At 42.0% G+C, this 576,716-nt stretch overlaps 1 protein-coding gene across 2 annotated transcripts; it reads right to left on the reverse strand.

The window, feature by feature from the left end:
* Nucleotides 1-16,125: 16,125 nt before the first annotated feature.
* On the reverse strand, nucleotides 16,126-283,772 carry LOC135228842 (neuroligin-4, X-linked). 2 transcript variants are annotated; one of them, XM_064277935.1, is made up of 5 exons: nucleotides 282,744-283,772; nucleotides 160,157-160,309; nucleotides 35,912-36,097; nucleotides 32,412-33,201; nucleotides 16,126-17,563 (listed from the first exon to the last, which is right to left on the reverse strand). In XM_064277935.1, exons 1-5 carry the CDS (start codon nucleotides 283,213-283,215, stop codon nucleotides 16,714-16,716), a joined length of 2,451 nt encoding a protein of 816 aa, XP_064134005.1. In that variant the 5' UTR covers nucleotides 283,216-283,772; the 3' UTR covers nucleotides 16,126-16,713. The 2 variants fall into 2 exon arrangements, with proteins under 2 accessions (XP_064134005.1, XP_064134006.1); XM_064277936.1 differs by having other exon boundaries at nucleotides 32,412-33,203; nucleotides 35,887-36,097.
* Nucleotides 283,773-576,716: the final 292,944 nt, after the last annotated feature.

Consider the following 576,716-nt stretch of genomic DNA (forward strand, 5'->3'; position numbering starts at 1 on the left):
GAGGGCCACTTACAAGCTTTTAAGATCCCAGTCACTGTGCAACTAACTAGGAGGTAGAACAGACATACTGAGAAATGATATTAGGCCAATTGATTAGTATACCATTATTTATTTCATTGCTCACATTGTTCCATCTCTGGGCTACTGGGGGGAGCTCATTCAGGAAGAAAAGTTCATGCCTGAACTTCCGACACCCCCCAAATGTGAGATAATAAATGGCTGTTGTTTTAAACCACTATTTTATGGTTGTCTGCTTTGTAGCAATAGATGACAACTCAAAAGGACACAGAGAAAAGTAGAATCATGGGTTTCATTTATGAGGATGGTAAGCAATAAATATTTTGGAAAAAGGAAGTCAAACACTGAATAATCCAGGGCAGGAAGATTAGACTTGGTGGGGGAGGGGGGAGTTTTCTAAGGATGAAAAACATGTGCCATAACTTAATTCAAACATCTGAGTCTCTTCCATTGTCTTTTTAAATTCTGTCAAATCTAGTCAACCCCTGAGTTCAAGATACCTTTGTCTGCAAATGTTCTTGCTGGTTGCTATGATGTTGATCCCCGACCCATGGTGACCCCATGCACAGTGGAAGAAAACCTTGTGTGTTCCTGCACCATCCGCATAATCAGTTGTGGATCAGACCATTGTGATCATAGGGTTTTCACTGTCTGATCTTCACAAGTTGGCCAGACCTTTCTTCCTAGTCTGTCTGAGCCTAGAAGCTCTGCCGAAACCTGTTCAGCATCACAGCAACACGCAAACCTCCACTGAAAAATGGTTGGTGCTGCACATGAAGCGCATTGGCTGGGAATCGAACCCAGACCTCCCACATGGAAGGTGAGGATTCTACCCCTGAACCACCAACCCCTTATCTGCAAATACAGCCCTGGTGAGTTCCAGTAAGCATTGAGAGCTTTTTCCTGCCATGACCTAGAACCTCTGGTTCTGGTGCTTTTGTCAAATGTTAGGTTAAGAATCTTGATGAAGGGACAATACAACTGGGCCCTACTGCTGGGTGTGTACTGTATGTGTGGGAGATACAGTTACAGGGGCAAGACTGATGCACCTCTATACTGCTGGAGCGATCGAGCCTTGAGTGCAGATCAATAATTCACAACATCCACGGGATCTAATTGCTGTCATTAGGTCTATCTCATTAACAAGAGGAGCCATTCGCTCATGAGGCTATGAATATATTCTGGAACAAACTTATGCAAATAATGATTTTGTTCCTTTAGTCCAAACTTACTCAGGTCGGTGATAGCTCTAAATAAAACATGTAATATAAGCCTTCCTTCCTTTGATGTTCTCAGCGTCTCGTTCATTACTGCATTAACAAGCTCAAAGCAGTTACGTACATGAGAACCATGTAGCACTGGATGATGACAAGTAGGCTGAACTCGTGAAATAGCACAAACGACTCTGTTTTCATGTATATTTCAGAGAGCTCTATCTGTAGAGATCATAAATGTCGTGGCTGTCATTTAGCAAGCAGATAAGAGGAGATTTTAAGGAGGTCGGACAGGGCAGCTTTGCTTAGTTATTACCGAAGATGGAATGAGGAATTAAAAAAAAAGAAAAAAGAACCGTTGCCATCGAGTCAGTTCCGCCTCATGAGGATCCTGTATGTTATCAGAGTAGAACTGCTCTATAGTGTTTTCTTAGCTGTAATCTTTTCAGAAGCAGGTCGCCAGACCTTCCTTCCTCGGTGTCACTGGGTGGGTTCAAATCACTAAGCTTTAGGTTAGGAGTCAGGCGCAAGCCTTTTGTACCACCCTGGGACCTTGGAATGAAGAATATCCGTTTTAAATTTCAGCACAAATAAGGTAAGCTAGAATTTCATTAAAAACTTGGCATAGTAGGGTGCAGAGTTCAAATTCTAGTAAAAAGACCAGACTCAATGGTCTGACTGAGACTGGAGGGATCCCCGAAGACACGGCCCTCAAAATCTCTTTTAGCCCAAAACTAAAACCATTCCCAAAGCCAACTCTTCAAACAAAGATTAGACAGGACCATAAAACATAAAATAACACTCGTGACGAGTGTGCTTCTTAGCGCAAGTAGATACGTGAGACTTAATGGGCAGGCCCTGTCGGGAGGCGGGATGAGAAGGCAGAAAGGGACAGGAGCTGGCTGAACGGTTAGGGGAAATACAGGGTGGAGAGGAGTGTGCTGTCACATTGTAGGGAGAGCAACTAGGGTCACATAACAATGTGTGCGGAAATTTTTGTATGAGAAACTAACTTGAACTGTAAACTTCCACCGAAAGCACAATTTAAAAAAAAAAAAAAAACTTGGCATGAAGAAGCATGGCCAAGCCCTTGGAATCTTTGCGTGGTAGAAACAGAGATGGTCTTTTCATACGTTCACGCATACACATCACTGCTGTTATTCATTAATTAAAATAGGGGTTAAGCAATGTGTAACAATTCCATTATAGAGTTTAGGGGACACAAGATGTAACCCAAGGCAGAAAGAAAAACCTAATGTGGTTGCAAAGATTGGGTTTGGGGGGGAATTTGATCAGCAGGGGAGGTTTTATTGGATCCCCTTTCTTCTTTCTTTTCTGCTGAAATTATTAGACGCGTGACGATAAGTTAGAAAAGTGTTGGAGAAGTGAATCCATAGAGAATATTTAACTGTTCCAGGGGTTTTTCAACTTAAAAGAAGGCCGTGAGAGGAGGCGATTTCTCATAAATGTATAAGTTGCTTGTAATGAAAGTTCATGTATCTGTGGGCTGTGAATCAGAGCAGTGGTTCGGGGCAGTGGTTTGTTTTGTAGTAGGCCCTTGTAGCAAACAGCGTGTTCAAAAAGATTGTTGCCAAAGTAACACGAAGTTAAAGGACGCAGCCTAGGGCCATGGTAGCAACATAAAAGCCTGCTAAAATGTATTCTCTTGGAATCATGGCTCATTCTGGGGTGTAACCATGGCTTCAGTGTAAGTAATTCTACAAGCCAAAGCTACATCAGAACACAGCGTGGGTTCAGAACTCTACATTTATCAGTATGTTCCTGAGTGGTGTAAATGGTTTGGCTCAAATACTAACCTAAGGGTTGGTGGTTTAGACTCACCCAGCAGCCCCATGGAAGAAAGGCCTGGCAATCTGCTTCTGTCAAGATTACAGCCAAGAAAACCCTATGGAGTACTTCTACTCTGTCACACATGGGGTTGTCATATGTCTTGATCAATGGCAATCAGTTTGGTTTTTGGTTTGGTCTCTCAGTATGGCCATGATACCAAAGACACGCAGGTGTACGTGTTCTAAAGAAATTCACATTTGATTTAGGGATAAATACAGTCACTAATTCCTAGGGGAAGTGAGCGCAGCTATATTTTGCAAACATCTTTCAGGTGTTCAACATATATTCACCATCAAGTTATCTTTCATCCACCTACACAAATGAGTTCATTCGTCCCCAAAAGAAATGTTAAAAGTAAATCCACACAACATATAAAAGACAAGTAACCCAATTTCAAAAATTGGGCAAAGGATTTGAATATATATTATCCAAAGAAGATATATAAGTGGCCGAGACACACATTAAAAGATGCTCAAGGTCATTAGTTGTTAGGGAAAAGCAAATCAAAACTACAAGGAGACGCCACTTCACACCCAGTAGGCTGGCTACAATATACAAGACAGACAACACCAGCGTTAAGCAGGATGCATAGAAATTGAGACACTAATACATTGCCGGTAAACAAAAAAAAAACCCAAACCCATTGGGGTTGAGTCGATTCCAACTCATAGTGACCCTATAAATGTAAAATGGGGCAGCCACATTGGGAAACATGGTGGCCATTCCTCAAAAGGTTAGACACAGCTACCTGTGATCCAGAGATTCCACTCCTAGATATTACTCAAGAGAAATTAAAACATGTGTACACACAAAAAATTGAAAACAGGTATTCACAGTAGTACTATTCCTAGTAGTCAAAAAGTGAAACAACTCAAATACCCATCAGCTGATCAATGGATAAACAAAATATGGTATATACATATAAGGCAATAATAGCCACTGATAAAAAGAAATGAAGTAAAAAAGAAATACTAATATATGCTACAATAGGAATAGACCTTGAAAATAGTATGCTAAGTGAAAGAAGACAGACACAAAAGGACATGTAGCGTATGAGTCCAGTCACATAAAATAACCTTGACAAATCCGTAGAGACACAAAGGAGCTCTGGTATTGCAATGGTTACCCACTTGGCTAAAAACCACTGAATTGCACGCTCTAAAAGAATGAATTTTATTGTGTATAAATTATAGCTTTAAAAAGTTACTCTTTAAAAAAATGAAAATTCAATTCATTCTTAATAGTAGTAACACTTAAAAGTGAGTCACTTGGTAGCTGGCAAAAATAGGAATAACTACTTGGTGCACTGGTTAAGAGCTACAGCTGCTAACCAAAACGTTGCCAGTTCGAACCCACCAGGTGCTCCTTGGAAACCATATGGGGCAGTTCTACTCTGTCCTATAGGGTCGCCGTGAGTTGGAATCGACTCGACGACACTTTTTTTTTTTTTTAAATAAAGTTGAATAGGAGGTGTGGTATTGATAAAGCTCCCCTGAGGCTGACCTAATTACATTCCTTTCCAATACTAGTCTTCCTGGCCCATCTCCACTATAGAAGCTAAAAACCAAAAACCAAACCTGTTGCCTTTGGGTTGATTCCAGTCCTTGAGTTCACAGCCTATTGTTGTAGTTAGGTGCCCTCGAATCAGTTCCACCTCATAGTAACGCTGTGTACCACAGAATGAAACATTGCCAGGTCCTGCGCGATTCTCACATTCCTTGTTATGCTTGAGCCCATTGTTGAAGCCACTGTGCCATTTCACCTCATTGAGGGTCTTCCTCTTTTTCGGTGACCCTCTACAAGCATGATGTCCTTCTCCAGGGACTTGTCCCTCCTGACAACATGTCCAAAGTATGTAAGACGTTGTCTCGCCATCCTCGCTTCTAAGGAGAAATCTGGCTGTACTTCTTCCAAGACAGATTTGTTGGTTCTTCTGAGAGTACATGGTACATTCAATATTATTCTCCAACACCAGAATTCAAAGGCATCAATTCTTCTTTGGTCCTCCTTACTCATTACCCAGCTTTCACACGCATATGAGGCAATTGAAAATACCATGGCTTGGGTCAGGCCCACTTTAGTCCTCAAAGTGACATCTTTGCTTTTTAACATTAGAAAGAGGTCTTTTTCAGCAGATTTGCCCAATGCAATGCAACGTTTGATTTCTTGACTGCTGCTTCCATGGGTGTTGGTTGTGGATCCAAGTAAAATGAACTCCTTGACAACTTCAATTTTTTCTCCATTTATCCTGCTGTTGCTTATTGGTCCAGTTGTGAGACTCTGGCCCTTTTAATGCTTCCTTTCTGCCTAGAAGCTTCGTCCCTTGCTGCTTCTAGACATTCACAAGACCAGCTGCATCTCATCTGTCAGGATTCAGCTGCAACCTATTTCCTGGGCAGTCTCTATCCAATCACCCACCCCTGTATTACTCTACCACCAAACCCTGCATGTTTCAAAACAGCTACATCAGTTTGGTACTGTGTCTCTTTTCCCCTTTCCTGTTTTTTTACTTCCTCAACTGAATTATGAGCTTTTTTTTTTTTTTTCCTGATTGCCACAGCATTCCTGAAGCCGGCAGAATATCAGCACATAGAGCACGAATTAAAGACCCCCTTGAATAGACTGGTTTTCAGAAAAAGCTCTCCGTACAAATCATTTAACATTTTAGGACATCAGCCTTCTCAGTTTTAAAAATACTGCATCTCACAGAACTGGCCCATAGAGTTTACAAGGAGTGGCTTGTGGATTTGAACTGCTGACCCTTTGGTTAGCGGCCATAGCTCACCATAGCTCTTAACCACTGTTCCACCAGGGCTGCCATATAGGATCACAAGAGTAAACGTATCCTAATCCAGTGAGGAATCATGGTGCCATAAAATATATTTCAAAGGGAAATAGAGTTCCAAACCCAACTTCCAATGAAAAAGGTAATATTACTCATCATTTCGATTAAAGATTCTATAGAAGAATCCTGTCAAAGGGGGTAAATGCAAAAGAAAACTTCAAATTCTCATGGAATCCAGACTTTCTGGAGCCACTGAGGCTGGGTGAACCCCCTAAACTATTGCCCTGAGATAATCTTTAAACCTTAAACAAAACTATCCCCTGAAGTCTCCTTTGAACCAAATAATAGCTCATCTGAATAAGTAGATTACCTCTGCTTTGAACACTGGGCTATTTTAAAGAATTCTCTGTGTGAGCTCAGATTGATGATGGCAACTCGAAGGTTAGATGAGAAGCTTATGGGGTGGTGAGTCTAAGTCAACGGTGGTGGAACAATTTGGAGAAAGATAGTGAGACTGTTGACACCACTTGGAGAATGTAAATAATATCATTGAGTTGAACATGTAGAAATTGTTAAAATGTTGTATGGTTGTGTGTATTCTCACCAAAATTAAGCTCTTGCATCAGAGTGTTCATTGAACTTTTTTTTTTTTTAATGATGACAAATAGGTATGCTCCTACGGAGGACATCGTATTATATAACTCTCTTCTTTAAGGAGTCCTAGTTGAGAATGATATATGTGTGTACGCACCTCTTCCCACCAATTTGGGATAACTACCATCTTTTCCTGGAAATGATTTTACAAGAACCAAATAGAGTAATTCTTTAAATTGTATTTACAGTTTTAGTAAGTTCTTTAATTTGGGAGGCTGAAAATCACCCAGTGTAACGTTCAGGAGATTTTTATTTTCTTGTATTTTCTGAGGCCATGGTGTGAATCTTAGAATATTAACAAAATATAGACATTCAGGTACACTTATTAAAAGCTTCACCTCACTGCCGATGGAGAGAGAAATTCAGGCTTTGTTGGCACTTCCATTTCCTCTGGGAGGTTGAATGAAGCACTCATTGAATTGAAAGGAATATCCCACGCGAACATAGAATCTTTCTTTTTAAAGTTAGTCCCCACTGCCATGTGAATCGGTATGCATCATGGTGATAAGCACCTTACTAGAGGTCTCGGGAAGATTGACGGAGCTCAGGTTGTCACTCCTGATTCCCAGGAGAAGATGCCCCACCATCCTACATCACCCATCCCCTTTCTGACCTCAAGAGTATCCTGTTGCTGCTGTGACAGAAACCTACTGAGACACTCATATTGTTTCATGTGACACATTTCATTTTTAATTTTTTTCATATTAAAACATTTTTATTTTAACGGTAATACATAAGCAATTTAAAAATATCACCATCTGTCTGTCAGTTTGTTGCACTGTGGTGGCTTGCATGTTGCTGGGATGCTGGAAGCTATGCTACCGGTATTTCAAATACCAGCAGGGTCGCCCATGGTGGACAGGTTTCAGCAGAGCTTCCAGACTAAGACAGACTAGGAAGAAAGACCTGGTGACCTCCTTCTGAAAATTAGCCAATGAAAATGTTATGGATCACAACAGAATATGGTCCAACTCACTTGCTTTGGACACGTCACTACGAGGGATCAATCAGTAAAGGAGGGCATTATGTTTGACGAAGTGGAGATTCAATGAGGGTGAGGGACGCCTTCCTGAGACGGATTGGAACGATAGTGGTAACGATTGACTCCAAATGGCAATCGTGAGGGTGGTGTAGGGGTGGGCAACATTTTGTTTTATTATACAGAAGGTCACCATGAGTTGGAGATAACCCAACAGCAACTATCTAGCTAGCTAGCTAGAAGAAAAATTGGAAAATAAATACATAAAGAAGAAAATAAAATCACCCAAAATCTTGCCAAGACAATTATAGCATTTTAGTGCGTTTCCTTACTGAACTTGTATGGTGCAAACGAATCAAGTTTGTAAATAAAGCCCTGCTTACTCGTCAACCTCAGAGCAGGGGTATAATGCAATAACAGACAGCAAAGTTAATTGAATTTACTATCAGAGGAGTTGATAATAAAGCACTTTAACTAGAGTCTTATTTTTCTTAAATAAATAACATCATCTATTAGGTACAGCTTATGAAACAATTAATGTGCGTGGCTCCTAAGTGAAAGTTAGCTGTTCGAGTCCACCCAGGGGTGCCTCAGAAGAAAGGCCTGCCAATCTAGTTCTAAAAAAAGCATTGAAAATCTTATGGAGCACAGTTCTATCCTGACACACATAGGGCCACCAAGAGTCAGTCAACTGGACAGCAACTGGAATAAAAAAGCTAAGTCCAAATAGTACGGATTTGGGAAATAAGCAAAAGTCATTGGATTTGAGTAAAGACATGATGGTTAATTAAATCTATTTGTGAACAGAGAAGAATGTTCCGTGAATCCGCCCCATCTACCTTCCATTTAATCCTTTACATGGCTGCCATTGGCAGAAGGGTTCAATGTAGCTAAATCTTCTGGCTAAAGAGGAATTAGAATGAACCACCAAGATTCATACAATTCCACTACAAGCAAACATTTCTAATACAGAGGGAAAATTTTGTCTCAGCATGTTTGTGGCTGGGGTCCATTCTGAACAGAAAGTGTAACTAGTACTTTATTGAAGAAATGTCTAATTTAATTTTATACCATAAAGATGTTTCCTGTCACCTCCATCGTGCTTCGTTATTCTTGTGTTGTTGTTGTGTGCCGTCCAGCAGATTCTGACTCATAGTGACCCCCTGCGACAGAGTAGAATTGCCCCCATAGTGTTTTCTTGGCCGTCCATATTATGGAAGCAGATCTGCTGGTCTTTTCTCCTGAGGAGACACTGGGTGGATTTGAACTACCAATCTTTCAGTTAGCAGCTGAGCGCTTAACCATTGTGCCACCAGAGCTCCTTACTTCAATATTAACTTCAATATTAGATATATGTTAATTAGATAGGCTTCTCAAACATTATAATCATCACAGGATGATGGACGATGGACTAAAAGCAAAAATGATCACGTTTACAAGATACTTACGTGGGAAAGAAACTGTTAAGAACGTGGGTATGAGGAAAGATGAGAATAGCTTATAATTTGTTGATACCTCATAGAACTGGCTCCAAAGACTCGTTTTATAATGGAAACATTCTTGCCATTAGTGAGTGCTCAAAAGATGATCGTGCAAATTAATGAAAAGAATAAAAGCCCTTTTTCAAGTACTTACAATGGGCACAGGGTTTGTCTAAGTACTTCCTGTGTACTGATTTAAATTATGGATCACCAAAAGAGTCCCCGTGCTTAATCTGACTGTTTTTTGTAAATAAAGTTTTACTGGAACACAACCATGCTCACTCATTTACATATTGTGTATGACACCTTCTAAAGTACAGAGGAAGAGTTGAGTAGTTGGTTCACAAAACCTAAACTATTTACTAACTGGCCTTTTGCCAACTCCGTGTTTATTTGATTACCCTCAAATGCAATGAGAGAAGAAATGTTATGAAGAATGAAAATTACGTGTTTACGGTTTAATAACTGGGAAGTATGGGAGCCTGGAAGTGAACTCAGGCTGGACCCAGTCTAAGGTCTCTCACTCATCACAAACGTCGCCTCGAAAGACAGAGAACACGTCAGTGGGGAGAAGAGTCGTGACCCACTTTCTCTATAAGGACACTCTTCAAAGGACTCCAATAAACTTCACAGAAAGCATTTTTAATGGCATGGCCAAACACACTGTAAATATATATTAGTTCCAACTGTGTTGTTTTTGTTGTTCGGTGCCCTCTAGTCAATTTTGACTAGTTGCTATTGTTGTTAGGTCCCATCGAGTCTGCTCTGACTCATAGAGACCCCACGTACAACAGAATGAAACACTGCCTGGTCCTGCACCATCCTCACAACTGTTATGCTTGAGCCCATTGTTGCAGCCACTGTGTCAATCCATCTTGTTGAGGGTCTTCCCCTCTTCCGCTAACCCTGTATTTTATCGAGCATGATGTCCTTCTCCAGGGACAGGTCCTTCCTGATGTGTGCAAAGTACTGAGACAAAGTCTCACCATCTTCGTTTCTAAGGCGCATTCTGGATGTACTTCTTTGAAGACAGATTTGTTCATTCTTCTGGCAGTCCATGGTACCAAGTATGTACTTAGTGTAATTTTGAAATCATGTGCTATTTCCTAAAAACCAGAGTAGCCAAAACCATCAATTTCTCTCACTCATATAACACAAGATTGATACATTCAGGGTTTACTTTAGATGGCATTGGGCATATAGTGTTTTTGCTGTTAGGTGCCATTGAATTGATTCTGACTCATAGTGACCCTATATACAGCTGAACAACACACTGCCCACTCCTTCGCCATTCTCACAATCATTATGTTTAAGCCCATCACTGGATTTATGTGTGTGTATATATATATATATATATATATATATATATATATATATATATATATATATCCAAAAAAAAAAAAACCCGTTGCCTTGGAGTCGATTCCGACTCACAGCAACCTGTAGGACAGAGTAGAACTGCCCCAGAGTTTCCAAGGAGCGCCTGGTAGATTTGAACTGCCGATCTTTTGGTTAGCAGCTGTAGCACTTAACCGCTGCGCCGCCAGGGTTTCCATATATATGTATGTATATATATATTTAAATAAAGGGAATTCCAATGTTTTTTTTCCAACATTCATGAATCCTCAAACATTTACATGGTCTCGCATACGTTTGTAGACACATGATATATGTTCTCAATTTCCCTGGTTGCTTAATAATTAAAGTACAAGCCTTTAGCTTTCTACATTACATACCATCATCTTCCTCAAGCCTCTAAATTAACAGGGGGATGCTTGTAGAAATATTAGTGTGTACCTGATGTCTGCTCATGTGAACTGATGCATTTCAATAACATGGAAACACAATGACCCTAGATTGGAAGGACCAGGTTAAAACCTGTCCTGTGATGGGTAGCAGTTAGGTCTATACCAAATATGTGGATCAGGGGAATAGGATGTGAACTGTTGCCCTGGTAATTTCTCTTTCTCTTCAACTTGTGGCAGCACTAGGGACTTGAATTTCAGAGCTGGGGAAGAACCAGAAGGGAAAAATCACGTGTATGTATCAACCGAACCAGTTGCCATCCAGCCGATTCTGACTCATGGTGACCCCATGTGCGTCAGAGCAGAACTCTGCTCCATTGGATTTTCGAAAGCTTTCAGAAGTAGGTTGCCAGGTCTTTCTTCCGAGGTGCCTGTGTGGACTTGAACCTCCAGCCTTTTGGTTAGCAGCTGAGCATGCTGTTTGGACTACCCGGGCTCTCCTTGACCACCCACCACCATTTTCATCTCTGTGTACCCCTACTTATTTGGAAACATGTGGGTTAGGGGTTGCTGCCTACTTAAGACTTCCCAAATTGCCCCAGCCTAGCTTAAGGAGCTGTGTCTGGACGCTTATTAGTTCCGTGGGCTCCATCTCTAGCTGCGCCTGCTACCTTTATTTCTGTACTTCTCCACCTTCTTCTTTAAGCTCCACGACAAAGGAAATTTTCCTTATATAAAACTAGCCCCAGCACAGGACCCTGGACAACCAGGTTTAGTGACGGTTTGATGAACGAATGAATGTATGAATGGGTTTTTAACACACCTGGAATAACTCAGAATGGCTATAGAGGGACTTCCCCTCAAGTTACAATTTGTTAAAGACTGAACTCTCAGTCCTTGAAAATGGAATTACCAATACACACACAGACGCATGCACACACACACACCCATCCACCCATGTATATGTATCTAATTTCTACCATGTGTTTCACACCCCCAAAACTGACTGGAGGCCAATGTCTGAGGAATTTAAGAGTTCATATACGGCAAAAAAAAAAAAAAGTCAAATTATTTCCTGTTTTTTCTTTAACTAAGAATTAGCTGGTGTCATTGTTATGAAGTCCCTGGGTGGTGCTAAAGGATAACATGCTCGGCTGCTAACTGAAAGGCTGGAGGTTTGAGCCCATCCAGAGGCACCTCTGAAGAAAGGCCTGGCAATCTACTGTAGAAAAACCAGCCACTGGAACCCCTCCGGAGCACGGTTCTGCTGACACACGTGGGGTCACCATGAGTTGGAATCTACTTGATGACAACTTGTTATAAAACCTTGTGCATAAAATCCTTGAGGCCCCTGGGTGGTGCAAATAATTAACACACTCAGCTGTTGACCAAGTGGTTGGCAGTCCAAATACACCTAAAGGAGCCTCAGAAGAAAGGCCAGGCAATCTACTTTAGAAAAATCAGCCGCTGAAAACCCTATGGAGCACAGTTGTACTCTGACGCGAATGGGGTCACCATGAGTCAGAGCTGACTCAACACCAACTGGATTAGGAGTTCCTGGTTGATGCAAATGGTTGAAGCACTTGGCTGCTAACTGACAGATTGGGCTTTCGAGTCCACCCAGAGGCACCTCAGAAGAAAGGCCTGGCAATGTACTTCACAAAAAAACAGCCACTGAAAATCCTATGGAGCACAGTTCTATTCTGACACACATGGGGTCGCCATGAACTGGAATAGACTCCACGCAACGTTTTTTTTTAACCATCATCACATGCCTAGTCTTGACTTGGGAGTCTTAGTTTCTTGATGAAAAGATTGAGTTCTGAAGACATACTGTCATGTTTTGAATCTAATTTCAGCCGCTCAGTAGCTGGGTGTTTTGAGGCAGATGGATTAAAATTCTCTGATGATCGACTTCTTTCTTTGTAAAAGAGAAGAAATACAGGTGCCTATTGCTTAGGGACATTGCGAATGTTAAACCAAAGAGTGGCCAGAGGCAAAGAGAGAACTTGACAAATTAGCTCTCATTGGTACTAGAGCGGTGCTTTTGCCTTTTGAGTTTTATTTGGTAGAATTTCTTGTGGTCTACTTGAAGATTTACTCAAACAAGGCTCTGCTTCTGAAATCTTTGGAGTCCCTGGGCGGTGCAAACAGTTAACATGCTCAGCTGCTAACTGAAAAGTTGGCGGTTCGAGTCTACCCAGAGGCATCTGGGAAGAAAAAAGCCTGGTGACATTATTCTGCAAAATCAAAAACTGAAAACTCTACGGAACGCAGTTCTAGTCTGATACACATGGGAGCGCCATGAGTTGACCGAGTGGCAATAGGCGTAATTAAGTCAAACACAACTCAAAACGCAACTAAATGAGGATGGGCAGAAGTGATAAATCCAAGTGTTCTGTTTCAGGGAACATCCTTCTGACATGAACTTCAACACCCAAGGCTTTCTTCTCCTAGAGCGATTTGTCAGCTGAACCTCCTTGGTAGTATCACAGAAACCATGCACCATGCTGACCCCTAAGAAACCCGTCCATCCCTGATGGGGTTTGTCTGTGCATAGCCCAGGTCAGACGTAGCATTTGGCTTTCACAATAACAGAGGCTTTCGAAGAAAAGAATAAACAAGATAGACCACCTACAAAAAAAGATCGGACGCTTAATTATTTGCACAAAGCATTAGAAAATACTGTGATATTTTATTATTAAAAATGATGCTGAAAAGTTTATACATATGTCTCCAGTCATATATATCTTCTATCATTACTTAAGGCAAAATCAAAAACAAAATTGCAAAATAATAACCCAAGAAACCATTAAACCCTGCGTGCCTTTAAAGGTCAAGAATAAAAGCCTAGAAAGTATTTTTTGTTTTTTCTCATTTTTCCCTTCCTTTTTGTCTTTTTAATAGATAGCAAGTATATTTTATTCTCATAGAACTCTATGAAGATTCTAGAACTTCTTTCCACGTAGAAATAAGGTATCATTTAAGATGTATTAAATTGCTTTTCATCATAGTCTCTGTAAAAGCTAAAGTTATTCACGTCACAGGAACACTTTTTTTTTCTTTTTCTTTTCCTTATCCAAACGTCACAAGCCTGACACACTGCTGTACATATTGCTAGCAGAAGACAACTGGAAATATTAAACAAATACTGGAATTCACATTACAAACATACCCAACCGACACCGAGGTGAAGATTCACTTCCTTTTGTAATTTCACTGAGAGCCGGATTTGCTGCTGGCCAGCTGGGGTAAGACATAGCTTGCAGAAATGGTCTGCTCATAGCTTTAGTCAATGACGAATCAGGGTGGAATCTTTTCCCGGCTATCTCTAGCTGTAGGAATATTGCTTCTCCATGGGCTAAGTCAGGATCGTCACATGTCACAGATATATTTACAGAGACTCTCATATGTAAACCAAGATAAACAGCTGGGTTGACTACGTAACTTGGAGGAATTGCTAAGAATTCTCTTGTCCTAGAGGGGATTTTCAAAGATCTGGAGTGATGGCTACGGTTTTAGTTTAGGGATTTGTTATCAAAGCTTGTTATCCCAAAGGCATGAAGGAGCTGGATGTTTCTGTGGGAGGAGAGAGATGATGGGTATGCCTGCCTCACCATCGGCATTTAAGACCTAACCACCATCAAACCCAGAGACTTTCTCTTCAAATATCTTTGGTCACTATTTCTTGGTGATGCAGTCATTTTTGAAAGACAAAATATAAAGTAACCATTATTATTATTTTTTCTCTCTCCACCTTATACACTCAAAACATTCCTTAAGGAAAACAAGAAATTGACAAGGTGTCAGGGGGCAAATGTCAGTCTCTAGTTTATCAATTAAAAATGGGTGAATAATTTCCCTATGTTATCTGGACCAAACCAAACCCATTGCTGTTCACTCCAGATCATGACTACCCCATGTGTTACAGAGTAGAACTGCTCCATAGGGTTTTGGCTGTCATTTTTAAGTTCGTAGATCATAAACCTTCCTGGGTAGTTAAGCACTTGGTTACTAAGTGAAAGGTTGATGGTTCAAATTCACTCGGAGGTGCCTTGGAAGAAAGACCTGGCAAACTACTTCCCAAAGATCATAGCCGTTGAAAACCCCAATGGAGTACAGTTGTATTCTGTAATATACAGGGTCCCCATGAGTCAGAATCAACTGGAAGGCAATGGGGCTCTAGGGTGGTGCCAAGAGTTAAGCGCTCAGCTGCTCACCAAAAGGATGGAGATTTGAGTCCACCCAGAGGTGCCTCGAAAGAAAGGCCTGGCAATCTACTTCTGAAAAATCAGCCGCTGAAAACCCTATGGCGTACAGTTCTGCTTGGACACACATGGGGGCACCATGAGGCTGAAATGACTCAGTGGTAACTGACTTTGTTCTTCCTTCTTCATTATCTTGACAGTGAAGCTACCACACTTCCCAAAAAATCCGTGCATATCACATTTCATGTTTTTTTTTTTGTTTTCCTTCTTCTTTTCTGTTGTATGTATTGATTGGTGACCGCTACATAAATCCACAAAAATCAATCTTTTCAGAGAAGCCTATGTTCTATCCAATAAATGATATAAAGAATTAAAAAAAAAAATTAAAAAGCTGCTTATGGATAACTAAGGGATGTAATGCTAAAAGAAAAATGAAAGACACATATACTCCTTCAATCTGATTAGCAAAGCCGAGCAGATACTTGGTCAGCCAAACCCCTTTGCAGCTGCTGGTAAACAGAGACGGATTGAGTCGGCTGAGCACAGCCGACCAAAGGCAAGCTTTCTTTCCTTTTGGCAGGGCTCTGGGCTGGAAGCAACCCTTCCTAAAAAGATTCAAAGAACCAGAACTACAGAACTAGACTTGTATATATGTATATTTTTTCTTTCCCCTAATGTTACTCTGTTTGTGCATCTCTCTCATTCAACAAGCTTTAAATATATTCGATGTTGGGGACCCAAGTTTGTGTTGCAGCTCCATGAAGGCTCACACACAAAAATAAAATAAAATAAAACGTTTCCTAAAGCAACGGTCTTCTAAGAATGCTGTCACATGCATCTGTGGGACCCGAACGAAGAAATCCGTGGGTCACACGGTCTTGGGTCTTCTGTAGGACGCGCGTCCGCCTATAAATGGGATGAGTTAGAAAACCCCACGTCTTTGTGTATCACAAGTAATTAAGAAGAAAAGCCTCCTTTGTCTGGGAGGAAACAGGTGATATGACTAATGTATATCTATTTATATACATACAGAGGACAACCAAAAGCACAATCTTGCTAAAAGCTCTTTCAAACTGAAAACACCAATAAAAGCTTTTTTTTTTTTTTGATGTGTGTGTGTGTGTGTGTGTTGAAACTCACAGCTATATACATTTTTATTTTTACAAAGTTTCTTAAATATAGTTCGGGCCGGCAAAACATCTCTTTGCACAGAACTATATGTATTTGAGTGCGTGGTCGGTCCTTTTATTTTTCATAATAAAATTCCACTTTTCCTTCATTCTGGATTGTAATTCCGTGTGCTAGGTATAAGCCCGTAGACTCTTCCTTCACTTATGTAGAGCCATCCATTGTATGGCACACAAAGAACCTTTTATTATTTCCATTTTGATTTAAAAAAAAATTTTTTTTTTTTTAAAGTGTCCCTGGGTAAGTTCCAGAAATGTCTGCTGATACTGTTACACTGGACACATCAGTTCCTGGCCATGGTGATGCTCTATCACACTAAACATCTGCTGGGGTGGTGAAGATCTTAAAGCAATGTTGAAATAGCAATGTATACGTTTCACATTTCACAGGGTTGGAAGTTGATCTTGGAATACTTGGAAATTCCCAGGGAAAGGGTGAGCAGGGACACAGAGACTGCCCTTCCTCGTGTTTGTCCTAAGTCAATGTGATGAAAAACATTCCATGGTTGGAGACATTCCTTCTCGCTTCCTCTATCTATGTCTTCTAGGCTGCAGAGAGGGAGGAGCCGAGGGGGGGAGGGAACTGCAAAGCTATACTCTGGTGGTGGAATGCCCGTGGGGTAAATTTGTACTGTTCTGTCCTCCACTGAAGGTGTTGAATGTGTGCAAGGGCTGCATTCCCGACAGTGTGTTTGGAATCATGGTGATGGTGTTAGGTGTCATAAGTGGGATATCATCCGGAGACCGGCGAAGGGTAAGGGTGTAGTCTGGTGGGCAGGTGAGCCTCAGGGTGTCATGAGCCTGCAGCGACTCACAGTCATGGTCATGTTCCAACTGTTTCATCTGGAGTGACATGATCTCCTCGTTCTGAATGTGAGCAATATCGTTTGTGGTGTTTCTCTGGGGGCTGGGGCGTCTATGTGTTTCGTGACGTCTCTTGTCCTTTTTGTAGTACAGAGCAGCAAACGCTAAGATGTTCAGGAACAGCAAGGATGCACCCACAGCGATGGTGACGCTCAACTCGGTGGAGTAATCCCGCTTGGTCTCGATAAGGACAGTCGTATCCTCGGGCCCTGTTTTATGTGGGTCCTTGGAGTGTTTGGGGCTGTTGGCAGGCGTTATCGCTGGGCGTTTAGTTGTAGGCCATATCTTTGCAGGAGACCTCCGGGTACCGTAGGGGAAGGACGTCATGTCGGGTGGGGGAACCTTGGTGGTGGTTGAAACATACTGAAATATCTCGTTCAAGTTGTGCAGGTGAGGAACAAGTTCCAACCAGAAGGCCACTTTTGTTGCTCGGTAGTGATCCCTTACTCTGGGTTTCAAGCCGATGTGCAGATACAGCTGGTCTTTGGGGTTGTACTTGGACCAGGCTACTTCCTCAAAGCGGTTGGGTTTTGTGTGAATGAACTTGGTATCCTGTGGAACTGGCTGGTTAGGATCACTGGGGATAGAAGAAAGAAAGAAAGAAAAGTCATACTCTTCTATATTTGGCAAAAAAAAAAAAAAAAGGAAAAGAGACCTTGATCGGTTAATTGCATATATTTATTGATAAACATGGGGAAGCCTGGTGGCACAACAGTTAAGCACTTAGCTGCAAACCTAAAGGTTGGCAGTTTGAACCCACCCAGCAGCTCAATGGAAGAAGAACCTGGCATTCTGCTCCAGTAAATATTACAGCCTAGAAAACCCTATGGGGCAGTTCTACTCTGTCCCATGGGGTCAGTGTGAGTCAGCATTGACTTGACGGCACACAGCAACACCAACAATCTTTATGGAAGCAGATCACCAGGTCATTCTTCTGTGGAGCCACTGGGTCGTTCAAACTGCCAACCATTCGGTGTGTAGCCCAGCACTTAACCATGTGCACCATGTAGAGTCCACCGAAATGACAGATTTGGATACATGTTGAATAATCATGCATGACTCAGGATTTAAAATATTCTACTCTGTGTGATAAAAGCAGCCATCGTGCCACAGTGGTTAGAAGATTATAGCCTAGAAAATCCTATGAAACAGTTCTACTTTGTCCTATAGGGCCACTATGAGTTTTAATCAACTCCATGGCACCCAACAACACTGACGTGTACAAAATACCCAAGCAAGAATAGATAACTTCCACTTTAATCCAAAATACTCCTACCATTTTGTGTTCTTCTTAAAATTTCCTTGTAGTCTCGTTTTTAAAACAAATCCTGATGGCAGAGTTAGGTCATGTTTTATAACAACATTTCTACTTATTTGTTGAAATGTGCAGTGGTACCTTAAAAAATGAAAAATCCAAACAAAATATCTTGAGGAAAAACTTTAGTATTTCAAGTTTAATTACTTTAGAGTCATGAGTCTCAACCAGGTGCTATTGCCCTGCCCCCTCCCCAGGGGACATTTGGCAATTTTGGAGCCCTGGTGGTGTAGTGGTTAAGAGCATGGCTGCTAACCAAAAGGTCAGCTGTTTGAATCCACCAGCTGCTCCTTGGAAACCTTATGGGGCAGTTCTTCTCTGTCCTATAGGGTCACTGTGAGTTGGAATTGATTTTATGGCACAGGATTTTTGGTCAGGAGACAATTTTGGTTGTGAAGACTGGATGAAAGAATCTTCCAGGTATCAAGCAGGCTGAGGTCCGTGATTTTACTAAACAGTGTACAATGCCCAGGGCAGCCCCTACATCAAGGATGTATGTGGCTTCAAATATCAATAGTAATGAGGCTGAAAAAAGCTGACTTAGAAGCTATTGTGGAAAAAGTGGGCATTCTGTTTCTCACTAAAGAATTGCTTTGGAAGTAAATAAAGAGTTATTGCCCTTTTAATAAATAAAATATATGACACTAAACCAAACCAAACCCACTGCTGTCGAGTTGATTCCGACGCAGAGCGACCCCATAGGGTTTCCAAGGCTGTAAATCTTTGTGGACGCAGACTGCCACATCTTTCTCCCTCAGAGCATCTGGTGGTTTCGAACCACTGACTTCAGTTAGCAGTCAATCACTGTGAAAGCTGGACAATGAATAAGGAAGACCCAAAAATAATTGATGCCTTTGAATTGTGGTGTTGGTGAAGAATATTGAATATACCATGGACTGCCGAAAGAATGAACAAATCTGACTTAGAGGAAGTACAACCAGAATGCTCCTTATAAGCAAGGATGGTGAGACTAAGTCTCACGTACTTTGGACATGTTGTCAGGAGGGATTAGTCCCTGGAGAAAGACATTACGCTTGGTAAAGTACAGGGTCAGCGGAAAAGAGGAAGACCCTCAACAAGATAGACTGATAACAATGGCTACAACAATGGGCTCAAGCATAACAACGACTGTGAGGATGGCGCAGGACCAGGCAGTGTTTTGTTCTGTGGTACAGAGGGTCCCTGTGAGTTGGAACTGACTTGACAGCACCTAACAACAAGGACAACAGTCAATCACTTCACCCACTGCTCCACCAGGGCTAAATATATACCAAAACCAAGTAAAGATAAGTTTTATATTTGCAAAAAAAGTTTGTAAATAGAAATATGCATTATTTCTTCACTCTACTTGAAGGAAAAACTACTTATATTGAAGAAAATAGAATAAATTAAATTATGAGTGCTTTTTGAAAACATTTTATAGTCTGAGGTGGGTAAATATCAAACAGTATTGCATTAATTATAATAGGTTATGTAAGATGGTACTTGAGGATAAGGAAAGCCTGGGGGTGCGATAGTTAAGCCATCAGCTGCTAACAGAAAGGTTGGTGGTTTGAACCCACCCAGTTGCTCCGTGGGAGAAAAGACCTGGAGATCTGTTCCCGGAAAGATTACTGCATTGGGGGAAGTTCTACTCTATTTCATGGGGTCGCTGTGAGAAGGATGTGACTTGATGGCACCTAACAAAAACAACAGTAGAACCTTTAGGGAAACTGAGGTATGCTGAGTTTCATATGTTCAGGAGAATTAACATGCCTCACAGTAAACTGAGAGCGTTTTCAATGGATATCAAGAGTGCTCAGCAACTGTGCACCAAAACATTACCTTCTTGTTATTTATAGAAGTGAGCAGAGGGACAAAAAGAAAAAGGACCATCAACATTTATTTACAGACAACCCATATAGAGTGATGCTTTGAATATCTTTGCAACCAAGTCTTTTAAGATAACAGCCCCCTCTCCCCTCCCGCAAAGATATCAAATTCTCATTTCTTTCCATTTTTCTAGGGTTGGTCAAATCAAATAGATTTGACTTTTAAAAAATATGTCAAATAGATTTCATCTTCATAATTGTTTTCTATAAAAAAAAATCTGAAATGCATGATAAAAAAATGTTTATATGTTATAAAAAATCTGAAATTAGACTAGGTAAAAAGTCACCAGGACAGAGCACTGAAATCTCAGTAAGGCAGTGGGAAGACTCACGGCCAGCCGAGAATTGCAAAGTCCTGGTCTACTGCTCTGACCTCATCGGGTTTTCTTGACAGTAATCTCTACAGGAGCAGATCGTCGGGCCTTTCTTCCGTGGTACCACTAAACGTAGGTTAGCAGTCAAGTGCCAACTCTCTGTACCACCTAGGGACCTTGGTTGACTGCTCCAGGTACTCTAACTTCTACCCTCCAAGGAGCCCCTTCTTGCAGTAATTTTATGGAACGGTCTCTATCTATTGAGTATTTTCCTTGTACTCCAGAAGGCTGGGTAACCAGAAGGCCCTACTTGGAGATCTCAAGAAAACAACCTTTACTGTGAATTGTGCAGGATTCAAATAATACACGTGACCAAGAGGTGCAACATCTACCAAAGGACTTTATCGCTCAATCTGAGGTTGTCCCAGCGACAACATAAGCCATTTCCGCGCATTGAATTTTCTGCATTTTCTTCTCTTCATAGTTGTGAAATCTTGAGCAAATGAAATTCATTAGCCTCTGCTGGCTTCATCTTCCTTATCTACAGCCAGTGGCCATTGACTCCAACTTATGGCAACCCCATATATGTCCGAGTAGAACTGTGCTCTACAGGGTTTTCAATGGCTGGTTTTTCAGAAGTTGACTGCCAGGCCTTTCTTCCTAGGCACCATGGGGTGAACTCGAACCTCCAACCTTTTAGTTAGCAACTGAGAACTTTAACCATTGGCACCACCAAGGGACTTCTCCTTACCTATATGCTGGATGAGAATATTGAGCTTGGTGGTAATTGGTGAGTGTTCAATAATAACTACAGAATGTCTATCATCCCGTCATCTCTCAACAAATATTAACCCCCTTCTCTCAGTATATTACTACTGTGTTATTTTTAATCGCCATCGAGTCAATTCCAACACATGGCCACCTCCTGGAAATCGACAGAGAGAAGGGGCTATGATATAGGAAATATGGGTTACCGTGGCACATGAGAAAAAGTTAACCTCTTAACGGAATACACACTAGACACAGAGGTTTCATTTTACTAATAGGATTCAAGAGCAAGATATAATATTATAGGTTATAATACCATGAATCCACCAGCCACTCTTTGGAAACCCTGTGGGGCAGTTCTACTCTGTCCTATAGGGTCACGATGAGTCGGAATCAACTCGCCGGCAATGGGTTTTGCTTATACCATGAGCTTACTTTTCTGTGTTTTCAGATAAAAATCAGATAGACCCATTAATATCTGTGAAAACAAATCTGATTTTTATTTCTTATATTTTATATTCTTGTTTTCAAGGTCAAAAATTGGGAAAAGATTGGATTCAATATGCTGACTGACTCATGATTATTTTTTTCAAGGTCTTCTTGCATTAATAAACAATTTCCATTTGCTGGAACTTGCCATCGGTACATGTGCCTTTTATATGGATTGTTTTAGAAGAAATGACAGGTAGCAATTTTTCTATTATTTTCAATTTTATGTTGTATCTTTTTGCATGTTTCTAAATCCATTCTTCCCATAGATCGGATTTCATTGAATTGCATTTGGGTCTACTAGGGGCGTAGTCCTTTTATCCCAGGGTGGACGTCTACAAAGAAGAATGTTCTGTTCATGGTGAAGCCATAGCTCTTAACCCGTGCACCACGTGGCATGCAGTCTTTTAATTCCCACGAGTAAAATTAAACATCATAATGATTAAGGAGAGAGAGAAACAGACATGGTTTTGTCTCCCTTCTGAAAGCTTCAAGATGTATCTTCATCCTTATTCCCCAGCCCCGAACACATATATGCTCACCTGTCATCTTTTATTTGAGATACAACCACGGCAGTGGATAGTCAAATGCATTTCTAAGATCTTGTCCTTCACTTTATTTGCAGAGATAGGCAATTGATTTCTTGAGAAATATCAGTGAACCTTCACATCTGATTTCTTTAGATGGTACGAGTTTCTTCTAAGGATGTCTGGGTGGCACAATTTGTTAAGCGTTTGACTATGAGCTTAAAGGTTGATGGTTTGAACCTACCCAGAGGCGCCTCATGAGAAAGGCTTGCAAACAATCAGCCATTGAAAACTCTTTGGGGTGAAGTTCTACGCCAACACACATGGGCTGCCATGAGTCAGATTCGACGCGATGGCAAGCTAACCACATGATAACAAGGCTCTGCTTAAACCTAAAGCAATGTGGTATTGACTGTTAGGTATACATCCTCTACAAAGAAAACTTCCCTACACTAAGGTTGTTTTAAGTATTCATTTATACCTCTCAGGCTACAGGTGGCGATGTTCATTATTTGTCATAGAGTAGTTGACCAGTTGATTTCAAGTCAACTCTGTCTCATGGCGACCATGGCCGTTGCAAATGGTTAACACACTCTCACTTGTTAACTGAAAGGGTCAGAGGTTAACGTCCACCTAGAGACACCTCAGAAGAAAAGCCTGGCGATCTAGTTCAGAGAAATCAGCCAATGAAAACCCTATGGAGCACAGTTCTATTCTGACACACATGGGGTCTCCGTATTTAATTGGCAATAAAGCTGACTTTGGAAGGCAGACTTTTGCTGCAAATCTCCAAAACCATCCTCCCTGAGTGCCTTTTTCCTACTTTTTCTCTGAAGATTTAGCCAGGGTTGAATACAAGTTAAGGAGTCCTGGTGGTGCAGTGGTTAAACGCTCAGCTGCTAACCAAAGGGCCAGCGGTTTGGAACCACCAGCCACTCTGTGAGAGAAAGATGTAGCAGTCTGCTTCTGTAAAGGTTGCAGCCTTGGAAGCTCTATGGGGCCATCCTACTCTGTCCTGTAGGGTCACTATGATTCAGAATCAACTCAATGGCATTTTTTCTTTTTTTGGAATACAAGTTAATCGTAGGATATGAACAAATTCAAAACCAGAGATGGCATATGAAGCAAACAAAAGGTATACGCCATTCCCCCACACCTACACCAAACTACTGGAAACAAAGCCACAACAAAATCCATGATGTATATGTTGTTTTTAACTTCCATTGTGGAACTATTTCTCTGTCTCCGAATTCCAACAGACTGCAAGGTCTTCAGTAAATTATTCATCATTTGATGGCTCTGAGCCATGCCTTGTATAGAGTCTGAATTTCCTCCACTTCCTTTTCATTTGTATCTTCTCATACAGAATGGAAGCAGATCTGGTCCTTGATCCGTGAGCACCTGGGTTTTGTTGACCAATATAGCCAATTGCTTTCTACTCATTCCCCAAAGAGAGTTTATATAACAAAGATTTTAATTATTTATAATCCTTTTCAAACCTTGGAATTAGCTTTCCTTTTCCCTCAATTTTATTTCTCATGTTTCGAAGCTTTCCAAGTCTGCCTGATTTCTATAAAACTCCTGGATATGTTGGTCTGTGTTGTACTCTTACTGCAATATTTTGGTTCCTTCCTTTCACCTGGATCATTTAAATAGCCTTCCTAGTTACAAGGAAATTATTCTAAAAAATATGGCCATATCCCTTCCCTATTTTAAATAAAATAGATAGTAGGTGGGTAGGTAGGTAGATAAATAGATAGTAGATAGATGGTAAATAGAGAGTAGATAGATGGTAGGTAGATAGAAAAATGGATAGATGGTAGATCGATGATAAATAGAAGAAGGGATAGAAAGATGTATGAATGGATGGATGGATGGATGGGTGGGTGGAGGGAGGGAGGGAGGGAGGGAGGGATGGATGGATGGATGGGTGGGTGGGTGGGTGGGTGGGTGGGTGGATGGATGGATGGATGGATGGATGGACGGACAGATGATAGATGATAAATAGTAGATAGAAAAATGGATAGACGGATGGATGATAGAAGAAGAGATAGATGAATGCATGGATGGATGGGTGGATGGATGAACGGATGGGCACATGATAGGTGGATAGATAGATGACACATAGATAAATTGTAGAAAAATGGATAGATGGATGGATGATAGAAGAGATGGATAGCAATGACCTCTTAAGGACATGACATTCATTGATTGTCAATATCTGATCACTACTAATGTTTTGAGTGCTCACTGTGAACTTCCTGACTTCTTCTAACAGTTTTGCTGTCTCTGTCTCTCTAAGGATGGGAGAACCCTCTCACCTAAGACTGCCATGAGTACACCACCAATGGTATGATTTGAAAGCAGAGATTCAATTTCTGTCTTTCCTCACTTCCTTCCTCAATTCCTCTCTCCCTTTCCTTCTGTTCATTCTCTCTCCCTACTTCCATCCTTTCTCTCTCTCTCCCTTACTTCCATCCCTTCTCTCTCTCTGTTTCACTCTCTCTTCTTTCTCTCTTCCCTCCTCCTTTCCTTCCTATCTTCCTTCTCTCTCTCTTTCTTTCATGCTTGCCTGGAGTACATCCATTAACGTTATTTTCCTCTGCCCATCAAAAACTAAAAGGCTAGCATATCAGATACATGTACTTTTCAACATAAAAGATCAGAACTGTTAGCTTTGTGACATATGATGAGAGAAGCACCTAGGCAGTTAAGAAGTCCTCGTGGTGCAGTGGTTAAATGCCCAGCTGCTAACTGAAAGGTCAGACGTCTGAACTCACCAGCCACTCTGTGGAAGAAAGATGTGGTAGCCTGCTTCTGTAAAGATTACAGCCTTGGAAGCCCTATGGGGCAAGCTCATGGAATATCAAGAAAATCAGGGTACCATGCATGACATGTACAAGGATTGGAGTTTCTTCAAATGATGACGGTAAAGCACAATACCTTTGTGAAACACAATCCCCTCTCCACAACAATATATTAATTGTGAGAGACGTGTTATAATCATACCCTTGCTTCTCTGATGGAGGAGAGCAATGATGGTTCTCAAAGGTATCCCATCACATTCTATTTGTTCTTGCCTGAGTACGATTTCTGGAGAACACAGTGACCATGGACTGCCAGAAGAATGGATAAATCAGTCTTAAAGGAAATACAACCAGAATATTCCTTAGAAGAATGAACAAATCAGTCTCAGAAGAAATACAACTAGAATGCTCCTTAGAAGTAAGGATGGAGAGACTTTGGCTAGCTTACTTTGGACAAGTCATCGGGAAAGACAAATTGCTAGAAAAGAACATCAAGTTTGGTAAAGTGGAGGGTCAGCAGAAATGAGAGAAATGCTTAATAAGATGGATTGACACAATAGCAACAATGGATTCAAACATACCAATGATCGTAAAGATGGCACAGAACTGGGCAATGTTTTGTTCTGTTGTACCTAAGGTCACCAGAGTCAGAGTTGACTCTACCGTACCTAAAAACAAAAAACACAATACACTAAAAATAGAATATTGAATATATCGTGGACTTCTAGAATAACGAACACATCTGCCTTGGAAGAAATACAGACAGAATGCTCCTTAGAAGTGAGGATGACAAGATTTCATCTTGCTTACTTTGGACACGTTACCAGGATGGACCAATCTTTGGAGAAGAACATCATGGTTGGTGAAATAAAGGGTCAACAAAAACGAAGGAAATCCTCCATGAGATGGATTGACACAATAGCTACAATGGTCTCAAAGATACCAACAATCATGAAGACGGCACAAGACTGAACAACATTTCATTCTGTCATACATAAGACCACCATGAGTCACAGTTGATTCGATGGCACTTAAAAACAACACACTGCACTAAACCAAAAACACTGAATATACCATAGAGTGCCAGAAGAGTGAACAAATCAGTCTTAGAAAAAACATAGCCAGAATGCTCCTCAGAAGTGAGGATAGTGAGACTTTGACTTGCTTGCTTTGGACACGTCATGAAGAAAGACCAACCGCTAGAGAAGGACATTATGTTTGGTAAAGTAGAGGGTCATCAAAAACAAGGGAATTCCTCCACGGGATGGACTGACACAACGGCTGTACCAACGGACTCAGACATAATAACGATCATGAAGATGGCACAGGACTGAGCAACGTTTCATTCTGTAAGGTTGCCATGACTTGGAGCCAACTTGATGGCAACTAACAATAATGCGCTGTTCCCTAATTGCCAGCAGTTTCAACCTCCTCACCTGGGCCACTGAAGCAGCTTGCTATCTACACGAGAATCCTTCCCTTGCAAAGGACTGACTGTATAGTTCTCTTAGTTTAACTAAATCAATAGCAACTACTACATAAGCCCTTGCCGTGCATCCTCAAACGTGTGCCTCAACAGCTAAACGCCCCTCTTGCTTGTTCAACCAACCCCGGTAGAACCTCACCACCTGACTGTTTACGTTTCCAGTGGTGCTTTTCACTTCACGTTAGATGAAGTTCTGAGCAACTGTCCTTGAAGATGGTTTGAATCATTCAAATGACCTTTCAAGTGAATTGAGAAAACTCGCTGCGTTAATATTCCTAAGCGTGACCTTAGTTATGTTCCACTTTCGCTGAAGAAACAAAAATAGCTCCCATTTGGCTGAAGTCCAGACTCTTCAGACAGACCTTCAAGAACTTCCACCATCCACAGCCTGCGTCTTCACCCAGATCCCTACTTGAAGCTTTTGACTCCAGGCAAGGCAAAACTATTCCTCCATTTGATGTCCTTTGCTTCTTGCCCTCGTTTCTAGCCACAGTCACACATTTCTGAAATCTTAACGTACCCTAGATACACACCAATAATGGTGAACTGATGATATGTGCTGAGGTATTAGTCCCGGGCTATTTCACATCTCTGAGGGACAGTGGTGGTTCAGTGGTAGAGTCCTTGCCTCCATGCAGGAGACCCGGGTTCGATTCCTGGCCAATGCACCTTATGTGCAGCCCCCACCCATCTGTCAGTGGAGGCTTGCGTGTTGCTGTGATGCTGAACAGGTTTCAGCAGAGCTTTCAGACTAAGACAGACCAGGAAGAAAGGCCTGGTGATCTATTTCTGAAAATCAGTCAGTGAAGACCCTATGGACCACCATGTTCCAACCCGCAACCAACCATGGGGTGGCCATGAATGGGGGCTGATTCCACAGCAGCAAACAATTTTACATTTCTATGTTCCCTGAACAAGGAATGTGCACCATAGGCACCATGTAAAAGGATTTTAGGAAATAGTTACGGCATTAGGGAGCACTCAGGCACACCAAGAAACGTTGCCACCATCTCAGATCTCTCTCGCTCTTTCTGCATGTCCAGGAGAAAGTGCCCACCAGATGCTAGAGGTTCCTCACCACATTAGGACTCTCCATGGTCTCTTTCTTTTTTTAAACAAGGAGGGAACCAGCCTCCATCTCAGAGCATTTAGTAAGCAGAAAGAGCTAACAAGAATTTAATGACATTGCCTCAAGTTCACTACTTCTTTGTGGTTCGGTTAAACTTACTACAACTGACACTTGCTTTCTATTGAAGAAAACAATATGAAGCTTTATATTATTATTTTATATTATAATAAAAGCACATTAAGAAAAGAAAAAAATAAACATGTGGTTTTAGAGAAAGTCAGTAACGATAGTGAGTCCTTGGGTGGTGCAAATGTTAAAGTGCTTGCTGCTCACCAAAAGGTTGGAGGTTTGAGTCCACCCAGAGGCACCTTGGAAGCAAGGCCTGGCGATCTGTGGTGGCGATCTACTTCTGAAAGAATTAGCCATTGAAAACCCTATGGAACACAGTTCTACTGTCACACCTGTGGTCTCCAAGGGTCGAATCGACTGAAGGAAGCTGGTTTGGTTTTTGGTTTTTATTAGACATAGACTTTCCGGGTGGTACAAATGGTTGAAGTGCTTGGCTGCTAATTGAAAGGTTGGGGGTTTGAGTCCACCCAGTGACACCTCAGAAGAAAGGTCTGGAGGCCTACTTCTGAAAAATCAGCTGCTGAAAACCCCAGTGACTATAGTTCTACCCTGACAACTGGTACTGGTAAGCAGTGATATGTTGGGAACAGGCACAGCTGCAGTTCAGGAAATCCTGTCTGAGTCCTTCTTATGCTTCAAGAAAATGCAAAACTTACAAGGGCACGTGTCACGTGTCATACATTTATGACATCGCCAGGGATACTTAAAAATACTCGTATACCAGCGTTCACTGCACCAATTTTCCCAATAGCCAAAAGGTGGAGACAACAGAAATACCCATCAACAGATGAATGGATACATACAAACAACGAAATATTACTCAGCCGTGAAGAGATATGAAGTCCTGAGGCTCGGCACAACACGGATGGACCTTGGAAACACCACGCTGATGAAATCAGCCAGTGGCAAAAGGACAACTGCCGTTAGGATCTCACCTACATGAAATAAGCAAATCTATAGAAACCGAAGGTCGTTAGCAGTTACCAGGGGTAGGCGGGCGAGCGGAAGGAGGAGCTTCCGTTTGGGAGGCGTGGAGCTTATGGCAACGAGGACGGAATGTTTTGGGTGAGGATAGTGTTAATGGCAGCACAGCATGAAAGACATAATCAAGGACACGGGATTGTAAAATGTGGAAGTTGGTGTGTTGGCGGATACTGTGGTGTGTGTTTTCATTACAATAAATTAAAAAAAGAGAGAAAATTAAAAAAAAAAAACTTCTTGTCTCGAATTCAATTATTTTCCAACAAAGAATCTTTGGATGAGTGACAGGCAAGCTTTTCTCTCAAATGTTTGCACCTCCTTCCTTCCTCCTGGCCCCATATTAGCCTTCTCTTAGACCAAATGTATCAAGCAGGACTGCTCAAAATGGGTACCCAATTATAACACATTTTATACACTAGAGGAGCCCCTGGGAAGTGCCAATAGTGAAGCACTCGACTACTAGCCGTGAGGCTGGCAGTTCGAACCCACCCGAGGCGCCTCAGAAGAAAGGCCTGGCTATCTACTTCTACTTTCACAGCCTTGAAAACTCTATGGACCACCATTCTAGTCTGCACCCTCGGGGTCACCATGAGTTGGACTCAATTCAAAGTCACCTAACAACAGCGACAGATAACAAACACCACTCAATACACATGCTATGTTAAGACCCGTAACTGTTCTTAAGCCACTTGCCACCAAAAAAGTACTGGGGATCCTTGTAAAGACTGAAAGCTGCTGGGCCCCTGAGTTTAGGGCCTTCAGCACCCCCACACCCTCTAGGCTTACTGTATGTATGAGGTTTGGGCAGAGCTGCTGCAGTCTGGGAGTCCAGGTCTGACATGCAACGATGCAGGGGAAGATTTAGAGACTCCTCAGGCCACAAGTGTCTGCATTTCTAATTCCGGACAAGAGGCTCCAGGTTAATGACGGCAGCACACACAGGTAGCACAGAATGACACCTCGTTAATTTTCAAAATTACGTGATTAGCCAAGAGTAAACGAAAAGATGCCTCAATACGATGCCCTGACACTGGTACCTATTTAAGAGGGTTTGCAGTCTCTTCTCTCTGTCGGCAGAGAAACTGCTCTGTAGAATTTTAGGAGTCTCTGCTGTATGTGAAAGGAGCCCTGGTGGCACAGTGGTTAAGCGCTCGGCTGCTAAGCGAATGGTGGGTGGTTTAAACTCACCCAGAGGCTCCACAGGAGAACGATCTGGCGGTCTGCTTCCGTAAAGATTACAGCCTCGGGAACCCTGTGGAGCAGGTCTACCCTCTCACATAGCTTCACTATGAGCTGGTATTGACTTGACAGCAATGGGTGCGGTTTTTGGAGTGTTATATGTGGACCTCATATATTTTTAACTATATTTAGCCACTGAGTCTTTATTGATTTATTTTATTTATTTAGTTATCATGGGAATCCCTGGGTGATGCAAGCAGTTAATGTGCTTGACTTTTAGCCAAGAGGTTAGTGGTTCAAACCCCCGCAGAGGCTCCACAGGAGAAAGACCTGGAGATCTGCTTCCGTAAAGATTACGGCCTAGGAAACCCTATGGGGCAGTTCTACATGACCACATGGGGTCACTATGAGTTAGAACTGACTCGATGGCACACGATAATGGCGACATAGTTATTATGTTAGGGAGTCCTGGGTGGTGCAAACAGTTAACATGCTCAGCTGTTAACCAAAAGGTTGGGGGTTCGAGTCCTCCCAGAGGCGCCTTGGAAGAAAGGCCTGGAGATCTACTTCTGAAAAACTAGCCACTAAAAACCCAATGAGGCACAGTTCTACTCTGACACGCGTAGGGGTGCCATGAGCTGGAGTCAACTCAATGGCAACTGGTTTATCATTATTACAAGAGTTATTTCATTCTTGTGGCTGTGTGGTAAGCACTTTTCCTTGTGACACACCTATTTCAGTACCCTATTGTTTAACAAATGAGGCAAGGTCATCTTTAGATTTGAAACTCATTGATCAGCTATCGCTCAGTCACTTTACTTCTACATCCCACACATCCCACACTAGCAGGTAGGAAATTGCTCTGAAGAATTTTCAACATGCAAGTAGTACGGTAGTAAATATATGGTTTGAAAGAAGACATTTTAGGGTGAAAGGAAAAAGCAAAAAACTGAGTTGCCATGTTCTCGTTGTTAGTTGCTGTCTAGTCGATTCCGACTCACAGTGGCTCCACGTATCAAAGAGTAGAACTGAGCTTCCATAGGGTTTCCTCAGCTGTCATCTTTACAGAAGCAGATTGTCAGGGCATTTCTTCCATGGAGCCACTACCAAAACACAAACCCATTGCTGTCAAGTCGATTCTGACTCATAGAAAGCCTATAGCACAGAGTAGAATTGCTGCATAGTGTTTCCAAGAAGCAGCTGGTGGATTTGAATGGCTAACCTTTCGGCCAGCAGCTGAGATCTTAACCCCTGCAACACCAGGGCCCCATGAAGCCACGAAACCAAAATAACTTGTTGCCTTTGAATTGATTCTGACTTTCAGTGACCCTGTAGGATGGAGCAGAGCTGTCCCATAGGGTTTCCAAGAAGCCGCTGGTGGATTCAAACTGTCAACCTTTCGGTTAGCAGCCATAGCTCTCAACCACTGGGCCACCAGGGCTCCACTGGGGGCATTCAAACCACCAAAATTGAGGTCAGCAGTTGAGTGCAAACCTTTTGCATCACCTAGGTTTCCGCGTTGCTGTGGTTGGGTGCTGTGGAGTTGATTCTGACTCACAGTGACCCTATGTGCAGAGCAGAACTGCCCTGTATGGTTTTCTAGGCTGCAATCCTTACCGAGAGCTGATTGCCAGGTTTTTCTCCCCTAGAGCTACTGGTGGGTTTGAATACTGACCTTTCAGTTAGCAGCCAAGCGCTTTGAGCACTGCACCTTCAGAGCTACTTAGGTTTCCATAGACCTTGGAAAGAAACGGCTGCTGTGTGTGTCCAAGTTACAGAAAAAATGCAATTCATTCAATCATAGAAACGATACTTAGACCGAGGAAGCAAACGAGTTGGGAGGAGGGCGATAACCTGATTGTTGTGAATTGAATTGTGTCCTCAAAAAACTTGTGTTGTAAATACTATACCTATGGAGGGAAACCCTGGCGGCATAGTGGTTAAGAGCTCGGCTGCTAACCAAAATGTCGGCAGTTCGAATCCACCAGGCACTCACTGGAAACTCTATGGGGCAGTTCTACTCTGTCCTATAGGGTCGCTATGAGTCAGAATCGACTCAACAGCAACGAGTTTAGTTTTTTTTCTTTTTTCCTTTTTAAAAAAATATACTTATGGTTGTAATCCTGTTTGGGAATAGGGTTTTCTGTGTTATGTTAATGAGGCCGTATCAGTGTAGGGTGTGTTTCGAGTCAATTTCTTTTGAGATATAAAGAGAGCAGATTAGACACAGAAGCAAGCAAGCACAGATGGGGAAAGACTCCATGTGGAGATCACCAAGGAACGAGGAACAGAAGCTGAAAAGACACAAGGACCTGCCCCAAGAGCCAACAGAGAGAGAGAGACACTTCCCCTAGAGCAGGCACCTTGAATTTGGACTTGTAGCCTCCAGTACTGTGAGAAAATAAATTTCTGTTCATTAAAGGATACGCCTGTGGTATTTCTGTTACAGCAGCGCTAAGTAACTAAGACAATGATGCAGAGAAAACATACCCCGTTTTGGCGAAGTTTGTCCAGTAGGTCATCACCACTGCACTGAGCATCACGTCATTCTTGGAGAAGTTACAGCTGAAGAGTTCAGTAGGACCGATCATGGGGATCCCAAAGACATAGGGGACTTCGTCGCCATGGGCTGAGTCTGCCCAGCTGGGCTTCATCTCACTCTGACAGTGATGGTAAAAGGCGTAGAAGTAGGTTGGCGAGCCGTACTGGGCGTGGAGGTCGGCGGTGGCCACAGCCGGGGCCACCCACTGGTGGTCCGTGAAGAGAGCCACCAAGGTCTTGCGACGTGTTTCAGGGTTCTCCTTGTCTGCCCAGTCTGTGTACATGAACTTGATGGTCTCACGCAGGGTGTCTTTCCCCTCTGGGTAGCCGTAAAGGTTGTCCACAAAGTTGGACACGGAGAAGTCAAAGTCATTGGGGGTGACGCCATCTTCGTTGTCCACGATGCCGTCCACAAACTTCAGACCCTCCCCTTGGTTCACGCCCAGCATGATGTCATAGTTAAGGAACTCCCCTTGCTCCATGAGAATCTGGGGGTCGTCAGGAATGACATCGCCGTCAATGACGGGCCCAAAGGCGATGTGGTACGTGGCTGGGGTGATGGTCTGCTGAATGAGCTCTTTGTAGTTCTTATTCCGAAGGCATTCCACCATGTCCGTGGTGTCCAGCATGTTGCAGCCCACTTTATCTGCCAATATCCGAGTGTACTTGGCAGGCTGGTAGTTGACGGCCCAGCTGGACAGGGCGGTGCCGCTTTGAATGATGGCTTTTTGGAACAGACCTGCAGGTGCAAATGGAGGACATGGAAATTAATACCCCAAGCGCAAGAAAGCAGCTTTTACTGCTCACAGAATGCCTGCATTGTATCTCCGTGGTGTGAATATCGGGATACAGTAGCATTCAGCTCTTTCAGCCGCTCTTTCCTTCTTTTCGATCCCAAGCCCCTCGTTGGGAGTTTTTAGGGGGTATTTTTGCACACACAGGCACAAAATAGTTTAAGGAAATGAAAGTGCCGTGTTACTTTTCCTACAGCGTCAAAACCATGCAATCTCGTTACATACTGCAGGACTCCAATTATAGGATATTCTGGAAAAGGCGAAGCTATCTAGAGAGACAGTAAAAAGATCAGTGGTTGCCAGGGGCTTGGGGGAGGAGGCGAGGGATGGATAAGTGGAGTCCAGGACATTTTTAGGGCAGTGAAACCATGCCGTAGGATACTGTACAGGCATGATATCACGTGTTTGTCAAAACTCACAGGACTGTGCCACACAAGGAGTGAGCCCTCCTGTAAACTAAGTGTTTTAGTTAGTAACAATGTATCCATACTAGGTCAGCGACTGTAACAAATGGACCACAGGAAAGGTGCTCCTAATGGGGGAAAATGTGCAGGTTGGAGACAGGGCTATGTAGGAACAATGCTGTAGTTTCTCTGCCATTTTTCTGTAAACTGAAAACTGCTCTAGAGAAATACAGTGTATTAAAGAAAATAACACTGTTAGAGAACACTAAACCCTAAAATTTCTCTAAAAAATAGTGTATTAAAAAATGAGACTGTCAGAGACCTTCAGACGCTCAAATAGATGTTTGATCATTCTAAAGAAATACTGTTAATTAAAAATAAAAACAAATGCAATCTCTTTATCCTCACACAATTTGGTGTAGCTTTTACTTGCCTTTTTTCAGATTCTATAACTAAAGGCCCTCGGAGGAAATCACAACCCCCACTGGAGAAGAAACATGCTTTTTACCAGTAAGGGGTCAAAGATCCTCTGGGCTCACAGGCAGATCAGGGGCCACTTAAATAGGGGAGAAACTGCCCACTTACAAGAATTCAGAACACCCATTCAGGGCTCTGTTCATATCTCCATCCTCCATATAATGAAGATATTAAAATTTTACAGCTAACCTAATTACATTAGCTATCCTAATGAAATTCTCAACCAAGTAGTCAATGAACAATTTTTTTTTTTCTCTTAAATCATTCATTTCAAAAACACGCCAATTCAAAGCCCAGCGTTTTCTATATTTTATATTGCCACAATTTTAAAATGCCTTGTTTAGGTGAGAAACTTGAAAAAACTCAGGCCATTTTGGGAGTGAAAGCCAAGTAAGCTCAAAAATTTCCATCAGATTTGTCTATTGCTGTCCAGAAGTACCAAGTCTCTATTTTTAACCACGACAGGGTATACAGAATCCCAGCCTTCTATTTGCTCTCAATTCCTGCCTTTTCCATGAATTCCAGTCTGAGTCTAACTCTGATGTCCCAGGAGTTGCTGGAAGAATGCAACATTTAGCTCTGAGCCCAGAAGTTTCACGTCCTGTCAGTGTTGAAGGTAGTGCAAACTATCAAGTGTGAGGAAAACATGGACAGAATCGAAAGATGTGATTTTAAAGACCAGAGAAATGGCAAGAGGTGACACTTGGGCCCAGACTCTAAACCACACGTCATCAATGTCGACGTCATCAGAAAAGTTATGTCTGGCCAATCTCCCAGTCCTTAAAATTCCGCCAGAAATGTGTAACCATTGACTTGAGTCTTTGACTCTAAAGATCAAAGTCTGGAAGCACTTAAAAGACACGATGACAATACGCGATCTCTTCAAGACATGAGTAAGTTAATGCTGTCAGATTTAGAAAAGCACTGCCGGAAAGTATATTCCCCCCTCCCCACAGAAATGTTAGCAATAATTTAGGCAACAGTGTATATATAGGTAGTATACATGGTATATATATTTGTATTTTGGAAAGTAATAACAGCCACATGATAAAAACCAAAGCCAAACTATTTGCCATTGAGTCACCTCCCACTCACGGTGACCCGATGAGTGTCAGAGTAGAACTGCACACCATAGGGTTTTCAGTGGCTGATTTTTTTTGACAGTAGATGGCCAGGGCTTTTTTCTGAGGTGCCTCTGGGTAGACGCGAACCTCCAACCTTTTGGTTAGTACTGTTGTTTAGCAGCCAAGCACTTAACCGTCTGCACCAACCAGGGACTCCTAACCACATGCTAATGGAAACTTCTGCGGTTTGAACCCACCAGCTGCTCCGAGGGAGAAAGATGTGGCAGTCTGCTTCTGTAAAGATCACAGCCTTGGAAATCCTATGGGGCAGCTCTACTCTGTCTTCTAGGGTCATTATGAGTTGGAATCAACTTGATGACAGTGGCTTAGGAGGTGCAAACAGTTAATGCACTCAGCTGCTAACCAAAAGGTAGGAGGTCCAAGTCCACCCAGATGTGCCTCAGAAGAAAGGCCTGGCAATCTAATTCTGCAAGATCAGCCATTGAAAACCCTACGGAGTGCAGTTCTCCTCTGACATACTTGGGGTCACCGTGAGGCAGGATCAACTGGACTGCAATAGATGTGCTTGGTTTTTATGATATATGGATTTTGTGGATTGAAGCTGTAAGAGAGACTCATAGCAACCCCACGTGCATCTGGGATATTAACTGAGCTTATGTGTGTTCTTGTTTGTGGGAGGTGGTCATTACCTTCTGAATAGTGAGACAAGGTCAACAGACTGACACAGGAAGCTCCAGCCCCTGAGCCAAAGATGGTCACTCGCTTGGGGTCCCCGCCAAAAGCCCCGACGTTCTCCTCGATCCACCGCAAGGCTTGGATTTGATCCAGCAACCCATAGTTGCCTTTCGCTGCCTGGTCACCGGTACTTAAAAATCCTACAAAAGGACACACGATATTTGTGTTTGTTAGCAATAAAAAGCACGTAAACATCACAACTCTTTGAAAAGATCTCATATTTATCTTGCTTATCATTTTTTCTACCTATAAATTAGAAGCAACATTGGAGAAACAATTTCATGGCACATGGGATTAACCCACTGCCACTGAGTCGATTCCGACTCATAGCCACCCCACAGGGTTTCCAAGGCTGTAAATCTCTACAGCTGACTGCCACATCTTTCTCCCACAGAGCTGCTGGGGGTTTCGAACCACTGACCTTTTGGTTAGCAGCGGATTGCTTTTATCACTATGCCACCAGGATTACTTTATGTAAATAAGGCTTATAATGAATGCTGTTCCTGATGGCATTCTGATGAGAGGTCTCCTCTGTGGGCTTGGATGTGGCTTAGGGATAAGGCAAAATTCATCTAAAATGTGTTTTGTTGTTGTTGGGTGTTGTCGAGTCAATTCTGACTGGTAGCGGCCCATGTGACAGAGTAGAACTGCTCCATAGGGTTTCCTGGGCTGTAATCTTTACAGGAGCAGATGGTAGTTTCTCTCCTGCAGAGCCCCTGGGTGGGTGCAGACCTTTTGGTTAGAAGCCAAGCGCTTTACCATTGTTCCACCAGCGTTCTTTAAAAGGTGTGTAACATAAGAGGATACCAGGAAACTTTGTAAATGTTACTAGTCTCAAAGTAGCATTCCTGTACACGGTTTCATTTTCTTTGCAAAGTACAAAAGAACAACGAAGAGAAGGTGATCAGAGAAAAAACTGTGTGTGTATGTGTGTGTTTATGGCTGAGTGTGTGTGTGGTTGTGTGTGTGGGTTTATGGCTATGTGTGTGTGTTTGGGTATGTGTATGTTTATGGTTGTGTATGAGTCCGTGTGTTTCTGGCTTTGTAGCATCTGTGTGTTTGTGCTTGTGTATATACAAAAGCCGTGTGTGTCCATTTTACCATCCAATTCCTTCTTAATAGTTTAATTTTACTCTTCATGCTCAAGTTTCAAAGTAATTCACCGCCACGTGAGCGTCCACGCTTATATATATATTTCAGCATGCATTTCTACTTTTCTATATAGCAAAAACATTACCAGCATACCCCAAAATGGATAATTTCTGAATCTCAGCCAAAAGCTAGTCCATATTCAAATTTCCCCAACTGTGTCAAAAATTCATCTTAGAGCTGGCACGTTTTATTTTAAAAAGAAGGAGGATTCTGTAAATTCAGAATGGAGATTTCACCCGAGGTGTCAAAATCTTGGCTCCTCCTTAGAAGTCACAAACAAGACGCCTTTGGCATTGACGATAGCAGAATGATTGGTTTTAGAAATCTATCGTATTCCCTTTTCCTCTCATACTGCAAAATAACTTGACCTGGAAAAAACTATTTTTCTCTGCTGATTGAACTTGTTTTGTATAAAGACATACACAATGCTACTCAGATTCAAAGCCCCAAATATTTTCTAAACCATTCACTAAGTTTCGATCATTGCACAAACTTTAATTCAATTTTATACCCAAATCTGCACTGGGCAAGCCTCCTAACCAAAAATAGACCTTTAAAAGCATTTCTTTGCTCTTTTCGAATTCTTATTTGCCTTTACCAAAAATAACCCAATTAAGGTATTTTCCCTTTGGGTACTATTTTTTTCCCCAAAGGGTCATATCATTCGCTCATTTCAACTAATGCTAATTAACTCCATATGGTCATCTAGTGTGGGTTTATCTAAATACAGACCAATCTGGGCCCTAAAATAACATAAATCCAAACCACTGTTGTTAACTGTCATGGAGCTCGCCCCCTGCTCATGAGGACCCCATGCCCAGTGGGAACGAGACACTGTCCAGTTCTGTGCCACCTCCATGATCAGACACCGTTCTGGCTCTTGTGATCCGTAGGGTTTTCACAGGCTGATTTTCAGAAGTGGATTGCCAGGCCTTTCTTCCTAGTCTGTCTTACTCTGGAAGCTCGGCTGAAACCTGTTCAGCATGACAGCAACACCTATGCCTCTACTGACAGATGGGTGGTGGCTGCGCATGAGCTGCTGTGGCCGGGAATCGAACCATGGTCTATGGCACGGAAGGTGAAGATTCTACCGCTGAGCCAATCAAAACCTGACTCTTCCAAATCCCATCCCCACCCAAATGGGAAAACAATTAGAAACGCTCGCGAGTGCCAGCTTTTAACATCTAACAGCAAAATAACTAAATAATGAGTCCATATACTCACGGAGGGGCGGGGCGCTCTGTGAGGTTTTCATTTATTTTTTCCTGCCCGTCTGTGAAAAATGCTCCATGGGAGCGAGGAGGGGAATCATATATGAATGGCCTGCCTCAAAAGAAATCAGCAGGGAGTTTTTTGTTTTTGTTTTTTCTAAAAGGGCACTAACCACTCTAAGCACAAAACACAGCTCACAGCCTCCGGTACCTGCAAATAAATTTAACGCGATGACTGCAAGATACAAGCATCTATTTAACACATATTCCCCAAATTTAAAGTTCATAGCAATTTAATGTGAGATCAGCTGTGATTATTTGGTATGTTCAGACGTCATTCAACACCCTCCTCTAAATTTAATTAGCGATTACTAATTTGTGTCTCCTGCCAACAAATGTTTTGTACCACCTGCGTTTACCGCTAAACTTTTTACATCCTTTCTTCTAAAAGGAGTCACGCTTTGCTTGGGAGTAAAAGCCCCTTTCATAGGGTGTATGCGTTAAAATGGCTGGTAACGCCAATTCGGCTAGCAGTATAAAAACCGTAAGATGATCCTCTCTTGCCAATTAAAGGAAGTGATGATTAATTCCTAAAAGCTCGGGTAACTGTGTGCCAGATTTGTTTTAGCACACCTAGTCTGCAGCCACCTCTCTCTCTCAACTCTCGCAAAAACCACCTGCTTGCTTATTTTGTCCCTGCCGGGTGACGTGGGGCTTTGCGACCTACGGTAAACCGTCAGCCTGTATTAAATCAGGATGGTTTCCTCCCTAGCGAAACGGGACGGTTGTCACCTCTTCCACGGCAGGCTGGTTAATATTCTGTGTCGAGCCTCCTCTTTGTCCTTCGAATAGCATCCTATTGAAGGGTTTGATCTTGGTGATTTTGAATTCCGTCCAAAATATCCCGCAAGGTGGCTGAGGGAGGCGGCCATCCATGGATGTCTGAAATTTAACAACTGAATGTTGTTTTGACGGCGATGTTTCCATACAGGCGGCCATGAAATCTCCATCCGCTACAACAGCCATGGAATTTTTTTTTGAACTATCCACAAAGGAGAGTCCTGTTGCAGGTACACAATGAATGCAAACGGATTTTTATTTTCTTTACAAGAGCACATTCGTTTCCTGTCCTGATCACCCCACGGTGGTGTTTTCTATAGTCCAGGTTTAAGACGTCAGTGGGTTAAAAATCAATAAATGTAAACCAACCCCTTGGCACCTCAAGCTGATTGCAACTCATGGCAAGCCCACGTGTGACACAGTAGAACCTTGCTCCATAGGGTTTCCTTGCCTGGAATCTTTGTGGAACCATATCGCCAGGCTTTTCTTCTGTAGGACTGCTGAGTGTGTTTGAGTCGACAACTTTTACAAACCACTTGGACTACCTGGGCACCTTAATGTTAAGGAAGATGGTTTGTGGCAATGAATACCTGAACCATAAACACCATTTGGAGTGTAAGTCTATCTTCCCTTTTATTAGTCTGTACATGGCCAAGATTGTCTCTGAATAGGAGTAGGTGGAGAAAGGACAGGCGTCCACAAGATAGCTCTGTGGCGCAGAGGAGTCAGGATTCGAAGAGAAAGGGGTTTCTCCTGGCAAAGCAACCTTCTCACCTGTGACTCCAATGGTGCGATTTCTTTAAAGTTTTGATAGGCATCAGACACTTGGCAAACCTCAACCAATTGCTGCTGTTGTTTTCTTCAGATTGTAGAAACCAAAATGATTGTAGCTACTATCTTCGGGAACAGAGTCATACCCACTACCCAAGATGAGTGTTGACGGAAGCGTTCTTAGAAACCTGTTCTCCTCAGGGTATGGAACTCTAAACGAATTAATGGGAGAAAACACTTGACTGTCTATGAGAAAATTTAAAAAAAAATTTAATTTTGGTATAATATATATTATAGCCCTGCTGATGCGATGGCTAAGCACTTGGCTGCTAACAGAAAGGTTGGTGGTTTGAATCTACCCAGAGGCTCTGCCACAGAAAGGCCTGGAAGCTGATGACCCTCTGCTTTCATAAAAATTCAAAAACACCCCTGGTCATCCAGTTGATTCTACTCATAGCTACCCTACAGGACAGCGTAGAAATGCACCCATCGTGTCTCCACGGCTGTAAATTTTTACGGAAGCAGACTGCCACATCTTTCTCCCGAAGAGCAGCTGGTGGGTTTGAGCCACTGACCTTTCCAGTTAGCAGCTGAGCCCTTAACCACCATACCAACAGGGCTGCTCCCGTAAGGATTACAGCCTGGAAAATCCTATGGGTGAAGTTCTACTCTGCCTCATGGGGTCGCTATGAGTCTAAATCAGCTCAGTGGCATCTAGCAACAACAGCAATATATATAGCATAAAATTTGCCATTTTAGCCATTTTTAAGGGTACAAGTCGATGGGCGTGAATTACTTTCACAAGGTTGTGTGACCTTTGCAACCATCTATTTCTAAAACTTTTTCATCACCTGGAATAGAAACTCACATCGCAGCTCTGGGTAACCCTAACCTACTTTCTATTTCTATGCATTTTCCTGTTTTTAGGCATTGCCTATGATCCCACCATAAAAAGGAATAAGTCCTGAAACATGGTAGGACATGGATGAACCTTGAAAACATGATGCTGAGGGAAATCAGGGAGACTCAAAAGGATAAACGTTGCATGGTTCCACTTAGATAAGACGAGAGATTTTAAACAAAGGCCTACTTTTATTGATGGACACTTTACCAAAAGGTCAGTAGTTCGAATCCACCAGCCGCTCCTTGGAAACACTATGGGGCAGTTCTACTCTGTCCTATAGGATTGCTATGAGCCGGGATCGGCTGGACTGCAGCGGGTTTTTTTTAGTCTCCAAACACTCTAGGCATTTCAGCAGATGCAACACTGGGCTTTAGAAAGTCACTGTGCTTTAAATCAAGCTTGTAAATCAGCCACCCCACCCCCAGCCCAACAGCTGAACAAAGAAAGAAAGATACAAAAGAGACAGCTTCAGTGAACGACTGAATGATGGCTGCTCCGCTGTTGCCACATTTCACTGCTGGCCCTGGGATGAACAGCAGATACCCACACGGGCACATATTCAGTGATTGTGTAGTTATTTTAAAATAGGCTTTATGGAAAAAATCTGCCCAAAAAGAAAAATCACGTTTTCCCTCCGCATGTTGAGTGATGTGGCTATTACCGAAAAAAGGAATATTTTTATTTGGTTTTAAGATTGCCCTTAGAATAGGAAAGTTTTGGGTTATTATTAGAATAATCATATTCTAAATGACTTTTATTCTTTCAGATTATGGCAGAGGGCTTGGGGGAATCCCTTGGGAGTGTCTGCGTTTCCATTTACTGCCATTCAACAGTAAGAAACCCAAGGAGAACAGGTGTAGCTACCTCTTAATTAATTTGTAATAAGAATTTAACGCCCACCGTCTCTTCTCTTTCAGAAGATTATGGAGACAAGCACAGTAGGTGTCTTTGGAGACTATTAACCAGAATCTAATTACCTGGTGGCACAGTGGTTAAGAGCTCAGCTGCTAAACAAAAGGTCTGCCATTCAAATCCATCAGCTGTTCCTTGGAAACCCTGTGGGGCAGTTCTACTCTGTCCTATAGGGTCACTGTGAGTCAAAATTGGCTGGACAATGGATCTTTTTTTTTTTTTGGTCTCTAATTTTTTTTAGCATGGCCATTCACCAGCAACCAGCAGCTGTAGTTTAATTAGAGCCTCAGTTATCTTTCTAAAGCAATGAGACACACATATTTAATTTAAAGGACTAAACCCCAAAAGGAAATAGTCGAATAGAAATTCTGCACTGAGAATAAACAGCTTTATTTTAGGTTAGAAGAGCTCTGTGATGATGATTAGCACAGAGATCTACAAAATGAAAATCAGGCAAACAAACGCAAATCTGTGTTCTTTGGTGTCTGAACGAAAACATTCACTGAGCGTGTTTATTACAAGGTGAAGCTTACGTTTTCTTTTTGGAATCATTTATGATTTAACCAAAGGGCAGGCCCTTAGAAAGTGAGGGCTCGAAGGAAAGGGAAGCTATATATTCAAATTGGCTCAAGTGGTAAAGCTGATGGAAATTTAGCATCTCCATTTTTAGTTTTTATCTTACTTAAAAATGAAATGGGTAATAACTAATATCCCTTCTATTATGTCTAATTATCATGTCAATATTTCGTAAGTCCAATGTTGGCAGAACAAACCTAATTATGAAGGCTACATGGTGGTCCATGGCAGAGGTTTCCAAAAGGCGGCCTCATTAAAATGGAAATAAGATGCCTTGCATTCTTTTCATAAACTATATTATAACCTCATTCATTTATTTAGAATTATCTAGAATGAGTTTGTACAAATATTTAAAGTCTTTTAGTTGGAATTAGATTAATTCAAATAAATAAAACCAATTATATTCTGGAAAAAAAATGTGGCTGTTGTTGTTTTAAAAAAACAAACCTGTTGCCATGAAGTCAACTGTGACTCATAGCAGCCCTATAGGACAGAGTAGAACTGCCCCATAGGGTTTCCAAGGAGCACCTGGTGGATTCGAACTGCTGACCTTTGGTTAGCAGCTGTAGCTCTTAAGCACCACATGACCAGAGTTTCTGTTGCTGTTGCAAGGTGCCATCAATTTGGCTCAAAATCATAGCGACCCATGTACAACATAATGAAACTCTGCCCAGTTCTGCACCATGCTTACCATCGTTGTTACGCTTGAACCCATTGTTGCAGCCCCTGTGTCCATCTCGTTGAGGGTCTTCCTCTTTTTCACTGACCCTCTACTTTACCAAGCATCGTGTCCTTCTTCAGGGACTTGGCCCCACTGATAACATGTCCCAAGTACATGAGATGAAGTCTCTCCGTTCTCACTTCTAAGACAGATTGGTTTGTTCCTCTGGGAGTCCATGCAATATTCAATATTCTTTGCCAAGGCCATAATTCAAATGCGGCAATTCTTCAGTCTTCCTTGTTTGGTGTTCAGCCTGCACAGGCGTAGGAGGAGATTGACTACAGCTTGGGTCAGGAGCACCTTAGTCCTCAAGGTGACATTTTTGCTCTTTAACACTATAGAGAGGCTTTTTTGCATCGGATTTGCCCAGTGCAATGTGTCTTTTGATTTCTAGACTGCTGCTTCTATGGGCGTTGATTGTGGATCCAAGTAAAATGAAATCCTTGACAACTTCAATCTTTTCTCCATTTATCATGGTGTTGCTTATTGGTCCCGTTGTGAGGATTTTTGTTTTCTTTATGTTGAGGTGTAATCCATACTGAAGGCTGTGGTCTTTGATCTTCATCAGTAAGTGCTTCAAGTCCTCCTCACTTTCAGCAAGCAAGGTTGTGTCATCTGCATAGCGCAGGTTGTTAATGAGTCTTCCTCCAATCCTGATGCCCGGTTCTTCTTCATATACTCCAGCTTCTCGGCTTATTTGCTCAGCATACAGATTGAATAGGTATAGTGGAAGGGTACAACCCTAACCCACACCTTTTCTGATTTTCCCCTTGTTCTGTTGGGATGACTGCCTCTTGATCTATGTAAAGGTTCTTCATGAGCACAATTATTTGTTTTGGAATTCCCATTCTTTGCAATGTTATCCATAAATTGTAATGATCCACAGAGTCGAATGCCTTTGCATAGTCAATAAAACACAGGTAAACATCTTTTTGGTATTCTCTGCCTTCAGCCAGGATCCATCTGACATCAGCAATGATATCCCTGTTTCCACACCCTCTTCTGAATCCAGCTTGAATTTCTGGCAGTTCTCTGTGGACGTACTGGTGCAGCCATTTTTGAATTATCTTCGACATAGTTTTACTTGCCTGTGATATTAATCTGTGTTGGTTCACCTTCTTGGGAATAGGCATAAATATGTATCTCTTCCAGTTGGTTGGCCAGGTAGCCGTCTTCCAAATTTCTTGGCATAGACGAGTGAGCACTTCCAGTTCTGCATCCATTTGTTGAAACATCTCATTTGGTATTTCTGTCAATTCCCAGAGATTTGTTTTTCACAAATGCCGTCAGCGCAGCTTGCATGTCTTCCTTCCTTCCTTAAGAACCGTCGGTTCTTAATCACATGCTATGTCCTGCAATGGGTGAACATCAGAGCATGTTCCGCCACTATCCATAAGGTTTTCACTGGACGGTGTTTTTAGAAGTAGATCAACAGATCCTTCTTCTCAGTCTGTCTTAGTCTGGAAGCTCCCCTGAAACCTGGCCCCCATAGGTGCCCCTGCTGGTATTTGAGATACTAGTGGCATAGTTTCCAGCATCACAGCAACACGCAAGCCACCACAGTACAACGAACTGAGAGATGAATGGTGGATAAACAAAATATCAAATAATCTATTAAAAAAAAAATCTATACAGTGTGTTTATTAGATAGTAAGTACAAAAATCTGAAGGAAATTAGTCAGTTTCATAAGGATGAAAAAATTGGTAATAACAAACCTTGAAACAAATCCCCCTTGAGTTTAAAAGATTGATTTTAATTTAAAAAACTCAAGCTTGAAGATTTTCTAGAATTGGTTGACGACTTCCTCATTCAATTGGTTGTCGGGCCTTTTTTTATTATTATTAATTTTAGTGAAAATATACACAGCAAAATCTGCTCCCATTTCACAGTGTCTAGACATAATGACCAGTGACACTGGTTACATTCCTCACATCGTATCAACATTCTCGTTATTTCTGTTCTAGTTGTTTCATTTCCATTTACTTAATCTCTCTGCCCCCCCCAACTTTCTCATCTAAGCTTTAAAATAGCTGTTAACCCTTTGGTCTTATAAAGATTTTTTTTTTTTACTTTAAGTAACACAATACTCAAGGGTGACAATCTTTACTCTTTGGGCTAAAGTGTTAAAGGAGACTTCATAGGATAGTTCCCATTCAAGGTTTGGAGAGCAACTCATGGCCATAGTTTTGGGAACTCCTTCAGCCTCAATATTTCCAGTAAATCTGGATTCTTTAAGAATTTGAAGTTCTGTTCCATATTTTTCTTGCTTTTTGTCAGGATTTATCTACTGTGTTCCTGATCAGAATATCTAATAGTGGTAGCCGGGTACCATCTAGTTCTTCGATTCTCAAGGTAGAAGAGGCCATGGTTCACGTAGGGTTTTCTTGTCTTTTTGGTTTTCTGGCCCAACCCCAGTTCTACTCTGTAATACAGGGAGTTGCCATGATTTGGAATTGACTTGATGGCAGCTAACAACGCTTGAAATGGAGATCTACTCTCTAGGCTTGTATCCCAGCTGACAGTTCCCAAGAGCCTTGAGACTCCTGGCTGGCTCTTACAAATTCTGGTGTTCTTAACTCAAAACCCTGGACCTTTCCCATTAAACCACCCTTCTCTCATTATATCACCCTCACAAAAGGGAAAAACTGGGGAAGCTACCAACTACATCAAATGAGATAATGAATGGTATATTGCAAAGCCCTATGTAGATACAAGAAACTATTACCATCTTCTGCAGATAAATAGTTATTAAGTGTTTATTGGCATCAGTGGTTATTAAGAGAAAGGCCAATAGCATGTTTTGTGTCCCGAGGGACAATCAAATTTCCATGTGTTAGCACAAGGTGCAATCATTATTATATTCTTGGGATATTTGAAGCAGTAATAACTTCCTTGGTGATTGTATACACAAGGAAGGCATTTTAAAACAAAATGTGACACAAGTAAAAACAAACAAAAATAAATTATTAGGAAAATTTAAAAGAAAGATATGTTTCCAAAGCACAGCATAGACTCATCCTAACACCATCAATATCTTCAGACTGCCAAGCTTGATGGACAAAGGCAGAAAAAAACTAAAAATAGGGATGCAAAGAAAAATGTGTTCACTCTTTCCCTGATGTGAAAATCCTATGACCCTAAGACGCCTCTCAGGAGCCCTCGTGGTATGACGATTAGTGCCCCGTTGGTAACAGAAAGCTTGATGGTTGAAACCCATACAGAAGTTCTGCAGGGGAAGGCCTGGTGATCTGCTCCCATAAAGATTACAGCCAAGAAAATCCTATGGACCAGTTCTCCTCTGTCACACTGAGTCGCTGTGAGTTAGAATCAACTTGACGGCACCACCAGCAACAGCAGCAGTTACAGCAGTTGGCAAGGTCTTTCTCACACGGAGCCTCTGGGTGGGTTTGAAGCACCAGCCTTCAGGTTAGCAGCTGAGCACTTAAAGGCTGAACTACCAGGGCTCCTTCCTGTAAAGGTCACAGCCTGGAAAACCCTATGGGGCAGTTGTACTCTGTCACATAGGGTCACTATGAGTCAGAATCAACTCGGTGGCACCCTACAACGATGACAACAAGGTGTTTTTCACTGCCTGAGTCACCCACATGAAAATGGTTCAGAGGGAAGCAGAGAGCTGCCCCGTCTTCCTCTGGGCAAATTTGTCCCTTCATTTCTTTTATTTTCTGCTGTACTTTGATGCAGTTTTACCAAGCAAAGAAGTTTCTCATTAAACAATTAATACATATACTGTTTTGTGACATCAGTTATCAGCCCCACAACATGTCAACACCTCCCCTTCTCGACCTTGAGTTTGCCATTACCAGCTTTCCTGTCCCCTTGTGCCTTCTAGTCCCTGCCCCTGGGCCGGTGTGCCCCTTTAGTCTCGTTTTGTTTTATGGGCCTGTCTAATCTTTGGCTAAAGGGTGAACCTCGGGAGTGACCTCATTACTGAGCTATAAGGGTGGCCGGGGCCATACTCCAGTTTCTGTCTTCAGTTCTTGAAAAACTGTTTATGAAGGGCTGCTCAGCATCCAGTGCTGTGTTAGCTACATGGACAAAGATGAGGAGGCCTTTGAGCTTCCACAAATGGGACAATCACAGCATGTAATTTACTCATTTTGTTAATTTTTTTCTGTCCTCCCTGCTTGAACATAAGCATTATGTGTTTCACTTTGTCATGGATTGAATCGTGTCCCCCCCCAAAATATGTGTCAACTTGGCTAGGCTGTGATTCCCAGTATTGTGTGGTTGTCCTCCATTTTGCCATCTGATATGATTTTCCTATGTGTTGTAAATCCTGCTTCTATGATGTTAATAAGGCAGGATTAGACTCAGTTATGTTAATGAGGCAGAACTCAATCTACAGGATTAGGCTCTATCTTCAGTCAATCTCTTTTGAGATATAAAAGAAAGAATCAAGCAGAGAAGAGAGGGCCCTCATTACCACCAAGAAAGCAGCACCAGAAGCAGAGAGCATCCTTTGGACTTAGGGTTCCTGTGCTGAGAAGCTCCTAGACCAGGACAAGATTGATGACAAGGACCTTCCTTCCTCCAAAGCCAACACAGAGAGAAAGCCTTCCCCTAGAGCTGGTGCCCTGAATTTGGGACTTCCAGCTTCCTAAACTGTGAGAGAATAAATTTCTGTTCATTAAAGCCATTCATTTGTGGTATTTCTGTTATTGGGGCAGTACATGACTAAGACACATCTCCTACAAATTTTTGTCCAAATCTGTCTTCTTCTCGATGAACACTTCCTTCCTTGACCGCTGGAGTTAAAGCTGCAACCTCTCCCCCTCATCATTTTCGTGACCTGATGTATTTTTCCTCATTGCAGTATTACCATGTGACACCACGTAATTCACTTGTTTACTCTTTGGACCACTTGTGTTCCTTCAAGAGAACATGAATTATGCTCACTCTTACATGGACTCTAAAAGAACACCTAATACTTTATTTAATAGGAATCCTAGACCTAACCCTACATTGAGCCCTAACCCCAAACCAAGACTAAACATAACAAGTATGCCTTAAGCCTAACCCAAGCCCTACTGGCCAACCTGGTAATGAGAACCTAGGAGGCCCGGCTTTTTCAGTGTGGCTCAAAGATTCACCAAGATAACCTGAGTTCTCAGAAAAAATGTAAACGCTTCAGCTCCAGCCCAGCTCACCAAGCCTCCCAACCATCTGTGCTGTGAAGCCCTGAGTGATCTTAAGCACATTCATACTTTGAGGACCACTGCTCTTCACAGTCATGCCAAAAATATAGATGTGGTAAAAAATGTATATATATAACAAAACATCTGCCATTTCAACTTTGTTACACGTACAATTCAACGACATTAAGTACGTTCGCCATGGTTTACCACCATCACCACTACCCGTATTGAAATCGTGGCGGTGCCAATGGTCAAGCTCTTGGCTACTGACTTAAAGGTTGGCATTTGAAGCCCACCCAAAGGCACCTCAGAATAAAGTTTTGCTCATCTGCCTCTGAAAGGTCACAACCTTGAAAACCTTGCAGAGCATAGCTCTGCTCTGACACACATGGAATTACCATGAGTCATAATCCACTGGACAGCAATTTTTTTTTTTTTTTAAACTAAAACTCTGTCATCCTTGTCTGTTTGTGAGTAACTTATGTCACTCAACAGGATGTTTCAAAGGTTCACCCATGTTGTAGAATGTACCAGAACTTCCTTCTCTTTAGAGTTGGGTAATACTCCGTTGTTGGTACGGCCACATTTCGTTTATCCATTCATCTGCTGAAGGGCAGTGGGTTGTTCCCACCTTTTGGCTGTTGTAAGTAGTGTTGCAATGAGTACTGTAGCACCCTCGCAGTTGCTTTCAGCAGCAGCTGTAGCTATCTGGTGCCGCTCTTTTAAAAATAGACTTCGAAGAGCCCAGACAGTGATTGTAAAGTTTCAAGAGCGTAGGTGATCATTACGTATAATGGTAAGGGTCTCCCTTTAGGGGTGTCGTCTCTGACTTCGGTGCCTTATCCTTAACATCATTGTGGAATCTGCCACCTACCACATAAGAGAAGAACAGGATACTTTCCTCCACCGCCCCCTTTTTTATTCCCAATCCCATAACTGCTCTTCATAAGGAGGCAGGAGGAAAAGTGAAAAGCTTTCTCTCGCCACAAATAAAAAAAGTCTCAGAACCAAATGTGTCTCTCCTTTTTTGGTTTTTCTGCCAGGAATTGTGAAGTCAAATTTATGCTCAACGCGGGTATCTGAAAGTCCTTGTTCTTTTTGGACTCACTGTGATGGAATCTGGCTTCTTTTATGGTTTGGGAAAACATATGGGTATATTACTATATCCTTGAGCTACGGTCTTCAAAGTGAGCAAAACTATAATGATAAAGCTTACGAGGAATTTGCTCATTTGACGCATTTTTTTTTTTTTTAATTGGGGAAATGCTTTAAGTCATAGTGTTTATATGATGGGTCCCCATATATTGGACTAAATCCACTTTATATCTGGAGTCCCCCGGTGGTGCAAATCGTGAGTAGCTCATCTGCTAACTGAAAGGCTGGAGGTTCGAGTCCACCCAGAGGAGTGTTGGAAGAACGGCCTGGTGACCTACTTCTGAAAAATCAGTCATTGGAAACCCTATGGAGCACAAGTCTACTCTGACGCACATGGGGTCGCCAAGAGCCAGGGTCCACTCAGTGTCACCTGGTTTGTATGATATCTCTTGTCTTTATCAACGAGCACCTTCCTCCTCAACACCATTCCCACCACTGAGCTTGGGGGCGAGGAGGCCTAAGTAGACACACCGTCAAAGAGTTATAAATTCCAAACATCACTTTAAAACTTACACAATGAGAATTTATCATGTGAGACCCTGTTATGGTTTGAACTGTGTCCACCGGCGCCCCCCCCGCCGTCAAAAATGGTGTAAATCCTAACCCTTACCCCTGTGGATGTGATCCCATTTGGGAATGGGGTTTTCTTTGTTACGTTAATGAGGCTGCACCAGTGTAGGGTGTGTCTTGAATCACTTTTGAGATATAAAAGGAACAGGTTAGGCACAGAAGCAAGCAAGCACAGATAGGGGAAGACGGATGCCACAATACCCGAAGATTGCCAGGGATCTGAGGAACGGAAGCTGGAAACAGGCAAGGACCTTCCCCCAGAGCCAACAGACAGAGCCTTCCCCCAGAGCCAACACCCTGAATTCAGAGTTCTAGCCTCCTAAAGTGTCAGAGAATAAATGTTTGTTGGTTAAAGCGCCCACTTTTGGTGTTTCTGTTATAGCAGCACTAGGAGACTAAGACAGCCCTGGTGGCAGGTGCAGTGGTTAAAAGCTCGGCTGCTAACCAAAAGGTCTGCAGTTGGAATCTACCACCCACTCCTTGGACACCCTATGGGCGCAGTTCTACTGTGTCCTATAGGGTGGCTGTGAGTCAGAATCGACTCAAGGACAATGAATTTGATTTTTGGTTTAGGAGACTAAGACAGACGCCTTCACAATTATTTTGTTGTTGCTTCTGGTATTGTTGTTTTGGAATCTGAATTTACTTAAGGATATTAACTGAGAAAATGTGTTCGTATTAATTATACTATTGGCATGGAGACAAAAGCAAATGATGGACAACAGATAACAATTTGTCTAATGATCCAAGATTAATTTGAAAAATCAGGTAATACTCCCCGCCTTGTTCAGGTTTCAGGTCAGGTGAGGTTTTTCTCTGCCCCCAACAATTTGTTGAACGTGGAATCCTGAGCAATTTTCAACAGGGTGCCTTCAAAACAGTTTTCAAGAAAGATGGTATTGTGTCCAACACTATTTTCTTCTACAGCTAAACTCTACATTCTTACACTTTTAAATGTCTTCAAAGCAAGGAATACTTCTTTTTTTTACACTTTGAATTGAACATTTAAATAGAAATATCAAATAATACCTAACGTTTATGCAAAATACCTTTTTACTTACAAAGCCTTTTTCTTTCTTTATCTCATTTTATTCTTGATGCTGAAACTGAGGTTTCCGTCAGTTGCCAGTACTTCTGATTTCCTGGCTTGTGTCTGTGGCTAAAAGTATATAGTATTCACTTTAAAAATTGAGTTATTTTGTTGTTGTTGAGAATATACACAGTACAACAACATATAGGGATATATCTTGAAACAGTGCAATGCTCAAGGCAGACATTCTTTACTGGTTAAGCTATGCTTTCGTTTTAAGAAGACTTTAGGGGATATTTCTGGTTTAATGGTTTAAAACATCAGTGTGTTAATGAAGAACCATTTTACAATTGAACTACTGACTCACAGGCAGGATTTTCTATCTCTCCTTATCCCAAATTGCCTATCTGGTAAACTGGATTAGAAGTTTTTTGTATTTTTTAATACCCTTTCTATCCACAGAAACCCTGGTGGATACTATGGCTGCTAACCAAAAGATCAGCAGTTCAAATCTGCCAGGCGCTCCTTGGAAACCCTATGGGGCATTTCTACTCTGTCCTATAGGTTCGCTATGAGTCGGAATAGACTTGATGGCAGTGATTTTTTGCTGGGTTTCTATCCAAAGAAAGTATCTGGGGGATTTTTAAGAAATATTGATACATAAGCCACAGTGGTTTATTTAGTTATTCTGGGGTACAATGTTGGTGCACATATTAAAAACAAAATCCAGGTAATTTTAATAGACAGCATTTTGGAGTGTGCATGGATCATTCATCTAGAGAGAAAGTGAATAAAAATAATGACACAATCTTTTTATAATAAAACACACTTTTCCATTTTCTTATGCCTGAGTTGCAATATTGAAGGATTCTATGTGGAAAATATTAAACAATACAGGAAGCAACCAAAGAAGATGGAAGGGGTACACAGCGTCACTCTACCGAAAAGATTGGTCGATGTTCAGCCATTTCAGGAACCGATGGTACTGACGGAAGAGGGACAAGCTGCTTTGAAGGCATTGGCGAAGAACAAGCCTCCAGGAATTGACAGAATACCAATTAAAACGTTTCAGCGAATGAATGCAGCACTGGAAGCACTCACTCATTTATGCCAAGAAAATTGGAAGACAGCTACCTGGCCAACCGATTAGAAGAGATCCATATTTATACCCATTCCAAAAAAAGGAATCCAACAGAAGGCGTAAATTATCAAACAATATCATTAGTATCACACACAAGTAAAATTCTGCTGAAGATCATTTAAAATCAGTTATAGCAGTACATAGACAGGGAACTGCCAGAAACTCAAATCGGGTTCAGAAGAGGATGTACAAGGAGAGATACAATTGCTGATGTCAGATGGATCCTGGCTGAAAGCAGAGAACACCATAAAGATGTCTACCTGTGTTTTATTGACTATGCAAAGGCATTTGACTGTGTGGATTATAACACATTATGGATAAGAGTGCAAAGAATGGGAATTCCAGGACACCTAACTGTGCTCCTGCGGAAACTTTGTATAGATCAAAAGGCAGTTTTTCCAGTAGAATAAGGGGATACTGCGTGGTTTAAAGTCATGCTTATTAAATCTGTATGCTGAGCAAACAATCCGAAAAGCTGGACTATATGAAGAAGAACGGGGCATCAGGATTGGAGGAAGACTCATTAACAACCTACAATATGCAGATGACACAACCTTGAAGAGGACTTGAAGCACTTACTAATAAAGATCAAAGACCACAACCTTCAGTATGGATTACACCTCAATATAAAGAAAAAATCCTCACAACTGGACCAATAAGCAACATCATGATAAATGAAGAAAAGATTGAAGTTGTCAAGGATTTCGTCTTACTTGGATCCACAACCAACACCCGTGGAAGCAGCAGTCAAGAAATTAAACTATGCATTGCATTAGGCAAATCTCTTGCAAAAGAGCTCTTTAAAGGGTTAAAAAGCGAAGCAGTCACTTTGAGGAAAAAGATGATCCTGACCCAAGCCATGGTGTTTTCAATTGCCTCATATGCATGCAAAAGCTGGACAATTAATAGGGAAGACTGAAGAAGAACTGATACCTTTGAATTGTGGTGTTGGTGAAAGAATACTGAGTATACCATGGGCTGCCAGAAGAAGGAACAAATCTGTTTTGGAAGAAGTTCAGCCAGAACGCTCCTTAGAAGCAAGGATGGAGAGGCTATGTCTCACATACTTTGGACACGTTATCAGGAGGGATCAGTCCCTGGAGAAGGAAATAATGCTTGGTGAAGTAGAGGGTCAGCAAAAAAGAGGAAGACCCTCAACGAGATGGATTGATACATTGGCCGCAATGGGCTCAAACACAGTAATGATTATGAGGATGGTGCAGGACAGGGAAATGTGCTGTTCTCTTGCACATAAAGTTGCTATAAGTTAGAATGGACTCCCTGGCACCTATGAACAACAACATTTTTTTATGCCATTGATTTCTTACGTAACATACATGGATTGTCCTGTGGAGCAGTACTTCTCAAATGTTAGCAGGAATAACATCGCCTGGAGAACTCAGGAAACACAGGGCCCCAAGCACCCTCCTTTCCCAGAGTTTCAGATTCAAAAGGTCTGGGATGAGACCCAAAGATTTGCAATTCTAGCTGTCTGCGGGGGTGACATGAGGCAGTGTTGGCTCAGTGGTAGAATCCTCACCTTCCATGTAGGAGACCCAGGTTCAATTCCCGGCCCGTGCACCTCATGCATAGCTACCACCTGTCTGTCACTGGAGGCTTGCTGTATTGCTGTGATGCTGAACAGATTTTAGAGGAGCTTCTAGGCTACAACAGACTAGGAAGAAAGGCTTGGTGATCTACTTCTCAAAAGCAGGCAATGAAAAGCCTGTGGTTCACAAAGGTCTGATCCCTCATGAGTCATGGGGACGGTGCAGCACTGGGCAGACTTTTGTTCCTCTGTGCATAGGCTCGCCATGAGTCACCGGCCGACTTCAGGGCAGCTAACAGCTACTGGTCTATAAACTTTGAATTACTACTGGTACAGAACACCTCACATTCCAGAATTGACTGAGAGCATGCCAACCAAATATTGATACAAGTATTGATACCCAGGAGATACACGCTGCCTGATTGTCTTATTTTTAATTATGCTAGGAGTAGCTGGTAATTGGGTCCAGGTAGTGTCTCATCTCTCCGTTGATCAAAGTTATCCATTATATTTTTCTATTGATGATTTACAACCCACTGACGATGACTTTCTGTATCTATTACTTCACTAGAGGCTTGAAACTATGCTGATTTCCTGATGTGGTTATACAATCTGCATTGATTGCGAATTATTCTTTTGCTCATAGGGTTCACTATTTCATGCCTCTGGAATTTAGTTTGTACAGTGAAGACTAAAAAAGGGGCAAATCTATTGTTTTCATTACCAGTATGCAGAGAAATAAGTGTCTTAGCAATATGTCCAATGAATTTTTACTTTGAGTGTGAAGATGACTGTATAGGCTCTTAGCTATTCAACCAGTTTCAGTATGATGCATATTCTTCTTCTTGATACTCTAATTATGCCACTGGGGCCAGGGAAAGCCTTCCCAGTTTATTATTTCCTTGTTTTATGTAACAAGAAGATATTTGGGGCACTTCAGACCTAGAATAGGTATTTATCCAAGGAGAAATATATTTATATTACATATTATACTCTATATAATTGTATGCCTAAATATATGTGAATGGTGTTGCATTCATCATCAAAAAGAACATTTCGAGATCTATCCTAAAGTACAACGCTGTCAGTGATAGGATAATATCCATCCGCCTACAAGGAAGACCAGTTAATACGACTAGTATTCAAATTTATGCACCAACCACTAGGGCCAAAGATGAAGAAGTAGAAGATTTTTATCAGCTGCTGCAGTCTGAAATTGATCGAACATGCAATCAAGATGCATTGAAAATTACTGCCAATTGGAATGCGAAAGTTGGAAACAAAGAAGATGGATCAGTAGTTGGAAAATATGGCCTTGGTGATAGAAACAATGCCAGAGATTGAACGATAGAATTTTGCAAGACCAACGACTTCTTCATTGCAAATACCTTCTTTCACCAACGTAAACGGCGACTGTACACATGGACCTCGCCAAATTGAACACACAGAAATCAAACTGACTACATCTGTGGAAAGAGACGGTGGAAAAGCTCAATATCATCAGTCAGAACAAGGTCAGGGGCCGACTGTGGAACAGACCATCAATTGCTCCTATGCAAGTTCAAGCTGAAACTGAAGAAAATCAGAGCAAGTCCACGAGAGCCAAAATATGACCTTGAGTATGCCCCACCTGAATTTAGAGACCATCTGAAGAATAGATTTGATGCATTGAACACTAGTGACTGCAGACCAGATGAGTTGTGGAATGACATCAAGGACATCACCCGTGAAGAAAGCAAGAGGTCACCGAAAAGACAGGAAAGAAAGAAAAGACCAAGATGGATGTCAGAGGAGACTCTGAAACTTGCACTTGAGTGTCGAGCAGCTAAAGCAAAAGGAAGAATTCATGAAGTAAAAGAACTGAACAGAAGATTTCAAAGGGCCTCTCGAGAAGACAAAGTAAAGTATTATAACGACATGTGCAAAGAGCTAGAGATGGAAAACCAAAAGGGAAGAACACGCTCGGCGTTTCTCGAGCTGAAAGAACTGAAGAAAAAATTCAAGCCCCGAGTTGCAATAGTGAAAGATTCCTTGGGGAAAATATTAAACGATGCAGGAAGCATCAAAAGAAGATGGAAGGAATACACAGAGTCATTATACCAAAAAGAATTAGTCAATATTCAACCATTTCAAGAGGTGGCATATGATCAGGAACCGATGGTACTGAAGGAAGAAGTCCAAGCTGCTCTGAAGGCACTGGGAAAAACAAGGCTCCAGGAATTGATGGAATATCAATTGAGATGTTTCAACAAACAAATGCAGCACTGGAGGTGCTCACTCATCTATGCCAAGGAATGTGGAAGACAGCTTCCTGGCCAACTGACTGGAAGAGATCCATATTTATGCCTATTCCCAAGAAAGGTGATCCAACCGAATGTGGAAATTATAGAACAATATCATTAATATCACACGCAAGCAAAATTTTGCTAAAGATCATTCGAAAACGACTGCAGCAGTGTATCGACAGGGAACTGCCAGAAATTCAGGCTGGTTTCAGAAGAGGAGGTAGAACAAGGGATATCATTGCTGATGTCAGATGGATCCTGGCTGAAAGCAGAGATTACCAGAAGGATGTTTACCTGTGACACACATGGGGTTGTCATGAGTTGGAATCAACTGTACAGCAAAGCTTTTCTTTTTTTTGGATTTTAGTCACGCATTTTTGCATATCTGTATACATTTCCAAGTCAATTCTGACTCATAGCGACCCAACAGGACAGAGCAGAACTGCCCCATAGAGTTGGTCAGCAGCCGCAGCACTTAACCACTACACCATCAGTGTTTCCAATTCAAATTTAAGGTTGTAATTTTTATATACTTAATTTTTTTCTAATTTTATTGGATTTTATACTACTTTTTAAATTTTATGTGTATGTCTCTTTTCTCTGGTCCTAAAAAGTTTGATTCTTTATGACATAATAATTACTGATTTGTTCTACCCTACGGTATATCAATAATTGCTTCAAAATAATATTAATGCAGTTTAAGATATCTTGCATGTGGTTCTTTTGGTTCTGAGAATATATCTCCTTAGGGGTCTGGTGACACAGTGGCTAAGCACTTGGCTGCTAACCTTAAGGCTGGAGGTTTGAACCCTACCAATGGCTCCGTGGGGGAAAGATGTGGCAGTCTGCTTCCGTAAAGTTTCAGAGCAAACCAAACCCATGCCTTGAGCAGAACTGCCCCATAGGGTTTCCAAGGCTGTAATCGTGACAGGAGCAGATCACCAGGTCTTTCTCTCACCGGGGAGCAGCTAGGTGGGTTCTGACCACCAACCTTTTGGTTAGCAACCAAGTACTTAACCACTGCACTAGCAGGGCTCTTTCTGCAAAGATTACAGCCTTGGAAACCCTATGCGGCAGTTCTACTTTGTGCTATAGGGTTGCTATGAATCGGAATCCACTCAATGGCGACAGGTACCAGGTGTATTTATAAAAGATACTGTGTGTTTAAGCCACTTCCAATCATTATTTGGTTGGCTTGATTGTGCAAACAACATGATAGACACTCAAGTTCATTTGTTTCCTTGCATTCTCAATATTTAGATGTTCTTACTTTTGATTTCATTTTTATGAAAATTATCTACATAGTTCCAAATGGAAAATAAGATGTTACAAGCAACACTCAGGTACTCATTTTCATTCTTGTCCCTCCGTCTTCCTCCGTATGAAAATATTTTATCGAGGTTTCCTTTATCCTTCCTTTTTTTTTTTGAAAATAAAAAGTAATTTGTGTGTGTTTTCCTATCCTCCCTACTCTTTGCACATAAGAAAACCAAAAAACCAACCCTGTGGCCACAGAGTCAACTCAGACTCATGGCGCCCCCATGTGTGTCAGAGTAGAACTGTGCTCCACAGGGTGTTCAATGGCTGGTTTTTCAGAAGTAGGTCACCAGGCCATTCTTTCAAGGTGTCTCTGGGTGGGTTTGAACTTCCAACATTTCAGTTAGTAGTCGAGTTATTAATCGTTTGCACCACCCGAGGACTTCTACACATCTGGAAGCGTACTGTAAATGCGTTCTGGAAATTGCTTTAAACCAAACCAAAAAAACTCATTGCTGTCAAGTCGATTCCAACTCATAGCAACCCTATAGGACAGAATAGAACTGCCGCGAAGGGTTTCCAAAGAGCGCCTGGTGGATTTGAACTGCTGACCTTTTTTTTGGTCAGCAGCTATAGCTCTTAACCACTATGCCACCAGGGTTTCTGAAAATTGCTTCACACATGTACATATATTTCCTGGAGATGGTCCTGAAAAAACGCACAGACACCCGCCTAACTGTCTTTCACAGCTTCATGGCTCTTTACAGTGTGTCTAAAACCAAGAAACCAAACCGGTTGCTGTCAAGTGGTTTCCGACTCATAGTGACCCTAAAGGACAGAGTAGAACTGCCTCATAGGGCTTCCAAGGAGTGGCTGGTGGGTTTGAACTGCTGGCCTTTTGGTTAGCAGCCAAGCTCTTAACCACTGTGCCAACAGGCCATAGTTTATCCAGTTAATCTCCTAATGATAAACACGGGAAATGCTTCCAGGGTTCTGCTGTTACAATAACTACATGCCCACTTTATCTCGTAGTTTTGTCACTGTGTCTTTGGGATCACTTCCTATCAGTGGAATTTCCAGACTAAAAGGAAACACAACAGTTATTATGTTCTATTATCTACACAATTTCCTCCATGGAGATGCTAACTCTTTGCACTCCCATCTAAATTAAAGGACTTATTTCCCAAGGTCTAGCACTGAAAATTAGCCAGTGAAAACCCTACGGATCACAACGATCGAATCCTGTGGTTCATGGGGTCACCATGCGTCGCGGTCCGATTCAACAGCAGCTGACAGCAACAACAACAACCACATAGTATTAACAATGACTATATTTTCTTAACTGGATTTTCTTTTCTATGCGTTTCCCATTCCCATTCAAAATTTATAGCCATGAGGATATCTATTGTTTTGACAGTCAGACAATCAGAACAATATAAAACACGATATTTAAAGGAGGGACGATATTATCTGAAATGGAATTCGGGCAGGCCCCTAATGCCTACCGTGTTTCACGGTCTTGAAAGAAACTAATGCGGTGAAAGGATCGTTCTTGAGTATCTGCAGCCAGAGTTGATCCATGGCACTTTCTGTACAGAAGCTGGGAACTCCTGGGAGCAACCTGTATGTACACATCTAGAATGTGTCAACAAACTTCAAGAAAAATCACTCAGCATTAAGTTTGGAATTCAGCCTAAAGCGAATAGTTCTGTTTCAGAAGTTTTTGGAACAGATGAATTGCAGAGGAGAATCGACATCCTTCTTCATGACTTCCTCATAAAAATACCGAGGGGGGCATAAAAATGGAGAAGGGGAATGTACGCTAATTTCTGTAGCACCGAAGTGAATCCTTCAGCAACGTACTGCTCCCACCCTGAGTTTGTTTATTCCTCCACGACCATCATTCTGATAGTTTCCATTTGCACCTTGAGTTCTAGGGCGTCGCATGGGTTCAAAATAGCCCCATTCCCAGCAGACTTTTTTTTTGGCTCAGATGTCTTTTTTATGTCGTGGTTACTTGCCAACTCATGGTAAGCCCAGTCCATGCACAACAGAACGAAATGTTGCCTGATCCTCCACCACCTTCGCAATCGTTGGTATACTTGACTCCATTGTTGTGGCCACTGTGTATTTTGAGTGCCTTCCAACCTAGGGGGCTTATCTTCCAGCACCCTATCGGACAGTGTTCTGTTGTGGCTCATAGGGTTTTCACTGGCTGATTTTTGAAAGTAGATTGCCAGGCCTTTCTTCCTAGTCTGTCTTAGTCTGGAAGCTCTACTGAAACTTGCCCGCCATGGGCGACTTTGCTGGTTTAAAATACTAGTGGTATAGCTTCCAGCATCACATGGGGTCACCTTAAGTGGGAACAGACTGCATGGTATCTAACAACAACAACAGCGTCCAGGCTCACAGCAACCCAGAAGCCACCACGGAATGACAAATTGGCAGACGGGTGGTGGTGAGGTGGCTCACTCTTCCCTAAAGCTCAGCCTGCCCTATATTGAGATACACATCTTTATCTCCCTAAAACGGGTCCTCTTTCTTAGCTACTGTGTCAGCACCACAACTATATGCCCCGGCACACAGGCTGAAACCTTTGATTTCACACTTTCACTGCGGTCTCTCTCCTTGTAACTCCCATGCTTGGTTTATGTTTGGGGTGCGCTGATGTGTTAATGTTTACCCACTAATGTATTTCTTATTTCCACCCCTTTCTTTCCCTTCCCACACCCATCTCCAACTTCAGACCACAGATTTTTATCCACTTAACATAAATAGCCTCTCACTTGTTCTTCCTGGTTTTAAACTTTCCTGAATAACCACATTTCGCTTACTGCCTTCACGCTAAATCTCCTTTGAATTTTATTTTACTCAGAAACTTTTAATAGGTGGGTTTTATAAACAAGATTAAGCTCTTAGTCTTGTCTCTCAAAGCCATATATACAATCTGTCTTTTTCTTCTAGAATCTGTTTAGTATCTTTCTTCTGTTAAATGAGTCCTATAAACTGTATGTTCTTTTACCAGCAGTATGTCCATTTTTGCTGTTGTTGTGTGCCATCACGTCAATTCCAAACCATAGCAACCCCAGGTGACAGAGCAGAGCTGCTCCATAGGGTTTCCTAGACTGTAATCTTTATAAAAGCAGATCGTCAGGTCTTTCTCCTGTGGAGCTGTTGGGTGGGTTTGAACTACCAACCTTTCAGTCAGCAGCCAAGTGCCTAACCACTGTGACACCAAGACTCTTTTCTTTTTTGCCCTAAGACATTGGAGAGAAAGAAGTAACACACTTCAATACAAACCAGTGCTTCCCTATAATTGTTATTTTAGGGGAAAGATAGGTGGGAGGGGGAGTGAGGGAAACGTGCCCCCTGAAACTTATATCACCAATCTTCTGTTAAAAAGGTAACAAAAATACACCTAGTGATTGTAATAAACATTCCCTGCATTGCCATCAATGTCATTCCTCCTCCCCCACCGAGAAAACAAACAAACCCGTTGCCATTGAGTTGATTCTGCCTCACAGTAACCCTATAGGATAGAGTAGAACTGCCCCATAATACTTCCAAGGTTGTGATCTTTACGGAAGCAGATTGCGAGGTCTTTCTCCTGCAGAAAGGCTGGTAGGTTGAACTGTGGAACTTTCATTTAGCAGCCGAGTGCTTAACCACTGTGCCACCGGGGCTCCTTAGGAACGTTACCCATTACCTGTGGCCTCTGAGTGGATTCTGACTCATAGCAGCCCTACAGAACAGAGCACAATGGCTCCCTAGGGTTCCGAGGCTGTAACCTTCACAGAAGCAGGCTGCCACATCTTTCTCCCGTGGAGCCGCTGGTGGGTGTCAACTGCCAGCGTTTCAGTTAGCACTGGAGTGCTTAACCACTGCACCATCAATGTCATTAAAAGTAAATTTTAAAAAATTGCCATTGTGTCGATTCTTACTCATAGTGACCCTATAGCACAGAGTAGAATCATCCCAAAATGTTTTCAAAGAGCGACTGGTGGATTCAAACTGCTTACCTTTCGGTTAGCAGCCGTACCTCTTAACCACCACACCACCAGGGCTCTGTATCAATGTCATTATGAGTCATTACATATCTCAGTATCTGTAGTTGTAGCTATGATATACGCATAACAAATAAACACCGTGGATTTCAAAACCGGGGCGTTAAAAAACTGTCTCTGAACCATTCGGGACTCCTCGCAGAAGGAGGTCAAAGCCCTTTGGAAAGTTTTTGACAAGCAGTGAAATAGGAGGCATGAATGTTTTGTTTTCTGCTTTGCTCACGGCGGTAGCCAGGTCGCTAGAACCAGGCTCATTCTGGACAGCGGCTGCTACACAGTAAATATTTGTTGAATTAATGGTTTGTCAGGGACAGTGAGGCCCGGGTGACCTGTAGATAACACTCTTGTGTAACTGGAAATCTCACAGGTTAAGACACAGTTGTCTTGAAGCTTGTGGAAATCATCAAGCATGGAACTTTCAAATTCGTTTATTAATTTCTCTACTAACTGCATGTTTTCTCCAAAAACGCATTTGGGAGCTTGTCCAGCTCTGTGGTGTCTGTAGGGGATGTGTTGCTACAAACCCCAGAGCCCACTCCCAGACGGTGTGACCCATTCCCCTACATTCCAGTCAGGGCTAGGTCTCATGTTAGGTTAGTTTGGTTTGGGTTTAGAATCAAGTTCAAGTTTCGGTTAGGGTTTGGGTTAAAAAGGTTTTGCGTTTGTTTTCGGGTTCTGGTCCAGGTTTATCATTCGTGGCCACAGACCAAGAGGTGATAGAGAGTCAATGGTCAAAGGTCAAACATGAGGGTTGATGTCAAAGGTCAAATGTCTGGCCTTAGAGTTAAGGTTGGGTTTGGGATGGGTGCTGGGTATGGGATTAAGTTCAAATTTGAGTAAGGTTAGGTTTTGGATTCACCTCATTTTAGGATTTGGGTTCAGGTTTGGGTCAAGGGTCAGGAATCAAGAAGCAAAGACAGGTCTTAAGGTCAAAGGTCAGTTCTGTAGTTAAGGTTGTGAGTTCAGGTTCTTGTTTGGGATAGTCATCAGGTATGCATTGGAATTCGAGGTTTGGGTGGGGTTAGGTTTCAGGTTTGGCTTTGGGTTAGAGTCAAAGGTTAAAGGTAGGGTCAAATATCCACACTTGAGGTACAGATACGAATCAGAGGGCAGAGGTTAGGATCAAGGGTTAAAAGTCAGTGGCTCTGTTTGGGGTGTTTGGGGTCTGCTTCAGTGTTTATGCCAGGGGTCAAGGGTCAATTATCAAGGGCCATGGTCAAGGGTCAAGGGTATAGTCAAGGATTCACATTAAGTTAGAAAAAAATACTGGGTTTGGGTTTAGTTTAGAGTTCACATTCACTGGGTTTCAGAATCGGCACTGGTTTAGAGTTTGGGTCCAGATTTGTGTTCCGGTTAGAGTAAAGTTTTGAGTTTAGGCTCAGGTCGCTTTCACTGTCCAGGATCACAGATCAACGGTGGGTTGATGACCACAGTCAAGGGGTCGAAGGTCAGTGGTCAGTTTTGAGGATTAGGTTGAGGTGTTGGATCTGGATTCTCATCAGGGTTGGTGTTCACATCAGTAGTCAAGGGTCAAAGGTCAAGTGTTGGGACAACAGGGTTTCGTAGTAGGGAGCCAAAAGTCAGCATTATGGTTAAAGATTTGCATTTAGTTTAGAGAGTTTTCGGGTTCGAATCTGAGATTTACGATGCGAGTTCAAACAGTATATGCTAACTTCCTCTTATGTTTACATAAGGTAATGGGTATGTATAACTATTCAGATACATAAACAAACAAAACGTATAAATGAGTGTATATGTATACACATACACCCATATACCCACTTTTTAACTCATTTATTTAAGTGCATAATGATGACCAATGAACCCTTCTTTACCTGGAAACACCATCTGCAGATCTGAAACACCCAGCTACAGAAAGCTGGACAGAGGTCAACTGAAGGAGAACATTTATCACTGCATCCTCATTGTCCTGATACCAGGATTTGGTACATGGAAAGGAACCCTGGTGGCACAAGGGTTAAGTGCTCGGCTGCTAATGGAAAGGTTGGCAGTTTGAATCCATCAGCTGCTCCTTGGAAACCCTATGGGGCAGTTCCATTCTGTCCTATTAGGGTCGCTATGAGTTAGAATTGACTCGAGGGCAACAGGTTTGGGTTTTTTTTTTTTTTTTTAGTATATGGAAAGGAGCCCTGGTGGTGCAAGGGTTAAGTGCTCAGCTGCTAACAGAAAAGTTGACAGTTTGAACCCTCACAGCGGCTCCATGGGAGAAAGACCTGGCAATCTGCTCCCATAAAGACTACGGCCTGGGAAACCCAATGGGGCAGTTCTACTCTGTCCCATGGGGTTGCTGTGAGTTGGAATTGACTTAACACCACCTAACGACAACAACAACAACAGTATATAAACCCAAACCACCAAACTCATTGCCGCAGAGTCAATTCCAACCCATAGAGACCCTACAGGGCAGAGTAGAACCACCTCGTAGGGCTTCCAACGAGTGGCTGGCTGGTAGATTCGAACTGCTGATGTTTTCGTTAGCAGCCAAATGCTTAATCACTGCAACACCAGGGCTCCACAACAGTATGTAAGACAGTGTTAATTAGTGCCTCATGCACAGAGCTAAACAACTTGTCCTAAATTCCTATTCGTTTCTAGCTAGTAGGATGTCTCTAAAACCCATTGCCATTAAGTTGATTCCGACTCATGGCAATCCTATAGGACGGAGTAGAACTGCCCATATGGTTTCCAAGGAGCGGCTGGTAGATTCTAGCTGCCAACCTTTTGGTTAGCAGTCGTGTTCTTAACCACTATGGCACCAGGGCCTTAGGACATCTCTAACACCCTCAAATTCTTCTCTGAGTGTTCTATTAGGGATCATAACATTGATGTTACTCCTAGGTTTTGCGTTACCTGACTCACTGATATAGAGGCACAGCTGAATGAAGCCGGATGCATTTAAGATATTTTGCCACGCCTACAAGGAGCCTGGTGGTGCAACAGTTAAGCACTTGGCTGCTAACTGAAAGGTTGGACATTCAAACCTACCCAGCAGCTCTGTGGGAGAAAAGCCCTGGAGATCTGCTCCCGTAGAGATGACTGCCAAGAAAACCCTGTGGGGCAGTTCTACTCTGTAATATATGGGGGCGCTATGAGTAGGAATCGACTCCATGGCACCTAACAACAGCAGCAGCAGCAGCACAAATCCAAGAGGGCCCCTGGGAGGTGCAAAGAGTTTGCACTGGGCAGTTGACCTGCAGGACGGTGGGTCAAACTCACCCAGGGGCTTGGTGAAAGAATGCATAGACTAAAGATGGTTCACGTGTCTGTCAGTTTGTCGTACTGTGGGGACTTGTGTGTTGCTGTGATGCTGGAAGCTATGCCACCGGTATTCAGACACCAGTAGGGTCACCCATGGAGGACAGGTTTCAGCTGAGCTTCCAGACTAAGACTAGGAAGAAGGACCCGTCAGTCTACTTCTGAAAAGCATTAGCCCGTGAAAACCTTATGAATAGCAGTGGAACATTGTCTGATATAGTGCTGGAAGATGAGCCCCCCAGGTTGGAAGGCACTCAAAAGATGACTGGGAAAGAGCTGCCTCCTCAAAGTAGAGTCGACCTTAATGACGTGGATGGAGTAAAGCTTTTGGGACCATCATTTGTTGATGTGGCACGACTCCAAATGAGAAGAAACAGCTGCAAACATCCATTAATAATCAAAACCTGGAATGTAAAAGTATAAATCTAGGAAAACTGGAAATCGTCAAAAATGAAATGGAATTCATAAACATCGATATCCTAGGCATTAGTGAGCTGAAATGGACTGGTATTGGCCATTTTGAACTGGACAATCACAGAGTCTACTTTGCTGGGAATGACAACTCAAAGAGGAATGGTGTTGCATTCATTGTCAAAGGAACATTTCAAGATCTATCCTGAAGTACAACACTGTCAGTGATAGGATAATATCCATACGCCTACAAGGAAGACCAGTTAATACGACTATTATTCAAATCGACCCACCAACCACTAGGGCCAAAGATGAAGAAATAGAAGATTTTTATCAGCTGCTGCAGTCTGAAATTGATTGAACATGCAATCAAGATGCATTGATAATTACTGGTGATTGGAAAGCGAAAGTTGGAAACAAAGAAGATGGATCAGTAGTTGAAAAATATGGCCTTGGTGATAGAAACAATGCCAGAGATCGAATGGTAGAATTTTGCAAGACCAACGACTTCTTCATTGCAAATACCTTCTTTCACCAGCATAAACGGCGACTATACTCACGGACCTTGCCAGATGGAACACACAGAAATCAAACTGACTACATCTGTGGAAAGAGACGATGGAAAAGCTCAATATCATTGGTCAGAGCAAGGCCAGGGGCCGACTGTGGAACAGACCATCAATTGTTCATATGCGAGTTCAAGCTGAAACTGAAGAAAATCGGAGAAAGTCCACAAGAGGCAATATATGACCTTGAGTATATCCCACCTGAATTTAGAGACCATCTCAGGAATAGATTTGATGCATTGAACAGTAGTGACCGCAGACCAGACGAGCTGTGGAATGACATCAAGGACATCACCTATGAAGAAAGCAAGAGGTCATTGAAAAGACAGGAAGGAAAGAAAAGACCAAGATGGATGTGAGAGGAGACTCTGAAACTTGCTCTTGAGCATCGAGCAGCTAAAGCAAAAGGAAGAACTGATGAAGTAAAAGAATTGAACAGAAGATTTCAAAAGGCCTCTCGAGAAGATAAAGTATTATAATGACATATGCAAAGAGCTGGAGATGGAAAACCAAAAGGGGGGAACACGCTCGGCGTTTCTCAAGCTGAAAGAACTGAAGAAAAAATTCAAGCCTCGAGTTGCAATAGTGAAGGATTCCATGGGGAAAATATTAAACGACGCAGGAAGCATCAAAAGAAGATGGAAGGAATACACAGAGTCATTATACCAAAAAGAATTAGTCAATATTCAACCATTTCAAGAGGTGGCATATGATCAGGAACCGATGGTACTGAAGGAAGAAGTCCAAGCTGCTCTGAAGGCATTGGCGACAAACAAGGCTCCAGGAATTGATGGAATATCAATTGAGATGTTTCAACAAATAGATGCAGCGCTGGAGGTGCTCACTCGTCTATGCCAAGAAATATGGAAGACAGCTTCCTGGCCAACTGACTGGAAGAGATCCATATTTATGCCTATTCCCAAGAAAGGTGATCCAGCTGAATGTGGAAATTACAGAACATTATCATTAATATCACATGCAAGCAAAATTCTGCTGAAGATACATTCAAAAACAGCCACAGCAGTATATCGACAGGGAACTGACAGAGATTCAGGCTGGTTTCAGAAGAGGACGTGGAACAAGGGATATCATTGCTGATGTCAGATGGATCCTGGCTGAAAGCAGAGAATACCAGAAGGATGTTTACCTGTGTTTTATTTTCGACTGTGTGGATCATAGCAAACTATGGATAACACTGTGAAGAATGGGAATTCCAGAACACTTAATTGTGCTCATGAGGAACATTTATATAGATCAAGAGGCAGTTGTTCGGACAGAACAAGGGGATACCGATCGGTTTAAAGTCAGGAAAGGTGTGCGCCAGGGTTGTATTCCTTCACCATACCCATTTAATCTGTAAGCTGAACAAATAATACGAGAAGCTGGACTGTATGAAGAAAAACAGGGCATCAGGATTGGAGGAAGACTCATTAACAACCTGCATTATCCAGATAACAGAACCTTGCTTGCTGAAAGTGAAGAGGACTTGAAGCACTTACTAATGAAGATCAAAGACCACAGCCTTCAGTATGGATTACACCTCAACATAAAGAAAACAAAAATCCTCACAACTGGACCAATGAGCAACATCATGATAAATGGAGAAAAGATTGAAGTTGTCCAGCATTTCACTTGGATCCACAATCAACAGCCATGGAAGCAGCAGTCGAGAAATCAAAAGACGCATTGCATCGGGCAAATCTGCTGCAAAGGACCTCTTCAAAGTGTTGAAGTGCAAAGATGTCACCCTGAAGACTAAGGTGTGCCTGACCCAAGCCATGGTATTTTCAATCTCATCATATGCATGTGAAAGCTGGACAATGAATAAGGAAGACCGAAGAAGAGTTGACGCCTTTGAATTATGGTGTGGGCGAAGCATATTGAATATACCACGGACTGCCCAAAGAACGAACAAATCTGTCTTGGAAGAAGTGCAGCCAGAATGCTCCTTAGAGGCAAGGATGGCGAGACTGCGTCTTATAAACTTTGGACATGTTGTCAGGAGGGATCAGTCCCTGGAGAAGGACATCATGCTTGGCAGAGTACAGGGTCAGCGGAAAAGAGGAAGACCCTCAGCGAGGTGGATTGACACAGTGGCTGCGACAATGCGCTCAAGCATAACAACGATTGTAAGGATGGTGCAGGACCGGGCAGTGTTTCGTTCTGTTGAGCCTAGGGTCGCTATGAGTCGGAACTGACTCGACAGCACCTAACAACAACAAAGGTGGTTCAGAAGCTCTAGACCACATGGGGGGGATGCCCCCAGACAGAGGAGCATGAGAACTAAGCACCCTTGGGGTTCACAGGGCTGGGGGGTCTCGATGGGAAAACCACAAAACCCTGCATCCAGAGCAAGGGAGAGGACCCTTCTGTGAGGCTTGGTCCCAGGAGAGCAAAAGTACTTAATCTAAGTGTGTAAATGTTTAAATGTGTCAACGCAGAATATTTAATGTAAAGGCGGGTAATAAATGTAACCACCCAGGGTGCAAACACACACCCACATACAATCTGTAGCTAAGAATCAAATCTACCCTGATGTCCAGAACCTGGTATATCAGGATGGTATCAGACAGAGGGTATGAGAACGGAGCTTCCCAAATAAAGACTTCTGTGCACGTGGCAAATCCTGCTACTGTAAGACCCTTAGGGCCTTTAGGGAGGGTTTTATGTTACTGGTCCTAGAAGTCTACAGAGGACCCTGTCTGTGTGTGGATTTTGGTAGGTTAAGTCATTGGTGAAGTCCCTGATGGGACAAATGGTTAACGTGCTTGGCTCCTAACTGAAAGTTGGAGATTCTAGTCCACCCAGAGGTGCCTCAGAAGAAAGGACTGGCAATCTTCTTCTGAAAAATCAGCCACAGAAAATCCAATGGAGTTTAGTTCTACTCTGACACGCATGGGGTCACCTTGAGTCGGAGTCAACTGGACAGCAACTATTTTGGTCTTTTGTTTGAAGTCATTAGCACATCTGGTGTCCTGGAATTGTGACACAGTGAAATGTAGGAACATAGACTCCAAAATGGAATGAAATGAGGTGAAGTCAGTGAACTAAAGGTTGAAGTGTTCACTAAGCTTTAGAATACCTGTCCGAGGAGCAAACAAAGTCAGTTTGAAACAAATAAAAAGTAACTGGGCATTCTCTCATTCTGTAGGTACAGAAAATTACAATGTTATTAATTTTTAAATAGTTGTGTCGGTGTTTTGTACTTAAAACCTTTGCCAGTTGCCATGAAACTGATTCTGACTCATGGGGACCCCTTGTGTGTCAGGGAAGAACTGTGCTCCATGGGGCTGTCAATGAATTTTTCAGAAGGCGTTTGGAGATCACCAGGCATTTCTTCCAAGGCACCTCTGGCTGGACTGGAACCTCCAACCTTTCAGTTGGCAGCTGATCATGTTAACTGCTTACACTGCCCAGGGACTCCTGTACATAAAAACCTAATTCAAAATCAGAACATCCATATTTTATCAAGTAAACTGGCTATATTAAAATTTTACAAATTACCCCTTTCCTGAAATCTTTTGTGCTCAAGAAAAATGTTTACCTTATTAACCCTTAACTACTATGTCTGGTTTTTATTATATTTCTTTCAACATTTCTATCACCAGATTATTAAGCTTTTCTCCTTTCTGTGAGTCTTTCTAATTGTGATTTTTAATCACGATGATGAAACAGGTAATGATGCCCTGGGGTACTCTAGATCGCCAGTTACATTGTTCCCAAATTAAAATTAATGCAAGGGAAAAAACGCCTGGAGGAAACAAGTAAAATAATTTGGTTTAGTTAGCAACAGTAGGCTTCCAAGATGCAGTACACAGGTAAGCGCCCCTATTTTTAACTACCTGGAGGGTCTTTCTGCTTAGATGCTCATTTTTTAAAGTCTCCCCTGGACACTGACTTTTCCTGCCCAGGTAAGACAGCCCTGAGATACAGATGGAAGTCCAAACTCACTTGAGAACCGGCAAGTGCTCCCAGAAAAATACATAGGGTCACCTCATCACTTTGACGACTCCAGCTCAGCAATCTAGAAGGCTGCTGTCGGGCCCTGCTGCAATAGTAAATGCACCAAACTATATTGTTTTCCATGCATTTCTAACACACTTATGAGTGTTAGAAATAAAGCCATAGGCTCAGGGGTTAAATTGGTATCCATAACTTTATTTTAATGTATTCTATTTATAATGCCGGTGGCAGATTTTTTTTTTAAAGCCACTTTCACATCTTATAACCACATGTCTTTATTAAAATTTATTTTCATTTCAAATCTTAATTGAACCGCAAATTAAAGAGAATTTTTCCAGCGTTAAAAAAATGAGACAAACCCTGCCTTCTATTCTTCTTCCGTTTACTGTGTTAGAAGAAGCTAATTTTTGTTGCCTTTAGTAAGATGGCTTAATAGCTATTGTGCAATTATTAAATCAATAGAACAATAAAATCATATTCTTATGAAAACTTGGTACTGCAAAGGATTTGTATTCATGTTCAATATGCTAAAGGTGATACACAATACCATGACACTGATTGGTTCTATTTTCTAGAAAAATTATTTTTTTTAGCTTAGTAAAATGCGTCTGTATTCACAAAGGGCTTTAAACTACCTTTATTCCACTGGTCTACATATCCTAGTAAAAAATATATATATATATATCCTAGTATGATGACAAAAAAGCTGTTAAAATATAAAAGCATAGGAAAAAAATAAATAAAATTCTCCCAAGCTAGGCTAAGAAAAGAACTGCTTGAAAAATCCAGCATAAAAAACAAATCAAAACCTGTTGCTGTTAAGTCAATTCTGACTCATAGGGACCTTATAATGGTACAGTGGTTAAAAGTTCAGCTGCTAAACAAAAGGTCAGCAATTCAAATCCACCAGCTGCTCCTTGGAAGCCCTATGGGGCAGTTCCACTCCGTCCTATAGGGTTGCTATGAGTCTCTGTGAGAAATGGCATAAGGCAATAGAAAATCCACATCTGGAAAGAAAGGTTAAAAAAGGAAAAAAAAATATTTGAATGTTATGCTAACTTTGCTTTTTTTTTTTTTTAACTGTGAAGGACAGCTTAAAGATAAACTGTTTCAAGTTCAGAGTAATATTTCCTAGATAATTGCAATTAAAAGTAGTAGAATTGTCTAAGCAAGAACCTGAAACAACAAATTAATACAAGGAGGAACAAGCAAATACCAGAGAACGTCTGTATTTCAGAGATCCTGCTAGAAATGGGCTATTCTTACAGACCACCGACATCTGTCAGCTTGGCATACCGTGGGGGCTTCTGTGTTGCTGGGATGCTGGAGGCTATGTGACTGGTATTTCAAATACCAGCAGGGCCACCCGTGGCGGGCAGGATTCAGCAGAGCTTCCAGACTAAGATAGGAAGAAAGGCCTGGCAATCTCCTGAAAATCAGCCAATGAAAACCTTATAGATCACAAGAGACCACTCTCCAGCTTGCTTGCTTTGAACATGTCATCAGGTGGGCTCAATCGCCACAGGAGGACATCATGTTTGGTGAAGCAGAGAGCCAGCGAGGGTGAGGGAGACACTTAGTGAGAGAGATTGGCACAACAGCTGAAGCAAGCATAAGGGTAATGCAGAACCAGGTGCTACTGTATGTAAGGTCACCATGAGTCTGAGCCAACTCGAAGGCAGCTATTTCTTTCTCTCTCTCTGTACCTATTCATCCGTCCATCCTTACAGGGCTGTCTCAGGTTGTAAAATCACATTGAATAAAATAAGTAAGGATATACATAGAAGAGAATGGGGGAAACATTGTAAATATTAATGGTTTAGACATATGATTAAGGAATTATTAAAAAAAAAAAAAAAAAAGTCCTTGTAGCTTTCTTCCTCAGAACAGAAAACTTGCAAAGAAATGGAATAATCTTCTAAGGTCTTTCCTGGTCCTTTGATTTGAGTGCAAGCTGATTAAAAATGCAAATGTTGCCAACCGGCTGATTCATGAAAATGCATCCATGTTTTCTTCGCTGCTGGAAATTAATAAAGGGAAAAACTTAACCTGTGATTATCCAAAGGAACGGAGAAAGCAAGGCTGCAGCTCAAGAGCTCTCAGTTACTGATTCTCTTTGTGGTCAAATGAATATCACACCCTGATGAGAACTATTAAAATAACAACTGTTATACCACTAGAGTGGGCCAATTTTCAAGGTGCAGAATTTTGAGAACAAGAAAGCACCAAAAAGACAACAAAATCTGGTGATAAAAAGATTTTGACATGGGATGTTGTACATTTCAAAGAACAGATAATTTGGTGTGGTGGTCGCCAGTATCAGAGAAGAGTGGTTTTACAGATCGAATTGTGTTCCATCAAAATATGTAAGGAATCCTGACACCTATACCTGTGGGTGTAACCTAATGCTGTTGCTCCAAACCAAACCTGTTGCTGTCTTGTCAATTCTGACTCACGGTGACCCTATAGGACAGCGTAGATCTGCCCCATAGGGTTTCCAAGGAGTGGCTGGTGGATTCGAACTGCCAACCTTTTGCTTAGCAGCCAAGCTCTTAACCATTGCACCACCAGGTTGTCATCGGGTGCCATTAACTCATTTTGACTTGTAGTTACCCCATGTAACAAAGTAGAACTGCCCCATATGTTTTCCTAGGCTGTAATCTTTATGGGAGCAGATGACCAGGTCTTTTCCCATAGAGCCCCTGGGTAGGTTCCAGCCACCAACCTTTGGGTTATTAGCTCAGTGCTTAACTGTTGTGCCACCAGGGCTCCTTAATGTAATGTAAGGTAAGGTAAAGTAATTACCTTACACCTAAAGTAGTGTAATCACCTTCCGCAACGCAATCTAGTACAATGTATTCAATCGATCAGTTGCAATCATACCAGTGAAGGGTGGATCCTAAACCTAATCATTTCTGAGTTATCTAAAGACCACAACAAACACAGAGGCACACACACAGGGGAACACAGACATCATGTAAGTTTCCCCCCCAAGGTAAAGAACTAGGAAATACCTGGGACCACCTATGAGGAAGGAATCTGTAAGGCTGAGACCCTGCACTGTGAGAAAATTAATTTCTGTTCTTTAAAGCCACCCACTTGTGGTATTTCTGTTACAACAGTGCTAGGAAACTAAGACAAGTTGAAAACTAAATTTCCTAACATCAGGGGTTATTATCTAAGGGCTCTCAGTTAGACTGGGACGGGGCGTGAGAATAATGGGATTTCCTCCCTTAGTGGAGCTTTTCCTGGGGCATCCTATTGGATGGGTAGAGATCTAGGCTGGTCTGGTGGGTGCCCAAATCCACTTGCAAAGGGTTTCTCATGGCAACCTCAATCTTTGCTCCTATAGGGGAATGTAGTAAGCAGAATTTTAAAGAAATTCTTCAAGAAAACTCAGCTCCTAGTTCCTTAATCAAACTCTAATCTAGACCCTATATTTGAATTACTTTGTTAGCAAAAGAGTATTGAATATACTGTGGACTGCCAGAAGAATGAACAAATCAGTCTTGGAAGAAATACAACGAAATGCGCCTCAGAAGCAAGGATGTGGACACTCTGGGTCACTTACGTTGGACATGTAATCAGGAGAGACCAATTACTAGAAAAGAACATCCTGGTTGGTAAAGGAGAGAGTCTGTGAAACAACAGAAGACACTCAATGAGATGGACTGACACAGTGGCTGCAATAATGAGCTCAAACATACCTACTATTGTAGAGATGGCACAGGACCAGGCAACATTTCATGTTATACATAAGGTTGCCATGAATCAGCCAACTCGATGTCAACAGCCACAATCAACATAGGTGCTGCTGTGAAGCGACTCTGCAGATGTAAGTCAGGTTGCTAGGTAGTTGAATTTAGAATATGGAGATTATCCAGGAATATCCAAGTGCGCCAGATGTAATCAGATGATACTTAAGAGCACAAGTGGGAGAAAGGACATAAAGTCAAAGAGACGCAACGAGAGAGAAAATTGGGAATGAGCAGAAGGAGGGGCCAGAGACATCTGAAGTCTAAGAGGCTGCCATTACCGCCTTTGAAGATGGAGGAAGGGGCCATGAACCAAGGAATTCTGGGGGCCTCTGGAAGCTGAGAACGACCCTCAGACCACAGCCAACTAGAAAAAAGGGACCTGAGTCCTGGACCTGTGTGAAACTTAGTTCTTCCAACAAACCTAAACAGCCTGGAAGTGGCTCATTTGCTGTCATCTTGATTTTGGCTTTGTAGAAGGTGATGCAGAGAAACCAACCAAACCAATGAGTCTTCTACCTACAGAGCTGTGAGATCATAAATCTGTGGGGCTTTAGGCCACTAAGGGTTGTGGTTATTTGTGCTTATTTGTTACAACAGCAATAGGAAAATAATACAGGGGAATTCTGGCAGGGATAAGCCCATGGGTAAATTCGAAGCTGCAAAGGATCGAACTTGGAGAGATGCTTGTTAAAAATATTCAAAACACACAAAGAGTTGTTGTTGTTAGCTGCTGTGAGTCAGCTCTGACTGATGCTGCCAGGTTCTGCTTCACCTGTATGATAGATTGTGGACTAGACTGATACAATCCATAGGGTATTCATTCGCTGATTTTCAGAAGGAGATTTCCAGGCCTTTCTTCCTAGTCTTAGTCTGGAAGCTCTGCTGAAACCTGTTCAGCATCACAGCAACACACGGGCCTCCACGGACAGACGGGTGGTGGCTGCGCATGAGGTGCACGGGCTGGGAATTGAACCGGGGCCTCCGGTATGGAAGGCGAGAATTCTACTACTGAATCATTCTCGGATGATTCTGTGACCAGTCGCCAGTGAGTTGATTCTGCCTCATGGAGCCCCCTATGTGTGTCAGAGTAGAACGGTGCTCCATAGAGTTTTCAGGGGCTGATTTTCAGAAACGGTTCACCAGGTTTTTCTTCCAAGAGTCACAAATAAGTAATGATAAATGCCAAGTGGAGGAAAAATGGAAGCTCATAAAAAACATGGGGTTCTGTGAGAGGAGGACTGTAGCAGTAAACCGTTGATAGAAAGGCTGGAGGCAGTGTCTAGATTTATGGGCGAGGTCAGCAAGCATCCTTATAAGAAACCATGCTGGGCAGCGTCGATACTGAACTCACAGGGATTCACACCCAGACAGATGTACGATGTGATGCCAACACTCTGGATAAAATAAAACGGCATCTGCGTCGCAGAAATGACATATGATTCATTTTTGCGAAAGGTCCCAGCAGAAGAAAGTAGGCTGCCTGAATGCTTTTTTTAGGCAGACTGGAACAAGCAAATTTCAAAGTGAATTTTGAGAGTTGTGAGGGTTTTCGACGTTAAAATACAAGAGCACACGCACAGATGTACCACCTCAGGGTCCTGGTGTGTGGGCTGAATCAGGTTACAAATGTCTGCAAGGAACATAGAGGGTGTCATGTTGCCTTTAAAATGGAAGATTCTGGAAAATAACTCTCCCAATATCCTTCCTCCCTTCTCCAAACCCAGGTTGCATTAGTACCACTATACCAGTTGTGTGGAGTCACAAGGTAACCCTATGTGTGTTGGAGTGGAGCTATACTCCATAAGGTTTTCAATGGCTGATTTCTCAGAAGATTGCCAGGTCTTTCTTCCGAGGCACCTTTCGGTGGACTTAAACCTCCAACTTTTTGGTTTGTGGCTGAACACATTAACCATTTCCACCACTCACAGACTCCTACATAAGTGAGTGGGTAAAATATTCCTCATGGATTCCATATAACCTGAGGTGTTACTTGTTCCCATAATCCTATCTGTGGGTTTGTTTTCAACCAAGCATTAACCATGTAAGGAAACAGTAGTTCTAAACTGTATTTTGTGCTGATCAACTTTATTCTAGATCAGAGAATTTCCCGATCACAGTACTGTTGGCATTTGGAGCCAGATAATTATTTGTGGTGGAGTAGGGATTGGGGGACTGTCCCATGCTTTGTAGGATATTGAACCCCATCCCTGGCCTCTACCCATCAGATGCCAGTAGCATCCCCAACAAGTCATGGTGATAAAAATATCTTCAAACTTTGACAAATATCTCTGTGTGTTGGGGGGGGGTGGATGGTACTGAACCCTACGTGGTTGAGAATCAATGTTCTAGAGAATTAAACTTCTATTTATTCCTGTTAAAATTTTCCCCAAACTTTATTATTTTAATTATGTGTTGAATACCATTAAACATCTCATTTTTTTTTGATAGTCTTGATACAAGGAAAAAAAAGAGCATGATACTACTGTAACTGCTGTGATTGTTGTTAGCTGACATCGAATTGGTTCCAACTCATAGCGACCCCCTGTACAACAGAGCTGAACACTGCCTGGTGCGGTGCTATCCTCGCAATCGTTATGTTTGAGCCCGTTGTTGCAGCCACTGTGTCAATTCATCTCGTTGAGGGTCTTCCTCCTTTTTTTTTTTTGCTGACCTTCTAGTTTACCAAGGATGATATCCCTCTCCAGGGACTGGCCCCTCCTGATAACCTGTCCAAAGTATGTGAGTTGAAGTCTCATGATCTACTACTGTATACATGCTATATACTGTATATAGAGAATCCACTTAGTAAGTAGTGCTTATATGGTTTGTAAAGAAACCAAGGGAGTAGGAAGCACAGCCAAAGAAAGGGGCTAGAGAGGGGGAGAGAAAAGAGACCATCCTACCATTAGGGAAAGTAATTAAAATAATTTTAATTTTAGGGTAGTGTCTCTAAGGTGAAACTCAAGAATGTTCCTAAATACAGGGGATGAAGATATTTAGGATAAGTTGAGGATTTGTAGGGATAAGGGAAATTTCTGAAGTTTTTGAGGTCGGAGGTGCAAAATGAATGCAAGCTTATAGAATGTTTGTAAAAAAGGAAATTCGAAATTCTTTAGAGAAACAAAAGTAGCTTCAAGGGATTTTAGATCCTGGAGATGGCTTGAAACTCGCATCTGGAGATCTATGTCCCACAAAAAGGAAGAAGATACATTAGATGAAGATAAAGACATTTTTGATCGAGCAGTCATTTTTCAGAAGCTGATTGCTCACAATATATATATATATATATATACATGAGACTGTCAAATAGCAAAGCAATGCACATTTAGGAAAATAAATAAACATTGTGAAATAAGATAGGGGTGTTCTTTCTATATGTATTTCTCATCCTTAGAATGTAAACATTTGCAGCTTACCTTGAGCCTGAAATGGAAACATGTATATGTACGTAGTAAAAAAAGTAGATACATATGTAACCTAAACATTTGTGAGGCAGATAGAAAGTGAAAATAATTTGAAGGATAGTTTCCAATTTTTCAAAGATATTCCAGAGTAGATGGGGATGAATTGAACAAGAGAATAACTAGGAAGATGTACAGTAATAGAAAAGGAGGAAAACTAGCTAAAAATTCACTTTTAAAAGAAAGATGTCCACAAGCCGTGTGTTTGTAAAGAGTTGTTTTCTGTGGGGATATGTTTGCAAAATTTGAAATGTAAACATAGATTTAACAGAACTGAAACAATGGAGATGCCATGGAGCATAAAGCGAAATAAAAACGGTGTTCAAATTTGCACTCATGCATAACATTAAGAAATTTTTAAAAAATCTATTATTATTATTACATCCTTGACCTTTTGCCATAATATGGAAATTATGCTACACTAAGATTATAAATAGCAGACTTTTCTGAATTTGATGTTTGGTAGTATTTACATTGGAGCCCTGGTGGCACAGTAGTTAAGAGCTCAAGTGCTAACCAAAAGGTCTTCAGCTGGAATCCACCAGGCGCTTCTTGGAAACCCTATGGGGCAGTTCTACTCGGTCCTACAGGGTTGCTATGATTTGGAATGGACCCTACAGCAATGGGTTTATTATGTTTATTGGGAATTACCAATGACAAACACTTTCATTGGGATGCCATCTTTCTATTTTAAGGGACAACTACAAGTTTACATGGGGGCTTTGGAGGTTCAGTGGTACAAACCTTGCCATCCATGCAGGAGACCCAGGTTCGATTCCCAACCAATGCAGCTCATGGACAGCCACCACCCATTTGTCAGTGGAGCCTTGCCTGCGGTTGATGCTGAACAATGGATTCGACAGAACATCCAGACTGAGATAGACTAGGAAGAAAGGCCTGGCAATCTACTTCCAAAAATCAGCCCGTGAAAACTCTATGGAGCGATGTGGTCTGAGGTCTGGTCCCAGACTGATCATGGGGATGGCACGGGACCGGGCAGTGTTTTGTTCTACTGTGTTAACCATAACAAGAAGTTCACATAAAACTGCACAGTCTAACACCCATTTCCATCCAATCGGTTCTGACCCGTAGCGACCCCACAGGGTTTCCCAGGCTGTCAGTCTCTACGGAAGTGGACTGCCACATCTTTCTCCCAAGGAGCAGCTGGTGGTTTCAAACCATCGACTTTTCCCTTCCAGTAAGTCTGAATACGTGACCATGCCACAGGGTTTCATTGCCAGATTAATTTTGAAAGTCCAGCTTTTAGAGAACCGCACAACAAAGTTACGTGAAAAACTTGTCCGTGGAAAACCAAGTCATGACGGAACAGCTGTGCTGATGGAAAAAGGAACATCGAGAATGGAAACTTGGGGAGTTTTTATTTTAAATTCATTTAACAAATTCTGAAGAGTAGGCTGCAAGATTGCCCTTCGCCCTTCGTAGTTTTGAAAGGCAATATAAATAATTTTTACAGTAGGCGCAAAGGGGTGTTGGAACGTTTGGCAAGTATTTCTTGATAGCAGATCACCATCGATACCACATGCCCCTTGGAGATCCAAGGCAGGCTGCAATGCCCACGCTTAATCCTTTTCTCATGGGATGTGAATTTGAATGAAAGTGAAGAAGGCATTCTTGCCAACAGACTGGCCCCGTGGAAAGTCTCCTGTGGCTAGCAGCCATATGTGTTCCACCTAATAAAGTTGTAATTTATGCCTGTACCACAAAACCCAAAGTTGAGGGAAGCACTGGCACTCTGCCAGGGATTCCAAGAAATGCGGGCAGCTGTTTGAAAATGCTGAAAGCTCCCAGCTCCATTTCCCTCTCAATTAGCTGGGAAATTTGAAGGAAAATTGCAAGACATATTGAAATGGGAAGCAATGGTGAATTAGCCTACAGGAAGACCCTCAAGGACATGGATGGACACAATGGCTGCAATAATGGGCTCAAAGATGGCAATCACTGTGAGGATGGCACAAGACCGGGCAATACTTTGTTCTGTTGTGCATAGGGTCTCTATGAGTTGGAACCAACTGGACGGCACCTAACAACAGCAATCTTTTTGGAAGCAGAAGGCCAGGCTTTTCTTCTGTGGTGGAGCTGGGTGTGTTTGAACGGCCAATCTTTGGTTAAGAGTCGAAAGCAAACCGTTTGTGCAGCACAGGGATCTTTTTAAGATCTTGGTACTTCTTAGTTAAATGGTTCCAGGTAATAGTTCCTTGGGTCCTAATTCTCTTATTTTTCTCCTACACCCTTAATACAAATGTTGCTTAAATGGAGGCTGGGGATGAAAAGAAGTAGCAGCTGTCCAATGTCTTCCCCAGAATCTAGCATTTATATCCCAGGTCTTTGGGGATTATTTGTGTCCTCCCTCCTCATCTCCTTGATTTTTAATATCTGCTTTTTATCTTTTAATATGACAAAACAAACAAAAAACTCACTGTCATCGAGTCGATTTCAAATCATGGCCACCCCATGGTAGAACTGTGCTCCATGGGGTTTTATTGGCTGTAATCTTAGTAAAGTAGAGGGCGGTTGAAAGAGAGGAAGACCCTCAAGGAGATGGATTGACACAGTGGCTGCAACAATGGGCTCAAACATAGCAACGATTGTGACAATGGCGCAGGGCCCAGCAGTGTTTCAATCTGTTATACACTGGGTGGCTATGGGTCAGAACTGACTCAAAAGTACTTAACAACAACCATCTTTACAGAAGCAGTTAGCCAGGCTTTTCTTCTGTGGTGCAGCTGGGTGGGTTTGAACCACCAATCTTTTGGTTAAGAGTAGAATGCAAACCATTTGTGCCACCAAGGGATCTTTTTAATTTGACATGCCCTTGTAATTCTCACAGTAGAGATACAGCTTCAAACAACTTTACTGCAACTAGAATCTTTGGATATCTGCCTGCAGATAATCACCATATTTATTAGATATTTCCCCAATGATTCTTTTTAAAACATTAAAATTCAGCAACATGAAATTTTTCTGTTATGTTGTTCTTCATCGTGTGCCATCCAGCGAATTCCAAGTCTTAGGAACCATTTATGACAGAGTAGAACTGCCCCCATAGGGTTTTCTAGACTGTAGTCTTTATGGAACCAGATGGCCAGGTCTTTCTTCCAAAGAGCCCTGGTGGGTACAAACGGCCAACTTTTTGGGAAAGAGAGCATTTAATCATTGCACCATTATTGTCGTTTAAAATTAAATCAGGTATTTAAACTACAAACTATTCTAAAATAAAAAAAGAAAAACACATTTGCAAGGTTTATCCATGTTGAAAATATTATGCGGAGTAACAGAAGTCAGTCACAAAATGGCAAATATCGTATGGTCCCAGTTGTATGAAGTATCTACAAGAGGCATGTGTGTAGAGACCAAAGTTTATTAGTGGTTGCCAGGGGACAGGTGGGAGAAAGAGGAAAAGGAGGCTCATGACTACGCGACACTGAGCTTCTGTTATGGGTGACGGAACAATCCGGAGACCAACAGTGGTGACGTCCAAACTAGATGAACGTAATGTCAGCGAACTCTACATGTGAAGGCTACTGAAATGGAAAATGATTTGTTATGTATGTATTTAACATAGTAAAAAAATAAAATAAAACATGTTTGACTTTGTTGTTGTTAAGTGCCATCCAGTCAGTTCTGACTCATAGTGACCCCATGGACAACAGAAGGAAACACTGCCCGGTCCTGCTCCATCCTCATGATCGTGGCTATGCTTGAGTCCATTGTTGCAGCCACGGTGTCAATCCATCTCGCTGAGGGTCTTCCTCTTTTCTGCTGACCCTCTACCTTACCAAGCATGATGTCCTTCTCCAGGGACTGGTCCCTCCTGACAACATGTCCAAAGTATGTGAGATGAACTCTCACCATCCTTGCTTCTAAGGAGGATTCTGTTTTACTTTACAGCATCTAAATCAGACCCTACAGTTTTCAGCTTACTGTGCTTTAAAAAAAAAAAAAAAAATCCAAATGCAAACCCTTATCATCTGGCAAATACTGCAGTGTTTAGCTAAAAATAACCTGATGTAGGTACAACAATCCACGTGGTACCACAAGAGAGCCCTTCATTCTGTTATTGGTGACACTGAAGGAGTTTGCCTATTTTTAGCCACAACTGATGGACCAGGTAAGAAAATAAATATACCCACTGCCAGTGGGAATTTCAAATCCCACGCTTCTGTAGATGGCCATTTAAAGTTACAGTTTCACCTAAAACACCTCGAACCATAAAGATATATGTTATTTAAGAAGTATAGAATTTGCTGAACCAGTGGGAAGGAATACTAATTTCTATTCCCTTACGGAAGGAAAAAATGCTGAGCTTCAGGCTTAATAACTCCAAGGAAACAAGTGCCTTAATACTGACTCCAACAGATAAAAAAAAAAAAAATTCCAGTGCTAGACTTAGAAAGGGGTTCTGAAATAATAAGAATATAACGATATAGTACAAAATAATACAATAGTGTTACAGAAATACTTAATCAGAATGTAATCAAAATTCAAAAGTGTTGCCCCTTCAGCGATGCTTGTTATAACAATTCGCTGGAAAAGAAAACTACTGTCAACAATTCTCAGTAAGACCAGTCTTAAAAACCGAAAATGTTTCAGTATTTATTACATTAAGGAAAAAATAAGGGGCACGAAATAAAACAACAGGCAGGAAACTTTCTGAGCCAGACACACATGCCACACAGATCAAAGAGAATTAAGACATGCTGATTGCACAGTGTATCTGCTCGGAAAACAACACAGGAGATTGCTGAACAGTCAATGGCGTGGAACGCCTCTAGGGTGTAAACAAATAACAAATTATAACCACGTGCCTTTCAAATATACCCCTGAGTTGTCAACCTGAATATCTTCCTAGATATCATCAATAGAGAATTCTGATATACTGGAATTCAAACTGGGGAAACAGTACCATCACAGGGATTAAATAGAAATCTATATGGTGGCACAGTGGTTAAGAGTTCAGCTGCTAACCAAAGGGTCAGCAGTTCGAATCCACCAGCTGCTCCTTGGAAACTCTATGGAGCAGTTCTACTCTGTCCTACAGGGATGCTATGAGTCAGAATGCACACAACGGCGATGGGTTTGGTTTTGGTTTATGCGGTCACGGTGAGTTAGAATCAACCTGACAGCAATGGGTTTGGTTTCTGTTATATATCTATATGTCAGCGTATCTCTGTATCTGTCGTTAGCTGCCGTCATGTCTCTCCCAACTCGTGGTGACCCTGTGAATAAGGGAACAAAATGCTGCCTCATCCTGTAACGTCCCTGTGATCAGTTATGGATCAGGCCGTTGTGATTCATAGGTTTTTCACTGGCTGACTTTAGGAATTGGAATGCCAGGCCTTTCTTCCTTGGCCTGGAAGCGCCACTGAAACCTGTTCAGCATCATAGCAACGCACAAGCCTCCATGGACAGATGCCTAGTGGCTGATCATGAAGTAGGTGCGTTAGCTGAGAACTGAACCCAGGTCTCTTGCATGGAAGACCATCCATACGTCCGTCTGTCCGTCTGTCCGTCCGTCCACCCACCCACCGAGCCATCCACCCAGCCATCCACCCATCTGTCCGTCCCTCCATCCATCTGTCCGTCCATCCAGCTATCAACTATCTATCTACCTGTCTATTATCTATCTATCTATAAACATCCATCCATTAATCTGTTATCTAGATACCTAGGTAAACATGTATCTACCATCCATCTATGTGTCTTTATCTATCTATCTATCATCCATCTATCCATCCATCCATTATCTATCTATATATGCATGTATTGTGTCTATATGTATGTATCAATCTATCTAACTTTACCTCTATCTCTACTTCTATATCTACATCTGTATTTGCATGGGAGCCCACCCTGGGTACGTAACAATAAAACAAACAATAATTTAGTCATGGTATTTGTGCTGGGGAAAGCTGGAAGGGGAGAGATTTACAAAACAGGCTGTGAGTGCAAACTGAAAGGATGAGAACAGGAAGACCCCATCATCAGGATTCATGAGATTGTCACGTGACCACAGTTCACTAACTCTTACCTTTAACATAGCCGACATTAACCTTTGCTGTCAAATTGATTCAGACTCTTAATGGCCCTATAGGGCAGAGTAGAACTGCTCCATAGGATTTACTAGGATGGAATCTTTCTGGAAACAGATCTCCAGGTCTTTCCCCAGTGGAATGGATGGGTGAGTTTGAACCACCGACCTTTTGGTTGGCAGCCGAGCACTTAACGGTTACTCCACCAGGGCTCCTTACACATATAAACCCATTAACCCATTGCCTTCAAGTCAATTCTGACTCACAGGGACCCAATAGGATAGCACAGAACTGCCCCCCTCCCCACCCACCTAGGATTTCAAGGCTGTAATCTTTATGGAAGCCAACTGCCACATCTTTCTGCCTTGGAGCAGCTGCTGAGTTCCAACCATCAACCCTTTGGTTTAGCAGCAGATCTCTTAACCACTGCGCCACCAGGGATCCTAGATCCAATATTACGGTATGCCCTTTTCTTGATGGCCTTGGTATCAAAGTCCCAATAGTAGGCCTTTTTGTTTTTGCTTGCCTAGGAAGAAAGCTTGTCATGATATGGAGTGTTCATCCCAACATCCTTAATTCCATACCCCTCTGGTGATGCAATGGTTATGTGTTTGGCTGCTAACTGAAAGATGTGGCAGTCTGCTTCTGTAAAGATGACAGCCTGGAAAACCTATGGGGCAGTTCTACTCTTTCCCATAGGGTCTCTATGACCTGGAATTAACTTGACAGCAATGGGCTTGGTGTGGTTTCTGGTGGGATCTCCCACATATACAGCCGTTAGCCACTCTACTTGACCGTCCGATTCCGTTAGTGGACAACCCAGAAGAAGAAGTAAAACTGCAGGTCTTGCAAAGATTGCAGGATTTTTTGTGAATTTAACGGAACAGCCAGAAACACTTGCCAAGCTATTGTCAAATGGAGATGTCAACTAGTCACAAATTACATCCAAAAACAGACAACAGCAACATCCCTCGGCCCCTCTGTTGTATGAGAATTACCATATATTTGCATGTATAATCTAAGTTTTATTAAATATGAAATAAACTCATTTCCTTGATTAGGGTTTCATTTTTCCAAAAGCATTTCCAACCAACTTTCCCCAATTATAGAGGGAAATTAGATTTTAATGCCTTTTTTTTTTTTTTTTAACATGGGTTCTCCTTAAGTGGCTTTTTCTTGGTCCTTATTATCTTTGGTCAAGTGGAACTATGTTAACTCATTCACCCTAATAACACCTTTTGCCTTCTCACATACGTACACACACAAAGCTATGTAGGTGATAATGTGTATACTCCATCTGATTGACATTTACAATGCAGTTAGATGATAACTGCTGAGAAATCGCCTCAAATTCTGTGTCTGCTGATAGTGGAGGGACAAAGGTGAACATAACTACAAAAAGTGCATACATGCATATGGCAGGGTAAAGATAATTCTGAAATGCTTACAGACTTCTGGACAAAAAGGAGTATATTGTTTAACTTATCAGAGTGAATTTAGTATATACGATCTTCACTAGAAATTGTGGCATTATCTATCTACCTAACCGTCCAACCATCCATTCATATATCTACACTTCCACTCATCCATCCATTATCCGTCATCCATCCATCCACCCATCTCTCCATCCATCCATCTATTTATCTTTCCACCCACTCATCCACCCATCCATCCATCCACCCATCCATCCACCCACCCACCCACCCACCCACCCACCCACCCATCCATCCATCCATCCATCCATCCATCCATCCATCCATCCATCCATCCATCCATCCATCCATCCATCCATCCATCCATCCATCCATCCAATCATCCATCCGCCCACCCACTCACACATCCACCCCATTCATCCACCAATCTATTCACTCATCCACCAATCTATTCACCCACCCACCCACTCATTCATCCACCCCCCACCCTCCCACACATCCACACATCCATCCATCCATCTACTCACCCACTCATCCATTCACCCATCAATCTATCTTTTTTTGTTGTTTGTTTCTGTATATTATTATATAACCCATAAACCCATTGCCATCTATGGAGGCAATACATATCAAGGAAGAAAATGTAGAATGGTCTTTTCTAGAAATACTGAGAATAGCAAGTCCACCTCCTCAGCACTACATACCCCTACGCTCCCAACTTAAGTGTCACTAAATGGACAAAGGGGCATTGCTGGTGTCTGAGGTCTGAGGAGCTACGCTAAGACCAGGAATTAAGTGGCTTTTGGAGACCACATTGAATGCTTGAAATATTATTCCAACATCATGAAGCCTCCTAAATGTATAATTGAATGGGGGTGTTTGTACCATTTTGGATCATATTTAACTTGCTGCCTTATCCTTTCTCTAAACCTTCCCTCCACACAATGTTCTACCTTTTTTTCTCTCTAGGTCATGGTTTATTAAAGATTTGCCTGCAGCGAATGAATGCAGCAGTTCCCTATAAAGTGGCGAGGCTGTGGGAAGCCAATGGATGGGGGATATCGCAATTTTAGGGAACCTGGCTGAATTTCATTAGGCTCAGCCTTCAGGGCAGCCCCAGGTCCAATGGTAAAGTCAGTGTAGCAGACAGACCTAAGCTAATTTGGTCACATACAGTGCTTTGCTTCCTTTTAGTAGGTACTAGTCACCTCTGAGGAAACCCCGGTGGTGTAGTGGTTAAGAGCTCCAGCTGCTAGCCAAAAGGTCGGCAGTTCAAATCCACCAGGCGGTTCTTGGAAACTCTCTGGGGCAGCTCTACTCTGTCCTATAGGGTCGCTATGAGTCGGAATCTACTCAACAGCAATGGGTTTGGTTTTGGGTTTTATGTCACCTCTGAAGAAGTAGGAGGTAAGTGATGGTTATCTCTTCATCCCTTTTACCCACACTCCATCCTCCTAACCAGAATACAGTCTTAACAAGTCTCAGACACAAAGCTGCCACACATGCAGCCATTTATTAAGAAGCAAGCACAAAGGGTTCACATAACTTATTCTACAACTTCCAAGAAGGAGCGCTGTTGGTGCAATGGTTACACAACCGGCTGTTAATTGAAGTTCGAAAGTTGGGCAGTTCGAACTCTCTAGCAGCTCCCAAAGGAGAAAGACCTGGTGATCTGCTCCTGTAAAGATTTCAGTCTAGAAAACCCTATGGGGCAGTTCTACTTGGTCCTATGTGGTCGCTATGAGTCAGAATTGCCTCGAAGGCACACAACAACAATAACTTCAAAGAGGTCCAACCTCCCTGTTGTAGCAACTCTGACCTGCTCTTCTCTGAGGCCAAGAGAGGATATTCGGAAGACAGGTTCTTGTAACTTCAAGGATGGCCTTTGGCAATGAGAAATACTCATTAGTCAATGGCTGGGGACAGGGATAATGGGATTTCAAGCTGCTGACGTGTGACCATGTGGCACTGATGGTCATCTATGGGTTTTTGTACCTTGGTCGTGGAAGTGTGGGGACTGTCTCTCACGTAATTCCAACTGATTCCCATATACTTGAATGCTTTTCAATTTCTTTTTCCTTTGCTTATATTTATTTGTTCCAAATAGTATTTGATGTAGGGATAAGGTATTTTAATTGCCAAAGTTCTAACACACGATCGGCCGGTGTTCTTTCTTTTTATTGTTGTTGAAAATATACGCAGCAAAGCACGCACCCATTGAACTGTTTCTACAGGTACACTTCAGTGGCATTGATCACGTGCTTCAAGTTGGACAACCGTTCTCTCCTTCCTTTGCTGAATGGTTCCTCCACCATTCACATCAACTCACTGCCCCCTAAGTTTCCTGTGTAATCTTACCAGTTGCTGTTGTCAATTTCATCCCATATAGACAGATCTTAAAAGAGCACAAAGCTGAAGACACTCGTTACTAATTAAGCTAAATGATTGTTTTGTTTCAATTAAAAAAAAAAAGATATCCCTCCTTCCATGTGCTTTTCTGAATCCAGCTTGAATTCCTGGCAGTTCCCTGTTGACGAGAAAATGAAACTGTTTTTGAATGATCTTCAGCAAAATTTTACTTGTGTGTGATATGAATTGGTGTGTGTGATATGAATGATATTGATGGATAATTTCCACATTCTGTTGGATCACCTTTCTTTGAAATGGGCATGTATATAGATCTCTTCCACTCAGTTGGCCAGGTAGCTGTCTTGCAAATTTCTTGGTATAGATGGGGAGCACTGCCAACACTGCATCTCTTTGTTGAAACGTCTCAGTTGATATTCTGTCTTTCCTGGAGCCTATTTTTCATCAATGCCTTCACTGCAGCTTGGACTTCTTCCTTCAGTACCATTGTTTCTTGTGTTTTATTCACTATGCAAAGGCATTTGACTGTGTGGATCCTAACAAATCATGGATAACATCACAAAGAACGGGAAGTCCAGAGCACTTAATTGTGCTCTTGAGGAACCTTTACATAGATCAAGAGGTAGTTGTTTGGACAGAACAAGGGGATACTGCAGGGTTAAAAGTCAGAAAAGGTGTGCGTCAGGGTTGTATCCTTTCACCATACCTATTCTATCTGTATGCTGAGCAAATAATCCGAGAAGCTGGACTATATGAAGAAGAACACGGCATCAGGACTAGAGGAAGACTTCATTAACAACCTGCGATACGCAGATGACACAACCTTGCTTGCTGAAAGTGAAGAGGACTTGAAGCACTTACTGATGAAGATCAAAGGCCACAACCTTCAGTATGGACTGCACCTCAACATAAAGAAAACAAAAATCCTCACACCTGGACCAGTGAGCAACATCATGATGACCAGAAAAAAGACTGAAGCTGTCACCTAACTACAACAATATTGTTTGGTTTAAAGAAGATTTCAGTTGATATTTTTGGTTTAAGGTTTAAGGATTACCCATTATTTGGGGGTTCAACAAGCCTAAATCGAATACTTTTAATTTTTATGACAGTCCATGATGTAACAAGTAATTCATTTTATATATATAATGCATTTTGATATAATAGTTGCCAATTAGTTGATTGAGATATAGATAGCTGAAGAAATAGGGTGTGGGTTTTCTGACACAGGGCAAGCCGAGTGCCCCTGGAGGCTGGATATTCCATTAGGGTAATCGAATCCTAGTTAAACTAACCAGCACATACATATTACACCGTCTTAACCAAAAGGTCAGCAGTTCAAATCCACCAGCCGCTCCTTGGAAACTATGGAGCAGTTCTACTTTGTACTATAGGGTCGTTTATTAGTCGGAATTGACTCAACGGCTGAGGGTTTGGTTTTCGGTTATGCTGTTTCGTAAGGAGACTTGGTGGTGCAATGGTTAAGCACTCTGCAGCTAACTGAAAGGTCAGCAGTTAGAACCCACCGGGTGGCTCTGCAGGAGGAAGACTTGGTGATCTGCTCCGGTAAAGATTACAGTCAAGAAAACCCTATGGGACAGTTCTAGTCTGTCACATGGGGCCGCTATGAGTGATGACTTGATGGCACCCAAGAACATCTGTTTCTTATGTCAACTTCTCTTCCACTCATAAACATACCTGTGCTTTAGATCATAGGAACTTCAGAGCTAAGTCAAGGGTAGACAAGCAAACCACCTGTCAGGTCCCACCTTGAAACTAATTACTGAAGTGTTTTTATAATACTCATGTAGTGGAGCTGGGGCTTAAGAATCTCAAGGACTGTGTTTGCTGATTTCTTGGTGGTGACGTTGGTCTGTTTTTGTGGTGATTTATATTTCTATCCAGAGCACTACCAGCCTTGCATGAAAAGGATCAATTTACTGAAAACAAAAGGAGACCTGCTTTAGCTGTCACTGTATTTCCAATTTACCCCAGTGATTTGAATGGGGCTTAGAGACTGTGACGGGACTGTTTCGTAATCAGGAGTTTCTGGATAATGCAAAGGGCTAACTCACCCAACTGCTCAATGAAAGGTTGGAGGTTCAAGTCCACCCAGAGGTGCCTTGGAAGAAAGGCCTGGCGATCCACTACTGAAAAACCAGCCATTGAAAACCCTGTGGAGTGCAGTTGTACTCTGACACACGTGGGGTCGCCATGAGTCGGAGGAGTCGACTAGATGGCGACTGGTACAGAGATCATGGTAAAATTGTTTCGTCATCAGCTTCTGATTACGTACGGAATTCTCATACAAGTGCAAACATACAGCCTGAGGGCCTTTACCGGAACGCTGTTAATAAATTTCCCCCAAATGGGGAACTGCTTAAACAAATAATGGCACATCCATTACCTTGATTATCAGGCATCGGTTGAGCAATGACTCACTTGTATAAACTTGCATACTAAGATGTACAATGTAGCATAAAAAACAAGTTGCAAAGCAGCTTAAATACTATCCTCCCAATTTCTTAAAAATGCGCTAAAAACAAACGTGTGTACACATGCATAAATCTGTGTGGGTGCACAGTACAGATTTACATACAGCTAGCGGGTGCTGTGAGTCGGAATCGACTCGATGGCAGTGGTTCTTTTAGCGGTAGGTGATTTGAGGAAAAACCTGGAGAAATATACAGAAATTTCTCTTCCTACATTATACATTTCTGTATTGTCTGAACATTTTAAGGGCTGAATATATTCTAAAGGATATAATCAAATAATGTCATAACGGAATTTAAACACAACAAGCTATGGGAATGCTAAACAGCGAACCAAGACTGAAGATGGCTAATAATTTAAATTTTATATGTTCTAGCCCTGGGGCACAGTGGTTCAAGCGCTCGGCTGCTAATGGAAAGGTTGGCAGTTGGGACCCACTAGCTGCTCTGGGAGCGGGGGAAGATGGGCAGTCTGCTTCTGTAAAGAGTTACAGCCTTGGAAACCCTATAGAGCAGTTCTACTGTGTCCCATTGGGTCGCTATGAGTCGGAACTGACTCAACGGCAGTGGGTTAGAGTCTCTTACCCAAAGGCAGGGTGGCTCAGTAGTAGAATTCTCATCTTCCAAAGAGGAAAGCCGGGTTCCATTCCTGGCCGATGCACGCCCTGTGCAGCCACCATGAGTCGGGAGGCTTGCGTGTTGCCATGATGCTGAACAGGCTTCAGCAGCGCTCCTAGACTATGATGGGCCAGGAAGAAATGTCTGGTGGCCTGCTTTGAAAATCAGCCAGTGAAACTATAGATCATAATGACCTGACCCACAGCCGATCAGGGGGATGGCACCAGACTGGGCAGCGTTTGGTTCCCTTGTGCATGGAATGGCCATGCTAACAACAAGTCTCTCACAAAGCAGAGAAAAATCAAATCGCTGTACTAAGGTGGGAGAGCTTTAACTTACAACTTCCTGTGGAAACCCTGGTGGCGTAGTGGTTAAGAGCTATGGCTGCTAACCAAAAGGTTGGCAGTTCAAATCCATCAGCTGCTCCTTGGAAAGTCTATGGGGCAGTTCCACTCTGTCCTATAGGGTTGCTAGGAGTTGGAATCGACTCGACTGCAAAAGGTTTTTTTTTTTTTTCCTGTGCAGCATACTAATTAGTAGCCTTTTAACAACATGATTTCTTCACCCAAAACAAATTGAGAGGAATTTTAAACAATATAGCAGGTAATGAGGAAAGATTTTTGGAGAATAGGTATATATATATATATGCAGATATAGATATCTACATATATAGCTACATATAGGTGCAAGGTAATTTTCTATGTGTCCTAGCCAGACTTTTATCTGAGCCTGATCATGTGGTCCAATAATTGGTTCAACCTTAATTAGGCGACTATTCTATCAAGCTGGAGATTTTCATACTTCGTTGTTGTTGTGTTCTGTGAAGTGGTTTCTGAGTCATGGCGACCCATGTGACAGAGTAGAACTGCCCCATAGCATTTCCTAGGCTGTTTGGGGTCTTTATGGGAGCAGATCACCAGGTCTTTCTCCCAAGGAGCTGTTGGTTGGCTTTGAACTGCCAGCCTTTTGGTTAGGAGTTGAGTGCAAACCACTTGATCCACCCAGGGACCTTTTCGATTTGACATGCACGTGTAATTATCACAGTGGAGATCCAGCTTCAAATAGTGTTATTATAACTAGCATCTTTGGATATCTCTCTGCAGATGATCTCCATATTTCTATTTTTCCACTGATCTTTTTTTAACCATTAAAACTCAGCAACAGAAAATTACTATGTTGTTCTTGCTGCTGTGAGTGTCCTTGGGTTGGTTTCAACGCATAGCGCCCCCATGGGACAGAGAGCTGCTCCATAGGGTTTCCTAGGCTGTAATTTACTTAAAATTTTTTTTTTAATCTTCACAGAAGCAGATTGCCGGGTCTTTCATCCCACAGAGCTGCTGGGAGGGTTCGAACTGCCAACCTTTCGTTTAGCAGCCTAGTGCTTCATCGTTGTACATCAGGGCTCCTTTTCCACAATTTTACTGTGTTACTTTTCTAAAACTTAAAACATCAGCAGGATGAGAAGTTAGGAAAGGACAGGAACTGGATGAATGGATACGGGGAACCCGGCGTAAAAAGTGGAAAGGGGGAGTGTGCTGTCACATTGTGGGGATTGCAACCAATGACACAAGACAATATGTGCATAAATTTTTGTATGAGAAATTAAGTCGAGCTGTAAACTTTCACCTAAAGCACAATAAAAAAAGAAGAAAAAAAAATCTCAAAACGATATCCTTTTAAAGATGTTTAAAATGTCCACCTTAGTAATAAACTCGAGACCCCGCAGTTACTCTTCTTTGTGAAGGTAAGTTAGAGGTTTCAATAATGACCCTTGTAAGACTTTCCCTTTCAGAGTCTTAGAGATATTTTTGTAAAACTGTAATAATGGGAGTGAAAGGCTTGGAAGCTCACAGTGAGAACCTATTGTCACTCCATTAACAGAGTCTTTGACTTGCTAAAACAGCTCTTTTTAAAAAATACCTGTTGCCTATCAGTTGATTCCAACTCACAACTCCCTATAGGACAGAGCGGAACTGCCCCATACGGTTTTCTAGGCTGTAATCTTTCAGGGAGCAGATCACCAGGTCTTTTCTCCCAAGGAGAGGCTGGTAGGTTTGAACCACTGACCTTTTTGTTAACATCTGAGCGCTTAACCATGGCATCACCAGGGCTTGTGCCTTCCAACACAGGGGCTCATCTTCTACGACTATATCAACCACTATTCTGTCGTGATCCATAGAGTTTTTAGTGGCTGCTTTTCAGACATAGATCATCAGACCTTTCTTCCTAGTCTTTCTTAGTCTGGAAGCTCTACTGAAGCATGGGTCACCATGATGGTATTTGAAATAGCGGTGGGTTAGCTTCTAGCATCATAACAACATGCAAGCCACCACGGTACAATAAACATACATGTTTCTGCATGCTGTCCAGTTGATCCTGATTCATGGAGACCATATAGGACACAGTAGAACTTCCCCATAGGGTTTCCAAGGCTGTAAATCTTTACTGGAGCAGATTGCCAGGTCTTTCTCCAGCAGAGGGGCCGGTGGTTTCGAACCGCTGACCTTTCGATGAGCAGCCAAGTGCTTAACTATTGCACCACCAGGGCTCCTGAAGTAAATTATAATGGGCTCCCAGAGCTTCAATCCTGTTTTCAATAGGAAGAGCTAAGCCATCTTAAAACCAATTGCCATCGAGTCGATTCTGACTTATAGCGACCCCATGTGACAGAGCAGACTTGCCCCATAGGGTTTCCAAGGCTGGAATCCTTACGGAAGCAGACTGCTACATCTTTCTCCTGCGGTGGTGGATTTCAACTGTCAACCTTTCAGTTAGCAGCTGAGTGTTTCACCACTGCCCCACCAGGACAACTTAAAGACTTGTTAAGTTCTTGAATTTGAAATTCTGTACGTAGAAAACCTAGCACAGGTTGGAAGCATATCAAAATCTATATTTTCACACCCTATTCCTTTAAGATCTAAAAATGAGAATGTTAACTTATTTTATGTGGTGTGCCATGACATTTTCTGGAACTCCCAATTCCATAAAAGTCAGCACACCCATTTACATAAGACATGGGAGTTTTTATATTTAAGGAAAAAAAAAAAAAGCTAATTCTGATTTACTAAAATGTCAATGTCAATTTGAAATTCTATTAAGGTTGGAAAAGCAGGTCTTTGCCATGGATACTGAAAAACATGAGTCATTTTAAAGTTTAAATACATTTTTACATTTTCATGAACCTCTGAGCAATCTTGAGGAGGATTTGTCACCTAGAAAGTCTTTCTTTTTTGGGCGGTTGAGTTGATTCTGACTCATGGTGACCCCATGTGTTATAGAGTAAACTATCCATAGGGTCTCCACGGCTGTAACCTTTACCAAAGCAGCTCACCATACGCTTCTTCCATGGTGCCGCCAAAACTTTGGTTAGCCACTGAAGGCGAGCCATTTGTGCCACTGTCTTAGTTACCTGGTGCTGCTATAACAGAAATACCACGAGTGGATGACTCTAACAAACAGAAGTTGATTCTCACAGTCTAGGAGGCTAGGAGTCTGAATTCAGGGGGCCAGCTCCAAGGGGAGGCTTTCTCTCTCTGTTGGCTCTGGGGGAAGGTCCTTGTCATCAATCTTCCTCTGGTCTAGGAGCTTCTCTGCACAGGGACCCTGGGTCCAAAGGATGCACTATGCTCCTGGTGCTTCTTCCTTGGTGGTATGAGGTCCCCCTGTCTCTCTGCTTGCTTCTCTCCTTTATATCTCAGAAGAGATTGACTTAAAACACAACCTAGTCTTATAGATTGAGTCCTGCCTCATTAACATTACTGCCTCTAATCCTGGGTCCTTAACATCACAGAGGTAGGATTTACAAAACATAAGAAAATCACATCAGACGATAAAATGGTGGACAATCACTCAAACCTGGGAATCATGGCCTAGTCAAGTGAACAGGTGTTTTTGGGGGACAGAATTCAATCCATAACAGCCACCCAGGGATCCAAAGCCTTACGGCATTAAAAATATATGATTTTTAAGTACTCATGGGTAATGTTTAGTGTTGGCCTTATTCCGTTGTGGACGTGTAGGAGCCCGGCACCTCTGTAAATCAGTCGATCTGTGTTTAAGAGAGAAACCGAGGATCAGAGAAATGGACCGATTTCTCTGAGTGCCTAAGAAAATCCATAAAGGTCACTGATGATTGTGGAATGTACCCAAAAACAGAAAAAAAAATTTTTTTGAAGAATAATGAAGTGGAGACACAGGGATTATACAATTCCCCTTTGTAACCAAGAAGTCCGTTAACCACAGCACAGAGTTAATCGCATGCAGAGAACAGAACTTCAGGTAATTTCCCTTACTTCCTGAGACAGAGTTCTAAAACTCTAGACTTCCCTGCATCTTTGAGGTGCCTTTATTATTTTAAAACTTCTAAACTACACCCATGGATTTGTGCAAATGAATGGATGGGGGCTGGCCAGGCCACAGAGACCACCCAGTAGCCTGACCTCAGCTGATGTCAGGGAGGGAAAAATGATTCAGTCCCTCATGCTAAGATTAGCCAGTGTGTGTCAGAGTAGGACTGGGCTCCACAGGATTTTCAATGGCTGATTTTTCAGAAGTAGATCACCAGGCCGTTCTCTCAAGGCACCTCTGGGTAGACTCCAACCTCTGATCTTTTGGTGAGCAGACAAGCATGTTACGCATTACACCACCCAGGGACTCCACACATTCACAGTAATCATTAAGCAAGTGATAAAATGGGAGCTTGAAGAAGGTAAGCCACTTACCAAAAGCCAACTTTCAAAACCGAGGAAACCTCATTTCAGAGTAAAAGTCCTACAAATCCTTGTGACAATGACCCCCTAGTAGGTAAATATATACTGAGATGTGGCAGTCTACTTCCGTAAAGATTTACAGTCTTGGGAATCCTATAGGGCAGTTCTACTCTGTCGTACAGGGTCGTCACGAGTCGGAATTGACTTGAAGGCAGTGGGTTTGGTTTTCTGGGTTTAGGCATTTTAGATAATATCACTCAGTTTGAATGGCAGGACGTATTCTGTAGGAGTTGCCCAAACACCGTTAAAAAAAAAGAAAAAATCCAAGATGCGGCTCATGGTACCTAATCACCAAACTTCAGTTTTAACATCCTTTTCAGTTCATGAAAGCCCTGGTGATGCAGTGGTTAAGTGCTTGGCTGCTAACCAAAAGGATGGAGGTTCAAATCTACCAGGTGCTCCTTGGGAGAAAGATATGGCAGTCTCCTTCTGTAATGATACACAGCCTTGGAAACCCTATGGGGCAGTTCTACTCTGTCTTATAGGATCGCTGTGAGTTGGAATCAGGTCGACGGCAACAGGTTTGGTTTTAGTCCATAAAATCCAATGCTTGTTGGTTGCGTGGTACTCTCAAAGCTGGAGGCAGTGTGCCAACAAAGAAGTCACCAGCCAGGGTCCCTACAAATGCTATTGGGCAACAAAGTTATCCCAAGGTTCTGTGTTTGGCTATCTCTGGTGGGCATGCTACAGAGTTTCTCTGAGCAATCCCTTTTGCTCTTGTACCTCTTTCAATGTCTTGTAATCTAGTGTGGTTGTAGGGATTACACACACACGCACACAGACTGAGAAATTTGAAATCAGCCTTTGGCTACTTATCTACCATCTTCCTGCACCAAGAAGTGAGGGCTTGACCACAAGCCAGAGGCAGGCAAAGATGGATTAAACCGCTGGCTCTAGGGGAAAATCTTTCCTCTTTTTTCTTTATTTTTGGTGAAAATACATGCAATGACGCAGGAGAAAGGTGTGGCAGTCTGCTTCCATAAAGTTTTACAGTCTTGAAAACCCCGTGGGGCAGTTCTACTCTGTCCTCTATGGATGCTGTGAGGTAGGATCGGCCTGACACACAACAGAACATACACCTATTCAACAACTTCTACATGTACAGATCAATGCTATTGGCTGCATTCTTCATATTGGGTCACCTTCTTGCTATCTCTACCCTTTTTGTCTCAGCACCATTAACTTAGACTCTCTACATCCCTTAAAACTCTCATTGGCACTTTAGAGTTACTGTTGTCAATTTGATTGCATATAGATAATTCTTTAAAATATTCAAATGTTCAAGGCATGACATTCTTTATCACTTGGTCTAAACTGTTTTGTTTACAGATGGTTTCATGGGATAGTTTCAGTTCAAGTATTAAGTATTATCCCAGGACAATAGATTCAGGGCTTACCCCAGTCTCAATGAATCCAGTAAGTCTGGTTTCCAGAGACATTTGATCTTGTGTTCCACACTTCTCCCCCTTTTGATCAGGATCCAGCTATTGGGTCCTTGATCAAAACATTCAGTAATGGTAGCTGGGCACCATCCAGTTCTTCTGGTCTCATGGAAAAGCAGGTAGTAGCTCCTGGAGGCAGTGTGCCACACATTCCATTTCCTCCTCCTATTCCTGCTTCTCCTTCTTCCTCTGTTGGTCTAGGTGAGTAGAGACCAAATTTTGTAACTTGGACATCCGCTGGGAAGCTTTTTAAGACCCCAGACACCTGTCAACAAACTAGGAGGTAGAACAGAAACTCTAAAAACCTCGTTAGGCCAATCGACTAGATAGACTCGGAGCCAGGAACGTAAACCACGAACGCTTCTTTGTTTCATTCAGCTTCTAGTAGCTGAAAGCTTCCCCCCACAGAAGCTGAAATGACCTGATTTTGAAGATGTCTTTTCAGAGCTTTAAAAAAAAAAAAAAAAAAACAGCAGCACCCAGCAACATTTGTTCTTGAAGGGTTAGAGTAGTTCATGCTCTTTGCATCTGTTGCTCTGTTGCACATATTGTCACAAAACCGTACCATTGGGAACGTAAACAAACAGCCTCTGGGCATAAGCAAGGTGCAGACTCATACGACAGCTTTGCTTCAATAGTAATAAAAAAAACATTTAGTAAATTTATCGCTTTGATTTGGCGCTCACAAAGGCTTAGAGAAGCATTGCTCTTCCTCTGTTTTACAGTAGAGGAAACTTCTACAAAGACTGTGATGTTTGTTATAATATAGAAATGTCATCCGTAGCTCATACATAGAATGCCCATAAAGGGCAATTAGCACCAACAACAATTAATAATAATCACAGATCAACCCGGTATATAGGGTGAATCATGATCTTATCCTAAAAATCATGACTCACCCTATACTGGGTTGAAGATCATGGGTCGCCCTACACCGGGCTGAAGATCATGGGTCGCCCTACACCGGGCTGAAGATCATGGGTCGCCCTACACCGGGCTGAAGATCATGGGTCGCCCTACACCGGGCTGAAGATCATGGGTCGCCCTACACCGGGCTGAAGATCATGGGTCGCCCTACACCGGGCTGAAGATCATGGGTCGCCCTACACCGGGCTGAAGATCATGGGTCGCCCTACACCGGGCTGAAGATCATGGGTCGCCCTACACCGGGCTGAAGATCATGGGTCGCCCTACACCGGGCTGAAGATCATGGGTCGCCCTACACCGGGCTGAAGATCATGGGTCGCCCTACACCGGGCTGAAGATCATGGGTCGCCCTACACCGGGCTGAAGATCATGGGTCGCCCTACACCGGGCTGAAGATCATGGGTCGCCCTACACCGGGCTGAAGATCATGGGTCGCCCTACACCGGGCTGAAGATCATGGGTCGCCCTACACCGGGTTGAAGATCATGGGTTGCCCTACACCGGGTTGATCTGTGATTATTATTAATTGTGTTGGCACTAGTTGTTGTCCCGTTGACTCCTTCATGGAGACCTCACGTGTGCAGAGTAGAACTGTGCTCCCTAGGGTTTTCAAAGGCTGATTTTTCAGAAGTCGGTCACTTCAGGTCTTTCTTCCGAGGTGCCTCTGGGTGGAGATGAAGCTCCAACCTTTAGGTTTGTGTTGTTAGGTGTCATCAGTTAGATTCGACTCATGGTGCACAGTAAAACTGTGCTCCGTAGGGTTTTCAATGGTTATAACCTTTAAAAAAAGATTATCAGGGTTTTCTTCTTCAGAGCCACTGAGTACGTTTTTAACCAACAACCTTAAAGTTAGCAGATGAGTGCAAACCAAATGTTGCACCCCAAACCCACAAACCCACTGTCCTCGAGTCAGCTTCAACTTACAGAGACTCCATATGGTTTCTAAGACTATAAATCTCTACTGAAGCAGATTTCCACATCTTCCTCCCCAGGAGCCATTGGTGGTTTTGAATGGCTGCCCTTCTGGTTAGCAGTCAATTGCTTTAACCACTGCGCCACCAGGGCTCAACTGTTCCACCCTGGGAACCAAATAAATGAAGACAAATATATACATACTTTCTTGTTGTTGTTAAGTGCCATTGAGTCAATTCTGATTCATAGCAACCCCATGGGACAGAGTAGAACCGCTCCACAGGGTTTTCCTTGGTTGCCATTGTTATAGGAGCAGATCTCCAGGCCTTTCTTCCTCGGAGCCCCTGGGTGGGTTCAAACCACCAACCTTTAAGTTAGCACTCGAGCGCAAACCATTAGCACCACCTGGGGAACGCATGTCTATAGGCTTAAATGTTTCATTTAAATACAGTCTTTACAGTTACTTCTGTGCGTTGCTGAAGGAGAGAAAAGGCCCCTTTCCGATGGTTTCAATGACTAGGAGAGAAGCTATATCATTTAGTAAAATGCCAAGGTTCAACTGTGTTTCCGGAATGCAAACTGGAGTTGTTTGGCAAATTGGCCCTGGCACCCACTGGACATTAAGAGGCACGGTTGTGAAACTTGATCACCTAAAACTCAGAGGGAAGAAGTGGGCATGGAATAAGACCCACGTGGGAAGCTAGACAAGGAGTCTGTGGTTTGTTTCCATTTTTCTTCTTCCCATAAAACATGGTGTAACACCCTTTTTCTCATCGTAACCCTACACACCAGAGTCTCAGGGCTGCAAATACAATACAGGTCTCCACCAAGCCAGGATGAATTTAACCTGCGCTCTGAGGGAGAGTTAGGGAGGACTGTGGCTGACAGAATGGGGCCATCTTATCGTGGGGACAGAGGACAGTTATCAACCACGTAGGGTGAGTTTGATGAAATTTAGGCTTCTCATTTATTCCTTTCTGGCACATTGATTCAGGACAAAGCTCTCATTTCTTACAGCGAAGCTTATTTTAAAATATCATAAAACTGATGATTGTAAGAGGAATTCTTTAAATCTTCATTCCACGGTTCAATTTTTTTTTTTTAAATCGACGATCTTAGAGCTTGCAAACCAAACAAAAAACAACACCACAAACCAGGTGCTATCGAGTGGACACTGATGTGTGGTGCCCCCACTTGTGTCAGAGTACAGCTGCGCTCCCTAGGGTTTTCGGTGGCTGGTTTTTCAGAAGTAGGTTGCCAGGCCTCTCCTCTGAGGTATCTCTGGGCAGACTTGAAACTCCAACCCTTTGGTTAGCAGCTGAGTGCTTAACCATTGTTTCCGCCCAAAATAAAAAACAAACCAGTTGCCATGGAGCCAACTCTGGCTCGTGGCATCCCCATGTATGTCAGAGTAGAACCTCGCCACAGAGGGTTTGCAACGGCTGATTTTTTGGAGGTAGAAATAAGTCAGTCACAAAAGGACAAATGTGTCATCTCGCTTATGGGAAATATCCTGAATAGGTCAACACATAGAGACCAAAGTTTAGGGGTTGCTACCAGGGATGGAAAGGAAGGGGAAGTGGAGGAGGCTATTGTCTAAGGGTTATTGACTCATGGTAACCCCATGTGTGTCAGCGTAGAACTGTGCTCCGTGGGGTTTTTAATGACTATGACCTTTCAGAAGCAGGTCACCAGGCCTTTCTTCTGGGGCGCCTCTGGGTGGACCCACACTTCTAACCTTTTGGTTGGCAGCACAGTGTGTGAACCCAACACAGTGGTTCCCGGGAGGGAAAGGATAGGAGAAAGGGGTGCCTTTTTTCTCTCTGCCTCGGTTCCCGCCTGGTGCTTCCTGTGTTTGTACCTGCAGCAGTACAGAAGAGCTCCATTATCACATCCCGAGGTCACAAAGGGAAGGAAGGTTGAAGGAATTCAGAGGAAAGAGCTGAGTCACTCCACTGTCCTGCTCGTGTGCACGAATCCTCTGTGTCTTGCTTAGGGGAGCTGGCTCTCAGCTGCTGGCCAAAGGGTTGTGAGAAAAGGTTATGTTTTTATTTGCATCGACAATGCTGTGCCTGGGTGACAGACATGGGAGAGAAGCAGGCATGCAGACTACCTCCATGTCCTTCCAGCCTTGGAAACCCATATCGTTTGCAGCAACCTGGGAAGGCACACCAAACCAAACCTGTTGCTGTCATGTCGGAATCGACCCATAGCGACCCTATACGACCGAGCAGAACTGCCCCATAGGGTTTCCAAGGAGTACCTGGTGGATTCGAATTGCGACCTTTTGGTTAGAAGTTGAGCTCTTAACCACTGCACCATGCAGCACTCTTGGAAGACAGACACGCAGGGATAATTCTGCACCTGGTTTTTCGTATTACCCTGAAACATCACCCCTTGCTGACTTCTGCTTTCTACAGCTACTGAATACCATGTGCTAATGAACCAATCCCTCCCCCAGTACACATGACTACCCTCCCCTCTGTAGCTCTTTAACTCCTGCTGTTGTTGTGTCGTTGTAAAGGGAAACCCTGGTTGCGTAGTGGTTAAGAGCTATGGCTGCTCACCAAAAGGTCGGCAGTTTGAATCCACCAGGTGCTTCTTGGAAACCCTATGGGGCAGCTCTACTCTGTCCTATAGGGTCTCTATGAGTCGAAATTGACTTGACAGCAATGGGTTTATGGGTTTGGTTGTCATGAAGCTGTCAAGTCGGCTCCTGACACGTGGGGACCCCATGCACTATGCAATGAGATGCTGCCTGGTCCTGCACCATACACATGATAGGTTTTGGATGGGACTGTTGTGATCCATACCGTTTTCATTGGCTGATTTTCGAATGTAGATGGCCAGGTGTTTCTTCCTAGTCTATCTTAGTCTGGAAGCTGCACTGGAACCTGTTCAGCATGATAGCAACACGCAAGCCTCCCCTGACAGACAGGTGGTGGCTGCGCCTGAGAAGCACTGGCAGGGGATTGAACCCGAGTCTTTCGCAAGGATGGTGAGAATTGTACCATGGAACCACCCATGACTTACAGCCCGGAAAGCTGATTTCCAATCTGGGTTAGATGTCAAGAAGTATTTCATGACATACTTCTATAAAGTGAATTGTGTCCCTCTCAAAAGATATTTTGAAGTCCTAATCCGCAGTGTTTCTTCCACAGCAGATTTGTTCGTTGCTTTGGCAGTCCGTGGTATATTCAATATTCAACTGTCTTAGAAGAAGTACAACCAGAATCCTCTTTAGAAGCAAGGACGGTGAGACTACTTCTCACACATTTTGGACATGTCATCAGGAAGGACCAGTCCCTGGAGAAGGACATCATGCTTGGTAAAGTGGAGGGTCAGCAGAAAAGAGGAAGACCCTCAACAAGATGGAGTGACACAGTGGCTGCAACGATGGGCTCAAGCATAACAAGGATTACTGACAATGGTGCAGGACTGGGTAGTGCTTTGTTCTGTTGTATATAGGGTCGTTATGACTTGGAACCGACTGAACAGCACCTAACAACGTTAACAACAATAATCCCTGGTATACCTAATCCCTGGACCTTGTTTGGAAATAGGATCTTTGAAGATGTTATCAGTTAACAGGAGGTCATACTGGAGTGGTATCCTTTTAAAAAATGAGAAGAGACAGAGATAGACACAGAGAGAAGAAGCATGTCCAGGTGAAGACGCTGCTACTTCCAAGGAACTCCTGGGGCTGCCAGGAAGGATCGTTTCCCAGAGCCTCTGGGGAGAACATAGCCCTGCCAACACCCTGAATTTGGACCCTAGCCACAAGAACTCTGTAACAATAAATTTCTGTTCTTATAAACCACCCAGCTCATGGAACTTCGTTACAGCCACCCTACGAAACGAAACCTACCTCCATGTTGCAAAAATCCATTTATGGACATGCCTTTCCCTCATACTGCGAGCTAAGTCCTTGAAAGCCAAAACCACAGGCTAAGTGGCTGATCAATATATATATATTTTCAATGAATGAAACAGTGATTCATACTAAAGATGGAAAATGCCTAACGTAATATTTTTATTGTGGGTTCTGGCTAGCTTTGCTCTATTTTCGTCTTGTCATATGTTTCTGGAAGAAATCTGAATGAGGATTGGTGCTCTAAATGGGCGTTGGTAAAGAAAAGGACCTTGGTGGAAAACCGACCTTCCTGCCCACTTCCTCCTTCAAAAAGCATGCTTTTCACAGTGAGCGAACATGGAAAACAGAGTGCTGAGTGAAATAAGTCAGTCACAAAAGGACAAATATGGCAGGATCCCACTGATATGAAAAATCTAGAATAAGCAAGTACACAGAGACCCAAGGTTATTAGTGGTTACCATGGGCAGATAAGGAGCAAGGGTTACGAACTTAGCTGCTAACTGAAGGGTTGGCAGTTCTAACCCACCCAGTGGGTGGGAACGCAGGAGAAAGGCCTGGCAATCTGTTTTCATAAATACTACCTAGAAAACCCTATAGGGAAGTTCTATAGGGTCCTTATGAGTCAGAATCAACTCAACAGCACCTAACAACAACAACAACCAGGGCAGCAGGAGGCTGGGGGAAAAGAAGACAAACGTTTAGGGGACACTGAGCTCCTGTGAAGGGTGATGGAAAATTTTGGAAATGATAATGGTGACGGTGGCTGTACAATGTGATGAACACAATTCACGTCACTGAATTATACCCCTAAAGAATGTTGAAATGGCAAATGTTTTGTTACACACATATTTACCACAATAAAAAATAATGAAAGGTTTTGAGGTGGCTTTCTGTATTTTCAATTTTCCCACATGTCTAAAGACATCCCTCATCTTGTTCGTACCAATGGGATCTTGTAGCATTATGGGTGAGTGTTTGCATTTGTTTATGGTTCACCTAAAATATCCACACATTTGGAAAGAAAACCAATTCATATGAGTTTCTTACCACAAGGGGGTGGCTTTGACAAACAGAAATTTGTTTCTTCACAGTTTAGGAGGCTAGAAGTCTGAATTCAGGGCGCCAGCTCTAGGCTCTCTCTCTCTGTTGGCTCTGGAGGAAAATCTTTGTCTCAGCTTCTGTAGCCCCAGCTTTCCCCGGTTCTTTGGCGGTGTTCACCTGGCATCTGTCTTCCCCTGCTCATGCTTGCTGATTTTTGTGTTTATGTTGTTCTTTATATCACTCAGGAGTGATTAGGTTAGGTCTCACTAACATAACAAAGGAAACTCTATTTCCAAATGGGATTACACCCACAGGTATACAAGTCAGGATTCCTACACATGTTTTTAGGAGACACAATTTAATCCATAACATATGAGTAAAGTCATGTATCTGAGTAATGATATCATCCTTGAAGATCTTTTTAAAAAAACTCTGTTTCCAAATATCCCCCAAAAAAACATTTTTAGTTTTAAAAAATAAGCATTTTTAATGACTAACTTGTTTTGCAGGTTGCATGACGTTTTGGATTGAATCGTGCCCCCCCAAAACATGTGTTGTAAATCCTAATCCCTATACAGAGCCCTGGTGATGCAGTGGTTAAGAGCTAGGCTATTAAACAATTTGAATCCACGAGCCACTCCTTGGAAATCCTATGGGGCAGTTCCATTCTATCCTATAGGGTTACTATGAGTAGAAATCGACTTGAGGGCAACAGGTTTGGCTTGGCTTTATACCTGTGGTTATAATCCCATTTGGGAATGGATTTTCTTTGTTATGATAATGAGACAGGATCAGTGTAGGGTATGTCTTGAGTCAATTTCTTATAAAACATAAAAGGAGCATATCGAGCAAGCAGAGATGAGGGGAGGTAGATGCCAACCCACACGGAGATCTCCAAGGAACGAGGAAACAGAAGCTGAAGAGACAAGGACTTTCCTCCAAAGCCCCCAGAGAGAGATAGCCTTTCTCAGGAGCTGACGCCCTGAATTTGGACTTCTAGCCTCCTAAACTGTGAGAGAATAAATTTTTCTTGTTAAAGCCACCCACTAGTGGTATTTCTGTTACAGCAGCACTAGGTGACTAAGACACAAGGTGTAGCCCCTGAGTCTGGATTTAACAGAAACCATTACCTGGGAGAATCATTACTACCGAATCCCCCGGGACTTCCCAAGCCTCTTTTGATTTCTCTGGGTGGTTCTTCCCTCACCCATATCTCCTCCCTCCGGCATTAGATCGACTGTTTCTGTCAGCTCAACACATCATTAAAATGACTAAAAAAGAAAAACAAAACATTTTCAAGTCCTTTTCAGGTAACGGTAATTAAATTGTGGCAGAAGGTTCACCTTTTAAACCAAAAAATCCTGTTGCTCTCAGGTTGATTCCAACTTGTGACGAGCCCATGTGTGTCAGTCAGAGTAGAAGTGTGCGCCACAAGGTTTTCTGGGCTCTGATCATTATGGAAGCAGATTGCCTGGCCTTTCTTCTGTGGTGCTGTTGGGTGGGTGCAAATGTCAACCTTTCAGTTAGTAGCTGGGCGCAAACTGTTTTTTCCGCCCAGGGTCCTTCTTTGCATTCTACCAGTCTCAATCCCCTCGACCCCATTGCAGCCGAGTCGATTCCAATTCATAGCGACCCTATAGGACAGACTAGAACTGCCCCATAGAGTTTCCAAAGAGCACCTGGTGGATTCGAACTGCTGACCCTTTGGTTAGTTGCCGTAGCTCTTAACCACCACGCCACCAGGGTTTCCACGAGTCTCCATAGGAGCTTCTTGTTTTCTCCAGGACTCAAACACTTTCCATGCTACCTGTTCCGTGGGCCACATTCAATCCTGGCTTTCCATGAGGCTATTTACCCAGAATTTTTTATTTAATGTCTTTCTAGACTTGCAACACCCTTCTTTTTTTTTCCCCATCAAGCAGTGTATAAATTCTTATCTCTTTCATATAAACTTTTTTTCTTTTCTAGATCTATGCTGTTGAACTATGAAAACACCTTCAGCCCTACTTTAAGAAATGCCCTATTCTTTCCTTTCAAGTTTAAGTCTTATGAATGACAAGTTTATACCTAAATACTGTATGTGTTTCTTACCTACTGTCTTAGTTATCTAGGGCTGCTATCACAGAAATTCCCCAAGTGGGTAGCTTTAACAAACAGAAATTTATTTAGGAGGCTAGAAGTTTGAATTCAAGGCTCCGGGGGAAGGTCCTTATCTCTTGGCCCCTTGGTGGTCTTCATGTGACATGGTGTCTATCTCCCCTCATCTCTGCTTGCTTTTCTATCCTAATCTGCTCTTTTTATATCTCAAAGGTGATTGGCTTAAAACAGACTTTCCACTGATAGGGGCTCTTTAACATAACAAAGAAAACCCATTCCCAAATGGGATTATAACCACAGGTACCGGGGTTAGGATTTACAGCACATATTTTTTGGGGGGGACACAATTCAATCCATAACACCTACCTATTTTTTTTTTATATGTCTGCCATCAAGTGTAGCTTATAAGCTCTTAGAAGGCAGCGGTTGAGCTCAAATCAATTTCCAATCAACGCCAAACCCATAGCTGTCCTACAGGACAGAGTAGAACTGCCCCCCAGGGTTTCCAAGGAGTTCTAATCTGGTGGATTAGAACTGCTCGTCTTTCGGTTTGCAGGTGAGCTCTTAACCACTGCACGACCAGGGCTCCTCCAATCAACACAGTTGGCAATAATTAGAATAATGATGACAAGGAAGCGTAAGGAATCGTATAATGACAAAGAGCTGTAGAAGTAATTGAATCTAACTTCTCTTCCAGAGCAAGGTTCCTCTCTTGAGCATCTTGACAGCTCCTTGTTCAACTGCTCCTTAAACTCCTTCAGTGACAAAGAATTCATTGTTCCCTTAGGAAATACATTCTATGGCTGGAGAGCATCAATTATCAGAAAGAATCGATAATTATTGGATGTTATTAGAAATAAGAATAACTATGCCATAAGTCATGTTATGGATTGAATTGTGTCCCCCTAAAATATCTGTGGTAAATCCTGACCCCCACTAAAAAAAAAAAAAAAAAAAAAACATTGCTGTTGAGTCTATTCCAACTCATAGCAGACCTACAGGACTGAGTAGAGCTGCTCCACAAAGTTTCCAAGGAGATACTGGTGGATTCGAACTGCCGACCTTATTATGGTTAGCAGCTAAGCTTTTAACTCACTGCACCACCGGGGCTCCTTCTAACCCCTATACCTGCGGATAAAGAAGCCCTGGTGGCACAGCGGTTAAACTGTTAAGTGGTTAAGGCTGTTAATCGAAAGGTTCAAACCCACTACTGCACCACAGCAGAAAGACCTGGCCATCTGCCTCCATAAATGTTACAGCCTGGAAAACCCTATGGGGCAGTTCCACTCCGTTTATAGGGTTGCTGTGAGTCACAGTCTACTGGATGGCTTTGCTGGGGGGAGGGAGTTATGCCTCTGGATGTAATCCCATTTGGCAATAGGGTTTTCTTTGTTATGTTAATGAGGCCATACCAGTGTAGGGTGTGTTTTAAGCCAATCACTTTTGAGATATAGAGGAGCCGATTAGGCAGAGAAGAAGGCAGACACAAGAGGAAGACCGACACGATTGGAACATGACAGACGTAGACCAGTCCACAAGCCCAGGGAATCCAGGGATGTTCATCTAGAGAAGCTGACACAAGGACTTTCCCAGAGCCTACAGAGAGCAAGCCTTCCCCTAGAGCCAGTGCCTTGAATTCAGATTTCTAGCTTCCTGCGCTGTGAGAGAATAAATTCTGTTTGTTAAAGTCACCCCCTTGTGGTATTTCTGTTACAGCAGCACTAGGTAACTAAAGCCAAGTCTTAACCCCGTACCCGTGGATGTGACGTGACTTGCAAATAGCGTCTTTCTTTGGAGATGTTACCAGTGAAGTAAACATGAGGTCACACCGCAATATGGGAGGTTCTAATCTGGAAAAGGCTGGTGGTGCTGTGGTTAAGTGGTACAGCTGCTAACCAAAAGGTGGGTAGTTCGAATCCACCAGCTGCTGCTTGGAAACCCTATGGGGCAGTTCTACTCTATCCTACAGAGTCAGTATGAGTTGGAATTGACTCAACAGCAAAGCATTTGGTTTTGGGCTTAATCCCTTCTGACTGGTGTCTTAGAAAAGGGGAGAACAGACAAGAAAATGGAGACCACAAGAGAAAGATGTCATGGAAAGGCATATGTAAAAGCAGCTAAGGAATGTCAAGAAATGCCTGGGACTACCAGAAGCTGGACCAGACAAGGATGAATCTTACTCTGGAATGGACTGCAAACAGCCGAAATCATACTCAATGGAGAAAGACTGAGAACTTTCCTCTTGAAAACAGAAAACATGACAAGCATGTCTACTGTCTTGGTTATCTAGCGCACTTATCATAGAAATAGCACAAGTGGATGGCTTTAACAAAGAGAATTTTATTTTCTCACAGTCTAGCAGGCTACAATTCCAAATTCAGGGTACCAGATCCAGGGAAAAGCTTTCTCTCTCTGTGGGCTCTGGAGGGAGGTCCTTGTTATCAATCTTTCCCTGGTCTACTAGCTTCTCAGCACAGGGACCCCAGGTCCAAAGGATGCACTCCCCTCCTGGTTCTTCATTTTTGGTGGTAGGAGGTCCCTATCTCTCTGTCCCCTTCTCTCTCCTTTTATTTCTTGTAAGATAAAAGGTGGTGCAGTCCATACCCCAGGAAACTCCCTTTGCATTGGATCGGGGTTGTGACATGTGTAAGGGTGTTACATCCCACCATAATTCTCTTTAAAATAATCTAATCCTGCCTCATTAACAGCAGGCAGAGGTAAGGATTTACAAAACATAGGAAAATTATATCAACCACAAAATACTGGGAATCGTGGCATAACCAAGTTGACACATATTCGGGGGGAGGGACACAATTCAATCCATGACCCCCCTGTCACCACTACTATTCAATATTGTACTGGAAGTCCTAGCCAGAGCAACAAGACAAGAAAAAGAAATAAAAAGTATCCAAACTGGAAAGGAAGAAGTAAAACTATCTTTATTTGCAGATGACATGATCCTATATATAGAACACCCCCCCAAAAGTACTAAAAAGCTCCTAGAAGTAATAGAAGAGCTCAGTAAAGTTACAGGATACAAGGTCAACACACAAAAGTCAGTGGAGTTTCTATATACCCGCAATGAGAAATCTGAAAAGGAGATTACAGTGGATAGCAAGATAGAGAGAGAGACAGAGGTAGGTAGATAGACAGATAGCCGGATGGATGGATGGATGGATAGATAGGTAGATAGCCAGCTGCCCTGGAGTCAACTCCAACTACAACAACTAAACACGGCCCTGCCGATGCTTTGAATTTGGACTCCCAGCTTCCAGAACGGTGAGACAATACCTTTCTGTTTTTTTAAAGCCACCCACTTTGTGGTATTTTTGTTACAGCAACACTATGGGGCTAAGACAGGCTAGATGGAGTGTCAGCTTACTCTCAGTTAATTGGCCTAGTATCCATAATGCTGGCTCCCACCTCATTCCAAGAACTACTGCTGCTTCGGCAAATGGATGGTTTGCCGTGTCCACCAATTCTGAGCCCCTCAGGAGAGGAATGCCACCTTGTATCACGTGAATCATACCCATTCTGGACAATGAAGGTCTCACCCCTTGCAACTTCCTTGGGTGCTAGCTCCAGGAGAACTCTCTAACACAAACCCAGCAATGGCTAACTCTGTGTCCTCTCGGCTAGTCTATGGTGCCCAGGGTTTTGGCCAAACACTGGTCTAAATGTTGTTATGAAGTAGTTACATGGGATTAAATCAGTAGACCTCTAGTAAAGCTGATTAACTTCTGTCATGCATTGAATTGTGTGACCCCAAAATATGTGTCAACTTGGTGAGGCCATGATTCCCAGGATTGTGTGCTTGTCCTCCATTTTGTGACTGTAATTTTATGTTAAAGACATTTAGGGTGGAATTGTAACACCCTTCCTAAGGTCACATCCCTGATCCAGTGTAAGAGTTTCCCTGGGGGTGTGGCCTGCACCCCTTTTATCTTACAAGAGATAAAAGGAAAGAGAAGCGAGCAGAGAGTGGGGAGCTCATACCACCAAGAAAGCAGCACTGGGAGCAGAGTGCTGGGGTCCCCGTGCTGAGAAGCTCCTAGTCCAGGGGAAGATAGATGACAAGGACCTTCCTCCAGAGTTGACAGAGAAGGAAAGCCTTCCTTTGGAGCTGGCACCATGAATTTGGACTTCTAGCCTCCTAGACTGTGAGAGAATAAGTTTCTCTTTGTTAAAACCATTCTCTTGTGGTATTTCTGTTATAGCAGCAGTAGGTGACTAAGACAGCCTCCACTGTGGTATTTCTGTTACAGCAGCACTAGGTGACTGAGACACCATCCACTGTGGTATTTCTGTTATAGCAGCACTAGGTGACTAAGACACCATCCATAATGTGAATGGGCCTTAACTAATCAGTTGAAGACTTTAGGAGTTGAAAAGGAGTTTCCCTAGCCTGTGTTCTGCCTCTAGACCATGAATAATCATTTTGCCAGAATTAACTCATTCTTCACTCTTTCCGTTGCTTGACCTATGGAGACCGGACACAAGTCTGCAGGAATTTCCAGCCTGTCTCTTGACCTATGAATTTTGAACTAGCTAGCCCCCACACATACACACACACACAAAAAGAACAAAAAAATCTGTCTTGGAAGAGTAGAACCACAATGCTCCTTAGAAGCAAGGATGCTAAGACTATGTCTTGAATACTTTGGACATGTTATTAGGAGGGATAGGTCAGTCCTTGAAGAAGGACATCATGCTAGGGAAAGTAGAAGGTCAGCGAAAAAGAGGAAGATCCTCAATGAGATGGATTGACACAGTGGCTGCAACAATGGGTTCAAGCATAAACAATTGTGAGGATGGCGCAGGACCAGGCAGTGTTTCATTCGGTTGTGCACAGGGTCTCTATGAGTTGAAACCAACTTGGCGGCACCCGACAACAACAACAACAGTTCCCGCAAATGCATGAGTCAATTCTTTGAAATAAATTTCTCTCTCTATATAAATAGGTGATAGATAGACAGACAGACAGATAGATAGCTGCCCTGGAGTCAACCCCAAGTACGACAGAATGAAACACTGCCCAGTCCTGCGTCTTTGTCATGATTGCCGGCATGTTTGAGTCCATCTCAACCAAGGGTCTCCATTGTCCTCGCTGGCCCTCTACTTCCCCAAACATAATATCCTCCCCTAGAGATTGATCCTGCCTGGTGGTGTGTCCAAAACCAGCAAGTCAGAAAATATTCTGTTGTGAACCATAAGGTTTTCATTGGCTTTTTTTCGGAAGTAGATCACCAGACTTTTCTTCCTAGTCTGTCTTCGTCTGGAAGCTTTGCTGAAACTTGTCCACCATGGGTGGCCCTGCTGGTGTTTGAAATACGTAGCTTCTAGCATCACAGCAACACACAAGCCACCAAAGGATGACAAACTAACTGATGGGTAATGGAGATAGATGGGTGGGTAGGTAGGTAGGTGGGTGGGTAGGTAGGTAGATAGGTAAATAGATACATACATAGTATATACATAGATGGATGATAGGTAGGTAGGTAGATGATGGATGGATAGAAAGACGATAGATACATAGAAAGATAAAAAGAGAGAAAGACAGATGATAGATAGAAAGATAGATAGATGATAGATAGATAGATATAGGGAGATAGATGACAGATGATAGGCAGATAGACAGATAGATGATAGATAGATAGATAGATAGATAGATAGATAGATAGATAGATAGATAGATAGATAGATAGATAGAAGTATAAGGACAGAGATAGAGATATATATCACTGGTTCTGTTCCTTTAAAGAACCCTGACTATGTCAGAGGCCATCTGCACCTAGCTTGCTGTATTGCAGACCAGCTGCTCAGCTTCCCCTCTGTGTCACTGGTGCCCAGGGAGACCAAAATGAATTCCATCCACCAAGTCTTGAAGAAAGTCAGCAAGTTGCATTTACACTGATTTGCAACAGTTCCTTTTCACGCCAGCTACAAGGTATCTTCCCTGCTACCTGCAGATCTTGGTCTCCTCTCTGACTTTGACCCAGTTCCTAGAAGAGGGATCAAGTCAGCACTCAGCCATGATTGAGTCTCCATCATTTCCAACTTAGAGAAATGCGCTCAGGATGGAGACGTAGACTCAGTAGACAGAAAGGGCATGGCCAATGAGCGTGACAGTTTAGTCCTATCAGTAACAATTTTGTCCATGGAGCTTTTCCTTGTTACAAGTAGATGATGCATTTCTTTAATCAATTCCATCTTAACTGTCCAGATCCTCATTTGGGCATAATTTGCACAATTCTAGACATGACGTGCTTTTGGGAAATGATAGTAGACAGAATCGGGCTTTAAACACAGGCTTTCTCCTGGGGGACCACATTTATGTTCTGTTCTGGGTCACAAGGGTAAAACTCATAATTGAACCATAATGTGTGTCCTAGAAGCTAAACCTATTCTTAGCATGTGGAAAAAGCCAAGTGGGACAATGCTTCCAGAAAGGACATTTTATTATTATTATTTGGGGGCGGGGGGGATGACGGTGTTAATGTTCTCCTCTTCAAGCAGATGCAAGCTCATCCTTAAAATTAATTTAGAAACTTCAGTCCTGAGAGAAAGTTGAAACATGTTTTTGGAAACGGCAATCTGAGATAAGATGGCTTTGTTGTTCGCTGTTGTTGAGTCGATTCTGACACACGAAGCCCCTATGTACGACAGAATGAAACACTGCCGGGTCCTGCACCATCCTCGCAATCGTTGTTACACTTGAGCCCATTGTTGCAGCTACCGTGTCAACCCATCTCATTGAGGGTCTTCCTCTTTTTTGCTGACCCTCTACTTTACCAAGCATGGTGTCTTTCTCCAGAGACTGGTCCCTCTTGATAACATGTCCAAAATACTTGAGACTTTCTTGCTGTTCTTGCTTCTAAGGAGCATTCCTGCTAAACTTCTTTCAAGACAGACTTATTCTTCTGGAAGTCCGGCGTATATTTGATATCCTTATAATTGCTTAAAAAAAAATTGCCATCAAGTCTATTCTGACTCATAACAACCCCATAGGACAGAGTAAACTGCCCCACAGGGTTTCCAAAAAGTGGCTGGTGGATTCAAACTACCCATCTTTTGGTTAGCAGCTGAGCTCTTAACCACTGTACCACCAGGGCTCCAATACTAAAAATCACAGAAACTGCTTGAAAAAAGAAATACATTGTTTTGGGTTAGAAGAGATAGGCTGTTATGATGTATTTATTAGCAGAGCCTTCATATTGTTATTTTTATATTAGGACAAGGATCTAGGTTAATATTGAGGGTCTCCTAACTTTTGATCCCTTCCCCTTTTCCCCCTCCCTTTTTGTAATCTCTGTGACATCTATCCAGAAAGCCAGCTCCAGCCTCTCCGCATTGAGCCAAAAACTAAAGTACCCCTTTTGGGATAAACCATGGGCCAAAAGAAATGAAGCTGGCAGTTAAAAACCCCAGTGGACACAAAGCAGTATCTATCAATGCCATGTAGTTGCAAACCATGGGCATCTTCCAAACTTGAATAATTACAGTATTTTTAATAAACATATCATCTGTTGTTATGACATGCCATGTTTAAATTACAAACATAGTGTCTTAGTCTTGTAGTCTTGCTCTAGCAGAAACACCACAAGTGGGCGGCTTTAGTGAACAGGCATTTATTTCCTCCCAGTTCTAGAAGCTAGAAGCCCAGATTCTGTGAGGGAAGGTTTTCTCTGTGCCCGCATTGGGGGAAAATCTTTATCTCTTTTGGGTTATTTTCCTTGGTTCTATGGTGATCTCCAGGTGGCTTCTATTTCCCCCATCTCTGCTTGCTTCTATGCCTAATCTTTTCTTTGTATCTCCAAAGCCAGTGACTTAAAATATACCCTGCACTTATATGGCTTCATTGTCATAACAAAGAAAACCCTACTCCCAAAGGGGATGACATTCACAGCTGTAAAGGTTAGGACTGACCATTTACATATATATTTTTTTTCAGGGGAGGGGGGAGCACAACCCCATCCATAACACATAGGAACTTGCCCTTCGGGTAAAGGCAGAATGACTATTTCTGGTGAATTTAACAAAGGCCATGAAATTCGGTCTGCGAAATTAAAATTGTAAAAGCAGGACTTGGGATATTCTAGCAGAATGACCGTTAGGCTAAGGCACTTCACGTCTCTTATTCTGTGAAAAATACGTGGCAGAGAAAACTTATCGGGCAACTAATGGAAATTCTTGTGGTGAAGATCTCTCTCTCCTGCCGTGAAATCACTTTCCTCGTTTTTCTAGAGGGAGTAATATACACTGAAGACCCTTATCCTTTCATAATGGGCTTGTCTGCTCTCTTATTGCTCCTCCCCTGGAAAAAAAAGAAAAGAAATGGGCCCCTTCATGCCTTGTTATTTTATACCACTTGAAATTTGACCAGAGCACCTCCAATCTCAAGAACTTTTGTCTGAGACTTCACAAATGGTTTTGTTTTTAAAGATCCGCACATTAATATGCTTCAGCTCTTTTAGTCTGAGTCTTGTATAACCTTTATAGAAAGAAAAAAAACATAAAAATGAAAAAAAGTAGACCAACTCTGTTCACGGCCCCTTGCCTAAGCTTATATAGAAATAGACCCTATAGTAGACGGTTCTGGTTGTGTGTGTTTCTCGTTATGATCATAGATAAACAATCTCCTGAAACTTCTGAGTTTTCCCCTTTGCCCATGGTATGCTAATATTTTTTAAAAATGTGCCAGTAGCAAGAACTCATATCCTTCTCATGGATCCTGAGGGCTGTTATTAAACACATTTTAAGATATATCTACATTTTTTATTTTGCCTCAATAATTGGTGCCATACAGAAAAGCATCAAATACACATTAACTGAGATAAACTAAAGAGAATCGTTCAATATTTTTCCATAAACCTGACTCTGTTCTTATTTCTCACATAAGAGCTGAAGAAAAATCTTCCTTTATGAAGTAAATCGCTAAGTAATTGAATTTATTTTTGGTTTATTTACATATGTTATGTAGAAGAGATGGAAATGAAAGTAAAATTGCTCCACTCTCCATTAGTCTTGGATACACCGATCCTCAGGAGAGTGTAAGGGTCAGGAGGAAAAACCCACAGAGATAAAAATGCATGTACACCACATCCCAAGTAAGGAGCCCTGGTGACTCAGTGGTTAGGTGCGTACTGCTAACTGAAAGGTCGGTGAATCGAACCCACCTGCTGCTCTGTGGGAGAAGAATGTGGCAGTCTGCGTCTTTAAAGATTACAGCCAAGAAAACCCTATGGGGGAAGTTCTACTCTGTCACATGGGTTCACTATGAGTTGGAATCAATTTGAGGGTACTTTTTTTTTAACAACAACATATTGAGTAGATTACATATATACTTTTTTTATACCATTTTCTTCTGATAAATAGATTGAGTAGATTCAACTCATAGTGACCCTATATGACAGAGTAGAACGACCCCATAGAGTTCCCAAAGAGATCAGGCATCACATCTTTCTCTAGGGGAGCTGCTGGTGGATTTGAACCAGTGACCTTTTGGTTAGCAGCTCAGTGCTGCTTAACAGTTGCACCACCAGGGCTTAGTAATATAAATAAAGCTGTTGACACCTTCCTGTCCAAGTCTTTGTATGGAGATATGTTTCCCTTCCTTCTTAGATAAATTAATAAGTAGACGTGAACTGGCTGGATCATATAGAGTGTTAACATTTTAAGAAATTGCCTGTTTTTCAAAGCACTTGTTTCACGTCACGTTCCCACTAGAAGCATATGAGCGTTCCAGTTTCTCCACATCCTGGCCAACACTTGGTAAGGTCAGTTTTGTTGCTTCCAGCCATTCTAATGTATGTGTCATGGTGACTCATTGTGGTTTTATTTTGCATTTCCCTAATGATTAATGTCTTTTCATGTGATTATTAGACATCTATTTTCCATGGTAAATTGCCTGTTCAAAATTTACACTCTTTTTTTTTTTTTTAATGGGTTTGTTTGTTTTCTTTATATTGAGTTTTGAGAGTTCTTCATATATTCTGGATACAGATACCCTTTATCAGATGTGTGATTTGCAAATATCATCTTCCTGTCTATAGACTACCTTTTCATTCCCTTAGCAGTCTCCTTTGAAGAGAAATTTTTAATTTTGATGAAGTCCAATGTATTCTTTTTTCCATGTAAAGGTTATGCTTTCTTATTGTATTTAATACATCTTTGCCTAATCTGAGATCACAAAGATGTTCTATCTTTTTTTCTTCTTCTTCTTCTTCTAGAAGCCTTAGTAGTTTTATATTTTATGTTTACATCTAGGATTCATTTTGAGTTAATTTTTGTATATGGTGTGAGGTATGGATCAAAGCTTTATTTATTTTGCATATGGATATACAATTTTTCCAGCACCATTTGCTGAAAATATTATCCTTCCTGCACAGAACTACCTTTGAGCTTTTGAGGAGAACTGGTTATCCAGAGATGTGTAGTTCTATTTCTCGAGTCTTTATTATGTTACATTGATCTATTTTTCTATATTTATGCTAATACAATACTGTCATAATTAGTATAGCTTTATAGTAAGTCTTGAAGTCAGGTAGTGTGAGTCTTCCAAAAATTTTTTTTTTTTTTGCTACAAAGTCATTTTGACTATTGTCGATCCCTTGCCTTTCCATAGGAATTTTAATTTTGGCTTGCCAATTTCTATAAAAATTAAGTGTGCAGATATTTTCTTTGGGATTGCATTAAATCTATAGATCAATTTGTACAAAAATGGATATCTTCACAATATTGAGTCCTCTGGCCCCAAAATACAATATATTCCCCCGTGTGTTTTGGTTTTCTTTAATGACTCTCGGCAATGTATTTTAGTTCTCACTCTATGTCTTTGGTCAGATTTATTTCTACATAGTTCATATTTCATAGACAAAACTACTTTTCTGTGATGGATTAAAAATTTAAAAACAAATAATAACCACCACCACCACCACCACCACCAATAACAACTGATTCTCTGCAACAGATAGTTGAAAAGTGTTGTGGTATAAAACTGTCTTGAGAAACATGAACATTTTGAAAATTTCCCGTCTTTAAGGTTTTGTCACCATTCTGATACCGTCTTAGTTTGCTCTCTTTCCTATTTTCCATTGCTCAATTGATGTAAGTTCAACTCTTGCTCTCCTGATCTAGTTTACAAGTTGTGTGTGTGTGTGTGTGTGAAGTGGGGTGTTGGTGTATGAGCGCATTTTACTTCTACAGAGTTAAAATTTACTACTATTAAAGATTTCTAGACACTGAATCATCTCAGAATCAACTTGTTGGTAACCTTTTTTTTTTTAAATTTAGATACAGAATAGGAGTCCATGTGATGCAATAGTTAAGCACTTGGCTGCTAACCAAAAGGTGGGCAATTCAAATCTATCCAGTGGCTCAGCTGGAGAAAAGACCTGTCAATCTTCTTGAGTAAAGATTACAGCCTAGAAAACCCCATGGGGCAGTTCTATTCTGTCACACAGGGTCGTCATGAGTAGGAATCAACTTGGTGACACCTAACAACAATGACAGACACTAGATGTTTCAAACAGTTGGTTTGTCTTAAGATCCTTGCAATTAATTTTTAAAACGGGCTCCAAACTCAGTTAAATATTCCAAATAGTCATTATAAGTCTTTATTTTCCATCCCCCCCAATATATAACTTTTATTAATGTAATGTCTTTAATATCCAAAAATTAAAATTTTGGTATAAAATATACCATTTTTATATAACATTAAATAAAGCTATTGGGCTGATCAATGGATATATAATCAAAAGGATTATCTGTTTTGAATATTTAATGTACATAAAATTGTTAGGTTCTTTATACACATTATTTCATGTATTTCTCACTAGACAAGCCTTCTAGATTGGAAGACACTCGAAATACACAGCGGCTGCAGTAATGTCTAGAGCACACCAAAGACCCTGCAGATGATCCAGGATAGGGTAATGTTTCCTTCTGTTGTGTATGGGGTCATCATAAGTCAAAGTCAACTTGACTGCAACTAACAATCACCTAATTGTTTACGTTCATCAGACATCCACATTAGGTTGTATCAGAGCAGGTAATATCAACCTAGCTGCTTGTTGAAGACAAATTCAAATGTGGGTGATTAAATTAAAGTCTCTCATAAAAGGCTTGAAATGCTACAATCATACTTGGAGGTTATAGCACCAAGCTTGATGAGAAGGTGAAGATCCGAGTGGGTAGACCAGTAGGTAGACTCTGCACACATCGTTATTTTTACCCTAGAGCAATCGCCAGTGTGGAAGAAAGTGTTATCCAGGTGTAAGGGAGTAAAGTTCGAACCCCAGGCTCTGCTGAAGGTTTTCAGTCTGAAAAACTCAACACCTAACACTTTAAGCTTCCTACTACACTGGTTTCATCCTCAAGACAAGCATGAAACAAAATAACTCAGCTCTGGCAGCGACTGAAGTCCAGCTCCCCAATTCTAAGATCAGGTCTTGATGGATTAAGGATCCTGGAACTGCAGTGACTAGAAACATCTTCCCAGGAGCATGGTGTCATTATCTCAAGGACCAATTTACTGTTATCCTTTTCTTTTTAATACAATGATCAGTTCACAAAGGTGGCCAAGCACACAAATATCAAGAAGCCACCATCAAGGATCAGTAGAAATAATAGTTAACAAAAAAGATCCCTGAAGATATAAGAAAACGGAATGATTAAGCACATATGATAACACCCACTCCCCACTTTTTTTTTTTATGTTCAAAGAACTAAAAGAAGAAGAAAAGAAAATGTAGGTAGTTAGAAAGTATTAAAAATATATATATTAGAAAGAAAACCAAAAAATCCAAACCTCTTGCCCTTGAGTAGATTGCTACTCATAGCGACCCTATAGGACACAGTAGAATTGCCCCAGGGGGATTCTAAGGCTGCATTCTTTACCAAAGCAGACTACCACATCTTTCTCTCATGGAGCCCCTGGTGAGTTTGAGAACTGTCAACCTTTCAGTTAGCAGCCAAGCACTGCACCACCAGCGCTCCAAGTAGGAATTCTAGCTCAAAAAATGCAATAACCAAATTTAAGAACAAATAGTTTGGCCAACAGTTCAGATATCAAGGATATAAAGATGGGCAAATATTTATTTTCAAACCAATGATCTCTCTAAAGAACAAGGTAAATTTTTTCAAATGGCCAAATATGCAAATACCAATTTTCTCTGCTTCCTAAAAAAAAAAAGGGTACTGTAAATCACTGATAACCGAAATCATTGACTACTAAAAGCTAAAGATGGAGAGAAAATGAGTGAACTTGAGGACAGGTATGAAGAAACTACCCTGATTATAACATGGACATGTAAAATCTTGGGAAATATAAAAAAGAGAGTTAAGTATTAAGGACAATATTACAGAGTCTAAGATGTACATAATTAGAAATATTTAGCACACGAAGACAAACATAAACCCATTGTCATGGAGTCAGTTCCAACTCATAGTAACCCTCTAGGACAGAGCAGAACTGCCCTATAGGCTTCCAAGGCCGTAAATGTTTATGGAGGCAGGTCGTCCCATCTTTCTCCTACAGAGCACCTGGTGAGTTCAAACCAGCAACCCCTCAGTTAGCAGATGAGCACTTAACTACTGCACCACCAGGGGTCCTGGAAGATATATATATATACATATACTAAAACCTGAGAAAGTTGGAACTTGTGTAAAGTGGAAACCTGTCAGAAAAGGAAAACTCAAGTATTTTCCACTGACAGAGAGCGATAGAAAAATGGTAAGGCTGTATCCTGTCAAAGGTGGAAAACTTGTGGGACCTGGAAAAACAAGGCAGTCCTGTCAAGCTCTGGCTTTCACAGGTTTCACTGTATATATTTTTTTCTTTTGAGCCAAAACCAGAACAAATAGAGAGGCACATGGGAGATTGATGCCTGGAAAATATTAAACAGAGACTTTAAGATAAATAGGAAGAATATGTTCAAGAAAATACAAGATGGAATTGAGAATGTCAAAGATGTGGAAACAACAAGAATGAATAGAAATTAATTATAAAGAAGTGTAGTGAAAATATATAACCAAAATTGAGAATCTGAACACTGGTTTAATCACACCTTAAATGTAGTAGAACAGAGAATTAGTGAAATAGAATATAGGTCTGAAGAGAAAATAATATGGAATGAAACTTAAAAAGAGAAATAGATGAAAATAGAGAAGAATAAAAAAAACATAAAGGACACAGGTTGAAAGTTTAAGTTACATGCAATAAAGTACCCAAGGAGAAAAAAGAGAAAATGCAGTAGCAATATTTGAAGAGGTAATAGCTAAGTATTTTCCAGAACTTAACAAAACACCATTGCAAAGATTCCAGGCGATTAAGTAGTTCTAAGCAGAATGAATTAAAAAGCAAACAAACGACAACAGATAAACCCATCACTTCACAGCAAAACTGCAGAAACCCAAAGATAAAAATCTTAAAAAGCCCCCAGGGGCACAGAGTTCAGAATCGAGATTATTTTCAAAGGAGTAACAGTTAATCTGACAGGTAATTTCTCAGGGGTAATAATGGAATCTAGAGAATAGGAGAATGATTTCTTTGATGGCTAGAAACAAACAACAAGAACAACAAAACACTGCCACTTTAAAATCCTACTTCTAGTGAGAATATTCTTCATGATTAGGGTTACCTAACAACATTTTCAAACAAGCTGACTGTGGGTTTTCTCATGCACTGTAAATGTGTTTCAGATCACCATTATAATCTTTTAAGAGGATGATCACAGATGAAGTCAGAGATACAAGAAATAATGAAGTGCAAATAAATTAGAGCAATTGTGGGAAGGTATAAATTACCCACTGCCGTCGAGTCAATTTCAATTCATATGACCTCACAAGACAGAACAGAGCTGCCCCATAAGATCTCCAAGTCTGTAATCTTTTTGGGAGCAGACTGCCATATCTCTCTCCCGTGGAGAGGCTGGTGAGTTCGAACTACCAGCGTTTTGATTACCAGCAAAGCGCTTAAGCACTGCACCACCAGGGCTCTTTAGTATAAATTAATATTGACTAAATAAAATAGAAACCAATCACACAGCAATAACAGCAGGTAATGAAGAGGGTGGATCTCCAGTTAAAATGTACTGATTTCCTAGTATTTTTTGAGAACCGAACAATGGCTTTAATTAAAATACTGATTATATTAAGATTCCATGTTGAAATTTCTGGGGTTCTTTTAACAAAAAGAAAACAAGAAAAGCATTTTAATATCTAAAGTATTAAGGGGTAGGATGAGGAAATGGAATGTTTTAAAAACATTCCATTCATCAGCAGGAAAGAAGGAAAGGAGAGGAAAAAATACAAGAAGTGGGGTACTGTAAGCACAAAATTACAACAGAAGATTTAAACACAAATATATCGAAAATCACAAGGAAACCCAAGTGGATCTACCGTTAAAACTAAGACCACTAGACTCAAATACATACTACGTACAAAAGACTCAATGAAAACACAAGGCAGCAGAAAGCTTGGAAGTAAAAGAATGGAAATGATTACAATTTAATTGCTATAAAAAATATACTAACAGCAAATAGACATGAAAGTTTAAAGCATTACAGAAATAAAGAGGGTAAATTCATCCTAAGTGATGGAAAATGCAATTTGCCAGGGAGTGATATCAATTCTAAGTTCTCTGCACTAAATTGACAGGCACACAAAAAAATGTAAAACAAGTATTTGAAAAAATATGTAAGGGGAGAGAGGAAAATCTATAATCATAGTGGCTAAAATAAGTAAGTAATAAAATATGCAGACAAACTAGGAATACAATTATAGAATATTTGAACAACATAACTCAGCAGCTTGAGTTATTAGCTACCCATAGAACACCATATCCAACAGCTACAAAATAAACACTTTCCCTAAGGACAAAAAACGCATTGATAAGAAATACCTAAATAAAATAAATAAAAATGACTAAGGTAGCCACATATATTTGGAAGCTAAGAAACGCCCTTTTAAATAGCTCATGAGTCAAAGGAAACTCAGAGTAAAAGTTGCGAAATGTTTTATCTAAATAATGGTACAATTACCACTGACCCAATTTGTAGAACGCAGTTAAAGAATTACTGGTGCAAAATTTATAGGCATGTATTAACATGTTAGAAAATAAAGGTTTTGAAAATTAATTAAATAAGCTTCTACTTAAAGAAGAGAGGAGCGTATTTCATTAGAAGGAAATAATAAAAATGAGAGCAATAATTTAAAAATGATGCAAACATATAACAGAGTGGGGCATAAAGCCAGAAGTTGATTAAATGGAAATCCATGTAGTCAAGTGGATAATCCCAAATGAGTTCTATCAACTTAAAAAAGAAAAAAAGACAAGGCATATATAATTTTAGGAATAAAAAATAACGGTGCCAGTGGTTAAGTGTTAGGCTGCTAAACAAAAGGTCGGCAGTTTGAATCTACCAGCCGCTCCTTGGAAACCCTGTGAGGATTTCCTTGGAAATTCTACAGGGTCGCTATGAGTTGGAACTGACTGGGCAGCAGTGGGTTTGGCTGGTTTTTATAGGCTGATAGACATTAAACAGATAAAAAGAGGGAATGATTAACTTACGTATTTTGATAAATTTGAAAACAAGAGAAAGACTTTTAGAAAAATACAACACAATAGTAATTCAACAAGAAATTGAAAATGTCAGTGATTCCATAACCATTTGGGATAGCAAGACAGGTATCAAAACACATTCACTCTGTCTGCCCCTGCCCACCATCCGCCCCCGCCAAAAAAAACTTCAGCATAAATGCCTGCACTTACTATTCTCAAAAACATTAAAGAAAAGTATTTCTAATTTTAAAATCTTCAAGAGCATGTAAGAACAGGATGCAGTCTTTAATTTCTTACTTAAGGATAGTGCAAGAGGATAGTGCAATTTTCACCCCAGGTGGCAACAAAAATTAGGGTCAAGAGAAACGGTAAGTCAACTCCTCATGAACGATACCAGCAACATTGTTTTAATCTTAGAATTTTTACCATAGAAAATATCGTGACAACAGTAAAAAACAACAACAAACGAATGTGATCAGCACCCCACATTCAGAGAAAAATACTGATGATAAAAGGGCACATTCATTGAAAGCTTTCAAAAAGATGTTAGCAAACACAGAATAGAAGGGAATTGCTCCAATCTGATAAAAATTCTCAACAGACAGGTTTAGGAAGTGCCTTTCTAGTTGATAGAAGGCTAAACACATTACAGACACAGGAAAAGAAAACATTATCTTTACAGACACAAGAAAAGAGGCGTTGAAATTGGTGTTTCTATTTGTCCTTGTACTAGAGACCTTACCTGTTCCTGTTAAGGTGAGAAAAATAAACATGTATAAAGGGAGTTTCAAATGTATATATATTTTTCATCACAGATGATATGATTGGGTATATAGAACACCCCAGAAGAATTAATAGGAGTTCAATACGTTTGCTGGTTATAAAATTAATATTAAGCAACGACAGTGATGTTTTATACCTAAGCAACAAAAGAAAATGAAAAAATTTAAAAGGTAAACTTTACGATAGCCTGAAAAGCCTCATGTACTATAAATCAATCAAACAAAATGTTTATAAGACCTCTACTCAGAGCTCTATGCCGTAGTACTGAAAAAAAAAAAATTAAAAAAAAAAAAGATGGAAAGGCTTAAATAAGTTCAGGGACAGACAACGTCATTGGTAGATCCAATACTGGAACATGCCCAATAACCTTGAACTGACCTAGAGATTAATAACCTTCTTCATTAGAACAAGAAGCTCTCTTCTTCCTGAAGGGAGCAAGTACTAAGATTTATGCTAAAATGCAAAGGGTTGAAAGTAGCCAAGACTCTCTTGAAAAAGAAAAAAGAGAAGATTCACTATACCAGTCATTGCTAAGTATTATAAAAATACAATGATTAAGAAAATGGGATATTGGACTCGAATAGATAGACCAATGGAACACTAGAGATGTGAATTAATTTTTTTTCAATCAATGTTGTCATTGTTGCTGTCGAGTTGGTTCCAACTCATAGCAATCTTATGCACAACAGAACGAAACACTGCCTGGTCCTGCGCCATCCTCATGATCGTTGTTAATATGCCCGACCTCATTGTTGCAGCCACTGTGTCAATCCACCTGGTTGAGGGTCTTCGTCTCTTTCACTGGCCCTCTAGTTTACCAAGCATGATGTCCTTCTCTAGGGGCTGGTCTCTCCTGATTCAGTAAAACGTTTTGAGATACTTAATTATCTACATGGAAAAATTAAATTGGAATCATTACACAACACACAGAAATCAACTCCATGTGGATATTTAATATCAAAGACAACATTATACGTTTCTGGAGCATAATACAGAAGTATACACTCACAGCTGCAGGCAGGAAAAGATATCTTACAAGATGTGTTAAGTAAACTCTGAAAGTACTAATTATGAATCAAAATACTGTAAAGTCGATAGACTAACTTTAAGAAGTTTAGCTCATAAAAAGACAACACCCAAAGCAAGCCACAGAGTAGGAAACACTTTCAACGTATACAACTGGCAAAACACTCTAATCAAAATAAAGCAATGAGGAAAAGATGGCCAACCCAAATTGGTAAAAGACACTTCACTCAACAGGAAATCAAATGGCCAATAGATATATGGAGTACCTGGGTGGTGCAAATGTTTAACACGCTCAGCTGCTAACGAAAAGGTTGGTGGCTCCAGTCTACCCAGAGGCACCTGGGAACAAAGGTCTGGCAATCGACTTCCGAAAAACCAGCCATTTGAAAACCCTATGGAGCACAGTTGTACTGTGATACAAATGGAGTCGCCATGACTCAGCGGCAACCGGTCTTCTGGGTTTTAATAGGTATATGGAAATTTCTCAACCTCAGGAAACAACAAATTAAAGCCACAATGAGTTTCCAGGTACATATTACCAGGCTGGAAAAAAAAAATTAAAATTCTGATATTGCCAAATGTTGAAGATTTGACACTGCCGGTGAAAATACAAATTTCAATATGGGATAACAGTTTGGAATTATCTAAACATGATAAGATTTTAACAGAAACTCACTGCGCCCCAGTGCTGAAGAATGAAAACAGTGACTCCATAACCGCTTTATGCCTCAGAGAACCCATACAAGTGAGAAGTTAGAATGCATGAACAAGGGTGTTTCTAAGACCAGAGTCTGTAAGCACCCAAGACTAGAGATGATATATATCCACTAACAACAGAACGGACAAATACATTGTCATATATTCATAGAATGGAATATTATACAGCAATTAAAAAGTAAAGTACTTCCTACATGCAACAACACAGGTGGATCTTAAAAACATAATTTGGCATGAACGGAATACATCAGAAAAGGAGATGATTCTATTCAAAGTCCCCAGACAAGCAAAACTGAAATCCAAGGTGGGAAAAATAAAAAGAAAATCAAAGACATAATTAGCATAACAGTAAAAAGAAATGGTTATCACTAGGAATATCTAACTGGGAAAGAACATACCAGGTGCTTCTGTGATGAAGATAACATTCCTTCCTTCCTTCCTTCCTCCCTCCCTCCCTCCCTCCCTCCATCCTTCTTTTCCCTTTTTCCCTCCGTCCTCCCTTTTTCTTCCCCTTTCCCCCTTCCCCCTTCCTTCCCTCTCTCCTTCCCTCCCTCCCTCCTTCCTTCCTTCCTCCCCTCCCCTCCCCTCCCCTTTTTTTAAACTGTGGTAACATAAAACATTTGTCAATTCAACATTTTCTTTTGCACACATAATTCGATGACACTGATTACATCTTTGACATGGTGCAACCATTACCATTGTCCATTTCCAAATTTTTCCACCCCCACTCACAGACAGGACACAGTGGCTGCAACGATGGGCTCAAGCATAACAGCTATTGTGAGGATGGCACAGGACCAGGCAGTGTTTCGTTCTGTTGTGCATAGCGTCACTACAAGTTGGAACCGACTTAACGGCACCTAACAACAACAACAATACCAGTGCAAACCACTTGCTGTCGAGTCGATTTTGATTCATAGTGACCCTACAGGACAGAATAGAAGTGCCTCATATGGTTTCCAATGCTGTAATCTTTTTTTTTTTTTTTTTTAATTGAACTTTAGATGAAGGTTTACAGAGCCATCTTCTCATCAGACAGTTAGCAGACATACTATTCTACGACACTGGCCAGAAACCCCACAACATGTCAACACTCTCCCCTCTCGACATTGGGTTCCCTATTACCAGCTTTCCTGTCCCCTCCCAGCCCTCAGTCCTTGTCCCTGGGCTGGCGTGTCCCTTTAGTCTCGTTTTTGTTTTATGGGCCTGTCTAGTCTTTGGCTGAAGGGTGAACCTCAGGAATGACTTCATTACTGAGCTAAAAGGGTGTCTGGGGGCCATAGTCTCAGGGTTTCTCCAGTCTCTGTCAGGCCAGTAAGTCTGGTCTTTTTTATTTTGAGTTAGAATTTTGTTCTACATTTTTCTCCAGCTCTGTCAGGGACCCTGTATTGTGATCCCTGTCAGAGCAATCCGTGGTGGTTGCCAGGAACCATCTAGTTGTGCTGGACGCAGTCTGGTGGAGGCTGTGGCCCATTAGTCATTTGGACTAATCTTTCCTGCATGTCCTTAGTTTTCTTCATTCTTCCTTTCTCCTGAAAGGGTGAGACCAGTGGAATATCACAGATCTTCACTCATAGGCTTTTAAGACCCCTGACACTACTCAACAAAGTAGAATGTGGAATATTTTCTTTATTTAAACCATGTTATCCCAGTTGAGCTAGATGTTCCCCGACAAGCCTGTAATCTTTATAGGAGCAGACTGCCACACCTTTCTCCTGTGGAACAGCTGGGGGTTTGAACTGCCAACCTTTTGGTGAGCAAACTGAGTCCTTTCACCACTGTGCCATCAGGTAGCTGACTAAATTCAGCCCTGAATTCCATCACCCACAGATGTCAAGCTCAAACATGAACTGTGCCACCTTTTCTTACAATCCATACATTTATATAGCGTCTTCTGAGGCTTACGCTGAAATTATTCTTTCTGATTGCTGGCCTGTGATCACTATAATTTATTACTACTCTCTAGATGTTGAAGGAAATTGCTGCTGTATCTCTACCAATTTATCTAGCCACATGAAATATTTAGAGATATTTCTATGAAACCCACATTATAAAATGTTTAATTATTCACAGACCTTTTGATAAAAAAGGATCAGATTGAGTAGAACGTAGAATACCTAGAATATAAGGTGGAATAAGTACCTTCCCTGGCAATCATTGACTGTATTACTGGCCAAAAGTATGTTAAAGGTGTACTCAAGAGCCAGGAACTATTTCATTAAATGAACTTTTAAAGCTGAGACTACAAAAGGAGCTTACTAAAAATAACCATTGCAATTGAGTGGATTCCAACTCATGGCAACCCTAACTCAATGGCATTTTCTTGGCTGTGATCTTTACAGAAGCAGATCGCCAGGCCCTTCTTCCATGGCGTGGCTGGGTGAATTCAAACCATCAACCTTTAAGTTAGTAGCCAAGAGTAAACTGTTGGTGCCACCAGGGACATTTACTAAAAATAAACATGGTGGAAATCATAGCTCCCAGTAAATGCCATCCCTAATAATCAATAGTCAACTAGGCTGTTTCTAACAGTCAGCTAGAAAAGCTGTATACATGGTGGGTACCTTACTCAAACCATTTTGATTTCCTCTTTTTCAATGCGCCTTAGGATTTGGCTTAATCAAGCTTGCATTAATTTATGGTTGTGCCTTGTGTTTTTGAATTAAAATCACACCACACAGCATGGACTCTGACCTCATGCAACAGAAGCCCGACTATTTCCAAATATAAATCCATCCCAAAAGATTAAGATGTGCCTCATAGCAAGATATTAAAAATAAATGACTGTGGTCTGATGCAATTTAAAGCGAGCAGAAAAACACAAGGTTCAGGCAGTCTTACTTTATTATAATTAGTGCATTGCCCCTGAAGTGGCTAATTCGAGTGTAATAATTCTCATTTTGGACCTGTAATCTCTGGCATATTTGCTAAATTATATCAGCTTAATTATGCACCGGTTAGCACTCATGTATATTTCTTATTTCCTTATTACTTATTAAAATCTTTCCCAACTAAAATCATTGGGGAGAGAATAAGGTGATATTAATTTCTATTATCATACATGATATTAGGTACTGTTAAAATTTTGCTATTATAACTACCTTGTTTGTTTCCTAAAACAGGCTATTCTTTAAGTCCTATATTAGATATTGTTTTTGGTTAACCCCTTAAAATTTCCCTGTGAGATTACAGCTTGTAAATTGTCCATGTATACTTAGTTCTTTCTTTCAAAACTATAATTTTTCCAGGAAGTAACACAGAAAACAAAGATGGGAACGTTAGAAAAAATAGTCTAAGAGTTTAAATGTCCGACTCTTGAGAACTGGGAGATTTTTTTGAAGACGAAAGGGTATAAAAACAGATTGGAGGAAATGACCAAGGGAGAAAGAAAAAAATCAACAAGAACATTTCCCAAAACTACAAGAAATGAGTCTCCAAACAGAGAAGACCTGTTTGGCATTTAAAAAAAAAAAGACTCGTTTAGGCACACCAAACTGAAATTTCTGAACACAGGAAGAAATACAAAGTATCCTCCGTGTCTCCAGAAAGAAAAGACCAAGCACAAACTTTAAAAATAGTAATATATTATGTACAAAGGGAGATAAGAGTCAGGATTATACTTGACAACAATACAAGACAACGAAAACAGTCATTCTTCCTTTCATGCATTCACTAGCTCAACCATTTATACCTTCACTCAATAGATTATTGAGTGCCCACTAGGTACCCGGAAACCCTGGTGGCGCATTGGTTAAGTGCTACTGCTGCTAACCAAAGGGTCAGCAGTTTGAATCCGCCAGGCGCTCCTTGGAAACTCTATGGGGCAGTTCACTCTGTCCTCTAGGGTCTCTATGAGTCGGAATCGACTTGACGGCACTGGGTTTTGGTTTGGTTACTAGGTACCCACTCTGCTTTGGATACATCATCAGCAAAGACCAGTCATTAGAAAAGAACGTCATGGTTGGTGAAGTAGAGGTCAGCAAAAACGAGGGAAACCCTCCACGAGATGGATTGACATAACAGGCACAACAATGGACTCAACCATCCAACGATCATGAAGATGGCGCAGGGCTGGGTAATATTTTGTTCTGTTGTGCATGGGGTCGCCATGAGTCTGAGCAAACTCAAGGACAACTAACAGCAATGACGCCACCACCACCAAGGCAGAATATAAACCAATCAAGTTAGGTTAAACAGCAAATACACTAATGAAAAAACTATACAGCAAAAAGTATGTAGAGGAGTGTGTGTGCACACTTGCTATTACTTGGAATTAACAGAGACACACTCTTACTTAGGTTACTGTATACCTTGTGTGTCACAGAAACAACTCACGTATTATGGCTTGCAATGAGAACATATGCCTAACAGAGAAGGTGTAAAATCATAAAACATGGGCCAGAATTTTAGGGTGAAATATGTGACTGACTTGGCCATGGGAGACTGGAACCTTAAACTAGGCTGCTGTCATTGGTTGAATTCAGTCCCCCAGAAATGTGTGTCAACTGGGTCAGGCCATAATTTCCAGTATTGTGATTGTACTTTGAGGACTGAGATGCACCTGACCCAAGCCATGGTATTTTTTTTTTTTTAATAATTTTTATTGAGCTTAAAGTGAACGTTTACAAATCAAGTCAGTCTGTCACACAGAAGCTTATATACACCTTACTCCATACTCCCACTTACTCCCCCCCTAATGAGTCAGCCCTTCCAGTCTCTTCTTTTGTGATAATTTTGCCAGTTTCTAACCCTCTCTACCCTCCTATCTCCCCTCCAGACAAGAGATGCCAACACAGTCTCAAGTGTCCACCTGATACAAGTAGCTCACTCTTCATCAGCATCTCTCTCCAACCCATTGTCCAGGCCCTCCATGTCTGATGAGTTGTCTTCGGGAATGGTTCCTCTCCTGGGCCAATAGAAGGTTTGGGGACCATGACCACCAGAATTCCTCTAGTCTCAGTCAGACCATTAAGTCTGGTCTTTAAAAAAAAAAAAAAAAAAAAATTTTTTTTTTTTTTTTTTTTTTAATGAGAATTTAGGGTCTGCATCCCACTATTCTCCTGCTCTCTCAGGGATTCTCTGTTGTGTTCCCTGTCAGCGCAGTCATTGGTTGTGGTCGGGCACCATCTAGTTCTTCTGGTCTCAGGACGATGTAAGTCTCTGGTTCATGTGGCCCTTTCTGTCTCTTGGGCTCATAGTTATCGTGTGACCTTGGTGTTCTTCCTTCTCCTTTGATCCAGGTGGGTTGAGACCAACTGATGCATCTTAGATGGCCGCTTGTTAGCATTTAAGACCCCAGACGCCACATTTCAAAGTGGGATGCAGAATGTTTTCATAATAGAATTATTTTGCCAATTGACTTAGAAGTCCCCTTAAGCCATAGTCCCCAAACCCCTGCCCTTGCTCCGCTGACCTTTGAAGCATTCATTTTATCCCGGAAACTTCTTTGCTTTTGGTCCAGTCCAGTTGAGCTGACCTTCCGTGTATTGAGTATTGACCTTCCCTTCACCTAAAGTAGTTCTTATCTACTAACTAAATAACCCTCTCCCATCCTTCCTCCCTCCCCTCCTTGTAACCACAAAAGTATGTGTTCTTCTCAGTTTATAATATTTCTCAAAATCTTTTAATAGTGGTCTTACGCAATATTTGTCCTTTTGCCTCTGACTAATTTCACTCAGCATAATGCCTTCCAGGTTCCTCCAAGCAACGGTATTTTTAATCACCTCATATGCATGACAAAGCTGGACAATGAATAAGGAAGATGGAGCCACAAGAAAAGGAAAAAAAAAAAGTTTGGGTCAGGGGAGGGGTTTACAGATACAAAGAGATTAATGTGTCCCAGACCACAGAGCTAGAAACGGCCAAGCTAGGCTACATACCCAGTGAGTGTGGCTTCCAAGTACATGTTCTTTGCCCGTCTTTAAAGTTGCCTCCTCACAGCAGATTAAGAGACATCAAAAGCATCCTCTCGACTAAGCCAGGGTTTTTCAATTAGTACTAGTGACATTTTGGGCCATGTACCGGGTTCGATCCCTGGCCACTGCATCTCATGTACAGCCACCACCGTCTGTCAGTGGAGGCTTGTGTATTGCTGTGATGCTGAACAGGTTTCAGCGGACCTTCCAGACTGAGACAGGTTAGGAAGAAAGGCCTGGCCACCGACTTCTGAAAATCAGCCAAAGAAAACCCCACAGATCACAAGTATCTGATCCACAGCCCGTCATGGGGAGGGTGCAGGGCTGGGCGTTACGTTCCGTTGTGCATGGGATCACCGTGAGTCAATAGCAAGTAACAACAAAAGTAACAAGAAACGCTTCTTAGGATAGGGCTGTCCTGTACATTGTAGGATGATTTAGCAGCATCCCTGGCCTCTACCCACTAGATGCCAATAGCATCTTCCTCTCACGCTGTGGCAACCAAAAATGTCTACAGAGATAGTCAGATGTCTCCAGAGGGGAGAGCAATTATGTCCCTGGTTGAGAACTATGTGTCTAGAGTAAGCACTAAAAATGAGTATGACAAAGCTTTCCGTAGAGTTGCGTTTCTCGGTGTTGGCACCATTGATATACTGGGCTGCATACGTCTCTGTTATGGGGACAGTCCTGTGCACTGGACAATGTTTTGCAGCATCCCTGGTCTCCACCCATTAAATTCCATATCCCTTCCTTATCCCATGTTGTGACAACCAAAATTATCTCCAGACATCTCCAACTGTCCCCTGGGGGCAAAAATGTCCTTGGCTGCAGTTTTAACATCAGGATCCATTCTAACAAGGTGGGTTCAGCTAAGAGACCTCGGGACTGATTCTGCCTACATTAGCCCATCAGCCTCACCCTGGCTTTGTCAGACACAGCAAAGAATAGCAAGACAAAATGTTGCCTGGTCCTGCTCCATCTTCACAGTGGTTGGTGTGTTTGAGTTCATTGCTGGAGCCCCTGTGTCAATCCATCTCATGGAGGGTTTCCCTCATTTTCAGTGACCTTCTACTTTACCAAACTCGATATCCTTTTCTAGCAATTGGTTATCCTTGATGACATATCCAAGGTAAACGAGTTGAAGTCTCACCATCCTCACTTCTAAGGAGCATTCTGGTTGTAGTTCTTACAAGACAGATTTGTTCGTTCTTTTAGTAGTCCATAGTATATTCAATATTTCTTCTCCAAAACCAGAATTCAAAGGCATCAGTTCCTCTCTAGTCTTCCTTATTCACCGTCCAGCTTTCACAAGCATATGAGGTGATTGAAAACACCATGGCTTCGGTCAGGTGCACCTCAGTCTTCAAGGTGACACCTATGCTCTTCAACCCTTGAAAGATGAAAGAGTTCTTTTGCAGCAGATTTGCTCCATGAGCTATGTCGTTTGATGTCTTTCTTTTTCTACTCATTAAGTTTTTTTTTTCATTTACTATTTTTTAAAGGAAAATTACAAAGGTGTTAAGGGAAATAGAATCTTCATCTTAGTCCACTGGGGTTGGTGTAACAGATTAAGCATAGTATCCAGTTTAGCAGAGTTGCATATGCTGTATATGTTTTTGTCCTTTGATTTCCTGTCAACCATGAATATCCCATCTCAGTTTAGCCACGTTTCTGCAAGGCTTTCTCCACTCTCCCCTGGCTAACTGAGGCAAAGAGTTTGGTTAAGTAAGAGAGTCCTGTTAACAGAAAGGTCTCACTGTCCTCTCCTTCCTTTGGGAGACCTTATGCCCATAATGGCTTCAGTTTGCACAAGGTAGCTTGAAACTATAAAGGACTGCCCCATACTGGGCTGTGGACAGGAACAGACAAATGAGTCAAGGAGAGACTGGGAAGCAAAAGGTGTTGGTACCCAAACTAAGGAAGAGTTTGACACAGAAAACACTGGTCATCTCTGAACTGAAAATAAGCTAAGGAATGAAAGCCTGCTCAAACCCAAAACCAAATCCACTGCTGCCGAGTCGATTCTGACTCACAGTGACAGAGTAGAACTGCCCCAGAGGGTTTCCAAGGCTGTAATCTTTACGGAAGCAGACTGCTACGTCTTTCTCCTGTGGAGCAGCTGATGGATTTGAACTGCTGACCTTCTGATTAGCAGCTGAGCTCTTAACCACTACACCACCAGGACTCCTTATACTCATATAGGTGATTATAGAAGTGCCATGCTCAAGGCAAACATTCTTTGTTAATTGGGCTAAACTACTGTTTAGTTTAAGGATGTCTTCATGAGATAATTTCGGTTCAAGGTTTAAAAACTATTTCTGGGTATTAGATTTGGGGGTTCCCCCAATCTCAATGGATCCAGTAAGTCTGGTTTCCATATGAATTTGAAGTCCTGTTCCACAATTTTACTCCTTTTGATCAGAATCCATCTATTGGGTCCTTGACCAAAACGTTCAGTAATGGTAGCCTGGCATCACTCATTTCTTTTGGTTTTATGGAAATGGAGATAAACATAGTAGTTTAGGGAGGCAATTAAACCTGCAGTCTATTTCCTTCTCTGATTCCTGGGTCTCTTTATTCTTCTGCCATTCCAGGCAAATACAGACCAATTGTTTTATCTTGGGTGGTCTCTCGAAAGCTTTTAACTCCCCAGGTATGATACCTAACTGTATTCTGTCCAAAATAAAAATAGTTACACCACAAAAGCAATGGCGGAGACACCTCAGGTGGTTACAGCCCTTGAAGGATTCCCTCAGAAATCCGACCTGATTTAGGCTTTGGAGGCACTGCTTTGGCTGAGATAAAGGAAAGATCAAAACGGAATCGATAAAGCTTAACTGATGTCAAAAGGCTTCTCAGAATGCCAGCTCTGGAGCCCCCGGCTCAGGTGACTTCCACGGAGATAAGAGGCCAGGTTTGATGTGTGTACTGCCCACCTCCCTCTTATCCTTGCCTTTGGGGCATTTTTCCATGCCTCAGAGTTTTGATTTCTGTCTTTTTTCTCCCAGATTTTCCTTTCATCCGCTCACTTGGGGACCTGGAGATAACAGAGCTGCCTGGCAGCCCCCTTCCATGGAGCACAGCAGGCTGTGGGAGTGATGTCGGGATAAAGAGCCGTCCTCCCCTTAGAGCCAGCTTGGAGCTAATTAGGGATGGTCATGTTTCCAGGAGCAGTTTGCAGAAAATGAATTGTGAGGGTCTGCCCGCAGCAACAGCAGTGAGAATCCAGGCCTTTCTCTTGTTTTTACGCAGAGTGAGGCGAGAGCTTGAAGGATTATGGCATAGATACTAAATAATGTTCTCTTAAAATACACTTACGTATGTACATATACATATATACACATATAAAACCTCAAGGAAAATACCATGTGATGAAATGATATGGTTAGGATTTGTCCAGTTTGTTGGTCCTATAGGAATCATATGGTCCATGAAATTACATTCTGTCTCTATTTTGATGGAGGACAGAATAAACAAACAAAGCCAGAGTACGCATAGATTCTTATATATAAAATAAATGCATAGATAACTATATATATAAGAGTTTTCATACTGTCTGGCTATATACATATATATGTGTGTGTGTATATATATATGTTTATGTATATATATATTTGTGTATATATATATATGGAGTAAAAGCTATGAAAGCCAGAACATATATAAGGTGGAAACCAAGCAGAGAAAGGAAAATCAAATACTTGATTTAGAAAGAGGGAGAAAAGTGGTAAGACTACACCCTGTCAAAAGTGGAACACTTGAGAGACCCGGAAAAACAAGACAGTCACTTTGACTTCTGGCTGTCACAGGTTTCAACACACACATACACGCAAATATATTTATATATTTGACTTATATAAAGTTACATGGATTGTTGTTGTTGTTGTTAGGTGCCGTCAAGTGGGTTCCGACTCATAATGACCCTATGTATGCACAACAGAAGGAGACACTGCCCAGTCCGGCGCCATCCTCACATTCCTTGTTATGCTCGAGCCCATTGTTGCAGCCACTGTGTCAATCCATCTCGTTGAAGGTCTTCCTCTTTTTTGCTGACCCTTTACTTCATCAAGCTTGATGTCCTTCTCCAGGGACTGATCCCTCCTGACAACATGTTCAAAGTATGTGAGACGCAGTCTCGCCATCCTTGCTTCTAAGGAGCATTCTGGTTGGACTTCCTCCAAGACAGATTTGTTTGTTCTTTTGGCAGTCCATGGTATAGTCAATGTTCTTTGCCAACAACACAATTCAAAGGAGTCAGTTCTTCTTTGGTCTTTCTTATTCATCGTCCACCTTTCACACGCATATGAGACTACTGAAAACACGATGGCTTGGGTCAAGAGTACCTTAGTCCTCAAGGTGATATCTTTGCTTTTCAACACTTTAAAGAGTTCTTTGGCAGCCGATTTGCCCAGTGTAATGTGTCTTTTGATTTCTTGACTGCTGCTTTCACAGGTGTTGATTGTGGATCCAAGTAAAATGAAATCCTTGACAACTTCAGTCTTTTCTCCGTTTATCATGATGTTGCTCATTGGTCCAGTTGTGAGGATTTTTGTTTTCTTTACGTTGAGGTGTAATCCGTACTGAAGACTGTGGTCTCTGATCTTCATTAGTAAGTCCTTCAAGTCTTCTTCACTTCCAGCAAGCAAGGTTGTGTCATCTGCATATCACAGGTTGTTAATGAGTCTTCATCCAATCCTGATGCCCTGTTCTTCTTCATATAGTCCAGCTTCTCAGATTATTTGTTCAGCATACAGATTAAATAGGTATGGTGAAAGAATACAACCCTGGCGCACACCTTTCCTGACTTTAAACCAATCAGTATCCCCTTGTTCTGTTCGAACAACTGCATCTTGATCCATGTACAGATTCCTCATGAGCACAATTAAGCGTTCCAGAATTCCCATTCTTTGAAATGTTATCCATAATTTGTTATGATTCACACAGTCGAATGTCTTTGCATAGTCAGTAAGACACAGGTAAACATCCTTCTGGTATTCTCTGCTTCAGCCAGGATCCATGTGACACCAGCAATGAGATCCCTGGTTCCACATCCTCTTAGGAATACAGCTTGAATTTCTGGCAGTTCCCTATTGATACACTGCTGCAGCCGCTTTTGAATGATCTCCAGCAAAATTTTGCTTGCATGTGATATTAATGATATTGTTCAATAATTCCTTCATTCAGTTGGATCACAAAACATAAACAGATGTTCTGGCAAAGCTTGCTCTCTCTCTCGATCCAATTTTTCTCATTGCCTGACCTCCGCTTCTTGGGACGTGAGCCTGCAGAATTCTCCAGCCTGCTGCTTGACCTGCAAATTTTGGATTCACCAGTCCGCATAACCTCGTGAGCCACCAGAAGTGTCCAGCCTGCCACCTGATCCATGAATTTGGGACCTGCCAGAGCCCACAATTGCGTGAGCCTTTCCGTGAAGTGGAGTCATGGTGGCGCAGTGGTTATTAGCTGGGCTGCTAACCAAAAGGTCACCAGTTGGAATCCACCAGCCGCTCCTTGGAAACCCTATGGGGGCAGTTCTACTCTGTCCTGTAGGGTCGATATGAGTCAGAATCCACTCAACAGTGAAGGTTTCTTTTTTTTTTTTTTTCCTTGAAGTAAATCTTTTTCTCTTCCTTTCCCTCTCTTTAGATATTTGTATTTATGTTTACATTTATATTTACATGACTCAGTGGTTTTGCTCCACTAGAGAACCCAACGAAGACACCTGTGCAATGCTATCCAAAGAAATCACAAGGAGCGTTTAGCCGCGTGGAAGATGCTACACGAACAAGGAAAACCAAATCAAATGTATTGAAAAGAAAATGGAACCTCTGGTTCACAGGAAATCAGTAGATGTACGTGTGATTCAGCTAACAGGTTTCAGAAGAAATAGCATAATTTAAAATTGCTTTTCCTTATGCTTAGAAAAGGGCAGGTTCTACCTGCGAAAGGTGAGTCCCTCGTTTCTTACAGGAAATTGCTGATTTGTAGACGCTGATGAGGAGGAGGATGGTCCCCTGCTGAATAAGGACTTCTATGAAAGCAACATCTGTAGGTTTTACATCTGAGCACATTGAAGTAAAAAAAAAAAAAAAAAAATTGTGTTTGGGTAAAATACATTCCTTTTGTGGATGACTTCAGAAACATCTAGAAGATGACCTGAGTCCCTGGGAACTTCCCAAGAGTCTCAGGTGTTTGAGTAATTTGTTGTTGTAAGTTTCCAGTGAGTTGGCTAAGACTCGCGGCGACCCAGGTACAACGAACAAAATGGCGCCCTAGCCTTCTCCATCTCCATGACTGTTGGTTTGCTCCAGTTCATTGTTACGACCACTGTGTATTTTGAGTTCCTTCCAAACTGGGAGACTCATCCTCCAGGACTATCTCAGACGGTATTCTGTTTTGATCCATAGGGTTTTCACTGGCTGGTTTTCAGAAGTAGATCACCAGGAGTTTCTTCCTAGTCTGTCTTAGTCTGGAAGCTCCTCTAGAACCCATCCACCACGGGTGGCCATGTTAGTATTTGAAATACCATTGGCATAGCTTCCAGCATCACAGCAACACACAAGCCACCACAGCGTGACAAACTGACAGGTGATGGGAGGGGGTGGGTTTTTGAATATAGAAACCACTTAATGTGCAAATAGATCAAGCCCCAAACCTGCCACAGCCCTTGGGAAGGGAAAGGAGTTACTAACTTAACCTAGTACAACCCAAGACCCTATACAAGAAATTAAGGACCAGTCCAAGAGGGAATAGATTAGATTCTATTTTCTTTAAAATAACTAGTTTCCATGGAGTCAATTTCGACTCACAGCTACCCTATGGACACAGTAGAATTGTCCCATAGGGTTTCCAAGGAGTGGCTGCTGGATTGGAACTGCCGACCTCTCGGTTAGCACATGAGCTTTTAACCACGAGCCGCCAGGGCTCCTTTCTTTAGCATGAAAGGTGTTAAATTTTGCTTTTATTGGTCTTAAATTAGAACAGAAACATATTTCACAGGGTAGCCCTCACTTCTAAAGGATATGAAATAAATACAATTGAGGGCAGTATAGTTGCTTGATGCAGTCACTGGACCTGCGCTTATTTTTCACACTGGGCTGGAGAAGCCAGCTGCCTTGAAGTTGACACCTACTCACGGCACCTCCATCTGTATCAGAGTAGAACTGGGCTCCATGGGCTTTTCAACAGCTATTTTTCTGATGGCCAGGGCTCTCTTCTGAGGTGCCTCTGGGTGGACTTGAATCTCCAACCTTTCAGTTAGCAGCTGGCCACATTAATCAACTGCACCACCCAGGAACTCTACTTTGGGCTAGGGGATCCCCTAAATCAGGGACCATGTTCCATTAGTTCTACCTTACATACCAGCCTGAGCTGCTATGAGCAGAACAGGAATTCGTTAAAGGAATGAAAGGAGACTGGAAATAATTAAGCGTTTTTTAAAGCCCATGCGAACTTTCGTCTAGCTTGCAAAACGTAAATACAGAACCACATTTACTGATAATGAAAGCTGTCTTTCTTTTTAGGGTCATGTTCTCTCACAATACAACTAAATTTAAAAGAAAAAGAGACTGAAATAATGACATAAAACTTGCCACAGCATGCTAGCCGTTTGTCAAAATGCGTAACCATTTAATGATTGCAAAGGTGTCTTTAGTCGTTATTGTTGTTGTTGTTAGCTACCCTGGAATCTCAGACCCTGCCTCATGGCAACCCAATGCCCAATGGGATCGGACCTTTGTGAACCATAGGATTTTCACTGGATGCCTTCCAGAAGGAGATCACCAGGCCTTTTTTCCTACCCCATCTTAATCTGAAGCTCCGCTAAAGTCTGTTCAGCATCACAGCCACACACAAGCTTCCCGTGTGGAAGGCGAGAATTCTACCACTGGTCCTCCCGTGCCCCCTTATTCATTAACAGGCAGCAGTATTTTAAGCACATCTTCGTAGAAATATTGCAAATTGTACTGGGGAAGTGAAAAAAAATTACATAGGATAGAGATTAAGCGGACAGGAATAAGAAGAGGTTTAGTACGTGGGTTCGGACAGGCTTTTCTTTTTCTATAATATAACATGAAATGAAGCCAATTTGTTCCTTTCTTCCTGGCTCAGCATGGGTTGAGTTGTGGAAACAGGAAATGCATCGATCAAAAGAGGTTCTTGGCTTACGGCCGGCCTCATCATTGTGCCTTTCTCTATTCCCTTGGGCACCACCACCATGCACGCAAAAACACCCGTTTTTTCGTATTCTGTCACGGCTTCTCCTGATGATGTTTTCCTTAAAGACCTCAATGTTCTATGGTCCTGAAGAGGTACAGCATACAGCTCTTTAAGAATAAACACAGCCCTCAAAGACAAGGGCCGCGATGATGTATCAGGATTTAACAGGAGGCACCATGACTTAAGGAGCACTGGTTGGAGCCCTCGTGGTGCAGTGGTTAAGAGCTTGCCTGCTAACCAAAAGGTCAGTAGTTTGAATCCACCAGCTGCTCCTTGGAAACCCTATGGGGCAGTTTTACTCTACCCTGTTTTTTTTTGTAGGGTCGCTATGAGTCGGAATTGACAGCAACAGTTTTTTTGTGTGTGTGTTATCAGGATTTAAGGAGCCCTGGAAGGACAGTGGAAACCCTGGTGGCATAGTGGTTAAGTGCTACGGGCACTAACCAAAAGGTTGGCAGTTCGAATCCGCCAGGCACTTCTTGGAGCTCTATGGGGCAGTTCTACACTGTCCTGTAGGGTCGCTATGAGTCAGAATTGACCTGATAGCAATGGGTTTTTTTTTTTTTTTTTGGAGGCACAGTGGTTAGGAGCTACAGCTACTAACCAAAAGATCAGCAGTTCGACTCCAGCAGCCGCTCCTTGGAAACCATATGGGGCAGTTCTACTCTATTCTCTAGGGTCGCTATGACTTTTTTCAGCTAGTGGTGCAACGATTAAGCACTCAGCTAGTAATCAAAAGCTTGGTGGTTCAAACCCCTCCAGCAGTTCCTTGAGAGAAAAACCTGGTGATCTGCTTCCCTAAAGATTACAGCTAAGAAAACCCAACGGGCCAGAAGCACTAGATGGTGCCCAGCTGCTACTAATGACAATCGTAATCTGGACTGTAATAGTTGGATCCTGATAGAATGGGAGAAATATGTGCCAAAACCTTAAATTCTTAAAAATAATCCAGACTAATTGGACCAATTGAGGCTGAAGGACTCCCCAAGACTATCGCCCTGAGATACTAATTTCGTCTAGCTTCCCTGCCCCCTTACCTTCTCGTCTTTATTTTAAAGTCATTGTTGACCGTTTGGTCTCATACAGTTGATGCTGTAAAGGAGCACAGTACTCATGGTTGGTATTTTAGCTAAATAACAGATTGGCTCAGAAAGTAAAACATAAATAATAAATGGTGTATTGCATAAGGCAAATCTGCAGCAAAGGACCTCTTTAAATTTCTAAAAGTAAAGATGTCACTTTGATGATTAAGGTGCACCAAGTCTCCTTTTATAAAAACCTGTAGCAGAGTTAGGGAGCCCTGGTGGCACAGTGGTTAAGCCATACAGCTGCTAACCAAAAGGTCGTGAGTTCAAATCCCACCAGCCCCTTCTTGAAAACTCTATGTGACAGTTCTACTCTATCCTCTAGGGTCACTATGGGTTGGAATAGGCTCAATGGCAATGGGTTTTGGACTAAGCCATGGTATTTTCAATCACCTCATATTCATCTGAAAGCTGGACAATGAATAAGGAAGACGAAGAAGAATGGACGCATTTGAACTGTGGTGTTGGGAAGGATATTGAATATACCACGGACTGCCAGAAGAACAAACAAATCTGACTTGGAAGAAGTACGGCCAGAACGCTCCTCAGAAGTAAGGATGGTAAGATATGGATTCACTTACTTTGAACACGTCCTCAGGAAAGACTAATCCCTAGAAAAAGACTTCATGTTTGGTAAAGAAGAGGGTCAGTGAAAACGAGATAGATTAGCCTACACGATGGACTCAGACATGGATGATCAGGAAGATGGCTCGGGACAGGGCAGTGTTGCATTCTGTTGTGCATAAAGTCGCCTGGAGTTGGGACAGACTCAACGGCACCTGACAATGACAACTATAAAAAGTCCTGAAGCCAGACAAAACAAAGCTGTCCTGGAGACCAGTGTCTGAAGCAACTGAGTTTGAAAAATAACAAGGAAGTCTTACGAGAAGGGTATTTGTTTTACTAAATGCCCGTGACTCACTTGAAACTTGGAATGTATTTGAGTAAGTTCCTTTCTAAAACCTGTGTACTAATCTTTGTTTTTTTAAATTGGCAGTTAAAAAAAAAAATTACCATTTCACAATTCTTTATGTGTACAATGTGATGGCATTATTTGTGTTCATCTTGCTGTCAAACATCACCTCTATCTGTTTCCAAATTTTCCCTTCACCCTAAGTTAACAGAAGCTCAGTGTCCCCCCAGGCAGTGAGTTCCCCCTGTGCACTCCTGTCTGCCCGCCCCTGGCAACCACTGATAAACTTTAGTCTCCATACTCTTGTCTATTCTAGATATTTCATAGAACTGGGATCCTGCAATATTTGTCCAACTGGCTTATTATGCTCAGCATGAGGCTTTGAAGGTTCCTGTTTTGCTCTTTTATGTTGATTTTTAGGAATGTCCTCTCTGAGGTGCCATATGACTACAGGCTCCAATTTCAAGAGAGGACGTCGTGAATATCTGTATCCACATTCCGTAGAAGAGGAAACCGGTAGACAGAGTACAGCAAGGTGATAGTTTTCACTCCCTATTTAAAGCCTTGTAATTTAGGAAGAAAATGTGAAATACAGTCTTAGAGATTGCAGGAACAGTGGCATGAAGTTTGTGACCAACAGAGAAAGAGGCTTTGGCTGCATTAATGTCCAGCAGAGAATTTTTTACAGATTCAGAAAAAAATAAACCATCTGATACTGCGGGTCTATGTTACTTGAAAGCAGGGAGGAGGCAGGAAGGGGAGGAGGGTCGTCAAGATGTTCCAGGGTCTTCTAGGAGCATGGGTGGCTCAAGCAGTTTGCAGATCGGCTGCTAACTGAAAGGTTGGTGGTTCGAACCCCCTCAGAGTCTCCACGGAAGAGAGCCCTGGTGAATGGCTTCCATAAATGAGACAGATGAGCCTGCATAGCACGAATGGAAAACACAGGGAAAAACTGACGTTTCGAGGGACATAGAAGCTTCGAAATCTGTGAAAAGAAACAGTTGCCCAGTGCAAGAATCGAAAATCAAGGCGGTCTGCAAAAAATGAGGCTTTCATGGAGTTTGACAGTCAGGAGTTCACCCTTACTGAAATAAAAATGTTGAAGCAAACACGTTCTTTCCTTTGTTAATGAGCTGGTATTTTGCAATTTGGCGTCAAACGCAGAAAGTGCTTATTATCTGGTAGACGCCCCGGAGGCAAAAAGAATCTGAGCTCTGACCCCAGCCCCCAAGGAGTTTGGAAATTGGTGACAGGAAGCAAGGATTATCCACGGAACAACACAGAGCCATACACAACTGAGTGCCAGTCTTGTAGTAGAAAAGGAGTCCAGGGACAAGGAAGTCGCTCTACTGTGACCTAACACTCTCAAGACGCACAATAGATCGTTAGTTCTTAACTGGGGTTGACTCTCTTCCTCCCTCGGGGGACACTTGGCAGTGTCTGGAGAGAGTTTTTGGTTGTCGTAAGTTGGCGGGAGGGGCACTGCAGGCATCTCGTGGGTGCAGACCAAGGAAGCTGGTAAGCATTCTACAACGCACAGGGCAGCCCCCACGACAAAGACTCTTCCAATTCACGTGCTCCTTAGTTCAGTCAGACACACGAGACCAAATGGGCAGCTCCCGTTCAAAAGCAGGATGAGAAGGCAGGAAGGGACAGGAACTGGACAAATGGACACAGGGAACCTGGGGCGGAAAGGCGGGGGGCGTGCTGTCACACCGTGGGGATTGCAACCAAGGTAACAAAACAATCTGTGTATAAATTTTTGAATGAGAAATTAACTTCAGGTGTAAACCTTCAGCTAAGGCACAGTAAAAAAAAATAAATAAAATAAATACCTAAAAAAAAATAATAATAAAAAGGGAAACTTCCAATCCAAAATGCCAAAACAAGGGAATAACTGCTTCCCAGGGCCTAAAAATAAGGAGAAAAAGACTACCCTTGAGGTAAATTTAAAAGAAACACATAGTAGATTGGGCCAAAACAAACAAAAAATAACAAACCCATTGCTGTCCAGTCGATTCTGACTCATAACGACCATACAAGACAGAGTAGAACTGCCCCATAGGGTTTCCAAGGCTGTAACCTTTACAGAAGCAGACTGCCATATCTTTTGTCCCACAAGGAGAGGCTGGTGGATTCGAGCCACAGGCCTTTCAGGGCTTAACTGCTCCGCCACCAGGGCTCCTCCCTAGGTTTGAGCAGAGGTGTGCAAAGTTATTTTAAAACTCCGATGTCTGACTAAGTGTGGGATAAAAGTATAAACATAGAAACAGGACACTGGCAGTAACTACAGCATATACTCTGTAAACCACTTGCTGTTGGGTCCACTGTGACTCATGGCGCCCCCTATGTGTGTCACAGTAGAACTGTGCTCCATAGGGTTTCGAACGGCTGATTTTTTCAGAAGTAGATCACCAGGCCTTTCTTCCAAGGAGCCTCTGGGTGGACTCAAACCTCTAAACTTATGGTTAGCATCTGAGTGTGTTAACTGTTTGCACCACCCAAGAAATCCATACACAGAGATGTTGTTTTTGGGGTACCCTCAAGTCTATTTTCAACTCATAGCGACCCCGTGTGACAGAACGGAACATACCCATAGGGCTTCCAAAGCTGCACTCTTTTCAGGAGTAGATCTCCAGGTCTCTTCTCCTGCAGAGCTGCTGGGTGTATTTGAACGATCAACCTTTCAGTTAGTAGCTGAGCACTTAGCACTTGTACCACCAGGGCTCCCTTTATATACAGAAACAGCCCACTCAGAAGAAGAGAGACACGATTAGCCATTAACCCAGGGTCTAGGTCTATAGACAATTATCCCAGCAAACCCCCCGTCCTCACTTCTCTCTTCAACCAGATTAAATGGTCCACCATGTGTTCCTTCTCTCACACACGCCCTAGTAAATGTTTGCCCCCCACCCCGTCCACTGGCAGAACTCCTTTGACAGCGCTGCAATGGAAGTTAAAACCAACTCTCCCTCTACCCTGTATTTGTCCCCAGACAGGGGAATATGGTTGGAGAAAAGACCACTAACAAAAACCTACCACCCCAAAAACAGCCAACAGTCTTACTTGGAATCAGGACTTGCAAAATACAGGGTGGGTCTGGAGGGTTGTTCAAGCATCAGTCATTTTTTTTTTTTTCTTTTGACCCTTCATCCCTCGGGATCATTCTGGACCTTCTTCTCTCTCTCCACCCTTCATCGCATCCTGCTTCATCATCCCTCTGAGCTGAAGATCTTGTTTCCCACTTCACGGAAGGAATTTCCGTAAGCTCTCAGACTCCACCCCCTGTGCCCCTAGCATCTCTGCAGATGTGTGCAAAGTTACAGTAAAACTCCGACACCCGAGTTAGTGTAGAATAAAGGTGTAAACATACAGAATTAGTACATTTGCCGAAACTACCAGATATATTCTTTAAACTAGTTGCTGTTGAAGCCACGGAAACCCTGGTGGCCTAGTGGTTAAGTGCTACGGCTGCTAACCAAGAGGTCCGCAGTTCGAATCTGCCAGGTGCTCCTTGGAAACTCTATGGGGCAGTTCTACTCTGTCCTATAGGGTCGCTATGAGTCGGAACGTACTCGACGCCACCGTGACTCATGGTGCCCCCACAAGGAACTGTGCTCTACAGGGTTTTCAGTGGCTGATCTGTCAGAAGTAGGTCCCCAGGACTTTCTTCCAAGGTGCCTCTGGGTGGAGTTGAACCTCCAACCTTTCTGTTAGCACCTGAGTGCGTTGACCGTTTGCACCATCCAGGGACTCCAAAGCCAAACCAACTGCTGCCCAGTCAGTTCTGACTCATGGCAGCTCCACGCATGTCTGAGTAGAACAGTGTTCCCTAGAGTTTTCAACGGTGGTTTTTTGGGAAGTAGATCACCAGGCCTTTCCTCCGAGGGCACCTCTGAGTGGGCTTGAACCTCCAACCTTTCGGGGAGTCCCCTCTAATACTAGAAAAGCACATTCAATACTTCTGCACTAGGAATGACATTGCCCCTACAACGCCATTTCTTCCCTGCATGATTGGCTTCCCTGATGAGCAGCACCCAATGGCGCACCCAAAGGCCCTATTATTTCTCCCATCATATAAAAGACGAATGTCTTTCATCCGCTCACCCATGTCTTTGCTCTCTTTAAAACAAAACACCTTAAAAGAATCTTCTAATCTTTCTTTCCTGCTTATTTCGCTTGAACCCACATCAAGAAGGATTTAGCCTCTGTTGTTGGAGCCCTGGTGGCACAGTGGTTAAGAGCTCAGGCTGCTAGCCAAGAGGTCAGCAGTTCGAATCCACCAGCTGCTCCTTGGAAACCCTGTGGGGCAGGTCTGCACCGTCCTGTAGGGTCGCTATGAGTCCGAATGGATTCAACGGCAATGGGTTTGGTGTTTTGAGTTGTTGTTGTTAGTTGCTGTCAAATTGGCTTTGGCTCATGGTGACCTTATGTGTAACAGAATGAAACGTTGCCCAGTCTTCAGCCGGCTTCATGGTCGTTGGTACGTCTGAACCCACTGTTGTGGCCATTGTGTCAAGCCATCTGTGGGGGTTTCCTCTGTTTTTGCTGACCCTCTACTCTACCAACCACAGGGCCCTTTTTTAGTGGTGAGTTTTTCCTGATGACCTGACCAAAGTAAACAAGATAACGTCTTACTATCCTTGCTTTTGAGGAGCATTCTGGTTGTATTGACTATTTCTTCATGGACACCCAAAGGTCAGTTCTCCACCTCTCATTTTGATTTTCCAGCAGCCTTTGAAGCTCTTCATGACTCTCTCGGTCCATGAAATATTTTTTCCCCTTGTATTGGTAATAGTTTCCTATTGCTGCTATGGAGGCCTGGTGGATCAATGGTTAAGCTTTCAGCTGCTAACCAAAAGTTTGCCAGTTCATATCCACCAGGCACTCCTTGGAAACCCTATGGGGAAGTTTCTATTCTGTTCTACAGGATCGCTAGGAGTTGGAATCGACTTGATGGCAATGGGTTTTGGGTTGATTGCTGCTATACCAAGATCCCACAAATATAGGGACTCAAAATTGCACAGATCTAGTATCTTACAGTTAGTTGTGGGGATCAGAAGAGCAAAATGGGTTGGCATTCTTTCTGGAAGCTCTAAGGGAATCCTTCTCTCTTTTCTCCAGAGAAGAGAGAGCCTTCTGGGTATTCCTAAGGATTCTGCCACCTCAGGGCCTTTGGACTGGCTCTTCCCTTAGCCCGGGATGTTCTTTCCTGCTTGGTTCGCTCCCTCCCTTCCCTCAGCCTCAGCTTCCCTTGAGGGTTTCCCTGAAGCACCCTATTTAAAATTGCAGCTTCCAACCATAATCTAGCATTCTTCTTTGCCAGACATTCATCCACGGTCCTTATCGGATCATATTCCATCATACTGTGCTATGCTATGCATTGATACTACGCATTGTATGTCATTCGCTTACTTGTCTTTCTCAGCAGAATATAATTGTTATATGCTCAGTGATTTCTGTCCGTTTTGTTCACTATTCTAACCCCAGCTGAGGGTACCTGGTTGCAAAGAGCAGGTCCTTCGTCTATAATCAATTAACTCATTAATTAAATTAAATCCAATATTATGTTTTCTTTGGAAAAGCTAACTTTGTAAGTGGGCAGAAACTGTCTTGATGTTTCTTAATTTAGAAATATGACTAATAGAACTCTGTCTCTCTCTTTTCTCTGTCGTTACCTGTTTTTCTCTCTGTCTCTCTCTCCTCTCTCTTTCTGTCTCTCTCTCTCTTTGATCACAGTTCCCTAGTTAACTTCATGGCTATAATTTTGTTTACCAGGTAGTTTTGTAGCTGAGTGACTTCTTAGCCATTTTCTGTGGATGGTTATGGAGACTGACATGCCTTAGGGTCAATGCACACATTTACTTTGAAGCTTGGTCAATGCCAGTCTTCCCCAAGGGACTGCTCAACTCCTGCCAAGCTCGTAAAATTAAGTTTCTGAGCCTAAAAGGGCAGGGAGAAATATCCAATCCTGGTGAACTGAGTGAAATAAAGACAAGGGTATGATGAAATCCCCAATCCTGGTGAACTGAGTGAAATAAAGACAAGGGTATGATGAAATCCCCAATCCTGGTGAACTGAGTGAAATAAAGACAAGGGTATGATGAAATCCCCAATCCTGGTGAAGCAACTGAAATAAAGCCCACTGGAAACCTCTCCATGGCACTCGACCCTAGATGGACTCCTTCCATCTCTACATCCTCACACTGGGTTTGTGCAGAGACTAGAACACCTTGCTATATGGGGACAACTGCAGAGCTTGGCACTGGATGGAGTATCATATAAGCTTCTGAGATGCAAAAACTGGGCCAGCCTGTTTGGGAGACAGGAAGCACTGTGCCCAGTCCGAGATAAATGAAGCTGAAGATTAAGTTTTCAGATGCAACTTGTGAAGAGACAAAAGGGAGTTGACAATGTTGCCTCTTTGGAATCAGTTTAATAAATAATATGGAACATTTTCATTTCAAAGAGCTGGTTGAAACTTCAAATGAAAATATGCCCGTATTATCAGGAGGGACCAGTGCCTGGAGAAGGGCATCATGCTTGGTAAAGTAGAGGATCACAGAAAGAGAGGAAGACCCTCAACAAGATGGACTGACACAGTGGCTGCAACAATGGGCTCAAGCATAGCAACGATTGTGAGGATGGTGCAGGACCGGGCACTGTTTTGTTCTGTCGTACACAGGGTTGCTGAATCAGAGATCACTCAAGGGCGTATAACAACAACCACATGGACCATTTCCATCTTGAAGGTCTGGTTCAAATGTCAAACAGAAGCAATCTCTAGGTGGCTGTTGTTGTTGTTAGGTGCCACTCAGTTGCTTCAGACTCATAGCGACCCTAGGCACAACAGAAAGAAACAGTGCCCGGTCCTGCACCCTGCTCACAATCATTACTGTGCTTGAGCCCATTGTTGCAGCCACTGTGTCAGTCCATCTTGTTGAATGTCTTCCTCTTTTTTGCTGACCCTCTACTTTACCAAACATGTTTATCCAGCTCACCTGTTTATGACTATAGCCATATACCCATATGACATGGCACAAATTTCATACCGTAATACCTAAACTTATAATAAACACAGAGCTACTTAATGCAATGAAAACCAGCACATGGGATCTCAAATAATTAACGGCATCGAGATCTTTGCGTGAAGGAGACTACCTGGATAATGGCCCTAGCTCTTCAACCTGAAATGGCTGTAACATCAAGGGCTGTTGCATTTAGTGTTCCAAAGCATTCCTGATTTTTTCTTTTTTTTTTTTTATTGAGAATTGCACACTTGATTTTAAAAAACTTCATATATACACACACACACACATATATATACATACATACATATACACACACACACATATATGTGGAAACCCTGGTGGCATAGTGGTTAAGAGCTATGGCTGCTAACCGAAAGGTTGGGGCTTCAAGTCCACCAGGCGCTCCTTGGAAACCCTGTGGGGCAGTCCTACTCGGTGCTATAGGGTCGCTATCAGTTGCAATCAACTCAACGGCAATGGATTTGGTTGGGTTTTTGGTTATATATATACTGTCATGGATTGAATTATGTCCCCCCAAAAATGCGTGTATCAATTTGGCTAGGCCGTGATTCTCAGTATTGTGTGGTTGTCCTCCATTTTGTGATTGTAACTTTATGTTAAAGAGGATTAGGGTGGGATTGTAACACCACCCTTACCCAGGTCACCTCCCTGATCTAATGTAAGGGGAGTTTCCCTGGGGTGTGGCCTGTACCACTTTTTATCTCTCAAGAGATAAAAAGGAAAGGGAAGCAAGCAGAGCATTGGGGACCTCATAGCACCAAGAAAGCAATAGCGGGAGCAGATTGCATCCTTTGGACCCAAGGTTCCTGTGCCTGAGAGTCTCCTCGACCACTGGAAAATTGAGGACAAGGACCTTCCTCCAGAGCTGACAGAGAGAGAAAGCCTTCCCCTGGAGCTGACGCCCTGAATTTGGACTTTTAGCATACCGTACTGTGAGGAAATAAATTTCTCTTTGTTAAAGCCATCCACTTCGGGTATTTCTGTTATAGCAGCACTGGATGGCTAAGACATATATCAAACCCACTGCCATCAAGTTGATTCTGACTCATAGCATCCCTACAGGGTTTCCAAGGCTGTAAATCTTTGCAGAAGCTGAATGTCACTTATTCCTCCCTCAGAGTGACTGGTGGGTTCGAACTACTCAACTTTTGATTAGCAACCTGCCGCTTTAACAATTGCGCCTTCAGGGCTCCATATGTATATATCAAAGAAGGCATTTGTCTTGGGCAAATCTGCTGCAAAAGACCTCTAAAGTTTTACAAAGCAAAGATGTCACTTTTGATGACTAAGATATACCTGACACACCTGACTTAAGCCATATTCATTTTTTTTTTTAATCGCCCCATGCGCACGTGAAAGCTGGAGAATGAAAAAGACAGAAGAAATGATGCCTTTGAATTGTGGTGTTGGAGAAGAATATTGAAAACAAGTATACCACGGACTACAAGAAGGATGAACAAACCACTCTGGAAGGAAGTACAGTCAGAATATTTCTTAGAAGCAAGAATTGTGAGGCTCTGACTTGTTTACTTCGGACACGTCACTTGGAAAGATCAATCGCTAGACAAGGACATCATGGTAGTGGAGAGTCAGCGAAAATGAGGGAAACCCTCAATGAGATGGATTGACACAGTAGCCACAATGGACTCAAACATACCAAAGATCATAAAGATGGCGCAGGACCAGGCGACTTTTCATTTCGTTATACACAAGGTTGCTGTAAGTGGGAGCCAACTCAATGGCAACGAACAGCAACAACATTTATATATTTTTCCAATTAAAGGAGACACTACCCCAAGCACATGACCTAACTTAACCCATTAATGGGTTCAAATGTAACTGTATTTGGGAAATATTTTTATGTTGCAAATACACAGGGCAGGTACTATGTCCAGATTTCATTTTGCTCTTTTGGAAATTCTCTTTGCAACTTTGCCCTAAGCGTCACTCCCTCCCTGGACAAATTACTGATCAGCTCAGTTTGCCACTGGAGCCAAGAAGGTATAGTAATTTTGGCGTGACGGTTCGTGTGTCTTATAAAATCGCCTATGGTATTACAGGCTTGCAGGTAAATGTCAGGAGAAAAGACAAATTATCGGTGGACCAGAATTTGTATCGTCATGGGTGCTCTGGGTCTCAGTAGTCCCTTAAAGTCCCCTACTTGGATTGCCTTTTAGAGATTTTTCAATTATCTGACTTGAATGGCCTAACTTCCATAAATATATCTAGGGGTTGTTTAGAAAACTTTTTGCCAACAAAAGTATCACCAGGGTCTTCATTCTCAACTCACTTCCACCAGGCTAATGTATTTTGGCTTCCGGTTTGAAGGGTTATCCTTGGAGCTGTTGGTCTTCACCACTACTCAAATAAGCACCAAGTCCTTCTTTTCACTTAGAGTAATTCATATATCCCCTTGTCGCCATGGAGATGGATGCCACCTCATCCTAATCCATTAAACAGGATCAACTCTTCAACACTCCAAGAAAAAAAAAATGAAGAAAACATACAGAAGATACAAAGCAATGTGTTACTTTTAGCCTTAAGAATCTCAAAGAACTCTATTTTGAATGCAGATATTTTCCGCAAAAGCACAGTTTCTCGAGGTATATTTTGTGTGATCATTAATACATGCTGAAATGCCACCCTGGAAAAAATATAGCTGGAAAAATCTATTTATTTAATAGATTCTTATATCAAGTGTCTAACATGCCTCAGTTAAGCGCTTGACTACTAACTGAAATGTTGGAGGTTTGTCCACCCAGAGGCACCTCGGAAGAAAGGCCTGGTCATCTACTTCCGAAAAATCACCCAGTGAAAACCCTGTGGAGCACAGGTCTACTGTGACACACGTGGGGTCACCATGAGTCGGAGTCAGCCCTATGGCAATGTTATTTATTTATTTATTTCCAGTGAGTTTATCTAAATGTTTTGATTTCCAAATATGGCTAAACCAAAAATATATATATATATATATATATATATATATATATATATATATATATGGCTACTGCCTATAAAATAAAATTTCAACTTTGAAGAAATATTAAATAATTTACAAATAGATCTAAGAGATTCTCTGTAAGGTGTCACGTGGCTGGATGATAGTTGTATGCTTATTTAGGGTTTAAGAAAGGGGTTTTATACCTTCCCTCTGCCCTCTTTATTTTATTCATTCCCCCAAAATTGTCGGGTCCCCTCAAATCTCCACTTGTTTGCTATCATCCTTGACCGTACTTGCCTCAGGATAGAGTAGCCTCTTAGCTTCCTTGTTCTTTTCACCATTAGATAGGTTGCAGGTACCTGACCCTGTTAAATGGTCTTCGCGCTCAGCCACCACCTGCCATCAATGGAGGCTTGCGTGTTTCTGGATTTTGGAAAGGAATCAGCAGAGATTCCAGACTAAGCTGGATTAAGAAGGGCCTGACGATCTAGTCCCCAAATCAGCCAAATGAAAACCCTCAGTAAGATATATTGACACAGTGTTGAAATGATGCACTCCAACATTCCAACAGTCATGAACATGGTACAGGACCAAGCCATGCTTCATTCTTTTACACATAAGGTAGCCACAAGTCGGAGCTGACTTGGTGGCAACTAACAACAACATATAGATATATATATTTTTTTAATCAAAGACAACGCTACCCTAAGCATATCACTTAACTTACCCCATCGATATATTCCTATGTAACCGTATTTGGAAAATGTTTTTATATTGCTAAATACACAGGATGCTTACCATATCTGGATTCCCTAATGCTCCATTCTGCAACTGATCCTGTGGATGGTTCGGGGGCAAAGAACATTTCATTCCATTGTGCACGGGTCCCTATGAGTCGGGGCTGACTCCGGGCAATAACAATCCCACTGCATCAGTTTGGATATCACCCACTTCAATGTTCCCCAAGGACAGAGACTCCATCCTTCATTTTCTCAATCCTCCTTCTTATTCGCTGAGCCAATCAAGTTAGTGCGGTTAGCATTTTCAGCCACCAGCAGGCAGAAAAGGGAAGTCGAAGAAATGATGGTCTGAGAGCAAAACATGGCCACACCTCATCTACTCCTGGTCTTCCCATTCATATCAGCATCGACAACACCAATCGTTTCCAGTGTTTTAAGCTCAGTGTTAAATACCTGCTGGTAGTTGACACTGAGTCAGCTCAGACTCTCGGAAACCTTATATACAACAGAAAGCAACATTACCCTGCCCTGTGCCGTCTTCACAATCAGTGGTATGTTTGAGTCCATTGTGTCAATCCATCTCCGTGAGGGTTTCCCTCATTTTTACTGACCCTCTACTTTTTTTTTTTTTTTTTTAATCTACAAATTACCAACCATGATGTCCTCTTCCAGCCACCATTCCTTCCTGATGGAACGTCCAAAGTTTCTGGTCGTATTTCTTCTTAGACTGATTTGTTTGTTCTTCTAGCTGTTAGTTGTCATCAAGTCAGCTCCTACTCATGGCAACTTTGTGGATAACAAGGAAACATTGCACGATCCTGCTCCATCTTCACGTTTGTTGGTATATTTGAGTCCATTGTTTTGGCTATAGTGTCAATCCATCTCTTGGAGGGGTTTCCTCGTTTTCACTGGTCCTCTCATTTACCAAACATTAAATATATGGACTCATGTTAATAAGAAAGACTAGGAAAGACAACACTGGGGGAAATTTCCCTTATTTTTATTACTATTAGTTCATAACTTTTGGATTACTGGAGCCATACTCACATGCCCTTCTCCAATTATGGGTCCTATTTCTATCTTAAAAGAAGCCCTGTTGGTGCAGTGGTTAAGTGCTAGGCTGCTAATCGAAACAGCGGTGGTTTGAATCCACTAGCAGCTCCATGGGAGAAAGATGCCTCAGATAGTTGTTCTGTAAAGATTGCTGCCGTTGTTGTTATGTGGCATCAATTCACTTCTGACTCACAATGAGCCCGTGTAGAACAGAAGGAAATATTGCCTGGTACTGTGCCATCTTCACATTGCTATGTTTGAGACCATTGTTACAGCCACCATGTCAATCCATCTCCTTGAGGGTCTTCCTTTATTTTACTGACCCTCTACTTTAGCAGGCAAGATGTCCTTCTCCAAGGACTGGTCCCTCCTCATAACATGTCCAAAGTACCTAAGACAGAGTTTCATTATTATCGCTTCTAAGGAGAATTCTAGCTGTACTTCTTGCAAGACACATTTGTTCATTCTTCTGGCAGTCCTTGGTATAGTCAACATTCTTCTCCAACACTATTATTCAAAGGCATCAATTCTTTTGTGGTCTTCCTTATTCACTGTCGGGCTTTTCCATGCATAGGAGGCAACTGAACGTATTACCATGGCTTGGGTCAGGTGCACCTTAGTCCTCAAAGTGACATCTTTGCTTTTTAACACTTTAAAGGAGTCTTTTGACTGCTGCTTCCATGGGCGTTGATTGCAAATCCAACAAAAATTAAATCTTTGGCAACATCAATCTTTTCTCCACTTATCTCGATGTTGCTTATTGGTCCAATTGTGAGGATTTTTGTTTCTTTATGTTGAGGTGCAATCCATACTGAAAGCTGTGGTCTTCGATCTTCATCGGTAAGTGCTTCAAGTCAATAGCTTGACATTTCCCAGCAGAAGTCCATAAGGTACATTGTAGTCACCCACCAAATTCTCAGGAATGTAGAAGGCTCGTACACATGTGCACACGGAGAATCCAAATCCTACCTCTTCAGAAGAACTTACCTACCTGCTCCACCTGTGGTTCGCAAAGTCATTTTATTGAATGGAATCTTATATAGAGCCCCAATATGGCAAATGACTCAAAGCCCAGCCCACCCACCCTGCTTTTCAGATGTAAACCAAGACCCTAAGAAGGAGACCAAACCATGAAAGTGTGGGTATGGCAAACAGAACTCAAATCATTCTATTTTAACTAAAACGGGCTTTCTGCTACGCTCATACTGTTGTGGTTAGTTGTTGTCCACTGGATTCTGACTCATGGCGACCCCATGTGTGTTGGAATAGAACCGTGCACCATAGGGTTTTCAGTGGCTGATTTTACAGAAGCAGATCACCAGGCCTTTCTTCCAAGGTACCTCTGAGTGGGTTTGAACTGACAGTCTTTCAGCCAGTAGGTAGTCAAGCCCTTCACAGTTGGCACCACCCAGGCTACTTGTCAGGCACGTAGACTGCCTTAATTTCAAACCATCTCTTTATTATCTTCAAAACCACGGCATCGGGGCAATTAGTTGCTTATGCAACTAACAATCTTGACCAGAAAGAAAAGTTCAGAATTCTATTACTCAATTTTCCCAGAGACAGAATCTTTCACGATAGCTTCAGTATTTAAAAAATTGGCAGGTGTTTCCTGATACATATATATGTATATTTTAATCCTTGAAAAAGTCAGTTCCTTGAAGCTGCTGGCAACATTTCTTAAAGGCATAAAATCACAGCTGGCAGGACAGAAATGTCTTGGAATCATGGTTTGGCTCCATTTTTTGGGAAGCAGACCATGGAATCGTCACTAGCAGTTAAGACATCCAACTCGCTTGATAAAGCATTAGTTCTAAGACACCAGGGTTTTGCTGTGGCAAAAGCTACTGCTGAGCTGGGCTAATGGCCTCATTGTCCGGGTATACCACAGCGAACCAGCAAAATGGATCTGATGGGAAACACTCAGTAGTCAAGGACTCCCTTTGGACATGTTATCAGGAGGGATCAGTCCCTGGAGAAGGACATAATGCTTCGTAAAGTAGAGGGTTAGTGAAAAAGAGGAAGACCCTCAATGAGATGGATTGACACAGTGGCTGCAACAACGGGCTCAAACATAACAACGATTGTGAGGATGGTGCAGAACCGGGCAGTGTTTTGTTGTGTTGTACACGGGGCCGCTGTGAGTCAGAACTGAGTCGGCTGCACCTCACAACAATGACAACCACAATCTTGTACCTAGATCAGCAATTAGAATTCCTGACATTTTCTGTGTGTGTAATTATCTAAACCTAAATCTGGTGCTAATAGCATGTTCCATTTCCTAATTCATTCTGTCTGCCACCCGTCTGTCAGTTGGTCACACTCTGGTGGCATGCATGTAATGTAATGTAATGTAATGTAATGTAATGCTAAAAGTTAGGCTACTGGTATTTCAAATAGCAGAAGGGCCACCCATGGTAGAAAGGTTTCATGATGTTGTTTATTGGCTCAGTTGTGAGGATTTTTGTTTTCTTTACATTGAGGTGCAATCCATACTGAAGGCTGTGGTTTCTGATCTTCATTAGTAAGTGCTTCAAGTCCTCTTCACTTTCAACAAGCAAGGTTGTGTCATCTGCATAACGCAGGTTATTAATGAGTCTTCCTCCAATCCTGATGCCCTGTTTTTCCTCATAGAGTCCAGCTTCTCAGATTATTTGCTCAGCATACAGATTGGATAGGTATGGTGAAAGAATATAACCCTGATCCAAACCTTTCCTGGCTTGAAATGATACAGTATCCCTGTGTTCTCTGCGAACAACTGCCTCTTGGTCTATGTACAGGTGAGCGGAGGGCCAAATTATAAGTAGCCAGGTCAGAAATTACCTGATATTATTTGATCCCAGTAAAGGGTGAAAGCAGGGTTTCATGAATAACATTAAATTAGCCAGTGGTTGATCTTCTGTACTTTTCTCACCTTTTCTCTTTATAAGCCCAATTGCACCAGACTTCTTTAAGCCTTTTGCTTCTTCTACAATCAAAATGGTCTCCCTATATGCAACGTAAAATAACTGCTCAGAATAAATCTTGTATTCAAATTTTGGTGAGTTTTGGATATTTTTAGCAGGATCAATAGTAGTCTTAATACAATGTTCAGTGATAAGAAAAATAGTAGTGGTATGGGGACTCCACCAAACACTGAGTTTGTCCTGGGGTTCTGTGCTATTAAACTTCACATAGGTGAGCAATAGACATTACAATGATCTTGCAAGAAAGAGATTACCACCACCTTGTGCAGCTGAAGAAAGAGACTTGCTAGTTAGCCAACCTTCCCAATGTGCAGTAGATGGTAAGACGCTAATACATGTGTATAAAAAAAAACCAAACCTGTTGCTGTCGAGTTGATTCTGACTCATAGCGACCCTATAGACAGAGTAGAACTGCCCCATATCGTTTCCAAGGAGCACCTGGTAGATTTAAACTGCTGACCTTTTGGTTAGTAGCTGAAGCACTGAACCACTACGCCACCAGTGTTTCTGATACATGTGTATAATATCCTAAAATTTGTTTTCTTCCCATCTAACACCATCTGTTTCCATTTTGCCATATTTTATCTTTTATTTATTTACCATCTCTTTTGGATGAAAGAACAGCATTTTCTACTCCATTAAAAAGTGCAAACAATGCATTTTTCCTTTTCTTGGAGAGGAAGGTAGCACTTGTTACTTTATGAGAAAAAAAAATTCACACCGTATCTTAACTTTTTGCCAAAAACATATCTATTATCGTTAAAATTACTAATTGGAATGATTGTCACGATGCACACTGTATCATTTGATGCGATTATCTTTTCAAATGTCTGGATGTCAAAGATTTAAAAATATTTTTTCCAAGGGCAATTAAGAGTGATTTCCTCAAAGCAGAAAGCAAACCTTGCCCAAGAGTTTTCAAGAGCAAAGATACAAACACAAACCCTTGATAACAATAAAGTAAATCTCATTTAACAATCTCCGTCACCATGTCTAATCAGCAAAGTGGGCGCGTATCACTCCATCCAATCAAAGGGGGTCTGTTGTGTTCCTAAGGAGCCCTGGTGGAGCAATGGTTAAGTGCTGGGCTGTTAACAGAAAGGTTGGTGGTTCAAACCCACTAGCTGCCCCGCAGGAGAAAGATATGACAGTCTGCTTCTGTAAAGGTTACAGCCTTGGAAACCCAATGGGGAGGTTCTACTGTGTCCTGTAGAGTCTCTGAAATGGCACTGATGGGTTGGCAGTGGGCTTTGGTTTGGGTAGAATCCCTACCTGTTCCACTGTAGCCCATCCCTGGAATGTAAATAGATGACTAAAACTAAAAGACCAAACCCATTGCCGTCGAGTTGCCGTCGAGTCAATTGTGACTCATAGCGACCCTGTAGGGCAGAGTAGAATTGCCCTATAGAGTTTCCAAAGAGCACCTGGTGGATTTGAACTGCCAACCTTTTAGGTAGCAGCTGTAGTTCTTAATCACTGAGCCACCAAAGTTTCCACCTAGAGGAGGGAGGAGTGAAATAGGAATAGGGTTTCTGCATGTTAATGTTGTATGATAGTTGTTTGTGGGTTACTTCCTGGTACCAAGTTAGACTAGGTTTTTGTGGGTGTAACATAGTAAATGTCACTGTTATGGTAACCACAAAGAAAATATCTAAGAAATATACACAGAATGTAAGAAGGCTTGCAGAGTTGATGGTGAGGAGGCCATCTGAAATGCTCCACCCTAAGGTAACCAAAACTGAACCCGCTGTCGTCGAGTTGATTCCAACTCATAGCGATCCTACAGGACAGAGTAGAACTGCCCGATAGGGCTTCCAAGGAGCACCTGGTGGATTTGAACTGCCAACCTTTTGGTTAGCAGCTGTAGCTCTTCACCACTGCACCACTAGGTTTCCAAATAGATGAGTGAAGACAAGCTAAATTCCTTCTTTTATTTCCCTGCTGTGACCCTTGCTGCTCTGTTCTCTTACGTGGTAGTGTTTTTCTGAATCTTTTGGTTACAAAAGGTGTACCTCAATTTTTTCAACAAGAGAAGTTCTAAAGTCAAGTTTATGTTTCTCTTCTTAAAAATAAAATAAAATTTGCATAATTCTGATACTTCTTTGTGAGATCTTCAATATTTCTCAAAGTCAATCAAGAGTGATTTCCTCAAAGCAGAAAGCCAACGTCACCTAAGAGTTTTCAAGAGGGTTATGGGACGTGCACAAATCCCCAACAGAGATACCACCCTACACTACTTTCATACTATTAAGTAGACAGATTTTGGATACTACTTCGTGAGTTTGTCAACATATTCACCAATGGACCAAACTTACATGAAATCCCAAACCTTAGAGCTGCTTAATATAAGTCTGCTTTGGGAAAAACCAAGTTCTGGGAATCCAACCTTGTAAGTAACATCAACACGTTATGCATACAGCGAGAAACTTTTAATTCTCCTGGGATCCAGATTTTGGGGTCCACGGAGTTAGGGTGAATAGACTCGAGGGCACTGGGTTTTACTGGCTGGGAGTTGGGGTGACCCACCCAGGCCATTTGCTCTTGGGTATTCTTTTGAACATTCAGCCTTGAAGAAACTGGTTCCTGGTGGTTTCCTTTGAGTCAAACAGTGGTCTAGATAAATCTAGTAAGACCGTTTTGCCTCGGGTATTGCCATTTTTTGGAGAATTCAGGCAGTTTTGGGAGACAGACTCCAAGGGTTAGACTGGGAGCTATGTTTAGGGTAAATCAGTGATTATATCAATTGTTCTTCAACACAAGGCTGTGTGGAATCTTTCCTGACCACACATTTGTTTATCGGGTCTGTTTAGACCCGTTTTTCCACGGTGACGCCTATAAGACTTGGTCTGAGCGTTTGCAGGATCTCTCATTTTCAGAACATTTCCGACTGCCTGGTTGAACTGTTACCCTGATTTGCAAAGTCATGTATTCAAAACGCATTTTTTGGTGTCTCTTATTGGCTTAATATGATTTTTGTTTTCACAGGAGAGAACAGTTTTTATCCTCCCTCCCCCAGTGCAGCCATTTGCTAATTGTTTCTGGCTTCATTCAGCAGAGAGTACCGTGGAGTCCCTCCACAGCATGTTATCACTGCTCCTGGCCCAGTACATTGGGTTCTTTGAAAGGGCCCTGTGGAGTGTTCTTCTGGTTTTCTCTCTCCCCCTCTTGGTTAGAGTGGACCTTTTATAAAAGATAAAGGAACCTGATTTCCAGTAGTCAAAGCAATGAGCCTAAACTTCTGGGAAGGTGAAGATATCTGAAGAAGCATGCAAACAATGTCTACGCAAAATTAGTTCAATTTATTTCACAAAGACCTGGCTCGTGGAAGTTACCAAAAAGAAAAAAAAAAAGAAATAATAAGTTTCTTTACACTATTGAAGAGACAAATTAATAACAGACACCTCACTTTGATTTTAAGGAAACCCTGGTGGCACAGTGGTTAAGAGTTGGGCTGCTAACCAAAAGATGGGCAGTTGGAATCCACCAGGCACTCCTTGGAAACCGTATGGGGCAGTTCTACTCTGTCCTATAGGGTCGCTATGAGTCAGAATCGACTCAACAGCAAAGGGTTTGGTTTGGTTTTTGGTTTTACTTTGATTTTAAGGTTTTTCTTACCCACGAAACCAAAGATGAACCTTAGAAAACAATTTTCTTGCCTGAAATTGATCCTGCCTTCAGCTTTTATTCACCCAAAGTTGCTAATCTTTACTTTCCTGTTAGTAGCCAGGGTTGCTTAATTTACATCGCAAAAGATATCATGGCTGCAGGTGGGTGGAGGGCCAGAGACCACCTTGTGACCAGATAGCAGTTAATTTCAGTAAAAAGAGGAAGGCAGGGTTCAATCAATCAGTTAAGATTAGTCAATGGTTGATTTTCTTTACTTTTCCTTCCTTTTCTCTTTATAAGCCTCATTGTAACCAGCCTAACGGGGGTGGGGGTGGGGTGGAAAACAACCCGTTGCCGTTGAGTTGATTCTAACTCATAGCCACTCTATAGGACAGAGTAGAACTTCCCCCTTAGTTTCCAAGGAGCAGTTGGCAGATTCAAACTGCCAATCTTTAGGTTAGCAGGCTTAACTCTTAACCGCTGCGCCACCAGGGCTCCATAACCAGCCTACTTTGAGCTATTTCTTTCTTTTTTTTTTTTTGGAATCCAAATGGTCTCCTCATATGCATGTAGAATAACTGCTCAGAACAAAGCTTCTGTTTCCATTTATGTGAGTCTTGATTATTTCTTAACAAGGCTGAGTCTCCCCCCTCCCCTTAATATAAACTCCAACATGGAATTTGGAGTACTTTATCACAATTTTGCCAACAGCTGTAGACTGTTTGCATTTGAACACCCCTAAATCAGATGCATTTCCACTTACTCCCTCCTGGGGTCTTTTACATGCTAATGGTTTCCCATAGGAATGGGGGAAAAATGCTCAAAATAAAATTAAAACATCAAGTTGAAGATAAAATATTCTTGGCAGTGTTTAGCAATTTGTGGAGCTCATTCCCAGCCTTGTTTCCTGTTGGACACAGAACCATCAGCCTCTTTTAGTTGCTTATAGTTTACCATAACCACGTTGCAAAATACGCTACTCCCTCTTATGGTCACACCGTTCAAATCTTGATTTTTTGCACCATTCAAATGCACTGCACCTTGCGACAGGGGTTTTACACAGCTCCAGAGATATTATTCATGAACTGTACAGCAACACGCAAAGCCACGCAAGAAGGGAAATCTTAAAATCTTACCACCGAAGGTGTATAATTTTCAGACTCACGATTAGGATAAAAATGAATTAAACACCAAAACAACGCACAGCAGCTAAGCCTGAATTTCCATATCCACGACTAACGCCCTTTAACTGTAAGCCACAAAATGAAACAAAATTCAAATGACGAAGTTTCATGGCACACAAATACAAGAGCCACGAAACCATACAACTGTTTTTCAAGGCCCCAAATACACAGATAATCAGGTAAAACATTACATGAAATATTTTCCTCTAAAAGATCAACTAATCACGTACACCTACACAAACAGGAAAAAAAAAAAAGCTAATATCTATGGTTATTATTCACTATTAAATTACCAAAGACGTGTTCACTCTACAGGGTTTTGCTGAACAACACAGGCATTCATTTAACCCAAAGAAAGAAAAGCACTTTAAACAAAAGTTAATTTTAAATTGATTGATGACCGTGAAACCTGCATTTATTTGAGGAAGGGTTCAGAGTCATCAAGAGAAAAGTAGTCAAATAAAAACTATATACGATATACAATGGCTGAACCACAGGAAGGTATTAAAACACAGTTTCATCTGGTTTTCCAGGAGCAAACACATGCTATAACAAAAAGCGACTCCTGGATAGGAGAATTTTCTAGCTGTTGCAGCGACGCAATTCAAATCAAATCGTCCCATCGGAATAAAACACGGACTTTCACAGTTGTCTCTTGCACAGCCATTAATATGAGGTAATCACTTACCTAAAATACCCAGCCTGTAGTTAATGGTGATCACTATGACATTTCCGTAGCTTGCCAAAATACTTCCGTCTATCATGTTGCCAGTTCCCTCCATGTAGGATCCACCATGAATATACACCATAACTGGCTTCTTACTGTTCTGATCATGGATGTCTGGAAAAAAAGGCCAGGTAAGGACAATAAAAAATCAAACTGATGAACTGATGCTGAAAAAAAAAAAAAAAAAAAACGGGCAGAGGCTACTTGTTGATCGTTCTAGTTTTAAGTCGATTTCATCCCATTTCTATGCATGAATTATAGACTCACTTAGGAAAATGTCAACGCCATTATATTTTCGATTCATAGAAATGATTTTTGGAGAAGGATACAGTCATTTTGAGTCATATGTATGCATACAACAGCTAATAGATAGACTAAGATACCAAAAAATAATTTAAGGTACTAATTTCCTAAATATTGCTTAAACTCTACAAGGTGATTTAAACTAAAGAAGCACATGGCGTATGATCCAAAATGTATTTTCATCACCTAATTAAGTGTAAAATCAACTGAAAATTATCATTTATTTTTAATATAATTGCCATCTTAAGTCAAAAGTGAGTGTATCAAATCATCTTTTAAAAAAAATGTAGTAGTAAAACTATGCACAGTCAATACAAGACAAATGATAACCAAGCTAAATAATTGTTTAAAAATTGTCAACAGAAGAAAAACATGTTTTAAAAAAGATGCCCAACCAACTCTTATTACTCAAGTTTATTGGTTGTAGTGATATCCCAACATATTTAAATGAAAAATAAAAGACATGTAATGAAAATGGCAGAAGATTCCAAACTCAAAGTGAGACTATTTAAACGACATTATTTAAACGCACATTTCCAGAGAATATAAATTTCCATTGTGATATGCAAGCCATGTGTACCCTTAGTCATTCTTTTAATTAAAAAAACAGACGTAAACATATTTCCCGATGATCTGTGATGACAGAAATTTTGAGACAATAGGTAGAATTTGTAGAGTGTGCTTTTCTGAAAAGGTGTAGGAAAATGAACCTATGCAGCCAAATCAGCCTACATTCCACACTTAAGAAAATATTTAATCAAGCTTTCTTCCCCTTAATTCATGGAGACGATTTTGGAATACTGGAAAGAAATTTGGAGATATTGAAATATACGATCGTGTCGATGGCGGCTACTTATGCAGTGAATTAAGATTATGACCTCGAATACCCTCACTGGGTGCTAGCGAGCTGAGAGGGGGTGTGAGAAACCCACAGGTTCTAGCACGCACTACTCACAGTAAAGTACAAAAAAAGTGTCAAGCTTCTCAGAACTCTGCACATTTTATCCAATACAAAAGAGACTCTCTTATTTTCTTGAATAAAATCCAAGTGCACTTTACACTTTATTAACCTTTATTAATCATAAACTACACAGTTTTTTTTTTAAACGAACTGCTGGTTGAATAAGGAACGGTGTTTTTCACCAATAAGTGCTTCTTTTTCCCTTTGTGTTGGTCTTTCTGCTCTGATTTATTTTACAATTAGCGGCTGTTGGTGACTGAATTACAGAAAAAAGAATAGGCGAAGATTTTGAATAGTTGCTTTAATGTTTCCCCTGAGAGTCTATTAGATTAATGTCTCTTACCTTGAATGAAAAAGAGAACAAGGTTTTCTTGAACTTGAGGGAGTAATAACTGGGTGTAATATTAATTAAAAGTACTTATCACAGTGTATTGGTATTTAATGGAAATTAGAAAGCATTTTAATGGTAGTAACGCTATATAGCCAATATTGTGCAAACACATCTTAGTTATGCAAGGGAAATATATTAAAAAAGAAAGCAGAGAGAGATGAAAATTATAATAGAATAAGGTATAAGAAGATAGGAGAAAAAAGCCGTGTTTTGCTTGGATAAAATGGCTGACGTTCTGACACGCTTACCAAAGCAGAGGCCGAGTGATGAGTTGGTTTTAGAAGAAACTATTCTAACACCATCAGAGATCTCTTAGAGAGCTGTTTGAGGCAGTGACAGCCCTATGAACTTAGGGCTTAGTAAAGAGATAAAGTTAAGGGAAGACCAGGCTTGAAAGCCGTGTTGCCAAAATTTTGTTTCTTGGAGAGCAGTTGATTTATAAAAGGAATCAAAGAGGACAGCAAAAACAAGCAATTGATAAAAAAGGCACTTGCAGGGAAGTTAAACTGACAGGCAGAGATAACTCACCGCCCACATCTCTAGCTTGAATTGCCTTTCAAGCATAGAACTAAAGGTTCATCCAACTCCTTCTTCATCCTTTCAGGGAAATAAATGGAGTTCCATGTGCTTTGCTACCCAGATGGGGAAAAAAGTGCTTTTATCCCTTCTATAGAGCCTTCTCAGCAAGGAGAAGTCTGTTTTATTTATTTATTTTTCTGTTTTAAAATCATTTATTCTGCTGAAAAGGCAGAGTACAATGGGCTGGATGGCTGCCTGTATTCCACATACCTTCCATTTTTTAAGAAAAATCATTACACTTCGGGTGGATAATTTGTCATGCCGTTTAGGATCCTTTGAGAAGAAACTTTGCATAGCAACAGAATATTTCAGGAAAAATAAAATGCTATCACAATAGTTGTGGTGTAAAAAGGAAGATGCATACAGCTAGCTTTTTGACCTTTCTTTCAATTCTTAGATACCCCTACGTTTTTCTTTATTTTTTTAAATGGTAGTACTCCTGAAAGAAACATCTCGTAAATACACTTTTTGATGTACTTCACTGTGAGACAGAGCAAATTTTTTGAAACCTATTATAGAATCAATGTTTGTAAAAGAAAAGAACCCCACACACACACACACAAAAAGGGAAAAAAACTGAAATGCCACTCTCAAAAAGTTTCCATTGAGGTGTCAAGTTATTTTGAAGGTTATAAAACAACTGTTGAAAGGAAGAAAAGAAACTATGCATGCATGTTTTAAAATTCCATTTTCTCTTCTTGTGGCCAAGCAAAAAAGAAAAAAGAAAAAAAAAGAAGTGGACTTCCTTGGAAATAGCATTTTCTTACTCACTTGGCATTTAGATACAACTTTGATATGTCTTCTCAAAAGAGATTTGCAGGCATCTTACATGGTTATTGGGATTAAAAATAACAGTGGTCTCCCAAACAAGAAGAAAATAAAGAAGCACACCAAAGTGTACCCGTTTCAAAGAAGGGGAGGAAAAACAGGTTGAAATGAAAAATATCTATATATAGAGAGAGAGATAAGATACAAAATCATGCATCAGGATCGAGCTTTGAAAACGCAAAAAAAATACCTTCATCTTCCCCACGGTCATTACTGGTAATATCATCTGCGTTTTTCTTTGTGTTGGCTCCTGGGGTCACAGTGAGAAGGAAAATAAAGGGAAAAAAAAGAGAATTCAAAAACAACAGGTTTGCAAAAAAACCAAACGAGATAGAAATACTATCCAGTAAAAAAGAAGAGTAACAAAAAAGTTCCAATCTGTTATATTTGTATTTCAAAAAATGAAATAGAGCAGATGCAAAATGCATGTAAACATAAAGATGTCAAAAAGAACAGAGTCAAAATGTTATTTGCAAAAAATATTAGATACCCTGTGAAAATGCAGTTTGGGGGGTTAAAATGATATTACTATCAAAGAAGAAGAAAACAAACACCAAAGCGAATGTGAGTTTAAAATAATAATAAAAAAAAAAGAACATTAAACTATCTGAAGAGAGATTTCCCACATTTTAAAAAGAAATGCATGTGAAATGTTCAAAGTTCTTCTAATTTCAACACGTTATCACTTATTTAAATTTTTCAAATATCACTGATCTGCTCTGATTAGGAAATTCTATTATGGAGGCAGAAAACAAGCAATAAAGTAGAGGAATCTTAAACAAAGCATCTTATCTATGTTTTATGTTTAATTTAAAACCTACATTAGTTTCATGCATAAGAATTTAAAACATATTTTTAAATAGAAATTAGAAATGTCACTAATTGATTTAAATCACTAACATTTCAACTCTGAGGGAACCACTAATCATTTTCGGCTCTCTTTCTCTTTTTTTTTTTTCGATACTATAAAAATCTTGTACCTTATACCAAAATAAAACAGTATAACCTTCTTCCTTGTGTTTCAAGTATGTATTATTATCTGATTTTGTAAAAAAATAAAATAAAAATAAAGTCACCTACCTGGATCACCCCAGATATGTTATCTGAATAAGAATTCCACATAAAACAAAACGCAGGGATAAGTAGCTATCTGCCAAATGACTCCCTTATATCTTTATAATGCAGTGTGCCATTTTGGTTTGTATTTTCCAGATATGAGAGGCGAAAACAGTTTTGCTTGAATTGTGTAGTTAATTGGCTCAGCTTTACCTTCTTTTTATAGATAGATAGAGCCCACGAATGCATATAAAAATACCACTAGCTTACACTGTGTCAATTAAAGAGAAAGTCTTTGACTGCCTGTAAAATGCTAGGAAAAGTGGTTTAATTTAAAGTAAAACCAGTTACCACGGAGTTGCTTTAACCCTTTGCACCATTCTGGACCTCCAAAGGTAAAAAAAAAAACAACTCGTTGCCATCAAGTCGATTCCAACTCATAGCGACCCTACAGACAGAGTAGAACTGCCTCATAGGGTTTCCAAGAAGTGGCTGGTGCATTTGGACTGCTAACCTCCACAGATAAGGCACTGATGAAACCAAACCGGTTCCCAGTCAAGTCGACTGTGAGTCATGGCGACTCCACGGGTCAGAGGAGAACTGCATTCCATAGGGTTTTCAATGGCCGTGATCCTTCTGGGCAGATTCAAACCACCAAATTTCAGTTAGTAGCCAAGCACGTTAACAGTTTGCACCAAGGACTCCTAACTTAAAGTCAATCAATCAATTCCATTGCTGTTGGCTCGAGTCCGACTCATGGCAACTGCTGTGGATTGAACTGCGTCCCCCCAAAAATATGTGTCAACTTGGTTAGGCCATGATTGTGTCAACTTGGTTAGGCCATGATTCCCAGTATTGTGTGGTGGTCCTCCATTTTGTCATGGATGTAATTTTCCCATGTGTTGTAAATCCTAATCTCTGCCTGTGGTTAATGAGGCAAGATGAGATTATGTTAAAGAGGATTAGAGTGGTATGTAATACTCCTGCTCAAGTCACATCCCTGATCCAGTGTAAAGGGAGTTTCCCTGGGGTGTGGCCTGCACCACCTCACAGGAGATAAAAGGGAAGGAAAGTGAGTAGAGAGCTGGGGACCTCATACCACCAAGAAAGCAGAGCCCGGAGCGGAGCACCTCTTTTGGACCCGGGGTTCCTATGCAGAGAAGCTGCTAGTCCAGTGGAGGATTGATGACAAGGACCTTCCTCCAGAGCTGACAGAGAGAGCTTTTCCCTGGAGCCGACACCCTGAATTTGGGCTTCTAGTCTACTAGACTGTGAGAGAATAAACTTTTGTTTGTTAAAGCCATCCACTTGTGGTATTTGTATTACAGCAGCACTCGATGACTAAGACAGTGACTCTGTAGGTCAGAGTAGAACTGCCCCATAGAGTTTCCAAGGCCATTGTCTTTACGGAAGCTGACTGCCACATCTTTCTCTCGTGGAGTGGCTGGTGGGTTCCAACCACCAACCTTTTGGTTAGCAGCTAAGTGCTTCAACCACTGTGCCACCAGGGCTCCTTCCTCAGTTAAGGGAGAGGGGGGAGAAAAACTGTCATCACAACATTTTCTCTGAAGGACATTCTTCAGTTCTGCATAACTCAAGGGAGCTTAAACACATTTATGAGCAAAAATTTGAAGTGCCGGGTTTTTTCTCTAGGTCAAATAAAGGTTGTTGTTTTCAGGTGCCATGGAGTTGATTCTGATTCAGCGCAACCCCATGTGACAAAGTAGAACTGCCCCATAGGCTTTTCTAGGCCATAACCTTTATAGGAAGAGGTAACCAGGATTTTGTCCCATGGAGTCGCTGGGTGGGTTCCCAACAGGTGTCTTTTGGTAAGCAGCTAAGTGCTTAACCGCTTAAACACGAGGGCAACCTCAAATAAAGGTTAATATGGGCAATGTCATATGTTTAATTAACAACCAGTTCAATAAATGTGGAATTGGAAAGAAAGAAGCCCAATTCCTTGAACCCTGGCAAACCACTGTTTTCATCTGATAGAACACAGAGTTCATCCATGTAGAGAATAATACACACTTTTTCAAACACACGTAAAGTATGATATTGGTGTCTCACTGTATTATAGCTATTAGCATGATACAAAATCTATTTTTTTCCAAAAATTATATCGTATTTAAATGCCTAAAATAAGTCTAAAAATTAGTTCTGTGTCAAATTAGCTCAATTGTCTTTTTGGTATTAAGTCACAATTCATTTGTATAAAATCTATTTCAAAGCTATCTCATGGACTGAATTTACTGATAAATTTGGTTTAAAAAATGTACAAGGGATGTCTTTTTTTTTTTTTAATTTTTATTGTGCTTTAAGTGAAAGTTTACAAATCATGTCAGTCTCTCACACAAAAATTTATATACACCTTGCTGTGTACTTCTAGTTGCTCTTCCACTAATCAAACAGCACACATCTCCTCTCCATTCTACTCCCTGTGTCCGTTCAGCCAGCTTCTGTCCCCCTGTACCTTCCCATCTCCCCTCCAGACAGGAGCTGCCCACATAGTCCCATGTGTCTACTTGATCCAAGAAACTCACTCTTGACCAGTATCATTGTCTATGCCATTGTCCAGCCCAATCCCTGTCTGAAGAGTTGGCTTCGGGAATGGCTCCTGTCCTGGGCCAACAGAAGGTCTGGGGGCCATGACCACTGGGGTCCTCCTAGTCTCAGCCAGACCTTTAAGTCTGGTCTTTCTACGAGAATTTGGGGTCTGCATCCTGCTGCTCTCCTGCTCCCTCAGGGGTTCTCTGTTGTGTTCTCTGTCAGGGCAGTCATTGGTTGTAGCCGGGCATCATCTAGCTCTTCTGGTCTCATCTTTTTTAAGAGAAATAAGGAGCCCTGGTGTCAAAGTGGTTAAGCACTTGGCTGCTAACCGAAAGGTCAGTGGTTGGAACCCACCAGCCACTCCACGGGAGAAAGATGTGTCAGTCTGCTTCTGTAGAGATTTACAGCCTGGTAACCCTATGGGGCAGTTCTCCTCTGTCCTAGAGGGTCACTATGAGTCAGAATCAACCAAACTACAACATCTGAGTATACTACGTGAATGATACATTGAACTGCTTGCGTTAGGAAGCCCTTCTCACTTCTAAAAACGTTTTAATTCATTCAAGTAACAAGATTTTTTTTTTTTTAAGTTTCTGTAGACACAGGTCACCTCATTTATTCAATGTTCTTTCATTAAAGAAAGAGAAGTTGCTAGAAAAAGTATACTTGTCTTCAAAAAAAGACGGAATGGATTAGGAAACGGAGTGTGCTCTGCCATCATGCTGCTTCCCTTCAACAAAATTTGTTCCTTCAGGGGTAGATGCCACCACCGTCTGTCAACATCTGCCGTGGCTTGTGTGTTGCTGGGATGCTGGAAGTTTGCCACCAGTATTTCAGATACCAGCAGCGTCACCCATGGCAGACAGCTTTCAGTGGAGCTTCCAGACTAAGACAGACTAGAAAGAAAGGGCTGGTAATCTACTTCTGAAAACTAGGCAGTGAAAACCTAATGGATCACAACAGAAAGTTTTCTGACTTGCTTGCTTTGGACACATCATCAGGAGGGATGGATTGCTCGGACATCATGTTTGGTGAAGTAGAGGGCCAGTGAGGGAGAGGGAGAAGACCCTCGGTGAGATGGGTTGACATGACAACCCCAATGATGGACTCGAACGTGCTGATACAAAATCTATTCATTTCCAAAAATTCTATTGTATTTAAATGCCTTAAAAAAAAGTCTAAAAATTAGTTCTGCATCGAATTAGCTCAACTCTCTTTTCTTGGTTATTAAGTCACAGCTCATTTGTATAAAATATATTTCAAAGCTATCTCATGGACTGAATTTACTGCTAAATTTGGTTTAAAAAATGTAAAAGGGATGTCTTCTTTTAGAAAAATAAGGGGCCTTTACTTCTGGTGATTGCGAGGATGGCACAGGACCAGGCAATGTTTCATTCTGTTGTTCATGGGGTCGCCATGAGGTAGAGTCAACTTGATGGCGGCTATGGATCTATTTATCAAGGTTAGATGATTTCTACTTCTCTAAGGTTAAGGTCATCCTAGAGATCATCTTAGAAATATGCTGTCAAGCTGATTCTTACTCTTAGAGACCCCACATGACAGAGCAGAAGTGCCTCATAGGGTTTTCTAGGCTGTCCTCTTCACACAAGTAGATCAACAGGACTTTTTTCTGCCTCAGAGCTTCTGGTGAGATCGACAGCCAATCTTTCAGGTAACAGTGAAGCGCTGAACTGTTGTGCTACCAGGACTCCTTGAAAACATGCAGGAGTCAGTGAGAATGGCCACCTGTAATTATAGGCCACACCTGGGTTTACCTTTCCCTGCACCTGCCTTTACCTCCCTGCCCTATTCTTAATTTCTTCCCTCTTGTCAACCTCTTTTCTCTGTATCTGGGAACACCACCCCTGCAACCAAAACTGTTGCCGTCAAGTCTATTCCGACTCACAGCGACTCTGTAGGACAGAATAGAACTGCCTCATAGGGTTTCCAAGGAGTGTCTGGCAGATTCGAACTGCCGACCTTTTGTTTAGCGACCATAGCTCTTAACTACTAAGCCACCAGGGTTTCTGAATGTTACACTTAAAATGGGTTAAGTTTCTTGTATGCAAATTATACCCCAACAAAGCTCTTAATAGTTATACTTTGGGCAACCAAGGAATCCAGTAAAGAATCAAAGGAATGGTCGATCAGCCTGGATTGCTAGTTAATGAGTAAAATAACGATGATATAAAAATTGTAAAATCATCATAAATCTTTAGAACATCTTTCTCAAGCTGATTGGGTACCTACCGTTCCCTGAACCCTCCCCCACTCTCCCTCCTCATAGGGGTAGTTGAGATTATCCAGATTTCACACACTGGTGGTGAACCTGAAGGTTTTGAGCCCAATGACTTGGGGGAAGGCTCTGACATTTAACCCTTCCACGGGCCATGGGATATATACACTGTGTTACGTTTTCTGCCCCTGGAGGTTTAATGGCAGGCATTTGAGCCTCTTCAGTATGTTCTGGTGTCATGGTGGATGCTGGTGCAACCGCCTAAAAGACAAGGAAGTTGATCCACGCCACGTGTGAGTGCTGAGAGCCACTCATATGAGGAGATGCTTCCTGGAGGAGTGATTGTGTGAAACTTCTGCATTTTTAGGCTTCTGTACAGGGAGATAAGGTTTGCAAGTATGTTTACTATTTCCTTTGTGCTATTGGGAAGGTACGGTTGCTGACATTCAGAGATATTGAAGTAAATGAGTTGTTTTTGGGGTGAAAACAGTTTGCGTTGCACTTTCTGGCCCATGGGACCTATATGTTCCATGAGTGTGATGGGCTTCACGGAACATGGGACCCACAATCAAACTGATAACAATTGTGCACAGCACGTAGAATGTTTACCTAGTATTTTGGGAAAGCTGAGTAAGATATTTTATGCTTCAAGTGTAACCAGGAAGTGTAATGCGCCACGGGACCCAAGTTTCCCGCCTGTGTGATGTGCTTCATGGAACATGGGGCCAATATGTCTGTCTTGCAATCAGCACACCGGTTTTTAAAATAATAAAGAGCTACCAACAAACAATGATTCAGCATCCATTCCATTAGTGAAAAAAACACGACATCACCAAAAAACTATCCATGAAATGGTTAACATATTCCAGACCCTGCAGGGTGGCCTTGGTTTGGGTTTGGGCCAGGGTTGGAATTTAATGCCCCCGTGTTTCCAGAAGAAACTCTGGTGGTGTAATGGTTAAGAGCTACAGCTGTTAACCAAAAGATCAGCGGTTCGAATCCACCAGGTGCTCCTTGGAAACCCTATGGGGCAGTTCTACTCTGTCCTATTATAGGGTCGATATGAGTCGGAATCTACTTGACAGCAACGGGTTTTTTTGGATTCAGTGATTTATTAGTAAATTTCCAAAGTTTTCGCATCCATCAGCACAATCTGATTTTAGAACACTTCACCCCCAAAATGTTGTTTGTATCCATTCACAAGCACTCCATACCCCCAACCTTTACTCTGAGTAACCACCGGTCTACTTTCTGTCTCTATAGATTTCCCTTTTGAGGACATTTCATATAAACGAATTCATACAACAAGTGGTCTTTGCATCTGGCTTCTTTCACTTAGCATGATATCATGCAGTATTTCTTTATATATACATCGATATATCTTTGTAACACAGGTTTATCTGTGTTTTACCAAGTATTAGTATTGCATTCCTTTTCATGGCTGAACGATATTCCATTGTAGGAATTCACTGTGTTTGGTTTAGCCATTTATAAACTGATAGACACTTGGGTTGTTTCCCCCTTTGCCTACTGTGAATAGTGCTGCAATGAACATTGGTGTGCAAATACTTGTTTGAATACATGTTTTCATTACTTTTGTGTACGTTGTTATTGTTGTTGTTGTTAGGTGCCATCGAGTCGTTTCCAACTCATAGTGACCCTATGTACCACAGAAGGAAACACTGCCCGGTTCTGCGCGATCCTTACAATCCTTGCTATGCTTGAGCCCACTGTTGCGGCCAGTGTGTCATTCCATCTCATTGAGGGTCTTATTTCCGCTGACCCCGTACTTTACCAAGCCTGATGTCCCTATCCAGGGACTGATCCTTCCTGATAACATGCCCAAAGTATATAAGATGCAGTTTCCCCATCCTTGCTTCTGGCTGTACTTCTTCCAAGACAGATTTGTTTGTTCTTTTGGCAGACCATGGTATATTCAATATTCTTCACCAACACCACAATTCAAAGGTGTCAATTCTTCTTCGGTTTTCCTTACTCATTGTCCAGCTTTCGCATGCATATGATGCGATTGAAAATACCATGGCTTGGGTCAGGCGTACCTTAGTCTTCAAGGTACCATCTTTGCTCCTCAACACTTAAAAGATTTGCTCAGTGTAATGCATCTTTTGATTTCTTGGCTGCTGCTTCCATGGGTGTTGGTTGTGGATCAAAGTAAAATGAAATCCTTGACAACTTAAATCTTTTCTCTTTTTATCATGGTGTGGCTTATTGGTCCAGTTGTGAGGATTTTTGTTTTCTTTGTGTTGAGGTGTAATCCACACTGAAGTCTGTGGTCTTTGATCTTCATCTGTAAGTGCTTCAAGTCCTCTTCACTTTCAGCAAGCAAGGTTGCGTCATCTGCATAGCGCAGGTTGTTAATGAGTCTTCCTTTTAAGAACAAACTTGCTGGGTCATATGGTAGTTCTATATTTAACTATATGAGTAAGCCCCAAGCAGTTTTTCCACAATGGTGGCACCATTTTACATTCCCACCAACCATGCACCAGAGTTCCAGTTTCTCTACATCCTCACCAATGTTTATTTTTGTCATTTTTATTATGGCTATCTGAGAGGTTGTGAATGGGAGCCCTGGTGGCACAATGGTTAAGCACTCAGCTGCTAACCAAAAGGTTAGAGGTTTGAACCCACCAGCCACTATGTGGATGAAAGACGTGGCAGTCTGCATCCATAAAGATGGCAGCCTTGGAAACCCTATGGGGCAATTCTACCGTGTCCTATATGGTCGCTATGAGTCAAAACTGACTCAGTGGCAGCAGGTTTGGCTTGGTTTTGAGTATGTACAAAGTGGTATCTCATTGTGTTTTGATCTGCATTTCACAATGACTCATAATGTTGAACAGCTTTTCACGTGCTTTTTAAGCATCCTTATATCTTCTTTGATGGGATGCCTATTCAAATTTTTTGCCAATGTGTTATTGAGCTGTTGTTGGTCTCTTACTATTTTTTGTATTTTCTGGATACAAGTCTTATACCTGAATATTATTTATAAATATTTTCTCGCAGTTTGTAGATTTGTTTTTCACTTACTTAATGGTGTCTTTGAAGTGCATTTAAAAAACAAAACTGACGAGGTTCAATTTATCAGCTGCTTTCTTTTATGAATTCTGCTTTTGGTGTCTTACCTGAGACATCTTTACCTAACCCATGGTCCCAAAGGTTTTCTCCTACTTTTTAATAAAAGTTTAAAAATTTTAGTTCTTATATTTATGTCTTTCACCCATTTTGAGTTAAATGTTGTGTAAGGTATGAAATAAGAGTTAAAATTCATCTTTTCCTATGGACACCCAGCACCACTTATTAAAAACGCTATCCTTTCCTTATTGAATTATTGTGGCATCTTTGTCAAAAATCAATTAACTGCAAACATGAGTGTCTATTTCTGGCCTCTTAATTATATCCCATTGATCTATATGTCTATTCTTATGCAAGTACCATACTTTCCTGATCACTACAGCTTTGTAGTAAGTTTTGAAATAGCAAAACGTAACCCCTCCATCTTTGTTCTGGTTTTTCAAGCTCATTGTCATTACTCTGGATTCTTTGCCTTTCTATACAAATTGTAGAACAGCTTGTCAATTCAGAGGAAAAAAAAAGTTGCTTAGATTTTGTTAAGGATACCAAACTACAACTTTAAATTAATTTTACATAGCAGAGCGTAACTTGGATTCAAAGGTAGACAGAACATATTGTGGGGATTGCAACCAACGTCAAATTTCTGTACACATTCTTTAATGAGAAACTAATTTGTGTGGTAAACTTTCACCTAAAGCACAATACTTTTTTTTTTTTTAAGTAGATAGAGTCCTTAATGTTCTAGTCTATGTCTAATTTTTCACTCTTTTCCTCTTTTGCAGTAAGCGACTGTTGTCTTTGTTCTTCCAACTATAACTAAATGGCCTTAATAACAAGGCTTGTTCTCTTCAGTATCTAGTTTAGTTGCAACCATGAATCGTATAAGTACTAGTACTATAGGGGGGCCCTGGTGGTGCAGTGGTTAAGTGTTAGGCTGCTAACCAAAAGGTCAGCAGTTGGAATCCACCAGCTGCTCCTTGGAAGGCCTATGCGGCAGTTCTGTGTCCAAAAGGGTTGCTATGAGTCGGCATTGACTTGATGGCAATGAGGTTTTTGGTTTAGTAGTAGAAGACAGGAACAAGGATTCTGCTACAATTCATAGCAGAGTAAACCTATCTTGTGGTTGATAAACTAGCATTTCAAAACCCAGACATAGCGCTGATTTCCTCCCACCTCCTCAAATCTCCTACCCTTCCAAAATGCCAGAATAATAATCCCTTATATCTAGTAATTTGCATCACCGCCAAACACTATGGGGAAATGGGGCTAAATGTGAAAGGAAATATTTAGATGACTTCAAAAATTTATAGCTATTCCATTAAGTATTAAAATATAAATCTAATTTTATCAATAAAATATGCCAGCATCTCTTTGTTGTTGTCAGGTGCCTTTGAGTCAGTTCCAACTCATGGCGACCCTACGTACAACAGAAAGGAACACTGCCCAGTCCTGCGCCATCCTCACAATCATTACTACGCTTGAGCCCATGGTTGCGGCCACTGTGTCAATTCATCTCATTGAGGGTCTTCCTCTTTTTCGCTGACCCTCTACTTTACCAAGCATGAAGTCCTCTTCCAGGGACTGGTCTTTCCTGATAACAGGTCCAAGTATATGAGACAAAGTCTCTCCATCCTCACTTCTAATGAGCATTCTGGCTGTACTTCTTTCAAGACAGATTTGTTCATTCTTCTGGCAGACCATGGTATATTCAGTATTCTTCACCAACAGCAAAATACATGAGAGGTCTTGCCATCTTTGTTTCTAAGAAGCATTCTGGCTATACTTCTTCCAAGACGGATTTGTTGGCTCTTCTGGCAGTCCATGATATATTCAATATCCTTGTCAACTCCATAATTCAGATGCATAGATACTTCTTTGATCTTCCTTATTCCAAAGTATCTAGTCCTGAAAAATGTCCATCTTTTTTTTTAAATACTTGGTCTTCTGGTGTTCCCCTTTTGTGGTTTATATAATCATTTCCACATCAAAACATTTAAGATAATATGTTTATTATAAATATAATACAGAAACTTTTGTAGAGATTTCAGAAAAGGTAGACCACAGTAAAGGGGGAAAAAAAGCTAATGGAAAACCTTTCCATCTTAGATATTGCTATTAATATATTATCAAGCAGGAAAATAATCTCATAGCTTCTCTTCTTAATATATATTAACTTTGTTGTCACTTTGTATGCAAATTATCGGATACTATCATATGATTACATTATATATGTAAGAAAAGAAAAAAAATAAGAAAATAACAGAACTGAAGAACTTTTAGAATTATTGTTCTCACTAATACAAGAAAGCATTGTAAAAATGTATTTACCATCACTGTTTACTTACCCATCCATCTTTATCTACCTATATATCTATCCATCCACCCATTATCTATCTGTCTGTCTGTCCACCTGCTTGCCTGTCTGCCTATCTATCTACCTGCCTACCTACCTACTTACCTACCTTTCTGTCTACCTACCTACCTATCTATCTATCTTTCCTTTCCTAACAGGACCAAATGCAGATTCAACTTAACTTGTTACTTCTAAGATATAAAGAGCCTGTTTAAACTAAAATTCATTATTTTCAATAAAGGGGAAATTGTATAATGCTGTATGGGGAGAAGATAATTGCTTCTCTGGCCGTCACAGAGATGTGCATGACTGATTCATATGTCACCCAGCCACAGAAAGAGCTATCTGCCTGCCTTTCTAATCCGATCCTGAAAGAATATCAGTAAACACTAATGGGCATCCTGGGCTGAGCTCAGAAACGAGCTGAATGGAGCCCCCACGCACACACAAACACAGCAGACTGCCCGTGAGTCATCAGTTTATGCCTCACACATCCATTTGTTCAACAAATATGTATGGACTCATTAAATGTGGTGACCCTTGGAGGAGACAAGACGGAGCCAGGATGGAATGGCCCACCCTGAAGGAGCTCTGAGGCAGACAGACAGAGTTTCAGGTGGCTCAGGAAATGTGTATTGATAAATCTTTCATGATCCTCTGGAGTCTGGTGATGTAGGAGTACTTTCCTGAGGAAGTTAGGAGTATGAGTAAGCAAACATGTGATTCCTGCGGCGAGTGCTAAATTGCTATAAGCAGTGGAGGCAGCTGCTGTGAGCTCCGAGGTACATGGAGGGAGAAGAACAGGGGGATGGTGGGAAGCATCAGAGCCAGGGAGGGATTCAACCTGGGTGCCTCCTCTCTAACCCTTATACCTTAGGAGTGACATCCCACACGTATTTTTTTTTTTTTTAATTTTTATTGTGCTTTAAGTGAAAGTTTACAATCAAGTCAGTCTCTTATACAAAAATTTATATACAGCTTGCTATATCCTCCTAGTTGTTCTCCCCCTAATGAGACAGCACACTCTTCTACACCCTGAATTCATGTGTGCATTCAGCCAGCTTCTGTTCCCCTCTGCCTTCTCATCTCCCCTCCAGACAGGAGATGACAACATAGGCTCATGAGTCTACTTGAGCCAAGAAGCTCACTCCTCACCAGTATCATTTTCTATCCCATAGTCCAGTCTAATCCCTGTCTAAAGAGTTGGCTTTGGGAATGATTCCGGTCTCAGACTAACAGAAGGTCTGGGGCCCATGAACTCCAGGGTCTTTCTAGACTTAGTCAGACCATTAAGTCTGGTCTTTTTTTTATTATTATTATTTTAATTAATTTTTATTAAGCTTCAAGTGAACATTTACCATTCCAATCAGTCTGTCACATGTAGGTTTACATACATCTTACTCCCTTCTCCCACTTGCTCTCCCCCAAGTCTGGTCTTTTTATGAGAATTTGAGGTCTTCACCACACTGCTCTCCTGCTCCCTCAGGGATTCTCTGTTGTCTTCCCTGTCAGGGCAGTCGTCGGTTGTAGTCCGGCACCATCTAGTTCTTCTGGTCTCAGGCTAATGTAGTTTTTGGTTTATGTGCTCCTTTCTGTCTCTTGGGCTCATAATTACCTTGTGTCTTCTTCATTCTCCTTTGCTCCACATGGGTTGAGACCAATTGATGCATCTTAGATGGCTGCTTACTAGCTTTTAAGACCCCAGATACCACTCTCCAAAGTGGGATGCAGAACGTTTTCTTAATAGATTTTATTATGCTGATTGACTTAGATGTCCCCTGAAACCATGGTCCCCAAACCCCAGCCCCCGCAGGGCTGGCTTCAAAGTATTCCATTTATTCAGGAAGCTTCTTTGCTTTTGGTTTAGTCCAGTTGTGCTGACCGTGCCTGTATTATGTGTTGTCTTTCCCTTCACCTAAAGTAGTTCTTATCTACTATCTAATTAGTGAATACCCCATCCCTCCCTCCCCCCGTCCACTCTCCACACGTATTTTATAATCCATTCAACCTCCCCTCAAATGGAATTAGCACAGTGAACCTGAAAGACAGCCTAGAACATCTTATCTATGGGTTTCATTGTTGTGGCTAGCATGCCACTCTATCTCACCAAGGGTCCCCTCACTTTTGCTGGCCTTCTACTTCACCAAACATGATGGGTCTCTCTTGGTGCCCAAAGCAAATGAGTTGAGCCATGTTCTGTTGTGATCCATAAGGTTGTTTATTAAAATATTGTGTTTTCTGTGAAAGTCTACACAGTGAATTAGGTTTTCATTTAACAACTTCTACACAATTTGTTCAGTGACGTTGGTTACATTTTTCAGAGTGTGGCCACTTTATCAGCATTTCCATTCTGGTTGTTCCATTTCCAGTAATCTAGTTTCCCTTTCTCTTGCCTTCTTGTCTTTGCCTCTGAGTAAATGCTGACCATTTGGTCTCATATAAACGATTTTTTAAAGGAGCATGGTACTCATGGATGATATTGTTTATTTTATGAGCCAATCTGTTATGCAGTTAAAAGATAACCTCTTGCGATAGTTTTGGTTCAAAGTTTACAGAGTATCTCAGGGTGATAGTCCCGGGGCCCCCTCCAATCTCAAACAGTCCAGTAAGGCTGGACTTCTTAAGAGTTTGAGTTCTGTTCCATGTTTTTCTCCCATTCTGTAAGGATCCATCTAATGTAGCCCTGATCAGAACAGTCAGTAGGGGTAGTCGGGCACCATCGAGTTCTTCTTGTCTCAAGGGTAGATGAGGTCATGGTTTGTGTAGACTATTAATCCTGTGGACTAGTGTCTTCCATGATTCATAGGGATTTCATTGTCTAATTTTTAAGTAGATCACCAGGCCTCTCTTCTTCTTTTGTATCACTCACTGTAGTAGAAATTTTCCTTCATAAAATTTGTTGTAATTTATAATATTACGTTTAATGACTGTCATCCCATTAGATAGGTGGTTCCAAGAGAGCAATAGCTTTTGCTGATTTTGCTTTTTTCACACCACTTTACCAAATCTGCAATGGCCAGCAAAATGTCTAGCATGTATAAATGACAGGATAGCTGTCTCTTGGATGAATGACGTATTTTTGATCTAAACTGCACACCTACTACACGGAACAGGTACTTTCCTGTTAACAATCAAGAATCATGATGAATTTTGGCAAGAGAAACATAGGTCGTGTGTATAGCTAACTTTTATTTCAAATGTAGAAACAAAATGTTGTATTCCCTTATTGGTGGCATAGTGGTTAAGTGCTACGACTGCTAACCAGAAAGGTCAGCAGTTCAAATTCACCAGGCGCTTCTTGGAAACTCTATGGGGCAGCTCTACTCTGACCTACAGGGTCGTTATGAGTTGGAATCGACTCGAGGGCAGTGGGTTTGGTTTTTGGTGTATTCCCTTATTTAATTTTAAGAAAAGACGTTATATTGTAACCCCATCATTACTTGGTCACACAGGATTTGTTTTTTGTATAAATAAGCCCAAAACCAAACCTGTCACTATTGAGTCAATTTCAACTCATAGCGATCCTACAGGACGGAGTAGAACTGCTCCAAAAGGTTTCTAAGGCTTTAAGTCTTTATGGAAGTTGACTGCCACATTATTCTCTGGTGAAGCCGCTGGTGGGTTTGAACTCCCAACTTTTTGGTTAGCAGCCAAGCACTTAACCACTGCACCGATAGGCTCCTTTATATATATATATATAAAAAACTAAAAATTATATATATATATATATATATATATATATATATATATATATATATATATAGCATGTTAGAATTCAGTCATTAAAATTTTCTAGAGTTGTCATTTCTATAAAATTGAGGACATGCTTTTGTAATGATGATAAAAACAAGGTCTAGTTCTTGCTCTGGACACATCATCAGAAAAGACCAATCCTAGAAAAGCACATCCTGTTTGGTAAAGCAGAATGTCAGGGAAAACGAGGAAGACGTTCCATGAGATGGGCTGACAGAGCAGACACAAAAAAATGGATTCAAACAAAGCAACACCCATAAAGACGGCGCAAGACCAGGCAAGGTTTCATTCCGCTGTACGTGGGGTCACCACAGAGTTGGAGCCGACTGACAACCAAACCCAGTTATTACTAATTTTCCAGTAGTTCAAAATGTGGCATTGTAATAATGACAATTACAGTTTTTGTGCATTTTCTTCTTTTTCTCTGGCTAGCTTTGGAAGAGAGACTGTGAGAAATATATGACTAATAATTTTCCCTTCTTGTTTTGCCATAATTCGGAAAGACTTCATTACACATTTTGTTAGGTAGGAATAAAAATGAATCTAAAACTTCCACTGATCACTAATATACGTCTGTGCTTCTTATTAAAATCCCGGGGCATTGAATAAACCTTACATAAGCATTTTTTGTTGTGATTTTTGTTATTGAATTTTTTTTTCTTTCTGTTTTCAGAACAAAAGACAAATCCTATTAGATTTATAGGCTCCGTTCCCATTTTTATTAGAACTTTCAGTTGGTTGAATATATTGGCTCCCTGAAGAATCTCTATGAACTTAAGATTAAATCAGAATGCTTTTAAAAACAAACTAATTTAATATTGCATTACGATAGATTTTTTTCTACACATTTTTACTCAGAAAAACACGTTGAACATAATATTGGGTTTTGTTTGCCCTAAGACACCTCCAGAAATGTTGTATTAAAAAACCAATAACCCAGTAACTCATTGCCGTCAAGTTGATAATGACTCATGGCGACCCTAAAAGACAGAGTAGAACTGCCCCATAGGGTTTCCAAGGAGCGGCTGGTGGATTTGAACGGCTGACCTTTTGGTTAGCAGCTGAACTGTTGACCACGCAGTCGCCAGGTCCCCAGTAACCCCATAAAGGTACATCTATTCTCCTCGTGCAAAGTTCTGGGGATATTTTGAGTTTTCTTCATAGCGCTTTGTTGTTTTTGTTGTTGGCTTTGTGCAATGGGGTACTGATTTACGGTGACCTCACGTGTGAGGGATTGGACTGCCATGATCCATAGAGTTTTCATGAACTGACTTTCAGAAGAAGATCACCAGGCCTTTCTTCCTAGTCTATCTTAGTGTGGAAGCTCCACTGAAACCTGTTCAGCATCACAGCAACACACAAGCCTCCAACGACAGATGGGTGGTGGCTACGCATGAGGTGCACAGCCGGGAATTGAACCTGGATCTCCCGCATGGAAGGCAAGAATTGTACCACTGAGCCACCGATGCCCTCTTCATACTGCTAAGCCTGTGTTCAAATATATCTGTGGTCAGAACACACGATACTAACGCATGGGTGGAGTTATGATGTCGTGTGACTTAGGAAACACCAATACGGGGATAAAAAATGAGCTCCTCCAAGCAGCCTTCGTGACGTTGTGAGTCCATGCATAGCTTTGTGCAGTCAAAGGCTCAGGCCATAGCTCATCTGATTTTTGGTGCAACCCCTTGGGATCCTCCTGGAATCTGGACGGAGGAGGCTTGTGAGGACAGCTCCGAGACCATCTCACCCTTGTCTCTCTGTCTCCCATGGAAAGGTATAGTGAGACCGTTTCTCCTAGTCTCCAGGGTTCTGATGCAATATAGGACTTTCTACCCCAGCCTCTTGGAATAGAGCTATAGTCTCTAAAATCGTCTTTGTTGACGCAGTCTGGAATTGGATGCTTAGCTATGGGGTACCCCATAACTTGCACTGCAGTCATCCAGCCCTTTGGTTTTGGGGTCAACCTTCTTGGTAGGTGGGGCAGGAATCCTGGAGAACTGCTATCTTTGGCTGGACTTTTCTTCAGCTGTGTGTTTAATGTGCTTAAGTCACAGACCATTGACATCTAACAGTGGTTCAGTCCTGACGCACTGATTCAGACGCAAGCTTCCTTCTTCCCTTGTGCGTGTGGTTGGCAGAAGGACATGGCTTGTTGCTTTTGGCAATGCTATGAGACAGAGTAGAACTGCTCCATAGGGTTTCCCAGACTGTAATCTTTAAGGGAGCAAATAACCAGGTCATTTCTCCTACGGAGCCACTGGTGGGTTCAAACTCTGGACCTTTTGGTTAGCAGACAATTCCGTAACCACTGTGCCACCAGCGCTCTTTACATGGCTTCTAGTCATCCCCTCAAAATGAAATTCATCCAGATTTACCCCTAAATTACCCCTAAATTATCCTCATGCTGTAACTGATTGAACTGTGTTCCCAAAAATATGTACAGGTAGTCCCCGGTTTAGGATGTATTCGAGTTATAACTATATATATATAGTACATCTTATCGTTACTAATATGTATGACATGCTATGTTGTATGCTGTAGCGTGTAATTTGCTAATGTTATCCTTCTCAGATGTTCACTTGCACATGTTCAACACTGGAATTTATAAAACCAAAAAAGCCCAACTCGTTGCTGTCGAGTTGATTCTGACTCATAGCTATGAGTTCGATTTAAGAAGATGTTGATAATAAAACGCAATAATCATGAAAGCAAACAAAAAAAGAGGTATTCAACTTATATGAGAACCGACTTACGAAGGAGTCGTCAGAATGGAGCCCCATCGTAAGTCGGGGGCCCACCTGTTTTGAAATCCTGGCCATGTGCTATCATGATTTTAATGACATGAGTGAATCAACTGACTCTGGGTATAAGACATTACTTTCCATGATGGACTCCAATGTCATGTATTCAGTCAATCAAGATCATACAAATGTAGGGCGTATCCTAAACCTAATAACTTCTGAGTTACAAAAAAAAGGAAATTAGACAGACAGACAGACAGACACATATATACATGGTAGAAGACAGATGCCATGAAAGGATCATCTATCTACAAGGCAAGGAACATCAAAGAACCAAGGAATGTCTGGGGCTACTGACAAGGAAGAAAACAACACGGCCAAGACCTCAATTTGGACTTTTAGCTTCCAGAACTGTGAGAAAATTAATTTCTGCTCTTTAAAGACCCCCTCCCCCACTTGTGATATTTGTTACAGCAGCTCTAGGTGACTAAGACACATTCTTGAATTCCAGTGTCCGCCATACTAGAAAATGCAAAGCCCGTTGATCTCAATTAAGGACCCTCAAAATTGTTACTAAGAATCATAAGGCCTCTCAAGTCCCTGGGATGGGGGGAAATTCTTACTGTAGATAAGGGCTTCAATTGTACGTATTTACTAATCTCTAGTGCGTAGTATCACCTGAGTTTCACTCCATCTTTGAAACTGTGCACTACAGATTAGTAAGTATACACAACTAAGCTATCAGTTTATGTGCTGATCTTGGGATTCGTCAACCTCCACAGGCTGTGAGCTACAGGCCTGCTGTCTGTCCTGCCAATCTTGGGATTTGCCAGCCCTTGCAGCTACATGAGTCAGGAGAAGCCTCCAGACTGACCCACAGACTTGGGACTTACCAGCCTCTACAGCTGCGTGAGCCATTTCTCTCTATATATGTATTTATATGCTGCACTGGGTTTGCTTCTCTAGAGAACCCAGCCTAACACACAATAATAGTAGGAACCTACAACACACCACCCTCAGAAGTGAACGACGGATGCCTTTGAGTTATGGTGTTGGTGAAGAATGCTGCATATACCATGGACAGCCAGAAAAACGAACAAATCTGTCTTGGAAGAAATACAACCAGAATGCTCCTTAGAAGCAAGGACGACCAGACTTCGTCTCACATACTTTGGACATGTTATCAGAAGGGATCAGTCCCTGGAGAAGGACATCATGCTTGGTAAAGTAGAGGGTCATTGAAAAAGAGGAAGACCTTCAACAAGACAGAATGACACAGTGGCCGCAACAATGCGCTCAAGAAAAGCAACCATTGTGAGGATGGCACAGGACGGGGCAGTGTTTCATTCTGTTGTACATTGAGTCCCTGTGAGTTGGAACTGACTCAATGGTACCTAACAACAACAACCAACTGATCTTAATATAAGGAGATTGCCTTGGATTATCAGGGTGGGCTCGATGTCATCATGAGAATCCTATAAATTGGAAAAGGGAGGCAGAACAGGAATTAAAAGACAGAGAGAAATGGGAAGATGCTGCCTACCCTGCTGGCTTTGAAGACAGAGGAAGCAGCCATGAGCCAAGGAATGCAGGCAGCCTCGATGAGCTAAAAAAGACAAGGAAACAAATTTCTCCCTAGAGCAGCCTGCTGACACCTTGATTTCAGCCCAGCGAGATGCATTTTGGACTTCTGATGCCTGGGACTGTGAGATACTAAATCTGAGTTGTTCTAACCTAGTAAGTTTGTTGTGACTTGTTGCAGAGCAGTGGTAAACAACTTCGTTGTTTGCTGCTGTCCAGTGGGCCCCCAACTCATGGCGACCCCATGCACAACAGAACAAAACGCTGCCCAGTCCTGTGCTATCCCCATCATTGGTTTCGGGATGCAGCTTTATGATCCATAGGGTTTTAATTGGCTGGTGTCAGAAGTACATTGCCAGACCTTTCTTCCTAGTCTGTCTTAGTCTGGAAGCTCTGCTAAAACCTGTTTTAACATCACAGGAACAAGCAAGCCTGCACTGACAGAGAGGTGGTGGCTAAGCATGAGGTTCATTGGCGGGGAATCCACCCTGGGTCTCCCCTAGGGAAGTGAGAATTCTATGGCTGAAACATTACTGCCCATGTAATACTAAATGAATACATGCTATTTGTTCATTCCTTCATTCATTTATATCAGTATGGAACTTAGGATACTTATGCTTTGGGTTGTAATTCAGTATTTATGTCGTGGCTAAAATTGTGTCAGCTTTGGCCAGTAGGGGGCGCTTTCATCTGGCGTGTGTGCCCTTGGACAACACTCCCATCTTTGTGTATTGTTTGTTTCTGTGCTTCTTGAACATGGCCTCACTTTCTGGCACTACAAGATTCTCCGGTTCGTCTTGTATATTTCCTGCCCTAGTTCTAGGGACAGTTGTTTACCCAAGGAGCCCTGGTTCTTTTAATTTGATATCTGCATTTTATAGGTCAAGGAGCTTAAGAATAGAAAATGAGAATGACTCACCTGAAGGATTCTAGAACTGGCTGGCCACCCCGGCAGATGCCTACATAAGAAGCTTCGCACTATATGGACAAGTCTATCATATGTGCTAGCTGGGGGTAGAGTGGAAAGTAGCCCCCACCCCGCCTCACACACACCAGAGCTCTTTCTATTAAAACTGATATTTCATAATGACAATAACAATAAATGCATTGCATTGTTTGCTTAATACACACGTAGTATAGCCCTGGTGGCAAAATAGTTAAGCGATAGGTTGCTCACCAAAAGGTTGGCGGTTCGGACCCACTCAGTGGTTCTTTGGAAGACCTGGCAATCTGCTCCTGTAAATATTACAGCCTAGGAAACCCAGTTGGGTGGTTCTGCTCTTTCACATGGGGTCACTGTGAGTTGAAAATTGTGTCGATGCTGCTCAACAGCAATTTTTTCAAATATTTTTCAACCATCTGAAAAATTCTCAGGGGTCATTTTTGCCCCCATTTTACAGATGGACAAGTAACCTGGTCAAGGTCACTGAAAGAGACCAAGCTGGAACCCCTGCTGGGATTCAAACCCAGATCCCAAACACTTCATGCCAACACAGTGTTGCCTTTTTAGCAAACAGCAAAGATGATTTAATGCAAGGTGCCATGCTCGGCTCTGGGGAGGTGATTTTCTCTCTTTCTATCCAAGATAAGTTATTTAAAAAAAAAAAAAGAAAGCCCCCAAAACAAATGAACAAGCCACCTTCCAATAGCTGGAACTTATGGTCTAGTAAAGAAAATAAGAATTATTCCTAAACAATTGTTATGTTGTTGTTGGCTGAGGTCAAGTTGGTCTCCAACTCACTGTGACCCCACTTGTTATGGAATAGAACTGTTTTGCAGAGTTTTCTTGGCTATAATTTTCACAGCAGTTCATCAGGGCTTTCTTCCGTGGCAGTCTTCGGTAGGTTTGAAACCACCAACCTTTATGTTAGCAGCTGATTGGAAACTGTCTGCACCATCCAGGCTCCTTTAAACGACTATCCTATCTTTACCCAAATAAGGCACACCTTCTACATTTGCTTGTCCACCACATGCTCCCCCTTTGAGGTATTTTCATAAGCACTGCCATGACATTTTACATGTCGCTTTAAAAAAACTAGCACAGCACACTTGGGAAAATACTTCACAGGGGGAGGGTGTGGTCAGCAAACAAATGTAGAAGTTGCGTGTTATTTGCATAAAAATATGATATTTTAAATAGAGTTAAATTGTTGTTTGTCATTAGAGAAAGGCAGTTGAAGAATAGCTTGGATTCAGGGAAATGGCACATTTTTATAGGAACGGCAAGGAGTAGGAGCCCGGAAGTGTAGTGGAAAGGAGGGAAAACATTCAAGAAAACGGAAAAGGAAGTAAGCACCATGAGATTGTGTTGAGCACAGGTGGAAAATGGGACAGAAACGTGTTTGACCGAGGAGGGAGAGCTGCTTAACCGTCACAACATCACTTACCAAACACAGTCCATTCTTTAGGCAAGATGGCGGCACTAAATTAGAAGAAAACACTTCTTGAGAGCCCTTGTGCATTTGATACTGTCAATGTTGGGGCTGTAGAGGTATTTAAGACAGTGTAAATCCTTGCCCTCAAGGATTCAAAATACTGTAATTGGTGTCCCTGGGTGGTACAAATGATTAACGCACTTGGATGCTAACAAAAAGGTTGGAGGTTCAGTTCCACCCAGAGCTGTCACAGAAGAAAGGGCTGGCAATCTATTTCTCTAAAATCAGCCAATGAAAACCCTGTGGGGCACAGTTCTGCTCTGATACACACGCGGTTGCCATGAGCTGGAGTGGACTGAGTAGCAACTGACTAATTCGGTAATCATAACATACTGCCCCACTTTTTAAAAACCCATCCTCCTAATCTTTCCTTTGTCCTTAACGTTCTTATATATTTACAATGGCATTACTTCAGAGAATAATAAAAACGTGGTAATTATGGGATGGGATTTTCTTTAATACAGCTGCTTAATCCCATATACTTAATGACTTGAAGCCAGTCATTGCCTTCTATTGTAAATCCACAAAAACGTTTGCTTCAGGCCAAGCTGTAAGCTGAATACCCTCCTAAGTGTTTACAGATTTATTCTAAATGCGTCCCATTTTTCCAAAGTACGATTATTTTGAAATCCACAGAAAAAGAAACCACTAGCTTAATGATTTCATTTCTTTGATAATTATATGTAATTTCAGGTGTTTATGGAATCTCTCCAGGTTACGGGTTTAAAAAAAAAAAAATTCAGATGGAGAAAGGAGCAATGACTGAATTCTGCTTCAAATATTTAAGAGCCTAAAGAAGAGTTCATAAGTGTTAAAATGTGTTTAAATGCCAGTTTTTTAACCCAAAATTTCCATCTGCACCCCCATGGCTACGACTACTGGTCAATATTCCACACATGAAGTTTCAAGATTTAGATAAAACCTTTTATCTGTAGGGTCCAAGGAGCCCTGGTGGTGCAACAGTTAAGCGCTCAGCTGCTAACCGAAAGGTTGGCAGTTCGAACCCACCCAGTGGCTTCATGGGAGAAGGATCTGGCGATCTACTTCCATAAAGATTGTAGCCAAAAAAAAAAAACCTACAGAGCAGGTCTCCTCTGTTACATGGAATCACTATGAGTAGGAACTGCCTCGACAGCACCTAACAACAACAACTTTAGGGTCCACTGTTATACAAAGAAATTATACAATATCTTGTCTAGCTAAACCCAGTGCCGTCAAGTCGATTCCCACTCATAGTGATTGTACAGGACGGAGTAGAACTGCCCCATAGAGCTTCCAAGGAGTGGCTGGTGGATCCGAACTGCTGACCGTTTGGATAGCAGCCATAGATGTTAACCATTACATCACCAGGGCTCCATATATGACATAAAAACCAAACCAAACCCAGTGCCGTCGAGTCGATTCTGACTCATAGAGACATAGAGAAGGGAAAAGGGAGTGAGCCCCTAGGCAGAGGGCCCTGAACTAAAATCATGTGCTTAACTAATGACACAAACCCCACATCCTGGAACATGCGATAAGTAAAGAACAAATGACATACTTCCTTGTAAGATGTTTTTCAGAAGAACTGGCCCCATCTGGTCCTGGAGCCTACGCAGAGTGCACAAGCTGACTGAAGGATGACCTCTGCCTGATGCACGCACCTGCGATGGGAATCAAACCAGCACCTGGGGCGGGGGGATGCGTAGGCACGACACCCCATAATAAGTCTTGCCACCCAGCCCCAGGAGCCTTTGCTACAGTTTCCAGCTTGTAACCAACCTGTGCGTGCAGCTAATTTTCCTAATCCCACCTTCTCCCAGAGAGCCCTGCCTTTTCCCTGACAAGTAATGGATAAAACATGAGATCCTTCCCCCCTAAAAACCTTGATAAGCCCCAGCAAAACCTTTGTTCAGGGGAACAGAGGCTAGCATTGCCTGGTCTCTCTGTCCCCGCTTGCGAGCCTTCACTTATTTTCTGCCACTAATAAACCTTTGCTCGTGTGGAACCTCTGAGCCTCTCCTGGTCATTCTTGGTCAGTAGAAGGCAAGAACCCTAGACAGGGCTTAGTCCCAAGCTGGGAAGCCTTGGCCTGCAACGTATAGAGCTGTAGCTAGCACCCTTTAATATCTTTCCCAACTAAAATTCTCATGACAATAAAGGTAATGATGTGAATATCACTGCAAACCCAGGTCAGACAGAAAGCTAAGCCCAGATGTAGGTGATGTTCCCATTAACCCCGTTAGCGAGGCTAGACAGAGATCAGCCTACTTAGTCGTCACATTATGACATGGCCAGATTGGGACTCGTCCTATAAACCTGAAAGGAAAAAACATATGCAACTCTTGGGGTCTCCCCGCAACAACCAGCCTCCCATCTCAGAGAACAAGTTTCTGTAGCAGGCAACCAAACAAAAGGAGAGATGTGTTCCTAAGTCAGGGGGTAGCCGGAGCACTATTTCCAAACACCTTCTGACTCTACCACGTCTATCTATACGTTCAAATTAAACAAATTGAAAATCAACTCAAGCAGGAAGGTAAGAAGCAGAAACTATCCATGGAAAATGGCCAGCAGCTTACTGCTGCAGAGGCAGACAATTGAGGAAAAGCCTATGAAGCCAAGTGCCATTTTTCACACGCTTGGATGGTATAGGGTATTCTAGGGTCAAGTGTCAATTGGTCAGGGTACACTCTTGAGGAACAGTGCTGTCCAGAGATGAATATCCCATTGGAAGTTGAATATCAGCAGCAGTTACGCAGATAATCAATAGCTAAGTCTGAGATAGGAGATCTGTGACGACGAGAAGGAAGTTCTTCTCGACTTTACCTTGTATGGAGATCATCCTAGGGTCTTGTTATAGTACAGATTCTGCTCCTGTAGGTCTGAGGTGGGCTCTCAGGGTTTGCATGTTTAATGAGTTCCAGGGGGTACGTTGTTGTTCTTGTTGTTCACCTGGGGCCACAATGGGAGCCAGGAGGTCTTGCTGGAACCTTGGCAAGAGGGTGAGGGAAGGACCATCTGCATTACCCCCACCTCTTGACAAACACCTTGTCTGGGTACATCTTGATTTGCTCAAAGGTGAGGAATCAGAAGAATATAAAAAGGAGCATGGGTTTTATGGGGAATGAGAACAGCACAGAACAAAGGAAGCGCATGGCATTTGGAAGTCTCTAAGGAAAAATTTAGATAATGGTTTGCCATTATTCACTGAAAGAAGACCGAGGTGCTTTGGCACTGGAGGATAAAAAGAGAAAAGGCTGAGGTGGAAAGAAAAAGTTGAGATGATAAAAGTAGGCCTTAAAAAAATATGCAGTGTGGTGTTGTTGATGTTATTAGTTGCAAGTAGAGTTGATTCTGATTCATGGGGACCCCGTGTGTCAGGGTAGAAATACTGTATAGGGTTTTTAAGGCTGTGACCTTTTGGGAGCAGGTTGCCAGGCCTGTCTTCCAAGGCACCTCTGGGTGGTTTCTAACCTCTCATTTTTTGGCTAGTAGTCAAGTCCAATGTGTACTAAAAGAAGTAAAATCCACACTGCTCATTAAAATAAATAAATAAGAAAATACATACCACAGATTTCAGAAAAGGGAAATTACCACCGATATAGAGAATACCATAAAAAGAAAGTGTTTAAGGGGATATTAGGTTCAACACTATATTGATACATTTGAAAATCTGGATGCAAGGGTAATTTACAAGAACACTACCCTGAAGAAGTGGGGCCCCCACTAAATAAAGCTATACCTCAAAGACTACCAGGTTTACTTGATCAAGTCTCAGGCTTTTCCTTAGGTGTGAAGACCTTTACGGAGTCCCGGCGTGGTGCAAAGGGTTAACACACTTAACTGCTCACCTGAAAGTTGGAGGTTCAAGTCCGCTCAGAAGTGCCTTGGAAGAAAGATCTGGAGACCTACTTCTGAAAAACTAATATTCATATACAATTTCTCAGAGGAGAAAGCTCACTGAAGATAATTCAAAAGAGAGCTGATATTAGGGCAATGAATCAGTAGTGGTTTCAGCAAGTGAGGAAAAGAAAAAAAAAAAAACAGGAAGCACCTATTAAAGAGAACCTAGTAAGATGGATGGCTGAGAAAGAAGACAGATGGAGATATCTGAGAAGAATCACACATAATTGAAAATATTTGTGACTTTAACAGATTTGTTATTAACACAGAAATGCTTGAAAAGAGCTAGACAAGGAGAAAGAGCCTGGCAGCTTGTTTCTGAGTCAGAGAAGCAGAGAAGTTTCTAAAGTAGGAAGTAATGGACTGCTTGACTGTTCCACCGCATTTGGTAAATCATCGTATTTTATGCAAATAACGTGCAGCTTCTATGTTTGTTTGTGGGCTACTCCCTCCCCCCCATGAGATATTTTTGTAAGCACCATTATGTGGCTTTTTTTAACCTGTTGCTGTAAAAAGAATTAGTGTACTGGTGCTTATGAAAATACCTCACAGTGGGAGGGAGAGGTTGGCAAACAAACATAGGACTGCGTTATTTGTGTAAAATTACGGTACACGAGCTTTCATCTGAACTGGGAGTTAAAGAGATACGTCAGGGAGGAATAAAAAAAATAATTGATGAGGCCTGGTGCTGCAGTGATTAAGCATTCGGGGGCTAATTAAGAAGCCAAGAGTTCAAAACTACCACGGGCTCTGTGGGAGAAAGACCTGGTGATTTGCTTCCATGAAGACTGCAGCCTTGGAAACAGGATGGGACAGTTCTACTCTGTCTGACCGGGTCGATATGAGTTGGAACCAACAATCAGTGGCAACGGGTTTGGTTTTTTTTTGGAAAAAATCATTTCAAAAAAGGGAAGGCTTGTGGTTACATCACTGCGATCTCTGCCTCTGTCTTCACGTGGCCGTCTTCCCTCTGTGTGTGTCTGTACCCAAATCTCCCTCTCTTTATAAGGAAACCAGTCATTGGATTTAGGGCCTGTGACCCTTAAGGTTGTGTATCAACTTGGCTAGTCTGTGATTCCCAGTATTCTGCGGTTGTCCACCATTTTATTATCTGATGGGATTTTCCCATGTGTTGTAAATTCTACCTCTGTGATGTTAATGAGGCAGGATTAGAGGCAGTTATGTTAATGAGGCAGGACTCAATCTACAGGATTAGATTCTGTCTTAAACCAACCTCTTTTGTGATGTGAAAGAGAGAAGCAAGCAGAGAGACAGGGGGACCTCATACCACCAAGCAAGAAGAGCCAGGAACGGGCATCCTTTGGTCCCTGAGCTGAGAAGCTCCTAGACCAGGGGAAGACTGATGACAAGTACTTTCTCCCAGAGTTCACAGAGAGAGGAAGCCTCTCCCTGAAGCTGACGCCCTGAGTTCAGACTTCCAGTCTCCTCGACTGTGAGAGAATGAATTTATCTTTGTTGAAGCCATCCACTTGTGGTATTTCTGTTATAGCAGCACTTGATAACTAAGGCACCTATCATATAGTAATTCTATGTTTGACTTTTTGAGGAACTACTAAACTGTTATTCACAGAGGCTATACCGTTTTACACCCCCACCAGCAATGGGTGAGAATTCCAGTTTCTCCACAGCCTTGCCAACATCTGTTGTTTTCCCTTTTCTCCATCATTGCCATTCTGTGGGGGTGAGATGGTGTCTCTAAACGCGTGTTGGTTTAAGGCACTCAGTTTGAGTTGATTTTTTTATGCGGCAAAGAAGGGGAAGGAGACCGTGTTTCATCTACCCTTCCTCTGATGACACATTTCACGTTATGTTAGGCATTTGTTTGTCCAGTGTCATGAATTCCCTTGAATTTCAAGGCATGTGAGTTCTGGTGGGCACCCAAGGAAGGCAAGATGTGGAGGAGTGCCAGCCAGTCCCAACTGGCCATCTGGGGTCCAGCAGGCAGCACAGACATTGGGCACATCTATATTCTCCTCCTAGAGAGTGTAGATAGGAATCTGCTCCCGTCTGTTCAACTTGTTCAGCACAGACTACATTGGCCGTCTCCGTCTCTACAAGCCAAAGTGTTTTTTTTTTATTTTCTTTTACTGTTATTTCTTAAATTTGAAATGAAAGCCCATATATGGAATTAACAAATTTGACCCTATGGTCTTTAATTCCAATATGGGCTTTCTTCCCAAATATAAGAAATACCAATTGAAAAAAAAAAAAATACACGTTCTATAAGGAGTCCTGGTGGCATGAAGGTGAAGCGCTCGGATGCTAACCAGAAGATCAGTGGTTTGAGCTTACTGAGGGGCTCTAGGGGAGAAAAGACTTGGATATTTGCCCTGGTAAAGACGACAGCCAAAAAAACCCTATGGGGCAGTTCTACTCTGCCGCACGGGGTTGCTAGGAGTTGGAATTGACTCAAAGGCACCCAACAGCAACACCAGCACCACATTCCATAAAATCACAACAGATAAGAGGCACAGCAGCTGTGAAAGTCTTTTTTTTCTCAAGGATCCTTAAACTCCATACAAGCCTTTGACATAACAAATCATAAAAGCTTTCAGAAGGGAAAGCAGTAGCTGACTGGTGTCAGTGTCTTCTGGTGTTTTGAAAACCTTCTGTGGGATGTCTTGGTTTTTGCTCTCTGCCTCCTTCCCTCTTAGCCCCATGTACTTCTGCTCACAAAGCCTGGTCCCTGGTCACCAGCTTGGACACCTGCCAGTCTGCATGCGAAAACATGAATGCTATAAATCCCTAGGCTGAGGTGTGCAAAGCAAAGAGACAGCCCACGAGACTGAACGCCATGTCATCATCCGCCAAGCCTGAGGATGTCCTCTCTGTCTGTAAAGCAGAAATCTGGACTCGGATGGGAGGCCTTGGAAACCACACAGCTGCTACATGCATCCTCACATAACTCGACACGGAGCAAGCATCTCCGCTTGCAACACGAGTTAGCAGGGAGCACAAATCACTTGCTTAGTAGCTTGTGAGCAATTTGGGGAGATGGCACCTCCCCACTCGTTGTCGCTGCAGCATACTGGAACTCCAATAGTGAGCTGGCTCGGGGCTCCGAGGAGCTGCTGAGAGCATCCCCAGCCACCCACAGGTGGAGGTGGGCCAAGGGGCTCCTTGCTGCTCAGATGGGCCCAGATCGGAGCATGAATGAGGGGAAAGAGGGCTTTTAACGGTCGTAACTCTGTATTAACAGGCATGTGACCATGCATTTCCAGCTGAAGAGAGATGGCAGCCTCCCTGATTTGTAATTCTATCACTAAGGAGATCATGTAGAAAAGAACACCAAATTTCCTAACAGCATTGCATAAACATCAGTCAAACGAACGCTGGCTTCTGAAGAAGGAAGCTTTCGATGCCTGGCACCGGGCTTTGCATACGGTGCTTCCAACAATGTTGAACTCAACAAGCCATGAATAGCAGAGATATTCTATGTCGAGGGGATGCTTGGATTTCTATGAAAAAGGAGCATCAGGAAATAATGGACCGGTCACCACGCGCTATTGTATACATTTTCCATTTCACCTGGCCCAAGGGTCTCTTTCTTATGCTGTTACTCTACAAGGGGGCCACCTCTGCAGTCCAATCCTATTTGCAAAGAGAGTTCTATAATAAGAGAAACACAGCAATTACTGAAAATCAATAGGGCCCCATGTAGTACTAGCATGTATTAGGAAATGAAGACTACTTCCAATTAAAAGCGGTATGGCTGCTACTTAGTAAGTAGTACCCAGTTGCCATGGCGCTGACTCCAACTCATGGCCACCCCACGTGTGTCAGATTAGAACTGTGCTCCATGGGGTTTTCAATGGCTAACTTTTTGGAAGTAGATTGCCAAGCCTTTCTTCCCAGGCACCTCTGGGTGGACAGGAAAGTCCAAGCTTTCCATTAGCAGGGGAGCATGTTAACCATTACATCACTCATGAACTATGCTACTTAGTAAAGGAGTGAATTACCTGTTGGGTATACTCGGCTTCTCAAAGCCCCACAATATAAGATGGTCTGTGAAGGTCAGTGATGTCAATGGTGGTCATGACCTATTAGTATTTAATTAATTCCAAAATAAAGTGTTTTAAGGCTATTCAATTGTTCTTGCTGTCGTTAGTTACCGTCAAGTCGGCTCCAAGTCATGGCAGCCCCATGTACGACAGAATGAAACCTTGGCCTGTCCTGCGCCATCTTCTTCAACGGTGGTGTGCTCAAGTCTATTGTTGGGGCCACTATGTATCATGAGTTCCTTCCAACCTAGGGGGCTCATCTTCTAGCACTACATGGGACAAGATTCTGCTGTGATCCCTAGGGTCTTCATTGTCTGAGTTTTAAAAGTAGATTGCCAGCCCTTTCTTCCTACACTGTCTGGTAAAATCTGTTCAGCATCATAAGAACATGTAAGCAAATGGACAATGTTCTGCTGTGATCCATAGGGTTTATAACTGTATGATTTTCAGATCTCCAGGCCTTTCTTCCTAGTCTTAGTCTGGAAGCTCTGCTGAAACCTGTCCACCATGGGTGACTCTGCTGATATTTCAAATACCGCTGGCATAGCTTCCAGCATCACAGAAACACGTGCACCTCCACAGTAGGACATATTGACAAACAGTTGGCAGAAAGAGATGGATTGCATTCCTAGCCCACAAAAGGCAGGTGTAATCGGGCCGGCCTAAAGATCACGGAATTACTCGGCTGCTATTTAGAGATGTTTCTGCCTCCAGATTCAGGTGCAGGGAGAGAAGATGGCATTGGGTCACAGGATCGCAAACATTTCTCGAGCAAACCAGGGCAGGGATGATTTGGTATGCTATCTTAGGCCCCAGTGCTGCTATTACAGAAAGACCACAAGTGGGTGGCTTTACGAACAGAAATTTATTTTCTCACAGTTTAGGAGGCTAGATGTCTGTATGTAGGGTGCTAGCTCTACAGGAACACTCTCTTTCTCTGTCGGCTCTGGGGGAAGGTCCTTGTCTCCTTTCAGCTTCCATTCCTGGTTCCTTGGAGATCTCCACGTGGCATCTGTGTTCCTTATCCCTGCCTGTTTGCTTCTCTGCCTAATCTGCTTTTTTGTGTATCTCAAAAGTGACTGGCCTAAGGCCCACCCTACGCTGACATGACGTCATTAACATAACAAAGAAAACCCTATTCCCAAATGGGACTGCAACCACAAGTACAAAATCCCTGACTGTCAAGTGGATTCCAACTCATAGCGACCCTATAGGACAGAGCGGAATTGCCCCATAGGGTGTCCAAGGCTGTAATCTTTAGGGAAGCAGACGGCCACATCTTTCTTCTGCAGAGCAGCTGATGTGTTGAACCAGTGACCTTTTGGCTAGCAACCGAGAGCTTCACCACTGTGCCACCACAAGTATAGGCATTTAGGATTTGCAGCGCATATTTTTGGAGGACACGATTTAACCCATAATAAAAGACAACAAAATATAGAGTAAGGAAGTAAACCAGTAAGAAGCTCTGACTTGTTCAGAATGAGAATTACTGGGCGTCACAGTAAAGCTCCATCATGAATCCCTTTAACTATTGCCATCGAGCCGATTCTAACTTGGAGAGACCCTATAGGACAGAGTAGAACTGGTCCGTAGACCGTAGAGGTTCCAAGGAGTGCCTGGTGGATTCGCACTGCTGGCCCTTTGTTTAGCAGCCAAGCTCCTAACCACTGCACCACCAGGGCTCCCCGTGAAGAATAATAAATTAAAAAAGTGCCTTTCTCCCTCTCTGTCTTGTTCATATTTGAAGATGGCTAAAGTACACATTAGAGTAACATGTTTATGAATATGTTTCGATCATTGCTGCAAACCATTAATCTAGTTTAACTCATTTGAATCTCCATTTAGATTCAAAGTTCTTATTCTCATAAAATCTACATAATTTTTTTCCTGCTAATGAATTACACGATGTGACCTAAGGGAAGAGGATATGTAAATTGACAGACTTATAAAACAAAACCCTCTACTTCTAAATAAATAGAATGAATAGTGGAATACAACAGAAAGAAAAGCTTCTGGGTGAGTAAAAAGCTATTTGCCTACACGCCCATCCGTAACGTTCAATCAGAAGCTATATCCAGGTCCTACCTAAATAATTCTAAATATAATGGGCCTGGACAAGCTGTCACCACAAAATGAACCACACCTATGGAGAAACGAACGTGCCAGCTTTTGAAATACCAAAACAGATGTTAGAGTTACATTAAATCATTCAACAAAAATCAAAATCATAGAGTTTCGGCTGAATTTCTGGTGTCATATTCATCACACTGAAGCAAACAACAAAAATAAACAAAAATAAAAAACACATCTTTTAGTAAACTACCATGTTAAATATAAACATAAATATTAAAAAATTATATATATTTATACATATACACACGCAATGTAGTAATGCATTTAACAGAATAGAATACACAAATAAAATATTAAGCTTTAGGATAGCTTAAAGCTTAGATAGGATAAATTATATTTTTCATTTCAAAGACAAACATTTAAATGTTAAATTTCGACGTAGACAATTTTGGCTAAGTTAGTGTGTTGAAGATATGAAATCTATGACTAAAAACCAAATAGATGTTCCCCAATTTCTACTACAATCAGACTCTTAAAGACTCTGAACAAAATCATTATCTGGTCAAAAACGAATACAATGGAATAAGGAACAGGGTAATTATTTTGTTTAAATCCTATTATGCAAATCCCTATCTGTCTATGTTGCAGGTTTATAAAAACAGTTCTCTTCATTCTGAAGAGTTTATTGTTTTATTTTTAACAAATTATCTGCAAATAGAACAGTATGTCCTTTAGGGAAAGCTCTATCAAATTAGGAGCTATCGAAAGAAGCATCTTTAAATCAGGGGCAACTTAGTACATTACAATTTTATTTCTAATTAAAACCATTGGGCATGATGTTAAACATACAATCTAAACTATGAGAGCTGGCAATTACATCAGATATCTTATAAATGTATATGGCCTGAAGCTCTATGCCAACTATATTAAAAACAAATGCAGTTGTTTTTGCTGTCAAGTCAATTCCTACTCATAGGGACTCTGTAGGACAGAGTAGAAATGCCCCCATAGGACTTTCAAGTCTGTAGTTTTTATGGAAGCGGACTCCCACATCTTTCTCCCTAGGAGCAGCTGGTGGGTTGGAATGGGCGACCTTTTCAGATAGCAGCTGAGTGCTTAACCACTGCACCCCTGGGACTCTGCCAACTATATGGCTGTTAAAAAAAAAAAATAAAAGATTTAAATGAGAACATGTTTCAGCACACAATATAGATTTACTCTGATGGGTGTGTTCCCTTCAGTAAAGAATGAGTCATTTAAGGTTTAGTGTACTTGGGACCCCAAAATGCCTGGCCTTCCATCTATTATTGTAAGATTAATCATGGAGCCATTTTAAAGTAAGGGAAGCACAAGGAATTAACATGAGACAATTTGTCAAAATAAATTGGATTTGGGAATTAGTTCTAAAATATGCATTTGGTATTATGTGGCCACTATGGACTTAAGCCCTCGTGGGGTGATGGTTAAGCTCTTGTCTGCTAACCAAAGGGTTGGAGATTCGAACCCACCCAGCAGCTCCATGAGAGAAAGACCTGGCTCCAGTAAAGATTATAGCCTAGGAAACCCTACGGGGCAGTTCTGCTCTGTCACATGAGGTCACTGTGAGTCGGAATCAATTGACAGCACTCAACAACAACAGACATAAGAAAGCAGGCTGGATTTACTGTTGAGTTAGTACTGTTCTATTGTTGATGTTAGGTGCTGTCTTAGTTATCCAGCACGGCTGTAACAGACATACCACAAGTGGATGGTTATAACAAATAAATTTTTTCTCTCACTGTCTAGGAGGATAGAGGTCTGAATCAGGCGATGAGGGCCAGGGGAAGGCCTTCTCTCTTTGTTGGCTCTGGGGGAAGGTTCTTATCATCAATCTTCTCCTGATGTAGGAGCTTCTCAGGGCAGGGACCCTGGGTCCAAAGGATGTGCTCTGCTCCTTGCTCTTCTTTCTTGGTGGTATGAGGTCCCTCTCCTCTCTACTAGACTCTCTCTTTTATGTCTCAAAAGAGATTGACTTAAGATACAACCTAATCCTATAGATTGAGTCCCGCCTCTTAACATAACTGCCTCTGATCCTGCCTCGTTAACATCATACAGGTAGGATTTACAACACGTAGGATAATCACATCAGATCGCAAAATGGTAGACAACCACACAATACTGGGAATCATGGCCTAGCTAAGCTGACATACACACTTGGGGGGAGCAAGTCAATCAATAACAGGTCCAACAAAGTCTGTTGTTACTCATTAGCTACCGCATGTATAACAGAACGAAACATGGCTTGGCCTGTGCCGTTCTCGCATAAGTAGTTATGTTATCACCCATTGTTGCAGCCACTTCGTCAATCCATTGCATTAAGGGTCTTTCTCTTTTTCCCTGACCCTCTACTTATTATACTCCACCGTTGAGTAATTGAGTGAATGCCAGGAAGGCAGTCTAAGTGATTCGATTCTGTTTTTGGCTAAACCGCATCTAATACTGAAATGGAGCCATGTGTATCTGTGGACCAAGCTCTAGATTTCCGGGGCAGAATGATTCACTAGTAGAAGACCAGAAGCTGAAACCCAGGATTCACGGGATCCCATCCAACTCAACCGACGCTGGTTAGAGAGTAGCAATACAAATGACAACTCAAAACAGCCCTGGCAATTTCAGCCCACACTAAGGATGCTTTCTTCGATTTTTCACTATTGTCTAAAGCCCACAATCAGTACCTTCAAGCATCTGTGTTGTCTTAGTCTAATTGTCTACCCCATACATGCTGGGGGTTAATTATATGTTCTCTTATTTCTTAATTGCCTCTTTCCCCCAACACCCACCCAACAAGACTTTAAGCTCACTGGGAACTTCATCAAAGTCTGAACCTCTTTTGTAGCAACTATTCACTCTCTGTGGCAAAATATGTCCTGAATAAATACTCTCTAGCTTGTTATGGATTGAACTGTGTCCCTCCAAAATATGTATGGTAAACCCTAACCCTTGTATCTCTGAATGCGATCCCATCTGGGAGTAGGAAATAATTCTTTGCTGTGTTAATGAGACCATTGCCAGTGTAGAGTGTGTTTTAAGGTGATCACTTTTGAGATATGAAAAAAGTGGATTAGGCACGGAAAACCAAAAAACCAAACCCATTGCCATCAAGTCAACTCCAATTCATAGCGACTCTATAGGACAGAGTAAAACTGCACAATAGATGGCATAAATGGAGAACGATTGATGCCGCATGGAGATCTACAAGGAACTGGGGAACAGAAGCTGAGAGAGACAAGGATCTTCCCCCAGAGACGACAGAAAGAGAGAGAGCCTTCCCCTAGACCCTTTGCCCTGATTTGGACTTCCAGCCCCCTGCACTGTAAGAGAATGAATTTCTGCCAACTAAAGCCAACCACTGGGATATTTTTGTTATAGCAGTGCTAGGAGAAGATTAAGACACTGCCTCATAACACTAACCAAATGTTCACAACACTTAATGGGTGTGAAGAAGGCAACCCAAACTTTAACTAAACAAAAACACCAAACCTGTTGCCAGGGAGTTAGTTCCTACTCATAGCAACCCTATAGGACAAAACAGAACTTCCCCATAGGGTTTCCAGGGAGCGGCTGGTGGATTTTAACTGCTAACCTTTTGGTTAGCAGCCATAGCTCTTAACCACTGGGCTACCAGGGCACCACAAATGAGATCTTAACCAAAAAAGGTTGAGGACTTAAGCCAGACATTTATTTACTAAGAAAATATATTTTTGCTCTTTTCTGTCTCCAGCAGTTATGATTCTGTTGTCATATCTTATTTACTCTTAAATAAAACAAAGTAATTTTTTTAGCATGGTGGAAGACCCATCATCTGAACCAAAGAACATTAACAAGAAGCTAAAACTTCATATCAGCTTCCTAACTGATAATATAGCTTCTTCAGAGCCTGGAAAGAAATACCTGGCTATCCACTACCAAAAAAAGCAGCCATTGTTAGCCCTAGGCAGCACAGTTCTACTCTGACACATGTGGGGTTTCCATATGTTAGGGTCAACTCCACAGCAACTAGAATTTTTTTGGTTTTCAACTCAATACTCTTGGGAGGAAATTAAATACATGATAAATTTCTCAATCAAAGAAACACTTTGATTACACAGAATACAAAGTCATGGCCTCACTACTTCCTCAAATTCATTGCTTGGGTTTCAAAAATCTGTGTGGTTCATATTTTAATAACCACCATATAGATTGTTTAGATTTAGATTCTAAGCAACATGTTTAGAAAGTTGTTCTAACTCACACAAGAATTTTAGGAGAAAAAGGCAAACTACCACATTTTCCTGAGCCCTAAAATCATAGAAGGAGCCCTGGTGGCGCGATGGTTAAGAACTACAGTGAGCTATGGCTGCTAACTAAAAGGTCAGCAGTTTGAATCCACCAGCTACTCTTCGGAAACCCCACCAGGCCGTTCTACTCTGTCCTAGAGGGTCACTACGATATGGAACGACTTGGCAGCAATGGGTTTAAAGTCATAGAAATGTACGCCTCAAAATCTTTTGCAAACTCTCAATTATTAGTGTTTTTTTCCATTATTTCTAAGCTGAGGCATATAGTCTTTCTCAGGTATATAGTCATAACCTTGCATATAGCCTCAACAGACTTCTGACTTGTTGCTGTTGTTAGTCACCATCAGTCAACTTCAACTCATTGCCACCCTATGTACAATTGAACAAAACTTTGCTCAGTCCTGTGCCATCTTCATGATCGTTGGTATGTTTGAGTCCATTGTCGTGGCTGTTGTGTCAGTCCATCTCATGGAGGGTCTCCCTCATTTTCTCTGACCCTCTATTTTACCAAACGTGGCATCCTTTTCTAGCGATTGGGCTTTCCTGATGACTTGTCCAGGGTAAGCCAGCTGAAGTCTCGCCATCTTTGCTTCAAAGGAGGAGTCTGGTCGTATTTCTTTTAAGACAGATTTGTTCATTCTTATGGTAGCCCATGAAATATTGATATTCTTCACCTACACCACAAGCTGAATGCATCAATTTCTTCCTCTCTCTTCCTTATTCACCGTCCAGGTTTCATATGTATATGAGGCGATTGACAATACCAGGCTTGGGTCAGGTACGCATTAGTCATCAAAACCAAAAAACCCAAACCTGTTCCAATTGAATCAAGAGTACATTGTTTGTTATAGAACATCTGAAAAATACAGAGAAGTAAACCAGAAATGACAACATGCAATTGAACCGCAAACAATTACCACTTCGATCACGTTTCGTCATCCAACTTTTTTTGGGGGGGGGGGTGGGGGGGATGTGGTGAAAAACATTTGGGTGAAATAATTAAGTGGTTGACATCTCTTGTTGGCAATGCAACGCCTACCACAAAAGCACAATGTCCTCCTTAAAGCTGAATCTATTATACAATGTCTGGAAATTTTGCTTTGGTGCAACAAAAACGTAGAATTAGTTCTCTCTCTACCATCTTTTCCATCACAAACCTGTAAGATGGGTCAGAACACACAGCCTCAATTGCTTGGTGCCTGATTTTTCCTTTTGCATTGCTAGACAGAGTGAGTTTTGTTGTTGTTTTTTTAAGGCGGAAACCTTGGTGGCGTACTGATTAAGCCCTACGGCTGCTAACCAGAAGATCGGCGGTTCAAATCCACCAGGCGCTCCTTGGAAACTCTATGGGGCAGCTCTACTCTGTCCTAAAGGCTTGGTATGAGTCAGAATCGACTCAACAGCAATGGGTTTAATGATGAGTTGTTTTTAAGGTATTTAAATTCTCAATTTAAAAACGCCAAAAAAACAACAACGAAAAACAGAGGAAGAACCTGCTACACCCGTATAACATTCAATTCAATTAAACGCTCATCTAAGAAATAAAATGGGTGGTTTAAACATAATTATACTAATTTTAATGTTGACAATTAAGTATAAAAATCATTTTTTAAAAGATGTTGTCTAAACCAGGTTTAACATTTGATGTCCTGACATACATTAAGCAGTCCTAGCCGCACAGTGGTTAAGTGCTGGGCTGCTAAGTGAACGGGCCGTTCGAATCCACCGGCTGCTCCTTGGAATCCCTATGGGGCAGTTCTCCTCTGTCCAGTAGGGTCACTATGAGTTGGAATCCACTCAACTACAATGGATTTGGTTTGGAAACCTGATGAGGCATTTCTACTCTGTACATGGGGTCAGTATGAGTTGGAATCAACACGACGGCAATGACTTTTGTTTTTTTGGTTTTGACGTATATTAAGAGGTCTTAGCAAAATGGCGTAACTTGTTAAACTGCTATGCGTGACATTCCTAGTTGCTGTGCTTGGACGTGCGGGATATTTCTTCTTTTCTTTCTCTTCATGGATTACAGCTGCTGCTTTTACACACCTGTTACTTTTATCTCATGAAGCTGTTGGTAGCTCAGCATATTTGTCATTTGCCATTTTTCTCTTTCTTCCATGTTCTCTGCCCATTGCCTGGTCATCCACTTTCACTTCAGGCTCAGAGTCTACCCGTTACCGTCCATCCTTTCTGCTTGGCATGAACTCCTCAGACGCTTGGAATTCCTGCACATGTTTCTACCACTTTGACACGCTTTTTGCTGTTTCGACACCACTTAAGAAAACATACATGACAAATGCACATACTTTTTAAATTTTTTATTGTTGTAAAAATATATATGACCCAAGATTTGCCAATATAACGGTTTTCCCACGTCCCATCTACATGATTTCACATGTACGTGACTGACATCAGTCGCATTGTGCACCCCTCACCGAGATCTGTTATCAACTTTCCATCACCATCAACAAAAACTCAATGCTTCCGTAAACCACGATTTGCTCTTTCTCCCTCCCTCCCACCCCTGGTAACCAATAAACTTTGGTCCCTATGCTTTTGCCTATTTTCGGTATTTCATATGAGCCAGGTCATATAAATGCATGTACTTTGGCTGAAATGAAGTTTCAAAAGGTATATCATATCGCTTTTATGCTTTTGTTCTACCTCTTCATTCTTTGTATATTGCCTGCGGTCTTTAAGGCTCGTAAGCAGCCATTCAAGGCACAACAATTGATCTCTATTCACCTGGAGCAACAGAGGAAGAAGCGCCAGGACGGTATGGGATGCCTGTGTAATCACCTTCATGAACAACTGCCTCCTTTGTCATGAGACCAGAAGAACTGGATGGTGCCCAGCTACCATTACTCGATGTTTTGGTCAAAGATTCTATAGAAGGATCTTGATCAAAAGGGGGGAAACGCGGAACAGAATTTCAAATTCTTATGGATTCCAGACTTTCTGGAGCCATGGAGGCTGGGTGAACCCCCCAAAGTATTATCCTGAGGTACTCTTTACACCTTAAGCCAAACTGTTCCCTCAAGTCTTCTTCAAACAATTTAGCTTAATTAGTAAAGAATGTCTGCCTTGAGCATTGTGCTTTTTTAAGAACTATCTAAATAGAATCAAACAGACAACAGCATAATGGTTAAATCGGTGTTTGCTTTGTTGTGCATATTTTCAACAATGGCAAAAAAAAAAAAGCGCATATAATTATACAGCCACCTCCTGTCATCAGTCTGTTATTGATACGGAAAAGGACATGACCTTCTGGTAAAAACTGGCTCCTTTTATGCACACTGCTTGGAGTGATCTTCTCTGCCACAACCCCAGGCAAATTTTGACAAAGCACTTCAAGGCATCAACTGAGGCTGCTATTTCAGGACATCCTATGGAGATGCTCATCTTTTCTCTACCATCAAGCCTTTATTTGGTCTTTACTCCACCTTCCTCCAGCATCTCTCCTTTATTCTCATCTTTTCCTCTCATGGGTTATTTCTTCTCTTCCTCCTTACCATTTGTGTGATTTCCTAGAGATGCTACAACAAAGTACCACAATGTGTGTGACTCTAAAGAACAGGCATGTATTGTCTCCTGGTTCTGGAGGCTGTAAGTCTGAATTCCGGGTGTTCGCAGGACCATGCTCTCTCCGAAGGCTCCAGGGGAAGATCCTGTCTTGTCTCTCTCAGCGTCTGGGAGCCCCTGGAGCTCCCTGACTTGTAGATGCATCTTCAAACAGCTATCCATCTTGTTTACAAGAACACCATGGACATGGGATTAGGACCCACCCTCCTCCAGGATGACCTCATGTTAACCGATGACATCTTCAAAGATGATCGCCAAACAAGGTCAAGTTCAAAGGTGCAGGGGTTGGGACTACAACAAAGCTTCTGGAGGGACACAATTCAACCCATAATAGCAGTATTCTACTATCATTTTCATGTGAATGTATAATTCTGGCACCTTGGCTCCAAGAGGAGACACAGCACAAACACACAGACACATGCATATAATAAAGGTTTTGTAGGTGAGTTGAGCCCATTGTGATACCTCCTCAAAGTCAAGCTGTCCAGCGGGTGGGTCCATGCATGTCCACAAGCTCTTGTCCAGTGTCATAGATAGAACTGTGCCCTCCAAAATCGCATGCTATAAATCCTAACACTTATACCCGTGGTAGGTGCCAGGTGGCCTGGTCAGTGGTTCAGCACTCGGCCACTAACGGAAAGGTCAGTGGTTTGAACCACCAGCCACTCCTCCAGAGAAAGATGTGGCAGTCTACTTCCGTAAAGATTACAGCCTTGGAAACTCTGTGGGGCAGTTTTGTTCTGTACTGTAGAGTCCTGTGAGTTGAAATCCACCACAGGGCAATAGGTTCTGTTCAGTTTGGTAGACCTGTGGCTATAATCCCCTTCGAGAATGGGCTTTCTTTGTTATGTTAGTGAGGCAGTAACAGTGTAGGAGATGTGTCTTAAATCAACCTCTTGTGAGATATAAAAGAGCAGATTAAACATGGATGAAACAAACAGAGGAGCCCTGGTGGCACAATGGTTAAGAGCTCAGCTGCTAATCAGAAGGTGAGCGCTTTGAATCCATCAGCTGCTCCTTGAAAATTCTGTGGAGAAGTTCTTCTCTGTCCTACAGGGTTGCTATGAGAAGGAATTGACTCGACGGCAACGGGTTTGGTTTTGTTTTTTTATAAAGGGTGGCTATGAAGAAGCCCTGGTGGCTTAGTGATTAAGTGCTAGGCTATTCACCAAAAGACTGGTGGTTCAAACCCACTGGCCACTCAGCCGGAGAAAGATATGGCAATCTGCCTCCATGAAGGTTACAGCCTTGGAAACCCTGTGGGGCAGTTCTACTCTGTCTTATAGAGTTGCTATGAGTAGGAATTGACTCCTCATCAACTTTAAAAAAAAATTTTAAGCAAGCACAAATAGAGTAAGATAGACACCATGCCACGGGAAGATCACCAAGGAACTGAGAAACAGAAGCTCAGAAGAGACAAGGACTTTTCCCCAGAGCCCTCAGAGAAACAGAGCCTTCTCCTAGAGCCAGCACCCTGAATTTGGACTTCTAGCCTCCTAAACTGTGAGAAAATAAAGTTCTGTTCATTAAAGCCACTCCCTTGTGGTATTTCTGTTATAGCAGTGCTAAATAAGTAAGACTGTCAGGCAGGATTGGGCTCCATTGTACCAATCATCGTAATCCCAGTGCTCTGCCCTCACCTTTCATTTGGGAAATACACAGATGAGGTGGGCAATCTTTCAATTCACCTTATTCTTTTTATTACTTATGCAAATTTCTATCATTCTGCTCACAAAAAGTAACACAGATAGATACAAATGGCAGGGAGATCACACTGAAATCATCACGTATTAAAGAAACAGTACAATGGTTATCTTCTTCTCCTGCTTTACTGGTTTCTATGACTCCCCATGGAACATAGCAGTGACACTGTGGCTTAAATCGGAAAAGGCGTGCATCAGGGCTGTCTCCTTCCACCATACTTACTCAATCTGTATGCTAAACAAGCAATTCAAGGAGGTGGACTGTGTGAGGAATGCGGCATCAGCACTGTGGGAAGACTCATTAACAACCTGCAAAGGTAGTTCAAAAACGGTTGCAGCCGTATATCAACAGGGAACTGCCAGAAATTCAGACCAGATTCAGAAAAGCCAGAAATTCAAACCAGATTCAGAAGACGACGTGGAACCAGGGCTATCGTGGCTGTTGTCATATGGATCATAGCTGAAAGCAGAGAATACTAGAAGGATGTTCACCTGTGTTTTATTGACTATGCAAAGACATTCAACTGCGTGGATTAAAACAAGCTATGGATAACATTGCGAAGAATGGGAATTCCAGAACGTTTAATTGTGCTCGTGAGGAACCTGTATGTAGATGAAAAAGCAGTCTTTGGAACAGAATAAGGGGATACTGCATGGTTTAATGTCAGGAAAGGTGTTTGTTAGGGTTGTATCTTTCACCATACTTATTCAATCTGTATGAAGAAGAACCTGGCATCAGGATTAGAAGAAGACTCATTAACAACCTATGAAATGCAGATGACACAACCTTGTTTGCTGAAAGTGAAGAGGACTTGAAGGACTTACTGATGAGATCAAAGATCACAGCCTTCAGTATGGATTACGCCTCAACATAAAGAAAACAGAAATTCTCACAACTAGACCAATAAGCAATATCATGATAAACGGAGAAAAGGTTGAAGTTGCCAAAATTTCATTCTACATGGATCATTAATCAATGCCCATGGAAGCAGCAATTAAGAAATCAAACGACGTGTTGCATCAGGCAAATCTGCTGCAGAAAACCTCTTTAAAGTGTTAAACAGCAAAGATGTCGCTTTGATAATTAAGGTGCACCTGATCCAAGCCACAGTCTTTTCAGTAACTTCATACGCATGCTAAAGCTGGAAAATGAAAAAGGAAAAAGAACAAGAATTGACACATTCGAGCTGTGGTATTAGAGAAGAATATTGAATATAACATGAACTACCAGAAGAACAAATCTATCTTAGAAGAAATACAACTGGAATGCTCCTTAGAAGTAAGGATGGTGAAACTTCATCTTGCTTGCTTTGGGCATGTCATTGGGAAAGACCAACCTCTAAAACAGAACATCATAGTCGGTAAAGTAGAGGGTCAGCGAAAAAGAGGAAAACCCTCCATGAGATGGATTGACAAAACAGCAGGAACAGTAGACTCAAACATGCCGAAGATCATGAAGACGGTACACAGCCAGGGAAACATTTTCTTCTGTCATACATGGGTCACCATGTGTCAGAGCTGACTCACCAGCAGCTAGCAACAACAACAATTGTAGGTACCACCACCTGTCAGTCAGTCATGCTACGGTGGCTTACATGTTGCTATAATGCAAGCTATGCAACCAGTATTTCAAACACTGGCAGTCACCCACAGTGGACTGTTTTCAGTGAAGCTTCTAGACTGGGAAAAAAGTTCTTGCTATCTAATTCCGAAAACTAGTCACGAAAACCCTAAGGATCACAACAGAAAATTGTCTAAGTGAACTGAAACATACCAACGATCTTGAAGATAGCACAGGACCAGGCAACGTTTCGTTCTGCTGCACGTAAGGTCTCCATGAGTCAGAGTCAATTTGATGACAGCTAACAAGAGCAATTGTAGGCAGACGATGGCATCAATGGCCTTGGATTATTTTCATGTTCTGGATCATTGCAAGTAGGAGGGACAATATGTCCATTTAAGCATAACTTAAACTACAGCCTCCATAAAAATAATAAAAGTGTGCTTCTAGAACAAATTTTTGTTGTTAGGTGTTGTCAAGTCAGATCTGACTCATAGCAATCCTATGTACAACAGAACGAAACAGAGCCCAGACCTGCGCCATCCTCACAACGGTTGTTATGCTTGAGCCCACTGTTGCAGCCGCTGTGTCAATCCATCTTGTTTAGGGTCATTCTCTTTTGCTGACCCTGTACTTTATCAAGGATGATAGCCTTCTCCAGGGACTGGTCCTTCGCAATAACACGTCCAAAGCACGTGAGACATAGTCTTGCCATCCTTCCTTCTAAGGAGTATTCTGGCTGTACTTCTTCCAACACAGATTTCTTCATCCTTTTGGCAGTCCACAGTATATTCACTATTGTTTGTCAACACCATAATTCAAATCACAGGCTAGGGAACCCTACGAGCCAGTTCTACTTTGTCACTTGGGGTTGCTATGAGTTGGAATTGACTCAACGGTGCCCAGCAACAACAACAACAGCAGCAGATCAACATCTAAAAGCAGCAAACACAAGATCATCAACTATGAGAACCACTCTTACCCTAAGAAAGAAGGAAACTGAGATCCAGCCATGCTTTAATCTGTCTGAGTGTCGTTTGGCTTCCCATTTTGCTGGGTGAGTTGGCACTGGAAGCACTAATTGGATTTATTTAATCGGAGTCCTGGATACAGTCAGCCACTCTGCAAGCTTTCACATACGGGGGGATGGCTTAAACGTGTCTCATTTTTAATGTGGCTGGAGAAATCTCTTAATGTCAATAGAAAACCTGCCCCCGCTTTATCGTCATTGAGATTAGAATTTAACCAGGAACAGTGGGGCCTCTTGCCCAACACCATTTATGAAGATGTTGGATGAACACTCTAAAAGCCACAGCCCTGTTGCCTGAAAGCATAAAAGCTGCCCTCGGGAAACCCTGCATGTACAGCGCAAGGATTCGGCTTGGCAGTTTGATCCCTCCATTATAAATTCAGTGCTATGGAGAGCGGGCTGCTTTGGAAGAGACTCAGCAGCACATGCTGGTCCTTTGTTTATTTCCATGAGCTAAGATAGGCGTGAGTCCAAATGAAGGTGCCTTAGGCTGGTTTCTCCAGAGAAGCAAAACCAGTATATATACATATAGTGTCAGGGAAATGGATCATGCTGTTTTAGAGGCTGGAACGTCCCAAGTCCGTGGGTCTGGCTGGAGGCTTCTTCTGATTCATGTAGCTGTAGGGGCTGGTAAACCCAAGATCAGCAGGTCAGACAGCAGGGCTCTTGCTCACAGGCTGCAAAGGTCGACGAATCCAAGATGAGCAGACAAGACCACAGATAAGCTGCTAGTTCAAGTCCCGAGAACCAGGGGTCAGGTGAACAGGCCCAGGAGCCGGCTGCAGCATCCAGAACAAGCGAAAGCCCACGAGCCTTGCCAGAATGTATATTCGATGCAAGTTACACCCCCAAGGAAACTCCCTTTAACTAATTGGCTATTCACAGCAGATCCCGTTGAGGAGGTGATCACATTATATCAGATATCAAAATTGAGGTGATCACGTCATCATATGACTGCCAGACTACATCGTAACTGCCAAACCACTGAGAATCATGGCCCACCCAAGACGACACACAGCTTTAACCATCTCGGAAGGTTATGGAGGGTGTGTGTTTTCCACCATGCTCAGAGTCAGGAAGCTGAAGAGAAAATGTTTTCATGTTTGGGGGTGGTTCTGTTTGAATATTTAGATGCTGCAACCAATACCCATTGCTGTCAAGTGGACTCCAACTCATAACAACCCTATATGACAAAGGATTCTATATCACAATGTAGAACTGCCCCACAGGGTTTTCTAGGCTGTGATCTTTACAGGAGTAGATTGCCAGGTCTTTCTCCTGCTGAGCTGCTGGGTGGGTTCCAACCTATGACCTTTTAGTTTGCAGCCAAGAGCTTAACCACTTCACCACCAGGGCCCCTCATTTAAATGCCAGGGATATTTACCTTCGCTTGTCTTTTTTTCCTCTGTGGGACAAAGAGAACTACTAAAGATCATAGATTGTGACATCTCCATTGGAGATTTTGTCCTGGGGCATACAACTCTCAAACAGTTCTAACCGGCAGCTGTCAACTTGATTCTGACTCATACCGGCCCCATGTGACACAGTCGAACTGCCCCACTGGGTTTTCTAGGGTGTAATCTTTACGAGAACAGATTGCCAGGTTTTTCCTCCTATGGAGAGGATGGTGGGTTTGAACCGCCTACCTTGCAGTTGGCAATCAAGCACTTAACCACTGTGCAACCATGACTCCTTAGGGAAAATTCTCTTTTTCCAGGCATCACAGCCCCCACGTGCCTGTCAATTTGTTGTACTATGGAGGCTTGCGTGTTGCTGTGATGCTGGAAGCTATGCCCCCGGTATTCAGACACCAGCAGGGTCACCCATGGAGGACAGGTTTCAGCTGAGCTTCCAGACTAAGACAGACTAGGAAGAAGGACTCGGCAGGCTACTTCTGAGAAGAATTAGCCAGTGAAAACCTTATGAATAGCAGCGGAACATTGTCTGATATAGTGCTGGAAGATGAGCTCCCCAGGTTGGAAGGCACTCAAAAGATGACTGGGGAAGAGCTGCCTCCTCAAAGTAGAGTTGACCTTAATAATGTGGATGTCGTAAAGCCTTTGAACAAACAAATCTGTCTTGAAAGAAGTACAACTAGAATGCTCCTTAGAAGCAAGGATGGCGAGGCTGCGTCTTACATACTTTGGACATGTTTTCAGGAGGGACCAGTCCCTGGAGAAGGATGTAATCCTTGGTAAAGTAGAGGGTCAGTGGAAAAGAGTAAGATGCACAAGAGATAGATTGACACAGTGGCTGTAACAATGGGCTCAAGCATAGCAAGGATTGTAAGGATGGGGCAGGACTGGGCAGTGTTTCGTTCTGTGGTACATAGGGTAGCTATGAGTTGGAACTGACTCATCGGCACCTAGCAACAACAACAGACATCAAGGTAGCAACTCAATTTAGTCTATGTTATCTACCCATTCCAGACCCTCCTCTCAACTTGTGTAGTGTGTTATGAATTGCCTTCCAGTAGATTCCGACTCATGTCAACCCCTTGTGTGCAAAGTAGAACTGTGCTCCACATAGTTTTCAAGGCTGTGACCTTTCAGAAGCAGATTGCCAAGTCTTTCTTCCAAGGTGACTCTGGGTGGGTTGGAATTTCCAACCTTTTGGTTAGTCATCCAGTGCTGAACCGTGTGCACCACCCAGGGTTCCTAGGTCTGACTACAAAGTTCAGGCCACTCATATGATTCATGGAGAACCAAGAGCAAAAGAGCTAAGGAAGGCTGTCCCATCCAGGAGTAGGGGTCAGGGACTGGTAAAACCACAGCCCACAGCCAAGGCAGCTAAGCAATAGTCACGCATGCCGGGCATGGGACTTGCTCATGGCAGCCCATGCTTGTATAGGTGAGGTGGTCACAGACACCAAAAACACAACACAAAGACAAGCTTAACCAAGGCGATGAGAAAAGTGTGTTGGTGTGTGTGCCACGGATTGAAGTGGGTGTCATGGATTGAACTGTGTTCTCCCCTGCCTGCAAAAAATATACGTTCTAGAATCCCAACTCCTATGCCTAAGAATGGAATCCCATTTGAGAATGCATCCTAAACCTAACCACGTTTTGCGTTATAAAAAGACCAAACAAAGCAGATGGTGCCTGGCTACCATTACTAAATGTTTTCATCAAAGATTCTATACAAGAATTCTTACCTAAAGTGGGAGGGGGAAATAAGAACCAGAATTTGTAATTCTCATGGAATCCAGATTTTCTGAAGCCGTTGAGGTTGGATGAACCCCCAAAACAAGTGCCCTGAAATAATCGTTAAACATTAAAACTTAAACCAAAGATATCCCATGAAGTGTTCTAGAAACCAAATGATACCAAAACCAAACCCGTTGCTGTCGAGTTGATTTGGACTCATGGCCGCCCTGTAAGACAGAATAGAACTGCCCCACAGGTTTTCCAAGGCTATTATCTTTACAGAAGCAGACTGCCACATCTTTCTCCTGCGCAGTGGCTGGTGGGTGTGAACCACTGAGCTTTATCGCTTAGCAGGTGAGTGCTTCACTGTTGTGTCACCATGGCTCCTTAATCAAGCAATAGTTTAGCTTAATTAGTAAAGAATATCTGCCTAGAGCATTATGCTCTTTTAAAGAGCATAATGCTCTTTTAAAGAGCATAATGCTCTTTTAAAGACTGAATTGTACACATAGAAATTGTCGAATTGGTATACATTCTGCTGTATTTCCAACAACAACAAAAACAAAAATTATTAAAGCAACAGAATAAATACAGAAGCATGCACAAGGGGGAAGACAGAAGCAGGTGAATCCACAGGTCCAGGAGCTCTAGGGATTGTCAGCTACCTGAAGTTGAAATAGATAAGAAAAAGGAGCTCCCTCTAGTCATATGCTAAATTTGGACTAAGGTGAGCCTGACCAAAACCATGGTGTTTCCCATCACCTCATATGCACGTCAAAAGTGGACAATGCATGAGGAAGACTGAAGAAGAGTTGATGCCTTTGAATTGTGGTGTTTGGTGAAGAATATTGAATATACCATGGACGGCCAGAAGAACGAACAAATCTGTCTTGGAAGAAGTACAGCCGGAATGCTCCTTAGAGGCAAGGATGACGAGGCTTCTTATTTACTCAGGACAAGTTTTCAGGAGGGACCAGTCCCTGGAGAAGGACATCATGCTTGGTAAAGCAGATGTCAGGGAAAAAAAGAAGACCCTCAATGAGACGGATTGACACAGTGGCTGCAACAATGGGCTCAAATATAGCAAGGATTGTGAGGATGGTGCAGGACTGGGCAGTGTTTTGTTCTGTAGTGTGTAGGGTCACTATGAATGGGAACTGACAGCACCTAACAATAACACAACACAACAAATCAACAATAGCCACCAGAACTGTGAGAAAATAAACTTTCTGTTCTTTGAAGACATCCTCTTGTGGTATTTCTGTTATAGAAGAACAATGAGGCTGAGACAGTGGGCACAGCTAACAATTCAGCAGGGCAGAGGCTGAGAGATTCACAGAGAACCTGGCATTTGTTCTTAATCTTGAAGAAAGGGCTACAAGATCCTTCAGGATGCTGACCTTACCCTCATCGAGTGGTTCAGCAAAGATGAAGACTAAATTTGATGCTATAAAGGGCAGGAGAGAAAGGTGGTCACAGTTGCACGTTCTAAAGGTAACACTGGTCGCAAAGTGGTAGCTGAGTCACGGAAGACAGTGGGTCCAGGTAGGGAGACTAGGCAATAATATAGAAGGAAGAAAACATGAGCTTGAATTGAGGCTGAAAGAGGCTATGGGAGGAGATGTCAGAACTGAGATACACTTGTGAGATCTTTTTCTCTTGTTGGATTTCTTTTGTCTACTGGTCACTCAATATGGTAGCATGATATCTGCACTAGAGTGTGAAATGATGGGTCTGGGGGCAGATGGAATAGACATTGATTACACCGTGTCAAATATTGAAATAGAAATTAATATCATGTTGTTGTTGTTAGTTGTCTTTGAGTCAACTCCAACCCATAGCAACCCCATGTATGAAAGAACAAAATATTGCCGTCTTGTGCCATCTTCATGGTCATTGGTAAGATCGAGCACATTCTTGCAGCTACTGTGTCAATCCTTCTCATAGAAGGTTTCCCTCATTTTTCTTTCCTTCCTTTTATTTTTCCCCTCTACTTTACCAAACAGGATGTCTTTTTCTAGAAATTGATCTTTCCTGACGACATGTACACAGTAAGAAAGCAAGTCTTGCAATCCTCACTTCTAAGGCTCATTCACATTACGTTTCTCCTAAGGCTGATTTGTTTGTTCTTTTGGCAGTGTACAGAATATACTTAATATTCTTTAACAACACCTCAGTTCTAACACATCAATTCTCCTCTTGTCTTCCTTTTTCATTGTCCAGCTTTCGCGTGTATTTGAGGTGATTAAAAAAACACCACGGCTCGGGTCAGATGCACCTTAGTCATCAAAGTGACTTTTTTTGCTTTTTAAAACTTTCGAGGGGTCTTTTGCAGCAGATTTTCCCAATGTAAATATGTGTAGTTACTCATAAAATGTTAGCACAGAGCTCCCAAAAAAGCTTATTAAATAGCCTCATATACTGGTCTTACGTCAATTCTGTCAAAATCAGCCCATAACTGCAGCAAAGACGAACTTGTGATGTCCACACAGGGATTGCTGTATGATCATTTACCAATAGTTTTTGTATGAATCTGACAACTTCTCTGGTTGATCGGATACAATCTTTCATAGTTTCATGAAAGCATATATTTTATATACTTAAGAAAGTTCCAGTTCTTCTCATGCTTTAGCCTTTGTGTGTGAGCATCAACTTGGTTGATTCAAATGGGATAAACACTCTGACACTACAGTTCTGGTCTTTTCCTTACCAACTCCCAGCTGAATCCCAGGTGAAACTTTTATCACCCACCCAGGGGTAGATTACCCAAGGAGCAAGGTACACATGGACTTACTTGTGTTTGCTTACTTGTCTTTGATATAGTGAAACCCATGTGAGATGGCACTACAAGTTAGTAAGTAAACACAAGTAAGGCCGTGCATATCTTGCTTATAGGGTAACCCTTCCGCATACCCAACACAACCTATCATCATAGGATCTGAAGAAAGTTCCAGATGAAGAAACTGAGCGTACATGACCACGCTCTTACGACATTACTAAAATAAAATACTCATTAATTAGATTAAACCTATGATGTTGTTAGCCGCCACTGAGTCATCCCAGATTCATGGCGACCCCACTCACAACAGAATGAAATGCTGCCTGGTCCTGAGCCAACCCCGTGGTCAGTTATGGGTTGGACCATGGTGGTCCACAAGGTTTTTATTGGCTGATTTTTGGAAGTTAGATTGCCAGGCTTTTCCTTCTAGTCCATCTTAATGGGGAGGCTCCGCTGAAACCTGTTCAGTGTCATGTCAACACGGCAGCCTCCACCGACAGCCGGGTGGTGGCTGTACTTGAAGTGCGTTGATGGGGAACGGAACCGCGGGTCTCTCACATGGGAGGTGAGAATTCCACCGCCGAACCACCGCTGCCACCCAGATGAACCTTATAAACCTGCTTATTACCTAGCTGTGAGCAGGTGAAGATAGAGGAAGTTCATTTGGTTAATACACTTTGAATTTTTTAGGCTGTTGCTCACTTAAGAAGCATTTACTTGAAATGGATACCAATAAATTTTGAGAGACCGTTTTTAGCATCATCTGTGATCAGATGGTAAATGAACCAAGTCCTAAATAATGTCTTTGTATTTTTGATATGTTCTTTCACTAGAATTCTAAATTTAACTTTTTTTTTTTACCTTTTCCCTTTAACTCCCACATGAATTTTAAATATAAAAAGTGACATACCACCTGTCACCACTGATATGTGCACAGGTTCGTGTTTGAAAACGTTTATGTTCAAATTTTGGTAACTAACCCATAGAGAAAAAAATTATAGCATGTGGTTAGGTTATTATATTCTTGTATGATCTTTTTCTTCATTCACTTTAGCATCAACATTATCACGTTCCAAAACTATAGTTTTCTTCACCAAAATTGTTATTGTGCCAGCTAGTCAGTTCTGATTCATAAGGACTCTACGGAGTGGAGTAGAACTGCCCCATAGGTCTCCTGGGCTGTAATCCTTACAGGAGCAGGTCGCCAGGTCTTTTCTTCCATGGAGCCACTGGGTGGGTTCAAACCACCCACCTTCTGGTTAGCAGGCAAGTGGTTAACCATTGTGCCACCGTGTATTTCCTTAAAATTGTTGTCTGAGCACCCTTTTCTTCCAACGGTACGTAGGAATTGCCACTTAGTTTTTCTCTCACCGACCTTCCTCGAATGTTTCAGAAGTCTCGCTCCAATTACCAACCACCCACCAACTCAACCAGAAGGGAAGGTCCGTATGTAAAGTTGGCTTCCGAAAAGGCAAAGATTTGGAGAAAGATTCTTCTCCTCTGGGCCATTCAGAGGATTTTTCTTTGCTTGACAAACGACATAACATGAGTCCTACTCCATCACCCGTGTGGGCAATGTGAAAATGGCATTTCCAGCAAAGTTCTCCTTATAATCAAATCCTGCCAGCAGCCAAGGAAGTTAGGGTTCCTGCAGAGTTCCACTGAACTCTGACTGTCAGGTTTACTAAATTTTAGCAAACTTGCAAGACTCTTTGACCTGGTGGCAAGGCCGATGCATGGATCAGAACCTCGATCGGGGACACAGGCGTCCTTCTTTTTCCATCGCCGTCTGCTTGCTCTTCACACATCATCTTCAATTTCCCATCCTCAAGAGACCTGCCCTGGTCAATTATCTAAAGTATCCTTTTGCACTCTCAGCTGTTACGCTCACCCTTTTTATTGCTCTTATCCTGATCTGCAATTCTGTCCTTAATAGATTCATTTACTGGTTTATTTTTTGCCTCCCTACTGTTGTGGATTGAATTGTGTCCCCCAAAAATGTGTGTCAACTTGGGTAGGCCAAGATTCACAGTATTGTGTAATTGTCCGCCATTTTGTGATCTGATGTGATTACCCTATGTGTTGTAAATCCTAACCCCTAAGATGTTAATGAGGCAGGATTAGAGGCAGTTATGTCAATGAGGCAGGACTCAATCAACAAGATTAGGTTGCATCTTGCGTCACTCTCTTTTGAGATATAAAATAGAGGAGCAAGTAGAGAAGAGAGGGACCTCGTGCCACTAAGAATGAAGAACTAAAAGGAGAGTGCATCCTTTAGACCTGGAACCTGCTCTGAGAAGCTCCTAGACCAAGGGAAGATTGATGACAATGACCTTCTCTCAGAGCCAACAGAGAGAGAAAGCCTTCTCCTGGGGCTATGACCCTGAATTTGGACTTCCAGCCTCCTAGACTGTGAGAGAATAAATTTCTCCTTGTTGAAGACACCCATTTGTGGCATTTGTGTTATAGCGGCACCAGACGGCTAAAACTCCTACTAAACAACAGGAGGGCATTTGGGTGTCCTGTTTACCACTGTGTCCAAAGTGCCTACAACTAAGGTTCTTAGAGTTTCATGACAACATATATCTTATAAAGTTAAGAATGGTCCAGTTCCACTCACTCATTAGCAGCTATGTAGGGCCGTCAGCTATTGAATAGATGAATATCTACTGAATAAGTGGATACTTACAATAAATGTTGTTGTTGTCGGGTGCCACCCGAGGCAGCTCACTTATAGCAACCCTCTGTATGACAGAAGGAAACTGTGCCAGGTCCTGTGCCATCCTCACAATCATCGTTATGCTTGAGCCCACTGTTGCAGCCACTGTCAGTCCTTCTCCTTGAGGGTCTTCCTCTTTTTTGATGACCCTCTACTTTACCAAGTATGATGTCCCTCTCCAGAGACCAGTGCCTTGTGATAACAAGTCCAATAGCATTCTGGCTGTAGTTGTTCCATGTTATATCCAATGTTCTTCACCAACACCACAATTCAAAGGCATCAACCCTTCTTCAGGCTTCCTTACTCATTGTCCAGCTTTGACATGTATATGAGGCAATTGAAAATATCATGGCTTGGGCCAGACACACCTTAGACCTAAAAGTGACTTCTTTGTTTTTAACACTTTAAAGAGGCCTTTTGCAGCAGATTTGCTCCAAACAGAAAATAGATATTTATAATAGATAGAATAAATGATATCTATGGAATAAATGAATGAGTAAATGGACTTCTCAAAAGCTCATCTAACCTGACGCTGTCTTGAGACTGCTGATGGTAGCTTTTCTGCCAGACAGCTGGCCCTTGTCCACTTATTTACAACCTATCCTGACATCTAAAAAGCCCTGGTGACACAAAGGTTAAGAGCTCAGCTGCTAACCCAAAGGCCTGGCAATCGGCTTCAGTAAAGATTAACCCATTGCCACTGAGTTGATTCCAACTCAGAGTGACCCTGTAGGACAGAGTAGAACTGTCCCATAGTATTTTCAAGGAGCGGCTGGTGGATTCAAACTGCTGACCTTTTGGTTAGTAGCTGTAGCTCTGAACGACTCCACCAGCAGGGCTTCGTAAAGATTACAGCCTAGAAAGCCCTTGGGGCCGTTCAGCTCCGTCAAATGGGTTCTCTATGAGTTGGAAACCAACTTGACGGCACCCGACAACCACAGCCTGACCTGTAGCAACTCACTCCTGCCAATGTCCATTCTTGCCGAGTTGGTTGTGGTGGGGGAGGCAGGGGCAAGGCCGTTTCCATGGCTACTACTAACAACATCAACTCCAAAAACAGGCTTCCAGCAATGCACCAGCCCCAATATCCAGTACGTAATCCAGCAGATGTCTTTGTGGAGACAGGCCCCTCAAAAGAAAACATCTGCGCCTACCCCCAAAAGTGGTGAACAGCTGGGGGGTTTTTAGACCGTTGGGAATCCATGGTTCTGAGATGAAGACACTCTAGTTCCTTGAAAGGGCAATCTTCTTCAGCTCCAGGAGTCAGAGGGACAGCTGGAGAGAGAGGTTTCAGCCCTTGTTCCCCACAGCCACCACCCAGTCCCCTTCACATAGCCCTCAGCCTCTCCCCATCACAAAGGGGGGTGGGGTCCTGCTGATGTATACCTTCATGGATTGTTTCCTCATAAACCCTATTCTCTGTCAAGTAAAAAAAATGCAAATATCATCACTGAGCTTGTTATTGTTGTTAGCAGCCCTGAGTCTCCTGGACTCAGGGTGACCCCAGGCACTATGGGACAAAACGCTGCCTGGTCCTACGCCATCCCCATGATTGGATTCGGATCAGACCGTGGTGATCCATAAGATTTTCATTGGCTGCTTTTGGGAAGTAGATTGCCAGGCCTTTCTTCCTAGTCCATTTGGTCTGGAAGCTCTGCTGAAACCCATTCAACATCACAGCAACACACAAGCCTCCACTGACAGATGGGTGGTGGCTGGGCATGAGGTGCACTGGCTGGGAATCGAACCCGGGTCTCCAGCTTGGAAGGCGAGAATTCTACCACTGAACCACTGATACAGAAGTCCCTGAGAAGGTGTATCTAAATGAAAGAGCTAAAGGTGATACATGAAAGTGTCCACGGGCTCAGCGGAAAACTGAAATTTAAATGAAGTACACATCCCTCTTTTCTGCTCTAAATGTATTCTGAAGGGCCGTGCGTGTTTGCTTATAACCATTCAGGTGATATTGATCACGAACACACTCTCGTGTTTGCAATGAATGTATTTAGCTTCAAAACTCTCCTTAAGAAAAGTAACATCAACAGTGTCTTTCTTTAGGGAATAAATTGATCCAGTCGATAGAAGATTGTAGTATTTAATGTGATAGTCAAGCTTTGATAAACAAGTGTCCGGGTGTCTTGAATCACAGGGACAGAGAAAATGGCTGTGCAGTAGAGCAAACCATGGGAAGACTACAGGGCAGAAATTTCAGATCGGAAGCTTGGTGCTAACCCAATCCCCCAGCTGCTAACTTGTCCAAGGTATGAGGCACATGGAGTCCCTGGGGTGGTGCAAATGCATAAAAGCTCACCTACTAAAGGAAGGGTTGGCAGTTTGAATCCACCCAGAGGTGCCCTGGAAGAAAGGCCTGGCAATCTACTTCTGAAAAACCAGCCATGGAAACCCCTATGGAGCACAGTTCTACTCTGACACACATGGGGTCAGTGTAAGTCGGAGTCAACTCGATGGGCGCTGGTTAGTTGGTTGGTTATTATCAAATAAATACATTCGGATTTTTGAGAATCGCACGTTAACCATTTGCACCACCTAGGGATTCCTTGTCTTGAATACTTACAGTTACGTAGGTTTTGAGCTTTTTATTATTATTCGGAGTTACCCTAGCCGGAAGTCACCCAGTATTCCATTTCTGGAAAGAGACTGTTTAAGCAAGCTTGAGCAATGTTTCCCGTTGTGTTTTCAATACCCCTTCTGAGGATTTTGCAAATTTGGTGGCCCCAGGAGCATATTGCGCGGGACACGAAGGAGAACCTCAGATATGCTACTGTTGGTCCGAAGAATCAAGCGTCTTCAGGAAACCATCTGTGCTGATTCAGTGTCCTTTCCTGGATGAGGACAGAGGGCTCAGCACCATGTTTTTCTAAGGACTCAGGGACAGGTGAAGGGCAAGACCAAAGAGCAGCTTATACCTAGCAGGACTTGTCCAGAACAGGCTGATGGTGGCCTGGAGGATTTGGGGTTAAGTGAAACAGCATTCCACTGGGGCCCACTCTGCTACTGTCTTCCTACTTAGAAATCAAACCAGGGTGCATCAGAGCAGAACTGTGCTCCACAGGGTTTCTATTGGCTGCTTTCCAGAGGTAGATCACCAGGCCTTTCTTCTGAAGCATCTGCGGGCAGACTTGAATCACCAACCTTTTGGTGAGCAGACCAGCAGATCAATAGTTTGCATCACCCAAGGACTCCTCTTCCTAGTCATGTAACCTTTAAATTGATGCTGGCTTACTGGATGTTATATGGGTTTGTCGTTGTTGTGTGCTGTTGAGTCGATTCCAACTCAGAGTGACCCAGTGTGACAGAGCAGGACTGCCCCATAGGGTTTTCTAGGCTATAATCTTTACAGGAGCAGATCACCAGGTCTTTCTCTCATGGAGCTGCTGGTGGGTTCAAACAGCCAACTTCCAGTTAGGAGCTGAGTGCTTAACCATTGTGCAACCAGGTCACCTTACACATTTATGTACTGCAATTAAAAAAAAAGTGTCACCCTGACATTACTGGTACTAATCCAAAAAACAGAAAATAAGAAATGTTGGCAAGGTTAAGGGGGAGATTGGCACTCTAATACACTGCTAGTGGGAATGTAAAATGGTACAACCACTATGGCAGATGGTATGGAGCTTCCTCAAAAAGCTAGAAATAGAAATACCGTATAATCCAACAATCCCACTCCTAGGTATATACCCTAAAGAAATAAGAGCTGTGACAAGAACAGACATATGCACACCCGTGTTCATTGCAGCGTTATTCACCATAGCAAAAAGATGGAAACAACCTAGATGCCCATCAACAGATGAGTGGATAAACAAACTATGGTAAATACCCACACTGGGGTACTACACAATAATAAAGAACAATGATGAATCTGTGAAGCATCTCACAACCTGGATGAATCTGGAAGGCATTATGCTGAGTGAAATCAGTCAATCACAAAGGCCAATTGTGTGAGACCACTACTATAAAGTAACCACAAAAGGTTTACATTCAGGAAAAAAAGAAAAAATATTGTTTGGTGGTTACCAGGGATTGGAAGGGGAGGGAAGGAAAATTATGAATTAGATAGAAGATAGGTGGTAATATTGGTGAAGGGATAGACAACACATTACATAGGAGCAGTCAGCACAACATGACCAAACAAAGAGAGGACATTGAGAAGAACGGAAGAATAAAGGGCAAATATGGAAACTACTGTAGTTTAGACAATCATACAGCAATAGTATTAATAAACAGTAATTTATGAATAGACAAATAGGCAGATAGATACACCAAGAGGTATGGGAGCATGTAAGGGGACACTCCCACTGGCAGATACAGATTTGGTGGTCGATATTCTGCATACATGACTAGGTGTGGCCCATATACAGCATGCAAATGGTATAGTCAGGGAAGCCTCTTAGACATAATCAAACACCTTGAGGGATGAAGTTTCTAGGCTAGAGTACCGAAGACCATAGACTCGGGGGACAGACATCTATGTTGATTGGTACAACATTGTTCTTGAAGACAAAGTTGTACATACTACTTTGGTGAGTAGCATCTGGGGTCTTAAAAGCTTATGAGCAGTCATCTAAGATACAATTATGGTCTCTTCCTGTCCAGAGCAAAGGAGAAAGAAGAAAACCAAAGACTCAAACGGAGAAATTAGTCCAAAGAATCAATGGACCACATAAACCACTGCCTACCTGACACCAAGACCAGAAGAACTAGATGGTGCCTGGTTACCACAACAAACCACTCTGACTTGAATCACAGCAGAGGGTCTGGACAGAGTGGGTGAAAACTGTAGTACAAAAAATCAAATTCAGAAAAAAGACCAGACTTACTGGTCTGACAGAGATTGGGGGAAATCCCGAGACTATGGCCTTTCCCACCTTTCCCACCTGGAACTAAAGCCATTTCCAGAGACCACCTCCCAGCCAAACAGTAGACAAGCCCATAAGATAAACAATAATACCCGAGAGGAACATACTCCTTAGCACAATCAATTATACGTGATGAAAAGGGCATTACGCACCCAAAAGCAAAGATGAGAAGACAGGAAGGAGCAGAAAATCAGGACTAAAACAAATGGGGAAACCAGGGTGGAAATGGACAGAGTGCTGACACATTGTGGGGAATGAAACCAAGGTCATGAAACACTTTATGTACAAACTTTTGAACAGGAAACTAATTTGCTCTGTAAACTTTTACCTAATACACACACACACACACACACAAAGTGTGATCTTCTGTCGTTCAGGGCCACTTTTACCTAATGGATTTGGGCAAAAATCATCCTATCAGCCGAGTCCAAACCCAAAGCTGTGTTTTTTTCCCCAACATATTAGACCATCTGCTATCCTCAACTGGCTCACAGGCACGTAGGGGATCTGCAGAGATTTCACTAATATTTATTTTTAATTGTTGGCTCTCGTGAAAAATTCAAAAGAATGCATATGTGTAGGGACAGTCATGGCTTCCCTTTTCTCTGTCAGCCCCTGACCCTCCGTGAAGCACAGGGTGTTAGTCCCCTTTTTCAAGGCAGCGATATCCACATATAACCATTTGTGGTGTACTTAGGCGTATACACCCACAAGTACACACATAAGTGTGTGTGTCCACATATATGTACACATACAAATATTTGTGTATGCATGAATACATTAAGGAGGAATAAGTGAATAATATTGTAAATGTCTGCACAGTTTGTTCTGCCTCCTTCTTTTAAAATGAAGCATATTGCTATAAACAAAAAACAAACCATTGCTGTCAAGTTAGCTCTGACTTAGTCACCCTGTAGTACTGAGTAGAACTACCCCATAGGGTTTCCAAGGCTGTAAATTTTTACGGAAGCAGATCGCCAGGTCTTTCTCCCACAGGGTGGCTGGTGGGTTTGAACCGCTGACATTTGGCTAACAGCTTAGCACTTTAGTGCTGGTCAACCAGGACTCTTTGTATACTATTGTAAGTATTATTGTTGTTAGTCACTATTGAGTTGACTTCAGCTCATGGCGACCCCATGTGTGCTCCATAGGGTTTTCAAGACTGTGACCTTTCAGAAGCACATGGCCAAGACCTGTTCTCTGAGGCACCTCTGGGTGGGTTCAAACCACCAACCTGTCAGGTAGTAGTCAAGCACTTAACCAATTTTGCCATCCGGGGACTCCTAAATATTTATCAAAGGAATGTTTTGTTTGTTCATTTTTCCTTAGTACAGACAATAATTTAATTACTCATCCCCTGATGAGAAAAATCTGGGTTACAGTGGTTATCTACATGCCTTTATCTTTACGCATACGTGTGTAGGATAGATTCCTGGAAAAGGAATTGGTGGGAAGAAAAACGAGTCTCTTTTTAAATACTAATATACAACACCCAGTTTCCTTCAATTTATATCTCCCATCTAACAGAGTATGAGAGTGTCCATTTGCTATGCCCACACTTAACTGGAATTTAGTTTTGCCGTTCAGCTAGGTAAAAGTATAGTAAAAATTTTAAAAAAAAGGTAAAATAAAACACATTTAAAAAAAATGAAATTCTTTGTGTTAATTGGATCTGCCTTTTTAGAATATGAACATGATCGTTGTCTTAATTAGTAAAGCGGGTCTGCCTTGAGGACTGTGTTCTTTTAAAGAACTATCTCTGTGGGATCTAACTGACAACAGCAACTGGCAAGGTTAGATGGGAAGCTTAGGGAACAGTGAGTTTATGTTAATGGGGGGAAAAGTCAGAAAAGGAGGGTGAGAATGGCTGTCCAACTCCAGGAATGTCATCAGTGCCGTTGAATTGCACACATAAAAGTTGTTGACTTGGTGGATGTTCTGTTGTGTATATCTTCAAAAGCAACAAAAAAAAAAACAAATTATTTTTTTTAAAAATGACTGTGTTTGAGCATTTTAACTGATGAGCTGATTTCTTCATCTATGAGCTTCTTTAATAGTTTGGTTGCATCTTTTGCAAGCGATCTCCCTACTCCTTCTAGTTCTTTTTTTTTTTTTTTGGTGCCGTTCAGTTTCTCATTTGCACTTGCCACGCTTGCACTCTCCCTTGGGGTTCTCATCTCCACATGCTTGTTCGTATCTTGCATGGAGGGTTTTCATGCCCACAACGCACACTGGGGCAGGCATTTTGCACAAGCCGGAATTCGCAAGTCCGTGTGACAGATAAGGCAAAACAGGGTACCCTCTGGAAATTGGCCACAACATGCCAATGAAAGCAGTTTCATTGTCTAGGTGACATTTGCCATGCCCCATGCATGCAACACTTTAAATTGTACATCTGACCTTTTTCACACTAGCAGGAAATGCCAAGAGAAAACATAAGGCTCTTCATTTTCTCTCTCTAGCCCCTGTAGTAGCCATTCTTCACCATCCATAGGTGGGACGAAGGATTAGGCTGACCTTGTGTCTGACACGAATTATGAATATCCAATCAGTTCCCCATTCAGGAGACCATCATACACACAGAAGGCACTGTGCTGGGGAGTTAGTTTTCATATACTTAGATTCAGAAAAGGTGCTGCATAATTTTCCATGAGTTAGCCCATCATAAAAGGAAATCAACTCCTAAAACGGCATTAGGGTTTTATGTAGTATAAGCCCAGCAAATCCCCCTATCACCATTCTGAGAATGGAATTACTTGACAGTATTTGGTAACACTCTTGGAGCCCTGGTGGCATGGTGGTTAAGAGCTACAGCTGTTAACCAAAAGGTTGGCAGTTCGAACCCACCAGCCACTCCTTGGAAACCCTATGGGGCAGCTCTACTCTGTCCTATATGGTAGTTATGATTCTGAATTGCCTCTAGGGCAATGGGTTTGGTGGAGTTTTTATTAGGTTACTAATGGGAGGGTCCCCCATGTGTCTGTCAGCTTGTCGTACTGTGGGGGCATGTGTGTTGCTGTGATGCTGGAAGCTATGCCGGTATTCAGATACCAGCAGGGTCACCCGTGGAGGACAGGTTTCAGCTGAGCTTCCAGACTAAGACAGACTAGGAAGAAGGACACTGCAGTCTACTTCTGAAAACCATTAGCCAGTGAAAACCTTCTGAATACCAGCAGAACATTGTCTTAGATATAGTGCTAGAAGATGAGGCCCCCAGGTTGGAAGCCACTCAAAAGATGACTGGGGAAGAGCTGCCTCCTCAAATTAGTCAACCTTAATGACGTGGATGGAGTAAAGCTTTCGGGACCTTCATTTGCTGATGTGGCACTACTCCAAATGAGAAGAAACAGCTGCAAACATCCATTAATAACTGGAACCTGAAATGTACGAAGTATGAATCTAGGAAAATTAGAATTAATCAAAAATGAAATGGAATATGTAAACATCAATACCCTAGGCATTAGTGGCCATTTTGAATCGGACAATCATATAGTCTACTATGCTGGGAATGACAACTTGAAGAGGAATGGTGTTGCATTCATCATCAAAAAGAACATTTCAAGATCTATCCTGAAGCACAACACTGTCAGTGATAGGATAATATCCATACGCCTACAAGGAAGACCAGTTAATCCTACTATTATTCAAATTTACTCACCAACCACTAGGGCCAAAGATGAAGAAATAGAAGATTTTTATCATCTGCTGCAGTCTGAAATTGATCGAACATGCAATCAAGATGCATTGATAATTACTGGCGATTGGAATGTGAAAGTTGGAAACAAAGAAAAAGGATCAGTAGTTGGAAAATATGGCCTTGGCGATAGAAACAATGCCAGAGATCGAATGATAGAATTTTGCAAGACCAACGACTTCTTCATTGCAAATACCTTCTTTCACCAACATAAACGGTGACTATACACATGGACCTCGCCAGATGGAACACACAGAAATCAAAGAGGTCACTGAAAAGACAGGAAAGAAAGACGAGACCAAGACGGATGTCAGAGGAGACTCTGAAACTCGATCTTGAGCGTCAAGCAGCTAAAGCAAAAGGAAGAATTGTTGAAGTAAAAGAACTGAACAGAAGATTTCAAAGGGCCTCTCGAGAAGACAAAGTATTATAATGACATGTGCAAAGAGCTGGAGATGGAAAACCAAAAGGGAAGAACATGCTCAGTGTTTCTCAAGCTGAAAGAACTGAAGAAAAAATTCAAGCCTCGGGTTGCAATAGTGAAGGATTCCATGGCGGAAAATATTAAACAATGCAGGAAGCATCAAAAGAAGATGGAAAGAATACACAGAGTCATTATACCAAAAAGAAATAGTCAATATTCAACCATTTCAAGAGGTGGCATATGATAAGGAGCCAATGGTACTGAAGGAAGAAGTCCAAGCTGCTCTGAAGGCATTGGCGAAAAACAAGGCTCCAGGAATTGATGGAATATCAATTGAGATGTTTCAACAAACAGATGCAGCGCTGGAGGTGCTCACTCATCTATGCCAAGAAATATGGAAGACAGCTTCCTGGCCAACTGACTGAAAGAGATCCACATTTCTGCCTATTCCCAAGAAAGGTGATCCAACCGAATGTGGAAATTATAGAATAATATCACACACAAGCAAAATTTTGCTTAAGATCATTCAAAAAATGGCTGCAGCAGTATATCCACAGGGAACTGCCAGAAATTCAGGCCAGTTTCAGAAGAGGACGTGGAACCAGGGATATCATTGCTGATGTCAGATGGATCCTGGCTGAAAGCAGAGAATACCAGAAGGATGTTTACCTGTGTTTTATTGACTATGCAAAGGCATTCGACTGTGTGGATCATAACAAACTATGGATAACACTGAGAAGAATGGCAATTCCAGAACACTTAGTTATGCTCATGAGGGACCTTTACATAGGTCAAGAGGCAGTTGTTCGGACAGAACAAGGGGATACTGATTGGTTTAAAGTCAGGAAAGGTGTGCATCATGGCTGTATTCTTTCACCATATGTATTTAATCTGTATGCTGAGTAAATAATACGAGAAGCTGGACTATATGAAGAAGAACGGGGCATCAGGATTGGAGGAAGTCTCATTAACAACCTGTGCTATGCAGATGACACAACCTTGCTTGCTGAAAGTGAAGAGGACTTGAAGCACTTACTAATGAAGATCAGAGACCACAGCCTTCAGTATGGATTATACCTAAACGTAAAGAAAACAAAAATCCTCACAACTGGACCCACGAGCAACATCGTGATAAACCGAGAAAAGATTGAAGTTGTTCAAAGATTTCATTTTACTTGGATCCACAATCAACAGCATGGAAGCAGCAGTCAAGAAATCAAAAGACGCATTGCATTGGGTAAATCTGCTGCAAAGGACCTCTTCAAAGTGTTGAAGAGTGAAGATATCACCCTGAAGACTAAGGTGCGCCTGACCCAAGCCATGGTACTTTCAATGACATCGTATGCATGTGAAAGCTGGACAATGAATAAGGAAGACGGAAGAACAGTTGACGCCTTTGAATTGCGGTGTTGGCAAAGAATATTGAGTATACCATGGACTGCCAAAAGAACGAACAAATTTGTCTTGGAAGAAAGTGCGGCCAGAATGCTCCTTAGAGGCAAGGATGGCGAGACTGTGTCTTACATACTTTGGACATGTTGTCAGGAGGGATCAGTCCCTGGAGAAGGACATCGTGCTTGGCAGAGTACAGGGTCAGTGAGAAAGAGGAAGACCTTCAACAAGGTGGATTGGCACAGTGACTGCAACAATGAGCTCAAGCATAGCAACAATTGTAAGGATGGCTCAGGACCGGGCAGTGTTTCATTCTGTTGTACATAGGATCTCTATGAGTCGGAACCGACTCAAGGGCACCTAACAACAAGAACAACAATGGCGAGGGGGGCGGGGGGGGGGGTTGATGTAAGACATCAAGAAACCTTAGGGTTTAAAACTAAAAAGCAAAAAACAAACTTCAACTTTCTGCACCCAAGCACAATATCTACAACATTCTATATAACTCTTTGTCTTAGTCATCTAGTGCTGCTATAACAGAAATACTACAAGTAGATGGCATTAGCAAAGAGAAATTTATTCTCTCACGGTCTAATAGGTCACAAGACCAAATTCAGGGTGTCAGCTGCAGGGGAAGGCTTTCTGTCTCTGTCAGCTCTGGAGGAAGGTCTTTGGCATCAATCCTCCCCTGGTCGAGAAGCTTCTCAGGCACAGGGACCCCAAGTCCAAAGGATGTGCTCTGCTCCTGGCACGGCTTCTTGGTGGTATGAGGTCTCCCTATCTCTCTGCTTGCTTCTCTCTTTTATGTCTCAAAAGAGATTGATTCAAGACACAACCTAGTCCTGTAGATTGTGTCCCGCCTCATTAACATAACCGTCTCTAATCCTGCCTCATTAAGGTAATAGAGGTAGGATTTATAACACAGAAGAAAATCACATCAAATGAAAAAATGGTGGAGGGTCACACAGTACTGGGAATCAGGGTCTAGCCCCACATATTTTATGGGACACAATTCAATCCATGATACTCTTTAACCAAAATAACATCAGATGTTGTTGAGTTTTTAACTTTATTGACAATACTATAAACATGAGTATATGCCACCAAGTTCAAATTCATGAACACATCTCTGAAATAGTTAAGGCTGTGGAATTCTCAAAGCACAAAGGCAGAAAATGAATATGTACACTCATTTAGATTTGGGTACACTTACAAAAGCCAAATAACTTATTTCACTTTAAAAATCTGTTGAGATTTAAGAATTAAGGCATGTGAAATGAATTTAATCACAAATACTTGAAAGATAGAGATGCTCCTCAACTCTTTGAACTACATCTTCCTTCAAAATCTTGAAAAAAAAAGAAAGAAAGAAGGAGAATATGTGATCTAAAATGTAAATTTTCTTGCAAAATTAAGGAAAACGCATCTTCACAAAACGTTTTCATATTTTTTATTGAAAAATATATCTGGATAATCTTTTTTAAAAAATGTTTATTCAATATTTCTTCTGCTTTTGTGTATTTAGAATTTCTGTTCTTGAAGGCACAGCCTCAAGGGAGACTTGTTATAAAGAGGCCGTGAAATGCAACTTGATAACTGTAAAAATAAGACGGAATGGAAATGCAAAAAAAAAGATGGAAATCCTCAAGAATAATCATTATTTAGAGTAAAGAAATACATTATTCTCATAAAAACTGGCAGGACAGTGCCCTATAATCACTGTTTCATGTTTAAAAGTCAAATGGAAGATTTAACCTATATTTTCATGAAAAATATACTTAGGAGACAACCTTAAAAATTAAAGTCATTTAGAGAAACTAATTTGATCTGTAAACTTTCACCTAAAGCACAATAAAAAACAAAATAACGCCTCTTGCTTGTTGCAACTATGCCATAAAATCAAAACCAACCCCCTTGCCATGGAGTTGATTCTGACTCATAGCAACCTATAGCTCCTTCAAAGAAATAGGAACATTAGTTATGATACTAACTCACGTCATCATTAAATCCATGAAATATGAATTTTCCTTCTAAAAATGCTTCAACAGCCTTCCTTTTCTCATTTCCTAGAGGATGATGGTCATGTCCTCACACAGCATCTAAGGTCATGTGATTCTTTGTGCAACTCTACTGTCCCAATGCAGTAACTCACCATTTTCCCCGCCTCCGAAGCTTCCACATCACCGGCATCACACTGCCCCTTTTGCTCATGTCCAGCACAGAATCCTTCATTCTGTCTTCTGGCAAAGAATATTGAATGTACCATGGATGCCAGAAGAATGAACAAGTCCGTCTTAGAAGAAACACAACCAGAATGCTCTTTTGAAGTGAGGATGGTTAGACTTCAGTTGGCTTACTTTGGAAATGTTATCAGGAAAGGCCAGTTGCAAGAGAAATACATCATGTTTGGTAAAGTAGAGGATAACAAAAACAAGGGAAATCCTCCATGAGATGGAATAACACAATGATTGCAATGATGGACTCAAACATACTATCATGAAGATGGCGTGGGATCATGTTCCATTCTGTTATGTGTCACCATGAGTCCAACCTGGCTCAAAGGCAACTGGCAGCAATAACGACATTGTATCTTCCTGATCCACTGCCCTTCCCACTAAATGCTTTCTTCCAATTGCTCATAAAAACATGGCTCAGCTACCAAACTGGAAGACAAATATTGGGAAGCCATTCCAAACCCTTGGCAACATGGCCTGTCCTGTTCATTGCCACAGCTCTGGTTACACAGATTCACTATATAACTTATCATGCTATATTTAGATCTCATCATGGGTTCTCAGCTTCAGGATTGCCTTAATCTGTTTTGTAACCAAAACCCCTGTTCTGTTATCTGGTGCCTAGAAACTTCCTGTAAGTATTTTTTGTGATCTCAAATAGGAGCCAGACTGAGTCCAGCACAACTAGATGGTGCCCAGCTACCACCACTGACTGCTCTGACAGAGATCATAATAAAGCGTCCCAGACAGAGCTGGAGAAAAATGAACAAAATTCTAACAGTCAAAAGAAGACCAGACTTACTGGTCTGACATAGACTGGAGAAACCCCAGGAGAAGGGCCCCTAGACACCCTTTTAGCTCAGTATTGAAGTCACTCCTGAGGTTCACCCTTCAGCCAAAGATTAGACAGGCCCATAAAACAAAATGAGCCTAAGGGGCGAGGATGCCAAGGCTGGAGGGGCCCGGAAAGCTGGTAATAGGGAACTCAAAGTCAAGAAGGGGAGAATGTTGACATGTTGTGTGGTTGTTAACCAATGTCATAAAACAATATGTGTACTGTTTAATGAGACGTTAGTTCTGTAAACCTTTATCTAAGGTTCAACAAAAAAAATATAGTAGCACACAAGTAAATATTAGACTTTATCAGAAAAATACACAGATTCTGATTCCATATATTACAATTATCTATTCACTAACCTTAAGAAGCCCTAGCAGTCTATTTCTGGAAAGAATTAGCCAGGGAAAACCTTACGGATAGCAGTGGAACATGGTCTGATACAGTACCGGAAAATGAGCTCCTCAGGTTGGAATGCACTCAAAACATGATGGCTCAGTATTTGTTTTGTTGGTCAGTTTATATAAAACAAATCATTTAATCCCAAGAGTAACTCTGAAAACTAGAAATTTTTATCTCCATTTTACTGTGAGGACATTAAGACCTTGAAGTTTCAATCATTTGCCCCAGCTCTCACTGGTCCCAATGACCTCACATCCAGAGGTCCACTGTGAACATAAGATCTAAGATAAGTGTACAGGGACCTGATTCATTCGTATTGCTACAAGACCCCTTCTTCTGTCTGCTGTCTTACGTCTTATGGTCCACAAATGCCATTCTCATGACAAGAATATAAATTTCCACATATGGACACAATATTGAGCTTCTAAAAATGCACCTCCTTACAAAGTCTTAAAAAAGATCTTGTGAAGTCTGTATGCCGGTTTCTAGAACTGAGACATCATTCTCAATCAATATTGGATAAGTTTAATCTACACACACACGTACAAAGTGGTAGAAACACTTCAATGCTCTTTTCTCTTCTCATCCACCGATTTTGCATTGGTATTCATCATTACAAGGTGTAGCTGTATTCTTGACAATTTTATAATATTACAAGATTCCTTTTCATGTAACTGATTTTCTTACAGACTGGCATTATGGAGTAAGAGAGAGCCCAACTCTCTGGAAAAATATTAGCTTGCAGGATAAGAGCATAAAAGAGGTGAGTTTCAAAACTGAGTAAGATGTATCTCAATTTCCCTTCCATCCTTCCTTCCATCCTTTCTTACTTCCTTCATTTTTCCTTACTTCCGTCTTTCCTCCTTCCCTCCCTCACTCCTTCCTTCCTTTCTGTCTGTATTTTTTTGTGTTCCTTTTTCCTTCCTACTCTCCTTTTTTGCTTTCCTTTTTTCTTCCTTTCCATCTTCCTTAATTTGATGAGACCTGCTCAAAGGAAAGTTACATCATTCATCACGGAGAACAAAAAACATCAAGAACAAAACAAGCTGAGGGACTTACCTTGCTAGAACGACCACATTTCTGATAAGACTTATTTATAGTGAACTGGTTCTGGACTCATACAAGTTAGGGAAATACCCTAGACTAATCTCCTCCACTCAGTGTCCCCGAACAATCTTTGCTAAAGACTTTCCTAGGTGCACTGAGCAGTGAGCAAACTAGAAAGAGGAGCTTTCCCTGAGCAAGCGTGTCCATATCAGAACTGGCCTTACGATATGTGAGCAGGCGGCTCTGAGATTAGTCACACAGGAGAGTGAGGTTCCTTGGGAACCCAAAAAAGATGAAAAGACTGGACACCTAAAGGACTTCAAGTCACATTCTCTGGTTCCTGCCATGAAAAAAAAGTGTATATATATATGTATAGAGAGAGAGAGAGAGAGAGTTAATCTGTCTGGGGAAAGCATTGCCAATTTAGATCTGAAAGTTCCCACAGGTTAAGATCAAGCAAACATGGGCTCACAATCAAAAATCATAAAGCACATGAGGACTGAGATATCACAAGTGTCAGGTACAGAGTGGAAAACAGTTGTGTGAGAAATATTTAAAGAAATAAAGGATAGAAAAAAAAGATAAACAAGAAACAGGAAGAGTTTTTTTTAAAAAAAAGCAGTTAAGTGGGAACTATAATTGTTGAAATAATACCACCAACGGACTAGTGAAAGAGTACATTAGACTTAGTAGAAAGGAGAATAAGTATAAGATATATCTGTAAAAAAAATTACCAAACAGTATGGGGAGACAGAAATTAACAATATGAAAATGAATTTAGGGAATGTTACATTGAGAATGCCTATCATGTGTCTAATCAAAGTGTCAAAAGGAGAGGATAGAAAGAAGGAAAAGAGACGGTATTCGAAATGGCAGTCTCTAAGGATTTCAAATATTGATTAAAGATAGGAATCCATTCTGATTCATAGAGACTGTAAAGGACAGAACTATCCCATAGGTTTCTAAGACTGTAATTTTTGCAGAAGCAGTTTGTCATGTCTATCTCCCATGGAGCGGCTGGTGGGTTCAAACTGCAGACTCCTTGGTCAGTAGGCAAGTACCATAACAACTGTGCCACCAGGGCTCCTTCATTTTTATATAATGCTCTATTATTTGCTCTATAAATTGCAGGCCATAACCCAGTGCCAAAAAATGGAAGTCATATTAGACTCCCCTTCTTTATACAAATATCCAATTAGTCATACCCTGCCAATTTTATATTCCATCATTTTCTTAAATGCATGCCCTTTGCTTTCTCTATAATACCCACTCTCTATTTTGTCGTACTTGCATGGATTAATATAATAACTTTTGAAATGGTAGAAAGAAAAAAAAGGTATGAATCCAAAGATTCAGGAATCACTGGGGAAAAAAAAATACATAAAATTGATACCTACACATATTGATGTAAAAATATTGACTACCAAAAAGCAAACAGAAAGACATTCATCACGGCCTGTGCCAATAGAAAACCTGCAAAGAATTAAAGTTTGATTCATAACAGACACCCTGAGAGCTGGAAAACCAAAAAACCAAACCCGTTGCTGTCGAGTCGATTCCGACTCATGGCGACCCTATAGGACAGAGTAAAACTGCCCCATAGAGTTTCCAAGGAGTGACTGGTGGGATGGTGGGATAACACATCCAAAGTACTAAAAGAAAATAATTGGCAACCATAAATTGGGTACTTAGCAAAACTATTTGTCAAGGATGATCATGAAGCAGCCATATTTTTGATCAAACGACAACTGACAGAGTGTATAGCAAACAGACATTCATGATAGAATTTTTTTTAAAGAATGTACCACAGGCAGAAAAATAAAATAATAAAAAAAGATCCCACTAGAACTGAGATGTAGGGAGGGATAGTAGGTATATAAAAGCAAGTGTGAACATAAATACCAAATATTTAAAGAAATAATAATAATGGCAGTTGTTGTTAGATGCTATGGAGTCGATTTCAATTCACACTGACCCCCTGTGACAGACTAGAGCAGTCCCATAGAGTTTTCTAGGCTGTAGTCTTTTTTTTTAGTCTTTAAGGAAACAGATCACCAGTTCTTTTCTCCAGGGAGCTACTGGTGGCTTTGAACCACTGACATCTGGTTAGCAGCCCAGTGCTTAACCATTAAGCCACCAGGGCTCCTACAAATAATAACGCATGACTTGTAAGGTAAAACAAAAAGACAAAAGTAACTCGTTGAACAGAAATTCCCCATAAGCTGTAAGGGGGGAGAAATGTAGTGGGTTTTCACACACTGTGAAGTCCCCTGTACTTTCTACCAAGGGCTTAAGATCTTGTTTAATATTTGATTATGTTGATTTAAATGTGCATTACAATCTTAAGTACCCATAAAAAAAATACAAATCAAGTATATAGTAAACTAAGGAGAAAATATAAAATAATAATAATAAAACCTCAGTCAATAGTTCAAAAAGCATGTCAGAGAGAGCAAAAACAAAGACAAATAGAAAAATATTTAGATGTTAGAAATATTTTAAAACAATCCAAGTGTCCTCAAATACATAAAGGTCCAAAAATATTGAGTTGGTATACTGAAATTGTCAGATTAGAAAAAAAAAAAAAAGAAAAAAAAAATCCAGATATTACCATTTGAGATGACACACCCATCAATCAAAAAAAACCAAACCCATTGCTGTTAAGTCTGTCCCTATAGGATAGAGTAGAACTGCCCCTTAGGGTTTCCAAGGAGCGGCTGGTGGACTTGAATTGCTGACCTTTTGGTGAGCAGCCAAGCTCTTTAACCAGCTAGAAAAAAAAAAAAAAAAAATTTTTTTTTTTTTTTTCTAGCTGGTTAGCTAGAGGTACCTGGAAATACTAAAAGTGAAAATGTAAAGAACGTTCTATATTTTCTAAGCAAAAGCTAAGGAGAAAGAAAAAACTGGGATAGCTCTGTTAATATTGGATAAAATTGATTTTAAGACATGCAGCATTAGTAGAGGTAGTAAGAATCATTACATAATGCTGAGAGACTTAATTCTTCACAAAACACAGAAACCTGTTTGTTATTAATTATAAGCAACATGCAGTCTCTAAAAAAAAATCTCCTAAAATTGGGGGAATTTACACATCCACTATACCCAAAAAAAAAACCCAGGGCCGTCGAGTCGATTCCGACTCATAGTGACCCTACAGGACAAGGTAACATAGGACAGTGAAATGCCAACATGCCTTTTTTCCATTTTAATATTTTTAATAGAAGCACAATTAGGAAAAATAGACAATATACCAAACAAACTTAGATTTCATGGCAATTAACAGAACTCTAAAACTCAGCATTATAGAATACACAAAACACTTAGAAAAATTGACCATGCACTAGACCATAAAATTTGCCTCAAAAATGCCAATAAAATATATTAAAAGAGCAGTTTCCCTGACAATTAAGTTAGAAATCAATGGAAATTTAAATAGCCCATACACTTGAAAAGTTAAAACATTTCTAAATATCTGACAAGTCTAATCACAATTGAATTTAAAAACACTTAGCAATGGACAGATATGAAAATACGGTATTTCAGACATCATAACGTGCAGAAAAGCCTGTCGTGGAGGAAAAAAAAATCAGTAGCCGTAAGTATTTATATTGGAAAAGGAAACTAGGGCAAAAAATAATAAGCAAAGCACTCCACTTAAGACATTAGGGAGGCGAATGGAAGAAACTAAAAATAGAAGGAAGAAGCAATAAAAATAAGTTGGAACACACAGAACAGAGATTAAGGAGAATGTTGACACAGTATGAAATACCAACCAGTGTCACTGAACAATCAGTGTAGACATTGTTGAATAAGAATGTAATTTGCTCTGTAAACTTTCACCGAAAACACAATAAAATATTTTAAAAAAGGAAAAGAAAGGGAGGGAGGGAGGGAGGAAGGAAGGGAGGAAGGGAGGAAGGAAGGGAGGAAGGGAGGAAGGGAGGAAGGAAGGAAGGGAGGAAGGGAGGAAGGGAGGAAGGAAGGAAGGGAGTTAAATAAAGATACCGGGAAGGTTGGATGAGAAATTTAGGGGGCGTCTAAGTCAATCGTCACTGAACAATTTGGAGAAGAATGGTTGGAATGTTTGCATGACTTGAAGAATATAATTAATGTCAATGAGTTTTCATGCAGAAATGTTGAAACCATGGTGTATGACTGTATACATTTTTACCAAAATAAAAAACAAAGATACAACAGAGAGGTTTGGCAATCACACACACAAAGCTCCAAAGAAAGGATAATGAAAGACATCTCTCTGTTAGGCTCAACTGACCCAAATATTAGCACAAAGCCTGGGTATTTCTATAATTACTAAAGAAATTAAATCAGACCCGAATATCATTGCTTCTGGCAGGCGAGTTCTATCAGACTGCTAAGGAACAGATCATTCCGACTGAGTACAAACTCTACCTCAGATCAGACAAATTTATCCTCTGAGGTCAGTATAACCTTGGTAATAAACCAGAGAGTTTGAAAAATTAACTTAACATTTCCATGGGTGAATTATTATTATTTTCGTTACTGAAAGTTTTTGGTGCTGCCACGTTTTTTCACTAATGGAATGGATGCTGAGTCATTGTTTGTTGGTAGTTTTTTATTTTTTGGAAAAATAGAGTGTCAGTTGCAAGCGGGACCCATGTTCCATTAAGCACATCACACTTCCTGGTTACACTTGAGCCATAAAATATCTTACTCGACTTTCCAAAAATACACAAAAACACACAGGAAATACGAAATCAACATTGTACTTGCACATAATTGTTATCAGTTTGATTTAGAGCAGGCCGTATTGGTACCATATTCCACAGAGCACATCACACTTGTGGGCAACTGTACCATCCCGATAACACAAAGGAAATAGTAAACATACTTGCAAGCCTTACCTCGCTGTACAGAAGCCAGAAGACACCAAAGTTTCCCACAATCACTCCTCTGAGAAGCACCCCCCCACACGAGTGGCTCTCAGCACTCAATTGTGGCGCAGACTAACTTGCTGGCCTTTTAGGCAGTTGCACCAACATTCGCCACGACGCCAGAATGTTCTAAAGTGGCTCAAATGCCTGCCATTCAACCTCCAGGGGCAGATTATCTCCCCTGGTCCATGAGAAGTTTAAAAGCCACTATTACTCATAAACCCAAACTCAACAATTCGAACCAAAACGGTGGGAATATGCCATACACTGTTGCTGCTGTTTGGGGCTGTGGAGTGGGTCCCCGACGCATGGTGACCCCATATGCAATGGAATGAAACACTGCCCGGTCCTGCACCATCCCCACGATCAGTGGCAGGTTAGGCTGTTGTGATCCACAGGGTTTTCATTGGCTGATTTTCAGAAGTAGATTGCCAGGCCTTTCTTCCTAGTCTGTCTCAGTCTAGAAGCCCCACTGAAACCTGTTCAGCATCACGGCAACACCCAAGTCTCCACGGACAGAGGGGTAGTGGTTGCGCATCAGGTGCCTTGGCTGCGTCTAAGCTGAAGGTTCTATCGCTGAACCACCAATGCCTCAAAACAACATTAAACCAGTTGAGTCAGCCGCAACTCACGGTGACCCCACGCACGACAGAATGAAATGCTACTTGGTCCTGTACCATTCCCATGATTGGTTGTGGATCAGACCATTGTGATCCGTAGGGTTTTCATTAACTGATTTTCAGAAGTAGATTGCCGGGCTTTTCTTCCTAGTCTGTCTTAGTCTGGAGGCTCCGCTGAAACCTGTTCAGCATCACAGCAACATGCCAGCCTCCGCTGACAGACAGGTGGTGGCTGCACCTGAGGTGCACTGGCCGGGAATCGAACCCAGGTCTCCAGCATGGACAGTGAGAATTCTATCATGGAACCACCAATGCCTCCTGTACACAGTAAATACAAACTCAGAAATAACATGATTTTTGCAACTGACTCTAGTTCTCAAATTCTCTAAAGAAAGTTTACAGTTTTCACAAGGTACCTAGGCAGTGCAAATGGTTTGCACTCAACTTCTAACCTAAAGATTGGCAGTTCGAGCCCACGCAGAGGTGCCACGGAACAAAGACCTGGTGGCTGGCTTCCTTAAAAATTAGTCAAGAAAACCCTAGGGGGGGCGTTTTACTCCATAACACAAGGGGTTGCCATGAGTCAGAATCGACTGCACAGCCACTAACAGCAACAACAATTCGTAGGCAACGTGCTGGTGTGAAAGTCAGGCCCAGGGAAAAATCTTACGGATGAAAAAGCGAGTGGTATTCCAGATCTCCAGGCTTCTCTCAAATCCATCTCCTTGGACAAGATTTAAAAAAAGAAAGACTGCCAACTAACAAAGAGATTCCCAGAATAACTATGCTGTCCTTAAACTCTTAGACAGCTACAGAATCTAGAATCTTCTTCCTCAACCTGCAAGCCAGAGCCTTGGCCAGTACCAGACCAGCATGAATGGGGTTACACGGCAACCCCACAGAACTTCTAACCCTAGTTGGACAGGAGACACCCCCCATCATTTCAGATTTGTCATCGCAATAAGGTAACTCCATTTTCCTTTTTGCTTTAACAAAGAAAATTTTATTTTCTCACAGTTTAGGAGGCTAGAAGTCCGAATTCAGGGCTCCAGCTCCAGGGAAAGGCTTTGTCTGTAGGTTCTAGGGAAGGTCCATGTCATCAATCTTTCTCTGCTCCAGGAGTTTCTCGAAACAGGGACCCTGGATCCAAAGGATGTGCTCCCTCCCAACTCTTGATTCTTTTTTTTTTTTTTAATTGTACTTTAGGTGAAGGTTTTTTGAGCAAACTAGTTTCTCATTAAACAATACATGCATTGTTTTGTGACATTGGTTGCCAACCCACGACATATCAACATCCACCACTTCTCGACCTTAGGTTCCCCATTACCAGCTCTCCTGTCCCCTCCTGTAAGGCGACCCCATATTTTATTATAAAATAAAGCTTTACTGTGTTAGAGATAGAATCCAGCAGGAAAAAAAAAAGATACTATAGCCAAATTAGTTTGGGTTTATACCACGAATAAATGGTCGTTTAAAATTAGAAAATTTAATATTGTAATTCACTTTACTCACAAAATAGACAAAGAAATGTGCGTTTTTAACCTGGGCCAAACCCAACCCTTCTTCATGATAAAATCACTTACCGAAATAAAAAAAAAAAAAATTTTTTTTTTAATTCCACAATGGGAAATGCCTTAACCTGATAACACATATCTACTAAAGCTTTAACCTTAAAAACTCATCTATACTGGTAAAACCATAGATGAGTTTTCTCTGAAATGTGGTCTAAAGAAGGAGGTGCCCAGTACTTCATCATCTCTATTCAACATTGTATTTCAAACCTGTTGCCATGGAGTCGATTCTGACTCACAGTGACACTACAGAACAGAGTAGAATTGCCCTGTAGGGTTTCCAAGGCTATAATCTTTACAGAAAAAGACTGCCACATCTTTTCTCCCTGCCAATGGGTTCGGACCCCCAACCTTTTGGTTCGCAGCCAAACACTTAGCCAAGGCATCACCAGGGCTCCTTCAACATTGTATTAAAACAAACAAACAAACAAAAAAAACAAACCTGTTGCCATCAAGTCGATTCCAACGCAGAGCAACCATATAGAACAAAGTAGAACTGCCTATAGGGTTTCCAAGGAGTAGCTGGTGGATTCAAACTGTCGACCTTTTGGATAGCAGCCTTAACACTTAACCACTGTACCACCAGGGTTCCCGATGTTGTATTAGAATATCATAAAACAAGGAATATGTGTGTGTATGCACGTATGTATATGTACATAATGTGTGTGTGTGTACCATATCCTATGATCAAAGGGGAAGAAACAAAACTTTGATTATTCACCAATGTTATGACTGTCTACATATTAAAACACAAAGGCGTCATTATTAGAAAAAAAGGAGAGAGACTAGCAACGTGACTGGGTAAATGACAGTCAATTGCCTGTCTCTATGCAAGCAAAGACATTCTAAAATTAGACTTTAAGAAAAGGTTCCAAGCTCCTTGACAACCTTTTGTATATGAGATGTATTTTTTTTTACAAAGAGCTGAAGGAAAACTGCACAATTAAAAAAAAAAAAAATTGAAAGGCATTAAAGAAGTCCTAAATAAACATCTTTATGGGTAGGTAAATTCAACACAGTCAATATGTGGATAATCCCCCTCCAAAAACAAGACTATATGTGAATAATTCAGTTCAAATCAACGAAATATTCACTTCATATGAAAATCACAATCCCGGTTTATGAAACTTGATAACCTGATTTTGAAAATCCGTATGGAAAAGCAAAGGCGTGAGAATTGCCAAGACAATCCTCAATAGGAAAAACAAGGTGGACATTCCTTCCACAATTAACGCTTATGATAAAGCTCCGCCACCTGTCTGTCAGTTTGTCATACTGTGGTGGCTTGCATGTTGCTAAGGTGTTGCAGGCTATGCTGCTGGTATTTCAAATTCCAGTTGGGTCACCCATGGTGGACAGGTTTCAACAGAGCTTCCAGACTAAGACAGACTAGGAAGAAAGGCCTGGCCATCTACTTCTGAAAATCAGCCAATGAAAACACTACAGATCCCAATAGAACATTGACCGATACAGTGCTGGAAGATGAGCCCCTAGATTGGAAGGCACTCAGAATACACAGTGGCTACAACAATGGACCTGAGCAGACCAACGATCGTGAAGATGGTGCAGGACCGGGTAACATTTCATTCTATGGTACATGGGGTCGCCATGAGCCTCAGCTGACTTGACAGCAACTAACCACAAAAGAAAAAATCAACTAACACATACAAAATCCTACCATGAACAGAGTTCCGTATATGTAAAGTTTACTTGCTAAATTGCATTCAAAAATGACAAAGGCTTTAAATGTGTGTGTAAGTGCATGCATGCGTGTGTGTGTGTGTGAGATTACAGCAGTGTAGATAAACGCACCAATGTTTTCCGCAAATTCCAGCTTTGAATACACCCTTCTCCAGGATGCGCGGTATTCAAATCTCACGTTCTACCACCGGGCATGCCTGCCGTTCTATACTCCCTTTGATGCAACTATTTGGAAAAGAATAAGGAGAACAATGCGGTTGAAAAGCCATAGGTAATTTCAAATCAGCAAGGACTCAATGCTAAGCATTCCTTTGTACTTGGAAAACACACACTGCTTTACCTTTTAAAAAACTGCTACCTTAAGGAACTTACCTTCTCACAATAAAAAAAATTTTTATCATCAAGAGAGGCTTTTTGTTTGTTTTTACTGTTATTCTCTGGTTTCTGAAAAGAGAGTGTCGCACTCTTCATAATTTTATAATTGTAACAGCTACAGATAACTGTACAAAGACATTTGGATTCATATAGTATTTTAGGAAACTCTGGTGGCGTAGTAGTTAAGAGTTACGGCTACTAACCCAAAGGCTGGCAGTTCAAATCCACCAGGCACTCCTTGGAAATTCCATGGGGCAGTTCTACTCTGTCCTATAGGGTCACTAAGAGTCAGAATCCACTCAACCGCAACAGGTATAGAATTTTGAGAAAATCCCATACCAGCCATCCAGTTGATTCTGACTCATAGAGACCCTATAGGGCAGAGTAGAACTGCTCTATAGGGTTTTCAAGGAGCGGCTCTGGTGGATTGGAACTATGGACCTTTTGGTTAGCTGCTGAGCTCTTAAGCACCATGCCACTAGGTCTGCTAAAGAATGCTAAATCCATGCAGTAGGCTAGGGCAGTGGGTTTTAGTGGGGGCAGTGTTTCTCCCCTGGGGACAATTGACAATGTCTGGAGACATTTTTGGTTGTCACAGTGGGGGTAGAGGATGATACAGGCTTCTAGTGGGTGGAGGCCAGGGAAGCTGCTGAACACCATAAAATGCACAGGGCAGCGCCCACAACAAAGAATTGTCGTGCCCCAAATGTCCATACACTACCACCACCAATCACAACAACAGCGATAAGACAAGAAAAGGCAGCACAGATTTTGAGATGTCATTGTTTCCCTTTTTTGGAGAAAGGATGGGTTTGTTGCCTACTAAGAGTGCTCATTGCTTCTGAGGGTGTTTATGATAAGCTAAACCTAGAGCACAGTGTAAAGAAAGAAAACGAGAAGACATCTCCCATATACACACACTCTACGGAGGAAGAGAAAAGATGGCACAGAAGAAATCAATAGGCGATGTTCGCTTTCCCCGTAGGTATACATACATGTGCCTTCAAACTCTACTATTCCATTATCTTCCTCATTAGTCCTTAAAAAATTCCTTTAAATGGCCCCCGACACCCTTTCAGCTCAGTAACGAGGTCACTCCTGAGGTTCACCCTTCGGCCAAAGATTGAACAAGCCCATGGAATAAAACGAGACTAAAGGGGCGCACCAGCCCTGGGGCAGGGACTGGAAGGCAGGAGGGAACAGGAAAGTTGGTAATAGGGAACCCAGGGTCGAGAAGGGAGAGTGCTGACATGTCAAGGGGTTGTTAACCAATGACATACAACAATGTGTGTACTGTTCGATGAGAAACTAGTTTGTTCTGCAAACCTTAAAAAAAAAAATTCCTTTAAAATTTCATGTTTGGACCTCAAACAGAAACCTGTGAACGAACGTTCATTACAGCACTTTTCACAGCAGACAAAAGGTGGAAATAGCAGAAATCTCCGTCAAGAGATGAATGGATAAACAGAATGCGGTCCAACCATACAATGGAATATTACTCAGACATAAACAGAACTGAAGTCCTGGTGCACACAACACCATGCGTGAACCCTGAAGACCAATGCTGGGTGAAATAGGTCAGGCACCAAGGGACAAAAATTGTATCAACCCATTTATATGAGGTAAGGTAACATAGAGAAACCAAAAATTATCAGTGGTTACCAGTGGTGTGAGGGAGGGGGAAAAGGAAGTTTTTGCTTAGGGAGCGATGAGTTTATAATAATGGCAGTGCAATGATTTGGAAAAGGATAGCGAGAATGGTGGCACGACATGAGGAATCTAATCAATGTCTCTGATTTTGTAAATGTGGACATCGTTGAATTGGTGAAGCTTTTGTTGTGTATATTTTCAACACAATTAAAAAAAATCCACGTTTATTTTGAAATTACCAATGTGATTGGAGATGCAAAACACTCAGGATTGAGTTTTAGAGACGACAGGAAATAAGAGCTAGGAGGAGAGATGAAAAAACAATCAATGAAGGTGCCTGCTGGACAGAGTGGTCTGGGTGGAACACTTCTGGGAACACGTGGGATCATGGAGGCTGTCTTAGTCATCTAGTATTGCTATAACAGAAATATCAAAAGCAGATGACTTTAACAAGGAGAAGTTTATTCTCTCACAGTCTAGGAGACTACAAGTCCGAATTCAGGGCACCAGCCACAGGGGACGGCTTTCTCTCTCTGTTGGCTCTGGGGGAAGGCCCTTGTCATCAATCTTCCCCTGGACTAGGAGCTTCTCAATACAGGGACCAAAGGATGCGCGTTCCTGGCTCTTCTTGCTTGGTGGTAATGAGGTCCCTCTGTATCTCTGCTTGCTTCTTTCTTCTACATCTCAAAAGAGATTATTTAAGACAGGACCTAATTCTGTAGACTGAGTCCCACCTCATCAACATAACTGCCTCTAGTCCTGCCTCATTAACATCATAGAGGTAGGATTTACTACACATAGGAAAATCCCATCAGATGACAAAATGCTGGACAATACTGGGAATCATGGCCTAGCCAAGTTGACACACATTTTGGGGGGACGCAATTCAATCCAAAACAGAAGCCACGGATTGAAAACCAAAGTGTCAAGGAAAATGACCAGTACACTGCAAAATTCAGGAGGACTCTTGGTACCTTCTTCACCTTTACATAGACATTCTCCGGCATATAGTCTAGCACAGAAGAGCAGTCCAGGAAAAACTGCCAAAGGGGTTAAAAAGCAAAAGAATCCTTTAAAAATGTAAACATCAAAGATGTCACTAGATTCTACACAACCTGTATAGCTACGAAAGTGACAATCAGTAGTAGCAGAGATAGATGACATTTTTATATATGACCCGGAATGGTAAAATGAGGATTTAGAATATGAAAATCTTTAAATTACTGTGATTGTCACAGAGTTGGAATAAGTAAGATACAATAACTGAGGACAGGTGAGAGTTGGGAAACAACAGATTTCCGTGGGCTGGCAGTCTGGCCGCTGTTCTAGTAAATCTGAAAGAGCCAAAATCAGAGATGGCATGTGTGGAAATTTTCATATTTTGAGATACTTTCTAGAAAAATCATAACTGCAGGTGGTTATCTGGTATACCTTTACCTTGAAACATTTAAAAAATATCCAAGATTATAAAACTCATATGTGGAAGGTCCAAATATCAGGTAGATTTTCTTCTCTATTCAAATAGTAAAATCAAAAATACGGCAAACTGGGTTTTAGTACTGCTTTTAAAATAGAATATTCTTATGGATGCAAAATTGACGTAAAATGTGTGTGCACGCGCGTGTATGCAATTCATTGGACTCTTACCAGCATTAAAAAAAACAGCTGCCATCAAGTCGACTCCAACTGCTGGCAGCCCCATGTGTGTCAGGGTAGAACTGTGCTCTGCGAGCTTTTCAGTAGCTGATTTTTCAGAAGTAGATAACCAAAGCTTTCCTGCCAAGGTGCCTCTGGGTAGGCTCCAGCTGCCTACTTCTGGTTAGCATCCCAAACCCAGTGCCGATTTGGTTAGCATACATGCAGACAAAGTTTGGTAGGCAGTTAGCAATTAGGAGCAGTTAGCAAAGGCTTCTTGTAGAAGTTACCATATGCAGTCAGTCTTAACTATTGCTGTTGTATGGTGTAGAGTCGGTTACAACGCAGATCAGTATTGTAGAACAGAGTAGAACTGCCCCATAGGGTTTTGTAGGCTGTAATCTGTAATCAGGAACAGATTACTAGGTCTTTTCTTCCACGGAGTGGCTGGTGGGTCCGAATCACTACGTTTTGGTCAGCAGCTGAGCTCTTAAACATTGCATCACAAGGCTCCTTCAGTCTTAACTATCCAATAGGGATTAGACAGGCAATGGAAAGAAAGAAGAGCAATCCGGGTGGAGAAGCATGAGCTACACCACAGAGGTGACAATATTAAATTTCATTCATTCATTCATACACTTCACAGAGGTTTATTAAGCATTTACACTATGTTACATTTCACAAGTACAGTATTGAAGAAAAGAAAGCCCCACACTCTTGGAGTTCATATTCCGGGGAGGAGTGGTAGACAGTAAGTGCATACAGATGTTGTTAGGTGACCTCGAGTAGGCTGCGACTCATAGCAACCCCACTTCGAACAGAATGAAACACTGCCAGTCCTGAGCCATCCTCACAATTGTTGTTATGCCTAAGCCCACTGTTGCAGCCACCGTGTCAATCCATCATGTTGAGGGGCTTCCTCTTTTCCGCTGACCCTGTACTCTGCCAAGCATGATGTCCTTCTCCAGGGACTGATCACTCCTGACAACATGTCCAACGTTTGTGAGACTTAGTCTTGCCATCTTGCTCTTAAGGAGCATTCTAGCTGTACTTCTTCCAAGACAGATCTGTTTGTTCTTTTGGCAGTCCATGGTATATTCAATATTTTTCATCAACGCCATAATTCAAAGGCATCGATTCTTCCTCAGTCTTCCTTATTCACTGTCCCGCTTTCACATGCATTATGAGGTGACTGAAAAGACCACGGTCTGGTTGAAGAGCACCTTACCCTTCAAAGTGACATCTTAATAGGAAGTGATAAGGATGTCACTTTACCCACATGATCTTCCTCCTCAAAACTCATAATAAAAACCCAGTGGTTAAGTCAACCCCCCCTCATGGTGACCCCACGTGTATCAGAGGGGAACTGAGCTCCACAAGGTTTTCAGTGGCTGAGTTTTCAGAAATAGACCACCGAGTCTTTCTTCCGAGGCACCTCTGGATGGGCTTAATCCTCCAAATTTTGCTTAGCAGCCCAGTACATCAACAGTCTGCACCACTCAGGGGCTCCTCAAAACCCACAACTGTGAGGAAAACGTCAGAAGTCTCAGTTGAGGAACATTCTACAACGTACCTGAGCAGCACTACTCCAAACAGGTGATGTCATCAAAAACAAGAAAGAGTGAGAGGCTGTCACAGCCCAGAGGAGCCAAAGTAGACATGGCAACTAAATGCAATGTGGTATACTTGATCAGAAAAACAACATTAGGGAAAAAGTAAGGAAATCCACAGAAAGTACGGATTTTACCTAGTAATAACACATCAGTATTGGTCCACTGATGTTGTAGTTGTTAGGTGCCATCGAGTTGGTTCTGACAACTGAATGAAACACTGCCCAACCCTGTGCCATCCTTACAATCCTTTTTTATGCTTGAGCCTACTGTTGTAGTTACTGTGTCAATCCATCTCGTTGAGGGTCTTCCTCTTTTTCACTGACCTTCTACTTGGTCCATTAGTCGCAATAAACATACCATACTAAAGTAAGATGTAAAGGATGAGGGAAACTGCACAGGGTATATGAGAACCCTATTGTACATTCATATTAAAAAAAAAAAAAAAACCCATTGCCATCGAGTTGATTCCAACTCACAGCGACCCTACAGGACAGAGTAGAACTGCCCCATAGGGTTCCAAGGAATGGCTTGGTGGATTTGAACTGCCAACCTTTTGGTTAGCAGCCTGAGCTCTTAACCACTGTGCCACCAGGGCTCCATCTTCATATAGAAATATAAAATTATTCTAATTGTTTCATTGATTGAAAAGTTTATTTTAGATAATATTTTCTGAGAAGTGTTAATATTTCTACGTTTTTAATTTTCACATCTGGAATAGTTTCTGTAATGTATTTTTTTTCAACACTGGAATGATTTAATAAAAAGGAAAACAGTGACCAAGGTGTTTATAAAGGAAATCAGTTTATGTTTTTAAATCTACTAGGTGTTACAGACTGACAAGGAACTTCAAGAATTTATAACTTTGCAATAAACCTCAAGTCCTGGAACTATAAAAATGGCCCAGATTTATCACAGCCTGTGGGTCCTTCAGAATACTCTGGCTTTGACTAGATAGCAAGGATTCACCCAGGTTGTAACATGCTTGTTTCTTCCTTTAAAAAAGAAAAAAAAAAGTGTGACCTTATTAACACATGGAGTGTAAAAACCCATCCATGTATGAATTATCGTAGATTTGTATGGAATTCGATCAACTTCTACTGATCTGATGAATTTTAACATTTTTCTGCGTTTTCCTATTTCCTGGGTTTCTTCTAGTCTACTCTTTAGACATAGATTTAAGGCCCAGTGACTTTAAACGGCTGCTGACAAAAAGCATGAAGGAAATAATATTCTTAGTTGGATACTCGGCACTGCGGTTCATAATCTGTTGCAAAAGCCACACATTTTGTGAAAACTTCCCGTCTGGGTCGTTAAGAGGTGCTTTTTCAACCAAATCCTGCCATTTTCACTGAGTGATGCAATCACTGTTGTCACTGAGTTTAAAGCATAGGCTTAATGGAAAAGTCTCAACAGAAGAGCCTCTTTAAACTCAATCTCCTCCCATTAAAATGGCAAGCACACACACATACATACACATACACAACTGTAACACTGGAGAACTTGCACTATTAAAGTTAAATACTCTCTTAATTATTTATGTTCATCCTTCATGATCGGAGCCCTGGTGGCACAGTGGTTAAGCATTTGGCTGCGAACCGAAAGGTGGGCAGCTTGAATCCACCAGGTACTCCTTGGAAATGCTGTGAGGCAGCTCTAGTCTGCCCTATAGGGTCGCTATGAGTCAGAATCAACTGAACGGCAACAGGTTTGGGGTTTTTGGTTCATAAATTGTAGTCATCAGAGGCAGGTAAATTAAACAACAAACCATAGAATTGTTTTTTTAGTACATGCTATTAATAGAGAATGGTATTGTGACATCAGAAGCAGGTAGGACTCACGGGTAGAGGGATGGGGTGTGATTCATGGATTATTTTATCCTGGGGAAGGTTAAGTAAACATTCTTGCCAGACTTCTAAATGTTTGCCTTTTCAGAATCCACTGTCACCATGAACCACACGAATCCTGCTGTAAACCTGCTCCCTGGGAAAGTCGTTCTTTCATGAAATACAGAAAAACAATCCCTAAAGGAAACGAACAGTGGTCAGCACGCCTCCAATGGTTGCCATCTATAATCTATTTAAGAAAAAAGAAAAAAAGCAACCCATTTCTAAAGTGGATTTTCAGCTGTAAGTGGTTTCCGGGAAGAACAAAAATTGGGAATAATGCCCGGGTGATGAAAGATGTGTGCTTTTATGGGCAAGTGGCCGGAGAAACCACTTACTAACTCAGCATCAGGTCATGGCCAGAGACGGATGTTGGAGCAAGCGTCGTCACGGGTGGGCCAGTAACGATTCTTGGACACGCAGAATCAATGATGGTGTGGCTTAAGATGCACTGATCATTAGGGCAAGAGGCGGGGCTTGGAGAAACAGATGACTTCCACACGGTCACAGCAACGCATATGAGAACAGAATCACACTGTGTTTTGAAAATACAAGCAGGCTCCGAGGTCCTTCTTTCAGAAAGCAGAAAAGAAGATCTGTCCACAATGTCCCCGATTCTCTGACAGAGTTATGGAACCCGTGGACTACTATAAGCACTGCCCGGGAAAAGTTCAAGAGGCTGGCGGCTCGATTTTATCGTTTTGGTTCTTCCATATCCCATATACCATTTTGCAGCACTTAGAATTGCCCTTTCAACATCTGGCCCCCACACCCTCTAAGACACACCACATATTTACATCCAGCAGCTCCCTGGAACTGTTAGAAGATGCAACCAAAACCAAACCAGTTGCCTTCGAGTCAACTCTAACTCTTGGTGAGCCCATGTGTGTCAGAGTAGAACTGTGCTCCATAGGGTTTTCAATTGCTGGTTTTTCAGAAGTAGATTGTCAGACCTTTCTTCCGAGGTGCCTCTGGATGGACTCGAACCTCCAACGTTTGGACAGCAGCCAAGTGCATCAGCCTTCTGCACCACTCAGGGACTCTTAGGAGACAGAAGAGGATCCTTGATAGGGTGGCCCCTGCCCCCACTACAACCTTACCTTGCACTATTACTCTCTTTGCTCAAAGAGCAAAGGGCAAACAAGACAAACCACTTACTGATGAAGATCAAAGACTACACCCTTCAGTATGGATTGGGCCTCCATATGAAGAAACAAAAGTCCTCACAAGTGAACCAATATAATAAAGGAGTTGATGACCATAAGCTGTGGATTCACCCACCCATACTCACTCAACAAGTAATGACTGAGCCTAACCCTGGTGGTGCAGTGGTTAAGAGCTACGGCTGCTAACCAAAAGGTCAGCAGTTCGAAGCCACCAACCACTCCTTGGAAACTCTATGGGGTAGTTCCACTCTGTCCTATAGGGTCACTATGAGTCAGAATTGAGTGGATGGCAGTGGGTTTACCAAGCACCAAGAACTCTTCTAGTCCCTGGAGATACAAGTTGTACAATCAGTAGAGTTTATGTTCTGCTTTGTTATTGTTGTTGTCATTACAGTTTTCTAATTGATTAATTCTTCCACCCACCTGTCTTTATTTTGCTCCAGAGCATTTTGTATCATTATGTAAAACACTAGATACTCACTTGTATTTTCATTTAAATTCGATAAGGGAAGGGTCTTTATCTACTGTTGTCTACTGTTTCACTATAGTTGCAGCCCCTACAAATGTGTAAGACACATAATAGGTAGTCAACAAATATTTTTTAATAATTTTTTGTTGTGTTTTCAGTGAAGGTTTATGCAGGATTTTGGTTTCCCATTCAACAATTTCGATGCAAACTGTTCATTGACATTGGTTGTGTTCTTGACAATGCGAGAACATTCTCATCATTTTCCTCCTGGTTGTTCCATTCCCATTAATCTAGTTTCCCTGTCCCCTTACCTTCTCACCTTTGTGTTAAAGTAATTATGGACCATTTGGTTCCATATGGATTATTATCGTTTTTTTTTTAAAGGAACACAGTACTCACAGGTGATAGTCATTATTTTTTGAACCAATCTGTTACTTAGTGACAAGTTGACTTTAGGGGCTAATTTCGGTTCAAGGTTTAAAGAGTATCTCAGGGCAATACTCCTGGGGAGTCCTCCATTCTAAGCCAGTCCAGTAGGTCTTCTCTTCTTCTTCTTTTTTTTTTTTTTTAATGAAATAGAGGCTCTATTTCACATTCTTCTCTCATCCTGTCCGAGTCCATCTCTTGTGGCTATTCAACAATTTTTTTAATGAATAAATGAGTGTACGCCTATGCCTATGAATACAGTGTCTGGCAGATACACGATTTTAAGAAGATAACAATCGTTACCATACCCAGCCTCCACCCTGATGAGTAAACACATGCTTTATGGGTTGATGAGACTGTCAATAGAAACAAGCTTATTAAGTGCTCACTGATGCCAACTGGTGAATATGAAAAATTGTCAGCCAATACTTGATGTTGAATTATTGACATAAAAAGCTCAAGACAAGCACATGAGCAAAAAGTAAATCAATAAATTCAGGGAAGATTTTGGAAAAAAATACAATGGTAATTGTAAGGTCAGCTCCTTGGAAACTCTATGGGGCAGTTCTACTCTGTCCTATAGAGTCACTATGAGTCGGAATCGACTCGACGGCACTCGGTTTTTTTTTTTTTTTTATCTATATAGAAGACGGTAATGTGGGAGAAAGAAGCAGGAAATAGATGTCCAGCCAGAGGTGGGGCAATAGCAGGTGGTGGGAGTGTGGCTAAGTGGTAATGTGAATGTTGTTGTTGTTAGGTGCCATCCAGTCCATTCCAACTCATAGTGACCGGTATGTACAACAAAAGGAAACACTGCCTGGTCCTGCGCCATCCTCACAATCGTTGTTATGCTTGAGCCCCCCCATTGCAGCCACTGTGTCAATCCACCTTATTGAGGGTCTTCCTCTTTTTTGCTGGCCCTCTAATTTACCAAGCATGATGTTCCTCTCCAGGGACTGGACCCTCCTAATAACGTGTTCAAAGTACCTAAGATGAAGTCTCACCATCCTTGTTTCTAAGAAGCATTCTGGCTGTACTTCTTCCAAGACAGATTTGTTTGTTCCTCTGGCAGTCCATGGTATATTCAGTATTCTTTGTCAACACCACAATTCAAAGGCATCAATTCTTCTTTGGTCTTCTTTATTCATCATCCAGCTTTCATATGCATAGGAGGCGATTGAACAGACCATGGCTTGGGTCAGGGGCACCTTAGTTCTCAAAGTGACATCTTTGCTTTTTAACACTTTAAAGAGGTCTTTTGTAGCAGATTTGCCCAATGCAATACTTTATTTGATTTCTCGACTGCTGCTTCTATAGGCGTTGATTATGGATCCAAGTAAAATGAAACCCTTGACAATTTCAGGGTTTTCTCTGTTTATCATGATGTTACTTATTGGTCTACTTGTGAAGATTTTTCTTTTCTTTATATTGAGGTGTAATCTATACCAAAGGCTGTAGTCTTTGATCTTCATCATAAGTCCTTCAACTTCTCTTCATTCCAGCAAGCAAGGTTGTGTCATCTGCATATCACAGGTTGTTAATGAGTCTTCCTCCAATCCTGATGCCACATTCGTCTTCATATAGTCCAGGTTCTCAGATTATTTGCTCAGCATACAGATTGAATAAGTATGGAGAAAAGATACAATCCTGACGTGTACTTTTCCTGATTTTAAGTCATGCAGTATCCCCTTGTTCTGTTCCAGTGACTGCCTCTTTGCCTATGTACGGGTTCTGCATGAGCACAATCAATTGTTCTGGAATTCCCATTCTTATTAACGTTATCTATAATTTGTTATGACCCGCATAGTCCAAAATCTTTGTGTAGTCAGGTGCTTAGACATAGTAATGTGAATGACATGTCCAAAAGCAACTGCACACCTTCATCAACCTTTAGCCCAGTGTGACCAATTCTTACATATTTTCAAGAGATGCTAAGAATATGAATTCTCATGCAATATTCCCCGGCTTTTAGATATTACCACAATTTTTATTTTGTACAACTCTCTTCAAGGCAAGCAAACAAATGTATGCACTTGAAATGGGCCATGAGTCATGAAGATGTGACCTTTGTATCGTATCATTGGGGTTCCATGATATTTATACAACCATTGGCAGTGCTGTCAAATTTATCATGATGATTAGTAATATTCCACAAGTAGTCCTAAATGAAGACTATAGCAATTAATTAGTCCTCCAAAATAACAACGACAAAAAAAAAAAAACACTATGCAATTCAGAAAGTAGCTACATGAACTACCCTATAAAGAAGGAAGCCAAGAATCGAGAATAGCGTAAAAGGATTCATCTCTGAGCAGGACAAATAAAGGTCAGTCTATGAAATGATGGGAGCCCTGGTGGTGCAGTGGTTAAGCACTTGGCTGTTAACCAAAAGGTTGATGTTTGAAAATTGCCTGCGGATCCATGGGAGAAAGATGTGGCAGTCTGCTTCTGTAAAGATTTATAGCCTTGGAAACTCTATGGGGCAATTCCACTCTGTCCTATGGGGTCATTATGAGTCGGAATCGACTCGATGGCAGTGGGGTTTTTGTTTTAGTTTTTGGTATGAAATGATGAGAGGGTAGTGGTAGGTCAGTGATAGAGTTCTCACCTTCCATGCAGGGTACCCGGGCTCAATTCCCAGCCAAGGCAACTCAGGTACAGCCACCACCCATCTGTCGGTGGGGGCTTCCGTGTTGCTATGGTGCTGAACAGGTTTCAGCTGAGCTTCCAGACTAAGAGGAACTTGGAAGAAAGGCCTGGCATCCTACTTCTCAAAACCAGCCAATGGAAACCCTACAGATCACAACACTCTGATCCACGACCAATCATAAGAATGGTGCAAAACCTAGCAGTGTTTTATGTCATCGTGTATAAGATCACCTTGAATGGGAGCCAACTTGATGGCTGCTAACAACAATAACAACTTAAAGTGATGAACACGTTACATGCTAACACTAAGTCATCATCAAGCGTTCAAAACTGCCAACCCTTTGGTTAACAGCCGAGTTCTTAACCACTGTTCAACCGGGGCTCTGCACACAGACTAAGGCTGTAAAAAAAAAATCTGACTGCAACAAAAGACCTATTATCTTAAGAGTTGCCTATGGCAAAAATCTTACTGTATATCAAAGCCTGTGTTTGAAATCATACCATTCTAGAATGTTCAAAACTGTTTCTGCTGGGATTAGCACATGACTACAATAGAGTGAGTTACAGCGTCACTCCTAAAAAGAGCTTTCTTATTTCAACTCAAGGAGTCCTGGTGACACAACGGTTAGACGTGAGGCTGCTAATCGAAAGGGTGGTGGTTTGAACCCACCCAGCCCTCTGTGCAAGAAAGATCTGGCAATCTGCTCCTATGAAAATTGTTGTTAGGTGTCATCGAGTAGGTTCTGACTCATAGTGACCATATGTACAACAGAACAAAACACTACCCCGTCCTGTGCTATCCTTGCAATCATGCTTCAGCGTGACCATATGTACAACAGAACAAAACACTGCCCCGTCCTGTGCTATCCTTGCAATCATGCTTCAGTGCATCGTTGCATCCACTGTGTCAATCCTTCTCCTTGAGGGTCTTCCTCTTCCTTGCTGTCCCTCTACTTTGCCAAGCATGATGTCCTTCTCCAGGAACTGGTCCCTCCTGATTACGTGTTCAAAGTATATAAGACAAAGTCCTGTCATCCTCACTTTTAAGGAGCATTCTGGCTGACTTTTTCCAAGACAGATTTGTTCATTCATTTGGCAGTCCACGTATAGTCAATATTCTTCGCCAATGCCATAATTCAAAGGCATCAGGTCTTCTTTGGTCTTCTTTATTCATTGTCCACCTTTTACATGCATAGGATGTAATTGAAAATACCATGGTTAAACTTAAGGGGAAAGTTCTCAATCTTTCTCCATCAAATATGATGTTGTTGTTAGGTGCCGTCAGGTCGGTTCCGACTCATAGAAGCCCTATGTACAACAGAATGAAACACTGCCCGGTCCTGTGCCATCCTCATAATTCTTGTTATGCTTGAGCCCACTGTTGCAGCCACTGTGTCAATCCATCTCCTTGAGGGTCCTCCTCCCCTTCGCTGACCATTTACCAAGCACGATTACAACTTAGGAAACCATACGGGGCAGTTTGCATCACTATCAGTCGAAATTAACTTGACGGCATATAACTACAACAACTGTTTCAACTCAGCTTTTGGGAGTTGTCATTGTGTCATGAAATGAAGAATCTCTGAAAAGCCAGAATGAAGAGCACCACGGAAATAAATCCTGTCATAAGAAAGACAAGGCGGATTTTAATGAAGTGAAAACTGTTGGCCATCAGAAAGTCCCAGATTGCTGTAGATCTGTTGGCCCACACGCTCGCAATAACATGTGGAGATACAGGAAGATGTTGTGAGAGAAAATTCTTGCAGCCAGAAATAGTTCCTGTTTTATAACATCTGGAATCTGCTTCCTTTTTTTTACAGAAATAGTGATGCTTCAAAACCACGAGAGTCACAGGATTTTCCGCTCTGTTTTCTGAACAAACCTCATAAATTCCTTTCTCTGTTCTTTGATCAAACTATTTATTTACCTTTTCTGAAATCACAGCCACAAGAAAGTAAGAAACCCTTGGAGACATATCGGTTGAGGCGCTTTGTGAGAGGAAGTAGGTCCTAGCCACTAGTTGCCATTGAGTCAATTCCAACTCATGTAGACTCCAAGTGTGTCAGAGCAGAACTGTGCTCCACAGGGTTTTCAGTGGCTGGCTTTTCAGAAGTAAATGGCCAGGACTTTCTTCTGAGGCACCTCTGTGTGGACTCGAACCTCCAGCCTTTTGGTTAGAAGTTGAGCAAGTGCACCATTTACACCACTCAAAGGCGCCAGCAGGTCCTAGAACTTCCGAAACATAGGTGTCTCTAGCAGAAGATGAGCAGATGAGAACTAGCTTTCCAAGCATGTATTGAGTATATCATTCTTTCTAACTCAGTATTCACTTGGGCCGTTGCTTCTCCTCTCATTATCTGGGAACAGAAAGGTCATGGCGAAGGGCTAGGGAAGCCATAGTTCCAGAACATTCTGGTAACAGAAGGAAGGTCTGATTTCCCTACTGGAGTGGGAATTTATGGCAATAGAAGAAGTCAGGCTGACTAAACCAATCGCATCATGTTGTTAGTTGCCACTGAGTTGACTTCAACTCATGATGGCGCCATGTACAACAGAACAAAATACTGCCCAGCCCTGTGCCATCTTCATCATCTTCGGCACGGTTGAGTCCATTGCTGTGGCTATTGCGTCAATCCATCTATGGAGAGTTTCCTTGTCTTCACTGACCTTCTACTTTACCAAACATAATGTCCTTTTCTAGAGATTGGTCTTTCCTGGTGACGTGTCCAAAGTAAGTGAGCTGATGTCTCACCATCCTCATGTCTAAAGAGCATTCTAATTGTATTTCTTTTCAGACTGATTTGTTCCTTCTTCTGGCAGTCCGTGGTATATTCCATATTCTTCACAAAAAGAAAAGTTCGAATGTATCACTTCTTCTGTTTTCCTTTTTCATTGTCCAGGTTTCGCATGCATAGGTGGTGATTGAAAGTACCATGGCATGAGTCGTGTGCCTCTTAGTCCTCAAAGTGACATCTTTGCCCAACGCGGTACGTATGTTGTTTGACCTCTTGACTGCTGTTTCCATGGATGTCGATCCATTGATGGTAACCCAAGTGGAATAAAATTGTGGACAACTTCACTTTTTCTCTTTATCATGATGTCGATTATCAGTACAGTAGGGTAAGGGTTAGGGTTGATTATTGGTTCAGTAGGGTTAGGGTTAGGGTTGACTACTGATCCAGCAGGGTCAGGGTTAGGGTTAATTATCAGCCTAGTAGGATCAGGGTTAGGATTGACTATCAGTTCAGAATCACGGTTAGAGCTGATTATTGGTTCAGTAGGATTAGGGTTAGGGTTGATTATCAGTTCAGTAAGATCAGGGTTAGGGTTGAATTTCAGTTCAATAGGATCAACACTAGGGCTGATTATCAGTCCAGTAGGGTCAGGGTTAGGGCAGGTCAGGATTAAGGTTGGTTATCAATTCAGTAGGGTTAGGGTTGACTATTGATCCATTAGGTCAGTGTTAAGGTTGATTATCAGCCCAGTAAGGTCAAGGTTAGAGTTGATTATCAGTGCAGTAGGCTGTGTTTGGTAGGGATGATATCCAGGAGGCTTCCTGGGAATAGGAGTGATGGGAAGGGAGGAAGAACATAAAGTTCTTAGTTCAGGTACTAGAACTAGAGTCCCAGAGGCAGCCTTAGGAACCTAGCCCTCTCTCCCCAGATTTTACACTCCACACGTATTAAATCAAGAGGTAAGGCTTTCCATTCCTCAGGGGACATACATTTCCTCCCATGATCTCCAGTGGTCCCAAGGAAATAGATGACAAACTCATTGGGTCTGTTTAGGAGACATCCAAGGAGCACAACACTGAAGAAAAAAAACCTGGAACAATCTATACAAGAAAAGACAAGAAACCCAAACAGAGTAGGGTCTTAAACTAAGTCTCTCCACTGGGTTAAAGGAAAATGATGGTAAAAGGAGGAAGAATGAACAATTATATAAAAGGATAGAGCAAGAGAGGTACTTAGGGATGGGGGTTCAGTTTTCTAAAACCAAAAAAAGTAGCTACTACTGAGTGGAACCTGACATGTGGAGACCACACATATCAGAGTAGAACTGCCCTCCATAGGGCTTTCAGTGGCTAATGTTTTGGAAGTAGATTACCAGACCTTTCTTCCAAGGGTCCTCTGGGGGAACTCAAACCTCCAACCTTTCAGTGAGCAGCCAAGTGCATTAATCATTTGTATCATCCTTGGTTTTCTTGGGTTCAAAAAGAAGATACCATAGACTGAATGCCTCATAAGAATAGAAATTCATTATCTCACGGTTCTGGAGGTTAGAAGTCAAAATCACGGTATTGATGGTGTTGATTCCTTCTGAGGGCTCTGAGGGAGAATCTAATCCACACCTCTCTTCTAGATTCTGGAGGCTGCCGGAGATCCTTGGTGTTCTTTGGTTTGCGGCTGCAACTTCCTCTGCCATCAGAGAGTTGTATTCCGTCTGTCTGTCTGTCTGTGTTTGCTCTCCTCTTTTATAAGGACAATGCTTAACTTGGATTGGGACATACCCCACTCCAGGATGACTTCATGATAACATGATATCAGAACAACATGACCTTGATAACTGATAACATCTTCAAAGATGTTTTCCCAAACTGGGTCACACACACATACAGGGGTTAGGAGCTCAAAATTTCATGGGGGCTGAGAGGAGGACAAAATTCCATCCAAAACTGATGGAAAATAAAATTGTTGAAGTAAAGAGCTCAAAGAATGGGCAGACATGGTAGGATACAGTCAGACGAAGGTGTGAACTAAAATATAGTCATTTTCCCCAAAGGTATCTGGGATGTTGCTGTTGTTGTTAGGTGCCATCGGGTCAGTTCTGACTCATAGCAACTCTATGTACAACAGAACAAAATGCTGCCTGGTCCTGCACAATCCTTACAATCATTGCTATGCTTGAGCCCACTGTTGCAGCCACTGTGTCAATCCACCTCGTCTAGGGTCTTCCTCTTTTTTGCTGACGCTCTGCTTTACCAAGCATAACATCCTTCTCCAGGGACTGATCCATCCTGATAACATGTCGAAAATATGTGAGATGTAGTCTCACCATGTTTGCGTCTAAGGAGCATTCTGGTTGTACCTCCTCCAAGACAGGTTTGTTTGTTGGTATCTGGGATACAGAAATGGAAACAATCCCACCAATGCGTAAATATGGAAACAGAAACAGAAGTGGGCGCCTTCTGCTAAAAGGAGACTCAGGATGAGAGGACAGCAAAGAGTAAATGATTGGGGGAACTGTATGTGGAAATAAAGAGCCCTGGTGGTGCAGTAGTTAAGCACTCGGCTCCTAACTGAAAGGTTGGCAGTGCAAACCCACCCAGCCACTCCACAGGAGAAAGACCTGGTGCTCTGCTCCTGTAACGATTACAGCCAAGAAAACCCAATGGGGCAGTTCTGCTCTGTCCTGTAGGGTCATATGAGTCAGAATTGACTTGATGGAACCCAACAACAAGAACATATATAGAAATAAATATTGATAATTTCCCCGGATTTAAGAGAAATATAAGGCAGATGGTCGAAGGTACCCACAAGTTAAAGAACAGGCTATTTTTTAAAAATAATCTTTTTTATATATTTTTTTGTTGTTGTAAACATACACAGAAGAACATTCACCAGTTCAACAATTTCTACATGTGCAAATCAGTGACATTGATTACATTCTTCTAATTGTGCACCCATTCTCACCCTCCTTTTCTGAGTTGTTCCTTCCACATTCACATAAACTCACTGCCTCTCAAGCTTCCTACCTAATGTTTCAAGTTACTGCTGTCAATTTAACCACATATAGATAGTTCTTAAAAGAGCACCATGCTTAAAGCAGACATTCTTTACTAATGCAGCTAAACTATTGTTTGGTCTAATGAAGGTTTCAGAGCATATTTTTGGTTTAAAGGTTAAGGCTTAAGGATTATCTCAGGACAATATTTTCCAGGGTTTCTCCAGCTTCCATGAGTCTGGAATGCCTGGGTTTTGTGGGACTTTGAAATTCAGAACGGGCAAACTTAAAACAAGACATTAAAAAAAAATAAATCTTCTGTCTTGAGAAATAGTATAAACTGAGAAGAACACATACTTTTGTGGTTACGAGGGGGGGAGGGAGGGAGGGTGGGAGAGGGTTATTTACTGATTAGTTAGTAGATAAGAACTACTTTAGGTGAAGGGAAGGACAATACTCAATACATGGAAGGTCAGCTCAACTGGACTGGACCAAAAGCAAAGAAGTTTCCGGGATAAAATGAATGCTTCAAAGGTCAGTGGAGCAAGGGCGGGGGTTTTGGGACCATGGTTTAAGGAGACTTCTAAGTCAATTGGCAAAATAATTCTATTATGAAAATATTCTGCATCCCACTTTGAAATGTGGCGTCTGGGGTCTTAAATGCTAACAAGCAGCCATCTAAGATGCATCAATTGGTCTCAACCCACCTGGAGCAAAGGAGAATGAAGAACACCAAGGTCATATGATAACTATGAGCCCAAGAGACAGAAAGGGCCACATGAACCAGAGACCTACATCATCCTGAGACCAGAAGAACTAGATGGTGCCCAGCCACAACCGATGACTGCCCTGACGGGGAGCACAACAGAGAACCCCTGAGGGAGCAGGAGAACAGTGGGATGCAGACCCCAAATTCTCATAAAAAGACCAGACTTTATGGTCTGACTGAGACTAGAAGAATCCCGGCGGTCATGGTCCCCAAACCTTCTGTTGGTCCAGGACAGGAACCATTCCTCAAGACAACTCATCAGACATGGAAGGGACTGGACAATGGGCTAGAGAGAGATGTTGATGAAGAGTGAGCTACTTGTATCAGGCGGACACTTGAGACTGTGTTGGCATCTCCTGTCTGGAGGGGAGATGGGAGGGTAGACAGGGTTAGAAAGTGGCAAAACGGTCACGAAAGGAGAGACTGGAAGGAGGGAGCGGGCTGACTCATCGGGGGAGAGTAAGTGGGAGTATGGAGTAAGGCTCATATGTGACAGACTGACTTGATTCGTAAACGTTCACTTAAAGCACAATAAAAATTATTTTAAAAAACAAATCTTCTGGAGAGATTATAACTTTTTTTTTTTTTTTTGAGAAAACATCACATACAAACGATATATGTTTAAATTTTCCAGTGAGAAAAAAGCAGATCACCTGGCAAGGAACAAAAATCTGACTGGCACAGAGGTTTTCCACAGCATCAAATGATGCAGAAAACAATGGCTATCACCTTCAAAGAGTTTAAGGAAAAGGAATTTAGCCCAGAATTTTTATATCCAGTGAAATAATAATTTATCATGAAAGGAGAACAAAAGGTATTTTGTTAGAGAGTAGCAAGGTCAATGCTCTAGACTATTAAGCTAAGGCTGGAGGTTCAAATCCACCCAGAGGCACCTCGGAAGAAAGACCTGGTGATACGCTTCTGGAAGATCACCCGTTGAAACCCTGTGGAGCGCAGTTCTGCTCTGACACACAAAGGGTCACCAGGTGTCAGAGCTGACTTGACAGCAAATGGTTTTAAAGATATTTTCAGGCACGAAGATTCTCAGAACAGCTACCATATAAAATCCTCTTTGAAAAAACTCTTAAAACAATGTATTTCCACAAGGAGAGACATGAACCCAGAACGAAGCAATACAGCGAAGAAAGAAAAGCACAAAAAATTAGTAGTCTGAAAAAAACAAAAACTTGCCATGTAATTAAAAAATAATCTATAGCCAAAATTCCCTAATATTCAAACAAAACAGATGGTGGGGTGAGACACCAAAAAAAAAAAAAAAAAAAAGAATAAACCAGTTGCCGTCGAGTCGATTCCAACTCGTAGCAACCCTATGGGACAGAGTAGAACTGTCCCACAGAGTGTTCAAGGAGTGTCTGGTGGATTTGAACTGCTCACCTTCCGTTTAGCAACATTAGCACTTAATCACTACCCCACCAGGGTTTCCAGGGTGATGAGAGACAGATGCAAAAGAAGAAAGAGCTAAACACATGTCTTGTCCTGGAGAAACACACAGATATTAAGAAGTTTCCTAGGTAATAATAAGGATAGATAAAGGTCTGAAATAAAAACCTATTTGCAAAATATTGCTTTCAAACAAGCAGAGGAAAATCTGATGAATCCAATCCATAAGAAAAAATAGTACAATGTTGGAGTTAGCAGATGCTATTTAAAGCTACGAGACGGAAGTTAGGGAAAACAAATAAAATAAATAACAAGAGTGCAAGCATGGTAAACAGAAAACACAAAATAAAATACCTAAGTGATTTCTTTAATAATGGGAACTGCACAGGTTTAAGAAGGATAAAAAACCAAACCCAAACCCACTGCTGTCGAGTCGATTCCAACTCATAGCGACCCTACAGGACACAGTAGAACTGCCCCCTAGAGTTTCCAAGGAGCGCCTGGCAGATTTGAACTGCCGACTTCTCGTTGCAGCATTTAACCACTACGGCACCAGGGTTTCCTTAAGAAGGATAGACTGTTCAAACGGGATTAAGAAAGCAGGCTCAGCAACATTTTGTTGACAAGTGATATATTTAAAACAACAGGAGACGTGAGCTTGAAAACAGATAAGGGAAAGAGAAATAGGAAATAAATATGAATGAAAAACATCTTGAGAAGCAAATTGACCATCTTCCCAAAAATTGTAAATGTCAAAATTGGACGTCAAATACTGGGAAAGGGGCAGAAGATTATAAAGATATAATTGACATGTTTATGTAGCCACCTAATAATATAAACTCAAAATAGATGATACCTAATAGAAGAAGTAGAAAAATAAGCAATATTAAAGGAAATTAAAACACAATCTAGTTGTAACTGATAGAACAAGGAAACAAGAGACAAAAAGTAGTTAAAGATATAGGAGATCTGAGTAAAAAAAAAAATATATATATATATATATCCATCAGCCGTCTGTCAGTTTGCCATGCTGTGACGGCTTGCGTGTTGCTGGGATGCTGGAAGCTAGGCCACCAGTATTTCAAATACCAGCAGGGTCACCCAAGGTGGACAGGTTTCAGCAGACCTTTCAGACTCAGACGAACTAGGAAGAAAAGCCTGGGTCTACTTACGAAAATAACCCAATGAAAACCCTATGGATGACAACAGGCCATTGTCTGATATAGTGCTAGAGTGTGTCCCCCAGGTTGGAAAGCACTCAAAGTACTCAGTGGGTGGAACAATGGACTCAAACGTGTCAGTGATCCTGGGGATGGTGCAGCACCAGGCAACTTTTTGTTCTCTTGAACCTGGGGTTACCATGAGTCAGACCCGTCAGACCCAACTCAGCGGCAACTTGAAACAAACAAATATATATATAAATACACACACATATATGTATTTTTTAAGCACACATACAATGTTTACAAAAATGTGCCATCCATAGAGAGTACTTCAAAGAATCAGCATGATACAGTTGCATATTCTAATTCAATAGAACTGGAAATTAACAGCTAAAAATATCCCATATGATGCATTAAAATGCTACAAAAATACACACAAAACTACCTAACCTTAAAACTAAAGGAAAAACACAAAATATACTTGGAGAGGAAAAATACTTTAGATATCTCATAGAAAATGTTGTCTTGCACATTTAAAGAAATGCTTACAGGGATAATTAAGACTTCAAATACATTAGGAAGATAACGAGAAAGGTTGGAAATAAATGAGCCATGTGGCAAAGCAAGAAGCTAGAAGAACAGAAACAGAGCAAATTCAAGGCAATCAGAAAAATAGGCTATACTAAAGATAAGGGTAGAGATCGGTGGAATAAAGAGGGAAAAACAATAAATTGCCAAAATGAAATCTAATGTATGGAAAAGCTTAATATAAGCAAAATTCTGGAAAGCCTGATCAGGCAAAAGAGAGAAATAACGAAAATTAAAAAAAAAAAAAAAATGAAAAGGAGAGAGTTAAAGAATCTCAGATATGACAGAAATATACAAATATTTAAAATATTTTCATAAGCACTGAGGTTAAAAAAACTAAAATAGAAATAGATAAATAATTGAGAGTAGAATAAAGAAACTTGGTCGCAGATAAACAGATAACAAATAAACTGAAAGCTACTAATGATAATGAAATTGTCATCAAAAATCCCCCACATAAGAATTTGCCAGCCCAGACATTTTTAGGTCATTTTAAGTAGTACTTCTAATTGCAGTTTTCTCCAAAAAAAAAAAAACCAAACCCACTGCCGTCGGGTCGATTCCGACTCATTGTGACCCTATAGGACAGTGTAGAACTGCCCCATACAGTTTCCAGGGGATGACTGGTGGATTCAAACTGCCGACCTTTTGGTTAGCAGCCACCAGGGTTTCCACAGTTTTCTCCAGTGAGTACAAAATGCAAGCAAGCTGTCAAAGTCAGTTTTGTAAGGACAGTACAAGACGGGAAAACTATAAAATCAAATTCACTTAAGAACACATCCTACGTGAGATATTAACAAACCGAAATATAATACAGTATCAGGGTTTTTGAAAAATTCCACAAAACGATCAAAAAGGGGTTGTCTCTAAAATGTCATAACACAAAAGTGAAAAATCAATTTTGTTATTTTACCATGAAAAAAAAAAGTGACCAGCTGTAAAGAAATTCCAAAATGATTTTGAAAATATCCAATGCCTACTGATGATTAAAACAAAATAAAACATTAATAAACACGTTAGAAAACTGGAAATTGAGGGTAATTTTTTAAATCTGATAATGGCTGCCTTCCAGAAATCTTTAGCAACATCACCTTTAATTAGAGAAATACTAGATTCATTTCCTGTTAAATCCATAAGGGGGAGGTCAGTTTGCATCGCTTCAGTGTAGCACTGGGTGTTCTGATTATTTTGTACTCATTTTTATTGAACACCATGTGATTCAACAGATAACATAATAGAAAATCCAAAAACAGATTGCCGACTATATAATGAATTTCCCAAAATTGAGACATTCCTTTCTGCCAGGAATATAGAAAATACGGTACAAAAGAAGGTATCATTTATAAAAGAAAGAAAACAGAAATTAATTTCATAAAGAATGATTGAGGCAATATAAAAAAACTAAGGGGAGATACAACGAAGTGATGAACTAGCCCGGTTTATATGGTGTGATGGCATGAACTTGGAAAGATACCTGTTCTTCAAAGATGGCAGAATTTTAGAGAATTTGCAATGTTGTCCCAAATAATTAAACATGAAATAATAATAACAATACCTACAAAGAGCAAAGAGAATCCTGGAGAATAAGAACAAAGGGTCACCTGCCGTACTTGATTCATATTTTGCCTATTGCAGGATGAGGCCATAGTAAATGAATCAGAATGATAGAAAACCCAGAAACGAGCCTACGTAAATCTTGCAGGTATTAGAAGCTTCCACTGGACTTTTTTGACAAGGCCCTCAAGATACAGTTTCTCTTGGTTCCAGTCTTCTCAGCATCTCGGGAAGCGAACCCATAGGGACTCACCCTTGCGCTCTGGCTTCCCCTGAGTTTCCGCCAGGAAAGATGTTGCTAGGTGCAGTCGAGTTGGTTGCAACTCCTAGTGACCCTATGTATGTACCGCAGAAGGAAACACTGCCAGGTCGTGCACCATCCTCACAACTGTCGCTATGCTTGAGCCCATTGTTGCAACCATGGTGTCAATCCATTTCGTTAAGGTTCTTCCTCTTTTTCACTGATCCTCTGCTTTACCAGGCATGATGTCCTGCTCCAGGGATTGGTTCCACCTGATATCATGACCCAAGTAAGCAAGAAAAAGTCTAATAGGCACAGGTGATTATAGAATTTCCCCACAACACTCGATTGCTTTTTAGTAAGGTCCTTAGATTGTCTTTATTTTTTGAAACGTTTCTCTCTTTCCAATAAACAGTAACTGGTAGCATGTATAGAAGTTCACCTATGCATGCTGAGTAACCTCCACGTCCTTTCTAAGTCTCCAACAAGGACAGGGGGCAAGGGAGAAATCCAAGTTTATCATAGGACACCTTGGCAAAAACAATATGTCAATGTTCCAAGATCCAACTCAAGGGTCTTTCCAAAACGGTGAAATAAAAGGATAGTGGTGATGGCTGGACAACAGGATTAACATAATTAATGTCACTGAAGTGTACATGCAAACATTGTTCAAATGGCCAATGTTTTGTTTCATGTATAGGTGTATTTATGTGTGTGTGTCTGTGTCTGTGTGTGTGTGCACGCACATGCATATGGTGTCTGGTTACCGTTACTCAACATTTTAATCAAAGAAGCTATAGAAAAATCTTGATCAAAAGGGGAAAAAATGTGGAACAGAATTTCCAATTCTCATGGACTCTAGACTTTCTGGAGCCACAGAGGCTTAACGAACCCCCAAAGCTATTGCCCTGATAAAACCTTTAAAACTTAAACCAACACTATCCCCTAGAGTCTTCTTTAAACCAAAAGATTAGCTTAATTAGTAAAGAATGTCTGCCTTGAGCATTATGCTCTTTTAAAGAACTATCTATAAGGGACCAAACTGACAACAGCAACTCAAAAGGTTAGATAGGAAGCTTACGGAGCAGTGAGTTTATGTCAATGTGGGAGGAATAACTCAGAAAAGAAGGGCGAGAATGGTTGTACGCCTTGAAGAATGTAATCAGTGCCACAGAACTGTACATGTAGAAATTGTTAAATTGGTGTATGTTTTGCTCTGTATATTTTCAACAACAATAGATTTAAAAAAAAAAAAAAGCGTGCACAAAATAGAAACCTGACAAATATTGCTTTTGGTACTAAAATGTTAAAATGCATTTTTGCTATTGAATGCCAGGCTTTCAATGTCGAGACCGTTCCAGAAAATGATACCTAATCTTTAAAATATTCCTTACCCCCATTTCTTTCTAAAAACACCAAACCTAATTTCCTTCACTCCCTCATATAAAAAAAAGTTTTGTATTTTGCCGTATTGGAAGTCCAAAAGAAACCTCCTGAAACAGTCCCCAAATGGGAATGTAAGTATATTTTTATTTTAAAAAATAACGATGATCTACTAAAGTCCAAAGCTTGCCTAAGGCAAACACATTTTGACACCAGCCATCCTCTTTGTTTTTAAGCCTTCCTGCTTCCACATTTCCCCACGAGAGCTCCGTGGCTGGTAGCATTAATTCAGTCTCATGCTCTCAGCATAAATCATAACTGCCCTGTACTCCTGATCCTCTGCAAAGCCAGCAGCCGTGATGTTAATTGTGCATGAAAAATATATTAAAACTGTAAATCATCTCTGTTTTTGAGCAGGATATGAGACACCAATCCAAAATAACAAATAAAAGGCTCTTTCTCTGGCCCGCTTTTGGCCAGAAGCTATTGCACTAAAAGCACAAAATCACAGCCCCTTTTCACCAATTAGACAAGATTCTTCAGTGCCCGAATCATAACCAGAACGTGTGAAATGTATCACAAATTCCATGCTAAAGACCACTGATGGATTTTTTTTAACAGTTGTGGCAAGTTTTCTTTTTACCAGGTTTTCTTTATAGTTTTCCTGTAACATGGACATTTTTGTGCAAACTGTATTTTTGGAAAATCTCTCTTCCTGATGTTTTCTTCCATCCATAATCATACCGCAGAGAAGGAAGCTGGGCAGGAATACTTCCTAATGAAGCCAAAACCTATTCCATTGCCTTCTAGTCACCCCAACATATGAACACCCCATGTGACAGACAGGAACTGTCCCATAGGGTTTTCTAGGCTGTAACGTTTATGGAAGCAGATTGCCAGGTCTGTCTTTCATGGCACCGCCACTGGGTGGGTTCCAACCACCAACCTTTACTTAGTAGTCGAGCATAAACCATTCGCACCACCTAACCCAAAAAAAACAAACCCAGTGCCGTCGGGTCAATTCCGACTCATAGCGACCCTATAGGACAGAGTAGAACTGCCCCATAGAGTTTCCAAGGAGAGCCTGGCGGATTCGAACTGCCGACCCTTTGGTTAGCAGCTGTAGCACTTAGACACTACGCCACCAGAGTTTCCTTGCACCACCTAACTAGCTACAGCTAAATTCTGCTCTATATTCCATGCAATAATTCTTGATTATTTTGTCTTCAAAGGATAAAAGACTGATTTCTTATTTTTAAAACGCTACCTAAAGGCCCTGCCTTTAAAATCTTGACACACCGCTCACCCTCAGAGGACAGCTATCAGATATTTGTTGCAAAGTAACATAAGAAACAAAACCAGCCACTCACTATGTCTACGTTTAAGTCTTACTGTGCCAATAAATAAATTCATTAATAAATAAATGTAGCTGAGACGAAAGTCTCCTATCTTCTGTGTGTTCTTCTCTTCTTTAAAATACATATATGTATTTTTTTTTTCTCTTAGGGTTAAGGAGGGAACTAAGTAAGAAATAAATAAAAATAATAACCTTCTTCAGAAAATTATAAATAAATAAATACAACAAGATAAATAAACTCAAATAAATATACCCATTCCTCATTTATCAACATAGTTAGGCTCCAAAGACCAGATTGTTATGCAAAAATCAGTGTTACGCAAAAATAGAGGATGACATTAGGTCAAAAAATGGCGGATGACTACATCATTACACAATTGCCAAATTACATCATTACATTACTGCCAAGCCACTGAGAATCATGGCCCAGCCAAGGTGACACACAACCATAACCATCACTGCCAGCGTTACTCTTGCCTCCCACTTTGGCATTCGTTACTGCCAGACATACGTAGATTTTTTACTATTGCCGTAAATGGAAAATGTTGGATAACAAGATAGCTGATAAGTGAGGAGTAGGTATACATATGATAAACACAACAACAGAAATTATAACTCTTCTTATCCTACCTCTGCAGAGCTGCATGTCTCCTAACTCAGCTCAGGCTGTGATTATAATCAGCACACACTACAAACAATAAACAGTCATCTGCAAAATGTAGGCTTTCTAACTTGTCATCTTTAACCTATAATGAAATAATACAAAAATCGCAAATTATATTTCTTGCTTTGCTAAGTGGCTTATATTTTCTCATATCCAATTGCTGTATGAACAACAACAAAAAAAATTCCAAACTCATTGTCATCAAGTCGACTCCAACTCATTGTGACCCTATAGGACATAGTAGAACTGTCCCAAAGGGTTTCCAAGGCTAAAATCTTTACAGAAGCAGGTTGACAGGTTTTTCTCTTGAGGAGCAGCTGGTGGGTTCAAATCATGGACCTTTCTATTTCTGTATAAAAAATCCTGTCACCGTCGAGGCGATTCTGGCTCTTGGCAACCCTATAGGACAGAGTAAAACTACCCCATAGGGTTTCCAAAGAATAGTTGGTGGATTTGAAGCACCAGCCTTTTGGTTAGCAGCCAAGCTCTAACCACTGCACCACTTGCGCTCCTTATTTCTCTACAGGAACTTGGTTACATATTTAATAAAGTTTATTTTTGTCCTAAAGAAGGAACTCTCTTTTTGATAAGTTTGCATGGCATACCAGTCCTGGGATGAACCGCACCACTGGTCTTCATTGAGTTCCATAATCGAATCCATCTTTACTTCTTTGAAGTTTTAAAAAACTGAAAGCATTCTCTTGGGAATGCAATGCCATAACCTCACACAAATAAGCCCCCCAAGGTCTGAAATTCCAGCAGTGGGCCATGCCAACGGAGAGGCTTAGCACCGCCCTGCAGAATCAATCAAATTACACCACGGCCATGTCTGCTTAGGCCAACCTGAGCAAGCTAACAGATAACCAGCAGTCCGAGTGTTGTGGATTGAATAGTGCCCCCAGAAAATGTGTGCCACAACTTGTTCAAGGCAAGGTCATAGAAGCTCCACAGAGACACATCCAAACTCCCTGAGGGGCCAAATTGCTGGGCTGAGGGCTGTGGGGACCGTGGTCTCGGGGAACATCCAGCTCAACTGGCATAACATAACTTATAAAGAAAATGTTCTACATTCTACTTTGGTGAGTAGCGTTTGGGGTCTTAAAAGCCTATGAGTGCCATCAAGGATACTCCACTGGTCTCACCCCTTCGGGAGCAAGGAAGAATGAAGAAAACCAAACACACAAGGGAAAGATCACTCCAAAGGACGAACAGACCATAGCTACCACAGCCTCCACAAGACTTAGTCCAGCACAACTAAATGGTGCCCGGCTACCACCACCGACTGCTCTGACAGGGGTCACAATAGAGGGTCCTGGGCAGAGCTGGAGAAAAATGTAGGACAAAATTTTAACTCACAAAGAGAAGACCAGACTTACTGGCATTGTGATGAATGGTCAACAATTACTCTAAAGCAGAGATGAAAAGTTGGGGGGGCAGGGAGACTAGGATAATGGGAATGGAAGAAGCAGAATGGAAACAATGAGAATGTTGATGGAATGTGAAGCATGTAACCAAGCCACTGAACACTATGGGCAGAAAACTGTTGAACGGGAACCTGCTTTGCTATGTACACTTTCACCAAAAACACAATAAAATATTATTTTAAAATACAGGCCAGGATGCAGTTAGCCCACCGTGCTTCACACCTCTAAAAGTAGTCGAAGCTGTCTTTTAGCAAATGATTTGTCCTGCTTGGGCTTCTCAGCGTTTATCAGATCACACTTGTCAATACTGCGTGTAACTCAGCGAGCACAAGCATGTTGCTCTGTAATTAAGTGACCACAAACAAGGACTGCGCTCCAGCTGCTTATTTGAGAGCAAGACATCCACTGTCATTCAGACTCTTAAGGGCGGCTAGGTGGAGCAAATGGTTAAGTGCTTGACTACTAGCCAAGAAGTTGACAGTTCGAACCCACCCCGAGGCGTCTAGAAAGAAAAGCCTGGAGATCTGCTTCCAAAAGGCCACAGCCATTGGAAACCCTATAGAGCCGTTGTGTACTCTGCAGCTCCTGAGGTTGTCACGAGTTGGAATCGACTCAACGAACTCAAAAATGATGCTCAGCTAGCAGAATTGGTACTGCCATCAGGTTCTAGGAGTTTGACTTGCACACACTGTTTCCTCCACTTGAAATACTCCTGCCTTCCAGCAACTGGACAAGTTACTCATCCTTCAAAGTTCAGGTCAGCATATTCTGACCCTGTGAGTCTGAGATGGAGCCCTAGTGTCATAGTAGTTAAGAGCCTGGCTGCTAACCAACAGGTCAGTAGTTCGAATCCCCCAGGCACTCCCTGGAAACCTTATGGGGGCAGTTCTACTTTGCCCTCTAAGGTCCCTGTGAGTTGGAATCGACTCAATGGCAACTGGAGTCTGAAACACCTGTTCCTCCCAGAGATTTACATATCTCCCCAGCCGGCAACATTGTTGCATTGACTCTATTGAATGCCGATGCCACTTAATTGCTTGACTTCCCCACTAAAACGTAAGGATGGAAGGGAAGGGATGGGACCACACTTAGCAAAATTGCCTGGCAATTAGAGAATGCTTAGTGAAGTCACCAAACGATGAATGAATAAAGGCGTCAGCTGTGATTTTGCTCCTGTCAAAGGCAAGAACGAAATTGCTGTCAAGTTGACTCTGACTCATGGCGACCCCATGTGTGTCAGAGTAAAACTGCTCTCCATAGCGTTTTCGGTGCCTGATTTTTTGGAAACAGATGGCTAGATCTTTCTTCAAAGAGGTCTCTGGTTGGACTTCCACCTCCGACCTTTCTCCTTCAGCAGCCAATGTAGGCATTAACCATTTGCATCAACCAGGGACCTCAATAGTAACACTAATAATAATAACGAGCGCCTGCAAATCCTTAAATTTAACAAAATCTCGGAGGAAGCCCGATTTCTCCTAAATCTAGAAAAAGCCTTCTCTGGCAGTGAGCTCAGCTCTCTCCAAACCTGTGAACTTTAATTAATTTCTTGGAAATGATTCCATCTCCGTTAAATCGAGTTATACCTGACTGCATTTCCAAACAGGAAACCCACTGCTTTCTCAAAACGACAAACCAATTAGCTTGCTGGCCGTTGGATCACAATTGCACGCTGGCTTCCCTGGTAACACCTCAGGGGCTTGGTATTTCAGGGAACCAGGCCACAAACCAACTCCTGGCCAGGCTGCTACTCATATGTGTTGCGCGTTCAAGGTCCTGTGGGGGAAACCAAGCCACAGCAGGAAATGGTTTTGTCCTGCAGGCTGATGGTTTGTCATGGGAAGCAGAGGTATCATATTTTCTCTGACTTCCTAAATCATATTATAAAATACGACACCAATTTTTTAAAAAATGAAAGGATGTGGTCGTAGGCTTTGTACGTATGAGCCAAGATTTGAATGCATTTGCCAAAAAAAAAAAAGAATGCAAACCCTTGTGTATATTCACAGCATTTAATGTGCTGAAAGCAAATAGATGCTTATCTGTTCCTATCAGGAGCAGGCGAGCAGTTCCAAGACCTCGATGTCAATATAAAATAGTTAATTCGTAGGCTGTCCAAAAGAAGCCCTGGTGGTATAATGGTTAAAGCACTCAGCGGTTAACCAAAGGGTCAGTGGTTCGAACCCACCAGCCGCTCGATGACAGAAAGATATGGCAGTCTGCTCCTATAAAGATCGCAGCCTTGGAAGCCCTATGGGGGAGCTCTACTCTGTTCTATAGGGTCACTATGAGTTGGAATCAACTTGGCGGCAATGGGTTTGGGTTTGGTAGCCTGGCCACAAGAGATTAGCGAGGAAGAAGAGAGAATCTAGAAGCCACTGGCAGGAGAAGAGTCCGACTATTGGATGCTTGGAAAAGACCACCTGGAAGGAATAGAATATTCTGTCTTCAAAGATTTCTAAAGAAATACAGTGTGGGGGAGGGGGGAAGGAAACATTCAAAATGGATTCAGCTCTGTGGGAGGAGATTTCACAGGTATACACACCAACCCTTTTCTAAGAATGACATGAACTCCCTGGCAAAGCTGAAGACACCTACGTTAGCCAGATTCAAGCTCAAGCTGCTTGACCAGTTAGCATCCACTCATCCAATAGTTCAATGCTTTCAAGGAGGTGGTTCATTCGTGGATGCCCCAAATGGCCCCATCTTCAAAAAATTCAGTCTACTGGGCAGGGGGGCTGCTGTTGTTAGCTGTCATCAAGTCAGCCCCCAACTCATGGCCATCCCAGGTACAATGGAACGAAATGGTGCCCGGTCCTATGCCATCCCCATGATCAGTTATGGATCAGACCGTTGTGATCCATGGGGTTTTCAGTGGTTGATTTTTGGAAGTAGATTGCCAGGCCTTTCTTTCTACTCTGTTTTTGTCTTGAAGCTCCTATGAAACCTATACACTATGGGTAACCCTACTGGTATTTGAAACACCGGTGGCATGGCTTCCAGCATCATAGCAACATGCAAGCCACAACAGTACAACAAATTGACAGAGGGTGGTGAAACAGATGAAAAGCCAACGTCAGTTGACTGTAGCAACACAAAACCTCCACTGACAGACAGACGGTGACCGCGCATGAGTCGCACTGGCTGGGAATCGGAACCAGGTTTTCCACATGGAGGGCAAGAATTCTACCACTGAACCACACACTGAGGGCTGTAAAAAATAATAATAATAACAAAATAATAATTAAACTCAGCTCTGGGGACTCAACAAGGATGTTCCATCCCTGTTTACGGGTGTCAGAGGGTTAATGAATACGAAAACATTGCTTTGAATTGCATGAATACGAAAACACTGCATTGCTAAAGAGTTTGCCTTAAATTGCTCCTAAAGCCTCCTCAAAGTCAAAGATTTTGTAATTCTGTGATTCAAGCCCAAGCTATTTCCATCACTTACTCCTAGGTAAATTTCAAAATGTGATATTCAATATACCCACATCCCCTTACATAAAAAAGACTGAAATGCAAATATCCTTGTCGAATGAGCTTTGGTGGAATTCAATCTCATCGTTATATGACTTTAGCTTAAAATGAAGCTATGAATCAAAGTTTACATATTTTTAACGTTTTAATTTTCTTAGGAAAAACGCAGTTTTCTCTCTCAGGTTTACTACTCTATTTTTGGATTGAAACTAATTTTTTTTACACATGAAACATTAATATTATAACTTGATTTCATATTACTGTATTTTACCCAAATAACGCACACCTTCTGTGTTTGTTTGCCAACCATGTCCTTCCCCCACACAATGTATTTTCATAAGCACTGCTATGTCAATTTTTTTTTTTTTACATGTTGCTGTATTATGCCCTATTTGCAGAAAAATACAGTCATTCTCTGGATGAATATATTAAAAAATACAGGTCTATGGAAGTATTTTTCTAGATCAAAAAAACCTCCTGAAAGATTTTAGATTAATGATTTAAATTATAGCCGATAAAAAGTACACTTGAATTTGGGAAGACTGGAACCTCATGTTCTTTGATTTCACCTTATTGCACACTCTGCTGAGAAGATAAATATGTATCAGGGGGGTTTGGATGGAATTCCATTTATGCATCGTCCGATGTCAAAAAGGAACAATGTAAAAAATACCCTAGTGAGTCCTTTGCATGTTAAGTTATATTATCAATACAGCTTGCTTTAGTTTTGTCATGGTTTTGTCCCTCTCCCTTCCGCCATTTTGTACTTTCTATGTCTTGGTACTTCTAAAAAAACAATAAACAAGGAGCTTAGTTTTAGGGGGCTTGGGAAGCTTTTCTGGAGTCCCTGGATGGTACAAACAATTAACACTCAGGTAGTAACAGATCCGCCAGCCACTCCTTGGAAACTCTATGGGGCAGTTCTACTCTGTCCTATAGGGTCGCTATGAGTCGGAATCGACTCGACGGCTCTGGGTTTGGTTTTTGGTTTTTTTAGTAACAGAAAAGTTGGTAGGTAGTTGGAATACACCAAGAGGAGCCTTGAAGGAAAGCCCTGATGATCTACTTCGGAAAAATCAGCCACTGAAAACCCTATGGAGCACAGTTCTACTCTGACATACATGGGGTGCCATGAGTCTGAGTCAACTGGATGTAACTGGCTTGTTTCTTGGTATATACATCTATGCATACTTTGTGTATTAATCTCAGAGTTAGCTGAAAACCTTTTCATCATAGGTCCTCTGTAGAAAAACGTCTACTTTCAGATTCTCCTCCTTCTGTCTGAAATCCTGAAGCATCCCCTGAATCTTTGTGCCCACTGAGCTGTTTCTGAAGCCTTGGGTCAATGGGCTTACTCACACCCCCAAGAAAGAGCTAGCATTTCTTTTTATTCCCACTTGAACTCAACCAATGCCTTGCATACGGCAAGTGCAAATACTGATTTCTGTAGGAGTCTCTGAGTGGTGCAAATGACTAATGCGCTTGGCTGCTAACTGGCAGGTGGAAGGTTTGAGTCCACCCAGAGGCATGTTAGAGGAAAGGCCTGGCAACCTGATTCTGAAAAACCAGCCATTGAAAACCCTATGGAGCACAGCTCTTCTCTGACACCTGTGGGGTCGCCGTGAGCAGGAGTCGACTGGATGGCAACTAGTGGTGGCGATAGTGGAGGTTATTAATGATCATTTTTAAACAAATCATCAAAAATGGCTTTAAAGAGATTAATTGATGGAAGAGAAAATAAAATGCACGAGGATAACTCTGGACACAAGAGGCAGGAGTGACGTTAGGTGAGTATTGGATGCTTATTCGTTGATGGAGTGATGATGTCATCAAAGAGAGACAGAACAGAATGTAGCTAAAGGCATCCATTTCCCAGAAGAAGGAAATGAGTGTATATGAGCACACGGTTTTTATCTCTCTTTAGAGGCCACCAGGAAAGCTCATTTGCTTGAGCGAAGTCAATACCTCCAGTGTTCCCTCCTTTCTTGGGGAGTGGAGGGGGGGGACTCTGTCCAGAGCAAATTTAAGAAGTGTTCAGTCAACCAAGCTCAAGAGTAGACAAAAAGGAGGGTGAGGGTGCCCTGATTAATGAGTGCTTCAAGATACCTGAGTACAAGGAGAAGAAGGCACTGTATAGTATTGTACATATTTGGTATGATTTTTCCTAGAAAATTATCATGCATTTGATCTTCACTGAATCTTCGATATTTCTCACTTGGTCTTTCCTCCAAGTATCTCCTCTCTCTATCTCTGTGTGTGGGTGTGCGTATCCGTCTGTCTGTCTCCCTCTGTCTCTGTTTCTGTCTGTCTTTCCCTTTCTCTGTCTCTCACACTAACACACACACACAACCATATACCAACACCCATCCCAAAACCAACAATAATCAGATATTTCAAAGCTAACAGGGGATTTTTTTTTCCTCCCTTTTTCATCTGCCTTCACTTTCAAACTTTTGAAAACCTAGGCATGCTTCTAAATACAGACGTGTCTATATTTTACCTAAATACAAAATATTAGATTGAGATGATAATACAGAGGCCACATTGCCTCATCCTGATGGTATTTCAACAAGTCGTTAGCTCCTGACTAAGCCACTCTTTCTTAGACTTCCTCCCTGCTTCCTCTGCCTTTTAGTTCCGGGGCGATTTGGAGGTCTGCTTTACTTATGCATAGCTGTTGTTTTGCATCTCACAACTCCCTCCCTTAGTCCCTAAATCTGGAGGTCTCAAATTATTCATTTCCATTTGCTTTAACTGCAGTTTGGTTGTTAGCTCTCCAAGGAAGGCATTCTTTCACATAAAGAAGAATGTGTTGTGATTGCGAAGCATGGAGATTCCAGAGTTAGAGCTGACTCAGAGGCACCACACACACACACACACACACACACACACACACACACACACACACACAGAGAGAGGAAAAGAGCCTGGTTTGAGAGAACCAAAAAGCAGAGTAGAAAAAGAGGGATCTACCTGTACGGTCGCTATGAATCGGAATCGACTCGACGGCACTGGGTTTTGTTCTTTTTGTTGTTGTTGTTACTTTCAACCCCAGGATCCTGTCCATCACTGATTCAGGCGGACAAAAGAAACCAATCTTCCCACAAAAGATGGTATAAGGAAATCAACATTAAATTCACATAAAATTAATGGTATAAGAAAGCACCGATCTTTTCCATTTTATAATTACTTCTTATGTGATATTTGGTACACACACACACACAATGCTAATCCTAGGGTATAATAACACTACCCTTTATGTTTAAATAGCTGAGTATTAAACAGTAATCATTATTAAAGCGGTCCAGTGGTTTAGCCAAGACAGTATGGAAAATAAAGGACAGTTTCCAAACTGGCAATGCTGTTTGGCAACAAATAAAACTAACCTGGTCTAGGATCAAGACTCTGGGAAAGTAAATTAGTAAATCATTAGAAATGGCCAAAGATGCCAGCAGACTAGTTACACCTGAAGTTTCTATCTTTGACTGTTTTTGTAATACTTCTTGTGCTATCCATGCATAGTGCCAAAGAGAAAAATTAGTAATAGACATCTTACTTCGATTTGAAGGTTTCACTTACCCACGAAACCAAATATTGACCATAAAAAAAATTCCTGACCCAGAATTAATCCTGCCATGGCCTTTTTTTTCACCCAGAATTGCTAATCTTTTCTTTCCTGTTCAAAACCAAGAAAAGGAAAAGAAGCCAAACCAAACCTGTTGATGTCAAGTCCATTGCAACTCATAGTGACGCTATAGGATGGAGTAGAACTGTCCCGTAGGGTTTCCAAGGAATGGCTGTTGAATTCAAACTCTCAGCCTTTTGCTTAGCTGCCCAGCTCTTAACTACTGTGCCACCAGGGCAAGCCAGGCTTAATTTAAATCTCAAAAGGTATCCTGGCTGCAGGTAGGGGGAGGGCCAGAGGCTACCTTGGGATCAGATTGCAGTTGATCTCAGTAAAAGGGGACAGGGGCAGCTTCCAATCAATCCCGTTAGTACCAGCCAATCATTGATCTTCTATTCTTCTCCCTCCTCTTCTCTTTATAAGCCTCATTGTAACCAGCCAACTTCCAGCCCTTTGCTTTGTTCTTGGAATCAGAATGGTTACCTAGATGCATACAGAATGACTGCTCAGAATAGACCCACGTGTCAATTTCCTTGAGTTTTGATTATTTTTAACAGTAACAAAATTCGTTTTTAATATATTCTAGATAATTCGGACTTGTTCTCCTTCTACCCTAACCAAAAAAAAAAAAAAAAATTTAAATTGCAAATAGCACTGAATTAAAATTGATTTAACAGAAAATTACAAATACCGGGGGAACTCTCTTCTTTAGGGCACCTGTTTCTGCCAATCACTCAGACAACCGTGTTTTCTACTAACGAAATGGGATTATTCTACATTTTCAGGGTTATTATTCTACGCTCAAATTGCTGAAACCTGTTAAGCTGGGAGAGCAAAACATGCTACTGGAAATACACACCAGTTAATTGTGTTCACAAAACACTAAATACCTTTCAACTAATCTGTGTTGGAGGAAAGTCAGTTTCATGATATTTCATAATTACCTTCCCGTACAAGCTGTGTCTACACAAGTCAGACATCCCACTAACAGATGAACACCGGAATTATTTAAATATTTTTGCATTGTTGAATGTTGGCGTTGATTGGTTAAAATGTATCTCACTGTCTTAACTTAGTCGAAACCAAAAACCGAAACCCATTGCCATCAAGTTCATTCCAATTCATAGCGACCCTACAGGACAGAGTAGAACTGCCCCATATGGTTTCCAAGGAGCGCCTGGTGGATTCTGACTGCCGACCTTTTGGTGAGCAGCCGTAGATCTTACACCCTACACTAAGTCTAGTTTCAGTGAAATTGAGAACCCACAAGAGAAAAACCTGGAGATTTACAGCAGCACCTGGGTCACTGCTTCTCCAGTAGGTTCTAAAGCCCAGCAACATCCCTACTCTTCCTCCAAGTAGGTTTCTCAACCTTTACAAAAACTTTGGGGGTAACAGTATCTTTCTAATAAATTTCAATTTTCCGCCACAGCCAGATTGAGGCTAGTTTTAGATTTCTATCACGTGGAAGCAATCAAATCCTGGCTAATATAGAAGGCAGGTAATGTTTATCAGGATTTCAGAGAGGATAAGAGAGCAGATCCCCAGGTCTTTCTCCCAAGGAGTCCCTGGGTGGGTTTGAACCTCCAACCTTTTGGTTAACACCTGAGTGCTTAGCCACTGCGGCACTAGGGCTCCAATAGGTTCTAAAGCCCAGCAACAGCCCTATTGGGCAGTTCTACTCTGACAAATGAAGTCACTATGAGTGGAAAATCGACTCGACGGCACCTAACAACAACCAGACATTTAAGCTATAAATTGTCAGTACCTTTAATTAGTGCTTAGACTTGTCCATAAATGAACTCATTTTATTTGAAAATAGTGATGGGAAGAAAGACCATTTGTCTTTTCTACAACTCTCCCTGAAGCTTGCCTACAGTAAAACCCTGGGTGTCAGCAGGGTCCGGTGATTTAAGAAATTTCCTAACATGATACTGCCAATAACAGACCGGTACTAATTTTTTACTAATAGCCTCTTCCCCATTTCGCCTTAAAAGTCATTTAAAACAGGACTAACGTGCACCAAGTGGGTTAATGCCCACAGATTTCTACACTCACATTTGGTATTTATCACAGTACCACTTGATGAATCCATTCCATGTCTCACACAACACTCAGGGCACAGCTCAACTATTGAGAGTTTCCATCGAGTTCCCCTGAAAAAGATCCATCTCTGAAGTGTCATGGGGCTTTCTTTGTTCCCTGACGGAGACACCTGCAGTTCCAGACTTCTAAGCTTATTAACTGTTGTTCCACACATGTGCACTTTCCTGGAGGTCAGCGCGTCTGTGTCTGCTCCATCTTGGTTCCACCACAAAGCACAAAGTCTTGGATCTAATAGGTTCTCCATCAATAATCACTCGATGTTTACTCAGGTCACATATTAAAAAAGTCAGGTGCCACATTGGGAGAAAAAGATGGGAAAGATGATTTGTGCTCAGTAATTTCTTCTTCAAGGAGCGGTTGGCAGTTTGAACCCACTCAGTGGCTCCATGGGAGATAAAACCTGGCAATCGGCTCCCAGAAAGATTGCAGCCTAGGAAACCCTATAGAACAGTTCTCCTTTGTCACATGGGGTTGCTCTAAGTTAGAATTGACTCAAAGGCATCCAACAACAACAACATATACATGTATATACAGATAGATAAATGGATGGGTGGGTGGGTGGGCGGATGGATGCACAGACAGATACATACATACAAACATATGTATATAGAGATAATGGGTGGATGGATAAAGATAGATAGATGGTAGATACATACATACATAGATACCTAGATAATAGATTAGTAGATGAATGGATGTTTAGAGACAGAGAGATAGATATAGAGTTAGATAGATAGATAGACAGACAGATAGACAGATACATAGATAGGCAGGTAGATGGATAGGAGCCCTGGTGGTACAAACGGTTAAACTATTGGCTGCTAACAGAAAGTTTGGTAGTTAAACCCACCCAGTGGCTTCTTGGGAGAAAAGACCTGGTGATCTGCTTCCATAAAGATTACAGCCCCTATGGGGCAGTTCTACTCTGTCACATGGTGTCTCTATGGGTCAGAATTGACTCAATGGCAACCAACGACGACTGCTTTAACACTGCCATAACAAAGTGCCACACACTGGGTGGCTAAAAACAACTGACATTTATTCTCTCACAGCTCTGGAAGCTAGAAGTTCAAAATCAAGGTGTCAGCAGGACTATGCTCTCTCGGAAGGCTCTAGCGAAGCATCTTTCCCATGCTGCTCTCCTAGATTTTAGCGTTTGCTGGCAATCCTTGGCGTTCCTTGGCATTCCTTGGCTTGTAGATATGTCAGTCCAATCTCTGCCTTTGACTTCGCTTGGTGGCCATCTCCCTGTGTGTGTCTGTGTCTCTGTATCCAAACCTCCCTCTCTCTCCCCTTACGGAGATGCAAGTCATTCAATTCAAGGCCACTCTATACCATTATGACCTCATCTTATGACATCTGCAGAGACCTTCTTTCCAAATAAGGTCACATGCACAGGTACCAGAGGTTGGGACATGGACATGTCATTTGGGGGTATACCATTCAACCCCTACGCACATCTTCCCTTTCATTTTATTCCTGAGAAAAGTAGAATTTCATTCTTACAGGAATGTGAGTGGCATTTGTTACCATCATACTATGAAAGGGTGATGGCAATGACTCCGCTTCGTGTGTGTCCACTTCTTCCCCAATGTCTTCAGCCATGGGAGGCAGAAAGGAAGGATGACTGCCACCTAGAAATCTTTCATGGACAAGTCTTCGCATGCTTGTTTGAGGACACAGAGAGGAAGTAGGTCTTCAGGTCAGCTGTACCATGGTTCTTCCCGGTGAAAGTTACTTCCCGATCCTCACAGCACCCCTAACGCACCCGTAGCTTTTCATCCTCACCCTTTGGGTTTAATATGACGTCATGTCTGGGCATTTCATTCCAAATGTGCCTTATATTTTTTCCCTTACTTTTTTTTTAATTATCATTCTAACCACATGGTTTTCAATGGCCGATTTTTTGTTTTTAGATCACCAGGCCTTTCTTCTGAGGTACCTCTGGGTGGACTTCAACTGCCAACCTTTAGGTGAACAGCTGAGCCTGTTAAGTGTTTGCCCCACCCAAGTACCCCTCATCTAACTTTGTAGCCCTCTGACTTTTACACAATAGTGTAGGCCTTTATTAGAAAGCTGGAATGTCCCAATAGACTTTTTGCTTTCAGTCCACCCTTTGAGCGGGATGGAATTCCGAATTCCAGTGCCGACACTGCCATTCCTTCACTTATGAATCAGCGTGGGCTTGCTATTACTTCCATGTCAGATTCAGACTTGCCAGCTTGACTTGCACAATCTGTCTCTAATCCAGCTGGTAAACCAGAGTCTGCACTACGCACCAAAGGCAACTTCTGTCTCCCCCTCTCTGCCTCTGCCTTTCCCTTCTCTCTCTCTCTCTGTCTCTCTCTCTCACACACACTCACCCACACCTCTCTTCGTTTCTCCATCCCCCTACTCTCTCTCCCCATGTTCTCTCTCTCCCTCTCTCTCCTTCTCCCTCACCCCTTCTCTCTCTCTCTCTTTCACACACACGCACAAAGAACACAAATAATGCTTGTTCAGGCTCTGCCCTTTCCTCACTAACAACAATGATCCCTGGGATACTTCCATTTGGGTTGACTGGTTCTGACCTTACTTGAGCATCTTACAAAAGGTTACATATGCGATCCAAGTTAATTGATTAGTCTGCCACCTTAACAACAACTAGAAAATAATAAAAGTATCAAGTGCACATAATCAATGAAAATTCAAATGATTCACTGACATGTACTAAGTAGGAATAGTTTCAGAAAAGATGCCTAAGTTTCTTAGCTCATAGTAACCATTTACATTACCAGAATCACTATCAGCAAGAACTGAGGTATTTCAAAGGGTCTTGCAAACTTATTCTCTTTGCAGTAGAAAAACGTATATTTTACAAAACCCTTATGCTACGGAGGCATCTGTAATGACTTGCCTCATGCAACTGAATTTTAAATTCGAGGATAAGTAACTGTAAGTAGAAGGAGCCCTGCTGGTACAATGGTTAAAGTGCTCAGTTGCTAATTGAAAGATCAGTGGTTGGAACCACCGGCTGCTCTGCGGGAGGGAGATATGTTTCCATGAAGATTACAGCCTTGGAAACCCTGCGGGGCACTTGTACTCTGTCTTACAGGTTGCTATGAGTTGGAAATTACTTGATGGCAATGGGATTGGTTTTCGGTTAAGTGTGAGTATCTGGAATAAAGGCTACATTTGTCCATTCTGTGAATACATTGCCACGTTACATGGAAGTAATAACTTTGAATTCAAGCCAGTCTGATCATTGAAGGAAGACAAATAAGAACTGGAGTATCCAGGTGGGATTTGGAATTCCAAATATCCAGTGTTGCTGGCTGTCTACACGGTAAAATAGATGTATCCTGTGAAATAAAACATGCCCGGAAGGAAGATCTTTGGAAGAATCAACATGACTCTGTAATTTCAACGTATAGATATGGAAGTGGTGTTAATTCGTTTAGCAAATAATCAAAGATTAAACATCCGATCCGCCATATTGATTCTCAAGTTTATATATGTATTGAAACACACACACGTGCACACACACACAACTCCTGACCTACTAGGTGTGATCTGTTATTTTTGCAAATATGCAACTCTCACCAGCAAGAATCCAGTATTCACATTCCATGAGGTGATCTAGTCTACCTTCTCAGGCTCCCATTATGTTTCTCACCATCTTGTCAAGAGCAAGTATGCAGAATCCATTGCCGCTGAGTCCATTCTGACTCATAGTGACCCTATAGGACACAGTAGAACTGCCCCATAGGGTTTCCAAGGTTGTACTCTTTACGGAAGCAAACTGCCACATCTTTCTCACACTGAGTGGCTGGTGGATTTCTAATCGCCGACCTTTCAGCACTTAACCTGTATGCAGAATTTCTCTCAAAAACCGAAAGAACTAGTGGAATTGGGTTTATTATCAGGTTGAGATTGCTTTTTCATAAGGTAATATTTTTCAGGGTTTTTTATACTCCTAATATCTTATTCCATACTGAACCACAATGAAATGGTCGAATTGATTATGGGTCCCATCCACGAAATTGCACATATATGGGTCTATAGTCAGGGAGGCTATTGATTGTTCTTCACGTGTGGTCTGATCCTCACCTTTCCTACAAGCAGGCTTTGTATGTGATGTGCACTGGTTATCCCTACGGTCACCTCCATAAAGTCACCGGCTCATGGCACTATCACGTCAGATGTATTATGAAAGCAATTATAATTCTTTATCTTTTTTTTTTTTTTCCTTCCTTTTCTGCCTTTCCCTCTTTTCATTTTGTATTTGAATAGTTCCTTGCAGGACAGACTGCACCCCAGGTGGCTGCTTCAATGAAAACTCTAATTGGTTTTGGGTGCCCTTATCCACCTTGGCCTAGGAGCACAAAGCAGACACTTGGGGGCTGTTGTACACCCAGGCGGTTAGGCGCACCCCTCATAAGCACCGCATCCAAATGTCAGTCTAACTGCTCAAGTCACATTCAGACCTCAGCTTTACAAGGTAATTGTGTGTTCTGTCTCCATAACAACGCAGACAGCATGCCAGAAAGGACTGATACAATGAAGCACAGTCCTTTCATTCCTTTCTCTGGGCCTCTCTTTGTGGTCTGTGCTGCTCACTGCCCTCTTTGTTCTTGGGGGCACTCTATGTAGACTACCTAACGGCGTTCGCAAGGGGGACAACCCAAGTGGCAGGTGCAATGAAAACGCTGGAGATCCTTGAATTAACACAGTGGCTCATTTCAGACATTAAGCCAAACCTTAGTGGGAAATATTTTCCAAGACTTGGCACACACACAAAAAAGAAAATTCCCCATAATATAAAAAAACACACAGTAGTTTCTGTAGGAGATAATGTCTAAAATTCCAGTTGAATATATATGGTTTTTACTGGAATATGTATGGCTTTTATAGATATGTGTGTGAGTATACATATATATATTTATATATACATATTTCATCATAAGCTTTTCCTTCTTCCCTAAAAAATGACATACGCAAATGGTAACTGAGAAATGTGATATCATCGTGGCACCCCTATGTTCTGGTTTAGTCTTTATAGAGAAATGTAATTTGAAATCTTCACGGGCATGGACATGTCTGAATTTTAATAATATTGACTTAAATCAATATACCGAATGCTATCGTTCTTAGAGATTTTTCACTGTTATTTTACAGAAAACGGCCCTTTCTTAAGGCAGGCATGTGAGTTTCTAACGAAGCTGAAATTATCTGACTATGCACGTGCATATTTGATTGCGGTGAATATTGGAAGTAAACAAGGTCCACATTTACGTGAACAAAATGGTTTCTAAACGGGAGACTCCGGCCATTTTGTGAAATATACTTTGCTTAGGTATGAAAAAGAATTCATGTTCTTCCTTTCAAGACTCCACAAAGAAAGCGCTAAACTCAGAGCATTAAGGCAAAAAGAATCATCCCCTAACGTTTCTTCAGCTTGCAGATTCAACTGTGGCAATTCTGTGCACGCTACTATTTTCCTTCGATTCCTTCCTTTACAGGTATGACATATTAATATAGAACGCTGTCTGCTCCTACTGGTTATCATCTAAAAATAAACACGGTGGCAACGTTAAGAAGACCATATTTGAAGATAATTAAATGCATTAATTATAGCTTTCTTCATCCACTAGACCTTTAGTAAATATAAGCACAACGCATGGTAAGTGACTGCAATAATTGCATAAAGAATATGAAAAAAATAAGTGAGTTCCACAAAATAACATGCACAGGATGTTAGAAAAAAGAAAAACTTCAGGGCGAGTCTCCCCAGACTGAGTAAACGGGTATTGTTTTCCGTTTCAACAAAGGACTTACCGTCCTCTGTGGGCACATAGATGTTCAAGTAAAGGCAGTCTTCATTCTGATCTTGGACATAAGTCATCAAGGTATCCAAGTTGGCGGTAAACCAGATGGGCAACATGTCATGAAGCAAGGACCGCTCATCCAGGTGCTGGGGACACACAGCGGCAAACTGAGTGGCGTTCCGAACACCAGTCCATGAGGAAGGGGGCTCTGGAGGCTGAAATCGCCTCTCCCCGGTGGGAGGTGAGGCATAGGGAACCCCCAAGTATTGCTCCACTGGACCCAAAATCTCATTGGGCAATGGTGTTCTTAGGCCGCGGATTTTGCCGTAATTTGTGTTTACCACCGGGTACTGGGCTTGGCTGTCAATGAGGGTGAACTTGATGGCCAGAGCGGTGATCCACAAGAGGACGTTGGAGTTCAACATGACACAGGCTGGGGTGAAGAACAATGGAAGCCATAGCAGTCCCTTGGGCCTCGACATCTTTCACACACACATTCGCAGGCGTCTCTGTGACACAGCCCCAGGAAGACCCACCACTGTGAAGTAAACCCTCCAAGAGAAAGGGTTAATCTGGGAGCAACAAGCCCAGGGAAGGTGATGAGCTAGGAAGCGTCACACCCTCAGCAGATGGGGCCCAAGGTCAAGAGCAGACACAGATGTGTTCTTGGCAGCCCATGGCGAGAAAGCAATCCCCCCTTTATCTCGGAGCCGGATTCCAGCAAGTACAAAGTTCCAAGGAAGAGGTGACCATCAAACCATTCCCAAGGGCAGCAACTCCTTTTGGAAACTCCCAGGCAGAGCCATCAGCCTACAGGGAAGAACAAGCAGAGAATAACAATAAGGCAAAAGCAACCACCACTAAAAACACTGTCTTCTTCATAACAAGCCTCACCATCACTCTGTCCTCCTTGTAAGGCGCTGTGGAGTTGATTAGGACTCATGGTGATCCCATGTGACAGAGTAGAACTGCCTCATAGGGTTTCCTAGGCTGTAAACTTCACTGGTCGCTATGAGTCAGAATTAACTCGTAGGCAACAGGTTTGATTTTTTTTTTTTTTTTTTAATCTTTACAAGAGCAGATTGCCAGGTCTTTCTCCTGCAGAGCTACTAGGTGAGTTCGAACCACTTGCCTTTCGGTTAGCAGCTGAGGCTTTTGCCACTAAAGCCTCCTTACCATATAAGTCCTGTTTGTTGGTTGATTTGTATATTAGCATCACCATGTGATAGAAGTTGGCAAGAACACTGGTGGTCTTAATTCTTGTCATATTGCTATATATCCAACCACCTAGAACAGTGCCGGACATTTAGACAACACTCAACAGGTACTTATTGAATGACTGGAACAAATCTCGAAAAGGTATACAGGTTATATAGCTGACTACCACATCTCCTGATTCCACTGTTATTTACAAGACTGGTCAACCAATGGATAAAAAACTAGTTGCCATCAAATGGATTTGTTATGCTCGAGCTCACTGTTGCAGCCACTGTGTCAATCCATTGCATTGAGGGTCTTCCTCTTTTTCACTGACCCTCTAGTTTACCAAGCATGATGCTCTTCTCCAGCGACTGATCTCTCCTGATAACATATAAACAAACCCATTGCTGTCGAGTCACTTCTGACTCATAGTGACCCTATAGGACAGAATAGAACTGCCCCATGGGGTTTCCAAGAAGCACCTGGTGGATTTGAACGGCCAACCTTTTGGTTAGCAGCCGTAGCTCTTAATCACTATGTCCCTAGGGTTTCCAACCAACATATAGGTACCCCCAAAACTCTGTTTACAAAATTTAAAGAAAATTATCACTTTTCCCTAAGAAGAGATGCATAGAGCTCCAAAAGTTCACTAGTACAGGGAAAATGGGAGTGTGAATTCGAACGACTTAATGAAATGTGGGTATTTACTACATACCACAGAGGCAGCACCAGCTAATGGGAAGAATGTAGGCTTTGGATAAGACTCAGAACCCTGTCACTCCATTGCACAAATCTATGGTCTGGATAATTCATTGTCCTGAACCTCAGACCCCAGTTATAAAAACTAAACAAGATGTGGCATCTCAAGTCTATGCTTCAGTTGCACACGCAACATCAAAAGTCCTCCTGACTAGAAGCATTGTACGCTTATCCTCACCTTCTTGAAAGCCACAGTGTTCCTTGGAGAGTGTACTTTTCACCCTGCAGTCTATTTAGAAAGCTGAGAGTGCATTTCTGTTACCTTCCTGCTGAACGTAGGAGGGGTTAACGGTTCCTTTCCAGAATTTCCTCCTCCGTTGAGTATGTGCTTATGTGGATGGAAAACCTGGCAATGGATACTGGTGATGGGGGGACAACATGATTACTGTAATTGGTGTGACCAAATGGTACATGTAAAAAGTGTTGAATTGGTAAATATTGTGTTAAATATATATATATATATATAAATATATATATATAACCACAAAAAAAGATTAATAAAGAAAAGATTTGCCTACTCAATTTATCTTGGGAACGGATGCTAGGACTAATACTGGTAGATAAACCACTGTTCACCTGACGTGAAGTAACACTGTCCACCTGTGGGTATTATTACTTATGATCTCTTAGGGATGGAAAACATTTCTTTAGATGTTGCGAGGGGTACATCTTTAAATACAGTGTTCTTCAACTGGATGGTGCTACTATTATTGAACATTTTAAGCAAAGATTCTATAGAAGAATCCTGGATTGAAAGGGAGAAAACACAGAAGTTCAAATTCTCATGGAATCCAGACTTTCTGAAGCCATGGAGGCTGGATGAACCCCCAAGACTATTGTCCTGAGTTAATCCTGAAACCTTCAAACTTTATACCAAAAATATCTCCTGAAGTCTTCTTTAAACCAAACTGTCATTTTTGTTTTGATTAGTGAACCATGTCTTCCTTGAGCATTGTGCTGTTTTAAAAACTGTGTGGGAGCAAATGGGCAAGAACAACTCAAAAAAGTGGATAGTAAACTTAGGGGGCAGTGAGTTTATGCTAATGGGAGAGAGACAAGTCAGAAAAGGGAGGTGAGAATGGTTGCATAACTTGAAGAATGTAATCAATGTAACTAAACTGTACCTGTACAAATTGTTGAATTTGTGTATGTTCTGCTGTGTATAGTCTCAACAACAACAACAACAGCAACAGAAGAAATTGTTTTAAAAAATACACAAAAGCATTTGTAAGGGATTTCTGGGATACTGATAGCATTTCTGGACTGCAATATAATTATGGATTTTATTTATGTGAACAGTGAGAAGAATGCATAAAACTATTTAAAAATAAATAGATAAAACTTATCAGATCTGGATCCACCAGAGGGTAATAGTGTCTTTGGAGAGAAACCCCATAGTAGTATGGAGCATCATCAGAAAACTGGATCAGAGTTGAATGAAAATGCACCAAAAATGCCCATGGGTGCTTTGGAAGTGAAAAATAACATTACACCAAATGGCTGATGTATGTGTTTGCTTCTGTCTTTGAATTCTACCGTAGGCGACATTTGGATTTCTGCCACAAAGCGATCCAATTTCTGAATAATTAAGAGGCAGCCAAAAACAAGGAAGAGACAATGACAAGTTTGGATGCTTCAACATCCCTGAAAGCCCATCAGCTTTTCAACCAGCCTTGCTCTTCTTTCCGAAATCTTTATCACTGTAATCCAAAACCACTGCCCAGGAGGTGATTCCAACTCATAGCGACCCCATAGGGTTTCCAAGGCCATGAATGTCTACTGAAGCAGATTGCCACATCTTCCTCTCGCGGAGCCACTGGTGGTTTCGAACTGCCAACCTTTCGGTTAACAGTCAATGGCTTTAACCGCTGTACCACCAGGGCTCCTCATCACTGGAATAGGTGGTGCCACTAACTTTTCATTTGGACAGTGGGGCTATGTCTGTGAGCCCAAGGACTCTCTCTGGGCTTTAGGCAAAATGGCAGGTTGTACTTGTTGGGAAGTGAGGCTGTGTACAAAGGATCAGGGAAGGAAGATAGCCATTCAATAAATACAAAATGCTAGGAGTTCAAACACAGACCCGTTCAAGACTCCCAGATACTTTAGCTCTGGTGTCAATCAGCTATTAGTATTGAGCAATCCAAAAGCAAGTAATTTGAAATCGTTGGGTTTCACATTACTGTCTGATTACGACTGTTTTAGGGCAAAATGAGAGAGGCCACCCAAGCCACTCCACAGGCCCTGGACACTAGGGTTCATTACGTGTAGAACTCACTTGGTGGGTTTGTCCCAGGTCTTACAAAAAGAATTCCGTGAGGAATTATGCCCCACTCTCTAAGTTCTTGAACTCAAAGCAGATGAGAGGACCTACACATGATTATGTATCTGTTAGGTCATACCAGTATGGCATATTTATGAACAAGTCGGTCACTCTCAGTCTAAACCCACATCCCCAGAGGGTTCTCAGGGGAAGGAAGAGACCTGGACATGGCCCAGATCTAAGAGAAAGAAAGCAGGGGCATCTGAGAACTAACTAGGACCCAGGCGATGCTGTTAGTTGTCTTCCAAATGGATCCAGCTCATGAGAACTCTCCACAAAACAGAAAAACACATTGCCTGGTCCTGCACCACCTTCAGGATCGTTGGTATGCTTCAGTCTCTTGTTGTGGCCATTGTGCATTTTGAGTGCCTTCCAACCTAGGGGGCTCATCTTCCAACAGTCCATTGGACAATGTCCTGTTGTGATCCATAGGGTTTTCACTGGCTGATTTTTGGAAATAGACTGCCAAGCCTTTCCTCCTAGTCTGTCTTAGTCTAGAAGCTCAGCTGAAACCTGTCCCCCATGGGTGACTCTGCTGGTATTTGAAATACTGGTTGCATAGCTTCCAGCATCACAGCAACACACAGGCCCCCACAGTGTGGTATATATATATATATATGTTACCTTCAAATATTTAGCCACGTTTAAATTTTTAACATTACAATAAATATTGATTCTAAAAATAAACCTATTGAGTGTCCATCACCATCATTAAACAATACTGGCAAATTTAACTGGTATATATTCGTGGGAGAAAAAATTGAATTAAAATAAAATAAAAAATAAAAGACCTCCCCTGTAAGATTCACAGACTGAGACAAATTCCATCACAGGTGATACGTTGTTATTCATATTTGCATGTGTGTGTGTTTTCCTCTTTTTTTTACCAAAATAAAAAAAAGAGGTCACTACAAAATGAATCTCTTTGAAAAAAATTCTAATTAAAAGCAAATATAAATGTTAATATTGAAAAACTTTTAAAAAGACATAATTTCACCGAATATTTATACTTCCGGATTCCACAAAGGGCGATTTGTTATTATTGATATATATTTGTATTTGTTACCTTTTCCCCAAAATAAAAAAAGGGAATACTATAAAATAAATTGTTTTTTAATAAAAACTCTAATAAAAAATAATAATCATAACATCACTGAATATATACAATTTGGGTATTAAGAAGGACTTTTTTACAGTTTATGCAAAGAAAGCCCAAACCATAAAATCTTAGAATTGTATTTCAACTCGATTTATGACTTGATGGGTATTTTACAATAATGCCCTACTGGCTGTTTATTGTAGCTGAGGTTGTAATTAAGGCTGTTTATTGTAGCTGAGGTTGTAATTAAGACAAGGTTTAGAAAAAAAAAAAAAATTTTTTTTTTTTTAGCCGATTCAGGCACATCAGAATGTGAGTCCAGATAAAAGTTGCAAGGATTTTCTCCCCAAAGAACACGTCACTCAAATTCTGATTGCCTTAATTTTAAAAATACAAGTAAGCCCTAATTAAGTGTATTTTGATAGTTTGGGCTTATAAGGAATACAGTGATGCCTCCTGGGTGTTTATGACCTTTCCTTTCTATGGCTGTGTAATATATTTGAAGACAGGGAACTTGGTGGATGCATATCTTTTAAAAATTGAGAGAATAAATGAAGTGGGAGCAGCAACCCTTCTTTTCTGCCAAGAAGCTGTGGACGAGCAGCTTTGAGGAGGGGAGGCTTGGCAGAAGCAGAGGAGCTGGGAAGATTCCATTCCATCTTGCATTCCAGGGCATCGGGAAAACGAAAGCAGAGGACCGTGGCCCTTGTCCAAACCACTGAGCATGTACCACAGTCTTGCCATCATGTTGGCCAAGAAAGCACTGAAGAGTTATTCCCAAGACTGTGTGCAACCTGTAGACATTTCTTGTTTTCCCTTTCTTGTGTTTCTGGGGGACAGACTAATTTTGATTTCATTTTTGACTAATTTTTACTCCTTAAACTGTATATTCTTGTTGTTCTCTGCCGTGGCATCGGCCCCCGGCTCATGGTGACCCCATGCCCAAGAGAACGAAACATTGCCAGGTCCTACACCATCCCCATGATGCGTTGTGGATCAGACCTTTGTGATCCACAGGGTTTTCGCAGGCTGGTTTTTAGAAGTAGATCACAAAAGGCTTTCTTCCTAATCTTTCTCAGTCTGGAAGCTCTGCTGACACCTGTCCAGCATCACAGCAACACATAAGCCTCGGGTGACAGACAGGTGGCGGCTGCGCACCAAGTGCGTTGGCCAGGAATTGAGCCTGGGTCTCCCTCGCAGAAGACAAGAATTCTACCACCACTGCCCCAAACCGCACATATATATGTATTATGTATTTAGTTAAATGTGTCACACACACATTGAGCTGTGTGTGTGACTTACATAAAACCAAAAAACTCTTCCCCATTGAGTAGGTTCCAACTCATAGAGACCCCATAGGACAGAGTAGAACTGTCCCACAGGGTTTCCAAGGAGTGGCTGGTGGACTCCAACTGCCGATCTTTTGGTTAGCAGCCACGCTCTTAACCACTGTACCACCACGGCTTCATGACATACATACACATATGTATATATAAAATGAAAGCAAAATCAAACCCACTGCCATCAAGTTGATCCCAACTCATTGTGACTATAGGACAGAGGAGAACCACCCCAGGGGATTTCCAAGGCTGTAATCTTTATGAAACCGAATGCCACATCTTTCTCCCGTGGAGCAGCTGATGGGTTCGAGCTGCTGACCTTCTGGTTAGCAGCCAAGCATTTTAACCACTATGCCACCAGGGCTCCTACCCATATATATGCACACACGCACATATATCTCCCTGGGTGGCAAAAATGGTTTGCAATTAATTATTAACCTAAAGGTTGGAAGTGTGAACCCACCCAGTGACACAACAGAAAAAAATCTGGAGATATACTTCTGTGACGACTCTACCAAGTAAACCCTATGGAGCAGTTATACTCTGAAATACACACAGTCATCATGAGTTGGAACTGGCTCTATGGCAATGGTTTCCTTGTTTTTTTTGTGTATATTATGTGTGTGTGTGGTGTGTATGTATATAAATACACATATATATGCATATGTGTGTGTACTGCTTCATATTCATTGTTATTTTGCAATATAAATTTTATATTGTAAAACAGATACTTGTTTATATAGGTTTTTTAATTCAGAGATATTTGTTTTCACAGATTTTACTTAACTTTATGTTCTCATGCATTATCAAAATACCCTATATTTGAAAAGTGCAGAAAAAACAAACTGTTTTCTCTAAGGTTGTGTTACCAGTTCAAAGGAACAGAAAATATGCCCACACATCCCATAAAAAGCACAAGAGTCCCTAGGGACCCCAGAGGTCATGGCCCCTGGACCCTCTGTTAGCCCAAGGCTGGAACCATTCCTGAAGTCAACTCTTCAGACAGGGATTGGACTGCACTATAAGACAGAAAATGATACTTGGCTCAAGTAGACACATGAGACCATATGGGCAGCTCCTGTCTGGAGGGGAGATGAGAAAGCAGAGGGGGACAGGAGCTGGCTGAATGGACACAGGAAATACAGGGTGGAGAGAAGGAGTGTGCTGTCACATTGTAGGGACAGCAAATAGGGTCACATAACAATGCGTGTATAAGTTTTTATATGAGAAACTGACTTGAATTGTAAACTTTCACTTAAAGCACAATTAAAAAAAAAAAAGCACCAGGGTCCCAAAGGCATGCCTGGGGCAAGGAGTCAGATGACCCAAGTTAGCCACTGCCTTGATCCCTAATTGTCCAAGTGACCTTTAGGGCATCACTCAGTGCCCTGGACTCCAGCTCCATTAGCTGCAAGATGAGAGCTCGTTCCCAGTGATCTCTGCAGCTGCTCTCAGCACAAGGATTCTCTGAAACCTTCGCCTGCTATCTTCAAAGCCACCTGAGGATGAAATACAGGAGGCTGTGGGGACAGAAAATTCTCCAGTTAAGTAAGAAGAAGCCACAACGTAAGAGAGATAATTGCTCCTGAAGAAAAGGGGAAATGATACTTGTGTCTGAAGGAGCTTAAGTAGCCACATATTTAAAAAAAAAAAAAAAATTCAATTCCAAATAACGTATAATAGGAGGCCACAGATATGTCAGCCAATTTGCATTTACTTAAATGGGCAAAGACCATAAAAAGTGATTAGTATTTGTACTTGGCAAACAGAAGGCCCTCCAGCAATGCTTATTAAATTAAAAGGAAAAGATACAGAAGGAACCTGGATACTGAAGACAGACACACTGCCAATGCTAGGTTTCATGGCACCTTCCTTAGCTTGTCTCCTGTGGGTGCCACAAAAAACCCTACCTCAAACAGCTCTGCTTAAATTCCCACCATAAATCTCCCCGAGGCTCCATGTTCTAGTTCCTATGGTTTATGCCCATAAGAATTCCATCGGGGTGAGTGATAATTGGACTTGCTCTTTTACACAGCAGTAAAGACAGGTAGACTCAGGCATTTTACTAGATTTGCCCAACTTCGGCTAAGCATAATTTAAAAAGTGCTCTTTTAAGAACGATCTATTTGGGATCAAATTGACAACAGCAACTCGAAAGTTTAGATTGAAGTCTTAGGGGTCAGTGAGTTTATGTCAGTGAGAGTGAGACAGCCCAGAAGAGTGGGGTGAGAATGGTTGCACAACTTGAAGAATGTAATCAGTGTCACTGAGTTGTACATGTAGAAACTATTGAACTGGTGTATGTTTTGCTCTGAATGTTCTCAACAAAAAAAGGAAGGAAGGAAGGAAAGAAGAAAAAAAAAGAAAAAGAATTTAACACCATTAAAAAAAAATTGTTGAGAACCGGTTTTCAGAACCTGCATTTTTGCGAGCAAACTAAGGAATTCCAGCTGCCAGGCAATCTCTTACCATTTCCTGTGAGAAGATTACCCATAGCTTTGTTGTTGTTAGTTACCATCAAGTTGATTCCAAGTCATGGTGACCCCACGTGAGCAGAGTAGAACTGCGCTCCATAAGGATTTCGAGGCTGTGACCTTTCTGAAGGAAATCACCAGCCCTATCTTCCAAGGCACCCTGGGTGGGTTTGAAGTCTCACCTTCAGACTAGTAGTTGAACGCTTAACTGTTTGCACCACCAGGGACTTTCTCATAGCTGTGTAGGGTGAGCAAAAGTTATCTTGATCATTGAAAGGAAATATTTAAGACAGAGGGAAAATTGAATGAGTTGTCCCGCACAGAAAACTGCCGGCTTTAGTAGGAAAAGAGCATTATATTTATAAATAGCACGGGCTAATGGAGCTAGTTCCTTAGAACCAGTAGGACCCCCACCCCAGCTGATAGTGGGTCTGCTGATGGCTGAACGCTTGGATACCTCGAAGGAAACCTCAGTAACATCAACTTCATCCTCCCAAGTAAACACAGCCCTGAGAACCACCTCCAGTGGTAATGATGAGAATTTCTCTATCTTTGACAAGTAGCTTTGAAATTGCTGTTCTTAGCATCTGCTAATGAACTATGCAATGTCCAAGGAAAAGAATGTCTTTAGAACTGTTCCCGAGACACCACCTACTCAAGGACCAGTTCCATCTTGCATAACACCAGCTGGAGCACTACCCTACTTTTTCCTGATTTGTGTAGCATGCATTCTGTTTGCTAACATTGCTTCATTTCATTTATATTATTTTTTTAAGTATTTTATTGTATTTTTAATGAAAATTTACACAGCAAATGAGGCTCTCATTTGAACATTTCTATACAGATTGTTCAGCGGCGACATCAGTTACATTTTTCACAAGATGTCAACATTCTGTTAAATCGCATGCCGGTTGTTTCATTTCCGGTAATCCAGTTTCCCTTCCCCCTTATCTTCTCATCTTGGCGTTAGAGTCATTGTTTACCTTTTGCCCTCATATAGATGGTTTTTTAATGGAGGCCCATACTCATCGGTACTACCCTTTATTTTGTGTGCCAATCTGTTATTTTCCTAAAAGGTGACCTCAAGGGCTAGTTTTGGTTCAAGGTTTAAAGAGTATCTCAGAGCAATAATCTCATGGAGTCCTATAGTCTCAACGGGTCCAGTAAGTCTGGACTTTTTAAGGAATTGAGCTCTGTTCCACATTTTTCTCCAGTTCTCTCAGGGTTCATCGATTGTGGCCTTGATCTGAATAGCCTGTAGTGGTAGACGGGCACCATCTAGTTCCTCTGGTGTTACTTCATTTGACATATAGAAGTTGTTGTTTGGTGCCATCGACTCATAGTGGTCCCATGTGACACAGTAGAACTGCCCTGTAGGATTTTCTAGTCTGTAATCTTTATGGGAGCAGATCACCAGGTCTTTCTCCCGTGGAGCTGCTGGTTGGGTTTGAAATGCCAATCTTTAGGTTAGCAGCCAAGAACTTCACAATAATAATCGTTGGTTTCTTTATGTTTGTTTGTTTCATATAAGTGAGAACAAATAGTATTTGTCCTTTAGCAACTGAGTTATTTCCCTCAGCATAATGTTTTCAAGGTCCATCCATGTTGTGGCATGCATCAGGACTTCATTTCTCTTTAGGGCTGTGTAATATTCCATTGAATGCACAGATCACATTTTGTTTATCCATTCATCTCTTGATGGGCATTTTGGTTGTTTCCATCTTTAGGCTAATGAGTGAAGTGCAGCAGTAAAGATTGGTCTACAGGTTTCGGTTTGCATTCCTGCTTTCAATTATGTTTTCTTTCATGTGTTTCTGATGGTATAGACTCGCTGACAGAGACAAAGTGAGGTGCTTACATGGTGTGGGGCCACAGGTTACTAAACAATCCTTATTTCACGTATTTTACTTCTTGAGCAGGAGTCTGTCTAATCTCCTGGGAAAAGTAGGATTTACGTTCAGTTTTGAAACTTACCACCTCCATCCATTCCCCCAAATGTCCTGTCTGCACTCTAGTGAACCTTATTCATGAGAACAGACTCATCCCTGGTGATTTAGGGATCAAGGGAGGTTTTTCCTGCCTTTGGGTCAAAACCTAACTGAGAACGTGCCCACAGCATCCAAAACCAAAACAACAAACCAGTTGTCACGGATTCACCTCCAACCCATGTCGACGCCATGTGTGTCAGAGGAAAACTGTGCTCCATAGGGTTTTCAGCGGTTGATGTTTCAGAAGCAGATTGCCAGGCATTGTTTCCAAGGCACCTCTGGATGGCTACAAACCACCAAACTTTCGGTTAGTAGTCGAGCGCTTAACCTTTGCACCACTCACGGGCCCTTCTGTCTCCTCCATCACGGGGAACTGACCAGGGCTTCCAAGGTCCAGAATTGAAGGACGAGACAGTTTTAAAAACACCTGTATCTCCCATCAGCCTGGGACGTGAGAAAGGAAGAGAGGCTGAAGGAAGGATGGATTGCTTTTATATGGTCTTTCTGCATGGTCTTGTAACTCCCATTAAATGATTGTGTTGGACTATGCAAATAAGGTGCTTTGGGCCCACCAAGGGGATTGAACAGCTTGGCAATAATATAAAGAAGGTGCACAGCCCCCTTGTTGTTGTTAGGTGCCATTGAGTCAGCTCTGACTCATAAGAACCCTATAGGACAGTGCAGAATTGCCCCATAGGGTTTCCAAGTTGCAGCTGGTGAATTTAAACTGCTGACTCTTTTCGTCACAGCTGAGTTCTTAGCCACTATGCCATTGGAGCTCCATTGTGAGGGTGTAGGACCAAGTAAGTAAGGTGTATGGAACCCTAACAAGAGGATTCATCAGTTTTTCATCCTGCTAGGCTTAAAATGAGCCATCCTAGAGGTGGAAAGGGCGAACCTGACTACCACCAAGAAGAAGAGACAAGAGTGGAATGTGTCTTTTGGGCCCAGGGCCCCTGTACTGGGGAACTCCTAGACCCCGGAGACAGAGAGCACGGTCACACCACAGATGGCCAGAGACAGTGAGAGCTGTGGCAGAGAAATGGTGGCAGCAGAACTAGAAGACTGGCAGAAGAGAGTGCGGTGGGTTTCCTGGCCCGTGGAGTAAGGCGCTTACAGTAAGTGTGCCAACTCAGGGATGGAGAGAGCCAAGTGCCTTGGGCAAGAGGCTTGCTGGCACAGTGGGGTGCCTCCAGGCATTTGTTAACGGATCTAGGCTTGCTGATCTACAGAGTGAGAGAGCTGAGTGCCTTCAGGCCGAGGGTCCTGGCGGAGTAGGCTGCCCCCGGGTACTAACTGGCAGAGCTAAAGAGCGTGTAAGACTTTCCCGAACAGAGTAGAGGCCAGGCAGAGGGGCAAAGCTGAGAAGAGACTGTCTTAATGGAAGAGCTGTATCCCGAGGCATTCCTGGTCCTGCATTGTAACCTGTTACTTCCCTAATAAACCCATAACTGTGAGAATGGTCTGAGAATTCTGTGAGTTTGGCCATTGCAATGAATTAGCAAACGGAGCGGAGAAGGAGAGAGTACTGTGGGAGGAACGACTGGTGTCATAATTGTGAAAGTGTTGGAGAGAGAAGGCATGTCTGACCTCCATCTCACAGGGATCAGCCCTGGGTTGCTGCTGCTAATGACTGTGTCTTCCCTAGTGAAGTTAAAGGAGTTCAGACACCTCCACCACACCATTTTTACAGAAGGGTAGAGTTCAGGAAGAAAGGAAGGAATAAGAAGATCTAAGTCAAGAGAGGGGATTACGGCAAAGTCAGAACTATATGATGGGGGCCAAAGGCATCTCCTCATCCATCTATCTCCAAAGTCTTATAAATGTTAAAACAAATCACAGTTCATTGAAATGAAGTGCGTTTTATCAGAAACGGCAGCAAATGGCTCTCAAAATGAATTGACCTCGAGGCTTTCAAATTTTTAAAAATAATAATGGTATGAAGATGCTAATGAAGTAGATTCCTTACTTTCTCACTGGACCCAAAAATAAGTCACATGGTCTACGCCCTAGATTAGACCCTAGTTACATTATGTCCTCCATCTTGGGCAAAACACTGACCTAAACACGCAGATTTTTTAAAGGAAATTAATAAATAAATACTTTTCCTCTTCACAGCCCCGTCTTGCAGAAGTTCCTTGCTCAGTGTCCACAAGACCCCCAACCCCTACCCCCTGTGCCCTTGGATAGAATCTGTGGGTTCCATGACTTTGGATGGACAAGAGAAGGTCCATCGTTACCCTCGCTAAGCTGGAACTGAAAGTCAGCATTTCCTTCAGTTATGGACACAGGCATCCGTGATGGCTAATGCAGCAACTGGCTATGCTAGATTCTCAGTGGTTGGGCAGACACTGGGCTGGTTGTTCTTTCATAATGGGATGCTGTGATGTAACACAGTGTTATGTTGTTGCTTTGTTAGGTGCCGTCGAGTCAGTTCCGACCCATAACAGCCCTATTTACAACAGAACGAAATGCTGCCAGGCCCCACACCATCCTCACAATCGTTGTTATGTTTGAGCCCATTGTTGCAGCCACTATGTCAATCCTCCTCGTTAAGGGAATTCCTCTTTTTTGATGACCCTCTACTTTACCAAGCATGATGTCCTTCTCCAGGTACTGGTCCCTCCTGATAACATGTCCAAAGTATGTGAGATGAAGGCTCACCATCTTTACTTCTAAGGATCATTCTGCTATACTTCCTCCATGATAGATTTTTTTCATTCTTCTGGCAGTCCATTGTATATTCAGTATTCTTCAGTAACACCATAACTCGAAGGCATCAATTCTTCTTTGGTCTTCCTTATTCATCGTCCAGCTTTTGTGTGCATATAAGGCTATTGAAAATACTATGGTTTGGGTCAGGCGTACCTTAGTCTTCGAGATGACATCTTTGTTAACACTTTAAAGAGGTCTTTTGCAGCAGATTTGTCCAATGCAGTGTGTGGTTTGATTTCTTGACTGCTGCTTCCATGGCTGTTGGTTGTGTATCCAAGTAAAATGAAATCCTTGACAACTTCAATCTTCTCTCCGTTTATCATGATGTTGCTCACTGGTCCAGTTGTGAGCATTTTTGTTTTCTTTATGTTGGGGTGTAATCCATACGGAAGGCTGTAGTCTTTGATCTTCATCAGTAAGTGCTTCAAGTCTTCTTCGCTTTCACCAAGCAAGGTTGTGTCGTCTGCATATCGCAGGTTGTTAATGAGTCTTTCTCCAATCCTGATGACACATGCTTCCTCATGTAGTCCAGCTTCTCAAATTATTTGCTCAGCCTACAGTATGATGAAAGAATACAACCCTGATGCACATCTTTCGTGATTTTAAACCACTCAGTATCCTCTTGTTCTTTTTGAATGACTGCTTCTTGGTGTATGTACAGGTTCCACATGAGCACAATTTAAGTATTCTGGAATTTCCATTCTTTGCGATGTTATCCATAATTTGTTATAATCCACATAGTTGAATGCTTTTGCTAGTATGTAATGTAACGCAATGTAGTGTAATCAGCTTCCATAATGTAATGTTAGGTAATGTAAGGTAATCATCTTAAATAATATAAGGTACTAAAATGATATGTCATAACCTTCCCTAAAGCAATGTAATGTAATGTAATCATCTTCCATAACGTAATGTAATGTAATTACATTCCATAATGTAATATATTCAACTTCCATAATGTGATCTGATGTAAGAAGCCAATCAGTTGAAATGGGAGTGTCCATGAGCACGTGGCCTGCCTCTGGTATATAAACGTATGTTCTGGCAGAGTTTCCCCCCTTGACCCTGCACTCTTTTTTACCACCTGACCTTTGGTTCCTAGGATGTAAGCCTGCAGAGGCCTCCAGCCTGCCCACTGACCCATGGATTTGGGACTTGCCAGCCCCCACAACTGCATGTACCATTTCTTTGAAGCAAATTTTTCCATGTATATATATTTCACTGGTTTTGGAGCCCTGGTGGTGCAGTGGTTAAAAGCTTCAGCTGCTAAGCAAAAGTTGGCAGTTCGAATCCAGCAGTATTCCTTGGAAACCCTATGGGGCAGTTCTACTTTCTCCTATAGGGTTGTTATGAGTCAGAAACAATTCAACAGCAAGGAGTTATATCTGTTTTGCTGGTTTTAGTCCTCTGGAGAGCCCAGACCGAGAGAGCATCACATACCCACTCACAGACACACACACACACACACACACAGTAGTAACAGAAATCCCTGCAGCATTGTCTTCAATAGAGCACACAGATATTTTCCTATCTAATTATTGCAGATATCTCCACATCTGTTTATGCTCACCAGAATCGGGAGTTTCTTAAGGAGAGCTGTTTATTTAATACACAGTAAAGAAGACCATATGTTACCACAGCATATTTTAATAATATTTTGATGACTATCTCAACATCATTGGTTTCCTTGAAAACTTGCTTATCTCATCGTGTGCATTAAAAACATTGTTTTTGAAACAGTGTATAGTTTTCACCAAACTGACAAAAAGTGCGTGCATCTTTGAGTATCCGTGTGGTGTGTGATAAAAGGTTCTGTCACACAGAGACACACAAATAATACAGACACACACAAACCACACGCACACAAACATAGCACATACACGGACCACACACACACCACACATACATGCACACATCACACACTCAAAAACTCACACATGCACACACATAATACAGACTCATACACACACACACCCACCACACAGACACACCCTACATACACACACACCACATACACACCACACACACACCACATACACACAACACACACACCACACACACACCACACACATACACTCACAGACACATATACACATCACACACAGCACACACACATACACTACACACACACAGACACACATTGCAGACACACAGCCCACACATACTGACAGACACATACACACAACACACACACACTCACAGACACATACACACATCACACACACATCAAAGATACACAACACACACATACACACACACTCACAGACACATACACACATCACAGATACACAACATACACACTCACACATACACATCACAGACCACAGGACATACACACAGCACGCACACAACACACACACACTCACAGGCACATACAGACACACAGCTCCCACACCACACACACGCACACACCACACACATACTCACAGACACACACCACACACACGCCCACAGACACAGACACACAGCACACACCCACAGAGTTGAGAACCCTTACCTAAGTATTGACACTACTAATATACCAAAAAAAAAACCAAACCCAGTGCCGTCGAGCGGATTCCAACTCATAGCGACCTGTATTTCTATCTACGGTGAATGAAGCCTGTGAGCCGGAACTGGGTGGGGCTGCCTTGTTTTTCCGGGTCTCACAAGTGTTCCACCTTGAACAGGGGGCAGTCTTGCTGCTTTTCTGTGGCTCTCTATTAGTGGAAGATACTTGAGTTTTCCTTCTGTCACAGGTTTCTGATTACGCAGGTTCTGGCTTTCCCAGGTTTTACCCTGCCACATTCTGTGGGTAAAGCCAAGGTTACAGGATGACTTTCTCCTGGTGGGTGAGGCACATGAGGGGCCCCTTACTCAACCCTCTCCTACAAGGCTCATTTGGCTCTTCTTCACTTCTCCTGGACTCTAGCCTTCGGCAGAAGAACTGCCCTACTGTTGATGGTGAACATTCCACCTGGAGGCCTGGCCTTGCTTCCCTAGCACCTCCCAGGTCAGGGGCATCTTCCTAGCCATCTCCCCATTGAGCTTTGGTGGAGCCTGAGCAAACCTCAGCTTGACTTCCCAGAGGCCAAGGGTGTGGGCACGCCAAGTGGCTAATGGGAACACGGGATCTTCTCTCCCCCAAGAAATTAAACAGCTGTCTGGGCCACTTAGATAAGGTGGGGGGATGTCTCCAAGACCAGGGCACCTCTAACTTCCAGAGAGATTCTAGCAACTATGTACTACTTCTCTCTCTGAACCAAAGCACCTTCAATGCCAAGTCTGCAAGTTGAAAATAAAGGAACCTTAAGAATTCACAAGGAACCGTGGTGGCGCAGTGGTTAAACGCTTGTCTGCTAAGCAAAGGTGGACAGTTCAAACGGACCAGCCGCTCTGTGGGAGAAAGATGTGGCAGTCTGCTTCTATAAAGATTATACCCTTAGAAACCTATAGGGCAGTTCTACTCTGTCCCGGGGGGGTGCTATGAGTTGGAATCGGCTTGATGGCACACAGCAATAAAATATGAACATGCTTTTCCATATGTCAATACAAAGAAAATCATACTTTATGTAATTTTCCATTCTAGCCAGTTAGCCAATTTCTGCCAAGTCTCCTCCGACTCACAGTGACCCCAGGTACGTTGGAGTAGAACTGTGCTCCACAGGGCGTGCAGTGTCTGAGCTTTCAGAAATAGATTGCCAGGCCTTTTTTTACAGTGCACCTCTGGGTGGACTCAAGCCTCCTGTCTTTTGGTTACCAGTAGAGTGTGTTAATGGCTTGCCCCACCCAGTATTTGCATTCTAAATGCCACGGATTAAAGGAAAGAGTGAAAATGTCCAAAGAAGTGAAGGTTAATTACTTTGCCACCATATGCTGTGCACTGGGAGTTCCTACTCCGTAAAGCCTAAGGAAAGGAATCCAGGGACCAACAGATAGGTAACAGAATACATAAACCTGCTGCTTCTCTACCCCCACCGTACCCATTCCATGTGTGCCACTATTAAGAGAAAATATGATAACAGGCTAAATGTTATAGGGAGCCCTGGTGACACAGTGGTTAAGAGCTTGGCTGCTAACCAAAAGTTCGGCAGTTCGAATCCACCAGCCGCTCCTTGGAAACCCTGTGGGGTAGTTCTACTCTGTCCTACAGGGTCACTATGAATCGGAATCTACTGTATTTCAACCAGAAATGTTATACAAGCTCTCGAGTGTTTCACAACAAATGTTCTGAAACTCTAAAAGGGTAGGTCTTTGAAGTCCCCAGACAGTGAAACATTGAATACATTCAGCTGCTAACAAAAATGTTGGAGGTTCAAGTCCACTCACAGATGCCCCAGAAAAAAAGCCCTGGCCATCTACTTCTCAAATATCAGCCATGAAAACCCTGCGGAGCACAGTTCTACTCTGACACACACAGGGATGCTGTGAGTCGAAGCAGACTGGACAGAAATTGGTTTTTATACCTAAACCTACATACTTTCATACCTAAATCTCACATACTTTGGACGTGTTATCAGGTGGGACCAGTCCCTGGAGAAGGACATCATGCTTGGTAAAGTAGAGGGTCAGCAAAAAACAGGAAGACTCTCAACGAGATGGATCGACACAGTGGCTGCAACGATGGGCTGAACATAGAATGACTGTGAGGATGACGCAGGACTGGGCAGTGTTTCGTTCTGTTGTGCACAGAGTTGCTATGAGTCGGAACCAAAGGGACGGCACCTAACAACAACAACAACGTAATATAGTTGGGGAGCCCCTCGGTGGTGCACCCAGAGGTTCCTCCTAAGAAAAGTCCTGGCAATCTACTTCCAAAAAATCAGCCATTGACAACCCTATGGAGCACAGTTCTACCCCTGATACACATGAGCTTGGCATGAGTTGGCGTCAACTCAACAACAACTGTCTTTTTGTGTGTGTTTGTTTTGTTCCGTTTTTCATCCCTTCCATCTCTGACTTGTAACTTGAACCATATCGCTTTTGATTCTCAAGCCAAGTTCTTGCCTTTTCTTAAACACCTATGTGGGAAGACTTCTTTGTCCCATTTACCTCTCTCTGTCCTGATAAGGACACAAAAAAGGGTGCTCTTTTCTGCCAACGGTAATCAGATGTCACAGGGTTTTTTTGCAATTAATGCTTTCCTTGGCTATTTTCAGACCTCCTATTAAGAGTTTTTCTTTCAGCCTGGCCTATTCCTCTTAAACCAATTAAGCCCAATTAAACCCTCTGCTGTGATTGTTCTATTTCCCTTATGTTTAATTATCCCCTAACAAACCCCTGTTCCTGCACGTTCTCTGCAATTGGCCTACCGCAGGCTGTGCGACTCAGAGAACGGGATGCCCTCAGATATAACATTGTGGTCTTAAATTTTTACCTGGCAGCTCTCCCTGAGTGGAAATCTACCAACAGGGCGAGTGCCCTTTGAAGAAAAGGTACCTCATTGCAACTCCAAGAATTGGAGCTCGGTAAGGCTGGTTACATCTGAGAGGTTTTAAAACAAATGGAAAACAATTTGCTTCTATTCAGTATCTCCTTTAAATTAATGAGATCATTAGGAAAATACACAGATTTATACTTTCAAACGGCTGGTTTCAATATGCATTATCAAATAGACATCAAACGTGTGTGTGTGTGTGTGTGTGTGTGTGTGTGTTTGAAGCTGCTTTCCCAAAACTTTTTACATAACAGACCATCTGAAGATGTAGTGGGGGCAGTGGTGGGTCAATGGTAGGACTCTCTCCTCCCACACAGGAGACCGGGATTTGATTCCTGACCAACGCCCCTCATGTGCAGCCACCATCCCTCTGTCCATGGAGGCATGTGTGTTGCTCTGATGCTAGACAGGTTTCAACGGGGCTTCCAGACTAAGACAGACTGGGAAGAAAGGCCTTGACATCTACTTCTGAAAATCAGCCAATAAAGACCCTATGGATCACAGTGGCCCAATCCGCAACCAATCATGAGGATGGCGCAGGCCCGGGCAGCATTTCATTTCATTGTGCGTGGAGACACCATAAGCTGGAGGTCAATTCAATGGCAGCTAAGAACAACAACCCACAATTGTTGCCATTTTTTTTTTTTTTTTTGTACTTTAGATGAAGGTTTACAGAACAAACTAGCTTCTCAACAAACAGTACACATATTATTGCATGACGTTGGTTAACAACCCCATGACATGTCAACACTCTCCCTTCTCAACCCTGGGTTCCCTATTACCAGCTTCCCTGCCCCCTCCTGCCTTCCAGTCCCTGCCCCAGGGCTGGTGCGCCCCTTTAGCCTTGTTTTGTTCCATGGGCCTGTTCAATCTTTGGCTGAAGAGTGAACCTCAGGAGTGACCTCATTACTGAGGTGAAAGGATGTCTGGGGGCCATACTCTCAGTGTTTCTCCAGTCTCTGTCGGGCCAGCCAATTGTGACCATTTCATGTTTAATTTTATTTCATGAATTTAGAGCTTTTAGAAATACTCTAAAGAACATCAGAAATCCATTAACTCTAAGGAATTTCTGTTGTTGTTGGGTGCCATGGAGTCAATTCCAACTCTTGGTGAGCCCATGTGAAAGAGTAGAACTGCCCCATAGGGTTTTCTAAGCTGTAATCTTTATGAGGGCAGACTGACAGGTCTTTATCACACAGAGACGCTGGGTGGGTTTGAACCACCAACCTTTCAGTCAGCAGCCAAGTGCTTTACTGCTGCACCACTAGGGCTCCTTAAAGACATTCTAAGAGGGTGTAATTAAGAATCCTATATTCATAAAAAGTAAAGAAGAGTCAGAAGAAGAGGGGTGGGTAGTTTGCTCTCCACCAGATGGGACCTCCCAGTAGAAGCAGGCTGACTTAGGAGCAGATGAGACAGGACAGAACAGAAGCCAATCCAATGCAGAGGGGAGCAGTTAAATAAGTCCTAACAAAATCAGTAATTAGAGAAATAGACTCAAGGCTAAGGCCATGCCATGTAGCCAGCTCTAAAGGTCAGCACAGAAGGGAAGTAATGAATTAGCTTCTCCTAGGAGAAAACCTACTCCTCAAAGTTACATGCTCTTCCAGTTTGTTCTACCACCATTATCTTGAACTCACTGCCCCCTAAGCTCCTCATCTAACCTTTCAAGTTGCCCTTGTCAATTTGATCCCACACAGATGATTCTTTAAAAGAGCACAATGCTCAAAGCACATCCCCAGCCCCTGCCCCAGTGCCATAAACTCAAAGCATATATACTTTATTAATTAAGATAAGCTATTTTTTTTTTTTTTTTTTTGGTTCAAAGGAGACTTCAGGGATGATTTTGGTTTAATGTTTAATGATGATCTCAGAGCAACAGTTTTGGGGGTTCGTTCAGCCTCCATGGCTCCACAAAGCCTAGATCCTGATGAGAATTTTAGATTCTGTTCCACATTTTTTCACCTTTTGATCAGTATTTTTGAAGAACATAAACACATCACTGAATTATACATGTAGAAATTATTGAAATGGTGTATCTTTGGCTGTGTATATTTTCACCAAAATAAAAAAAAATTAAAAATAGAAAAAAAATTTTAAACTTACAATTAAGTAAGTCACATGAGAAGTAAAAAAAAAAAAAAAAACAAAACAGAAAGCAAATGTTCTTCTAAGCCACTAAAGCTTCTCATATATTAGCATAAAGAGTTACATCCCAGGAGACTGGGCCTCAGCATACTCTCCCCTTGAAGCCAGTAGATTTCAAGTTGTTTGGAGGAGTCCTTGGGTGGTGTGAACAGTGAACCCCTCAGCTGCTAACTGGAAGGTTAGAGGTTCAAATCCACCCAGAGGTGCTTCAAAAGAAGGCCTGGTGATCTCTAGAAAAATCACCCATTGAAAACACTATGGAGCTCAGTTTTACTCTGACACACATGCAGTTCCCATGAGTTGGAATCGACTTGACAGCAATTAGTAATTGGTAAGTTGCTTAGACGATATACTGAAGAAACCTGGAGTGTGTTAGATTTCATGTTTCATAAATTTAGAGCTTTTAGAAATACACTAAAGGGCATAAAAAATTCATTGACTCTAAGGGCATTCTAAAGAGCCCTGGTGACGCAGTAGTTAAGAGCCCAGCTGCTAACCAAAATGTCTGCAGTTAGAATCCACCAGCTGCTCCTTGGAAACCCTGTGGGGCAGTTCTACTCTGTCCTTATAGGGTCACTATGAGTCGAAATCAACTCGATGGCAACGGGTTTGGTTTGTTTTTTTAAGGACATTCTAAGACAGTAAAATTAAGAAGGCAAAATTCATAGAAGATAAAAGAAAATCAGAAGACATGGGAAAATAGGAAAAACAAAACCAAAACATTATTCTGAGAATCATCAACGATTACCAACATAACTTTAGAAGCTTGGAAAAGGCCAGATCATAATGAAAGAAACGTTGGCCTCAACACAAGCAGCCTGGACCACTGGAAGCATTTCTAGGGTCGGTTATTATGTTCCCGGCCCTTGAGTTACAGGGCATCCCAGAATGAGACCACTGGAATGCCCTGAGCTCCTCCAAGGAGCCACTTAAAACGATTGCCTGGCGATGCAAACTGAGAAAATTATATTGAATTCAACCTCGTGTGAGGTTACAGAAACAGGGGAAAATGGAACAATTATATCCGAATGGTGCCATTGACTATGCATAATGGGCTTCCCGTAGAAGAGGAAAAAGCACGCCACAAAGGAGAACATTCTGTGACTTCAGTTAAAAAAAAAAAGTTAACAAGCCCAGAAAATGGAAAGCTTTTTGAGAGAAGCATTAGGTCATTGTATACAATTAGAGCCTTTCTGTAACAGTCTTAGAAGAAACAAAGCTAGAATGTTCCTTAGAAGTAAAGATGGCGAGACTTCAACTGAGTACTTTGGACACGTCATCAGGAAAGACCAATCGCTAGAGTGGGACATCATGTTTGGTGGCAGAGGGTAGCTGAAAATGAGGGAGACCCTCCATGAGAAGGACTGACATAATAGTCACCACCACGAAGTCAAACATACCAAAAGCTGTGAAGATGATGCATGACCCCGCAACGTTTCATCCTATTGTACATGAGGTCACCATGAGTTGGAGCCCACTTCACAGCAACTAACAATAGGAACAACACAACATTCCATCCAATGAGACCAGAGAATCGACGATGACTCTGAAGCAAAGATCAGAAGATAAGGGGACAGGGAAACTAGAACACTGGGAACAGAACCACCAGAAGGTAAAGAAAGAGAATGTTGACACATGGTGGGAAATGTAACTCATGTCACTGAACAATTTGTATAGAAATTGTCAAATGGAAACCTAACTTGCTGAGTAAACTTTCACCAAAAACACGATAAAATATTATCAAAAAACAAACACAGCCTTCCTATAAGGAATGCATCAGAAAATAAGAAAAACGTAACCAAATAATGATGTTTACTCAGCCTAAAAACCTTATCACAGTGTTTTTTCTTACTAGAAGCACTACTTGGACGAAGAAGATAGTGGTGAAAGTCCAAGGGTGAGCAACAATATTTTAGATCTTGGTTCTCAAACTTGGTTGCATATGAGAATTCCTGGGTAGAATTTAAAAAGCTTGGTGCCCAGTCTACTAGACCCAGAAAATTAGACTGTCTTTGGGAATCCTGGTGGTGCCGTGCTTAAGAGCTACGGCTGCTAAGCAAAAGATTGGTAGTTCGAATCTACCAGCCACTCCCTGGAAACCCTATGAGGCAGTTCTACTCCCTCCTATAGAGTTGCTATAAGTTGGACTCGACTCGAAGGCAATGGGTTTTTGTTTGTTTGTTTGTTTTGGGGGGTGAGGGGACCACCCAGGCATTGGCATTTATTACATTCTCTAGGTTACAAAAAAAGGCAACAAAGCTTGAGAAAAGCACCCGCTCAACATGATAGTATTCACATACACACGCAGCAAAATATTGGTCTTATTTTATTTTAGAAAATGTCTGCTTCAGCAAAGAGATACTAGCTTCAAGTTTTAAAAGCTAAACTACAAGTATTATTAATTTTTAACATTTTATTTATTTTCAGTGGCAAGATACACAACCAAACATACATCCATTCACCGCTTCTACATGAACGGTTCAACGACGTTGGTTACATACTTCCCACTGTGTGACCATTTTCACTGTCTCTACCTTATTGTTTCCTCACCATAAATTTAGGCTCTCTGTCCCTTAAAGTTCTTATCTGTGCTTTAGATTAACCGTTGTCAGATTTAATCCATATACAGAATACTTCATAAGAGTGCTAACCTCTGGGTAAAATTTGTTTATTAATTGGGCTAAACTGCTGTGTAGTTTAACAGTGGTTTCATGGGATAGTTTCCGATCAAGGTTTAAAGATTTCTTCCAGTTGTTAGATTTGAGGGGTCCTCCAGTCTCAATGGCTTCAATAAGCCTGGTTTCCATCTGAGTTTGAAGTTCTGTTCCATGCTTTTTCGCCTTTGGTTCAGGTTTAGTAATGGTAGCCAGGCACCATTGATTTCTTCTAGTCTTAGGTTAATGGCCGGTCCCTGTTGCTGTCGAGTCGATTCTGACTCATAGCGACCCTATAGGACAGAGTAGAACTGCCCCATAGAGTTTCCAAGGAGCGCCTGGTGGATTTGAACCCTTTGGTTAGCAGCCATAGCACATAACCACTACGCCACCAGGGTTTCTTACGGTAATGGGGGTGGTGGTTTATGGAAGCAATTAAACCTGCATAAACTAATAAAGTACTGGTATTATTCAAATAACAATAAACAGCAGTTCCCTGTCAAAGAGAAGGCTTCCCCTCACTCACACCTTTGTCACCAGTCTTGCCTCAAGAGGCAAATACTTTCAGATTTCTTCTCAAAACATGTCCCATCAGCATCATATTCTTTAACAATAATAATAATAACATATAAAAAAAAAAACATTGCAATAGAGTCAATTCCGACTCAGAGCAACCCTATAGGACAGAGTAGAACTGCCCCATAGAGTTTCCAAGAAGCATCTGTTGGATTCAACCCACCAACCTTTATGGTTAGCAGCCGTAGTAGCTGTTAACCACTACTCCACCAGGGTTTCCTCTTAAACATTTATGCTATTTTGGGGATACATTATTTTTAGATATTATCTATGGGCTACCACCACCCATATCAGCACCATATAGTATCATGATAAACAGAGAAACGATTGACGTTGTCAAGGATTTCATTTTACTTGCATTCATAATCAAAACCTATGGAAGCAATAGTTAAGAAATCAAAGGATGTATTGCATTGGGCAAATCTGCTGCAAAAGACCTCTTTAAAGTGTTGAAAAACAAAGATGTCATCTTGAAGACTAAGGTGCACCTGACCGAAGCCATTGTGTTTTCAATCACCTCATATGCATCCAAAAGCTGGACAATGAATAAGGAAGACCGAAGAAAAATCGAAGCCTTTGAATTGTGGTGTTGGCAGAGAATATTGAATATATACCATGAACTGCCAGAAGAATAAACAAATCTGTCTTGGGAGAAGTACAGACAGAGTGTCCTTAAAAGCAAGGATGGCAAGACTACATCTCACATGTTTTGGACATGTTGTCAGGAGAGACAAGTCCCTGGAGGAGGACATCACGCTTGGTAAGATAGAGGGTCAGCAAAATAGAGGAAGACCATAAACACTAGCAAGCAGCTGTCTAAGATGCATGAATTGGTCTCAACCCAGCTGGATCAAAGGAGAATGAAGAACACCAAGGACACAAGGTAATTACGAGCCCAAGAGACAGAAAGGGCCACATAAACCAGAGACTACATCAGCTTGAGACCAGAAGAGCTAGACGGTGCCCGGCTACAACCGATGACTGCCGTGCCTGACAGGGAACACAACAGAGAAGCCCTGAGGGAGCAGGAGAGCGGTGGGATGCAGACCCCAAATTCTCATAAGACCCGACTTAATGGTCTGACTGAGACTGGAAGGACCCCAGTGGTCCTGGGCCCCAGACCTTCTGTTGGCCCAGGACAGGAACCATTCCTGAAGCCAACTCTTCAGACATGGATTAGACCGGACAATGGGATGGAGAGGGATGCTGGTGAGGAGTGAGCTTCTTGGATCAGGTGGACGCTTGAGACTATGTTGGCATCTCCTCCCTGGAGGGGAGAAGAGAGGGTAGAGGGGGTTAAAAGCTGGCGAAATGGATAAGAAAAGAGAGAGTGGAGGGAGGAAGGGGGTTGTCTCATTAGGTAGAGAGCAATTGGGAGTATGTAGCAAGACGTATATACATTTTTGTGTGAGAGACTGACTTGATTTGTAAACTTTCACTTAAAGCACAATAAAAATTATTAAAAAAAAAAAAAGAGGAAGACCTTCCACAAGATGGATTGACACAGTGGCTGCAACAATGGGCTCAAGCATAACAACAATTTTGAGGACGGTGCAGGACCGGGTAGTGTTTTGCTCTGTTGTACACAGGGTCGCTATGAGTTGGAACCGACTGGAAGGCATCGAACAACAACAGCCACCACCCTATTTGTCTCCCCTCAAGTTCCCAATGTAATTACAGCTCTTTATGATTGAGTATAATATTGTAAATGGCTACTTCATATTAATAATAGTGTGTACAGTTATTGATCACTACTGAATCAAGCATTATAGTCTAATAACATCTCCTTTTTTGAGCAGCTTTCTTTTCTACCTGGAGATAATACCTTTCATATATATATGCACATACAATTCAGTGCTGAAAAGCAAAAACCAATTCTTTATTGATTACACATTTCAAGTCGTGCACCCATTCACATTGTCCTTTTCTGAGTTGTTCCTCTCCCATTAAAATAAACTCAGTGCCCCCTAAGCTTCCTATCTAACCTTTCGAGTTGCTGTTGTCAGTTTGATTCCATACAGATCGTCCTTGAAAAGAGCACAATGTTCAAGGCAGACATTCTTTACTGAAAAAAAAAAACAGTCAAACTTGTTGCCATCTAGTCAATTCTGACTCATAGCTACCCTGTAGGACAGAGTAGAACTGCTCCATAGGGTTTCCAAGGAGCAACTGGTAAATTCGAACTGTCTACTTTTTGGTTAGAAGCTAAGCTAAATTATTGTTTGGTTTTAAGTCTTCAGGGGATGTTTTTGGTCTAAGATTTTCAGATAATTAGGGCATTAGTTTTGGGGATTCGTCAAGCCTCAGTGGTTCCAGAAAGTACGGATACATGAGAATTTTTAATTCTGTTCTACACGGTGCCCCCTTTTGATCCAGATTCTTCCGTAGAATCTTTGAACACAACATTCAGTAGTGGTAGCTGGGGACCATTCAGTTCTTCTGGTCTCACGGCAAAGGAGGAAGTTGTTCATGGAGACGGTCCCATATTTTCATTTGTGTATTCTTCTGTTTATTTAGGACTCCGTTTCCTAAATGTTCCAGCAGAACAGGGTCAAATGCCGCATTTCCTTCTCTCTTTTATTTGTTGTTCCTTTGAGGTCTCCCTTTAGGATCCCTCCTGTCCCTGTCTGTTCCCAGCACCCACCTGGGACTCAGGTTTAACCCTCTTCTTTTGAGTCCATGGTGTCTTGGACTCCACGTCCTTCCCTTTGTTCTTTATTTCCCCTCCTTGCAGAAGAAGAAGGAAGAAGCTTCCTGAGAAACGGTGCATGAAAGGTAAACCTTTTTAGGCCTTGACGGAGTAAGACTGCTTTCCTCTAATCTCTTATCTTGAACGCAGCGTTGGGTCTGTGGTTGAATCTCACCTTCTACGTGGGCGGCTCCGGTTCAATTCCCAGCCAACGCACAACCACCACCTGCTTGTCAGTGGAGGCTTGCGTTTTGCTGGGATGTTGAAGAGGTTTCAGTGGACCTCTCAGACTAAGAGGGAGTAGGAAGAAAGGTCTGGTGACTTACTTCCCAAAATCAGCCAATGAAAACTCTGCGGATCAGACAGGTCCGCTTCACAACTGATCATGGGGATGGCACAGAACTGGACAGTGTTTCCTTCCATTTTGCGTGGGGTTGTGATGAGCCCGGGGCCAACTTGACAACAGCTGACAACAACAATGCTATCAATGCCAGTAAAGACACAGGATCGTCACTATGTTGTTGTTGTGTGCTGTCGAGTGGATTCTGACCACTAGCAACCCCGTGCGACAGAGTAGAACTGCCCCATCGGGTTTTCTAGGCTGTAATCTTAATGGGAGCAGATCACCAGGTCCTTTTTTCCCACGGGCCCACCACTGTGTTCGAACCACCAATGTTACGGTACGCAGTTGAGTGCTTAACCGTTGTGCCGCCAGGTCTCCTATCATCACGATACCAAAAACCAAAAACCAAACCCATTGCCGTCGAGTCGATTCCGACTCATAGCAACCCTATAGCAGAGTAGAACTGCCCCATAGAGCTTCCAAGGAACCCCTGGTGGATTTGAACTGCTGACCTTTTGGTTAGCAGCTGTAGCACTTAACCACTATGCCACCAGGGTTTCCTATCATCACTATAGTCACTGGCATTTCCTCATCCATAAACCATCTTGTTGAGACAATGGAGAAAATAAAATTAATCCTGGGTTGAAAAGCAGCATATATACCCGGGATGGAAAACTTGGTGGCACAGTGGTTAAGAGCTGCGGCTGCTAACAAAAAGGTCAGCAGTTCAACTCCACCAGGCGCTCCTTGGAAACCCTGTGGGGCAGTTCTACTCTGTCCTATAGGGTCACTATGAGTCATAACTGACTGGACAGTAACAGGTTTGGTTTTATATCTGCAATGACTGAAATGTGTCATCCAAAAGAGATATGAAATCCTAACACATTATCTGTAAATGTGGCTTTTGTAGGAAATCGGGTCTTTGGAGATGTTATCAGATAACATGATGCCATCCTGGGGTAGGGTGGGCCCTAATCTCATCCGAGTGATGTCCACATAACAGAGGAAACTCAGAGAAAGACAGGACCACAGCCATGTGACAAGGCATTTGGTAGCTGAGGAAGGCCTGGGGCTACGAGAAGCTGGGAGAGGTAAGAAAAGATCTTTCCCTAGGGCCTTCAGAGAGAGCATGGCCCTTTTGATACTCTTAATTCAGACTCCCAACCTCCAGAACTGTGAGAAGGGAAATTTCTGTTATTGTAAGCCACCCAGTCTGTGCTATTTTGATACAACACCCCCAAGAAACTAACCCAATATGAAATCAGTTACCATGCTTCCTTCTATTCACTTCAGTAAGGCAGAAAACACAAAGATGACTTTGGAAAAAAACAGAAGAGAAACTCTTAAATATAGTTGCCTATCAAAAGAGAAGAATGGATAACAGCTATTTTTGCAACAACACCGGACACATATTTATTTACAATTACAGCCTTTTGTGAGACCTGAGACCTTCAGTCTTTTGTACAAAATATATCAGGGATGGAGGGCAATTTCCATATACTGAAATTTGCACTCAAAAAACTCAATAGCTTATCTAAACAGCCCGGTGGGATTAACTTTCTAATTTAAGGATTAGAGATACAGAAAAATAAATCCCATAAACTCCCCGCCCCCGGAAGAGAAGCTTAAAGGAAAGTTACAAAGATGTTGAAAACATTTATATTTGGGCAAAAGATGGGAGAAATAATTTTCCGTAACAGGGATAATTTTCTGTAAAATCAATCATTCTGCATTTTTTTGTTTGTTTTGTTTAATGTTTTTAAAGATATGTGTAGTCTTTGTCTTATTTAAAGAAAGAACAGAGATTTGCTACTCCTGATTCATCTTTCATGAATGTAGAGAGCAGGTTTGGGCTTCCCCTTGAAGATCCCTTACCCAAGAGAACTGATTCCCGTTGACTGGTTTGCACATTAAGTCGGTGCTGACAGGTGCCTTCTCCCATTTGCTTGTTTTCTATGCTAGAAACGCTATCCTAAAAATAGTTCTGATTGATTTCTTTGGCAAACAAGATGCCCCATCTTAGCAAGGATAATTTTGCTAAGTGCCTTGCCTTTCCCAATACACGTATCTGTTTTAGAATTCAAGGAAAGTAGTAGCTACTTTCCTTTTACAAGATGCAACAAAGTACTTATGTCTCCCGGAAATCAGCATTATTTTGGAGGCATTAATTTTTTGGACACATCGTCAGGAAAGACCAATCGCTAGAAGAGGACACCATGGTTGGAAAAGTGGAGGGTCAGCAGACCTGAGAGAAACCACTTGTCTTGGTTATCTAGTGCTGCTATAACAGAAATAATACAAGTAGATGGCTTTAACAAACACAATATTATTTTCTCACAATTTAGGAAGCTACAAGTCTGAATTCAGGATGCCAGCTCTAAGGGAAGGCTTTCTCTTGCTCTGGACCCTGGGAGAAGGTCCTTGTTTCTTCAGCTTCTATTCTTTGACTCTTGGGTGATGTTCATGTGATATAGATTCTATCTTCCCCCATCTCTGCTTCCTCCTCTGTTTGCATTTTTATCTCTAAAGGGATTGACTTAAAACACACCCTACAGTCATACCGCCTTGTTAACATTACAGAGAAAACCTATTCCCAAATGGGATGGCAGGGTTGCTAGGAGTCAGAACCAACTTGACAGAAATGGGTTTATAGGGGTTAGGGTTAAAAACACATTTTGGGGGGACACACTCAAACCATAGCACCCTCCACTGCAAATCAAAAGGTTGAAGGTTGGAGCTCACCCAGAGGTACCTCGAAAGGAAGACCTGGTAATCTACTTCCGAAAACTCAGCCAGTGGAAACCCTATGGAGCAAAGCTCTACTCTGACACACGTGGGATCGTCATGACTCAGAGTCAACTGGAAGGCAATTGTCAACTGGTACGCTTAACCTCTAGGGTATAAACAAGGGACTCGAACATATTGTCCACCATCAGGATGACGAAGGATTAGGTGATGCTTCATTCTGTTACACTTAAGGTCACCCTGAGTCAGAGCCGACTGGAAGGCAGCAAACAACAACAGTATCAATTTGCAATGCGACCAGACTTTCATTTCCTTGACTTCTACATGAAGATTCAGAATAAATATTAACTGTTGTTCTCCAACAATTCATTCTACTAATTGGAATCTGTCCTGGACGAGGTACAGCCAGATGCTCCTTAGAAGCAAGGATGGCGAGGCTTCATCTTGCTTACTTTGGACATGTTATCAGGAGGGACCAATCCCTGGAGAAGGACATCACGCTCGGTGAAGTAGAGGGTCAGGCAGAGAGAGGAAGACCCTCATTCAATGTGATAGACTGACATAGTGGCTGCAACGACGGACACAAACAGCAAGGATTGTGAGAATGGGGAAAGATTGGGCAAGGTTTCATTCTGTTGTACATAAGACCGCCATGAGTCAGAGCTAACACGTGGCAGCTAACAAAAACAATTACATGCCAGTCGAGTTCCAGGTTGGACATATGGCTTCTCTCATGTATTCCCTACACAGCCAAGAAATGCCACTCTTCCCACTTCACACAGAAGAAAACATGCTCTTAGAGGTTGAGAGCTATCTAAGGAACAGACATAGCACCAGTATTCAAACCTCCATTTTTTTTTTTTCCAAAACCTGTGCTCTTAACCATTCCTAGGTGGTGAAAATGGTTAACACACTTGACTGCAAATCAAAAGGTTGAAGGTTGGAGCTCACCCAGAGGTACCTCGAAAGGAAGACCTGGTAATCTACTTCCGAAAACTCAGCCATTGGAAACCCTATGGAGCAAAGCTCTACTCTGACACACGTGGGATCGTCATGACTCAGAGTCAACTGGAAGGCAATTGTCAACTGGTACGCTTGACCTCTAGGGTATAAACTCTGTCTTTCCATTATTATAGTTTTCTGTGTAGTGGGTCTGAAATGATTAAACAATAAAACCTCACTGTGTTAATTGAGCTTTAATAGCTCCTAGCTTCCTCTTAAGTTAAAGGATATTTGATAGCATTGATAAAACAGGTGACTGACTTTAAATCAATCCCACCATAATTTAATTTAGTTCTAAAAATGCATCAGCAAAAATTGAATCTTCCAGGTACAAGTTACATTCTTGAAGACCAAAAGTATAGCAGAGAAAGTTCCCATTGGCTTGATGGAAATATTATCAACAGGGGTACATAACCGATAAACTCATTTCTGCAGCCCAGTGTTAACGAAGCTGGCGTTGGGGCTTCCCGACAAATTTTAGCATACCATTCCCTACATATTCAGAGTTTGAACACTCATAAGCAGTCTCATTTCTCTGATGACTCATGTCAAATTTCCATGCCACCCAGAGGAAAAAAGAGTACCCTTCAAAATCAGATTTTGAGGAAGCTGGTACTGGCTCTTTCTGCAAAAAATCTGTCTTGTTGTTAGGTGCCATTGAGTTGGTTCTGACTCCTAGAGACCCTACATAAAACAGAACAAAACATTTCCTGGTCCTGCACCATCCTCATAATCATTGTTACACTTAAGCCCATGGTTACAGCCACTGTGTCGATCCATATCATTGAGGGTCTTCCTCTTTTTCGTTGACCCTCTATTTTAGCAAACATGATGTCCTTCTCCAGGGACTGGTCCCTCCTGATAATGTGTCCAAAGTATGTAGCACAAAGCTTTAGGCTATTTCAAAATATTCAATATTCTTCTCCAATACCACAGTTCAAAGGCATCAATTTTTCTTCGTTTTTCCTTATTCACCATTCAGCTTTCACGTGCATATGAGACAATCAAAAATATCATGTTTCGAGTCAGGCAGACTTTAGTCCTCACAGTCACATTTTTGGTTTTTAACACTTTTGAACTGGTGTTTTGCAGCAGATGTGCCCAATATAGTACATCCTTTGATTTCTTGACTGCTGCTTCCATGGGTGTTGATTGTGGGTCCAAGTTAAATTAAATTCTTGACAACTTCAGTGTTTTCTCTGTTTATCATGATGTTTCTTCTTGGTCCAGTTGTGAGGGTTTTTGTTTTCTTTATGTTGAACTTTATATTGAGTTGTAACCCAATTCCGAAAACTGGCAATGAAAACCCGTATGGAGAACAACAGAATGTTGTCTAACCAGCTTGCTTTGGACAACTCATCAGGAGAAAATGACCACCAAAGCAGGGCATCATGATTGGTGAATTAGGGGGCCAGTGCAGCCGAGGGAGACCCTTAGTGAGATGGATTGGCACAGTCATGGCAATAATGGGCTGCAGTATGCTGGCGATTATGAAGATGGTGCAGAACCGGGCAATGTGTCCTTTGTTGTCCACATGGTATGGCCATGAGTTGGAGTTGACTCAAGGACAGCTAACAACAACAACAAAGATCCACATTCTGATCCCCGGAACCTATTAATATGTTATGTTGCACCATAAAAGGGACTTTGCAGCTGTGATTTAAAGATTTTGAGATGGGGAGATTGTACAGGTTACCTGGGTAGGTCCAATGTAATTACAAGGGTTCTCGTAAGAGGGAAGCAGGCAGTATCAGAATCAGAAAGAGGAGCCATGGTGACTGAAGCCGAGAGAGAAGGTGACGTGATATGAAGCAAAGAGCCAAGCAATGAGCAAGCGGGGAAATGCAGGGACTGATTCTCCCTAGAGCTTCCAGAAAAAGCCAACCCCATAGACATCTTGGCTTTAGCCTCTTTAGGCTCATTTCAAGGACACCCGATGGTGCAATGGTTAAGTGCTCTGTTGCTAACCTAAAGATTGGTAGTTTGAACCCATTAGCTGCTCGGGGAGAGAAAGACCTGGCAATCTGCTTCTGAAAATATTACAACCTAGAAAACCCTGTGGGGAAGTTCTACTCTGTCACATGGGGTCACTCTGAGTTGGAACTGACTTAATGGCAATTAGCAACAAGAGGCTCATTTCAGACTACTGACCTCCAGAAATATATTTATGCTGTTTTAAGGTATTAAAAAAATAAAAGATGTTGCCGTTGAGTCGATTCTGACTCATAGTGACCCTACAGGACAGAGTAGAACTCTGTGTTTCTGGTGAATTCAAAAGCCCGATATTTTGGTTAGCAGCTGAGCTCTTAATCACTTCTCCACCGAAATGCGTGCTTCAAATATGTGATGCATTTTAATTACGGTGTTGGCCAAGAATGTTGAATATATACCACGCACTGCCAGAAGAACGAACAAATCTGTCTTGGAAGAAGTACAGCCAGAATGTACCTTAGAAGTGAGGATGGCAAGACTTCGTCTCATGTATTTTGGACATGCCATCAGGAGCAACCAGTCCCTGGAGAAGGACATCATGCTTGGTAGAATAGAGGGTAAGCAAAAAAGAGGAAGACCCTCAATAAGATGGACTAACACAGTGGCTGGAACAATGGTCTCAAGTATACCAACAATCGTGAGGATGGCACAGGACCGGGCAGTGTTTTGTTCTATTGTACATAGAGGGTCACTGTGAGTCAGAACTGACTTGACGGCACCTCACAACAACAACAAATATGTGGTAATTTGTTATAGCAGAAATAGGAATCTAATACATTGAATTTGAGTGTGAAGTATGAAAAAGAAATTTTGATTTTTTTTTTTCAAGAAGATTGGCAAAGAAAGTTGACGCAGGGTTGGGGTAGAGCTGCTAGAAGGAGCATTTCAGGTGCCGGTGACTAGCATTGTACTTATAAACGTTGTATGAAAGAAATGCTCCCATTTGAAACATTCTGAACAAGCACTTAGATGGAAACATTTGAGGAAAAAAATATACGTACTATCAGCACTAGCATTTGCTGTCTAAGCTCTGGAAAGTCAAAGCATATTGAAAATTCTTTCCCGAAATCATTTAACCATTTAATACAAAAAAAAAAAAAAGATTATTTCAATTTCTTCAGACACGAGATCAACTCATCAGTCGTCAATTACACAAAAGCAAGATGATGTCACTCTTGTTGTAAATGACTTCAAAAGTTGCCTGCTGGCTTTGAAAAAGTAATGGGATTAAATTCACTTTAATCTTTGTCGGCCAGTTCTGCTCAGATATTCCAGGAAACACAAATGTTCAGTGCTGTTTCACTCCTTAAAGAAAATAAGAACAGGCTGTCCTCCATCATTTCAGGGATCTATTCTAAGCCTAACCCACAGGAATGTTAATGATTTTCAAGTGCCTTGAGAAAGTACAGTGGTGTTCAAAACTTGGTCACTACTCTGAGTGTATTTTCATTAAAATGTTTAAACTATATCTACATGTTTCCAAATATCCAACAGAAAAATGATGTTCATTCGCTTTCATTAGCTCCCTTCATTCATTGATTTTTGAGCAACTACTTAGTTTAAATATTTTTTTAAAACAGAGAACCCAAAACCAGTTACCATCGAGTGGACTCCAACTCATGGCAAACTCATGTACGTCAGAGCAGAACTGTGCTCCAGAGGGTTTTCAGCAGCTGGCTGACTTTTCAGAAGTACATAGCCAAGCCTTTCTTCTGAGGCACCTCGGGGTGAACTCCAACCACCAACCTTTTAGTTAACACCAAGTGCTCAAACATTTGAGCTCCCCATGTTTGTCAAAAAAAAAAAAGATATTTTCCCAAAAGGTTTAGATTATTTGAAAATTTAATTTAAAATAGTGATTGAAAAACAATAAATGCAAATACGAAGTTCTTAAAAAGAATTTTATGTAGATGACATATTTTCCATTCTAAAGTTTACTCTCACTATAAATCTACAACTTTTGAAAGGTAAGAGATTAATGAGGGCACATATCCTTGGACATCAAATGTTCCTTGACTCTTGGGAGCCATTTGTTTATTAAACCCAAACCCAAACCAAACTCGCTGCCGTCGAGTCACTTCCAACTGTAGTGACCCTATAGGACAGAGTAGAACTGCCCCATAGGGCTTCCAAAGTTGTAATCTTTACGGAAGGAGACTGCACATCTTTCTCCCACGGGGCTGCTGGTGGATTTGAACCATGGACCTTTCAGTTACCAGCCAAGCTCTTTAACCACTGTGCCACCAGAGCTCCTATTTGCTTATTACCATGCCGTATTTTGTTTGTTAACCTTATTCCCAGAACAGTATAATTTGAACACGCCAATGAATTACCATTAAAAGGACAAGTGAAGGACTGAGTGGTCTCCAAGGAAATCTTCCATTTTCTAACTAATGGAGAAGAAAATACAGTAGGTAAAACAGTAGTCCACACAGGAGACCTAACTGCTTTAAAATCATTAACATTCCTGTGGGTACATTTTAGAATTAACAAAAAAAAAATCTGTTGCCGTTGAGTCAATTCCAACTCGTAGCAACCCTATAGGACAGAGTAGAACTGCCCCATAGGGTTTCCAAGGAGTGCCTGGTGGATTCAAACTGCCAACCTTTTGGTTAGCAGCCGTAGCTCTTAACGACTACTCCACCAGGGTTTCCAATCTTAAAGTAGGTCCCTGAAATGATGTAGGACTGCCTATTCTTAATTAATTACTTAAATAATTTATATTCTCCTATGCATAACTATGAGGCCAGAACAAATGGTGATGAGTGGCGAGGTCTCTTAGAATCAACACACAATCGCTTCCAACTTTCTATCTTTGGAAAATGCCCTAAGAAACTGCATTTATTTTCTTCTCTACCCAGCTTCATAAAATCCAATGAAGAAAATAATACTTAGCTTAGTCATGTTTTCAGGAGCCCTAGTGACACAAGGGAAACCCTGGTGGTGTATTGGTTAAGAGCTCCAGCTGCTAACCAAAATGTCTGCAGTTCAGATCCACCAGGCACTCCTTGGAAACCCTATGGGCAGTTCTACTCTGTTCTATACAGTTGCTATGAGTCGGAAGTTGACTTGATGGCAATGGGTTTGGTTTTGGTTTTGGTTAGTGGCACAATGGAAATCCTGGTGGCGTAGTGGTTAAGAGCGCAGCTGCTAACAGAAAGATCAGCAGTTTGAATCCACCAGGCGCTCCTTGGAAACTCTATGGGGCAGTTCTACTCTGTCCTATAGGGTGGATATGAGTTGGAATCGACTCGACAGCAGTGGGTTTAGTGGCACAATGGTTAAGTGCTCCGGTTCCTACCAAAAGGTCAGCAGTTTGAATCTGCCCAGTGGCTCTTTAGGAGAAAGAGCTGGAGATCTAGATTGTCAGAGTGAATAAAAAAACAAGACCCAGATGTATATTTTCTAAAAGAAACCGATGACTGCCCTGACAGGGAACACAACAGAGAACCCCTGAGGGAGCAAGACAGCAGTGGGATACAGACCCCAAATTCTCATAAGAAAGCCACCAGAGAGAGAAATCCTTCCCCTAGAGCTGGCACCCAGAATTTGGACTGTGAGAGGATTTGGGGTGTAAGAGAATAAACTTCTGTGGTGTTCCTGCTACAGCAGCACTAGATAACTAAGACAGAAGGACAGGAGATTCTAGTAAGGAAAAGACTGATAACTGTCTAGCCCATTGGTCTAATAATTCTCACATGTATCACGTTATGTTCTACCTCACTGAAATCCTCACTCTCACACTACCCAACTCCCATGGCCACACACAAATAAATTAATTCAGGAACACAAGTGAAAATCATGTTTTCAGCTGTTGCCGTGGAAAGGTAAAGAAGAAGGGAATATTAGCGAGCATTTCTAGGCAAAAGATCAGCCATCATTTACATCTAAAATATACTTAGTTAATATGTACTACAGCTCACCAGGTATGACATTGAGTAACCTTCCAGAAGAAGACAAAACAACTCCATTTCCTATTGGTATTAATTACCCACTTCTAGGAGGCACACTGAGTCAGAATTACTGCACACTCAAATTCTCACCAAAATGGAATCAACAAGCCCTCCTGGTTCCCACTGTCTAAAATGCCCTTCATTAAAAAGTTTAGCGAGGCAGAATAAAAATCACAATAATTGCTTGTGCTTAGTCAAGCATGCCCGTCTTCTAGATGATGAAACAAATGGCTGGGAGCATGGCAAAACCAGTCAATATGGTTACCCACGGCCAACCTGCTTAATTATGAACCTTAGCCCTAACGATCAGAGAGCAGGCAAAATCCATCTCTTGAACAGCTACAGGCGACTCATGCTAACAGGCGTGTGTCAGCGGTAGCTCATTTATTTTGTTGTGGAAGGCCATTGTGTCTCTTCCTGGTGCATATAAAGCTTCATGTATAAAATCCCCCATTCAACCAAGCACCGCAGATTCCAGGTTATGGACACCTGCTCTGTCTTCAAAAGACTGTGGATGATTTGTTAATAGAATTGTTAATATGCAAACAAGGAGCCCTGGTGGCCCAACGGTTAAGCACTTGGCTGTTAACCAAAAGGGTCATGGTTCAAACCCACCCAATGGCTCTTCAGGAGAAAGACCTGGCCATCTGCTTCCCTAAAGACTACAGCCAAGGAAACCCTATGAGGCAGTTCTACTCTGTCACATGAGGTCACTATGAGTCTAAATTGACTTGATAGCACCCAACAACAACAACGATATTCAAACAATTTATTGTTGATAATAACTTATTACATATTGTGAGACAAAATTACATATTGACGTAGGCATTGATTTATGGATCTACCCCACAGAGAATCATGCCATGTCCGAAAAAAGAGGTTGGCAAACTTTTTTAGGAAAGGGCCAGATGATAAATATTTTAAGCTTTGTAGGACATGGGTTTTCTAGGGTAACTGTTCAACCCTGGCTCCACAGCGCAAAAGAAATCGTAGGCATAAATGTAAATGAATGGGCATTGTTGTGTTCCAATAAAACTTTACTCACAAGAACAGGTGACTAGCCGACATATCATAGTTGGCTCACCCCACAGTAAAACATGGATGTGGTATTGTTATGTATGGAGAGCTGAATTTGTGTTACCCTCTAGAGATCAAACAAAATTATTGTATGTTCTTGTTGTTAGGCACCATTAAGTAGATTCTGACTCATGGTGACCTCATGTGACAGAGTAGAACTGCCCTATAGAATTTCCCAGGCTATCATTTTTTTTTTTTTTTATCATCTTTACTGGAGCGGATCACCAGGTGTTTCTCCCACGGAACCACTGGTGGGTTCGAACGGCCAACCTTTCAGTTAGCAGCAAAGCACTTAATCATTGTGCCACCAGGGCTCTTTATCGTATGCATAAAGAAGTTATAATTTTTGCAAGATGGCCCATTTAACTACATACACCTTCTCTTTTTCCCTTTTTGAAATTTACATTTTTGGCAGAAAAAAAGAATAAATTAGAAAGAAAAAAAAAAAGACAACATAGTATTAGTGCAAATGAAACATATGGGTGTGGGAGATAGTTGAATGAAAAAGGATCACAGGGCCAAAAACCAAAATAAAAATTTTTTTAAGTCAAAAACTGTAACAGAGCAAAACTTTCCTTAAGAGTTATTTTAAAAGTCCTGCATTTAACTTGTCACTTACGCATTGCAAATGTACAAAACACATAAACTGTACTCGGGAGTTACTGGTTGTATCCTTGTGTGTTTAAGTAAGTTGTTTTTAATAAAAAAATGTGAAGAACATATTCATACTTGCCGTAAATTTACCTTCTGAATCTAAAAATCATTCATATGGTTGAACTAATCTTCTATCAGCTTTTTCAGAATTCTGCCTGTTTCTGGGGAGGCATGACACTCTGTTTTCCTTATAAATTTTAAAGACAAAAAAATCAGATCTGGGCACCACAAATGGTCAAGCGCTCGATTTTTAGCTGGAAGGCTCATGGTTGAAACCCACCCAGAGGCGCCTTGGAAGCTGGAGCACAGGGATATTCTACACAGACATGGATTCACCGTGCTTTGGAGTCGGCTCCGTGGCAACTGACAACAACAAGAACAACTTAAAATACTGCCTTTAGAGAAGTTTTAGCCTTGGTGTCACAGTGCTTAAGCATTTGGCTGCTAACCAAAAGGTGGTCAGTTAGCATCCTACAGCAGCTCCTTGGAAATCCTATGGAGCAGTTCTACTCTGTCCTATTGGGTCGTTATGCATCGAAATGAGTCAATGCTAACTGGTTTTTTTTTTTTAATACTACATACAACTTATTCCAGCTAAGAATAGCATACCATTTAATCCCTGAGAGAAGGACACCATTCTGCAGGGCCTCCATCTCAAGTCATAGCGACCCCACAGGACGAAGCAGAACTGTCCCACAAGGTTTCCAAAGAGCATCCGGTGGATTCAAACTACCGACTGTTTGGTTTGCAACACAGCCCCTTAAAGGCTTCCATCAAGCATGTAGGAAGTAAATCTGCGCATGTGAACCACCCTGCACATGCGCATGTACACACATACCCTTCCCTGGCTCCTACCCGTTGCAGGATGTGGCATCCATATGGGGAGCCAGATGGACAGGAAGTGATGTCATGGGTAGGTGGAGCTAGGGTCATAGACCTAGTGTCCACTGAAGGAGCTTAAGTGAAAAATCTGGGACTGCCACACCCATGCGAAGACCTATCTTTAGTTCTTTCCTGCTCTAAGGATCCATTGTTTTCCCCAGAAGCCAAGGGAATCTCATCACCCATCCAGTCCCTCCTCTCCCTGAGCTGATATCACGCCCTCCCACCTTGTTCATCCTTCCTGGGTTTGGGAGTAGAATAGTCCCAGTTTAGTCCCAGCTGAGGAGAACCAGAGGGCTCCAGGGGACTGTTTTTTCAGAACGGGGAATATCTTGGCCTCAGAATGAAAAACCAATTGATAAAAAACAGTCTTTCACTTGAAGCAGCCCAACTAAATATAAGGACAAAGATGAGCTATGAGTTGGTAAAATTAATTAAATAAATTTGGGGAGGGGGAATTATTGAACTTAAAAATCAACTGAATCATATACTCATCATTTCCATTTAATTCATATCTTATATGTAGTCCATAATAATACCCTGTTCATTTATTTAAGAAATATTTTTTCAGTTTCCTACGACATGCCAAGCATTCTTCTGATTGACAGAGAAAGAGAAGGGACCAAGAGAAGCATAAAACTCCTCTTTTCCTCTGGAGCTACCATCATCCATCACAGTTTACACAAAAAAGATTAAATACTAAAGTTTTATAATTAGTCTTTTTTCAAATTCCTATTAAACGTTCATTTAAAACCTACTTATCTAATACAGACTTTATTTTCCCCATAGCTATGTTCATCTTCTCTTTTAATTTATGAGACACCAAAATACTCCAATTATTTCCTAGGTACCTTAAAGTTGTATATTTTACAATTTATTATCTTTTGCACCACTCTCTGAATGGGGGGTGCCTATTATATGGAGTGAGCAAGAATTTCAAGCACAATTTACTCCATTCTCCATCTTTGAAATGTCCTATGAGAATCTTAGATGTCTTTGGAGTACAATTCAAATACTGGCAAATTCCCTAACATCTAAAGGACAGAATTTCATGTCTATATCCCATTTGCTGCACCACAGAACTACCCTATGTCCCTCTAAATCACAAAACGTTTAATAGAAGATTCATTTGAGTAATATGTATTCAGAATGAATTACAGTATAAGCCAACCATATCAGTGTTCAAATTTACTGGCCCCTAGGATTACACTTAATGGTCCAATTGGAAAAATAACTGTACCAATATGCAACATCTTGAAAAATGGAGAAAATATTGACCTTGTCAAGGGTTTCATTTTCCTTGAATTCATAACACCCACGGAAGCAGCAGTGAGGAAATCAAACTACAAATTGTGTGGGCAAATCTGCTGCAAAAGACCTTTTTAAAATGTTAAAAAGCAAAGATGGCACTTTGAAGACTAAGGTGCACCTGACGCAAACCATGATATGCATGCAAAAGCTGGACAATGAATAAGGAAGGCTGAAAAAGAAATGACTTCGAATTGTGGTGTTGGCAAAGAATATTGAATATACCATGGACTGCCAGAAGAAGAAACAAGTCTGTCTTGGAAGAGATACAGCCACAGTACTCCTTGGGACCGAGGATGGGGGGACTGTCTCACATACTTTGGACATGTTATCAGGAGGGACTATTGGAGAAGGACATCATGCTTGGTAAAGTAGAGGGTCAGTGAAAAAGAGAAAGATCCTCAATGAGATGGATTGACACAGGGGTTGCAACAATAGGCTCAAACATAAGAATGATTGAGAGGATGGCACAGGACCAAGCAGTGTTTCATTGTGTTGTGCATAGGATCGCCGTGAGTCAGAACCAATTCAATGGCACCTAACAACTACAACAGGATTACATTAGGAGCCCTTGTGGTGTAATGGTTAAGCTAGCAGAAAGATTGGTGATTTGAACTCACCCACTGGCTCTGTGGGAGAAAGACGTGGCAATCTGCTCCCATAAAGATTATAGCCTAGGAAACCCTACGGGAAAATTCTGCTCTGTTACATGGGGTTAAGATGAGTCCAAATGAACTCAAGGACACCCACAACAGCAATAGGATTGCCCTGCTCATCAGAATCTTCAGCACCCTAACAAATTCAGTTCCTTATAGTACTGAACTTCCTAATTCCTGGCTCATCCCTTCCACTTTTCTCTGATTTAGAAATGAAAATTATGGTTTCAGGAATGGCATGCAAGAAATTATTGGTCATCACATTTAAACTGGACCAAGTCATCCTTAGGATAAGATAAAGGAATTTCTAACATAAAATCACCAAACCATTCTAGACTATTATGGAAAATCCATTACAAAGAATTTCCCTTAACAGGAGTTACAAAACCAGAAAACATGTAGTCAACTTTGTGTGGAAAAATTGATTAAACTAGCAGAAATAAAAAAAAAAAAAAAATTCAAGTATTAAATATGCTTAAGAAAATATTTGAGATTTCTAGCCAGCTGTTGTTCTTTATTTAAAATCCCAGGTTCTTCACGGTGAGAAGGGAATACCTTACTCTCTAGTCTTTAAATCCCTAGAAAAGGGTGTCATGCTTGGTAAAGTGAAGCATCATCAAAAACTAAGGTGCACCCTCCGTGACACAAAAGCTGGGACGATGAGCTCAGAGACACCAAGGATCATGAAGACAGCACAGGACAGGGCAACATTCTGTTCATTTGTATATGCATGCAAAAGCTGGGCAGTGAATTAGGACGACCAAAGAAGAACTGATGCCTTTAAATTAGGGTATTGGCAAAGAATATTAAATATACCATGGGCTGCCAGAAGAACGAACTAATGTGTCTCGGAAGAAGTACAGCAAAAATGTTCCTTAGAAGCCAGGGTGGTGAGATTTTTGTCTCACATACTTTGGACATATTATCAGGAGGGCCCAGTCCCTAGAAAAAGTCATCATTCTTGGTAAAGTAGAGGGTCATCAAAAGAAGAGGAAGACTCAACAAGATGGATTGACACAGTGGCTGGCACAATGGGCTCAAACATACCAACGATTGTGAGGATGGCCCAGGACCGGGCACTGTTGAGTTCTGTTGTACATAGGGTTGCTGTGAATCGGAATCGACTCGAAGGCACCTAACAACAACAACATACATAAGATTGTCATGAGTCAGAGCCAACAGCAAACTAACAACAACTAGTCTTTAAACATATCGAAAGCTAATAATCAGCTAATTAACAGCAGACCAGGCATACTAAATGGATGCCCTGATTCAGCAATCTGTGTGACCTTCCTGTAACCCTAGCATCCTTCTTAAGAGACAATAACTCCAACTGAAAAGGCACAGTGCTTTCAGGTCTTGCTCACTGTCTTGGGAATGGTGAGGCAGGAAATCTCCTCTGTCACTAGTTTTCATCAGGCCCGTTCATCTCTGCAAACAATATAGGAAGCTCCAACACAGGATCAGTACTCATCAAAGGCCACCCAAAATCACTGGGGAAACTATTCCAAAGCCTTACCCTTAGCAGATGTGCAATCGCCCATGAAGCCAAGCCGATAGCAGACAGCCTCTTGCAGACCTGACATGGTTCCTGCCCAGTAGAAGCCAATGCAGATTAAGCATACGTGCATATTGTCAAGCAATAAGGAATCTTTCTACTTTCGGAAGTTCTCATCTCCACCCTCTGATTGTGCACTTCATACAATGTCCCCTTTGGGTATCATAATGGGAGCTGTCATCTTATGAGCTGGCGCTCATCTACAGCTTCCAGTCTGATGCCAGACCTATTACTACTGCTTCTCTTTGCAACAGGACCAGCCTGATTATATTCAACTGAGGGCTTCTTGCACTCAGGCTACGGGAGTGATTACAACCACAGCTGCGCTGGGTTGTTGTTCAAAAGGCTGGTGATTTGAGAAGGAAGAAGGACACATCGGAGACTTCACGCCTCGTTATTTATTAATGCTCTTTCAGAGTTAGAAAAAGAAAAACTGGTGACTGGTTCAGAAGAAAAGGAGCTCTCGTGGTGCAGTGGTTAAGCGCTGGGCTACTAACCAGCACCAGCTGCTTCAAGGGAAAATGATTTGGCAGTCAGCTTCCATAAAGATACAGCCTTGGAAACCCTATGGGACGGTTCTACTCTCTCCTATAGGGTTGCTATGAGCTGGAATCGTCTAAAAGGCAATCAGTTTTGTTTTCGAGTTTTTTTTTTTTTTTTCCAGTTTAGTTCAGTAGATGAAGGGGTTTACGTAACGCTTGGTTACTGACTATTTAGCTTTACATGCTAACGAGAAATATTTGTATATATTGATTACCATTCGTAAAATAGATAAATCTATACAAGATAAAGGAGCCCCGGTGGCACAGTGGGTAAGAGCCCAGCTGCTAATCAAAAGGTCGGCAGTTCAAATCTACCAGCTGCTGCTTGGAGACCCTATGGGACAGCTCTACTTTGTCCTGTAGAGTCACTGTGAGTTGGAATCAACTCGACAGCAAAGGGTCCTATACAAGATAAATAGGAGCCCCAGTGGCGCAATGGTTAAATGCTTGGCTGCTAACTGAGAGGTTGGCAGTTCAAACCCACAAGCCGCTCCTAGAGAGAAAAATGTGGCACTCTGCTTCCATAAAGATTACAGCTTAGGAATCCTATGGGGCAATTCTAATCTGTCCTGCAGGGTCGCTATGAGTCAAAAGTCAACTAGATGGCACACAAGAACAATGTACAAGATACAGATAGCAAACACCAGATCAACCATTCTCTCAACTATGATCCTCTCCCAAATTTCAGGTTAATAATAAAAAGGGCAGAGATTTTCTCTTTCTTTATAGATTACAACTAACCTTTGGGGTGCGGAGGACAACTTTTGTTCTATGGCAAAAACATGAAGAGCGGTTGGGAATTCAACTACACAAGAGTTCAATAAAAGTCCCGACCGTGACAATCTCCCAGAATCCAGGAAATCTACACTGTTTCTTTGTTTCCATACAGAGTAAACAGAAATAGGGAAATCATCCAGCCAAATTTAGAGACATGCTCAAGAGCATCTGAGATCTAAATGTTGACCAGTGCTTGGAATTTATGACACTCAAGCTGATAAGAAAAGTGATGGATCACCAGGATTTACCTGATAGAAATGCTACCTGAGCAGAGCTTCAACTAACACCTGGAGACATAAACGCCAGAATCATTTACTTTAAACCTATTAAGAAGGAAGAGGACCCTTTTTGAAATTTGGGTGAGGAAGAGGGTCCAAACTTTTAATAGCTGCATTAACATTGGCTCACAACTATACATCAAAAATGTGTGACAAATTGTTGAGAAGGCATATTCTTTGTTATTCATATTTTCACCACAATAAAAAATAAATGTATCACAATAGTCTAAAGGTAGAAACAACCGAAATGTCTATCAACAGACAAGTGAATAAACTAAGTGTGGTCCACCCAAAAAAAGGAGGAGCCACGGTGGCACAGTGATAAAGAGCATGGCTGCTAATCAAGAGGTAGGCAGTTCAAATCCACCAGCTGCTCCTTGGAAACCCTGTGGGGCGGTTTTACTCTGTCCTATAGGGTCTTTATGAGTCAGAATCGACTTGACAGCAATGGGCTTGGGCTTGTGCATACAATGGAATATTACTCAGTCATGATGCATGCCACAACATGGATGAACCTTGCAAACATACGAGTGAAATAAGCCAGCCACAAAAGGGCAAATACTGTATGATCTCACTTATATGAAATAAGCAAATATATAGAAACCAAAGATTATTAGTGGTTACGGGGTGGAGGGGGGAGGAGGAAGGGGAAGATTTTGCTTAGGGGGACAACCGAGTTTATGCTGATGGTGGTGGAATAACTCAGAAAAGGATGCTGAGAATACTTGCACAACTTGAAGAATGTAATCAACGTCATTGACTTGAACGTGTAGAAACTGTTGAGATGGCATATGCTTTATTATGTATGTTTTCACCAGAATAAAAAAATAAGGAAAAAAATGTATTCTACCCATCTCCCATGCCTTGGGTTCTGCTCTGTTTCCAGATTTCAGGTAGTGACAAGGACCCTGACCTGGTCTCTCAACTTACAACGGCAGAACACACACGTCTGACTTTTTGGATCCCACTCTGCAAGGAGTACAAAAAGTAGAAAAAGATACCGAGGTTATTCAAATCCCTGTGAAGAACCCAGTGGGTCAGGGGCAGCTCACGACTCTTACTCTAGAACTGAGTGGCTTCTGGTCAGTACCGGGTCCCAGGGTGGATTTCTGAGAGCTTTATACGAGGCAAGTCAGAAAGGGGAACTCTCTTTTCGTATTTCTTGATTATGAGATATATTCGGCATTGCAGCTATTTTGAGGAACAAATGGTTAGAGCAAAACTCTAAGTTCCTAGTGTATATAGTTAGTACACTCCAAGTAAGCTACAAATCATTACCTTGAACTTCTGTTAATTCCAAGTAAATCTGAAATAAAAATTATGTTTATGCAAAGTAATAAGGTGTCCCTAGTAGTGCAATGGTTGAGCGCTTGTCTGCTCACCAAAAGGTAAGCAGTCGAACCCACCAGACACTCCACAGGAGAAAAGACCTGGCAATCAGCTCCCATAAAGATTACAGCCTGGGGAACCCTCCGGGTGGGTTGAAATTGAACCAACCGCACACAGCAACAACAAACAACCCAGAGTACTGTGAAAGCACACTACACTCAGCACAACCAGGGTAGAAATAAATCATTAAAATAACTCATCAATATAACGCTCAGCAGAGTGCAATGATCACCAATAGTCATTCTTTGTACTTACCTTTACATGGTCCTTCTGAGAAGAAGCCCTTAACAGTGCCCGCAGGGAAAGCTACTTGGTATCTTTTCCATCTCAGCACGTTTTTTTTCCCTTTATGGAAAAAAAAAAAAAAAAAGAACATGAACTGTTCGTATACTCAACAACATCGACTTCTTTATCCATTCACCTGTTAATGGACATTTTAGTTTTCAGTTTTGGGGTATTATGAATAAAGCTATCGTGAACATTCATGGAAAAAAAGAAAAAGAGAGACATTGTTGAACATAGCAAAAGAGATGATGCTATTGTTTCAAAAACAATGATACATTTCTTATAAGTTACCTTATGAGTATTGTAAGAACTACTTGGGAACAGCATAAAATAACTCTTAACTTGCTCACCAGTAAGTAAAACAAGCAGCCAAGAGAGGACAATTACATAACCATGGCCAAATTTGTGACTGGCTGCTACCCAAAGCGTGGTGGTTTGAACCCACCAACTGGTTCCTCGGGAGAAGGACCTGGCGATCTGCTTCTGTAAAGGTTATAGCCTAGGAAACCCTGTGGGGCAGTTCTACTCTGCAACACACGGAGTCACCATGAATTGGGGGCTGATTCAACTGCAGCTGACAACAACAAAAATATCCATGCATTTTAGTACAAGTACAGTTCGAAAAAGCAAACAAATGAGAAACCCTGCACTTGCCAAAGTACCACTCATCTACATTAAGTTGTGTATCATTACATTTACCTTGAAGAGAATAATCGAGCGCACTCCTATATCAGATATAGCACCGTGGTTAAGCGTTTGGCTGCTAACCAAAAGGTCGATCCACTATCGGCTTCTTGGAAACCCTATGGGGCAGTTATACTCTGTCTTATAGGGTTGCTATGAGTCGGAATCAACTTGAAGGCAATAGGTTTTTTTTTTTTTTAATTGAAACTAAGAATTAAATATCATTAAGAAATTTGAGAAAAGCCCAGTAGTGTTTTTAGAAATCATTGATTTGCAAGAACTAATTACCCAACTGTAGAGATTTATACCTCAGCAGTGGGTAATAGTGCACAGGGTTCCACCCTGCCCTGGAATCTTTGCTCTCTTGCCATAAAACTAGTCCATATACGTTCAGTAATCATACCGCGACTGTTTAGCTCTTCTCTTATTATCTCAGCAGTCGCTGGTTAAACACTCAGCTGCCAACCAGAAGGTTGTAGGTTCAAGCCTATGTTTGTCAGAGTAGAACTATACTCCACAGGGTTTCAATGGCCAGTTTTTTGGAAGTAGATTGACAAGACTTTCTTCCAAGATTCCCCAGGGTCTACTGAATCCTCCAACCCTTTGGTTAGCAGCTGAGTTTGTTAACTATTTGCACTATCAGGGACTCCATTTTATCCACATATTACTAAAATCTGATGAAACAAGATATTCATTTCATAAGGTGTTTGATGTGTACTTGTCCAGAATGTTTTGGTTCCCTGGAGAGAGCTCTGTTCACACACACGAGTTCTCTCCAGGAGGACTGTACTCAGAGCTGCTGCATTCCTGGCTGGGAAAGTTTCTGCCCTTCCCGCTTGCCTTGTCCACCACCTCAGGCTCTTCTCTTACTGGGCCGCGTGTACTCAACGACATCGACTTCTTTATCCATTCACCCGTTAAAGGACATTTTAGTTTCCAGTTTGGGGTTACTATGAATAAAGCTATCGTGAACATTCATGTACTATCTTTAGCACGGATAAGACTATTTTTCCTCTTACGTGAGGTTAAAGAATTTCACATAGTATTACAACTCAGAATGGACTCAGTGGCAATGGGTTTATGGGTTTTATTTTCTAATTGTTTTTTCTTCTGAAAAGATAACTGTTCTTGTGTGAAATCACTACATAGCATTTTTTCCAACTGCACTTTGTATTAGAACCTCCCTCTCCCTAACCACTAAAGAGTCATAGAAAGGCAGTGGCCCTTACTGTATCCATGTGGGATACCATTTTGTTGCTCCCTGGGTTGCACAAATGGTTATATGCTTGGCTACTAACCTAAAGGTTGGCAGCTCAAATCCACCCAGCAGTGCCACAGAACAAAGGCCTGGTGAGTTTCTTCCATAAAGATTACCTAGACCCATTGCCATCAACCTGATTGCAACTCAGAGCAACCCATAGGGTTTCCAAGGTTGTCATCTTTATGGAAGCAGACTGCCACAACTTTCTCCCATGAAGCCACTGGTGGGTTCGAACTGCCAACCTTTCGGTTAGCAGCTGACCTCTTAACCACTGTGTCACCAAGGCTCCTTCTGGAAAGTTTATAGTCCAAAAAGCCCTATGGGGTTCAGTTCTACTCTGTAACACATGGGGTCGCCATGAGACAGAATGGGCTCGAAGGCGTCAGGTTTGGTTTTGGTCAAAATCAATGGGAATGCACAACATTCCCAACACTCTTTCCCTCAAATAATATCCCCCCACCACACACACACACACACACTTCTCATTCCATCTCTAAAGCGTGACTCAGCCGAGCACTTAACCACTGGGCCATCAAGGCTCCTTCACTATGCATAGTGTTTTAAATAATCAGAGTAAGCCTTATTTCGTACTCTGGCACATAAGTTATATGAAGCAGTCATGTGGCTAATAAGGTACTTGCAACATCGTACTATAAACTCTCCAGATTTAAAATCCTTTTTGATTTTACAATTTACTCAGGACTTAGTGACCTATTACAAAGGCTTGGACTAGGACTACAAATGACTGATTATTTGAAAGTTATTGTGAAATTACATTTCATCATCTAATTTTTCATATAACGACTGCATCCTACCATATACATATCATTTGTAAAGATTTATAACAGACTTAGTGACTAAGTTACTGAGTCCTATACAAAAGAATACTTTTGAAAGCATGTATCACATGTGAGAATAGACTTTTAAGCTGCTGAGTAAGGAAAGGCAGGTAAACAGGGGAAGTACCAGCAAAACTGATATTTATGAAGTACATATTGGTGAATACTGCCATAACAATCTAACATCGTTTTAGCAGAATCTTGGAATACAGAGCGTACATTAATAAAGCATACACACCTGTTGAGGAATATCACACGCTGAAGCCAAGAGTGGTATAACCCACACTACGATAACATTTCAGAGAGGGCTGCCCATATATTTTCATCTTTACGACTGAAGAACGTGGGGTTCACGGAGATGATCATAGCCATTCCAACTAGCCCCGGGTAGTCGGTCAACAAGGTACCTAAGAAATAAGGTACAAGGATGTAAATATTTCCACGTGGGAAGACAGGTCCATTGATGTGCCTCTGATATTTTCATATGATAGTAATATGATTGTATTCCCTTTTATCAAAATAATTGCCACAAAATCTTATCTGAAAATCCAAAGTTTTTTTCATTTCGTAAGTATTTGTTGAGCACAGACCATACCTGTTATGTGTCTCCTCCAAAATACGTGCTGGAATCCTGATCCTGTTGCCATGAGTCAAAATCAACTGGATGGCAACAGGCTTGGTTTGGGTTATACCCGTGTTTTTAATCATGTGGGAAATCGGGTTTTCTTTGTTATGTTAATTAGATCCAACCCAAGGAGAGTGAATTCCAAATCTAATTACCTCTGAGCTATGAAGAGAACAGATGAGACACACATGTGGGGGAAGGCAGACACCATGTGAGGATGGCCTACAAGCCAAGGAACCAAGGAACTTAGGCATGCCCAGGGGTGCCGTCAAGGAAGGAATAGGCCGGGCCGTGACACTGATTTGGACATTGGGCCTCCAGAACTGTGAGAAGCTAAATTCCTGTACTCTGAAGCCGCCCACGTGGGATATTTCTACGACTGCAGTACCAGGTAACTAAGACAATGCCTAAGACGTAAGGGCGGAGAGACAATTCCAAAGATGAACGTGGGGTAGTGCTTGCTTTTGGCCTTCTGGGGGAGCACGTCATTAAAGCCAGAATTTCACCCATTGAAAAACAGCCAGAGTGGAATCCACACCAGATTCCGACAGAAACCCCAGCAATCTGCTCCGTCATAACACTGACTGCTCCCAAAGGATATCCCAACCCATCACCATTGAGTCCATTCTGACTCATAGTGACCCTATAGCCATCATAACAGTGGCAGTTCCCAAAGGATATACCAACCTGTCACCATTGAGTCCATTTTGACTCATAGTGACCCTATAGCCATCACAACAGTGACAGTTCCCAAAGGATATACCAACCTGTCACCATTGAGTCCATTCTGACTCACAGTGACCCTATAGGACAGAGCAGAACTGCCCCACAGAGTTTCCAAGAAGTGGCAGCTGGATTTGAACTGCTGACCTTTTGGTTAGCAGCCAAACTTTTAACCACTACACCTCCAGGGCCCCAACGTGTATACAGTACTCGTTAATAATGGCTGCATCCAGACTTACACAGAAAACAGGAAAACAGAAAGTTATCTCGAAAGCCTAAAGATATTCCAATGGGATTGTAAAATAAAAATGAAAAACCACTAGAACTATTCATCACTTATTTAGTTTTCTGTTGAGTCACAGTTGCTTATTAAATTTCCAAAAAGAAAATAAGAAGAACAACATGAATTCTGACAGATTTTGTTAGTCGTGACCAAAACTACATTCAGGTGAGTAGAAAATTTAGCTCTAGGTTTCTATAGTTCCAGAAGTTGTATAAATGTTCCAATTGACATAAACAGTCCTGATTTGCACCATTATTTATGGAGCCCAAATTTCATCTCCCTGTCTCAAATGGAACAATCTTCTAAAATGTATCCATTTTTTGAAAAGTGGCATATTTAATAAAACTACTGTTTCTGTCTTGAGTTTGCTCCCCATATTTGAATACAATGTTCTGACTGTGTACTTTCAGCATTATGAAGGTCAACAACATGACACAAAATAGAAAAAAAAAATCTATATAGAATATGTAAAGCACGTAAAGAATAGGTCACCCATTTTATATGATTCTGTTCATCCCATATCATCCTATAGCTCTGAGAAATTGTCAAGAAATTTATTTGCGACCACACTGCCAGTTTTGTCCCGCGACTTTACAGCAAAATTAAAAAGCATACAGAATCATTCATCCATCAAGCTATGGAAATAAACAAACCTTCAGGGCAGATTTGTAGCTTTGTTGAAAGACTTCCAATGATTAAACTCCAAAATACTTAACATTCCTCAAATTTATCACTCTGAATTTTCTAGGCGTGAGCCAGTATGAGAAATTTGACAAAGCTTTTCTTTGACACCAACTTTTAAAATATACAGGGGAAAACAAAAAAAGTAAAAACCGTAGGGACAGAATTCTGACAAAGAAGATTTGTAAAGGTAAATAGGTATTTAGCGATGAATCACTTAACTGATTGAATAATCAATGTCTTGTCAGAGAATCAGGACAGTTAGGAAATGCCAAACTGAAACATGGAGAAAGACTCATCTCCCCACAGGTGACAGACAAACTTCCCTCTACACTGTTGTCAGATGCCAGGTCAATTTTGTCTCATGGCCACCCCAGACCCATGTGACAGAGTATAACTACCCCCTAGGGTTTTTTAGGCTGTAGCTTTTATGGGATCAGATCACCAGGTCTTTCTCCCTTGGAGCTGCTGGATGGGTTTGAACTTCCAACCTTTCGGTTAGCAGCTGAGAGCACTTAATCATTGCACTAGCTAGTGGGTTCAATAAATATAGGCTTTCTTCCCACAAAGTCTCCATGGGTTGACTAGCTGTCTATGAAAACCTATGAGATTTACTATTCTTACCCTATAGCATTAAATTTCCTCATTCATCCATCATTCATTCAGTCAATATTTATAGAGGGCCTAATATCTACTCATTTAGTCAACAAATACCCAGTGAGAACCTGATCTATGTCAGACTCATGAAACCCACATTGTAAGGGAAGGTTCGGGAAAAAAAAAAATGCTCATAAGTAGAGGGTGATAGTTGAACAACATGATGAAGGTAACTAATGTCACTGAACTACATGTGTGGAGATTGTAGACTAAGAACAGACTAGGAAGAAAGGCCTGGTGATCTATTTCTATAAATCAGCCAACAAAAACCCTGTGGCTCACAATGGTCCAACACACAACCAATCATGGAGATGGTGCAGGACCAGGCAGCCTTTCATTCCATTGTGCATGGTGTCGCCATGAATTGGGGGCCAACTCAAGGGCACCTAACAACAGCAACAACACAGAGATGGTTTTAGTGAGAAAGGAGGAATCGCCCTTGGACATAGCTGGAGACACAGGCAGGAGCTTCATTGTGTGAAGCCAAGTAGTGTGGTGAAAGGAATTTGGAGTTTAGCCTAAGGGCAGTAGAAAGCCATACTTCCTAAAACATTTTAGGCTGAGAATGAGGGACGTAAGAATGATTCGAAGGCAAATATTATAAGGAACCTACCTTCAATGACACAAAGCACGTAATCCAAATGGGTAACATTTATTGAGTACTTACTCTGTGTCTGTGTTTTAAGACATTTTACATGCTTAATGAAACTCCTTATTTTTGTAAATGTCCCTAGAGGTAGGTGTTCTTTTCATGGCCCTCTTACAAATCAAATAACGATGTGAAATTTACACAGAAAGTATCAAGGAGCTCCTGGGTGGTGCAAATAGTTAATGCAATTGGCTGCTAATTGAAAGGTTGAAGGTTTGTGGCTACCCTGAGGTCCCTCAGAAGAAAGGCCTGGCAATCCGCTTCTCAAAAGCCAGCCATTGAAAACCCCGTGGAGCATGGTTCTACTCTGACACATGTGGGGTCGCCATGAGTCTTTTTCGGCTTTTTGGCAACTGGTAACGGGCAGGAAGTTATCAGGTCACCTGGCACCTCTTGTGCAAATTGATGAGTACCGAGAGAAAATATAGATAATGTATGCCAGAATTAGGAGAGAGCAACCCAAGCCTAACCCTAGATGATGGATAAGGTGTGTGTGGACTTGGGAGAGGAGGCTTCAACTGGATTCCGGGACAAAGAAAAGCGTAATAATGAAAGAATAAGAAACTAGGGGCCAAGTACAGTGAATTCCCAGTGACTCTCAGAACGGAATGTGAAGCGCTCGGAGAGAAGAAGTGATGTCTAAGGCTGTGAGGATGAGTGGGGGGGAAATGATGGATGGCTCTAAGGGCAAGAGTGAAAAATGAATGTTTGTTGATGGGTTTTGAATGGGCTAGTGTTCCCTGGGTGGCAGAAACGGTTAAGCCCTGAACTACCAGCCAGAAGGTTGATGGTTCAAACCCACCCAGAGGTACCTTGGAAGAAAGACCTGAAGATTGCTTCCGGAAGGTCACAGCCTTGAAAACCTTTTGGAGCAGTTCTACTCTGCACACATGGGGTCACCATGAGTCAGAATCAACGTGACAGCAAATAACAATGACAGTAACAGTAGTCTTATACAATGTATTCGATAGGAAGATAAAAAAGAAAGAGTATATAAAATGGGCTGGAGGACATGAAAGACAGAAGAAAGGAGATTATTGAAACAATAAAAGTAAAACGTAAAGCAAGATGAGCAAGGGAGGTGGAGGTATATCACAGAGGGGGAAACAGCAAGACCTGGGAATCGATTGGCATTGGAACACTCAAGAGAGAGAATTCGAAGTTCAAGAGGAGAAGGCTGAGTGAAGAGGATACCATTTGCAGGAAGACAGAATGCGGAATAACAGGGCAAGCTTGGCAAGAGACATGATGGGTCAATTTTGGACACACTGAATTTTTGGCAGAGCCTACGGGTGAAGTTGTCCAAGAAGTCAGAGCAGAAAGTAGAGATGCAAGGGCCTCTCGGATGGAAATGAGGCTTCGATCACGTGTATATTGCAAAGTTGGAGTCCCTGGATGGTGCAAACGGTTAGCGTGCTCGGCTGCAAAACGGAATGTCAGCTGTTCAAATCCACCCAGAGACGCCTTGGAAAAAAGCATTGGCCATCTACTTCCTAAAAGTCAGCCACTGAAATCCCTATGGAGCCCAGTTCTGCTGTGATACACATGGGGTCACCATGAGTGGGAGTCAAATCAATGGCATATGGATTGCTTTTGTTTGTTTGTTTATAGATTGTATGAAGCTCCTATCTTATGGTATAAGTGTTTCTCTTCATTCTGCTCTTCCATACCAAAATTAAGAGCTGAATCTTATTTTCGTTTCTATCCCTGCCAGCAGGTAACACTGTAACCTTCTCAAAATAACATACGAATGCAAATGAATGAATGAAGAAGGATTCTCTATGCTTGGTTTCTCAGTTTCTGAAGGGAAGACAGCTGCATACACTCTGGAGTTATTGTTGTTGGTGTGTGCCCTCGAGTCAATTCTGACCCATAGCAACCTCATCTGAAGGAGTAGAACTTTCCAGATTGGAATTCACCTGGACACATCTTGGAAGAAATACCTGGTGATGTACGTCTGAAAAATCAGCCACTGAAAACCCTGTGGGTCACAGTTCTGCTCGGATACACAGAAGGTCACCTAGGCTGTAACCTCTGTGGGTGAAGATCTCCAGGTCTTTCTCCCACAGAGCCACTATGGGTTCTAACTGCTGACCTTTTAGTTACCAGCCGAGCACTTTAACTGCTGCATCACCAGGGCTCTTTAGCCTGGAATTACCAGATCTGAATTTCAGAAAGAATGTGCCCTTGGACCTCTTATCTGCCACCTTCAACCTGCTTTGCTGTTTTAGAAATAGGAGCCAAGTAGTTAGAGGCCACAGAGAAATAAATAACATCCAGCAGCATATCAATGAGATTTTATGGTCGTTATTATTAGAACCCACCCAGAGGCTCTGATGGAGAAAGCTGGACAATGAATACGGAAGACTGAAGAAGAATTGATGCCTTTGAATTGTGATGTTGGCAAAGAATATTGAATGTACCATGGACTGCCAAAAGAGCGAACAAATCTATTTTCAAAGAAGTGCAGCCAGAATGCTCCTTAGAAGCAAGGATGGCGAGACTTTGTCTTTTGTACTTTGGACATGTTATCAGGAGGCATCAGTCCCTGGAGAAGGACATCATGCTTGGTAAAGTAGTGGGTTGGAGAAAAAGAGGAAGATTCTCAAAGAGATGGGTTGAAACAGCGGCTGCAACAATAGGCTAAAACACAGCGACGACCGTGAGGATGGTACAGGACTGGGCCGTGTCTCATTCTTTTGTACATGGGATCTCCATGAGTCAGAACCAACTTGATGGCACCTAACAACAACAACATTACTAATCTTTACATCTCTCACAGTCATACCGCATGGTAGCTGCCAAGAAATAGACATTGGCTTGAACTGAGCGGAAACCTACAAACAGAAATATGGTGCATAAATCAGTAAAGCAGGACAACAAGTGCATGGCTGAGACGTCTCAAGACCATCTGTGAATGACGGTCCTTTCAGTCTCTTCCATCCCTCACAGGTGGTGGCCAGGGTCTGCCCATAACAGGACCACACCCCTACTCCCTCCTGTGCCCTAAAACTTCAAGAGGTTATTTCTGACCCCCTCCCCCATGTCACTTCCCTTGGAAGACACTCATGAACCCAGACTTTATGGCAGCATCCCGAGTAGAAACCCTGGTGTTGTCTTAGGTCCTTGAGTGGCCCAAAGGGTTTACATTCATCTACTAAACTGGCGGTTGGAACCCACGCAGAGGTGCCATGGGAGAAAGACCTGGCGGGATGCTTCCATGAAGATTACCGTCAAGAAAATCCTGTACTCACTAATACATGTGGTCACCATGATGTAGAGTCAACTCAACAGTGACTGGTTTGGCTTTTGGGATTCTGGTGGTGCAAATATTTAACAAGCTCGGCTGTTAACCAAAAGGCTGAAGGTTCCAATCCACCCAGAGGCACCTCAGAAGAAAGGATTGGTGATACACTTCCAAAAAATCAGCCATTGAAAATGCTGTGGAGCACAATTCTACTCTGACACACACGAGGTCGCCAGGAGTTGGAACCAATGGCAACAGATTGGTTTGCTCTCGGTTGTGCTGTCTCAGCATCCCATGTGTTGCCTGTGCCTCCCTAGAGTAGGCTGTACCCACGTTTATGTCATGGTTTCATCAGTGTCTTTATCCTCAACAAGCCCACAAACTCCAGGGCAGTCAACAGGTGCTTGGTGTGTGAAATGTAGAGCTAAGTTTCCAAAGGTTTGACATTACAGAGATTTTGGGGTTAAAGAGGGTCACATTTGCTTTGTAAAAGCTGAGAAATATCTTCTCAAGGTCAAGAAAGGAGAAGACATGTATATCTGAACTTCACGTCCCTAGTCAATAGATAGGTAGATAGACAGGTAGGTAGGTAGATAGGTACACAGATAGATACATAGATAGATACACACATACATAGATAGATAGTCTGGTCCTTTGTCATTCTGCCAATCACTGGCATGTTTGAGGCCATCTTTGTGGTCACTGTGCCAATCCGTCTCACCAAGGACCCCCCCATCCTCACTGGCCCTTTACTTCATGAAACATCATGTCCTCTTCCAATGATTGATCCTACTTGGAGGCACATTCAAAGCAAGTGAGTTGGACAATGTTCTGTTGTGATCCGTAAGGTAGACTCCCAGGTCTTTCTTTCTAGTCTGTCTTGGTCTAGAAGCTCTGCTGTAACCTGTCCACTGTGGATGACCCTGCTTGTATTTGAAACACAGGTGGCATAGCTTCCCGCATCACAGCAACACGCAACACCCCACAGTATGACACACTGACAGACGCGTAGGAACACTAGTCTACACGAGGGCGAAAAGACAGTGTTTACTCGTTTGCTGAACTGTTTACAATTCATGAATTAGAAATTGAAGAATACGCTGAAGGAAATCATTTTGCAGTCTGTGTTTCCTAGCAGTCAGGCACAGAAGACAGTGAAAGACAATGAGGGAAAATTACCAGTGTTCCCCCCCGCCCAGGTTTAATTTTGGTGCAATTTAACTTGTCTGACATGAATGCCACACTGTATAAATGCCACACTGTGCTTTTACGATATATCTTGGCTTTTGAGAGTCCAGGTGTCTTTTAGTACGTAAATACCTCTGAATTGTTTTAAATGACACAATTCCTAGTTGTAAACCCCCCTCTTCCTAATTTATATCCACCGTCTAACTGGGTCACAATGCTGTTTATTCGGAAAATACGTGTAGCACTTTAGCACACTAATAACCATGGTTGAAAACAGGCAGTATTCAAGTCAAGTGTCTTAATTACAATGATCGTTGCTCTCCACTCAGAAAGCATTAGCGCTGAGGAGGACGAGGGGATCAGGCCAACCCACTCATTTTATAGTTGAGGGAGGAGAAGCCTGCTGTCTCCCTTCAAAGGACTGCAATTAAAAACAGGACTCCCACCCCTCTACCTGATATGCGTGGAAGCGACGACACAGGGCAGTGACTATTTAAAACGCTGAGGAGATGAACATGATGGCGGAACACAATTGTTCCTTCAGTGCCGGAAAGTTCCTGAGAGACCAGGTGAGGCTGTGGAGAGGGGCTGGGCTGGCGTGCTTTAGATAAGTTCGATAAACAGCTCTATGTCTTGGTTTATTTGTAAAATGAGATGGTAAGATCCACGGCATGTTTGTTTGATTCTATTTCTTCAATCTCTGAAATGCTAAGCCTGGAGCTAAGTGCAACAACAAAATTACAGACTCTTTGCCTCTCTCTTCCCGGCTCCTTCTTTTAATATCCATGCTGTAAATCAAAAAGCAAAGATGTCACTTTGATGACTAAGGTGCACCTGACCCAAGCCATGGTGTTTTCAATTGCCTCATATGCATGTGAAAGCTGGAAAATGAAAAAGGAAGGAAGACTGAAGAAGAATTGATGCCTTGGAATTATGGCATGGGCAAAGAATATCTGAATATACAGTGGACCACCAGAAGAGCGAACAAATCTGTATTAGAAGAAAGACAACCAGAATGTTCCTTAGAAATGAGGATGGCAAGACTTCGGCTTGCTTATTTTGGACACACCATCAGGAAAGACCAATACCTAGAAAAGGACATCATGGTTGGTAAAGTAGAAGGTCAGCAAAAACTAGAGAAAACCTCAGTGAGGTGGATTGAAACAATTGTCACAACAATGGACTCAGACATACCCACCATCATGAAGACAGCGCAGGACCAGGCAATGCTTTGTTCTGTTGTCATAAGGTTGCCATGAGTCCAAGCTGACCGGATGGCAGCTAGCAACAACAACTCTGTCACAGATACACACACACATACACACACACATTTATTTGGAATTTGAGATCATGGAGATGGACCATTTAGATGACTGACTGAATGTGTTTATTTTAACTAGGTGGTCTATCACCATACAAAAATCACCTTGCCATTTCTACACGCTTCTATCATGGTGATGAATGAGACCAAAATACACTCGACCTACCTAAGTCACGTTCAGAAACACATCCGCTCTAAGTAGGAGGACAGCTGCACACGAAACTGATTTAGGAGCAGTTTGCACACACGCCTCAAAGCTGTGTGCAATCATATATTCATATGATACCTAGACTCTTCTTTTCCTCTTAAATTTTTCTGGAGCCTGGATTAGTCAGTGGTTTCCTTCTACAACAAAGACTTATTTTAAACCTGGTCCATCGGTTAGCCTGAATACTTTAGCCAAGGCATCAATATTTCAAGGGACAACCAACGCTTTTAAAATGTATAAAAGGCAATGTAAAATATTTATACTTATGGTTATTTAAATCAAAATAATGCAGATTCATTGTAACAACCATAAATGATATCAAAATGGATATAGAAAAAGCATGGCACACAACTCCACGGTCCAGCTTTACAGAATTCAGCTCTATTAACTAGTCGGCAGGTATCCTTCCACAGTTTTAAAAACTTGCAGGGGGCTGAAATTAGCACTTCAAACGAAGCAGGGATTATCCCTATTTTGTTACTACCTGAATAAAAACAGCTGCTTTTGCGTGCATCCCTTCGTTTAAAAAAAAAAAATGCATATTTATTATAGAAATGAAAAAACAATAACCTATTACAAAGTCATTTGTGATAAATGTTACATTGTGTTCTTTGGGGTTGGTAACGATCATTCAGAGCCTGGGAGGTTAGTAATATCTTCTTAAAAACACATTTTCTGTATCAATTCGACTTGAACTCCCTCACAGAATATGGAAACTCCTTACTTTGTTGGGGAGTCTAATTTTAATCAATGAATGTAACAGTTCAGAAAATGTAACACCGTCTTCAGTGAGTCTTCAGTTTAATTGTCTGTGAGGCACATCTGTGGCGTGTCCATCAACCTTAATGAGTTCTAAAGAAGTGATGGCATCGACCATCGCCAGTTTGCTGACATCTGTGTGGCTGCAAACCACATCTCAGCATCGCATTTGCCGACACCACGTTCTCATCTACTGTGCTTTCATTCACAGCAAGATTTCACCCAGTTTTGGATAAGCTGGCTGCTTTGCATTCTGCTTTTTTGTTCTGAAAGATACATATCAGGGTTTATTTTGTTGTTTTAGTCTTTTTCTAAAGCTGTCATTTACATAAATCGATCCCATCTTCCTTTTGGATAAAGAACGCGATTAGGACTCTCCCCATAGGGTTCACTTAATTCTCATCGCAAAGGACACAATTCATAAAGTTGACTCTTGCTATGAAATGGTGCTTCCAAAATAATGGGGTCACCATCTCCGGTTGTCCAGTTTATTGGGCCATGCCAATATGGGTGACAGGGCTGATGGAATCCCAGATAACGACGAAATTCCATGTGTAACACCTGGCATTGGAACACCTTGTTTTGTAATAGTGATTCTCAGTTGGGATGGATTATTTTTAATTATACTTTAGATGAAGGTTTACAGAACAAACTAGTTTCTCATCAAAGATTTAGTACACATATTGTTTTATGACACTGGCTAACAACCCCACCACATGTCAAGGCTCTCCCTTCTCAACCTTGGGTTCCCTATTGCCCGCTTTCCTATCCCCTCCTGCCTTCTAGTCCTCATCCCAGGGCTGGTGTGCCCTTTAGTCTCGTTTTGTTTTACGGGCCTGTCTAATCTTTGGCTGAAGGGTGAACCTGAGCAGTGGCTACATTACTGAGCTATAAGGGTGTCCGGGGGCCATACTCTTGGGGTTTCTCCAGTCTCTGTCAGGCCAGGAAGTCTGGTCTTTCTTTTTGAATTAGAATTTTGTTCTCCATTTTTCTCCAGCTCTGTCCAGGGCCCTCTATTGTGATCCCTGTCAGAGCAGTCAGTGATGGTAGCCAGGCACCCTCTAGTTGCACTGGACTCAGTCTGGTGGAGCCCGTGGTGGATGTGGTCCATTAGTCCTTTGCACTAATCTTTCCCTTGTATCTGTAGTTTTCTTCATTCTTCCTTGCTCCCAAGGGGGTGAGGCCAATGGAGTATCCTAGATGGCTGCTCACAGGCTTCTAAGACCCCAGATGCTACTCACCACGGTAGAATGTAGAACATTTTCTTTATAAACTATGTTATACCAATTGAGCTAGATGTTCCCTGAGACCATGGTCCCCACAGCCTGTGATGGTTAAGATTATGTGTCAAGTTGGCCAGGCCATGATTCTCAGTGGTTTGGCAGACATTATGTATTCCTCCTCCATTTTGTGATCTGATGTGAGCAGCCAATCAGCCCAAAGGCCAATCACTTGAAAACCAGTTTCCCTCGGGGTGTGGCCTGCATCCAATATTTATGAATGTTCTGGCAAAGCTCTCTCTGGATCCTGCATCTGACTGGTCATCTTCTGACTTTGGTTCTTGGGGCCAAGTGTATATATATATAAACTGCCGTCAAGTCGATTCTGACTCATAGTGACCCTACAGGACAGAGTAGAACTGCCCCATAGAGTTTCCAAGGAGCGCCTGGTGGATTCGAACTGCCAACCTCTTGGTTAGCAGCCGTAGCACTTAAGCACTATGCCACCAGGGTTTCCCATATATATATACACACACACACACATATATATATACACACATATATATCATTTATAGATATTATATATATAGTTTCCCATATATATAAGTATATACATATATATACACATACACATATATATCATTTATAGATATTATATATATACACATACATATCACACACATACACATATATATCATTTATAGATATTATATATATATATAGTTGGAGACCCTGGTGGTGTATATGTATATATATACACACACACATATATATCATTTATATGTGTATATATATATATATATATATATATATATATATATATATAATTGGAAACCCTGGTGGCATAGTGCTTAAGTGCTATGGCTGCTAACCAAGAGGTTGGCAGTTCGAATCCGCCAGGCGCTCCTTGGAAACCCTATGGGGCAGTTCTACTCTGTCCTGTAGGGTCACTATGAGTCAGAATCGACTCGACGGCAGTGGGTTATATGTATAGTCACTGTGGCAAAGAATGTGAGAATTGGGGACCTCATTTACATGGAGGGATTTCAGAATAAGTTACAGAACAAAAATGTTTGAACAACCTAAATGTCAAAAATTACAGGAATAGTTGAGTATGGTATGGCAGGAACTTGGGACAGACTAAATCACGAAAAGAGGAGGAATGTGAGGATTTCTAATAATCCTGAGATGTCTTACATTGTAAAGTTGTAGGAAATACAAACATCCATGAGGTATAGATAGAGGTAGATAAGACATAGAGATAGATAAGACATGGATAAGAACAAAGCCACTGCTTTAGATGCTGTGGTTGTTGTTAGGTGCCATCCAGCGGGTTTCGAATCATAGCAACCCTGTGTACAACAGGAGGAAACACTGCCCGGTCCTGCACCATCCTCACAATCGTTGTTATGCTTGAGCCCATTGTTGCAGCCACTGTGTCAGTCCATCTCATTGAGGGTCTTCCTCTTTTTCACTGACCCTCTACTTTATCAACGGCCTTCTCCAGGGACTGATCCCTCCTGACAACATGTCCAAAGTATGTAAGACGCAGTCTCCCCATCCTTGCTTCTAAGGAGCATTCTGGTTGTACTTCTTCCAAGACAGATCTCTGCATTCTTCTGGCAGCCCATGTTACATTAAATATTCCTCGCCAACATCACAATTCAAAGGCGTCAATTCTTTTTCAGCCTTCCTTATTCATTGCCCAGCTTTCACAAACATATGAGGTGATTACAAACAGCAAGGCTTGGGCCAGGCTCACCTTAGGCCTTAAAGTAACATCTGTGCTTTTTAACACTTTAAAGAGGTCTTTTGCAGCACATTTGCCCAGCACAATGCATTGTTTGATTTCTTGACTGCTGCTTCCACGGGTGTTGATTGCAGATCCAGGTAAAATTAAATCCTTGACAACTTCAATCTTTTCTCTGCTTATCATGATGTTGCTTATTGGTCCAGTTATGAGGATTTTTATTTTCTGTGATTTAGGTAGGGATCTATCTAATATAAAGATATAATACAAATATACAGACGTGATATGATATAGACATAGGTATTGTACATGTGAAGTAGTTGCAATATATGTACATTTATCCACGCAATAGGGCTGTGGTCATTCGGTGGTAGAATTCTTGCCTTGTATGTGGGAAGCCTGGGTCCAGTTCACAGTCAAGGTACCTCATGGTCAGTTACCACCTGTCTGTCAGTGGAGGCTGGCATGTGGCTGTGATGCTGATCAGGTTTCAGCAGACCTTCCAGACTTAAAGGGACTAGAAAGAAAGACCTGGTCATTCTCCTTCTGAAAATCAGCCAGTGTAAGCGCTATGGATCACAACAGTCCAATCACGTTGGCATGGGGTCACCGTGAATCAAAGGCAGCTAACGACAACAGCAACAGTTGGTACACTGTAAATACAGGTGCAGGTATGAGGTAGCTACAGCTATGATAAAGACACAGATGTAGATACAGACAACTACCATGATGTTCAAAATATTAAGAAAACGATGGGCAGAGATTACACAAATTGTTTACTTTTTAGCCAGTGTCCTATAGAGTGATGATTCATTTTAACTTTTTTTTTCGTCCAGTCTTTTCCAATAATGTTCCTTCTACGTAAGGAAAAACACACCGTCTTTGAAAAGCTCCTCAAAGCAAGCTTTTTGGCTCAAGTAGACACATGAGGCTATGTGGGCAGCTCCTGTCTGGAGGCGAGATGAGAAGGTAGAGGGGGACGGGAGCTGGCTGAATGGACACGGGGACACAAGTCGGAGAGGAGGAGTGTGCTGTCTCATTAGGGGTCACATAACAGTGTGTGTAAGGTTGTGTATGAGAAACTGATGGGATTTGTAAACTTTCACTTAGAGTACAATAAATAAAATTTAAAAAAGAAAATATGACTAAAAAAAAAAAAACTCCTCGCAACGGCTGCAGCTTGCCTGTATGATTTATAGATAAAATGAAACCTGTTATGCAAATTTGAGAAAGTATGCTGCTTACGATATAGTTTGAGGGATAACCACCTTTAAGAATATTCAAATTTTATATAAAAGCACACAGCCTTACATGAAGAGAACAAGATACTAAAATATCAGTCAAAACGAAAAGATGCATGCGGCCAAGTATACCGGGATCAAAGTCCAATCTGCCAGTGGGGTTCTGCTAGAAGTCTTCTGGTATTTTTTTTCTTCCAACGTACAACATTTATTCAAAAACATTAGGATGAAATGTGGAAAGAGATGACCCCTAGCCCACTCCCAGTCCGTGCTGGGGATGCCCTCCTCACTGCGCAGGAAGGTTCTGGAATAAAAGGACGAAACCCAGTTAAGGAGCTTGAGAAGTTGTCCCGTCATGGAGGTTGTTGGCTGTGGTGGGCTGGCACTTTGTAAGCCGCCACCCCTGGGCCCGTGGGGCAGGCCAAGCTGACCACGTCAAGAGAGAGCTCCAGCGGAAGGTCAGACTCAGCGGGGCTGGCTGTCTGGATCCCACAAGCCAGTTGCCTTCGAGTCAACTCTGACTTGTGGTGAGCTTGTGTCACCACAGAACTGGGCTCCGTAGGGTTTTCAATGACTGATCTTTTGGAAGGAGGTCACCAGGCCTTTTTTCTGAGGCACCTCTGGGTGGACTCCAACCTCCAACCTTTAGATTGTCAGCCGAGAGTATTAACCATTTGCACCAAGCAAACCAAAAAATAAACAAACAAACAAAAAAATGCCACACCTCTTTCCTGTTGAGTTGATTCCGACTCATAAGGACCCCACAGGACAGAGTAGAACTGCTTATAGAGTTTCCAAGAGCAGCTGGTGGATTCGAACTGCCAACCTCTTGGTTAGCAGCCGAGCTTTAAACCACTGCACCACCAGGGCTCCTTGCACCAACCGGGGATTCCAAATCAGCTGCCTTCAGCTGACCCCAACGTATGGAACCCCATGAGTGTCAGTGTAGAACTGTGCTCCACAGGGTTTTCAATGGCTGATTTTTCCTAAGTGGATTGCCAGGCCTTTCTTCCAAGGCGCCTCTGGGTGGACTCAAACCTCCAATCTTGGTTAGCAGCACCGCAGGGCATTCACCATTTGCACTACCCAGGGGCTCCACATCTCCTTCTGAAAGGCTGTAGGATCACGCGCTATTTGATAAATCCCTCTGCTTGGAGGCCACAGGCTGGCAAGATCAAGACAAGCCAGATAAAGCAAAAGCCCCCTGTGGGGAAAGACAGATTTTTCGAGGCAATGAACGAGGGATGCCCACCTAAGATCAACACAACACTGGGGCCGACTCAGCTCTCCACACCAGGGGCTCCCTGAGGCCCCTGCAAGCCCTGGGGACTTCCAGGAGGGGCGGTGCTTTCTCAAAATGAAACATTTTATGAGAAACAAAATATGGTTTGCATTTCGAGAGACTACCGCAACCTCCTTCACACTCTAATTTCCTCCTATAAGTTGTGTTTAAAGGAAAGAGAGAATAGCTAAGCATGTACCCTACAATGAATCGGCAGTAGAATTTGAATGGTCAAATTTTAACTCAAAATAAATAATGCACTGGGATGTTTTTACTGATTCTGCTAAAATATGAAACATGGCTGAGGAAGTATTATCTTTGAGAAGTCTTTAGGAAGACATGTTTCTCAATGCAAAGTGCAGCACTTACACGTAAGTAAATATATATGGTGTATATAATTTAAACCCTGGTGGTATAGTGGTTAAGGGCTACGGCTGGCTGCTAACCAAAAAGTTGGCAGTTCGAATCCACCAGGTGCTCCTGGGAAACTCTATGGGGCAGTTCTACTCTGTCCTGTAGGGCCGCTATGAGTCGGAATCTACTCGATGGCAATAGGTTTTTTTTTTTTAATGGGCTTTTTAAAATATAATTTACATATATGTAAATAAAGTATTATATGTTATAAAATTTATATATGTAAATAAAGTGTCTATAGCTGACCTTTCAGTTAGCAGCCAAGCACTCAACCATTGTGCCACCAGGGATACATATGTATATATTATACACACACACACACACCCATATACATACACATGGAAGCCCTGGTGGCATAGTGGTTGGGTGCTATGGCTGCTAACAAAAGGGTCGGCAATTCGAGTCCGCCAGGCACTCCTTGGAAACTCTATGGGGCAGTGCTACTCTGTCCTATAGGGTTGTTATGAGACGGAATCGACTCAACGGCACTGGGTTTATATATATACACACATACATACATATATATATATATACACATATACACACACACATTTATAACCCCTTGCCATAGAGTTGATTCTGACTCATAGTAACCCTATGTACATATATGCATATATATGGATAGATTGATTGATAGATGTATAACTATATATGTATGTATGTATGCACATATACACACATGCATGCACACGTGTGTATATACGTATAGATAGATACATAGATATATAGATATATATATCCCTGGTGGAAACCCTGGTGGCAGAGTGGTTAAGTGTTATGGCTGCTAACCAGAAGGTTGGCAGTTCAAATCCACCAGGTGTTCCTTGGAAACTCTATGGGGCAGTTCTACTCTGTCCTATAGGTCACTGTGAGTCGGAATTGACTCGACGGCTGTGGGCTTTCTTATATCCCTGGTGGCGCAATGGTTGAGCGTTTGGCTGCTAACTAAAAGGCCAGCAGTTCAAACCCCGCAGCCACTCTATGGGAGAAAAATGTGGCAGTCTGCTTCCATAAAGATTACAGCCTTGGAAACCCTGTGGGGCAGGTCTACTGTGTCCTATAGGGTCACTGTAAATTGGAATCAACTGAACAGCAATGAGTTTGGTTTTGGTTTTTTGTGTACATATAAATCAGTATACATGTTGGGCATTTGTAGACCCAAATAATTTACTAATTTGGATTTGTTTCAATTAAATATACCAAAACTTACTTTCCTGCAAAATTAATACACACCTATTTATGTAATATTCAAGTAATTTCCATAATGTGTAATATTTAATAGAAGACCAAAGAAGAATTGATGCCTTTGAATGATGGTGTTGGTAAAGAATATTGAATATACCATGGACTGCCAAGAGAACTAACAAATCTGTCTTGGAAGAAGTGCAACCAGAATGCTCCTTAGAAGCAAGGATGGCGAGACTATGTCTCACGTAATTTGGACATGTTTTCAGCAGGGACCAGTCCCTGGAGAAGGACATCATGCTTGGTAAAGTAGAGGGTCAGCAAAAGAGAGGAAGACCCTCCATGAGATGGATTGACAAGTGGCTGTAACGACGGGTTGAAGCATAACGATGACCGTGAGGATGACGCAGGACTTGGCAGTGTTTCATTCTATGTACACAGGGTAGCTCTGAGTCTGAACAGATTCAGTGGCACCTAACAACAACAGTGAACATTTAATTAAGCTGTTATTTTCTTTAACGTTTGAGATAAAATGTAAGGGGTTAAAAAAAAAAACTCCACCAAAAGAGAAATTGTCGTAAAACATCCTTGTTCCTAAATAGGGGAGTCTGGTTTATTGTGTCCCACTTCTTGGGTCTCAGCAAATATTGAATAAATGAAGTGAAGAGAACACTAAATGCTAAAAAGTTCATTTCTCTAAATTGCCTTGATAATATGAACACTTTCAAGTAACTTTAGACCTGGTTGGCACCTGTTTTTGCTCTGTATCAGTAAATTATAACAGAACTACTTCGAACAAAGCTATGTGGCTGTGGTTAACTGCCATGAAGTCAGTCCCTGACTCATGGTGAGCCTATGTACAATGCAACAATACCCTGCCCCGTCCTGAGCCTTCCTCCGGATCAACGGCAAATCGGACCCTTGTGATCCACACACAGAGTTTTCATTGGCTGATTTTCAGAAATAGATCTCCAGGCCTTTCTTCCTAGTCTGTCTTGGTCTGAAAGCTCCACTGAAACCTTTTCAGCATCATAGCAACATACAACCTTCCACTGATAAACAGGTAGGGGCTGCGTGTGAGGTGCATTGGCCAGGAATGGAACGTGGGTCTCCTGCATGGAAGGTGAGAATTCTACGACTGAGCCACCACTGTGCCCCTGAGAGATTGTTACACAGAGTGAAAATTTTTTGGACCTAGGAGCTTCTTCAGGAAAAAAATCCCTGGTATTGAAGCTCTTCCCATCAATCGCTAGCAGGCTTTCATTTTATTGTAAAGAGTCCCCGTGAAGAATTTTCCTCTGAGACAATGCAATGAATGGCTCATTTTTAAACAAGCCTAGTGCAACAGTATGAGGGATGCCGCCTCTTGCCAAGGTTGCTTCGTGGAAGCTCAAAGACCTTCAATTCTTAAGTAAAAAAAAAAGATTAGGTGAGGAATGACAGAGCTCATGGCAGCTGCCTGTGATTCTTCCTATCTTTTAAGACCTTGCTTGAGACTCGAAAAGGTTAGAATTCAAGATACTGTCTATGCCTTTGAACACACTGAAATTTCTAACTGTTCTTTATTGATTTGTGTGAACAGACCTTAGGAAATGGCCATTAGTTAATGAGAATGGTTTCACTACCACATATTAAAAAAAAAAAAAAAAGAATTGTGAGCAATCAATTTTTTGTTGACTCAAAGTAATCTGTTTTATGTCTATGTTCATTTGATTTACTAAAATCAAAATCAATATTTTATACATAACACAGTGCTGGAGGAATTTTTGAGGTCTAACCAGCCACACAAATACAGTCTGCGGAAAATTCTATTAGGTCATCATGAATATGCTTCTTTGCCAGTCCATCAGTTCTTTGTTGCCTTCCTGATCACTTGATCCATCCCTCTATCTATTGATCTTTATTTTTTCTTTTAAGCCATTAAGGGATCTCATCATCCATCCAAATAGAAGCAAAGAAGTAAGGGATGAAGGAAGGAAGGGAGGGAGGGAGGAAAATAGGAAGGAAGGGAGAGAAAGAGAAAGGGAGACAGGAAGGGAGGGAGGGAGGGAAGGAGGAAAGAAAGAAGAGAGAAGAGAGGAAGGGAGGAAGGAAGGAAGGAAGGGAAGGAGGAAGAGGGGAGGAAGGGAGGGAGGGAGGAAGGAGGGAAGGAGGGAAGGAGGAAAGGGAGGGAGAGAGGGAGGGAGGGAGGAAAGAAAAATGAAGGAAGGACTGAGAAAGAGAGAGAGAGGGAGAAAAGAAATCCTAATACATACCAGAATATGAGATGTAGGGAAGACATGATCCAATGACCTTAGCAACAACTTAAATATGAACATTCACACACAGCAGTGCTTTCTGAGAGTAGCATCAAGGCTAATTCTCCTCTTCTGTTCCACCACTAACTTGAGGTCCTGTCCTGTGACTGGCATATAATAGACACCCAAAAAAGTGGCCAATGAAAGAATGGACATGAAGAGCAAGCTCATGTTGGAATGGGAAGCCATTTTCCAGAAAAGGATACATGCGTCTCAGTCACAGGATGTCCTTTTTGCCAAAGCTAGAACCTATGAGCCTACCACATTGGTTTTTCACCTTGAGGGAGCCTGTGGAAGTGTCCCAACCAACAGAATCTACCCCTCGGTGGGCAGCATGATGCTTCCCCCAACCCCAAGCCCGGCACATGGTGGACATCACTGACTTGCCCTGGCATTCTCTCCTGCTCAGCTCCACATGACCTCAGATTTCTTCTCACTCCTTTGCATTCAAGGATCAGAGCATGCCCATCTATTCAAGTGGTCAGCTGAAGCCATCTCTAGCTTGACACGTATTCCCACTGGCATGGGACATTCCCTCCAGTGCACAAAAGCACACTAAGTATCACAAGGAGGCAAAAGTGAACAATTAACTATGTTTCAGTCAGTCTGTAACGTGTTTGCTATCATAGTATCATCCTGGTACCAAGCCAGCTCTCTGACTTCAGGTTGAATGTAGCTACTGTGGACCACGAGTCCCTGGGTGATGCAAAAGATTAAAGCTCTCAGTGGCTAAATGAAAGGTTGGAGGTTCGAGTCCACCCAGAAGCACTTGTGAAGAAAAGGCTGGCCATCTACTTCCTAAAAATCAGCCATTGAAAACCCTACAGAGTATATTTCTGCTCTAACACACTTGGGATCACCATCAGCCAGGGTCGCCATGAGTCACGGTCTACTCAAATGCAACGGGTTTTTGTTTTTTAAGTGTGGATTTCCTGGAAATCTACTCACCACATATAACACAGCTTCTTACAGAAAATGCATCTCATTTTTTTTTTAAAAGATAAGGACTTTTCAATGAATTTGGAAATACAGCTAGTTTAGCGCTTGAAATCTTAGGCTTCCTGTATATAACCTGTCAAAATAAGGCTTTATGCAAGAGATGGCGCCTGGATATGGCCGTCATTCTACCTGCCTTCCTGAGACGGCTTTCCTCTACCTGCCAGTCTGTGGACAGTGTCCCAGAGACCTAAGTGTGTTTGTGACCTTGTAATCTGTAATCAGACTCCTAGGTGGTGCAAACAGTTAATGTACTCAGCTGCTAACTAAAAGCTTGGAGGTTCTAGTTCACCCAGAGGTGCCTCAGAAGAAAAGCCTGGTGATTTATTTTCAAAAAATCAGCCACTGAAAATCCTATGGACCACAGTTCAGTAGACACACATGGGGTCACCCTTAGTCAGGGTTGACTCCAAGACAACTGGTTTGTTTTTTGTTTTTTAATATGTGGTTATATTTCTAAAGAACCTGTATACAGTATTGAAGCCACAATAGAGGAAACACTTTAGCCTTATTAATTCACCGATGTTGCTGCTATCAGCTGGGGTTATTCAGTGCTAACCCCTGGTCGCTATGAGCCAGAACGGACTCAACGGCAGTGGGTTTTTTTTTTTTTTTTTTTTTGCCCTGTGGTTGGGATATGAGTGAGTCGTCCGTGTTGAAATCAAAGGAGCTTTGCAGAGATCTGAAGAACTAGATGGTGCCTGGCTACCACTGCCTATTGTTCTAATCAGGGCCAAGTAGATGGACCATGATAGAACAGGAGAAAAATGCAGAACAGAACTCAAATTCTTAAACAGTTCAGACTTACTGGACCAGTTGAGACTAGAGGACTCCCTATCACCCTAAGACACCCTTCAAACCTTAAATAAAAACTATTCCCTGAGGTCACATTTTAGCAAAATAATAAGATGGCACACGAAATAAAGGCTATTACCCACGAGTATGGGGCTCCATTAAAAAATCATCTATATGAGACCGAAAGTTCAACAATGACTCTAAAGCAAAGATGAGAGGATAAGGCGGCAGGAAAACTAGAGCGCTGGAAACAGATCAGAACGCAATGAAAGGGAGTGTTGACACCTTGTGAAAAATGCAACTAATGACACTGAACAATCTGTATGGAAATTGTAAAGTGGAAACCTAATTTGCAGTGTAAACTTTCACCAAAAACACAATAAGGTATTATTTTAAAAAATTAAAGACAAAGGAGCTTTGCAGGGAGAAGGGACCTCAAGACCAGGAGAGACTATTACGAGTTCAACTTTTGTGCTTTCGAAGCACTCTGTGTTTATTGAAATTGCACACAGGGTTTCCGAAGCTACGCTAGTACAATGTTCCATCAGCTAAGCCTAATACAAGGCTTCCATAGGAAGATCTCAGCCGAGGTCTTTTAGGGCTGAGAAGCGAAGTGCCATTCTCCTACAAAGGCAGATAAAAGGATTACGACTTGAGCCTTTTTTACAAGAGTACCCTCTATAGTTCTTGTAAAAGTTGTCCATTTCTTCATCCCAGTATGTAAATACGGCACAATAGTGATGTACCTGAAAAAGCAGTGTTTTATGCCATACAGAGCATGTCGCCTTAAACGTGAGTGATCATATCTCTTTGGAAAATGTTACTCAAACAAGAACAGAAAGCTTAAAGGAAACTTAGACAAAACAGATTCTTGATCCTAAATTTTTTTTTTTTTTTCCAGTTGCCATGGAGTTGACGCTGACTCATGGTGGCCCCGTGTGTGTCAGAGTAGAACTGTGCTCCGTTGGGTTTTCTGATTTTTCAAAAGTAGATGATTAGAATTTTCTTATGAGGCACCCCCGAGTGAACTGGAACCTCCAACCTCTTGGTTAGCAGCCAAGCTAACCAAACCCCTTGCGGTACTGTCAATGTCAACTCACGGCGACCCTATAGGAAGGACAGAGTAAAACTGCCCCATAGGGTTTCCAAGCAGCAGCTGGAGGATTCGAACTACCGACCTTTTGGTTAGCAGCTGTAGTAGCTCTTAACCACCGCACCTTCAGGGCTTTCTATTTTTTTAGGTTTCATTGGTAAGGAGGTATTTACCTTCTAGCTGAGGAGTAAGCCCCTGTTTACTACATGGCTGTTGGGTGCCAGCCAGTCAATTCTGGCTCAAAGTGGCCCCATGTGACAGAGTAGAACTGCTCCCTAGGGTTTCCTGGGCTGTAATCTTTACGGGAGCAGATCGCCAGGTCTATCTCTTACAAAGCCGCTGGGTAGGTTCAAACCACCAACCTTTTGGTTAGCAGCCCAGTGCTTAACCATTTTGCCACCAGGGCTACTTATGTTTATCATAAACACCAAAAAACAAACCCGCCACCATCCAGTCAATTCCCACTCCCAGCAACCTCAAGTGACAGAGCAGAACTACCCTCTAGGGTTTACAGAAGCAGACTGCCACATCTTTCTCCTATGGAGCGGCCGGTGGGTGGGTTTGAACCACTGACCTTTGGGTTAGCAGCCAAAAACTTAGCCACTGCGCCCGCCATTAAGGACTTAAATTATGCTATTTTTGGTAGTATGCTTTTTGGTAAATGGTGGAGAAAAGAGAAGAAAAATGACTAATGGAAGTCACATTTCTCATTCAGGTATCCTACTTCTTTGTTTTTTTACACAATATGCTGCGTGGCTGAGGAAACATCATATACACACATACAACCATGGGTTGCCAGAAGAACGAACAAACACGTCTTAAAAGAAATACAACCAGCATGCTCCTTACAAGCAAGAATGGCAAGACTTCGACTTGCCTACTTCAGACACGTCATCAGGAAAGAACAATGGCTACAAAAGGACATCATGGTTGGTAAGGTAGAGGGTCAGCTAAAATGAAGGAAACCCTCCATGAGATGGACTGACACATAGCTGCTACCATGGACTCCAACATAGCAGCAATGATGGTGAGGATGGCGAAGGACCGGCCAACGCTTTGTTCTGTTGTCAACACAGTCACTATGAGCTGCAGCTGACTTGATGGCAACTAACAGCAACAACACACACACACACACACACACACACGGAAGCATACTTCAAATCATCGTAGGTGGCTTTAAGCCAGGAGGACTTATCTAATCGACTTAGAAACGCTGTTAACGATGACATATTTGTACCTGTAAAAATGTGTTACTTTTTTATGAGTTTTTCCACCTAACCCTCTCACAGAGGTACACATATTGTGAATAGTAAAAACTGGAAGGCGATAAAGGCACTTGATCTCAATGGGGATTTTCTTCCACACACCCCTGGTGCATCTGAGACCACAATGCCCGGTGCAGGACTCTCAGCAGCTGATGCTTTGCCAACCCTGGTAAGGTGATACGTGTCCGGAAGCTCCCAACATCCTTCTCTTGTTTTCCCGAACCAAATATTGATGATGTTAAAATATGAAACCCGGAAAAGGACAGCTTGTGTTAATCCAGTGGTACATGTAACAACGCAACAAAGGAAACCCCCTTGGCTCTTTGTAAAAATAAACATCAACGCGCTGCCATCATTTTTATCATGCCAGTCATGGTTTCATTAAATTTTTTTAAAATCTTTTTTAAAGAATCCAAGCATACATCAAGTAATGCCACATTCAACAAACCAAATACCTTTTCTTTGCAATTCAAACAAATGCAGGCTGAGTTTCATAATATAAAGAGAGTATCCAGTTTGCAAATATGTGCTACCAAACCCCTCCCCCGCAAAAAAAAAAAAAAAACACATACAATCAAACAGAAAATAAGGTTGAATGGGGGTTGATGTGTGGCCTAGGAAAGATGTGTGCAGATGTGAATCAAAACTGGGGTCTGGAGTTACAGCTTTATAATCTACGGTCTCATCATCCAATCACATATTAATATCTTGAAATCAAAACTGTCATCACTATTAACATACAGGACTCCCTGGGGATGCAAACGGTTCAATGCTTGGTTGCTAACCAAAAGGTTGGAGGTTGAGTCCACCCAGAGGTGGCTTGGAAGAAAAGCCTGGCGACCTACTTCTGAAAAATCAGCCACTGACAACCCTGTGGAGCACTGTTCTACTCTGACATACATGGGGGCGCCCTGAGTCGGGGTCCACGTGACGACAATGGACTGATTATTAACACACAGAACCAGGCAGGCTTGATTGTATCCAAAGAGAGCACTGAGTTACTGTGGCAAATCGCTATTCATGTAACATACATTTTAAATAAAACAGCCCAAACAAAACTCTGGGTCATTTTCTCACATTTCCAAAGGGCTGTGAAATCACGTGTCACTTCATTAACACTCTCTCGAAATAAAGATTTGTCACCTTGGAATTGATTCCTCAGCCAACCAAGCCTGCACGAACCCTTTTATCTAGTCTCCTTCCTAAATTATACAAAAACCCTCTGCTGTCCAGTCAATTCTGACTCCTAGCGACCCTATAAGACAGAGCAGAACTGCCCTATAGGGTTTCCAAGGAGGTCCTGGTGGATTCGAACCGCTGACCTTTTTTTTGGTTAGCATGTGTAGCTCTTAACCACTACACGACCAGGGTTTCCAAATTATACATGGATTACTCTTTGTCCTCTCTGAAATAAATTCCATAAAACCTCGTTTTATTATGGTACAAAAAATCCCAAACCCACCACTGTTCAGTTGGTTTCGACTCATAGTGACCCTACAGGACAGAGTAGAACCGCCCCATAGGGTTTCCAAGGAGCAGCTGGTGGATTCAAACTGCTGACCTTTTGGTTAGCAGCCAAGCTTTTAACCACTGCACCACCATGGCTCCTGTTGTGGTACAGAATTTCAAATTCTCATGGAACTCAGACTTCCTGGAGCCACTGAGGCTGGACAAACCCCCAAAGCTGTTGCCCTGAGATAATCATTAAACCTTAAAGCAAAAATATCCCCTGAAGCCTTCTTTAAACCAAACAATAGTTTAGCTTAACTAGCAAAATAAAAAATGTCTGCCTTGTGCATTGTGGTCTGTTAAGAACTATCTGTATAGGATCAAACTGACAACAGCAATTGGAAAGGTTAGATAGGAAGCTTAGGGGGCAGTGAGTTTCTGTGAGTGGGGGAGGAACAGCTCAGAAAAGGAGGGAGAACGGTTGCACAACTAGAAGAATGTAATCAATGTCACTGACTTGTACATGTACAAACTGTCGAATTGGTGTATCTTTCTCTGTGCATTATTTTCGACAACAAAAAAATTTTTTTTTTTTTTTAAAGCTTGCTTTATTATAATTTTCATGTTGTTGGGGTTTAGTTTGGAGCCCTGGTGGGGCAGTGGTTAAGAGCTATGGCTGTTAAACAAGAGGTCAGCAGTTCTAGTCCACCAGCCACTCCTTGGAAGCCCTATGGGGCAGTTCTACTCTGTCCTACAGGGTCCTATGAATCAGAATCGACTGGACGGCAATGGGATTTGGGGTTTAGTTGGTTTCCCTTCTGGGAGGAAAGAAGATGGTGTTGGGCCAGACAGGAAGTTCAGGAAATGAAGGGCCACTTGCCACACACAAGTGTGCCAGGTGGTGCACAGATGTTCTGCACACACCTGTGACAGGTAAACTCCACATGAAATGTCTAGAGTCTGAAATGAGAGCCCTGCTTGGACTGGTTATTCTCCACTGCCTACCTTCTATTCCTATACTGATGTTACGAGGCTTTTCTTTATTTTATTTATTATAACCACGACAGAAAGAAACCCTTCTCATATATATTTACCCAAAGCCTGTAAATGGCCAAATGTCAACTTTCTAGGCAGGCTTTGCTCTTTTTCTTATTCATCGTGCTACCCCTCCCCCTACCTCCCGGAGAAAAATGAGCGACAGTCTCCTATGCTGTGGTTTGCTTCGCAAGGAACAAGGGGCCTTTGAGTGACCGAATGAGGGTTGTTTAGAGAAAAATGACAAAACTGGAAAATATTCATTGACCGAATGTTACTACCGCCTACCACAGATGACTCAGTTGCCTACACCACGTGGGCTTCCATTTTGATTCTTTCTCTAATTGACTGGGCACAATGTTATCTTTGACTTCAACTGGGTAGCTGACGACTTCAAGAAATCAGTTGTTGTCATATCATTTTGGAGAGCAGTACACTACGTGCTGTGTATCGCTGTAATATTGGGGTAATATTGTTTTCTCATGTTTTGCTGAAATTTTCTGAACATGTATTTCATTTATAATAAAAAAACTGAGGAAGGTGTTTTTAAAAGAGTTGGCAGAAAATTCAAATGCATCTTTATTTTTACAAGAAACCAAGTGTTTATAATATTGAATATATTTTAATCGTAAGTGTTCAGTTTTGTAGACTTATTTTTACTGGTTAATAGCTCAGCTGCTAACCAAAAGGTCAGCAGTTCAAATCCAGCAGCCGCTCCTTGGAAAACCTATGGAGCAGCTCTACTCTGTCCTATAGTGTAGCTGTGAGTCGGAATCGACTCAACGGCAACCGGTTTGGTTTTTTGGTTTTTTATTTTTATTTTAGAACGATGTTATTATGTGGGTATGTCCGTAAGCATATTCTTTGTGTATACGTGTGTGGTAAATATGTATTACATAACAAAACAGTTGCCATTTCAACATTCTTTACATGTACAGTTCATGACACGTTATTCAACCATCACTCTCATCCGTTCCCAAAGAGTCTCATCACCCTTCACAGAGGCTCTGTCTCCTGAGCAGTGACTTCTCCTTTCCCTCTTCCCCCTGCCTGCCCCTGGTAGCCACTGATCATCTCTGGCCTCTATTTCAGAGGAAAAAGAGTCATTTGTTGCTACAAAGAAGGTAGGGTCCGTCTTAGAATTCTTTATCATGATTAAGTAGACAAAGATGTCTCCTCCAAAAGGAAACAGTATCTAGAAAAAAAGGATGGGGAGGGGGAGGCGAGGGTGAACTGATTTAAACTAAACCCTGAGCCTATTTTCTCATTTCGGAATAAGAATGTGTCTTGTTAAATGCAGAAAGTTCCCCCTTTCTGGCCCCATTCAATCTGGTTTATGGATTAAGCACCCATTTCTGACGGGTGACTTTCCCATAGTGAAGCCACCCCTCACCAGGTCTGTGTTAATCACATGAAGTATCCGCAGTGTGAGGCCATTCAGAAACTTAGAACGCTGTTTTTTGAAATACTGACTGGGGCTTCCTTGGCCTATAATAAATTCATCAGCAAGCTGCATTACCGACAACATTCAACCGTATAATAAAAGTTGAAAACATGGAACAACACAGATTAAAACAGAAGAATGTTAAACTGAGGCCACACCCCACACACATGAAAGTTGTTGTTTCCGAGAGCCTCCCTTTTTTCCGCCCCTTGCTGTGGGCCAGGGATAAAAAGCTCAATACTCTAAAGAGTTTTTAAAGAGACTTTTGCACATTCTAAAAGCCATGAAATCTGCAGACTAGCGAGCACCTTCTTCTCTGTGCGGAAACCAGAAGCTTTCCACAAGTGACTACAGAAAGAAAAATAAACAAAAAGGCCAAACTCCAGAAAGAATAAAATCCCCTGCGTACACTCATCACCGGTCTCCATTCCAAGCCCAAAAATAGGAGCTTTCAAGTACGTTCAAATCTATTCACCTGTGTGATAGCAACAACGCACTTCCTTGGCCAATCTCCATTTTGCAGCCACAGGGTGCTTAGCAAGTATATTTTCTATTCTGAGGTTTGGGTAAAAACGAGCTAGACTGTTAGCTTTAGGGCTAACTGTACATTCAGCATTATTTTACCAAAAAAAAAAAGAACAGAAAGAATGAGAGCAACATTTCTTCCACCCAAGAAAAATACACCTAGGCACCTTACGAACGGCATCAAAGCACTGCCCTTATTACGAAAATGCAGTTATCATTTTATCCCTGCAGGAAAGCATTCTCCTTTCCAAAGAATCGAGCTTCTCATTTCAACGCAGTGATTTAAAACTCATGAAGTGATTTCCATCTGCCACACTGGCCCTGGCCACTTTCGTACATGTCAAGGAAGATACACTTTAAAATTGCTAAATATATATATTCATTTTGTTACCCAAGGAAATGTGCGTGTGTGCCTGTGTATGCATTTCTTTGGGTAAAAGAATACTGAACTTCTCATCTGACAAAATACATATTTGTAGAGGTCTCTGTGAAGCTCTTATTTTTTGTAATTTCAGGACTAATTTTAAAAATCCAGATTTTTTTTTTTTTTTTTTCTGGAAATAAACGGCCGAGGCAACCATGTGCCCCAACCGCGGGCTCATCTACAGAAGCAGACGGCTCTTGAAGATTTTGAAGATTGCAGCCAATGCCTTCCTAGGGCCAAGGAAAGACGCAAAACCGTTCTCCACTGCCCCTGCGGTCCCCTCAAAAAAGCAGATTTCTCTGGAATCCGGACATCTCTCCAGGGCTCTGCCTTCCTGGAGGAAAACGTGAGGCTTCTCCGTTCCAGCCCTGCAAACCCTGGGAACCGCTGCCGTTGCTTTGTTCGTAATTAAAGACAGGCCCTTCAGTCTCCATCCTTTCCTTTCTCCCTGAAGCAGGTACCAACGGTTTCTTACGCAGGTCTGTCTAGGTTGGCTGCAGAGAGCTTGCACAAACCCGCAACTCGGCCCCACTGCAATCACCAGGTTTCCCTAAACTTTTTTTTTTGGGGGGGGGGCCTCATATTCTGCTAAGTATTTACTTTGAAAACGCAGCTAGCTCTCACCACTTGCCCCCAACCCCCCTCCCCCCCCCCCGCCAAAAAACAGTTAAGAGCAGCGCGCTCGGGATGCCCAAGCCCTGCCAGCAATGGATTCTTCAAAAAGCAGCGCATAAGAGCACGTAACCGACCCCCCCGCCAAGTGACCAAATAGAAAAAAATCAAATCAAAGGAAGCACCCATATCACCACCTTGTGGACTCTGCTCGAAAGAACATCACCTGCTTAGTGCCGCACCCCCACCCAACCCTCACCCCAAATTAAAAAAAAATTTTTTAAGTTGGGTCCAAATGACGGATGGGGAGGCTCAGCCCCTGCCCCACCCCCAGGGTCGCCCAGGCACTGGGTGTGACTCCCAATCCGCACACCTGGCTCGGGCACACGCTGCAAGGCCCCGCGCACGGCCAGGGCCACCCCTGCCGCCACCCCGGTGTCCCCAACACCGCCCCCCGCCTTCTCCCGCGCCGGCCCTGCGATGGCAGCTCGATGACTCCGATAATGAAGAAAACGAGGCCCACACCTGCCTGAGGTGCGGGAAGGAGTCCGGCGCTGGGAACGCGCACCCTTAAAGGAAAGAGGCCAACCCGGAGAGGGCTGCAGGGCGGCTCCAGTGCCCTCCCGCGGGCATCCGTTCCCAGTGTGGCCCAGCGGCCGGGGGTACCAGGCGGGTGACCCTGATGCCGCCCGCGCAGGGAAGAAAGGGCACTGGGGCTGGCCGGCGTGGGGTGCCCCCGGGCCCTGGGCTGCACTGTGTGGGCGCCACTGCGGGGCGCGGAGCCGGGCGGCCGGGGACGCAGCCAGAGGCCACACTCACCGGCCTTGGGGGTAAAGGGTCCGGGCCAGGAGGGACAAGGAGGGGGCGTCCGCGGGGTCTGGACGCGAGAGGCCCCACTCACCAGCCTCGCGGGCGAAGGGTCTCGGGGTGGGGAGAGAGAGACAAGTAAGAGGTGTCCGCGGGGACCAGGAGCTAGGGCGCCGGGAGGGGGAGGATAGCCGGGGGCGAATGCGGCGGGGACCGGCCCCCGCCCCCCGAAGCCCTCCCCCCGAAGTCATCCGCAGTCGCACGATACCTCCCCCACCCGCGCGTCCTCGGTGGGTCCCCCAGAGAGCCCGCGCGCAGCCAGGGCCGCCCCCTCCACCTGGGAAGAGGAGACCAAGTCCACCTGCTTGTTCCGGAGTCCCCCTGCCCGGGCCCTCGCACCGCCCCCCACCAGCTGCGGGAGGGCGGAGCTTTGCCACCAGGTCTGCCCGCCTGGCGGGAGGGGGACACAGCTGAGGCGGGGGCGGGGGGGGGGCGGAAGGCGGGAATCGGTACCTGAAAGCGTTTTGGGGGGTGGTATCGGAAGCGCAGGGACGCTCAGAGCTTTAGGGTCCAGGGTTGTTTGTCGCGTTGTGCTAGGCTTTGGGGGTGCAGCGCGGATTGGCACCGACGTCCCAGACCCCCGCCCCCACTCCCGGCTGTGCGCCCCGCGGGCTCAACCCCCGAAACCTGACTCTGGGGGCGCTGCCCCGGGCCGGATCCCCAGAGGATCCCCAGAGACCCCGGCCAGGGCGCCTGGCACCTGTCCCTTCAGCTCCCAACTTTTTTTTTGTCCCCTGGCGACTCAAGCGGTCGGCGGCTGGGACATGGAGCTCCGGCCGCGGGTGGCTGCTGCGTCCCGCCCCCCCCCCCCCCCGGAACGGTCCGGGCTGGACCCGAAGTCTCCTTACAGCAAAGCCCCAGCTCTCCCCTTGGCGGCTGGCCTTCCCCCAAACCCACACACAGGGAAAAGGGGAGGGGGAGCAGCTGCCCGCCCTCAGCTTTGCCCACGTAGCCGTGCTCGGCTACCGGCCTTGGGTCTGCAGCGGGGTCCCCAGAGCTCCCCGCTCTCCCCCTGCACCCCGGCCAGGACCTCATCGATCATCACGTGGGTGATTTCATGCATCGCACAAGCCCTCATCTTCGCCGACCCAAAGATGAAGGAAAAAAAAAAAAAAAACCTGCTTAATGCAACCCCAGGCAGACCTGGTTCTTTTTTCTCTCCTGTTAACCCCCAAAAGCACGCCAGGAGGTGGTAGCTAGCAGCTTCCTTCCAGAAGAAGCGGGGGAAAGGCCCCGGGCGCTCACAGTTTCTGAAGTCCTCCGGCCTTCCTCCTCCGAGTCGGGTTTTGCAGAGAACTGGCGCCTAGCTCCTTCTCTCTCTCTCTCTCTCTCTACTGCAGATAGATTTTTTTTTTTTTCTTCTCTCCCCTCCACACTGTTCAGTTTATTTGTATGGAAGGCTGCGCTACTTTGTAAACACATCACACACGGACCCGGAGCCGTTCAAATAGCTGATTGCAGCAAAATGCAGCCAAATCTCGGTGCTCCCCAATTTTTTAAAGGCAAAATAAAATCAAATGCTTCTATCGAGAAGTGCATGAAGGCTGCATATGACAGGCGTACATGTATGTCCACGCTTCCACCCACACCTACAAAATGGAGCGACAGATGGGAGAAAGTCCTGTCCAAATTTTGCAAAATAAAGAAAGAAAAAAAATGTCAGATGAAGTGCGGCTCAAACCGCTGCAGGGAGGTTTAGCCACCCTTGCTGGGGCGCAAACGCGAGTCACAGTGTTCAAAAGGCTTTAAAATAAAATAACCCCGAGACACATCTGAAAATGGTACCTACCTCAAGCTGTGCAGACGCTGCCGGAACGATTCAAAGTGTCCTTTTTAGACATCAGGATTTTTCCAGGGAAGCATAGCCGATGATCTGATTCAGGAGGCTATCTTTTTTAGTCCAGGCGTCTTTGATTTCTGGAAGGGCCAGCAGATTTGCACAGCCAAAGGAAAGCAGCGGCCACCGCCACCGCCGTTTGGAGGAGATCGGTAATTTGGGTGGTAAATAGTCTGCAATCAGGCAGCCAACGCATGACAATCAGAGCGGGAAGGGCAGAGCTGGGGCTCAATGAGGGCTCTGTGCGGAGAGACGCGGACGCCGGAGAGAGACGCCTCTGCGAGAAAAGGCAGCTTGAGCAGCGAGTCCTGCTGTCTGCCTCGCTCTCCGCCTGCGATTGGCCCAAACTGAATGAAATTTACCAAGCCAGCAGCCAATAGATCCCCGCAGCCTGCCCCATCCCTACAGAAACCTCAGCCACAGCTACGACCTAACGCAAAGACCAGCTAATCCCAGTGCAAACCAGCGGTAACAGAGTGATCCGGGGCGTTGGGGTGGTGGAACAGGTGGGCAGGTCACGCGCCGGGGCCCGGCCAGGGACGCGCAGACAGCATCCATCCTGACTGCGAAGCTTCTAAGGGCGATTCAAAGACTCTTTACCCTAAGCCAGCGCCACAGTATTTGCAAACGTCTTTTTAAGGCTATGTTTTCCAAGAGTACCAGCCCTGAGGAGCTGTTCCCGTGGACCCCAAATGACAAAGATGTTACTGTTCCCAGGGCTGCGGTGCTGTGATTTAATCAGGAGGCAATGATGTCATTGATGACTGGCGGCAAAATTGGAAGGAAGGTCTGTGGAGGACCGGATTTCTCTCATGCTCCTATGATGTTGGGGAGAGTGGCTGGAGTGGGTGCATGTTTTTTGTGTACTTATTCAGCGATGACTTTGTTAAGTAGAATATTGAAGGGTGGAAGTTGCTGAGATTGGTCTTTTTTTTTTTTTTTAATAAAAACTATTGTTTTTATTGTCGTTGAAAATATATGCAGCAAAACGGACACCAATTTAACAATTTCTCCATGTATGATTCAGGGCATTGATTACATTCTTCAAGTTGTGCAGCTATTCTCACCCTGCTTTTCTAAATTGTTCCTCCCCTCTTAACATAAGCACACTGCCCCCGAAGCTTCCTAATATCTCCAGTTACTGTTGTCACTTTGATCCCATATAGACAGTTCTTTAAAGGAGCACAATGCTCAACACAGGCATTCTTCACTAATTAAGCTACGCTATTTTTTTTTTTTTTGGTTTGGAAACCCTGGTGGCTTAGCGTTTAAGGGCTACGGCTGCTAACCAAAGGGTGGGCAGTTCAAATCTGCCAGGCGCTCCTTGGAAACTCTATGGGAGAGTTCTACTCTGTCTCCTAGGGTTGCTATGAGTCAGAATCGACTCCACGGCACTGGATTTGGTTTTGTTTTGGTTATTATTTGGTTTAATGAATTCAAGGAGTATTTTTGGTTTAAGGCTTAGGGGTTAAAGATCTTCTCAGGGAAATATTTTTTTCTGATTCATCCAGCCTCCACAGATCCAGAAAATCTGGATTCCATGTGAATTTGAAAATCTGTTCTACATTTCCCCCCTTTTGGTCAGGATTCTTCTGTAGAATCTTTGCTGAAAGGTCCATTATTTTTAAATATGGCCCTTTATATTTTGGATCTGCTCTGTCTTTGCCATTCAGTTTCAAGTTTGGCAGTGTGACGCAGTATCTAACAGGGTTAGATGGACTTATCTTTAATTGGGCAATGTCTAAAGTTCCTAGTTGAGAATTCGGAGGACATCATATAAGGTCAAAGCAATGAGCATAGATTCTGAAACTACAATTGCTTGGGTTCAGGTCACATATATGACCTTGGATGTGTATTTGTATGGTGTGTCTCAGTTTCTCCATCTATAAAATGGAGATGATAAAAAAAGACCAAAGAAGAATTGATGCCTTTGAATCGTGGTGTTGGCAAAGAACATTGAATATACCATGGACTGCCAGAGGAACGAACAAATCTGTTTTGGAAGAAGTACAACCAGAACGCTCCTTAGAAGCAAGGATGGTGAGACTATGTTTCACATATTTTGGACATGTTATCAGGAAGGACCAGTCCCTGGAGAAGGGCATCATGCTTGGCAGAGGGTCAGCAAAAAAAGAGGGACCCTCAATTAGATGGATTGACATTGGCTGCAACAATGGACTCAGGCATAACAATGATTGTGAGAATGGCACAGGACCTGGCAATGTTTCATTCTGTTGTACATACAGTCGCTACGAGCGGGAACTGACTCGACGGCATCTAACAACAACAGCGACAGGGTAGACTCTAATCTAATACGTCTGGCATGTTTATAGTAAGAGAAGAGATACAAAGACAGGGAAATCTCAAAATGATGACAGAGGCAGAGATGGAAGTGGTGTGTATACATGTCAAGGTATGCCAAGGATTGCTGGCCACACTAATTATGGAGGATCTTGAATGCCATGTTAAAAAGGTGGAATTTATTCAGTAAGTAGTAAAAAAAAAAAAAAAAAGTAGTAGGGAGTTGTAAAGTTCAGTTGTGGTATATTCCAATTCTCTGACACCAGCTGAATTGAAGGAATTCAATTCCAATTAAAGTCTATGCAATTCAGCTTTGATTCAATGGCACAGGCAGTATTTCCTCTGACCCTAACTACCCTGAGCTGGGTTCAATCTCACAAGTTAAAGGACACACATTGGCATGTCTACCACATCGGCCCAAGACGTCAGATGCCACCCATAGCTTGTGGGTCCCCATGACACCCTCACCACTCACCTGCTGGCTACAAAGCCAAGGGTTCTCTCTATACTATCAAGATGCCAGTCATAACCTCAGGGGTTCCCAGAAGCCCCCTTGCTTCTGATTTTCTGGCTCTCTCTACTCCCTCAGGCTCAATAATTCACTGGAATTACCCACAGAACTCAGAAGAACATTATACTTGGATTAAAGTTTTATTATAGCAAAACTGACACAAATGCAGAGACACATAGGGCAAGGTCTGGGAGGATTCCCAATACGGAGATTTTGTGTTCCAGAAAAAGACAGCATGGATTACACCTCAATATAAAGAAAACAGAAATTGTTACAACTAGAAAATAAGCAACATTTTGATAAATGGACCAAATATTGAAGCTGTCATGGATTTCATTTTGCTTGGATCCATATCAACACTCATGGAAACAGCAGTCAGGAAATCAAATGATATATTGCACTGGGCAAATCTGCTGTCAAAGACTTCTTTAATTAAAGTGACCAAAAGCAAAGATGTCACTCTGAGGACTAAGGTGCACCTGACCCAAGCCATGGTATTTTCAATTGCTTCACATGCATGTGAAAGCTGGACAATGAATAAGGAAGACTGAAGAAGAATTGATGCCTTTGAATGGTGGTGTTGGCAAAGAACATTGAATATACCGTGGACTCCCAGAAGAAGGAACAAATGTGTCTTGGAAGAAGTACAGCCAGAATGCTCCTTGGAAGTGAGGGTGGCGAGACTTCGCCTCACGTATGTTGGACATGTTATCAGGAGGGGCCAGTCCCTGAAAAAGGACACTGTGCTTGGTAAAGTAGAGGGTCAACAAAAAGGAGGAAGACCTTCAATGAGATGAATTGACACAGTGGCTGCAACAACGGGCTCAAGCATAGCAACAACGGTGGGGATGACACAGGACCAGGCAGTATTTAGTTCTGTTGTTCATGAGGTCTCTATGAGTGGAAACCAACTCAATGGCATCTAACAACAACAAACACCTTACCATGTGCATTGATACCTTTCACCAACCAGGAAGCCCTTGGAGCTTCTGTGTCCAGAGTCTGTAATGGGGCTTCGTTATGTAGAAATGATTGATTGAATCATACTTCCCTCCACTAAGGTCACTTATAACACTTGGCAAGTCTGTCTAGCATGGCCAGCCCCCACCTGAGTTAGCACATTAGCATAATTTATCATGTCCAGAACCCCCTTATTTTACAAAGAGACTCCAGTTACTGAGGAAATCCCAAGGATTTAGAGGTTATCTCTTAAGACCCAAGGACCAAGATCAAACTTCTTTAGGTAAATTCAATGGTAAATACCACAAAAGCCAGTAAAATATTTTAAGCAGCTGGTGGGAGAGGAAATGAAAAGATTTATGTTTTAGTAGGATCGCTCTGGCTGCAGGAGCCCTGGTGGCTCAGTGACTGAGCACTGCTAATGAATGGTTGGTGGTTGGAACCCAACAAAAGCTCTACATGAGAAAGATGTGGTAGTCTGTTTCCATAAAGACTTACAGCTTTAGAAACCCTGTGGGGCAGTTGTACTCTGTCCTATAGAGTTGGAATTGACTTGACGGCAATGAGTAAGTACTTTGGTGGCAATGTAAAGAACAGGTGGGAGGACGACAAAACCGAATTCAAAGAAAATGTTACTGAGAATGTTGCAAGGAGGGATGTCCTAGAGAAACGATGAAGCCCTAAATCGGAAAAAAAAAAAAAAAAAACAGCAATTGATATGGAGAGAAGTCGTTTCTACACATATTAAGGCAGCATAATCAAATGAGCTTGGGGAGGGGAGTCTGTATTTACTGGTGAAATCTGATTATTTGTCTCAGTGGGAGGATGGGCTAATTGATACATTGATTTGGTGCGTGGGTGAGTGGCCGGGGAGTAGATCTCTCTCCTGAGTTATGTGACCTACCGGGGGGTAGGCAGACATATTTTCATGAATGACCCTAATGAGGTCAACAAGACATCTTAGGCAAACAGAGCGCACAGAGAGGACCAACATTTTCAGAAAACGGGAATGTATAATTTACCAGTTTATAATTTTGTGAGCCTTCTTAGAGGAAACCCTGGTGGTGTAGTGGTTAAGTGCTACAGCTGCTAACCAAAGGGTCGGCAGTTCAAATCCGCCAGGCGCTCCTTGGAAACTCTACGGGGCAGTTTTACTCTGTCCTACAGGGTCGCTATGAGTCGGAGTCGACTCAATGGCATTGGGTGTGGGTTTACCACCCTTCTGTCAGTTTGTCAGGCTGTGGTGGCTTGGGCACTGCTGTGATGCCAGAATCTGTGCCACCCGTATTTCAAATAGCAGCAGGGTCACCCACGGCAGACAGGTTTCAGCTGAGCTTCTAGATTAAGACTGACTAAGAAGAAAAAAGACCTGGCAATCTACTTACAAAAATCAGCCAGTGAAAACCCTGTGGATCACAAAAGAACATTGCCTGATGTAGTGCTGGAAGATGAGCCCCTAGGTTAGAGGGCACTCAGAATACGCAATGGCTGCAACAATGGACTCAGGCGTACCAACAACTGTGAAGATGGCACAGGACAGAACACCGTTTCATACTATTTTACCTGCGATAGCCAGCTCGATGGCAAGATGGTTTTCCCTAATCCAAAGTCCCTCACATACAGCAAGTGTTGAAAAAGGGAGAATGAAATGCACCATTTCTTTACTGTTGGGCAAGCAGGTTGCAATGTAAAATCAAAGGACCAATAGAGATATTGATCCAGCTTCTTGGAAGAGGTAAAGGGCTGCCATTTCAAAACAAATGATGGAATATGGAGATGGGAAAACAATGTCATAAAAAGATGTAGAGCAATGGGGAGCTCAGAATATATATATGTATGTGTGTATATACACATACATAGCCCTGGTGGCACAGCAGTTAAGAGCTACAGCAAGCTATGGCTGCTAACCAAAAGGTCAGCGGTTTGAATACACCAGCCACCCCTTGGAAACTCTAAGGTGTAGTTCTGCTCTGTCCTATAGTGTCACTCAGTGGGAATCAACTCAATGGCAATGGGGTTATATATACACGTGTATACATAATACATATATACATACATATACACGTATATATACATATGTAGGTGTATATATATGGAAACCCTGATGGCCTAGTAGTTAAGTGCTATGGCTGCTAACCAAAAGGCGAGTAATTTGAATCCACCAGGCGCTCCTTGGAAACTCTATGGGGCAGTTCTACTCTGTCCTATAGGGTTGGTATGAGTTAGAATAGACTCTAAGGCAATGGGTTTGGTTTTTTGGTGTGTGTGTGTGTGTGTGTGTGTGTGTGGTTTTCTTGGTTGTAATCTTTACAGGAGCAGATTGCCTGGTCTTTTTCCTATGGAGCTGCTGTTGAGTTTGAATCTCTAATCTTTCAGTTAGCAGCCAAACGCTTAACCATTGCACCACCAGGGTTCATTAGATATTATATATACATAATGTAGGTATATACATACATACATGAACACACACACACACATATATTGTTGTTGTTGTTAGGTGCTGTCAAGTCAGTTCTTAGTCACAGCGACCCTATGTACAACAGAACAACTCGCTGCCTGGTCCTGTGCCATCCTCACAATCACTGCTATGTTTGAGCCCATTGTTGCAGATGGGGTGTCAGTCCATCTCACTGAGAGTCTTCCTCTTCTTCAGGGACTGGTCTGTCCTGATAACACGTCCGAAGTCTGTATGTATATATGCACATATGTATATTTTATATATATATATATACAGTAAGCCTGTGAAAGCCAGAACTTGTGTAAGGCGGAAACCTGTCAGAGAAGGAAGCTCAAATATTTTTCACTAAAATAAGTGACAGAAAAGTGGTAAGACTACACTCTGACAAAGGCAGAAAAAACTTTCGAGACCCAGAGAAACAAGGCAGTCCCGTCCAGTTCCTGCTCTCACAGATTTCACCGTATATATTTTGAATGAAAGGAATATGCCAAAGACCTTAGAAATATTTGCTCTCTTAAGGTTTAGAAAATCCCATTCTATCTTATTTTATACTCTAAAAAGGAGCTAAGTAAACATTTTTCTCTGTGTGATGCAAAGTAAACTTCGGAACAGTTGAATTATCATGAATTTCAAATTCATGCCAATCCAATGAGTTTTTATTGTACCGATCTCATGTGTACACATTTTCTTACATTTAAATATAGTTACAGAAATTCAATCTAGAGATCTTCTTATGGAGCCCTGCCCATTTTGTAGGTATTTTATAAGATTATTAAAATCTGAAGTTAGTATTTTAAAGTCTATGTTTTCCAATAGGATAGTGTGCTTTCTCCTAATACCCGTGATTCAATTCCAATTTCTGCATCTGGGAAATGGGAATAACAATACCCTCTTGGGTGAGCATTGGCACCCAGCCTCTTGAAGCCTTTGTCCTTCTGATTTTGTTATTTTAAATCAGAAAACATTGTTAATTATGGAACGTGCGCCCCCTGCACCAATATGCGCTTTGTGCTGAGTGTCCATTAGGTGATTTAAAATTTTCAGCGGTTATTATTTCATCCCGGGGCATGATTACCTTAAATTGCTTTTAAATGGCCCTGATTTGTAAAAAGTATTCAAGCTACTGAAATTTGCTACATTCGTCCAGGATGAGAAACCCATTAACTCTTGCTTTTGTCTGGGAACCAAGAATATGGACTCCCAAATAAGGTGCTCAAAGAGTTCATTTTTTAAACATTTTGCAGTGCTTTACCCAATGCTCTTGCCTAAGACTTCTTCTGAAAATCTTTCACGGTGCCTGTGTCCTTTTGACAAAAAAGAACAACGTACTGCATGTTAAAATTATGAAAAAAATACAGAAAATTTCCTTTCTCCAGGTTAATTGGAAGCTTAGAATTGCTCCAATAATAAATAAATGGAGAGAGAGAGAGAAAATAATAATATGTAGAGGGGCTTAGATTCCCAGAATGGTTGATTCTATCCCTGTTATCTTTTTTACCATACATGTTATATATATTCTCTTGTACTATGAGTTCTTATACTATGTATTCATACTACATCTTCTTTTTTTACTTTCTTTACCTTGTACTTCAGATAATCCATATTTAAAGAGAAAGCGTTAGGGGGAGCAAATTAAGATGTGGCATCAATGTGCTTTTATTCACTGACGCTCAGGCAAAGAGACCTTTCAGGCAAACAGACCAGGGCCATCTATGCAAGTTGGAAAAAAACAGAATGTCTGTGTGTATTGCAACACGAATTCTAATTTTGGTGTTAATAAAATGCAGCTGACCAATAATTATCAGGGCAGCAGCTCAATTTTATTCTTTCAAACTCAAGGTTTGTTTTGGAACCCCTTTTAAAAATAGTCATTTCAGGTTTTTATGATTGTTTCTTGAGAAGAGAGAGAAATTATTGTAAATGATGTTTTGTCTGTGACAAATTCACGTATATGCATATTTGTACACGCTGAAACAGAGAAATAAGAACCTATCCATTCACGCCTATAGATTTGTTTCAAATGGAGATCAATCTCTGTGGAAAAGCATTGGCACATGAGTTGTTGTTTTTCATTGCTGTCGAGTCGATTCTGATTCATGGCAACTCCATATGTGTGGAGTAGAGAACTACTCTGTAGGGTCCTCGATGGCTGCTACCTTTTGGAAGCGGATTGTCAGGCCTGTCTTACAAGGTGCGTCTGGGCGGATTTGAACCTCCAATCTTTCAGCTAGTGGTGTGCACCAGATACATAGATATACAGATATGTATTCATGGATGGATGGATGGATGGATGGGCATAGATAGGAATATGGAGGACAGTGAACAAGTTTCAGAGACACAAACATCAAAGAAAGTTGACCAAATGGAACGAATATGCCAGCTAGTTTACAATTTGCAGAATTGCTGCCACAACTCTTTCAGACAGCTCAGAGATGAATGAAGCCTACGAAGAAGTACATCATCTGCTTGCGAAGTCTGCCAACAAGTATCAAATTAGAGAGAGACGAGGATCTTGACAACCAAATCTGTAATTTCTGCATCAAGCCAAATAGGTTTTCTTCTCTCCGGCTGATAATTGTTTAGCTCTCATCAGCAGCCTTGATCTCTTCATGATTCAACACATCAACAAAGGATTTGTGAAGCCGCCTTCTACCTGGGAGGCCGTTTCTAAGCAGGGTGGGATTCTTTAGGAGGTATTACCCAAGCCCATGTTCTTTATGTCCCTGGGTGGTGTAAACGGCTAAGATCTCAGCTGCTAACTGAAAGGTTGGAGGTTCAAGTCCCCCTAGAGGCACCTCGGAAGAAAGGCCTGATGGTCTACTTCTGAAAAGCCAGCAAGTAAAAGTCCTGTGGAGCATGGGTCTACTGTGACACACATGTGGTCACCGTAAGTCCAGGTTAACTCGAAGGATGCAGGCTTTTGTTCATTATAAGTTCCTAAGACATATATATACATACATATATATATATATATATATATATATATATATATATATCAACTGTTAAAGAAAATAACAGCTTACGTAAATGTTCATTGTTGTTCTTGTTAGGTGCCATTGATCCAGTTCCAACTCATAGTGACCCTGTATACAACAGAACGAAATACTGCCTGGACAATTCAGTAAAAGTAACATGAGAGGAAGGGGGCCAAGATGGTGGACTAGGTAGACGCTACCTCGGATCCCTCTTGCAACAAGGACTGGGAAAAACAAGTTAATCGCTTACATACATAACAATCTATGAACCCTGAACAACAAACACAGATTTAGAGACGGAAAATGAACAAATACGGGGAAGCAAAAATTGTTTTCAGAGCCTGGAGCCAGCGTCCCACTCAGGTAACCCTGGTGCCCCGGTTTAGGTCAAGGCCCAGGGGAGCTGACGGCGCAAACAAGGGATGCAGACCTACCCCCCTGAACTCACCCTGGGAGGGGGCCCAGCCGGTCCGCACGGGCGGCGTGGTGATGCAGCCGGTGGGAGAAGTCCCCAGGAGGAAGTGACTGGTCTTGGAGCTGGGAGAGCAGCGTCCCAGCCGGGAAATCTTGCCACCGGGCTTTTGACTAGGCGCTGTCACAGCACAAGCAAGGGAAGCTGCTTCACTCTCCTGAACTAACCCCGGTAGGGGGGCCCAGCCGGTCCCTGAGGGCAGCACGGCGATGTGGCTGGCAGGACGAGAAGTCCCTGGGAGGCAGCGACTGATTTTGGAGTTGGGAGTGCACCGTCCCAGCAGGGGAACCTTGACGCTGGGCGTGGGACTGGCAGCGGAGGATCTGACCGCGGCTTCAGTGGGCCAGATCCCCAGGGGCAATCTCCACACAGTCAGCACACATAGGCGACACGCCCCTCAGGAGTCTCAGATAAAATAGTCATTCCAAGCAAGACAAGCAACTCTGGCTATATTATGAGGTGCTACTCTCCTATCTCTCTGATCCCTCCCCCACCCTCCCCAGGCGGCTACATTAGCATTGGAATTTCCTGAGCCAGAGGGAGAACGGCTCCGGCTCCGCGGCGGCTTTGCTTCCCCCCCCCTTTTTTTTCTTTTGGTCTTTTCCTAACCCACTCTTCCAGCCTGAGAGAAGGAACCACAAAAAACCCAGGGACCAAAAATCCACCCCTAATTGGGCTAAAAACACAGAACCAGCTACAGCCAAGCATATGTGATCCAAATCTCAGACTTTCATCCTTACAGGGAACAAGGTGGCAGTTATAATCCAAAGGCAGTTCTGATAGGGATCTGACTGCATTTTTTTTTAGCAGATTTTCTGGAAAAACTAGTTTCCCAGTGATGGCTCGGAGACAGCGGTCCATATGAAACCACTTAAAGAAGCAGACCATGACAGCTTCTCCAACCCCCCAAACAAAAGAATCAAAATCTTTCCCAAATGAAGATACAATCTTGGAATTATCACATACAGAATATAAAAAACTAATTTACAGAATGCTTCAAGACATCACAAACGAAATAAGGCAAACTGCAGAAAAAGCCAAGGAACACACTGATAAAACAGCTGAAGAACTCAAAAAGATTATTCAAGAACATAGTGGAAAAATAAATAAGTTGCAAGAATCCATAGAGAGACAGCATGTAGAAATCCAAAAGATTAACAATAAAATTACAGAATTAGACAACGCAACAGGAAGTCAGAGGAGCAGACTCGAGCAATTAGAATGCAGACTGGGACATCTGGAGGACCAGGGAATTAACACCAACATAGCTGAAAAAAATCAGATAAAAGAATTTAAAAAAATGAAGAAACCCTAAGAATCATGTGGGACTCTATCAACAAGGATAACTTGCGTGTGATTGGAGTCCCAGAACAGGGAGGGAGGACAGAAAACACAGAGAAAATAGTTGAAGATCTGCTGACAGAAAACTTCCCTGACATCATGAAAGATTAAAGGATATCTATCCAAGATGCTCATCGAACCCCATTTAACACTGATCCAAAAAGAAAAACACCAAGACATGTTATCATCAAACTCGCCAAAACCAAAGATAAAGAGAAAATTTTAAAAGCAGCCGGGGAGAAAAGAAAGGTTTCCTTCAAGGAAGAATCAATAAGAATAAGTTCAGACTACTCAGCAGAAACCATGCAGGCAAGAAGGCAATGGGACGACATATACAGAGCACTGAAGGAGAAAAACTGCCAGCCAAGGATCATATATCCAGCAAAACTCTCTCTGAAATATGAAGGCAAAATTAAGATATTTACAGATAAACACAAGTTTAGAGAATTTGCAAAAACCAAACCAAAGCTACAAGAAATACTAAAGGATATTGTTTGGTCAGAAAACCAACAACATCAGATACCAGCACAACACAAGGTCACAAAACAGAACATCCTGATATCAACTCAAATAGGGAAATCGCAAAAACAAATTAAGATTAATTAAAAAAAAAAAAGCTCATAACAGGGAATCACAGAAGTCAATATGTAAAAGATCACAATAATCAAAAAGAGGGACTAAATACAGGAGGAATAGAACTGCCATATGGAGAGTGATACAAGGCGATATAGAACAATACAAGTTAGGTTTTTACTTAGGAAAATAGTGGTAAATATTATACAAAGAGGTATAACAGCTCCATAACTCAAGATAAAAGCCAAGAAAAACGTTAACGACTCAACAAACATAAAGTCAAACACTACGAAAATGAGAATCTCACAATTTACTAAGAAAAACGTCTCAGCACATAAAAGTAAGTGGAAAAATGAAATTGTCAACAACACGCATAAAAAGGCATCAAAATGACAACACTAAACACTTACTTATCTATAATTAAGCTGAATGTAAATGGACTAAATGCACCAATAAAGAGACAGAGAGTCTCAGACTGGATAAAGAAACACGATCCGTCTATATGCTGCCTACAAGAGACACACCTTAGACTTAGAGACACAAACAAACTAAAACTCAAAGGATGGAAAAAAATATATCAAGCAAACAACAAGCAAAAAAGAAGAGTAGCAATATTAATTTCTGACAAAATAGACTTTAGACTTAAATCCATCACAAAGGATAAAGAAGGACACTACATAATGATAAAAGGGACAATTGATCAGGAAGACATAACCATATTAAATATTTATGCACCCAATTACAGGGCTGCAAGATACATAAACCAAATTTTAACAGAACTGAAAAGTGAGATAGACACCTCCACAATTATAGTAGGAGACTTCAACACACCACTTTCGGAGAAGGACAGAACATCCAGTAAGAAGCTCAATAGAGACACGGAAGACCTACTTACAACCATCAACCAACTTGACCTCATTGCCTTATACAGAACTCTCCATCCAACTGCTGCAAAGTACACTTTTTTTTCTAGCGCACATGGAACATTCTCTAGAATAGACCACATATTAGGTCATAAAACAAACCTTTGCAGAATCCAAAACATCGAAATATTACAAAGCATCTTCTCAGACCACAATGCAATAAAACTAGAAATCAATAACAGAAAAACTAGGGAAAAGAAATCAAATACTTGGAAAATGAACAATACCCTCCTGAAAAAAGACTGGGTTATAGAAGACATCAAGGACGGAATAAGGAAATTCATAAAATGCAACGAGAATGAAAATACTTCCTCTCAAAACCTCTGGGACACAGCAAAAGCAGTGCTCAGAAGCCAATTTATATTCATAAATGCACACATACAAAAATAAGAAAGAGCCAAAATCAGAAAACTGCCCCTATAGCTTGAACAAATAGAAAGTGAGCAACAAAAGAATCCATCAGGCACCAGAAGAAAACAAATAATAAAAATTAGAGCTGAACTAAATGAATTAGAGAACAGAAAAACAATTGAAAGAATTAACAAAGCCAAAAGCTGGTTCTTGGAAAAAATTAACAAAATTGATAAACCACTAGCTAGGCTGACTAAAGAAATACAGGAAAGGAAACAAATAACCCGAATAAGAAACGAGAAGGACCACATCACAACAGAACCAAATGAAATTAAAAGAATCATATCAGATTATTACGAAAAATTGTACTCTAACAAATTTGCAAACCTAGAAGAAATGGATGAATTCCTGGAAAAACACTACCTACCTAAACTAACACAATCAGAAGTAGAACAACTAAATAGACCCATAACAAAAAAAGAGATTGAAACAGTAATCAAAAAACTCCCAACAACAAAAAAAAAAAGCCCTGGCCCGGATGGCTTCACTGCAGGGTTCTACCAAACTTTCAGAGAAGAGTTAACACCACTACTACTGAAGGTATTTCAAAGCATAGAAAATGACGGAATACTACCCAACTCATTCTATGAAGCCACCATCTCCCTGATACCAAAACCAGGTAAAGACATTACAAAAAAAGAAAATTACAAACCTATATCCCTCATGAACATAGATGCAAAAATCCTCAACAAAATTCTAGCCAATAGAATTCAACAACATATCAAAAAAATAATTCACCACGACCAAGTGGGATTTATACCAGGTATGCAAGGCTGGTTTAATATCAGAAAAACCATTAATGTAATCCACCACATAAATAAAACAAAAGACAAAAACCACATGATCTTATCAATTGATGCAGAAAAGGCATTTGACAAAGTCCAACACCCATTTATGATAAAAACTCTCACCAAAATAGGAATTGAAGGAAAATTCCTCAACATAATAAAGGGCATCTATGCAAAGCCAACAGCCAATATCACTCTAAATGGAGAGAACCTGAAAGCATTTCCCTTGAGAATGGGAACCAGACAAGGATGCCCTTTATCACCGCTCTTATTCAACATCGTGTTTGAAGTCCTAGCCAGGGCAATTAGGCTAGACAAAGAAATAAAAGGCATCCGGACTGGCAAGGAGGAAGTAAAATTATCTCTATTTGCAGATGACATGATCTTATACACAGAAAACCCTAAGGAATCCTCCAGAAAACTGCTGAAACTAATAGAAGTGTTTGGCAGAGTCTCAGGTTATAAGATAAACATACAAAAATCACTTGGATTCCTCTATATCAATAAAAAGAACATCGAAGAGGAAATCACCAAATCAATACCATTCACAGTAGGCCCCAAGAAGATAAAATACTTAGGAATAAATCTTACCAAGGATGTAAAAGACCTATACAAAGAAAACTACAAAGCTCTACTACAAGAAATTCAAAAGGATATACTTAAGTGGAAAAACATACCTTGCTCATGGATAGGAAGATTTAACATAGTAAAAATGTCTATTCTATCAAAAGCCATCTATACATACAGTGCACTTCCGATCCAAATTCTAATGTCATTTTTTAAGGTGATAGAGAAACAAATTACCAATTTCATATGGAAGGGAAAGAAGCCTCGGATAAGCAAAGCATTACTGAAAAAGAAGAAGAAAGTGGGAGGCCTCACTCTACCTGATTTCAGAAGCTATTATACAGCCACAGTAGTCAAAATAGCCTGGTACTGGTACAACAACAGGCACATAGACCAATGGAACAGAATTGAGAACCCAGATATAAATCCATCCACATATGAGCAGCTGATATTTGACAAAGGACCAGTGTCAGTTAACTGGGGAAAAGATAGTCTTTCTAACAAATGGTGCTCGCAGAACTGGATATCCATTTGCAAAAAAATGAAACAGGACCCATACCTCACACCATGCACAAAAACTAACTCCAAGTGGATCAAAGACCTAAACATAAAGACTAAAACGATAAAGATCATGGAAGAAAAAATAGGGACAACCTTAGGAGCCCTAATACAAGGCATAAACAGAATACAAAACATTACCAAAAATGACGAAGAGAAACCCGATAACTGGGAGCTCCTAAAAATCAAACACCTATGCTCATCTAAAGACTTCACCAAAAGAGTAAAAAGACCACCTACAGACTGGGAAAGAATTTTCAGCTATGACATCTCCGACCAGCGCCTGATCTCTAAAATCTATATGATTCTGTCAAAACTCAACCACAAAAAGACAAACAACCCAATCAAGAAGTGGGCAAAGGATATGAACACACACTTCACTAAAGAAGATATTCAGGCAGCTAACAGATACATGAGAAAATGCTCTCGATCATTAGCCATTAGAGAAATGCAAATTAAAACCACGATGAGATTCCATCTCACTCCAAAAAGGCTGGCATTAATCCAAAAAACAGAAAATAATAAATGTTGGAGAGGCTGCGGAGAGATTGGAACTCTTATACACTGCTGGTGGGAATGTCAAATGGTACAACCACTTTGGAAATCTATCTGGCGATATCTTCAACAGTTAGAAATAGAACTACCATACAACCCAGAAATCCCACTCCTCATAATATACCCTAGAGAAACAAGAGCCTTCACACAAACAGATATATGCACACCCATGTTTATTGCAGCTGTGTTTACAATAGCAAAAAGCTGGAAGCAACCAAGGTGTCCATCTACAGATGAATGGGTAAATAAATTGTGGTATATTCACACAATGGAATACTACGCATCGATAAAGAACAGTGACGAATCTGTGAAACATTTCATAATATGGAGGAAGCTGGAAGGCATCATGCTGAGCGAAATGAGTCAGAGGCAAAAGGACAAATATTGTATAAGACCACTATTATAAGATCTTGAGAAATAGTACAAACTGAGAAGAACACATACTTTTGTGGTTACGAGGGGGGCAGGGAGGGAGGGAGGGAGAGGGTTTTTTACTGATTAATTAGCTGAAAAGAACTGCTTTAGGTGAAGGGAAGGACAACACTCAATACATGGAAGGTCAGCTCAACTGGACTGGACTGGACCAAAAGCAAAGAAGTTTCCGGGATAAACTGAATACTTCAACGTTCAGCGGAGCAAGGGCGGGGGTTTGGGAACCATGGTTTAAGGGGACTTCTAAGTCAATTGGCAAAATAATTCTATTATGAAAACATTCTGCATCCCACTTTGAAATGCGGCGTCTGGGGTCTTAAATGCTAACAAGCGGCCATCTAAGATGCATCAATTGGTCTCAACCCACCTGGAGCAAAGGAGAATGAAGAACACCAAGGCCACACGACAACTAAGAGCCCAAGAGACAGAAAGGGCCACATGAACCAGAGACCTACATCCTCCTGAGACCAGAAGAACTAGTTGGTGCCTGGCCACAATCGATGACTGCCCTGTCAGGGAGCACAGCAGAGGACCCCTGAGGGAGCAGGAGATCAGTGGGATGCAGACCCCAAATTCTCATAAAAAGACCATACTTAATGGTCTGGATGTGAGTAGAGGAATCCCGGCGGTCATGGTCCCCAAACCTTCTGTTGGCCCAGGGCAGGAACCATCCCCGAAGACAACTCATCAGACAAGAAAGGGACTGGACAGTGGGTGGGAGAGAGATGCTGATGAAGAGCGAGCTAATTATATCAGGTGGACACTTGAGATTGTGTTGGCATCTCCTGTCTGGAGGGGGGATGGGAGGATAGAGAGAGTTGGAAGCTGGCAAAATTGTCACGAAAGGAGAGACTGGAAGGGCTGACTCATTAGGGGGAGAGCAAGTGGGAGTACGGAGTAAGGTGTATATAAACTTATATGTGACAGACTGACTTGATTTGTAAACGTTCACTTGAAGCTCAATAAAAGTTAATTAAAAAAAAAGTAACATAAGAATTCAACTCAAACATTTGCAATGAATGACTTATTTCATCGCATGACAAGAAAAAAAATAAAATCATAATGCCAGCCAGGAAAGAATTTGTGAACTTAACTGTAGGAATGTACTCAATTTGATTTCTTACTTTCAGTTACAATGCAGGACGTTTTCTGATGAAATACTCAGGCTGTTATGCAGATTGAAAAGCTTGACTTTTACAAGGTCGTGTTTATTTTCACAGAGTGGCAGTCGAAACGTTTGGTTGGTCAAGTTTGATGTTTAAAAACATTGGTGGAAATCATGTTACGCAGTTTGAAAAAGCCGTGCAAAGCCCTCGGCTTTTCAGCTGGAGATATTTCTGGGTAGGCAAGTAAGTGTTATCAAAGGCCTTTGTCCTGGTTGAAATGGCAAGCTCATTATTTGCTTAAATGAGTTCTCATTTAACGGTGATTCAGTGGGCATGGATGGCTAACAATTTTACGGGGGATAAAAATCAGACAGCTCCTGTTGTTACAGTACGATGATGTGAATAAAATGTGGTGGAGCATACTCTGGCTGTGATTCCAGAGCACTGAAGAATCACGGTAAATTATATGTTAGGGTTGTGATAAAGTCAACGGGTGTTGTTGTGTATGTGACAAACTGCTGCAGTTAAGACTGTGTCGAATCTGGAGACTCGACTCCACAAATACGCGGGGCAGGAGGAGGAACTGGTGTGGAAGGCTCTGTGTCTCCCACTAAAACATTTTTTAAAATTTAATATTTCATCGTATTTCTGGTGAAAGTATACACAGCAAAGCAGGTCCCCATGCAACAGTTTCTTCACACGCTGATCAGTGATACTGGTTACATTCTTTACATTGTATCGACGTTCTCCTTACTTCTGCCCTAGTTGTTCTGCTTCCATTAACTTAGGCTCCCTGCCTCCCAACATCATCTGTGCTTTAGAGTAACTGTTGAATGTTTGGTCTCATATAAATAATTTCTTAAAAGAGCACAGTACTCAAGGGTGAAATTCTTTACTTTTTGAGCTAACCTGCTATTCAGTTAAAAGGTGATTTCAGGGAAAAGTTTTGGTTCAAGGTTTGAAGACTATGTCAGGGCAAGGGACTTGGGGATTCCTCTAGTCTCAATGCGTCCAGTGAGTCTGGAGTTCTTGAGAATTTGAAGTTCTCTTCCAGGTTTTTCTCCCTTTCTATTAGGGTCAACCTATTGTGTCCCTGATCAGAATGTTTGGTAGTGGTAGCCGGGCACTATCTAGTTCTTCTGGTCTCAGGGTAGAGGAGGCCATGATAACAACACTGTTTTATAGTGTTTGCATGTGGTTAGAACATTCACACATTAGGTGAGCTGGAGGTGGTCAGGTTGTGGGGGGACATCACCACGTTGCCTGCCACTGGAAGTTTAACTAGACGAATTGATGGCTGATGGTAGCTTTTGGTCTTAGATGGACAATGGACTTGAAGAGACAACCCACAGAAAGTCAGATACTAATGTCTAGCCATCCTTGGAATGAGCTCTGGTGGCACCATGGTTAAGCACTCAGCTGCTAACCTAAAGGTTGTTGGTTTGAACCCACCAGTGGCTTCATGTGAGAAAAGACCTGGAAATCTGTTCCCTAAAAAATTACAGAATAGGAAACCCTATGGGGACAATTCCACTCTTTCCCATAGGGTCACTATGAGTCAGAATTGACCCAAAGGCATACAACAACAACTCTTGAAAACAAGGACTCAAGCAGATACTAGTGCATGTTCATTACAGCACTATTCATACCAGGTGACAGGCAGAAACAACCCAAGTGTCCGTCAACAGATGGGGGGATAAACAAAATGTGGTACATATCTACATATGTATGTATGCTTTACTTGTCACCCTTTGGGAACAACTGGAAGGCACTTGGCTACTAACGGAAAAGTTGAGGTTGGAGTATGCACGTATGTGTATTGTTGGAGCATATACATATATCTATGCATATGTATATTGTATGTTGTTAGGTGCTGTGGAGTTGATTTTAATGTATAATGATACAAAGTGACACAGTAGGACTTCCTCATAGGGTTTTCTAGGCTACAATCTTTACAGGACACATCACCAGGTGTTTCTCCCTTGGAGCTGCTGGATGGGTTTGAATTGCTAAATATTGAATTAACAGCCAACCCACCAGGGCGTCTCCACATGTATATACTCAGCCATACGGAGAAATGAAATTTCCATACATGATAATAATAAAAAAAAAAACCAAACCCATTGCCATTGAGTCGATTCTAACTCATAGCAACCCTATAGGACAGAGTAAAACTGCCCTATAGAGTTTCCAAGGAGCACCTGGTGGATTTGAACTGCTGACCTTTTGGTTAGCAGGCGTAGCACTTAACCACTACACCACCAGGGTTTCCTCAATACATGCTACCATGTTACAGCCAAGCAGTCAAGAAATCAAATGACATATTCTTTGGGCAAACCTGCTGGAAAAGAACTTTTAAAGTATTCAGAAGCAAAGGTGTTACTTTGAGGACTAAGGTGTGCGTGACCCAAGCCATGGCATTTTCAGTCACCTCAAATGCATGCAAAAGCTGGACAATGAATAAGGAAGACCTAAGAAGAATTGATGCCTTTGAATTATGGTGTTGGCAAAGAATATTGAATATACCGTGGACTGCCAGAAGAATGAATAAATCTGTCTTGGAAGTACAGCCTGAATGCTCTTTAGAAGTGAGAATGGTGAGACTTCATCTGACTTACATTGGATATGTTATCAAGAGCAAACAGTCCCTGGAGAAAGATATCACGCTTGGTAAAGTGGAGGGTCAGTGAAAAAGAAGAAGACCCTCAACTAGATGAACGGACACAGTGGCTGCAACAATGGGCTCAAGCATAACAAGGATTGTGAGGATGGAGCAGAACTGGGCAGTGTTTTGTTCTGTTGTACAGGGGGTTGCTGCAAGTTGGCATTGACTCAATGGCACTGAACAACAACAACAATTACATGGCCAGACCTTATAAACCTTATACTGAGTGAAGTAAGCCAGGCACAAGTATTGTATGATCCCATTTATATGAAATATCAAGAAAAGGCAAATCCATAGAGAGAGAAAGTAGATGAGCGGTTACCAGGGGCTGGGTGGGACAGTGGTGTAGAGTTATAACTTAAAGGGTGCTGAGTTTCTGTATGAAGTGATGAAAAACTATTGGAAATGGATAGTGATAATGGTGGCACAACAATTAAAAAAAAAAAGAATAGGTAGTTAATAGGCAGTATATGTGGTTATTTCAGGGTGGGGAAAATTTCTAGGCATTAGGAGAATCAACCATGGCATAATTCTTCAAACTTCTGGGCTTCAGACCGACCTGAAATATTGTTACTGTTGTTGTATAATTGGCTCCCTTATCACAGGTTGCTTAGTTAATATATATTTTTTATTGTTGCAAAAATATAGACAACACAACATTTACCATTTCAACATTTTTTGCATATACAATTCCGTGAGATCAATTACAGCAGCCATGTTGTGCAACCATCACCAATATGTTTTGCAAAGCTTTTTTTTATCTCCATAGGTTACTTTCATAGTAGATCTTGAGTGTACAATGAGTATACAAATTCCAGGAAGTCTTAACAACTAAAACTCCACCAAAATGTATGTGGGGGAGCTTTAGTTCCTAAGCCTTTCTGGAATTGGCCAAACAGCTTTGCTTGTCACCCCTTGGTGCAGTTGGAAGTGCCTGGGTGGTGCAAGGAAACCCTGGTGGCATAGTGGTTAAGAGCTATGGCTGCTAACCAGAAGGTCGATAGTTCCAATCCACCAGGCGCTCCTTGGAAACTCTATGGGGAAGTTCTACTCTGTTCTACAGGGTCACTATGAGTTGGAATCAACTTTACGGCAGTGCGTTTGGTTTGGTTTTTGTTTGGGCTGGTGCAAATGGTTAACATGCTTGGCTGCTCACCAAAAAGTTAGAGGGTGGAGTCCACCCAGAGGCACTTCAGAAGGAAGACCTGGTGATCTGCTTCTGAAAAACCAGCCATTGAAAACCCTCTGGGGCACACAGCTCTACTCTGACACACATGGGCGCCACGAGTCAGAATCGACTGGAGGACAACTGGCACCGGTGTTGGTATTGGGTGGAACTGACCATGTCTGTACTGAGATGCTGGCTGAAGAGTGTCAGTTTTAAGGTAGTACATATACAAGGACTCAAAGAGAATTTAGCTAAGGAAAACCTCACCAAGAAACTTGAATAACCACAAGGAACCAGGCTTTTTTTAGTGACTGCCAATCCAACAAGGGTTGGGCTTTTGAATTTTCCTGGGGGCTTTTCCTGTGAAAATAAATAAATCTGTGACTTAATATTCATGTTTGGGAGTTTACCTTCCTTTGGGAATTGTTTCATTTGGGAAATGAGAAGGAAAGCACAAACTTTGACTCACATTCTCACTTCATACTTTGAGCCTCCATGGAACCTATGGGTCTAAACACTCAAGTGTTTATCTCTAAACAAATCCATATACAAAAGAAACCGAGACATGACGGATACTGCAGGCTTACCCAAGAAAACCTGAACCAAAGTCAGAGAGCTGGGTAAGTCAAAGAGATTCTTTCTCTGAATAAGTCAAAGAGAACACAAAGTTGAAGTTAAGATTTTTTTCTTTTCTTTTCTTTTTAAGTGGATTGGCCGCCCTAATAGATCTGCAGTTATACGAATGGAAAACACACTCAATTTGTTCCGGCAGACCTTGAAATTGAACGGCCAATTTGGACTGGCCATTAAGTCAGCCTTGATTTGGTTTGGACATTAGGACAAGCTTCAGCCAGTTCGGATTTTTTTTTTTTCACTTTTAAACTCGCCTCACCTTTTAGAAAAAGTTTTGATTTCAAGAAAATAAAAATAATAAAGACAGCACATCACATCTTTTTCTGAGAAACTAAAATATGAAAGACTCCAAAAAGACTTCCATTAACATTTTTTTAACCTCCACTTGAACATCATGGGGTATCTCCCCGTATTTATCCATTGCTTTCTCCCGTTTCATTATTCAACAAATCCAGAGGTAAGAGTATAAGAAACTTCTCCAAGAGTCAAATTGGATCTTAAACAATTAAGTTGTTTATTTAAATGAGAGTTGTTTTCCTTAAGCATGATAGGGGTACAGCTTGAGTTAACTGTTGTATTTATTATTTATTCAATGCTGAGAGTAGATCAAGCTTTGCACTTGTGGTTGCTGTCAATTGTCATTGAGCGGGCTCAGACTCAAGGTGACCTTACGTGTAACAGAATGAAAGGTTGCCTGGTCCTATGCCATCCTCACAGTCATTGCTATGTTGGAGCCCATTGTAGCAGCCACTGTGTCAATCCATCTCACCTCTCTACTTTACCTCTCTTTCACCTTTGCTAACCTCTCTACTTTACCAGGTAATCCTGGTGGCATAATGGTTAAGAACTATGGCTGCTAACCAAAAGGCTGGCAGTTTGAATCCACCAGGCACTCCTTGGAAACCCTATGGGGCAGTTCTACTCTGTCCTGTAGGGTCACTATGAGTCAGAATTGACTCGACAGCAATGCGTTTTCTACTTTACCAAACATGATGGCATCTCCCTTCCCCTGTGTGTGTCTATGTCTATGCTGCTCCTTATACAAGAAGTGATTAAGTTTAGGACCCACCCTACTTGGGTAGGATCTAATTAACATAACAAAGAAAACCCAATTCCCAAAGTGGATTACATGTGATTGGTCTTTTCTGATGACGTGTGCTGAGGAAGGAGACGAAGGCCAACCAAAACCAAACCCACTGCCATCGAGTCAATTCCGACTCATAGCAACCCTATAGGACAGAGTAGAACTGCCCCACAGGGTTTCCAAGGAGCACAAGGTGGATTTGAACTGCCCACCTTTTGGTTAACAGCTGTAGCTCTTAACCACTGCGCCTCCACCACAGTCAAGGGTTTTGTCTGTTTTATTTTTGTCTCTTCCTTTTTTTGATTTTTGACAGAAGTGTGTTTAATTCTCCACCCAGAGATGTGTTCTTAAAATGTCTTAGGGTTATTTTGTCGTTTTAAGCTTTATGTATGCCAGAGCTCTGTTGTTTACCTTAAATACCAGTTTATGATTATCTTATATTTTTATTAGGATTTTTTCTCATGATGTGATATCCCTAACCTCTGTTATTTACATTTGTTTTAAAATGAACGGTAATGGGGTTTTGTGGATGTAATTAAGAACACCAAATTACTTGATTTTGAGTTAATCAAAAGAGAGGTTATCTTTGGTGGGTGTCATGGACTGAACTATGTCCCCCCAAAAATGTGTGTATCAGTTGGGCTGGGCCATGATTCCCGGTATTGTGTGATTTTCCTGTATGTTGTAAATCCGGCCTCTATAATGTTAATGAGGGAGGATGGGCAGCAGTCCTGTTAGTGAGGCAGGGCTTAGTCTACAGGATTAGATTGTGTCTTGAGGCAATCTCCTGAAATATAAAAGAGAGAAGGGAGCAGAAAGACAGGGAGACCTCATACCACCAAAAAAGCAGGGCTGGGAGCAGAGTGTGTCCTTTGGACCTGGGGTCCCTGCCCGAAGAAGCTCCTAGTCTGGGGGAGCATTGGGGAGAAGGCCAACAGAGAGAGAAAGCCTTCCCCTGGAGCTGACGGCCTGAATTTTAGCCTACTTTACCGTGAGGAAATAAATTTCTCTGTGTTGACACCATCCACTTGTGGTATTTCTGTTATAGCGGCACTAGATGACTAAGACAGTGGGCCTGACTCAATCAGATGTTGTTGTTGTTAGTTGCCATGATTGATTTGGCTCCAACTCACGGTGATGTTATGTACAACGGAATGAAATGTTGCCTGGTCCCGTGCCATCTTCGTGTTCGTTGGTATGCTATTCTGGAATATGTGGTCTACATGGCGATCAATATCACAGCTATGTGTAAATCCCTATGGTTGAAGGTTTCTCTAGTCCTCAGTTGCCCACTACTTTACCAAACATGATGTCCGTCTCTAGATCCTCCTGACAACACATCCAAAGTATGGGAGTCGAAGTCTCAGACGATATTCTTTGATGTAGCTTCAGGACTAAGACAGATCTGGCAACGTACAGGTAGTCCCTGACTTACGACTAGGTTCCTTTCCAATGTCTCCTGGTTAGCTGTCTACCTACCTTGGTAGTTATAATATTGCTGAAATCTCAGTGTTACTGATGCTACCTGTTTGTTTTCATCTAAAAATAAACAACTATTTTATCTTCTTGTTGTTAGGTGCCATCAAGTAGGTTCCTACTCATAGTGACTGTATGCACAACAGAACAAAACACCGCCTGGTCCCACACCATCCTCACAGTCATTGCTGCGTTTGAGCCCACTGTTGCAACCAGTGTGTCAGTCCATCTCATTGAGAGTCTTGCTCCATTTTACCAAGTGAGAATGGTAAGGCTTTGTCTCAGTTACTTTGGACACGTTATCAGGAGGGGTCCATCCCTAGAGGACGAGTAGATTCTGTTCTGATGACTCCGCTTTATCTGTCTATCGCCCACCTGCCCGCCTGCCCGCCTGCCTGCCTGCCTATGTCTGATAGAGTTAAAGGCCCCAGTTCTGGATCCAAACACACTTCATTTATCTCCCACTTATTTTCCTCATCCATAAATGCGGATAAATAATAACCCCTCCGTAGGATCATCATGGGATAGAGTGTTATTAAAGCGCTTAGCACAGCAAGTGACTTATACTGAATACATAATAAAAAACTACCATAATTACTATTTTTGATATTATTATTATTACTATTCAAGCGATGGGTTGGCTGTGCATGAAGATAGGTTAATATTGCTTAGCTAGTATTTTTTTCTATGTTTTAGACCAAAGGCGGAGTCACCCGTAAGGAAGGTCTTGCCTGGATAGCCTTCAGAATGTCTGACCCTCTCTTGAGTGTGTGACTGGTTTAAATATTAGATTTCTCCTCGCCAAAGTTCTTTCTAATTACGGTATTTCTACACTCAATCCCAAACCACACACTCTATTGATGTTTGAAATGGATGCATTGATTTTTTTCCCTCTCCGATATTACCACGCCGAAGGGTTTTAATAAACAAGCTGTGGACCTTTTGTGAAGTAACAGAACTCCCAATGATGGAGCAGCTATTAAGATATCATCGAGATGGATATTTAGCTTAATTTCACAGGCCTGGGCTTTGAAACTCTTGGTCATCAGATGCTTGTGAAGGCTCAGAGTGACCCCCAAATAAAATCCAAAACCAGTCACGCCCATCCATCATCATTTACAAATAATCTGTATGTTGCTGTTGTTAGCTGTTGTCAGGAAGGCCCCAACTCATGGCGTCCCACGCACAACACAAGAAAACGCTGCCTGGTACTACACCGTCCCCATGATGGGTTGGGGATGGGACCATTTTGATCCATTGGGTTTTCATCGAGAGATTTTCAAAAGTAGATTGCCAGGCATTTTCTTCCTCTTCCCTCTTAGTCTGGAGGCTTCACTGAACCTCCACTGACAGGTGTGCACGAGGTGCATTGGCTGGGATTGAATTCTGGGTCCCTGCATGGAAGGTGATGATTGTACCACTGAACCACCAGGGCCCTCAATCTGTATTATAGCTCTAATAAACATTGTTGTCTTTAGGTGCCTTTGAGTCAGTTCCAACTCATAGCGACCCTGTGAACACCAGAAGGAAACACTGTCCAGTCTGGTGCCATCCTCACAATCTTTGCAATGTTTGAGCACATTGTTGTAGCCACTGTGTCCATCCATCCCATTGAGAGTCTTCCTCTTTTTCGCTGACCTTCTATTTTACTAAGCATGATGTCCTTCCCCAAGGACTGGTCCTTCCTGACAACATGTCCAAAGTATGCTATCTTCACTTCTAAGGAGCATTCTGGCTATACTTCTTCCAAGACTGATTTGTTCGTTCTTCTGGCAGTCCATGGTATATTTAATATTCTCTGCCAACACCACAGTTCAAAGGCGTTAACTCTTCTCTGGTCTTCCGTATTCATTGTCCAGTTTCCACATGTATATGGAGCAAATGAAAACACCATGGCTTGGGTCAGGCGCACCTTAGTCCTCAAAGTGACACCTTTGATTTTTTTTTTTAACACTTTAAAGAGGTCTTTTACAGCAGATTTGCCCAATGCAGTATGTCTTTTGATTTCTTGACTGCTGCTTCCACAGGCGTTCATTGTGGTTCCAAGGAAAAGGGAATCCTTGACAACTTCAATCTTTTCTCTGTTTATCGTGATGTTGCTTATTGGTCCAGTTGTGAGGATTTTTGTTTTCTTTATGTTGAGGTGTAATCCATAATGAGGACTGTGGTCTTTGAGCTTCATCAGCAAGTGCTTCAAGTCCTATTCACTTTCAGCAAATGTTAGCATTTTGCCATTCAATAAAATTTCTTACTGGCACCCAATTACTTGATTTTGTAAAAGGTATCTCAACTTAAGGTTGTGTAATCTAAGTCGAGCAAACCAGAAATGTGATACATTTTTTAAAGTTAGTAATGTAAAAATTTACTAATTACTAATGTTTGTCCATCATGCTTTGGTGACTTGCCTGTTGCTATGATGCTGGAAGAGATGCCACTGGTATTTCAAATTCCAGAAGGATCGCATAGATTTCTATTAGACAACAACAATTTAGAGATTTGTTCCTATTGATTTGCATTCACTTGCTGGATTTCTTCTCCTTTTTGAAATTTTTGTGGAGTTGAATGGATCTAAAACCAACCTAGACTAGTCAAAAATCCCTACGTATATATATATATATATACACATATATGTGTATATATATATACACATATATGTGTATATATATATATATACACATATATGTATATATATACATATGTACATATATACTGGTTTAAATGCTATATATATATATACATATATATATATAGCATTTAAACCAGTTTATTCTTCCAGTGTTGAAATTTTAAACAGATTAACTACAGAAAATATTTACTTACTATAGTAACTCACACATGCACAAAAAATCTCATTCCTATGTCTTGCATGGGAATCAGAGAAAGATTGGTTGACCACACTTACCTGACAAAGTTGTTAGGAGGATTTAATAAAATGACAGATCTCAGTTACAGAGCTCATACTGCATGTTAAGAAGATCTGCCTGTTTTATTTTATACTTATTGCATTGTTATTTAACTTAGAGAGAACCCCCTGTGAGGGTTAAGATTATGTGTCAGCTTGACGGGGCCATGATTCTCAGGGTTTACATGGGATCTGCTGTGAGTAGCCAATCAGTTGAAAGGGAGTTTCCCTGGGGATGTGGCCTGCATCCGAATATAAGCAGACATTCTGGCTTTTTGCTCACTCTGGATCCTGTGGCTGCCTCCTGTTTGTCTGACCTCTGGTTCTTGGGACTTGAGCTAGCAGCTTATCTGCAGATCCTGGGATTCGTCAGTATTCACAGCCTGGGAGCAAGAGCTCTGCTTTCTGACCTGCCAGTCTTGGGTTCATCAGCCCCTGCGACTATGTGAATCAAGAGAAGCCTCTATCCTGATGCTGGGACTTGGGACATTCCAGCCTCTACAATCGCGTGAGCTGTTTCGTTGACATAAATCTCCCTCTGTACATATTTATATTATTTACTCGTTTTGCTTCTCTAGAGAACCCAGCCTAAGACACCCTTCGAAAATGCTCTCTACATAGTGCGTGGGTTTTTTTTTGACAACCCAACTTTTTGGATTTGAAGGCTCAGATCCCTAAAACTGCCATCAGTCCAACATATGAAACCATTACCAAATTTAGAAGAATATCCATCAGCCCACTGGCCAGGAGGCTCAGTTACACCGTCCACTCAGAGGCAGGGGCAAATCAAGCCAACTATGTTTCTGCATAATGAGGTGGTGCACTGCTAACTGAAAGGTTGGCAGTTTGAACGCACTCTGGGGCTCTGGGGGAGAAAAGACCTGGTGATCTGCTCCCGTAAAGAAGGCATCCTGGAAAACCATATGGGACAGCTCTACTCTGTCACACAGGATTGCTATGAGTCAGAACCAGCTGGATGGCACCTAATATTAACACTGTATTTCTGAACGGATCCACCATTTGATCTGAAGAGTCTAAGGCCACATCTCCAAAAACCAAAAACCCACTGCTGTCAAGCCAATTCGGACTCACAGCGACCCCATAGGACAGAGTAGAACTGCCCCATAGGGTTTCCGAGGAGCACCTGGTGGATTTGAACCGCCCACCTTTTGACTAGCAGTGGTAGCCCTTAACCACTAGGCCACCAGGGTTTCAGTAGCAGGTAATTAGAGATCACAGACCCTCCCTCCTAGTCGCACTCAATGAGCTTGTACAATCCTCCTCCAACAGAGCTGGGCATCGGATTCACCAGGGATGTTTAAGAAAATGTTGGTGCCCATATCCCACCCCTGACCACCTGAACCCACCTCTGTGGATTGGACTTGGACATCAGCATTAAAAAGGAAAAAAAACTTATCCAGGTCAATCTAGTGTGAATTCAATCTTGGCATCGCTCAGTAACAGATTCTAGTTTTTGACCTAAATGTAGATGTATTTGGGACAGCTTAGGAGTGAACTCAATAAGAAGAGGGGAAAAAAAGGATAGAAAGAAAAATCATAAATTGTGCTGCGTCATGTCTTGAGTTCTGTTCAGTTGTTACCTCCTGGCTCTGACTCATGGTGACCCCATGCACAACAGAATGAAACCCTTCCTGGTCCTGTACCATCAGATCCTCCATAGGGTTTTCACTGGCTGATTTCGGAATATTGCCAGGCCTTTCTTCCTAGTCTGTCTTACTCTTGAAACTCAGCTGAAACCTGTTCAGCATCACAGCAACACGCGAGCCTCCACTGACAGACAGGTGGTGGGTGTACGTGAGGTGTGTTGGTCACGAATGAAATCCAGCCTCTCTCACACGGAAGGTGAGAATTCACCAGGCCCAAGCCAAGCCCAAGTCTGAGCCAAGCCCTTTGTTGTTCAGTCAATTCTGACTCATAGTGACCCTACAGGACAGAGTAGAACTGTCCCATAGAGTTTCCAAGGAGCAGCTGGTGGATTCAAACTGCTTATCTTTAGGTTACCAGCTGAGCTCTTAACCACTGCGCCACCAGGGCTCCCTGAATCACCCGATGGGAAAAAAAAGAACTTACTGCCATCAAGTCAATTCTGACTCATAGCAACCCTATAGGACAGTGTATAACAGCCCCACAGGGTTTTCAAGGAGTGGCTAGTGGATTTGAACTGCCAACCTTTTGGTTAGCAGCCATAGCTCTTAACCACTGTGCCATCTGAGCCATCAGTGTCCCCAAATGAGGAAGACATCTGCCAAATGCCCAGCCTTCTCAGATATATACTCAGAGCAGTAAACAATACCTGCTCCACGAGCTTGGAGGAGGATATAAGGAGATATTTTAACATATTGCCATTGGCATGATGCTTGGATCACTTAGAGCTGAATAAATGTTAACCAGTAGTACTGTGCAGTGAAATGTAGTACCTTCTCTTCCCACAGCTTCTTGAGCAAAAGGGCTACTTGATAGTCTAATCAGAGAAGATATTTAGTCACAGAACTTTGGATGTATAAGGGTTGTTAGAAATTAGCTGGTTTTAGGCTCCACATTTTGTTGCTAAGGAAACTTTAGTCCAGATGTTTAATTCCCGAGACCTTATTCCTATTTATTCACAGAAACCCGCACCCGTCTGTCAGTGTGTTGTACTGTGGAAGCATGAGTGTCGCTGTGATGCTGGAAGCCCTGCCATTGGTATTTCAAACACCAGCAGGGTCACCCACGGTGGACAGGCTTCACTGGAGCCAGGGAGGCAAGACCGGCTCACGGCAACCCCATGTGTTACAGAGTGGAACTGCCCCGTAGGGTTTTGTTGCCTGTAACTTTTATGTGAGCAGATGGCCAGGACTTTCTTCCACAGCACCACGGGGTGGGTTTCAACCACCAACCTTTAGGTTAGTAAAACCAAAACCCATTGCTGCCAAGTTGATTGCGACTCATAGCGACCCTATAGGACAGAGTAGAACTGCCTCCTAGAGTTTCCAAGGAGCACCTGGTGGATTTGAACTGCCGACCTTTTAGTTAGCAGCTGTAGTACTTAGCCACTACGCCAGCAGGGTTTGCTCAGGTTAGTAGTCGAATGCAAACTTTTTGTACCACCCAGGGTCTCAAACCTCCAATCAGGGGCCACCAGGGCTCCTTTAAAAAGTGAATAAACGCCCCCAATAACAGCTGGCTGAGTATTTGAAAAAAGTGCACCGTTTCTCCTGTGTCAAACTGTCGTATTTCCCAAATTCTGCAGCAGAAGATCTGCAGGTAATTTGATATCTATCAACGATCTGGAGCCTTGCCGATCAGAGAGGCTCTGCTGTATTCCAAAGGTAATGAGTTCAAATTTAATCCCCATTGCTCCCCTCACGATATCTTGATGATACTCTTCGCAAGGTGTGCCTCAGCAATTACCCACCTTTTTAACGCCACACAAAAAATACACGTCAAGCACTTTCTCTTCGGAGAGCTGTTCAGGTGTGCTCTTCGCAATTGTAGCTGGTCTGCTCAGGAAGCAGTTCAGAGCATACTTGGTGCTTGGAGAACAGGTTAAGTTTGTTGTACTTCTTGGCAGAATTTCTAGAACCTGGGTGAAACCAGAAACCAAAAACCAAACCTGTTGCCGTCGACTCGATTCTGACTCGTAGAAACCCTATAGGATAGAGTAGAACTGCCCCGTAGGGTTTCCAAGGAGAAGCTGGTGGATTCAAACTGTTGACCTTTTGGTTAGCAGCCGAATTCTTAACCACTGTGCCACCGGGGCTCCATGGCACCATTAACCAAAACCAAACCCACTGCTGTCGAGTCGATTACTGACTCATAGTGACCCTGTAAGACAGAGTAGAACTCCCCCATAGAGTTTCCAAGGAGCGCTTGGTGGATTCGAACTGCCGACCTTTTTTTTTGGTTAGCAGCCATAGCTCTTAACCACTGCGCCACCAGTGTTTCCATATGGTGCCACAAGGTGGGTTGAAATCAACCAACCTTTAGGTTAGTAGTTAGGCATAAACAATTTGTGCCACTCAGGAACCCTGCCTTTGTGTACACTTGGCATCATCAAGGAACAAGGGTGCTGTCTTAGGTTGGGTTTTCTGGAGGAGAAAAGCCAGTGATACATATATATAAATATATAGAGACAGATTTATTTCAAGAAAAGGGTCCATACAATTGTGGAGGCCGGCAAGTCCCAAATTCATGAGCCGGGGGCAGGCTAGAGTCTCCTGACTCACGTGGTTGCAGAAACTGAGGAACCCCAAATCTGCAGGTGAGGCGGCAGGGAGCTGGCGAATCCAAAATCTGCAGGTCGGGTGGCAGCCTGAAGGCTTCTCACATCCCAGGAACCAGAGAGCAGAGGATGACAAGACAAAGGCAGGATGGGAAGCAGAGGGCGAGTTTTGCCAGAACATTCATTTGTATCATGGGTGTGGGCCACACCTCCAAGGAAACTCCTCTTCCAGCTGATTGGCTGCTTGAAGTGACCCACAGTAGCTGCCTGACCTCTGAGAATCATGGTGTAGCCAAGTTGACACATAACATTAACCATCACAGGTGGCAAGAGAACAGAAGGGCCTTCAGATGACGTGAGCTTCATCTGAGCCCACTCTAAGCAGGGAATCATGGCATACGTAACCACAGTGGGTGAATTCCAACTCTATGTCCTGCTGACATTACACGTGGAAGTCCGCCTCCAGCAAGACATTTGCTCTTACAATTGACAACAGGCAGACAGTCTCGACCCACAGCAAGATGTGCTCTTCATAATTACAGCCGTAGCACCACGCAAACTTGGCTCAAGTGTCACTTTCTAGATGTCCAAAACTTGAACTTGCAACCCTGGATTGGAAAGGCCCACTGTGCTATTGGTTCTTTTTTTTCCTTCTACCCTGTTGCCCATTGCTGTTGAGTTGATTCCAACTCATAGCAACCCTATAGGACAGAGTAGAACAGCCCCCACAGAGTTTCCAAGGAGGGCCTGGTGGATTTGAACCGCAGAACTTTTGGTTAGCAGCCGAGCTCTTAACCACTGTGCCTCCAGGGCCCCTAGGATTCATAATTCGTGTTGTAAGTCCTATAAGTTTTGATGTCATGTGCCCACCATTATAGTAACATGCCTGGTAGTTCTGTTGCTGTTGTTAGGTGCCATTGAATTTGTTCTGACTCATAGTGACCACAGGTACAACAGAACCCAAAACTGCCCGTCCTACACCATCCTCACAATTGTCACTACATTTGAGCCCACCGTTGAAGCCACCGTGTCAGTCCATCTTGTTGAGGGTCTTCCTCTTTTTCGCTGACCCTCTACTTTACCAAGCATAATGCCCTTCTCCAAGGACACATCCATCCTAATAACATGTCCAAAGTACGTGAGATGAAGTATCGCCATCCTTGCTTCCAGGGAACACTCTGGCTGTACTCCTTCCCAGTAGTTTTACTGCCCTAAAAATCCCGTATCTGTTCATTCTTGACCCCCTCTCCCTCAATCCCTGGCAGCCACTTTTTACTGTCTCTATAATTTTGCCTCTTCCAGAATGTTGTATATAGTTGGAACCATTTGGTGCGTAGCCTTTTCAGACTGCCTTTCTAGCCATATACATTTAAGATTCCGCTATGTCTTTTCATGGCTTCATACCGCATTGCTTTTTTTTTTTTAATTGGGCTTTTGGTGAAAGTTTACACAGCAAATTAGGTTCCCATTTGACAATTTCTATACAAATTTTTCAGTGACATTAGTTACATTTATCACAATGTGTCAACGTTCTCTTTGGTTGTGTTCTGTTTGTTGTTTTTCCAGTACTCTAGTTTCCCTGCCCCCTTGTCTTCTCATCTTTGCTTTTGAGAAATTGTCAACCTTTTGGTCTCATGCTGACAGTTTTTAAGTACAGCGCCAACCTTACAGGTAATATCCTTTATTTTGTGTGCCATTCTGCTATTTTGCTAAAGGGTGATCTCATGGGATAGGCTTGGTTCTAGGTTTAAAAAGGGTCTCAGGGTGACAGTGTCAGGGAGTTCTCTGTTCTCTGCTGTTTCAGTTTTTCTCATTCTGCTCCATACTTTTTTCCCCCCCATTCTATCTAGGACCAACTATTGTGACCCCGGCCAGAACGATCAGTGCTGGTAGCCAGGTACCATCTAGTGCTTCTGGTCTCAGGGTAGCTGAGGCTGTGATTCTTGTAGACCTATTTCTTCTCTGTGCTTTTGTTTACCTTCTCAATGGTTTGCTCCTGGCTAGTCGAGACCCATAGTTGTGTCTAAGATGTGTGCCATCAGTTCTGAACTGTCCCTGATGCTTAAAAGCGATGCCATTTTTTTTTAAATAGCAGAGAATTTTTAAATTCCAAAGGTCAGCTCTGAAAATTACAAAGAAGAAATGCGTTGTTAAAATGAAGTGGAGAAACGGCCGGGGAATGACAAGTGGGCCATGAGATAGGCAATATTACAGGCAGGGACATAGAGGCTTATTTTAGGAGATATTAAGATGGAGGGGTACTTTCACCAGGGATTCAGGGATCGACAGCTGGTTTAGAAAAGAGGAAAACAGCAAAGAAGGACACAGGGCAGGGAACTAAATTTGGGACACCAAATTCTTGTCACCTTGGTCAGTAGAGTGACTTAGACAAGGATTTCTGGAATCTTTGTGAGGTGTGTCTTGCCTTTTTATACAATTCAGGGTGCTGGCATGGGGGGTATGTTTTATTACCCAGAGGTGCCTCAGAAGAAAGGCCTGGCAATCTACTTCCAAAAAATCAGCCACTGAAAACCCAAGAGAGCACAGTTGTACTCTGACACAGGTGGGGGCGCCATGAGTTGGGGTCGACTTGATGCAGTTTTTTCTTTTTTTATTACTATTAAGTGGGTCATGCGTTTGAGTTATGGTGTTGGTGAAGAATCCTGAATATCCCATGGACTGCCAGAAGAATGAACAAATCTGTCTCAGAAGAAGTACAGCCAGAATACTCCTTAGAAGCCAGGATGGCAAGATTTTCTCTCACATACTTTGGACATGTTATCAGGAGGGACCAGACCCTGGAGAAGGACATCATGCTTGGTAAAGTTGAGAGCCAGCAAAAGAGAGGAAGACCCTCAACAAGGTGGATTGGCACAGAAGTGCAACAATGGGATCAAGTATAACGACTGAGAGGAAGGTACAGGACCTGGCATTTTTCATTCTGTTTTACATGGGGTCACTATGAGTTGGAACTGACTTGATGGCACCTAACAACAACAACAGTGGTGGGTCATTAATTAACATAGAGATTCTGGGTGCTGCAAACTGCTGATGCACTCACACTCACAGCTGGCTGCTAAATTAAATGTTGGAGGTTCGAGTCCACCCAGAGGTGCCTTGAAAGAAAGGCCTGGCAATCCACTACAAAAAAAATCAGCCACTGAAAACCCTACAGGGCACATTTCTACTCTGATACACATAGGGTCACCCTAAGTCAGAATAGACTCCAAGGTGATTGGTGTTTTTTATTAAGGGCTTGTCTGTGACTCCCAAGCCTAAAAACAAGAGATGACAACAGTGTGATATTGGTTAGGCACTGTCAGACACAAAACGCTGAAGTCAGGATGGTGTTCAGCAATGCTTCCTCCTGCAGATGGGGAGAGCATGTCCCTCTGTTCAGAAAGCTCAGCGTGTTACTAGGAAGCTAGACACACGTTATTAATTTAACTCTTTTCTCAGTTATTTTTCACACCATGGGAATGATTCTAAAAATAACCCAGAGAATTATGTAACTCCTGTTGCCATTGTGTGATTGCTTCTTTTTCCTACGAACTTCCAAACATATACCCCATGAGCTGTTTTCAGCTGCAAGCAATAGAAAAGATATATATTTCAGTAGACCCTTCTTCTTCATTAAATTCTAGACTGTCGAAGCTCCTGGGAGTTATGATTTAATCTTCACAATCTTGGCAGTGCAATTTAAGTGGTGGGTTACGTTGTAAAATGAGTGTTTGAACACCCAGGGCTCTCCTGGTGAGATATAAATGTTTTTACTGCATTTATTCAGCCCAAATTCTCCAAAAAGTAAAAAGAGAAAGTTAACCCATATTTCTGGAGATGCTACAGACTGAGCTTGTGTCAAATGAAGAAAAGGTAAGAGAGGCCACAGTAGATGGACCTGTCAGGATAGGAGAAAAATGTGGAATAGAATCTCAAATTCCTTAAAAAACAAAAACAAACAAAGAAAAACCAGATCTACTGGACTGGTTGAGAGTAGAAGGACTCCTCAAGACTATCACCCTGAGATACTCTTTAAACCTTGACCAGAAATTAAGCCCTGAGGTCACCTTGTAGCTAAATAACAGACTGGCTCTCAAAATGAAGAATACCACCCGCTCCTACAGTGCTCCTTCAAAAAAAATCACCTACATGCCACCAAACGGTCAACAATGACTTTAAAAGAAAGATGAGAATGTAGGGGGGGGCAGGGAAACTGGATTAATGGAAACGGAACAACCAGAATGGAAATAATGAGAATGTTCACGCATTGTGAAAAATGTAACCAATGTCACTGGACAACTTGTGTAGAAACTGTTGAATGGGAACCTAAAGTGCTGTGTAAACCTTTAACGAAAACACAGTAAAATATTATTTAAAAAAAGAAGAAGAAGAAAGCAGAGGGTTCCACAAAAGCCCCAGACCTAAAGGGGTGGAGGACCGTTTAGATGAACAGACATCTTTTAAGTCTCAGGTTTGAATCAGTATTAAATCCAGGAGGCATTCTGTACATCTTGGAAGTCAAGATTTAACCTCCGTCCCCTCTTGTCATTGTGAGATCATTTTTCTTTCAAAAAGGTTTTTCTTCTTTTTTTGTGAAAGAAAAGTGTTCAAAGACATCTTATGACAACAAAGAAACCTCAAATTGCCATTCAAATGTATTCAAAAGTACACCAGAATGTGGACTTCGGTCATTAATGGAACCCAAATGCGCTGGCAAGGCAACCGCAGAATGCCTTTCTCTGTGTGCCCGGAGAGCTCCAAGCGAGGCGACGTATGTGTTCCGTGTCTTTTAGTAAAGGATGATGAAGACGAGTGGTGAATTTCTTTTATACCCTACAGTGATGCTCTGGTGAACATATGATTCTGGTTGGTGGCAAGCTGGTTCATTGGTACTGGGCTCGCTCACTTATACTTCCCACAGAAATAACATTACTCAGTGAAATCTATTTAGTTGATAGAAATAAAAAATAGATGGGAATAGAGACGCGTTCAGGTATGAAATCTAATCATCTTTTGTCGTGGTTTAGAATCACAGAGTTCCTAAATGTATCTTGCTGAGTGTTTTCATTTCATGTTTTTAATTCTTATCTGTATTTTACTGTGTTTATTCTTAATGTGTGTTCACTGACGGCAGAACTGTGTCTTCATTCACTCATAAAATATGAATTATTCTCCTGCTCCCTCTTGAGCAAGCTATGGTATCAATTGAATTAAATAGATCCATTCCCATATAATTCATCAAAAGTTTAGTTGCAGGGGTCAGATGGACACGAATTTGTTGGACTAATCACAGTGACACATAATCTCTAAGAAGTACCACGTTTAAGAGTGTATGTTACAAAGCGATGTTAATGTGAAAAGTCATTAAGCATCGATAGAAAAGCTTGGCCCTGGGATTCAGCACAAAAGCTGGGAAAATATGCAAAGCACCTATTTGCTTTTTTAAAATAAAATTTTGTAGTGTGTTAGGTGAAAGTTTACACAGCAAGTTAAGTTCCCCTTTAAGAATTTTTATACAAATTGTCCCATGCTATTGCTTACGATGTTTATAATATATGCGCATTGTGGTTATTTCCATTCTGTTTCCCTTGGTCTAGCTTTCCTAACCCTCCCTGCCTTCTCACTTTTCCTTTTGGATAAATGTTGGCCGTTCAGTCTCCTACAGTTCATTGTTTGAGGGAGCACATTACTCATGGCTTAATATCACACCCAAGCTTTCAGTCTGTGGACCAAAAGCTACTACTGCAGTAGAAACATCGAGTGCTGGAAACACTGAGATGACACATTCAACCCATTCTCAAAAATCTTAAAAACAAAAAAGCCAAACTCATTGCCTATAGGACACAGTAGAACTCCCCAAGACGGTTTCCAAGGCTGTAAATCTTCACAGAAGCAGACTACTGTCACATTTTTCTCCAGTGGAGCCTCAGGTGGCTTCTAACTGCTGACATTTTGGTCAATCCATCTGTTGAGGGTCTTCCTCTTTTTCGCTGACCCTCTACTTTATCCAGCATGATGTCCTTCTCCAGGGACTGGTCCCTCCTGATAACATGTCCAAAGTGTGTAAGACGTAGTCTTGCCGTCCTCGCTTCTAAGAAGCCTTCTGGCTGTACTTGTTCCAAGACAAGATTTGTTCATTCTTCCGGCAGTCCATGGTTTAGCCAATATTCTCTCCCAACACTATAATTCAAATCCATCAATTCTTCTGCCTTTGTTTATTGTCCAGCTTTCACATGTATTTGAGGCGACTGAAAATACCACGGCTTAGGTCAGGTGCACCTTAGTCCTCAAAGTGACATCTTTGCTATTTAACGTTTTAAAGAGGTCTTTTGCAGCAGATTTGCCCAATACAATATGTCCTTTGATTTCTTGACTGCTGCTTCCATGGGTGTTAATTGTGGATCCAAGTAAAATGAAATCCTTGACAACATCAGTCTTTTCTCCATTTATCATGATGTTGCTTACTGGCCCAGTTGTGAGGATTTTTTTTTCTTCTATGTTGAGGTGTAATCCATACTGAAGGCTGTGGTCTTTGATCTCCATCAGCAAGTGCTTCTAGTCCTCATCACTTTCAGCAAACAAGGTTGTGTCACCTGCATATCGCAAGTTGTTGATGAGTCTTCCTCCAATCCTGATGCCCCGTTCATCTTCATATAATCTCAGATAATTTGCTCAGTTTCCAGATTGAATAAATATGGAGAAAGGATGCAACTCTGACACACACCTTTCTTGGTTTTAAACCATGCAGTATCCCCTTGCTCTTTTTGAATGATTGCCTCTTGGTCTATGTTCAGGTTCCACATGAGCACAGTTAAGTGTTCTGGAATTCCCATTCTTCACAATGTTATCCATAATTTGTTATGATCCACACAGTTGAATGCCTTAGTACAGTCAATAAAACACAGGTAAACATCCTTCTGGTATTTGCTTTCAGCCAGGATCCATCTGACATCAGCAATGATAGCCCTTGTTCTACATCCTCTTCTGAATCTGGCTTGAATTTCTGGCAGTTTCCTATCAGTGTACTGCTGCAACCATTTTTGAATGATCTTTAGCAAAATTTTACTTTGTGTGTGATATTAGTTTCCTCATTCAGTCAGATCACCTTTCTTTGGAATGGGCACAAATATGGATCTCTTCCAGCTGATAATTTTATACCTGTAATAGCTTAGTGGTTAAGCGCTCAACTGCTAACCAAGAAGTTGGCAGTTTGAACTCACCAGCTTCTCCATGGGAGAAAGATGTGGCAGTTTGCTTCCAGAAAGATCACAGCCTTGGAATCCATATGGTGCAGTTCTGCTTTGTGCTATAGGGTCACTATGAGTCAGAATCAACTCAATGGCAATGGGTTTGGGTTTGGTTTTTATACCTACAGTGGAACCTTGGGGCTCTGGTGGCACAGTGGTTAAGAGCTCAGCTGCTAACCAAATGGTCAGCAGTTCGAACCTAGCAGCCGTTCCTTGGAAACCATCTGGGGCAGTTCTACTCGGTCCTATAGGGTCGCTATGAGTAGGAGTAGACTCGACCAACAGGTTTGGCCTTTTGGATCAGAATGGACCCCTGGAGGTGCAATGGTTAAGAGCTCAGCTTCTAAACTAAAGATCGGCTACCCAAACCCATCCAGTGGACCAATGGGAGAGAGGGCTGGCAGTCTGCTCCCATAAAGATTGTTGTTGTTGTTTGCTCTCAAGCCAGCTCATAGCCATTCTATAGGACAAAACCAAGGGAACTCTACGGGGACAGTTCTACTCTGTAACAAATGAGATTGCTACGAGTCAGAATTGGCTCAAAATCAAACAACAACAACAATTATTTTGTTATAGTCCCTGGATGCTGCAAATAGTTAATGTGTTCAACTGCTGAAGTCCATCTTGAACCTAGAGGTTCAAGTCCATCCTCCCAGAGGTGCCTCGGAAGAAAGCCCTGGGGATCTACCTCAGAAAACTCAGCCAGTGAAAACCCTACGAAGCATAGTTCTGCTCTAACGCACAGGGGGTGCCACGACTCAGAGTTGGCTTGATGGCGACTGGTCTGCACACCTGTAATTCCACCCTCTTGCTCTTGGTGTATGTGAATTGCCTTTCAACGATGTTGGCTGCTGCTGTATTTTGTCATTTTTATCCACCTTTTCTGAGAACCACAGGAGAGAGGCAGTTACATATTTTGAAAGCTCTAGGGACTGGCATTTGCAGCTCCGATATTTAGAAATGTTGGTGTGTCCACAGGAAAGAAGGGCAGGGACTGACTCAAGGTCATGTCCAAGTTCACCCATAGATTCTTAAGTCAAATCAGATCAGCCAGTGGGAGGCATTTGAACCTTTCTCAAATTGTTCATTACAGGGAGGAAACCAGATGCAATATGCTTTGATTTCGCACCTTTCAAATATTTTGTCTCCAGACCCCTGTCCACTCTTAAAAGTGACTGAGGACTTCAAAGGATACTTTAAATGTGGTTTATATTTATAAATATGTAAACTAGTTATGCATTATAGAGTGAAACCAGTGAAAGCCAGAACTCGACCGGACTGCCTTATTTTTCCAGGTCTCACAAGTTTTCTGCCTTTGACGGGCTGCAGTCTTACTACTTTTCTATCACTCTCTATTAGTGCAAAATATTTGAGTTTTCCTTCTCTGACAGGGTTCCACCTAACAGGTTCTGGCTTCCTCATGTTTTACTGTATTTAAATTAAAATTATATATATTATCAGTATTATAATTTTATATATAATACATACGAAAATTAAAAAAAAAAAAGACTGTAAGTTCATATAAATTTGCTAGTTGCCATTGTAGCTAGCTGTTGTGCGGTCAGCTCCAACCCACGGCAACCCTAGTTACGACAGAACAAAACGCTGCCCAGCCCTGTGTCATCTTCGTGATCGCTGGCACGTTTGAGTCCATCGTTGCAGTTATTTGTATCAACCCATCTCATGAAGCGTTTCCCATGCTTTCGCTGACTCTCTATTTTACCAAACAAGATGCCCTTTTCTAGTGAAAAGGTTATATTCTCTAATATAAATAGAGCTGCTCTTAAAAATAATTATATTTTCAAAAAACATTAGTGAGTAGGATGGAATTGTTTTTGCATCTCTGCAAATCTCTTTAGTGAGCCGGGTAGAAGGCAACTGCATTCTTGTACCTGCTTCTGCGTTCAATCTGTTTTAATATTGTATGTCATGAGGCTTCTGGAAAATTTTACTGTAAAAGCATGAGAAAACGAGGCGGGGGAACGGTAACCGTGTTCTAGAATTATTACGAAAAGGGTTTTGACCCTGAGAACCCCTGAACTGGTGTTGTGGAGACACAGAATGTCATGGATTGAATTGCATCCCCCCAAAATATATGTATCCGTTTGACTAAGCCATGATTCCCAGTACTGTGTGATAGTTCACTGTTTTGTCATCTGATGTGATTTTCCTAAGTGTTGTAAATCCTACCTCTATGATGTTGATGAGGTGGGATTAGTGGCAGTTATGTTAATGAGGTAGGACTCAATCTACAAGATTGGATTGTGTCTTGAGCCAATCTCTTTTGAGATGTAAAAGAGAAGTGAGCAGAGACATACGGATCTCATACCACCAGGAAATCAGTGCCGGGAGCAGAGCGCATCCTTTGGACCTGAGGTTCCTGCTCTGAGATGCTCCCAGACCAAGGGAAGATTGGTAACGAGAACCTTCCTCTAGAGCCGACAGAGAGAGAAAGCCTTTCGCCAGAGCTGGCACCCTGAACTTAGACTTCTAGCCTCCCAGACTGTGAGAGGATAAATTTCTTTTTGTTAAAGCCATCCACTTGTGGTATTGCTGTTACAGCAGCACTAGGTGACTAAGACACAGGTGTTTTTAAAGTACACTATGAGCATTTCTGAGGTCATTGTTTGATCCTGGAACTTGTGTGTAGAGGAGTGGAGACCAAGATTGGCTGTCTAAGGTAGAGGGCCTCATGAAAAATAAAAACATGGGGCCCCTTGATCAAAAATTGTCATGAAACTTCAAGATGGTGACAGCAGGGCGTTAAACCAAGTGGGTGGGGGTGGGGGGTTTCTAAGCAAGGATCACGTGTCAATGAAGCTGGCCCTTGTAGACATGTAGGTAAATACGATTTCTTCCTATAATGCTGTAGTTAATTGAGCTGACAATGCTCTTGGCTGCTAACTGAAAGGTTGGAAGTTCTAGTCCACCCAGAGGTGCCTTAGAAGAAAGCCCTGGTTATCTATTTCCAAAAACTCAGCCATTGAAAACCCCGGGGAGCACAGTTCTACTCCAGCACACACACGGGGCTACTGTGAGTCAGAGCCAATGTGACAGTAACTGGTTTTTGGGATCCCTGAGTGGTGTATATGACTCACATGCTCAGCTGCTAACCAAAAGGTTGGAGGTTTGAGTTCACCCAGAGGCACCTCAGAAGAAAGGCCTGGCAATTTGCTTCCCCCTAAAATCAGCCACTGAAACCCCCGGGGAGATGTGGCACACATGCAGTCGCTATGAGTGGAAGCTGACTTGAAGGCAGCTGGAGTGTTAACTTCAGTGTGCCTCGGGCTTCACATCTGTGCAGTGGTGGCTTGCTGTCCCTGGATGCTTCGGGTGGACATCAGGACCTGGTGGGTCTTCTCATCAGGAAGAGCATTTGGCTGCTGCTGCCCACCAGCACCCCAGGGGGGGCTGTCTCTCCGCACCCCACCTTCCCTACCAGGACATTGGCTGTAGGCTTACAGTAGAAATAAGGGCGGCGGGGGCGGAGGGGAGGGTTCACAGCTGGACTGCTAAAGAACATCATGGTAAATGGAGAAGACATTAAAGTTGTCAAAGATTTTATTCTACTTGGATCAACCATCAGTGGCCATGGAAGTGGCAATCAAGAAATCAAAGGACGTACTGCATGGGTTAGAACTTCAGCATACTGGTTGGGGGAAGCATAAACTCAACAGAGGAATAAAATGAATGACTTGAAAAACACGAGTCAAGTGGCATGCCCGTAAGACTTATATTTGCATCATTGTGATAATACAGTTTTCTAGGCACTTTCACCAACAAGGTTATTTTATACGATAAATAACCTGAGTTAGACAGAGAAGCTCAGACACAATACTAAATGAATCCAGTGGGTGAGCTTAAAAAAAAAAAAAAAAATGTTGTCCTGGAGTCATTTCTGACTCACTGTACCCTTACGTGTGTTAGAGCTGAACTGTGCTCCACAGGGTTTTCAACGGCTGTTTTTTCTGGAAGTACATTACCAGGTCTTTCTTCCGTGGTACCTCTGGGTGGACTCAAACTCCAACCTCTCACTTAGCAGCTGAGTGTCTCGACTGTTTGCACCACTAAGGATAATGTGTGAGGTAGCTCTTCTTCCACTGTGAAATAGCTGTTATTTCATGATTAATTAGAGCTAGTTTTTATATTGAGTTTGTATGTAAATTCTTTTTATTATTGTGTTTTATTATTTTTTTCAAGTGGGCAGGTTAGCAGTAACAAAGGTGGTGGGTGTTATTCTTTGGTTACAGTTACAGAGAAAATTGGACCCTGAATGCTTATTAAGCTCCTTCAAGGTTGCACTTGTGTAAGTGGTAGACGGGGTATGAGAAACAAAGATGCTCTTTTTTTCTCTTCCACCTGCTCTTGGATTACAGAACCTTGCACTTTGTATTAAAGAAAACATTTTATAATGGATCTAGGTCACTCGCAGGAGAAAACTCCACATTTGTATATGCGTGTTTATTTAATTCAAGATAAAACATGCCTCTTTCAAAAAAAAAATGAAATTGCTGTTTCTGACAAAAAAAAAAAAAAACATTTGTGTTAGGTCTGAATTAGATGGGTAATGGTCTCGAATTCTCTATGGAATTCTTAGTCTCAAATTCTTAGCCTTGTTCTATACTTGGGAAGTGCAACCCATTCAATTCAGTTTGTGTGATGGGTTGAATGGTGTCCCCCAGAAAGATACACTGAAATCTCAACTCCAGCACCAGGGGATGTGACCTTGTTTGGGAAAGTAGGGTTTTTTTCTTTGCAGGTGATATCGGGTAACAAATTCATACCAGAGTAGGATGGGTCCTCTGCTCATCCCTTCTGAGTGGTGTCTTCCAGAAGGGGAGAACAGAAGTGGATACAGAGCCACAGGTAGGGGAAGACAGACACCAGGTAACAACAGAGACAGATGCAGCGATAAGAAGCAAAGGAACGTCAAGGATCGCGAGCAGCCATGAAATCTCCTCTCTCATAGCCTTAGGAGGGATTGAGGAGCCGTGGTTGCACAATGGTTAAGAGCTGGCTGCTAACCAAAAGGCTGGCAGTTCAAACCCACTCAGCAGTTCTCAGGGAGAAAAGTCCTGGTTGTCTGCTTCCGTATAGATTACAGTCTAGAAAACCCTATTTGTGCGGTTTCACTCTGTCCTGTAGGGTCTCTATGAGTCAGAATCGACTCCACAGCACACAACAACCCTAATTTGAAGTGTCCTGGATGATGCAAGGAGCCGTGGTGGTGCAGTGGGTAAGAGCTCGGCTGCTAACCAAAAGGTCGGCAGTTTGAGTCCACCAGCTGCTCCGTGGAAACCCTATGGGGCAGTTCTACTGTGTCCTACAGGGTCACTATGAGTTGGAACGGGTTTGGTTTTTGGTCTGGTCGTGCAAATGGTTAATGCACTTGGCTACTAACCAAAAGGTTAGTTGATGGAGTCCACTCAGAGGCACCTCAGAAGAAAGGCCTGGTGATCTCCTTCCAAAAAACCATCCATTGGAAACTCCGTGGAGCGCAGTTCTCCTCTGACACACGCGGAGCTGCCAGGAGTTGGAGCAGAATCCACGGCAGCTGGTTTTTGGAATCCCCGAGTGGTGTCAACGGTAATATCCTCAGCCGCTGACCGAAAGGTTCGCGGTACCTCGGAAAGAGGCCTGGCGACCTGCTTCCGGAAAAAATCACCCGCAGGAAGCACTGTGGAGCACAGCTCTACCCCGACAGAGTCACAGTCAACTACACGGCCACGGCTTTAAACACGGTGCCGGCCACGGACGGGGCGTTTTGGGGCCGAAGCCTCCGCTTTAAACACGGTGCCGGCCACGGACGGGGCGTTTTGGGGCCGAAGCCTCCACTTCTGCTTCCTGTGCTTCGTCAGGACGTGATTGAAGATAATACGTGTCCTCTGTGGGGCCCCCCCGGAAGCATTTTCGGGTATCTCAGGACCACATTTGTGGGTGCTTTTCCTGGGATGCTGATGATATCACAGAACAAATCTCATTCTGATCGTGGTTCTCTCGTTTTTGCCTAATTTCCGCTTCTTCAGCCCAGAGACAGAAAACTCAGAATCAAATACGGATTATACAGATTATACAGATTATACAGATTGCTGTGCAACAAATCGCTACAGATTTAGGAACTTAGAACAACACCCCTGTGTTAGCCGGCAGATCCATAGTTCAGAAGTCGTACAAGGCTGAAATAAAAATGCCGGCTGGGTTCTTGTCTGGAGGCTCTGGGGAAGAATTTGTTTGTAAGTTCATTTGTTTTGCTGAGAAAACGTTGCCTGGTCCTGCACCATCTTCACGGTCGTTGGTCTGCTTCAGTCCTTTGTTGTGGCCACTGTGTGTTTTGGGCGCCCACCAGCCTAGGGGCTCATCTTGCAGTGCTATATTGGACCATATTCTGTTGTGATCCGTAAGGTTTCCACTGGCTGATTTTTGTAAGCAGATCTCCAGGCCTTTCTTCCTGGTCTGCCTTACTCTGGAAGCTCTACTGAAACCTGCCCACCGCGGGTGACCCTGCTGGTATTTGAAATACTGCTGACATAGCTTCCAGCATCACAGCAACGCACCAGGTACCACAGCACGAGACTCTGATAGCTGAGTGGTTGAATATCTCGTTTACAGGCTGTAATTTATGACATTTGTTCTAGCTTCTGATTTTAAGCCAAATAGCCGTCCTCTTTTATTTTAATGACAGCTCCAGGATTCCTTGGTCACATCTGTAATATTCTTAGGTCGTGTGAGATGTAATTTGCCTCTGCCTGTATGACTGGTCCCTTTAAAATTGGTTAGGTTCTCACATGTTCTCTTTCCCCCGTCTTGTGCTTCATTATCACCTTAACGGCGTTTGTTCTGCTGTTTACGGTTTGAAGATTCATCTTTGTTCAGAATGAACTGGAAGCAATATACGGGGTGAATGGCTTTCCTTCATAAATGACCTACAGAAAATAGTTCCATTTCTGAGTTTTTGCCGTCATGCTCAAAATATAGCTCTCTGTGTTCCCAGAGGCTTAAAAATAATAATCACCATAAAATAAGTCTGGGCTCATTTGGGGCTAAAATTTTCAGAGCTATTCTTGAAGTTGTCTCATTATTTTCCAGTTAGAATCTGAAAGGCAACTAACGACAGCAGCAAGCATTTTATTGGAGTCTCTGGCGTGCAGATAGTTAACGTGTTTGGCTACTAACCAAAAGGTTGGAGGTTTGAGTTCAAAAAGGTGCGGATATTTTTTATGAAAAACCATACCTTACTGCTGAAACACTGCACACAAATTTTATAGACAGTCATTTTGATGTCACCCCTTCTGACAGTGATTGAAAACCGTGGTGGTGGGAAGGTTAAATACTCCACTGCTAACCAAAAGACTGATGGTTAGGACACACCCCACAACTCCACTGGAGAAAAGACCTGGGTGATCTGTTCTCAGAAAGAGTACAGTCAAGAAAACCCCGTGGAGCACAGTTCTATTCTGCTACACATGGGGTCGCCATGAGTGAAGTGGGTGCAAAGGCAACTAACTAACAACAAGAAGTTGAAATAGACGGAGAAGGGCCCCCTCTAAAGCCACGCCCTATATCTGGGCTTGTAGCCTCCTGAATTGTCAAAAAATAAATGCCTGTTCTTTAAAGCCACCCGCTCATGTGGTACTTCTGTTATAGCAGCACCAGCGAGCTAAGAATTTGAGTGGACTTTAAGATCCTTGACGGCCAGGATTACGTATTAAAATCAAAAAACCAAACCCGTTGCTGTCGAGTGGATTCTGACTCATAGTGACCCTATAGAACAGAGTAGAACTGGACCATAGGATTTCCAAGGAGTGGCTGGTGGATTCAAACTGCCGACCTTTTGGTTAGCAGCCCGATACTTAGCCACGGTGCCACCAGGGTCCCGGACTGTATTATCCACCTGCTTATTCCCTTTTTTTTTTTTTCTTTATTCCCTATAACGTCCAGGAATGTGCCTTGTAGAGCTTAGGCTCTCAAAAAGTTGTTGAGTAAACACATATGAATATACACACTGATGCACACACACACACACGCTAAATCTACATACGTAAATAACAAAGACAGTGGACACGTGTTATGGATTGAATTGTGTCTCCCAGAATTGTTTGCTGTAAATCCTCACCTCTACACCTGTGGATGTCATCCCATCTGGGAACATGAGGCCATGTCAGTGTAGGGTGCGTCTTCAACCAATTGCTTTTGAGATTTTAGAAAAGTCGATGAGGCACAGAAGCAAGCAAGCACAGGTGGGAGAAGACAGATGCCACGTGAAGACGGCCAAAGAACGAGGAGCAGAAGCTGAAGAGAGAAAAGGATCTTCCCCCAGAGTTGACAGTGAGAGAAGCTTCTCCTAGAGCCAGTGCCCTGAATTCAGGCTGCTAGCCTCCTGAACTGCGAGGAAGAAAATATCTGTTCGTTAAAGCCACGCACTTGTGGTATTTCTATTACAGCAGCACAAGATAACTAAGACGCTGGGTTAAGCAGGGACGCGCGGGTTTGCCACCAGGAAAGGCAAGGTCAGCCACTTCCTAAGTCATGAGCAATGCAAGTGACACGTAATACCTGATCTTTTTTCTGGAAAAAGGTATCAGTGACCAGCGGAAACCACAGTCCAGATGCACCCAAAGGAAAGAAAAGGATTGAATGTGAACACCCTAAAAGGTTTTTTTGGAGCAGCGGTAGCAAAACCCACCTGAACTTACTCCAGGAAAGCACACAATTATTGAGGAACAGATGGTAAAGTCTAAGTATGAGAAAAATGACTTTTCTGCATGGCTGAAGGAAATAATCTGGTCTAAGTGCTTAACTGGTACATCCTTGTTATAACAGGTTTTGGACTTAGGTTGCTTCATTTTTCTTAATGTTTTGCTACAGCTTTAAGTATTTCGCATTTTTTTTGAAAATTTTTCTTTTTAAAATAAAACGGAGAGCATGAGTGGATAAGTGAAACATGGTGCATACACGCAATGGAATTCTACTCAGTGATAAAGAAAAAACGGGTTCCCGAAACATCTTGGAACACAGGTGACCTGGAGAATATTATGTTGAGTGAAATGAGTCAATCATAAAAAAACAAAAAAGGAAAAGACAAAAAACACTGAAAGACAAAAAACAAATATTATAGGTTCTCAGTCTTATGAAAGGATACGAACAGGTAAATATACAGAAACTCATGCTTGTTAGTGATTACCAGGGATGAGGGTAGGGGGATTCGTTCTCTGGACAGTAGACAGCAGACCTGTCCTTTTCTGAATGGGACTCTCCATCAAACTCTTTGGTGCTTGACCACTGGGGAGAACCCCACTTCTGGGCGGCCTTTACACCAGGTTTCTGGAAGTCATAATTGCTTTCTGTTGCTTCTCTTTCTCTGAGCTCTATCCAAAACGTACAGTTTGACCTAGGAAAGGCATTAGCAAATGTGCAAATGTATTTCTGATTCTCAGGGGTGCACCAAAAATCAAAGAAAGCCTTATTTGTGGCTGGCTCACAACAATTGTGCCACAAGACATTTTGTTCTGATGGGGAAGACATGGAGGAGCCCAGTTTAGGATGTCCCCAAGGCTGAATTCTAGCCATGGCTTGACCTTTTGTAAGCCACGTGACCTGGGGCAGTCCCTTCACCTGCCTGAGCCTTGTTTTCCTTTAAGTCTAACATGATAATAACAGTACCAGTCTTCTAAGGTTGTTAGGAGTTCCTAGAAGGTGTCAACTGTTGTAGGTTTGATACCATCCAGAGACGCTCTGAAAAAAAAGGCCTAGTGATCTACTTCTGAGTAACCAGCTGTTGAAAACCCTATGAAACACAGTTCAGCTCTGACACTCATGGAGTCATCATGAGTTGACTTGACAGCAATGGCTTTTATGGTTGTTAAGGAATAAAATGATTGAGCATCAAATTGCCTGATAATAATGGGGACTATTAGAGTTGTTTTCAGTAATTCATATGTATGATGAAGATGCCGTTTTTGTTGTTGTTAGTTGCCACTGAGTTGGTTCTGTCTCATGCTGACCTTATGTATAACACGAGGAAATGCTGCCCAGTCCTGCGCCATCTTCATGATCATTGATATCGTAGAGCCCATTGTTGTGGCTATCACATCAATCCATCTCATGGAGAGTTTCCCACATTTTCCCCGACCCTCTACTTTATCAACAATGTTATGCCTTTCTAGAGATTGGTCTTTTCTGATGGCATGTCCAAAGCAAACAAGACAAAGTCTTGCCATCCTCCCTTCTAAGGAGCATTCTGGTGTAATCCCATATGATTTTAAAAATTACCCAATGGTTTCAAGGGAAGTAAAATAGGAGGAAATGACTAGATGTGATTTGAAGTAAAGATTTGTTTTTATACCAGGCAGTGCAATGCATTAGACAGGGACTATGACTGCCAGCCTTTTGCCCAATGCAATTTATGTTGAGTAATAACAGTTAGCTAGATGTCTGTTATTACAACGCTCAATGGTTTTTTCCATTGATTATCAATCAGGGTGAGTGCTTTGCTCACAACCCTGGCACACCCCCCTTGTTGAAGGAGCTGCTGGGAAGAGTCTTGTTTTAATTCCTTAAGTTCTATTGATTGGACCGGAGCAGGGAAGCTCACCCAAAGGCCAGAAAGAGCTGGGCATGTTAGATGTGGTTGGTTTGAAGGGAAGACACAGGGCCATCATGTGCTTCTCTGCCAGGGACGGATTACCGAGTAAGCAAGGTATGTACAGGGTTACTTATGCTGACTAATCTGTAGTGCACAATTTCACCTGTTTAAATTAAAATGCTCAATGTTTTTTCTTTTTTTCTATTGATTACCGAAGACATGGTGAAACCCATATGAAATTGTGCGTACCTTGCTTACTGTAAGCCTGTGCCTACTTTGCTTACTAGTTAATCCAGTCCTGCTTCTCTCTGGGTAACCGAACCAGGAGACAATGAGACAATGGGGCCAGAACAAGTGAGGGCTGCATAAGCATGAAGAAAGGCAAAGAGAAAGGAGAAAGAAACCTGGAGGAGATTGTGACAAGGATTGAGTCTCAGATCCTGGTGCTTCCCTAACAAAATAACACATAGTGGGGGCCTTTAAAAAACAGATATTTATTGTCTCATGGCTCCGGAGACTGAAAGTCCAAATCTGAGTATTGGTGTTGCTGTTAGTTGCCATCAAGTTGGCTCCGAGTCATGGTAACCCCATGTACAGCAAAACAAAATATTGTCTGTTCCTGTGTTATCTTCTTGATCATTGGTGTATTTGAGTACACCATTGAGGCCACTGTGTATTTTGAGTGCCTTCTAACCTAGGCGGCTGATCTTCCAGCACCATATCAGACTGCTAGGTCCTTCTTCCTAGTCTGTCTGAGTCTGGAAGCTCCACTGAAACCTGTCCACCATGGGTGGCCTTGCTGGTATTTGAAATACCAGTGGCATAGCTTCCAGCATCACAGCAACACACAAGTCACCAAAGTAGGACAAACTGACACACGGGTGGAGGAATCAGAATATGGGCTGTGTCAATTCTTCCTGAGGCTCTGAGAGAGAAACCGGTCCATGCAGATCTAGTATCTAGTGGCTCTTGGCACTCCTTTGCTGCTTGCAGACTTATCCGCCTCCATCTTATATGGCATCCCTCTTCCCCATGTGTGACTGTTTCCTGGTCTGTCCTTCTCTTTTATAAGACACCACTCAGAAGAGGTTAACATTAGGATCCACCCTACCCCGTTATGACATCTTGAATTGATGACATCTGCAAAGAAAAACCCTACATCACCAGACAAGGTCACATTTACAGTGCAGAGGCTAAGACTTCAGGGTATTTTTGAGGGGACACAATTAATCCATAATAGACTGGAGGAGGAAGCCAAAACCTATGAGTGGCAGCAGAAGCTGTGAGGGAGAGGGGAGGGGGAAATGGAAGGGAAGATAAATGAACTGACAGCCAGAGCAGACAAGAAGAGAAGGAAGCCTGTACAAACGAAGGAGAGAGCAGTTGTCTGTGGAATTGTCCTGAGCCAATGAAACATTACTTTTCTGCATGGTGGAAGGAGATAAGGTAGTATAAATGTCCAACTATTACACCCTTGTTATAACAAGTTTTGGACTTCAGTTGCTTGCTAAAGCTTTAAGTATTTAGCTTTTTTTTTTTTTTTATTTAATGTTCCAGTTCAGTTTTCCTTGAATTCCACGGACACATTGTAAGTAAATGATCCTTCATGGAATCCAGTCTTTCTGGAACCATCGAGGCTGGATGAGCCCCTCACCCTCAAAAAAATATTGCCCCGAGGAAATCTTCAAACTTTAAACAATTCCTGGAAGCCATCTTGAAAGCAATAGTAAAGGATGTCCGCCTTGGGCGTTGTGCTCTTCTAAAGAACTGTCTCTATGGGATCAAATTGACAACCCTGAAGGTTAGATGAGAAGCTTAGGGGTCCGGTGAGTTTGTGTTAATGGTGGCGAAATAATCTGGAAAAAATATCCAGAAAGGCAGCCTAAGGTGAAGAATGCGACCGAGGTTGCTGAACTGTACACACAAAAATCTTTGAGCTGGTGTACTTTTTATTGTATATGTTTTCACCAAAAATAGTAATAATAAAAAAAGAAAAGGAAATGATCCTTATTTTTAAGTCCTTTGAGTAAACATCTATGAACTGTAGACAAAGAAAACACTAGTAAAAGTAGTGTTCAGTTTTCCTATGCAAAACTGATGCACCCTAAATATAGCAAACTCTACATTTCAGATATTTATGGCGGATGAGAGGCATCATAGTACATCTCCCTTCAAGATCATTAATGTGAACACATGCAAAAGTCTCACCTTCCACGCACGAGACCTAGGTTTGAGACCTGGGTGCGAGTCCCGGCCAACGCAGTTCCTGCACAGCCACCACCTGTCTGTCAGTGGCGGCTTGTGTGTGGCTAGAATGATGAGCAGGTTTCAGGGGAACCTCCAGACTAAGTGGGTGAGGAAGAAAGGCCTGGAGATCTACTTTCAAAAATCGGCCCATGAAAATCCTGTGGATCAGACAGCAGTGCGGTGCATGACACAGGTTATGTGGCAGCAAACGGTAACAACAGCAACAACAATTTATCTCAGTTTTTTAAAGCATATAAGTATATTTTGATGTATTCATATTTACAAGGCACCCTGGTGGAGCAGTGGTTGAGCGCTCGGCTGCACACTGAAAGGTCGGCGTTTCAAACCCACCAGCTGCTCCAAGGGAGAAAGACGTGGCAGTCTGTTTTGGTAAAGAGGACAGCCTTGGAAACCCTATGGGGCACTTCTACTCTGTCCTCCTGTAGGGTTGCCATGAGTCGGAGTCAGCTCAATGGCAATGGGTATGGTTTAATTGTATTTGTATCTGTTACTATTTTTAACATTTAATATTGCATTTTGTATAAGTGTATATGCTTTCCATGATCATTATTTTTGATAAATAATAACGCATTGGGCAGACAAAGTGTTATTTATTTAAACACTTACCCAGGGTAGATATTTACATTATTGACCCCTTTTCACTACAATTGACTTAGTTTTGCCGTCATATATGAATTGAAACATGGCTACAAATGATATTCACAGCCTTTGCCTTAAAGGCTCCGTATTATTTTTTTTATTTTTATTTTTTTTATTAACTTTTATTGAGCTTCAAGTGAACGTTTACAAATTAAGTCAGACTGTCACATATAAGTTTATATACACCTTACTCCGTACTCCCACTTGCTCTCCCCCTAATGAGTCAGCCCTTCCAGTCTCTCCTTTTGTGACAATTTTGCCAGCTTCCAACTCTCTCTATCCTCCCATCCCCCCTCCAGACAGGAGATGCCAACACAGTCTCAAGTGTCCGCCTGATATAATTAGCTCACTCTTCATCAGCATCTCTCTCCTACCCTCTGTCCAGGCCCTTTCATGTCTGATGAGTTGTCTTCGGGAATGGTACCTGTCCTGTGCCAACAGAAGGTTTGGGGACCATGACCGCAGGGATTCCTCTAGTCACAGTCAGACCATTAAGTATGGTCTTTTTATGAGAATTTGGGGTCTGCATCCCACTGATCTCCTGCTCCCTCAGGGGTCCTCTGCTGTGCTCCCTGTCAGGGCAGTCATCGATTGTGGCCGGGCACCAACTAGTTCTTCTGGTCTCAGGAGGATGTAGGTCTCTGGTTCATGTGGCCCTTTCTGTCTCTTGGGCTCTTAGTTGTCGTGTGGCCTTGGTGTTCTTCATTCTCCTCTGCTCCAGGTGGGTTGAGACCAACTGATGCATCTTAGATGGCCGCTTGTTAGCATTTAGGACCCCAGACGCCACATTTCAAAGTGGGATGCAGAATGTTTTCATAATAGAACTATTTTGCCAATTGACTTAGAAGTCCCCTTAAACCATGGTCCCCAAACCCCTGCCCTTGCTCCGCTGACCTTTGAAGCATTCATTTTATCCCAGAAACTTCTTTGCTTTTGGTCCAGTCCAGTTGAGCTGACCTCCCCTGTATTGAGTATTGTCCTTCCCTTCACCTAAAGCAGTTCTTATCTACTAATTAATCAGTAAAAAACCCTCTCCCACCCTCCCTCCCTCCCCTCCTCGTAACCACAAAAGTATGTGTTCTTCTCAGTTTATACTATTTCTCAAGATCTTATAATAGTGGTCTTATACAATATTTGTCCTTTTGCCTCTGACTAATTTCCCTCAGCATAATGCCTTCCAGGTTCCTCCATGTTATGAAATGTTTCATAGAATCCTCACTATTCTTTATTGATGCGTAGTATTCCATTGTGTGAATATACCACAATTTATTTAGCCATTCATCCGTTGATGGACACCTTGGTTGCTTCCAGCTTTTTGCTATTGTAAACAGAGCTGCAATAAACATGGGTGTGCATATATCTGTTTGTGTGAAGGCTGTTATTTCTCTAGGGTATATTCCGAGGAGTGGGATTTCTGGGTTGTATGGTAGTTCTATTTCTAACTGTTTAAGATATCGCCAGATAGATTTCCAAAGTGGTTGTACCATTTTACATTCCCACCAGCAGTGTATGAGAGTTCCAATCTCTCCGCAGCCTCTCCAACATTTATTATTTTTGTTTTTTGGATTAATGTCAGCCTTGTTGGAGTGAGATGGAATCTCATCGTGGTTTTAATTTGCATTTCTCTAATGGCTGATGATCGAGAGCATTTTCTCATGTATCTGTTAGCTGCCTGAATATCTTCTTTAGTGAAGTGTGTGTTCATATCCTTTGCCCACTTCTTGATTGGGTTGTTTGTCTTTTTGTGGTTGAGTTTTGACAGAATCATATAGATTTTAGAGATCAGGCGCTGGTCGGAGATGTCATAGCTGAAAATTCTTTCCCAGTCTGTAGGTGGTCTTTTTACTCTTTTGGTGAAGTCTTTAGATGAGCATAGGTGTTTGATTTTTAGGAGCTCCCAGTTATCGGGTTTCTCTTCATCAGTTTTGGTAATGTTTTGTATTCTGTTTATGCCTTGTATTAGGGCTCCTAAGGTTGTCCCTATTTTTTCTTCCATGATCTTTATCGTTTTAGTCTTTATGTTTAGGTCTTTGATCCACTTGGAGTTAGTTTTTGTGCATGGTGTGAGGTATGGGTCCTGTTTCATTTTTTTGCAAATGGATATCCAGTTATGCCAGCACCATTTGTTAAAAAGACTATCTTTTCCCCAATTAACTGACTCTGAGCTTTTGCCAAGTATCAGCTGCTCGTATGTGGATGGATTTATATCTGGGTTCTCAATTCTGTTCCATTGGTCTATGTGCCTGTTGTTGTACCAATACCAGGCTGTTTTGACTACTGTGGCTGTATGATAGGTTCTGAAATCAGGTAGAGTGAGGCCTCCCACTTTCTTCTTCTTTTTCAGTAATGCTTTGCTTATCCGAGGCTTCTTTCCCTTCCATATGAAGTTGGTGATTTGTTTCTCTATCACCTTAAAAAATGACATTGGAATTTGGATCGGAAGTGCATTGTATCTATAGATGGCTTTTGGTAGAATAGACAGTTTTACTATGTTAAGTCTTCCTATCCATGAGCAAGGTATGTTTTTCCACTTAAGTATGTCCTTTTGAATTTCTTGTAGTAGGGCTTTGTAGTTTTCTTTGTATAGGTCTTTTACATCTTTGGTAAGTATTTTATCTTCTTGGGGGCTACTGTGAAAGGTATTGATTTGGTTATTTCCTCTTCGATGTTCTTTTTGTTGATGTAGAGGAATCCAAGTGATTTTTGTATGTTTATTTTATAACCTGAGACTCTGCCAAACTCTTCTATTAGTTTCAGTAGTTTTCTGGAGGATTCCTTAGGGTTTTCTGTGTATAAGATCATGTCATCTGCAAATAGAGATAATTTTACTTCCTCTTTGCCAATCCGGATGCCCTTTATTTCTTTGTCTAGCCTAATTGCTCTGGCTAGGACTTCTAGAACAATGTTGAATAAGAGCGGTGATAAAGGGCATCCTTGTCTGGTTCCCGTTCTCAAGGGAAATGCTTTCAGGTTCTCTCCATTTAGAGTGATGTTGGCTGTTGGCTTTGCATAGATGCCCTTTATTATGTTGAGGAATTTTCCTTCAATTCCTATTTTGGTGAGAGTTTTTATCATAAATGGGTGTTGGACTTTGTCAAATGCCTTTTCTGCATCAATTGATAAGATCATGTGGTTTTTGTCTTTTGTTTTATTTATGTGGTGGATTACATTAATGGTTTTTCTAATATTAAACCAGCCTTGTATACCTGGTATAAATCCCACTTGATTGTGGTGAATTATTTTTTTGATATGTTGTTGAATTCTATTGGCTAGAATTTTGTTGAAGATTTTTGCATCTATGTTCATGAGGGATATAGGTCTGTAATTTTCTTGTTTTGTAATGTCTTTACCTGGTTTTGGTATCAGGGAGATGGTGGCTTCATAGAATGAGCTGGGTAGTATTCCGTCATTTTCTATGCTTTGAAATACCTTTTTTTTTTTTTTTTTTTAGTAGTAGTGGTGTTAACTCTTCTCTGAAAATTTGTTAGAACTGTGCAGTGAAGCCATCCGGGCCACGGCTTTTTTTTGTTGGGAGTTTTTTGATTACCGTTTCAATCTCTTTTTTTTTGTTATGGGTCTATTTTTTTTTACTTCTGAATGTGTTCGTTGAGGTAGGTAGTGTTTTTCCAGGAATTCATCCATTTCTTCTAGGTTTGCAAATTTGTTAGAGTACAATTTTTCATAATAATCTGATATGATTCTTTTAATTTCAGTTGGTTCTGTTGTGATATGGCCCATCTCGTTTCTTATTCAGGTTATTTGTTCCTTTCCTGTGTTTCTTTAGTCAGTCTGGCCAATGGTTTATCAATTTTGTTAATTTTTTCGAAGAACCAGCTTTTGGCTTTGTTAATTCTTTCAATTGTTTTTCTGTTCTCTAATTCATTTAGTTCAGCTCTAATTTTTATTATTTGTTTTCTTCTGGTGCCTGATGGATTCTTTTGTTGCTCGCTTTCTATTTGTTCAAGTTGTAGGGACAGCTCTCTGATTTTGGCTCTTTCTTCTTTTTGTATGTGTGCATTTATCGATATAAATTGGCCTCTGAGCACTGCTTTTGCTGTGTCCCAGAGGTTTTGAGAGGAAGTATTTTCATTCTCGTTGCATTCTATGAATTTCCTTATTCCCTCCTTGATGTCTTCTATAACCCAGTCTTTTTTCAGGAGGGTATTGTTCGTTTTCCAAGTATTTGATTTCTTTTCCCTAGTTTTTCTGTTATTGACTTCTAGTTTTATTGCATTGTGGTCTGAGAAGATGCTTTGTAATATTTCGATGTTTTGGATTCTGCAAAGGTTTGTTTTATGACCTAATATGTGGTCTATTCTAGAGAATGTTCCATGTGCGCTAGAAAAAAAAGTATACTTTGCAGCAGTTGGGTGGAGAGTTCTGTATAAGTCAATGAGGTCAAGTTGGTTGATGGTTGTAATTAGATCTTCCGTGTCTCTATTGAGCTTCTTCCTGGATGTCCTGTCCTTCTCCGAAAGTGGTGTGTTGAAGTCTCCTGCTATAATTGTGGAGGTGTCTATCTCACTTTTCAGTTCTGTTAAAGGTTGATTTATGTATCTTGCAGCCCTGTCATTGGGTGCATAAATATTTAATATGGTTATATCTTCCTGATCAATTGTCCCTTTTATCATTATGTAGTGTCCTTCTTTATCTTTTGTGGTGGATTTAAGTCTAAAGTCTATTTTGTCAGAAATTAATATTGCTACTCCTCTGCTTTTTGCTTATTGTTTGCTTGATATATTTTTTTCCATCCTTTGAGTTTTAGTTTGTTTGTGTCTCTAAGTCTAAGGTGTGTCTCTTGTAGGCAGCATATAGACGGATCGTGTTTCTTTATCCAGTCCGAGACTCTCTGTCTCTTTATTGGTGCATTTAGTCCATTTACATTCAGCGTAATTATAGATAAATAAGTGTTTAGTATTGTCATTTTGATGCCTTTTTATGCGTGTTGTTGACAATTTCATTTTTCCACTTACTTTTTTGTGCTGAGACGTTTTTCTTAGTAAATTGTGAGATCCTCATTTTCATAGTGTTTGACTTTATGTTAGTTGAGTCGTAGCGTTTTTCTTGGCCTTTATCTTGAGTTATGGAGTTGTTACACCTCTTTGTGATTACCTTAATATTTACCAATATTTTTCTAAGTAAAAACCTAACTTGTATTGTCCTATATCACCTTGTATCACTCTCCATATGGCAGTTCTATGCCACCTATATTTAGTCCCTCTTTTTGATTATTGTGATCTTTTACCTATTGACTTCAATGATTCCCTGTTATGAGCATCTTTTTTTTAATTAATCTTAATTTGTTTTTGTGATTTCCCTATTTGAGTTGATATCAGGATGCTCTGTTCTGTGACCTTGTGTTGTGCTGGTATCTGATATTATTGGTTTTCTGACCAAACAATTTCCTTTAGTATTTCTTGTAGCTTTGGTTTGGTTTTTGCAAATTCTCTAAGCTTGTGTTTATCTGTAAATATCTTAATTTGGCCTTCATATTTCAGAGAGAGTTTTGCTGGATATATGATCCTTGGCTGGCAGTTTTTCTCCTTTAGTGCTGTGTATATGTCATCCCATTGCCTTCTTGCCTGCATGGTTTCTGCTGAGTAGTCTGAACTTATTGATTCTCCCTTGAAGGAGACCTTTCTTTTCTCCCTGGCTGCTTTTAAAATTTTCTCTTTAGCTTTGGTTTTGGCTAGTTTGATGATAATATGTCTTGGTGTTTTTCTTTTTGGATCAATCTGAAATGGGGTTCGAGGAGCATCTTGGATAGATATCCTTTCGTCTTTCATGATGTCAGGGAAGTTTTCTGTCAGGACATCTTCAACTATTTTTTCTGTGTTTTCTTTCCTCCCTCCCTGTTCTGAGACTCCAATCACATGCAAGTTATCCTTCTTGATAGAGTCCCACATGATTCTTAGGGTTTCTTCATTTTTTTTAATTCTTTTATCTGATTTTTTTTCAGCTATGTTGGTGTTAATTCCCTGGTCCTCCAGTTGTCCCAGTCTGCATTCTAATTGCTCGAGTCTGCTCCTCTGACTTCCTGTTGCGTTGTCTAATTCTGTAATTTTATTGTTAATCTTTTGGATTTCTACATGCTGTCTCTCTATGGATTCTTGCAACTTATTAATTTTTCCACTATGTTCTTGAATAATCTTTTTGAGTTCTTCAACTGTTTTATCAGTGTGTTCCTTGGCTTTTTCTGCAGTTTGCCTTATTTTGTTTCTGATGTCTTGAAGCATTCTGTAAATTAGTTTTTTTATATTCTGTATCTGATAATTCCAGGATTGTATCTTCATTTGGGAAAGATTTTGATTCTTTGGTTTTGGGGGGTTGTAGAAGCTGTCATGGTCTGCTTCTTTATGTGGTTTGAGATGGACTGCTGTCTCCAAGCCATCACTAGGATATGAAAAAAAAGATAGGCTGCTAGATTGTGCTGTCTTGTTTGTTGTAGCCCTTGACTTAGTTATGACCTATTACCAGCTGGTTTGGGCTGTTGCCAGATATATATGCCTGAGTCTATTCACTATTCTTGAGTAGAATCTGATTTTGGGTCATCAAGTGTGTGCTGCACCCTAACACCTATCCACCTCAAGAAGTAGTGGTGATAGTTGTGTGCAACAGATTCTATTAGCAGCTGGGGTTCACCCTCCAGGGGTAGCAGGATGCTGACAGGCTTTCCCCAAGTGTCAGTGAGGTAGGTTTGTCTCTATTCCTGTAGCACCTTGGTGGGAGGGCACTGCAGCTGTTCCTTAGGCCCCCATTGCAAGTACCTCTACTGATTGGTAGATGTCACCCTCCTTAGACCCCTAAGGCAAGAGGCTAGGTGGTCTGGGGGGAGCTTCAGCCCTCAGTTCCCTGTTGTGGTTCAGTTAGGGCTCTGTTGAATAAGCAGAGATATCAGACCTGGGAAATTTTTTTTTCCAGGAAATCCGCTAAAAAAAAAAAATGCAGTCAGATCCCTATCAGAACTGCCTTTGGATTATAACCGCCACCTTGTTCCCTGTAAGGATGAAAGTCCGAGATTTGGATTATATATGCTTGGCTGTAGCTGGTTCTGTGTTTTTAGTCCAATTAGGGATGGATTTTTGGTCCCTGGTTTTTTTGTGGTTCCTTCTCTCAGACCGGAAAAATGGGTTAGGAAAAGACCAAAAAAAAAAAAAAGAAAGGGAAAAGCAAGCAAAGCCTCCGTGGAGCTGGAGCCGTTCTCCCTCTGGCTCAGGAAATTCCAATGTTAATGAAGACGCCTGGGAAGGGTGGGGGAGGGTTCAGAGAAACAGGAGAGTGAAAAAAAAAAAAGCACCCCGGAATATAGCCAAAGTTGCTTATCTTGTTTGGAATGAGTATTTTATCTGAGACTCCTGAGAGGCGTGTCGCCTATGTGTGCTGGCTGTGTGGAGATTGTCCCCGGGGGTCTGGCCTGCTGAAGCCGCGGTCAGATCCTCCGCTGCCAGTCCAAAGCCCAGTGACAAGGTTCCCCTGCTGGGATGCTGCACTCCGGGCTCCAAAATCAGTCGCTGCCTCCTGGGGACTTCTCGTCCCACCAGCCGCGTCGCCGTGCCATCTCCGTGGACCGGCTGGGTCCCCCTCCTGGGGTTAGTTCAGGGGAGTAGGGCTGTGCCCGTGCTTGCGTCATGACTGGATGCCCTGTTCAGCTCCCCTGTGCCCAGTCAAAAGCCCGGCGCCAAGGTTCCCCGGCTGGGATGCTGCACTCCCGGCTCCAAATCCAGTCACTGCCTCCCGCGGACTTCTCCCACCAGCCGCGTCGCCACGCCACCCTTAGGGACCGGCTGGGCCCCCTCCCGGGGTCAGTTCAGGTGGGTAGGGCTGCGCCCCTTGTTTGCGCTGTCACAGGTTTTTTAAGTTCTTTAAGTTCAGCTCCCCTGGGCCCAGACCTAAGTCCGGCGCCAAGGTTACCTGACTGGGACGCTGGCTCCAGGCTCCGAAAACAGTCGCTGGTTCCCCGTATTCGTTCTCCATCTCTAAGTCTGTGTTTGTTGTTCAGGGTTCGTAGATTGTTATGTATGTGATCGATTCACTTGTTTTTCCGAGTCTTTGTTGCAAGAGGGATCCGAGGTAGCACCTACCTAGTCCGCCATCTTGGCCCCGCCTCTCCGTATTATTTTTAAATCATCTTATGGCATTTGTCGTGGAGAAACCCTGAGGATAATTCTCTCTCTCTTTCTCTTCCGTTTTTTAGGTCACTTATTTTCCTGCCTGAATGCACATAAGTGATTCTCTGCTTTTCCATGCAATTCTGGGTGAGCCCTGTTAGTCACCAAACTCAATTATTTTCTCAGCTGGGGAAAATTTCCTCCACCCGGACTTTGACAGTTTCCTCTGCTTCACTGATCTTTATTTCCCTTTAAGATGCAACTGTTGTGCATAATTTTAGAAGACGGTGCTTTGATGTTGCTGTTGGTGTGAGTCGCTGTTGAGTCTGTTCTGACTCATGAAGACTCTGTGTGTGTGTCAGAGTAGAACTGAGCTCCACAGGGCTTTTTTTTTTGGCGATAATCTTTATGGAAGTAGATCGTCAGATTTTTCTTCTGAGATGCCTCTAGGTGTGTTCGAACCTCCACCCTTCAGATAAGAGCCTGCCATCTTAACTGTTTGCACCATCTAGGGATTCCCTAGAGAGACCTTTATCCTCAAAAGTAAATAAAATAAAATGTTATGGATTGAATCGTGTTCCCCCAAATGTATGTCAACTTGGCTAGGCCATGATTCCCAGTATTGTGTGACTGTCCACCATATTGTCATCTGATGTGATTATCCCATGTGTTGTAAATCCTGCCTCTATGATGGTAAGGAGGCAGGATTAGAGGCGGTTATGTTAATAAGTCAGGACTCAATCTATAAGGTTAGGTTGTATCATAAGCCAATCTCTTTTGAGATATGGAAGAGAGAAGTGAGCAGAGAGACATGGGGACCTCAAACCACCAAGAAAGCAGAGCCAGAAGAGTGTGTCCTTTGGACCCTGGGTCCCTGTGCTGAGAAGCTCCTAGACCAGGGGAAGACTGATGGCAAGGACCTTCCTCCAGAGCTGAAATCCTTCACCTGGAGCTGGCATCCTGAATTCAGACTTGTAGCCTACTAGACTGTGAGAGAATAAATTTCTCATCCACTTGTGGTGTTTGTGTTATACCAGCTAGAAAACTAAGACATAAAATAAATAATTCTCTTGTCATTTAAAAATTGTGCCCCTTTCCTTTGCATTCTTACCCAACATCTCAAATTTCCTTCCATTATGGTGAGCTGATTTCTACAGGTTTTGCTCTTGCTTTTTATAGATGACAAAGCACGTTGTAATCTTGCCATGGTGTTTTTTAATTCCATGAGATCTTTCTGTATTTCAGCCCATTCTTAACCCATCTGGCTCCTCCCTCCGTACCATTTTTTGTTGGTGACGTTGTTTTTCATGGAAGTAATGTAAATTCCATATCTAATAACACAGAGCAGATATTTTTAAATGGCTTCTCTTTATGCACTCAAATTCATTAGTGAAGGATGTTTTCCTTGCACTCCTCTAAGCATTGCTGCCCTTCCTTACTGGTTGCCAAGTGGTCGATTCTAACTTACGGCAACCCCACGTGTGTCAGAGCAGAACTATACTCCATAGGGTTTTCAATGATTGCCAGGCCTTTATTCCAAGGTGTCTCAGGGTGGATTTGAATCTCCAACCGTTTGGTTAGCAGCCAAGCTCATTAACCATTTATAACACCCACGGACTTCACCTTTCCCTAATGCTTGGAAATTTTGTCCTAGTCCCTATGTTATTCCCTTACTCCAACCATTGACATACTTGTCCATTTCCTTGTCTGTGCAGCTTCACATCCTGCCTCCTTTCTCCTCCCATTCCACACTTTGTTGTTGTTTGCTGCCATCAAGTTGGCCCCTGGACTCATGGCAGCCCCATGCACAGCAGAATAAAACGTTGCGCGGTCCTGTACCATCCCCATGATCAGTTGGGGATTGGACCATGGTGATCCATAGGGTTTTCATTGGCTAATATTAGGAAGGAGATTGCCAGGCCTTTCTTTCTAGTTTTAGTCTGCAAGCTCTGTTGAAACCTGTTCGCCATCACAGCAACACGCAAGCCTCCACTGACAGATGGGTGGTGGCTTCGCATGAAATGCATTGGCCGGGAATTGAACTTGGGTCTCCTGCAAGAATTCTACCACTGAACCACCCACCGATGCCATCATACCTCGCTTTAGGTGTTCTTAACTACTTCCAATTGCAAAAAGTATGTACAGCAGGATCCTTTTCACTTTGCCACATGGTGCTTGTTTCCTTAGTTCGTCTTCAGCCTCTGCTCTCCTGCCATGTCCACCCTCACCCCCCACTTTCCAGTTTATGTCATTTCTCCCAAGAAGCCTTTCCTGTTGTCCAAGAGATGTTCCCATGCACTCCCTAACCAAAAGCAAACGCGTTGCCATCAACTGGATTCTGACTCACAGTGACCCTATAGGACAGAGCAGAACTGCCCCGTAGGATTTCCAAGGAGTGGCTGGTGAATTCAAACTGCTGACCTTTTTGGTTAGTAGCCTGAGCTCTTAACCACTGTGCCACCAGGCACTCCTGGATGTTCCCAGTTTATTCCTAAGCTCTCTTTGCTCTCCCTAGCCTATATCCCCAATATATTTTAAGCTGTATTCGGGCAGGGGCCATATCTGTCTTGCTCGCCATTCTGTTCCTATTGCCTAGTGCATCTTCTCAGTGTGTGCTAAGCAACCGTGATTCAACAGATCTCTTGCACTCATTAATTATTTAACAACAGCATCCTTGAGTGAGGTAATACCTGTAAAAGCTTGATGCTTGCAGAAAGCATTTTCAAGCATCATTGTGGGGAGGTTTTGTTTCAAAATCCAATTGGTGTCTCAGAAGTAGTTTATATCACTTCTAAGAAGATATTTTTAAAGGATCTCAGCATTTTCCAGCCCAGTTTCTGGATGCTGCAAAGGAAAGAGAGAGGAGGCTGGCTCTGGTGTCCCAAGTCCTTATTGAGCATCAGAAAACCAGGACAAAATGTGAACCTCAGGCTCATTGAAGCTCTGTCTCTGACTTCCTACGTAGACAAGAATGATTTCACGTGCAGTTCACTTTTACACTGGAAAAAATGGAATTCGTCTGGCCCGCTTAACTTTCCTCAAGGAATTTTTCCGAGGGAGGGAAAAGGGGAAATCATTTTTTGGGAAGCGTTGAGTTTCTGTTTATAAGGTAGGAAACTTTGGCAACAGTCATTGGTGATGGTTGTACAACATGATTGATGCAATTGATGTTACTACATTCCACTGTCTTGGAAGAAGTACAGCCAGGATGCTTCTTAGAAGCAAGGATGGGGAGACTTCGTCTCATGTGCTTTGGACATGTTATCAGGAGGGACCAGTCCCTGGAGAAGGATATCATGCTTGGTTAAGTAGAGGGTCAGCGATAAAGAGGAAGACGCTCAATGAGATGGCTCGACACAGTGGTTGCAACAATGGGCTCAGGAACAGCAACATTTATGAAGACGGTGCAGGACTGGGCGATGTTTTGTTCTGTTGTACTCAGGGTCGCTAGGAGTCAGAACTGACTCAATGGCAACTAACAACAACAACAAAAACATTGCACACATGAAAAACGTTCAGTAGGCAAATACTGTGTTATAGAGGTAGTCCCCAGCTTACAGCTGAGTTCCAATCCAACGACTCCGTCCTAAGTCAGTACTGAGACAAGTCAAATTCCTCTTTTTTTTTTAAGTTTTTATTATTATTGCTTTTTATTATCAGTATCTCTATAAATCCAATCCTTGAACATCTGAGAATTATAATATCAACAAATCATGTGCTGCACCATTGTATGTAGTACACATCACTAATGATAAGATTTACCAAAAAAAAGAAAACAAAAGGTCTTAAGTGTGGTTTGTTGTAACTTGAATACGTTGTAAGTCAGGAACTATCTGTATATATATTTACAATTAAAAAAAAAAAAAAGCGTCATTTTGACCATGTAGACGTTACTGAGACTATTTCACTACTAAAGTAAAAGAAATCCTTAAAAAAAAAAAAAAAACTAGGAAGGACTGCACATACAACAGACGAAGTAATAGAATAACTGCTAATAAAATATTAATGAATGTAAAACATGGTAATGCTTAAAAAGGGAAGTTCAACGGGATAGCGTGTTTTCGTCCTTCCTTTCTTCTTTCCTTCCTCTTCTTTGTTTATTTTTTTAAACTAGCTAAATGCACTCCAAATGTTACAAGGTATAGCTGTAATGAGAGTCATTTAACTAGGTTTTTATTGCTATATTGATTATTCTCTTGCGAGATGTTTTAGAATAATGACTTCATTATATTTTTAAAATGTTACCTGCCCATCATAAAATATTCAAGCATTATTCAAAAGTGCATGAAATCATGTAAAAATTTATCAAAATAATCTAAAAACTTGTATATAAACCAGTTGCAGTCAAGTCAATTCTGATCAGCTAGAAAGCTCCACTGATAAAATTGTTCTGCTAAATAAAAAAATAGGATCCCTTTAATACCTGGAAAAGGAAACATTTGCCAAGAGACACCAAAGGACCCACTTAAAACAAAAAAGAAGTTTAATTCAATATCCATTAGTTATTTCCTCTTGTGTAGAGTAGTGGTTAAAAGCTCGGCTACTAAAGAAAATGTCAACAATTCAAATCTACCAGCTGCTCCTGGGAAACCCTATGGGGCCATTCTACTCTGTTCCATAGGGTCGCTGTGAGTCAGGATCGACTGGGCTTGAAGGCAATGGGTTTGGTTTTCTGGTTTTAGTATACTTCCCATCACAGGGAGGTAATTAAATGTGATCACTGTGGTGATTTAACGTTTTCTTTTTTTATGTTTATGCATTTGACATTGACTGAATGATGTTAATGTCAAGATAATATTTTTTGGACACTGTACTAGCAAGAGAATAGTCAAGGTTATATGTGTTATCTTTTCTTTCACTTGACCCTGTGATTAATTCCAATAAACACGCAGAAAGGAGCTGTCAGAATTGAGGCTTGTACCAGGAATCTACAGTAATGATTGCACTATTTTTAATGAGCTCATGAGTTTATTCGAAATTCGTTTGTTTACACATTTATTCAAGAAGCACTTATAGAGATTCCGATTGAAAGGCAGGTAAACAAAGATATTTGTACTCTAAGTGAAATAATAAGAAGTAGGAGAAAAAAAAAAAAACCCTTATCGTCGATGATACAAGAAAATTGCTATAGATCCAATCATGAAGAATGACTCGTGCCTGCTGGCTTAACATGAAACCTGGATCAAAAAAAAGAATGTTGGGGTCCAACTAACACCTCTTCATTCTTGGAGAAGGAAACACATTGAATAAAATACGAATCCATGAATCGATACTGATATAAATGAATGAATGTAAAGTTTGACGAGGAATGGGATATTTTCACAGTTTCAAAGTACAGCCCCATAAAATACTTATTGGCTACAAAGGGGAAAGGAGTAATTGTGGAATGGAACAGCATGGTGGCTGCCATCTTAACGGAGTCATCATGGATAATGGGAATATTCTGGCCACCATTACTGTACATTTTGATCGAAGATTCTATAGAAGAATCCTGATCAGAAGGGGGGGTAAATGCAGAACAGAATTTCAAATTCTCATGGAATCCAGGCTTTCTGGAGCCACTGAGGCTGAATGAACGCCAAACCTATTGCCCTGAGATAACATTTAAATCTTAAACCAAAAATGTCCCCTGAAGTCTTCTTTAAGCCAAACAACTGTTTAGCTCAACCAGTAACAATGTCTGACTTGAGTATTGTGCTCTTTTAAAGAACTATCTACGTGGGATCAGATTGACAGGTGAGTCCCTGCTGTGCAGTTTTTAACTGTATCTTATTGGTGTATTTCCCTTTCATACTCATGGAAGAACTCATAAGCACATAATTGAATATAAGCACAATTGAATACGATACCTATATAGTGACCAACTATTTTTACTATAAAAATAATGGGCTGCTGTCATGGATTGAATTATGTCCCCCCAAAAATGTGTGTATTAACTTGGTTAGGCCATATTTCCCAGTATTGAATGCTTGTTTTCCTTTTTGCGACTGTAATTTTATGTTAAAAGGTTTAGGGTGGGATTGTAACACCACTCTTACCCAGGTCACATCCCTGATCCAAAGTAAAGGGAGCTTCCCTGGGGTGTGGCCTGTACCACTCTTAAGAGATAAAGGGAAAGAGAAGCAAGCACAGAGTGGAAGACCTCATACGACCAAGAAAGCAGCACCAGGAACAGAGCGCATCCTTTGGACATGGGGTCGCTGCGCCTGAGAAGCTCCTCCACCAGGGGAAGATTGACGACAAAGAACTTCCCCCAGAGCTGTCAGAGAGTGAAAGCAGTCGCTTGGAACTGCCGCCCTGAATTTAGACTTGTAACTACTAGACAGTGAGAAAATAGATTTCTCTTTGTTGAAGCCATCTACTTGTGGTATTTCTGTTACGGCAGCACTAGATGACTAAGGCATGTGTCATCTATATTTGTACAATACTTTTTTTTCTTTAAGAGAGCTCATGAGGGCTAGGAAAAAATCAAAAAAAAGAAAAAGAAATAACATGGTTGTTATAAAATTAATGCCCAAATTCAGCAACTTTCCCTATATAAGAATAATAATTTGTTAGAAAATAAACTGACAGGAAAATAACTCCCTTATACTGACAAATAAGCAAACAAACACAGCACCTAGGTATTAGCAAGCAATGTATAGAATACATATTCAAAGAAAATGTTGGGGCACTATTGATGTATATTAGACAAAAAAATAAATATGTGGAAAAACATTCTTGGCAAGGAAGATTCAGTGTTGTAAAGATGTCATTCTCCCTAAATGAATTTGTGATTTTGAGACAATCCCAATACAAATGCCAAGAGAGTTTCTGCGAGTACTAGAAAAGCTGATTTTTGGAGGAAGGGGAAGGAGCAGCCCGTGGAGATGTTAGAGCTACGTTTATTAGAGCTGCCTGCTGCTGGCATGGGGATTTACAGAGTGCAGCACACAGGGCAGACAGTTCCACAGACAGACAGACAGGCACAGGGGGTTTGGTTCGTCACACAGGGAGCACCCCACATCAGTGAGGAAGAGAGAGCTCATCTGACAAATGGTCCTGGGGCAGGGGTCTGGCCATCCGAGGGAAAAATACACACGTTCATAGAAATATTTATATGTGTCTATTTTTTTATACATGTATATAAGGAGCCCTGGTGGCGCAATGGTTAAGCACTCAGCTGCTAACTGGAAGTTGGCGGTTCTAATCTACTCAGTGGCTCTGTGGGAGAAAGACTTGGAGATCTGCTCCCATAAAGATTACAACCAAGCAAACCCTATGGAGCAGTTCTGTTGTGTCACATGAGGTCACTGTGAGCTGGAATCGACTCAATGGCACCTAACAACAACATAATATGTATATACAACTGTGTATCTTACTGTACATACAGTAACTATATACCTATAATATACGATACATATTTACATACTATATGCTACATAGTAAATACCACCGCCTGTCTATCAGGTCACACTGTGTTGGCTTGTGTGTTGCTGCAATGCTGAAAGCTATGCCACCTATATTTCAAATACCAACAGGGTCGCCCATGGTGGTCAGGTTTCAGCAGAGCTTCCAGGCTAAGAAGGACTATGAAGAAACGCCTGGCGATTTAATTCTGAAAATTAGCCAGTGAAAACGTTACGGATCACAGCAAAGCTCTGTCTGATATGTTGGTAGAAGATGTCCCGTAGGTCGGAAGGCGCTCAAGATACACATTGGCCATAACAGTGGACTTGAGCACAGCAAGATTGTCAAGATGGCACAGGACCAGGCAACCTTTTGTTCTCTTGTACATGGAGTAGCCGTCAGTCGGAGGTGAATTAACAGCAACCAACAACAGCAATACTTGGTTAAGGCTGTACCGATGTACCTATTTTAAAAAACCACACCCGTTGCCGTCGAGTCGATTTTGATTCATAGCGACTCTATAGGACAGAGTTGAACTGCCCCACAGGGTTCCCAAGGAGTGGCTAGGGGATTCAAACTGACGACCTTTGGGTTAGCAGCCGAGTTCTTAAACACTGTGCCGCCAGGGCTCCATATACATATGTATGTATACATATATACATATATTCATGTATGTTATTGTTGTTGCTTGAGTCCATATAAAAGCAATGGGTTTTGGGTTATATATAGGTGTGTGTGTGTGTATACATATATATGTGTGTGTATACACATATGTATATAAGTATTTATATAATATAGTAGCTATATATATAACTCTATCTCTTATTTTATTCCTTATGCAAAACTAAACTAGAGGGTAGAAATTTTAGAAGAGAACACAGGTCATTCAGAAGTGAGCTCAAGTGGACATGACTTCCAAAGCAAGAGATGATCCCTGGGCACCATAAAGATTGATTCAACTACACATAAGTTTACAAGTTCTGCATCCAAAAATACACTATAAATATAAACAGAAAACCAATGAAGAAAGTTATTTGTTGAAGCAGGTGGTACTGGATTTGAGGATGGGGTGTTTCCATCTGTTTATTTTGTTATTTAGTATTCTACAAGCCTGGGACATAGTTCCGTGCATTATTCTAAAAACATTAGATTGATTATCAATTGTTAGCAGACCTCTCTACTTTCAAACAAGAAATATGTCTCCAAACCCAGGCAGGAGGAATTAATTCATGGATCCTCAGGTAAAAAGAGAATTTGCCGAAGTTCTGAGAATTCATCATCTGTCTCAGAGGGCTATAAAATGTTAGGATAAAAGAGGAAAAACAATTATTAAGAACTCACCCAATTAGCATGTGGAGATCCAGTTGTCCCATCACCGTATGTTGAAGAGACTATTCTTTCCCCATTGAATGGACTTTGCACCTTTGTCAAAAATCTGTTGAGCATAGATGCATTAGTTTGTTTCTGGACTCTCAATTTTCTCCTCTTTGTCAATATGTCTGTCTTTTTGCCAGTACCACACTGTTTTGATTTCTGTGGCTTTGTAGTAAGTTTTGAAATGGGAAAATGTGACTCTTCCAATTTTGCCCTTTTTTTTTTCAAGAATATTTTATCTATTTGGGGCCCTTTGCAATTTCATACAAATTTGAGTGTGGGCTTTTCCATTTCTGCAAAAAAAATGCTGTTGGAATTTTGATAAGGACTGCATGGAATCTATAGACCATTTTGGGCAGCGTTGATATCTTGGTATTGTTAAGTCTTCCAATCTATGAACACAAGATATCTCTCCATTTATTTACATCTCTCAGTTTCCTTCAGGAATATTTTCTGTGTTTTAGAGTGTATGTTTTGCACTTCTTCTGTGTAATTTATTCCTAAGTACTTTATTCTTTTGGATGTTATCGTACATGGAACTTTTTCTTAACTTCATTTTTGGGTTGCTCATTGCGAGTGTATAGAAATTTTTTAAAAATATTGATCTTGCATCCTTAGAATTTTCTATATTCAAGATTATGCCACCTGATAATATAGGTATGCTTCTTCCTTTCCTAAATGCATGCCTTTTACTTCATTTTCTGGCCTAAATGACCTGGTTAGTATCTCTGGTAAAATGCTGAATAGATGTTCTTGTCTCATTCCTCTTTTTGGGGAAGCATCCAGTCTTTCACTATTAGATAAGATGTTGGCTCTGGTTTTTTTTTTTTTTTTTTTACAGCTGCCCTCCAGTGGTTTTTCTTGATTTTCCGTACATGTAGAAAGAGTATTAAAGTTGAGCCCCTGGTCTATGTCCAAAATTTTCCCTATATACCTCCATTCTTCCCTTATCAAATACAGCTAGTGTGAGACATGCTACAAACTTATTATTATGCTACAAAAATTATTAATTGATCTTAAACTTTCATCAATAATTAGGTGTGAATTTCTATCTAGCATTTGTAGATTTCAATACTTACCACAATTCATATCTAATTTTAATGCTCCCACCACCAAAAAACATTTTTTAATAAAAATATAAAAAACAGATCATAAAATTTACTTCATGATATTTCAAATCAACAAATTAATTCTAACAGGGCAGTATTAATAAAATCCTTGCTAATCTTATAATTTACTGAACTGTATTAAGCAGTATTTTAAAATTATGCTTAGCAGTTTAATTGTCAGATTCTTCTCACCCAATTTAAAAATAGTAACACCCTCTCACAATGGTAAAGCCCTTTTCCGTTTACAAAGAACGTTTGTAATTATTATCTCATTTAGTTTCTCAATTTTGAGACACGGAAAATGCATAACCATTTAAAGAGCGAAGAAACTGCATTTCAGAGACATACAGTAGCTTAGGTAAAGTAACAGCCTTTTGGTGGAACAGCTTGTACTAAAAACCAAATCTTCCCGCCCCCCCTGTTGATCTCATGTTCAGTAACTGGTCTATTCCGACTCATGGAGATTCCACGTGTGTCAGAGAACAACTGTGCTCCGTAGGGTTTTCAATGGCTGGTTTTTCAGAAGGAGATTGACAGGCCTTTCTTACAAGGGTCCTTCTGGTTGAACTGAAGCCTGCAACATTTCACTTAGCAGCCAAGTGTGCTAACTCTTTGTACCACCCAGGGACTGTATGCCAGTTAATGACTCACCATGGTTGTTGTTGTTAGGTGCTGTTGAGTCAGTTCTGACTCATGTGACCCTATGAACAACAGAATGAAACACTGCCCGGTCCTGCTCCACCCTCACAGTCTTTGCTATGTTGAGGCCCATTGCTGTAGCCACTGTGTCAATCCATCTCATTGAGGGTCTTCCTCTTTTCAATGACCCTCCTTTACCAAGCAGGATGTCCTCCTCCTGGGACTGGTCTTTCCTGACAACTTGTGCAAAGTACTTGAGACGATGTTTTCAGCAAAGAGAGCAAAAAACGGTGACATTGCAATTTTTTATTTTAATTAAAACTGGAACTCAGAAAGAACATTCAAATATCACATTATATTGGGCTGGAAAATAAAGCTATGCTTTAAAAAATTCATTATGGGCTTTGGAACTAATTACTGTTGATTTATTTGTGCTATTCAGATGTCTATCTACAGAGACTTAATTAATGTGTGATTCTACTTTGAAATTTTCGTAAATACAAATTTTAGGTAAAAACACTCCCATTTTCAGGATGAGATTCGTATTTTTTCAACAGCCTTTGCAGTCTCCAAGAATATGTAATAAAATCAATTTTTAAATATTGAAAGAGATATCAGTCATCTCTGCTCTATCTGAGCTAGAATATATAGCCCTCTGGCATTCAGTTTCAGGAAATCTAGGTCATATTTAAGAATTCTAGGGCATGAAAAAAGACAGGTTTTTCTTTTTTTTCCCTGAAAATTTTCCTTGTAAAGATGGGATTTCATGCGTTACTGTGAGCCACAAAGGGAATATGACCCAGTCAATAAAAACAGGTTTAAAAGGTGAATTCGTATTGACCCACAGCGGAGGGATTTTTAGGTTTAGGTCTAGGATGCATTTTTTGTAGCTACGTTGCATGTAGCCACAACATAAGGACATGCGTTTATTTTATCAGAAGGTAGAAGTGGCTCTGCAGACAGCATGACGATCCTGTAAGTATGATTTGTAACCACCTGCCCCAAACACGTTTACATATGTGCCTCGCACAGCAACAACGGAATGGCTTCCCACCACTTCTCACAGTGTAGGGTGCATTCTTCTTTTCATGGACAATTGAAATGACCAGAGAGGTTAGGCTGCACCTGAGACTACCTCAATTTTCAGAGCATCAGTGACCAAGGAGGGGTTAATCCTTTGCATTGAAACCACCTAGATAACAAGAACTCTAAACATTCTTCTTCCTATATTTACTAATGCCTGAGGCATATCTTTGGAAACCCTGGTGGCTTGGTAGTTAAGAGCTACAGCTGCTAACCAAAAAGTCAGTGGTTCAAATCCGCCAGGCGCTCCTCAGAAATTGTATGGGGTAGTGCTACTCTATCCTATAGTGTCCTTATGAGTCCAAATCGACTTGTTGGCAACGGGTTTTTTTTTTTTTTTTTTAGGCATATCTTGAAGGAGCCCTGGTGGCAGAGCAGTTAAGCGCTTGGCTGCTGATCAAAAGGTCGGTGGCTCAAACCCACCAGTAGCAGGAGAAAGATGTGGGAGTCTACTTCAGTAAAGGTTTACAGCTTTGGAAACCCTATGGGCAGTTCTGCTCTGTCCTAATGGGCTGCTCTGATTCGGAATCCACTCCACAGCAATGTGTATGCACTTTGTTGTGTACCGTCAAGTCTGTTCTGACTGATAGTGACACTATAGGACAGAGTAGAACTGCCTCATAGTGTTTCCAAGGAGCAGCTGGTGGATTCAAACTGCTGATCTTATGGTTAGCAGTCAAGCTCTTAACCACTGCACCGCCAGGGCTCCAGAGTATGCACACAGGATAGGAAATTCACTTCATTGTTTTCCCTCCTTTTGATGAATATTCACTTATTCTGTGGCAACCAATTAAGATATTTTTTGTGTAATTTTAAATCTTTTTCTAATAAAAGGTACATTTATCTAGAAAACAAGGTTAGAGAAAGACTATCCAGAACGCTAAGGAAGGAATAAGGAGTCCTGGTGGCACAGTGGTTAAGTGCTATGGCTGCTAACCAAAAGGTCAGCAGTTCAAATCCACCAAGCACTCCTCGGAAACCTATGGGGTAGTTCTATTGTTGCTGGTGCTGTTGAGTTGGTTCCAACACATAGTGACCCTATGCACAACAGAACAAAACAGTGCCCAGTCCTGCACCGTGCTCACAATTTTTGCTATACTTGAGCCCATTGTTGCAGCCACTGTGTCAGTCCATCTTGTTGAGGGTCTTCCTCTTTTTCCATGACCCTCTACTCTGTCCTATAGGGTTGCTATGAGTTGGAATCGACTTGATGGCAACAGGTGTATGTGTGTGTTCGTGTGCTGACTCAAAGGTTAAGCACATGACTGCTAACCGGAAAGGTCAGCGGTTGAAACCCACCCAGTGGCTCCATGGGAGAAAAGACCTTGTGATCTGCTCCTGTGAAGATTACAGCCTTAGAAATCCTATGGGGCAGTTCTTCTCTGTCCTATAGGGTTTTCAGGTTTTTGGAGGCATATCTTAACTGACACGGGAAAATGCCAGGTTTCATGTTCAAAATAGAGCAGGTGATGAGTTGCCCATAAATGGACCCCTTGATTCTCTTTGCTGATCTCAGAAAGTCAATGGTAGTGTTGACAAATTTCCTTACTCTTGATTCAGCAACCCTCTGAAAGGGGCAGTGTGCGAAATAGGGTGTGTAGGGTGTAACATCCTGGGCATTACAGTATTTTTTTTACCTAGCTTACATAGTTAGATGACTTTGCAGTTTCCCTCCCCCTGCCTCTGGTCTCTTCCATGATCCTATAAAGTTTGAAATTAACCTATGTTCCTATTTGGGAAGTAGAACAACAAGCGATAAATCTGGAGAAGAGACAGACTAAACAAAGAGCCAGTCTGGTGACTGGAACCAGGATGGGATCAGAAGATCTTAGAGAATACTCGCAGAAGGTCAACATGTCTGGAAAGCAGTCATTGTGCCCACCGCAGGGGGAAACTAACAAATTTCTTGAGCTCTTCAGACCCAAACCCTGTCCCTATAAAACCCTCTGGTTGGCCTGCAGCAGACAGACAGATTTTGAAGGAGCCCATTCCCCTCTGTTTCTTCTATCTATACCATTTATTATATACAGTAAAGACCCTCTTGCTGCTCACCTCACCCCGTCTCAGTACTGGCTTCTGGGGCAGGTGGCTCGAATCCATGCTCCACGGAAATATATCCCCTGCATTTGAGTCTCTGGCATCCGTAAATCCCATGCTGGGGTGATTTAAGAGAAAGTCTGTAGGACAAAGCAGTCTCTGAACAGAACCAGGAAGCTTGAATAGAAGCTGGGTTGACAGTGAAGGGTGGAAAGAGAACTTCAGGCAGAAGGACCATCAGGTGCAAATGCCAAACAGGATAGAAGATCATGAAGCATTTGTTATGGATTGAATCATGTTCCCTCCAAAATGTGTGTTGGTATCCTAACCCCAGTACCTGTAGATGTAATCTTGTTTGGTTATAGGGTTTTCTTTGTTATGTCAGAAAAGCCTGGCTATTTGCTTAGAAAAGTTCTTGAAAACCTCAAGTAGTACGGTTTAACTCTGTAACACATGGGGTTGCCATGAGTTCAGATCGACTCCACTGCAATGGGTCTGTTTTTGTTATGTTGATGAGGCCATATTAGAGCATGGTGGGTTTTACATCTAAGCACTCCTAGGTATATACTCAAAACAAATGAAAACACATGTCCACTCAGAAACGTGTATACAAACGTTCTTATCAGTGTTTTTCACCATAGGCAAAGAGTGGAAACAACTCAAAAGTCCATGAGCTGATGGATGGATAAACACAATGTGACATATCCATACAATGGAGTATTATTTCGCCATGAACAATGAATGAAATACTCATACGTGCTACAATGTAGACAAACCTTGAGAACATTAGGCAGAGAAAGGAGCCAGTCACAAAAGATCACATACCGTATGGTTCCATTTATATGAAATGTCCAGAATAGGCAAATCTACAGGGGCAAAGATGTGGCTTTGAGGGCTAAGGTGCACCTGACCTAAGCCATGGTATTTTCAATCATCCCATATACATGTGAAAGCTGGACCATGAATAAGGAAGACTGAACAAGAGCTGGAGAGTTTGAATTATGGTGTTGGCGAAGAATATTGAGTATAACGTGGACTCCCAGAAGAGTGAACAAGTTTGTCTTGGAAGAAGTAAAGCTAGAATGCTACTTAGAAGCAAGAATGGTGAGACTTTGTCTCTCATACTTTGGACATGTTATCAGAAAGGACCAGTCCCTGTAGAATGATATATGCTTGGTAGAGTAGAGGGTCAGTGGAAAAGAGGAAAACCCTCGATGAGATGGATTTACACAGTGGCTGCAACAATGGGCTCAAGTGTAACAACGATCGAGAGGGCGGCACAGGACCAGGATGTGTTTCATTCTGTTGTAAGCAGGTCACTATGAGTTGGAACCAACCTGAGGGCACCTAACAACAATGACAGAGAAAATAAGAGACAAATGGTTGCCGAGAGTTGGAGGGTTTGGGGGAAATGAGAAGTGACTCTTGATGGATATGGGGTTTCTTTTGGGGGATGATGAGAATGTTATAAAATTGATTGTGGTGGTGGTTGCACAGATCTCTGACCATATTAAAGACCACTGAATTATCAGCTGTGAAGGGCTAAATTGCATGGGATGTGAATTTTATTTCAATAAATCCGTTTTGTTTTGTTTTTAATCTTATCAGCAAAGAGAAGACTAAAACTTGAGCAGTTATATGATTCAGGCTCATGAGATAAAAGCAAACAACCCCTGTTTCAGGGAAATGGATCCTGATGCTGAGAACCCTGTAACATAATAAGCAATTGTCCTCAAAACAGTTTTATAGGACTTTTATAGGGGGTTTTAGAACATTCATCAAAATATCTAATGGCAAGAAGTGGAGCCTAAATTAAAGTATCCCTTTTCTGGGAGCCAATTCAAAATCAGAAGTCTGTGCTTAGATGAGCAAAGTTAGTGGTATGCATTGTTAAGAGCAAAATCATATTACGCCAGTAATAGGAATTGATTGAGATTTTATTTAATATACAATCTGCAAATCGGGGTAACATCTCAACTAAACCAAACCAAAAAACCAAACCTGTTGCTGTCAAGTAGATTCCAACTCATGGCTACCCTATAGGACAGGGTAGAACTGCCCCATAGGGTTTCCAAGGAGCACCTGCTGGGTTCAAACTGCAGACCTTTTGGTTAGCAGTCATAGCTCTTAACCACTACACCATCAAAGTCAAAAAGGTTCCAAAGAGGAAAGAACTTCCAAAGATTCTTATACTCCCAGCCTAATACTAGTAATTATACATTGCCATGGAAACAGGGCCAGAATAGTGTTTACATAATAACCAGAACCAAACCTTTTGCCATCGAGTCTATTCTGACTCATAGCAACCCTGTAGGACAGAACAGAACTGCTCTGTACGGTTTTGGAAACCCAATAGCGTTTTCTAGGTTGTAATATTTATGGAAACACACTGCCATATCTCTATCCCACGGAGCAGTTGGTGGGTTCGATCCACTGACTTTTAGGTTAGCTGCTGAGTGCTTCACCACTGTGCCACCAGGGCTCTTCTACATAATAACAACTTACTCGGAAACCCAGCTTTTGGTCTGACCTTTGGAGTTCTCTTGTCAAAACTGCAGGTAGGTAATTCTTTAAAACGGCACAGTGTCCAAGGTAAAAAGGGTCTTTGCTAATTAAGCTGGGCCATTGTTTGACTTAAAGGTGACTTTTCAGAGCTCAGAGTTTGGGCAACAGCTTGGTAGGGTCATCTCAATCTCCAGGAAAATAAAACCACCATTTCTCAGTGGAGATACCCAGAGCCACGTGTCCCAGGGCATGACATGGACCACTGACATCATAACTACCTGCCAGCTTGTAAAAAAAAATAGGCCCCTGAGGCACCCTCCCCAGACCTTAGGAAACAGAATCTGCCAGAATTGGCATTTTAGCAAGCTCCCAGGAAAACAAACATGTGCACTTAAAATCTTGTTGTTAGGTGCTGTTGGGTCCGTTCTGACTCATAGCAACCCTATGTACAACAGAAAGAAACACTGCCTGGTCCTGTGCCACCCTCACAATAGTTGTTATGCTTGAGCCTGTTATTGCAGCCAGTGTGTCAATGCAACTCATTGAGGGTCTTCCTCTTCTTCACTGACCTTCTACTTTACCAAGCAGGATATCCTTCTCCGTCCTGATGACATGTCCAAAGTAAGTGAGATGAAGTTTTGCCATCTTTGTTTCTAAGGAGCATCCTGGTTGTACTTCTTCCAAAACAGACTTGTTTGTTCTCCGGCAGCCCATTCTATATTCAATATTCTTCACCAACACCACAGTTTGGATGCATCAGTTCTTCTGTGGTCCTTTTTAATTTTCCCGTTTTCACAGGCATATGTGTACTGCCTCTCTTTCCAGCTACCACATGCCTGGCATAAACCACAGGTCTGATAAAAGTTGAATTTCACCCAAGCCTTTTCTTAAAGAAGGAGCCTGGTGGCACAGTGGTTAAGTGATACGGCTGCCAACCAAAAGGTCAGCACCTTGAATCCACCAGGCACTCCTTGGAAACCCAATAGGGCAGCTCTACACTGTCCTATAGGGTCGCTATGAGTTGGAATCAACTTGATGGCAACGTGTTTGGTTTCCTGAAGAACCAGCCCCCCACCCACCCTTTTACATTCTTGGAAAAGGCAGGGCCAAGTGCAATGAACTGACCAAGACTAAATGGTTTGCTCTGTGTGAATAACTTTGTTTTCCCCTTCCTCCCCTCCCTTCTTCCTCCTCCAGGTGGCCTTATCATAAATAAAAAGGAAATGTTAGGACAAATATTGTTTGAGACCACTATTATAAGAACTCAAAAAATAGTTTAAACATAGAAGGAAATATTCTTTGATGGTTATGAGAGTGGGGAGGGAGGGAGGGAGAAAGAGGGGTTTTCACTAATTAGATAGTAATAAGAACTATTTTAGGTGAAGGGAAAGACAACACACAATATAGAAGACCTCAGCACAACTGGACTAAACCAAAAGCAAAAAAGTTTCCTGAATAAACTGAATGCTTCAAAGACCAGCGTAGCAGGGGCAGGGGATTGGGGACCATGGTTTCAGGGGACATCTAAGTCAATTGGTATAATAAAATCTACTAAGAAAACATTGTGTATCCCGCTAGGGAGAGTCGCATCTGGGGTCTTAAATGCTAGCGAGCGACCATCTAAAATGAATCAACTGGTCTCAACCCAACTGGGGCAAAGGAGAATGAAGAACACAAAGGACACAAGGTAATTACAAGCCCAAGAGACAAAAAGAGCCACATAAACCAGAGACTACATCAGCCTGAGACCAGAAGAACAAGATGGTGCCCGGCTACAGCCGAAGACTGCTCTGACAGGGAACACAACAGAGAACCCCTGAGGGAGCAGGAGAGCAGTGGGATGCAGACCCTAAATTCTCATAAAAAGACCAGACTTTATGGTCTGACTTAGACTAGAAGGACCCAGAGGCCATGGTCCCCAGACCTTCTGTCAGCCCAAGACAGGAACCATTCCAAAGCCAACTCTTCAGACAGGGATTGGACTAGACTATGGGATAGAAAATGATGCTGCTGAAGAATGAGCTTCTTGGATCAAGGAGACACTTGAGACTATGTGGGCAACTCCTGTCTGGAGGGGAGATGGGAGGGTGGAGGGGGTCAGAAGCTGGCCGAATGGACAAGAAAAGAGAGAGTGGAAGGAAGGAGTGTACTGTGTCATTAGGGGGAGACCAAATAGGAGTATATAGCAAGGTGTACATAAATTTTTGTACGAGAGACTGACTTGATCTGTAAACTTTCACTTGAAGCACAATAAAACTTAAAAAAAAAAAAAGGAAATGTTCGCAGTACAGTGTCCTCAACTGCAGCCTCAGTACAACCCTCAGCAGCCCCTCTTAGCTTTCTGTGAAGAATCTCACAGTCCTGAGTCTCCCAGGAGTGAAGCTCATACGGCGCCCTGGGCTCTGCTGCCTCAGCCCCGTTAACGTGCCCTACCTTTGTGCCCCTCATTTTCCCCTCCCTTGCAACTTCTTTTTGAATAAAACTCACCTGTTTTAACATTGTCTGCTGCAAATTTTTTCTCTTACAGATCCTTCCGTAAGTCCAAAGAAGGCCCCTGTGATAAACATCCCGATCTATAAAACAAAAACCAAAAACCTGTTGCCGTGGAGTGATTTCTAACTCATAGCGACCCTACAGGACAAGGTAGAACTGCCCCATACAGTTTCCAAGGAGCACTTGGTGGATTCCAACTGCCAGCCTCTTAGTTAGCAGCTGTAGCTTTTGACCACTACACCACCAGGGTTTCCTCCCAATCTGTAGTGGCTCAAATTTTGGACACCCAACTCCTCTCAAAAATATTTCTCTTGAGTGTCAAAGAGAGGAATTGATAGCAGACATCTTGCTTTGATTTTGAGGTTTTGTTACTCACCAAACCAAATATTCACTTTAATGAAATCCCTGACCAAAATTCATCTTTCAGTAGCTTTCCTTTCATCCAAAGTTGCAAATTCTTTCTTGTCTGTTTGAGGCCAGGCTGACTAAATTCGAATTTAAAAAGATATGGCTGAAAGGAGGAGCAGGGACCATCCTGTGACCTGATAACAGTATGATTCCAGGAAAAGGCAGAGAAATAAGCTCATTGCCCAAATAGCAACCCTATAGGACAGAGTAGAACTGACCTTTTGGTTAGCAGTCCAACGCTTAACCACTGCACCACCAGGGCTCCTAAAAGGCGGAGGGCAGAGTTCAACCAATCACGTTTAGATTGAGGGGTATTCACTAATTAGGTACTTGTCAAGAATTATCTTAGAAGAAGAGAAGGAAACACACAATACAGGGAAAGTCAGCACATCTGGACTAAGCCAAAAGCTAAGAAGTTTCCTGAATACAACCAAATACTTCAAGGGACAGAGTAGCAGGGGCGGGGGTCTGGGGACCATGGTTTCAGAGGACAGGATGTCTAGGTCAATTGGCATAATAAAATCTATTAAGAAAACATTCTGCATCCCACTTTGGTGAGTGGTATCTGGGATCTTAAAAGCTAGCAAGTGGCCATCTAAGATGCATCAATTGGTCTCAGCCTGCCTGGAGCAAAGGAGAATGGAGAACATCAAAGACACAAGGAAAATAGGAGCCCAAGAGACAGAAAGGGCCACATAAACCAGAGACTCCATCAGCCTGAGACCAGAAGAACTAGATGGTGCCTGGCTACCATGAATCACTGCCCTGACGGGGAACACGACAGAGAGTCCCTGAAGGAGCAGGAGAAAAGTGTCATGCCGAACTCAAATTCTAGTAAAAAGACCAGACTTAATGGTCTGACTGAGACTGGTGGAACCCTCGAAGACATGGCCCCCAGACTCTCTGTTAGCCCAGAACTGGAAATATTCCCGAAGCCAACACTTCAGACAAAGATTACACTGGACTATAAGACATAAAATGATACTCAAGAAGAGTGTGCTTATTTCAAGTAGATAAACATGAGACTATGTGGGCAGCTTCAGTCTGGAGGCGAGATGAGAAGGCAGAGGGGGACAGGAACTGATTGAATGGACACAGGCAATTATAGGGAGACCAACTAGGGTCACATAACAATCTGTGCATAAATTTTTGTATGAGAAACTAACTTGAGCTGTAAACTTTCACTTAAAGCACACTAAAAAAAAAATTAAAAAAAGATTAGCCAGTATTTAATTTTCTATATTTCTCCCTCCTGTTTTCTTTATAAGCCTTGCTGTACCTGCTTCTTTTAGCCATTTGCTTTTTCTGAAATCAAAATGGTCTCCCTGTTTGTATATGGAATAAGTGCTCAGAATAAACCTTATGCTCAAATTTCAGTGAGTTTTGACTATTTTTAGCATTAGTAACCTCTCTTTCTCTGCCTTTGCCAATCTTTAGCACATACTGGGAACAGAGGGAGAAGTTGGAAGATGGTTCTCTTACCTGATAACTAGGATTTTCTATAGCATATCCCAAGTGCAGTGTGTGAGCACCTGTCTTTACCTTCCTCAGGGATGCTTGGAGATGGAGGCTGGGGTGCCTCTCTCCCTCAAGGCTGGCTCAAGCCCCAGCCTGCTAGGATGTCATAGTGATATCTGTGACGTCCACATGTCTGCGATATCAGCAGTTTCCAGGAGACAGGCCATGATGTGTACAGTGATCACGATTATTATAAAAAGGTTTGTATCGAGAACTCTGGCTATGAACATGTTACGGTTTCTAAAGCACTTGCTGAAATGCCTTTCTGAAGAAGTATACCAACATCTACTCCTGTCAGCAATATAGATAAGGCCTTTTTTTTTTGCACATTGTATAACCTTTTAGTGTGTCTTGATATTTCTCTTTTAGTTGGGTGGTCTGTGGGTTGCATTTTTCCTGAGGGGGGGCACTGAGTTACCATCTGAAAGGTTGGCAGTTGAAACCCACCCGCAGGTTCCATGGAAGATAGTCCTGGCAATCTGCTTCCATAAAGATTACAGCCAAGAAAACCATACGGAGCAATTTTACTCTGTAACACATGGGGTCGCCATGAGTTGGAAAGAATCAACTACATGGCAACCTTCTTTTTCGTCTTCTTTTTTTTTAATACAGTGGTGTTGGGCTGGGAGATGGAGTCCTGGGTGATTCCAATGGTTAAGTGCTGGGCTGAAGTAAAATAAGTTATAGTATGGTGGACGTACTGTGCTCATTCAAAGCATGTGTATTTTATAAACTAACGCTAGATGTGAATTTCTAGGGAACCAAGAACAAAATATAATGCCAGCTATCTAAAAATGACATTTTAAAAACTTACAAACATTCAAAATGAGGGAAGAAAATTATATATAGCAAATGAACAGAAGATATTAAAACTACATATATATATTTAAACTATACATACAGTTTAAAAACATATCAGTACAAATTAAAAATGAGGACAAAATAGAACATTAGATTTGTAAAAACGTAAATTCTCAAAATTGACTCAAGTAGAGGTAAAAACTTGAAAGAGACCTATGACCCCAAAAAACATTGAGAGAGTTGTCAAAGAATCATGGCATAAAATGTACTGAGTTGTTTTACATTTTGAAGAGGCATAGAGTTCCTATGTATTAACAATTTTCCAAGAACAGAGAAAGAAAAGAGTATATTAATATTGTTTATTTTAGGAATGCAAGGTAGTTCAATATTATAAAACCTAAATATGTAATTCAGTGTATTAATGACACGAGGCAGAATAATTCAATAGTTTTCTTGGTAGATTAAATAACATAAAGGAATTTTGTAAAATTTAACATCCACGTCTGATAATAATTCTTAATAAAATAGTAAGGAAGGAAACTTCCTAACAAAATAAAAAACACTTATTTTTAAAAATGTAGCCAAGGTAGCAATGCAGGAAGGAGACCCAGGAATCAGAAGGAAATGGACTGCAGGTCTAATTGCCTCCACGAATCCTACCTCCTTTTTCATGAGGCCAGAAGAAGTGGATGGTGCCCAGCTAGCATTACTGAATGTTTTGATCAAAGAGTCTGTAAAAGAATCTTGATCAAAAGAGGGGAAAATGTGGAAAAGCAATTCAAATTCTTTGTCAGGAAACATTTTCCTGAATTCATTAATTTATACCTCTTTACTAAATCATCCACTAATTTTTCCCTTTCCATACAAAGAATCTCCTAACCAGATTTATTGGATACATGGAGAATGGAAGAACCCCAAAATCAATTGTCTGGAAACAACTTGTAAGCCCAGAACCAAAACTGTCCCATGAAGTCATCTGTAAACTACATAACAATTTAGCTCATTTAATAAAAAAATGCTCGCACCAAGCACACAGCCCTTCTAAGGTAGTATTTATATGAGATTAAATGGACGACAGTAACTCTAAAACACAGACTAGAACTTTAAGGCGCAGAGAGTCTAAGGTAACAGTGGCGAGACTATACTGACAAGATGGTAAGAATGCTGATACAATGTGATGTATGTAACTAATGTTAATAAATTGTGCATGTAAAAATTGTTGAATGGTTGTTATGGATTGAATTCCAAAAATGTTTATCAACTTGGCTAGGCCATGATGTCCAGTATTGTGTGGTTGTCCGCCATTTTGTGATCCAATGTAATTATCTTATGTGTCGTAAATCCTAACCTCTATGATGTCAATGAGGCAGGATTAGAAGCAGTTACGTTAATGAGGCAGGTCTCAACCTACATCATTAGATTGTATCATGAGTCAATTTCTTTTGTGATATAAAAGAGGGAACTGAGGAGGAGAAGGACCTCCTACCACCAAGAAAGAAGTGCTGAGAGCAAAGGGCATCCTTTAAACCCAAGGTCCTTGCACTGAAAAGCTCTTAGACCAGGGGAAGATGGATGACAAGGACCTTCCCCTAGAGCTGACAGAGAGAGAAAGGAGTTGAGGAGACTAGAAGTCCAAATTCAGGGTGTCGGCTCCAGGGGAAGGCTTTCTATCTCTGTTGACTCTGGAGGAAGGTCTCGTCATCAAGCTTTCTCGGGTCAAGGGCCTTCTCAGTGCAGGGACTCCAGGTCAAAAGGACGTGCTGTGCTCCTGCCACTGCTTTCTTGGTGGTATGAGGCCCCCCTGTCTCTCTGCTTGCTCCTCTCTTTTGTATCTCAAAAGAGATTGATTCAAAATTCAACCTAATCCTTGTCATAAATCTTTGATGGGGCCTAGGAGCTTCTCAACGCAGGGATCCCAGGTCCAAAGGATGCTCCGTGCTCTTGGCAATGCTTTCTTGGTGGTATGAGGACCCTTTCCTCTCTGTTTGATTCTCTCTTTTATATCTTAAAAGAGATTGATTGAAGATACAACCTAATCCTGTACATTGAGACCTGCCTTATTAACATAACTGCCTCTAATCCTGCCTCATTAACATCATAGAAATTAGGATTTACAACACCTAGGAATATCACATCAGATCACAAAGTGGTGGACAACCACGAAATCCTGGGAATCATGGCCTAGCCAAGTTGACACACATTTTGAGGGAACACAATTCAATCCATAACATCCTTTAAAAAGAAAAAAAAAAAAAGTAATAATTGTATGTCCTCAGTTGTTTGCTCCTTCCCACTCATTACGAGAAATGGGAACATCAATGAATAAATATAAAATATACCTCATTCAATCGTCGTTTCAGTCTTTTGAATATGGTCCTCGATTTTTTTTTTCCAGAGATATCTTTCTTTTCTGTCCCTTGTGTCTGACAATAGCAGCTTGCAAAAAATTATAGACAATATGAGACTGTTACATAAGCCCTGTTACCTTTGCAAAGAAAATATAGATATGGTAAAGGAGCAAAGTGTCCCCAGTTGCAAATAAATTTTGGTGTCCACTAAGTGCTTTATGTTTAAGCATAAATCACCCACCTCTAATGGAAACGCTCGGTGCCTGATACATTTTTATTGTTAGTCTGTTATCTTGTTTTAAACGTCGGCATTGTTTCTGAATTTATTTTGTCTCTTTTTTTATATAAACCACTCCCTCTTTTCTTCCGTGGTGAATGTTACCTTTTTGTTTTTTTTCCATGCTTCAGCTGCTAATTTGTTCAGTGTTCAAATAAAAACCTTTACCACATAATTCAAGCTTTAACCTGGCTTTGGCTCTGAACTAACAGGATAATTGCTAAATTTTCCAATTCACTTAGGGGTGGCCGGCAGTAACTAAAGAGGCTTTTAAAATCGAACACGTTCTCTGTCCATTCCTTGTAAAGGCTGGTCTTGAATGTTCTGCATGTGATCGGGAGAGAAATTGGCTCCTTAATGGAAGAATCCAGATACCCATTTTGCCATCAATTACTGATAAAGCATTGCAGTGGCCAGCTAAGTCAGCAGGCAGAAGGAGAAAAGAGTATCCCAGCCGTTCATCACCGTCACAAACCCTTTAGCCTGATGTTGGTGAGAAAAGTTATAAACATATTCATATAGACAGAGACATACCAGAGTGGCTGATAAATACATCACGAAGATGATAATCTATTTCTGATATAATTAGTCATCACGGTGGTCTTGGTGGTGTGGCTGTTGTGTGGATTTTGACTTATAGCAATCCCATGTGACAGAGTAGTTCTGTTTTCTTGGCTATAATATTAAGGGGAGCAGGTCGCCAGGTCTTTCCGCCAAGGAGCCACCAGTAGGTTCAAACAGCTGACCTTTAGGTTAGCAGCGGAGCACTTAACCGTTGCTTCACCAGGGCTCCTTTAATCACCGTACCAAAAAACCAAACCTGTTGCCATGGAGTGTATTCCGACTCACAGTGACCCTATAGGACAGAGTAGAACTTCCCCATAGGGTTTCCAAGGAGTGGCTGGTGGATTCGAACGGCCAAACTTTGGTTAGCAGCCTGAGCTCCTAACTACTGTGACACCATAGCCCTCACTTAAAAAGAATACATTTAAGGAATTCAAAACTCCACAAATCTTTGCAGCCTTGCTACTGGAAGCGTGCTGTCCAGACCGATGGTGTTCACGTTGCCTGGAGCTTATAGGAAATGCAGAATTTCAGAACTCAGATCAGGCCTGGTACAGAAGATGCATTTGAACAAGTCATCCAGACGGGATGAGTTTTCCAGGTGTGACCCATTAAAGAAAAAAGAAAAGCAAGCAAGAAAGAAAAGCTGCCATCGAGCTGGTTCCAAGTCATGGCAGCCGCACGTGCGTCAGAGTAGAACTGTGCCCCACAGGGTTTTCAATGGCTGGTTTTTCAGATGCGTATCACCAGGCCTTTCTTCCGAGGCACCCCTGGGTGATCTCCAACTGCCACATACACACACACAAAACCAAACCTGCTGCCATCAGGTGGACTCTCATTCAGGGTACCCCATGTGTGTCAGAGTAGAACTGTGCCCCACAGGGTTTTCAATGGCTGGTTTTTCAGAAGTAGGTCAACTCTTTTCTCGTTCTTCCCACATTTGGATTGTTCCATCCCAGTTGGCAAAACTGGTGGCTCCGCCCTGCCCTCCTGGACTTTGCGTGATGATACACGCCCAATTCGAAAGAGGTGTACTGTCCTGAATGGACTTATCCTTTTAGTTTCTGGCACTAACCTGCTTTTTCCACCAAACCACTTAACATTTTCTTTATAAGTACCTGTTTATCCTTTTTCTCAAAATACAACAACAAAAAAAAACTCTTTTCCTTTGTTAGTGAGAAGCTGGAAGGGTGATAATTAGTCTGTATGTATTTAATAACAAGTATCATCAGGATTCTGAATTAAAACTAAGATTAATGATTTAATTTCAATCTTGTCAGGATGACCCATTTGAAAAAATACTAATGTGATATAACGCTATAAAAGATTTAAGCCTAATTTATTGATAAGACCATTACAGCTGAAATGAGAGACCTATTTGTCTGCATAATGGCTCCTGAAATCACAGAGAGTACTTTGCCATTATTTCACTGAAACACTTATAAATCCTTTTTGGATTTACCATCTATATTTTTTTAAACAACTGTATATGGTGCTTATTATGTGCCAGGCACTGTTCCAAGGGTCTCACTAACTCATTTAGTTCACACAAACATCCTATCAGATAATAATATTGGTAGTAATATTGTTACTATCAGGTAGTAATACTGGTATCCCTAAAAAAAAAAAGGAAGAAAGACAGAAAAGAAACCAAATCAGTTGCCCTCAAGTCGACTGACTCAGGGAGGCCTCATCGGTGTCGCAGCAGAACTGTGCTCCGCAGGGTTTTCCGTGGCTGCTCTTTCAGCAGTAGATAGCCGGGACTTTCTCCCTAGACACCCCTGGACGGATTCAAACCGCCAACTTTTCTGTTAGCAGCCAAGCGTGTTAACTGTTTTCGCCACCTAGAAACTCCCATATAACATAAAATAATATAAAAATTCTTACATTGTCCTATTTACCTATTCTTCACATTATGACTTCTGGACCCATAAAAGATTCATACTTATTCAAAAGTTTTTCTCCTCCCATGATTGCTCCTCTACCTTTAGGGTTGACTTTTATCTTTTTTAATGTCCCAGTTTTTCTTTCATCTGAAATTTATTTTGGAATTAAAAAAAAAAAAAGCCAAACCAGTTGCCCTCAGATCTTGACTCTGACTTATAGCAGCCCCATGCGTGTCAGAGTAGAACTGTGCTCCGTGAGGTTTTCAGTGGCTCAATTTTTGCAAGTAGAGCATCAGGGCTTTCTTCCAAGGTGCCTCTGGGTAGATTCAGGCTTCCAACTTTTTGGTTAGGAACTGAGCACTTTAGCCGTTTGCACCACCTTATGCGTAAGAAAATGGAGGTACCAAGAAGTTTGGTAAATTTGCTCAATCTAACACAGCATGTGAGTTTTGGAGACACGATATATAATTCCCTAAAGTGTGACTCCAACATCTGCCATCCTGCTTACTCACTGCTCCACATTGCTACTCCTTTCTAGAGAAACCGAGGAGAACTTGAATGAAAGACAGTAGCAAATGCACCATTGCATTTGGGAGAGCCACAGGGTTGCAAGGTTACTGGTGAAACACAAAAGAGCCACAAATACATAAAGTCTATATGTCCGATATTCAGATGAAATACGGCAGAGATTGTCTCATGTAGAGAGTTCAGCTGCAGACTTCTGCTCTTGGCCAAGATGAAGTGATAAGAGATTCACATTCCCAACAGGGGTTAAAAAAACAAAAAACAAAGAACAACAATGTGTCTGAAACCATGGCTTTCAAAACTATGTATATCAAGCAATGAGTAACAGTGACTCCACAAAGATGGGAAACAAATGAGGTGAGCACTATAATTGTCCGATCCACGGCATTGAGAAGCAGCCCTGGAGATACTGCGGTACTGAGAAGTCAGTGGTTCTAAGCCATCAGCTGCTCTACGAGAAAAAGATGCCGTGGCAGTCAGCTCCCGTAAAGATTACAGCCTTGGAAACCTTACAAAAAAAATAAAACAACCAAACCCATTGCCATCAAGTTGATTCTGACTCACAGTGACCCTACAGGACAGGGTAGAACTACCCCACAGAGTTTCCAAGGAGCAGCTGGTGGATTCCAGCTGCCAACCTTTCAGTTAGCAGCCAAGTGCTTAACCACTGCACTGCCAGGGCTCTTGGAAATCCCATTCTACTCTGTCCTATAGGGTCACTATGAGTCAGAATTGACTCCACCAGCAATAGTTTTATTTATTTATTTCTGCATTGAGAAGCAGGAGCCCTAGTGGCACAATGGTGAAGTGCTTGGCTGCTAACCAAAAAATTGACGGTTCTAACCTCCCCTCGCCCCCAGCAGCTCAGCGGGAGAAAGACCTGACCATCCACTCCCGTAAAGATTATAGCCAAGAAAACTACATGGGGCAGTCCTACTCCGTCACATGGGGCAGCTGTGAGTCGAAATCAACTTGTCGACACCTAATGCCAACAACAACACTGTGCCGAGAGAGAATCTAGGCCATGTAACCGGGGGGGGGGGGGGGGAACTGAGGCAGAGCCCAGCTGACTCCCAGAGGAGCTGAGGCAAAGGACCAGAGCTTGTGGGGAGACCGATGTGATTTGAGCCTGCAGGCCAGTTTTCAGGAGAAAGAAGGGCACAGCAGCATAACCCCAAAGAACTACCGAGAACCCTCCTTCAATATTTTACAGTGTACTGATCAGCATGTTGCATGAGGAAACTACCCAAGAACGGGATAGAACCTCCCAGAAGGATTAAATAGAACATTGCTCAGTGCTGATGGAGGGCTGAGGATAGTGCCTGAATGAATCAGCAAGAAGGGAAAAAACACTCATAATTCATGAGCTATTGGGTGGAGAATACTCAGCAAAGTCTTGCCCCAGAAAGGGGTAAATAAATAGCTGCTGACTAAGCACTGCCCAAGGTTCCTGGGTGACACAAGTGGTTTGTGCTCAACTACTAACCTGAAAGCTGCTGGTTCAATACCACCCAGCCCATGGAAGAAAGGCCTGGAGATGTGCTTCCAGAAAGATTACAGCTGAGAAAGAACTATAGAGCTCAGTTCAGCTCTGCAACACAGAGGGTTACCATGAGTCAGAATCAACTGGACAGCAATCTTTTTTTTTGTTTTTAGCTTAAGCACTGCTCAGGCCCTCCTGCCTAACAAATTTTAAAAAGCAAGACCCAAAGGGATCAAACTCTTTCCAAGTAGCTTAACTGCATCCCAGAATAAAGCAGGAGACTTTTTATAGGAACACAAAAATATCTAGCCCTCAAAGTGTCTGGCAGACACAATGTGTAGCATTCAATCGAAGATTTCCAGACATCAAGTAAGACAAAAGAGCCATACGAGGAGAATAGTTAATCAAAACTGACCCAGAATTGACCCAGATTTTAGAATTATAAGGGAGGGGCAAAAAACACACTTTATTATAACAGCATTCCATATGTTCAAAAAGTTATCTATAGACATAGGATGTACACACAACATATATGTTGCTGTTGTTGTTAGTTGTCGAGTCGGCTCTGCCTCATGGTGACCTCATGTACAACAGAATGAAGCATTGCCGGGTCCTGTGTCATCTTTATGATGGTTGGTATGCTCCAGTCCATTGTGGCAGCCTCTGTGTATTTTGAGTGCCTTCCAACTGAGGGGGCTCATCTTCTAGCACTATGTTGGACAATATTGTGCTGTGATCCATGGGTTTTCATTGGCTAATTTTCAGAAGTAGATGACTACCAGGCCTTTCTTCCTAGTTTGTCTTAGGCTAGAAGCTTTGCTGAAACCTGCCCACCATGGGTGACCCTGCTGTTATTTGACACACTGTTGGCATAGCTTCCAGCATCCCAGCAACACAATAGCACTCACAGTGCAACAGACTGACAGATGGATAACGGCAATATAATCTTATTTTATCATGAAGGATATGTAATTCAAAATGCATTCTCTTTTATATTCTTACTGGCTTATGATACCATCTAATTTTTCCAATTCTATAACACATACGTTTAAGAAGAGTAACTTGTTTTTATAAATGTGTTTTTCCTCATTAGGCTGCATGTTAATAATCTATTTAAAAATGAAGTATCTAGATAAATAACTTAGTATCATTAAAAAAAAGTGTAAAACTAAAATGAAGATAGGTTATGCAGACTCTGCACGCTCTGACAATTCATTAACAGCCCATTCATGGAATTTTCAGAATAAAATTCAGTTTCAATTATTTCTAGAGTAAAAGAAACGTAGAAGACTAGGAAGTAGGGTCAAATGTGTGTTTCTACTTAAAAGAATACACCTAAAGCCTAAACTATGTTTCTCTTCTTGGTAGGTCTGTTTAGATTAAACAAAATAAGTGGATTTGCACAGCAGTACGCCATTAATCAAAGTTTTACTGTATTTACGTATTCCTGAACATTGGTTGCTAACCCAAAGGTTGGCAGTTTGAATCCACCAGCCGCTCCTTGGAAACCCTACGGGGCAGTACTGTCCTGTCCTATAGGGTTGATATGAGTCGGAATTGACTCAAAGGCAGTGGTTGTTTTTATTTTTTTGAACATTGTCAACAGAAATCCTTTCACCAAGAGTTTTATGTTTCATTGATTGGTACCATTAACGATAAGAATTAAAATACTCTAATTGCAAGGAATTTTCAAAATGGTTTACCAACAAGCCATTGTCAAGTATACGTATGGCCATAAACTGAAGAGAGCTTTTAAGAGAGCATATTTTACAGTGAGACACATACTCAAGCTATCTCTTAAATACTTAAAAATTCTTACGAAATATCTGGGCTAGACATATGGGCTACTTGGAGACAGAAGGTTTGGCTAAAGATGTGGTTTTTATGACAGTTCAGGTTATTAGCTGACACAATACCTAAATATATTGGCAATAGGGGTGCACGTGAGACAGCTGGCCCCTCCTCCTCAGATTAATTGAACATTAAATTACCTTTGTGTGGGAATGGAATATACTAGCCATAAGCCTTATGAGTCTCCACTTGGTCTTCACTTGTTTAGAAAGGACAAATACTACAGCATTTCAGTCTGAAAACCTGAAGCTTAGCTGCTGAATTACAGAGGAGTTACTCTAACAGCCTGTGTCATCAGGAGTGAAACACCAAGATAGTCCCGTTAATTTTTGCAATGCGGCTATAGGATGGGTATGTGTCTGCTCCTGCTGATACACACCAACGGCATTCAAGAGAATATCAATGAATTGGAGACTGTTTAGGAAACCCTGGTGGCATAGTGGTTAAGTGCTACGAATCCACCAGGCGCTCCTTGGAAACTATGGGGACAGTTCATAGGTCGCTATGAGTCAGAATCAACTCGACGGCAATGGGTTTGCAGACTGTTTAGATTTGGTAGCAACTCTGGAGGATAAAGAAACATCCAAAAGTCAATAGCAGCATTGTTTCAAAAAGGTCCCATCAGTCCTGATTGTTTCTTTTTATCTAAAAAGCCTGTGCTATACTAAAGAGGAAGCTGTATGAGTGGAGGCCAGGCAACTAGATTTTAGAATATACAAGAAAGTTCTTAAAATTAAAACAGTGTGGAGCTGGCACAAGAAAATACAGAAGAATGAAATAGAAAAGAAATAGATGCAACAAAATATACAAATTTAGCGTAGGATTCAGTCAAATCTCAAATCAATTGGGCAAAGATGCACATTTTAATAAATGGTGTTGTAATGAATATATGCAGGCATTCAATAAAAGATATAACTAGATCCTTTCCTTACACCATATACAAGCCTGATTTCCCAACAGATCAGAGATCTAAGTGGGAAGGAAGAAAGAAAAGAAGGAAGGGAGGGAGGAGGGGAGGAGGGGAGGGAGGGGAGGAGGGGAGGAGGGAAGGGAAGAGACAGATGGGGAAGGGGGAGAGGGAGGAAGGGAGGGGTAGGGAGGGAGGGAAGAAAGAGAGAGAAAAAATAAAAGGAAAAAAAAGAAAAAACAAAACTAAGAACAAGGAGAAAGACTGGGCAAAAAAAATCCAACAAATCCGCTTCTAGAAATTAACTCTGTTGCAGACCCACCTCAACAATACAAAATGCATATGCACAATTATATCACTGTTTCTAATGGAAAAATTGTAGCGCAATGGTTAAATGCTCTCCTACTAACCTAAAGGCAACGGTTTGAAGTCACCTAGGGGCTTCTCGGGAGAAAAGCCTGGCGATCTACTTCCAGAAAGATTTCAGCCTAGAAAACACTATGGGACACTTCTACTCTGTCACATGGGGTTGCTATGAGCTGGAATCAACTCGACACCATCCAACAACCTAAATGCCCAAAATGGAAGCATTGGTTGAATGAACGATGACACGTACTCACAGTAGATTGCTATACAGCAGTGAAAATTAAACAGGAAGAGCTCTATGAGTTGATGTGGAGTGACTTTCAGGAGACATTATTGTAAAAAACGTCAAAGTGTAAAATTCAATGGCTATAGTATGCTACGTCTCATGGAAGAGAGAAAACGGAATAGCAAAACACACATATAATTGCTTATCATTTTTTTTCTTTAAGAGTTAACAATAAAAACTCATTTTAATGAAAATGGAACCTAGGAGATTACAGCGTTTGGATCAATAGGATTTTTTTGATTCACAACTGAAATAAAAAAATCAAAGAATTCGATTAGCATGAAATTATTATTACGCAATAGCATGATTTAGCTAGGAATGCCAAGCTATATATATACTTTTTTTTTTTTGCTAAGTAAATATATTAATATATTGTTTTCTTTTTTTTAAATTGTACTTTAGATGAACGTTTATGGAGCAAATTAGTTTCTCATTAAATAATTAATACACATATTATTTTGTGACATTGGTTGCCAACCCCACAACATGTCAGCACTCTCCCTTTCTCAACCTTGGGTTCCCCATTACCAGCTTTCCTGTCCCCTCCTGCCTTTTCTTGTCCCTGCCCTTGAGCTGGTGTGCCCATTTAGTCTCATTTTGTTTCACGGGCCTGTTCAATCTTTGGCTGAAGGATGAACCTGTGGAGTGACTTCATTACTGAGCTAAAATGGTGTCCGGGGGCCATACTCTTGGAGTTTCTTCATTCTCTGTCAGACCAGTAAGACTGGATTTTTTTGTATGTGTATGTGTGAGTTAGAATTTTGTTCTACCTTTGTCTCCAGCTCTGTCCGGGACCCTCTACTGTGATCCCTGTCAGAGCAGTCAGTGGTGGTAGCTGGGTAGCATCTAGTTGTACTGGACTCAGTCTGGTGGAGGCCATGGTAGATGTGGTCCGTTAGTCCTTTGGACTAATCTTTCCCTCGTATCTTTAGTTTTCTTCATTCTTCCTTGCTGTTGAAGGGCTGAGACTCATGGAATATCTTAGACGGCTGCTCACAGGCTTTGAAGACCCCAGATGCTACTCACCAAAGTAGAATGTAGAACATTAGGGCATAAAATTAAAATGATTTATTATTACCCACCCTTTGGAAAAGGTGTGGAAGAAGGAAACTTGTAAAAAAAAAAAAAAATCCGTAAAGTTGAAATGAGTTCAGGAAAGCCGTAGTAACCCCACACTGGGACAGCAAAGGCAAGCACACTGCCTCATGGAAGGAGTGCAGACTGAAGTATTTTTCAAGTGAAATATTCAAGTAATATTTGGGTTTCAATATTTTGATAACTGCCAAAGATGACAGTTGCCTGTGAAATTAGAAGTGTTGTCATAATATGTGGCTGAAATTTCATATTTACTTTTCCCCAAATTAGAAATAAGTTTTGGTATTTTCTGAACAGATTGCCAAGTGTTCATCAGCCCTATCCTTCACCAGACGTTACGTTAAAGAATGAAAATCACAGTTTTGCTATGGGGAAGATTTACCCTAAAGATAGCAAAGTGAACCAGTGTGAGCTTAATGCCTCAGACTCATCAGACAAATAAATGCACAAATAAATGGCCCTGACTTATTACGCCCACTTCGTAAGCTTCACCTACTATTTCATTCTGCTCTTACCTACTAACTTCTTTACTTAATCAGGAATTTAAATGCATCTCAATTCCAGAATGTATTTCTCATCTTTTCCCATGGCATTCCATAATAAAAAATCAACAACCCTTCGACATGCACACATCCATAATAAATACCATAACCAGCACAGCCATCCTGCAGCTCATCAACAAATAACAAGTGCTGGGTTAGTATTCAAGGAAAAAGATAAGTGACTAACATCACATTTCTTCTAACTGTAGAACTCTTTAGCTACACAATATGGTACAGCAGAAGAACCCTTAAACAATCTCCTAGGTTCTATTTTGAATGCTTGTCTGCTTTGCAACTGGAAGCCAAATTTTGACCCAATGTTTTGTCAGTCAATTCCCTCAAGGTAATATTCGGGAATTTTAAGAACAGAAATATGACAGACACAGACGTTGGGTAAACACCCAATGTTTACTTTAAGCCACAACGGCCCTTGCTTTGCAAGAGGTAGTTTATGTCAAAGATCCTTTAGCCTTTTTAGGATTTGGAGAAATTATTCTTTTCTGAAGGAGCCCTGGTGGCGTTGTGATTAAAGCAATTGGGTGCCAGCCCAAAAGTCAGTGGTTCAAACTCACCAGCCGTTCATCTGGAGAAAGATGTGGAAGTCTGCTTCTGTAAAGATTACAGTCTTGCAAACCCTGTGAGGCATTTCTACTCTGTCATATGGGGTTGCCATGAGTTGGAATCCAGTAGAAGGCAATGGGTTTTTAAACAGTCATTTATTTTTTTTTTTCACCTATGAGAACCAAGAATATTCTTTCTTTCTTCTTGGAGATTTCCTTAGATAGGTTTTAATATGGCTGTACTAAAAGACAGAGTGGTCAACATTTGCCACAACGTTTTTATAATTGATTCAGTAACTGGCTTCAAAGATGTTTTTCTGCCATCTTCTTCAACGCGAGCTGATAGTATCTTATCCAAGCTAAACTCGAAAACCATTCAGCATGGGTCAACTATTGCCCAAATTTACAAAGCACACAACTCCCCTATGTTCTAGAAACCTAGAAGGTAGATGAACTATTTTTCCTTCAATAAACCCTTGCTAAACTAATTTTTTTAATTTGTTTATTTAAGAAGGCAGTGGTTCAGGGGTAGAATTCTCACCTTCCATGAGGGAAACCCAGATCCGATTCCAGGCCAACGCACCTTGGGGGCAGCCACCACCCATCTGGAGGCTTGTGTGTTGCCAGGACGCTGAACAGGTTTCAATGGAGCTTCCAGACTAAGACAGACTAGGACGGAAAGCCTGGTGATCTACTTCTGAAAATCAGCCAATGAAAACCCTATGGATCAAAACGGTTCCATTGCCAACCATACATGGGGACGGGGCAGGACTGGGCAGCGTTTCGTTCTATTGTGCATATGGTCACCATGATTTGGGGACAATTTGACAGTGGCAACAACAAAGAGAATTTTTTTGTCTTGATGAGAACTTGGGCTGGAGGTATCGTGAAAAAAAAATTTTTTTTTGATAAGTAATTACAGTGTAGCTCTTGCCTGATGTTGACAGAAGGTGGATCTATCAACTTTAAGGACCCCCTAAGACAGAGCAGGAGCCCTGGTGGTGCAGTAGTTAAGAGCTCTGCTGATAATCAAAAGGTGGGCAGTTCTAATCCGCCAGCCGCTCCCTGGATACCTTATGGGGCCGTTCAACCCTATCCTATAGGGTCGCTGTGGGTAACACAAAGCTACATGTACATCAGCGTTGACAGTTTTGGATCTTAAGGAAGACTCATTTCTGGAGCAGGTGTAAAGCAAATCTCCATCAGAGGTGAGTGGCACAATACCAGAGCATGGAGCAATTAAAAAAAAAAAAAAGCAATCTGAGTATCTCCAGGAAAGTGAATATTAACTACCAAGATTTCATGGTCTACTCCCTGAAATAGGGCCAAGTCAATAATGCACAATTAGGCTTTTATGACAAAGAAGTAATTAAATCCGTGCCCTGCCATTTCTCAGAATCTCTCTGGCCTTAATCGTTGCCAAGTTTAACCAGCAGAAATCAAGCGTCTTATTTATTTCTCAAGGAGCCCTGGTGGCAGAGTGGTTAAGTGCTTGGCTGCTAACTGAAAGGTCAGCGGTTCAAACCCACCAGTCGCTCTGTGGGAGAAAGATGTGGCAGTCTGCTTCCTTATACATCAGAGCCTTGGAAACCCAACGGGGCAGCTCTACTCTGTCATATGGGGTCGCTATGAGCCAGCTTCGACTCGGCAACAACGGGTTGGGTTTTTTATTTGTTTCTCAGCAAGACAGCCTTGGCAACAGCAAGATGCTGAAATCACACCATTTTGTTCATGCTGAATGTGTTGGGGTCCCTAGCAGAGCAAAGAGGGAGGAAATGGTTGATCATAATGGTAGCTGTTGATGGGTAAGGTGACAGAAACATCGGGATGTGAGGCAAGCAAATAAAGTAACTGAAGACTTCGTGAATAGACACATGAAGGAAAATGGCACAGCCATTGTTTGCAATGACACTCCGTCAAGTTACTTTTGTTGAAGCAAAAATCTCATTCAGTGCTTGAGGCAAACGACTTCTCTGTAAATGGCAGTCCTTTCAGTCAACGCCTCTGGCAGAGCTGAAGGAAATGGGTGCTGTATGTTCTAAGTGGGATACGTGAGAATGTTTAATTTATTTAAAGATACAAGTTGTTACAGGTTGAATTGTGTCCCCCCGCAAATACATGTTGTAAATCCTAACCTGTCTACCTGCAGAGCTATAATCCCATTTGGGAATGAGTTTTCTTTGTTACCTTAATGAGACATGATAAGTGTAGGGTGTGTTTGAGATAATCTGTTGAGAGATACAAAAGGAGCAGATTAGGCAAGCAGAGACGGGGGAAGACAGGCGCCATGCCCCCATGAAAATCACCATAATCGCCAAGGAATAGCAGCTGAAAAGAGACAAGGACCTCCCCGAGAGCCCACACAGAGAGAGAAAGCCTTCCCCTAGAGCTGGCACCCTGAATTCAGACTTCTAGCCTCCATGGTGTTGTCAATCACCTCATATGCATGTGAAAGTTGGATGACAAATAAGGAAAGCTGAAGAAGAATTGACACCTTTGAATTTTGGTGTTGGTGAGCAGTATTGAATACACTATGGACTGCCAGAAGAACGAACAAATCTGTCCTGGAAGAAGTACAGCCAGAATGCTTCTTAGAAGCAGGAATGATGAGACTTTGTCTCACACACTTTGGATACATGATCAAGAGGGACCAGTCGCTGGAGAAAGATGTTGTGCTTGGTAAAGTAGAAGATCAGCGAAAAAGAGGAAGACCCTCAATGGGATGGATTGCCACAGTGACTGCAACAATGGGCTCAAGCACAGCAATGACTGGGAGGATGGCGCGGGACAGGGTAGCGTTTGGTTCTGTTGTACATTGGGTCGCTATGAGTCGGAATCAACTCAGCGACAACTAACAACAGCAATGACAGCCTCCTAAACCGTGAGAGAATAAATGTCTGTTTGATAAAGTCATCCACTTGTGGTATTTCTGTTATGGCAGCACTAGATGACTAAGACATACGTGTCATTAGGATTTCCTTTCTAGGCTGATGGGTCATTTCAATGATGCCAAGACAAAGGACAAAAAATCAGAAAATAGGAGTAAAACCTGCCTATTTTTTTTGAAAGATAGCTCTTAAAATTAAGCCTCTCACTTGCAGGCAATTTTCCTTCAACTTTTCAATCTGGGGTATTTAAATTCCTGGAGTAGTTGCCCTGAGACATGAGACACAACTATACCACCTATATAACAAACAGTGAAAATAGGCTGTTATTAATGTAATAACATTTATATTAGTAATTAATTGTTGGCAATGATGATGATTGCTAACTCTAGACAGTATTCATATGCACCAGGCACAAACACTTTATGCACAATAAAGAACACCTCACTTGATTTTCAAAAACTCTATGAAGTAGGTATTTTGTATGCATCACCATGCTACAGTTGAGGAAACCAAGGCTCAGAAAGGTTAATAACATGCCTAAGTCAACAGAGCTTGGTAGGATTTCACGGAATTTAAAAACAGTACTCTTTTTTTTTTTTAATTTATTTTTTTATTGTACTTCAGATGAAGGTTTACAAATTAGTTTCTCATTAAACAATTAATACACGTACTGTTTTGTGACATTGGCAGCCAATCCCACAACATGTCAAGTCTCTCCCCTTCTTCATCTTGGGTTCCCCATTACCAGCTTTCCTGTCCCCTCCTACCTTCTCGTCGTTGCCCCTAGGCTGGTGTGCCCATTTAGTTCCGTTTTGTTTTATGGGTCTGTCTAATCTTTGGCTGAAGGGTGAACCTCAGAAGTGACTTCAGCACTGAGTTAAAAAGGTGTCTGGGGGCCATACTCGTGGGGTTTTTCCAGTCTCTGTCTGACCAGTAACTCTAGTCTTTTTTTATGAGTTAGTATTTTGTTCTACATTTTTCTCCAGCTCTGTTCAGGAACCTCTACTGTGATCCCTGTCAGAGCGGTTGGTGGTGGTAGCCAGGCACCATGAGTTGTGCTGGACATAGCCTAGTGGAAAGACTCAAATTCTTTTTATTTTTTTTACAAGTTTGTTTTTTTAATTTTTATTGTGCTTTAAGTGAAAGTTTACAAATCAAGTAAAACAAATCGGACTCTCATACAAAAATTTATAAACACCTTGCTATGTGCTCCTAACTGCTCTCCCCCTATTGAGACCATACATTCCTTCCCACCACTCTCTCTTTTCCTGTACATTTGGCCAGCTTCCGACGCCCTGTACCCTCTCATCTCCCCTTCAGACAGGGGATGCCAACGTAGTCTCATGTGTCTACTTGATCCAAGAAGCTCATTCTTCCCCAGTATCATTTTCTATCCCATAGTCCAGTCCAATCCCTGTCCGAAGAGTTGGTTTTGGGAATGGTTCCTGTCTTGCGCTAACAGGAGGTCTGGGGGCCATGACCACCGGGGTCCTTCTAGTCTCAATTTGACCATTAAGCCTGGTCTTTTTATGAGAATTTGGGGTCTGCATCCCAGTGCTCTCCTGCTCCCTCAGGGGTTCTTCATTGTGCTCCATCAGGGCAGTCATTGGTTCTAGCCGGGCACCATCTAGTTCTTCTGGTCTCAGGCTAATGTAGTCTCTGCTTTATGTGGCTCTATCTGCCTCTTGGGCTCATAATTACTTTGTGTCTTTGGCATTCTTCATTCTCTTTTGCTCCAGGTGAGTTGAGACCAATTGATGCATCTTAGATGACCGTTTGCTAGCGTTTAAGACCCCAGACGCCATTCTCCAAAGTGGGATGCAGAATGTGGAAAGCAGTACTCTTACTGGTTATGGTTTGTTGTTGTTAGTTGCCTTCAAGTCAGCTCTAACTCGCGGCGACCTCATGTATGGTGAAAAGAAACATTGCCCGGTCCTACACCATCTTCATGATTATTGATATGCTTGAATCTATTGTTACAGTCTGTGTCAATCCATCTCACGGAGGGTTGCCCTTGTTTTTGTTGACCCTCTACTTTACCAACCAGGACGTCCTTTTTCAGCAGTTGGTCTTTTCTTATGACTTGTCCGAAGTAAGTGAGCTGAAATCTTGCCATCCTCACTTCTAAGGAGCATTCCAGTTGTATTTTTTACTAAGGCTGATTTCTTCATTCTGATATATTCAATGTTCTTCACCAACCCTACAATCGAAATGCATCAATTACGCATTGCGGTCGTTGTTGTTAGACACCGCCAAGTCAGTTCCGACTCACAGTGACCCCATGTACAACAGAATGAAACACTGCCTGGTCCCGTACCATCCTCACCATTGTTGTGATGCTTGAGCCCATTGTTGCAGCCACTGTGTCAATGCATCTCATTGAGGGCCTTACTCTTTTCCACTGACCCTCTACTTTACCAAGCATGATGTCCTTCTCCTGGGACTGGTCCCTGCTGATAACACATCCAAAGCATGTGAGACACCATCTCGTCATCCTTGCTTCTAAGGAGCACTCTGGTATAGCCTACCTTTACACATGATTTCTTCATCATCATCATCATCTTATTAATAATAAATCCCCTGACTTCCACATAAAGGAAAAATGAGTGAAGATAATTTACAATAAAATAATATCTGTTTTTATGGGGACCATGGTTTCAGGGAACATCTAGATCATTTGGAATAGCAAAGTGTATCAAGAAAAGGTTCTGCATCCCACTTTGGTAAGTGACATCTGGGGTCTTAAAAGCTAGTGAGCAGCCATCTAAGATGCATCAGTTGGTCTCAACCCACCTGGAGCAAAGGAAAACGAAGAACAACAAAGACACCAGGAAAATATGAGCCCAACAGAAAGAAAGGGACACATAAACCAGAGACTTCACCAGCCTGAGACCGGAAGATCTAGATGGCTCCTGGCTACCAACAGTGACTGCCCTGACAGGGAACACAACAGAGAATCCCTGATGGAGCAGGAGAAAAGTGGGATGCAGGCCTCAAATTCTAGTAAAAAGACCAGAACTAATGGTCTGACTGAGACTGGAGGGACACCAGAGGTCATGGCCCCGGACTCCCTGTTAGCCCACAACTAAAACCATTCCTGAAGCCAATTCTTCAGACCAAGATTAGACTGTACGATAAGACATAAAATGATACTAGTGAGGAGTGAGCTTCTTAAGTGGACACATGAGACTATGTGGGCAGCTCCTGTCCGGAGGCGAGATGAGAAGGCAGAGGGGCACAGGAGCTGATTGAATGGACATGGGAAACACAGGCTGGAGAGGAGGAGCGTGCTGTCACATTATAGGGAGAGCAACTAGGGTCACATAACAATACGTGTAAAAAGTTTTGTGTGAGAAACTAACTTGAATTGTAAACTTTCACGTAAACCACGATAAAAAAATCAATCCATACAAATAATAATAATCTGTGTTTTCACTACATGGCCTAATGAAGTGGTCCAGCTGCATACCTGCACCTCCAATCAGCTGGTGAGCACAGGTGTGAAAGGGTGCTAATACACGCTGGGAGCGTGGGGGCTGAAATGCCTGTCCTGGAGACTTAAACACCATGATGGTTTTGGAATTGTCTGACATTTTTAACAACCTTGGTGAGTTTCCAGACAAATGAGCTACAATTTTCCCTCTAATGGCTTGGCAGCTGTGTTCCTGGAAAATGCAGGATCTATTAAAACTATGGGAAAATAAATGAAGAAATAAACAATTCTCTTTGGGACTAGAGTTCTGGATTCAGATATTTACTAAAAGGCTCTTTTTTTTTTTTTTTTTTTCCATAGCAATGAACACCTGGTGGAAACGGTATGTGTATTTTTGTTGATTTGGTTGGCGTGTTCCTGGCTTCCATCTGCTAAACAGCAGCTGACCAGTGGCGACCCCATGTGTGCAGCTGAACTGTGCTCCATAGGGTTTTCAGTGGCTGGTTTTTCAGAAGTACATTGCCAAGCCTTTCTTCCCTGGCACCTCTGGGTAGATTTGAACCTCCAACCTTTGGGTTCACAGCCAAGCACCATAATCTTTTGCACCTCCCCAGGGACTCCAAGTGCAGCACAGAACAATGTATTTTACTTAAAAAAGTACAAAAGAAAAAAGTTCACAGATGTGCTTTGAGATTGTACACCACAACCAAGCTTTAAGAAGCTACCACATTATCCGTAGAAGTTATGAAAATATTCCTTCATTCCCAATGAGAGTGGAAGGTTTCCCTCCTCAGATTTTGGCTCTGGGGGGTGGGGGTCTTTTTTTTGTTTTTGCCACTGTTGCTGCTGACACAGAATTATCCGGGGGCCAGAGCATCAGGAAATGGAGAAAAGGGGAAAAATGAAAGAAAAAACGATGGACGTTTCCACACCTATTCTAAGTACCACACTGCTCCCCAAGTCAGAACTTGTTGTTGGGTGTCACGGAGTCCATTCCAACTCAGCGACCCTATGTGACAGCGTAGAACTGCCCCATACGGTCTTCTAGTCTGTCATCTGGTGGTGCAGTGCTTAAAGCGCTTAGCTGCTCACTGAAAGGTCTGCGATTGGAACCCACCAGCTGCTCCGCAGGAGAAAGTTGTGGCAGCCTGCTCCTGTCAAGATTTGCAGCTTCGGAAACCCTATTGTCAGAATCAGCTTGACGGCAGGCAGTTTGGCTTTTCGGCTTAACCTTTACAAAAGCAGATCACCAGGTCTTTCTCCAGCGGAGCTCCTGGGTGTGTTTTCTTTTTTGATTCAAATTTTTTATTGTGGTAAAATATACGTATACAATATGAAATTTGCCATTTATAAAATTACTACAAATAAAAAATTTAAGAGAAATGGTTTTTTGAAAAGGTCCACATGGAACTCTTTTCTCTTTTTGGTGAAAAATTAATTGCTTTAATTTTTCAAATGGTACTAAATAGTCTTTACTCTTGGTACTGTTTTTTCTCTTCCAAGCAGGTCACATTTGCAGCAGAGAGAGTGAGCGAGGGCTGTTCTTAGGGATTTGTGTTCACATTACCTCAGCTGGAGGAGGTAGACAAAAGATGATAATGTCAGTTTCTCCTCACCAGACTAAATTCAAGTGGGCAGGAAAAGAAAACTACTTATTCTTTTTTCTTCTCTACAATATACATGCTAAATTCCTGGCACTTAGTAGTTCCTCAGTAAATGCTTGTTGAATGAAGGAAAGAAAAAATAAGTCTACCCAACACAGATGCTACTCGACTTTAGTTCAACTTTCTTTTTTTTCACTAGCACTGGTATAACTTTTCTTTTTTAATGGTAAAAACTAAAAAAACAGGTTTTTTTTTTTAAATTTTTATTGTGATTTAAGTGAAAGTTTACAAATCAAGTCAGACTCATACAAAAATTTATGTACACCTTGCTATATGTGGCATAGTAGTTAAGTGCTATGGCTGCTAACTAAAAGGTCAGCAGTTCGAATCCACCAGGTGCTCCTTGGAAACTCTATGGGGGCAGTTCTACTCTGCCCTTTAGGGTTGCTATGAGTCGGAATCAACTTGACAGTGGCGGGTTTGGTTTTTTGGTTATATACTCCTAATTGCTCTGCCCCTGATAACACAGCACACTCCTTCCCTCCACTCTCTCTTTTTGTGTCCATTTGGCCAGCTTCTGACCCTCTCTATCCTCTCATCTCCCCTTCCGACAGGAGATGCCAACATAGTCTCATCTGTCTATTTGATCCAAGAAGTTCATTCTTTACCAGTATCATTTTCTAGTCCATTGTCTAGTCCAATCCCTGTCTGAAGGGCTGGCTTTAGGAATGATTCCTGTCTTGGGCTAACAGAAGGTTGGGCACCATCTAGTTCTTCTGGTCTCAGGCTGATGTAGTCTCCGATTCCTGTGGCCCTTTCTGTCTCTTGGGCTCACAATTACCCTGTGTCTTTGGTGTTCTTCATTCTTCTTTGCTCCAGGTGGGTTGAGACCAATTGATGCATCTTAGATAGCCGCTTGCTAGCGTTTAAGATGCTGAGTGGGTTTGAACTGCCGACCTTTGGGTTAGTAGCTGAGTACTTAATTGTTGTGCTACCAGGGCTCCTTCAAGTCAGAACTAGAGGCTTCTAGAATTTGCAATCTCTGTACCAATGAGCACATTTCCTGGCTTGTGGCTGCACCATATTCATGCTGGGGAACTCCAGGTGGCTGAGAAAAAAATGATTAACTCATACTGGTTTAGTGGTGGTTGGAATTCTGGCCATTGTCCCCAATCTGCCTGTTCCTACTGACTCTTCAGAGTCCTCAAAGAGCTGTTCCTGGCAGCTTGTTCAGGTTTTATAGTAGCAGCATTTAGCGGAAGAGTCATGATAGGAGGGACTTTCACCATTTTGTCCAGATTAGAACACAACAAGTGTTGTTTTGATTGGCTTTTAAATATTGTGTGTGTATACTTTTATTTTTACTTTTTAAAATTACTGTTGTAAGCATATATAAGGGAGCCCTGGTGGTGCACTGCTTAAGCACTTGGCTGCTAATCAAAAGGTTCGAACACAGCAGCCGCTCTCTGGGAGAAAGACGTGGCAATCTGCTTCCATAAAGATTACAGCCTTGGAAACCCTATGGGGCAGTTCTACTCTGTCCTATAGGATTGCTATGAGTTGATGGCACATAAACCAGAGACTTCATCACCGTGAGGCCAGAAGAACTCCTTCAGCCTGAGACTAGAAGAACTAGATGGTGCCCGGCTACCACCAATGACCGCCCTGACAGGGAACACGACAGATAGTCTCTGATGGAGCAGGAGAAAAGTAGGATGCAGAACTCAATTCACATAAAAAGACCATACTTACAGGTGTTACTGAGACGGGAGGAACCCTCAAAGACATGGCCCCGGACACTCTCTGTTATCCCAGAACCAAACCATTCCCAAAGCCAACTCTTCAGACAAAAATTAGATTGGACAATAAAACATAAAATGATACTCGTGAAGAATGTGCTTCTTAGTTCAAGCAGATACACAAAAGTAAATGGACGGCTCCTGTTCAGAGGCAGGACGAGAAGGCAGAAAGGGACAGGAGCTGGTTGAATGGACATAGGAAACCGGGAGTAGAAAGGGGGAGTATGCTGTCGCATTACAGAGGGAGCAGCTAGGGTCGCATAACAATGTGTGTATAAAATTTTGTATGAGAATTTAACTTGAGCTGTAAACTTTCACCTAAAGCGCTATTAAAAAAAATTTATTTTCAAGAAAATAAAAAAAGAACTACAGTCGCTGCCGTTGAGTTGATTCCAACTCATAGCGACCTTGCCCCATAGGGTTTCCCAGGCTGTAATCTTTAAGGAGGCAGGCTGCCACGTCTTCCTCCCTACTCAGCAATAAAAAGAAAGGAAGCTCTGCTGTTTGCCACAACATGGATGAACCTTGAAAGCATGATGTTGCGTGAAGTAAGTCAGTCCCAAAAGGACAAATATTTTATGACCTCACTTATATGAAAAAAGCAAATGCATAGATTAGTATCAAAAATTAAGAGTAGTTACCAGGGTTTGGAGGGAGGTAGAAAAGGGGAATTTTTTCTTAGGGGGATGTTGAATTTATGTCAATGGATGTGGAATAATTTAGAAAAGGAGGGTGAGAATGGTTGCCCAACTTGAAGAACATAATCATCGTCACTGAATTGTACATGTAGAAATTGGTGAGATGGTGTATGTTTTGTCATGCATGTTTTCACAGTAAAAAAGGAAAAAAAAAAACAAAAAAGCTGGCTAGGGTGGAAGGCAGAGGATGGCTTGATGTCAGGACCTGGAATGAGGATACTTGACCTTCAGACCCTCTCAGTGACCTTGGGTGAACCATTAAGTGTCCGGATCTTGAGTCCTTCAATTTGCTTGGAAAAAAAAATTATAAGTACCCTGCCTCTTTCCTAGTGTCAGAATAAAATAAAGAAGCAGACATAAAAGTACAGAGTCAATTATAGGACCTTTTTTTATACAATTATAAAGCATGAGAAATTATCAGATAATTATTATTATTAAACAGTACCTTTTTGAGAGCAGAAGCTGGGTGAATTTAAATTCTGCTGTATCCTTTACATGTGGGATTCAATATTATTATCGTATGTTTTTCAATGATCCTCACAGGAACGGCATTAGTCAGCCCAGGTGGCGCGGTGGTTAAGGGTTTGTCTGCTAATCAAAAGGTTTGAATGCACCAGCTGCTCCATGGGAGAAAAATGTAGCAGTCTGTTTCCGTAAAGATTACAGTCTTGGAAACCCTACGGGGCAGTTCTAGTCTGTCCTATAGGATTGCTATGAGTAGGAATTGACTCGACAGCAATGGGTATTTATAACTGTTAATAGGTCCTGGGCGGCATAAAATTTGCACTTGACTAATTACTGAAAGGTTGGCAGTTCAAACCCGTCCAGCAGTGCCTTGAAAGAAAGGCCTGGCAATCTGCTTCCGCAAGGATTACAGTCAAGAAAACCTTATGAAGCACAGTTCTACTCTGTGACACATGGGGTCGCCATGAGTGGGAATCAACTCAAAGACAATGGATTCAGTTGTTTGTTTGTTTTTTTTTAATAACCGTTAATGGGCAGAGAGGCACTCGAGGCTCCCCCCAATGAATGCAGTTAGGGTCACCAAAAATCGACAGATATTTACTAAAGTAATGAGTTCAAATTATGAATATGAAATGCAGTAGGAGACAGGAAGTACTTACCCAGCAACTGACCAGAGCAGCAAAAAACAAAATAAAAAATGGACTTTGCGGTTGCTTATTTACTTGATTTATTGGGGAGACACATAAATCTGTGTTTTTAGGAGTTTACACTATATATTTTGCACTTGATTTATAAAACCTGCTAATAAATTCAGTTCAACCTCTCATTGAGAAACCGTTATTCTAAGCATCAGCCCTGGCGAAGGATAAGGATTTATACATCAGGAAAATACGCGCACAAAACCTTACACAGGTTTTGAAATCATACCGATAAATCTTACAGAAAGCATTTTTATTTACAAAGCCTTACCTTACACACTTGGGGATATAAGTGAAAGGCTTAGGAACTGTGCCTTCAGTATGTACAATTATGAGCAGCCTAATACACTGATATCCAGTCTGGATTTGATCTTTTAACTTGCTGATTGCTAGCTATTAGAAGGCACGGAATGAAGAGATATATTATTTTAAAGTGATGCTTACAAAGATTTCTCTTTGCAGGTGCTATTAGGGGTAGAAGATGCTCTTTATAGGACGAAGGCATCCATCCTTCAGCTGTTGGAAATGGGGGGGTTGCTAACAGCTCATAGTTGCTCCCCTTCTTCGGAGAATTTCCCTAATTTGGCAGTGAGTTGCCTCACCTGAAAGATACACCCTCCCTTCCCAGTCCTAGGACCCCACAACCAAAGACTGCTGGAATGAACACAAGAGAAGCTGGCCTCCTGGAGCAAGAGAGGAAGTAGAGTCAGGAATAGGAGGAGGAAATCGAACCCCCGTTTTTTGCCTCCGTAAACAGCTACCTCCTCTGCCCATGAGACCAGAAGAACTGGATAATGTCTGGCTACCATTACTGGACACTTTGACCAAAGAGTCTATAAAAGAATCCTGATCAAAAGAGGTAAAATGCAGAACAGAATTTCAAATTTGTAATGAAACCCACACTTTCTGTAGCCATTGAGGCTGGATGACCTCCCTGAACTATTACCCTGAGGAGATCTTTAAGCCTTAAACCAAAACTATCCCCTAAGTCTTCTTTGAACAAAAAATAGCTGATACATTAATTATCGAGGTATGTCTGCTTTGAGCATTGTTCTTTTTTTTAAAATTATTTTTTTAAATTGTGCTTTAAGTGAAAGTTTACAAATCAAGTCTGTCTCTCATACAAAAACTTATATATACCTTGCTATATACTCCTAGTTGCTCTCCCCTTAATGAGATAGCATATTCCTCCTCCCTACCCTGTATTCCTCATGTCCATTCAACTAGCTCCTGTCCCCCTCTTCCTTCTCATCTCACCACCAGACAGGTGTTGCCCACATAGTCTCAAGCGTCTACTGGAGCCAAGAAGCTCACTCCTCACCCATATCACTTTCTGTCCCCAGTCCCATCCCTGTCTGAAGAGTTGACTTCAGGAATGGTTCCAGTCTTGGGGTCTGGAGACAATGACCTCCGGGGTCCCTCTAGTCTCAATCAGGCCATTAAGCCTGGTCTTTTTACTAGAATTTGAGGTCTGCATCCCACTGTTCTCCTGCTCCTTCAGGGATTCTCTGTTGTGTTCCCTGTCAGGGCAGCCATCAGTGGCAGCTGGGCACCATCTAGTTCTTCTGGTCTCAGACTGATGGAGTCTCTGGTTTGTGTGGCCCTTTCTCTCTCTTGGGCTCACGTTTTCCTTGTGTCTTTGGTGTTCTTCATTCTCCTTTGGTCTAGGTGGATTGAGACCAATTGATACATCTTAGATGGCTGCTTGCTAGTGTTTAAGACCCCACACGCCACTCTCCAAAGTGGGAGAGCATTGTTCTCTTTTAAAGATTTACTTATGTGAGATCAAATCGACAATGGCAACTCGAGAGGTTGGATGGGAAGCAGAGGGGCAGAAAGCTTCAGATAGTGGTGGCAGAAAAATGTAGAAAAGGATAGTGAGAATGGTAGCACAATTTGAAGAGTGTAACCAATGTCACTGAATTGTACATGTAGAAATTGTTGACTTGGTGTATCTTTGCCTGTGTATAAACCAAAAAAGACCAAACCCATTGCCGTCGAGTTGATTCTGACTGTGAATATTTCCACCAAAATTAAAAAAAAAAATTTTTTTTAAAGGGTTGCCGGCCTCTTTCTTCCAAGCTATGGAAGGCAATTTGTCCTCTTGCGTCTCTCACCCACTGTGATTCAGAACAAGAGCAGACTTAAGCAGAGACCACTTTTGCTCTCCTCTTTCCCTTTCTTCAGGCCACGTCCAACCTCTTTTTCTTTGCTGCTTTTCTCCAATGAATCACTTGTACCCAAATCCCTGTCTTGTCTCTGCTTCTAGGGAACCCAACCCTAGTCTCTATTTCTAACAATCCTTTGCACACACATTGCCATTCAAATTCATCTTTGTCAGCAACTGCAATTGAAGAGAAGCAGCAGCTCATTTAAGTTGCCATTGATTATTTCTTTTATATTGAAGCTTCTCAGTGAATCAGAATATTGTCCAATAGAGTGCTAGGAGATGAGCCCCCTAGGTTGGAAAGCACTCAGAATACACAGTGGCTGCAACAAGGGACTCTAGCGTACGAGCTGTCATGAAGATGACGCAGGACCAAGCAATGTTTCATTCTGTTGTACACGGGGTCCCCAGGAGTCAGAGCCTACTGGAAGGCAACGCACAACAACAGTTAGTCTCAACCTCAGTGTATCGGAAAGACCTCATTCTTTGACTTTGAGTTTATCCACACAAAAATACGAGACAACTGTGTATGTGTAATGATTATCTTAAACAGCAGATTGATATTCCATTTGGTTCCAATAACCTCAAGAGAAGTCCTTGTAATGTGAGATCTGTATATCAGCATCCAATTTAAGGTAGACAAGATAGCTGAAGATGAGTCTGCAATGAGATACTGGCTTTCTGACTTCCAAACCCTCCATTCCCCATCTCGACTTGGAACTGTCATTAAGAAATGCATTAAGGGTACGGGATGGTCTGAAATGAGCACAGGGCACTTTGGGAGCTAAGGAAACCTTTTCCATTACTTGTGGATGATGACGAATGTATCTGTAGATGAAGATGATACTAATAGGGTTTAAAATATTCACTACATCAAGGATGTGCCACGTAGAAGCCACTTAAGTGGATCCTGGGCTATTAGTGCCTGGCTTTGGAGATTAACTTAGATGCATCCAGAATTTTCCATTTGTGATCTTCATATTGCTAGCAAGAGAAACACCCTTTGTAGAGCAGGCTTCATCTCCCTCTTATGGCTTGGAGGTGCAATGGCAGCTATCCAGTGGAGGTGATTCAGTCAAATTTGTGTAATGGCGAAAGTGAATGTTGAATGCATGTACATATGGATGGTCAATCTTGAAGCTATAGTGCTAAATTCAATATAGGGCATTTCTATGGCCATTCTTATGGCTTAGAGGTGCAAATACAACTATCCAATGGAGGGATTTGATATATATATAATAAGGAGGTGGATGTTAAATGTATATATTGATGATTGATCTTGAAGCGCAATGCTAAATTCATTATGGTAGATTTCTAGAGCCATTCTTAAGGCTCAGGAGAGTAAATTCAACTATCTAATAGAGAATGTTTGGTCCAATATATATAATGGCTAGGGTGGATGTTGAATGTATATGTTAATGACTGATCTTGAAGCAAAGGAATCCTGGTGGTGCAATGGTTAGAGCCTGGTTCCTAACCGAAAGGTCAGTGGTTCAAACTCACCCAGTGGCTCCATGGGAGAAAGACCTGGCCATTTGCTTCTGTAAAGATTACAGCCTATGAATCCTTACAGGGCAGTTCTACTTGGTCACATGGGGTCTCTATAAGTTAGAATCAACTAGACAGCACATAGCATCAACAATAATATTCAAGACACAATGCTAAATTCAATATGGAAAATTTCCATAGCCATTCTTATGGCTTGAGGGTACAAACTATCCAATGGAAGATACTTTGTCCAGTATAAAATATATAAAGATGAGGTGGATGTTGAGTGTATATACTGATGATTAATCTTGAAGCCATATGCTACATTCAATATGGCGGATTTCTATACATGATCGTATCCTCTTGGGCTGCCATCTTGGACTTAGAGAAAAGTAGAAACTAATGGTAACACCCAACAGTGAATAGTGGTTGGGAGAAGGAGGTCTGGAATCCTGCTTAAAAAAAAAAAAGGTGTTGTTGAGTCAATTCTGACTTGTGACAACCCCTTGTGCAACCTCATGTGTGTCAGAGTAGAACTGTGACCCACACAGGTTTCAACGGCTTTTTTTCAGAAGTATTTTGCCAGGCCGTTCTTCCAAAGTGCCTCTGAGTGGATTCCAACCTCCAGCCTTTGGGTTAGCAGCTGAACTTGTTAACCATTTTCACCACCCAGGGACTCTGGGACCATGCAACTTGAAGTCAAACCACAGTTGTGCTTCCTGCTGTCAATGGGCCTTCAGGTGAGTTGTCTCTCTGGGTGGGTGCTCTATCTGCAGAATCACTGTATGAACAGCTTCTACCTCACAGCTCGTTGTGAAGACTAAATGAGTTAAACAATGTAGGGTGCTTAAAACGCTGCCTGTCACAAAACACATATTGCCAATAATTGTTGTCAAGGATTTCATTTATCTTGCATCAACAATCAAAGCCCATGGAAGCAGCAGTTAAGAAATCAAATGACATATTGCATTGGGCAAATCTGCTGCAAAAGACCTTGTTAAAGTAATAAAAACAAAGACATCGCCTTGATGGCTAAGGTGTGCCTGACTCAAGCCACGGTACTTTTCAGTAGCTCATATGCATGTGAGAACTGCACAATGAATACGGAAGACTGAAGAAGAACTGGTGCCTTTGAAATACAGAGTTGGTGAACAATATTGAAAATACCACGGACTGCTAGAATAACAAACAAGTCTGTCTTGGAAGAAGTACAACCAGAATGCTCCTTAGATGCAAGAACAGTGAGATTTTGTCTTACGTACTTTGGACATGTTATCAGGAGGGACCAGTCCCTGCAGAAGGACATCATGTTGGGTAAAGTAGAGGGTCAATGAAAAAGCGGAAGGCCCTCAATGAGATGGGTTGACACAATGGCTGCAACAATGGGCTTGTGCATACCAACGATCATGAGGATGGCGCAGGACCAGGCGGTGTTTAGTTCTGTTGTATAAAAGGTTGCTATGAGTCGGAGCTGACTCAACGGCACAGTCTTAGTTCCCTAGTGCTGCTATAACAGAAAAACCTCAAGTGGATGGCTTTAACAAAGAGAAATTTATTCTCTCACAGTCTAGTAGGCTACAAGTCCAAATTCAGGGCACTGGCTCCAGTGGAAGGCTTTCTCTGTCAGCTCCGGAGGAAGGTCCTTTGATGCATGAGTTTTCCCTTGGTCTGAGAGCATCTCACTGCCGGAATCTCAGGTCCAAAGGATGTGCTCTGTTCCTGGCGCTGCTTTCTTAGTGGCATGAGGTTCCCAACTCTCTGCTTGCTTCCCTTGCATTTTATCTCTTGAGAGATAAAAGGTGGTGCAGGCCACACCCCAGGGAAACTCCCTTTACATTGAATCAGGAATATGACCTGGTAAGGGTGCTACAGTCCAACCCTAATCTTCTTTAACATAAAATTACAATCACAAAATGGAAGACAACCACAGAATACTGGGAATCATGGCCTAACCAAGTTAATACACACATTTTTTGGGGGACATAATTCAATCCATGATGGGCACCTGACAACAGCAACAATGACATTCTTTTGTGTGTGTGTGTGTGTTGTGTATGTAAGCTGTGCACACATATGTAATGCATTTAGGTATACACATTGGCAAAGAGGTTCTAACTCTCTTCTTTTGAGTGCAATAATTCCTGCAAAGGGGCCATTCCAGTTGGCACCATTTCTTCTCTCACTTGATGTTCTGCCCTGTCCCTATACTCCTTCCCTAAACAATAACTTTTATCCTACTTTATAATGTATGAAACATTGGCCATTTCAGTCACCCCACTCGTTCTCTGAGCGTCTCTCAGCTGACCGTCTACTCAGAGGAAGGAATAGGAAGCCCAACTAGAAAGTCAGATCTTCTTGGATAAAAAGAATGAGAATGAATCCGCAAGATTAGTAAGCAAGATACCCTAGACAGGGATAAAGGTCTTGACTAACTTTGGGGAAAACTGGTACTTAGATTCTTTTTTAAAAATTTAAATTGTAGTAAAATATATATATAACAGAGAGTACACCAACTCAACAATTTCTATATGTATAATTCAGTGATATTGATTGCATTCTTCAAGTTGTGCACCCATTCTTGCCACCCTTTTCCAAATCATTCCACCGCCATGAACATAAACTCATTGCCCCCCTAAGTAAAAACTCCCCTTTCTCCCTCCTTCCGCTCCTGGTAACCACTGATAACCTTTGGTTTCTGTATATTTGCTTATTTCATGTAAGTGAGGTCATACAGTATTTGCCTTTAAAAAAACAAAAACAAAACCAAACCCATTGCCGAAGAGTTAATTCCAACTTATAGCAGCCCTATATAGGACAGGGTAGAACCGCCCCATAGAGTTTCCAAGGAGCGCCTGGTGGACTTGAACTGCCAACATTTTGGTTAGCAGTTGTAGCACTTAACCACTACACCACCAGGGTTTCCCTTTGCCACTGACTTATTTCGCTCAGCATAATGTTTTCAAAGTTCGTCTGTGTTGTGCCATGTGTCAGGAATTCTTTAGTCTTTATGGCTGAGTAATATTCCACCGTATGGATGGACCACATTGGGTTTATCCATTCGTCTGCTGATGGGCATTTCGGTTATTTCCACCTTTTGGCTATTGTGAGAACTGCTGCACTGAGCATTGATGTGGTACTTTTATTCTTGCAATTGATGCCGGGAATAAAATAAGTACAACCCAACTGCCATGACTGAGTCTCTTCATCCAACTACATGAGCACAGGTCCATGAGTTGTAACTTATGCCTAAGATTCTTAAGGGCCTTATTTTCAACTGGGGAAAATGCCATGATTTGTGGCTGAATATGTTGGAAATATCACATACCAACATTAAAAAAGAATGAAAGAGGAAAATAAAGCAAGTGTTAATTGAATCAGTCTCATTATTCCTGTCTTCCAACACCTGTCTGAATTCTCTCTATCACATGGCTTTTCCCCAGGTATATACTTGGCAGCGCATGCTTTTAATCCAGGTCTAATTAAAATTAATTGTGAGTTTGTCCTTAATTATTGCAACATGATTTTAACTTATCAAAATATGATGGTTCATAAGTATCTCTACCCACCTCTTGAAGAAAGTAAAACTGTAGAATATTTTAATCCCAAACTCCTTCCTCTCATCTTTATGTAATTATTGCTCAATGAATTGGTTTTACCTAATTTTATCCCTTTGCCAGTCGATAAATCAAATGACACATCGCATTGGGCAAATCTGCTGCAAAAGACCTCTTTAAAGTGTTAAAAAGCAAAGATGTCACTTTAGGCACTAAGGCACACCTGACCCAGGCCATGGTCTTTTTAATCGCCTCATATGCATGGCAAAGATGGACAACGAATAAGAAAGACCGAAGAAGAATTTATGCCTTTGAATTTTGGTGTTGGTAAAGAATGTCCACTATACCACGAACTGCCAGAAGAACGAACAAAGTTGTCTTGGAAGAAGTACAGCCAGAGTGCTCCTTACAAGAGAGTATGGTAGGACTTCATTTCCTGTACTTTGGACATTTTATCAGGAGGGATCAGTCCCTGGGGAAGGACATCATGCTTGATAGAGGGTCAGTGAAAAAGAGGAAGATCCCCAAAGAGCTGGACTGATACAGTGGCTGCTACGATGGGCTCACACATAGCAAGGATTGAGAGGACGGTGCAGGACCAGGCAGTGTTTCGTCCTGTTGTAGGGTCACTGAATCGGAACCAACTCAATGACACCTAACAATAATACTCACCCCTTTACCCTGGAGCCAGCTTGGCGAAAGTGGTTTGCAATCGGCTCTTAATTTAAAGGCTGGCAGTTTGAACCCGCCCAGAGTTGCCGAGGAAGAAAGCCCTGGTGACCTGTTGCTGAAAAACCAGCCAGTGAAAACCCTACAGAGCGGAGTTCTACCCTGACAGGCTCAGGGAAGCCACGATCCAGAGTTAACTCAAGGGCAGCTTCTCAGCTAGTCTGTCTCAGAGCAGGCTGCTGTCTGATCCATCTCCTGCTCTGACTCCACCAGGTGACTTTCCACCACATTTGATTAGATTTGCATCTGTTGGCTTGCTTGGTATCTGTCTCTAGACTCAGAAGCTAAGTTTCAGGAAAGGAAGGTGCTACCTTACAGCAGCAGTTCCACCACTGACTGGAAGACCGTTTGGCCCACAGAGGCTCTCAGTAAGTATTTCTTCAATTGGTAATTAAGTGTCTTTATTCTATTACTACATCAAAATTGAATAATAATTAGGAACTTTCTAGTCAGATATTTTCATTCCCTATTTCCAATTACTTCATAAGACTAGCCGGCCTATATCTTTCAAACCTAGGTTTTTGCTGTAAGAGTTTAAAATTTTTTTATGCTTATATTATTACTATATTGTTTGCTACAGAATTATATAAAAGACACATATACACATAAAAACCAAAAAAAAAACCCGTTGCCATCGAGTTGATTCCAATTCATAGCGACCCTATAGGAGTAGTGCTGCTCCATAGGGTTTCCATGGAGTGGCTGGTGGATTCAAACTGCTGACCTTTTGTTTAGCAGCCATAGCTCTTACCCACTGTGCCACCAGCGTTCCTATATACATACATACATGCACACACACACAAACACACACACACACACACACACACACAGAGATACATATTCATACATATACACATATATATGTGTATATAGACACATGTGTACATATATATATAACTGAGGAGCCTTGGTGGTGCAGCAGTTAAATGTTTGGCTGTTAACTGTAAAGACGGAGGTTTGAACTCACCAGCCACTCCTCAGGAGAAAGATATGGCAGTCTGCTTCCCTCAAGGTTACCGCCTTGGAAACCACATGGGACAGTTCTACTCTGTCCCATAGGGTCACTATGAGTCAGAACAGATTCCACGGTAGTGGGTATGTATGTATACGTACTGATGAAGATCAAAGACCACAGCCTTCAGTATGGATTACACCTCAACATAAAGAAAACAAAAATCCTCATGACAGGACCAATAAGCAGCATCATGATAAATGGAGAAAAGATTAAAGTTGTCAAGGATTTCATTTTTCTTGGATCCACAATCAACAGCCATGGAAGCCGCAGTCAAGAAATCAAGACACACTGCATTGGGGAAATCTGCTGCAAAAGACCTCTTTAAAGTGTTGAAGAGCAAAGATTTCACCTTGAAGACTAAGGTGTGCCTGACTTAAGCCATGGTGTTTTCAGTCGCCTCATGTGAAAGCTGGATGAGGAATAAACAAGACCGAAGAAGAGTTGACACTTTTGAATTGCGGTGTTGGAGAAGAATGCCGAATATACCATGGACTGCCAGAAGAACAAACAAATCTGTCCTGGAAGAAGTGCAACCAGAATGCTCCTTAGAAGCAAGGATGGCGAGACTGCGTCTCACATACTGTGGACATATTGTCAGGAGGGATCAGTCCCTGGAGCAGGACATCATGCTTGGTGAAGTGCTTAATGCCTCTGAATTGTACACTTAAAAATGGTTGTAATTGTGAGGATGGCGCAGGCCTGGGCCTTGTTTGGTTCTGTTGTACACAGGGTTGCTATGAGTCGGAACCAACTTGATGGCACCTAACACATCAACAACAATATATATGTACACATATACATGTATATACATATGAATGTGGTGTATATATATATCCACAGTCTTTTTAGAGAGTATGTTCACAAATCTTACATTCCATTTTCCAATAATATTGTTGTCATCAATTTTTATTCTAAAAAATCAACATGTACATATCTAACTGTAAATGTCTCTGACATAAATAAGTAGAGGGTCAGGGATACAACGGAAACCCTCCGTGAGATGGACTGACACAATAGCCCCAACAAGGGACTAATACATACCAAGGGCCGTGAAGATGGTGCAGGAGTGGAGAACGTTTTGTTCTGTTATACACGGGGTTGCCGTGAATCAGAGCTGTCTGACTGGCAACTAGGGGAACACGCTACCTAACTATAAATACGAATATAAAAATAAACATATTTACTTGATAAATTCCTTCTCTCAAAATGCTTTCCTAGTCTTGTCATTTTTATCTTTGCTCTGTTTTTGTTTGTTTAGAGTTCTTTTATAAACATTAGTCTCAGTAAGAAAAATAAACTATATTTAAAAAAATATTATTTTTATTCTTTCTACTTTTGTCACCCAGTGAAATTATTATTTCATACAAGTGTCTTGGATCGAAAAAGTGCTTTTTCAACAATGATCTCTAAGTATTATTGACTGGTTTCTTAAATCTTGTGCGGACATTAAAAAAAAAAGCAAAAAAACATTGCTGTCTGGTCACTTCCAACTCATAGTGAAAACCCTACAGAGTAGAACTGCTCCACAGGGTTTCCAAAGAGATGCTGGTGGATTTGAACTGCTGACCTTTTGGTTAGCAGCCGTAGCTCTTAACCACTGCTCCACCAGGGCTCCTGTGTGGAGATAAGAATGTCCAATCGAGACTGATTTTCTTTCTCTTACAGCTAATACATCCTTTGTGTCTGGATGCTTGGAAGGGTTTCTGAGCATCCTTGAGATTCAGAAATGTCACCAGAATTTTCTTTTTTGTCTTCTCTCATTATTATTATAATTATGTTTAATTTTGCCCCCTCCTGAAGTATTCCTCCCATTTGCTATTCTGAAACACGAATGTGATGGTCGACAGTAAATGATGACTTTTTAACTTCCTCTATTGATTTTTAAATTTTACAAATATTCTTAAATGGAAGCCCTCGGGTGGTGTAAGAGGTTGACACACTTGGCTGCTAACTGAAATGTTGGAAGTTGGGATCCACCCAGAGATGCCTCTGAAGAAAGGCCTGGCCATCTATTTCTAAAAAAAAAAAAATCAGACGCTGAAAACCCCGTGGAGCACAAATCAGACGCTGAAATCCCCGTGGAGCACGGTTCTACTCTGACACACACGGCGTCAGCATGAGTCGGAATCCAGTCACCGTGAGTCAACTCTATTTTTATTATTATTATGAAATATCAGAAAGACTTTTTTTTTCTATTCTAATTTCATCCCCTGAAAATCGACATTATATTTCATTCGCGTTCTCTTTGGGCTCTGCTGTTCAGCTTAGCCCCTTTTAAAGGAGTTACTACCGTATTTTATGCAAATAATGCGCAGCTTCTACCTGTTTGCCAATCCCTCCCTTCTCCCTGGAGGTATTTTTGTAAGCTCGTTATGCTAATTTTTTTTTTTTTATAGCAACATGTGAAAAATTGGCATAGTGGCACTTATGAAAATACCTGGGGGTGGGGGGACACGGTTGGCAAACAGACGTAGAAGACTTGCGTTATTTGCATAAAAAGACAGTAAAACCAAAAAAACCAAACCCACTGCCGTGGAGTCAATTCCGACTCATAGTGACCCTGTAGGACAGAGTAGAACTGCCCAATAGAGTTTCCAAGGAGCGCCTGGTGGATTCGAACTGCCGACCTCTTGATTAGCAGCTGTAGCACTTAACCACTAAACCACCAGGATTTCCAAAAAGACAGTCATTTCCATTAAATGAATCAATTTCTTTTTCCTTCAACACCAAACCCAGCAGGCTACTGCGATTTCCATTTTTTAGGGGAGTGGCAGGTGTTAGAAGATGGGGCCATCTCATGAATCAGCAGGGAACTGACTCCTCAGAGTGAGGCCCATTCCTCTCCAAGATGGGGGAGGAGCCTCTGCTTTCAAAACTTTGTAGGGGCCATTGAGGAAACAGGAGTCTTCTGCCCAGCATACCCCTGGGTGGCCTAAATACTTAACACATTGGGTTGCTAACGAAAAGTTTGGAGATTCGAGTTCACGCAGAGGCACCTCAGAACAAAGGCCTGGTGATCTATATCCATAAATGCAGCAACCAACAAAACCCTATGGATCACAGTTCTATGGTGTTTAACACACGAGGCCCCCATGAGTTGGAATCGACTAGAGGGCAACAGGTTTGGCTTTTTTGGTTTGATACCCCAAGTATGAAATGCCATGATTGCTATTTAAAGTAAATAATCCAACAAGAAGCCATGGAACAAGAAGGGTTAAAAACACATGTTTGAGGGGAAAAAAACCAAATTCATTTGTGATCTAGGTAAATTTTACTTGTTTTGTGTCCTTCATAAACAGAATGCCCAGGAAGGCTTCCCCTGCTGAGTACCAACAGAGCAGGCTGGCCACTTAGGAACATGACCAATATAGAAAGCATCCCGTACTGTTGCTCCGGACTGTGCATATTTGCCTATTCTTGGAAACAACTGTCCCGTAACCACCGGTATCACCATTATCCTGTTTCCAGGCTACGGAACGGTGTCTTTCCAAAGCACGTTTAAATCATTGTAATTAGCTATCACCTTATGTTCCCTAGCGTCGCTAATTGGCAGAGAAGGCCTTTCACGTTTGTATTCCTAATTGAATCCCCAGACTAAACTACAGACACTGCCCCCTGCCTTTTTATAGCAAATAGACCCCAGCTGAGGGAGGAACACAGTCGTTTTAATTATGTCGTTCATCTTTGCAGAGCTGGGGACCCATCACTGCGTTTTAGAAAAATAAATCCCTCCCGAGCTTTTTCTAAATGTTTCTGACCTGGGATCTTTGTTTGCTACAAGTCTATGTCTTACGAAACAAACTTAAAAAAATTCCCTTTATTTTAATATAGGTACGTTGTGTGTTGGAGCCTTGGTGGTATAGTGGTTAAGAGTTTGGCTGCTAACCAAAAGGTCAGCAGTTCAAATCCACCAGTCGCTCCTTGGAAACCCTATGGGGCAGTTCTACTCTGTCCTACGGGGCCGATATGAGTCGGAATGTACCATATAGTGTTGGTGGATGAGCCCCCTAGTTTGAAAGGTATTAAAAATACACAGTGGCCGCGACGATGGACTTGAGCATGCCAACAGTCATGAAGATGGCACAGGACCAGGCGATGTTTCCTTCTGTTGTACATGAGATTGCAGCGATTTGGAGGTGACTCGATAGCAGCTAAAAATAAACAATAGTCCAAAGAAGCAGAGGCCAGATAAAATGAATCACGTAGTTTGTGTTAAATTCTATAGGTAAGGGTCCGAAAAGAGACAGACATTATAGAAATGTATATAAACCAAAAACCAAACCCATTACCATAGATTCCAACTCATAGCACCCTACAGGACAGAGCACAACTGCCCCATAGGGTTTCCAAGGAGTGGCTGGTGGATTCAAACTGCCAACCTTTTAGTTAGCAGCCAAGCTGTTAACAACTTCGCCACCAGGCTCCAGAAATGTGTATAGCTGGCAGAAATCTTAGTATTTACTCAGTTCCAACTTCCGAGTGTGGAGCAGCAGGAAAAAAGAGGTCAATAACCTCCAGATAGTCCTTGGTCTGTGAAGTAGTGAGAAAGCTGCGCCTCCTGGCCGCAGGGCTAAAACATGCTACACTTCACTGTGAAGAAGCAAGTCTTGGATCTTCCGCCAGGATGTTTGCTCATTTCACGGCTTCTCGTGCCAGGTCAGTCAGCTATAGGGTCCTATGAGTTGGAATCGACTCAACGGCAACAGGTTTGGTTTTTTTTTGGGGGGGCGTGGGGGTAACAGGTCAAGATCACCAGGGATATCATGTTGATTACTTTTCTGTGACATCAATTGTGAGGTTGAGTATGACAATCATTATGACTATGCATAAGACTGTGATGGGCCTGACCCAAGCCATGGAGTTTTCAATCACCTCATATGCATGTGAAAGCCAGACAAGATAAAAAGAAAGACTATGGAATCTGTCAAGGATTTCATTTTACTTGTATCCACAATCAACAGCCATGGAAGCAGCAGTCAAGAAATCAAAGGACACATTGCATTGGGCAAATCTGCTACAAAGGACCTCTAAAGTGTTGAAAAGCAAAGATGTCACCTTGAAGACTAATGTGTACCTGACCCAAGCCATGGAGTTTTCAATCGCCTCCTAGGCAGGTGAAAGCTGGACAAGGAATAAGAAAGACGAAGAAGAACTGACACCTTTGAACTGTGGTGTTGGCGAAGAATATTGACTACACTGTGGACTGCCAAAATAACAAACAAATCTATCTTGGAAGAAGTACAGCCAGAAAGTTCCTCAGAAGCAAGGATGACGAGGCTACGTCTCATATACTTGGGACATGTTATCAGGAGGGATCAGTCTCTGGAGAAGGATATTGTGCTTGGTAAAGTAGAGGATCGGCGAAAAAGAGGAAGACCCTCAACGAGACGAATTGACACAGTGGCTGCAACAATGGGCTCAAGCATAACGACGACTGTGAGGATGGCATAGGACCAGGTAGTGTATAGTTCTGTTGCACATAGGGTCGCCTTTGAGTTGGAAGTAACTCCACGACACCTAACAGCAACAAGAGGACAAGCACTATGTGATCTATTCTCTGGCGTTCAATACTTAGTTTAATAATGCTTATTGTATTAAAGGAGCCCTGGCGACACAGTGGTTAAGTGTTCGGCTGCTAACCAAAAGGCTGATGGTTCAAACCCACCAGCTGCTCAGTGGGAGAAAAAACTGTCAGCCTGCTTCTGCAAAGATTAAAGCCTTGGAAACCATATAGGGTAGTTCTGCTCTGTCCTATAGGGTCTCTATGAGTCAGAATCGGCTTGACAGCAACAGGTTTGGCTGTCTCTTTTCCAACCCTTACCTTTAGAGCTTAGCACAAACTACTCGATTCATGTTACCTGCCCTCTGCTTCTCCGGATTGTTGTTATTTTTAGTATCACACCTGAGGCTGGGTTTTGCTTGCTGAGCTGGGGTTTGTTTTCCTTTGGGGTTCCGGAAATACGTATCATGGAAATTGGGCACCTAGGTGGCACAAAAGAGCCCTGTCCGTGCAATGGTTAAGCACTCTGCGGCTAACTGAAAGGTTGGTGGTTGAAACCTACCCAGTGGTTCCGCAAGGGAAAAGATCTGGCGATCTGCTCTTGTAAATATTACAGCCTAGAAAATCCCTGTGGGGCAGTTCTATGAGTCGCAGTGGACTCGACGGCACACAACAGCAGCTGGCACAAACAGTCTGCACCCAACTGCTAACCTAAAGTTTGGCGGTTCAAACCTACCCAGAGGTACCACAGAAGAAATGCCTGGCAACCTGCTTCCATAAAGATTATAGCCAAGAAAACCTGTGGGGCAGTTCTACTCTGTAACACACGGGGCGGCCATGAGTCACAAGTGACTTGACAGCAACCAACAACAACCACACATGGTGGAAACGGCATTTTTTCAGTAACTTGTTAAAACATGCAGCTGGCTAGAGGCTCTTTAGTGGGAACTGGTGACGTTCCAAAGTTCCTACTGAAAACCTGTCTCCACATCTTTCATTCTCTAGAATCCTTCCTAAGATGGAGTGGTTTTGTACATTGTCTGTTGTTTCCCTCCAGATACTGTCTGGTTGACAACAGCATCAATAACAGCATGCAGAGAGATTTGTGGCCATCATTCCTGGACCAGGTGATGACACAAAGCCTGCCTGTTCATGAACAGCTCATGAAAACAACGGTTCTGTTCTCACTGAATTAAATCGGTTCCCTTCTCATGGCCCCCAGTAGTTATTGCCCTTAGAACGATAGTTGGCGAGAAAAGAAAAAAAAGCCAAACCCGTTGCTGTCGAGTCCATTCCGACTTTTAGGACCCTATAGGACAGAGTAGAACTGCCCCAGACAGTTTCCAAGGAGCGCCTGGTGGATTCCAACTGGTGGCCTTTTGGTTAGCAGACATAGCTCTTAGCCAGTGCGCCACCGGGGCTCCATAAATCAGATTCAAAAAAAGTGGGTAAAAAGTTTTCATAACTTTTAATGTCCAAATTTCAGTTATTGCATTTTTTAGCAACGGTATCATTATTAGTCACTAACCAGTTAACCAGAGGCTGTGAAATTGATTCTGACTCATGGGGACCCCCTGAGTGTCAGAGTAGAGCTGTGCTCCGTAGGGAGTTCAGTGGCTGAGTTTTTGGAAGTATATTGCCAGGCCTTTCTTCTGAGGTGCCTCTGGGTGGACTCGAATCACCAACCTTTAAGTTAACAGCCAAGTGCTTTAACCATTTACAGCACCTGGGGATACCATTACTATCACTACTAAATAGACTTTAGACATTATGGACATAGAAGCAAAGTTCAGTATATTATATAGGCCCATAAGTGCTCGGGTGCTAACCAGAAGGTTGGTGGTTCAAATCCACCAGGGGCTCCATGGGAGAAAGACCTGGCTATCTGCTTCAGTGAAGATTATAGCCAAGAAAACCCTATGGGGCAGTTCTACTCTGTCACATGGAGTCACTAGGAGTCAAAATCAACTGGACAACACCCTACAAGATGTTCGAATTTCAAACATTTAAAAATATACAAACCATTCTTACCTCGCAGGCCATTAGAAAACAGACAAACAAATAAACACAGGGCACTGGCCACATTTGGCCCATGGGTCATAGTTTGCCAACTCTTGTTCTAAGCTATCAAAAAAATTCTAAATTCTAATTAAATCCTATTTCATTATATCACGTGTTACATTTACTATTAAATTATAATTTAGAACTTCTTTTGATTTACAACTATGACTCGTGGGCCAAATGTGGCCAGTGGCCTGTGTCTGTTTATCTATTTTTTAATGGTCTGTGAGGTAAGAATGGTTTGTACATTTTGTAAGTAATATTTTTACTGTGTTCTTGGTGAAAGTTTACATAGCAAATTAGGTTCCCATTTAACAATTTCTATACATATTGCTCAGTAGCCCTGGTGGCATAGTGGTTAAGTACTCTCACTGCCAACCGAAAGGTTGGGTTGGCAGTGCGAATCCACCAGGCACCCCTTGGAAACTCTATGGGGCAGTTTTACTGTGTCCTATAGGGTTGCTATGAGTTGGAATCGACTCGACGGCCATGGGTTTGGTTTGGTTTATCAGCATTCTATTTATTCCTATTCTGGTTGTTCCATTTCCATTAATCTAGCTTCCCTACACCAGCCCCATCCCCCAACTTTAGGGTAAATGTTGATAACGTTTGGGTTCACATAGTTTTTTTTTTTTTTTTTAAGGAGCACAGGACTCGCAGGTGATATTGTTCGTGTTGTGGGCCAATCTGTCTGTTATTTAGCTGAAAGGTGACCTCCAGGTGTGTTTTTAGCTCCAAGTTTAAAGGGTATCTCAGGGCAAGAGGGGTTCCTCTAGTCACTACCAGATCGGTAAATCTGGCTTTTTAAAAATTTTTTTTTTTTAAGAATTTGAATTTTGTTCTATGTTTTTCTCCCATCCTATTCAGTATTATCTATTGTGTCTCTGGTCAGGATGGTTGGTAGTTGTAGCGAGGTAGCGTCTAGTTCTTCTGGTCTCAGGATAGTTGACGCTGTGGCTCATGCAGGTTTTTAATCCTGTAGCCTAGTTTCTTCTCTGAGTCTTTTGTTCCCTTCTTTCTCTTTTGCTTCAGACGAGTAGAGGAGACCAATAGTTGTATCTTAATGGTTTGTATGTTTTTAAACGTTTAATTTTTAAATGGTTATATATATATAATATCGTGAACTTGGCCTCTATATCAATGAAGTCTAAAGTATAAAATTTTTACTAACTGGACCTTTAAGAAAATGTTTGGCAAGTACTGCCATACAACTTTAATTTTATAAAAATTCAAAATTGACCACAAAGGATTTGCCAAAGAACCCTGAGGTGTCGGGTGGGTACTGCACACGTAAGAAAGATCATTTCAAAATAATTTTGAACATGCATACGTCAGGACAATTATAAAAGAAACCCCCAAATACACGTTCTTGTCGTTGTTAGTTACCATCAAGTCGCCTTCGACTCATAAAAAAAAAATAGTGACCCCATATTTGTCAGAGTAGAACTGTGCTCCATAGAGCTTTCAACAGCTGGTCTTTTAGAAGCAGGTAGCCAGGTCTGTCTTCTGAGGTGCCCCTGGGTAGGTTCGAACCTCCAAACTTTCAGCTAGTAGTTGAGCACTTAACCTTTTGTGCCACCTAGAAACTCCCCCCAAATATATGAATATGCTCTTTTCCAGGCTATAAAAACAGCATTTTAGTGACTTAAAGAAGTTCACTTCTGTTTTGCTCTGCTGATAATTTCTCTCCTCAATAATTACCAGTTAAGTCGTTTTGTTACACAGGACTACCTCTTATGAAAGAAACAATTTAAATGGTCCTCCTAACTCTCCTTACAGGTTCTTATTAAGGTATCAGCCTAATGTCTGTCTGAACAGGGTGATAGTTTATGGGAGGACAATGTCTAATTACTTAGGAGCATCTTAGCTCCCACATGCTTACAAGTGCAGCCATGTGTTACCCTGTGGTGGTGGAGAAATCTGCCTTACATCTGAGGGAATCCCAATTTCAAATAGCCATATTCACCTGTAGTTAAACGCTTTCTCTCCTTCTCAGCTTTAACCGCCGGAAGAACCCCCCCCACACACACAAGATCATAAAGTATTTCAACAAGAAATACAACAACACATGTTTGGCTGTTTGCATTCATTGCTTCTAGATAATTTATTGCGAAATGCGGCCAGTTGGAAACGACATCTCTGAAAATAACGTAAACAATCTGTATCAAAGTAGCGTAAACGAAGAATTGCAATCCACTAAGTTCTTTTTACCCATTTTTTCCTACAATAGCTCTTTTACTGAGTGTTAATTGCATTTTAATCTGAACTGTTAATAGCTACCATAAAAATAGCGACTGTTTATTGAGGGTTTACTAGTATGAGACACTGTGCTAAAAATATAGACATATGATGATTTGAGTACTCGCAGTAACGCTATGATAGAATGAGAAACAAGCACAGTGTCACGGAACAGACAAAGGATCAGCATTAGAAGACCAAATTCTGTGTTCTTCTCAGTTGTCTCATCTATAAACAAAAGACTTAAGACTTATATATATCAAACCAGTTGCGGTTGAGTTGATGCTGACATGTGTATATATATACGACAATATCTCCTAGTTTAACCTTGGAGAAGTATTGCAAGAATCAAATGCAACAACGTATATGAAAGCTTTCAACCCTGAGTAATAAAAAGTGAACGAACCCTGGAAACATACAGGACAGGTGATATCGGAAAATGCAGACCCAGTTTAGTGAAGATGACGCACTACAAAATCACCCCAGCAAGGGTTGGATATGTAAGATTTTTCATTTGAACAGAGATGACATCAAATACATCAGGTATAAAAAAACAATGAACTCACTCTCTCACTCACTTTTGTTGTTGTTCTTTCTCACACAAACACACACACACAGACAGAAATAGAATTAATGTTGTATTTAAAAAAATTCTTTAGCCAGCACTAGTGTCTTCAAAGTAACTTCAAGAATCAAAATAGCTATACCGTAACACCTCTGGATTTTGCTAGTCCTACCAACTAAGTAGAGCCCTGGTGGCACAGAGGTTAAGAGCTTACCTGCTTCCCAAAAGGTCGGCAGTTCGAATCCACTAGCCGCTCCTTGCAAACCCTATGAGACAGTTCTACTCTGTCCTACAGGGTTGCTATGAGTCGAAATTGACTCAATGGCAATGGGTTTGATTTTTTGGTTTACCAGCTGGTTGCATTGAGTTGATTCCGACTCATGGCAACCTCACTGGTGTCAGGGTGAACCTGTGCTCCGTGGGGTTTTCAATGGCTGTAATCTTTACAGAAGCAGATCGCCAAGCCTTTCGTCCGTGGTGCTACAGGGCAGATTTGAACCACCAACCTTTAGGTTACTGTTGTTGTTAGTTGCCATCTAGTTGACCCTGACTCATGGTGATCCCATGCCTGTCACAGTACAACTGTGCTCCACTGGGTTTTCAATGCCTGACAAACTTTTTCAGAAGTAGATCATCAGGGTTTTCTTCCGAGGCACCTCTGGGTGGACCTGAACTTCCAAACTCTTGGTTAGCAGCCCAGGGAGGTAACTACTTGCACCGCCAGGGACTCCATACAAAACCCGTTGTCATTGAGTCAACTCTGACTCACAGCGACCATATAGGACAGAATAGAACAGCCCTATAGGGTTTCCAAGGAGTGGCTGGTGGATTTGAACTGCTGACTTTTTGGTAAGCAGGCCAGCTGTTAACCACTGCACCACCAGGGCTCCAGGGACTCCACAAAGACATACTTATTGATACAGACACTTCTTCCCCACTTAAGGAGAGACATGTGTGGCCCATTGTCAACCAATCAGCGCAAAGCAGCTTTCTGGAAGGGTGTTACTGCCTGCCTTCCAGCCCACATTAGGAGATACGGTCTAGCTCTACAGAGTCACTTTGGCTTTTGAAAGGTACAGATAAAACGAGATGTTGCAAAGCTTCACAGCACAAACACAGACTTTAAACTCCCTTTAAAAAAAACCACGTCCAACCAGAGGCAGCAGCCACCTTCCAGGAGCTGAGGACTTTCAGGGTCTTTATGGGATTCTTGCTGGAAGCCAGTTGTCTGTTTATTTATAAGCTCCCTTTGATCTTGCCTTGGGTCATCGGGAGTCACCCAGACCTATCCTATTAGAGTCAAAACCTGGCTGTGTCCCAGCAAGTGGATCGGACAAAACTTTACACATCTCTTGTATGAGCCCAACTGACCACCAGCAGCTGTGAGCGTTAACCTGGATGGTGCCAACCCTCCTGCAGAAACAAATCATCCAGAATCCACCCACATTTTCTTTTCCTTACCAGGAGGCACCTCAGATCTATATCTATACCTATACCTGTAAACACCAAACCCATTGCCATGAAGTTGATTCTGACTCATAGCGAACCAATAGGACAGAGTAGAACTGCCCCATAGGGTTTCCGAGGAGAGCCTGGTAGATTCAAACTGCTGACCTTTTGATTAGCACTCGAGCTCTTAACCACTGTACCACCAGGACTCTATCTATACCTAAACTTATACCTAACCTAAATCTCTATTTCTCTCTTTTTCTCTCTCTATGTGTATGTATATATGTGTCTGTGTGTGTATATATATATATATATATGATATATATATCTCATGTATTTTTTCCCAAATAACATGGCCACATGTATAACGTGCATAGCACACCTAGGAAAATAATGTGTGAGGGGCTTGCACATTTGGCAAAAAAATATATAGCATGCATTATTTGTGTAAAAATATGGTATATGCCTTCGATATGGATTATACCTCAACATAAAGAAAACAAAAATCCTTGCAACTGGACCAGTAAGCAACACCATGACAGATGGAGAAAAGATTGAGGCTGTCAAGGATTTCTTTTTACTTGGATCCACAATCAATGCCTATGGAAACAAAAGTCAAGAAATCAAATGGCACCTTGCATTGGGCAAATTTGCCACAAAAGACATCTTTAAAGTGTTGGAAAGCAAAAATGCCATTTTGAGGACTAAGGTGAGTGTCTTAATCTGCTAGTGCTTCTATAACTGAAATACCATAAGTGGATGGCTTTAACAAAGAGAAATCTATTCCCATACTGTCTAGTAGGGTTCAAGTCCAAATTCAGGGCGTCAGTTCCAGGGGGAGGCTTTCTCTCTCTGTCGGCTCTGCAGGAAGGTCCTTGTCATCAGTCTTCCCTTGGTCTGGGAGCATCTCAGAGCAGGAACTTCAGGTCCAAAGGATCCCCCCTGCTCCTGGCACTGCTTTCCTGGTGGTATGAGGTCCCCACGTCTCTCTGCTCGCTTCTGTCTTTTGTGTCTCAAAAGAGATTGGCTTTAGACACTACCTAGTCTTGTAGATCTCATCAATATAACTGCTGCTAATCCATCTCATTACATCATAGTGTTAGGATTTACAACACATAGAGAAGTAACATCAGATGACAGAATGGTAGACAATCATACAATACTGGGAATCATAACCTAGCCAAGTGGACAGATTTCTGGGGGGACACAATTCAATTCATGACAGTGTGCCCAACCCAAGCCATGGTGTTTTCAATGGCCTCATATGCATGTGAAAGCTGGGCAATGAATAAGGAAGATCAGAGAAGAATTGAAGCCTTTAAATTATGGTATTGGCAAAGAATAACGAATATACCATGGGCTGCCGGAAGAATGAACAAATCTGTCTTGGAAGAGATACAGCTAGAATGCTCCTTCTAAACAAGGATGGTGAGACTTCATCTCATGTACTTTGGACATGTTATCAGGAGGGACCAGTCCTTGGAGAAGGACATCATGCTTGATAAAATGGAGGGTCAGCAAAAAAGGGGAAGACCCTCAAGTAGATGGATCGACACAGCAGCTGCAGCAGTGGGCTCAAGCATAGCAATGATTGTGAGGATGGCACAGAACCAGGCAATGTTTCATTCTGTTGTATGTAGGGGTCACTGTGAGCCAAAACTGACTTGAGGGCACCTAACAGCAACAACATATATACACATATTTTCAATTTATTTTAAGATTATGACCACTGTTAGATTTCTCATTATGCCTCTGAATAAGGAGTCTGTAGAATTTAAAATGTGCACCATTTATAATGTGTTAGAACTATTACGTCGTTTTTAGGGGTCCCTGGGTGGTAGAAATGGCTAATATGTTCGGCTGCTAACCAAAAGCTTGGAGGTTGGAGTTCACCCAGAGACACCTCAGATATAAGGCCTGGTGATCTATTTCTGAAAAATCAGCCACTGAGAACTCTGGAGCACAATTAAAAATCGCCCAGTGAAAACACCATGGAGCCCGATTCTACTGTGACACACATGGGCCATCATGAATCAGAGTCAACTGGTTTGTCACTTATAAAAATTCATCCCAGCCCTTCAGCCCTTTACAATGGGCTCCCAACGGACTGTTTATGCTCCCTTTCCTCTTTCGTTCCTGTCTGTCTGTTTCACTGTCCTTCCTCCAAAGACGCCTAGGCTTCATCACTCCATTTCCGTCTCCCACTCTCCATCCCCAGAACCACCTTCTATGTTTTTTAAGCCTCGTCTTAGTGAAGCTCAGGACTCTCCCTTCCCAGAAAGAATTCCAGTTCTGAAATGAAATCTGCTTTCCTTCAAAGACAAACAACTCTGCAATCTAGGAAAGCCTTCATAAATGGTGCCATACGTAATAAATAACTCAGGGCTTCGTATCTGTAGTGTTGTTTGTTACCTTTGGCTTAGCTCCAACTCACGGGGAACTTGCGTAAAACAGAAGGAAACGCTGCCTGGTCCTGTGCCATCTTCATAATCGTTGTTGTGCTCGAGCCCATCGTTGTGGCCACTGGGTCAGTCCATCTTATGGAGGATTTCCCCCGTTTTCGCCAACTCTACCAAATATGATGTCTTTTTCTAGAGTTTGGTCTTTCCTCATGACGTGTCCAAAGTAAGAAAACACAGTCTTGCCATCCTTGCTTCTGAGGAGGATGGTTGTATTTCTTCTAAGGCTGATGTGTTCATTCTTCTGGTGCTGCCTGTCTGTCAGTCTGTGGCACTGCGTTGGCTCATGTATTTTTGTGATGCTGGAAGCTATGCCACCAGTATCTCAAATACCAGCAGGACCATCCACAGTGGACAGGTTTCAGATGAGCTTCCCTACCAAGACAGACTAGGAAGAAAGGCCTGGTGACCTACTTCCCCAAATCAGCCAATAAAAACTTCATGGACAACAACAGAACACGGTAGCTGTAATACCCACTATAGAATTTCAACCTCCGCATTTATTGTTCTTGAACCTTTTTGTATGTTCTAATCCCCACATCCTCATTTTAAGTTCTTAGATGCCAGGGTCTGAAGGTTTTGCTTTCTTATTTACTTGGTTCAGAGTCTTATACAACTGTGGGCTGTGCTGTAAGAGCTTGTTAACTGGGCTTGATTGATGGAGTAATGGACTAGATTCACTGCCTGGTCATAATTTAAGGGCATTGAATTTTTCGGTTCTTCAAGGGCCATTCAGAATAATGTCCAGCAGGCTGAACCCATGAATCTCACTCCTGGTATAAGTATTTCTCTAAATGACATCTTTCTCCCGTCTACACACTGTGCTTCCTTAGCCAGACCCACCAACAGCTCAAGGTCACAGGACACAAATGCAGAGGTCGGCCTGCCACCGTTAACTTTTGTTTTTATTTGGATGTTTTTAGTTACAGCGTGCGGTCTCAGGCCCTGACACTCTTTAAAAAAAGAGTCTGATGACTCTCTAGGTAGGGTATAATCATATTTCTGTTGTCCAGGTGAGGAAATAGAAGCTTAGGGGTGGCAGCTGCATGAATTGAGGGTGTTATGAGAATTACAGTGTGGGTCCCAGGCAGAACCTCTGCTTGCGTGTGTGAGTGTGCAGCTTACCCCTCCATGCGGTGGGCACAGGTTATCCGGCACCTGTCTTATTACCAATGTTAAAAAAAAAAAAAGGCTCTCTGAGAAGTCATTTGACAATTTCAGTATTTGAACTATTGCTACCTTAAATTTATCTTTTTTTTTGGTTAATATTTTTTATTTGTTTTCATTTTATACACGTATATAAGCCAAAAAACAAAACAAAACCCATTGCTGTCGAGTAGATTCCAACTCGTTGGGACCCTATAGGATAGAGTAGAACTGCCCCATAGGGTTTCCAAGGAGCTACTGATGGATTTGAACTGTCGACATTTTGGTTAGCAGCCATAGCTCATAACCACTTCACCACCAGGGCTCCTGCACAGGTATAGGGGCCAGGAATTCATACACATTTTGAGGAGAGCACAACTCGATCCATGTTATTATCGTTAAGTGCCATGGAGTCAGTTCTGACCCTATGTACAGCAGAACAAAACACTGCCCGGTCCTGTGCCATCCTCAAAATCGTTGTTATGTTTGAGACCACTGTTGCAGCCACTGTGTCAATCCATCTGGTTGAGGGTCTTCCTCTTTTTTGCTGACCTTCAACTTTCCAAGAATAATTCAATCCGTAACACTCAGTATATACCGACTGACATCATATATGGTAAATTAGAGGGTTAATGAAACCGAGGGAGACCCTCCTTGAGGTGGACTGGCACAGTGGCCTCAACAACGGACTTGAGCATACCAATGATCATGAAGATGGAGAAGGATGGGGAAACATTCCTTCTGTTGTACATGGTGTGGCCATAAGTCGGAGCTAACTCCATGGCAACTAAGAACCAGAGTAGGTTTAGGCAACTAAGAACCTGAACCTGATCCATTCTGAGTTATAAATGCCAAGATATGCTAAGGATTGCCAGCAAACCCTAAGAGTATGGCTGTGTGGTTTATGGGACTGTCATGTCAACATTCTAATTGCAAAGCCCCTTCGACTGGTCTAAAGACAAAGAAGAACATTCCCGGGATCTGAGTTGCCTATACTACAAAGATCTCACATGGCAAACTGATTTGTGGTGCTGCCTTGGCTTTAAAGCATCCTGAATAGCACTGTTTTATGGGGGAGGAGAGAGCAGGGCATTCCAGTCCTCCCCCCATTAAACAGGAGGGTCCTCAAGCTGTAGGTCCCTTATCTGCTTGCTTTTCCGGGCAAAGAATGCCCCCAGGAATCCTTTAAAGGACACTGGTTTCCGAGAGCTTTCGTTTTAATCACTTCCCTTCAATCAGCCCATTCACGGAGACTTTCCCACAGCCCAGAATGCTGTTTGGGTGGGCCTACTTGAGTTTTACGAGCCGCTATGCAGAGAGAGAACAGCAATCAGCTTTATGTGGCTATTGGCATGTCCCTGGGCTGGTGTGCTCTGGGGCTGGGAAAGTGGTTAAGAGTCATGGTTAAAGCCTTCGACCAGGAGCTCAGAGCCCCAGAACTCATCTTTAAAAGGAATATTCCCTTCAATCAAGTCTACAAGGCCAAATGGGCAACAATCTGCCCAAAAGCAATGAGAAGAAGGCAGGAAAACTGGACCGACAGACACGGGGAACCCAGGGTGGAAAGGGAAAGGGGGAGAGTGCTAACACATTGCAAGGATTGCAACCAATGTCACAAAACTATTTGTATATAAATTGTGGAATGAGGAACTAATTTGCCCTGTCAACTTTCACCTTAAACACAATTAAAAAAAAAAATTGGTTATCGGTAAAGGACCACTGACTAGAGTGATTGCAGAGAATATAGAAGGTGTGAGTTACAACAATTCAGGAGCAGAAAGTAGGATTCCTCAGGGTCAGCAATAATGGGCTGACGGGGGGAAAGCTTAAAAAAGAAACAAACAAAAAAATGAATCTTCTCTGACAATCTTATAGGAAGAGGACAAAAATCATTGCCAAGAGTTAAATTTTTTTTTTTTCTCTCAAAATGGTGTTTATAAGTGTTGTGGATTGAATTATGTCCCCTCCCCACAAAAAAGGATATACGGCGGTCGTGTCCCCTGTACTCATGGGTGATCCTGTTTGGAAATAGGGATTTTCTTTTGTTATGCTAATGAGGTCGGACCTGTGTAGGTTGCTCCTTAGAATCGAGGATGGAGAGACTTGTCTTGGTTACTTTGGACACATCACAGGAAAGATCAGTCATTAGAAAAGGACAGGATGGTTGATAAAGCAGATAGTGAAAATGAGGAAGACTCTCCATAAGACGAATTGACACAATGACCAGCAACAATGGACTCGGACACACCAACCATCATGAAGACGGCGTAGGTCTGAGCAACACTGCTTTACGTTGTACATGTGGTCGCCGTGAGTCAGATTAGAGAAACTCCCCATGAGATGGACTGACACGATGGCCAACAACATACCAAAAAGCAAAAAGATGGGGTAGGACTGGGCAATGTTTTCTTCTATTCGTACATGGGGTCACCATGAATCAGAACAGACTCCACGGGAACTAACACCACCACCAGAGGTGCTGGGTCCTAAACCTACTCCCTTCTGAGTTATAAACTCCGAGATATGCCAAGGATTGCCAGCAGACAGCATAAGCTAGGAGAGAGAGAGGCTCACAGGAGGAATTGAACTGGCTGAGACCCTGATTTGGACTTTTATCTCCAGAACTGTGAGGAAATAAATTCATGTTCTTTAAAGCCACCCACTTGTGGTATTTCTGTTATAGCAGCCCTAGATACCTAAGATAACTTCCCTCAAAAAAAAAAAAAAAATTATGCACAAAAATTCCTTTCCCAAGTTTTCATAATGCCTTTAGGTTTCTCCTAACTATTAATGAGCTAGCAAAGCAGAAACCTACCAAAGTTTCCAGCAAGACCAGTCAATTCAGCAAGGGGCCATTCAGGAGAATGAGCTATATGGTTCTCAGTCTTTGGGTCATCAACCCGGTCAGGAAGGTAGACGAAAGGTAGAGGCAGGGCAGGTAATGAAAGGTAGAGGCAGGGAACACCAATTTTGGTAACATTTGGTTATGACCAAGTCAGTTGGCAATACAACAGATTTAGAGTACCTAAAACATGGTAAGGTAGAGGGACAGTGAAAAAGAAGGAGACCCTCAGTGGGTTGGACTGACACAGTGGCTGCAACAATGGGCTCAAGCATAACAATGATCATGAGGATGGCGCAGAACCAGGCAGTGTTTCCTTCTGTTGTACATAGGGTCACTATGAGTCGGGACTGACTTGATGGCACCCAACAACAACAACATGGTGAGATACGGGAGTTTAGGGAAATCTTTTTTCCACCCTAATCCTCTCTGGAAGGAGCCCTAGTAGTGCAGTGGTTAAGCACTTGGCTGCTAATTGAAAGGTCCAAACCTACCCAGTGGCTCTATGGGAGAAAGATGGGGCTGTCTGCTTCTGTAAAGATTACAGCCTTAGAAAACCTATGCGGGCAGTTCTACTCTGTCCTATAAGGTCATTGTGAGTTGGAATCGACTCCAGGCAGTAGGTTTGGTTTTGGTTTAAGTTTGGTTTAACACTTACTTAAAAAGCAAAACCTGTTGCCATTGAGTTGATTCCGACTCATAGCAACCCTATAGGACAGAGTAGAAATGCCCCACAGGGTTTCCAGGAAGCAGTTGGTGGATTGTAACTGTCAACCCTTTGCTTAGCAGCCAAGCTCTTACCCATTGCTCCACCAGGGCTCCTGCTAATATTCTCATTAACGAAATAACCTCATTTCCCTCTATCCATCTACTATGGATTGAACAGTGTCCCCCCAAAATATTTGTTGTAAATCTTGACTCCTATACCTATGGTTGCAATCCCACTTGGGAGTTTTCTTTGTTATGTTAATGACACAGAATTAATGTAAGGTGTGTCTGGAGTCATTCTCTTTTGAGATATAAAAGATCAGATTAAGCAAGCATGCAAGCAAAGATGGCAGAAGAGAGATGTCAAGGAACAGAAACTGAAAAGAGGCAAGACCTTCCCCCAGAGCCGACAGAGAGACAGCCTTCCCCTGGTGTTGGCACCCTGAATTCCAACTTCTAGCCTCCTAAACCACAAGGAAATAGATTTCTGTTGATTAAGCCCACCCATTTGCGGTATTTCCATTATAGCAACACTAGATAACTAAGACACCATCTAAACGTGACACAGTCTTTAGCCAACCCAAGACCCACTTACTCTGAAAATCACATGTAAGTGGGCCAGCTCTTGTCTTCTTCTCTTTTGAGCTCTGCATATAATTATACCACCCATGTGGCCCTTTATTATCGTAGAATTTCGGCAGGAGTAAGGATCTTACTGGTGATCTGCTTCAATTCTTTACATTTTATGGTAGAAACAAAATCAATCAAGACACCTCTGTCACACTGCCAAATATAAGGCTCTAGTATCAGTGGCTTTTGTTCCATGTTTATTTTTCTCTCCTTAATGTTGTCCAAAGGAGCCCTGGTGGTACCACGGTTAAATGCTTGACCGCTAACTGAACTGTCTGTGGTTCAACTCCACCAGTTGCTCCTTGGGAGAAAGGCGTGACAGTCTGCTTAGGTAAAGATTGACAGCCTTGGAAATCCTATGGGGCAGTTCTACCCTGTCTTACAGGGTCGCTGAATTGGAATTGGCTGGAAGGCAAGCAACAATGTTTTCCAAGTGGTTTGTCTTGGACAGGTTGTCACGAGGGATCACCTGCTGGAGGAGGACAACACATTTGCTGCTGTGTAAGATTTTATTTTAGAAATTTAATAGAGGGATACTCAGGTTTGTTACACATAAACTCGTTGTTTATGGCAAAGCAGTCATGGCAAAGCATGCAAGCAAGACCTGGCAACATTCATTTAGAACTAGAGAATCAGAATTAACAATTACAATAGTAGGTCAATGATCAATGTCCAGCTCTTTAGACTTCAGGCTTTTACCTTTAATGAGAGGTCTCGGGAGGAAGGCTTAACCATGGCTGCAACTTGGTGGAGGTCCCCCGTAGCTAGGGTCTGAGGTTGGCAGTGGTGGGTAGAGTCTCAGCAGGCTCTCAGTCTTCAGCGAGAGTAAGAGGCTAGAGAAAAATTCCTTTGCCTCTGTTGTCTCCCATTGAAAGAGCAGAAATTCAGGGTGTATGTGTGAAACACTCACCTTGGCTCCACACAACGAGGGCCAGTGTGACATCAAAGACTAGTAGGTTATGTCTTTCCTCCAGGGTTAGAACTTAGCCAAATGTCACATTTTTTCTTCAAGGGTAGAGATTAATTGGTGACTCAATTATTTTCTGCTTTGAAGTTTTTGTTGATACCATGTCTTTTCATTAATGGAAGCATGCTGAATCATTGAATGTGTCTTGATTTTTGGTGGGCAGTATGGAATTTTTTTCTTTCCCCCTCCCATAAGCCTACCTTAAGTGCTTAGTGGTACATAGAAAGTATCTCTAATTATACTCCAGAGTCCCCTCTGGGGTCTATTGGTACATATGTGTAACAAAGAAAAATTTTCAAAATTTCTGTTTTTCCTACTAAAAATTCAGACACTTGTAATACCTGTAAAATACCTGTAAAAAAAAAAAACCAGTGATTTGCAGCACACGCCCGTTTCTTCAGTTTCCAGCAGTCATAAAGGCCCCTGCCTTGTGGCAGCACACACTGCCAGTGGTACAGCAGCTTCCCAATAAACCCCACAGGCCGAAAAATTTCATTGTCGCCATATGTACCACCAGGCACGAAAGGGTTTTAAGGAGGTTGTTTAGGCTGATGTCTCAACGCTAGTTTACAAAGATTAACTAGGTTTCCAATGGCTTCTAGTTAATGTTACAGAATCTTACAAAAGCAGACATATTTCTATTTCTAAATTCATATTAAACCAAACCAAACCAAACCCATTGCCATCAAGTCAATTTTGACTCATAGTGACCTTATAGGACAGAGGAGAACTGCCCCATAGAGTTTCCAAGAAGAACCCAGTGGATTCAAACTGCCGAGCTTTTGGTTAGCAGCTGTAGCACTTAACCACTACGCCACCAATTATACATATGTATTTTGAAGCATAATAGTGAATTGTGTCTTATGGGATTTGGTAGCATCCTAGAAACATACAAAATGTTTGGTAAAGTAGAGGGTCAGCAAGGGCCCAGGAGAACCCTCAGTGAGATGAAAGGGCACAAAACCAGCAATGCTGGACTGGAACCAGCTGGTGGCCATGAGGGTGGCACAGGACCAAACATTGTTTTGTTCTGTTGTGTATAAGGTTCCCATGTGTCGGAGTTGACTGGACAGTAGCTGTCATGGATTGAACTGTGGCCCACCAAATCATCCGTCAACTTAGCTGGGACGTGGTTCCCAGTATTGTGTGACTGTCCACCATTTTATGTGATTTTCCTATATGTTATGAATCGTATCACTGTGATGTAATAAGATGGATTAGCAGCTGTTATATTGATGAGATCTACAAGATTAGATAGTGTCTTGAGACAATCTCTTTTGAGATATAAAAGAGAGAAGTGAGAAGAGAGACATGGGGACCTCATACCACCCAGAAAGCAGTGCCAGGAGTAGAGCGTGTCCTTTGGACCTAAAGTTCCTGCCCTAAGATGCTCCCAGATCAAGGGAAGACTGATGACAAGGACCTTTCTCCAGAGCGGACAGAGGGAGAAAGCCTGCCCCTGGAGCCGACACCCTGGATTTGGAGTTGTAGCCTACTAGGCTGTGAGAGAATCAATGTCTCTTTGTTAAAGCTGTCCACTGTGGTATTTCTGTTATAGCAGCGCTAGATGACTAAGACAGCAGCTAACACCATCAACAACTAGATGACAAGAGTTATATCCTATGTCTGTATATTCAATGCATCCCCAAGCTGTGCCGGGCACACGATTCATGGGTGCTGATCAGCCGTACACAAAGATTCTCTTCTGCATGTTTTATTCTTTTATGCGCACCTCTACAATGTGGGTTCTAGCTTACAAAACCTCTGCCTGGCAACTGTTTTGAGGGATTTGGGAATAAACCACAAATTTAGGCATCAAATGTCAAGGTCAAGGAGGGGATGCAATTGAATCCACTCTCAAGCTGGGGCTGCTGCTGTGTTATCCTGGCAGGCAGGTTCCTCCCGCCTACTGCGGAAACAGCTCTCGCCGGCATCCACCCTTACTCACTTCCCTGAGGCAAACAGCTGGGTACCAAGAGGCACACATTCATTGTTCAACCTCCCAAAACATGGTTCATTTTTCCCTATGCCCAGCTCTTTGCAAGTCTACCATTCTTCTGGAGATTCTGAGCTGGTGGTGCAAATGGTTTAACGTGCTTGGCTGCTAACAGAAAGCTTGGAGGTTCTAGTCCACCCAGAGGCACCGCAGGAGAAAGACCTCGTGAACTACTTCTGAAAAATCAGCTGTTGAACACCCAATAGAGCGCAGTTCTACTCTGGGGTTGCCCTGAGCTGGAGTTGACTTGACTGCAACTGGTTTGGTTTTGGAGTCCCTAGGTGGTACAAACTTTGAACTTGTTCAGCTGGTAGCATAAAGGTACCGGTTCAAGACCGCCCAGAGGCACCTCGGAAGGAAGGTCTGGCGATTTACTTCTGAAAAGTCAGCTGGTGAAAACCCTGTGGAGCACAGTCCTACTCTGACACACACAGGGCTGCGATGAGTCAGAGCCTACTCAAAATCAACTATTAAAAAAAAAAATTGTATTATAGTAAATGCTATATTTAGTAATATCACATTTAAAGTGTTTGGAATATAAGCATTTAGAAGGAACTAAAGGATGTAAATAAATTTATATAATACCTTTTTTCCTGTCATAGAAAATGATGAATTAAGCAGAAATTTTATTTCCAAGCTCTTTAAAGGTGATCACAAACACCAAGTACCCTTTTAAAAGTGTCCCTAATCAAATCAAGGGCATGTCATCAAAATAAAACACTCGTGACGTTAAAAATTCTCTTAGGTTGCAGTATTTTCACATGACTTTCCTTTTAATAATTTCCAATGTCCTGTAGGTTACATTTTAAACATTTTTTTAAAGACACGAAATAATTTTTTTTGTTGTTATTTTTCTTAAGTATAAGGGCAACCAAAAAGTACAGGAATTGAAGAAGACAAAAGCCAAATCTGCTTCGTACACGAGATGGGGCAACTTAATACACAAATCAACATAAACCTTTCCAAACAAGTTTGCTAAGGAACAGCTCCTATGTTTAGTGTTAAAAATAAAACTATCAGAGAAGAGAATATTCTTTGATGGATATGACAGGGGGAGGGAGGGAAGGAGGGAAAGGGGTTCTCAGTAATTAGATAGTAGATAAGAACTATTTTAGGTGAACAGAAAGACAACACACAATACAGGGGGAGTCAGCACAACTGGACTAAACCAAAAGCAAAGAAGTTTCCTGAATAAACTGAACGCTTCGAAGGCCAGCGTAGCAGGGACGGAGGTTTGGGACCATGGTTTCAGGGGACATCTAAGTCAATTGGCATAATAAAATCTATTAAGAAAACATTCTGCATCCCACTTTGAAGAGTGGTGTCTGGGGTCTTAAACGCTAGCAAGCAGCCACCTAAGATGCATCAATTGGTTTCAACCCACCGGGATCAAAAGAGAATGAAGAACACCAAGGACACAAGGTAATTATGAGCCCAAGAGACAGAAAGGGCCACATAAACCAGAGACTACATCAGCCTGAGACCAGAAGAACTAGATGGTGCCCAGGTAGAACCGATGACTGCCCTGACAGGGAACACAACAAAGAACCCCTGAGGGAGCAGGACAGCAGTGGGATGCAGACCCCAAATTCTCATAAAAAGACCAGACTTAATGGTCTGACTGAGACTAGAATGACCCCAGAGGTCATGGTCCCCAGACCTTCTGTTAGCCCAAGACAGGAAACATTCCTAAAGCTAACCCTTCAGATAGGGATTGGACTGGACCATGGGATAGAAAATGATACTGGTGAAGAATGAGCTTTTCAGATCAAGTAGACACATGAGACTATGTTGGCATCTCCTGTCTGAAGGGGAGATGAGAGGGTAGAGAGGGTCAGAAGCTGGCTGAATGGACACGAAAATAGAGAGTGGAGGGAATGAGTATACTGTCTCGTTAGGGGGAGAGCAATTAGGAGTATATAGCAAGGTGTTTATAAATTTCTGTATGAGACCCTGACTTGATTTGTAAACTTTTACTTAAAGCACAATAAAAATTAAAATAAAACTATCTTCCTATTTAGAAAAATCAAGGCATCCATTAATTAGTAAAGCCTATTCTTCCCCCAAATTTGATACTTGCTTATCTTCACTTAGTAATTGTAAATCATGAGAAAAGAACAGATTTTATTACGATATAAAAATCTTGGGAACAAATTATATTCAATTTTTTTATTAGGCAAAAATGTTTTCCTTCTCAAAATGCAAATATCCAGTAAATCAAACATGCATGGTATTCCAGGTATAGAAACAACAGTAATTCACTTATGAAAAAGGTGTATTTTGGTATGTGTGCTGGTAAGATTTTTGTTTGTCTTCAGTACAAAGCACTTCACCCAAAGAGCCAGGCCATCAATATTCAAAGGTCTGCTCCTTCACCCAGTTTCCTTATTTGAGCAGAAACACGTCCATTTCTATAGAATTTTGGCTACAGGAGCAGGCCACAGGAAAGGTGTCAAATATCTAAAAGTTGTTTCGCTAGAGAAAAATGTTTTCTTGAGACTTGGAGACAGTCATTTGTCACTTTGTACTTGAAGCCAACTTCCTCCCTACAGTCTTCAGAGTAAAGCACTGGATCTGGGCTCCCAGAAGGGTTGCTTCCGGCTGGAACATAGACCAGCAGGACTTTCTTGCAGGCATTCTGCTTGCAGTCAGTGCTGTTGAAGCTCCGCAGCCACCTGAGAGACCTTGATTCTTTCCACCAGGCCTCCAGTTTGAGCTGGGCGTTCCCGTGGGGCCCGGAAGACATGGTGGTCAGCTCCAAGGCTGGGTCTCACACGACACTTTAGAATGCGATTAATCACTTTTCAAATTTTTCTGTGTGCATTTTTTATATTCCATCACTTGTAGACATTTTCTCAGTGGAACATGGTAGGGGGCTGATAAATCTTTATTGGTGAAAAAATTAATAAAAGAGCATTGTAATACACAGGTTATTTTGGAACATATGGTAATACATTTTTCTCTAAAATTTACAGACTGATCAATTCCAGTAACAGGAATCGCCTGGGATTACTAGATTCGAGATCATAATTTGGGACATTTAGTGTGTGTTGAAGAAAAAGGAACCAGGAGAGTCACATCTGTTCTTTCTAGAAATAAACAATTGTTAGAGCTTGTTGTTTTTAGCTGCCATTGTGTTGCTCCCTAACTCATAGTGACCCCATGCACAACGGGATTGGACTGTTGTGATCCAATTTTAGAAGTAGATCGCCAGCCCTTTCTTCCTAGTCCTTCTTAGTCTTAGAAAGCTCTGCTGAAACCCGTTCAGCATCACAGCACCCCACAAGCGTCCACTGACAGACAGGTGGTAGCTGCACACGAGGCGCGTTGGCTGGGAATCGAACCCTGCTCTCATGCATGCAAGGTGAGAGTTCCACCACCGAACCACCACTAATCCAAAACACAAACAAACAAACTCCTTACTATGGATTGGTACAGATTCAACCCAGTTAAATCACAGTGAGTGAGAACTCCCCTCCACCCAAGACAAAAGACAAGCTAAAAGGTTAAAACCCAGTTTTCTACCACCAACGAGATGGGCAATGTATCACGATAAGAACAATGAGACATGTGATGTCATGAAAATTGTTGTTCGGACCCCAGAGTAAAATCTTCCCCGCCCCAAAACCCATCGATATCAAGTCAATTACGACTCACAGGGACTCTAGGATAGGGTAGATCTGCCCATTGGGTTTGCAAGGCTGTAATCTTTTTATTTATTTTTATTGTGCTTTAGATGAAGGTTTACAGAGCAAATTAGTTTCTCATTAAACAATGAATACACTTATTGTTTTGAGACATTGGTTGCCAACCCTACAACACGTCAACACTCTCCTCTTCTCGACCTTGGGTTCCCTATCACCAGCTTTCCGGTCCCCTCCTGCCTTCTCGTCCTTGCCTCTGGGCTTATGAGCCTATTTAGTCTCCTTTTGTTTTATGGGCCTGTCTAATCGCTGACCGAAGTATGAACCTCAGGAGTGACTTCGTTACTGAGCTAAAAGGGTGTCGGGGGCCATACTCTCAGTGTTTCTCTAGTCTCTGTCAGACCAGTAAGTCTAGTCCTTTTTTTTTTTTTTGAGTCATAATTTTGTACTGCGTTTTTCTCCTGCTTTATCTGGGACCCTCTATTGTCATCCCTGTCACAGCAGTCGGTGGTAGTAGCCAGGCACCATCTAGTGGTTCTGGACTCAGTCTGGTGAAGGCTGTGGTAGTTGCGGTCCATTAGTCCTTTGGACTAATCTTTCCCTCATGTCTTTGGTTTTCTTCATTCTCCCTTGCTCCAGACACAGTGAGACCAGAGGAGTATCTTAGATGGCTGCTCAGAAGCTTTTAAAGCCCCAGAGTCTACTCATCGAAGCAGGATGGAGAACATTTTCCTTGTAAACTATGCTATGCCAGTTGGGCTGGATGTCTCCCGAGACCATGGTCCCCAAAAGACTGTAATCTTTACAGAAGCAGACTGCCACACCTTTCTTCCACGGAGCAGTTGGTGGGTTTGAACCACCAGCCTTTTGGTTAGCAGATGAGCAGTTAACCACTGTGCCACCAGGGCTCCTGATTCCAAAAGTAGAGAAGGAGTAACGAAAAAAGTGGAGGTAGTTATGGATTCAGGGCTGCATTGTTCTCATATGGCCATTCTTTGAGGAGTTAATGAAATGACATTATCACGGTATAATAAAAGTCACTTAATTAAAGCTCTAGATTTCAAATAATTTCACAAAAGTTTAAAGAGACTGAGTACTACTACTGTCTCTTTATAATCATTCTGGGACAAGTTTTACTTATTTATTTACACCCAGTCCTCTCTTATCGACATGTTTAGGTGCCAAAGACCAGGTCGTTAAGCAAAAATGGAGGATGGCCACATGAGATCACAAAATGAAGGATGACTACATCATTACACAACCGCCAAACCACTGAGAATCATGGCCCAGCCAAGATGACACATAGCCTTAACCATCACAGCAAACGTTACTCTTTCCTCTCACCTTGGCATTTGTTACTGGTAGCCAACTTCATTAACGGGCAAAATAATAGGATGGTAGATGTGTTACTATTGCCGTAAATGTGAAATATCAGTCAACGAGACAGTCCATAAGTGAGGAGCAGGTGTATTTGTCTTAAGTAGTGAAGCCTCTTGATATTAGTGTGGATAACCTATTAAGTTGGTGTACTTATTCTTAAAAATTTATTTCCCAACAAATAAATTTCAGCTGACCTTAAATTGCATCTGCAATTAGAATCCACCATCCAAATATTCACAGTGATGCTAACATTTTGGGGTCCTGTGATCACAGATGGTTCCAGCCTTTTCTTTGTCCATTTAGTGAGCCGTTGTGATTATAACCCAAATGGTGTTTAGGTCCTAAGTCCCACAGAACTGTCAAAGAGATAAAGATCCTCGGAAATGTGCTCTGAATTATACATCACTATTTTATTATTAAAGCAATTATTGGATAAACTGTAAATCCAGCTGGATAAAGTCCGAAAGAGGAAATCCTTTTAAGCTCCCTTTCCTTGTAATGAGTCCACGTGTGTTCCTTCCTTAAAGTCATGTTCACGTGGCACAGTAATGCTGGAAATTGGCCAAGCTTGAAACGACCGAGTGGAAACATCCCGTTCTCCTAATCCACAAGACTAACTCTCAACGAAAGCCCTTTGTATGAAATACCAGCCAGCCAATCAGAAATCATGGGTGAAAATCAAAGTTCTCCATATTAGTTCTCAGGCTACTGTTGGGCTAGCATGGTGTGGGGCTGGTGGGTGGCGAGACGGCGAAGGGAGGGAGAAGGGGTATGACCTTTTGTTTTAAAAAAATGTTTGTGGTTGGAAGTATACAGAGCAAAACATGCATCAACTCAACAGTTTCTACAGGTACAATCCGGTGATGCTGATGACATTTTTTGAGATGTGCAACTGTTCTCACCCTCCTGTTTCTAATTATCACCCCCCGATTTACATAAATTCACTCTCCTACTCTTCCTATCTAACCTTTCGAGTTGCTGTTGTAAATTTGATCCCATATGTTCAAGGCAGACATTCATTATTAGTTAAGCTAAACTATTGTTTGGGTTTAAAGAAGACTTGATGGGATATTTTGGGTTTAATGTTTAAGGTTTAAAGAATTATTTCAAGGCAACAGTTTTGGGGTCTCATCAAGCCTCAATGGTTTCAGAAAGTCTGGATTCCATGAGATTTGGAATTCTGTTCCACAGTTTTCCTCCTTTTGATCAGGATTCTTCTATAGAATCCATAATCAGGATGTACAGTAATGGTAGCTGGGCACCATCCAATTTCTTTTGGTCTCATGGTAAAGTGAGCATTTGTTCATGGAAGCAATTAGCCACACCTTCTGTATCCTCCTCTGATTCCTGACTTTTAAATTTAAGGTGTTTCCTTTAACCAAACAGCAAGGTTTTTTTAGTGAAGAATATCTGCTTTATTCTTCTTGTCTATATAATTGCATCAAGAGTAAGGGCAATTTATCCTCTTTCTTCTCTAATCAGTAACTTTTCCCTCCTTTCTTCCTCTGTTGCTCCAGGTGAAGGAAAATCAATTATTGTTCCTTGGATGGCCAATTGCAAACTTTTAAGACCCCAGGAGCTACACAACAAACTAGGAGGTAGAACAGAAGCACTAAAAATGATCTAAGGCCAATTATGGTATGAACTTTTTGAAAAGATGACGTCTTTTCTATTCACAGGTGCTATGAGAAGCAAGGCGAAGAATGTCAGCTTGTTTCTGCCTTTGTAAGAACTACACGCAGTCTCATGTGTGTCTGTTTTAAGGCCGGGCTGGGCTATAACAGCTTGCATCTGTTTGCCGTGGGCAAACCTACAGCTCTAGGTAAGTGCTGTTGGCCTCACTCAAGTGGTGTGTTAAGAACCCTGCAGAACATCTCAACCACCTGGCTTCTAAAGTGTCCTAAACCAATATCCTTTCCACGAGGACCGAAATTTTGTTTTTAAACAGCTTCCCGCATTAGCAGTTGAGCGGAAGACTGAGTGTTTTACTTTATTTGTTTTTAATGCTATTTACTGAGGCATTGAATTAAGGAGCTCACATTCACTATTATTTCATGATTTCTCTGTAATTTCAAACAGCAGGAATACCTCACAGCGTTCCAATGTCTGGAAAGGAAACTTATTTTGTACAGTATGATCACTGATCATGTAAAATGCCTGGAATTTAGCATTGTAATTGTCAAGAGAGCGATTAAGATTGTGAAATACTAGTGAAGTGTAAAATTCCCTTCTCTCTCAGTAAATCACTAATACTTAACCATTTGTTTGAATCTATTGAATATGTATATCCTTTGTTTAGTACATTTGAATTTATATATTAAATTTATAACATGGAAAAATACATTTAGAGCTAATATTTCTTGTTAATACTTGAAAGACCATCTTCTTACATATAAATCATTCGAAGCAGTGCAGAAAATAGAAAAAATACACAGTGTCTTAAGCGTTTTAAGATGGGGGGACAGACCTGCTGCCATCAGACACTCAGCGTTTCAATCGAATGCAGTAAGTTTGTGTTAAGTATCATTCAATGTTGTATGCTAGAGATAGTTAACATTATCAGAATCTACAGCATCCGATGTTTGGTAAATTAGAGGGTCAGCGAAAAAGAGGAAGACCCTCGACTAGATGGATTGACACAGTGGCTGCAATAATGGGCTCAAACACAGCAGCTATTGTAAGGATGGTGTGCGACCGGGCAGTGTTACGTTCTGTTGTACGTAGGGTTGCTATGAGTTAGACATGACAGGGTGGAACTAACAACAACAACATAGCATCAGAAATGTCTTCTCAGTTCTCTCTTCTCCAAATTACTTTTCTAGTATACGTAATGGCATGAAGAGTAAGGAGAATGTATCCTCTTTCTTCTCTCTTTAGTTACCCTCCCCTCCATTTTCATGTCTCTCTTTCTCATGCAGATCATTGCTTATTTTCATTCTCATTTATTTATTTATCCATTCATTCATTTATGTATCCATCCATCCAACCACTCACCCACCCTCCCACCCACAAACCTATCCATCTATCCACTCACCCATCCACCCATCCACCCACACATCCATTCACCAAGCATCCACCATCCATACACCCACCCACACACCCACCCATCCACCCACCCACCCAACCATCCATCCATCCATCCATCCATCCATCCATCCATCCATCCATCCATCCACCCACACACCCACCCATCCATCCACCCATCCACCCACCCATTCATGCATTCTTCTACCCATCCACCTATCCATCCATCCACCCATCCATCCATCCATCCATCCATCCATCCATCCATCCATCCATCCATCCACCCACACACCCACCCATCCATCCACCCATCCACCCACCCATTCATGCATTCTTCTACCCATCCATCCATCCATCCATCCATCCATCCATCCATCCATCCATCCATCCATCCATCCATCCATCCACCCACACACCCACCCATCCATCCACCCATCCACCCACCCATTCATGCATTCTTCTACCCATCCATCCATCCATCCATCCATCCATCCATCCATCCATCCATCCATCCATCCATCCATCCATCCACCCACACACCCACCCATCCATCCACCCATCCACCCACCCATTCATGCATTCTTCTACCCATCCATCCATCCATCCATCCATCCATCCATCCATCCATCCATCCATCCATCATCCATCCATCCATCCATCCATCCATCCATCCACCCACACACCCACCCATCCATCCACCCATCCACCCACCCATTCATGCATTCTTCTACCCATCCACCTATCCATCCATTCATCCATCCATTCTTCAAACCATCCATCCCTTTACTGAACTTTCATTAAGCACCTTCTTTTGGATAGCCATTAAGTACTGGAGAGATAAGGATGAACTTACTTTTCAGTGCCAGTGCAAATGTTGTAAAAACTCAGAATTAAGTGGTGAAAACAACAAAAACAGAAACAAGCCCCCTCCCACCTGGACTTTACATTTTAGTGGGACAACTATGGTGGCATGTTCTTCCTCTCTTAGTTGAAAATCAATGTGGATTTCATTTGCTCAGCTTGAAACTGTGCTCGAGAGGTCAAACAATTTTCATCTCCATCCTCCTCCTCTCTCTTCACCTCCTTTTTTTTTCCTTATGGGATTTGAGGAGCCTTGGTAGCACAGTGATTAAAGTGCTCAGCTGCTAGCCAAGTAATTGCCGGTTCAAACCCACCAGCAGAAGAGAGATGTGGCAGTCTACCTCTGTAAAGATTTACAGCCTTGGAAACCCTATGGGGCAGTTCTACCCTGTCCTATATGGTCACTATGAGTTGGAATCGACTCGATAGCAGTGGGTTTGGTTTTTGGTTTAATGGGATTTAGTCTCACCATTCTCAATTTCTGAGAATCTACCATGTATCAACCATAGAACTGAGCATACCCAAGGCTAGGTGCAGTTAAGTAAAACTACATGCCCTCATATGTTCTCAAAAATATTATTGATCTATCTATAAGGATCTACCTTTATAAGGAGTTACTTATATCAGGAATTTCTTAGGTACGCCAGTGTAAACTTTCTGATAACATACTGTTTCTCTCTCTCTCAATCTGATATGAAGCGTTTAGCCATATCCCACACTATAAGCCATAATCTCCCCCTTGCTTTTGCAAATGCTCACCCGAGTGCCTTTCTATTTTTAGTAAAGTCAAGTCCCCTTTTCTGGGACCCTTCTTAACTATCACAGAAAGACTTAGTTCTGCAGCAGCGAACGAAACAAACTCCCTTTCCTAGAGGGATCTGGCATCTGAAGGGCATTTCCCTGATGCCACAGTTCAGGCAAGAAACCCTGGTGCCACGATGGTTAAGCGCTTGGTTGCTAACCAAACGGTTCGTGGTTTTCTGTGAGTGGGAGAAAGGACTTGACAATGTGCTCCGGTAAAGATTACAGACAAGAAAGCCCTATGGGGGCAGTTCTACTCTGTCACACGGGGTTGTTATGAATCAAAAATCAACTTGACCTAACAACATGGCATAGGCAAGGGTCTCTATAATAGAACTCATCACAATATGTGGATTTTCTTTTTTTTTTTTTTAATGGCTGCTTTCCTCATTCGAGTAGGGGACTGTGAGGACAAGAACAAAGTTTTCATATTGACTCACCAGTGCCTTCTGAGCAAACTAGTTGATGAATGTTAGACGAACGAAAGAATGCATTACTGAGACTGTCCTCATAAGCGGATTTTCTATGGACACAGAGTAAAATATCTTTTTTAGTAGTCCAATTTAGACTGCTGTCTAGACATCATTTGGGCTGAGAGGAAATAGCTGCTTTCATATAAGTTTAGAAGGTCAGTGAGGCAGAATGTTGGTGAAATGAGGCGGTTCCTGGCACACAGAGAGAACTTCCAACAAGGCTTCTGCGATCAAGGGATAAGACACTGTTCTCCAAGCCATGAAGACCGCATGATTCTGCGAGTGGCCTGTAATGGTAAAACATTCACCAGGAAGTAGGGAAAAGTATGGGCAACTGTATACAGCGAGAAGGCAGTAACCATGCCAAGAGCCGAAAAACACTCCGAGTCAGCAAGCTAAGAAAGATCCCCAACTCAGGCACCTATAGCTATGTGAATGTGGGCAAGGCATGTAACCTCTTTAGGTTTTTTTTTAAGTATTTAAGTTTATTTTTGGTGAAAATATGCACCACAAAATCTGCTCCTATTCCAGAGTTTCTAGACATAATGATCAGTGACATTGACTACGCTCTTCACATTGTGTCAACATTCTCGTTATTTCTGTTCTAGTTCTTTTGCTTCTATTGACTTCATCTCCCTGCCCCCAACCTTCTTATCTTTGCTTTAAAAATAGCTGTTGACCCTTTGGTTATATATATTTAAAAAATATATATATATATATTTTTTTTTTTTCCCTAATGTAATTCTCAAGGGTGACAATCTTTTCTCTTTGAACTAAATTGTTACTTAGTTTAAAAGTGACTTCAGGGGATAATTTCAACTCAAGATTTGAAGAGCTACTTAGGGCCATGGTCTCAGGGATTTCTGTAGCCTCATTAGGTTCAGTAAGTTTGATTTCTTTAAGAAGTGGAAGTATATTCCACATTTTTCCCCCTTTTTATCAGGATTCATCTATTGTGCTCTTGATCAGAACATTCAGTAGTGGTAACTGGGCACCATCTAGTTCTTCTGGTCTCAAGGTGGAGGATGCAGTGGTTCATGGAGACAGTGTGTAATCTTTTAAACTCTTTCTTTTCTCTTCTATAAAATGAGAAGAAAAATGACCAAGGTTGTTGGGAAGATGAAATAAGAAAGAAAGTGCTTTGTTATCTGTGATTATTCTATATCTAAATTCTTAGTTTTGTTCCTGATGTCATCCCACAACTCGTCTTGTCTTTGATCATTAGTGTCCAATGCATCAAATCTACTCTTGAAGTAGTCTCTAAATTCAGGTGGGATATACTCAAGGTTGCACTTTGGCTCTCTTGGACTTGTTTTAATTTTCTTTAGCTTCAACTTGAACTTGCATATGAACAATTTCTGGTCCGTTCTATGGCTGGCCCCTAGCCTTGTTCTAACTGATGATATTGAGCTTCTCCATCGTCTATTTCCACAGATGTAGTAGGCTTGATTCCTCTGTATTTCATCTGGTGAGGTCCATGTGTATAGTCACCGTTCATGTTGTTGAAAAAAGGTATTTGCATGAAGAAGTCATTGGTCTTTCAAAATTCTATCATGAGATCTCCAGCATCATTTCTTTCACCAAGGCCATATTTTCCAACTACCGATTTTTCTTCGTTTCCAACTTTTGCGTTCTAATCACCAGTAATTATCAATGCATCCTGATCACATGTTTGATCAATTTCAGACTGCAGAAGTTTAGTAAAAAAAATCTTCAATTTCTTCATCTTTGGCTTTAATAGTTTGTGCATAAATTTAAATAATAATCTTATTAACTGGTCTTCCTTGTATGTATATGGATATCATCCTATCACTGACAGCATTGTACTTTAGGATAGATCTGGAATCATTCCTTTGATGATGAATGAGACTCATAGTGACCCTATAAGATAGAGTAGAACTGCCCCATAGGGTTTCCCAGCCAAGTACTTCCTATACTATTTGTTCGTCTTTCACGAAATATCATACAACTTCTTAGGGCACATAGCAAACCTGGTTATTGATCTAAATATCAGCATTTACTTTGATAAATAAATGCTCCCTTCCAAATATCTATGGTTTACAATTTCAACAGCCAGCAAAGTAATTTGATTTTCCTGAAAACTGCATGGGACTTGTTTTGTATTCACAAAACGTGCTTGTAAGAGAAAAGGTGAAATTAAGATAATTGTATGTATTGAAAAGAAACACTCTACAAGCTCTCAGGTTAACTGAATTCAACTTAGAAAGAAAACTAGCTCTTTGACTAAAAACATATAATCGTACTTATTTAAATCGTTATGTACTAATTTGGTTAAACGAAGGTATGAGGTCAAATTCAATGGGAATACCAAGGCAGGTTATAAAAACTCATTGTCTCCAAATGTTTTCTCAGATCTTTCCTTGAAGGCACATGGGGGGGAGCTGAGAAATCTTAACTGCATGAGCGCACACCTTGTATACCAAAAGAACTGATGTAAGAGGAAACAAAACCCGCTCTCATTTTCTTGAAAAGTTTTGGAAAATAGAGTGAATATTATCACTTTTCAAGGATTTAAGATTCATATGTTTTTCTTTATAGAGCAACTTGCTGTGAAACCCATCACTGATAATGTGAATATTCTCCAGGGTCTTTGTTTTCTAATTGTGCCATGATGGAAATGCCACAAGGGGGTGGCTTTAAAGAACAGAACGTTATTTTCACATGGTTCTGGAGGCTGAAAGTCCCAATCAGGGTCTTAGCCTTGTGGATTCCTTCCTTGTCAGTAACCCCCAGGCATTCCTTAGTTCCTTGGCTTGTAGACGGTCCTCACACGGCTTCTGTCCTCTCCAGTATGTGCTTCTCTGTGTGTCTAATCTCTTTCTATAACGCAAAAATGATTAGGTTTAGGACCCACCCTACACTGGTAGGATCTAATTAACAGAAAGAGAACTCCATCTGCAAACAGGTAGAAGACAAGGAGGAGAAGTTAGAGGGAGAAGATGAAGAAGAAGAAGGAGGAGGAGGAGAAGGAAGACGAAAGAGTAGGAAGATGAAGGAGGAGGAGGGGGAGGGGGTGATGATGATAAAGAAGAACACACAAAAGGCTTTGTGTTCACTGCTCTCCTTGACTTCTTTGTTTTCTCCATAAGGGAAGCATTTTCCTGAATTCATTAAATTTGTACATCTTTGCTAAATCATTTGCTTATTTTTTCCTTTCCATGAGATGAATTTCCTTTGAACCAGACTTACTAGAGACTTGGAGACGGGAGGAAACTCCAGATCCATTGCCTGGAAAAACTTTGAAGCCTTGAACCGAAACTATCCCATGAAGTCATCTTTAATCCAAACAACTGTTTAGCTCATTTAATAAAAAATGACGCTCTTTAGAAAAATTATCCATATGAGATCAAGTGGATAACAGTAACTCTAAAACACAGAGGAGAACTTTAAGGGGCAGGGAGTTGAAGTGAATGGTGGTGGAGCAATATGGACAGAGATATGGAGAACAGAGGCACAACATGAAGTATGTAACGCTGGTCAATGGACTGTACATGTGGAAATTGTTGAATGGGTATATTTTCTTGTGCATATTTTCATCATTTAAAAAAACAAATTTCCTTCTGCTCAACACCGCATCTACAAAATGCTTTTACCCTCTAGAGAACTGTCTCATCTTGGAGAAAGAGGAGGGACATTCTAGTATTCCTCTCCTCTCCTTTTCCCAGTTCAGAAGACATTTCTCCAGAAAAACTGTAGCCAGATACTTCCCCATCCCCCCAAAAAACGGTTCCTTCTGAAGACTTTTGGCCTTGGAGAGAATTACTTGATAATCACTGTCTGGGCGTGTTGCCAGCGTTTCTCTTCTATCTCATTGGCCCCATTTCAACAAGGTCTTCTTTTCCCAAAATAAAATTACGTCTGAAACACAGAAGTCAGATATTTAACACTCCAGTAGCATTATCCTGAGGCTCTTTCAATGAGACTTTGAAAGTATTTTTTTACATCCAGTAAACATAGAAATGGTGGGAAAGAATGTTTTTGGGCATTTCAACCACTCAGGCCATCCATTCAAACCTCTACCTGGCCAGACCTCCCGATATTTCATAGGCCATTTCAAAACAAGTTTCAAAGAAATCTTATTTTGCACACTTTACCAACGGGAGTCTTTGAATCTTTGTTGAAATGTGGATCTGAATTTAAGATTTCTACCCAGAAGTTGGCTGTTTCACGTACAAAATTATTTTGAGGCCCTGGTTTCTGAATATCGCGTTTATGGTTTTTATAACACAGTTTTTACAACACAATTAACTTGCACAAAAGATAGCTAGAGCTTCAAGAAAGCAACTGCCTACAAATGGTACCAGAACACACAGAGTAAAAGTCTGTAGGTCACAGCTAAGAGCTTCAACCAAAACTAGCCTCCAGTCTCCTCTTTTCCAGGGGAGGTGAGTGAAGACAGCCTGTCTTACTCTGTGGTAGACTGAATAATACACATCCGATGATGTACACTGCTAACGGAAAGGTCAGTGGTTCGAACTCACCCACCTACTCCATGGGAGAAGGACCTGGCAATCTGCTTCCGTAAAGATTACAGCCTAGGAAACCCTATGGGGCAGTTCTACTCTGTCACATGGGGTTGTTATGAATTGGAATCCACTCGACACCCAACATCAACAACAATGATGTTCATGTACTAATCCCCCCAAGCTATGGAACATGGTAACTTGAGAGCAAAAAGGACTCCTTTTTTAATTACAATGTGGATGATACTCCTTGCTGAATGCAGGATAAGAATGGAGGGTGTTAAGGACTGAATCGTGTCCTCCCAATATATTAGCTGAAATCTTCATCTCTATACTTGTGGATGTGATCGTCTTTGGGAATAGGGTTTTCTTTGTTATATTAACGAGGTCATATCAGTGCAGAGTATTTCTTAAACCTACTCACTTTGGAGGTATAAGGAGTAGTACAGACAGACAAGTTAGCACAAATAAGGGAACTTAGGTGTCATGTGTTGGAAACCCTGGTGGCGTAGTGGCTAAGTGCTATACCTGCTAACCAAAAGGTCGGCAGTTCAAATCCACCAGCTGCTCCTTGGAAACTCTAAGGGGCAGTTCTACTCTGTGGTATACGGTCACTATGAGTCGGAATCGACTTGATGGCAACGGGTTTGGTTTCGGTTTTTTAGGTGCCATGTGGAGGTCTCCAGGGCTAAGGAACAGAAGCTGAAAGAGACAAGGACCTTCCCCTAGACCTGATGCCTTGAATTCGGACTTCTAGCCTCCAGAACTGTGAGAAAATAAGTTTCTGTTCTTCAAAGCCACCCACTTGAGGTATTTCTGTTACAGCTCATTAGCCAAAAACTCGTTGCCATCAAGTCGATTCCTACTCATAGTGACCCTATAGGACAGAGCAGAACTGCCCCCATAGGGTTTCCAAGGCCGTCATCTTTATGGAAGCAGACTGCCACATCTTTCTCCCTTGGAACTGCTGGTGGGTTCCAACCGCAGAGCTTTCAGTTAGCAGCTGAGTGCTTAACCACTGCACCACCAGGGCTCATCTGGTACAGCGGCACCTGGAAACTCAGAAAGGGGATTTCAACTGACGTCTGAATTTCTAACACACCTCCATCAGCTGCCCACCGAACCCTCTAGAAATGGAACCACCAGAATGATCTAAGGAAGCTATCATGGGTAGAATAGTTGGGGAGAATGGAATGTATGTATTGGACTTTACAAAGTAAGTGAGGATTGATTAGGGAAAAGTTGGCAGGTCCGATAGAATGGTAAAAGCAACTAGAAGGAAGATGCGGTTTAAATAAATTTCAAAAGAAGAGTGGTTCGAGATTAAAACAAAACAGCTGCTGTTGAGTCAACTCCAACTCATGGCGGCCCCATGTATGTCAGAGTACAACGTGCTCCACAGGGTTTTCATTGGCTGATTTTTCAGAAGGAGATTGCCAGGTCTTTCTTCTGAGGTGCCTCTGGGTGGACTTGAACCCCCAACCTTTCAGTTAGAGCTGAGTGTTTTGGCCATTTGTCCCACCCTGAGCCTCCTATATAGGATGACAGCAGATCTTTAAATGTCAGGATAAGGAGTTCTGTGTTCACCAAAATAGGCATAGCACATACAAGCCATTCGCTGCTCTGTTAATACATTTTAAAATAACTGATTTTTCATGCATGAAAGAGCAATGGCACTACTGATACAAGCCTGTGTCATAAAGTTTAGACATCAGACTGCAGGACAAGATGGCTACTGGAGGAAGGCTAGCCAAAATCCAACTTTTGCAATGAGGGCTTCCTTTGGGGGCCTCATCTTGAGTACCTGTCTCTCTCTTCTGTAATGACTTTTCTCCTTCGGGCCCTCAGGGCGTCCTTATGCTTTTCTGTCTTGCGATTTCACACACTGGCTGTGAAGATTTCCCCATGTGTCTCACTGGGAATCTCAGCGCCCCTGCATCCCCATACAAAGCTATTTTTACCCTCAGCCTGATTCTTAATCACTTCACTGGTGTTGCGTCATTAACGTGGATACCAGTTACCTTCCAGTCGGCTCTGACTCATAGCAATTTTTGGAAGTAGATCGCCAGGCCTTTATTTCGAGGCACCTCTGAGTGGACTCAAGCCGACAACCTTTCAGTTAGGTGCCAAGTGCTTGACCATTTGCACCCCCTAGTGACCCAGTGTGACAGGGTAGAACTGCCCCATAGGGTTTTCTAGGCTGTAATCTTCATGGGTCCCTATGAGTCAGAATCGACTTGATGGCAGCAGGGTTTTTTTTTAATCTTCAGGAGAGGAGGTCACCAGGCCCTTCTTCTGCATAGCTGCGGGGTGGGTCTGAACTACTGACCATCTGGTTAGCAGCTGAGCACTTGAGCATTGTGCCCGCAGGGCTCCATATCTCTCTGTCTGTATCTACACACACACATCTATCTCTGTGTAGATGTGGACAGCGGAGCGCTAGTAAAGGCTTATCAACTGGCTCTCCAAAGGGATTATAGGGAAAAACATGATTTGAAATGTTTTCCAATTTCCCTGGTGTAAACATTCCCAGCATGGCTGCTTTCGAGCTACCTGCATGATGTCACTGAACGGGGAGCTGGGGAGAGATGAGCCCACTCAAGCCTGTGGGAGCCAGATTTAGTGAAGTCCGGAATTTAAAGCATAGTGGGGCATCATTGAAGTCAAACAACATAGACACAACCTCTTGGTCAGGCTAACTCTGAAAGAAAGAAAACTGGGAAGAGTCCTTAATCTATATTATTGCTGTTGTTTGCTGTGATGGAGTCGGCCCCCAATTCAAGAAGACCCCGGACACAATGGAACGAACACTGCCTGGTCCTGCCCCAGCCCCACGATCAGTTGTCGATCAGATGGTTGTGATCCTGTCTTAGTCATCTAGTGCTGCTGTAACAGAAATACCACAGGTGGATGGCTTTAACAAAGAGAAGTTTATTCTCTCACAGTTTAGGAGGCTAGAAGTCCAGATTCAGGGCATCAGCTCCAGAGGAAGGCTTTCTTTGTCTTTCTGTTGGCTCTGGGGGAAGGTCTTTGTCATCAGTCTTTCCTGGGTCCAAAGGATGCACTGTACTCATGGCTCTTGTTTCTTGGTGGTATGAGGTTCCCCTGTCTCTCTGCTTGCTTCTCTCTTTTATCTCTCAAAAGAGATTGGCTCAAGACACAGCCCAATCTTGTAGATTGAGTCCTGACTCATTAACAACACTGCTGCTAATCCCTTCTCATCAGCATCATAGAGGTAGGATTTACAACACAAGAGAAGCACATCAGATGATCAAATGGTGGACAATCACACAATACTGGGAATCATGGCCCAGGCAACTTGACAGATATTTTTGGTAGACACAATTCAGTCCATAACAGATCCATAGGGCTTTCATTGGTTGATTTTTGGAACAAGACTGCCAGGCCTTTCTTCCTAGTCTGTCTTAGTCTGGAAGCTCTGCTGTTCAACATTGCAGCAACTCATAAACCTCCATGGCTGCGCATGAGGTGCACTGGCTGGGAATCGAACCCAGGTCTCCTGCATGGAGGGCAAGAATTCTACCACTGAACCAACACTGCCCTCTATAATCTGTATTACAGCTCCAATAAGGTCATAATTGTGAGGTTCTACACTGGATGTCTCAATATAAAATTTGGACACCCGCAAAAACTTGAAGCCCACAGAGCCTAGAATCAAGCATACAGGAAAGCTAGTAAATTTCAAATCTGGTGGTGTGTACCCACCAGCGCTGCTTATCATGAGAGTTACAGCTTTGTTCATGCCAAGAAGAAGTTGGCAGTTGTGGTGATGCAAATGAGGAGAATGGAAGGATTTTGGAAATACTGAGAGCCTTATAGCAGCCTGCTCAAAATAGAGCTACAAAGAGGAAAGAGAGAATTCGTGCGTTAGCGTAAACCCGGCGAAGGTTTCACTAACAGAGCAGAGCTTCCACTGAAAACACAGTGTTGAAAAATTTCCAGCTTTTATCCTTTAGGGAGAAAGTCTGCTTCAAGATAAGCGTTTGTGTGTGTTGTGAAAAAGGAGAAAAATCATGCCACTAGTGCAGAATGTTTTTGTAATGCCAGGCCTCAGTTAAAAGGAGTTTGAGGAGTGATGTTCACAACCCCCAAAACACAGCCATGAAGCCAGAAAAACCACTCTCTCCACGAGGGGCTTCTAAATGCAACACATTTGCAGGGTACGATTTAAAAAAAAAATTGCAAGAGTTTGAGATGCCACTCTGAGATGGTATGCTTTTGTGCCAAGACAATATTTTGGAAGAATTAAGCAATCCACCCCTTCCTCTCCCCACTTTTTCAAATAGATGCATTGGCTTTATGTTAATTGCCTCAGGGAATAGATTCAATGGGGTCAGGATGGAGGAGGAGATTGGTCTTCCTGGTTTCAATTTCCGGGGTGTAGTGGTTGAGTGCTATGGCAGCTAACCAAAAAGTCAGCAGTTTGAATGCACCAGGTGCTCCTTGGAAACTCTATGGGGGTGTTCTACTCTGTCCTATAGGGTTGCTATGAGTTGGAATCGACTCTATGGCAACAGGCTTGGTTTTCTTGGTTAATTGAAAGGTTGGAACCCTGGTGGCAGAGTGGTTAAGACCTCAGCTGCTAGCCGAAAAGTCAGCAGTTCAAATCCCCCAGCTGCTCCTTGGAAACCCTATGGGGCAGTTCTACTCCATCCTATACTGTCGCTATGAGTCAGAATCGACCTGGTGGCAAGGGATAACCGAAAGATTGGTAGCTTTCACCCACTTATCAGCTCAAAGGGAGAAAGACGTGGCAATCTGTTCCTGTAAAGAGTAAACTCAAACCAAACCCACTGCCACTGAGTGGATTCTGACTCATAGCGACCCTATATGACAGAGTAGAACTGCCCCATACGGTTTCTAAGGCTGTAAATCTTTAAGGAAGCAGACTGTCACATCATTCTCCAACGGAGAAGCTGGCGGGTTCCAACCGCCAACTTTTCGGTTAGCATCCAAGTGCTTTAACCACTGTGCCACCATTACAGCCTAGAAAACCCTATGGAGCAGTTCTACTCTGTCACGTAGGGTCGCTATGAGTCAAAACAGCCAAAACAGACCTACCTTCCACGCCTAGGATAAGCCCAAGTTCATCATTACATTATTTATTATCTCACTTATGTATTGTTGACTTCCGTTCCCTAATATGCTTTAATTGTTTCTGCATCTAGGTTCCGGATAAATACTGTTTTCTAGTTTTGTTTACTTTAATTTTTTTTTTTTTTTTTTTGTGTGTGTGTGTGTGTAGTTTTGCTGTATTGATAATACTCAATTCATAAAATTATATGGGGTGTCTTAGCCCTTTTCCTACTTCCTGAAATTGTCTTTTTAAGATTGGTATTATTTCTTCCTTAAATGTTTGGCTGAACAGGCCATTGAGGCCATTTGTCTTTGGTGATGTCTTTGCATAAAGCTTTTTAATTATAACTTCAATGTCTTTGATAGAGAGCTACTCAGATTAACCTTCTGTTATGGATCAAATTGTATCCCCCCAAAATATATGTTGTAAATCCTAACCCTCAAACCCATGTAAAAAGCATCCTGGTGGCACCAATGGTTAAGTGCTTGGTTGCTAACCGAAAGGTCAGCGGTTTGAACCCACCCAGCAGCTCCATGGAAGAAAGACTTTACTATCTGGTCCTATAAAGATTACTGCCTAGGAAACTCTATGGGGCAGTTCTGCTCTGTCTTATAAGGTCACTATGACTTGGAATTGACTCGATGACACACAGCAACAACAATGACAAACCTAGTAAAGGAGTCCCTGGGTGGTGCAAATGGTTAAAACACTCGGCTGCTAACCAAAAGGTTGGAAGTTCGAGGCCACCCTGAAGTGTCTCAGAAGAAAGTCGTGACAGTCGACTACTAAAAAATCAGCCATTAAACCCTATGGGGGCACCATGAGTCAGAAACAACATGAGAGCAACTTGTTATCGGCTAAACACACAAGGAATTTCCTTGTTGGGCTGGGAGTGTGAGCTGGAGATGGGTGAGCAGCCAGAGAACATTTGATGCTGGGATAAAGCCATAAAAAAAGTGTGGCAAAAAAGCCCTATAAGCATTTGGATTTATGGTTCAGGTAGGCAGAAAAGGTCATAGATAGTGTCTTAGGCTGGGTTCTCTAGAGAAGCAAAACCAGTGAAGTTTATGAGTCAAAATCAACTTGACATTGAGAGAGAGAGAGAGAGAGAGAAATTGAGATTTATCTCAAGGAAATGGCTCACGTGGTTGTAGAGGCTGGCAAGTCCCAAGTCTGTGGGTCAGGATTCAGGCCAGAGGCTTCTTCTGACTCGTGTAGCTGCAGGGGCTGACAAACCCAAGATTGGCAGGTCAGATGGCAGGCCACTGGCTCAAGTCCCAAGAACTGGAGGTCAGATGATGACGAGTCAGATGCAGGATCCAGAACAAGCAAGCAGGTCTTGCCAGAAGGTCCATAAATATTTGAATGCAGGCCACGCTCCCAAGGAAATGCCCCTTCCAACTGATTGGCTGATCACATCAGGTCACATCATGAAGGATGACTACATCATTCCATAATTGCCAAACCACATCATTATGTAATCGTCAAACCACTGAGAACCACGGCCCAGCCAAGGTGACACACAACCTTAACCATCACAGATGGCTTCCTGGATCCCAATACTCAACACAGCTGAGGATAACTGGAGAGAGAGGACCAAAGAGTGGGCAGGAAGCAAATCTCAGCATCTTGTTATTGGTCAAAGTTGACAACCAGATTGAGTGAGACAGAACTTGAGGGCCAGAGAATATCCTGTTGCCCGATGTCTTGATACTATACAACACCCCAGAAGAAATCAGTGTCCTGGCTATATTAGCTGAGATGACATTTCTCCCATTCTGCTTTAACTAGAAAATGAGAATTTAAAAAGTGCAGTTGCATTTGTTGAATTTGTAGACTAAGCGTCATGCCAACTACCTTCAGGAATGGTTCAGATTGTTAAGCTACCTTAATGCGTCATCAGGTGAGGCATACCTGTGACCTTAGGTGATCCAGATAACATTGCATGGAAGTTCACATATAGTTTTGTTTTACGCTAATTTTCATGGAAACTTTAATTAATGCAACCGAAAATTTCATCCATGTTCTAGGTTGAGTATTAATCTGATCTTTCGCAGGTGAGACGTGGTATTAAAGAGAAAGGTGTAGAATCAAAACTAAATTAAAAACAGAGAAACTAAGGGTAGTTGACTGCTCAATTCTTGTTGCCATGAAGAAGTCAACGTTTGCACAAAAGATCAAACTGAGACAAAATTGTGCTACAGAGGAAGCATGTCTTTGGTTGTTGTTATTAATTGCCACCCTGTGTACAACAAATGAAACATGACCTGGTCCCGTGTCATCTTCACAATCATTGGTATGCTCAAGTCCATTATTGTATGCACTGCGTATTTTGAGTGCCTTCCAACCTAGGGCTCATCTTCCAGCACTATACCAGACAGATATAGACCACAGTGTGTCCATTCATTGGTTTGTGGGAATAGATCACCAGGCTTTTCTTACTAACCTGTCTGAGTTTGGAAGTGCTGCTGAAGGCTTGGTACTTCCTTCTTTTTCTTTGTAAAAATGGTATCCTATGTAAGGGCACCCCCTGCCCTAATGCTGTCTGTGGACCACACAGGATCCCTGTTACAGGCTGAATTGTGTCCCCCCAAAATATGTGTTGGAATCTTAACCCCTATACCTGTGAATGTAATGTAGTATAATGTACATTATCCTAATGTAATGTAATATAATTGCCCTTCCTAATGTAATGTAATACAATATAATGTAATTAATAGCCCTCCATAATGTAATGTAATTATCTTCCATAATGTAACAGAATCCAATGTAGTATAATGTAATATAATGCAATTACTTTCCATAATGTAATGTAGTGTGATATAATGTAAGATCCTTCCATAATGTAATATAATGTAATCAACTTCCATAATGCAATCAGTGTGGGTATGTGTCCTAAACCTAGTCACTTCTGAGTTATAAAAAGAGCAGAATAGATACAGAGACAAGCATCTACTGGGGAAGACACATGCCATGTGAAGATTGTCTGTAATCCAGGAAAACCAAGGGGAGCCCATGGCTGCTGACAAGGAAGGCATTGACATGGCCGAGGTCCTGATTTGGACTTCAGGCCTCCAGAACTGTGAGAAAATAAATGTTCTTTAAAGCCACACACATTTGGTATTTCTGTTACAGCAGCACTAGGAGACCAAGACAATGACGCTCTAGGGCACCCAGGCTCAACCTGTCTTCCCAGTGTGGCCCACTGAAGAGTTTGTCTGATATTCTCTCAGAGATCTTAACCTCCAGGGCCAGGATGCAGATTTGTAGCCCTGATTGGCCATTTCCTGCAAGGCTGCAAATAGCTCGGAACAGATGTCCATGACTCCACTTACAGAAAATATTGGCTTGTAAGTGGACACCTTCAATGCTTTACATCAGCACTTCTCAGTCCCGTCATTAAATGCCACTAGCGACGTCTGAAAAGAAGCCCTGGTGGTGCAGTGGTTAAGCGTTTGGAGCTAACTGGAACGTCGGTGGTTCAAATTCACCAGCTGCTCCATGGGAGAAAGGTATGTCAGTCTGCTTCCGTAAAGATTACAGCCTTGGAAACCCTATGGGGCAGTTCTACTCTGTCCTATAGGGTTGTTATAAGTCTGAGCTGTGCTTAGTGACTTCCTTCCAAAAGTGGGGGAAATGAGTAACTTTAGTGTGGAGAATCCTGACAAATGCTGCCCCAGCCAGGCGATCAAGGTCAACAACAACAGTGATAAATCGTGTTGATAGTATGTACTCTTGACAGGAGGGGATGAGAATGGCAAGTTATCTCTGTGGTCTTCCTCCCAAAACCCATAGCCTCAATGGCACAAATAGTGAAGCACTGAGCTACTAACCAAAAGGTTGATGGTTCAAATCCACCAGAGGTGCCTCGAAAGAAAGGCCAGGAGATCTACTTCCAAAAGGTCACAACCTACAGAGTACAGTTCTACTGACACACATGAGTTGGAGTCGACTCAAAGGTTATGAGTTAACCATGAGAAAAACATCAAGACAAATCCGTTGTGGGATATTCCACAAAATAGCTGCCCAGCAGTCCTCAAAATTACCAAGGTCATCCGAAATAAGGAACATCGAAGAAACTGCCACAGCCCAAAGGAGCCACTTGACAACCAAATACAATATGGTGCCCTGGGCGAGATCCCGGGAACGGAAAAGGACATACTGGAAAACTAACAGAATCTGAATAAAGTATGAAATTTAATTAAGTGTCATGTGTCAATACTGGCTCATTAATTGTTACAAATGTACGACAGTAATTTAAGATGTTAATGAGAGAGAAACTGGGTGTAGGGTATGCGAGAACTCTGTGTACTGTGACCACAATTTTTGAAAAATTCTAAAACGGTTTTAAAATTAAAGAAGATATTTAAAAACAAAACACATGGTTTAGGGCAGGGTTTCTCAATCTCAGCAGTACTGCCATCCAGAGCTGGATAGTTCCTTATTGTGGTGAGCTGCCGCGGGCACTCTAGGAGGTTCCATTGCAGCACCCTGGCTTCTAACAACTAGGTACCAATAGCAACCCCCTCGCAAGGTGTGACAATCAAAAACGTTTCCAGGCTTTGCCAAATGTCTCCTAGGGGGCAAAATTGTCCCCTTTGCTAGCCATAAGGTAAAGGAAAGTTCGGGGGAGCTGGTCGTTCAGTGAGGAACCCTGGTGGTACAGTGGTTAAAGCACTCGCCTGCTAACCGGAAGGGCGGCGATTTCCAACCCACCAGCCGCTCCTTGGGAGAAAGATGTGGCAGTCTGCTTTCGGAAAGTTTTACAGTCTTGGAGACTCTGTGGGCCAGTTCTACTCTGTCCTATAGGCTCGCTATGAGTTGGAATTGACTAGACAGCAGTAGTTTGGGTTTGGTGGTTCAGTGGTAGAATGCTCACGTTTGGGGTAGGAGACCAAGGTTCGATTCCTGGCCAACGCACCTCACGCACAGCCCCCACCCATCTGTCAGTGGAGGCTTGTGTGTGGCTGTGAGGCTGAACAGGTTTCAGCAGGGCTTTCAGACTAAGACAGATGAGGAGGAAAGGCCTGGTGATCTACTTCTGAAAATCAGTCGGTGAAAACCCCGTGGATCACACAGGACTAGGCAGCTTTTCGTTCCATTGTGCTTGGGTCACCATGAGTCTGGGACCAGCTTGATGGCAGCTAACAGCAACAACGGCAAGCTCAAAACTATGGCTGGTAGGAAGGACTGAGATCAGGGTTAGGCACCAAGTCAGAGTAGAGAGACTCTGCAAAAACAAGGCAAAACCCAAAAGTTCCAGCACAGATGCGCCCAGTGCTAGCTCTTGCGTGAATCTGGGCAAGGCCTGTTAACACCATCTCTTCATTACCACCAGCCAAAGGTGCTCGGAGGAAAATGCAGACGCAGAAAGGGACCCTTCCAGTATGCATAAATTATAACCCTTCTCCCCCACTGCCTTAAATGAGCCCTGTATGAGGGTCACACCTGTTTTCAGGTGACTTAAAAACTGCTTAAGGAAGACGTCAGCATGAAACTATTCCTTGGTTTTTGCTAAAAACATTTATGAAAACAATAATAGCTTGGATAAATCTATTTCTATTTGGAGGAAATAAAGAAAAGAAAGAAATTAAAATGGTTAGCCTAATTGACAATCAGTTAAGAAAAGTGAAAACGGTTAGTTTAAAAAAAATTATTTGGGATTGGGAGCAAGGAATATTGATAATTAAATAGGACACTATTGAGTATAGTATTGAATACACACGGTTTTTATTTGCTATTTTTCTAATAGCGGAAATGTTCTACTGAAGATCAAGCAAAAAACATCTTACTTTTATATCCCTCCCGTGGGCTAATTTTAAATGAAGTTGGTCTTGGGCTGTTATATTTATTTTAATCCTCCAAGTTAATTTTCCCCACCATAAAGCCTACAGTTTACCCAACTACCGACACGACGCTGAATACTCAGAGGACAGAGTCATTATCTTACTCAGTGAACGGATTTCTCCCACCAAAGACTCGAGATTAGGTTCATTAAGGATTTGTAGTGATTTGTTAGACGTTTAGGAAAGCACTGGGATTTTTTTCTTTCCCCTGCTCATTTTCAAATAATATGAAATGGCGAGTCTTAAAAAATTGAAAGGATTTTTAGATTGAGTATCTCTAAAAATTAGTTTTCTTAAAACCAAATTAAAAGATTTTATATATACACATATATATAAAACCCCAAACCAAACCTGTTGCCATCGAGTCAATTCCGACTCATAGTGACTCTGTAGGACACAGTAGAACTGTCCTATAGGTTTTCCCAGGAGCAGCTGGTAGATTCTGACTGCTAATCTTTTAGTTAGCAGCCCTGGTAGCACAGTGGCTAAGAGTTCCGCTGCTAATCAAAAGGTTTTATTTATATGTATAGTCAATTCTGACTCATAGTAACCCTAAAGGACAGAGTAGAACTGCCCAGCAGCTGGTGGATTCGAACTGCTGATCTCTTGGTTAGTAGCCGCAGCTCTTAACCACTGTGCCACCAGGGCTCCACATACCCATCTATATATATATAAAAACATATATATATATATATATGCCATAGGCAGTGCTTCTAGAAAACCTGACCTGTGACTTATATAAAGTTTTCCAGAAGGAGTGCCTATGACATTTTTGAGGGAGGGTGTCTTAGTTCCTTAGTCCTGCCATAACAGAAAAACAAAAAGTAAGTGGCTTTAAAGAAGAGAAAGGTTTAAAGTCCAAATCAGGGCTCACCCATGTGGATCCCTTCTGTGGCCTCTCTCCTAGTTTCTGGCATCTCTAGCAATCCTTGGTGTTCCTTGGCAGTTGACAGGTCCTCAAGTGGCATCTGCTTTCCACTGTTAAAATATAACATTGATTACATTCTTTATATTGTACAATCATTCTGGCTATCCTTTTCCACCGCATTCTACCACTAACATAAACTCACTGCCCCAAGCAAAAAATCCTACTTCCCACCTCCTCCCAACCCTGGTAACCAATGATCTTTGGTTTCTATATATTTGCTTATCTCATATATATGAGATCAGACAGTATTTGCCCTTTCGTGACTGACTCATTTCAAGGTTCATCTGTGTTTTGCCATGCACCTAGTATTTTCATAACTCAGGAGTTAATAGGTTTAGGAGCGCTTGTGCCGTAGTGGTTAAGAGCGAGGTTGTTAACCAAAAAATGCTGGCAGTTCGAATCTGCCAGCCACTCCTTGGAAACTCTATGGGGGAGTTCTACTCGGTCCTATAGGGTTCCTAGGAGTCAGAATTGATTACATGGCAACAGGTTTTTTGATTTTACTTGGGTATGGCCTCATTAACATAAGAAGCCCTCTATTTCAAACAGGGTCACATTCATAGGTACAGGGGCCAAGACTGTGGTATTTTGGGGGGCCATAATTCAAATGGTAACAGAAGGCTCTCAGGAGAAGGTTAGAATAGTGGGATATGGAAGGATTGGGGAAGTGGGGGGAGAAATCCTGCTGTATGTGGTCCCAGCTGGAGGTGAGCTTCAGCCTGACCCCACGGGGGGAACGGGGCTGTAAGCTTTACCCACCCCTCCCCGTTAGCTCCTGTTGAGCCAAAGCACTGTCCCTCTGTACCCAGGTTCAGCTCGCCATTACTGCAGGCAGTGGGCAAGGATAGGCTGTACAAAACCGCCACACTGATATGGTGCTCAGGAAAGGTTTTTAATGGTGAGCAAAAATGGTCAAAACATATGTTATTAAGGATTGAATTGGGTCCCCTCAAAATATGTCTTGTAAATCCTAACCCCTATACCTTTGGTTATAAGCCCGTTTGGGAATGGGTTTTCTTTGTAATATTCATAAAGCAGCATTAATGGAGGGTATATCTTAAATCAGTCTCTTTTGAGATATAAACAGAGCAGATTAATCGAGGAAGCAAGCAAGCTCAGATGGGGGAAGACAGATGGTACACCACATGAGATCTTCAAGAAACAAAAGAACAGAAGCTGAAAAGAGACAAGGACCTTTCCCCGGAGCCAATACAGAAAGAAAGCCTTCCTCCAGAGGTGGTGCCCTGAATTCAGACTTCTAGCTTCCTAAACTTTGAGAAAATAAATTTCTGTTTATTAAAACCACCCCCTTGTGGTATTTCTGTTACAGCAGCACTAGATAACTGAGACACATGTTCAGTAAACCAGAGAGATTACAGAAATCTATAAACACTGCAAAGAACCCTGGTGGCACAGTGGGTAAGTGCTCAGCTGCTAACCAAAAGTCAGTGGTTCGAACCCACCGCAGGAGAAAGATGTGGTAGTCTGCTTCCATAAAGATTACAGCCTTGGAAACTCTATGGGGCAGTTCTACTCTGTCCTACAGGGTGGCTATGAGTAGTAATCGACTCCACAGAAAGGTGTTTGGTTTGGTTCTGGGTTATAAACCTTGCAGTCTTAACCACGTGCGAAAATGTGCTGATAGAAAAGACCGGAAAAAAGCACAGCCCAGGGATACCAATGGCTTTCTCTGGGAGCTGCCTGAGCTACGGAAGATGAACGGTTGCCCTATCCTATAATTTTTCAAAGTTTTCACCATGAACATAGTGCAGTGAATAAGAACACATAGCTAGGAGTCTAAAAGACGTGTGCTCAGAACTTAGTCCAGCAACCTCATTAAAGTTATGACTTTGGAAAACTTAGTTACCATCCTTTAGACCAGGAGTTCACCAACTACCTACGGTCTGCTGTGTTCATTTCCTATGGCTCTTGTAACGAAATACCACATACTGGGTGGCTTATAAGAAGAGAAATTTATTATCTTACAGTTCAGGAACCTGGTAGTGCAAATTCAGGGTGTCGGTAGAGCCATGTTTTCTCTCAAGTCTCTAGGGGAAGATCCTTTCTTGTCTCTGTCAGCTTCTAGTAACCCGAGGCATTCCTTGGCTTGAAGCTGCACCATAACTCCCTTGTCACAGGGTTATCTTCTCCCTCTGTCTCTCTGCGTCTCTTTTATAACACAAATTGGCTTAGCACCCACCCAACTCCAGCATGGCCTCTTATCAGCTTAGCAGATGACATCTTCAAATCTTCAAAGACCCTATTTCCTAACAAGCTCACATTCACAGGTACCAGGGGTTAGGACTTCAATCTATATTTTTGGGGGACACAATTCAATCCATAACACTCATGAACCAAATATAGCCTACAACCTGTTTTTGTAAATAAAGTTGTGTTGGAACACAGCCACACCCATTCATTTAGTACCAACCATGGCTGCTTTGAAGGCGCCCTGGTGGCACAGTGGTTAAGCACTTGACCGCTAACCAAAATGTCAGCAGTTCGAACCCATCAGTGGCTCCTTGGAAACCCTATGTGGCAGTTCTGCTCTGTTCTGTAGGGTTGCTATAAGCTGGAATAAACTCGAGGGCAATGGTTTTTTTTTAATAGCTGCTTTGAAGGAGCTCTGGTGGCACGGTGGTTAAAACACTTGGCTACTAACTGAAAGGTTGGTAGTTGGAGCCCACCAGCTGCTCCACGGGAAAAAAGACCTACGAATCTGCTCCCATAAAGATTACAGCCTTGGAAACCCTATGGGGCAGTTCTACTCTGCTATAGTGTCACTATGAGTTGAAATTGACTTGATACCAATGGGTTTTTTTTTTTTTGGAGGGGGAGTGTTTTGCACTGCAATGGCTGAATCCATTAGTTTTAATAGAGATCCTGTTGTCTGCAAATATTTACGGAAAAAGTTTCCTGACCCCTGTTTTAGACCATCTACCGCACCTGTCAAACAGGATAACAATTCTTACTTCGTAGAGTTTCTGAAAGGATTAAATAAGGAAATGTATATAAAGTACCTCCTGAAACTCTTTGCGGTGGCCACATCTACAACAATACTTAATTGGTGTCAATATTTAATTGTTCTGTTGTACGTAAGGTCGCTATGAGTTGGAACTGACTCAATGACACCCAACAACAACATCAGAGACAAAACTAGTCCCAGCAGTCTCTCATTACAAAAGAAGAAAGTGAATGCCAGAGAACTGAAGTAAATCCCTTGAGCCCCCAAAACTACCTCAAAGTACCTAGGACTAGATGCATTTCTGATTTTCAGTGTTGCGCTTTTTCAATCAATCCACTGCCTCAAAGCGGTAAGGGATTTTCTTTTAGGAAGTATATCCAAAGTTGCTAGAGGGGACCCAGGTTGCCTATGAATGGTTGCCATGAGTTGGAATTGACTTGATGGCAACTGGTTTGGTTTTTTGTGTTTGTAAATACGATTTATTTGAATCAGCCTCCAGGTACTAGGAGGGCAAATATTTTGTGCGTGTGTCTTAAGGATAATTTCCAACCAGAGATCAATTTATCATCTAAAGTGTTTCTTACTTCCTTTCTCTGATTTTGCCATTTGTCTTGGGCCATTGCTGATTTTAGTTCATCCTGATACAGTGAAAGCTTTACAAAGACAAAACAGATAAATGGACACCCTGGTTGGGTTTCTCCACCATTTATTTGCTTCTTCTTTCAATATGTCTAGTTACTTAGGCTATAGGCTGAATTTGACCGTGACATTTCGGCCTCTATCATGGTATTTTTCCAGACAGGACAGATGTATTTTATATAATAATCAGAAAATTCTGGCTTGGTTTTATGCTGTCAATTTTTTTCCCCCCTATCTGAACAACTCAGAATGTTTGAGATTATTTTCAAGTACATAAGTTCTTGAGAAGAAAAACTTTTCTGTCTTCTAGATCCTGGGTAGGAAAGCTTTGATTGGTAAAGGGCCAGTGAGTAAAGATTTTTGGTTTTGCGGGACATGTGTTCTCTATTACAGCTACTCAATTCTTCTGCTGTAGCGTGAAAACTACCAAACCTAACAAGTCAACAAATGATCCTGATGTGTTCCAATAAAGCTTTATCCACAAAAACAGGCTGTGGGCCAAAGCTTGCTGATTCTTGCTCTGTTGTTGGTAGTTGTCCTTGAGTGGATTCTGACTCATGGCAACCCCATGTGCTATTAAACAAACACACACACATACCCAGGTGTGTCTATCTGCAAATATTCATGGTTAAGTCTTATTCTGAAGATAAATAAAATAAAATAAATTAAACAGGAAGTGTAGCTTGTCCATTTTGACTTTTGATACAATCAAAACTGTAGAAGAAGAAGTTTGCCACGGCTTCCTGTTAAGGTTAAAATTCTAAGGGAATATTCTAAAATTGAGTTAGTTACATCATAATCCAGATATGTTTATTCTTTATTTCAAACACTTCTACATTTTATGAGGAGCCCTGGTGGCTTAGTTGCTAACCAAAGGGTCGTGGGTTCCAAACCACCAGCTGCTCCACGGGAGAAAGATGTGGCAATCTGCCTTCTGTAAAGATTTACAGCCTTGGGAACCCTATTGGGCAGTTTTACTCTGTCCTCTAGGGTCGCTATGAGTCAGAATAAGCTTGATGGCAGTGGATTCGATTTTTTCAGTCAGTAATAATATTGACTATACCATGGACTACCAGAAGAACGAAAAAATCAGTCTTAGAAGAAATACAACGAGAATCCTCCTTAGGAGTGGGCCAGGTGAGACTTTGGCTGACTTACTTTGGACAAGTCATCAGGAGGAACCAATTGCTAGAAACAGACAACATGTTGCACTCTGCATGGGTTTGCTGCGCATTGTGGGCCAACTTGACAGCACCTAACAACAGATTACCTACTTTACATGATTGTAAACAGGAGGATCAGTGAAAATGAGGGAAACTTGAAGCAATGGACTGACATAACAGCCCCCAAACAGGCTCAAACATACCAGTGCTCCTGAAGATGGTGCAGGACCTGGCAACATTTTATTCTATGATACCTAAGGTCTCTGTCCAGGCACTCCTTGGAAACTCTATGGGGCAGTTTTACTCTGTCCTATAGGGTCGCTATGAGTCGGAATCGACTCGACGGCACTGGGTCTGGGTTAAGGTCTCTGTGAGTCAGAGTCGACTCCATGGCACCTAACAACAAAAACAAACACGATGCCCATTTTACAAACAAGGCTCATAGAGATTAAATGACTAATTCAAAGACCCATTGTTATTCAGGGGGAAAACTGGAATTTTAACTTAGGCCCAATAGACAAAAAGGTGCCTACTATCAAAATACCACCTAATAAGGCTGCATTTGGTGGAACGGAAGCGTATTATTTTCTAAGCTAAACAATTTAAGATCCCCTCACCTAATTGTCCATAATTTAAAAGGATAGATGAAAACAGATGTAATTCTCATTACGAGTGTGACATTTCATCAGCCTCCCTTTCTTGAGTTTGAATTTGCACCTTCTACTTAATCCTTTTTTTTTTACTTAATCAGATTTCCTATCGTAGAAGGTGTCCTTACTGTGGACGGCTGGGCGCTGAATGCCAGGACAGATACAAAGGAAATGCATCACTCATTCAGCTTCCACTTTGGGGAAAATTAAGCTGATACCTGAACCCTGGAAGCGCAGACGTGATAGCCCATCGACACCAACTCAATTACCTGTAGTTTCTGTAGAAGAGTTATTTGTTCAGAAAAGCCCTGAGGTTGAGCTGTGCTTCGCCACTTAGCAAGATCCCGTGCTCAATTCAATGAGCTGAAATTAAAGGCCTCTCTGGGCTGGTGGAAAAACAAGCCTCCCAGACCGTTTTCTATACCCGTGAAGCAAATTAATTTATTTGCACACACTTGGGAGACTCTGACAGCTTTTCTAGCGGCCAGGGGGTTTCCTAGGCAGAGAAACCAGCTTCTCTTTCCTCACTTGAGGAGCTTTTACTTAAAGGAACAGTGTGCCTTAAGGACAAATGGGGAGGGGAGGTAGCCAGGGAGGAGATGGGAATCAGAGTGATCTCAAGCATGCTAAGAATGAATGAGCAATTCCAGGGCTGGTTACGGAAAAGGAGAAATGACACATTTTGGGCTTGAAATGATTTAAAGCATTGTTAAAGGAAATGTCAAAAGTTGGTGTAAGAACTCCCGAAACTGTTGGCCTGAGATCATGTTTAAATCTTAAACAAAAATATGCTCTGAAATCTTTAAACTAAGGATAGCTTAATTAGTAAAGAATGTCTGCCTTGAGCCTTGTGCTCTTTTAAAGAGCTGTCTATATGGGATCAAACTGACAACAGCAACTGTTGAGAGATGAGATAGAAAGCTTAGAGGGCAGTGAGTCTGTGTTAATGGGGGAGGAACAACTCAGAAGAGGAGGGTGAGAGTGGCTCCACAACTTGAAGAACATAAAACATGTCACTGAATAGTGCTTGTAGAAACCGTTGAATTGGTGTATGTTTTGCTGTGTATATTCTCAATAACAACAAAAAATAAAATAGATTTTATTAAAAAAAGCAAACAAACAATGGTTAACTAGTAAAGGCTGTCTGCCTTGAGCATTATGCTCTTTTAAGAACTAACTATATGGAGCCCTGGTGGCATGGTGGTTAAGAACTCAGCTGCTACAATCAAAAGGTCAGCAGTTCAAATCTACCAGCTGTTCCTTGGAAACCCTATGGGGCAGTTCTCCTCTGTCCTATAGGGTCGCTATGAGTCGGAATCAACTCTACTGCAATGGGCTTTTTTTTTTTTAATGGGGTCAAATTGACCACAGCAACTAGAAAGGTTGGATAGGAAGCTTAGTAAGTTTATGTTGGTGGGGCGAGAACAAGTCAGAAAAGGTGGGTGACAACGGCTGCACCACTCAAAAAATGTCATCAGTGTCACTGAATGGCACTTGCAGAAACTGGCGAATTGCCTTAAGTTCTGCTGTGTATATTCTCAACAACAGCAAAAGTAAAATAAACTATTTAAAAAAGAAACACCCATTCATGATAAAAACTCTTACCAAAATAGGAATTGAAGGAAAATTCCTCAACATAATAAAGGGCATCTATGCAAAGCCAACAGCCAATATCACTCTAAATGGAGAGAACCTGAAAGCATTCCCTTGAGAACGGGAACCAGACAAGGATGCCCTTTATCACCACTCTTATTCAACATCGTGTTGGAAGTCTTAGCCAGGGCAATCAGGCTAGACAAAGAAATAAAAGGTATCCGGATTGGCAAGGAAGAAGTAAAGTTATCACTATTTGCAGATGACATGATTATATACATAGAAAACCCTAAGGAATCCTCCAGAAAACTACTGAAACTAATAGAAGAGTTTGGCAGAGTCTCAGGTTATAAAATAAACATACAAAAATCACTTGGATTCCTCTACATCAACAAAAAGAACACCGAAGAGGAAATAACCAAATCAATACCATTCACAGTAGCCCCCAAGAAGATAAGATACTTAGGAATAAATCTTACCAAGGATGTAAAAGACCTATACAAAGAAAACTACAAAGCTCTACTACAAGAAATTCAAAAGGACATACTTAAGTGGAAAAACATACCTTGCTCATGGATAGGAAGACTTAACATAGTAAAAATGTCTATTCTACCAAAAGCCATCTATACATTTAATGCACTTCCGATCCAAATTCCAATGTCATATTTTAAGGGGATAGAGAAACAAATCACCAATTTCATATGGAAGGGAAAGAAGCCCCGGATAAGCAAAGCACTACTGAAAAAGAAGAAGAAAGTGGGAGGCCTCACCTTACCTGACTTCAGAACCTATTATACAGCCACAGTAGTCAAAACAGCCTGGTACTGGTACAACAACAGACACATAGACCAATGGAACAGAACTGAGAACCCAGACATAGATCCATCCACGTATGAGCAGCTGATATTTGACAAAGGACCAGTGTCAATTAACTGGGGAAAAGACAGCCTTTTTAACAAATGGTGCTGGCATAACTGGATATCCATTTGCAAAAAAATGAAACAGGACCCATACCTCACACCATGCACAAAAACTAACTCCAAGTGGATCAAAGACCTAAACATAAAGACTAAAACGATAAAGATCATGGAAGAAAAAATTGGGACAACTTTAGGAGCCCTAATACAAGGTATAAACAGAATACAAAAAATTACCAAAAATGATGAAGAGAAACCCGATAATTGGGAGCTCCTAAAAATCAAACACCTATGCTCATCTAAAGACTTCACCAAAAGAGTAAAAAGACCACCTACAGATTGGGAAAGAATTTTCAGCTATGACATCTCCGACCAGCGCCTGATCTCTAAAATCTACATGATTCTGTCAAAACTCAACCACAAAAAGACAAACAACCCAATCAAGAAGTGGGCAAAGGATATGAACACACATTTCTCTAAAGAAGATATTCAGGCAGCCAACAGATACATGAGAAAATGCTCTCGATCATTAGCCATTAGAGAAATGCAAATTAAAACTACGATGAGATTCCATCTCACACCAGCAAGGCTGGCATTAATCCAAAAAACACAAAATAATAAATGTTGGAGAGGCTGCGGAGAGATTGGAACTCTCATACACTGCTGGTGGGAATGTAAAATGGTACAACCACTTTGGAAATCTATCTGGCGTTATCTTAAACAGTTAGAAATAGAACTACCATACAAGCCAGAAATCCCACTCCTAGGAATATACCCTAGAGATACAAGAGCCTTCATACAAACAGATATATGCACACCCATGTTTATTGCAGCTCTGTTTACAATAGCAAAAAGTTGGAAGCAACCAAGGTGTCCATCAACGGATGAATGGTTAAATAAATTGTGGTATATTCACACAATGGAATACTACGCATCGATAAAGAACAGTGACGAATCTCTGAAACATTTCATAACATGGAGGAACCTGGAAGGCATTATGCTGAGCGAAATTAGTCAGAGGCAAAAGAACAAATATTGTATAAGACCACTATTATAAGATCTTGAGAAATAGTAAACCTGAGAAGAACACATACTTTTGTGGTTACGAGGGGGGGAGGGAGGGAGGGTGGGAGAGGGTTTTTTTATTGATTAATCAGTAGATAAGAACTGCTTTAGGTGAAGGGAAAGACAACACTCAATACATGGAAGGTCAGCTCAATTGGACTGGACCAAAAGCAAAGAAGTTTCTGGGATAAAATGAATGCTTCAAAGGTCAGCGGAGCAAGCGCGGGGGTCTGGGGAGCATGGTTTGCGGGGACTTCTAAGTCAATTGGCAAAATAATTCTATTATGAAATCATTCTGCATCCCACTTTGAAATGTGGCGTCTGGGGTCTTAAATGCTAACAAGCAGCCATCTAAGATGCAGCAATTCGTCTCAACCCACCTGGAGCAAAGGAAAATGAAGAACACCAAGCCCACATGACAACTAAGAGCCCAAGAGACAAAAAGGGCCACATGAACCAGAGACCTACATCATCCTGAGACCAGAAGAACTAGTTGGTGCCCGGCCACAATTGATGACTGCCCTGACAGGGAGCTCAGCAGAGGACCCCTGAGGGAGCAGGAGATCAGTGGGATGCAGACCCCAAATTCTCATAAGAAGACCAAACTTAATGGTCTGACTGAGACTGGAGGAATCCCGGCGGCCATGCTCCCCAGACCTTCAGTTGACACAGGACAGGAACCATCCCCGAAGACAACTCATGAGAAATGAAAGGGACTGGTCAGCGGGTGGGAGAGAGATGCTGATGAAGAGTGAGCTAATTATATCAGGTGGACACTTGAGATTGTGTTGGCAACTCTTGTCTGGAGGGGGGATGGGAGGATAGAGAGAGAGGGAAGCCGGCAAAATTGTCAAGAAAGGAGAGACTGAAAGGGCTGACTCAAGACGGGGAGAGTAAGTGGGAGTAGGGAGTGAGATGTATGTAAACTTATATGTGACAGACTGATTGGATTTGTAAACGTTCACTTGAAGCTTAATAAAAGTTATTATAAAAAAAAAAAAAAAAGAAACGACGAGATGGCGTAAACGGTCTAATGTGTTCTGCTCTAAACCTGGGTCTCACTATCGACAAAGGAGATGACGGACTGACATTTCATTTCATGCAATTTGAAAACTGATGAGGCATAATTTACTGGGTTGAGGTTTAATCCATTTTAAAGATCAATGAGTGCAACAGCATATAATAGAGCTCCTTCTATAGCACTGTGCAAAACACGGGGAGGGTGCAGCTTAACCCTTTAAAGAGGAAGAACTGGGACGGACCGTGCTTTGTGCACTGAGACTTCCCTTACACGTATTATTTATTCGACAGCAACCATATTAGGAAGGTAATGTTGTTAAGAAGCTCTGGTTGCACAATGGTTAGGTGCTTGGCTGCTAAACCAAAAGGTCGGCAGTTCGGAGCCACCTGCTGCTCTGCAAGAGAAAGATACTGCAGTCTGCTTCCGTCATCAGTACAGCCTAGGAAACCCTATGAGGCAGCTCTGCTCCTCCCTATAGTTTCTCTATGAGTCACGAGAGCTGTTGTTAGCTGCTACGGATTAGCCCAGGCTCACGGTGACCCTGTCCACAACGGAACCAAGCGCTACCTGATCCTGTGCCATCCCAGTGCTTGGTTCGTGTCATGGATTGAATTATGTCCCCCCAAAATGTGTGTATCATTTGGGCTGGGCTATGATTCCCAGTATTGTGTGATTTTCCTACGTGTTGTAAATCCTGCCTCTATGATGCTAATGAGGGAGGATGGGCAGGAGTTGTGTTAGTGAGGCAGGACTCAGTCTACAGGATTGGATTGTGTTTTATATCTTCTGAGATATAAAACAGAGGAGTGAGCAGAGAGACAGGGGGACCTCATACCACCAAGAAAGCAGTGCCAGGAGCAGACTGCATCCTTTGGACCCAGGGTCCCTGTGCAGAGAAGCTCAAAGTCTGGGTGAAGGTTGATGAGAAGGCTGACAGAGAGAGAGAAAACCTTCCCCTGGAGCTGACACCATGAATTTGGACTTTAAGCCTATATTACTGTGAAGAAATAAATTTCTCTTTGTTAAAGCCACCCCCTTGTGGTATTTCTGTTATAGCAGCACTAGATGACTAAGACAGGTGGAGATCAGACTGTTGTCATCTACAAGCTTCTCAATGGCTGATTTGCAGAATAGATTGCCAGGCCTTTCTTACTAGTCAGTCTTAGTCTGGAAGCTCCCCTGAAACCTGTTCAGCATCACAGCAGTATACAAGCTTCTGCTGACAGACAGGTGGTGGCTGAACATGAGGTACATTGGCTGGGAGTGGATCCCCCGTCTCCTGCATGGAAGGTGAGGAGTCTATCGCTGACCCACCACTGCCCCCTTAAGGTCAGTTATAGAGACCCACTGTTACAGAGAGGGGAAAGCGAAAGAAGTGAAGGCCATAGTTACCACATGGTAACAGAGTCATGATTCGGGTTAGGTTTCCCTAACTCCAGAATCCACGTGCCTTGCACTATACCACATGCCTTCAAGGTAGACAGGAAAATACGTGTGTGTGTATTGTGTGTGAGTACACACGTATATGTTGGACAAGTACACTGCACACACACATACACACACACACACACACAAATACCAAGCACAAGAGACGGGCTGTCAGCTGGGTGGTGTCTTAGTCATCTAGTGCTGCTGTAACAGAAACACCACAATTGGATAGCTTTAACAAAGAGAAATGTATTTTCTCACACTCTGGTAGGCTAGAAGTCCAAAATCACGGTGCCATCTCCACGGGAAGCCTTTTTCTTTTCGTCTCTGGAGGCAGGTCCTTGTCATCAATCTTCCCCTGGACTAGGAGCTTTTCCATGTAAGAACTCCAGGACCAAAGGATGCGCTCTGTGCCTGGACATTGCCTTTCTTGGTGATATGAGGTCCCCATGTCTTTCTGCTCGCTTCTCTCTTTTATATCTCAAAAGAGATTGGCTCAAGACACAATCCAATCTTGTAGATTGAGTCCTGCCTTGTTAACATAACTGCCGCCTATTCCACCTCATTAACATCACAGAGGTAGGATTTACAGCACATGGGAAAATCACATCAGATGACAAAATGATGGACAATCGCACAATACTGGGAATCATGGTGTAGCCAAGATGATACACATTTTGGGGGGACAAAATTCAATCCATAACACAAGGGACTAGGAGGAGCTTCTTTGTGCAGGACTCTCATGTCCAAAGGATGCCCTCTGTTCCCAGTGCTGCTTTCTTGGTGATATGAGGTTCTCCCATCTCTCTGCTTGCTTCTGTCTTTTATATCTTAAAATAGATTGGCTCAAGACACAATTCAATCTTGTAGATTGAGTCCTGCCTCATTAACACAATTGCTGCCTATTCCACCTCATTAACATCACAGAGGTAGGATTTACAACACATAGGAAAATCACATCAGATGACAAAATGAGGGACAATCACACAATACCGGGAATCATGGTGTAGCCAAGTTGACAGATATTTTGGGAGGACACAATTCAGTCCATAACAGGTGGGCTGTGGAGGTGTCGCTATTTGAACTGGCACTCAGTGAAAGACAGGGAGAGATCAATACTGAGATGATTCCAAGTAACAGATGAGGAGTGGGGTATTAGGAACCTGGGCACTAAATAGGGGGGCAGGAAAACCCAAAGCATATGGAAGGTTCTGGAAACCGTGCAGAATGTCTGGATCCAAGACCTGTGTTGAGTGTAATCAGAGGTTAGGCTGGAGGTGTACAGGGATTTGAATGTTAAGAGTATAGCAAATTGGGTTTTAGATAAAGATAATATTGGGAGTAATTATCAAAAACACAACTTAATGTTTCCTTAAGACCTTTAAGGAGTCCCTGGGTGGTGCAAATGGTTAACACGTTTGGCTGCTAATCAAAAGTTTGGAGGTTCAAGTCTGCCCAGAGGTACCTTGGAAGAAAGGCCTGGCAAGCTTCTTCCCAAAACTCAGCCATTGAAAATTATGCAATACAGTTCTACTTGGAGTTGACTCCATGGCAAAAAAAAAAAGTCTCTAAAGGAAATCCTGGTGGCGTAGTGGTTAAGAGCTACCGCTACTAACCAAAAGGTCAGCAGTTTGAATCCAACAGCCGCTCCTCGAGTCAGAAGCCGTTCGATGGCAGGGGGTTTTGGGTTTAAAGTGTGTATTTCAGTTAATAGGAAATTTTACTTGTCTGTAAAACCATTCACTACTAATGGTATAAGAGTAAAAAGATCTATTCTGAAACATCTAAATCTTTGAATCAGCAAATGAAAAAAAGTTTCATTTCAGATAGTGGAGGAATCTTTATCTTACTTGATGAAAAATTCTTGAAGACTAAAATGAAGAAAAATTCCAATCTAAATATATTGAAAAAAGTCCAAAGTGGAGACAAACTAATTGTGGAAGCAAAAGGCTTATAGACAGTAAGAAAGTGCATTTCCCCCACAGCCAAAGCTGGGTTTTGGTCCCAGGAAAGATTCAAAGCTGGACAAGTACAGCCATTAATAACCTGCCTTTTTTTTTTTTTATATGAGTCGGACTTGGCTCGATGGCAACAGGTTTGGTTTTTTGGGTATATATGGGAGTCCCTGGGTGGTCCAAATGGTTAACATGCTCGGCTGCTAGCCTAAAGGTTGGAAGTTCGAGTCCACCCACAGATGCCCCAGAAGACAGGCCTGGAGATCTACTTCTGAAAAAATCAGCCATTGAAAACCCTATGGAGCACGGTTCTACTCTGACACACATGGGTTAGAGGTGACACCGTGGCAACTGTTTATTTTTTATAGTTGATATGAGATGAAGACCCATGGGTTAAATATCAAAAGCTAATTCTGATCTCGTGACTTAACAAATAGTGTTCTTCATGAACACGAAAGTACTAAGAACTTCTTTGGCTACGTAATTTTAAAACGAAGGTGACCTCCAACAAGGAACGAAAAATCCCACTACCAGAATTCCATTGGAAAAATCAAGTAACACAGAAAAATCGAAGGGGTATACTATACCAAAAAAAAAAAAAAAAAAAAATTGCCCTTGAGTTGATCCTGACTCAGAGCAACGCTATAGGTTAGAGGAGAACTGCTCCATAGTGGTTACAAGAAGCAGCTGGTGGATTCAAACTACCAACCTTCTGGTTGGCAGCCAAATGCTTAACCACTGACCCATCAGCGCTAAAACAAAATTCTAGCTCAAGAAAAAAGGACCAGATTTACTGGCCTGACAGAGACTGGAGAAACCCCGAGAGTACGGCCTCCGGACACCCTTTCAGCTTAGTAATGAGGTCACTGCTAAGGTTCACCGTTCAGCCAAAGAATGGACAGGCTCATAAAACAAAACGAGACTAAAGGGGTGCACCAGCCCTGGGGCAAGACTAGAAGGCAGGAGGGGACAGGAAAGCTGGCAATAGGAAACCCAAGGTCGAAAATGGGAGAGTGCTGACATGTCATGGGGTCAGTAACCAATGTCACAAAACAATACGTGTACTAATTGTTTAGTTAGAAGTTGTTTGTTTTATAAACACTCATCTAAAGTACAATAAGAAAAGGAAAAAGAACAACTGGTTTTTTGGGGGCCTACTTTTTTCAGTATCCCTTTTTGTATGGTGAATATATACATGTTGTTATTGTTAGGCACAGTGTAGTCCACGTTGACTCATGGTGACCCCATGTGACAGAGACGAACTGCCCCGTAGGGTTTTCTAGGCTGTAATCTTTACAGGAGCAGATCCCCAGATCTTTCTCCAGGAGGGCCACAGGATGGGTTCGAACCACCAACCTGTCAGTTAGCAGTGGAGCGCTTAACCATTGTGCCACCAGAGCTCTTTGAATATATACATACCTGTTGAGTCAGAATCCATTCCATGGCAATGGGTTTGGTTTGGGTAGATTAAAGAGAATCAGTTAGCAAAGGAAGAAACTGCCATTATCTGACTTCTGAAATGATGTGCTCCAAATCACCTATGTAATGTCCTTTCCAAAAAGCTTAAACGGAATCTAATCATGAGAAAGCCATTAAACAAATTCAGGGTGAAGGGCACTCTATGCAATAGCCAGCATGAACTCTTTACACTTGTCAAATCTGTGAAACAAACAAACCCAAAAGGCAGAGGGAGAGCTCCAGATTAAAAGAGAATAAAAAGACGTGACAACCAAAAGACAGGCACAACCATTAATGGAGCCTGAGTTTATATAAAAAACAATTATAAGAGGCAATTTGGACACAACGGAAAATTTTTAATATGGGACGGTACGTTAGAGGACATTATTGTGTCGATTTTTAAATATCTCAGACGTGGCAGTGATAGTTTTACTATGGTTATACAGGAGAATGCCTTGGATATAAGGTGATGCGCCCTGAAGGATTTAGTATTTACCATGTCTTGGTGCATTACTTTTAAATGATTCAAAAGTATTTATAAAACCCATTGCCACTGAGTCTATTCTGACTCCTAGCGACCCTATAGGACAGAGCAGAACTGCCTGGTTAGGATTCCCAAGGGGTGCCTGGTGGATTTGAACTGCCAACCTTTTAGTTCACAGCCGTAGCTGTTAACCTCTACACTATCAGGGTTTCCTACATCACTATATATATGTGTATGTATGGCTATATATATATATATATATATATACATACACATATATATACATGTCTTGGAATAAGTATAACCACAATGCTCCTTAGGATGGTGAGGCTTTGTCCGAACTGCTTTGGACATGTTATCAGGAAGGACCAGTCCCTGGAGAAAGACATCATGCTTGGTAAAGTAGAGGGTCAGCGAAAAAGAGGAAGACCCTCAGTGACATGGATTGACACAGTGGCTGCAACAATGGGCTCAAGCATAACAACGATTGTGAGCATGGTGCAGGACCAGGCAGTGTTTCATTCTGTTCTATATAGGGTCCCTTTGAGTTGGAATCAACTCTACAGCACCTAACAAGAACAACAACAATATATATATATATATATATATATATATATATATATATATATATATATATATATATATATATATATATATAACTCTGGTAGTGCAATAGTTAAGCCCTTGGCTGCTAAGTGAAAGGTTAGCAGTCAGAACCCACACAAGAGGCTCTGCGTGAGAAAGACCTGGCAATCTGCTGCTGTAAAGGCTACAGCCTAGGAAGCCCTATGCGGCAGTTCTCCTAAGTCACGTGGGATTGCTGTGAGTCAGAGGATCTGGACGGCACTCACAACAACAATGTGTGTGTGTATATTTGTGCATGGGGAGAGAGAAAGAACACAAGCAAACTTCTGTGTTGTTGCTTGCTGTCTAGTCAGCTGTGACTCATGGCAACCCTATGCACGCTGCCCGGCCCTGCACCACCTTCATGATTGTTGGTCGGCTTGAGTCCGTTGTTGTGGCCACTGTGTATTCTGATTGGCTTCCAGCCCAAGGGGCTCGTCATCCAGTACTGTGTAGGACAGTGTTCTGTTGGGATGCACAGGGTTTCATTGGCTGACTTTCAGAAGTAAATCTCCGGGTCTTTCTTCCTAGTCTTAGTCCAGAAGCTGCACTGAAACCTGTCCACCATGGGTGACCCTGCTGGTATTTGAAACACCCATGGCATTGCTTCCAACATCACAGCAACTACAAGGCATTACAGTATAACAAACTAATAAAAGAGACAAAAATGGTAAAATATTAATAATTAGTGAATCTCCATGAAGGGTATACAGTTGTTCATGGTATTATTCTATTTCTCTCTAGGTTTGAATTTTTTTTTTAAATGGGCATGTGAGAAAGAAGTGAAACAGGCCTGACACTAAAGGAGGAAAATACAAGTAAAAGTGAGTTAGTACTTCCTGCAGCAACCTTTCCCCATCCAGCCGTCAACTCTCCTCTGTGTTTTGCTTATCCCATTTGGTCTCTGCGTTTTAATATCATTGAAATTGCTTTGAGAGACAACAACTCATTTTTTTTTTCCTGTCTCAATGATGTGATATAGTTTTTAAACCTCTGACAGTGGCTTTCAGCCCAGGAAATAACTAAATTTACGCAGAGCCAACTCCTGTGAATGAGGCGGGCAATCCAAACGGCAGCATCACAGAGTAAGACAGAAGAGGAAGTGAGCTGGAAAAACTAAAGGGTAAAACGGTATGGGGTTTCTTTTGGGGGTGAGGAAAACGTGCTGAAATTCATTGTGGCGATGGCTGAACACCTCTGACTATACTAAAAACCACCGAAACGCGCACTTCAAATGGGTAAATTGTATGGCATGTGAATCATATCTCAACAAAGCGGGTGCCAAAAATAAAACAGTGTTGAAAGAAAACTTTGAGACAATACAGGTGGGACATGGGGAGCAGGAGTTGGTGACGTTCCTTGTCCCTGAGTTTTTTTGCAGCCAAGGACTTGGTGTGCTAACACGCCTGCCAGGCACACAGCTGCAAGGCTTATAAAAGGTGTCTATGACATAGCATAAATGGACCTGGGGTAATTCTGCGCTGACGACCGTCCCAAGCAGAGCCGAACACTGCACTTTATTGTCTTGGAGACCCCAGAAGAGCCAGCGGCATTGCTGCCAGGGAAAGTTGCCAGGCAACTCCCTCCAACCTCCACTTGCCCCCAAAATGAAACCACCTTCAGAAACTCAATGTTGTTATTAGGTGCTGAGTCCGTTTTCAACTCACAGCGACCCCATGTGACACAGTAAAACTGCCCATAGGGTTTTCTTGGCTGTAATCTTTATGGGAGCAGATTGCCAGGTCTTTCTTCCACAGTGCTGCTGGCTGGGTTCAAACCAATGTTTTGGTTAGCAGCCAAGTGGTTAACCATTGCTCTGCCAGGGCTCCCAAACTGAATATATGAAATAGTAAATGCAGTATGGCATTTTTTAAAATTTAAGTTTGTAACTGTTTCTTATAACATCATATAGCCTCTGAGTGGTGCAAACAGTTAAGCGCTCAATTACTAACCAAAAGATTGGTGGTTTAAGCCCACCCAGAGGTGAGAAGGCCTGGCAATGTACTTCCAAAATGTCACAGACATTGGAAACCCTAGGGAGCTGTGCTCTGCACACGTGGGGTCCTTGTGGGTTGGCATTGACACGGCAGCTACTGGTTTGGGGTTTTTGGTTCTTCTAATATCAATCCACGAAAAGCAATATGGCTGCTTTAATAAATGTGAGAATTGGAAGTTGGAATACACGGGATACAGGTACAAACTTCTTTTAACCTCAGTATCCACAGATTTGAATCAAAAACTTTCACGGTATTTGAAATATTTTCCTAAAGCAAGGCTTTCCAGGAAATACGTGGGAAGGAACCTGTTTTAACTGACCTAATGATCACTTAACCTTGAATAGCTGGCTTTCAGTCTCTTTGTCTTTAAAATGAATCTGTTTCCGGTGTGATGACCTGGTTTTTTAAACTCCAGTCCTAAAGCTGACTATATGTATGTATGTATGGTTGGATGAAAGTATATGAGGAGCCTTGGTGGCACAGTGGTTAAAGTGCTCGACTGCTAACTGAAAAAACTGAACCCACCAGTGGCTCAGCTGAAGAAAGACTACAGCCTTGGAAACCCTATGGGGCAGTTCTACTCTGTCCTGTAGGGACATTATAAATTGGAATCAACTTGACAACAGTGGGTCGTGTTTTTTTTTTTGTTTGGTATGTGTATAATTAATATACAGACACATATATTTATTTATGTATGTAAATATTATGTAGAAATGAATCTATGCATATACCTATAAACTTCTCTCTGTGTGTATACATATAAAGAAATTAAAAAAAGGCAAACCCATTGCTGTCGAGTCAATTCTTACTCATAAGACAGAGTAGAACTGCCCCACAGGGCTTCCAAGGAGTGGCCAGTGGATTCGAACTGCCGACCTTTTGGTTAGCAGCCAAGCATACGCATATGCATATATATGGAGCCCTGGTGGGGCAGTGGTTAAGCATTGGGCTGCTAACCAAGAGGTCGGCAGTTCAAATCTGCCTGGCGCTCCTTGGAAGCCCTATGGGGCAGTTCTAATCTGTCCTATAGGGTCACTATGAGTTGGAACCAACTCGATGGCACCTAACAACAATGACATACATATATATATACATAAATAAAATTTTATATATACATACATACATATACAAAAAAGAAAAAAAAAACCCACTGCTGTTGAGTCGATTCTAACTCAGTGACCTCAGAGGATTTCCAAGGATGTAAATCTTTATGGAAGCAGACTGCCACGCCTTTCTCCCAAGGAGCTGCTGGTGGTTCCAAACTGCCGACCTTTCAGTTAGCAGTTGAGTGCTTTAACCACCGTGCCACCAGGGCTCCTTATACATATTTTTATATATATATACATGTACATATAATATACATACACACAAATGTATATCCTGTTGTATGCCCAGGAATTCCACCTATGTCACCTAAAAAAACAAAAACAGTTGCTAGTTGATTCTGACTCTTGGCAACCTCATGTGTTGCAGAGTAGAGCTGACCCACAGTGTTTTCTTGGCTGTAATCTTCTTGGAAACCAGAGTTTCTTCCCTTTCTTCCACAGCACTGCTGGGTGGGCTTGAACCACAAACCTTTAGGTTGTGCCAGCAGGAAGCTTTGAAACTTTAATCCAAACTTGTATATAAAAAAATTAACATAATTCTTTGGTTATTTGACGAAAAAATTTCTTTAGAAACAAAGAATTGCATTGATAAAAGCGTCTTGAGAATGTAGGGTCTATTCTGATCATTGTTCTTCTGAGCAAGGTGGGAAGAGAAGGTGAGAGAATGTTCTGTCTACAACCACAGGAATTACAGTAAACAAGCGACCCTCTCGGGTGGCCAGGGAGGTGGGGGCCACGAATATATTTAAGTCTGTACGAGAACTGTCTCTCCCCCTTTTTTTTTTTTACAGCCACTTACTTTCCTCTTTTCTCAAAAAATCTCCTAGATATGCCATTTCTAATGGCAACATTTTTATTTCACCTCTCATGAACACGGCCTGTATCCGTGAAGCCCGTGATAACCGAAAATCTCCCCAAACACGTCTGCAGCAGGTGATACGCTTTTCTTTATTTTGGCTGTAGAATTTTTCTACAGGAAATTTAATTTGCTCACTTAGAATTAAAATGACCCCACCGATCATGTTTAATTTTTCCACCATGAATAAACCCCCATCTTTGGCTTTTTCCTCTGACTCTCTCTCCCTCTCTATATGCGCGCGCGCACACACACACACACACACACACACACACACTCCAGACTTACATATAACTTTCCTTACAGGTCAGACATTTTCAGTCTTTGAATCTTGCTTTCCCTGTGTAGATGGCTCTAGCAGATTCTAAAGCAAACAGGCCTTCAACCATTGCTGCCGGGAGTATAAAATGCTACAGCTGCTGTGTAGAACAGTTTTGGCCATGCCTCAAAAAGTTAAACATACAATGACCCTGAGATCCAGCAAACCCAGCCCTAGGTATGCACCCAGAAGAAGTGAAAACACGAATGCAAACAGAACCCTGTACACCAATGTTCATTACAGCACTTTTCATAATAGCCAAAAGACGGAAACTGCCTACATGTTCATCAACAGATGAATGGATAAACAAAATGTAGTCTTTCCTGCCCTTGCTGGCCCTCTACTTCACCAAACATGATGTCCTTCTCCAATAATTGACCCCTCCTGATGACGTGTCCATGGCAAGCAAATTGGACAATGTTCTGTGTTGATCTATACGGTTTTCACTGGCTCGTTTTTGGAAGTAGATGGCCAGGCCTTTCTTCCTAGTCTCTTAGTCTGGAAGCTCTGCCGAAATCTGTCCACTATGGGTGGCCCTGCTGGTATTTGAAATACTAGTGGCATAGCTTCCAGCATCTCAGTAACAGCCAAGCCACTGCAGTAGGACAGACTGACAGACAGGTAGTAGACTGTTCTCCACGCACATCAGTCCTCAAACTACACTACCTATTCACAAACCTTCCAGCAATTCCTTTGTTATTCTCTCTGAGTGGGCTTGCTCTTCCCCTTGGTGTGTTCTTGGGAGCCCCCTGCTCTCTCGTCCAGACTCGCAACACACTCCGCTTTCCAGGACACCTTTCTGACGGTTCCCAAAAGGTTTAGTGGCATTGTGGGTGGCACACCTGTATTCCAGGTAGCATGCACTGCACCTTTGGAAAGCCTGGCTCCCCTACTAGACGGTAACCCCTTCCTCTTCATTTCTTCTAGTGCATCCCAGAATATGGTAGGCCCTGAGTCAACATTTGTAGAATGAAGAATCATTAACACGAATTAAATAGTAGGCTGGTGATAAATCGTGCTGTTAAACGATGGTAGTGAAAAGCTTATATAATTATTATGCTTGGACACCCTGGTGGCATAGTGGTTAAGAGCTGTGGCTGCTAACCAAAAGGTCGGCAGTTTGAATCCACCAGATGCTCCTTGGAAACTCTATGGGGCAGTTCCACTGTGTTCCTTAGGGTCACTAAGAGTCGGAATTGACTCAACAGCAACGGGTTTGGTTTCTTTTTGATTAGCAGTGAAGGACCTCTACTGGCATAATGGTTAAGCACTCAGCTGCTAACAGAAAGGTTGGCGATTGAACTTACCCAGTGGCTCCAAGGGAGAAAGGTGTGGCAATCTGCTCCTGTGAAGACTGTTGTTGCTCGGTGCCGTCAAGGCACTTCCGACTCATAGCGTCCCTATGTGCAACAGAACGAAACACTGCCTGGTCCTGCGCCATCCTCACAATCGTTGCTACGCTTGAGCCCATCGTTGCAGCCACTGTGTCAGTCCATCTCATTGAGGGCCTTCCTCTCTTTCACTGACCCTCTGCCTTACCAAACATCATGTCCTACTCCAGGCACTGGCCCCTCCTGATAACATGTCCAAAGTAAAGATGACAGCGTAGGAAACCCTCCAGGGCAGTTGTATTCTGTCACATGGGGTTCCCCTGAGTTGGAATCAACTCCAAAGCACCCAATAACAACAGCTTAGCAGTGAACCAAAAGCTGAGCACGTTTCTTTGGAGCTAAAGGATTCCATTGACAACAAAAGCAGAAAAATATAATGAAATTTAAATATTGATGGGGTGTTAACTGGCTGAGCCTAAGGAGGCAGAAGAGGACTGGCTGAGAGAAGCACAAGGAGGAAACCTGGGGGCGGGGGGGTGGTAAAAATCAACCCTCTAGTCTGGAGAGGTACAGCTAATTTTCTGTGATACTGTGAGTTACAAGAGCAACGCTAAGCACAGATGACTTCCACCGGAGTCTTGGACCTTTGAGGATGGGGGAGGTTTATAACATGCTCTAAGATGAAGGTTCTGTGGGTAAATCAGGTCTGGAAATTCTCCTTGGACGTCACCCTGGGTCATTTTGAATTGGGTCGTTGACAAAAGTAGTATTTTATCCAGAAGAGTTGCTTACAATGGCAATAAAAACCATTTTAAATAACTCCAGGTCGGTTCTGTACGTTGGCCTTTCATAAGCTTCCTAAGTTCCAGGAGGAAATGTCAACATTTCCAGCATTGATAGTTTTCCAGCATTAATAGTTTACCAGTTAATTCGTTACTTCAAGGGCTTCTTCATAGGAGTCCCTGGGTGGTGCAAACGGTTCAATTCTTGACTAGTGGCCTAAAGGTTGGTGGTTCGAACCAAAAGTCACAGCCATTGAAAACCCTCTAGAGCCCAGTTCTTCACCATGACTCAGACTGATCCGATGGCAACTAACAACAAGAAGGGCTTCATTAACTGTGCAAGCTGGGTGTTATCATTCTCTGTTGCTGGCATAACAAATGACCACCCACTGAGTGGCTCGAAGCGGAGTCCTTGGGTGGAGCGAACGGTTAAGCATTCAGCTGGTAACACAAAGGTGGGAAATTCAAGCCTACTCAGAGGACCCGTGAAATAGCGGCTTGGTGGTCTACAGCTGAAAAACCAGCCACTGAAAACTGTATGGAGCACAGTTCTGCTCTGACACACGTGGGGGCGTCACGAGTCAGGATCCACTGGAAAGCAACGAGTTTTGATATTTTTTTTTGACTCATGATGGCTAAGGACTCCCTGGATGGTTTAAACAGCTAAGGAAGTTGGATGCTAAACCAAAGGTTGGTGATTTGAGTCCACCCAGAGGAGCCTAGAAAAAAGGACTGGTAATCTACTTCTGAAAAACCAGCCATTGAAAACCCTACACAGCCCAGTCCTACTCTGACACACATGGGGTCACCATGAATCAGGCTCGACTCCAGGGCAACTGGTTTGGTTTTTGTTTTTAGAGGCTACCTTAGTTATCTACTGCCGCTATAACAGAAATACTACAAGAAGATGGCTTTAACAAAGAGAAGTTTATTCTCTTACAGTCTAATACAGTATAAGTTCAAATTCAAGGCCTTAGCTCCAGGGGAAGATTTTCTCTCTCTGTAGGCTCTGGGGAAGGTCTTTCTCATCAATCTTCTCCTGGTCTAGGAGCTTCTCCTCATATAGGGACCCCACGTCCAAAGGACGCACTCTGTTCCCAGCTCTGCTTTCTTGGTGGTATGAGGTCCTCCCGTCTCTCTGCTCACTTCTTCCTTTTATATCTCAAAAGAGATTGACTCAAGACACAACCTCATCTTGTAGATTGAGTCCAGCCTCATTATCGTAACTGCCTCTAATCCTGCCTCATTAACATCGTAGAGGTAGGATTGACAACACATGGGAGAATCACATCAGATGACAAAATGGTGGACAATCACATAATACTGGGAGCCATGGCCTAGGCAATTTGACACATATTTTGGGGGAGCACCACAATCAACGCCCATGGAAGCAGCAGTTCAGAAATCAAATGATCAAATGACTCATTACATTGGGAAAATCTGCTGCAGAAGATCTCTTTAAAGTGTTAAAAACCAAAGACGTCACTTTGAGGACTAGGGTGCACCTAACCCAAGCCATGGTATTTCAATATATTATCCTACATAACCATCATAAATACATACTCCAGTGTTTGCATTTTGTTGACAATGTTTTCTCCTTCTCTTTTTGTATCTCCTTTTTGTGACTGGTCTTCAGCAATACTTTCTAAGGCATCTGGAATCTTAGTGTATGATTTCAGAATTGCGATTGTTGCTACAATATGTGCATTCCAACACGTATTAGAAAGACGTTTTAATACTCAGTCATTACCTAAATATGTTTTAAATACTGCCCATTGGTGAGTAGAGGCGGCAAAAAATGTGTAGAGTAACTGAACAGTAGAAAAAACTCAACTGTTTCTGGACAACAATCCACTGAGCTATGTCCTACAAGATCAAGTGAATGAATAGCATGTGGCATGAAAATGGCATATTCATTACATTCTAAAACTTTCTATTGTCTTTATAACACCCTGACATATTGGCAGCTTTGTCATAGGCCTGGCCTCTGCACTTAGGAAAACTGATTTTGTAAACTTCACACACAAAGTGAAGTCCTTGATTTGTAACTCCTTCACTGGTATGAATTTTTAAGCTAGTAATTGTGACAAATCACTCAACAGGGTTTTCCATCTGTTGTAGATATGTATCTTAAAACAATACTTAGCTGCTCTATATGAGAAAGATCACGAGTGGAAAATACAGGTAAACTGAAGGACTGAGCTATACTTATTTTGCTGAAAATAGTTGATCAAACTTTGTCACTTTTTACGTTTATTAATTTCTCACACATTTTTGTAGACATACGATGGGTTGCTTTCCTGTGTTATATTTTGAGATGTGACCTGCTAAAGTGGATCAAACTGAGCAACAAGCTCAAGTAAACCCCCAAAATTTCTGTTTTGTGGGAGCCCAAACACTTCATTTCTTCCTCAAAAACATAATCCACATTCAGCGATTGTTAGAATGACAGCAATAATGCACTGCAAAATGAGTTTCCAATATTCACAGTCTTCATTAATTTGTGTTTCTAGTTCAAGAGTTAAACCAAAACCATATCTTCAGCTTAAATATGACAACATACAATCTCTGTGAATTGAACTGTTTTCATGTTTATCGATCATATTTGAGTTGTGCCAATCACTAAATCCATCCTTAGCAAATCAAGAATTAAATGATTTAGGACTGAATAGTTGTCAATCATTAATCATTAATATCACATGCAAGCAAAATTCTGCTGAAGATCACTCAAAAACGGCTGTAGCAGTATATCAACAGGGAACTGCCAGAAATTCAGGCTGGATTCAGAAGAGGACGTGGAACCAGGGATATCATTGCTGATATCAGATGGATCCTGGCTGGAAGCAGAGAATACCAGAAGGATGTTTACCTGGGTTTTATTGACTATGCAAAGGCATTTGACTGTGTGGATTATAACAAATTGTAGACAACATTGCGAAGAATGGGAATTCCAAAACACTTAATTGTGCTCATGAGGAACCTTTACATAGATCAAGAGGCAGCTGTTTGGACAGAACAAGGGGATACTGATTGGTTTAAAGTCAGGAAAAGTGTGCATCAGGGTTGTATTTTTTCACCATACCTATTTAATCTGTATGCTGAACAAATAATCTGAGAAGCTGGACTATATGAAGAAGAACGGGGCATCAGGATTGGAGGAAGACTCATTAACAACCTGCGTTATGCAGATGACACAACCTTGCTTGCTGAAAGTGAAGAGGACTTGAAGTCCTTACTGATGAAGATCAAAGACCACAGCCTTCAGTATGGATTACACCTGAACATAAAGAAAACAAAAATCCTCACAACTGGACCAATGAGCAACATCATGATAAATGGAGAAAAGATTGAAGTTGTCAAGGATTTCATTTTACTGCCACAATCAACAGCCACGGAAGCAGCAGTCAAGAAATCAAAAGACGCATCGCGTTGGGTAAATCTGCTGCAAAGGACCTCTTTAAAGTGTTGAAGAGCAAAGATGTCATAAATCCTTTTCTTCTTATCTTCTGCAGGTTTTCATTTTTTGCACTCCACTTAGTTGTTGCCATTTCATTTTACCTGGTATATCCATGTTATGGCACTTTTAAAATTTGATTCTATCATCGTTGTTAGGTGCCATTGAGTGGGTTCTGACTCATAGCAGCCCTATGTACAACAGCACGAAACACTGCCCTGTCCTGTGCCATCCTCACAACCCTTGTTATGCTTGAGCCCATTGTTGAAGCCACTGTGTCAATCCATCTCCTTGAGGGTCTTCCTCTTTTTTGCTGACCCTCTAGCTTACCAAGCATGATATCCTTCTCCAGGGACTGATCCCTCCTGAGAACATGTCCATAGCCAATACATTTAAATAACTGAAAATGAATAAAATTTATGGAACAAGTAAAATTTATAAAATAAAATTTACATTCAAATTTGGACGTTAACACAAAAATTTATGTTTGAAAATCAGTAAGTAAAAAAAAAATTTGATTTGGACCATGTAATTTTGTTCTTCAGGTCTGAGATAGTCAAAAGGAATAGTACTTACAAGGCAGTGAGAAATAATTTCATTAGCTTTAGGAAACCCTGGTGGTTTCCTAAGTGCTACAGCTGCTAACCAAGAGGTTGGCAGTTCGAATCCACCAGGCACTCCTTGGAAACTCCATGGGGCAGTTCTACTCTGTCCTATAGGGTCGCTATGAGTTGGAATTGACTCAATGGCAGCGGGTTTGGTTGGTCCTATGATGTTTGTCGGCAGGCCCTTTGCAGATCTCCACGAGTGTTTTCCCGTTTTGAAATAATTAAAACTTGTGCACTCACTTTCCGTCCTTTGATGCCACATCTTTAAAGTTAATTGTACAATTGCTGATACCCGTCAGGGGTGAGAGCAATCGCAAAGAGTGTGACACAAATACAAGGGCTTGCTCAACCTGAAGATGCGTTTTGGCTCCCTTTGCACAGGACGGGACGAGACACGTCACGAGTCATGGGGAGAGAGAACTGAATGGGAGGTTATTTATACCTGACTGGTCCGAAACGAAAAGGAAAATATAATTGTTATCGTATGCAAAATTTATAAAATCTATATTTTATTTCTTTGTGGAATTGTTCAACACCCATAATGGATATAGCAATAGTAGCACTTCTCAACCAGCAAGTTTGTTTTGCAAAGTCATTAACAATATCAGTTTCTTAAAAGAAAGTCAGTCTGAGGAAAATGGAAAATAAAATACTTTTTATTGTCTAAATGTTCATTTATTTCCTCGAGAAATCTTCCATTTTCCTTAAAGAGATATGTAAATGTTCTCTTAAAATATAAATGTCAAGTTCTGATAAACACCCTTTGTTGCTTTCTTGGAAGACAGATTTAGAAACACACTCGTTGCAAAACAGAGACATATTTTGTACGATAAATAAAATAACGAATTTTGCATCCTCTTAATGGGCCTAATGGAGCCCTGGTGGTGCAGTGGTTAAGAGCTCAGCTGATAACAAAAAGGTCAGCAGTTCAAATCCACCAGCTGCTCCTTGGAAACCGTGTGGAGCATTTCTACTCTGTCATGTAGGGTCATGTTGTCAGGAGGGGTCAGTCCCTGGAGAAGGACATCATGCTTGGCAGAGTACAGGGTCAGCGGAAAAGAGGAAGACCCTCAACGAGGTGGACTGTCACAGTGCTTGCAGCAATGAGCTCAAGCATAACAACGATTGTAAGGATGGTGTAAGACCGGGCAGGGTTCGTTCTGTTGTGCATAGAGTCGCTATGAGTCGGAACTGACTGGACGGCACCTAACAACAACGACAACAATAACACGTAGGGTCACTGTGAGTCACAATCGACTCAAAGGTATCATGTTTTGGAATGGGCCTAATACCACAGTTATTAGCATTATATAAAGTAATATCAAGCATGTCCTGTGCAACAGACAATAAAAAACGAAACTCACTGGATACATAAATAAAATTTTTCTTGTTAGATAAATTATAATATTTCCAGTATTTTTTTTCACTTTTACTATGTTAGTATTATATTAAATTATTACTCATGTCGGTGTTATAGTAAATGCATGCTAGATTGCATCCGTGTGTATGCCAAACATATTTTAAAGTTGTGAATATTACTGTTTACAAAAATTAGGACATAACTTTATAACTAAATGTTATGCAATTAAAAAGCAACTTGATTAAATTCATTGCAATGGTACACTTACTTGAGTTCCCTCACGTTTGTATGCCATCCGGGACTGCAGTTCCCATTGGTTATTTACCCAGACTCACACACAGGTACACCTTGTGTTTGTATCATGGCAAAGAGCATTGCTGGCCCTCCTGGCTGGAGTTGCTGCATTAGCTGACTTGGATGTACAAGATGGTTCTCTCAAAATGGATCAAAGATCTGTTATCTATAACATAATCCGTCCTTGCCCAGTAACGGCTCATGTTGGATTCAGTTACATATTGGGTAAAGGTAGCAAGAGTTAGATCCGACAGCCTACCCCCACCTCTTGTGTATTAGAAAGAAAGAGTAGACTCCCAAGACACCTGCCGAGATAAGGAGTTTCAGTTACACCAGAGTGAACCAAGTAGTCAACAAAAGTGCAGAAATGGTAGGTTCCTCATAGCTTAAACCACTCTGGTCGTGGGCGCCTTCATGACCCTGCGTGGGCTTTACTTCTGGCCATCACATTCTCACACACTGGAGGTGGTATCAATTTCATTTAGTGCCCTGCCAGTCCCCTTCCACTGTGGCGCTCGATTTTCCTTGCGTCCTGTCTGCTTGGCATCTGTGGGTCTTTGATTTGGACAACTGGTGCCCCTGTTTTGTTGATGCCCTAAGCATGTGTTTACCTTGGTTATTGGATAATCCGTTCCTGAAGAACAGAAATTTATTTTCTCACAGTGTTGGAGGCTAGAAGTCTGAATTCAGGGGACAAGCTCTAGGAAAAGTCTCTCTCCCTCTCTCTCTGTCTGTTTGCTCTGGGGGAAGATTCTTGTCTCTTCAGCTTCAGTTCCTTGGTTCCTAGGCCATCTCCTTGTGGCATAGATCTTTCCCCTTCTGTGTTGGCTTGTCTCTGGGTCTATGCTGCTTCTTACAGCTCAGAAGTGATTATGTTCAGGACATACCCAACACTGACACTGCCTCATTAACATAACAAAGGAAACCCCACATGTATGGAGTTAGGATTCAAACACATATTTTAGAATCCATAATGCAATCCATGCCACTTTGCAGGCATGGAATTCACCTAAACATTATTATTATTATTTTCAAGCAGGCTAAATTCCTGTTTATTAACCAAGTCAGTGCCAACTGGTAGAGACCCCATATACTGCCTGATACATTTAGCTACATGTGTCTGTTTGAGCTTAAATTCAGATTTGTTAAAATTAAATAAAACTTAAAATTCAACCCCTCAGGTATACTAGCAACCTTTCCTAAGTTCAACAGCCACTGGAGCCAAGTGGTTTTGATATTGGACAGCACAGATATAGAACACTTCCATCATTCCAGGATGTTCTAAGGGACAGCACCAGTCTAGACAGTAATCTTATAATTTTTCCATGATGGAGCTCCCTCGAGATCATGTAACCTGATAAAGGGTATTATAATATGGATGCTGATTCTTAATACAGTGATATTTATGATAGGTTATTTATAAAGGAATAATTATCTATTAAACACAGGGCTAAAGAAATGAAGACCGCCATTTATATTGAGGATGTCAAGGAACAATGAAAGGAAATTGCTAGACTATATATGTGTCTGCTTAGTGCATTTGGTTCAGCTGGCTGACAGTTCCAGAAGCATAACGCTCACTTTCATTCCTTCCTGATGGATTATACCCAGTAGGCTGTCCAACTCTTGGCTTCTGGTTCATTGTTTCCACAACCCATTCTTTCTTCAAAACAAAGTTCAAGTAAGAGTTGGCGAACTGTGAAAATTAACTCCTGACATGGATACAGTTGCTGCTTTTACATAAAACAAAACAAAGCAAAACCTATAATTTGGAGTTTATTACCATAGCCTTGGGCTTGGATGTATTTGCCAGATTAAAAAGAGATGTGAGACCCTACAAAACCTACTGCTGTTGACTGAGACTTATAGTGACACCATGTGACAGAGTAGTACTGACCCCTTGGGTTTTTTAGGCTGTAGTCTTTACAGAGGAGCCCTGGTGGTGCAGTGGTTAAGAGCTTGGTTGCTAACCAAAAGGTTTGCAGTTTGAATCTACCAGCTGCCCCTTGGAAACTCTAGGGGCAGTTCTATTTTTTCATATAGGATCATTATGAGTCGGAATCGACTTGATTTGAAGGTAACTTTTTTTTTTTTTTTTTAATCTTTACGTAAGCAGATCTCCAGGGCTTTTTTCCCGTGTAGCCACTGGTGGGCTCAAACCTCCAAGGTATTGGTTAGTACCTGAGTGCTTAACCACTGTGTCCCCAGGGTTCCTTGAGACTCTGTAAAACCCTATACGTTAATTTATTTATGGATACGATTAAATGTTTCAGTGCCTTTTATTTGACCTCACATTCCCAACCAGTGTTCTAGAACGGTTTCTAAATTTTGGAAGGTCTTTGAAGCAAGTGACATTTTTGTGTAAGTCCCAGTGATGATTTATGGTGACATTACATGGATTCTTGTTGTTGCTGTGTACATCCAGTCAATTCCAACTCATAGTGGTCCCATGTGTTACAGGGTAGAACTGCCCCATAGAGTTTCCCAGGAGGAAATCTTTACAGGAGCAGATGCCCAGGCCTTTCTCCCGTGGAGTCTCTGGTGGGTTCAAACTTTGACCTTTTTGTTAGCAACTGAGTGCTTAACTGTTGCACCACCAGGGCCCCTTTGGATTCTCCACGGACATCTAGAAATGAGAGTTACTTGAATAGAAGCAGAGGAGGGAGCTGTGGTGGAGAGATTGTTTGCACTGATCTGTGTAACACTGGCAGCCCGTGGCCTGATAAATACCTGATTGTCTGCATGCTTGGCAAATGTATTTACAGGACGCGAGCTCTGTCCATATGTTCAGGCACATTTCAAGCAGGTCGCAGGTTTACAGACAGGTCTGAGCCTCCCTCCTGGGGCACTTACATAAAGAGTCTAAGAATGTGTAAGATGTATAAGAATGTAAAAAAGAAATTTACACGTATAAAAATCTTCTCTTTTCACCTCAAAGGGAGGTATGCTTCCAGGTCTGCATTTAATAGATGCCTTTGGCACTGAACGGCCTTTGCCATTGCTGTTTGCTGCCACTGAGTCAGCTCTGACTCATCGCGACCTTATGTTCAACAGAAGGAATCCTTCCTTGCCTGGACCCGTGCCATCTTCACAATCATTGGTAAGTTTGAGCCCACTGTTGAGGCTACTGTGTCAGCCCATCTCATGGAGGATTTCTGTCATTTTTGCTGACCCTCTGCTTTACCAAAGGAGTCCTGGTGGTGCAATGGTTAAGAAATCAGCTGTTAACCAAAAGGCTAGCAGTTTGAACCCACCCAGCAGCTCCGCAGGAGAAAAACCCCAAACCAAACCCATTGCCATCAAGTTGATTCCAACTCATAGCAACCTTACAGGACAGAGTAGGACTGCCCTATAGGGTTTCCAAAGAGAAAAGACCTGGCAATACGTTCCTGTAAAGATTACAGCCTAGGGAACACTATGCGGCAGTTTTACTCTGTCCTATAGGGTCACGACGAGCTGGAATCAACACAGTAGCATACAACAACAAAAATTTTACCAACTATGATATTCTTTTCTAGCGACTGGTCTTTCCTGATGGCCGGTCCAAAGTAAGTGAGCAGAAGTCACACCATACTAACGTCTAAGGAGTATTCTGGTTGTGTTTCTTCTTAGACTGATTTGTTTGTTCTTCGGGCAGGAAGTCCACAGTATATTCAATATTCTTCAGCAACACCACAGCTGGCCCATGGAAGCAGCAGTCAAGAAATCACAGAATACATTGCATTTGCTGCAAAAGACCTCTTTAAAATCCTAAAATGCAAAGATGTCACTCCGATGACTAACATACACCTGACTTAAGCCATGGTATTTTCAGTTGCCTCATATGCATGTGAAAGTGGGACCATGACAAAGGAAGTAGAGGGTCACAGACAAAGAGGAAGACCCTCAATGAGATGGATTGACACAGTGGCTACAACAATGGGCTCAAACATAGCAATGATTGTGAGCATGGTGCAGGGCTGGGCAGTGTTTCGTTCTGTTGTGCATAGCGTTACTGTGAGTCACAGCCAGCCAACCTGACAGCACCTAACAGCAATAAGGAAGACTCTGGGTCTCCCTTGAAAGTTTACTCCCAGTGTGGGAATTTACTTGACCACATGTTTTGTCATGTAAGCCCTACAGTTTCCCCCAGTTGCTGCCCCAGATGGTTAAACTGCACGTACTCAGTCCGGCCAGCCACCGCCATCCTCTCTAGGCCTGCGGCCAGGACCCCTGTCTGCTCATTCTAAGCTTGCTGCCCCAGGCCTTTCTCGCGGTGGCTTCCCCTGGCTTGCTCTTTCTTCAGTGTCTACTTCAGCCCTCTCTACTCAGCAACCTTCTGGTCTCCTCTGGGAAGGTGGGCCTCAGAGCTCTTTCTAAGTGATCTCAGCCACCCTTTCTGCTCTCCCCTCCCATCTGATTCTTTAATTTCCGTGATACGCTGTCTGATCCATCCTCAGCTCCACGGAATTCCCCAGCCCCCAGAAAGGAGTGTGGAGCTCTGCTTGCAAATTTTTGTGATTATCCTGATGAATCAAGACTGACCTCCAGAGTATTTCTGCCTGCATAAAAAAAAAAAAAATGTTGCCACCAAGTCAATTCCAACTCATATCGACCCTTAGGACAGAGTAGAACTGCCCCATAGGGTTTCCAAGGAGCAGCTGATGGATTTGAACTTTTGATTAGCAACCATAGCTCTTAACCACTACACCACCAGGGCTCTTTGGCCCCCATAGACAGTTCATTTTCCCTGCATGCAGGACTCTAAAAAAATTCCATAATGAGTACTATCATAGTGATTATTATTAATATCCTGCAAATTGTTGTAACAATAACAACCACTAAAATACTTATCATGATCTTGGTATGTTCCGGGTATCTAACTTCAGGAACAACGTTATAAAGTAGATACAATCAATGTCTCCACTTCACAAGGACATAAAATGAGGCACAGAGAGGTGGAGCCTTCCTCCTAAATCTAGACGGCTGGCAGTTCGAATCTAGCATGCACTCCTTGGAAACCCTATGGGGCAGTTCTACTCTGTCCTTTAGGGTCAGTAGAGAGTGGACCAATGGAAGTACTGAGTTGTTGAGTCAGGAACTCAAATGTGGAAGACATCCTACAACACTGCTGGGTAGTTAACACTGGCCAATACTGAGATGCAGTCCTGTGTGGTGCAAAAGGCTAACATGCTGGGCTGATAACCAGAAGGTTGGAGGTTTGAGTGTACCCAGAGGCACCTTGGAAGAACGGCCTGGTGTGCTACTTCTGAAAAACCAGCCACTGGAAATCTACGGAGCACAGATCTACTTGGACATACATGGGGTCACCATGAGCCAGAGTCGACTACATGGTTTGATTTTTTTGGTTAAGTGCTGTGTGAACTTGGAAGAATCTAATGGTCTCTGTTTCTTCATATGAGAAGTGGGAACGAAAGAAGGCACGGACTTTCCATGGCTGATGTGAACCAGGTGATTCAGAAGTGCTTGTAAGACTCAACGGTGCATGGTACTGTCTATAAATATTTAAAATATTGGCTATCAGATTGGGGTTAAATAGATGGCATTATTTACTTGGTAAGAGGCACGCCCAGAGAGGTAAACTGGGTGGTAAACTCACTGTAGTCAGCTGCTGTCAACTTGCCCCCGACTCTTGATGACCCTGTGTGCATCATGACGCACAGGGTTTCCACTGGCCGATTGTTGGAGAGTAGATCACCCAGCCTTTCTTCACATGTTGTTGTTGTTCGGTGCCACAGAGTCAATTCTGATTCTTAGTGACCCCAGGTGACACAGCAGAACTGCCCTCTAGGGTTTTCCAGGCTGTAATCTTTACGGGAGCAGATCGCCAGATCTTTCTCTCATGGAGCTGTTGGGTGGGTTCAAATCACAGACCTTTCTGTTAGGAGAAGGGCACTTGACCATTTGCTCCACCAGGGTTCTTCCCTTCCTTTGTTGTCGCTGCTTGCCATCAAGTCGATTCCGACTCATAGCAGCCCCGCGTGACAGAGTAGAGCTGTCCCATAAGGTTCTCCAGGCTGTAATGTTTACAGGAGGAGATCGGCAGGCCTTTTCTTTCACTGGTGCGCTCAACCTGCCAACCTTCGGGTGAGCAGCTGAGTGCTTAACCACTTTGCCAGCAGGGCTCCTTCCTTCCTGTTTTGCTGATGTGTGCCTTTCAGTCACTTCTGACTCGTGGAGACCCCATGTCAAAGGGTAGAACTGCCCCAAGGGGTTTTCTTGGCTGTAATCTTGCCAGATGCAGATCACCAAGTCTTTCCCCTGAGGAGCCTCTCCTGGGTGGGAAACACCAACCTTTTGGTTAACAGCCCTTAATTGTTTGCACCACCAGGGCTCCTTCCTTCCTACAGAGATGCTACTTAAAAGCCATTAACTTGGGTGATTAATTCTGAGGTCAAAAGTATAAAAACAACAAAAAGTTGCCGTCAAGTCGATCCTGACTCATGGTGATCCCAAGTGTTTCAGAGTAGAACTGTGGTCAGAAAGGGTGACAAGCCTAAGCCTCCAAGTGTTGGCTATAGTCTCTTAAATTTTTTGTGCGTAAAGTGGGAACCAAGAAATGGGACGATGAAGCGGGTGGACTGTTAATGTTTGCAAGGGCAAGGTGGCGGGCAGCGCGCAAGGCAGGGATGGGGAGAGGAGACCAGGGACAGACAGAGTTTGACAAGGACTCATGAGATGAGCCACGTCCCTACTGAACACTTCTTTGGTGTTTCCTTGACACCCTGCAAGGAGAAAACACAGCTCCTCACTTTGCTTGGGCCTTAAACACCAGGATCCTGATAGGAACCTGCAGACCGGCACAAATTACAAGTGCATAGACTATGTTCTGGAAAGCCAGGCTCTAAAAATAAACGTGATGGCAACTCATGTTTTAAACATTGATTACTCCTGCTCTGCCACTAGTCCTTTGATATAGATGTTTTGCTGCAGGCTGCATTCATTAATTAATTTGCATCAGGCCTCCAAGCTCAAAAGTGCTTCTTTCTAAACTTGTATGCATCTCCACAAATAGGCCTGTAAAACAGAAGTCGGAGTAGGATAGCAAGATCCAGCTGGTCTTGCATCCTTCTGATGGTCTTGTTTTGATAATCTTTACCAAATCTTTTGATGCACTGGTGTTTTTATAACGCATAATTGACACGTGTTTCAGGAAACTTATTTATCACTCCCAGAGTTCTAAGATTCAATATCGAATACCCCTTAAGGTATTTACATTGCTCAGCAGATACTTTCGACTCATGATGGTGTAGGGATGTCTTTTTGAGTCTGTTCTAGGAGAAATGTGTGGCTTCCCAAGGTCATTTCTGAAGAGCACCGCTGCTAAGTACACATTCTCATGCCATGTTTTACTTCTCCCACTAAAAACGTCTTGCATGATGCTAAGGGTATTGTTGTCGTTGTTGTTAGATGCCATCGAGTTGGTTCCAACTCATAGCGACCCTATGAACAACAGAACAGAAAAAAACACTGCCTGGTCCTGCGCCATCCTCAAAATTGTTATGCTTGAGCCCATTGTTGCAGCCACTGTGTCAATCCAACTCTTCGAGGGTCTTCTCTTTTTCGATGACCCTTTTTCTACCTTACCAAGCATGATGTTCTTCTCCAGGGACTGATTCCTCCTGATAATATGTTCAAAGTATGTGAGACACAGTCTCTCCATCCTCGCTTCTAAGAAGCATTCTGGTTGTATGTCTTCCAAGACAGATCTGTTCGCTCTTTTGGCAGCCCATGGTATATTCAATATTCTTCACCAATGTCAATTCAGAGAGGTCAATCCTTCTTTTGTCTTCCTAATTCATTTTCCAGCTTTCACATGCATATGATGCGACTGAAAACATCACGGCTTGGGTTGGTCGCATCTTAGTCTTCAAGGTGACATCTTTGCTTTTTAACACTTTAAAGAGGTCTTTTGCAGCAGATTTACCCAATGCAATGCATCTTTTGATTTCTTGACTGCTGCGTCCATGGGTGTTAATTGTGGATCCAAGTAAAATGAAATCCTTGACAACTTCAATCTTTTCTCCGTTTATCATGATGTTGCTCATTGGTCCAGTTGTGAGGATTTTTGTTTTCTTTATGTTGCGGTGTAACCCACACTGAAGGCTGTGGTCTTTGATCTTCATCAGTAAGTGCTTCCAGTCATCCTCAGTTTCAGCAAGCAAGGTTGTGCCATCTGCATAATGCAGGCCGTTAAAGAGTTGCAAATGTCTCAGAAGGCTTACTCTCGAGGGGTTTAGATGGACAGGGAAGCATACTTAAACAAGTACTTACAACACAATACAGTAGGGATCAAGGAGCCCTGTTGGCGAAATGGTTAAGTGTTCCGCTGCTAATGGCATGGCTGGTGGTCCAAGCCCTACCCAGTGGCTCCACGAGAGAAAGACCTGGTGATCTGCTTCTGTCATGGATTGAATTGTGTCCCCCCAAAATATCTGTCAACTTGGCTAGATCATGATTCCCAGTATTGTATGATTGTCTACCATTTCGTCATCTGATGTGATTTCCCTGTGTGTTGTAGATCCTACTACTATGACGCAATAAGATGGATTATTGGCAGTTATACCGGTAAAATGTACAAGATTAGATAGTGTCTTAAGGCAATCTCTTTTGAGATATAAAAGAGAGAAGCCAGCAGAGAAACATGGGGACCTCACACCACCAAGAAAGCGGCGCCGAGAGCAGACCTTTTGGATCTGAGGTTCCTGTGCTCAGATGATCCCAGACCAAGGGAAGACTGATGCATCACAAGGACCTTCCTCCAGAGCCAACAGAGAGAGAAAGCCTCCCCAGGGAGCCAGTGCCCTGAATTTGAACTTGTAGCCTACTGGACTGTGAGACAATAAACTTCTCTTTGTTAACGCCATCCACTTGTGGTATTTCTGTTACAGCAGCACTAGATGACTGAGACAACTTCCATGAAAATTACAGCCTAGGAAACCCTATGGGGCAGTTCTACTCTGTCGCATGGGGTCGCAATGAGTACAAGTTGCCTCTATGGCACATCACAACATGGTAGAGGTTGGGGTCTGCAAAGCATGGCCCTTGGGGCAGATTCAACATGCTGCCTGTTTTCTATGACATGTGAAGTGAGATTCTTTTTTACATTTTCAAGTGGTTGGAAAAAATGAAAAAAAGATTAGTAGTTCGCAACTTGAAAATGATACACACTTCAAATACCAGACAGTGTCCACGAATAAAGGTTTATTGGAACACAGCCCCACTCATTTGTTTGTGTATCATCTATGGCTGGTTTAAGGACCACTTGTGGTAAAATGGATAAAAGACTAGGCTGCTAACCAAAAGGCTGGCAGTTCAAACCCGCCCAGCGGCTCCAAGGGAGAAAGATGTGGCACTCTGCTTCGGTAAAGATTACAGCCTAGAAAACCCTATGGGACAGTTCTACTCTGTCCTACAGGGTCTGCAAGAGTTGGAATTAACTTGACAGCAATGGAGTTTTGAATAGCAGGTTTGGAGTCCCTAGGTAGTGCAAAAGATTAACATCCTTGGGTCCAAACTGAAAGGGTTGGAAACTTGAGTCCACCCAGAGGTACCTCAGAAGAGAGGCCTAGTGAAAAACCTACTGAAAAATCAGCCATTGAAAACCCTATGGAACACAGTTCTACTCTGACACACAGGGAGTCCCCGTGAGTTGAGGTTTTATATCGTGGAGAAGTTTGTTACCAAATAACATATTATCCTCCATTTTGTAGGTGCTCAGATCAAATCTCAGAGAGCCCAGATAATTTTTCCAAAGTCACAGAGTTACCTAGCTGTGGAAGAGGAGTCAAATCCACTGTTATCTGATTCCGGATTCTATCCCTGTCCTCTTATACCACACCTACCCCCAAAATAGCCATAATGAAAACATCGGTTCCTAGTTTTTTAAAATAGGAAGTCCCTGGATGAGGCCAACAGTTAATGTCCCCAGCTGCTACTGGAAAGGTTGAAGGTTCGTGTCTACCCAGAGGTACCTCGGAAGGAAGGCCTGGTGATCTACCTCTGAAAAACCATCCATGGAAAACCCCAGGGAGCACAGCTCTACTCTGACACACGTGGGGATGCCGGGAGTCAGAACTGACTCCATAGCACCTGGTTTGGTGATTGAAAGGAGGGGGCGACACAATAAAACTTACGAAAATCATCTAAATAGAATGAACTTTCACCCCTGTAACCTGGATGAAAAATGCCACCGGTTATCAACGTTTGCCACTGAAAGGTAGAGATTCCATCACTGGGTTTGTCTTGAACGTGTTGTCGTTAGTTGTCCCTGAGCCCATTCCGACTCGTGGCGACGCCGTATGTGCCAGAATAGAGCTGTGCTCCACAGGGATTTCTTGGCTGTAGTCTTAATGGGCGCAGATCACCAGGCCTTTTCTTTGGCGATGCCACCGAGTGGGTTCAGACCACCCATCTTTAGGGAGCTCCCTAGCCAAAGCGAGGTGGCAAAGACGTAAATAAAAGTCACTACTACGTTCCTCCCATTGCCCGTTTCTTCACCCTCTGTAGCACGCTCCTGGGAAGATGATAAGGTGGACAGAGTCCTCCCTGTCAATCCCCACACCCAAGTACAAAGAGTTGTGCTTGTGATAAAGCTGCCTGCTCTGTAAGGCTTATTTGGGAGTCTTTAAAAAACCTGACCAAGTTCTGCTCGCCACAAGGTAATAAAAACACTTAAAGAAGGCCCAACAGGCTCTTCACCTTTTCCTCTTTCCTGTAGGATCCGTAATTGAAATGCATCTGACAGAGATGTCAATACACGGCAGAATCTGCTTATCATCGACGCATGACCATGACTCACCACCAAACTGCAAAGAAACAGGCTGGGCTTTGAGATGGTCAGGTTTAGACAGAATATGTTGAGCCGTGAACAATGGGTTAATGGATTCTCTACGGTGCTCCAAGAGATGATGATGGGAGTTACTTATAGGTGGCGGCTGATTGGGGCTGGGGACCCAGCCCGCAGCTGCCTTTTTCTTTTTGTGCATGCTCAGAGGTGGCGGCAGTTCTTTCCAGATGGATGGTGCGTGCCAGAGAGCCCAAGACGTGCAGGTTTGGAATTGTGTGCTCTGCTGCGCTGGCTACTCGGAAGGAGAGCTGGGGCCGAGGGGGACGCAGAGAGCTACCTGTGTCCTGGTCACTGAATGCTGATGTTCACGTCACTCCACGGTCAGGGGCTGGCAGGTGCTGAGGAGGGCAGCTACAAGGAAGAGGCTTCTGTCTGGGACTTTGAAACACACACACAGACACACACACAGACACACACACACAAAGACTTTAATCTGATATTCATAAACCACAGCAACTGGCTACTGAGCAAAGAGCATTAAGTAACAGAAGGCAAGAGGAACACACCAAGACGGACATGGTACAGAAGCAGACACGATGCTGGTTTGTCTAGAATATTTATCTCTTTGCTTGCTATTCGAAGGAGCCTTGATGGCACAGTGGTTAAGCACTTGGCTGCCATCTGAAAAGTCGGCGGTTCGAACCCACCAGCCACTCCTCAGGAGAAAGATGTGGTAGTCTGCTTCCGTAAAGATTACTGCCTTGCATCTACCATGGCCCCCACCAGACTGAGTCCAGTACAACAAGATGGTGCCCGGCTACCACCACTGACTGCTCTGACAGGGATCACAATAGACGGCCCCAGACAGAGCTGGAGGAAAATGTAGAACAAAATTCTAACTCACAAAAAAAGACCAGACTTATTGGCCTGACCAGAGACTGGAGAAACCCTGAGGGTATGGCCCCTGGTCACCCTTTAGCTCACTAATGAAGTCACTCCTGAGGTTCACCCTTCATCCAAAAATTGAACAGACCCAAAAAACAAAACAAGACTAAAGGGGCACACTAGCCCAGGAGCAAGGACTAAAAGGCAGGAGGGGACAGGAAAGCTGGTAGTAGGGAACCCAAGATTGAGGAGGGAGAGTGTTGACATATCGTGGGGTTGTTAACCAATGTCATACAACAATGTGCGTACTAAATGTTTAATGAAAAACTAGCTTGTTTGGTAAACCTTCATCTAAAGTACAATTAAAAAAAAAAAAAAGATTACAGCCTTGGATACTCTATGGGGCAGTTCTACTCTCTCCTACAGGGTAGCTATGAATTGGAATGGACTTGATGGCACTGGGTTTTGCTTGTTCGTTTGGCGTCTTTTTGGAAGAAAATGTGGGCAGATACTGGCTGCAGCAGAATGGGAGTGTGAAGCAAGTAACAAGGAAGCAAATGCTTCCTATTACAAAAAAAAAAAAAAAAGATTTTGGCCCTTCGATAATCCCCTAGTTCCATTATAACACTAGGTAACAGTTCAGATTTTAATTATGTGCTTGCTTTCCCAAAGCGGACCTAGTTGTTATCTATAATTACACAAAGTTTATCTTTTATCAGAGGAGCCTGAGTGGTACAAATGATTTGCCAACAGCTGCTAACTTAAAGGAAACTTGGTGGCTCAGTGGTTAAGTGCTACAGCCGCTAACCAAAAGGTCGGCAGTTTGAATCTACCAGGCACTCCTTGGAAACCCTATGGGGCAGTTCTACTCTGTCCTGTAGGGTCGCTATGAGTCAGAATTGACTCAACGGCAACGAGTTTGATTTTTTTTTTTGGCTAACTTAAAGAATGGCTATTTGAACTTGCTCATAGGTTCTATGGAAGAAAGGCCTGGTGATCTGCTTTGGTAAATATTACAGCCAAGAGAAGGTGGTGGAGTAGTTCTACTCTGTAATATATGGTGTCGTCATGAGTCGGGGGATGACTTGACAGCAGCCCACAATGACAACTACATATCTTTTATCTCTCTTCCTTAAACGCTCTTGTTGTTGCTGGCTGCTGTCGAGTTGGCCCTGACTCATGGTGACCCCACACAAAACAAAACAAAATGCTGGCTGGTGCTGCTCCATTCCCATGATTGGTTTAGAATTGGGCTGTTGCAATCCACAGGGTTTTCGCTGGCTGATTTTTGGAAGCAGATTGCCAGGTCTTTCTTCCTTGTCTGTCTTGGTCTGAAAGCTTTTTGGAAACCTGTTCAGCATCACAGCAACACACAAGCCTCCACTGACAGGCGGGTGGTGTCTGAGCCTTCCTTGGACAGGCAAAGCAAAAGTCAAAATTAGATTTTTGTTAAGTTCTTGTTTTCGATGACAAGGGCAATTGGTGGGAGTGGGGAGCGGAATGAGTGTTCAATAACACGGCGCCCCCCGTGGGGGTCTTTCACAGATAAATGGATGTGACTGTGAAACGGCTCCGAATATCATGCGGCTGGAAACCCAGGTGGTGTGGTGGTTAAGCGCTAGGGCTGCTAACCAAACGAGCGGCAGTTCGAATCCACCAGGCGCTCCTTGGAAACTCTACAGGGCAGTTCTACTCTGTCCTATAGGGTCGCTAGGAGTAGGAATGGACTTGACGACAATGGGTTTTGGATATCATGTGGCTGGTCATTTCACTTCTCTCCCACTACCCTCTCTTCCTGCTGAGTCCTCAGTCTCCCCTTGCCCCATTTTTTCCCGTGATTTTCTCCCAGCTATGTACTGCCTCAGGCTCCTACAAGACACACACTCACATTTATTTATTCAGCAGGCACGCAAACGGTTTACTCTAGTGAGCGGGGAAAGCAATTATATTCTTAATCAAATAAAGACGAATGAACTCAGGAAATAGACTAGATAATTTCTCGTTAAGAACAGGCATCGCTTTGAGAAAGGCCATGCCACGTCTCCCACTCCGTATGCCAAATGGGTCTTTGAAAAAGTCAAACCCATTTAGCTATTTTCTCAAAGTCAAAGACAGGGCCTTTTCCAAGAATTCAATTTATTAGGGAGAAAAAAAAATCTTGAATTTCTGACATGGATGTTCAGTATATTCCTTGAGATCGGTGGGAATGTTAAATTCCTCAGTATCTTCTTGTTTTCTTGGCAAGAAACTCAGAGATTTAAGTTAATCATTCAGCCAATTTCAGCTTTGTTCAGTTGCCACACGAAAATCTTTTTTTTTTTTTTTTTATCGTTTATGTAGTTTGAACCAACTATCCCCTTCCAAATAGCAAATATTTTTCAAAGAATCTTTTGCAGGGAAATGATGTATGATGTAAATTCCATTCTCTAGAAGGCACTGGGATTTGCCTCCTTTCAATTTAAGATTTATGGGCTATCTCTAGTAGAAATGAGTTATTCTAAATTGGACCCAAGTAGTCAGTCAGTCCCCCCATGTGTCTGTCAGTTTGTCATACTGTGGGGGCTTGTGTGTTGCTGTGAGGCTGGAAGGTATGCCACTAGTATTCAGATACCAGCAGGGTCACCCATGGAGGACAGGTTTCAGCTCAGCTTCCAGACTAAGACAGACTAGGAAGAAGGACCTGGCAGTCTACTTCTGAAAAGCATTAGCCAGTGAAAACCTTATGAATAGCAGTGGAATATTGTCTGATATAGTGCTGGAAGATGAGCCCCCCAGGTTGGAAGGCACTCAAAAGATGACTGGGAAAGAGCTGCCTCCTCAAAGTAGAGTTGATCTTAATGACGTGGATGGAGTAAAGCTTTTGGGACCTTCATTTCCTGATGTGGCATGACTCCAAATGAGAAGAAACAGCTGCAAACATCCATTAATAATCGGAACTTGGAATGTACAAAGTATGAATCTAGGAAAATTGGAAATCGTCAAAAATGAAATGGAATGCATAAACATCGATATTCTAGGCATTAATGAGCTGAAATGGACTGGTACTGACCATTTTGAATCGGACAATCATATAGTCTACTACGCTGGGAATGACAACTTGAGGAGGAATGGTGTTGCATTCATCGTCAAAAAGAACGTTTCAACATCTATCCTAAAGTACAACGCTGTCAGTGATAGGATAATATCCATACACCTACAAGTAAGAGCAGTTAATACGGCTATTATGCAAATTTACGCGCCAACCACTAGGGCCAAAGATGAAGAATTAGAAGATTTTTATCAGCTGTTGAAGTCTGAAATTGATCGAACATGCAATCAAGATGCATTGATAATTACTGGCAATTGGAATCCGAAAGTTGGAAACAAAGAAGAAGGATAAGTAGTTGGAAAATATGGCCTTGGTGACAGAAACAATGCCAGAGATAGAATGATAGAGTTTTGCAAGACCGACTTCTTTATTGCAAATACCTTCTTTCACCAACGTAAACGGCGACTATACACATGGACTTCGCCAGATGGAACACACAGAAATCAAATTGACTACATCTGTGGAAAGAGATGATGGAAAAGCTCGATATCATCAGTCAGAACAAGGCCAGGGGCCGACTGTGGAACAGACCATCAATTGCTCATATGCAAGTTCAAGCTGAAACTGAAGAAAATCAGAGCAAGTGCACGAGAGCCAAACTATGACCTTCAGTATATCCCAAATGAATTTAAAGACCATCTCAAGAATAGATTTGACGCACTGAACACTAGTGACCGAAGACTAGACGAGTTGTGGAATGACATCAAGGACATCATCCATGAAGAAAGCAAGAGGTCACTGCAAAGACAGGAAAGAAAGAAAAGACCAAGATGGATGTCAGAGGAGACTCTGAAACTTGCTCTTGAGCGTCGAACAGCTAAAGCAAAAGGAAGAATTGATGAAGTAAAAGAACTGAACAGAAGATTTCAAAGGGCCTCTCGAGAAGACAAAATAAAGTATTATAATGACACATCCAAAGAGCTGGAGATGGAAAACCAAAAGGGAAGAACACGCTCAGCGTTTCTCAAGCTGAAAGAACTGAAGAAAAAATTCAAGCCTCAAGTTGCAATACTGAAGGATTCCATGGGGAAAATATTAAATGATGTGACAGGAAGCATCAAAAGAAGATGGAAGGAATACACAGAGTCATTATAAGAAACCAAAACAAACCAAAAAGAACTAGTCAATATTGAACCATTTCAAGAGGTGGCATATGATCAGGAACCGATGGTACTGAAGGAAGAAGTCCAAGCTGCTCTGAAGGCATTGGCAAAAAACGAGGCTCCAGGAATTGATGGAATATCAATTGAGATGTTTCAACAAACAGATGCAGCGCTGGAGATACTCACTCGTCTATGCCAAGAAATATAGAAGACAGCTTCCTGGCCAAATGTTTGGAACAGATCCATATTTATGCCTATTCCCAAGAAAGGTGATCCAACCGAATGTGGAAATTATAGAACAATATCATTACTATCACACAGAAGCAAAATTCTGCTGAAGATCATTCAAAAACGGCTGTAGCAGTGTATTGACAGGGAACTGCCAGAAATTCAGGCTGGTTTCAGAAGAGGACGTGGAACCAGGGATATCATTGCTGATGTCAGATGGATCCAGGCTGAAAGCAGAGAATACCAGAAAGGATGTTTACCTGTGTTTTATTGACTATGCAAAGGCACTCGACTGTGTGGATCATAACAAACTACGGATAACACTGCGAAGAATGGGAATTCCAGAACACTTAATTGTGCTCATGAGGAACCTTTACATAGATCAAGAGGCAGTTGTTTGGACAGAACAAGTGGATACTGATTGGTTTAAAGTCAGGAAAGGTGTGTGTCAGGGTTGTATTCTTTCACCATACCTATTCAATCTGTATGCTGAACAAATAATCTGAGAAGCTGGACTATATGAAGAAGAACGGGGCATCAAGATTGGAGGAAGACTCATTAACAACCTGCGTTATGCAGATGACACAACCTTGCTTGCTGAAAGTGAAGAGGACTTGAAGCACTTACTAATGAAGATCAAAGATCACAGCCTTCAGTATGGATTACACCTCAACATAAAGAAAACAAAAATCCTTACAACTGGACCAAAGAGCAAGATCATGCTAAACAGAGAAAAGATTGAAGTTGTCAAGGATTTCATTTTACTTGGATCCAAAATCAACAGCCATGGAAGCAGCAGTCAAGAAATCAAAAGATGCATTGCATTGGGTAAAACTGCTGCAAAGGACCTCTTTAAAGTGTTGGAGAACAAAGATGTCACCTTGAAGACTAAGGTGTGCCTGACCCAAGCCATGGTATTTTCAGTTGCATCATATGCATGTGAAAGCTGGACAATGAATAAGGAAGACCGAAGAAGAATTGATGCCTTTGAATTGTGGTGTTGGCGAAGAATATTGAATATACCGTGGACTGCCAAAAGAACGAACACATCTGTCTTAGAAGAAGTACAACCAGAATGCTCCTTAGAGGCAAGGATGGCAAGACTGTGTCTTACATACTTTGGACATGTTGTCAGGAGGGATCAGTCCCTGGAGAAGGACATCATGCTTGACAAAGTACAGGGTCAGAGGAAAAGAGGAAGATCCTCAACAAGGTGGATTGACACAGTGGCTGCAACAACGAGCTCAAGCCTAACAATGATTGTAAGGATGGCGCAGGACTGGGCAGTGTTTCGTTCTGTTGTGCATAGGGTCGCTATGCGTCGGAACCGACTTGACAGCACCTAACAACAACAACAACAAGTCAATCAGTTGTCATTAAACTGGAGTTGTTCTGTGGTGGGTTTTAATAACTCCAACTTTTATATGGAAAAATAAATGCCACTAAGCTACTTTGTAGATGGCTGATGCAGGCCTGTCAATCAGAGCACAGGGCCAGTTGTTAAATTTTCAACACCGTATGCCAAGGTAAGAGGCTTCCATTCATAGCACACTGGAATAGCTGAGCCAGAATGCCACAGAGCAAGAACTAGGATATGGAGAAAAAACCCACTTCCAAAGCCACTCATGGGCAAGACGTAAGACTTTACTGGTTCATACAGTATTCAGACTGCTTCCTTTGGACTTTATGCTTTATTTACTGGCAAGGAAACTCTTCTTTAGCTCACTTTAAACTGAGGTTGCATGAATATTTAAAATGATGGTGTGCAACCATAAGGCATATTTTTACAACGAGAAGAGCAACAGGACAACATTCCAGCTGACTTGCTTTATAGGATTGCAGACCTTTAAGATTATTCTTGCGAAAATTGCATCAATACTCAGCCTCTTCCAAAAAAACAAACCCACTGACATCGAGTTGATTCCAACTCACAGCAGCCCTACAGGACAGAGTAGAGCTGCCCTGTAGGGTTTCCAAGGAGCCGCTGGTAGATTCGAACTGCTGAAATGGACTGGTATGGGCCATTTTCAATCAATCATGTGGTCAATTTTCCAAGCACTTGCCCTTGCTACTCCGGTGTGGTTCATGGACCAGCAGCTTGGGTATGTTAACCTCCCAGGGCCGCCATAACAAAATACTGCAAACTGGGTGGCTTATAAGAACAGAAATTTATCGTCTCTCAGTTCTGAAGTGGAAGTCTCAATCAGGGTATCGGCCGTGTTGATTCCTTCTGAGGGCTCTGAGTCAGAAACTCTCCCTTGTCTCTCCTAATGTCTTCTGGTCCCAGGCATTCCTCGGCTTGGGGCCACAGCATCACATGGTGTCCCGCTATCTTCCTTGTCTCTGTGTATCTTCTCTTTTATAAGGACACCCATCTTACAGGATTCATACCCACCCTACTCCAGTATGACCTCATGTTAACCTAACTGATACCTTCTTCAAAGACCACATTTCCAAACCAGGTCACAGGTACCTGGGTTAGGACCACAACAAATCTTTTTGGGTGGACACAACTCAACCCGTAACAATGGGAATTACTGGAGCTTGTTAGACATGCTGAATCTCAGCCCCCACCCCAGACGGACCGGATTAGACCTTCCATTTTGACAAGATAACTGGGAGATTCCAATGTATATTAAAGTCTGAGAATGAGTTCTCTAGACCAGTAGTTCTCAGTCTTAACTGTACATTGGGGTCTCTTGGGAAGCATCTGATGGAATATCTCTGGGATGTGGCCTGAACAACAAAACAACAACAAAAGTTCTCCAGGCGATTCTAATATACAGCCAAGGTTAAGAGCCACTATTTCTTTATATAATTTTTATTGTGCTTTAAGTGAAAGTTTACAAATCAAGTCAGTCTCTCACACAAAAACCCATATACACCTTGCTACACACTCCCAATTACTCTCCCCCTAATGAGACAGCCCGCTCTCTCCCTCCATTCTCTCTTTTTGTGTCCATTCCGCCAGCTTCTAACCTCCTCCACCCTCTCATCTCCCCTCCAGGCCGGAGATGCCAACATAGTTTCAAGTGTCCACCTGATCCAAGAAGCTCACTCCTCACCTGCATCTCTCTCCAACCCATTGACCAGTCTAATCCACGTCTGAAGAGTTGGCTTCGGGACTGGTTCCTGTCTTGGGCCAACAGAAGGTCTGGGGGCCATGACCACTGGGGTCCTTCTGGTCTCAGTCAGACCATTAACTCCGGTCTTACGAGAATTTGGGGTCTGCATCCCACTGCTCTCCTGCTCCCTCAGGGCTTCTCTGTTGTGTTCCCTGTCAGGGCAGTCATTGGTTGTAGCCGGGCACAATCTAGTTCTTCTGGTCTCAGGATGATATAGTTGCTGGTTCATGTGGCCCTTTCTGTCTCTTGGGCTCGTAATTGCCTTGTGTCCTTGGTGTTCTTCATTCTCCTTTGATCCAGGTGAGTTGAGGCCATTTGATGCATCTTAGATGGCTGCTTGCTAGCATTTAAGACTCCAGATGCCACTCTTCAAAGTGGGATGCAGAATGTTTTCTTAATAGATTTTATCATGCCAATTGACTTACATGTCCCCTGAAACCATGGTCCCCAGACCCCTGCCCCTTCTGCGCTGGCCTTCGAAGCATTCAGTTTATTCAGGAAGCTTCTTTGCTTTTGGTTTAGTCCAGTCGTGCTGACCTCCCCTGTATTGTGTGCTGTCTTTCCCTTCACCTGAAGCAGCTCCTATCTACTATCTAATTAGTGAACGCCCCTCTCCCACCTTCCCTCCCTTTACCCTCTTGTAACCACAAAAGAATGTTTTCTTCTCTGTTTAAACTGTTTCTCAAGTTCGTATAATAATGGAGGTCTTATAAAATATTTGTCCTTTTGCAACTGACTCATTTCACTCAGCATAATGCCCTCCAGGTTCCTCCATGTTATGATATGTTTCACAGATTCCTCACTGTTCTTTATCGATGCGTAGTATTCCATTCTGTGAATATACCATAATTTATCCGCTCATCTGTTGATGGTCACCTGGAGCCACTACTTTTATCTCCATCTGACATTTTAGGTAAGTTGCCTTTTCATACACATATCAGGCCAGCCATCACTCACATGATTGCAATCCTCACTCTAAGATGTAGGTCTTTCTTCTTTCAAAAATCACTTATTATTTAAAGGCATATTTCTTATCTGAACTCTAAGAAAGGAGAGCCTCAAAAAAAAAAAAAAAAGTAAAGATTAATAGTCTAAAAAGAAAATCCACTCTGAAAGCTCTAACTCTAACGTTGTGAGATGTTAATTTGTTTTCTTTATTAAAAATCAGTATAAACCTTTGTTAAGGCCGTATGTCATAGATTAGCTTATTTCAAAAGTAGGCTGCATAATATGCAAATAAAATGAGTGTCTGGCTATTTTTATCATCTTTCAATTATTACAAATCTTTTCATTGTCATTTAAGAGACTAAGCAGTTACCTTAAGGTTGCCTGTCAAGATAAAACGAAGTTAAATTCCCCCCGTCATTGGCATTATCAAAGAGTGTGCATTTTTTTGAGATAGTATCATTAAT

The sequence above is a fragment of the Loxodonta africana genome, chromosome X (assembly GCF_030014295.1).
Source record: "Loxodonta africana isolate mLoxAfr1 chromosome X, mLoxAfr1.hap2, whole genome shotgun sequence".
Taxonomy (NCBI): Eukaryota; Metazoa; Chordata; class Mammalia; order Proboscidea; family Elephantidae; genus Loxodonta; species Loxodonta africana.

What these genes read in the sequence shown, in the direction of transcription:
- LOC135228842 (XM_064277936.1), bottom strand. Translation starts at nt 283,215, where the DNA reads ATGTCGAGGCCCAAGGGACTGCTATGGCTTCCATTGTTCTTCACCCCA. An exon ending in CTATGTGCCCACAGAGGACG is followed by an intron (nt 160,310 to 282,743) that starts GTAAGTCCTTTG and finishes CTTTTTTTCCAG; the next exon opens with ACATCCATGATCAGAACAGT. An exon ending in CTACAGGCTGGGTATTTTAG is followed by an intron (nt 36,098 to 160,156) that starts GTAAGTGATTAC and finishes GTCCTTTTGTAG; the next exon opens with GATTTTTAAGTACCGGTGAC.